The sequence below is a fragment of the Triturus cristatus genome, chromosome 4_1, assembly GCF_964204655.1.
Source record: "Triturus cristatus chromosome 4_1, aTriCri1.1, whole genome shotgun sequence".
In the NCBI taxonomy this organism is placed as follows: Eukaryota; Metazoa; Chordata; class Amphibia; order Caudata; family Salamandridae; genus Triturus; species Triturus cristatus.
This window is the reverse complement of record NC_140585.1, coordinates 1,144,055,206-1,144,541,870: the sequence shown is the minus strand read 5'-3', so window position 1 is coordinate 1,144,541,870 and position 486,665 is coordinate 1,144,055,206. Positions and strand designations below refer to the sequence as shown.

General features: G+C 46.7%; 2 protein-coding genes and 1 pseudogene across 8 annotated transcripts; 1 reads left to right on the top strand and 2 right to left on the bottom strand.

The window, feature by feature from the left end:
* Nucleotides 1–33,070: 33,070 nt before the first annotated feature.
* On the bottom strand, nucleotides 33,071–294,730 carry DSN1 (DSN1 component of MIS12 kinetochore complex). Of its 7 annotated transcripts, none has more exons than XM_085654259.1 (13): nucleotides 294,569–294,660; nucleotides 262,003–262,036; nucleotides 248,202–248,241; nucleotides 247,446–247,538; nucleotides 208,576–208,911; nucleotides 206,143–206,216; nucleotides 157,117–157,189; nucleotides 142,466–142,553; nucleotides 133,262–133,321; nucleotides 131,335–131,406; nucleotides 105,625–105,772; nucleotides 91,179–91,266; nucleotides 33,071–33,299 (listed from the first exon to the last, which is right to left on the bottom strand). In XM_085654259.1, exons 5-13 carry the CDS (start codon nucleotides 208,892–208,894, stop codon nucleotides 33,223–33,225), a joined length of 999 nt encoding a protein of 332 aa, XP_085510385.1. In that variant the 5' UTR covers nucleotides 208,895–208,911; nucleotides 247,446–247,538; nucleotides 248,202–248,241; nucleotides 262,003–262,036; nucleotides 294,569–294,660; the 3' UTR covers nucleotides 33,071–33,222. The 7 variants fall into 7 exon arrangements, with proteins under 7 accessions (XP_085510385.1, XP_085510386.1, XP_085510381.1 ...); XM_085654260.1 differs by lacking the exon at nucleotides 294,569–294,660 and adding an exon at nucleotides 294,427–294,479; XM_085654255.1 differs by lacking the exon at nucleotides 247,446–247,538 and having other exon boundaries at nucleotides 294,569–294,730.
* A 21,777-nt stretch (nucleotides 294,731–316,507) lies between these two features.
* On the bottom strand, nucleotides 316,508–337,688 carry LOC146856209 (tRNA-queuosine alpha-mannosyltransferase pseudogene; annotated as a pseudogene).
* On the top strand, nucleotides 332,364–387,342 carry MVB12A (multivesicular body subunit 12A). The gene is made up of 11 exons (XM_085654254.1): nucleotides 332,364–332,515; nucleotides 348,440–348,538; nucleotides 360,895–360,990; nucleotides 367,071–367,155; nucleotides 373,712–373,844; nucleotides 374,547–374,678; nucleotides 375,311–375,417; nucleotides 376,966–377,027; nucleotides 377,696–377,755; nucleotides 382,431–384,017; nucleotides 384,083–387,342. Exons 2-10 carry the CDS (start codon nucleotides 348,458–348,460, stop codon nucleotides 382,491–382,493), a joined length of 819 nt encoding a protein of 272 aa, XP_085510380.1. The 5' UTR covers nucleotides 332,364–332,515; nucleotides 348,440–348,457; the 3' UTR covers nucleotides 382,494–384,017; nucleotides 384,083–387,342.
* Nucleotides 387,343–486,665: the final 99,323 nt, after the last annotated feature.

The window sequence follows — 486,665 nt, the reverse complement described above, 5'->3', positions numbered from 1 at the left end:
TATTGTTACTATGCAATAGTCTAAATTTCCAGGGGCTTTACTTTTCATACTCAAATATGCATTCTTCAGAAGACCACATTTCTCATTGGTCATCATTCATACATGATGTAATACAAGGTTATAATTTGCTATGCTATGAAAGGCTACATTGGTTGTTAAATACCCCAGCCCAGTTTATGAGCCCACAGGCAAGGAAGGGACTTTAATAAGAGAGGGGCCTTTTAACGACAGGCGTATCCTGAGAAAGAAGGGGCTATTATGCTGTTGCAATAATTCACCCGTTCAGGGCAGAATAATATAAAATTACATTGGGAGAAATAGGAAAAAAATGGAATGTTAGAGTTCAAGGCTCTAACATTCCCACTCTGCCCCATTATTCTTTTCGGTAGAGCACCCCACATTCCAATGCCCTAATATAGCATTATAGCCAGCTGCCAAAATTATAACAGTTGGTAAAAGTCTGAATCAGAGTTACTCAAGAGGGAGCATTTAACGACAGGTAAAGTTTAAGGAATAAGGCCTGTTATGCTAATATATAAGGTAGAATATCCTGAATTTAACAGGGAGAAACAGAAAGACAAACATTGGAATGTTGGAGCAGAAGACGAAGGCCCATACCAGCTGCTGTTGGCCCACTGTCACTCCACTTACTTCAATGAAGCTCTTAATATTGTAATGCTAAATTAATTTCTTTACATTTTCTGAAACATATTCATTTTTCACTGCTGAAGTCCCATGTTCCTACTATCTAGACACAATCTAGCTCACCCCAATGAAGGATACTTTCGCTTTTTCAAGCAACAATCTCATAGTCAGTATTTATTTTTATTTTTTTAACTTGCACAACTCAAAGGTTAACAATGCTAAAATGTATATATTCACACATTGAGTCACTTTAATAGTTATGTTTTCCCTGAATGGGGACACTAACAAGTGTAAATTACTGAAAAGTTAAAAGTGTACGTTTTACAGCACTTGGTTTTCCCACCTGAGAGCTCAGTTGATGCACTGCAGTTGCTAAGATAACTCTGGTCATTACAGGAGTTTAAATACCATTTTCAAATGGCTGCTTGTTATTCAATAAACACAGCAAACTAAACTTACACATAAGGTCCACTTTTAATGTTTAAATTACATAATTGTTTGCGTTTGAACATTGTCGTTAACTTACATGAAATTGACTTTTCTATCAATTTCACTCAATTTCCTTTTCTAATCAAACTACCAAAAGGGAAAGTCTGCATCAGCGAATAAATAACAGCTGAAAATGTGTGTTACTGCCTGGGCAGCACCACGAAGGACAACCCAAATGTTCCAGGTGTTCAAATCATTTCTTTTCCACAAGATGTTTGATTCGCAAGAACTTCCCAAACAGTGACTAACTGCGTTCTACACTAACTATGGTGGCTCTGCAGCCTAGTGCATGAGCAGCAGTGGCCTTCTCGCCTGCTTAGCCGCATGGTCACAGGTTCATATCCTCTCAACTGCACTTGATATTTCATCCGACCATGGTTTCAAACACGAGGTCTGCTGTGTTGGTTTAAAATAAACATCAGCTGTGTCCAAGAAACCAATTTGGAGGTGAATGAGTGCTTTGCAAAGTAAATTGTTATGTTCAGTTAGAAGTGTTAATGTATTATTCCTGTTTGGACACAAATAATAGACAACATTTTTAATTTCTAGGTCCTTTTCATTTGTCATATGAAGCATTTTGCACTGCCATGAACTGCAGTGAGACGTTACCCTTCAGCCGTTAAAAGACATTTTGATTTTCAAGGAAGAAAGCAAATCCTATCATGGTGTATTTTACACAAGTACTGTACCGAAGCCCTTTTCAAGTCAGAGCCTTTTGCTAGCGACTTAGGCTGTCCAGCTTTGGTTTGTCCCTCCCATGAACATACCTGGTTTACTGTATCCTTCGGAGGACTCGTTTTCTGTAAAGAACAAGTTCCTTACCTTCAGTAACGATGTATCTGTAGGAGACATAGGTTAGTTATAAATTCCTTACCTTAGAATTACCCCCAGGCGTCAGACTGGATCCAGATAATTTTTTTTCTCTTAGCAGTACCCCTGTGCGTCGGTAGGTGGCGTCAGTAGACTCCCTGTCTGTCATCTGCATCGCCAGGATAACATCGCGGTGCCTACTTAGACGCCGCCCCTGCGAGCGGACGTCAGTTCTGACAATACTTTCCACACCAGAAGCGCAGAGCCATGAAAGACACTGACCACTGGTGCCCCAAAACTAGGGCCCGGTAAGGGAGTCCTTAACCCTAGAAAACAGTTAGCGGAGAGGATGGGTGGGGCGGTAAGGAATCTATAACTAACGTATGTCTCTTACAGAGACATTGTTACAGAAGGTAAGTAACTTGTTCATCTGAAAGAGACAGTTAGTTATAGATTCCTTACCTTAGAATAGATACCCCAGCAATACCAACCCCGGAGGAGGGTCTGTGAACCAAGTTCACACCAGAAAGTCCTGGAGGACAGACCGGGCAAAGTAGCCGTCCCTCCGGACTTGACAATCCAGGCAGTAATGTCTGGTGAACGTATGCATAGATGCCCACGTGGCCGCCTGGCAGATGTCAATAAGTGGGACTTCACATGACAAAGCAGTAGTTGCTGCTGTAGCTCTAGTGGAAAGAGCCCGAAGCCCCACTGGAGGTTACTTTTGTGCTAAAGCATAACAAATCTTTATACAAAGGCCGACACATCTTGAGATGGTACGCTTTTGGACAGCCCAACCTTTCTTGGCACCCACATAGCCAACAAAGAGTTGATCGTCCACCCAGAAATCTTTAGTGCGGTCAAGGTAGAAGGACAGCGCACGTTTTGGGTCCAGACGTTGAGTCTCTCCTCCTCCTTGAAAGGGTGCGGAGGTGGGAAAAAGGTGGGCAGAGTGATAGTTTGTCCTATGTAAAAGGGAGTAACTACTTTAGGAAGGAACAAGAGTCTCGTCCTAAGCACCACTTTGTCCGGATGCACAGAGAAGAACGGGGGGTTAGAAGAAAGAGCCTGAAGCTCACTCAGTCTGTGAGCAGAGGTGATGGCCACAAGAAAGGCAGTATTCAGAGTGAGGAGCCTAAGAGGACAGTTGTGAAGAGGCTAGAAAGGAGCACACATAAGGTAAGTCAAGAAAAGGTTCAAGTCCCACTGGGGCTTTATTAAAGGAGATGGAGGAAAGAGGTGAGTAATGCCCTTTAAAGAATCTATTTACAATAGGGGACTTGAATAAAGAGGGCTGATCTGGTAGCCGAAGGAAAGCAGAAATTGCTGCCAGATAGCTTTAAGAGTGCCCAGAGCAGAGCCCTACTGGGCCAAAGAAAGAATGAACAAGAGAACATCAGAAAGAGGGGCAGAGAGGGGATCCACAGCCTTTGCTGTGCACCATGCCACAAACCTGTTGCATCGACAGGCGTATATCGTCTTAGTGGAGGGACGCCTGGCTGCCAGGATGACATTACAGACTTCGGGTGGAAGGTCAAAAGCGGTCACCTGTCGCCGCTCAATCTCCACGAGGTGGAGGCTGGACAGGTTTGGGTGAAGGACTGTCCCCTTCTGCTACAACAGAAGATTCTCCCCAAGGGGCAGTCTGATTGGAGGATCGATAGCCATGCTCAGTACCTCCGGGTACCAATCTCTTCGTGCCCGGTCCGGGGCCACAAGAATGACTTGGGCCCGGTTGCGCTTGATCTTCCTCAGCACTCAAGCAGAAGTGGTACTGGCGGAAAGGCGTACAGGAGGCCGCACTTCCACTTGTGACAAAAAGTACAGCAGCGCGAGTGCTGCCTTGGAAACTCCAACACGCAGAATTGCAGACATTGAGCGTTCTCTTCGGTGGCAAACAGATCTAACCAAGGCTCTCCCCACTGCTGAAAGACCTTGCACCACCTCTGAGTGAAGACGCCATTAGTGACCAACCAGGCACCGAAAGCTGAGTTTTTCCGCTCTGGCGTTCAGAGAACCTGCCAGGTTTTGAACCACCAGGGTCATGCCCTGATGTTCCAACTATGTCCAAAGGCAAAGAGCCTCCTGACAAAGGGCCCACTAACCCACCCGCCCTGTTTGTTGCAGTACCACATTGCGGTGGTGTTGTCTATGAACACCTGTTCTGCCTTCCTCTTGAGGGAAGGGAAGGAATGCCTTCAGTCCAAAGCGAATCGCCGGGAGCTCCAACAGATTGATATGGAGCCCGGACTCCACCAGAGACCAGACTCTTTTAATATCCGCCTCTCCTAGGTGGCCGCCCCATCCGAAGGAGTGATGCATCGGTCACCACCGTAAGGTCTGGTTGTGGAAGGAAGAGAGATCTGCCTCTGACCCAATCCTGGTTCGTTAACCATCACTGCAGTTGTTGCGCAGTTCCCTCCGAGATCTGGACGTAGTCGGAAAGATTCCCCTGATGCTTCGCCCACTGGAACTTCAGGACCCACTGCAGAGCCTGCATATGCCATCTGGCATGATCCATCAGCAGGATGCAGGAGGCCATGAAGCCCAGCAGCCTCAGGGTCATTCTCACCGAAACCCGGGATAGAGGCTGAAACATCGGTATCCTATCCCGAATATCCCGGACTCGCTGTTTGGGAGGATAGGCCCGAAACTGCAGTGTCCAGAACAGCCCCAATGAAAAGGAGCGCCTGAGAGGGAGTCATGTGTGACTTCAGCACGTTGATAGTGAACCCTAGCGAATGCAGGAGGTCCGCCATAGTCTGGAGGTGGGAGACGACAGCCGGGGACGAGCCCGCCTTCAACAGCCAGTCGTCGAGATAGGGGAAGACTTGAACCCCTGATATGCGCATATGAGCTGCGACCACAGCCATCACTTCCGTGAACAACCTAGGGGCTCTGGTAAGGCCGAAGGGGAGCACGGTGAACTGAAAATGCTCGTGGTCTACCGTGAACCGTAGGTAGCGTCTGTGGGCTGGCAGGACAGGAATATGGAAATGGGAATCCTGCAAGTCCAACACCACCAACCAGTCTCCAGAGTCGAGGGCAGACAGAACCTGAGCCAAAGTGAGCATTTTGAGCTTCCACTTGCGGAGGAAGCAGTTGAGAGCCCTGAGGTCTAGAATAGGACGCAGGCCCTTGTCCTTCTTGGGCACCAGAAAGTAGCAGGAATAGCAACAACAACCTACTTCCGGCGCAGGGACCCTTTCGATGGCTCCCTTGGCCAAGAGCTAAAACTTCCTGGTGATGAAGCGCCAAATGATCCTCTGACATACAATCGAAAGATGGTGGCATGGAGGGAGGGGTAGTCGTGAAGGAGGGAGGGGTAGTCTCGAAGGGGAGAGAGTAGCCCCTTCGGACTATCTGCAAAATCCACCTGTCTGACGGGATGGTTTGCCAGTGGGAGAGGTGATGGCAAATCCTGCCACCCACTGGCCGCTGATGGGCCTGAAAGGTCAGACTAGGAGGGTTTGGAGGCTGCTGCAGGGGGGGAAAAAGTGGACTGGCCCACCCCCTGGCTCCCAGACCCGCGAGGTCGATGTGTCCCACGTCTGCGGCCATGTATAGGCTGGGCTGCTTGCATGGACTAGTGGCTAGACTGGGCCGGACGTGGTGGGGTGCCCCTTCCGTAGCCACAAAAGGGGTGAAAGGCAGACTGTGGTGAACAGGAGGACACCGCGAGGCATAAGGATCTGGCCGTAGCTCGAGAATACTTAAAGTGCTCCAGCGCCAAGTCTGCCTTGTGACCAAAAAGGCAACGGCCATCGAAGGGCATGTCCAGCAGAGTTGCTTGGACATCCCCCGAAAAGCCAGACGTCCTTAACCAGGCGTATCACCGAAGGGCTACCGACGTGGCAATCATTCTGCCTAGTGAGTCGGAGGTATCTAGTCCACAGCGAATCATGAATTTTTCTGCGTCTCTCCCATCTGCCACGGCTGGTGAGAAAACGGCCCGGGCCTCCTCTGGGCACTAAGGCAGCAATTGCGCAACCGTATCCCACATTGTATGGAAGTATTGGCCCAAGAGGTATGCGGTATTCACGGACCGCAGTGCCAAGCTGGAGGAAGAGAGCATGCGCTTCCCAAGATGATCCAGCTTCTTGGATTCCCTGTCTGAAGGAGCAGAAGGGAATGCGCCCTTGGAAGAAGTTAAGACCACCAAGTTCTAAGGGAAACGGTGTTGGGTGATGAAAATGGGATCACCCAGAGCCAGGCGGTGGCAGCGGGCAATCATCCACAAGAGCCCGTGTGGGGGGCTTGGACCAAGTGCCCAGAAGGCCGTCCGTGAGGACTTTGTTGAAGGGCAAGAGAGGTTACGAGGAAGTTGCCACAGGTTGGAGCACCTCCATCAGGAGATTAGTCCAGACTGTCACTGTAGGGCGCTCCAGGCCCAAGGCCTCTGCTGCCCTACACACCACCACAGCATAAGATGCTCCTCTCCTCCATACCCACAGTAGGGGGAGAAAGCATGACAAGGTCTAGTGAAGTATCAAGACTACTGGCGTCACCCAATTCCTCTCTCCAGTCCGGTTCTTCCAGCTGGTCTGCCAAAGAGTTCAGCGACCCCTCCCACTCCTCATCACCACCTTCAGGGCGATAGGGAACACCAGGGATAAACAAGGGAACAAAAGTACCCTCCGGGGTCGGATTCAACGTCGGTCTGGCTCCATCTCGAGGATGGGGACGGTGTCGGCCGGGGGCGTTTGTCGGGATCGGCGCCGGGGAAGGTCGAGTAAGGTCAACTAACGTCGATCCAGATCCAGGCCTGGATCCACAGGGGCCCTCCGGCGCCAGGATCAAAGGCCCAGTGCCCCCGACTGACTCTGCAGGGCTCAAAGGCGTGCCAGCAGAGTAGGACTGCCCAAAAAAGATGGCTTCATAGAACGTACGAAGCTGTGCAGGGGATGCCCTGGCTTCTGGAAACGGGGGGGGGGGGGGGGGGGGAGGCGCAGTGTCGTCCCTGAATTGGGCCGTGGAGACAGAGCCTTAGAGCGACGACGCTGCGGATCCCGCGTCACGTCTGCCAACCGACGGGGAGAAGGCGAAGAGTGATGGTGCTTCTTCGCCTGCTTGTGCTTCGACTTACCCGAGGAGTGCGAAGACTTGGACACGGTGTGGTGGCTCTGTGAATGGTCTAGAGACCTTCACCTAGATCGGGAGTGACGCGGAGCCGACTGCCAGGCCTCCAAGAGTTTTCGGGACCGTTCCCGAAAAGACTTCAGATTCATGGCCCGGCAGTCGGAGCACGACTTCAGGTCGTGGTCGCGCTCCAGACATCAAAGGCACACAAGATGTGGGTCCGTCACAGACATCAGTTTGTGACAGACCTCGCAGGTCTTGAAGGTGGTCCGACGATGGGACATCCCTTGCGCACCAGTATTTGATGACTCGACAAAAAGAAAATCAACCAAAGTTGAAAAAAGCTTAGTCAAAAAATGACTAAAGGGGTAAGCTCGCTCCGGATCTGCGCTAGGATGGCGCGAAAAAAGAAACAACTGATGTCAGCGCGCAGGGGAGGCATGTAAGTAGGCACCGCAACGTCATCCCGGCGACCACGATGCAGACGACGGACGCGGAATCGACCAACGCCACCGACCAACGCGCAGGGGTACTGCTAAGACAAAAAATTCTCCGGATCTAGTCTGACGTATGGGGGTAATTCTAAGGTAAGGAATCTATAACCGTCTCTTTCAGATCAGACCTTTAAATCTTTTTCTTATCTGGTCAATTTTGCTGTATATTCAAAGAAGGTCAAATGTCAGGCTCTTATTCCGAGGGAGCTTGGATCTTACTTTTCTTTTGCCGACTTCAATGTGAGATAATTTATGTGACAATTCATCCTGCGGAGTACCTATGTGAGTGGACAGTAGGATGTTATCTTTTCTAGTACACAACAAAAATGAACTGCTGCTTTTTCAGAATACATCAGAATTAGGAACATAGTAATAAAGCACATTTTTTTGTATTCTGAAGTGTGGTGGAAGGAAATATTTGAAAACGATTAAAGCACATCAATACACTAGGTGATGACATTTCCGCACATTATCGTCTGTGAGCAGTAAAACTGTATATCTCTGCAAATGTAATGGTCATATCAATTGGAAATGTGTTGTCTGTAATGGCAGAGCGCTACCACACTGTGCATACTCCACAATACGCCAATCCACTTTACATTACTCCACTCTATGCCCTTCCACTCTACGCCATCACACTTCATTTTAAGACAAGCCACAACACTCCACATCGCTTACGCCACTCCAATCTACCCAAATCTGCTCCACTTCACTCTATCCCACACCACTCTACCCCACCCCAATCTACCTCACTTCACTCCAATATACCCCACCCCAATCTAATCCACTCTACCCCACCCCAAACTACCCCCTCCATTTTTACCTCAATCTATACCACTATACCCCAATCTGCCCCCCTCTTTTCCAATATACCCTACTCTAATCCACCCCACTCCAGTCTACCGCACTACACTTCAATCTACCTCAATCCAACCCATTCCACCCTTTCCCAATCAACCCACCTCCTAACATCCCCACCCCAATCTACACCACAACACTCTATCCAACCTGCCACACCCCAATGTATCCTACCTCACCCCAATCCGTTCCACTCGTTTACTGATCTCCATTCCAATCCACCCCACTTTACTCAACCAAATCTATCTTGATGTACCCCACCAGTGTACCCCACTACATTACAATCTAATCCACCCCACTCCAATATACCGCAATCTAACTCTTCCCACTGCACCCCAATTTATTCCACTCCACTCTAGTCTAACCAACTCAGCTCCACTCTAACTTACCACACTCTGCTCCACAACCAGTGGCGACTTCTCTACTAAGGCGGAGGAGCGTCGCCACTCTGCCTTCATGTAGCAAAAGAAAGGAAAAAAATAAAAATGATAATAACGTAACGTTATCATTTTAATTTGCCCTCTTGCTAAGGCAGCTGGCGTTAGGGGGCGGGGGATGAAGAGCAGGGGAGGAGGGTACAACCCTCCTAAATGTGCAATGACTGTTTGGGCACCCTCTTGAGCCACCCAAACCAGTCATGTGGTCTTTGCCCCTTCACCATGCAGGCTCCATTACAGTCTGCATGGAGAAAATGCCCACCCCTAAAGACCCTGGCTGAGCGCCGTGTCACAAATTACTACATTTTAGTTGGCGACGATTTTGGTTACATATGAACTCAGCGTGCAAATACAGATGAAGACTATTACCTATAAAGACCAAAGCATCAAGTGATGATACAACTCTGCCTTCAGAATACCACATGTCTTCAAGTCTACTAGTCAACTCATGATACGGTAGGACGTGTTCTTGCTCCTGCTCACCCTACTCTATATCTTGTTGACTGTCGGCCTTTAAAAGAAAGGTAAAACGTGTCGGACTTCATTCGTTTCATATTCATGTTCTTCTTGTGAACATCCATGTGGAAAGATTGACTTTGGGGACTGTTGTGCAACTTTTACATTCACCGAGTACTGTTTTTATCGCTTCGCGCAAGTAGCATATAAGTTCACAGCGTTAGACATCTTCATCGCGTGCGCTTTATTTAAAAATAATTACTTGCGCCTTACTTGGAACGTGCCTTAGCGCGAGCGATACTTGGTTTCCCTTCAAGTGTTTACTATTGTGTGAGAGCGTCATCGTACGACGTTACGCCGGCGTCCTCTGTGATGTCAGACGAACCCGTATCCTGGCAACGTCTTTACACGCACGTCGTTCTCTGCTCTGACGCTGATGCACACAGCCAATGGAAGCTAACGTTCATGGTTAGAATTGATCGCAAAGGAGCTCATCAAGGTAACAAAGTAGCGTAGATGCGCACAGCCCATTTGAAAATTGTTTTGAAGTTTAAAATACATTACGAAGTAGCGCTGATGCGCACAGCTCGTTTCAGATCGCTTTGAAGTTCAATACATCACGAAGAAAGTTTTCCTTCTTCAGACTGTACGACAAGAAAACATTCACTGATGCGCACAGTTAGAAGGACATTGCGCATTTCTCATCATTCAATAATATGATGGTGTACACAGTTCTAATATAGTTACATAGGTACACAATATTATTAGAGCCTCTAGGTAATTAATTCAGGTATCTTTATCGGTCACATTTTTGTTACCAAATGTGTTAGTTATAACTCATTTTCTGAAGAGTTTTAGTTCTTTATGTGATTCATTCTTTTGGTATAGTACCTTATATGTGTGAGAGAGGAATTCTCATACAACAAGGATTGTTTGGGGTTCTGAGATGCTTTTAACGTTTATTGTAAACCTTTTACACCTTATACACTCAGTGACACAATTATGTGCACCCTTCAATCAGTAAATCCCCCACCCGCTTTTCTAGACAATCCAGGGGAACCACCAATCAGATGGGAAAACTGGTATGATGCTTTTGAAACATATTTAGGAGCCATTGGTGCAACCAGATTCGCCGCAGAAGGGAAGAAAAGTTTACTTTTACACTCTCTAGGTTTTGAAGGGAGGTCTATTTTTAAACACTAACCAGAGCTTCCAGTAGGGGATCCTGCACTAAATGATATGTACCAAGAAACTGTTGAAAAACTCAAATTAAGGTTTGACAAGCAACCTAGTCTCATGGTTCTTAGACACAAGTTTTTTAAGAGAAAACAAAGTGACAGCGAAGATGTAGACTCTTATATTTCTGTCTTACGTAGATTGGCAGCGGAGTGTAGATTTTGAGAACTTTACTGATCAACTCATCAGAGATCAGTTTGTCACTGCAAGGACAAGAACATAAGACAAAAGTTACTCACTATGGGGGATCCTTCTTTAGATGAGACAATAAAACTTGCTAAAAGTATTGAGATTTCTATGGTTTCGCTAAACGAATTAGAGGAAAAGGTAGTAGAATCTGTTAATTCCATTAACCTCAATTCTTCTTCCTTAAAAAACAACAACAAACCTGCAAAACATTTGGGGAACAAAAAAGAAAAGGGAACCACATCTTCTAAGCCTAGCAAATTCGATCCTTCTGTCTGTATGAGATGTGGGAACCCACCTCACTCTAAGGGATCGAGATGCCCTGCTTCTAATGTCACTTGCAATTATTGCAAAAGGATTGCCAAAGTGTGTCTCAAGTTAAAAGGTCAAAAGAATTTTTTAAAAACCCACTGTATGTATGGTTGATTCGGATTCTTCCTCCGAATCAGAAATTGTTTCAGTTGTGACAGATCTTTCGATTTCTGAAATTAGTTAAGGCGATCCCAAAAACTGTGTAGATCCTATAATAGATATTGAGGTTGGTAATAAACGTTTTAAACTTCTTGTCGATTCTGGTGCAAAGATAACCATGATCACCCAACAATTATTTGATGAAACTTGGGAAGGTACTCAACCCCTTCTTCCTCCTGACCGCACTCCAGTATCCTATGAAGGTCGGAAGTTTGATCTTGTGGGTTATTTTGAAGATGAAATGTGTTTCAAAGGAAGAAGAATTAGAGGGAAGGTCTATGTTGCTGTCAAAAGGCCTTAATATTTTAGGATAGTTCCATCAAGGTCTCTTTAAGATGATCTTAAGACCTGGAGCCAAAGAACAAGTTCTTGTGGTTGATTGTCCTAACGATGTACAAGTTCTCCAAGACAAATTCCCATCTTTTTTCAGTTCTCAACTAGGAAAAATCAAAGGATTCAAACATAGGATAATTGTTAAGGACGGATGTTTGCCTGTGAAACATAAACTTAGGGGTGTCCCTTACAGTGTCAGGGAAGATTTAGAAAAGGAACTCAAACAATTGTGTGAGAAAGAAATCATTGAGCCAACGGAGTCTTCACTATGGCTTTTGCCTTTGGTTGTCGCTAGGAAAAGGTGAGGTCAGCTTAGGGTATGTGTGGACTTAAGATCTTTTAATAAAGAGATTTGGGTAGACTCGCATCTTCTTCCTAAGATCAATGATTTGTTTGCGTCAACCAAAGGTGCTAGATTCTTCACTAAGTTAGATCTTGCCAGTGCCTATCACCAAGTTGAGTTACATCAGGAGTCACGTCATCTTACTGCTTTTGTCTCTCCTCTGGGGACGTTTCAATATCGACGTATGCCTTTTGGTCTCGCTTCGGTAGCGTCGGTATTCCAAAGGGTAATGACTAACATCCTCAGAGGAGTTGACGGAGTGCTAGTTTTCATTTTTGGTAAAGATGTTGCTACACATGATAACAACTTAAATAAAGTTTTGGGCCTTTTCCAAGAACATGGTGTTGTTCTGAAAGTAGAGAAATGTAAGTTTTTTTGTACTGAGGTGGAATACCTAGGTCACATTATCACTCAGGATGGTATCCAGCCCAGAACTGGTCTTCTCAAAGCAATCTCAAATGCCGCTATTCCCACAGACAAGACGGGAGTCAAATCTCTACTGGGGTTATGTGAATATTACTCAAGGTTTATTCCCCATTTTGCAACCATTGTGCGTCCCATCAGCAACCTACTAAAAAAACGGTCTAAGTTTGTGTGGAGTAATGAATGTATGCTGGCCTTTCAAGAAGTGAAGAATCTTCTATGTGAGAGTTATGTTCTTAAGCCATTTGACCCCAGCCTTCCGTGTTGTTTGACAGTTGACGCGAGCCAAGTAGGTTTAGGAGCTACTTTAACGCAAGTAGAGGATGGTGTTGAAAGGACAATAGGCTTTGCCTCAAGAGTATTAAGATCGCCTGAATTACAACATTCAGTTATTGAGAAGGAGTTATTGGCTTGTGCATGGGCAATAGAAAAATTCCGTTCATATGTGTGGGGTAAACGCTTCCTACTCCTAACTGATCACAAACCGTTGGTCAATATATTAGGAGGATCTGTAACAAAATGTTCCACACCTAGAATTATGAGGATGGTCTCTAAATTACTTCAATATCATTTTGATGTGAAACACATATCCGGAGGAAAGAATGGTAGGGCAGATTTCCTTTCTCGCTTTCCCTCCGGTGACACTCATGATGATGATGTCCTGTTTTCTGACCTCATTAATGAGGATTGTGAAGATTGTTTTGTGGCAGGTGTAGACATTCCGGAATTGAAGTTTTGTTCTGAAGATGAATGGAGGTTGGCCTTTACTAATGATTCTATTCTTCAAGAGGTTTGTAAATTTGTTAGTCGTGGGTGGCCTAGAGAAAGGGTCCCTTCAGCTCCCCTCCAGCCCTTTTCTAAGATTGAAGAGGAGTTGTCAGTGGAGGATGACATTCTTCTTCGCAATGACAAACTTATCCCTTCACATTCGTTCAGGAGGGGTATTATTGTTAGAGCTCATGAGGGACATTTGGGATCCTCGTTTACGAAGCGTCGCATTCGCGACACATTTTGGTGGCCGGGAATGGATTCTGAGGTTGATGAGTTTGTTATGGATTGTTGTATATGTAAGTCATCTGACAAGTCTCTAAAGACTTCAGTTCCTCCGCTCATACCTGTTGAGTGTCCTGATCTTCCTTGGGAAAAGGTTGGTATAGACATAATGGGACCATATGTGTCTCTTTTTGGAAGTTATCGGTTTATATTGGTTTTGATTGATTATGCATCTAAATGGCCTGAATATAAATTGGTTAAGGAAGCGGATAGTAAGAACATAATCAATTTTTTGAGAGAGTTCTGGTCCAGAGAAGGTTTGCCTGCTACTCTTGTTTCTGACAATGGGAAGCAATTCATTTGCAACTAGTTTGAAGTGTTTTTGTCGTCATCTGGTGTAAAACATATAAAAAGCTCTCTTTATCATCCTCAAGGAAATGGACTGGTTGAGAGAATGAATCGGGTATTTGGGGACTGCATAAAGTGGGCTAAAGCTGGAAATTACGATGTTGCAAAATCACTCAGTAGCATGGTATGGTTTTATAGAACCACCCCACATTCTTCGACAAAGGTATCCCCTTTTGAATTGATGAGGGGAAGAAAACCCAATACTTCTTTCAGTCCTGGGTGGATGTCGAAATGGCTTAATACTGAGTCAGATGTACAAAAATTGATGTTTTTGGTTAAAGGTAATATTTCTGCAACCCAAGCCAAGCAAAAGACTAATTTTGATTCTAAAAACGTATCAAAGATGGTTACTTTGAAGGTTGGCGATCATGTTAAAATAAGAAAGTCCGTTCATGTCAAAAAGGGTGAAAGTAAATTTGGTCCTCTTGTTAAAGTGGTTAAGATTTTTGGTAATGCTGTACAAGTTGAAGGTGGAACATGAGAAAAGTGGCTAAGGTTCATGGTCCTAATCAACAAAAATCTTCAAAAGTTGAGAATAGTTCTGCTTCAAGAGAGAGTAAAACTATTCATCCTGTCAGGAGAAGTGTGCGCACTATCATAAAGCCTGAAAGTTTTAGAGTTTGAAATTTGTTGTATTTTTTTTTGAGGGGAGGTATCATTTTATTTTTTTTATGTTACAAGAAGGGGAGGTAATGTAGTACCTTGTGTTAGTTCCGCTTTAAGGAATTTCTATTGCTGCCTAGTTACATGAGAATGTTCATGTGTCACTCTTGACTTGGAGGCAGTTGAAGCTGTACATGTTTTCCTACTATGTAACCAACAATAAATCAACTCAAGACAACAGAAGTTTCCTGGCGAATTACTACACATTTTCATCAGATAGTGGATTCTTCAATGTCCTTGAGCTTTATCTTTTCAGGGTCAATCAGCAGCCTTACCCCACATACTGGTCAGTCAACACAGTTTGAATAAGGTGAAAAGCATGCATTTCATATCAATCACTCTCATACAGTAATAGTAGGGAAGTAGAGAAGGGAATTATGGCAACACAAAGTGGGCCTTCATTCAGGTTTCTAACATCAACACTGAGTTCATCAGAAAAACCAAGCAACTGTTTGTTGCGTTTGTCCAACCACACCTTGGCAAACACCTCCTTATGGAAACAGTCGGTCCCTAACTCCCAGGTGAGGCCCCCTTCAGTAAGGAACACAAGCAACCTCAGACCAGTTTTGCCCTACCTTAGGGCCAATCTGGCATGTAGTTTGAGTCCTATGGCCCAATAGCACGGCACCCACATCCCGGGCAAACCAGTCACATGTAGGGTGTCAACTGCAACAAAGTGATGGATGGAATTCTTGAATTAATCTTTGCGACTGGCCATCACTCGCGGCAGCATTCCAATCCATTTTTCACCCACCATGCAACTCTAGGAAATCAGAGTGAAACCAGTCTTGTGTTGCACGTGTTCCAGTTCAGGGGGAACCTGGCCTGGCAGTTAAGGCTGGACTGTTCAAATTGGAGCAGGATCACAAATGATTTGCATATGGCTGGGTACAAACTGCTGTGGTAAGGTGTGCAAAATAACAATGGACTGGGATGCGGCCCAAGTAATTTCCAGTGGCTGAGAATCATTTAAACATGCCATCCATTCATTTTTTGTATACTTCAGCATGAGAATGCACAGTATTCTTATAGTACCTTGCCCCACGCTCATTAGAAGCTACTTATCTTTGGTAACACCTTATGTGGTAGACACTATCTAGCCAGATTCCTTACCTTAGAATTATTCCCAGGCGACAGAATGGGTCTGGAAATTTATAGTGAGCAGTACTCCTGCGCGTCGGTAGGTGGCATTGTTGGGCTTCAAGTGGCAACGTCCGTGCCGCAAGTGACGTGCGCAGTCCTTATATAGTTGCCACCCCAGCAGGCTGACATCAGTTTCTTTTTGCAACTTTGCACTCTAAGAGGGAGGAGCCACAAAGACACTGACCACTGGTGTGTGAAACTAGGGCCCTGAAAAGGGAAACACCTGTACCTCAAAATCCGTTCACAGAGAGGGGATGGTGGGTAGGTCGGTAATGAATTTGCGACTAGACAGTCTCTACCAGATAAGGCATTACCAAAGTAAATAACTTGTTTATCTGATAGAAAATTATAGCCACAGATTCCTTAACTCAGAATAGATGCTCAAGCAATAACTCCCACAGAGAATGGTCTGTGAACCAGATTTAGACTACATAGTCCTTCCGGGCAGTAGGAAACTGGGTTTTTGTTGCAGTACTCCTTCACTTTTTGCCTGGTATCTGCTGCGACTTTGACTGAAAGTGTGCTTGGTTCCTGCGAATCAGGTCCCCAGCACCAGCGCCGTTTCACTAAACCTGTTCCACAATTAGCACGACATCAGCCCCCCTGTAAGTCCCTAGTAAATGGTACCCCTGGTACCTAGGGCACTGGAACAGAAGAGGGTCCACTAGGGCTGCAGCACGAATTGTACCACCCTAGGGACCCCTCACCAAGATCATGCAAACTACCATTGCATCCTGCTTGTTTGGTGTAGACAAAACCGGCATCAACATGGCACACCACCTGTGTGCCATGCCTATAAGCACTGCATGAGTTATAGGTAAGCCACCTCTACAGCAGGCCTTACAGCCCGAAGGCAGAGTGCACTATAGCCCATGTGTGGCCATATTTGACTGGACAGATATGACCCTGCATTGTCTAGGTCCATTATAATGCATAGTAAGTTGACAGGGAAGCCATACCAAGTACATGGGCTGGACACTTGTCATTACAATTTCCTCAGCTCCATGATGGCTTTACTGTACCCCAAGATGTTTGGTACCAAACATCTCTTCTTAACCTGCATTGATGCAGTGTCGGATTTATTAATAAATGCACACAGAGGGCACCTTAGAGGTGTCCCCTGAAAATCTTCCGCCTACTAGTCGGTAGTCTCAAGCCGCCGCTACCATTAGACATTTTTCTGGCCTCCTAAGCGAGAGTCTTCACACCCAAGAGGCCAGGAACAAAGCCTGCTCTGGGCCGGTGTTCACACCTCGTCCAAACAGGAACTGCCTACCAGGGCGACCCAGGCCTCCCCAGTTAGTGGAAGATGCCAACCCCCCGGTCATACCTCACTTTTTTGGTGGGAGGACAGGCAAGATAACTAGTTAGATTAGGAGGTGGGCCAACACCTAGCAAGCATCACCTCTAAGGTGGGGAAGCTTATGTGGACCCCACCTTTTAGAATCCTCCATTTTGTGTTGGAGGGAATTAGCCTATACGGGTCAGGGTTATGCCCACTCCCCACAGGAAGCAGTCATATAGAGGGTGTAGTCACCCTAAAGTAGGTGGCCCATTGGCTACTACCTGGTACTCCCCTTAGCGCCCCTAAACTGAGTATTTAGGTGGCACCCCTCGACCAGCGCTTCAGGTTCAACATACCTAAAGTAGAACAGGACAAAACAAAGAGCTACTGAACTCAAGTACTGAGACCCTGCTGAGGAGTTTTGGTGCGAACCCCTGCCTTCCGCTTCAAGACTTGACAATAGAGGTGAACTGTTGCATCCTGCTGCTGTGTGGACTCTAAGAACCCCAGAGGACCGCCAGCCTTCACCAATTGCCATAAACTCCCTAAGAGTAGAGTATCTACTCCCCAGCAGTCCCCAGGCACGAAAAAACAGAGTCCGGTCCACCAACTTCCAGCTCACCAGCACGAACTGACGCACCACCAACCAGGAAGAGGTATTCGGGTTCTGGGAGGTCAGATCTTCCTTCCCCCCTCGAGAGTGGAGGCACCAGGACCACCCTGAGCCGTGCAGTACCAATCCCCGGAGAACCGGATGCCCTGCATCAAGACCAACCACAAAGTGTCCAGTCGGGACTCCAACTGCCCAGGAAGCAAGCACTCGTTGAGGGACATCAGCACCCCTAAAGCCCACTCTGGGAGTGGCCCAGCCGTCTTGAAATAGTCCCTGCCAGTTGTTTGCTCTAGACCCCAAAGACAGTCTTTGCGCACAGAGACTGGCCAACTAACCTGCTCTGCACTCAGCCCGCCCAGCCAGGGCAACAACAAACCAACTGTGGTCCTGTACTGCTGAAGCCCTTATGTCTGAGCCCCCGCTTAGGAGCGCCCAGATTTGCCTACAAGTCTCCATCTGCAGCCTGCTTCTAGGCGGCCCCCTGCATAGTGCACCAGCTACCAACGCCTTCAGCACCCTGCTCCCGGCCAAATCCAGCACTCTCTTGATGAAGTGCTGGTAGAACATTGGAACTGGGTTTGCTACCTCTCCGAATCAAGAAAGTGAACCCCTTAGAACAGTCTGCCCAATTTTCAGTGCATTTCTGCTTTTTCCTTCCATAGGAATCCATTGTGCATAATTGCGCAAAACAGTCAAATTTTTCCTGAACTTTGGTAATTTATAAGAAAAACAGTACTTACCTTTGAACGAAGTTCTTGGTTTTAAAAGATATATAAAAATAAGTGTTATTTTTCTAAATTGGTCTCAGATTTATTCTTTGAGTATGTGTTTCGTTTCTTGCCTCTGTGAGTACAACAAATGCTTAGCACTACCCTCTGATAAGTATAACTGCTCGCACATTCTACCACAAATAGAGTGCTAGTATTATCTACTTTTGCCTCTGTAAACCAATTGGGGACTCTCTGCACAGTGTACTCTTGTTAGTGAACTATACAGAGAGCTAGCTGCCTACAAGGACCAACCAGACAAAGGGCCCACCCGATGGAGCAGCTGTCCAGGTAGTAGTGCACCTTCTACGTGTGCAGGGAAGCCCATATTGCAACCTGACAGATGTCTAGTAACAAAACTCAACGTTCTAGCACAGTGGTCGCAGCCTCTGCTCTGGTGGAATGAGCATGCAAGCCCTTCAGGGGTGCTTCTTGGCCAATGCGTAGTTAATGCAGAGCATAATCCATCAGGAGATGGTTTGTTTCTGCGCCCGCCTTTCTTTCTTGGCTCCGATATAATCCACGAAGAGTTGATCACCCACCCCAAATGCTCGTGTGCAGTCAAGGTAGAACAGCAACACTCTTTTAGGGTCCAGCCGGTGGGGTCTTTCCTCTTCTACAAAGCAATGAGGCAGAGCACAAAAGGTAGGCAAGGTGATGGACTGGCCTACATGGAATGGGGTGAACACCTTCACCTAATTTTTCTGGGTAAAAAGAGATGTACTTAGGCTAAGATGTCAGCGCCTCTCCAGGCAGATGTGATTGCCACAAGAAAGGAAGCCTTAATTGTGAAGAGCCTAAGAGGGCAGTTACGAAGTGTCTCAAAGGGCATGCACATCAGAAAAGTAAGAACCAAATTAATGTCCCATTGAGGGATAACGAAAGGAGCTGGAGTAATCGTGTTGGAGACCATAAAGGAACCTATTTACAATAGGGAGGGCTGATCTGGCGGCCGCAGAAAGGGTCAGAGAGCAGATAAAAAAATCTTTCAATGTTCCCATTGCAGAGTATAAACAAAAGAACTTAGGAAAGGGGTGCAGATAAGGGGCAACCGATTTTTCTGTACACCATGCCACAAACTTTTGCCAACGGCTGGCGTGTACAGTCCTAGTGGAGGGACGCCGAGCTGCGAAAATTACACTTCAGACTTTGGGCGGGAGGATAAAAGGCTGTCAACTGTCGCTGCTCAATCTCTACGTATGAGGGTGTAGTGTTGACCGGTTCAGGTGGCGAACCCTCTCCTGCTGTGAAAGAAGATCCTCCCAAAGGGGCAGCCTCATCAGAGGATGGATGAACATGCTAAACAGCTCGGGATACCAGAGTTTCCGAGGCCAGTCTGGGGCCACAAGGATGACTTGGACCCGGCCATACCTGATCTTCTTGAGAACTCTGGGCAGGAGTGGTATTGGTGGAAAGGCATACAGGAGGCCGTAGCTCCACTCCTGACAAAAAGTGTCTCTGAGAGAGCTGCCTTGGAAACCCCAGCGCGCAGAACTGCTGACATTACGTGTTCTTGGCGGTGGTGAACAGATTTAACCAAGGTTCTCCCCACTGTTGAAAGAGACCTTGTACCAACTTCATTGGAGACACCCCGCGTGATCCACTAGGAATCTTCGGCTAAGTTTGTCCACTCTGATGTTTCAGAGAGCCCACCAGGTGTTGTACCACCATGGAAATGCCCTGACATTCCAACCATGTCAAGAGACACAGGGCCTCTTGACAGAGGACCCACGACCCCACCCTGTCCTATTTGTTACAATACCACATGACAGAAGTATTTTCCGATAACACCTGCACTAGCCTTTCTTTCATGGAGCGTTGAAAGGCTTTTAATGCCAATCAGACTGCTCAGAGCTTCATCAGGTTGATATGGAGTCCGGATTCCGCTGGGAGACCAGAATCCTCTGATCTCCACCTATCCCAGATGACCGCCCCAATCCAGGAGTGACCCATCTGTCACTACCGTCAGATCTGGTTAGGGAGGGGAGAGGGTTCTGTCATTGACCCATCGCTATTCGTCAGCCACCACTGCAGATTTTTCCATTACCCGCCTGGATCTGGACCATGTCAGACAGATTCCCCTGATGCTGCGCCTAAAGGAACTTCAGGTCCCACGGCAGAACTCACATATGCCAAAAGGCATGCATCACAAGCAGGATGCAGAAGGCAATGAGGCACAGCAGCCTCTGAGTCGGTCTCACCAAAATCCAAGATTGAGGCTGAAATATCGGTATTATAGCCTGAATGTCCTGAACTTGCCGCTTGGGAGGATAAGCCCAAAACTGCAATGTGTCCAGAACAGCTCAGATGAAAGGGAGTCTGAGAAGGGATCAGGTGCGACTCTGGCATATTGATCGTGAACTCCAGCGAGTGCAGGAGGTTTGCCATAATTTGAAGGTGGGCGACAACCGCCTGGGGCGAGCCCGCCTTCGATAGCCAGTTACCCAGATAGGGCAAGACTGGAACCCCGGACCTCTGCAGGTGAGCTGCAACCACCACCGTCGCCTTGGTGAACACCCAAGGAAAGCTGGTAAGGCCAAAGCGGAGAATGGTAAACTGAAAATGATTGTGGCCTATCATGAACCGCAGGCAAAGTCTGTGAGTAGGCAGGACGGGAATGTAGGAGTATACATCCTGCAAGTCCAACGCTAACATCCAGTCTCCCGGGGCAAGGGCAAACAGGACTTGAGTGAGCTTGAGCATTTTGAATTTCACCTTTTTCAGGAAGAAATTGAGAGTGTGCAGGTCTAGCATAGAACCAAGGCCTGTCCTTCTTGGGCACCAGAAAGTAGCAGGGAATAACAACCACAACCTACTTCTGATGCTGGTAGCCTCTCTGTGGCTCCCTTGGCCAAGACAGCTGCCACTTTATGGCGGAGTAATGAGATGTGGTCCTCCACCAGCCTGTCGCAAGTGGGTGGCATGGGTGGAGTGGTAGTGACAAAGGGGAGGAAGTAGCCCCTTTGTACAATCTGGAGAGCCCAGCAGTCGGATGTTATCGCCCTCCAGTGGTGCAGATGATGGCGCATCCTGTCCCCCACTGGATGTCCATGATGGTCGGCGGGCAAACTAAAGAGGCTTGGAGGCTGCGCCTGGCCTGACCGCATGATACCTGACCCATTAGGTCTGTGGGTTCCGCGTCGTCGGCTACGCAAGGGTTGGAAAGCCTGTAGGCCGTGATGACTGGGCGAGTAGAGACGCAGCCACGTAAAGGTGGTCTAGGGTTGGCTAGGGGCCATGAATAGGTCTAAGGACATGGCTGTAGCCCTGCTGTCATTAAAGCACTCTAGCGCAGAGTCCTCCTTGTCTCCGAAGAGACAGGAGCCATCAAAGGGCATGTCCATGAGCGAGGCCTCGACATCCTTCAAAATGCCAGTGGTTCTCAACCAAGCGTGGCACCTAAGGGCCACCGACAAGGAAACTGATTTGCCTAGTGAGTTGGTCGCATCCAGCCCACAGCAAATGCCAAACTAAGCTGTGTCCCATCAAAAATAGCTTGGGCCTCCTCCAAGACCATGTGCAACTGAGTCCCTGAGCGAGCTGGAGTATCGGCCCAAAAAGCACGCAGTGTTCACTGACTGCAGTGCCAGGCTGGGGAAAGAAAACATCTTCTTTCCAAAGGTATCCAGCCTCCAGGTGTGTGATGGAGAATATGCCAGGATTTACTCTGGAAGTAGAAGCTTGGAGCACCAAGCTCTCTGGGGTGAGGTGCTGGGTGAGAAAAGTGGGGTCCCCTGGGCAGATACGATAATGGTGGGCAATTGACCTATTCACAGGAGCCCCTATGCAGGGCTTGGACAAAGTCCAGAGTAGGACGTCCGCGAGGGCTTTGTTGAACGGGGGAAGTGGTTCAGATGGGGAGATTTCCGGCTGAAGCACCTCTGTCAAGACAATCGTCTTGACAGCTATGGCTGGCAAATGCGGGCTTATGACGTCAGACACCTCCTCACTGCCATAGCAAATGAGGTTCCCTCCTCTGCAGCTACAGTAAGAGAGACAAATCCAGTATCTGGGGCAGTAGGTATCCAGACCACTGGAATCCGCCAGATCCTCACACCAGGTGTCCTTGGTGACTTTCTGAGGGCTGGTATTGTTCATAACGTTCCAGTGGCCCCTCCCAATCATCCCAAAGTCCTAGCCCCATAAGAATAGGGCACAGGCTCCAGCATGGCTGGAATGCCTCCAGTCGGCGCCGACGTTAGACAACGCCCATCCGGATCCGTGTCGAAGTAGGGTGCTGGGGAGACTGGCATGAAGCCAGGGAAGGACACGGTAGCTCAACCGGCATCGGTTCGGATCCGTCCATGGATCCAAGCAGCCCGAATGGTGTCAGCGGAAGACCAGTAGGGGACCCTCCTGAAACCATGGGGCCCAAGCACACCAGCCTTCTTTGTGGACATCCCTGCCACACCAGGAGACAAAGTCTCAGAAATCTTTGACAAAAGGGTAAAAAAAGGTCAGTCATAAAGTAACGGAGGTAGCTCTTCTCCAAACCTACACTGGCTGGTGCAGAAAGAGAAGAACTGACGTCAGCGTGCTGGGATGGTGCCTAAATAGTCACCGTGCATGTCACTTCCGGCGTGGACAACACCACGTGGAGCCAAACGAAGTCACCTACTGGCACTCAGTTGACTTAGTGGTACTGCTCACGAAAAATGTCCAGATTCAGTCTGACACCAGGAGCTATTTCTAAGGTAAGGAACCTGCAGCTAGAGGTCTCTATCAGATGCGGTTGCCTTTTGCAAGATATGCTCAGTGAGTTCTGGGGTAGCCAATAGTAAAGACATGTAGCTGATGCCTTGAGAAATCAGTGATACAGGCCTCCAGTGTTAAAATCTGTATTTTGGTGTGTGGTCATAATGGAGCACTCAAAAACACGTCCAGACCCGTTGGCAGACAAAAAAAATAATAATAATATAATGTGGTGTGTGTGTGTCCTGGTGCATTGTTGGTTTCAGGAGAAAGATCATAAGTCAACTTGCAAACAAAACTTCTTCCTAGAAGAAAAACAATTTGAATCATCTGAGCCCAACACTTGACGGCAGGAGTGAGCAGAGCATGTAAAATACAGCAGTACATGCTGTAGTCAAGATAAGGAGGCATAACAAAGGAAGAAACAAATGGATTAACCCATTTCAAATACGCATAACTATAGGAGACTTAAATAACTATGGATGATCTGGTAAACAAAACCCAAAACGATTGACGGTGTTGCTAGAACGTCTGTGTCCCAAGTGGGAATTGTTGTGCTTACCTCCTTGGCCTCTCGGGGTTGCCGTCCTTGCTGCTGCCGATTGCCTCTCCCTCCCGCCGTCGCATTGGTGATTCCCGCGACCGCTGTGCGGAGGGAGCTGCAAACTACACATCCCAGGCTCCTCTGCTGCAGCCCGCCGGAAAGGACACATCGCATTTCGCGCCTGAAGGCGCTTCAAAAACAACTCCACCCCCGGCAGAGCGGGTGTTGCTAGAACGTCTGTGTCCCAAGTGGGAATTGTTGTGCTTACCTCCTTGGCCTCTTGGGGTTGCCGTCCTTGCTGCTGCCGATTGCCTCTCCCTCCCGCCATCGCATTGGTGATTCCCGCGACCGCTGTGCGGAGGGAGCTGCATACTACACATCCCAGCCTCCTCTGCTGCAGCCCGCCGGAAGTGGACACATCGCATTTCGCGCCTGAAGGCGCTTCAAAAACAACTCCACCCCCGGCAGAGCGGGTGTTGCTAGAACGTCTGTGTCCCAAGTGGGAATTGTTGTGCTTACTCCACCCCCGCGTCGCGGGACCGCGCACGGGCTAAGCCCGGGCAAAGGGCGGGCCGTCTGTGGCCGTCCGGGGCTGGACAAGGCTGGGCTGGGCCACCCCCCTAACAACATTGGTGAGTTTAACTTAGAGTTGGGGTGAACCCCTAAGCAGCGGGTCTTTGAGGTTCGCTTCCCTTGGACCATTTGGAATTGGTTGTTACGGTGAGAAGCACATTCAGGACTGCGAGCTGTATAAGCCATGGCAAAGAATAACTGTAAGGCCTCTGTTACAGGGGGCACGGGGACATTATATGCCTACTTAAAAAAAGCAGAAAACGCCGTTTCTAGTGAAATAGAAATGGTGGAAAGGAGGTTATCCCTAGAGTCACAATCTGGCGATCCTACCCTAGGTATAGGTGCCGTCCATACTATACATCTTCCTCCTTTGGGCTCTGTTTTAGAGTCAAGTCCTGCTATCACGCCCCTTCTTACGATTGTTCCTACCCCCTCTTTTTCTCCTCCAGTTACACAAACTAGGCAGTTAAGGATTCCTCCTGTTGCCCCTGTTAAAACATCTAAGGGTAAGAGAAAAGCTAATAATGCCCCCAAAGGAAGTCGACAACAAGCTAAGCAACCTAGGTTTAAAGATTCTGTACATGGGCTCGATCGAAAGGAAAGTAGTTTGACGGTACAGCCAATGGCGGATAAGAGTATTGGGTGTACTGAGTGTATTGACCAAGGGGAAGCAGTCATAATGGGGGATAAGTCGGCAGATTTGATTAAGCTTATGGAAGAGCGATTATATCGCCAGTCATGGATAGACTCAACAAGATAGACGATAGACTTGTTCTGATCGAACGTCACATAGCGGGTCAGAATGCACCGTTGTTGAGGCAAAATATATCCGAACTCCACCCTTTAAGTGTAGTTACTTCTAGAGTTTCGGAGTTGGCCGAGTCCATGACGGTCCCTGTTGTTGGTCATATAAACCGTCCACCATTGGTTTTGGGAGCAAATTGTGGTATTAATGTGGGGATGAGGGGGCAGATTGAAAAACTAAGTCCTACTGGGGAGAACATACGAAAGGAATATCCTTTGCATTTGCCGCCGGAGGCTTGTCCATATACTGTTATTTTAGCTAATGTTCCGAAAATTTGTGATGACAGGGAAGAGCATTGGTCCTCATTAAAAAATAAAGCCCTTCACTATTTGGCGGGTAAGACAGTTTTGGGGAGCCATCTTTATGATTGTTTTAAAATGGTAAGAAGGGTTCCATGGGTGGGGAAGTCAAATAAGTCGTTTAAGGGTGATTGTGTTGTAGCGAATTTTAGTTCCCCCGACATAGTAGACCATATTTTGAGGCAGGCAGGGTCGATTAGAATACATCAGGAGTATGTTAATGTTCTTCCGCTGGGTTTCTTTTACCCACCTCACAATCAAGGGCCTGTAAGAACTGGTGAGCATATTCCTCAGTTCGTCCCTGCTAGCAAATCATTGACATTAAGTAATAGATATGAGGCTCTTAGCACTTTAGATGCCAATGACTGACTCAGTGTGGATAGTGTTCACACCCATAATTATGCAACTAGTGTAGTCCCTTCTAATCACCCTGGGCCTTCATCCTCCAGGGAGTTAGTTACGGAACATAGGGTTAATTGTAGTGACTTAATAGATATTATTCTATCCCAACAGTCATCATATGAGAAAGGATTTATTAAGAAGAACACTGAGGATGTTCTGCAGGTTGGGAGTGGTTTAGTTCCTACTAATGTTACTGGTAATTTGAGTGTTATATTTCCCGTTTCTAGTGTGGAAGCTGATTTTCAATCCCTACCACTTAATTTGGAGAACACCGTAATACAAGAGTTAGGGCGGGTGGGGGGTATCCCAGTAATGGATAAAATTATGACACTATCATGAAACATAGCTGGTTTGCGTTCGAAAAGAGATGATAAAAATTGGAGGGACTTCCTTACTAACTACCACATAATTGCCCTTCAAGAAACATGGGAGGCGAACGACCCCTTTTTTTTGGATGGGTATCAGTCTTTTATTAAATATGCTGTGCCATCCGCTATGGGAAGAGCTTGAGGGGGCCTTTTGTTATTATTTAGCTTAAAGTTATTATATAGTGCAGAAATGATAGTGACTAATTCCCCACACATTTTGGCAGTTAAAACTTGAAGGTCCTAATCTGCCCTCATTTTTAGTGGTACATTTTTATAATTCATTTACCAGGTGTGATGAATTAGAACACCTAAAAGCATTGTTCATATTCCTGGACGAGTATGATGCAAAAAATGTCACACCTTATTTCCTTTTACTTTTTGGCGATTTTAACATTCATGTATGTCATCTTAATTGTTATGGTTTTAATAATCATGATCTTTGCCGGCAAGAGGCTATCCATTTTGAACACTCCAAGGGTGGGACATATCTGGAGAGTATTGTTTCTGCCCTTCATTTATATTCCCCTGCTCAAGATTCTTTCTTTTGTGTTCCTACGTTCACTGGTCAAGGTCATTATAGTACGATTGATTATATCTTCGTATCTCGCCTTTTGAGGGACTTAACTGGTTCCTTCTATGTTATTCAAAATGCCTTAAGCGATCATAATCCTCTTGTGATGGAAATCAAAGTGAAGGCCTTATCGAAGGATATCTCACTGCCTTTGATTTCCAATACAAATTTAGTTTCTACTAGTCCAGGTAGACGCCTGAGATGGGATGTTATCACCCCGGCTGACTTCCTTGAGAATCTATATAATGATAATAATGAGGATCTTAGTCTATGTTTGTCGTCTGAGGCGCTACCTTTGGAAATTCTCAGTGCCTTCGATAGGATAACTAAACAAGTAGTGGGCAATCTCACCATTCATGGGAAACCAAGGCCCAAGAAATTCAAAAATTGGTTTGACCATGCTTGTTCTAGTGCTCACTCTGTACTTACGTCGGCTCTGAAAGAAAGAGACAAAGAAGATTGCAGAGGCAAGAAGGTCCTATAAAAAAGCAATTAAGGATAGGAAAACTCAGTTAAGAAATAAGGCGTGGGACAAACTGTCAGACGCTAGTGTTTTGACAAATAGTACCCAGTTCTGGAAGGTGATTAATAGTCCACTTTTCAATGAGCTGGAGAACACTAATAAGGATTGTCTCATCCCACCAGATAGTTGGGTGGCCCATTTTAGTGGTCTTTATTCGGAGATTCAAGATCCTAACCCAGTGAACTATGCGGACAGTAATTTAGCCTCAAAAATCCTTTTTAAGGAAGAAGAAGTCCTGGAGGCCATCAAGACAATGGCAAAAGGTAAAGCCCCAGGTCCGGATGGTGTTCCTGCGGACCTTTATGGGGCAGATTCAAGGTTCTGGGCAACACTTTTAACTGCTGTTTTTAATGCGGCTTCTAAGGCCGGTGCTCCTAAGTCATGGGGCAAAGCTGTTATTGTCCCATTATTTAAAAAAGGGCTAAGAGAAGATCCGGCATGTTATCGGCCCATTTCTCTCTTGGATTCCGCTATGAAAATAATGGGTAAAGTTGTCCTAGCTCGACTAACAATTTGGTTGGAAGATAAATCTATAATTTCTGACCTACAATACGGGTTTAGACAGGGAAAGGGTACAGTGGGTCAATGCCTTAATCTGCATCTTATAATCGGAAAATACACGGTCGCTAAGCAGGGGGACCTCCATTTAGCATTTATGGATTTGTCCACTGCTTTCGACCTTGTTAACCGTAAAAAATTATGGGCTTTATTGGGTGTTTTGGGGCTTGATCCAGTATTGATATCCTTTCTGGCTGTTATTCATGAGGACACTACCGCTGTCGTCCACTATAGTGAAGACGGGAGTCTATCAGATGCTTGGCAGGTAAAGCATGGGGTTAGACAGGGGTGTATTCTTGCCCCCCTGCTTTTCTCGCTTTATATTAATAATTTGGGTGAGGTTTTAAGTTCGACTAGTAAAGATATTCCTAAAGCCGGCTCAAAATTGATTCCCGCGTTATTATACGCCGACGACACTGTTTTATTGGCGAGAACCGCGAGAGGTTTACAAGCTCTTTTAAATGGATTTAATGATTTTATGGTTTCTTTAGATTTGTTAATAAATTTTAAAAAATCACATTCCATGTCAATAGGTGCTGGGAGGGCGAAAAGGGTTAAATTCTACTGTAACAGGCAGGAGCTCACAAAAGTGCAGTCCTTCCCATATTTGGGGATCTTATTTGATGATAGAAGATCTTGTGTCATGCAACGCGCACAGAAAAAGAACATTCTTGCTAGAGCTACAGGAGCGCAGTTGGGCTTTGCAAAACGTTTGGGGTGTAAACCCCTACCCGCTCTTATGAAAATTTATAGAGCTAAGTGTGTACCCATGGCCCTATATGGTAGCGAGGTATGGGGTTATAAGGCCTCGCCCGAAATTCAAACAGTGGAAAATACCTTTCTTCGCAAATTGTTGTCACTTCCCCTTTCTGCACCAATTTTTAATTTACACGAAGACCTGGGGGTGGGTTATCTTGCTGATCAAATTGCTGTGGCGTCGCTACTAGGCTGGCTTAGAGTGTGGGCACAGCAGCCTCCAAGTTTAAGCCAACTTATTATTCAAGATTGTTTGTCCCTTGATGGAGCTATGTCTATCCCATGGTTTCGATACATTAAAAGTAACCTGGAGTCATTCGGTTGTTCTGAATTGTTTGATAGTCCATGTGCACTGAGTAAAATGAAAATAAAGGCCTTTAAGAGCCAATTTTTAAGTAAAGCGATGCTATTGAGGGAAGAAGAAGAATTGGGAAAGCCGGCAGTTATGAGGTTTGTCATGCTAAGTACAGGTAGGGAGATTCAGTCATACCTGACTTATATAAACAAACCATTCCATCTGTTTTTGTTAATAAGGTTTAAGCATGGCATGCTTCCCTGGCTATTGGCTTACCCTAAGGGTTTTTTCAAAGAGGGAACCCTGGGGCCTTGCCCTTGTGATAATACTTCTGAACAAAATATGTTGCACATGGTTTTCTTTTGTAAATTGTATTCTTTACAGCGTAAAAAATATATGTTGCCTATCCTCAAGAACCATAACTTTGAGCAAGTGAGGCCTGCACTGGTCTATCTGCAAATGCTTGAGACTCCGTTGGTATGTTTTGGGGTAGCCAGCTTCATTACAGGGGCTATTAGGTGTAGAAATAGGGCACAATTTCAATTTCGTTAGTAATTTTCCCCATGTCTCATTGAAGATGGAATGTTGAAGTAGAAATGGTTTTATGGATAATATAGAAAAAAATTTAATGACATACTTTTATTGTGTTTAGTGCCAATGTATTGTATTTAATTATTATTTTTTTTCGTGAACTTTTTTGTATTTACCCGTACCATGAATTATTGTTATGTGCTTTGATGGTTTTAAATTTGAACCGAATAAAGCAATTTTTGATTCTGATTGACAAATATACCTTAACAGTGCCCACAGCAAACACTTGCAGGGAAAAAGAAAGCGTAAAGTGCAACACATCAAATAAATGCACCTTTACATGATCTATTCTGCTTCTGCACGTCAAGAGAGTGGGCAAATATACTCAGACTGCCCCACTCAATCTCCAGACATGAAGGTTGAGCCTCTGGAGTTTTGGATGCAGAACCAGTCCAGCACTGCCCACTATGAGAAGCAATCTGCCGAAACCAGACGAGGAAGCGGGCACAGGGACAAGCAGTAAAATTCAGATTACCATGCTTCTCCATGGCCAGTTTGGCATGATTGAGATCACCAGTGCACAGTCCTGATGCTGCTATCAAGACAAATGGAAGAAAAGCGTAGGGGAGATGGAAGTCCCACCTCAGACAGAAAGCATCTCCTTACAGCAGAAACTACAGGGCACAAAAACTGGAGCAGTGGTGGTTCTCATGAGTGGCAAATAAGTCCACCAGAATAGTGCTCCAAAGAGCAAAGCTGAATTAGACTACCTTCACGTGAAGATGCCACTCATGTTTGGCTAGATGGGGCCAGTTGAGATCATCTGGCCACATGTTTAGGGAAGTCAACCATATGGTTCACAACCATCCACTGCAAACCTTAGTCCTCTACCACAACATTAAAACCTACAAACAGAGGGGAGTGGAGGGGACGTGAGCATACCACATTGCAGGATCTTAAGTAACCAATGGCGGATGGAGAACAGGAACACTTTAGGAGCCAGAGGAATCGCATTAAGCTTGAGTAGGTTGATATCAGACTTCCGTGCTGAGGGAGATCAAAAGCCTCTCCTCTCCAGTACGTCTGGATGACCAACTCACCAGAGGGTGGAGGCTCTGGTCAAGAACATGACCAATGGTGGTAGAGGGCAAAATGGCTTCCCACATGTGAAGTAAACTTTTACCATCCACCACTGCAGATCTCGAGCTTCCTTTTCAATTGGCATCCGGGTGATGTCAGTGTGAACTCCCTAGTGATGGTTCCGCCGGAAGTACAAACACCACTGGAGTGCACACATTGCCACCAAGCGTGGGACACCAGCAAAATGCAGCAATTAATAAGTCCCAGAAGGTGCAGATTGTCCGGACTGGAAGAACTATCTTCTGAAACATCAGTATCAAAACCTGGATATCCTGTATCCACGAGAGAGGCGGGAAGGCCTTAAGGGAGGGGGTGTTCAGCCCTACCCTGATGAAGAGCAGACACTGGAGGGCAGCTACTGCACCCTATGGAGGTTGGTGGAAGACTATGGTAGAGGAGCAAAGAGATCCCTACCTATTGTTGGGATGAGTGGCAGTTAAAGATAAGGGTGCCTTCAGCAACAAGCAATCAAGGTAATGGCACTGGTGCAGACAGTAATTGTAGGGTAGCCTGCAAGGCTTTCGGAAGAGAAAATGGTTTGGTGTGTGCCCGAAATGGCACCAGCACCAAGGTTCTAGCTCCCAGTTGGCATATGTCTGGTGCCCTGTGCCTTTTGGTGCCCTGGAGCAAATCAGAGGCATAAGTGATGGAATTTGTTTGAGAGAAGGCCAGGATAGCCCGGGTTAAAGCCACAATCTGTGCGGTGCCAGTGCCAGAGACTCGAAAAACCACAAGCAGATCAGTAAGTCCAATGCCCAGAACTGGTGACTAATCCAGCAACAGTATCTCCACCACTTCTCGATCAAAAGCAGATGGTGCGGCCACTGCCCTACAGACCTACCGCTAGAATGGGAACCGTGCCCGGGAGGCAAAGGGTACCTCCTATGCCTCTTGTGCATTGTTTTGAAGGATCTATCCCTATCACTGGAAGCAGCCCGTATTGGGGAATTGGCTTTCAGAGCAGCACCACTTACACCAGGGCGGCGCGTAGAAAAGTTTAGGCTGCCACTGGGCGCAGGGTCAAGACTGATTTGCATATGGCTGGTTCCAAACTGGAATGGCATGGTGTGCAAAAAAACGATGGATTTAGGCCCAGATCTCTGTACTGGGGTGAATGTATGACATTGTTCTACATTCTGTCCATCAATTGTTCTTTTTGCATTTGTCACCCCGAGTGGGACTGGTATGCCCAGACGTGGGTCCCGTGCTCTCCATGCCACTGTAGTCAAGCTATCCTGGCTGATGAGGGCTGAAAGCCCAAAACCGGTCCTAGGATGCTTGTTTCCAGTCCAGGGAGGACCTGGCCTGGCAGTTCGGGCAGGACTGTTCCTATTGGGCGCAAGGTCAAGACTGATTTGCATATGGCTGGGTCCAAACTGGAATGGCATAGTGAGCAAAAAAACGATGGATTTATGCCCAGATCTCTGTACTGGGGTGAATGTATGACATTGTTCTGCATTCTGTCCATCAATTGTTCTTTTTGCACTGTTTGATGGCGTTAGCATGCATGTAGTAGTACTTCTTGTAGGATTTGGAATCATTGTTGGTCCTCAAGCATCAAAACAGAGGTCATGGAGGTCCAAAAGCAACTTGCCACAAGAGTGGCTCTGTGTAAATTCTGACAACTTTGGAAGAGACATTTTCCGTATTTAACAATGCCAATTCAAATTTTAAGGCACATACTCCTAGGAGAAAATCTCTGAATTGGCATCGACAGGCACAGAAAAAAGAAATTGACAGTGCGCCGGGATGGTGCCTTGTATGACTGTGGTGTAATATTTGGGGCTGTTTCAAGAGACAAGACGGAGTGGTGGCACCATTTACTGACACAGAAAGCTTATTGCAAAGTCACCGGATCCAGCATGGTACCTAGAGGTTTCAAGAGGCAAGAAGGAATCTGCAAGTATAAATATCAATCTACAACAAAACTGTTGCACTTAAGGCCATTCAAAGTTAAGGGGTTAATCTGTAGTAAAAAAATCGTTACCCCCCAACATTCATTTTAGTTCACGGATTGCGTTTTATTTCTGCTCTGAGGCTCTATGTTTTGCTGCTTCGAGTAATGTGCTGCTCACACCCCATATACATCTTATCGTTTTCATTCATTTTCTCTCGCACCTAAAATTATATACTGTTTTTTTTGCTTATATTTACGATTTGCAACACTCACGGCCTTGCTGCTGAAGGACAACTTTTTTGAATTGCCAAACCAAACCTTGACCCGGTATTTAGCCATGTAACTGTAAATTGTTTTCCTCTTCCGGGTACTGGCCGTGTTCCGGCTTCCGTGTACTGATATATTTTCATGCATTCTTTAAACACTTAAGAGCGGATTCAGGCACATTATTTCTTGAAAAGGTCAGCTTAAACATGTTTCCTGAACTGCGGGTAGTTTGTCTCTGCTCTTAAACAATCAGGGCATTCCACAGGTTATGGCTGAGAATATCTATGGATCAGCTGACAAAGTTCGACCGCTCAAATGGGTTTTAAGTTCAATGTACTTAACACTTGTTTAATGTATGCATTTAGCAACCTACAAAATAATAAATATAATAATAATGAAAAATACTTAAAGAGCTGATGTCGTATCTGATGGAAACAATTGTTCTGGGGTTTCTTTTTTACAAAGGGAGAAAAGAAAGTTATTTAACAGAAATAGAGAACGGATCTACAAGACAAAGCACACTGACAGCAGTGGTTTCTATGCCACATACACCATATGAAACTGGAGAGGAGAGCCCTTCTAAAGTAATGCCTTTTGCAACCTTTTGATGAGAGTAACACAAGGCAGCGCTCAATGTTCAGAGGAGTCACTTAGTGGGCTACTCTCCTTTTGCCACAACTCTGTTTATTTTGCAAAACAAACTGACTGACTAACAGCCACCTTAAATATAATTTTATTTTTTTAGGAGACATAAAACAGAATAGCCTGAATGTGCTTTTGACAGTTGAAATGCAATACATTTGTTTGTGACAGTAATTGCCATCACATCAATGTTAAGCTCTTTTTAATGTGTTCAAATGTTTTCCTTATTATGAATGCCCTTTTTTGGAAACCTTAAGATATCTTCGAAGTGGAGAATCTTCAATTTGCTGGAAGGATCGCAATGCTACGAAAAGAAGAAGGAAAAAAAAAAAAGAAAAAATGCTTATTGTCAAATGTTTTTCGCGGCATTCCTCATGATTGTTGCACAGTATTATCTCAGATACTCGGAAACAGGATGTCGCACCTGACTGCAGCATGCTCTAGTCTAGCTGAACTGATAAGAACGTAGCAGCATGGTACTCTCTGTCAGGCATCTCTTCTGTAACAGTATACACTGAGAACATGGATCGGCATTTCAGTGGCCTACTTATTTGAAGCACAATACAGTTGCACGAGCGATTGGCTCTGAAATTACTTCATACAAAAGCGTATTACCTCAAAGTTAAGAAATGACCACTTCATCAAACTTCGTAGGGGACACTTCTAAATATAACAATTCCAGAAACTTGCTTTTTTCACAGAAAAAGCCTTTTAAAAAAGCAAGATACATGTAAGGCAGCGAGATGGAGCACGAAAAGGAGACATGATTGGAATAGATGGAGGAGAAAGAATAAAAAAAAAAACATTTGCAATACAATAGGTCTCGCATTTGCAAGAGTTTGAGCTATTGACATTGTAAATGACAATGCCTTTTATTTATGTGTTTTGAAAACCTGAAAGCAGTGCGTAAACACGCACTTGAACACATAAATAAAAGGTATTGGGCCTCATGTAGGTGGCATACACTTTACCGATTCTAAAATACCGAATCATACCGATTCGGTATTTAAGAATCGGTAAAGTGTATGTAGGTAAAAATTCGGTAAATGTTACCGAATCGGAGTGAGTCGGTAATTACCGAATCGGTATTTACCGATTCGGTAATGAGGCATACCTTCCCATTGATGGGAAGGTATGCCTCATTACCGAATCGGTAAATACCGATTCGGTAATGGGGGAGCACATGCAAGGGTGGCAGGGTGTCACATTGACACCCTGTTGCACCCCTGATTTGGCCATGTGTGCACATGTGGCACACATACATGCCCTAAGGGCATGTATGTCTGCCACATTGCACACTTCTAAGCGCTATTAAATGCGTTTACACATCCATACTTTATTTACCACCAACTATTAGTTGGTGGTAAATACCGACTCCAAACAACACACACACACTCCCCCTACATCTCATTTCTGTATTCGGAATTTACCGAATCGGTAAAATTACCGATTCGGTAATTTTACCGATTCGGTAAATTACCGAATACAGAAATGAGCCCCCTACATGTCACAAGCCTAAATACCGGTCGGTAACGGTATAATTACCGAAAATCGGCCGTTACCGACCGGTATTCGGCTACGTACATGAGGCCCATTGTCTTTTACAGTGCCAATACCTTAGCCACTCGCAAATGCGAGACCTATTGCATTGCAAATGCTTGTTTCATGATTGCCGTGCCTTTATGCCACAGTTGTCCTCCCTTGGGCGAAGAACTTCCTCCAGTGTGCTAGTGTCAGCGTTTTCCAATGGTTGCCTTCAAGCCAAAAATGTCCTCAACTATGCCAGCTCCTGCATTTTCCATGGGTGCCAGTATTTTATTCTGGATCTCATTAATCCAATAATTACCTACACTCAGTAGCAGTATTGTTTCACAGGTGCCTGCCAGCTATGAATTGCCGCCTGTATGCCAGCACTAGTATTTTGCCTGGGGTGCATTTATAAGCCAATAAACACCCTTGGGATTCAAGGCCAGTGGTAGACTTGCACACAACTATAATATTTATGTGCACAAACGTACAGACATCCACAAAAATAAAGACACATATGTTGTAAACAATAGTGGGAAGAAAAAACAACTCACGTTTTGAGATGCTAAAACAACCCACCTTTGCAAAACCAGATGCGTGCTCTGCGATCCATCACCCTCGCAGCTTGTTTTATAAGTGCTCGAAATCTGAATGGTTGCTTATTGATATATCTCAGCCCTGGGTGCCTCATACCGGCCAAAATCAGTTACATCAAAGTACTAACTTGAAGGGTGCCGCTCACGCTGCCCGACTTCTGGGGGGTATCACTCACTGCCAGAATGTGTGTGTACAGCGCTCCGCTGCCAAGTGGCTAGGCTCACGCTGTAGAAATACCATACATACACATGACTGGATAGCATGGAAGGGAACACACAAACACATGCATGATCAAACATGTGGGTGCAATTTACTATAACTGAAGAAATGCATGTTTTGAATACATGCAAATAAACTAAATCAGGTAAAACGGGGGTGCTAGATGGACAATAAACTAAAGCAGCTTTAGTCCTCAGTAAGTTTCTAATGTCCTTATTATGATGGAATGCAACAAAACATCATGCCCTTGGGTTGGCCCGTTTTCAGCCAAAACAAGTGCAAATGGCCTGCTTAATGACAGCTGCGTAATGAGGTTCCACGACAAGACCCGCGTGCTTTCCTTTTCCACCAGAAAACGTGGGCTGAAAGGCAGAAGGCCGGCAGAGAATTAATGTAGCATACAGTCTAAAGGCAATGCTACAACGGTGATTAAAAAGAAAAGCTAAGTCTCACATTGTCCACAGCCTCACTGCGTGCAAACCATCCTGTAGAGAGCAGACAGTCCTAGCCAGTCAGCTTCATCAACCTCTCCAAAGGCTAAAGCGCAGTGCTATATCCCTTTCCGTGAAATATTACCACTACCACAGATCAGACCAGCGGAGTCTCCGGGCAGATTTGACATTCCTGAGGCCGGGCGTCAGAAGAATCAAGGGGGAGCGGAAGGGGTCCAATAGACCTTTAACAGATGCACGTCTTCATAAAGGCAGAGGGAAGACAAACCGGGAAGCATGTCAAAATCGTGCATCGCAGAATATCCAAACGTTTTGCATAGCCGTAGGCTTACTCAATCAAGTGAGCACTCCGTGTGCACCCAGCCATAAAAGATAGGTGTACAGTGGAGGGAGGGTGCCACCCACCATCACCACCCCCACAGTATAGTAGGAAGCCCCCCTGATTCAAGGACCCCTGGCCGAACCATCGACACTCCCAGGGGGAGAGGGCAGCGCCAATATTTACAGAGGGACCCCGAGCAACCGTTCCACAACAGCCCTTACCACCCACAAGAGGTGGGGGCAGGAACCCGCAGGCCAAATGCCAACCGTCGTTACCACATATAGCGCGGGAGTAGGAAATTCGGTAGGAGGAGGGGTACCCGCACCAACCACCCTCGCCATGCTCCAGGTGGGGGCTATGGGTGAGGGCACCGGAAGCTGGGCTGCGATCCCCGCTAGGTTCCATGCTGCCACTGGCCCTCAGTCTGAAACATTATCGTGCCCTCCCTCCCCCGGCCTCAGGACACCCCCGCATCGCCAGCATGCTGCTCTGTGACGTCACTCACCGAAGGCGGCAGGTCTGGAGATGTTTGCCGGGTGTGGAAGCCTGTACAAGTCTTGGTTCCGTGGGCTGCGCATGCGCACTGTTGGAGGGCAGGGAGCGAGACGCCGTGAGCGCGCACATCTGCTGTCCGGCCGCAAGCTCACATTACCAGAGAAGAGATGACGTGTGAGGTGGGAGCGTGCGAGATGCCGTGAGCGTGCACATCTGCTGTCCGGCCGCAAGCTCACATCGCCATAGAAGAGACGGCGTGAGCGTGCACATTGGCTGTCTGGGCAAGTGCACATCTCCAATCCCCCTTCGGCAACCAAGTCGACGAAATTAGACCTCGCCAAGGCGAGACCTAACAAGCATTTACAATGCAATGGTCTCGGCATTGTTAAAGTTAGAGCTATTGGCATTGCTCATGACATTATTTTTGTTTATGTTTTTGTTTTTAAAACATTTAAAGAAACGGCATTGTTATTTACAATGTCAATAGCTTAATCTCTCTCAAATGCGAGACCTATTGCATTTGTACCCACACAGAGCCACACACACAAAGCCATCCACACACACACAGAGCCACCCACACAGAGCTATTCACATAGAGCAACCCACACACAAATAGAGCCACCCACACAGAGCCACCTACACACACACTGCACTGTTACCCACACACAGACCGAGCCACCCACGCATAGAGCCACCTACAAAAAAAGCCACACACATATGCACACACACACATAGAGCCTCCCACACACACACACAGAGCCACACACACAAAGCCACACACACACACAGAGCCACATACACACACAGAGCCACATACACACACACACACACATACAGAACCACACACACATACAGAACCACACACACATACAGAACCACACACACACACATACATCTAGACACATACACATTGATCTTGGGAGCCAAAGCAGAAGTGGCACAGTTGTTTCTAGATCTTTGCATTTATCACTAAAAATTAAGCATTTAAAGGTCTTTGTTCAGGAGGTGATGAAGCTATGTAGTCATAATGATTATAGACTTTTTAAAAGTTCACCCTCCCGAAAATTCGTGCACCGGTCTCTGCGGGCATTCGTCGGGGAACTCACCATGGTTGTTGTTTGTACTGGCCCTGCTGCTGCATGGTTATTTCAGAGGAGACTGAATCGCATACGTCTTGAAAAGAGCTCTCGCTGCAACATCACTTCATTCCAAAGGCATGGCATAGTCACACGATCTCGTGTACTTCTAAACGCAGTTAAGTGGTCACCATATGCACACACCGTGGTAACCATGGCGACCGCGTCCATTCGCGCAGGGTAACCAAGTTTTTATTGCGCACGCGGACGAGGCCATTTTAAACTCAGGCACAACAGAACCAGTTCACTGACTAACTCTGGTGTGGCGTGGCAAAAGCCATGTCTCCGTGTATTAAAACTTCTGTGTTATTGTTACATTTGATTCGATGACATGCACTCTCTTATCATTGGGCGTTATCAGTCCCACTCCCGTGTAGTACGTGGGTTGCTGCACGTAAACAGAGACGGACTGTTGAACCAACTAAGAATGAAAAGAGAGGAAAGACTATCCCCTATTTACACTCTAGGCCGACGCTCAACTCGCCCGGACGCCATTCTAAAATGAAAGTGGACACATTAAACCCAACAAATAGAACGTTCGATTAACATAAAGCTATTCACCCCAAAATGACGTAGTAATGAATTCTTCAGAATGTTGAAAAACAGGCAAAATATATAACAGAATGTGTCAAACTGTATTGCTTTCTACAATTATACATAATTTAAATGTTCTGGGGAAAAACAAGCACATGTCGGTGTAAACATATCTATTTTCACCTATTTCTTACCGATATTACGCCGGTAAGGTCGCATTTTGCTGGACAAGAAAGCACTAAAACAACGAGGCGGCCAACTTCTGGGGGGTTTGAGGAGGAAACCAAGACAAGCGGGAACAAGCACACCACTGCCTTTCTCCGAGGCGAAGCAGAAATGCCTCGGAGAAAGGCAGCGGCATTTTCGGATTCGGGGGCGTGTTTTTCTTTTCTCTCCTCCAGCCATTGGCTGGAGGAGATAATTAGACTTCTTGAAAAAAACACGCCCCCGAATCCGAAAAGGACGGGGCCTGTTCGGAGTGACGGACCTCTTCTCCAATGGCTGGCCAGCATTCAAGAGGCCAGCCAATGGAGAACAGGGGAGAAGAGGGGCGGGTTCAAGCCCCTCTTCTCCAAGTCATTAAATCTCGGACCGAGACTGCGCAAGCGCAGCCTTCGAGCCGAGACCTAAAAAGGAGGACACAGGTTCGCATGAGTAAAAAATAAAATAAGAAAGCAGAAGAATTCAGAATCGCAATATGCACAAGGTGGGTTATTTATTCTTTGGAACCCATCAGTAGTTTGTGTGGAATTTATGAGGTAGATGAACTATGTTTGGCGATTCAACCTTCTACCATGTACTCCTCCTTCACACTGGAGTTCAAAGGACATTAAAGAGTTGTCTCAATTTTGTCAGAGGTGACGAAAATGGGATAAAAACCCATGCATGCAATTTACGCCAGGAATTGCCAAATGGCGATGCAGGTTGCAAGAATATTCTTACAGAGATGAGTACTTGTGTCAGGAATATTATGTCATAATTTGAGTGAGTGGCCCTTAAACATTAATGTACATAGCACTGAAGAGGAGATTGGAGAGGAAGAGTGCTTGGCAAATTCAATTACTGCAATGGGTGCTGATGGAAGAGGAATGCAGTTTGGGAAGACAGGATGATGAAGTGTTGTGTAGAGAGGTGACAAATGAACACCAGAGATGGATGTCCTAAAGTCAAACGAACGCACAAGGAAAATAGTGCATGTTTTCACATTCCCACAGAGCGGACTTTGGAAGGTTGTAGGGTGAGGTGATTAGGAATGTTGGTGGTGCAGCTGAGTTAGAAGGTAAAGATCTACAATTTGGCTTGTGAGGGGCTCGTTAGAATGAGAGCCGTGAAACACAATCTGGAAGAATTCTTGGTGGCCATCTCTAGAAAAATCTGTGGCACTTTGTGTAAGGTATTGTGGAGCTTGTATAGTCAGTGACAAGCCCCTAAGGGCAGCACCAAGACTGTAGTTACTGTCAAGGTGCCACAGAAGGCATGGATTAAGCTAGCATTGGCCAGTGGGGACCTTTTGCAGTTTTATGAGGAATATGGGGATGGTGGGCTACTACATAACATGACCAGAGGTGAGGTTTGATGACTGTGCACCCACTAAGATGCTGCTTGAGTTTTTGAGAGACGTTTTTGGTTGGGAAGGTTTACCTGACAAGACTGTTACTGACAATGGCAAACAGTTATGGTCTACAGATATGGAGGAGTTTCACAACAGCACTGGGGGTAATATGCAAGGACATTGGTATGCCAACTCATAAGAAACGCGTTACTTACCTGTAACAGCAGTTATCCAGTATTGGTGTCTTTCATAGATTCACATGCCTGAATCATTCCCCGTCGTCGAGACGGGAGCCTCCGGTACATAAAAAAGTAATGTCCTATAGACATACATAGAGAAAAATAGGCCTAAGGGCCTCCCCTTAGCCGCCTATCCTAGTCCTTATGTAAAAAGGACCAAACTCTTAGAGTCAGCCAATCAGCTATCACCTCCCTCTAGAACCTTCCTGGCAGGAGCCTCAGTCCCTCAGATTTTCGTACGCACCAAGCTAGGTAGGCGTAATACAGTTAGAGAGAGAAGTGAGTCCTTCCAGGGGAGGCGGGAGGGTTGCATGTGAATCTATGAAAGACACCAATACTGGATAACTGCTGTTACAGGTAAGTAATGCGTTTCTTATCCAGTATTAGGGGTGTCTTTCATAGATTCACATGCCTGAATCAGAGTAGTTAGCAATACATTATGCACATTTCTGATGTAACATGCCATATAGTTATTTTAGATAATACACATATTACCATAACAGTTTGAAACATTGGCATACAGCAAACAGTAAAACAGTAAAGAATGTGCATACCAGGAAGGCGGGTTGTTGGAAGGCTCACCTCACTGGAACAGATGGCGGAGCACCGCCTGGCCCACTGCCGCATCCTTTGTAAGTTTGGCATCCAGGCAGTAGTGTCTGGAGAAGGTATGCGGTGACTTCCACGTCGCCGCTCTACAGATGTCCAAAATCGGCACTCCAGCGAACAGTGCTGCTGATGTGGACATCGCTCTGGTGGAGTGTGCTTCCACCCTGTCTCGCAACGGCCGTCCGGCCCCTTCATGGCAGAACGTTATTGCAGAAGAGATCCACCTTGAAATGCTCTGTTTTGTTAGTGGCATACCCAGCCTTGGTCTGCTGTAGGCCACAAATAACTGCGAAGACTTTCTGAAGGTTTTTGTCCTGTCTATATAAAACTTAAGACACCGTTTGAGATCCAGAGAATGGAGCGTCCTTTCTGCTGCGGTGGTAGGGTTTGCAAAGAAGGAGCGTAGGACCACCGGCTCATTGAGGTGAAAGTCTGAAGGCACTTTCGGTATGAACTTGGGATTTGTCCTCAGCACCACCCTGTCCTGTTTGAACTGCATGAAGGGCTCCTGAATGGAGAGAGCTTGCAACTCGCTGACTCTCCTGGCAGATGTTAGAGCGAGTAATAGAGCCGTTTTCCATGAGATGTACTTGATGGAAGCTCGGTGGATGGGCTCAAAGGGGTGCTTCATGAGTTGGTTAAGGACCAAGTTGAGGTGCCATGTCGGTGGGACCCTTCGAGGTCTTGGAAAGGACCTATAAAGACCCTTAAGGAACTGTTTAACAAGTCTACTGGACCAGAGAGACGGGCCTTTGAAAGTCCTGGTAAAACGTGAAATTGCCGCCAGATGCACCTTTATGGATGCATGCGCTAATCCGGACTGTGCCAAGAGCAAGAGATATGGCAATATCTGTTCAGGCGTGATATGAAGTGGTCTCAGGCCCTTCTCCGAGCACCAAACGCAGAAGCGTTTCCATTTGAGAGAGTAGGTTTTGTTGGTACTGTCCGCCCTCGCTTTTGCTAGCACGTCCCTGCATTCCTGCGGGATGTTCAAATGGCAGAACTCTCTGTGCTCAGGAGCCAGGCCGATAACCTGAGCGATTGGAGGTTCGGGTATTGCACCTGCCCGTTGGACATCGTCAGTAGGTTCGGGTGCTGTGTTAGACGAATCGGTGTCCTGATGGCAAGGCGATGAAGGTCCGAGAACCAGTGCTGCCTCGGCCAGTACGGGGCGATCAGAATTAGAGTACAGGGCTCCGCCTTCATCTTCCTGAGGACCCTGGGAATCATCGGGAACGGTGGAAAAGCGTACGCAAATACGCTGAACCAGCCTATGGAAAAGGCATTTCCGAGCGACTCCGGTTGGGGATGCCAACTTGCGTAGCTTGGGCATTTGGCGTTCTCCCTGGTGGCGAACAGGTCGATTCCTGGAATCCCCCACTCCGAGAATACGTGTGTTAGTGCACTCTCGTTGAGCTCCCATTCGTGGGAGAGGGATTTCTGCCTGCTTAGGGCGTCCGCAATGGTGTTGTCCTTTTCCGGGACGTAGTCCGCCCTGAGGGTGATCCCATGGAGAACGAGCCAGTTCCAGATCTTCTGCGATTCGCGCGATAGAGTGAGCGAACGCGTTCCTCCCTGCTTGTTCAGATAATGCATCGTCGTGGTGTTGTCCGTTCTGACGAGCACCTGGGAGTTCTGGATGCGTGGTAAAAAGGCCTGCAGCGCTAGATACACAGCCCTCAACTCCAGCAGATTGATATGGAGGTGTTGTTCCCGATCCGACCATTTGCCACTTACTCTGAGGTCCTGAAGGACAGCTCCCCAGCCCGCTAGGGATGCATCTGTGGTGATCACCAGTGGCGCTGCTGGGAGCAAGAACGGTAGTCCTCTCGAGAGGTTTGTGGAGTCCTTCCACCACTCGAGACTCTTGGATATTTGCGGTGTTATGCTTATAATGTCTTCGAACGAACCTGTACTCTGAGTCCACTGGTTCGAGAGAGCCTCCTGCAGTGGACGCATCCGGAGCCTGCAGTGAGGGATCAGTAGTATACATGAAGACATCATTCCCAAGAGTGACTTGAAGGTGCGAACCCTCAGGAATTTCCTTGATGCCACCGTCTTGGCTAGCGATATGATCCTGTGTTTTCTTTCGTCTGAAGGAAATGCTCTCGCACATTCCGTATTTAAGGTAGCCCCGAGAAAGGTGATGCTTCTCGTTGGGGACATATGTGATTTCTGAAGATTGAGTGTCAGTCCTAGATGTTGGAAAAGATTGGTACAAGCGTTGGAGGATTTGGTTGCGCCTACGGCCGTGGGCGCCTTGACCAGCCAGTCGTCTAGGTAGGGGAAAACTTGGTGACCCATTTGACGTAGGAAAGCTGCCACAGGAGAAAGGCACTTGGTGAAAATCCGCGGAGCGGATTTGAGGCCAAACGGGAGGACCTTGAACTGGTAGTGCTGTCCTGCCACTTCGAAACGTAGAAACTTTCTGTGCCCCCTGAGGATCGGGATGTGATAGTAAGCATCCTGAAGATCCAAGGATGTCATGAAATCTCCTTCCTCCAGAATGCCTAGGATTTCTTGGAGCGTCACCATCCTGAACGACTGACTCTTCAGGAAAGAGTTGAGTGCTCTGAGATCCAAGATAGGCCTCCACTTCTTTTCTTTCTTTCGTATCAGAAAGAAACGGGAGTAGAATCCTTTCTCCTTCTGAGCTGATGGAACTCGCTCGATTGCTCCCTTGCGTAACATCTCCGATATTTCCCGGAGCAGCAGCCGCAGATGTCTGTGTGGAAACTTGCGGGGAGGGGTTGCAGGCGGGATGGCGGTAAATTCTAGGGAGTGGCCGAATCTGAGGAGTTGGAGCACCCAACGATCGGAGGTGATGATGCGCCAATTTTTTAGGAAATGGGTCAATTTTCCTCCAATTTGTGAAGAAGAAGATGGTAGCTGGACTGGCTGGAGTAAGCGGTCACTGGCGTCCGCCGGTGCCCCTCTTCTGGTTCTTACCCTTGAAATTAGATCTTCCGTAAGATGACTGTCGACCCTGTTGATGCTTTTGCTGGTACTGGGTCTTATTCTGGAAAGAATATGAGGACTTATTCTGGAAGGATCCTCTGTAGGAGGACTGACCTCTAGATTTGTTGCACCGAAAGGACTGGTTCCTTGCCTGCAGGGTTCCAAGCGCTCTAGCCGTGTCCGTGTCCTTTTTAATGGCTTGTAGCGCCTCGTCTATTTTATCTCCAAATAGATGCTGTCCGTCAAAGGGCATATCTAGCACCTTCGTCTGTACTTCCTGCCTGAACGATGTCGCTTTGAGCCATCCTTGACGGCGCAGGACTGCAGCCCCAGCCAGTTGGCGAAAGCCTGTCATGGCTACATCTATGGCGCAGTCGATAATCTCGGCCGCAGAAGTCTGGCCTTCAGACAGTAGTGCCTTCACCTCATCATGAACCGCACTCGGAAGTTCTTCTAAATATGGGGCAATATCCTCCCAAAGTTGGCGGTTATAACGCCCTAAAAGGGCTATGGAATTGGCCGCGTTGATGGTCATTGCCGAAGTGGTCGAAAACCTTTTGCCTATGGTGTCTAATTTTCTGCCCTCCTTGTCCGGTGGTGCTGACAGAGGCGAGGAGGGATTTCGAGAATTTTTCTGGGCTGCTTGAGTCACGACAGAATCCGGCTTGGGGTGGCCAGTCAGGCAAGCTGGTGCCGTGGACGGTGCCCTATACTTCTTATCCAGGCGCGGAACAACCGCAGGAACTGAGGCTGGCGTTAGCATCAACTTCTTTCCCTGGTCCCAGAGGAAGTCGATGATAGGAATTGATTTGGTCGTCTTCTTTGTCTGCTCTTTAAAGTCATGGAGGAAGCATTCCGTCTCCGCCGACTCCATGACCATATGGAAGCGCGTTGCAGCCCGTTCAACGAGCTTATGAAAACCACCAATATCCACAGGTGGTGAATCCGCCTGGCGCGGTTGTGGGGAAGGTGGTGAAGATGCTACATACTCCTCCTCCTCATCCTGGTCTGTTTGGTCTCCCTGGACCTCTCCCTCTTCCATCTCCTCAGCCTCCTCATCCGATGACTCTATCACCTGAGGTGGCGGCTCGTGGCAGACTTGCGTAACCGGCCGTGATTGCCTTGGGGCTGTCGATGGGGTGTTTGTAGTTGGCATTGGGACCCCTGTCTCCATCCTTGGTGGTTCTGGGAAACGTTGTTTGTAATCCCTGATAAGGAACTTGAGGTCCTTAACTATTGCCAGAGGGAGGCAGACCATTGGAGTGACCTCCATGCGGACCTGTTCCTAGACGGGGCGCTCCTGCGCGCTTGAATCTTCCTGCTCCTCATCCGTGCTTTGGCATTTGACAAACAGCTCGGAAGGGGAAGTAGCTTGCTGAAAGAGCTCCTCCTCGGACTCTTCGCTCTGCAGAATCTCCAGAGGTAAATTGGTTTGGACCTTGCTTGGAGATGTTGTTTCCGGGGTAATCTGTGGTCTGGAAAGTTTGCCAGCAGATCCTTGCACCGAAACCTCCGTGGTTTTCCGTCCCATGGACGACGACGACATTCCCGTCGATGGCTCCATTGTCGACGGTATGGCTGTCACCAACGGGGTCCCCATCGACGATAATTTCCTCGTCGACGAAGTCTTCGTCGACGATGCGGTCGTAGACGATTCAGTCGTCGTCGATGCCTTCGTCGTCGACGCTTTCGTCGTTGACGCCTCCGTCGTCGACGCTTTCGTCGTCGACGCCTTCGACGACGATGCCTTGGTCGTCGACGATGCCTTGGTCGTCGACATCTTCGTCGACATCTTCGTCGACGATGCCTTCGTCGTCGACGCGCTAGTCATTGATATCCTCGTCGTCGACTCTTCAGTCGACGGAGGGCTCCTCATCGACGAGGTCTTTGACGGGACTATCTTCGTCGTCGACGATGATTTAGACGACGGTTTTAAGAGTATAATAGACGAGATAGGGGTACCTGCAGACGATGATGAAGGGGTCGTCGTCGTCGACGAGCGGACCGACGCCGCTGTGGATGTGGACACGGTCGTCGTTGCTGTGGAGACATGTCCTGATGGCCTTTTTTGCGCAGAGGATGGTGTCGCAATTTTTGTGGCCGACAGAGTAGGCTTCTTGAAAGTGAGAGAGACCTTGCCAGACGCTGAAGATTTCGAAGATCTTGCCTCTGAAGACGTCTTGTGTGTCTTCTTAGGAGGAGCGTCTGAGGGGCCAGGAGATGTCACTCTCGGCCTCTTCAGGGAGACTTCAGAGGTTCCGGAAAAGCTCGCCTCGGAGGACACCACACTGTCTTTGTCCTTGAGCCTGTCCAGCCAGATAAGCAGGCGGCCCTCCCTGTCTCTCAAGGTCTTATGTGGAAAAGACCTACATATTTTACAGTCCTTAGGGACGTGGTCCGGATAAAGGCAATACAAGCATAGTTCATGCTTGTCGTCCACATGCAGCCTCTTCTTCCCACATGAAGAACAAGCCCTGAAAAGGGCTTTCTTCTGGGATTCAGACATGCCAGGAGTTGTAGATGAAATAAACACTCACTGCAGCAATAAGAGGTCTGAAGTAGTCAGCGTTGAAATCCTGAAGAAAAAAGTCACCCAAAAACGTGAATAATCTGGCTTGAAAGAGATCCTGAGGAGAACTCAGGTTGGAGACTCCCTAGCACAACGTGCGGTAGAAAATCTGAGGGACTGAGGCTCCTGCCAGGAAGGTTCTAGAGGGAGGTGATAGCTGATTGGCTGACTCTAAGAGTTTGGTCCTTTTTACATAAGGACTAGGATAGGCGGCTAAGGGGAGGCCCTTAGGCCTATTTTTCTCTATGTATGTCTATAGGACATTACTTTTTTATGTACCGGAGGCTCCCGTCTCGACGACGGGGAATGATTCAGGCATGTGAATCTATGAAAGACACCCCTAATACTGGATAAGTAATGGTCTTGTTGAGCATATTAGTAGTGTCATTAAGGATATTTTGGGCTGTGCAGAAAACACCCACATTTGTGCGTTGCTTTCTGTGTTGTACAGGGGCAAAGTGACTTGAATCAAAATTAAGAGAATGGATAAAACATGGTGTGGTTCCTGTGGGCTAGATTGTAAGGTGTGGGTAAAAAAGTGCCAGTTATATTGATCTAGGAAGTCCTAACCATGTCGCAAAATTGTATATGGCACATTGGAGGATCTGAAAGAAAGTGGGACAAGATGGACTTCTCTTTACTCTGTGAAACTTAGAACCTCAAACCTATTAGTGATGTGTGTGTGTATAATGAGCAGGACAATGGAATAATGTGTGTCTGAGCTCCAGCTCTGGCAGTTGCAGCCATCTCAGGGAACATGAATGTTGTGTGCTGTATTACGATTAAATTTCACACTACATACAAGACAAACATGCATCAATCTTTTCAGGATAGTCTTGCAGGAAAAGCAGGTAGCAGCATTTAAACAAAAAAGAGCTTTCAAGATAAAAATAAATAAACACAGGGCATAGTGGAGGATGCTCCTGAAACAGTGAAACAGAAAGAAAGTGCATAACCACACATAACCAACTGAAAACAGAGGATAAAAGAAATAAACAAAGTGAACACAAAGAGGACGGAATGCATATTCTGAAGCAGTTAATTTGAGATTAGCAGACTTTCTTGTTTTTAGTTTGATTTTGTTGTGTTTATTTTCTGTGTTTTCCAATGCTTTCAAAAATTGTAAAGGTCAAGGACGTGTTGTTTTTTTCAGTACTTTTGAAGAATGCAGCTTTTATTTTCTTACTTTTAGCATTCCTATTGCCCATTATTCTTTCCTGCTACTAATGTTCCATTATTTCCCTTCACATCCCCGCTGATCTCATTCCCAGCAAATACATTTCTCGATAGCAGTCCAGTAACATCCCCTGTCTAGGATGAACATGAATGCAATGTTTGCACATCATTAAGATTTAATTGCTGTTGATAAAAGGTTATCGCTGAGTGGTTAAGATACCTTCCTGCTGCCCTATTTTCCAACGATGGAAGAGTGAGGAGTCTGTGGTTAGATAGAGTATCCACTAGAGGAGAGCGTTACAGTAGGAAAGTGGGTTTCTGTTGCATTAATCCCCACCCACACATTTTGCCAGATTTCTGATGCACCTTTATGAGTGTGCTCTTGGTCCCTGCTAATCAGGTTCCCAGAGCCTGTGTTCTTTCCCTAAACTGTATCATTGGTACCCCAATTGGCACACCTATGGGCCGCATACAAGTCCCTTGTAAAAGGTACCAGTGGTACCTAGGGCCTTGTGACCAGTGAGGGTCCCTTAAGGCTGCAGCATGTATTGTGCAACCCTGGTGGATCTCACACCTAAACACATACACCCTGCCATTGCAGACTATGTGTTGTGGTGTGACTAAACTACCCACCACTGCCTGTGGCATAGGTAGGTCACCCTCTGGCAGGCCTTACAGCCATAAGGCAGGGTGCACTATACCAGAGGTGAGGACATAGCTGCATGAGCAGTATGCCCCTACAGTGTCTGGGTCCGACCTTGGACACTAAGTGCAGTGAGGTCATTCTGAGTACATGGGTTGGGAGTCAGTCAACACGAACTCCACAGCTCCATGATGGCTTTAGTATAGACTGGGAAGTTTGGTATCAAACTTCTCAGCATAATAAACCCACATTGATGCTAGTGATGAATTTATTATAAAATGCACTCCGAGGGCATTTCAGAGATGCCCCCTGAAAAACGACCAACTACTAGTGTATGGGCCGACTGGTCCCTGTCAGCCAGCCACCAACAGGCAGGTTTCTTACCCCATGGTGTGAGAGCCTTTGTGCTCATGGAGGTCAGAAACAAAGCCTGCTCTGGGTGACGGTGCTTCACACCACCCCCTTGCAGGAACAGCAACACTTGATGGTGAGCCTCAAAGGCTCTCACCTTGTGTTATGCAGATTTGGGCAGCTCCAACTAGTAGAGATGCCCACTCCCCCTGTCGCAGCCCTACTTTTGGCAGCAGGATAGGCAGGAAAATTAGTAAGCAGAGTAAAAGTGTCCACCTTAGCCTGGCACACCCCTAGGGTGGGCAGGAGCAGAGGTGAACCCCTCTCTTAGAAATTCTACATCTTGAATTGGAGAATTAGTCCCAATTGGAATAGGGATGTGCCCCTCTCCACAAAGGGAGGGGCCACCCAAAAGGTGTAGTCACTCTAGGGGACAGTAGCCATTGGCTACCGCTACCCAACCCCAGTAATACCCTTACATTTATTATTTAAGGGCTTCCCTGAACCTTCTTCCTCGGTTTACGAAAAATCTACGAAGAAGGACCAAAGACCCGTGAGACAGTGGAGGAGAAGACGACAACTGACTTGTCCCCAGTCCTACCGGCCTGTCTCCTTCTCCAGAGACGCTGCTCGAAGAAACTAGTGCGTCCTGCAGCCAGAACCTCTCCAGGAACCTAGGCTGACTTCAATAAAGACCCTTTTCTTCCGTGGATACTGGTTGTCCAACAAAAACTCCAAGGACTTCAGATCCAGGCGGATCGACGACCCCTGCACACTCTGCACCCGACGCCCACAGCCCAAGTTTGAGTGACTCACCTAAGCTGTGAAGTTGCACCAGCGATCCTGACCTAGTCGACATTGGTGGCTGACCTCTCCTGGAACCTCCCCCCCCCCCCCCCCCCCCCGTCTACAGCCACTGTTCAAAGCCCCCCCCCCCCCCCGACAGCGACCGGAACAAGCTGAGAAAACCAGACGCCAAAAGGTACCTCCGCATCCTCTGCCCCCGACCTTCGGGAGCACAGCTGATGGTGCCCAGGTGTCCCCCAGCTATCCAACCTATCTATCCAGCCATTAGTCGCCTTCATCCAGCCTCCTTGTCCAAGCATGCAGCCTTTTTCCTAAACCAACGATTTCCATTGGAAAGCATTGGGCGCCTGTACTGCTCGATTTTTCCGGTCTTATTGTGTTGAAGGGTGATTTAGGTGACTTCAGTCTCTTTCCATTCAAGTCTAAGGCTTAGAGTAGTGTATAGAGCCTATTTATTAGGCACTTCGACATGATCCTGTGTTCTTCCCCATAGATCAGGGTTTGCATACATATCCTAGGGGATAGATTCGTTAGCATTAGGGGTAATCTGTTCTGTAGTGAGGGTATTTCATGGAGCCGTGCTGAATTCAGGCCTGGTAGGCCTTAAACGGGAGAGACTCCATCTTTCCTCCTGCTCTGGCAGCTTGGGATGTTTCTAGGTCATAGGCAGTGTTTTAGTTAGGAGGTGTTATTCGCTTGGAGAGAACCGGTTCAGGCCGGCCCTTATCAAAGGATTGTATTTTTCTTCATGCCGAAGACACTACATCAGGCCGGCCGGCTGGGAACGTGTCCTTGGCACGGGGAGGTACAAGAATTTGGTGGGCGGCAGGTTACGGGCTGGAATTTTCCATGAGGAAATGCACATCTATATTAGTGAAAGTTTGAGGCAGATACTGGCACTTGCTTCTAGTCCATAGGCGGCACCTGGCCGTTGGTAGTAAAGCTGCTACTTATTCCAGGGAAGACAGATGACAAACTTGGAGGTGGAGAAAAGCCGAGAAATAGATATTCCAAAGAGAAGAGAGTAGCCGATGAGGAAGAGGTCCCAGTGACTCGGAGAGGGAGACGGGAGTAAACCCGTGATTGCGGAGGTGTGACTTCCAGGCGAAGCCGAGGCGTAGACGAGAAGGGAACCTAGATGACCATTGAGTGCAGGCTACATACGACCAAGGTGATGTCAACCCCTTACTATTAGAGTGTACAACTTAATCTTTCACTTTTCTTTGCAGGTTATGTGATATGTAATATGTTCCGTGAGTGTGCATGTAATAACTAAATAAAGTATTCAGTTTGTAGTAAAGCAATATGTGCTACGTGTTCTTGTGTAAGAGGGTAACCTATTCTTCTAGTCAGCTGTGACTTGACATGAACAGATGTTAATCCTGATCAGGTAGGTGGTAACTGAATAAGGGAGAAAGGAGCCCCTCGAACTGGGGAACAGGTTGTGCTCAACTAGCCGTCTTTGTGTGATCTGATACATAGTAACACTGATTCCCTTGTTGTTAATTCCCTTGTTGTATGTCGTGGTAATGATAGGATGAACTCGTGCTAAGGCTGCCGTCTGGGCAGGAAGTCCTGGGTCCGTTTGGGACCGCGAGGCTGTGGCTGCCGTCTGGGCAGGAAGTCCTGGGTCCGTTTGGGACCGCGAGGCTGTGACTGCCGTCTGGGCAGGAAGTCCTGGGTCCGTTTGGGACCGCGAGGCTGTGGCTGCCGTCTGGGCAGGAAGTCCTGGGTCCGTTTGGGACCGCGAGGCTGTGGCTGCCGTCTGGGCAGGAAGTCCTGGGTCCGTTTGGGACCGCGAGGCTGTGACTGCCGTCTGGGCAGGAAGTCCTGGGTCCGTTTGGGACCACAAGGCTGTGGCTGCCGTCTGGGCAGGAAGTCCTGGGTCCGTTTGGGGCCGCGAGGCTGTGACTTGTAGGTCTTGGTATATATAGTAGGAATTCCCTGTCCTTAGGTGGTACATATATGTGGTTATTTAGGTGTAAATAAGCCCTAGGGAGGGGGTAACGTTCTGGTTTGGGTTAGAGAGGCTCTGTTGAGCGGGTTCTATCTGATCCGAAAACCCAAGCAGAACATTTGGCGTCACGAACCGTTTACGAAACCTGTGTGGTTGTGGTTGTCTTGTGTTTGCTTTCGGCGCGTGCGTGGTTTTGTTTGCATTTTATTTTTGTATATTTCTGTGTATAGTTTTTATTTTTCTTCCTTCTTTTCGTTTTCTTCTTTTCTTCTTTTTCCTTTTTCACGATGTTTTCTAGAAGGTCTAAATCTACTTTTAAGTTGCCCGTTGATATTCCCGGATGGGATTCAACGCCTTATGAAGCCTTGGCCCGTGAGTGGGCTGATTCTACTGGTTTGAGTGAGAATTGGAATTCTTCTTTGGAGCTGGCAGAGCCGGCTAATGTGATTGCTTGTTTGCAGAAGGCACCCGTATCGCAGGGTGAGGAGATTCCCATTTTGGGGCGCAGAGGTTGGATTCTTTTGTCTGCATACAGGATTCTGCATGAGAGATTGTTGAAGTTACAGATATCTCTTAAAGATGTGGAAGCGCACTTTGTTGAGATTCAGAATTCTCATACTTTGTTGCGGTGTCAAAATAAGTTGCTTGCTGATAAACTTGAGACTTACCAAACTATTGCCGAACGGGCGGCTGTGCGAATTGGTCGTTATAAATACAAGAACAGGCGCGGTCGGGTTTCGACGCGAAAGGTGCGTCTGGTCGTGGCGACAGCCGGGCTGGATTGGAATCCTGATGAATGGGTTGGTAATATCTGGAACTCGACTGATTCTTGTTCCTCGGGTGAGGAGTCTGCCAAGCGCGAGTCTTCTCGCTCCCGCCATGATTGTAAGTCTGCTTCTCGCACCTTTGATGGTGCACCCCGTGATTACGCTCGTTCTTCGAGTGGGATCAATGCTTCTTACACTGATTGTCCCTCTACGAGTACTGATCGGGCTCCTTGTGATGCTCGTCCCGCGGTTTCTGCGCATCCAGTTTTCCGTCGGAAGTTCCAGCAGTCTCCCAATGCTCCGCAGGGTATTTCTTTGGACTGTTTAGAAGGCTTTACTCAGCAGGAAATTAGTGATATTTTGCAGCGATTTCGGCAGCGAGCTGGTGAGTCCTTGCTCACATGGATGGTGCGCCTTTATGAACTGGGCGCTGCTGGTATTATGTTGGATACTGGCGATTGTTTAAAGTTCTGTTCCTTGAGTTTGGATTCTACTGTGCAGGATCATTTTCGTAACTATAATGGTGTGGGTCAGATTTCTTTACTCCAATTGGCGACTGAGGGTTGTAATCAAAAATATCCTACTGAATCTGACTGGCCTGTGAATGACAAGCCGTGGTATACTTTGCATGATGCTGCTCAACGTCTCAAAGAGGAGGTGATGAAAACGGCAATTTTTCTGGGTACTGCTGACAGGTTGCTTGATGGTTCATTGACATCTTCTGTGCGGAACCGTATCATTCGATCTTCCCCTGTTGCCTATAAGCAGGTCATGATGACTTTATTGATTAATCAGACTGGTAACGTGTTATCTACGGTTTTGGAATCGGTGCGCCAACTCGGTGAGTTGGGTGAGTGGTTTAAACCTGAACGTCAGTCCCGGCCTGACACTCGTACTCCTGGTGAAAATAAACTTACTAGACGTGATATTTTTTCTGGTCTTCTGGCTGATGGTGTGCGGAGGGAGGACATTGATGGTGAGACTACCGCTCGTTTGTGGGAGTTGTTTCGCAAACGTGGCTTGGATCGAAAGGAGGGTGCCCGGCGTGTTCGGACCACTGAGTGTGATTGTGGTGGTTCTGACGGTCGCGGTGATGACGACCGCCGTGGGCGCTCTGTTCGTCGTGATGATCGACGTTCTGTACGTGATGTGTCCCCCCGTCGAGAGAGAGACAGGGAGAGAGAGGGGGAAAGAGAAAGGGGGAGAACTGACTATGTTTACAGCAGACGTAGAGATGATAGGGATCAATCCCCTGAGTTGAGGAGGAGAGAGGATCGTCACAGTTTGGTCGATCGTAACCCGCAGTACAATGCAGAAGATACGAATCCGTTCCGTACTGGGAATGGATATGAACAGGAGGTACCGATACCTAAGAAGCGTGAGAGTCTTTATCCTGATTTATCCTGGTATACAGAATGCAGTAAGAATGATTAGGAAAGAGGTCAAGCTCCGGTACAGAGATGGGCTCACAGAGATAATAGACCCTACGTAGATATTGACATTTATTGGAGACATCGTAATATCCAAAGGGCCCGAGCATTGGTAGATACAGGAGCGGAGGCCACTCTTATTCATGGAAAATCGAAGAAGTTTACAGGTCAGCCTTTTACTATTACCGGATTAGGTGGAAAAGAAACCCCTGCAGTTCAAACTTTGCTTGAAATGAGAATAGGTAGAATTCCTAGAAAAGAGTATTCTGTACTAGTAGTGCCACTTCTAGAATTCATAATTGGGATTGATATTTTGAGAGGAATGACTTTGCATCTAGATGACGGATGTTACCAATTTGGAACAACGCATTATATATCGTCCAGACCTATACGGGTTGGTCGTTTAAGAATGCCCCCCATACAAGTTCCCCATGCGACAAAAGTGGTTTGTCAGAAGCAGTATCGTATTCCAGGTGGTCATGAGGAGATTAGTACCACTATTCAGGAGTTAGTGGATGCAGGAGTCATAACCCCAGTTACTTCTGCTTGGAATAATCCTGTTTGGCCGGTGCGTAAGAGTGATAACTCTTGGCGCATGACCGTTGATTATCGAGAATTGAACAAGCACACACCCTCTTTGACTGTTGCAGTACCGGATGTTATTACACTAATTGAGAGAATCCAAAAGCATCCAGGTACATGGTACGCGTCCATTGATATTGCTAATGCTTTCTTTTCAATTCCGATTGCCCCAGAGTGTCAGGAACAATTCAGTTTTACGTGGAACGGGCGTCAGATGACGTTTAGAAGTCTTCCCCAGGGCTATGTGCATAGTCCTACGATATGTCACCGGCTGGTGGCAGAGCATTTGGCTGAGGTACCGGTTCATCCCCAAATTCAGATATGTCATTATATTGATGATGTTTTGATCCAAGGCGAAACACAAGAGGAAGTTCAGACCCAATTAGACAGAGTCATTGAGTGCCTGCGTGAGAAAGGTTGGGAAATCAACCCAGATAAATTGCAAGGTCCGTCCCAGGCTGTAAAATTTTTGGGTATTAATTGGCATGAAGGGCACCGTGAAGTGATCCCTCAGGTTAAACAGAAGATTCTTGATTTTGCAGTTCCTAGAAATAGGAAAGAAGCCCAGAGCTTCATTGGTCTGTTTGGCTTTTGGCGCCAGCATATTCCTCATTTGAGTCAAATATTGGCCCCCTTGTACCGGGTCACGCGTAAAAAGAATGCATTTGAATGGGATAAACCACAGCAAGATGCGTTTAGTCTGGCAAAAGAGGCAATTCAACATGCTCTGGATTTATGGCCTGTACGTGATGGTGACGTGGATTTGAATGTGTCTGTACAGGGCCTTTATGCAAATTGGAGTTTGTGGCAGAAACAAGGCAGGAGTAAAGTACCGTTAGGTTTTTGGACCAAAAAGTTACCCGATGCTGGTGAGCGTTACACACCCTTTGAGAAACAGTTACTTGCTTGTTATTGGGCTCTGGTGGATACCGAGCAATTGACTTTGGAACATGATATAGTTCTGCGTCCGGAAATTCCTATCATGCAGTGGGTTCTGAGTTCGCCGAAAACTCACCGAATTGGACACGCTCAAGAGGCGAGTGTGATTAAATGGAAATGGTACATACAAGACAGGGCACGTGTGGGCCCGAAAGGAGTTGCTTCTTTACATGAGCAGGTGGCGCGAGCGCCATCGACTGAGACTGAGAGTGAATGTTCCGTACCTTTAGCACAGGAGTCTCCTGTCAAGTGGGGTAAGCCTTTTGATGATTTGTCCGCAGCGGAAAGAAACCATGTTTGGTTCACTGATGGTTCAGCGAGGTTTATAGGGATGACACGGCACTGGAAGGCGGTGTCCTATAATCCGATCACACAGAAATTGTTGAGCACAACTGGTGAAGGTAAAAGCAGCCAATTTGCCGAGCTTTACGCTGTTTACCAAGTTTTGAAACAAGAGTTACCTGGTACATGTCATATTTTCACTGATTCTTGGTCTACTGCCAATGGACTGGCTGTTTGGTTGCCAACTTGGCATTCCCATAATTGGAAGTTACATTCCAAAGAATTATGGGGAAAAGAGTTATGGCAAGAAATTTGGGAGATGCTCCCACAGAGTACTGTTACAATCTTCCATGTGGACGCTCACATCCCGATAGATTCTCTTGACAAATTTTTTCATAACATTGCAGATGAGAAGTCTAAAATTGCTGAGGCAGTGGTGGACAGGCAAGATTCTGATATTGCGGGATTGGCGAAATGGGCACACCAGAAGGCAGGACATTTTGGAGAGAAGGCCACTAGCAGGTGGGCTGCTGATCGAGGAATTTATATTCCCTTAGATTTAATAAAAAATGTTATTTTACACTGCCCCGTTTGTCAGCATATCAGACGGCGTAAGGTGCCCCAAATTGTTAAAGGTCATTTACATCGCGGCAAACTGCCCGCTCAAATTTGGCAGATCGATTACATAGGTCCACTTCCCATGAGTAGGAATTGTCAATATGTTTGCACTATTGTTGATACATACAGTGGCCTGCTGGTAGCCCTTCCCTGTAAGCAAGCTACCCAATTGAATACCATTAAAACATTAGAATTGATTATGATGTATTATGGTGTGCCATTCCAAATTCAATCTGATAATGCATCCCATTTTCGTGGAAGATTGGTACAGGAATTCTGTGCGGAAAACAATATTGAATGGATATTCCATATTCCCTACTACCCACAGGCCTCGGGCCTGGTGGAGAGATTGAATGGCCTGCTAAAGGACCAGCTGCGTAAGTTAACGGATGACAAGTATAAAAATTGGCGAGACTTTTTGCCCCAAGCACTATTGATTTTGAATAATCGTCCTTTTTTAAATGCTGAATCTCCACTTATGCGTTTGTTTCCCCCGAATGTTGAGGCTATGCCTAATGAAATCAGAGAAACTGTGATGTATTGGGAAATTACTCCCGGAGCTTTGGCTCCATGTAGAGCGACCCCAGGGTCGGCAGGTTTAGACTTGCATGCTATGGATGACATTGTTATAAAAAGTAGAGATCGAGTCATCATAGAGACAGGTGTTGGTGTTCAGATACCACCTGGAAATTTCGGATTGATCGCCCCTAGATCGGGGCTGGCTGTAAAAGGCATTCAGGTGCTTGGAGGAATTATCGACAGTGATTATCAGGGAGAGATTAAGGTGCTCCTGCTGAATAGCAGTGAGGTTGACTTACTGATACATCGCACTGATCGAGTGGCTCAATTACTCATAATGCCTGTTTTCAGTGGTGTATTAATGAAAGGCACTGCTCCAACGTTGCTAACTGTACGTGGCCAGAAAGGTTTTGGCTCCACGGATAATCCTGGGGCCAGAGTTTGGGTGCAGTCGCCTAAGAATCCCCCTGAACAAGCGGAGGTCATTGCCACCGGTCAGGACAATACCATTTTGGTTATGAGACCAGGGAAAGATAGCTGGGAAGCGGTCCCGGCTGATAAATGTTATTTACGAGAATGATTAATGCCTGTATTTGGTTCTCTTTCAGATCATTCTTTGGATTGTTGCTGCAGGATGTGTCGGAGCCGGACTGTTTTCGGACTGGTACGACGAGAAAGGAGGGATCCTATCAACCCGGGATGAACTGGGAACCCGAGTGTTGCGTTCCTTCGCTGCATGGGATTCATCATCGAACTTTTGGACCGCCCTAGCTAAGAGGGTGACTGACGCCCCTCACTTCTGTTTGACACCGATGAGATCTGTACATGATATTCTGGCGACCTGTCTGGTTGCTGTCCCCGCCTCATTGGAAACTTTAACTCATATTTTTAATGTCTCGAAGGCCCGTCCCAATATTCTCCTGGGTGATTTTGCTACCCATGTATATTGCCCCCTATGTATTGAATTGCCGAACGAGCAAACCCCCATCCAGTCCCAAATACTTACTTATAATATCACACAAGGTGATTTGTGTAATCCTAGTGCGATCTCTGAATGTCTGCGCCTAAAACTAAAAGGCGCCACTTCGTTTACAGCTCACGAACGGACTTTGTGCTTTCAAAGGACACCGACCACATGTGTTTCAGTTCAGAACAATATGACTTGTAATAGTTTGGTAGTTACCCCCAGTCACTATCGCACGATGTTACTACCTGCCGGATGGCTTTTCTCATGTGGTAATACTTCCTGGCCATTTGTCCCTGCAAACATTTCCGGAGGCCCTTGTGCCATTACGAGACTCAGTTTGTTGATGTTCGCATCACATCCGAATGCCAACTCCCGTGTGCTTCGAGATACTGTAATGTTACAGGAGGATTGTGACCCATCTTTGCATTTATATTCCAAGTCTGAATACCTTAGCTTAGCTGTTTCAATTATTGGTGTTCCTGCTTTGGCGGTTTATAATGCCAAATCTATTGGGAAAATGGCCTGCTGGATGGTGAAATCTATTAATCATACTTCTACAATTTTGTCTGACATGCTATTAGACGCCCAGGGTGAACGTAGGGCCATTTTGCAAAATAGAGCAGCCATTGATTATCTTTTGCTTAAACATGGACATGATTGCTCGGACTTCGAAGGTCTCTGTTGTTTTAACTTGTCTGACCATACACAATCCATTCGTGCTCACATCGACAAGTTGCGTGACTTAACAGAAGAAGTTAGAAAACACATTGACCAGGGCTGGTTTGACTGGCTCTTTAATTGGTTACCTGATATACACATGCTACGCCAAATATTAGGTGGTATTTGGATTGCTGTTGCGGTTTTGATTTCTATCTGTTGCTTTATTCAGTGTATTCCTTCATTACTTCAATTCTGCACACTTGGTACTAGACATAGATCAGTTAGCTTTGTTTCATATTATTCTTCCACAGATGTTCGCTCCATTTAATGAATGTATAATAGACTGAAGTCAAGGGTGAAATGTACTGCTCGATTTTTCCGGTCTTATTGTGTTGAAGGGTGATTTAGGTGACTTCAGTCTCTTTCCATTCAAGTCTAAGGGTTAGAGTAGTGTATAGAGCCTATTTATTAGGCACTTCGACATGATCCTGTGTTCTTCCCCATAGATCAGGGTTTGCATACATATCCTAGGGGATAGATTCGTTAGCATTAGGGGTAATCTGTTCTGTAGTGAGGGTATTTCATGGAGCCGTGCTGAATTCAGGCCTGGTAGGCCTTAAACGGGAGAGACTCCATCTTTCCTCCTGCTCTGGCAGCTTGGGATGTTTCTAGGTCATAGGCAGTGTTTTAGTTAGGAGGTGTTATTCGCTTGGAGAGAACCGGTTCAGGCCGGCCCTTATCGAAGGATTGTATTTTTCTTCATGCCGAAGACACTACATCAGGCCGGCCGGCTGGGAACGTGTCCTTGGCACGGGGAGGTACAAGAATTTGGTGGGCGGCAGGTTACGGGCTGGAATTTTCCATGAGGAAATGCACATCTATATTAGTGAAAGTTTGAGGCAGATACTGGCACTTGCTTCTAGTCCATAGGCGGCACCTGGCCGTTGGTAGTAAAGCTGCTACTTATTCCAGGGAAGACAGATGACAAACTTGGAGGTGGAGAAAAGCCGAGAAATAGATATTCCAAAGAGAAGAGAGTAGCCGATGAGGAAGAGGTCCCAGTGACTCGGAGAGGGAGACGGGAGTAAACCCGTGATTGCGGAGGTGTGACTTCCAGGCGAAGCCGAGGCGCAGACGAGAAGGGAACCTAGATGACCATTGAGTGCAGGCTACATACGACCAAGGTGATGTCAACCCCTTACTATTAGAGTGTACAACTTAATCTTTCACTTTTCTTTGCAGGTTATGTGATATGTATTATGTTCCGTGAGTGTGCATGTAATAACTAAATAAAGTATTCAGTTTGTAGTAAAGCAATATGTGCTACGTGTTCTTGTGTAAGAGGGTAACCTATTCTTCTAGTCAGCTGTGACTTGACATGAACAGATGTTAATCCTGATCAGGTAGGTGGTAACTGAATAAGGGAGAAAGGAGCCCCTCGAACTGGGGAACAGGTTGTGCTCAACTAGCCGTCTTTGTGTGATCTGATACATAGTAACACTGATTCCCTTGTTGTTAATTCCCTTGTTGTATGTCGTGGTAATGATAGGATGAACTCGTGCTAAGGCTGCCGTCTGGGCAGGAAGTCCTGGGTCCGTTTGGGACCGCGAGGCTGTGGCTGCCGTCTGGGCAGGAAGTCCTGGGTCCGTTTGGGACCGCGAGGCTGTGGCTGCCGTCTGGGCAGGAAGTCCTGGGTCCGTTTGGGACCGCGAGGCTGTGGCTGCCGTCTGGGCAGGAAGTCCTGGGTCCGTTTGGGACCGCGAGGCTGTGGCTGCCGTCTGGGCAGGAAGTCCTGGGTCCGTTTGGGACCGCGAGGCTGTGGCTGCCGTCTGGGCAGGAAGTCCTGGGTCCGTTTGGGACCGCGAGGCTGTGACTGCCGTCTGGGCAGGAAGTCCTGGGTCCGTTTGGGACCGCGAGGCTGTGGCTGCCGTCTGGGCAGGAAGTCCTGGGTCCGTTTGGGGCCGCGAGGCTGTGACTTGTAGGTCTTGGTATATATAGTAGGAATTCCCTGTCCTTAGGTGGTACATATATGTGGTTATTTAGGTGTAAATAAGCCCTAGGGAGGGGGTAACGTTCTGGTTTGGGTTAGAGAGGCTCTGTTGAGCGGGTTCTATCTGATCGGAAAACCCAAGCAGAACAGCGCCCCACGCTGATTTGCACCCGGCCGGCTCTGTGCTGCTGGTGGTGCAGCTTTATTGCCGCGCCCCCCCCCCCCCGCTCACCTCAACCCCTGAGGCACTTGCCCTAAGACCGTGGATACCTACCTGCAAACCAAGCCTCTACAAGGTACTCCTCCGGCTCCATTGGATAACATTGGGCCAAGTGACCTCTGCACACAGCCGCTCTAGTGCCGCTGGTGGTGCAGTACCTACCTGGTCTTGAACATTTCCCTGTGTTGGGGAAGTAGGAAGTAGGTAGAGTACTTACCTGCAGACTGTTTAACATTGTTTTCCTCCATAGGATTGCATTGTAAGTCTATCTGTTGCATTGAACGGTCTAACTTTTTCACTGCAAAAGCATACAACTGTACTTGATTGACATTTACAGAAAACATTCTTACACTAAGATATATAAATGCATTTGCAAAACATTAATGCATTGTTGAAAAGTATTGCTACTTCTACAACACTGTAAAACCTACCTGCACTAAATGATTCTTGGTTCTAGAATAAAATAACAAAGTAACATTTTTATACAAACCAATTGTTCTAGATTCAGTCTTTGAGTGTGTGCTATTATTTCTTGTTTGAGTCACAACTTTTGCAAAAAGCTGACCCTGGTCCCAAATTCCAGTTTGTCTGGGAAAAAGATGATGTAATCAGTTTGCACCGAGAGAGCATAAAAGCTCACTCATGAGGAAAGCTGGAGTAAATGTGACAAGGGAAACAGTTTTCAGAGAATGAAGACCCAAAGAACAGCTGTGCATTGGCTTCAAGGAAGAGCAGATGATGAAAGTCAGGACCAAACTGAGGTCCCACCATGGATTTTCGAGGAAACGTTTCAAACCTTTTAAAAACCTGATCACAACAGGTGATTTAAACAACGACAGTTAAAGCGGTCAACAGAAAACCTTTAATTGTGCCCACTGTGGGTACTTACTGGATCAAAGACAATATAAACAATAAAACTTTGGATTAGCCAGAAAAGGTCCACACAAGGCCATAAACGTGCTCCAGGGCCTTGCACAAAGGGATTGTTTTTAGAAGTTTGAAAATCAGCAAAGATAACATCCACAACCTCAGGAGGTAGACTGAACACAATGAACTGCTGCTACTCAATGTCCATGAATGGACGTGTAGACTGAGCGTGCCAGAGTGCAGAACCCTGCCCTGCTGCTGTGACAGAAGGTTCTCTCGTACTAGTAGCCTGATCAGGGGACTGATGCACTTGCACACTACACTCTCTTGGCCCAATTTGGAGCCTCTAGGATGACTTGGCCTTGGTCGTTCCTGATCCTCTTCAAAACTTGGGACAGGTGAGTTAGAGGTACAAAGGCATATGCTCTGATCTACCTTGAATGCATCTCATAGAGAGCCTTCTTGGAAACTCTTGAGCACAAATGTTTTGAAGCTGCTCATTCTCGATGGTGACAAAAAGATTTAACTAGGCTTCTCCCCCATTGCTGGAAGATTCCCTGTGCCGTCTCGGGAAGCAAGCACTCATTCTGAACAGCTAAACGCCATAGGACGAGTTAATCGGTCCTGGCATTCAAAAACACTGCTAGGTAGTTCACGGCCAGGGATATGCCCTGACTGTCTATCCAACTCTTGGCACAGGACCAGTGCTGAAGTTGAGCCAGTAGGTTTTCGTGTTTTCCGCACCAGAACTTAATTGGCAACACTGGCACCGGCACTTATGACAGTCATCAACGTGGTGGCGCTGCTAGTCTAATTTAGAGATCAGTACCACAACATTTGTTTATAAATCCAATATACTTTAAAAATGACTAATACAGCCACCCAAGCTATTTTTTGTAGCTTTGGGTGCCCTAAAATAGCCTCCTTGCGTTTGCTTTGGTTTGCCATAGTCTGAACTGTCACACTTGTAAAGTGTGATGGTTAGTAGTAGTGGTGGGATGGATGGCAGGAAGGACTTCAACTTCAGGCAGACGGGCAACAACTCCACCAGACTGATGTGGAATCGGGTTTCCACCAGAGACCTCTGGTCTCCACCTCTCCCAGATGACCTCCCCAACCCAACAATGATGCTTCCATCACCACTGACAATTCTGGGTGAGGACAGGAGAGGGGTCAGCTGCTGAAGATGTTGTCAAGCAGCCACCACTGAATATCTTCTTCAGTCTTCTCTGAAACATCGAAGGAATCTGAAAGCTTCCCTTGGTGCTGGGCCCACTGAGACTTCAGGCCCCACTGCGGAGCCCACATGTGCCACCTGGCACAGATGACAAACAGGATGCAGGAGGCCAATAGGCCAGGAAGCCTCAGTGCTGCACCCCCTGAGATCCAGAAGAGATACTAACACTGGGATCATAGCCACGAATGTCCTGGACTCACTGCAACCGAGAGAAGAACCTGAACAGCACAGATAAAAGAAAGCCTTACAAAGGAGTCAGGTGTGACTTAGGCACAATGATCGAAACCCCAGAGATGTAAGAAGTTTCAACATCATGTTCTCTGAGGTGGTCTATGACTGCCTGAGGCAAGCCTGCCTTCAACAGTGAGTTGTTGAGGTAGGGGAACACTGTTATCCCAAAACTCAAGATTTGCCATGACCACAGTCATCCCTTTCATGAACAACTGAGGGGCACTGGGAGGGCGAACGCGAGCACAGCAAACTGGAAATGCTCCTGGCCTACCCTGAACCCCAAGGTAACATCAGAGGGTTTGCCGGATGGGTATATGAAAATATACATTCTGCAGTTCCAGGGCTACTATCCAAGAAAGATAGAACCTGAGTATCTTCAATTTGTCCTTCTGTGAAGGACAAAGTCTTTCATCCTGCTTCGGCACCAGGAAGAAGCAGGATTAACATCCAGTCCCTATTTCCGTGGCCTGCACCTTCCCTATGGCCCTTTGGAGAAAATGAGCCTGCTCCACCTGCAGTAAATAGGCTAAGCGGTGCTCTGGAAGCCGCTCTGATGTAGGTGGAAGATGCAGTGGGTCGAAAAGGAGTGGAAGGGCATAGCCCCTTTGGACAATTTGAAGGACCCATCTGTCTAGATGTAACCTGTCACTACCCCTAGAGAAAGTATTGGATTTGACCTCCAACAGGTGGTTGTGAGCTCATATGGGCAAGTTAAAGCGAGTTGGAGGCTGCAGCTGCATAGCTAAGGGAATGAAAAGATCGGTGTCCCTGCTGTCCAGCACGTTGCCCGTCTGAAACCGTACCATACCCCTAATGATGGGGTTGCTTGATTTGGCAGCAGGTTGCCTGGAATTGTCAGTATGCCACCCTTCTGCAGAATCCTCTAAAGGGACAGGTATTGCCTGACAGAAACAAGGCGTAAAGTGTTTCTGGCCAGAATCTGCTTTCTCGCCAAACAGGCTGGATCCACCAAATGGCATACCCATTCCAAAGGCCTGGACACCTCAGGCATACCTCGTGGGAGTCTGTCATGGACATCTGTTTGCGACAGTCCCTGCATTGCTTAAATCCTATAAGTCTTTGGAGGGGACATAGTTCCCATGCACATTGGTTTGTAATTTTTTGATGGTAAAATCTAGGCAAAAAAGTTGTCAGAAACAGTGAAGAAAGGGAGGATCAGAGCTTTGGATCCAAGTCTGAAGGTGCAGAAAGAAAGGAACTGATGTCAGCGTACAGGTGAGGCATATATTGGCTCCGCTCCATCCTGATAGGGGCAGAAAAAAGATAACATGGATCTGCAGGATGCCACTTACTGACAAATGGGAGCATAGATATTAAAATCTTTCCGATTCAGTCTGGAGCATGGGGATTATTTTAAAGGTGAGGAATCTTTGGTTAGAAGTATTGGTCAGAATGGATGTGAGACAGGAAATCCAGTGCACATGCAAAAGAAGGAAAAATTAAGTGGTGCATACTGAAACAGTTAGGCACGGGAAAGGACTAAAAAGATTTCATTTTTTAAAGGGATTATTATTTCTGAATTATGTAGATATTTAGGATTAAGAGGAGCATAAGAACTCAATAAAAGCATATGGGCAAAATTGAAAAACAGAGAAAACAAAAATGTGAGCATGGTTGGGGGACAAAAGCAGAATTCAAGAACAAAACATGTAACATTTACAAATGAGGGCAGATGTGAATGGTGACATAGCCAGATCTTCGAAGACCAGATCTCAAGTGTACAAAGAAATAGTTATGCATCTTGGTAAAAAAATATTTCTTAATTGACGCATAATCATACAACAGTTTCGCCTAATTATGACTACTCCTTACAGGCTTCAGACTGATTTGGAAACATTTGCACAGCAATGACTCCAAAGAATCATAATGTGGGACCTAGCAGCAAAAGCATAGACTAACATGAAGTCACCAGAGTACATTATGAGTGAAGCAGGGCACTGGAGTCAGTTCCAAGTATTTTTCCACACCCCAATAAGGTATGTGGAGAGGATTTGAGAGAGCCGCAATAGAGATAAATATAGTACAAAACAGATTTGCATGCCCATAGACCTTATTAATTATGGCACTAGCCCATCAAGGGTGGGGTGGAGGGGGTGTTGGGGTCAGGGAAACATCTGCGGGATAGTATGGATCCATCAGATATATTCCTTCTGAACGCAAGGAACTTTGTCTGATAGCTACATCATTTCACAGATTTCTCTCCTTATGAACGAGTCCAAAAGCATTACCCTCTCAGGAGGCAGACTGAGCGGTGCTAATTAGCTAAATGAATCATGCAACATAGCTCAGACAAACTACCTGTCACTGCATGCTTGAGATGCAAGCTAATAGTGCTTAGTAAAAGTATGCAAGGATAACCACGTGGTTGCCTGCCTGATGTTGGCAACTGAGATGCCTCTGGAAAGAACTACGAAGTAGCCATGCCCCTGGTGGAATGAATACCAATATCTTATGGAGTGTATTTCTTGGCTAAGGAATAGTACATCTTGCCCCCAGTAGTGAATAAACAAGAACTGGTGGCTAAATACTGCCAGAAGAAATATGTGCAGCCAAGTGGGCTACCCCTCCATACACTCCGCAGGTACCTTTGTGATCATTCTCTGACCTAAGGAATCTAACATCCACTCATTAGAGATCATGGGTAGAACTGGGTAGGTTGACATCAAGTGACATGTTCAAACATGGCACGCTGTGCACTTTTCAGGCTATCAAGGACGTACGTGGGCCAGGCCCACAGCAACTCATAATGTACAATGCCCTAGTGGAAACAATACACTGGTATAGGGGCAAGATCAAAACAAACCACACAACTGAGATTTTCTGTAGCATTTATTTAACCATGGTTTAAGTTGAAATCTATCACTTTTTTATACAACTAGCTAACTGCATTACACACTTGCCAAAACTCATTTACAAGGGAGAAGTTGGAAAGTATTATGGAACAGGTGGGCTGCTGATCGAGGAATTTATATTCCCTTAGATTTAATCAAAAATGTTATTTTACACTGCCCCGTTTGTCAGCATATCAGACGGCGTAAGGTGCCCCAAATTGTTAAAGGTCATTTACATCGCGGCAAACTGCCCGCTCAAATTTGGCAGATCGATTACATTGGTCCACTTCCCATGAGTAGGAATTGTCAATATGTTTGCACTATTGTTGATACATACAGTGGCCTGCTGGTAGCCCTTCCCTGTAAGCAAGCTACCCAATTGAATACCATTAAAACATTAGAATTAATTATGATGTACTATGGTGTGCCATTCCAAATTCAATCTGATAATGCATCCCATTTTCGTGGAAGATTGGTACAGGAATTCTGTGCGGAAAACAATATTGAATGGATATTCCATATTCCCTACTACCCACAGGCCTCGGGCCTGGTGGAGAGATTGAATGGCCTGCTAAAGGACCAGCTGCGTAAGTTAACGGATGACAAGTATAAAAATTGGCGAGACTTTTTGCCCCAAGCACTATTGATTTTGAATAATCGTCCTTTTTTAAATGCTGAATCTCCACTTATGCGTTTGTTTCCCCCGAATGTTGAGGCTATGCCTAATGAAATCAGAGAAACTGATGTATTGGGAAATTACTCCCGGAGCTTTGGCTCCATGTAGAGCGACCCCAGGGTCGGCAGGTTTAGACTTGCATGCTATGGATGACATTGTTATAAAAAGTAGAGATCGAGTCATCATAGAGACAGGTGTTGGTGTTCAGATACCACCTGGAAATTTCGGATTGATCGCCCCTAGATCGGGGCTGGCTGTAAAAGGCATTCAGGTGCTTGGAGGAATTATCGACAGTGATTATCAGGGAGAGATTAAGGTGCTCCTGCTGAATAGCAGTGAGGTTGACTTACTGATACATCGCACTGATCGAGTGGCTCAATTACTCATAATGCCTGTTTTCAGTGGTGTATTAATGAAAGGCACTGCTCCAACGTTGCTAACTGTACGTGGCCAGAAAGGTTTTGGCTCCACGGATAATCCTGGGGCCAGAGTTTGGGTGCAGTCGCCTAAGAATCCCCCTGAACAAGCGGAGGTCATTGCCACCGGTCAGGACAATACCATTTTGGTTATGAGACCAGGGAAAGATAGCTGGGAAGCGGTCCCGGCTGATAAATGTTATTTACGAGAATGATTAATGCCTGTATTTGGTTCTCTTTCAGATCATTCTTTGGATTGTTGCTGCAGGATGTGTCGGAGCCGGACTGTTTTCGGACTGGTACGACGAGAAAGGAGGGATCCTATCAACCCAGGATGAACTGGGAACCCGAGTGTTGCGTTCCTTCGCTGCATGGGATTCATCATCGAACTTTTGGACCGCCCTAGCTAAGAGGGTGACTGACGCCCCTCACTTCTGTTTGACACCGATGAGATCTGTACATGATATTCTGGCGACCTGTCTGGTTGCTGTCCCCGCCTCATTGGAAACTTTAACTCATATTTTTAATGTCTCGAAGGCCCGTCCCAATATTCTCCTGGGTGATTTTGCTACCCATGTATATTGCCCCCTATGTATTGAATTGCCGAACGAGCAAACCCCCATCCAGTCCCAAATACTTACTTATAATATCACACAAGGTGATTTGTGTAATCCTAGTGCGATCTCTGAATGTCTGCGCCTAAAACTAAAAGGCGCCACTTCGTTTACAGCTCACGAACGGACTTTGTGCTTTCAAAGGACACCGACCACATGTGTTTCAGTTCAGAACAATATGACTTGTAATAGTTTGGTAGTTACCCCCAGTCACTATCGCACGATGTTACTACCTGCCGGATGGCTTTTCTCATGTGGTAATACTTCCTGGCCATTTGTCCCTGCAAACATTTCCGGAGGCCCTTGTGCCATTACGAGACTCAGTTTGTTGATGTTCGCATCACATCCGAATGCCAACTCCCGTGTGCTTCGAGATACTGTAATGTTACAGGAGGATTGTGACCCATCTTTGCATTTATATTCCAAGTCTGAATACCTTAGCTTAGCTGTTTCAATTATTGGTGTTCCTGCTTTGGCGGTTTATAATGCCAAATCTATTGGGAAAATGGCCTGCTGGATGGTGAAATCTATTAATCATACTTCTACAATTTTGTCTGACATGCTATTAGACGCCCAGGGTGAACGTAGGGCCATTTTGCAAAATAGAGCAGCCATTGATTATCTTTTGCTTAAACATGGACATGATTGCTCGGACTTCGAAGGTCTCTGTTGTTTTAACTTGTCTGACCATACACAATCCATTCGTGCTCACATCGACAAGTTGCGTGACTTAACAGAAGAAGTTAGAAAACACATTGACCAGGGCTGGTTTGACTGGCTCTTTAATTGGTTACCTGATATACACATGCTACGCCAAATATTAGGTGGTATTTGGATTGCTGTTGCGGTTTTGATTTCTATCTGTTGCTTTATTCAGTGTATTCCTTCATTACTTCAATTCTGCACACTTGGTACTAGACATAGATCAGTTAGCTTTGTTTCATATTATTCTTCCACAGATGTTAGCTCCATTTAATGAATGTATAATAGACTGAAGTCAAGGGTGAAATGTACTGCTCGATTTTTCCGGTCTTATTGTGTTGAAGGGTGATTTAGGTGACTTCAGTCTCTTTCCATTCAAGTCTAAGGGTTAGAGTAGTGTATAGAGCCTATTTATTAGGCACTTCGACATGATCCTGTGTTCTTCCCCATAGATCAGGGTTTGCATACATATCCTAGGGGATAGATTCGTTAGCATTAGGGGTAATCTGTTCTGTAGTGAGGGTATTTCATGGAGCCGTGCTGAATTCAGGCCTGGTAGGCCTTAAACGGGAGAGACTCCATCTTTCCTCCTGCTCTGGCAGCTTGGGATGTTTCTAGGTCATAGGCAGTGTTTTAGTTAGGAGGTGTTATTCGCTTGGAGAGAACCGGTTCAGGCCGGCCCTTATCGAAGGATTGTATTTTTCTTCATGCCGAAGACACTACATCAGGCCGGCCGGCTGGGAACGTGTCCTTGGCACGGGGAGGTACAAGAATTTGGTGGGCGGCAGGTTACGGGCTGGAATTTTCCATGAGGAAATGCACATCTATATTAGTGAAAGTTTGAGGCAGATACTGGCACTTGCTTCTAGTCCATAGGCGGCACCTGGCCGTTGGTAGTAAAGCTGCTACTTATTCCAGGGAAGACAGATGACAAACTTGGAGGTGGAGAAAAGCCGAGAAATAGATATTCCAAAGAGAAGAGAGTAGCCGATGAGGAAGAGGTCCCAGTGACTCGGAGAGGGAGACGGGAGTAAACCCGTGATTGCGGAGGTGTGACTTCCAGGCGAAGCCGAGGCGCAGACGAGAAGGGAACCTAGATGACCATTGAGTGCAGGCTACATACGACCAAGGTGATGTCAACCCCTTACTATTAGAGTGTACAACTTAATCTTTCACTTTTCTTTGCAGGTTATGTGATATGTATTATGTTCCGTGAGTGTGCATGTAATAACTAAATAAAGTATTCAGTTTGTAGTAAAGCAATATGTGCTACGTGTTCTTGTGTAAGAGGGTAACCTATTCTTCTAGTCAGCTGTGACTTGACATGAACAGATGTTAATCCTGATCAGGTAGGTGGTAACTGAATAAGGGAGAAAGGAGCCCCTCGAACTGGGGAACAGGTTGTGCTCAACTAGCCGTCTTTGTGTGATCTGATACATAGTAACACTGATTCCCTTGTTGTTAATTCCCTTGTTGTATGTCGTGGTAATGATAGGATGAACTCGTGCTAAGGCTGCCGTCTGGGCAGGAAGTCCTGGGTCCGTTTGGGACCGCGAGGCTGTGGCTGCCGTCTGGGCAGGAAGTCCTGGGTCCGTTTGGGACCGCGAGGCTGTGGCTGCCGTCTGGGCAGGAAGTCCTGGGTCCGTTTGGGACCGCGAGGCTGTGGCTGCCGTCTGGGCAGGAAGTCCTGGGTCCGTTTGGGACCGCGAGGCTGTGGCTGCCGTCTGGGCAGGAAGTCCTGGGTCCGTTTGGGACCGCGAGGCTGTGGCTGCCGTCTGGGCAGAAAGTCCTGGGTCCGTTTGGGACCGCGAGGCTGTGACTGCCGTCTGGGCAGGAAGTCCTGGGTCCGTTTGGGACCGCGAGGCTGTGGCTGCCGTCTGGGCAGGAAGTCCTGGGTCCGTTTGGGGCCGCGAGGCTGTGACTTGTAGGTCTTGGTATATATAGTAGGAATTCCCTGTCCTTAGGTGGTACATATATGTGGTTATTTAGGTGTAAATAAGCCCTAGGGAGGGGGTAACGTTCTGGTTTGGGTTAGAGAGGCTCTGTTGAGCGGGTTCTATCTGATCCGAAAACCCAAGCAGAACAGCGCCCCACGCTGATTTGCACCCGGCCGGCTCTGTGCTGCTGGTGGTGCAGCTTTATTGCCGCGCCCCCCCCTCCCCCCGCTCACCTCAACCCCTGAGGCACTTGCCCTAAGACCGTGGATACCTACCTGCAAACCAAGCCTCTACAAGGTACTCCTCCGGCTCCATTGGATAACATTGGGCCAAGTGACCTCTGCACACAGCCGCTCTAGTGCCGCTGGTGGTGCAGTACCTACCTGGTCTTGAACATTTCCCTGTGTTGGGGAAGTAGGAAGTAGGTAGAGTACTTACCTGCAGACTGTTTAACATTGTTTTCCTCCATAGGATTGCATTGTAAGTCTATCTGTTGCATTGAACGGTCTAACTTTTTCACTGCAAAAGCATACAACTGTACTTGATTGACATTTACAGAAAACATTCTTACACTAAGATATATAAATGCATTTGCAAAACATTAATGCATTGTTGAAAAGTATTGCTACTTCTACAACACTGTAAAACCTACCTGCACTAAATGATTCTTGGTTCTAGAATAAAATAACAAAGTAACATTTTTATACAAACCAATTGTTCTAGATTCAGTCTTTGAGTGTGTGCTATTATTTCTTGTTTGAGTCACAACTTTTGCAAAAAGCTGACCCTGGTCCCAAATTCCAGTTTGTCTGGGAAAAAGATGATGTAATCAGTTTGCACCGAGAGAGCATAAAAGCTCACTCATGAGGAAAGCTGGAGTAAATGTGACAAGGGAAACAGTTTTCAGAGAATGAAGACCCAAAGAACAGCTGTGCATTGGCTTCAAGGAAGAGCAGATGATGAAAGTCAGGACCAAACTGAGGTCCCACCATGGATTTTCGAGGAAACGTTTCAAACCTTTTAAAAACCTGATCACAACAGGTGATTTAAACAACGACAGTTAAAGCGGTCAACAGAAAACCTTTAATTGTGCCCACTGTGGGTACTTACTGGATCAAAGACAATATAAACAATAAAACTTTGGATTAGCCAGAAAAGGTCCACACAAGGCCATAAACGTGCTCCAGGGCCTTGCACAAAGGGATTGTTTTTAGAAGTTTGAAAATCAGCAAAGATAACATCCACAACCTCAGGAGGTAGACTGAACACAATGAACTGCTGCTACTCAATGTCCATGAATGGACGTGTAGACTGAGCGTGCCAGAGTGCAGAACCCTGCCCTGCTGCTGTGACAGAAGGTTCTCTCGTACTAGTAGCCTGATCAGGGGACTGATGCACTTGCACACTACACTCTCTTGGCCCAATTTGGAGCCTCTAGGATGACTTGGCCTTGGTCGTTCCTGATCCTCTTCAAAACTTGGGACAGGTGAGTTAGAGGTACAAAGGCATATGCTCTGATCTACCTTGAATGCATCTCATAGAGAGCCTTCTTGGAAACTCTTGAGCACAAATGTTTTGAAGCTGCTCATTCTCGATGGTGACAAAAAGATTTAACTAGGCTTCTCCCCCATTGCTGGAAGATTCCCTGTGCCGTCTCGGGAAGCAAGCACTCATTCTGAACAGCTAAACGCCATAGGACGAGTTAATCGGTCCTGGCATTCAAAAACACTGCTAGGTAGTTCACGGCCAGGGATATGCCCTGACTGTCTATCCAACTCTTGGCACAGGACCAGTGCTGAAGTTGAGCCAGTAGGTTTTCGTGTTTTCCGCACCAGAACTTAATTGGCAACACTGGCACCGGCACTTATGACAGTCATCAACGTGGTGGCGCTGCTAGTCTAATTTAGAGATCAGTACCACAACATTTGTTTATAAATCCAATATACTTTAAAAATGACTAATACAGCCACCCAAGCTATTTTTTGTAGCTTTGGGTGCCCTAAAATAGCCTCCTTGCGTTTGCTTTGGTTTGCCATAGTCTGAACTGTCACACTTGTAAAGTGTGATGGTTAGTAGTAGTGGTGGGATGGATGGCAGGAAGGACTTCAACTTCAGGCAGACGGGCAACAACTCCACCAGACTGATGTGGAATCGGGTTTCCACCAGAGACCTCTGGTCTCCACCTCTCCCAGATGACCTCCCCAACCCAACAATGATGCTTCCATCACCACTGACAATTCTGGGTGAGGACAGGAGAGGGGTCAGCTGCTGAAGATGTTGTCAAGCAGCCACCACTGAATATCTTCTTCAGTCTTCTCTGAAACATCGAAGGAATCTGAAAGCTTCCCTTGGTGCTGGGCCCACTGAGACTTCAGGCCCCACTGCGGAGCCCACATGTGCCACCTGGCACAGATGACAAACAGGATGCAGGAGGCCAATAGGCCAGGAAGCCTCAGTGCTGCACCCCCTGAGATCCAGAAGAGATACTAACACTGGGATCATAGCCACGAATGTCCTGGACTCACTGCAACCGAGAGAAGAACCTGAACAGCACAGATAAAAGAAAGCCTTACAAAGGAGTCAGGTGTGACTTAGGCACAATGATCGAAACCCCAGAGATGTAAGAAGTTTCAACATCATGTTCTCTGAGGTGGTCTATGACTGCCTGAGGCAAGCCTGCCTTCAACAGTGAGTTGTTGAGGTAGGGGAACACTGTTATCCCAAAACTCAAGATTTGCCATGACCACAGTCATCCCTTTCATGAACAACTGAGGGGCACTGGGAGGGCGAACGCGAGCACAGCAAACTGGAAATGCTCCTGGCCTACCCTGAACCCCAAGGTAACATCAGAGGGTTTGCCGGATGGGTATATGAAAATATACATTCTGCAGTTCCAGGGCTACTATCCAAGAAAGATAGAACCTGAGTATCTTCAATTTGTCCTTCTGTGAAGGACAAAGTCTTTCATCCTGCTTCGGCACCAGGAAGAAGCAGGATTAACATCCAGTCCCTATTTCCGTGGCCTGCACCTTCCCTATGGCCCTTTGGAGAAAATGAGCCTGCTCCACCTGCAGTAAATAGGCTAAGCGGTGCTCTGGAAGCCGCTCTGATGTAGGTGGAAGATGCAGTGGGTCGAAAAGGAGTGGAAGGGCATAGCCCCTTTGGACAATTTGAAGGACCCATCTGTCTAGATGTAACCTGTCACTACCCCTAGAGAAAGTATTGGATTTGACCTCCAACAGGTGGTTGTGAGCTCATATGGGCAAGTTAAAGCGAGTTGGAGGCTGCAGCTGCATAGCTAAGGGAATGAAAAGATCGGTGTCCCTGCTGTCCAGCACGTTGCCCGTCTGAAACCGTACCATACCCCTAATGATGGGGTTGCTTGATTTGGCAGCAGGTTGCCTGGAATTGTCAGTATGCCACCCTTCTGCAGAATCCTCTAAAGGGACAGGTATTGCCTGACAGAAACAAGGCGTAAAGTGTTTCTGGCCAGAATCTGCTTTCTCGCCAAACAGGCTGGATCCACCAAATGGCATACCCATTCCAAAGGCCTGGACACCTCAGGCATACCTCGTGGGAGTCTGTCATGGACATCTGTTTGCGACAGTCCCTGCATTGCTTAAATCCTATAAGTCTTTGGAGGGGACATAGTTCCCATGCACATTGGTTTGTAATTTTTTGATGGTAAAATCTAGGCAAAAAAGTTGTCAGAAACAGTGAAGAAAGGGAGGATCAGAGCTTTGGATCCAAGTCTGAAGGTGCAGAAAGAAAGGAACTGATGTCAGCGTACAGGTGAGGCATATATTGGCTCCGCTCCATCCTGATAGGGGCAGAAAAAAGATAACATGGATCTGCAGGATGCCACTTACTGACAAATGGGAGCATAGATATTAAAATCTTTCCGATTCAGTCTGGAGCATGGGGATTATTTTAAAGGTGAGGAATCTTTGGTTAGAAGTATTGGTCAGAATGGATGTGAGACAGGAAATCCAGTGCACATGCAAAAGAAGGAAAAATTAAGTGGTGCATACTGAAACAGTTAGGCACGGGAAAGGACTAAAAAGATTTCATTTTTTAAAGGGATTATGATTTCTGAATTATGTAGATATTTAGGATTAAGAGGAGCATAAGAACTCAATAAAAGCATATGGGCAAAATTGAAAAACAGAGAAAACAAAAATGTGAGCATGGTTGGGGGACAAAAGCAGAATTCAAGAACAAAACATGTAACATTTACAAATGAGGGCAGATGTGAATGGTGACATAGCCAGATCTTCGAAGACCAGATCTCAAGTGTACAAAGAAATAGTTATGCATCTTGGTAAAAAAATATTTCTTAATTGACGCATAATCATACAACAGTTTCGCCTAATTATGACTACTCCTTACAGGCTTCAGACTGATTTGGAAACATTTGCACAGCAATGACTCCAAAGAATCATAATGTGGGACCTAGCAGCAAAAGCATAGACTAACATGAAGTCACCAGAGTACATTATGAGTGAAGCAGGGCACTGGAGTCAGTTCCAAGTATTTTTCCACACCCCAATAAGGTATGTGGAGAGGATTTGAGAGAGCCGCAATAGAGATAAATATAGTACAAAACAGATTTGCATGCCCATAGACCTTATTAATTATGGCACTAGCCCATCAAGGGTGGGGTGGAGGGGGTGTTGGGGTCAGGGAAACATCTGCGGGATAGTATGGATCCATCAGATATATTCCTTCTGAACGCAAGGAACTTTGTCTGATAGCTACATCATTTCACAGATTTCTCTCCTTATGAACGAGTCCAAAAGCATTACCCTCTCAGGAGGCAGACTGAGCGGTGCTAATTAGCTAAATGAATCATGCAACATAGCTCAGACAAACTACCTGTCACTGCATGCTTGAGATGCAAGCTAATAGTGCTTAGTAAAAGTATGCAAGGATAACCACGTGGTTGCCTGCCTGATGTTGGCAACTGAGATGCCTCTGGAAAGAACTACGAAGTAGCCATGCCCCTGGTGGAATGAATACCAATATCTTATGGAGTGTATTTCTTGGCTAAGGAATAGTACATCTTGCCCCCAGTAGTGAATAAACAAGAACTGGTGGCTAAATACTGCCAGAAGAAATATGTGCAGCCAAGTGGGCTACCCCTCCATACACTCCGCAGGTACCTTTGTGATCATTCTCTGACCTAAGGAATCTAACATCCACTCATTAGAGATCATGGGTAGAACTGGGTAGGTTGACATCAAGTGACATGTTCAAACATGGCACGCTGTGCACTTTTCAGGCTATCAAGGACGTACGTGGGCCAGGCCCACAGCAACTCATAATGTACAATGCCCTAGTGGAAACAATACACTGGTATAGGGGCAAGATCAAAACAAACCACACAACTGAGATTTTCTGTAGCATTTATTTAACCATGGTTTAAGTTGAAATCTATCACTTTTTTATACAACTAGCTAACTGCATTACACACTTGCCAAAACTCATTTACAAGGGAGAAGTTGGAAAGTATTATGGAACAGGAGTGCGCAGTGAAATAATCAAAGGCCTTGCAGGGATATGTTGAAAGTGTATTTAGGAAACCCAGGTAAAAATATACACAGCTCTACTATCTACACCAAACTTACATCTCAAAAAAGCATACAAGTGAGATGTTTCCAGGCACTTCACTGATGTGCCCTAGATGTACTCAACCAGAGATGGATTTCCTCCACTTGGTGTGGTCATGGCCTGTAATAGCCCAATTTGGTCAGGGGTGGTAATAAGGAGAGCAGCAGTGGTCTTTAATCTGACACTTTCAACTACTGAAGTCAAAACCAGTGCCCTCACTGAGGCTCTACAGCTAAAGCAGAGGTCACAGGAGTCTCTCCTGCCATTCACTGAGGCCCTTACCGACACATTGTTGGCCACCTGGACAAAACCAGGATCTTGCCATTCCATTACCACTTGGAAGAGTACTGCCTAATTATGTCTGTCAGGTAACCTAAGTGACTTGAACAAGAAATCCTTTTGAACTATGGTGATAAAGAACAAGTAACTTACCTTTGATAACACTTTATCTGGTAGAAACGCTATTTAGCAGCAGATTGTTTACCTTAGAATAATATCTGGGCATCAGACTGGATCCAAACTTTTTTTGTTTTGTGTAAGAGCAGTACCCTATGGGCAAGTGAGTGGAGTCATTCGGCTCTGCGTGGTATTGTCCTCATCGGAAGTGATGTACAAAGTGCCTACATAGGTGCCACCACAGCACGCTGACATCAATTTCTTTTCATAACTTTCCATGCCAGAAGCGCGGAGCCACAAAGAACCCTGACCATTGGTGCATGACACTACAGCCCTTAAAAGGGGGACTGTCCCTTAATCTGAAATCCATTCACAGAGCAAGGAGGATAGGTGGGTCGGTAAGGAATCTACGGCTAGATAAGAGTTTCTACCAGATAAAGCATTACCGAAGGTAAGTAACTTGTTCATCTGATACAGACTTCTACTCGCAGATTCCTTACCTTATAACAGATATTCAAGAAATACCTCCCAAGATAGCACTACAGATTTATACTAGAAAATCCTGTAGGACCGAATGGGTAAAAGGCCTGTCTCGCTGAACCCGACTGTCCGGGCAGTAGTGCTTGGTAAACGTGTACAGGGAGGGCCACATTGCTGCCTGACAGATATCCAGGACAAGTATTTCGGGAGCTAATGCAGAGGTCCCAGAGTTGGCTCTGGTGGAGTGAGCACGCGATCCTTCAGGAGGTTGCTTTTTAGTCAATGTGCCTCAGATTTTGAAGCAGATTACCATATGTTGTGAGATGGTCCACTTCTGCACCGCCTTCCCTTTTTTGGCTCCGACATACCCCACCAAGAGTTGATCATCCACCCAGTACTCTTTTGTGTGGTCAGGTAGAACGACAACACTCTTTTTGGGTCTAGCCTATGGAGTCTCTTCTCGTCTTTAGAGAGGTGAGGCAGAGAAAAAAAGCTAGGCAGGGTGATGCATTGGCCTACATAAAAGGGAGATACCACCTTCTGAAGGAAGGATGCTCTAGTCCAAAGGGCCAATTTGTCTGGATAGTGAGTTATAGCTGCAGCTCACTGACCCTCCAGGCATAGGTTATCACCACTTAGGAAGGATTTTTTGATCGTAAGAAGCCTGATGTGCAATGGCTCAAAAGGAGCACACACTAGGAACGGGAGGACTAAATTAAGGTCCCAGCGTGGGATTATGAAGGGTGAAAGTGTTGGAGATCTTCTAAAAAAAAAAACTTGATGTACAGTAGGAGACTTGAAGAGGGATGGCTGATCTGGCAACCACAGAAATGCAAAGATGGTAGAAAGATAGGTTTTTAAAGTGCTCAAAGCAGATCCTTGCTGGGCTACGGAAAGATTGAACAAAAGAACCTAGGAAAGAGGATCAACTTGTCTGTCTGTACACCGTGCCGCGAATGTGCTCCAACAGCTGGCGGATACCATCTTGGTGGAGGGACGCCTGGCTACCAAGATAACATTGCAGGCAAAGTGTTTTCAGGTTCGGGTGTAGAACCCTGCTCTGTTGCTGCGACCGACGATCCTCCCGAAGAGGCAGCCTGGTCGGAGGGCCCATGCTTAACTAGGGATATCTTGACTGTCTGTCACAGTGGAAACTCCAGCATACAAAACTGCTGACACTGTGCGATCTTACTGGAGGTAAACCGATTTAAACAAGGTTCTCCCCATTTTGGGAAGAGAACTTGTGCCACCACCGGATGGAGATGCCATTCGTGATCCGCTAGGCATCAATGGCTGAGTTCATACACCCTGGCCGTCAAGAAGCCCACCAGGTGTTAAACCACTGGGGATATTCCCTGACATTCCAGCAATGTCCAAAGGTGCAGAGACTCTTGACAAAGAGTCTATGACCCCACCCTGCCCTCTTAGTTGCAATGCTACATGGTGGTGGTGGTGTTGTCCGTGAATACCAGGACCAGCCTTTCCCTGACTGATGGAAGAAAGGCCTTCAATTCCAGCCGAATCGCTCGGAGCTCCAACTGGTTGATGTGGAGTCGAGATTCCACAGGAAAAGAGTCATCTAATCTCCACTTCTCCCAGATGCCCGCCTCACCCTAGAAGTGAGGCATCTGTCACTACAGTCAGCTCTGGTTAGGGAAGGAAGAGGGGTCTGCCACTGACAGAATCGCGGTTCATTAGCCACCCCTGCAGATCTTTTGCAGTTCCTTCCAAGATCTGGATCATGTTGGAAAGATTCCCTTGATGCTGTGCCCACTGGAACTACAGGGCCCACTGCAGAGCCCCCACATGCCAGCAGGCATGTGTCACGAGAAGGATGCAGGAGGTCGCGAGGCCCAACAGCCTCCGAGTCAATCTCACTGAAATCCAGGATAGAGGCTGAAATATTGGTATCGTAGCCTAAATATCCTGGACTCCCTTCTCGAGAAGAAAGGCCTGACACTGCACCATGTCCAGAACAGCTCAGATGAAAAGGAGCATCTAAGAAGGAGTCAGGTGTGACTGCAAGTGCAGTAGGTTTGCCATAGTCTGAAGGTGGGCGACGACGGCCTAGGGCGAGCCCGCCTTCAAAAGCCAATTGTCGAGGTAGGGAAAGACTGGAATCCCTGACCTGTGTAGATGTGTTGCAACCACCACCATCACTTTTGTGAACACCTGAGGGGCACTGGTAAGGTTGAAGGGGAGCACAGCAAACTGTAAATGCTCTTGGCATACTGTGAACCGCAAGTAACGCCTGTGGGAAAGCAGGACAGTGATGTGAAATAAGCGTACTGAAAGTCCAGCTATACCATTCAGTCTCCTTGGTCCAGGGCAGACAGAAATTGTGCAAGCCTGAGCATTTTGTATTTCTCTTTCTTCAAGAAGAAATTGAGAAGGCGCAGGTCTAAGATAAGAAAAAGGCCAAGAGAGCTAACACCTCCTGAAAACGTAAGGACAGGTAGTCCTCCGTAAGTTTATCGCAAGTAGGTGGTGGTGTGGTCACAAGGGGGAAGAAGTAGCCCCATTGGACTACCTGCAAAACCCAATGGTCGGATGATATTGACTCCCAATAGTGCAGGTGATGCCATATACTGCCCCCCACTTGATGACCATGATGGTCAGAGTAGCTTGGAGGCTGCGGCTGCCAGGAGGGTGGTAAACTGGCTTGACCTCTGGCTGCCTGTCCCACATGGTCTGTGAGAACCACGTACTCAGCCACAAACCGATTGCGCGGTTTGCTAGTCGAGGTGGCTCAGTGTGTAGAAACATGATTGGAAACCCCTTCCGTGGCCACAAAAGGGGTGGTAAAGGCAGACTGGGGTGGGGGGCCTGTAGCTCTGCTTTCCTTAAAATGCTCAGGCGCAGAATTTGCCTTTTCTCCAAACAACCGAGAGCCATCAAATGACATGTCCATCAGTGAGGCTTGGACATACCCAGGAAAAGTCAGTGGTTCTCAGCCAGGCGTGGCGTTGAAGGGTCACTAAAGATTAAATCGCTCTGCCCAGCGAGTCGGTCGTGACCAGTCCACATCTGATGGTGAACATAGCTGCATCCCTTCCATAAGCAATTATGGAGAGAGTATGGCTCTGGCCTCCTCCGAGACCTTTGGCAGCACTTACAGTCCCAGATAGTATGGGATTATAGGCCCAAGAGCCACGCCGCAACACCAACCCAGTGCCAGGCTGGCAGAAGAGAACATCCTCTTCTCGAAGGTATCCAGCCTTTTGTATTCCCTATCCAGGTGGAGTGTTTGGGAATGTGACGGGGTTAACCTTGGAAGTGCAGGCTTGGTCCACCAAACTCTCCGGGGTGGGGCGCTGGGTTAAGAAACTTGGGTCCCATGGGGCCGGGTGGTGGCCGCGGGCAATTTTTCTATGCACAAGAGACCCTGTGTAGGGCTTGGATCAGGCTCAGAGTAGGAAATCTGTAAGGGCTTTATTAAATGGGGATAATGGGTCTGTGGGGGCAACTCCCAGTTGAAGAACCTCAGTCAAAATGTTTGTCTTGACTGCCACTGAGGGCAGCATAAAGTCCAGGACCTTAGCCTCCTTTGCCCCACCATTGCAAAAGAGGCACCCTCCTCCATAACCATGGTAGGGAGAGGGACCATGTCAGTGTCTAGGAGGGTGTCCAGTCCACTGGCATCTGCTAGATCCTCGTACCAGTTGCCATCAGTCTCTTCTAACTGGTATTCATAAAGGTCAGCAGACCCCTCCCATTCACCCCCCAATCCAGGCTTATCATACGAATAAGGCACTGGTTCAGTCATAGGGAGTCTGCCCCACGTTGAACGACATCCATCTGGCTCTGTGTCGGAGTAATCAATGACGATGGGGATGGTACCACCGTGAGGCATTCGTACTAGATCAGGGGCTGGGGAAGATCGAGGTGGCTCGACTGGTGCCGTTCTGGAACTATCAGATTAAAGGGACCTGCCTGACTGGCGCTGGGGGCGAACCCACTGGCAGACCAGTAAATGTTCCTCCCAAGCCCACGGGGCTCAAAGGCACTCCAAAGGGGATGGGCCACCCAAATATGAGATGCATGGGCTCATGCCCGTGGGACTTACCCGATTTTCCGCACGACCTTGACAGCAGCGACGAGTGCCTGGTGTGGCTCCGTGACAGATGGAGACCTTCCCCTTGACTGAGATCATTAGCAGCACAATGTCGAATGGTGTGGAGCTTGCGGGACTGCTTCCTCAAGGCCTTGGGGTGCATGGCAATTGAAGAAGGTCTTGTGTTGTGGTCGCACTTCAAACAACCGAGGCACACAAAATGTGGGCACGTAACCATCATCTGTTGGTAGCAGGTGCCATAGGGCTTGAAACCAGCCTTCCTAGCTGACATTGTCTCCTGGTCCGTAGAGTAAGTCTTTAAAAAAGGTCAGTCAAAAAAGGCTAAGGGCAGCTCTACTCCGCATCTGCGCTGACTGGTGCGGAAAGAAAAGAACTGACATCATTGTGCTGGACTGAGGTCTAGACACCACAAGTCACTTCTGACACAGATGAAACCACCACCTACCGGCATGCAGGGGTACTGCTCACGGAAGAAATTCTGGATGTAGTCTGACGCCTGGGGATTATTCTATGGTAAGAATCTGCTGCAAAAGGCCTTGATCGAATTGTGCTGGCTCGGTTTACAGGTCTAAAAAGCAAAGACTTATTAGGAAAAATAATCTATCCTGACGTGTAGTCAATGTAGTAAGACACTGCAAGTCTAGGATCTAATCTATGTACCCATTTCTCCTTGCATGGATGCCAAAAAGTGAAGAAAGATGCAAGGGTGACAGACTGACCCATATGAAATGCAGATACCACCTTGGGTAGGAAGGATGAGTAGTTGCTAAAGACCAACTTATCCAGGTAGGAAACTGCGAAGAGTGGACAAACAGAAAGAGGTTTGAGTTATCAGACCCTAAGAGCAGAAGTAATTCCCACCATCCAAACTGTTTTTTTAGAGTAAAAAGTGAAACAGAGTCTGAATCGAGATGCCATTGATAAAGTCAACAGGAGACCCAAATCTCACAGAAGAAAAGTAAATTGCTTTGGAGGAAACAAGTAAAACAAACCTTTCAGAAACCACACCACTACTGGCCACTTAAACATGGAAAGCTGATAAGGAAGACACATGAAGGCAGGCTTTAACTTTAGCCAACAATAAGCTCTGTTGAGCAAGGGACAATGTAAAACATAAGATGTTGAAAACGTAAGATTTCAAGGGGTTGATGCCTTCAGACACACCACTGAACGAATTTAATCCAGCAACCTACATAGAGGGATTTAGTAGCTGGCCACAAAGATGGGGTCAGCAACCGCAATAGGTAGGCAAAAGGACTCTAATCATCACTCCAATGATCCCCTGGTCTCACTTTGTAGAGTAATCCCTGTCCCCTGGTCAGATCACGGTCTTATTCTCTATAAATTGCCTAAATCTGCCCAACATATTAAGGGAAGGACCCAGACGACGACCATTAGAAGATGGTCGATGCTGGATCCCAAGGTCTGGGAAACCGCCCTGAAGGATACAATTCCTAAATTTGTAGGTAATCTAGAAGAAGATTATCAACAATGAGAAAACTAGATTGTCCAGTCTCTAGATGCATGCATTCCCAAAATTCACTCCAGTCCGAAAACTCATAAAAAACAAGCTCCGTGGTACTACGGCCTTCTCTTTGCACAAAAAAAAAACATTGCAAGAAATTAGAATGGAACTGGGAGAAAGGAATTTGACCCTGCGCTTAAAATAAAATATAAAGCTTCAATGAGATCCTATCACAACGAAATAAAGAAAGTGCAGGCCAAATTCTATGAGGAAAACATTACTCAAGCTTTGAATTCCCCAAATGAACTATTCAGAGTGGTCAAAACCCTGTCCACTCCACTTGATAGTAATATCCCTCCCCAATCCACAAAAGAAAGATGCAATGAAATAGCTTCCTTCTTCCACAAAAAAGAAACCGATATTTATGATCAATTCCAGATCAATCCCGAATCAGAACAAATGAAGGAAATCGAGAGCAGGGATCTGCCACCGCCCCAACTAGAACACAATTCCCCAAGCTTAACGAAGAGACAATCCTTAACCTAATAAAGAGCACCAAATCTGGATCTCCTTTAGATCCTGCACTCGCACATATTCTATCCAAAGTGGCAGAGGTTATACTACTCTCACTTATAGAACTACTTAATCACTCCCTTAGCTGTGGGCTTGGTTCCTAAGCAATAGAAGCATGCAGTAATTAGATCCCTATGGAAAAAACCTCAGCCAGATCCAGCAATCCTGGCTAACCTGCGACCCATCTCACTACTTCCTTTCGTAGGAAAACTACTAGAGGAACATGTCAACCGGACATTAGTAAACTACCTGGAAAACAACTATCATTCTTCATCCCACTCAGATGGGCTTCCGTAGCCACCATAGCACAGAGGCAGCTCTTCTGGTGGTCACAGAGGAGCTAAAAGCTATACCAGATAACGGTGGCTCAGCAACTATCTTATTATTGGATACAAGTGCGGCATTCGACACAGTGGATCACGTTATCCTAAAAGACAGACTTTGGGAGGTGGGAATGGAGGACATAGCATTAGACTGGCTCACTTCGAATCTGGAAAACAGATCCTACCAAGTCATGGACAAAGATTTCCTCTCAGGTAGCTTACCAAATATTTGTGGTGTCCCTCAGGGATCGTCACGCAGCCCCACGCTATTCAATTTTTATGTACGCCAGCTTGTCACCTTGGTGCAGGATTATGACCCGTCGGCGGTCTCCTATGTGGATGACACCCAACAGAAGGCCCTAATCTAGGAAATAAACAATTGGCACCCTGCCTAGATAATCTGCACCGCTGGATGGCAAGTTACCACCTAAAGCTGAATGGTGATAAGACTGAACTAATGTTATTAGGAAACCAAGCCATACACAGACCCTTGCGTAGCAGGCCAGATGACGTGGGCCATCCCCCTGATCCCAAGCCGGTGATAAAAAAACTTGGGAATCTGGTTGAACAGTTCGCTAGCAATGGACCACAAGCAAACAAATTGTCAGGCATTTGCTTCTAGCTACTCCGAATGCTCAGGAAGATACTGGAACTGATCCCAGAGCATTTAAGGAGAATGGTCATTCAATCCCTCATGGTTTACCGCCTGGATTACGGTAACTCTCTTTATACTGGCGCACCCAAATACGGAATAAAGAGACTTCAGACCGTACAAAATGCGGCAGCAAGGCTCCTTTGAAATGTTCCTAGTTACGTCTCAGCAAGAGAACCCCTCAAACAGTTGCACTGGCTCCCAATTGAGGCGAACATTAAGTTGAAATCCCTTTGTATTGCTCATAGAGCCATAAATAACAAGGGTCCTGCAAAGCTCAGAGTTTGTAACCACTTATGCTCCAACTAGACACCTAAGATCCACGCATCTTCATCTCCTCAGTACAACCAGGATAAGATGGGGAGGAAGATCGTTTGCTCACTTAGTACTGAAGTTGTGGAACGATCTCTCACCCAGTCTCAGAGCACTGGAAAATGAGCTCTCCTTTAGGAAGAAACTTAAGACATGGCTGTTTCCTTGTTAATGTACCAGAGGCCAATTTCTCAGCAACCCACTCACCAGCGTGGGGAAGCCCTTGAGTAGCCAGGAGATTTACAAAAGAGAAACCCAACCATCACGTATGTAGCCGCAGCATTTGGGGTTTGGGCAATAGGACCTGACTATCCTGATAGAGCAGGTTCACTCTGCATTGGAGAGGAAGGGTTTGCCAAGTGCTAAGTGGCAACAGATCGGTATATAAGATTCACATTACTGAGTTTAGGGCAACCAGAATGAGTTGTGCTTGATCTTCTCGCCCATCCTGGAGTACCTTTGATAGAAGTGGGATAAGCTAGGATGCACAGAGGAGGCCTGAAGGCATCCCTCAGAAAACCATTCGGAGGGAAATTTGTGGCACAAAACCAAGAACACTTTCTGTTCTAGGTTGTGGTAAAGAGGTCCATGAATGGAAACTCCTGTCTGGAGAAGATCAACTGTCAATTTGGTGTGCAGGGCCACTTTTTGGATGATTGACAATCACTGAATGCACCCCACACCCCCTTGTCTGTTGATATAATAGATGGTGTTGCCCCATTGAATTTGGACATGGCCCCAGATATGGAAGGAAGGACTTCAGAATGAAGCATACCAGCGACAGGTCAAGCACATTTTTTTACGTGCTGACATTTTCTCTGGCATGGACCATCCGCCAACACCCTTCTGTTGCTCAGATGAGTGCCCCAGTTCAGTGTGGAGGAATCTGTGACCACAGTGGCCTCACCCTGCAGCGGACTGAATGGGCGAGCCCGTCACAATGTTGAAGGGTCCATCCACCTGTGCATATCCTGATGCACCAAGTGGAAGATCCACACATGACCGGAGAGACTTCTTTGGTATTGCATCGACAGCCGCCCCAGACACCACTGTGGGAGTTCTGAACCACCATCTGGCGCTAGGGACAAACAGGATGCTCAAGGCCATGATGCCTATCAAGTTCAAGACCCGCTGACCAGGATCTGAACCTAAATCGAGACATAATGGAATCATCACCAGAATATTCATGATACTCTGAAGAGGAGGAAAGTCCTTCATAAGGACTGTGTTGAGTATCGCCCTAATAAAAGTCTGTCTCTTTGTGGAAGTAAGGAGATAATTCTGGACGCTGATGGTAAAGCCAAAGCTGTGGAGAACAGCTGCTGTCTGCTGGAAATTTTACTTGACAATCATTAGGGACTCCACCTTCACGAGCCTGTCATCCAAGTACAAAAATACATGGACTCCCGACTTGCGTCCGCAGTGAAGCTGCCATGATCACTAGTACCTCTGTAAAGACATGAAGGGCTGTTGTCAGTCCAAACTAGAGGACAAGCTGAAAATTTCAGGACACCACCATGAACCTCAATTGCACTTGAGGGCATGGAAAATTGGAAAGTAGGCATTCTGGTATCGTGGGACACCAACCAATCTACAGAATTCAAAGACCACAGGAGCCGATTCAGGGACAAAATCTTGAACTGCTGGATGGAAGAGGTGAGCCAGGACAGGCATCAGGCCTCTGCCCTTCTTGAGTACCAAGAAGGGAGAAAAATCCTGCGCCCCTCTTTCCCAGAGGCACTACTCGTTAGGCCCTTTCTCCAGTAAGGCAAGGACGTCAGTCTCTAGGACTGAAGCGTGAGCTAGCGAACAGGCTCTGAAGGAATGGTGGTTATCTTGTGTGGAGGACAGTAAGGAAAGAAAGAATGTGGCCCCAGTAGATCAGCTGGAGCACCCAGCGGGCCATTATGATCACATTCAATTGAGTGACAAAATGGGACATTCTCCCCCCACTGGAAGGTGAAGCTGCAACAGGGGACAGTGTGGACTGAAGCTGCTGCTGCAAGCGACATCTCCTAGATCCACACCTGCCTCGAAGTGTGTGACACAATTTATGTGGCATTTAGACTGGCTGAGTCACTGTACTTGTTTGGATAGTACAACCCCAGAACTACAGTGGAACGTCCGATACTGCTACTGGAATTTCTGTGCGGAAGGCCAGGCCCAGAGCACAAGCCGTAACCCTGCTGTTCTTGAAACCTTCCAAGGAGGTGTCAGACTTCTTTTGGAATATTCGCTCTCTGTCACATGGCAGGTCCATAAATGTAGTCCAGACATTTTCCCAAAATTAAATGGAATGCATTTAAGCATGAAGATGCAGAATGACAGCCGCACGTACGCATGGACAGAGAAATGATGCTCACCGAGACAACGTCACAAACAAGGGTTTTTCGTTGACACATCTAGGTCATTGCTCACCAAGTCAGAGAATGGCTTAATCATATGGTCTGGCAACTGACAAAAGTAAGTTTAGCCAGCCTGGAAATCCGGCTGCAGACTACTGGATCTGAAAAGGGTTTCTTCAATGCAGTGTCTCAAAGTTCTAGGACAGCCTCATTAAAAGTAACCAAAGGGCTCAGCAGAAACTGTGAAGGACTGCCATAATTCCTACAGAAGGCTAAACTTCAGTTCTACAGAAGTTAAAGTCAAATTCAATGCCTCCACCTCCCTCTGCATAACTGTTGTTAAAGATTCAACTTCCTCCTATGTAGGGCCAATGGTAACTCAGACCTGCCACTGCAGTGTCTGTGTGCAGTTGTTAACTGCCATGTCGACTTGGCAAGTGCACCCACTTGCCAGGCCCTAACCTTCCCTTTTCTTACATGTAAGGCACCCCTATGGTAGGCCCAAGGTACCACCCTGGGCAGGGTGCAGTATATGTGAAAGGTAGGACATGTGCTGGTGTGTGTGACATGGCCTGATCGTGAAATACTGCCAATTTCGTTTTTCACCATTGAAAGGCCATCTTGCCCATAGGATAGAATGGGAAATGCTTTGTAACATCTTAGAAGCAATAATTCCCATTGGGACAAGAAAGAGAAATAAAGTTTAGTCTCTCTGAACTCAGAATTTAATAACAGATCTTTTAGTAAAGATGTTTTTTAAATTGTGTGTTTCAAAATGCCACTTTTAGAAAGTAGGCATTTTCTTGTTTAACCATTATGTGTGTCTCTGCCTATTTGTGTATTTACTGTCTGGTTTTGGAGTGGCTGGGGATGTGCATTCACTGTAGACAGGCACTGAGGGGATTGAGGTGTGCCTGACCCTTCCTGGATGACTCAGACCTGAGCTGAATGGGGATTGGCAGAATTTAGAGAAGTGGGGAGAGATTTCTTTGCACCTGAATAGGGCTTGTCTCTCTTGCACAATGCTGTCTCCACCCGCTGTGGTCATACTGCACCAGCGAGGACAGAACTGGTTTGAACTGGTCTCAGAAACCCTTACACAAAGAGAACACAGACATTTTGGGGTAAAAGTATTAGACCTAAAACCCCTGAACTTTCGACGACTTCTGGAATCAAGAGAAACCTTTGAGGAGGAGTACTGCCCCTTTGCTGTATGATGTCTGGGTTTGGCCTGCAGCAGCTGTTTCTGCCAAAGGAAGGAGAAGGACTTTGCTGTGTGCTGTGTACCCCTGCTTGAGGAAGATCTACAAGGGCTTGAGTAGATCTTTCCTCCTGTTCTGAAGTCTCAAGGACACAAAGACTTCACCCCCAGCTCCCCTGAACTTCCTTGCTGACCTGCCAGGAGGTTCCTGTGACTGTGTTGGGACTCTGGAGGTTGTGCCTCCTGATGGGAGCTGGAAAAGCAACGCAACTACAAGAAAATCAACGCATCGCACTTCTTGGGCAGTTTTCCTGATGCAGCACCGCGGTGCGAGAAGAATCTCCAAGCATTGCCGCGCCGCTGCCGAAACTGACGCAGCGCCTGTCGCCACTGCAAGAACAGGCACATCGTGGAATCGCGGCTGAAGAAACGAAAACAGCGTTGCTCGACGCCGCCGCAATCGATCGCCGACGCATCCCGGATTTCCAGGCATCGTACCTGTGTAGCAAGTTTTTCTGACGCATCATCCGCGGGCCAGAACAGTCTTGGAATCAACACATCACTTCCCCCTAGAGACCGGATTCGACGCCTCACTTCTCCTGCGTGCAGAAGAACTATTGCATTGCCTCCCCAGGGTTTCAGGAACTGACGCATCTTTGTTTATCAACGCTTCCCATCTCTGCGGCTATTTGGCCTTGTGAATTTTGTCACAACTACAAGTACTTTGAGAGAAATCACGCATCTATAGGTTTCTATGGACTAAGTTGTTTGAAACCTTTGAAAGTCATATTCTTAATACTTGTATGTTGGGTATTTGTTGTTTTGGTCTTGTTGAGTTTAGATAAAGATACTTTATTTTTCTAAACTGGTGTGGTGTCCATTTGTGGTGTTATCACTGTATTACTGTGTGTTTTGAGTACAAATACTTTACACATTGCCTTTGGGATAAGGGTCTGCTCGTGCCAAGTTACCCAGAGGGTGAGTAGGGGTTATCTAAAGTGTGTATCCCCCTTACCCTGACTAGAAGCAAGGGTCCCTTATTTGGAGAAAGGTACATACCTCTGCCAACTAGAGACCCCCATTTCTAACAGTTAAAATAGTGAAAGCAATAGGGGAAAATGATTTGTGTGTGAATAATTAGTATCTCTGCAAAGAGTGTGGCAATGCTGAACAGGGGAGGAGACGATGAAAGATCAATCAGTATGAGAGGAAACAGCAAGCATGAATGAACAAGGGAATGAAGGACAAAAAGAAACACAAAACAAATAGCAATAGTGAACTTAAAATGATTCATGTGCTGTATACGGAAGCGGGCGAAACATGAATCAGGTAGCAGGGCACACACCAGAACCCGTAAACAATCACTGGTCGTAGGAAACAAAATAAATAAGTATGCCCATAGTGGTACTATATTTCTTGCAGATAATTGAAAATGTAGTTGAAAGTTCTGTTGACAGTTATTTCTGTCAAAGACAGCCAAGAAGAGGGCCAAACAACTTTGCCTCAGTTCCCTTGTCACAGCAACTTCCACTCGTAATTACTTACAAAGAATGGTTCATTGATGAGAATGGTGGGAGCTGTAGTATGCATGCTTTGTCCATAGCTTAAAAGAATTGTATGGTATTTTTTTTCCTTTCTTGGAGGCAAGCATTCCCATTCCAAAGAACATGTTAAATAGCTCACATTAAACAGACGATCTTCAATAATGTCTATGGGCCTGATTACGAGTTTGGCGGTGCGGTGCCGGGTCCGCAGCACTGCTAAACCCATGGTCGGATCGCCCGCCAGGTTACGAGTGATTCTCCGGTCTGACTGGCTTTTTTACTTACGTTCACATGGCGGAGCCCTGAAAATGGGCACCACAATGGGAACGCCAAAAAGAGTTCCCACACGGCATGGACTGAAGAGTCCATGGCGTGAACGGAACTGGGGGGCATGCACACAGGGGGCACATGCTGTGCCCCCTGCATGCACCCCATGGCGCAGAGGCACAAGGGGGCCTCCTTGGTTTTCTCTATGTCACGGTTTTCATGGAAGAGGAACCACCATGAAAACCATGGCGGAGATGAAACTTGTAATATGCTTGGCGGGATCGCTGCAGTTCCACCAAGCATATTGTGGCCTCCTGACCGCCACAACACCGCCATAGTATGGGGGTTTCCTGGCGGCTGCTGCGGGGCAATGGCGGTCCAACCGCCCAAACTACAATACGGGGGTCAGAAGACAGTCATCACCGCGCCCCAGGTCTTTTTGATGACCTGGCCAGAAACTGTCCTTGGCATAGTCTGAGTGAGAGATGAACATTCCTTTTTAGTCATTACAATTTTCTTTTTCAAACGCACCATAAAGGCCACTAAAAAGTCATGAATTAATAATTACTTTGTGTAACACAACAATGGGCGTCATTAATATTACTGGCTACATTCAATATGACCAGTAGCAGGCATTATCTGGTGAATCAGGATTATGAGTTGTGTGGGCAAAACATTACTCATGTTTTTTTCCTTCTAGACATCTCACCATGAAAACCCTGGCAAAATCAAAATTTCACCAGGAAAAGCCTGGGAAAATGTGTAGGTGAAAAAAGGCCTGAAATGATGGAAAACCCTGACAGAATCTTAGCGAAAGCATACATTCTGGAATTTATTATCCATTTACAAGTTAAGAATTTGTGATGGCCTGGTGACTTTCTATCCTGGAATTACTGATCCCAACTGTATCAGTATTTCGGTGTGTGAAATTACCTAATTGGAATTACCAATGCCGTAATAATGAGGGCTTATGTATTTATTCCACTATACCTCCAGCTTCTGGAGGAATTTTTTGTCCAAGTGAAGAAAGCACAAATTATACAGAAGCTGAAAGAGAAGAATTGCTATTTTATCAACACATTGTATGCAGTAATTCTGTGAATTATAACGAGAACCATCTTCTTTGTGTACTTTGATTAAATTGGTTCGATTAGCAGGACCGGACATGTTTATTCCAGTGTACAATTCCAATTTCGTCAGCAGCACATTAGATCATCTTGGCCCAGAGATGAGATTGGTAATCCCAGTACTATAAAGGCCTGTTTTTGAACGTATTTCCAAAATGTAAATCAGAAAGGACTTCCATGTTATCTGTGTAGTAACTTTTATTTTAATTAAGAAGCTCCATCAAAAGGCTACCTTCAGTTTCACTGATACAAGCCTCATTCCAATGCCCTTTGGAAACCAGCCAAGATCATGAAGCTGGGTTAGGGCAGGTTAGTGGTGGTGAAAATCAAAGTATTAAAATCCACTATAACTCTTTTTATTTCCTAATTAGATCTACTGTCTGAAGCAGCTAGAATATTTTTTTGATCTGTGATATTGCATTTCCCAAGTAAAACCCACACCTGCTTTAAGTCTGAAAAATTTGTATGCGACATTGGAACACAAAACACACTTGCCAAAGTGTGCCTGCTTCGAGTCCATAGTCATAATACTACTTTGCTACATGTGATTAAACAATCAATGCTTGTAGTGCACATGTTAAAAAGGATTCTGAGGCTCTTACTCAACCCCTACCTATTTTACCTCTTCAGGATATGAATGGGCAGAGAGGGTGAGCACATAAGTATGCTATACTATGTATAGGCCCGTTTACCATCTTTGTGACCATAAGAGTCTGTAGGTCTTTAGCTATGGCAGAGATGCACTGTCATGTGTCAATAAGTAAACTGGAAGATCTACTGGAATGATCTTTTCCTACGTTTTATAATAAATATAAAATACACTTTCCCACCAATTTTGAACACCTTATTTGAAATTCTGTACTCAAACATGACAAACATTGATTTGTTTTTATAATAAATATAAAATACACTTTCCCACCAATTTTGAACACCTTATTTGAAATTCTGTATTCAAACATGACAAACATTAATTTATCTGATTTTCAAAACCGTTGGCAAACTATTCATCAGAAAAAAATGGACTATTTTTTGTTGTGATGCAGCTCTGCATGATCTGTAGGCATCCAGAAATATGTCATTGGGACAGACACATACTTTGCTTATCTAAATTTGTCTAGTCTTATTATGAATTTAATTGAAAAGTAACAGGTAGGTGTCCCTTACCAAGTTCTGCCGAAATGCTCTTTAAATACTGGGAATTGTCTTCCATAAACGAGTGCACTATGGAGACAGCCTGTTGTAGCTCATCAATCTACAGAGAGAATACAGTGCATTGCTTTAGAAATCGTAAATATGTGCATCATATACATTTTCTAGGCAGTACCTACACTTAACTGATCAAAAGTGCTTTGAAAGTGACCTCCACCCCTAATATGACAAACTACAGTGCGTAGGGTCTTCTCCTAAATCCAAATCGAAACCATACATTGCACACTTAAACTAAATTGCCAGGTAGACAGATCAAGTTATAAACTTGTTAAGTGGCAAATGTGGTCATCTGCAATAAATGTGGGAACAATCAGGGGCCTTTTATTATTAAAGAACTGTGTTAACTTGTACAATCATTATTTCCAGATTAAAACATATTGAGATGAGGGTGTAAAACATAGGTCACGGTGAGCATGATCTCAACTCAGTATACCCAATATTAAAATTAGTTAAATTGCAATTCATTGCATGCATGTCCTGAAAATATGCGACTGATGTGTACCTCGACCTATGATAGACACTTCAGGTGGGCATGTTGACTTGGAGAGCCTCTAGGGTACCATAGTGATAACTTTATGTACAGTGAGTTTAGTTTTGAAGGCTATTTGCATTTGACCTTGAGACACTTCTGTTTCTTAAGTAGTGTGGATGAACTGAACTACTGTCACACCTAAGCTTTGTGTTGCAAAGTGATCCTTGTTTAGGTTGTCACCCCCTGCTTTTCTTTCTTTCTGGGACCTCATCTGCTGGTAACCTTGATCTCTAATACTGGGACACTGCTATCCAGTGCACAGAGTGTGTGCTCTAACTGCTAAAACATGTCAAAATTGACTTAAAACCTGATTGGCACATATAACTTTGCGATAATGCCATAGTATATGGGGCAGAATTGTGGACTGGAGCAGGCCTACCCAGTGTACCTAACAGCAGCAGATTGAACCCTGCAGCACAGACTTGTCAACATCAACCTTTTGACATAACCGCGCATAAGCCATGTACGAAGACTACATGTAAAATTTTAAGCTGGAATATCGCGGGTATCAGATCTAAAAGTCAGGATGAGATATGGGCTGGCTATGTTATATCCCATGATATTATAGCACTACAAGAAACCTGGGATATATCGAACAGTTTTTCTCTGGATGGTTATGCCCATTTTTATATCCCAGCTACACCTAGTCTGGCGGGCAGGGCGAGCCTTGCACTTTTAGTTTCATTGAATCTGAAAGGATCTGCAACTCAGTTAGAATTAGGCTCCCAAAACGGTCTAGTCGTAGAACTAGCGGTTGTAAATTCTCCCACTTTGCTACTTATTAATTTTTATAATTCACCTGATAGTGTCAGTCCAAACCAGCATCTAGAATCTCTAGGGGAGGTTTTGGATAAATTCAGAGCGTCACACAATAGTCCCGAGGTCATCCTGATGGGTGACTTCGACATCCATCCATGCAGTTTGGAGTGTGTTGTGGAGGACAAAGGGGGATTTCCCTATTCATCACCCACACACTTCGAACATACCAAACAAGGCGAGGCTTTGGAGAGCCTTCTGGCCTCCTCAAACCTCTCTGAATCCGGTTGTTGCATGGAAGGGCAGAGGACTTTTACATTTAAAGGAAAAGATTCAGGATCAGTCATTGATTACATATTTTTATCTTCTTTGATTTCGTCTTCGGTTTTAAACTACAGGGTAGAAGACTCTGTTTTCAGTGACCATAATCCCGTGATAGTAGAGGCAGTTCCGGGAGGGACACTGATTTTTAAAGATATACAAATTTCAGGAGCTACAGATCTTTTTTTAAAAGACCAGGGTAGGAGATTGAAATGGGCCAAAGTGACCCCGGTCACTTTCCTACTAGAGGTCCTGACCAAGGTTGAAATGGAGGTGGGCATATGTCTAGATCATGCCAATGCCAACTCAAGGATAGTTGAGGCCTTTAACACCATTTGCCTACAAGTAAATAATGCCCTTTTGGTAAAAACCAACTCAGGCGGCCAAATAGGCAAAAAATGGTTTGACACAAATTGCACTAAGGCTCACTCTGCCCTCTTAAAGGCATTAAAAGAAACACCTAGAAACAGATCACTAATAGTATCCTTGAGGAAACAATATAAACAGGCCATCACAGCTCGCAAAAATGAGATCAAGGAAGATGCTTGGAATGATTTACAGTCAGTCGAAATTTTGCGGGATAGTTCCAAATTTTGGGGAGTGATTAATCACCCATACTTTTCCGGTAGCGAGAATCTGGCCATGGAATGCAGTATTCCAGACGAGCGGTGGCTAGCTCATTTTGAAAACATTTACAGTCAGCACTCAAATGGGCACTCAGATGTGATGTTATCTTTTAACCAGGTTGGTTTAGTCTTGGCCTTTAGGGAGGAGGATGTGGAAAAAGCCATTAACGAGACAACTAAAAACAAGGCTCCGGGTCCAGACGGTGTCCCGGCAGACCTATACAAGTCCGCCCCCAAATTTTGGGCCAAAATACTGACTAATGTTTTTAACGCCGCTAGAGACAAGATCATCCCTGAGTCCTGGGCCAAGTCCATTATCATTCCAATTTTTAAAAAAGGTCAGAGGGGTGACCCGGCCTTCTATAGGCCGATTTCTTTAATTGACTCGGCCGTTAAAATCCTAGGCAGAGTCATCTTGGGCAGGCTGACCACGTGGCTCGAGGGTAGCGGCATACTATCTAATGCCCAGTATGGCTTTAGGGCCAACAGGAGCACGCTGGATCAATGTCTAAACCTTCACCTACTTATCTGTAAATATACAATCGCGAAGGAGGGGTCCCTGTATATGGCTTTCATGGACCTCTCCTCAGCTTTTGACCTGGTTAATAGGTCAAAGCTGTGGAGAATCCTACTGGATATGGGGGCTGATACCCCTCTGGTTGGCTTCTTGGCGGACCTGCATTGTGGTTTATCAGCCTCGGTGAGAGTTACCCAAGGAGGAAGGTGCACCAGCTGCTTTAAGTCAGAGAGGGGTGTTAGGCAGGGGTGCATTTTGGCACCCCTCCTTTTTACACTATATATAAATGCACCTGGACCCAGCTTTGGCCAACTCAACGGCGGACGTACCGCGTTCAGGAGAGACTAAGATCCCAGTTCTCCTGTACGCTGACGACGCCGTTCTTCTGGCTCGCTCAGGTGTGGCCCTCGATAGACTATTGGCCTCATTTGGCGATTTCATGACCTCATTAGATCTGAAAATTAACACCCAAAAGTCTCAGGTCATGATTACTGGTCAGGCCAGCAGGAAAAAGAAATCCAAATCATTTTTTTGCCTAGATCATGAGATAAAAAGGGTCCCCATCTTTACTTATTTGGGGGTTATCTTTGATGAGAAAGGAACATGGGGTCCGCAACAAAAACTAAAAGGCAATTCTGTGGCAAGATCGGCCGCAGCTATACTCGGTTTTGCCAAACGGTTGGGAGCTCGCCCAATGGAGGCTATTTTAAAGGTCTATAAAGCCAAATCTTTGGCCATAGCCGCCTATGGTTCTGCCATTTGGGGCTATACCAATACTGATACCATCCAGAGGGTGGAGAACATGTTTTTAAGATCTTTGTTGTCCGTCCCTCAGTCCACACCCACCTTTACGATACATTCAGAGCTGGGTGTGGGGTATGTTGCAGACCTAATTAAAGTGGCCCCCGTTATTTGTTGGCTAAAAACCTGGCTCAACAAGGAAATTTCCTTAACCCACCGGATACTTAAAGATTGCCTTGCCCTGGACAGAGCCCACAGAATCCCCTGGCTGGCATACGTTAAACGGACATTGGCAATAGTAGGCAGACCAGAGCTATTCAACTCCCCGGACCGTATTAATAACAAGGATGTCATGGGGATTAAATCCTCATTAGTTACCTTATTTATAGCTGAGAGGGAGGACTTAGAATCATGTGAAGCTATGAAAGATTCCAATAACGGAGAACTATAGTTACAGGTAAGTAACTTATTTTTTTACTCCAGTATTGGAACTTTCATAGATTCACATGCTTGAATCAGAGTAGCTAGCAGCACATTTTGTTGTAATTGTCCTTGAATAAAAAATACAAAACAAAATGTAAAAGAGGAAGACAAGTTTGTAATTTTTATTTCCTTAAAATGCAACAGGAGAAAGTACATAACTCATACTTAACAATGTATCTAATAGGGGGCGTGGCTACGCATCGGCATAGATGGACGCGGGTTAGAGTAGCTCCGCTCGTCTTTAATGCCCGCCGATAATTAATCCGACTAACGACTCCAAATTCACCGGCAGAGATCGCAGCCCAAGACGACGAGCAGCTGGAGAGGTGGTCGCTGGCGGTTTTGCCGTCTCTGGGAGTTCAGAAACCCTGCATCCCACACCGAGGCCTAAAACTGCTTGTAAGCCGGACTCGTGTGATCGGCTGCGCCGCATGGAAGCTGTGCTACTCCCTTGACTCGGCGGCCGGGAGGCCTTGGCTTACTAACTCACTCCGGAGACGATCGGATCGCCGGACCCAAATTCTTGGGACCCAGCAAAGATAGCTACGACCGGACACCTGCATTGGCGCGCTCGACCAGGACCCTCATTACAGACGGCGCAGCGCCTCGGCGGTGTGCAGAGGAAGGAGAGACCCCTGCTGGGCCATCCTAACAGTGATTGAGGGCACAGAGGAAAGATAGCAGACTACCCCAGGGCACGAACCGCGTCAGACGTGGGATACAGCGGCACCAAGAAGATTTCTGAACAGGTCTCGGATAAGGTGAGGGGGTACAAAAATAAAGGGAGATGAAGCGATGTACTGGCTGCGCTCATGAAAGTTTGCGGTGGAGGCCCTCTGCCTGATCACTCCATATACAACACTTAACATCAAACTTTGGCAACACTGAGCGGCGCCATACACTCCGGATCGGGCAGGGCCTCTGAAAAAGGCGCGGGGTCGAGTGGACGCGGCAAGTTTGACCTAGGTGGGTGCGCCGCAATTACGGAGTGACCTGGTACTGGGAGAGGCCATCCTAGCAGCAGCCCCCCAGCACTACGGAATCAGTTGCAAGACTTCTACGGCCCTCATCGCAGAGAGTAGCACAGCGACCCGTTAGGGGCCGAGGGGGACCGATAGAGCAGCAAGTGAAGGAAAAGTTATGTCTACAAGCAGAATCACAGGAGACGGTGGAAAGCGCTAGGGGTAACCGAACCTATCCAAGCTGCGGATGGATTCCTGGAGGAGTGACACAGGTCTGAGGTTCGTCAGTACTGCCTGGCCCACACTGCAGTGTCCATGCGAACCGAGGAGTCCAAGCAGTAGTGCCTGGTAAAGGTGTGGATACTCTTCCAGGTTGCCGCCATGTAGATCTCCTGTATTGGGACACCGGCAAACAAGGCTGTCGAGGTAGAGACTGCTCTATTAGAATGTGCATGGGCCCTCCCCTGGAGGGGCTTTTTCCTGCGGCCTGATGACAGTACTAGTTGGTACTAGAAATCAAACGTGTAATGCCTCGTTTAGAGACAGGACGGCCCTTACGAGCGGCACTATATGCCACAAAGAGTTGGGGTGATTTTCTGAAGGTTTTAGTCCTCTGGAGTTAGAATTTTAGACAGCGGTGAATATCTAGGGAATGAAGAGCTCTTTCTGCCGGTGTTGTAAGTTGCGGGAAAAAAGTTTTTAGAACCAGTGGATCATTTAAATGAAAGTCTGAAGGAACTTTAAGGATGAACTTGGGGTTGGTACGTAACATTAATCAGTCATCCCTGAATTGAAGAAAGGGCTCCTGGATAGTGAGAGCCTACATTTCACCAGCTCTTCTAGCAGATGTCAGAGCCAGAAGTAGAGCCACTTTCAATGAAAGAAATTTCATCTCCGCCTTATGGATAGGTTCGAAGGGATGTTTCATGAGTTGAGACAGGACCACGTTACAGTGCCAGAGTGGTGGGGGAGGCTTGACAGGTGGAAAAACCCTAAAAAGTCCAGCATGAATTGTTTGATGATTCTTGCGGACCATAAAGAAGGGCCTGAAAGGTTCTTCTAAAATGTGAAATAGCTGCGAGATGGACCTTAATAGATGCATGAGCCAGACCAGACTTTGCCAGTGAAAGGATGTCAGGAAGGGTCTCATGAGCCGAGGAGAAAGGATGAACGCCCAATTCCTGGCACCAGAGACAAAAACGCTTCCATTTAATTCAATATTTTTTGTTTATGCTCTGTGCCCGGGCATGAGAAAGAATATCCTCACATTCAGTGGAAAGGTTCAAATGATTGAACTCTGTGTTCAGGAGCCATGCAGCTAATCAAAGCTATTTGGGATCCGGTTGCAGTACTTGACCCCGGGACATCGCCAACAGCGATGGGATAGGATCCAAGAGAATTGGCTGCCTACAAGAGACCAGCATTGGCATAGCCAATAGGTCTCGCTTTTGGGACCTTAGTTATGCAACTGTTGCATGGCTAAACACTTATAAGGTCCCAAAGGCGAGACCTATTGGCTATGCCAATGCTTGTTTTAAGTTGATGTCAGTAATTCTGGGTACCCACAACACAGGAAAGGTGGAGAAGGAACACCATTAAGCGCCGCATTGGGATATGTGGAGAACCCAAGAAACCACCTATGAGGATACAAATTCCTGTTAGATGTGCACCAGCCGACTCCCACCCATCCAAGAGGGGTGAGTTTTGGTATAAGAAATGTGGCCGGGCTTGTGTGGGATGGGACATTGTGTACCATGTATTGCTGCTTGCTGAGCACTTAATCCCCATCATGAAAGGGTTCACCTGGAGGGTTTGTTGTGCAAGAATTACTCTTCTTTCTGAACGGAAAGAAGGGGCGTCTTCCATCACCTTTCCATTTCATGCCCAGAATGGGACATGCAGAGCATTTTAAATTCGTAGACACTGTTCAAGGCTGAAAAAGAGGAAGCTTCAGCCAGTGCTCCGTGCCTTATTCTCTTCAAAAAGACCATAGACGGAAATACACCTGTCAACTCAACCATAAAGAAGGTAACTCTGCTTGCAAAGACAAGCAGTGAGTTTATCTGCAACTGGAGTATTTTGCTCAGTGGGAAGGAAAATATGGGCGCAGGACACGCATTTCTGCCTGAATCTTAACCAGGAATACGACCCACCAATTCCTTGGGACCAGTACATTTAGGAGCAATTATATGACCTGTTACATATTTATAGTAACCAAGCAAGCAAGCAGTCAGGGCCAGATAGATGGTTCATACATCCTTCACTTCCTTATGCCAATGACTACATCTGTGAGGATAGTAGCGAGCAGGAATTCAACAGAAGAAAGTATACTGGACCTGGCAATTGGGACCCACTTATCAGAAAAGCAGTAACAGAGATGAAATACCAGAGTCGCACAAGAGGTGCACATACCAGGAACAGTACCAAATGCCACACATGTACTTGCTCCTTGGCTGTCCTTTCTGGACTCCCAAATTAGCTAGTCTCCCAATATGACCCTGAGACACGACCATAGCTGTTGTACAGGAATCACCAGTTAAGCATGGACAATGGCAATATATCCCCTCACACCTTATAGAAACTGAGCAGCTGAACATGCGAAAAAAGCAACGAGAAGCATTTCCTTTTGAAGACGCAAGCATCCAGTGACACAGCTTTATGATGTTCAGACAAACCCCTTTCAGAATGGCATCGAACTTTGAATCATTGCTGAGCCGGGGCAGAAAACCTCTGGTGTTTGATAAAGGAAGTTTACGCTTGGTGATGGCCATAAACAGAAGCTTCCTGCCTATGCGAAGACAGAACAAGACTGAGGCGCAAAAGTGAAAGTAGGCTGGCTGGCGAGTGGTGTGCGATGTGCGCGCACCATGACGAGAGAGGAAAGCCATATGGCGCCTCTGCTCGTCATTGTGCGCGTAACCGCACGCCCGTCGCCAGTGCACGCGCCAGTGGGCTGAAGCGCTTCCCCAAAAGTGGATTGCATGGCGGCACGATGCACGTGATTGTGCGCGTGCTCGCCATGCAATCCACATTTGGGAGCCCCTTACTAGAGTCTCGCATAGCGATTGCTACGCAATAGCTAGGCGAGACCTAAAAAAGGAGTTGTGTATCAATAGTGGTGTGGCCAGTATGGGGCTATGAGGATCATCCTGCAAGGCTCTGCCTACATCTTCATGAGATGCCTTGGCAAGAGGGGAATGGGAGGAAAAGCGTAGGCAATGGTGCCTGACCATGCCATCGAAAACACATTCCCCCAGGATCCTGGATGGTGATGCCAACTTGCAAAGTACCGGCATTTCCTGTTTTCCAGAGTCACGAACAGGTCTACGGTTGGTTTGCCCCAGTCCCGAAAGATGTTGTCCAGTGTTCCCTGGTGCAGTTCCCATTCGTGACATACAAACTTGAGCATGCTTAGTGTATCCACGGTCGCGTCGAGAATACCCGGAAGGTGTTCTGCCCTTAGTGAAACTCCATTCTGGATCGCCTACTCCCAGATGCATTGAGCTTCCAGCAACAATAGAGGAGACCTTGTGCCCCCTTGCTTGTTGACATAATGCATCACCGTTGTATTGTCCGTCTTGATGAGAACCGATGAGTTCCGTATTCTTGGTTGGAATGCTTGTAAGGCTAAACAAATTGCTCTTAGATCCAGCAAATTGATGTGGAGAAGGTGAGGATGTTGCTGCCAACGGCCACTGATTTGAAGGTCTTGCAGGAACACTCCCGATCCATCTAGAGATGTTTCTGTGGTTATTACTCGAGAGCTGGGGATGCCAGAAAAGACAGACCTTTTGAAATGTTTTTCTGCTGGGTCCACCCAGAGATGGCTTGAACCATAGTCTAAGTTACTCTGATGATCTCCTCGAAAGAACTATACACTTGACGCCATTGTAAGTCTATTTGTTCCTGAAGGGTACGCATCCTCAGGCAGCAGAAGGGAATGAGGGGAATGCAAGATTACATTGACCCTAGGAGAGACTTGTAACGGCAAACTGAAAGTAACTTTTTTCTTTGGAAGAGTTGAGCCATAGATATCAGTTTGGTTGGTCTTTCGAGCAATGGAAAGGCTTTATTCAGAGTCGTGTCCAATATAGCTCCCAGAAAGGTAATGCTTTTGGAGGGGTGAAGGCTTCATTTCTCCTTGTTTAAGGTAAGGCCTACACTTTCGAACAGACTTGTGCAAGCCACCGTGGACATCCTGGCTGCCAAAATAGAGGGTGCTTTGATTAGCCAATTGTCCAAGTAAGGAAAGAATTGGTGATGCTGCCTTCTGAGGAAAGTCGCCACCGGGCCCAGACACTTTGTAAATATCCTTGGCGCCGATCTTAGGCCGAATGGCAGGACCTTGACTTGGTAGTGGCTCCTGGTTACAGTGAAGTGAAGATACCTTCTGTGCGGTGGATGAACGGGAACATGGAAGTAAGCGTCCTGTAGGTCTAGAGCAGCCATGAAATCTCCTGAATTTAGAAGCAGTAGTATGTCTTGCAAGGAGACTATGCAGAAGGACTGTTTCTTGAGGTAGATGTTAAGTCCAGAGAGGGCGCCATTTTCAGAAAGCCTTCCGTACCAAAAAGAAACAGGAGTAGAACCCTTCCCCCTCTCTGGGATGCCAGAACTGATTGTATTGCCTCTTTTTGGCAAATCAACAGGGCTTCTGGCCGCAGGAGGTGTAGATACTTTGTCGTTTGTAAGCGAGGTGGAGTGGATGGTGGAATTTGAATAAACTAAAGTATGGCCAAACTGAATAATGTTGAGCTCCCATTGATCTGTTGTTATATTTAGCAAATTCTGGATATATAAAGAGATTTTTCCCCCCCCATGGTCGCCTGAGCGTGGGAGGGAAGAAGAGCCAGAGCCTGAAAGTTGTCATTGCCGATGTGAGGAATCCTTCCCCAGTCGCCCTGCTATCCCTCTAAGTGCCGATTTGGAATAGGCCGTAGATTGGGATTGCCGCTGAGTGTATTGCAGCTGATAGGTTTGAGTAGGGGAGGTGTAAGAGGGCTATCTGTATTGTTGATATCCACCACTATAAGAGGGCAGACCTCTTCCTCAAGAACCTCGATAAGGTACTTCACGATATGGGAGTGTCCCCAACGACTTTGCTGTCTCAGTGTCCTTCTTTATATCCTGGAGAGCCACATCAATATGTGTCCCAAAAAGGGCCTCTCCATAAAAGGGCAGATCCAATATCTTATTCTGGATCTCAGGCTGAAAAGATGTCGCTCTGAGACAACCTTGTCGGCGTAAGTCTGCCGCTCCTGCCACAGACCTAAAAGCTGTCGTAGTGATATTCATTGCGCAGTCTATAACCTCCAAGGAAGCCCGCTCACCTACTTGGAGGATCTTCTTGGCCTCTGATTTACTCTCATCAGGAAGCTGGTTGATGTAAGGGGCTAGGTCGCACCACATCTGGCGATCGTAGCAACCGAAGATCGCTAAAGCATGAGCTGCCCTGACCAGAAGTCTGGACATCGAAGAGAATCGTATGCCTGCATTGTCAAGACTTCTGCGTCTTTGTCCAGAGGTGTTGTGATTGGAGCAGATGGGTTCTTCGATTTCCTTTAAGCCGCCTAGGAGATTTCTGAGTCTGGCTTTGGGTGGCCCACCAAGCAGGCAGGACTATCCACTGGGGCTTTATATTTCTTTTCAAATCTAGAAAGAACAGGAATCAATGAGGCTGGGGTTTTCATGACCTTAAGGCCCTCCTCCCATATGTAACCAACAATGGGAATGGCTCGCACTGACTTTAAAGTCATAAAGAAAACACTCAGTTTGGGAAGTTGGCAAATCGAATCTTATGGCTGTTCTTTCTAGTAGATTATGAAAACCACCGATGTCCTCAAGTGGAGAATCTATAGGAACTGGTGAGGGTGAAGACAAAGTGGGAATTAGATAGTCATCCCATTCCCTGTGTGGATCTGGAAGCTCCCTCTCCTCCTGGACGTCATCTGAGGTGGCAGGGTGCTGGTCAGGAACCAGTGTTAATGGTGGAGCAGTCACCGTGTGTAACATAGCCTCTAATTGTGGGATGGAAGGAACTGAAGGCAACAAAGCACGTTCTGGAACAGCAGAAGGCGATAGAAATATTTTCCTATAGTACAAAAGCATGAGCTGCAGATCAGAAAGCAACGACGATAGCATACAAACCTCCGCCTCCTGATACTGTTTGTGGTAGTCCTGAGGAGGCACGTAATAGTGCTCCTCCTCATAGCCCTCCTCGAAATCATCTTCCTGGAATTTTAAATGCAACTCCGATGGACTGCGGGCGTAACCAAAGGGGCCATCGTCTTCATCGGAGTCCTGTTCCTCCAGGAGATGTGATGTAATCAAAGGAGTCACCTTACTAGGTGATGTGACTTCTGGAGTTAACTGTCTAACTCTTAATTTCTCTGCAGGAATTTTTTCCCTTGTCGTTGAGGTTGTCGACGGCGTCATCAACGATGTCATCGATGGAGGCACTGTCGCTGTTGATAGGGTCGAAGGCAAACTGGACACGGTCGTAGTCGATGCCGCCGACTGCACCATAGCCGTAACAGTTGTAATCGTCGACGACTAGGACATCGGCGGTACAATAACTGGCGATGTCTGCAAAGTCTTCGGCGACGATCCAGTCATCAGTTAGGTCATTGGAGGAGGTATCGACGATGACTGCTCCTTGACTGTAGACACCTCAGAAGTATTGTTCCGCATCAACTATGATAATGGTCTCTTCATTGTCGCTGATGATGATTTCTTTAACTTTAAAGCCGTCATCAACGATTTCTCCTCAGGGGGAACAGAAGGCTTTTTGAAGGATTGCCTGACCTCAGGAGGTGTTGAAGGCGGCACAGAACTCGACTTTTTCACCTTGCTGTCCCCTGTATGAAGTCCTTTCCTCTCCATTTCACATCAGAGAGGAGATTTTGTCGGACTATGCCCGTAAGACCCATGGGTGGTCTTTGTTGAGGCTTTATGAGGGCGCTCACAAGATGAATGAGGTTGAGATCTTTCCCTCTTGTGAGACCTTCTGGAAGACGGGGAAGAATAAGCCACATCACTATCAATAGATAGAGGCACTTTTCTGGTCTTCATCTTTTAGAGCCAAAGAAGGCGCCACAAACGATCCCTCATCGTTTTGGTGGAGAAGGTACGATAAACCTTACAATCCTTGGCCTTGTGGTCAGGGTACAGGCACTAGATACAGTTCCTGTGAGGGTCATCAACATGAAGTAATTTCTTAGAGCAGGTGGCACATGCTCTAAAAAGACCATTCTTCTCCTTGTATGACATCTGGAATGTAGATTAAGAAAGCCAAATAAGTAGAATTCCGAAGAAAAAGGTTTGTAAAACCTCACAAGAGAGTAGATAAGGAACACACTGAGCAGAACTCAGTGGAGACTACCCAGCACAACGTACAGTAGAAAATCTGAAGGTCTGAGGTTCTCTGAGAAGTTTTCTAGAGGGCAGGGTGTTCTGATTGGCTAAAGTCTAGATTTGGTCTCTTTTACAAAAAGATATATGTTACAAAACTAAAATGGGCCTAGGCCTGTTTTTCTAGTTTATGCTAACTTTGCATTGCTGTTTTGATATACCAGGGACGCCCATCTCGACGACGGGGAATGATTCAAGCATGTGAATCTATGAAAGTTCCAATACTGGAGTAATGTAATTTACAACAAAGGGGCTTCTGTGTCACAAATAATGTTAGGGGACACCTAGAAAGGCTACAGCTTTTGTCCGGTTAAGTCAGGCTGGCACCAAACCCAGTGGGAGGAAATCTACCCCCAGAACTGGTTGTGAGTAACCATAGAGGAGGGGAATGCTCATTACCCTGGACATACCTCTGTGCGTGCAGGCAGGCTCTGCATAAGGGGAGAATGTTTTCCCCATCTTGGATTTTAAGAGTGAGGTGCACTAGGGGATTGTTTTCAGTAGGGCAAACAAGAGCTGTTGAAAAGCTGGGTAAGGTTGGCCCCAGAAAGGTTTACCCCATTGGTTAAGGAATTCCCAGGAGTCACCCCTAACCACTAACTGGTGCCAGGAATAACTTTCTGGACCTGCCGAAGATCAGGAGAGGGCTGGACCTGGTGTCTGTGACCTGAGAGTAGCCCTGAACCTGCTCCCTCTTGTACCCAGGACAAAAAAGTGGATTCTAAGGGTCAGTTTGCTGACCACCTGTGTGGCTACAGCAACACAACACACTGCAAGAGGCTTTTACCTGGAAGTACCAAGCTGGCCAGTGGCAATAGGACCTGAAATGGACTTTACTGTTGGCCCCTGCCTGACCCACGTAGAGTTTCTAAGTCCCCTCCCTTTAAGTCCTGGAGAACTTAGAAGTGAACTCCTGTGGTTGTTTGGACATCCGAAGATAGTTTGAACACCTTTCCTCCAGAGCTTCAGGGGGACCTGCACAAAAAAGTATCCAACTGGCCGTTTCATGGCGTCGGATTAAATTTAAGATTTGTCCTGGTTAAGGGTCACAACACCTCAGGAAAAACAACTGCGTCTCATTCTGCAGTGGGACTTAGAAAAGTTTCAGGGACTTAGCCAATTTTCAGCAGCAAGCTCCAGAGGAACCAAACGGCTTCAAACATCCTGCCTTCGGTTCCAACGTTGCGGTAACAATTACAGCAGCAGCTCGCTCAAGGAGAATTTTTTTGCTCAAAAAATGACAAGGTCCCTTTCTGTGTAGGGACTTCAAAAGGTTTTTAAACTTTGACTTCCAGACTTTCTCTGGGACCAATCCACTTGTATCTGACAAGGGCTCCATCGCGGTATGTCTCAAATTGTGCCTAGGTCTCAGTCTACCGCTGCCATAGACTATCCTTGGTGCTTTGCACACCATTTTCACTTAAATCATATATCTTCGGTTCCTATTACTGGATTTTGTTCACTTTGGTCTTACTTATTTTACATATAAAATGTTACTCCTTATTTTAAAATTGGTTATGGAATTTTATTGTGTTTTGCATACGTTTTCACTGCTCACATACTTTACACATTATCCTTTGACTTAAGCCTGACGGCTTTGTGACACATTAAAAGGGACTGAGCCCAGGTTTATTTTATTTTTACTCTGTGTGACATCTAGCAGGTGGTGGCCTTATCCTTTGAGTTGGGCACTTGTCCATCCCAAATAATAATCCGCTTTCCTACACACTGGAAACCAAAATTAGTTTTGTAGCTGGAGGAGAAGAGGGAAGGGGTGTGTACTGTGTCTGTTTATTTGACTTCCCAATTGAAAATTGGGAATGTTATTCGGTTGCTATAATTTCTGACATTAAGTCTGCATCTGCTGTTGTCCCAAATTCACTTACCCCAGATGGGCTTTTTCGTTTTCTTTTAAACCATTCTTTGCCACTTTTTCATCAGTACAATCAACTCCAAGGACAACCTCAGGAAAACTCATTCTTTACAAAGGCTCTCACCAGAATAGTATTTATTTTGTGGACAGGAAGAGGGTTTTTTACATACAGTGACTCACCACAAGCTCCATGTAGTCAATCACAGGGCACTGATCACTCAGTATTTTCTGATAATTGGGCTTGCTTTTCAGGACTTTATCTTGAGATGTTCCTTGTACTGTGGCATGCATGTCACACATCTTTTTACACTTCATTTCTTCCAACTGCCTGGAAAACAGAAAGCATATTCGTTACGCAAGATACACCAAGATTTCTTACTGAGCACCTAGAATCAGTTTGCCCCTAGTAAGTGAAATCAAGATGCAGACCACAAGTTGACATTTGTGAAAGGGTCAAGCCATTTTTAAACAATTGATATTTTGCTTGAAAATTGTCATTACAAATTGTGCAGAGATATTTAATACTAATTTAGTCGTGATTATTTACAATACTAAGAAAAATTATCAATCGCAAATAAAAATGTGAAATTGGGAGGACATGGTCCCCGTAATGGAGGTGGGTGTTAAATTAATGACAGTCTTCAGAATCATTGCAAAGCTGCAAGTATTTCACTGCAGCAGTCAGAAGAGTCAACTATTTATGTTTTTACCCAATTTTAATATCCTTTGGAACTGGTATTGGTTATACTGAAAAGGTCAAACCTTGAATGTTGATATTTAATTCCGGTCATACTGATAAAACACTACCAAATATACTGTCATCTTGTATTGTGCTCTATGAAATTAAAAAAATACCCAATTGCAAGAGAGCAAACGAAACCGGTCACTGAATTTCCATGCTTTATGTTCTCAAGAATTCTGAATACAGGAGGTAGGCATGGCTTCTCGGGCTCATGAGAAATATACCCCATTACAGCTCCAACACAGCTCTATCTTCTGGGCTCCCTTGGGGCAGAATGAGGAGGCAGGTGTTCGCTGATGGATGAGTATCCCATCTTGGAACCAGCAGAAAGACAAGGGAGAAACATTATGAGCCTTACAGAATGAAATCTAACTGTGGATCTTCATTCTGCCAGGTCTGTATAAGTTCAAAGATGGCAACCAACATTCAGTCACTCAGAGTAGGTGAAAGCTCTCCAAGCATGGAAGTGATCTAGCATCAGGCAAACTGTTGAGACTAAAAGGCAAGGTGGCCCCTACAAAGAGTGAAAGCGGGCGGCAGACCAGAGTTAGTCACCCTATTGTTCTCTTGACGCATGTACCTATGGAGAACACAGCATGTAAGTAAAGTTGCAGAGCACATGCTGTTGGGTTTGCACATCAACAGGACGGATACCCACTCATTAAATGACCAGCGGGACAGAGCACCTCTGAGCCCAGTTGACAGCCTGTTGTGGGCTCTTCTGCAGATTGAAAGTTTAGATTCTCGAGTGGAATAAAGAAGGTCTTGCTGCAATGTCTCCAAAGGTAGAAAAAGGCAAAACCAAGAGGGCTAAGTCTGATAATAAAGGGAGAGGAAAATCCCATGCAATTCCTGGGGCAGTAGCAAATGGTTGAACAGACGGTGCCCCCTCCCAGATCGCGGAGGCAATGTGAGAGCTCAAGAGCACAATAAGGAACACAGAAAAATGGTCAAGTTGGTAGATGTCACTTCGCTGGCAAGGATAAGCATTAGAATGAAGGAGATTGTGCTCTATAGGGAGTGCCAGCAACAGTGGGGAAATTAGAATCCTCAAAAGTGCCACTTGAAGCAGAAATCAAACACCATAGTGACTTTAGAGACTGCACAGTAAAACCAAAGAGCCTCCTGAGATCCCAGACTTAATATGAAAAAACATGGTAAAGGCAGCAAATGTATTTCTACTGGGGATGCCAGGTCAGGGGGATAATGTACCACTCCAAGGAACAAAGGTTTTTCAGCGACACACATTCATGGGAAAGTGTCCACAAAGCGAAAGCGTCGTCCATCCTTCCTGGGCAACCTAAACTGCAATCTTACCCACAAATCCTAGTTCCTCTTGCAAGGACTAATTCTATTAAACAGTCCACCACTTGCAATTATTCCCTGTGATTTCAAAACCACAATCACCTATGCTGATGGCTACTCATTCAAACGCTGGATGCCATACATCCTGGTCCTTTGTCCAACGTATGCATCAATTATGACAGCAGTTCTACTTGAAAGTCCAATATCCTCTCACCCCTAAAATTGTCATTGTCATTTCACAATCATCAGTGGCTGTTGTGTCTCACAGCTGGTCTCATCCACCTCATCATGGCCACGAACATGATATCTGTAAACTCATTTCTGGCAGCATTCACCTCCTCCCTAGACAGACATCTGAAGCACTGACACTCGGGACTCACACTTACTAACTACTGTCTGCCAATGTGGAGTCTATGGAAAGGCAAGGAACGTTTGGGGCCAGAGATTGTTATTCTGGGGACTATGTCTTAAACACAGCCGTGCCTAGGGGCAACATTGGGGAAAAGTGAATCAAAATTAACGGACTCAGAATGCCTAATATTTCCATACTCCAGCAGATCCACACAGCAATCACAGGGCGAGTTGCAGCAGATTCAGTGAGAATGCCTAGCTCTAAATAAGAGACCACATCTGCCAAACTGAAGGCAGTACATGAAGGCAGAATAAAAGTCAGTAAACAAAAGCCCCTTTAGGTAACATAAATCACTAGACTTTCATACAAACAGCCCAAATCAATCAATATTAAAAAAAATAGAGAGGTACATGAATCTATAAATACAGTACCGGTCAGATATTCTTTCAAAAGGGGTCCAGCATGGGAGCTACCTGTGCCCCAAGTCTAGCCTGCTTATATGTTGGTGAATCTGGGAAGGACAAATTGAACAGCTAGATTACTTTCTAACCTGGCTAAATTTAGGGGACCCTAATCTGAGATTCACTTCGCAGTGTAGCAGAACTAAAGTGGATTTCCTGGACGTCTTAATTAAAGAAAGAGAGGACCATCTGGAGGTGGAACTTCACACGAAACCAATGGACAAGAACACATTGCTTCACTGCTCCAGCTTTCACTCCAAGTCCCAAAGGGATAATATTCCCTTTAGTCAGTTTCTCCGTCTTCGGAGAAACTGTTCTCATCTTGGGGATTTTTTAGAAACATGCTGATGTCCTTAAAGACAAATTGAAAGATAGGGGCTATCCGAAGAAATTGATCACACATTCTTTTAAACGTGCCAGATTTTATGACAGACTATGATCAACAAGACTAATAGAAAGAAAAAAGAAATGTCCAGAGTTGTCTTTGTCAGTTAGTTCTTCAACATTAGTAATGAGTTAAAAAATGTAATAAATAGGAATTAGCAGATTATTAAGGATGAGGAAGAGGTACAATTAGATAAACCCCTTTTTGACTTCAAGAGGAATAGAATTTTAAAGAAACAAACTACTACATACATATAGGGAAGAACCCTGCAACACACAAAGGACTCGGGACAACACCATAGCTAAAGGCAACATGAGATGTGGGTCCTGTAATGTATGCGCTCAATGCATACAAGCTAAGGAAATTAGCCATAATGGGGTACTTTTGTTATCCAAAAGCTTAAATAATTGCTGCAGTAAGAATGTGGTGTACCTGCTACGTTGCCCCTGCGGATTGGGATATGTGGGGGAGACTATCAGGGAACTACGCACTTGAGTATATGAACATAAGTCAGCCATCAGGACTAAGAAACCCAATGCCCCTTTCGTGGTGCATTTTGAAGAACAGTGCCACAGGGAAGTAAATATTCAATGGTTCATTCCGGAAAAGATAACAATTGGCAGAAGAGGGGGCAATATGAATGAGAAACGCAAAGCCAGAGAACAATGGTACATTTCGAAACGGAATACAGTTCGGATTGCTCTTAATTCCAGGGAGGAATGGGACCGCCTGATTCGCTAAATGAGACACTGTACCAATACAGGGTTTTAGGCTGTGTATAGGAAACCGTATTAGAGTAAGAGAGTGTAGGTAGCAATTCAAAGTAGTACCCAACATTTACCCCATTATGGTTGTTATATAACTTGTACCAAAATGGAGCTTTTATTAGACATTGGTGGGGCAACGATCCCGTATCCCCTTTGTTTGCAGGTATTTGGAGTTTAGTAAATAAAACGATGGGTACGTGTTCATATAAAAGCATATGGCTACATCCCTTTATACACCATCAAAGGGGACCCGGGTTCGGTCCCCATACAAGCTGCACAACCTTCTTTTACCATATGAATCAATCCAATGAATTAAACTCTTTCTTTTATTCTTCACTGTTAAATTTATTTTACTCCATTTCTTGTCTCCTGTTTTTTCCAATTCATTTTATACATTCAGCTTCCCTTTAAAGGGACTTTTCATAGAGTAAAGTTTCCACAAGTCACGATACTAAAATCCAATGCATTTCGGGAATTATTCCCTTCGTCAGGGATAACTAAAATACAAACAATACGTTAAAGGATAATCAGTATTCTCATCCCATTCCTCACCTGATTTACTAGCGTAAAACACTGCATACTTTATATGAAATCTATTACATGTGTTCCTGATTCTGTTACTAAAAGCATCGTTCACATATACCCAACATTTAATCTGGTGCTCACATAATATCTCAAAGCCGAGACTATGCATGATTCAACCCCCACCAACCTCATCCATTTCACCCCCGTGTTTTTAGGTCTCGCGAGCCAAAGGCTCGAAGAGACATTTTATAACTGAGCTTTTCAAAGTGCTGCCGTGGCCTAAAGCTACAGTGCACGTGCACGCGCGCAGCCGCCAATCACTGCTGCGCGCGCACCACTGGCGTGCTTGCCACACAGCTCTCCTGTCCAAGCGATCGCGATCGCTATTACTTTCGTTTTCGGCCGCGCGGCCGAATGCTTGTTTTTCTTGTTTTTTTAAACTGTAAGCGCGAGGCGCGCCTGTGGCCAATGCTTGTTGTGTTTTTGCATTGCTTGATGCTTGTGGCAGTGCTCGATGCACATCATGTGTCATCCTCCCTACCGTCGTTGCCCCCCCCCCCACCGCCAACCGCCCTGTGTGCCCACCCCACCCCCCCCCACCCCTACCCAGTGACACCCGCCCGTCGCTCCTTGTTTGGTTTCACTGTGCAGTGTTTTCGTAGCTCAGCACGGTGCCCACTTCATTGACGTTGTGCTTTCGCTTTTAAATCTCTGCACCACACACTTCATGTATATTTAGTTCAGGAGTGCTGCTATGGAGGAGACGGGCATGTTGGAAATACAGCGAATCTGCACTCGGCAACAGCACTCAAAACAAGATTACACATTTTAGAGGGATACAACAGCTATGCGCCTTCTTTCAGTACGGCGCATTAGAAAGGGGAAAAAAACATCACATGCTTCTAAGCCAAGGCTCCGCCGACACTACTTACTGCAAGCCCATAAACATTCCCGGGGCATGCGACAAACTGTACACAGAAACAAAACACTGCCCCCCACCCCCTCGAACTTCCTAAGGACCCCTCTAAGAGCCTGGCGACGGGCGAATGAATGTCTCCTGTGCAGCGCCGGCAGTCCATTGCTCGAGAGGCCTCTCTGCAGACCCCTTACACCTCTAATCCCGTTCTCTATCCACCAAAGTCTCATGACGCTCTCCTGGAACAGAGTTGGCAACCTCAGGCAAAGAGTGTGCTGAGCCGAGAGTCGGGTGGAGGTGAGCTTGTGAATAAGGGTGCTGAGGTGACACTTCATTGTGGTGTTTGTAATAATGTGTGGGGATATCTCTGTGTGTCCTGCATGTTTTTCTTCTTACGGTTTACATACGTGAGGCATCACATATGCCTGTGTCTGCCCTCCTGTCAGCGATAGGGTTTCACCATTATCTGTAAGCCTGCCTACCCACGTAGTATGAAAAAAAAACGTAACTCTGCAAAAGTACCATCCGTCACTGCGTTCGATGTAACTTAAAATAAACTAGTTTTTAAGTTTTATGTAGCGCAAACGTGGAGTGCTTTACATGAACACCAGGTACATGATGACATGAGGACATATTAATGTTTTGAATCACAGGATGTTGAGTCAACGTCAGGCTCGATCCTGCTCTCTCATCTCAGTCGGCAGTCTAGACGTACGCCACAACCTCACGAACCAGAACTGAAACATTTTCAAAATTATATACGACGAAGTCACAGTTGCTGCTTATTTATCTAATGCAATTTGCAACCGTTGTCAAAGCTAATACTCCGGTTTTCTTTAGTGCAGAACTCGACCCAAAGGTAACTGGTGCTCATGTAAAGCGATTTATGATACCTTCGGGTCGAGTTCGGGCTACATATCTCTGCAAAAAAATAATAGAAGAGAGCTGCTTGAAATAAGAGATTCCGAGAATTTGGAGCTGGAGAACTGGGTTCGAGCCTTGGCGTTGGCTCAGCTTCCTGTGATTCTGGGCAAATCACTTAATCACTCCGTGCCTACCAAAACAAGCATTTGCAATGCATTAGGTCTCGCATTTGCGAGATTTAGCGGCTTGTAAATATGCCCCTCTGTGTGGTGTCACTACTGCTACCCCAGACCTTTTGGTGTACTGACATTTATCCTCACTGAGTTGTCTCTGTTCTCACTTCCTTTTTTCTTTTATTTGAGTGCAACAGTACGGAGTGAAGAAGTTTGGGGTGTCCTTCTTAAAGCTGACAATGTTGTGGTTCAGTCTTACAATCTGTGTTAGTGCATTTCCTATTAGAGGATGTATGGCATGAAGCCACCTGGATAAGGATTTCTGCACTTCCATTTCCAAAATATCAATAAGGGAGCAAGATTTACTTCTTGTGTGTGTTGCATTAGACAGGTCATTTGCTGCTGGAGATGCAGGGCTTTGTTGTTTCTGCTGCAGGTCTTTAAAGGGATTTTTGTTTTGGCCGGGCACTTGTGGAGCTCTTTCAATATGAGTGTGATGCCACTGCCCTTCTTGCTCCTATAATCTTGCTGCTGCCTTTAAGATTGCCATTCATCAGGCAGTGGGTCATTTAGCGTGGGCTGTGAAAATGGCATCTCCAGTGCCATTTTAGAAAAAAAACACGTCCATTTCATGTAAAAGATGTTTGAAGCCTCTGGGGAGTCATTACTTTATTTATTTTTACATTTAATTATTTATGTACTACAGTACTTATGCAGAGAAGACCTACCCATGTGGGAAGTGACATACTTCACATGTAACAACATAATACATGCAACTACTGTAACATAAAGACGAGAAGAGGTGCATAATTTTCTTTGTTTCAGGTGGAGTGTGAAGTGGCGTGTGTGTGGAGTCTCAGGTAGTTGAGAAAACCGCGGTGAAGCACATTGTGTGTGAAAGGTAACACAAGCAAAGCACTGTGGCTGGTAAGAACCTGGGTTAAAGCTTCCACTCGGCAGTGTACTGTGGTGCTCATACTACCGCTCATTCCCCGCTCTGATTGTTCAATAGAGTAACTGGCTTTAGGTCGGTGTGACTGGTGCTACCGCACTGGGCGCTGACCTGGAGAGGGGGGCGCTGACCTCAGGGGGGGTGCTGTGTTTAGCAATAACTTACGGTAAACAAGTATTTGCAATTCAATGGGTCTCGCATTTACGCAAGTTTAAGCTATTGACATTGCAATTTTATTTTGTTTTTGTTTTTAAAACATAACTAAAAGGCATTGTCATTTATAATGCCAATAGCTTAAACTTCCATAAATGCGAGACCTATTGCATTGCAAATGCTTGTTAGCTATGCTGTCACCCCTGCAGAAGATTCTGCCCTTAGCCCAGTCTTCCTCAAATCCCTGTCTTTTACTTTCTATGATTCCTCCGACAAAAATGTATACTTGCCGTGACTGATGTAATCATGCTGCCTCCTACTTCATTAAACCTTCACTCAAGCTCCTTATAGCACCGACTCGTATGTTCAACACCCTCGATATTACACCTTCATATTGTCTCAACTCGAACGAACGGCACCATTAACCGTAACAGCTTCATCTTTCTGCTCCAGGCGCACTTCATTTTCTTAAATAACGGCTATACCGCTAACCACATGTGTCTTGTTAAAGCAACACTCCATTGAATTACAGCATACACTCTTCCCCCTCGACTTAATTTTGAATACTGCATTTCCCACCATGCATCAAGGTTTCTCACATCTAAAGTGTCTAATTACCCGACATTTCCCTAATATTGAACAAAACCTATTGTTTGCGCCATATTAATTATTTTGGTGAAAGCAATGTTCGTGAGGTAACTGTGTTTCACATACTCCATCCTACATGTAAAGTTAATTCAGCAATTTGCCCAATTTCACGTGTCCAATAAAAACATCTGAGTCTCTTGTGTTTCCTTGCTAATCATCATAGCTCATGACTGTTAACCTCCTCTGTGCTGCAGATGTTTTTTGCGCTGTATATTGTCCCATGTTCATTATTGTCCATGTTTAAATTAGTCCATCTTTATTCTCGGGTGCAAACCAACCGGAGGACAATCATGTTATGTCAACTAATTGGGGTGGTGGAATGCACACCTTTGTATACGATCGATTTCTCAATGCTTAAACCGCAATTTTTCAATGCTGGAGCGGCGTGCAAGCTTGATAGCGCTTCGCCCAATGCGCTTGAAAAGTAAACACCATCAAAGGGGACCCGGGTTCGGTCCCTTTATAGCAATATCTATCTTGGATCTGTATTACAGTAGCTGCATTAGCAGTGACAAGCAGGTTAGGTGGATGAAGGTTACCTATTCCAACATGGCACCCTTTGCAGTCTAGTGACTGTGGCGTGTATTAGTACATGATCGGTAACCGCAGCACGTAACTCTGCGCGGATGACAGAGTTTTATAAACCTAGAAGTTGCGGCGCTTGAATTAAGCGGCGGCCCCCTGGGCACGATGTAGTCTTACCAGGAGGTAAGATTTTAAAATATAATGAAGGTGTATACAAACTTTGGATGACATCAATAGTCTACTTGAGAAACATACCCAAGAAATTAATGAAAGAAAAATCCGTAAATATAGACGAGACACCATCGACTATAAACTTGGTGAAGTTTACTCATGGGCTGAGATGTACGCCAAACGGCGTCAAAACAGACCGCAAAAATCCAACACCGAAACGGAGACGTCATCATCTGAAGAAGACATTAGACGCAAAACCCAACCACACTCAAACAACATGCCACAGTCTTCAACGAATACCGACAATCATATTGAAATCCCACACACTTCCGGAGTGTCATTTTTAGAGAAAGGCCCCGCAGACAAAGACGACCCAGGAGGGGTAAAAGAAAAAGAGAAGGAGGGAGAAAGAGATTTGAGAAGCACCACAATATTGCAGAAAGGGCCGAAAACCAAGAAAACCATAACAACCTAGTAATTAACATTTCATCATACCAACTCAAGGACAGTGTACTGCATTTGCCATTTTCACGTGCTAAACTGCATGTTGACCTCGATTCCATGTGATGCTCTGATCCTCCATTTGTTTGCACTGCATTTCCATTTTGTGCTGCTTTGACCTGTAGTTACACTTCAGCAGTAACACAAACATGTTTTTCACGTAAAGCAGTACGAGCTGGTGCAAGACATACCTCGTGAGGTTATTTTGTACCTTGAGCTTGTTTTTGTGCATTCTATGCTTATCTCTAGGACAGAGGGAGGATGCGCTGTGCAAGGCTCTCCAAGGCCGGAGACAGGGAAAGGAATGTCTTTTGCCTCGGCGCACCCAAGCAGAATCTGGCCAGGTCTGTATGGGTGGATCTGACGCAGAGATGCGGCCAGCACCTATGATGGATAGATGGGCGAGAACACCTGCTAGAGGGTTCTCGAACGTGTTGATTTAACTATAAAAAGTGGTGTCTGTGGGGTGGAGCTCAGGAACTCAGTCTTGGAGTGGACACACTCGCGGGACAACTTTGATACCCGGAGAGATTACTTCCTGTGCCCCAGTCTCTACAGGGTTCCCGACTTGGTGTTTTCGGTGCTTGGCCAGGGATGTTGAAGACTCCGGTGCAGATGCATCTGGTGAGGTGCTTTGTACATTAACTGTTTATATATCTATATTCAAGATCTCATATTTGTATATATATATATATATATATATATAGTGTGGTGTATTCATTGTTTCACTTGGTGCCTAAGAACTTACTAGCTTTAGTGACTTATTGCTCTGGTTTACGATACTAATAAAGCTCATTTTACCTCCAGAGGAGTGTTGGAGTTTCTGTGTAAGTAAGTGGTGTGCGTAAGTTTCAATTACGCAAGTGGGCAAGGCAATACAGTGAGATCAAGACTTTACAAAAAGGCACTTCTTTTGTTCCTACTAGTCATACCAATGAACTTGAACTTGAGATAAGCGTATTCAAACTCACCCGCAAGTTACGACTGAGACATCTTTTTGAAAATGTGGTTACTGATATTAACCCTACTGAACAAGATCAACTGAAAGGACTGCGATGCAATGGCACCCATTAGCCATAAAAGTATAGACACTTTCGAAACCTTGGTTAAATCTGACATACACAAGCTTAATTACAAGCGCACTTCAAAGCACCGTAATTTTTCCAATAAGGATTTTGCCATACTGAAAAGTCTGGCAACCAACCCCGACATAACCTGTCAGATCGCGGACAAAGGTGGATCGTTGTTATGGACACCAGTTTTTATCGTGATCAAGTGTTACAACATCTTTCTGATCAAGACACATATGACATCATTCATGTCAATCCCATGGAGCAATTTGCAGAGATTTTGCAGAAGCTGGTCAAGCGCATGGTAGATGTAGGCACCATCAATGATAAAACTGCCAAATTCCTTATACAGACTGATCCGAAAACACCCAGCCTGCATATGCTACCTAAAATGCACAAGGATGCTCTACACCCCTATGCTCAGACCTATAGTGTCAACTAAAGGCAGCATACACGAACCCGTTGGCAAATTGATTGACAAATATCTTCAACCTTTAGTGCTCCAAATGCGCACCTACGTAAAGGACACCACTGACTTTCTCTCTAAAATTAACAATTTGAAGTTTTCCGCCAATGATGAGATCTGGTTATGCACCATAGATGTGAAATCACTGTACACATCGATCCCGCATGACCTCGGGATGGAGGCCATTGAAAATGCACTAGTACAGTCCGAAATTGATCAGGATTTTCAAATTTTTCTCATGGAGTTGATACATTTTACTCTGTATCAGAGTTATTTCAAATGGGAAGACCAATACTATCTTCAAATGTCGGGAACATCAATGGGCAGTTGTGCCGTCCCTTCGTATGAGAATATTTTCATGAAATATTTTGAAGAGAATAACATCTTAAACAAAGCACATTGGATGAGACATGCTACCACCTTCCTTAGATACATTGATGATATATTTTTCATCTGGAATGGACCCCTACAGGATCTCGAACAAGCACTGAATGCTTTGAACAACATAAATGAAAGGATCCAATTCACTTATGAATTTGACGCACATTCTATCACGTTTTTTGATGTACAGATCACCAGATCAGGCAACTCTCTAGAAACCAACCTATTCAGGAAACCTACTGATCGTAACAACTTATTACATTATCAGAGCTACCATCAAACTCCTTTGAAGAATCATCTACCCTACTCTCGACTATTGAGTCAAAAAATTGTTTCTGATCCCGCCAAATTTGATCAACAGGTGATAGACATGCTGCGTAGATTTCAACAAAGAGGTAATCCCTCAAACATCTTGAACTCAGCTTTAGAACATTGCAACAAGATAAGTAGGTTGGATTTACTGGCTTCTAAACCCAAACGTACATCTGAGAGAACCGTGGTTGTTTCCAAATTTTCAACAGCTAGTGCGCCATATAAGAAATCCATCAAGAAACATTGGCCTATCATTGCATTGGAACCTGATTTTAAGGGAATTTTTCAAGAACTTCCCATTTATGCTTACAACCGTGGAAGAAACATAAAAGAATCAATAACCAACGTTAACACATCCAGTTAAATACAGATCTTCAAAGGCAATACACCCGGTTACAACTGCAACAACATTATGAAAGGGCCCACAATTACACATCCCAGTAAGGGCACCAAGATCAAATTAAATGTCAACGCCAACTGTGACACAAAAAACGTTATTTACGTGTTAAAATGTCCATGTGGATTGGTCTACGTTGGAAAAACCGAGAGAAAAATCAAAATCCGTATCAACGAACATAAGAGTAACATCAGGACTGGCAACATGAAATCCACCATTGCAGCCCATTTTAAGGAACATCGACAAAACGTATGCCAACTGCAGTTTGCCGTTTTAGAAATGGTGGAGAAACGGGAAGGCCGCAATAACAACAACTTCCTTTTACAATGAGAAAATTATTGGATCAAACATCTAAATTGGGGGGCGTGGCCTAGCGAGCCGACATGGCGGACGTGTGCTAGTTAGCTCCGTCCAGCCCAACGTTTATCCGACGATTATCCTGGCTTCCTCGGACCCCTGACGAGTCCTGGAGGGAGCGTGGCGACACTGGTCCCTGGCGGAGGGCGCTCGGTAAGCGGAGGCGGCGACTGGCAGGGAGGAACCTGGACGCCGGCGAGCGCGCGTGGCGCGGCCTGGAGATAGAAGGTGAAGCCAGGTCCTCGATTTTGGCGACCCCAGGAGCTGACGCGAGACGCGCGGCGGCCACGGGGAACCTGAGGCGGCGGATGGTGCAGCAGACGGCCCAGAGGCGGCGGTGATCCTCGGGGGGCAGGTCGGCCCCTGGGACAACGCATGGCGGCATAAAGAGCACCGGTGAGGGGCTGAGGGGAGGGGGGGGGAAGCCCCGGCCTGCAGGAAACTGGGCTGTGACTGATCTGTGTGCCCGGGAGTAGGGCCGGTCTCGGCGGCTCCAGGTGCGGGGGCCCCTCTTCCCGGACATGTGGTAGACGCAGTGGGGCAGTAGCAGTAGGAGGAACGAGTGCCCCCCTTCCCCCCCCCCCCCCCCCATAGTGGGACTGAGTCTGGTGCTGGGGGCTCGGCGGCTAGGTTGGGCCGCGGTGGTGGGGCTGGGGAGCCCTCGCGGGAGTTGCCCGCAGGATCCTTGGTCATCGGAGTCCAGGGGGTGAGAACTGTAATCGGGCCCCGTGGTGCCTCAGCCTTGGGGGTGCCCTGGGCCACTGAGGAGACTCGCCGGGCAGAGAGGGTGCTCCATCGGGGGCCCCCTGCGACGAGCCCGGGGCGTAAAGACGGCCAGAAGGAACAGCGCGACTATAGGGAAAGGGCGGTGTACCCTGAGGATCTGTGGCTGCTACGAGAGCCCGGGGAGTGAACGCCAGTAGGTTGGCCTGTGCGAAGGTACGATCACCGACTTGGACTGGGGCGTTGGGGCCTATGATCGGCGGCTGCATCAGGCCGCGCCCGCTGTGAGATCACGGACGAGCGGTTGGGGGTCCGGGTGACGGGACCGCTGGCGGGGCCCTGCGGCCTAGGTGCTGGACGACCTTGACGGGCGACGTGGGGCGCGGCTGGCTTGCTGGTTGAGGGCTGAGGCTCTCGCTGGCGGATTGCGAGCCCAGGGTCGGGGCTGCCTTCCCGCCTCTCGTCCGTCCATCGCTCTGCTCCGTGGGCGTGGGCCGGGCAGCGACTCTGTCGACGGTGTGCCGACACAGGGGAGACACTGGTGCGGGCACCCCATCCACCTTGACCGGAAGGTGCGGAGAGTTCGCTGCAGCCTATCATGACGAGGGACAAGGGTGGTGGTGGATCCACGAAACATGGGCCGATTGATAAGTTCACAGGTCCGGGGGCGACGGGTGGGGCCGCCGGGGCCTCCCAGGATGTCGTACCAGATAATGCGGCTCTGATGGCGGCGATCACCCAATCCCGGGATATGCTGGATGCCAAAATTGGCGCAGTGGGCGCGGATGTTATGTTACTGCGTCAGGATCTTCGAAACGCAGTGTCTCGTATCACGGAGGCGGAAGCCCGCATTTCAGGGGTGGAAGATGATGTCGGGGTCCTCAAACAGAAAGTGGCGGGCTTGGAGAGCATCCAGAAGGGTTTGGTGCTCCGGGTCGAGGATGCGGAGGGACGGGCCCGGAAGAACAACCTGCGCTTTGTTGGCTTTCCGGAGGGGTGTGAGAATGGTGGTAAGGAGCGATTCCTCACGCAGTGGTTGGAGAGCAGGCTCCCGCCCGAGGCACTATCCCGGTGCTTCGTCGTGGAGCGGGGTCACAGAGCTCTTCTGCAGAAATCCCCGGTGGGGGCCCATCCAAGACCAGTGATTGCGAGATTATTGAACTATCTGGACCGAGACACTGTGCTGAAACAGGCCCGCGCCAAAGAACCTTTGCTCTATAATAACCACCGTATCCTGGTGTTTCCAGATTATACCCGACTTGTACAGCAACAACGTCAATCGTTCATGGCGGCAAAGGCCAGACAGAGACCTTAATCTTCCGTATGCTCTCCTATTCCCTGCTCGCCTGCGAGTGGTTTTTCAGTCCCGCACCCACTTCTTCGATTCCCCAGAAGAGGTCTTTAAGTGGACTGACAAAACTGTCCGGGTGCAGGTGCGCACGCCGCCTGGGCTGCACTCAGACTCATCCCTAAGTGAGGGGCCATCCAGGAATGCTCGTGGCCGGCGCCGGAGAGGGCACGGACGATCGCGCTCCCGGGGGCGCTCTGCTCCTCGGGGGGGGGGGGGGGGGGGGGTTTGGCTCAGGGGGATGCTGCCTCCCAGCCCCATCCATTGGATCCTTGATGCTTGTGAGGAGGATGATGCCGTAGCGCCTCCTTCCTTAGACTTTGTGACTGTCTGCTTCTATGGGTCTTGAGGGAGCTTCTAAGAGGGCTGTGTCCCTACCTGTTCAGGGTGGTGGGGGGTGGGTCTGGGCGATATGGGCTGTTCGTCGGGGATCCATTGGCGGGTGCGGTCCGCGCCCCCCTGTTGGGGGTCCGGAGTCAAACACGCCGCAACAGGTACTTCAGTGTTTTTGAGGTATGGGGAGGGGGGTTTGTTATGGGGAAGGGGTTTAGTTAGGGAACGAGTTGCGCTTTTGTATTGTGCTCATTGGTCGTACACACCTGCAGTTGGGACCTTATATTCGTGTTTTAGCTCGGCTGAACGCCCCATGGCTGTGGGGAACGTAGGGACTGGGGTCCCTCGGGCACCCTCCGCATTGTGAGCTGGAATGTACGTGGGGTTCTGGACAAAATTAAGCGAGGTGCAGTCCTGCGCCAGGCAAAAAGGGTTGGGGCTGACATTCTCCTCTTACAGGAAACGCATCTGATGGGCTCTAAGGCCCAGTGCCTGCAGCGTTATGGCTTCCAGCAGGTCTTTCACGCTGGGTTCATACAGGGCTCCAGGGGGGTTGCGGTATTGATACATCGTAGGGTCCCATATGTGCATACACAACAGTGGCTTGACCCGCAGGGCCGGTACCTATTTCTTCAGGGTAAGATTGGGGAAGAATCTATTGTGCTCGGCTGTGTCTATGCTCCCCCCCCATTACAATGGTCCCTGGTGGTGCGGTTGCTCTCTTTGTGGACGGCGATGCCGGACGTGGCTGCGGTGGTAGGTGGAGATTGGAACAACGTCATGGATATGGGGAAGGACAGGGCGGGGGGGGGGGGGGGGGGGGGGTCTGGGGGGCACCCATTCCACGAAACTGCATTCCATGGTGAGGAGCCTTGATTGGGTCGACACCTGGCGACATGTACATGGCGATTGGAGGGAATATACATACCTCTCCGCGGTACACAAGTCCTTCTCGCGGTTGGATTATGTCTTTGTACCCCGGGCGATCGCAACAAGGGTAATGTCTGCAGAGATCCTTACTAGAGGGCTGTCTGACCACTCCCCGGTATCCGTAGCGTTGCAGTTGGGTGGAACTTGCAAAACCCGGATTACGAGAGGTGTATGAGGGAGGCGATCGCGGATTACTTTGTCGCCAACGCGGGGTCGGCCCCCAGTGCAGTAATACTATGGGAGGCGTTGAAGCCCACCCTTCGTGGGGTGGACATTGCATGGTGCATGGCGGCCCGTAGAAAGCGTCGGGAGGTGCTGGTTATGGCGGAGGCGGAAGGGCTTGAGCGTCGGAGCCGGGGGGCAGATGGCGGACTGGCGGTGCGACAGCTGCAGCTGGCACGGCAGTCTTATGCCTCTCTCCTGATGGATGAGGCTCGCCAAGTATGGCTTGCGACGCGCAGCAGGATCTATCAATGGGGCGACAAATCGAGCAAGATGCTGCATCGGCTCTGCCTGGGTGTTTTTGCTCCACAGGTCCTTCCGGGGGTGCTAGATGAGAAGGGAGTGCTGATCATTGACCCTTTGACTATAGCGGAGAGTTTCGCCGCCTACTATGCGGATTTATATGCCTCAAAGGATTGCCTATCGGAGGCAACGGTGGTCAAGTTCCTTGAGGATCTCCCGCCCAGGGCGGTGCCAAACGAGACGCGCCAACAGCTGGAACTCCCCCTTTCGGAGGAGGAACTGAGTAAGGCCCTAGGGGAACTTAATTCGGGGAAGGCACCGGGACCCAATGGGTTCCCAAGCGAGTTTCATCGTCGCTACCATTTACAACTAGCATCATACTATCGGGCGGCCAGGGAGACCGGTCGGCTCCCACAGGACTGTCGACACGCGGAGGTGGTGGTGTTCCACAAGCCTGGTCGGCCTCCGGAACAACATGCTTCATATCGCCCCATTTCTCTCCTAAATGTTGAGGCCAAGGTTCTGGCCAAGGCCCTGGCTAATCGCCTCCTGCCTCATATCTCGACTTTGGTCCACCCGGACCAGGCCGGATTCATGCCTCAGAGCGACGCGGCACAACATATGGCGGGCTCATGCAGCACTGGCGGTGGTCCGAGGGACGGGGGAGCCGGCGGCGCTCTTTTTGGCGGATATGGACAGGGCATTTGATTCCCTAAGCTGGGTTTACTTGTTTGCCCTCCTTCGCCGGATTAATCTTGGCCCTCGGTTCCTGTCATATGTGATGCTCTTGTATACTGAACTGACGGCCTCTGTCCGCGTGGCGGGAGCGGTCTCGTCCGGCTTCCCCATTTGTCGGGGTACTAGACAGGCGTGCCCCCTGTCGCCCTATTTATTCGCCATCGCCATGGAGCCATTGGCGGCATGGGTGCGTATGGATGCACAGTTGGAGGGATTTGAGTGGGCCCCTGGCCTATCGGACAGGATAGCCTTATATGCCGATGACGTCCTATTCTTCCTAACAGCATTGGATAGGTCGGGACCACACATACTGGAGATAATGCGAATTTTCGGGGAAACGTCCGGGCTGTATATGAACCCCTGTAAGTCCACACTGTGTGTCTTGGGTACCCGGGTGGGGGTGGGAGCGTGGGCGTCTGCGCTGCGGGTAGCCGACGGAGGACTCAAATACCTGGGTGTTTTCCTGTCGGAGGTGCCAGAGATATCGTGGGAGCGGAACGTGGCGCCGGTGTGGGAGCGTGTCCGGGCGGACGTTACGACCTGGTCCCGTATGCCGCGGATGATATATGGTAGATCGGCGATCTTTAAGATGGTGGCACTCCCCCGCTTACTCTATCAACTACAGAATGACCCGTACCCAATCGCTGGTTCCGACTGGTGAATTCGGTGCTGGGCCGGTTTCTGTGGGGGCAAGGGGCGGTGCGGGTGGCGTTGCACACGTGCTTTCTCTCCACCTATTGTGGAGGGCTGGCGACCTCAGACATGCTTTCGTACTATCAGGCATCGCACCTGTTGGTCCTCAACGAGTGGTGGTATGGAGACCGAGGGGACCCGGCTTATGCACTAGAGAGGCACCTAATGGGGCGGCATACTCTCCACACAATCCTATACTCAGCGACGCTGCGGAATGCGCAGCCGCCGGTGTCCATAGTGGTCTTTCAGATTTGGCGGCAGTCCCTAAGGAGAATGGGGTGGTGGAACACGCTGACGGGGGAAACCCCTTTGTGGCACAATGGACGACTGCCGGACCTGGCGGCGCTGCAGGGGTTTAGCGCATGGGACGACATTGGCATTTCCACCCTGGGCGACATGATGAGGAATGGCTCCCTAAAATCGTTCCGGGATCTACAGAAAGAATTTGGCATGCCCCGGACACAGTTCTACCGATACCTCCAGCTCCGTCATGCGCTCTCCCCCAGCCTGGAGGGTCTTGCTGACATTCCCGAGTTTAGCCCATTGGAGGTGAAAGTCTTTATGGGCGATCTTGCAACTAAAAAGATCTCGCGGATCTATCAGTCCCTGGTCACCCACAGTGCACCCACTCTAGACAAACTGCGGAGGGTGTGGTAGGAGGATGTGGGCTCGCTGGAGGAGGAGGATTGGAGGGAGGCCCTGGCCGCACCTCGGGGACCGGCCATTGCGATGCGCCTCCGCCTTATCCAATTCAAATACCTACACCGGGTATACTATACTCGGGTGCGACTGTATCGGGCGGGCCTGGTAGCCTCCCCGGAATGCCTCAGGTGTTGTAGACCAGGAGGGCACATTCCTACATACGGTCTGGCATTGTTCGTCGCTTGATCACTTTTGGAGGGGGGTATTCTCTTGTTTGTCTGAGGTCCTGGGATGGTTGCTCCCGCGTACGCCACAGCTCGCGCTGTTACATGTCATGGATGGCATCGGGGGCAATATCTACAAACGGCATCTTATGCTACTGGGCCTTACATTGGCGAAACGTGACATTGCCAGGATGTGGAAGGATGAGCGGGCTCCCTCGGTGGCCGCTTGGAAAAAGGGCCTAGACTTCTGTATGGGGCTGGAACAGCCCATCTTTGTGGCCCGGGGCTGTCTGCGCAAGCATTATAAAATTTGGAAGCGGTGGGCGGATTATCGGGGCCTGTGGCTGGAGCCCCCAGCGGTGACGGAAGATATCTTAGTGGGATTAGGGCAGGGCTAGAGTGGTTGGGTCTGCGATCTGGGGGGGGGGGGCCACTGGGGGTGTTGGTGCGCTTCGAGTGAGATGGTCCTCTACTAGAGCGAGTAGGCTGTCATTCTTATTCCTCTCATTGGGCCTTGGGCGTGGGCGGGTGAGCGGTTCTCAGTGGGAAGAGCGCAACTTGAGGAGGGGAGTGGGGGGGGAGGGGTGGAGATCCGAGATTATACTTCAGATCAAAGAATGTGATTGTTCTGGTTTTTCTTCTCTTAAAAATGTCCTTTGTGGTCATATTACTGTGAACCTTGGTGCTGCAGTGGCCTCTGGGGTACAGAGCCCTGTGTATATTGTGCAAATGACAAATAAAAATCTGTTAAAAAAAAATAATCTAAATTCGATGAAACCCAACGGTCTCAATGATCGGATGGAGTTTTCTTGCTATCTTTAGACACGTCTGTGTCCCCCTTTTTTGTCTGATATCATCTCTCTACACTTGGTCACCTAACGTTCATTTGTATCATCTTTTTTATTGATGTGTATTTATGCATCTTTCTTTGCGCTATCCCTCCTATCTTTCCATACTTTTTACACACGAGTATCACCTGCATATTTTTTCTTTTATTTTTTTCTTATATTTTTTGCATTCTTTATGGTTTACTCCTTTAAGGACACAGTAGATACCCTTGCTCTCCCCTAACCTTTTTGTTTCTTTTTGTTCCTTATTCTCTCACCTAATCTTCTCCTTTTTCTTATACTCTTCATATTAAATATGTTTCGTTTTGTCTGATATTGATAACATTTCTTGATGATCATTATAACTTCTTTTGACACCTTCAATTCAGCCTTGTTTTTCACTATCTCTTATCATAGCTCATTGCACATTCCAAGATGGCGCTCAAGGTTTCAGCTTTTTGTCCTATCTTTATGTCACTTACTCTATACCGGCATTACTAATTCACCCGTGTGCACTCTACGTTTTTGAGCCGACTTGAAGAGTTTCGTTTACACACGCTTAGATGCTGTCCAAACGTAAGTTTTACATTGCTTGCAGCATCTGACTGTACTAATTCAGGAGCGCACAGTGGTCTTTTCGTAACAACTATCGGGCATACGTGTGTTTACCGCTGTTGGGATACATTGTTTTAAATACTTGAGCCGAATGCAGTACACGTTTTTCTTTTTGGTTTCTACATAACTTCTTGCATGACGATTTCTTCACTCCCCCGCACGAGCATCCGCTTCTTTTGTTAGCGCATAGCATTTCCGTCTGCATTGCACAATGCGATCTTCAATGTTACGAGCACTTTTTTTCACTTATTTTACACATTTTCATATCCCGCACATTTGAAACCTTTTTCACCTTCATCATTCATCTTCTCATATTGGTGACCTTTACTTTGGTGATTCTCATCTCGGTGATTTTTTGCACTTAATGTGTCGCACTACGTTTTTCTTGCACATTCAATACAATGTTTTTGGTATCAGCATGGTATCAATTCGCTGTTTGTTTTTTCTAGACAGTTTCCCCTGAACAAGGGCCATGGGCCCGAAATGCATAGGTAAGGATAAATCTTTGGAGAGCTCTTACATTGTGATTCACATTCAATGTGACATTTTTAAAGGAAATGCATTAAATTCCATTGATGGTTTACAACGAACCCAGTTTGGATACACCTTCATTATATTTTAAAATCTTACCTCCTGGTAAGACTCTACGTCGTGCCCAGGGGGAAGCCGCTTAATTCAAGCGCCGCAACTTCTAGATTTTCTCCTTCACGCCCAAGTCAAGGGGTGATACCCCAGGAGCACACATCGTTTCAGCCTACGCATCCGCCAGGTGTGCATGTTCACACTTTTTGGAAGAGTTTTATAAACATCATTATATATATATTTTTCTCGGGGCGAGTCTTGAAAGAGTTATATTTACCTTGGACTCTCATTTAAGTAAAATGTACAGTAAAAAGATCCAATAGGCCCACTGGATGATGTTTACCACTCCAATCTGGCACCTTTCTTTTAGCTGAGTGAATGTTGCTTGCCTGATCACATGACCGGCAACCGCAGCGTTTAAATTCGCGCTGTTTACCGGCTGTTACATCGGCTGTGATACGGAGGTTGCCACCCCGTGATACTGATAATCTTTCGAGGTAAGAAATGCTACCTGGGATGGGGGCTATAGAATCGAAAGGAAGAGCTCTTTACGGTTAGGATGGTTTTGCGTTTTGGGGCTGTGAGAAGTTGGCCTGGCATATGCTGGTCACTAGTTATAGTGGCCACCTTGCACCAGTCCAATTCGACTCTTGGTAGATAGGTTTAAAGACATACTTTTAAAGAAAGCTATCCTAGTGGTAGCTGTGGAGAGCAGCCTTCAGGCTAAGTCTCTGAGGAATGTAAAGCAGCTTGTTTTACCTTATAATCTCTTGAATTACCAAATGAAAAGACACCACACAGGTATATATATCAAATATATATGTATTTATTTCTAAATATACTCTACTAATCTCTTTATGAGATTAGAGCCAGGTAAACATTCAAAAGATCAACACTTCTCAATAAATTAAGCACAAATATGGCTGTAGCCCTAGGGGCGTGCCAGACCATATACTAAAAAAATGGTGTGACAAACTCGACTTGCAAAATTAAGAGGCCTAGGGCATGGCTGGGGCTTCACTTCTGCAGTGTTAGCAGGTAAGTAATCAGCCCACAGGAGGCGCGTGCAGTGTCTAAACACACACGCGGGTTTTCAATACGTCTCAATGGCAAATGTCGCGGTTTGTATTTTACAGTTCTAGGGCACTTCGCAAAAGTCAACAAGCAAGCAACTTACAGGGTAAGTATTTCGAGGGCCAACACACACTTGGGCACCGGAGTGCACGAGTTACCTCACCCAGGGAAGCCGGGTGCATAGGTGTCCTTTGGTGTCGGGTCGCGATGCTGTTTTCAATGGAGATCCTTGAAGACTTGCTGCTTGTGACGACTGGAGAGGTGTCCGCTGGAATCCGAAGATGGATTGGAGTTGCAGAAGACCTAGAAATTGAGGGGACAGAGTTCAAAGTCACTTGCCAGTGACCGGTGGTCAGCAAGATGGATGACCACAGCTGTCGCGTCTCTTCAGGTCGATGGTGTTTTGTCTCTTCGCTCACGAGGACCAGGAGGGATCGAAGATGACCAGCAGCTGGCTTCGGAGGTTGCCACGACGTCTGCAGCTGATGACGTGTCGGCGCCCGGATTGGAGCCAACAAGCCTTGGCAACTGCAAGTCTCGTGTAGAGTGAAGATTGGCAATGGTGCAGACCAGCAAGGTCTGATGGACTTACCCAGCGAGGGTAAGTGAGGGCAGGCCCAGAGCAACCAGGTGAGCCCTTGAAGTCGATGTGGAAGTCTTCAGGTGAGTTACTAGCCAACGGGCAAGCTACCGCGAAGACGCCTTTGCAGGAAAAGTTTACCAACAGCCCACGGTCACTCGGGACGGGGTAGGCCGCTGATTTTCGGTACTAGACCTGCTCGGGACTTGGACAACAAGTGGTCCAAAGCACAACTTCGTTGGACGTAGATTAGGGCTTGCACTCTAAATCATTGCATGGTTCCCTGGTATTGCTGTTCTTCGTCACTCGTGGGGTCCAGATGTCGCAGCTTCGCTGGGGACTCAAAATGGCCGTCGAGAGGTCAGGAAATCCGCTTCAGGGGACGCAGGGACTTCGGGCTCCGGCGGGAGCTGTAAAGTTTGCAACCGTTGTCGAAGAGTTTTGGTGCCTGCCAAGCAGGGTAGTCACTCCTTTACTCCAAGGGAGATTCTTCAGTCTTCCAGAGATAGTGGAACGTCGAAGGGCCAGGATTCTTCTATGTAGAGCGTCGTCCAGGTGTAATCTGAATTGCATTGGCAATGTTTGGTATCTTATAGTGAAAAGATGGGAGGGACTAGCTCTATGACCACTCCTCTAGGAGGGTCAGGGTAGTGGGTGGTTACACCCACTTCCCTTTGTCCAGTTTTGCGCCAGAGCAGGGGCAGGTAGCCCCTGAACCGGTTTGAGCTGGCATATGCACAGAGGAGCCTACTGCTCCCCCAGTGCAGGACTTCAAAGCACTCTAAGAGTGCACCCACCCAGCTCCAATACACTAAATCCTGTCTGGGAGGTGGTGACACCTCCCTGTGACAGGAAACCCTTTGTTGGGCTCCCTCCACTGCGAGTTTCGGTCAGCAGCAGGAGGGCAGCCCGGTGTCTGTGCTGGTGGCATCCATTTTGTGATGCCAGGGCTCTAAAAGATTTCTACCGTGTAGTACAGTGGGTACATGTCGTCCCCTCTAGAAGGGTGGGATCCTACTCCCACACCAGTTACTGGTGTGGGGGTAGGATTCCAAGTTGTTTGACACCAAACACGACATGTTTTGATGCAGTCATTCCAAAGTTAGCATTTACCGCGAGGTTATAATGCACTTAAGAGTATATGGTTTAACCGCATCCACAAACAGCAGTAGAGAATAGACTCTGCTAGCTGCAGAGGGGTCCTGCTCAGGCAGAAGCACCCCCTCACATAGTAAACCATGCTCCCTGCCCTTAGGATTGTTAGGGCCTGCTAGAGGGGTGACTGATAGGTTTATATGTGTGTGTATGGTGAGATATAGGAACCTATACCTCAGTGAGGAGTGCCAACACTACCTCACACAGGCTGCAGTAGCAGGCCTGTGGTGTCAGATTGTGAATGCTTCCCAGGGGTGGCATAATAGTTGCTGCAGCCCCTGGTAGGCTTGTGAAGTACCAATGCCCTAGGTACCTAAGGTACCATATACTAGGGGCTCATAAGGTACCACAGTATCCAATCACTAGTGCATCTAATATGCACACCAATCATTTAAGGGAGTAAGCAGATAGGCTGGGGTCCTGGATAGCAGGATCCCAGCCAGACTAGTCAAAAACCATTCAAACACCAGGAAAAAAGTGGGGGCAACCATATAGTCAGAATCCACCTTCCTACAGGGGCTAACAGACAGACACCCATGGCACGAACACTGTGTGCATACCATATGCAAATACGTTCAGGGTCGGGAAGATTCAAATATTCCACAGTTGGGACTCAAGACCTTTTTACTCCCAGTTTCGGGAGACAGGGTTCCAGTAAACGCTCCGGCCGGCTCATGAAGTAATTGGGAAGCTAAGGGATGGCTCTCTGTGTAAACTTTCTGGAACGTAATAATCCTGAGAGTAAGGAAGCGCATTGGGCTCCCCTAGATTGAGCAATCTGTATGCGCTTTATGTTCAGAAATCACTGAGATTCTGAGAGATTAAAGTCAGGAAAGGGGAACATATGTTTGAAGTGCTTAAACATAATGTTTTCCTACATATTTTTTTATAGGTAACAGTGGCTTTTCCTCATGATAGGAGTACTACTCTTCCAATTTGAAGTTAAAACAAATGAATTTATTTTAAGGATAAGGACCCTGATGTGCCCTATCATCTCTCAATTTGAAGGTAAACAGTTTACCTCTTAGAGTGCTATGAAGGTACATGTCTGAATATATATTGTAATTTAGATTGTTTTATTACTCGTTGCAGGTGCTGTATATCTCTTTCTATTATTCATGCAACAGGGGTGAACCGTTAAATCTATACAGGTAACTACCTAAAACTAACTATTATAGAAGTATAATACAGTCTATAGAGGTTTTTTAGAATTGATGATGTGACCTTATTTTTAGGTCCCTGTGGAGCAATTTGTAAGGGGATAAATATAGATATATATAGATATATACATGATCCTCAACTTCCACCATTGGATTGTTTAATCTCCTGCAAGACTATCCAGGAGTTTCTCTGAAAAATCAAGGGTGAGATTTCGACCTGGGTGTTGGCGCTCATATATAAAGAAATAATCTACTGTGAATGTGTGAGTGAATGAGAGTCCTTAGTATTTGCAATATCACCAGGATATAAATGTTATTTAGTGAGTGCCATTAGCAAGTGTTAATTTGTATTTTTATGTTTTTATTTAGTTTATATTGGTGGCAGGGAGATATTGTTTTTCTGAAGAAGATGGCTGTCAAATACTAGTACCCACTGAAACATGTTGATGCTGTACAAAATCTGATATACTAGATCCTTAGGACATTCTTTCAGTCGATGATAAATAATTATAAGAAAAATTCAGACTTTGAGCGAATGATCTGACACAGACTAGTTTTTCTAATGAGAATACATTTTGTCTAATGTATTCTCCTGCCATGGTGTCTGTCTAATAATTTTTTATTGATCATGAAATATTGTGTGATTTGTTCAATATGATGTATGTTTTTAATGATTTTTTTATGGTATTTGACAGGCTGTTTTTAATAATGAAAACATTCTTTGTACTGTCATTTTAAAGAGATACATATTATACTTTTGAAAGAATATCTGACCTGTACTGTATTTGTAGATTCATGTACCTCTCTATTTATGTTTTGGTGATATTGATTGATTTGGGGTGTTTGTATGAAAGCTGAGTGATGTATCTTACCTAAGGGGGCTTTTGTTTACTGACTTTGGTCTATTTGGGGCCCTACGCCTTTAGTACAAAGGGCCCCTCTCTTTTATTAAGTACATGAAGGCAGGCCACTTGTTTTTACTCAAGCTCAGTTAGTGGGTGCATTTACGGATGCTGTGTCATGTTAAACTGAAATTACAGGGGTTATATATATGTACATTTCTCTGGCCTGAAAAAGGAAACAATATCTTGTAAGAGAAACGGCTGGATTTATTTTGGCATTCACACACTCGTGAAAAAAGGAAAAATGTTGATGAAGGCATGCTTTGGGGTTCTCTCCGACTGCGCTAATGAATTACAAGCACGCAAATCCTGGAAGCAAGCAGGAGGGAAAACAATAAACTTTTCAAGTTGAAGCTAAACTAAACACTATGCTATCAGAAAGTTCTTATTTTCTTTTTTTTAACGAAATGTTGTGAGGGCATTTTACAGTCTCAATTATGCACTAATCAAAACACAGTTAAAAAACACAGTCAAACCTGGCTCTTTCCATTGCCGTTTTCTGGTAACTCAGCAAAATTTGTTCCCATGAGTGACACTCCTTGGTAAATCTGTAAGAGTAGGCAAGCTGGATTAAGAGAAGTAAAGACAAGACAGTTAAACATTGAAAAAGACAACTTCTTCACAACGGCATTATTTTGTGGTACAGAAAACAGCACACCAATACCACAGGATGTACCACCAGAGACTGATCACTGTCAAGACTTGCCATCGCATAGCTATATTACCACTGAAAACATGTATTTAAAGTATTTTCCAACTGAGATCATATATATATTTTCAGCACTGGTTAAGCAAATTCTTGATAAGCAAACAGAAATGTGAGAACAATTAACTGACTGAACTGCATCCACCATATTGTATGGGGGGGAAACAAGTGCAACATATTAAGTGTGTTACACATCTGTGAATTGTTAGTAACTAAACGTTATTTGAAAAAATCTAATATGTAATCATCAATGTCTCAAAAAACAATCTTGCTGAAATGTTTGGAATAACATTAGACTGAACAGAAACCAAACATGCCAGCTGAATTGTGATATTTTAATATTTTTTAAAACAACATTAAACCTTGCACTACTTCCTTGGGCAAGGTGGGATTAGAAAATACAGCTATTTTTAAAATCATGGCCTTCTCTGCTTTATTAATCACATCATACAAGAGCCCAATGTTACTTGTCAACCTCTATGGCCAGAAAGTGTCACTCATCGACGTGGTCCATCCTTCCTGGGCAAGGTGGGATTAGAAAATACAGCTATTTTTAAAATCATGGCCTTCTCTGCTTTATTAATCACATCATACAAGAGCCCAATGTTACTTGTCAGCCTCTATGGCCAGAAAGTGTCACTCATTGACGTGGTCCATCCTTCCTGGGCAACCAAAACTGCCATCTTACCCACAAATCCTAGTTCCTCTTCCAAGGACTAATTCTACTAAACAGTCCACCACTTGCAATTACTCCCTGTGATTTCAAAACCACAATCACCTAAGCTGATGGCTACCCATTTAAACGCTGGATGCCATACATCCTGGTCCCTTGTCCAACGTATGCATCAAATATGACAGCAATTCAACTTGAAAGTCCAATATCCTCTCACCCCAAAAACTCTTGTTGTCATTCCACAATCATCAGCGACTGTTGTGTTTTACAGCTGGTCTCATCCACCTCATCATAGTCATGAACATGATATCTATAAACTGACTCCTGACAGCATTCACTTCCTCCCTTGACAGTCACCTGAAGCATTGATACTTGGGACTCACACTTACTAACTACTCCCTTCCAACAAAGCACTGAACCCTAAAGAGGTGAAAGTATTGTAATTCCCAACACTGATTCAGTCACAAAAACAACTACATTGCTTGTGCTAAAATTCTGAGGAATAGTATTTCGAACTCATCTCTGTTAAGTAGGGTACTGAAATATCCCCAGAAAACAGATGCACCTTTCCAAACATAATGCTCCCTGGTCTATATCTATAATCAAAAAATCCTGATAAACAATAATAGAGGAGGAACACCCCCACAAAGCTAGGCAATGAGAGCTTTGCTTGAGGCAGATCTTTAACATTCATGTTAAAGAACATTGCCTAATAACATGATTTGAGCATGTTTGCACTGGCCTCTTATCCCAAGCAAATAAAGCAAAACATTGACAACGATCGCAATTGTGGCTTTGCCACCTTGGCACGGAAACATGAACAAAGTCCACTGATACCTTTGCCTGAACAGTCTCCACCACTGAGTCACCCCTGAATAGTCCTAAGTTTCAGATCGTAAATAAGTGTTAGCTCGAGCCCAATCATTTGCGCCTTCCCCTACTAACACTGTAACTGCAAACCTACCAGAAGCTGCAGAAACCAACAACACTTTTCCCTCACATTACTGAAGAATGAAAGTCCTACCTTTCAATATATTCTCGTATTTGGGCTTTTGCATTCTCCAGTGCTGGATTTGTTGGTGCACTAGAAACAAAAAAAAAGAAAAAAGCGCAAGACAAACATTATTTAAACACAGGTTCAAAGGATACTTTTGTCAGCATTAAAATTTCGAATAACAAATATCCTCTCCTTTGAAGGAATACATTTTGAGATCTGAAATTGAGTAGATCTAACCAAAGAAGGTTTAAGAACATATAGGCATGGAGAAGATAACTAAGATTCAATGCAGTTAGATATTCTTAGCACGTCTTCAGAGTAAAGATCACTATTGCGACAAGAGTTTCCTCCATGGAGGATTCAGACTTCCTCTCAATCAAATTAAAAAAGAAGTGAATGGAAATGTTGGCTGATCAGCAAGAAATTGTCTTTTTCTCTTAGATGTTGCTCATTCTGGCATGAGAGAGAAGTGACAGCTGACAATAGTGGCAAATGACCTAGACTCTATGTGCTTCTATTGGTTCACATGGATACTGGGAACCAGCATGGGGGTGTACCACAGAGAAGATTTAATACTGGAATGATTTAAAGATTCTGGCAATGGTTTCCGTCTCCCTCAGATAACTACAGAAAACAAGCTACATTTCATACCGTGCTAGGAGCAAAGCAATCGTAGAGTACTGCTTCTTCCTTACTAAAATTAACTTGATGTAAGTTTTTGTTGATCAAGGGGAAAGATGAGAACACATCAGCAGACTTCTTCAACTTTCAGCTAATCATTAACCCCTCATAGTGCGCCCCAAGGGGACAGTGCGGAGCCGACAAAACCACGTCCAAGATACCAACCCCTATGAAGCTTGAGTTGGTGCAACACCTATTTTGATATCAGCCCAATCATTTCTTTAGTTGCTTTTACGCACACAAAAAGATCAGGAAACATTGTTTTCATCATTTTTTGTGTGAATTTAACAATGAAATTATTTTAAGTTGGAATGGTCTGCTTTTTGACCTGTGTTTACATTTCTCGATTCTGAACACATCTAGTCTGGCATTTTCTCGCACAATTCTGTACGCCCATACTCTGTGCCAACTCTACATTGTATGCAAAAGAAACAATTGATGGACGGAATGCTAGACAATGCAAACATTCACCCCCAGTCACAGGGATCTGGGTTAAATCCAGCTTTCTTTTGCTCACCACCCCACCCCAGTTTGGACCCAGCTATATGCAAATCAGTCTTGACACTGTTCCATGCGGAAATAGTCCAGCCCGAACTGCCAAGCCAGGTCCTACCTGGACCGGAAACAAGCCTCCTGGGACCGGTTTCAGGGCATCACCCTTCTTTAGCCAGGCTAGCTTGAATCCAGTGGTGTAGTGAGCACGGGACCCACGTCGGGGCATACACTTCCCACTTAGGGCGACATATGCAAAAGGAACAATTGATGGACGGAATGCTGGACAATGCAAACATTCACCCCCAGTCACAGGGATCTGGGTTAAATCCATCATTCTTTTGCTCACCACGCCACCCCAGTTTGGACCCAGCTATATGCAAATCAGTCTTGACCCTGTTCCTTGTGGGAACAGTCCAGCCCGAACTGCCAAGCCAGGTCCTCCCTGGACCGGAAACAAGCATCCTGGGAGGACCTGGCTCATTTCATGTGCAAGATATAATCCACAATCCAGCTTCGCCAGAGAGTTCAGTTTATGGTTAGCAGCAAGTTAAAAGAAATAACAGGGAATATCCTAATCTGTGCAAAAAGCAATTCAATAGCAGCCAGTTCTTGTGCAAAGTACAGTCCATTGTCATGCTTCAATTACATTTTTAGATAGGTAACAAAAAAAAGAAAAAAATGAGACAAGCACTACGTATCCTAACTGTGCTAAGAGCAATAAATAGCAGCCGGTAAATGTGCAAAGTACAATCTAAAAAAGGAGAAAACATTAATACTTCAAAGAGGGTAATGGCACGGGGGTTAACGGCCCATTTAAAAAAATGTATAAAAGATTTAAAATATATACATAAACTCCTTAAAATAATTGAATAGTTTTGCACAGACTGGTTCGTTCTTTGGGCAAAAGAGAAAGTCACAGGCTGAAACTACATTTTTAACACAATTTTGTAGAAACATCGGCCCGAAGCCAGCGACGACGACTCAGAACGAATGCTGGGCAGACAAATGAAATATGATCCATGGTCTGAATGTTCAATTTGCAAAAATTACAAATGTTTCGATTTTTCAGATTCTGGGACCAGTTTGCTGTAAAGGTAAGAGATTCATATGACAGAGTGAGCAGTCGTCGGGTTCCATGTTCTAAATTCCAAAATAGATATTTCTGTGAGATTCTCAGTGAATTTGTCCTAGCTATTATCTTTAGTCTCTCTTTAGGTGTACAGCATTTAATATCTCTATTATAAATAATCTTGCCATTTAAGGTTTTTAATAAAAATTTAAATTCAAATGGCGGAAGAATAGTCACTGATTCTTTTTGTACACAAAAAACTTTTAGTGCCAAAGAGAAATCAAGATAGAAAGAGTAGTTCCCTGCCTTCTCGCCAAAGATTTCTTGTCCCATGAAACCTCTTAATGAATCAGGCTCACTGTTTTTTTTAACTGATAACCCCAACGTAAAACCCTGGATAAACCTTGGACATAAGAGTCTATCAGGCCAAATTCCAGTCTAATAGCAGCTGATGGAACTAACGTGTTAAAATTACAAAGTTTACGTAAAGTCTGACCTTCATTCTTATCTAAAACGCTCCAGTCCTTAACAGGGATTGATGCAATGGCATAGAGCAGGGTTGGGGGGATTTTTGCTTTAAAAACCGTCAGGAGATGTAAAAAATGCCTTCTTCCCATCCCGCTGTAAAAAATACGCAAACTATTAGCGTGGGAAGCAGCTTTACAAGAACTATGTTCAATGTGAAGTTTGTTCTTCCTATTACCCGCTATTAGTTTCCCTAAATAGAGATATGAATCCACCACCTCCAGCTGATCAGGAAAAATTTGCCATTTAAAATTACTTGATTTTCTACTTTTGTTACATTTCAAGATCCAGATTTTACTTTTTGAAAAGTTTATCTTCAAGAAATGGGCCACCGTGTAATTCTGTAATTAATTCAGATTTCTGTTCAGCCTGATAGGGGTTAGATCCATCACCACTATATCATCTGCATATAGGAGACATGCAAAAGGGCGGCTACTATTCTTTGGTGCGTCTCCCTCTAACAGAGAAGCAATCGGGTAAATCTGATATATATAAAGAAAATAGCAACGGTGCTAACAAGCAACCTTGTTTCAAGCCATTTTCTGTAGGGATTACATCGGATAGACCTTGATTTCCTCCCATTAATATCTGACACCAAGTTTGAGAATGTAGTGCGATGATTACGGATAGCAGGGGAGCTGGCAATCCCATTTTTTGCAATTTTCTCCATAGTAATGGTCGATCTACCTTATCGAAGGCAGTTGAAAAATCTATGAAAGCCATATATACATATGACCTACGATAAATTGTGTATTTCTCCTCAATTAGTTTCAACATGGAGATATTATCTAAGGTACAATGATTTTTTCTAAAACCTGCTTGCTCTATAGGGAGGACCTGCTTCTCCATCACCGATTCCGTAAGGTGATCGAGAATACTACGAGCAAATATTTTCCCCGCAGCATCTTATAAGGCTATTTGCCGGTAATTACCTAGATGTGTTCTAGGGCCTTTTTTGTACAGAGGAATTAGAATACTCCCTGACCAAGATAGAGGTGTCTTCCCCTGAGAGTAACAAAAATTAAACAGTGGGGCTAGATAAGTAGCCCACAGAAGTGGCTCCTTTTTTATTACGGTCATGGGAATTTCATCAGGGCCCATTGCTCCTGAAGATCTTTTTTTCTTAATATATCCCGCCACGTCACTAATTGAGTGTACGTAGTTGAATGCAGGGGTTTTAAACGGATCGAATGCCATGGTGCCGGGACTGGAAGAATTAAAATTCGCAGAGTAAAGTTCTGTCAGGTGAAGTTTCCAATCCTCTTCTTTAGTGGGTATGGAGAGAGATTTCACTCTTGTACCGCAGCAGTCTGCGATTATTTCCCAATACCTTTTGGAGTCATGTTTTGAGGCTGCCTCTTTTAACTGCACCCAAGCACCATCTTCCTTTCTTTGACTTTGGGAGCGTTTTTTCCTCTGTCTTTTCCTCTTTAGAAGGTTTATTAAATTAGTTCGTTCCAATGAAAAATTCAGGAACTGAGCGCTCGCCAATTTATTTATTTCCCTATTTGTAGTAATCATTGGATTAAAATGAAAGCTCTGTTTGACTGGAGCATATGATAGTTTCCATTATTTAGCCAAAGTGCCTACATGAGGGGAAAAGGCTTCGAGTATGTTCGATTGGGAATAAAGTTTCTCCCAATACAGAATCCTCATTTAACAGTATAAATACTTGAGCGGTCATAGTGTTTACAATAGTCATTTGCATTTCACACTAAAATATTCATATCTTAAGAGTATCCATGTGCTAATTCAAGGAAGAAATAGCAAAAGCATGCAATACTAAAACACTTAAGTGAATACCTCAAAAGAGTGATTCAATTAATCAGGGATGTTAATTTAGAGCATACAACATAGATGTCAAAATATTTCCTCACCTTAGTTAAGAGCATACAGGTGCAAACACTCAAAATCAAAATAAATATTTGAATTCCATTTGTCTAAGCTCAAGTATTCTGTTGGCTCTCCACTCATGGATTCTCAGACATAGCCAATGCCAAAGACTTTCAAATCTTGCCACTGACTTTGATGTGTTTCTGAGCAGTTTCTAGATGTACTTTAACTCATGTTGATGTTAGTTATACCTCTATTGTGTTCCCCCTATCAATTATTTGGCAGGAAACGTTTTTTCTGTATCAAGGAGCATAGAATTATATGGAAGGTAAACTGGCAAATGTCATTTTCTGGCCCCAGTCCACTCCCTTTTTGGCCACAGCTTGACAGATCTGAATGAACCTTTCAATAAAAACCCATAATGAATATACATTTACTGGGAGATTTCACTGAACAGAACCAAAGTAATTAGTAAAACACAAAAATGCCTTTTCAAAGGAGGTTCTGACACAAGTACTGTATATAAACAGTGGCAATAACTGGTGTTTATTTATGGTTCAGGCAGCTTTTGCATTGAAAGGCATTATTTGATTTGCCTTTAACAGGTTCATCCACAGACAGAATTGTGTGATATTTGGCAATCTACTAATTCAGTCAACTAAAGTCTGGCATGCTAGTTTTCTTGATCCTGCCATGTGGAAAAAAAGTCAATGAAGGGCTAAAAAAAGGGTTTTCACATTTTAGTTCATAGGAAATTTTGTTCAGGATTTGCACCAAACTTTGCATAATCGCTGCCGTTTTAAATCGCAAGACATGACTTGCGACTCCTGTCAGTCTCATATGGGGCACAATGGGACATATGGGAGGTGCCCGACCCTTTTTACTATGGCAGAACTGTACCTGGACAAAGAAAGCAGTACGTTGATGAGGTTTTTTTATGATCACCGTAATACACTGATTTTGCCAATGTACAAGATATTTACACTTATGATGATATACATGTTTTCTGGTACTTTAATCCAGTGAAGCGTGAGGATGTGATGTATTTGAAATACTTTGATACATAGACGATACAGGACTCCTAGCTGGTTGGACTGCTAAAGCACCAAAAGCGAAATCTCTTGTCCAGGTTTACAGTTTTGTATCCTGAAACACATTATATGCAGGGGCTAAGAGGGTTCATAGATCAATATGAGGACAGCCAATAGGTCAAAGAGCGTTGTTGTTTGGCACATTGTGTGGCATTAAATGACTGGCACCAGCAATGTGAGGGTGGGTCTGATTATTTTTATTCCGCTGACATGGAGAGGTGCGATCGATTTATATCTACACAAACTAATGAATCTCACAGTGCACTGACGTTCGATGTGCTGGATGTGAAGTAGTGGCTCCCAATATAGTTACTGCCACGGATGTGGTAACACTGCTCCGCTCAGGATTGTTTTCGTCACATTTTTATTTTGTTTAACGTTACTTTCTTCCACCTCTGTGTATCTTCCATGTGCCCCACCTCGCAACATCTCCTGTGTTACTTCCATCTGCCCCATGGATCCTTCCCTGTGTCACTTTTGAACGCTTTATTATTTTTTAAGTTACTAATGAGACTCAGATTGGTACCTAAAAAGATATATCTAAATCGGCAGTGTCACTTTGTAAATGTATGCTTGCATGGTGTGTGAGAGTAAAGGTTTTAAAAAAAAAAAACTTTAGCCATTCTACACACCATAGGGGGTGACTAAAAACCACAGGAAAAACCATAGGTTACAACAGCTTGTTCTATTCCCTTTCACATTGCATCTTTCCAGCTTAAAATTCTCTTAAGACTGCACTTCCTGTCCTACTCTGATCGCACTTTTTGTTTCACGGGTTGATAGTATTCCACTAAATAGAATAAAGCCATCATGGCTAAAATAGGCATAACATTCAGAGGTTGCAAGGGCTTACTTATCTTTGCTGATTTGATACATCCAGCCCAAAATAGGAACAAATTGCATATTGTCAAAAATTAAATGCAAGTAAACAATCTTGAAAGTTTGCTCTGATTCTCTGACAAGACTGGAGTGATTAGGGAGAGCAAGAGTTATTTTCACATCAGCCCAGTCAGTCCCTAATCTCTTGGGAAAAATCGGGCACATGGGGGCCTGAAGGCACCCGGCAAGCAATGCTCTTATTTTAGTTTTAATTACTTAGTGAGCTGTGTGATGAGGTGTATTATATTATACTGAGTCGTGAACTTCTGCAGGATTATATATGTGGCTCTCTAACATTGTATCTCTCTTGGTTTCCCCTTTGAATTCCTTCTTTTTACTTCGTACTCATGCTTTCCCAACACCTTGCGGGATGAGCACTTGAACAGTTTTTTTTTTTTACTTGATTATGATGATTTGAAATGATAGATGCGTAGCAGTGTTTTAAATGTTCTTTGTGAGAATTGGAGAAGTTTACTTAAAAAAGAAAACTATGCATGAATGTTGGCAAACAAAACATCAAAATGAGCACAAATTAACAAGGTTATACTTTTTATTCCTGTCAGCAAATAGTTCTATACAAAAACAAAAAAAATAGTAATTATGGATTTTTGTTTTAAGTGTGTTTATTCGGTGTGTCTGGTAGTTTGGGTTACCCTTTGTGTCACTGTAAAGGAATACTTGGGAGTGTACTGCAATTATAATATTTGTAAACCAGACCAATAAAGACTTAACTGTACTGTAACACAAATACACTATTAACTGTACTGTAACAAAACAGCTAATTTTGTGGAAATATGGAGCTGAAAAATTTGATTTTCTACTTTTATAACCGTATTCCTTTCTTTCAGGGGGAATCTCGCTATCCATAATGCAAATGGTTACCCTGGATATGGAAACATTTTTTCCATCTTAATACAAAGAGAAATGTTAGGCAGTTTCTAAATTTATACTCAAAACATTGAGAGCGGCTTAAAGGCAGCAAACATACCACAGTGAGCCGATATATACATATACATACACATATATATATATTACCTACTGGCGGTCGCCAGTAGGTAGTTATAGTTAGGACCCCTTTTCCATAGGAAATCCGCAACATTCTATTTTGAATAACTTTGGCGCCGGTCGATGAATCCTCGCGAATTTCTCAAAATAGGTGGGGCGCTACGCTCCGCTCCTACCCTGAAAGTCTCGGGGGGATTCGTCAAGCGGGGGCTGAGATAAAAGGGGGGTCCCAAAACGCGTTTTTCCCATGCATTTTTCCATAGGACCTTTAGAACGAGCTACAGCCCGAACGGCTGAACAGAATTACTAGAAATTTGGCAGAGAGGTAGTCCGTAGGTCAAGGAAGTGCCTTTTGTAGGTTTGGTGTAAATCTGTTCAGTAGATTCTGAGAAAATAGCCTTTAAATCAATATATATATCTGAGCCCGCTTACGGTACGCTTACCGTACGCTTACCGTACGCGTACGGTGGCGTGCGCGAGCGCGATTCTGATTGGCTCTTAGATCTTAGTAAACATTCGAATCGGCCGAAACCAGGAAGCGGCGTCCGCCATTTTGTCTCTCGCACTGAGTGTTATTTATCAAACATGATGCCCAAAAACATGTTACGGGGCTGTTTTGACAACTCCCTCCCACATAGTCATGTTGAGGGAGTCCCCAAACATCCCCCAAGAGCAAAAACGTATTTTTTTTTTTTTCGGCAATTTCGCCGAGTACGCTTACCGTACGCTTACCGTAAGCGTACGGTAAAAAATAGAATTAAAAAAAACACTATCCACACTTACCCCACCCCCTGTGCTTTTGGTGGCCGTAGGCCACCAAATGTACAGGGCTTATTACATCAGTAAAAAAACTATATTTTGGCAACATGAAATTATAAAATCGAAATAAAAAAAACACTATCCACATTGACCCCACCCCCTGTGCTTTTGGTGGCCGAAGGCCACCAAATGTACAGGGCTTATTAAAGTTGATAAAAACCGTGCACGGAACGCACTGCGTTAAGTGGGCGCGCACGCCTCGAATGGCGTAAAGTAACTTAGCATTTAAAAAACCGTACAAATTCACTGAAAAAACCATAGGTTTCACACACGTTATAGTTAGGAATTAGCATTTAAAAAACCTTGCAAATTCACTGAAAAAACCATAGGTTTCACACATGTTATAGTTAGCGGAAATTTTACTGATAAAAAACCAATGAAATTGCCCCGTTATAGTTAGTGCTGGCAACTATAACTCACGCGACCACAATCTTCTGCTGATGACATATGTGTCTTTATAAAAAAAAATATTTGTAATATATGTATAGCTAAACATGTATGGAAGAAGACATGGGCAAATAAGTGTCTAAATACAGTATTAGCATCAGCAGAGGATTGCGGTCGCGTGAGTTATAGTTGCCAGCACTAACTATAACGGGGCAATTTCATTGGTTTTTTATCAGTAAAATTTCCGCTAACTATAACATGTGTGAAACCTATGGTTTTTTCAGTGAATATATATATATATATATATATATATATATATATATATATATATATATATATATATATATATATATATATATATATATATATATATATATATATATATATTTTTATATATTTAGTACTTGAAAAATTTACAATGGGGGAATATGTGCCAGAAGAAATTACCTGCTAGGTTGTTCCGTACACCTGTGCAAGGTCCCGTCACGTTGTAGCCTTTCCGTAAAATGATTCAGTTCCTGTGTGATTGATGAAACTGCAACAAAGAAAAAAAACACAAAAATAGAAAGAAATCAAAACAAGCAGAAACTTGTGGGATCCGCTGTTCTTATTTGAATCGGTGGAAAATGGTGTAAAGATATCATAAATGCTTATGCTGAAGTACTGCGAGAAACCTTTTATCAAAGACAAATCGGATACAGGCTAGATGCTTCAGCGTATATTTGGGACATGTATTTGTGAAAAATATCTGAGTTTAACGCAACCACTGGGACTGAAATTACATTTATTATATAGAAATAATGAAATATCAATGACTATTAAATACACAGAAGATGCCTTACATAAATACATTAAAATAAAATGTAACATGAGAGGGCTCCTACAGTGACAAACATTGGAAAATGCAATTTTAAAAGACAGCGGTAAGTAAGGTCTAATAATTGTCAGCTTCCCAAAAAACATTAGATGAAAAGCAGCAATTGGCTGCTTACTTGACTGCTCTACAGTTGGCTTTGACAAAACCAGACTCAGTATTTTTTCCTTGAATCGAATAGCAAAGAACATAAAACAATAATGTGTTTTATGGACTTGTTTTTCTAGCCATAGAGCAAACATGACTGATGGTAAGCACAGAGTGTTCCAGGAGCCTTCGAAATGGGATATCGAAAGGTGCATAAGGCGAAATCTCAAGTATTTGTTTTCGCAAGCAAAATATTCTTGCTCTATATTCAGATACGTGCCCATAGTATAGTAGGCGCGAGTATAAGGCTGCCAAGGAATCAGACTGATCTGTTTGTATTTCTTCCTCAAAGTCTGTCTGATTAGTGTTTTATGGACTATGCTGGACAGTCTTGAGAGCTCTGGCAGCAGAGGCAGTTTGTTCTAATTAATAGCCTTTGTCAACTGCTCCTAGGTTCAATTCTGTCATTGACCCTTGTAACATAGATTGATTATTCTTTATATGTTCTGAGCAGCAATGCAGTCACACATGATGCTAAAGATAGCTCCAGTGGTACTTTGCTATGTGGTATGGAAGAACGAAGATTCAAAATCGCCCTTATTTCTTTTACATATATTTTATTAAACATATTAACTATCTGGACCTTGTAGACAGGAGAGGCATATAGAATGGGTGGGGTAAGTTGGGAGTCAATTACCTCGATGTTCTACTGAATTGAAAGAAACTACCCTATTATCGGCCGCTCATGGTACTTTTCTTTGGTGCTAGAACTCTCCCGGCGAGTTTGACCTGAAGCCACGTGTTGTTATGTAGAGATATTAAAATGTGTAGTAAAGAATGTCTGATGCCCCATTAGTTTAGTTAGTGCCAGAAGTTTTTTACGATTGACTTTAAAGAAAGCTTGGGAGTAGCCAATGTAGCATACATATAATGGGAGATGTTTTTAAATGCTTTGTTTGCCAGAAGTTTGACGGCAATAATGTTGTTAATCATGGAACAGCCTCATCGGAATCCAGATTGATGATTGGAATCAGATTATTGTTGGACGCACAGTCGTGAGATTTAATAAGAAATTGCCAAAACATTTTCCATTGGAGTTGTGGAGGGATATGAGACAATAGTTTTTTGGATTCTCCGTGCTCTGTTTTTGTGGATTGGTTTTATTATTGCACTCTTTAATGAAGTCGGAATTCTACCTGTCTGAAGGACCAGTGAAAAAAGTTTGTGAAGTATTATGGTTGAACAATTGGGGTCTGCATTTATTACATCGATGGCATCCCATTTGGAACTGCAGCTTTTGATGATCGAGATGTCTTGATCAGTGCTGTAATTTCATCAGCAGAGATTCGCGAATCTGTATTAGTATAAACTGGAAGATCAAGTATGGTGAATGAGCAGTTAGCACAGATGTCGCCAATATATGATTTCTACTTATCATACGGTATGAAACAGTAGCTCTTTACAAGATGAAAGAGGTAAAATATAAAAGAGTATAATCAAATATACTTTTTGATTTAGATTAAGTAAATGTCGGCTGAGCCGGCTGGTTGGACGGAAACCCACCATTCAATATACAAAATCATAGTTCAAATTGTAGCTGCACATATGTAGATTTTTGGGCTGCTTACTGTCCCACCAGTCAGCAATTACCAGAATGTTAAGGAATGAGTCAGAAAGATACTGGTGATAATTTATTCCAATAATTGGATAATAAAGTATTTTTGAAATCTCCACTGATTTTACAGGAGCTAATGGAATTATGATTCAGAATCTCCTCAATTTCCTGGAAGACAGTGCGGCGCTTTGATTAATTTTTTATCACTGATGGTGGAAAGTATGTCCTCAGCTCTAACACTTGGTTTTGTCTTTTTTGGCCCATCAAGACTGGTAACCCTTGCTCCGTTTTTGATTAAATGATGGTAGTTTTTAGCCCTAGACTATTAGGTACTAGGATCAATACGCGACCAGTCGTTTGTCTCAGAGTGCTTTGTCTGGGGTACATTTTGTGCTTATGAAAGTTAGGAAGGATGAGTTAGACTGCCATTTTTCCTGGAGGCAAACCACACAATGTTTGGCTTTGAAGGATATCAAACGGTTTTCACTTGATTTTAAATGTTGTTCGATATTCTAGGAGCAAATCACCAGTGTGTTAAAGTTTAAATAGGGCTTTCAACACTTTTGATTTGGTATGTCGCACAGACATCGATTCTAAACAGCAGCAAGAATTAGTTGGATCAGTAAGGACCACTCGTCACCCAGTGGCAATATTTTTAGAGACGTGGCTATTTAAATTCAGGTTATTTGTTGGACTGCTAGGGCAGAGAAGGTGGATCATTTGGTAAGCTGCTCCTGAAAATGTATCTTGCTTTTTGTTCTGGTCCTGTAGTATGTGCAGATATGTCAGTTTACCTGGTTTTGATACAAGGAAGCCCCAACTGACTAAAGTTTCTTTCTTAGACAAAATTGTTTGAGCTATTGCCTCCATTGACCAAGATATGTGAATGGACTCCATTTTAGTGGTTACTTTAGGAAGGAACTTGACACTCCTTAGATCTCCAGTAAGTTGGTTTCCGGAAAGTAATTTCGGACTTAAGATATTTTGACGATTTAAATTGTCATATTGTGCTTGATATATACAAATCAGGGGTAAACTCAAGTGTTGTTTTAAAAATCCACATTTGATCGTCAACGTGGTACAAAGGAAATGTGGTCCAGAGTAGAGTGTTGGAAAGTTGGATACATGCATGACAGAGGACAGCTGACCATCATTGGTAGCACTGGTTATTGAAGACTGGGCTGAGTCATGCAGGAGTCTTTTAGGACGTATTGAGGAAAATTGGGAGTTTGTCATAACAAAATTGGGCTCTTTTTTCTTCAAGTGTTTTGACAAGAAAATGCAATACCATCTGCTATTTTTGTCTATAAATTTGCCAAACCCATATTCAAGGAATTAGCGAAATAAAATGGAATTAAGGATGCACCTGAACTTCTTTGTGGGCTCAGGTTGTGCAAAGGACCGTCAGTTATTGGGCTTGTGGAATCTGGATACGAAGAATTGGTCAGGTGAAATTGAGAGGTCAGGTAAGAGTCTTGAGGTGAGCAGATTATTCACTGGGTGTCATTACTTGTCCGGTGATGTTAATCAGCCTCCTTTTAAGCGAGCATATATTGAATTAGGGTTCTAAGATTCATCTTATCTGGCACGGTCTGGTTCTCTGTTACAGATAGATTGCTTGCGATTTATCTGCCGTTTTGGATTCTCCCTTACTGAATATTGGAAAAAGGCTAAGACTTATTACCTGAATTGGCTTTTTACGTAAGTGGGCTTGATTTCCTTAAGGTTCGATTTTTTGTTTAACTTCTATAATTATTTTAAGTGATGCTTACTGATATGGGGTTGGAATTCATCATTTGAGGCGCTTGATAGCAAGTCATTTGAAGGTTCATCTATTACGCAGGCATCTGTTAAAATTTCAATTTTATCCGAGAGACCCTTTTTGTGCCCCTGGTCCTTACCTGAAATAAGATATGATTCTTCAAAATGTTTTGTTAAGTGGTCGTTCAAATTACTTCAATATTAGTTTGCTGTAATAGAAGGGTGTATGGTATTGCTGACCTCATCAGTCAGAGGGGTGGTTGTCACAATTGAAGGATGAGATTTTCCTAGGTTTAGCTTCTCTTGTAAAAAACAAACAAAAAAAAAAAAAAACAACTAGGTCGTCCTATCTAGCCAGGTTAGATAAGTAAAATTCCTACTCCTCTAGTAAGTTAGTTTTATCCAAGGAGCTAGCAAGAGAATTGTGTAGTGATGGATGATTGATTGTTGTATATAGTCTGCTTCATCTTCCTCCAGCCGAATGGTCGACTCCATATATTGAGTTGGTTTCTAAATAGCTGGCGAATACATTTGTGTTGTCGGGAACCCTACTAATTGCAGCCGCTGTAGTGATCATGTGCAGAGCTGTAGAAGGTAGAGGGGAAAGCCTTGAAATAGGATTCTTGGATTCCCTCAAGTTTGGATGAGTAGGCAAATGGGCCTGGACCAGACAAATATTGAGGCCGGGATTGGTGCTTCCCGTAAAAGTGGATCCTATCAGAAAACAGCCTCTGATAGAGGGTTGCTTTGTCACCACTGGGGTAAATGGCCGTGAAATCTGACAGAGGCAAAGAAGGTCGATTCATTATATCATGAGTTGCTAAGCGGGAAAAAAGCATCAAGAGTTATAGAAGTCGGTCTGGCATCCGGTGTTCGATTTGGTGAGGTCAGTATTCCCGACTTTCTTGGTTTTAGGATTTTTATACTATATTCTATATATTTATACACAGGATATTATACTTTTGTTTGACCTGGTTTTCATGGTGGCGTAAGGAATAGATGATGGTATGCGCCAGGAGCCCCCCTAAAAATCAACAGCTGGAAGGTTGTTGATTTAGTTGGAAATTATGGATTGGAAAAGGGGCCAGCTTTAAACAGGGCCGCTGCCATCATATGAAGTTGATCGCGACGGAGAAGATCCGATCAGCCACCCAAAGCTGCCTTTTACCCTGTACAACATCTCTGCCTGTGCCACCACACACCAAAGCTCACCCACACCATATGTCCCACTGTAACCTGTCTGTACCTGAGACGGTTGCCCCAAGTCAACTGTGCAGCTGGTCAAACTACAGTGTGCACTGGACGTCGCACTGAATTCCATCTGCAGGAGACTAGCAGGCTCCTCACTCCTGATGGGCCAGGTAGCCGGTGATTGGTGTCACCTGGGCCTCCGAAAACAGAGGCAATAGTCTGCTCAAACCGGGAGGGGGCTCAGGACCCAGCCCTAACACCTGAAATCTGGCAGACCTAAGACGGAGAGTGAGGGAAAAACATCAAGGAAGTGGCCGGAGCCGAAAACGCAGTGTAAGCTGGGGGTTGACAGCAAAATCAGGAGCCGAGCAGATTACTGCGGGCCAGCAAAAAGCTGCCGAACTGGGCCGAGAAGATGTAAGCAATGGGCGTGGCAGATCCAGTCCCTGGGACGCTCAGCACTCCACGTCACCACCTCCACAAGGCACATCGGCACAGGGCCGGCCTGGGAACAGCAACCGGCCCTGGCTGATTGCTGCTCGACCGGCCCTGGGAGCGGAGGCGGGAGGGTGCTAGTAAAAAGCACTGCTCGCGCTTTTCTTACAGGTGGCCGATGTTGCAGCACTGCTGCAAAACCGGCTCCCACGGCCAGAAAACCGCCCCCCACCCTTCGTCCCACCGGGGATACGCCTGGTGCCTACTATGGCAAATCCCGCACTGCACAGGCACGAGCATAACAAACTGGGTCTATATGTATTGTATTTGAACATTTACTTTTGGTTTTAAAGATGACAACGGTATATAACCACCTGCATCAAAAAACATTGCCATTGTGCAAGCGGTGAACATTCAGAAAGAGATAGAAAGCATGCAAATTCTGAATTGTATGATGCGGTTGTTCTAAGATGCAGTCGATAAGACATTTGAAGCAAGATATGTTGAGTAAAAAATAGCGCAGGCTTGAAGAGTTAGTGGAAGACAGTACTGCCTTTAAAAAGAAAGCGGTATATTATGATGATACTCATAAAACTCACTTCCTATTTAGAACTTACATTTTTAATTGAGATATGTCATATTCATGACAGTTTTCACAGTCTCCACATCAAAAAAATTTACGACCACTGATATGAACAGATAGTTTACATGGGTAGTGTTTACCACGAAAATCTAACATGCTTATGTCCCTCATGAACTCACGCTCAACAAAACTCTTGTAAATCATGGTTTAAAAACTGAAAAGGTGACACTTCTCCTGAATGTCAAGCAGCCTATGGGAAAGGGCAGTCAGTGCAAGCCAGTTGTGTAGATTAACCTATATCCAGTTACGTGTATACATTTCATACATGCTTTGAATAACAAACAAACAATTTTATGCTGCTATGTACCTGTTCAGTCACATTTTATACTACTCTATAACCATGTGCAACCCTTAGCCTAACACAATGGGTTAGCGATTTAGACACTCGCTGCTGGCAATCTCAGTGATCCGGTTGTAATGAATTCAAAGCTTAGGCCAGATCAGCTGATCATCTTTAGCAGTCGGTAAATTAGGTGCCAATTCTTTTTTGCATTTTTATATAGCGCAAACTTGACCCGAAGGTATTGGAGCGCTTTACGCGAGCACCAGTTACGTTACACAAGGACCCATTCATTTTGTGCTAGGCACTAGGAGATTAGGTGATTTGCCCCAAATCACAGGAAGTTGAGCCAGCACCAAGACTCGGACCTGGTTCCCCAGCTCCAAAGTCGGCAGCTCTGACAGTAGCGCCACATCCTCTCCCATTAAAATGCATAACGGGTTTACCTGTTAATTCACAGCTCTTAGAAACGCCAGAAGTGCAGTATATCACGCTTTATAAAAAGAAGCCATTTTATTGCAGGAGAAGGAGGGCTAATGCCAAATGATAACTAGTAAAAGTGCAGTTTACACGTCTCCGCCTACACCATTTACGAACGTGTCATACAGCTGAGGTTCGAAGATCTGAGCAGACATTTGTGTAGCGCTTTGAAAGATTTATTTTCACACTTGGTAAATACAAAAAGCAGTAAGGAAATAAATGGACAACATTGGGGGAGTCAGACGCGATGAACTTGGTGGGACAATGGGGTGCACACTTATCTGTTGTAATAAAAGCTCTTTGTGGTTTTCACGGGCAAAGAAGCAATATAAACTGAAAAGACAGCGATGTTAGACTCCCTGGTGTCCACTGTGAGGGATGAATGTATTAGGGGGGGGGGGGGCGTGTAAAACATGTAAACATGTGCTTCTGGCAAATGGTTCTATTATCACAACCCGTGGGGGGCTGAGAACTCCGAGGGCCTCTTTGGGGAGATATAAGGTCTGGGGGCTGCTCTCTCAGCAGAATGGTCTCTGGCAGGGGTGCAGAGGGCCCCACCGGGACAAGAATCCCACACACACACACACAAGGGCGGCCGCTGGGTCCTTGTTTAATTAGATGTCACAGAATAGGCTCCTTATCTCCCCTTTCAAGCCACAAGGGGAGAAAAGGGGTGTGTAGGGCACAGGGCAGCTAGACTGAGAAAGAAAAGGATATACAAGAGAGGCGTGGAGGGCGGAGAGCAGCCAGACCGAGAGAAAGGGTAGGCAAGAGTGAAAAGTGAGGTGTGGAGGGTGCTGAGCAAGTAGACGGAGAGAAAGTAAAGACTAGACAAGAGAGGGGGGGTGAGATGTGGAGACGGCGGAGCAGTCAGACGGAGGGAGAGAAAGGATAGATGAGAGGGAAGTGAGGTGTGGAGGGCACAGAGCAGCTAGGTGGAGAGACAAAGGAAAGGCTAGATGAGGGAAGTGAGGAAGGGATGGTGGAAGGATGAAGGAGAAGAGGAAAGGAAGGAAGTATGGACAGAATGAAGAGAGGAGAAAGGGGAATGAAGGGAGAGAAGGGTGAAATAAATATTTGAGTGCAAAAACGATTTTTTGAGCGCCTATGAAAATATGAACGTGTCCTTGTGTAATGTAACTGGTGCTCATGTAAAGCGCCTCAGTACATCGGGGTCGTGTTCGCACCATACAAAAATAAAAAAGGAGCGCCGTTACTAAAATTGATAATGGTGTTAAGATGGCATGGTAGTGCTGGCGCAGCTGCTCCTACAGTTCGGGTTGCACAGGTTGCTATGCCTGGGCAGTGGTAACGGTGTGTGGCTGGGGTCCCGGCATCGGTTCTCCTGTGTATCTATCGTTAACCCAAACAATGCTGTGTGTGTTTGAAATAAAATAATGCCGTCAGCATTGCAAGTTGGTTTCTGAACCATGGCAATAAACGCAACCAGTGTGTTTTCATTTTAAAGTCGGTTTCTGAGCCATGGCAATAAATGCAACCAGTGTGTTTTCAATTTAAAACAAGAAGCACTCGTGCTAAACACTAGTGCTTGAGCTGGCATGCCCCTTGCGTGAGCGAGCAGCAGCGCGCGGACCATATGTTTTCAATTAGCTTGCGTGCCGCTGCTCGCTCCCGCAAGGTGGATGCCAGCGCAAGCACGGGTGCAGTGCTTGAAAAAAGTGAAGACCGATGGCTAAAGGCCCTCCTAGAGCATCGCATATGCGCTGCATAGGCGAGACCTAAAATGGCAAATCATTTGTTCTGGAACATCCTGTGAAATCTGCCAGTGAACTCATGAATACATAATTGCTCTTTTGTTAAGTATGGCCTGAACTTTTTTTTTTTATCAGATGGAACAGGAACACCAAGAGATATAGCGATTTGACTAGGAGCACACGATAAGGCAGAGAAGCACACACGTCGTCCTTACTAGTACAAAATTCCTTTTTATACTTTAATTCCTGACACACGGGACAAATCCTGAACACATCAAGCCTTCTAGCCACGCAAAGCCTTATTTGCCAAAGAGCACACCATCAAATATTCTTTCTCACTCCACACAAAGCTCACCAGATTAGATTAATGTTCTGTTAAACATTGGTGCACCACTCTTGTTGATACGCTTCCTTAGTGACGGACAAATTACTTACCTTCAGTAATGCCTTATCTGGTAGAGACATGATCTAGCTGCAGATTACTTACCTTTGAACTTCCAGGCGTCAGGCTGGATTTGGAAGATTTTTCCTAGCAGTACCCCTGCGTGCTGGGTAGATAGCATTGGTCGACTCCGCATGAGATCGTCGGCGTCGTGTTTGTCGTCGTCATGACGTCCGCGTCGTCAATATAACCGCCACTCCGGTGCGCTGACATAAGTACTTTTCACAACTTTCCACACCAGAAGCGCAAAGCCATGTAGTGACTGACCATGGTGTGTTAAAAATGAATAGCTAATGCCCTGAAGGGGTACATATCTGACACTTAAAACCAATTCCACAGTGCGGGGAGGATGGGTGAGTCGGTAAGAAATCTGCAGCTAAATCATGTCTCTACCAGATAAGGCGTTACCGAAGGGAAGTATCTTGTCCATCTGATAGAGCCATCTAGCCCAGATTCCTTACCTTTGAACAGATACCCAAGCAATACCATCCAAGGAGGAGGGACTGCGGAACGGCTTAGACCAGAAAATCCCGTAAAACAGAGCGACCTAACGGGCCTGCTCTGTGAACCTGAGAATCCAGGCAGTAGTGTCTGGAGAACGTGTGCAGCTTGGCAGATATCCGAGATGGAAACACCACGCTGGAGAGCCGTGGTGGCCGCCTTTGCCCTGGTGGAATGCGCCCCAAGTCCTTCAGGGGGATCTTTTTTCGCTAAGGCATAACAAATTTTTATACAGAGGATGACCCATCGTGATATAGTCCTCTTCTGGACAGCACGGCCCTTTGCACCCACTTATCTTATAAAGAGTTGGTCATCCACCCAGAACTCTTTGGTTCGATTAAGGTAGAACAACAACGCTCTTTTTGGGTCCAGACGATGGAGACGCTCCTCTTCCTTGGAAGGATGCAGTGGTGCATAGAAGATGGGCAGGGTAACCGACTGTCCCAGATGGAAGGGTGTTACCATCTTAGGCAGAAATTATGCCCTAGTCCGGAGTACTACTTTGTCCGGAAAGACCGTCTTGTAAGGAGGCTGTGAGATTACTGCCTGCAATTCACTAACCCTCCTGGCAGAGGTTATGGCCACCAAAAAAGCTGTCTTGATGGTGAGCAACCACAGAGGACAGTTATGCAGCGGCTCAAACTGTGCACACATCAGAAAAGTGAGAACCAAATCAAGGTTGCACTGTGGTATAATGAAAGGTGAAGGAGGAAACAAATGGGTTAACCCCTTAAAAAATCTCTGCACCAGAGGAAATGTAAACAGAGAGGGCTGATCAGGTAGCCAGAGAAAAGAAGAAAGGGCCGAAAGGTAGCCCTTCAATGTGCACAGAGCAGAGCCCTGCTGGGCTAAAGAAAAGTATGAACAAGAGGATTTCAGATAAGGGAGCGGGGGGGGGGGGCGAAGCATGAGACAGCTCTGAACAATATTTACAAAATTCATTCTATCGGCAGGCGTACACCGGTTTTGTGGAGGGACCCCTGGCTGCCAAGATAACCTCACAGACTTCGGGTGGGACGTCAGCAGCTGCCAACTGTCGCCGCTCAATCTCCACTCAAGGAGGCAGAGAGTGGACAGATTCGAGTGGAGAACCCTCCCCTGCTGCTGCAACAAAAGATCCTCCTGAAGGAGTAGCCGGACCGGAGGATCAATGCTCATGTCTAGAAGCTTAGGGTAACAAACTGTCCGTGCCCAGTCTGGAGCCACAGAATAACTTGTGCCCGGTCACTCCTGATCTTCTTGAGCACTCTGGGCACGAGTGGTATGGGCGGAAAAGCGTATAGGAGGCCTGAGCTCCACTTGCAGCAAAAAGCGCCACCGAGCGAGAGCCACCTTGGAAACTCCAACACCCTGAACAGCTGACATTGTGTGTTCTCTTAGGAGGCAAACAGATCTCAACAAGGCTCTCCCCACTGCTGAAAGAGCTTGTGCCACCTCCGGATGGAGATGCCATTCAGGATCTGCAAGGCACCTTCGGCTAAGCTCGTCCGCCCTGGCGTTGAACCACTAGAGAAATGCCCTGATGTTCCAGCCAAGTCCAAAGATGCAGAGCCTCTTGACAAAGTGTCCACGAACCTACTCCACCCTGTTTGTTGCAGTACCAGATGGCGGTAGTGTTGTCCATGACCAACTGTATGAGCCTTCCCTTTATTGACGGCAAAAAGGCTTTCAGTGCCAGACGGATCGCCCAAAGCTCCAATAGATTGATATGGAGCTTGGCTCCCACCGGAGACCAGAGTCCTCTGATCTCCACCTCCCCCAGATGGCCAACTCATCCCAGAAGGGCCGCATCCGTCACTACTGAAAGATCTGGGTGGGGAAGGGAGAGGGGTCTGCCCTTGAACCAATCGCGGTCCATTAGCCACCACCGCAGGTCTTTCGCAGTGCCCTCTGAAATCTTAACCAGGTCGGTGAGATTTCCTTGCTGCTGTGCCCATTGGAACTTCAGGTCCCACTGCAGAGCCCGCATGTGCCACCGTGCATGGGGCCCAACAGCCTCAGAGTCATCCTAACAAAGATAGAGGCTGAAACATCGGTATCGTAGCCTGAATATCTTGGACTCGCCATTCGGGAGGATAGGCCCAAAACTGCACCGTGTCCAGAACCGCCCGAATAAAAAGGAGCGTCTGAGAGGGAGTCAGTGTGGCTTTGGCACGTTGATAGCAAACCCAATCAAATGCAGGAGGTTCACCGTAGCCTGGAGGTGGGAGACAACTGCTTGGGGCGAGCCCGCCTTCAACAAAGTCATCGAGATAGGGGAAGTCTGGAACCCCTGATCTCCGCAGATGGGCTGTGACCACCGCCATCATATTTGTGAACACCGAGGGGTGCTGGTGAGGCCAAACAGGGGCACTGCAAATTAAAAGTGCTTGTGACTCACCATGAACTGCAGGTATTTATGATGGGCAGGCAGGATGGGAATATGAAAATGGGCATCCTGCAAGTCCAGCGATACTATCCAGTCTCCTGGGTCAAAGGCAGACAGGACCTAAGCAAGGGTGAGCATCTTGAATTTGGCCTTTTTGAGGAAGTAGTTGAGGGCTCTGAGGTCTAGGATAGAAGGAAGGTCTCGGGCCTTCTTTGGGACCAGAAAGTAGCGGGAATAGCAACCATTTCCCACTTTGATCCCGGGAACCCTCTTTATAGCTTCCTTGGCCAAGAGAGTCGTGACTTCCTCGTGGAGCAAAGCAAGTTGATCCTTCGTCAACCGATCGTACACTTGAGGCATAGATGGAGGGACAGTCTCGAAGGGGCGGGAGTAGCCCCTTCAGACTATTTGCAACACCCACCTCTCCGATGTAATGTTTTGCCAGTGGTGGAGAGGATGGCGTATTCTGCCACTGACTGGCCGAGAGTGACCCGGGGGGGGGATCAGACTAGGAAGGTTTTGAGGTGGATGAGAGGATGGTGGCTTGGTTCGACTTCTGGTTTCTCGATCCATGAGGCCGGGGTGAACCGCGTCGACGGCCCCACAGAGGTTGCTGAACTTGCGGGCCCTCTGGCCGGAATAGGGTTGGAGCGGCTGGTTGGCAACCCCTTCCATAGCCACGAAAGGAGCGAAAAGTGAATGAAGCCCTGGGAGCGGTGGTGAGGCCCAAAGACTTAGCCGTGTCCCGCGAGTCTTTAAAGCGCTCAAAGGCAGCATCCGCCTTGTCTCCGAAGAGATGGGAGCCATCAATGTCCATGAGGTTAGTCTGGACATCGCCCGAAAAAACAGATGTTCTCAACCAGGCTTGGCGACGAACGGCCACTGTCGTGGAAATCGCTCTACCTAGCGAGTCCGTCCTGTCCAAGCCACATCTGATGGCGAACTTAGCTGCCTCCCTCCCATCAGAGATAGCTTGGGAGAGCAGAGCCAGGTCCTCCTTCGAGACTCTGGGCAGCACCTGAAGTACCGTATTCCATATGGAATCGGAATAACTGCCCAACAGGCATGCGGTGTTCACTGACCACAATGCCAGACTAGCGGGGAAAAAAAATTCTTGCCGAAGTTCTCCAGTCTCTTGGATTCCCTGTCCAGGGGTGTCGAAGAGAATGCGTCATGAGAAGTGGAAGCTTGGACAACCAAGCTTTGAGGGGTGGGGTCGGTGGTGAGGAAAAGTAGGTCGCCCGCTGCAGGGCGATTGTCCTGAAGGACGACAGCTAAGGCCTCATTGAAGGGCAGAAGAGGTTCCAAAATCAAGACTCCAGGCTGCTGGACCTCTGTCAAGATATGTCTTGCCTGCCACAGTAGGAAGCAGCAGGTCGAGGACCTCTGCAGCCCTACACACCACCAGGGCAAAAGATGCTCCCTCCTCCATAGCCAGGTTGGAGGGAGGGGGAACATGCCAGAGTCTGGGGAGGTGTTCAGGCCAATGGGTTACCCAGTTCCTCATACAAGTCCAAAGCTCGTGGGTGCGGGATTTCTAAGGGATGTTGCCACCCCCCCATCCTCTTCCTTCATCCCTAACCCTTCAGAATAGGGCAGGGTGAACAGAATGGAGCAGTACGGCTCCGTCTGACACCCAACAGGCTCAGTGTTGTTGGGAAAGAGGATTGGGGAGGCACCGCCGAGGACCTCGGCGCCGGACAAGGTTGCTGAGAAGGTGCAACCGGGGTTAGGTTCGAACCCGGGAACGGATCTACTCGGAGGTCGTGGTGCCGGGGCCGCAGCTATCTGCATGGGAACCACGGGGGTCCCCCCGTCCTCTGAGCCTGCGGGCCTGAAGGCGCACCGGCAGGGTCAGGCTCCCCAAATATGGCACACATGGCATCATAAAATTCCTTCAGCTGGCCGGGGATTACTCTCGGAAAGGGAGGGAAACGCGGAGCCGACCCAGGCATTCGCTCCGCGGAGCCTGCCTCGAACGACGAGGTTCTTCAGTCGTGTCGTGAGATGGGCTGGGAGAAGTCGAAGCACGCTTTGACTTCTTGTGGTGTCTTTTACCTGACTTCGATGAAGAGGATCTCGATTCACTGGAGCGGTGCTCGGACCTTCCTCTCGACCAAATTCTGGACCGGGATTGAGATTGACAACACGACCTCTGCCGTGCGGGACGTCGGGCCGCGAGATGCTCCCTCAAAGCCTTCAGTGCCATGGCCCGGCAGTCGGAGCACGACTTGGAGTCGTGGTCGCGCTCCAGGCACCAAAGACAAAATAAATGGGGGTCCGTGACCAACATGGAGTGGTGACAGGCGTCGCACAGCTTGAACCCTGAAGTCTTCTTACTTGACATGACTTCCTAACACCGATGAAGTTGACAAAAAGTCGATAAGTCTGTCAAAAAAGGACAGGGGGTAGCTCTCTTTAACGGACTGGCGCTGAAAAAATAAAACAGAACGGGCGCCAGCGTGCCGGAGTGGCGGTTATATTGACGACGCGGATGCCATGCCGATGACAAACACGCCTACGACGAACACGACACCGACATCACGTGGAGTCGACAGACGCCGTCTACCGGCACGCAGGAGTACTGCTAGGAAATATCTTCTGGATCCAGCTTGACACCTGGAAGTTCAAAGGTAAGGAATCTGCAGCTAGATGTCTATCAGATACCATCGCTAGTCACACAAATGAACTCTTGCCCATTCTTACCTTTTGATTTAAAATCGTGAGGGATGAAACCATCGGCTTTTTTCAAAGACTCCTGCAGCTTCTGAATGGAGAGCTAAAATATAAAATGACAAAAAAGAAGACATATTTGCAAAGCAAATAGGGCAGTCTTGATTTAGGGGTATGAATGGATGCAAAAGGACAAAACAAATAGGCCCACATTTGTACAGAAAAACTTTATTTTTCTCTCTCTCATATCACACATTTCATTTGTGGGTGTTTATCACACAAAATGCAGTAGTATAAAAAGGAAAATGCTACTTACCAGTATGCATCTGTTCTTGGCATGTAGAGCTGCAGAGATTCATACTTGTGCATAAATCGCCATCTGGTGTTGGGCTCAGATGCTTGCACCTTGATGTTGTCTTGGAAGAAGTCTTTTGTAGTCACGAGATAGGTGACTCCTCCCTAGGACGATAGTGCGCATGGGCATCGACTCCATCCTCAGATTGTTTTACGCCATGATGGGAAATTATGGAGTTTGTAAGAAACAGAAAAGATGTCCATGTGAATGTATCTAAGTAAGATGACACTGGAACAGATACAGGTTCCGGGGAGGCGGGTGGGCGTATGAATCTCTGCAGCTCTACATGCCAAGAACAGATGCATACTGATAAGTAGCATTTTCTATTTGAGGCATATGAGCTGCAGAATTCATACTTGTGCACAGACTGCACAGCAGGTTCTCCCCTAGCGGTGGTCACCTGTATCGGTTGCAATGGTTTGAAAAAGTGTCTTAAGAACTGCTTGGCCTACAGAGCTTGTTGCTTCGCCAGAACATCTACACAATAGTGTTTGGTGAAGGTGTGTGTGGTAGACCATGTTGCTGCCTTACAAAGGTCTTCTAGAGGAATGTTCCCTAAAAATGCCATGGAAGCCCCTAGTTTGCGTGTTGAATGCGCTCTAGGGGGAATTGTTAATGTGCGTTTTGCTTTCTGGTAGCATATTTGAATGCATTTGACTATCCACCAGGGAATCCCAGCTTTAGAGATGGGGTTGACTTTATGAGGTGGAGAGAAAGCTGCAAACAGTGGTTTCGTCTTTCTAAAGGCTTTAGTCCCGTCGATGTAATAAAGTAATTCTCTTTTAACGTCAAGCGTGTGAAGAGCTCTCACCGCTACAGAATCAGGGTTTTGGAAAAACACTGGTAACTCTACCGATTGATTAAGATGGAAAGCAGAGATTACTTTTGGAAGGAATTTTGGATTTGTTTTAAGAACAACTTTATTACGATGTATTTGTAAGAATGATTCTTGTATGGTTAAAGCCTGGATCTCAGTTACTCTCCTGAAAGAGGTGAGTGCGACAAGGAAAGCTACTTTCCATGTAAGGAACTAATTCACATTTGTGTAAAGGCTCAAAAGAGGGACCCATGAGTCTAGTAAGAACAACATTTAGGTTCCACACCGGAAAGTGTGGCAGTCTGGGTGGAGTTATCGTTTTAAGGCCTCCCATAAAGGCTTTGATAGCGGGTACTCTAAACAATGACAAATGTTGTCTGTTTTGTAGGTAAGCGGCAAAGGCAGCCAGATGTAATCTTATGGATGAGTATGCAAGATTACATCTTTGTAAATGTAGTAAATAGCAGATGATGTTTTGAACTGAAGCATCTAGCGGATCAATTTTGTTATTGCAATAAATGACGAATCGCTTCCATTTGGCTGCATAGCAAGCTCTAGCAGGAGGGCATCTGGCCTCTTTGATATTGTTCATACAGTCGGTGGGAGGTTAAGGTAACAGAACACTAGGACTTCAGGAGCCAGATTGCTAGATTCATCTGTGCTGGATCTGGGTGCCTTATCTCTCCATGGTTCTGCGTCAGTAGATTTGGGGAGAGACGTTTTTGGTGTGGAATTACTGAGAGTTCTAGGAGTGTTGTGAACCATGGTTACCGTGCCCATGTGGGAGCAACTAGAATCATCTTGAGAGACTTTTGTTTGAGCTTGCGTACTACTAGCGGAATGAGCGGGAGTGGCGGAAAATCTTACGCAAATCTGCCTGGCCAGTTCATCTATATCGCATTGCCCTTGGACAACGGGTGTGGAAACCTGGCGGCGAAGGTTGGGCATTTTGTGTTTGCGAGTGTGGCGAACAGATCTAGGTCTGGGTGGCCCCACATCTGAAACAAGCATTTGCAATGCAATAGGTCTCGCCTTTGCGAGAGTTTAAGCTATTGGCACTGTAAATGACAATGTCTTTTATTTATATGTTTTGATAATTAAATCATAAATAAAAGGCATTGTCATGTACAATGCCAATAGCTCATACTCTTATAAATGGGAGACCTTTGAAAGAAGCGGGCGCTATGTTCTTGGGCTGCTTAGAAGGTGAATGCACGCATGACGCAGTGAATGTTACAGGAAAGCGTTATTTGCCTGCAGTAGGAGAAACTATTTAAATAAAATAGTGCTTATAGACTAAAAAAGACTCACTGTGTAACCACCAAAGTGAAAGGATGAGGCGGGAGCCCACCCCGCGTTTCGCCGCCACAGTCCGAGCTGTTCTGGAAGCCTTCTCCGGGCGGCTCTCGTGCGACCCGGAAGTCAGGCAACCTTGCCTGGAACATGGGCGGGGCTTGGAGCGCGTGGCCTGAAGTGTCCGGGGCTCCCGTGAGCTGAGGGAGCCCCGCGTGTAGGAGAAGCGAGGCGGGAGCCCACTCCGCATCAGGACGGGCTTTTGCTTAAAAGCTACGTGGATTACCACAAGCAACCAGAGTGTCTTTCTCGCCACACTTCACAACGGACGATTGCAGTTTAAGTACGTAATTAAACCTCCTTGTTAAAACAAACTCAATGGCATAAAAGGTGTATTAAAGAAAATGTGGCTCTGTAGACGAAGAAAGTTTTCGATTGTCGGGGCAAACTAAAAGCAAAACTTGCCAAATGAAGGCGGGGCGAGGAAGTCATTTTAAGAAACGATCCTCCCTCTTCCCAATCCTCTCTTCCGCGGTTTTGCCAACGTCACCACTTCCAAACCCAGGTCAGTTCAAACTTCTAGGAACTTTTTAATACGCACACTTGTTGGTGTGCAGCCATTTGGAAGTCACCCTATTATACAAAGCGGCTGCATTGCCCAGGGAAGAAGGATGTAAAATGCAATTAAACTGTTCTGGGATTCGTCGGGGTATGAGAAATGTAGCTCGCTCCCGGTAATTCTCTCCAGCGGGGATTGCAATCTGAGGGTTCGTTAAGGCATGGTGGGGTTAGTGCCCCTAGTGGTGAGGAACAGACGGTTTATCATAAAAGCCCAGTCATTTTACATTGAGCTTCGTATCTGCATTTAACAAGCATTAAGCGTTCATTGTGAGGAAGGAGAACTATGGCACACAGAAGGAGTCGCGATTATCATTTCTCTATGGTCAGAGAATGCGGAAAAGGGAAGAGCCGTCTCCCGGTCACAATCTGAATCGTAGCCACATCTCGACTACAAAAAAAAAGCATTTGCAATGCAATAGGTCTCGCTTTTGCAAGAGTTTGAGCTATTCACATTGTAAATGACAATGCCTTTTACTTATGTGTTTTGAAAACTTGCAAGAGGTGCGTAAACATGCACTCGCTACTTATAGCCTTTGCTTACGAGAAGCAAGGCTGGCAATAACGGCGCCTCTTTTACTGCCAGCCTTGCTTCTCATAGGCAAGGACTATATGTACAAAGTGCATGTTTACGCACCGCTTGCAGGTTTGCAAAACACAGATAAAAGGCATAGTCATTTACAATGCCAATAGCTCAAACTCTTGCATTGCAAATGATTCTTTATGTTAAGGATCAGACTCAGTGTGAAAGTCAAAGAGAAATGTAACAAACCCATGTGCAGAATAACAAGAGGAGTGGGACTAGACATAGTGACCGGCTCAGTTTTCTTTTTTCCAACAATGGAAAAAAAAGTATGGAACAACAAGTTCAGCAAACACCCAGAAGAATATAGTGGAGAAACAACTGAGATATGAGATTATAGCACACTAGTATTCAGGTTTAAGAATCTTTAAGCAATAGGAAGCATGTATGTAAATAATATGACAACTCCAGTTTTGTGATTCATGGGACAGAGAGTGTTTCTTATCGTTTTAGATGCTAACTGTATATCCGGTAAAGGAATTAGGAAAGACAAATAAAAGAGTTAACCAAGACTTTCAGTGATAGAATTGGCAAACAGAAGAGATACGTATATTGTATTAGAATGAGGAAGGATGCAAAACAAAACACTCACAGCAAGGAATATTTATAGAAGCATTAAAAATAGCATTCCTAGTGGACAGGAAATACTAGAGAAAGCCAAAAGAACCAATAGATTCCTCTGAATTGTTACCTCCTTTTGCGGTTGTGAGATGATTCAATGGCAAAATCTGTTTACGCTTCAACCTTCGAGACGATAACAAGAGCATAACAGTCAAATTCCATTCACCAAGGATAATTTAAATACTGGATTTATCAATGGTATACCTTCAAACGTACCTGCATCCAGAGCAGGAAGTTTACTGCTTCTGTTACACTATTCAGTTGTTACCAGTAAAAAGGACGCCCTTTGGATTAGCATCCACAGAGGCTGTTTTATAGAGATTCGTCCTGGAGTTATTTATTAAAATAAATTATAAATAAATGGCAGCAGTATTCACTTTTAAGCTGACATCTTAGTAAAGGAAAGAACATGATAGAAGATGGGGAGGCTGGGTGAGGATGTAAGGTGGGCTGTGGATGAGCCAGGGGAGGGCCGCTGTCCCTGGAGAGGGAGAGGCTGTAGGAGGAGGGAGTGACGGAGGAGGCTGGCTGAGGATGTGGGAGGAGAGCGCATTCCTCGCCTGGACTGGGGAAGAGCCGGGGCCTGACGAGGCCCAGAGACACACAATGCAGCAGGCTTCCACACACACACACCACACCTTGCACACATGCTGACTCATGCTTACACACACACACACAACATGCACACATGCGGACTCTCCCACACACAACATGCTGACACACGCACACTATAACTTGCACACACACTGACACTCATGCACACACCGATACTTGCACACAAGCTGACTTCTGCTCGCACATACACACACACCGACGCGCTCATGCACGCACCCACAACTTCACACACACTGACTCATGCTTGCACATATGCTGACACACCTACATTGTGCACACACACGGACTCATGGTTGTACACACACATACACACACACAGACACACCTACAGCTTGGCACAGCCAGGGCTCTCACACGCTGCTCCGCACACACACACTCACAGGCAGGCGAGCACACGCACAGCCAGGCATTGCACACACATGACACTCGCACCGGCAAACGCATCCCAACAACTGGTCTCACAAACTGACACATTCAAACACACAGAAGCCCCGGAGGGCACTCACTCACAACCGGGCACAGCAAGCCACATCCAGACACATCGACCTACCAGAGACTTGCACCGGCATGCTACAGACTCACCCACCTATCACAGACCCCTCTAGACACACCGACCTGCCACAGACCCATCTAGACACACTGCTGTGCCACAAACTCCCCGACCTACCACAGACCCATATACACACACTGCCATGCCACAGACTCACCGACCTACCACAGACTCACCCAGACACACCGACCCACAGACGCCACCCCTACAATCCCTACATGCAGTCAGTCACCCAGGCACGCAGTAGCTGAATCCACTCGCTTAGTTCACAAACCCGCACCAACAATGACACAAACACACACACCTCTTCTGAGTGCACTGCTCCATGGATGGACAGACTCACAGACCTGCGTGTGTGACCCTAGCTTGAGCTCACCAGCGTGCGTGCCCACTGACTGCCCTCATGCACACACTAACGGGAGCACAGTGTTACAGGCCCCCCCCACCACTCCCCCAACAAACCCTTTCTATTAACATGGGGCTATACAAATTATACACTGGGGTCTCGAAATCCTCTTACACATCATGTCAATTCAGTGCAGTATAACACGCGCACAGCATTGGTTTGAGAACCACTGAACTAGAAGTACTGCCAAGCAAATAGAAACTGCTATGCGCCAGACGTACAGAGTAAGACTTTGTTTCCTGCACTGCGTACGCGCGTCAGCCGTTTTAAGCCTCATGCAGTTTCACTTTCTCAATGTGCCCGCGCAGTTTTCTGTAGAATTTACTTACGTATGTGACGTCTCTCAGCTCAACTTTTATCACTACGCACGCGTGATAACTCAAAGTTAAATGCTTTTATCCGGGCAGTGACCGGCTTGCGAGAAATTTCACACAGATACAGTTGGGTGAGACCGGCAGGTGAGTGATTCTGTGTGCGTGTGCCGGGCAGATGTGAAGAGCGGCTGAGCATGGTAATGGTGGCTGGCTGGCTGTTTGGTTGGTATGGGGGCGGGGGTCCTGTTCTGATGAAGACGCGCGCTCAGCTCGGGATGTCCTCACCCATGAGTCGGGAGCACTGGCATGTGTTCTTCCCTTCCTATGCGACTCCCCCGGTAGGCTTTTGAACGACGTAGTGAGTGTCACGCGGGGAAGAAATAAAATAGTTGAGTAATCGAACAATCCTTTGTAACCACCCAAACGCGCTCTGGGCAAGCTGGAGGGTGGTAAAGGGCCAGGGGTCAACGTGGGTAGTAAAGATGTCGAAGAAACGAGCTGGCGTTTGAGCCCATTAGATGGGGTGCGTTAAGATTGGTGACGTGGTTGAGACTGGGATTTGAGGCCATTTGAACAGTTGTTGAGCGGTAGTGTCTGGACCGCTACGATGGCGTGATGGTGTATAGTCTTGTATCTGCGCTTATCAGGAGCACCAAATCAACCAAGAGTGGCTTATTGGCCTAAATTAAGGGATGTGGTTAGGTCGCTGCAACTTCGGGACGGCTTTCATGTTAAAGCACACAAAGCAAAACAAATGCAGCGTCCCGCGAGTGGTGCGAGCGTGTCCGTGTGGCTGTCCAGGCAAGCGCGGTGTGAGCGCGCATCGGTAGAGAACAGACAGCTTGAGCGTGCACATGGGCTGTCCGGGAGAAAGTGCACCTCTGTCTCCCTTCCGAGCCCAAGTCGACAATAGCTCTCACTCGCGACAGTGTTGCGCGCTGCGTCGCTAGGCGAGACCTAAAAAGCATTTGCAATGCGGACATCGGGAGGAGGGTGAGAACTGGACGTCAACACATGACGGCAACAGAAAGGACGGGAGCGAAAGCGAAAGCGCGCCATGTGCGCATTCAGCTTAAACGCTGCGACCTGTACGCGTGCACATCTCATGTCCTTGGAGTTGTGCTAACGCCGCCGTACGCGTGCACATCTGCAGTCCTTTGTGCGCATGCGCATGTCCTGTTCCTCTTCTGACTCAAGTTGACAACAATAGATCACGCTAGCGACAGCGCTTCGCGCTGCGTCGCTAGGCGAGACCTAAAAAGGGCTGAGGAATTGCGGGTGAAGTTCCCATTTGTGTATCTGCGGAGTCTGACGACTTAACATATCCGCAATCTGATTGTTCACTCCTGGAAGATGTTCTGCCAGAAGATATATGTTCTGTGGAATGACTCATCTCCATATGCTTTGCGCTAGATGAGACGGCTGCAAAGAATGTGTTCCTCCTTGTTTCTCTATGTAATACATTGCTGTTATATTGTCAGTTCGGACTAGGACAGTTTTGTTGAGAAGATGTGGTTGGAATGACTATAACGCTAGAAATATTGCCAGTAATTCTAGGTGATTGATGTGGAGCACTTTTTGTTGAGCGGTCCACTTGCCCTGAATTGTGTGGTTTAGGAGATGGGCTTTCCAGCCGGTGAGTGATGAGTCCGCTGTTAGCACTATCTGTGGAACTGGCTCTAGGAACGGCCGCCCTTTGGATAGGTTTTATGTGTTCCACCACTGCAGAGAGCGATGTGTGCGGCTGTCCACCAACACCAGATCTGTAACTTGACCTTGAGCCTGGTTCCACTGACGTGCTAAGCATTCCTGTAAAGGGCGCATCTGAAGTCTTGCGTGAGGCACTATGAAAATGCAAGAGGCCATCATTCCTATGAGCTGCATAAACACTCGAGCTGGGAGAGAGTGTTGGGGTTGAAATTTTGTGATGAGGGTTTGCATACTGGCTATCCTAGCTGGATTGGGGTATGCTAGAGCTTGGAAGTGTCTATTGTAGCTCCTAGATACTGATGAAGGTAGGAGGACTGAAGGTGCGACTTGGTGTAGTTTACTGTGAACCCCAAGTTGTGTAGTAGCTGAATTGCTTGGCAAGTGTGGTGAACACACTGGTTGTATGACTTGGCTTTTATTAGCCAGTCGCCAAGGTATGGAAACATGGATGTGCTGCCTTCGGAGGTGTGCTGCTACTACCGCAAAACACTTCGTGAATAACCTGGGTGCTGTGGTGACTCCAAATGGGAGAACCTTGAACTGATGGTGTTGGCCGTCCACTGTAAACCTTAAATATTTCCTGTGAGCAGGGTGTATGGGAATATGGAAGTAGGCGTCCTTGAGGTCTAATGTGGCAAGGAAGTCGCCTTGTTGAAGCAGTGGAAGGACTTGTTGAAGAGTGATCATGTGAAAGTGATCTGACTGTATGTAGAGATTGAGAGGTCTCAGGTCCAGTATTGGTCTGAGAGTCCAATCCTTTTTGGGGATTAGGAAATACAGAGAGTAGACCCCTGTTCCTTAATGCTCTATGGGGACTGGCTCTATTGCATGCCTTTGAAGCAGTAAGAGAATCTCCTGTCTGAGGAGCGCCAGATGTTTCGCGGACATTGGACGCTGTTTGGGTGTTATGTTGGGGGGAGTTGCAGTAAGTTCCAGCAAGTAACCATACTGGATAATTTGTCTTACCCACCTGTCTGTAGTGATGGAATTCCAGACAGGTAGGAAATGTGAGTCTCCCTCCGACCGGAGTGGAATGTTCTGGAGGGTGTGGAGGGAAGTCACTGTTTGTTAGTGGGAGAGGCGTGAGTGTTGTTACCTCGACCTCTTCCCTTGTTATTTCCCCTGTATCCACCTCTAAAATATCCCGTTAGGGGAAGTTTGTGTGGGGTTTTTATAGGAGGAATAAGCAGTGCCTGTATTGATGGTTTTGGATGGTCCTCTAAAAAAGGAGCGGCGAAAGGAGCCTTGTGTAGATGAGACTGTAATGCTCCCACGGATTTTGCAGTTTGTGTCTTTTTTCATTTTGTAAAAGCGGTGTCCACTGCCGGGCCAAAAAGTTGTTCCTGATTGAACGGCTAATTCAGTATAGTAGTTTGGACTTCCTGTTTGAACCCAGAAATGCGCAAATAGGCATGCCTTCGTAATAACACACTAGTGTTGATTGATCTAGATGAAGTATCTGCTGCATAGAGGACACATTTAATGGATGTGTTGACGATCAACTTGCCTTCCTGAATCAGATCATTGGCTTTGGCCTTGTATTGGTCAGGCAAGTGCTGCATGAGGGTCTCAAGTTCGTCATAGTGAGCCCTATCGTATCTGGCAAGTAATCCTTGTGCATTATCTATCCTCCAGTGATTACCTGCCTGGGAGGCAACTTGTTTGCCTGAAGCATCTAGTAATTTAGACTCTGTCTGGAGGTGGAGCTTCACCGGAGGTTTGAGAGTTAGCACGCTTTCTGGCATTGGACACTACCAGGGAATCTAAGGGGAGTTGTCCTTTAATGTAGGTGGGATCATTAGGGGCGGGATTATATTTTTTATCAATCAGAGGATTGATAATTCTGGTCCTGACTGGGTCTTTGAATACGTCTGGAGCATGTTTGATGACACCTTTGAGCATGGGCAGTGTTTGTACTGTCTTTTGTGTCTGTGCAAAAGTGTCCACTAGGAAGGCTTCCTCTGTGGGGTCTGAATGCATTTGGACGCCATGATATTGGGCCGCCCTGTCAATAAGCTGACTAAACCCAATGTTGTCATCTGGGGGAGACGGTCTAGTGGGGCATGCATCTGGATAAGGAAGATGGTCTCAACATCCTTCAACAATTCTTCATTTTGAACATTTGACTTTGCCTACTCTTCATTTCAGCTCTTAATTGATGCAAGTACGCTTTTCCTTTATCTTTTGGGCAATGAACTTTCTTTGAGCAATCATCACACACACACCTCACCTTTCTTTAAAGGTTAGGAGGTCTTGTGTGAGCTCAAATTGCAAGAGCAATCGCCGCACGTCTCACCTTTTAGGTTGGGAGGCTTAGGTCTTACCTCTTTGGTTGGGAGACTTCGGTGCGGGCTCTTTTGCCTTTAAGTCATTTCTTGTCAATATACCTCTATTTCTACTAAAAGGGGAGGTTTGACACAGGAAAGTGTTTAAAAGTAACCTTGTAGCTGATTGTGGAGCCAGCATTCCCTTTTCTTTGTGTGAATCGGATGCTTCGGATTACTACTGCATCACGAATATGTTGCCTACAAGTCATCGATGTAAATGTGCCACATTTCCTAAGCAGTATTCGTTATTATAGGCATTTGACCCGTTTACTTCAGCACCACGAATATATTGCCTGCAACTTATCACCGTGATTTCTGAATGCCCTTTGCCGGTACGCTTGTGTGACATTTGCTGAGCAGTGTTCGCCATTATAAACATTGGTTTGCAACCAGTAACAACCTTGTCTATCTCTGAACCTGCTTCACTTTAAAAAAATTACTACGGAGCTTACCAACGACGTCGATCTGTATCACGCCTTCCTTTGTTCCTGCTGGCCTGACGTGTTTGTCTCCTGGATACGGGAACATTCTCTCCATCTGCATCCATTTTTCGTGGATCTCCTCTGCGTCTACATCATCACGCTACGTTACGCTTTTCAGGTTGCGTACGAGCCGTGGCGGACATTTTGGTCATACTGGAAGCCATAAAGGAGTTTCCTCACAGAGCGAAGCTTCCGAAAGAGCGTTTGCACGGAATAACGTCTGGCTGAATTATTGTTCAACCAGGTTTCAGAGGAAAACTCAACAGAGCCTTTGTTTCTCCCCAGCGAGCACACAAGTAAACTTTTTATTCTTTGTTTCAGTTTTTTTTTTTTTTTTTATAAACTTTGTTTCCAACCCAAGGAACATTTTTGACGATAATGCCAGTGAGCACTCTGGCGAACTTTGGGTGCTTGATTTCAATTTGCAACAGCATATTCCATCTAGGAAACTTTATTTGCATAATATGTTTATTGTTCTTCCTTTTGCGATTTGATTCTAGATTTTTCTTTTAAGCCTACTTCATTAGACTTATGTAGTGAGTCTGTACCATTCACTGTGCTACATATTTCTTAGAGAAGAAGTTTTTTTTTCTCTTTCTTTCTCCCATACTGATTTCTTTTTTATGATCGCTTTGTTCATTCATGAAAATTGCTAAGTGATAACGTTGTTTGCTTTCCTCCTTCTCCTTGGATTTCATCATATTTATCCTTGGTGGGTGTGATCATGCAAAATGTCGCAACCCCTCCCTTTTTCCTTGCTTCTTCTGGTGATCGACCAATGAAATGGCAAAAATGGAAGCAGGTATTCGAGAGATATGCCAAAGTGTGCGGCACAAATCTCAGTGCTGAAAGGAGAACTGCTCTCCTCCTTCATTGTCTTGGCTCTGAGGGACAAGAGGTGTTTGATCATTTGCCCGATATTGACAATCAGAGTTTAAATGAATACGAGGTATGCATCTTAAAACTTGACAAACACTATTTACCCAAAGTAAGTACAATCCTTGAACGATATCACTTTGGTAGAAGGACTCAAAATGATGGGGAATCTGTAGAAAATGATGTCACCGCTCTTAGGAAGTTAGCATCCTCCTGTAAATTTGGAGCTCTTCTAGATGAGAGAATAAGGGATCAATTTATGTTGGGGTGTAATGTTGAGAAGGTTAGAAGTGATTTGTGGCAAAAAGATGAACCTTCTCTAGATGAGGTCATTACTATTGCTAAACAAATTGAACACTCTTTGAAATGCGTAGACATAATTTCTAAACGTATAAAATAAAGAAAACAGTATTCATTCTGTGAAAATTAATGCGAAGGGAAAAGGTATAAAAAAAAGTGCTTTTGAGAAGTCGCAAATGAAAACTGTTAGAGACTTTCAACCTAAGTGTTACAGATGTGGAAGTGAAAATCATTTGGCGAATGATAAAAAGTGCCCAGGTCTTAAGTCGACATGTTCAAATTGTAAAAAAATAAAAGGACATTTTACTTCAGTGTGTAAAGCCAAGAAAAACAAAAGATAAGTTCTTGCCATTGCAGGTGACAGTAACAGTGATAGTGATGATGGGTCTGAGTTTTACTGTGGACAAATTGTATCACAAGTCTCGGACAATCGCAAGAAGGGTCCTTTGGATGATATATGTGTTGAAGGTGAGTCGACAAGGGTACTGTTTGATTTGGGTGCAAGAATCACCATTATTTCTAAAGTTTTTTTTAAATAAACTTGCCAGTGCTGTGAAACTACTTAAAGCTGACATTAAACCCAGCGCCTAAGGTGGAGAACCTATAAAATTGTTGGGTTACTTTTCCGGATTGATAGAGTATAAAAGTAGATATGTCTCAGGAAAAATTGATGTCTCGCACAAAGGAGACAGCATTCTGAGCTGGTTTCATCAGAGAGATCTTGGAGTGATGTTGGACCCGAATAGTGATCCCCCATTATCTTAAAGGAAGATTTTCAAGTCAATGATGTTTCAGCTCAGGACAGTGACAGTGATTACACTACTTTTCTCAAGAGAGATTTTCCAAATGTTTTCAGGGATGAGTTAGGTTGTTTACGTGGCTATGTCCATAAAATAAGATTCGTTCCTGGAGCCATACCTATAGCTGGTAAAGTGCGTGGCGTGCCGTTATCTGTAAGAGATTAAATGAAAGGTGAATTAGAGAAACTCAAGGCTGATGGTATAATTGAGGATGTAGAAGGCACTCGTTGGTTTGCGCCAGTGGTGGTCGCACGCAAATTCAATGGAAGCCTTCGTTTATGCATCGATTTGAGAGAACTTAACAAGCAGGTCATCATAGACAAGTATCCACTTCCCAAAATTTCAGATATGCTGATGCTCTTACAGGGGGCCAATGTTTTTTCCACTGTTGACTTAAAGTCTACATATCATCAGATAAAATTGGATGATAAATCTAAGGACTTAACTGCGTTTATTACGCCTTTTGGCACCTACAGGTTTATAAGACTACCTTTTGGGTTAGTATCAGCAGCATCTGTGTTTCAGAGAGCGTTAGAAAGAGTTTTGAAAGGAGTTGTGGGAGTGAAAATATATCAAGAGGATGTGCTGGTCTATGGGAAGAATGAGGAAGAACATAATGCCAGACTCAAAAGTTCTTGAGAGATTTCAGGATTACAACCCTACTGTAAGAATAGACAAGTGTAAATTCAAAAGGTCCTCTATAGATTACCTTGGACACACCATTTCAGGTCAAGGTGTCCAACCCAAGGCTTAACTAGCAAACACTATACAAAACCTAGCTTATCCCTCCAACAAAGAACAACTTATGAAATTTCTCGGAATGGCAGAATATTATAGTAAGTTTATGAAGAATTATGCAGAAATGTGTGTTAACATGCACAAACTCGTGTCAGGGTGTTGATTTCATTTGGTCAGATGTTTGTGAAAAAGAGTTCAATATGATTAAGATCATGCTTAAGAAGACTCCCAAGTAAAACAGTTTTGATCCCTCAAAAAAAGCAGTTCTCATCACAGACGCTAGCATGAAAGGTCTGGGGGCTGTGTTACAACAGAGAGATGGGGACACTGAGAATGTAATTCGGTTCCTGTCACGAAGTCTTAGAGGGGCTGAACTGCGGTATTGTGCTATTGAAAGAGAGGCCCTCGCTGTTCACTGACCCATAAATAAACTTAAGAATTTTCTATGGGGTTTAAAGTTTGAAGTACGGACTGATCACAAGCCCTTATGTCAAGTTTTCAATAAGAAAGGCATTGATGCGCTATCAGGAAGGATTTCCAAGTGGGTAGTAGCACTTCAGGGATACAATTTTAAAAGTTGAACACTTACCAGGTGCTAAGAACAGTGTCGCTGATACACTGTCAAGGTTGGTGGCGCAGGGTGATGGTACTTCCAATCCTGAAGAGGACGAACTTAATGAATGGGTTTGTACCATTGAGAGTGTTGGAATGAGAGAAAGTAGATGGCGTGAGGAGTGTGCTTCTGACAAAGAGTGCCTTGAGCTGGCTTCTCTGCTCAAAAATGGATGGAATAATAAAGTGAAAGGGGATTGTGAGAAATATTGGCAGGTAAAAGATGAATTGTCTGAATGTGAAGGCCTTATCTTTCGAGGTACCAGTTTAGTTCCTCCTGGTACTCTTCGTCAAGAACTCCTTGAGATAGCTCATGAAGGACATCAAGGGATGTCGAAAGAGAGACTCAGACTCAATTACTGGTGGCCAGGAATGGACTTACAAGTCGAACGACTTGTGAGAGATTGTGTACCTTGTTGTATGAGGGAAACAAGTGTCAGAAACCCAGATTACAACCCACGGTCATTAGGGAGCATCCTAAAAAGCCATTGGAGGAATCAGCGTTTGACATTTTGGGGCCTATTCGTGGGAATGGTTGTGAAAATGATGTCTCCGTGTTAATTGATTTACATTCCAGATGGCCAGAAGTTAAAATCACCAAGTGTATTGATACCTAACAGGTCATAGTGTTTCTTAGGGAGGTCTTTGGTAGAGAAGGTTTACCTGGGGTCATTTTAACAGATAATGGAACTCAATTGGTATCAAATGAAATGGAAGTGATCTTACAGAAGTGTTCCATCAAACATAAGAGGTGCGCACTATATCATCCCGAGAGCAATGGTATGGTGGAACGCCTCAATCGTGTTTTGAAAGAAACCATTAACTTAGCAAAATCGAATTGCATGGATTGGAAAGAGGAAGTTATCAGAAAAGTGGAGGTTTACAGGGTGTCTCCCCATGCCATTACTGGACGCACCCCGTTCGAGTTGCTCAAAGGGAGGTGTGCCAATACGTTAATTGCACCCTTCTGGGTCAATGATACTGAATCAAAAAGAGGTTTGAAAAACTCTGGTAACAACTGGAAGCTCAAGGAGGGTGAAAGAATAAAAGCACGAAAGGTACACTATGACCGAAGAAAAGCAGTTAAAATCACTCCAGTTAAAGTGGGTGATTTTGTTATGATCAGAACTCCTTTTGGTAGGAAAGCTTCCAATGTGTTTCAAAAACCTTAAAGAGTGATCAAGGTTTTAACCAATGCTATTAAAACTGAAGATTCACGCATCTGGAACCTAAACAGATCAGGAACAGTAAGCTAGTGGTCAATGAGGGTGATGGAAAGTTCTTGAACTCTACATCCTCACATTTCATTAGGTCAGGTCCTTCGGAGGAAAGTAACAATGGGAGTAATCTAAGAGATAAGAGGATTACCAGACGACCTTTGAGGTTTGAAGATTATCAAATGGCATAAGCATTGCAACCGGTTTTCACCGGATTATATGTAGTGTATTCTCTTCTTACTTTGCGGTCATATTTATTGTGTTTACTTTTTAGGGTTTTGTGTGTAGAGGGAAGGTGTGTAGTATTGTGCAAATCACAAATTCCCTGCATCTCCTTCATTCTGTAATCATCTTGTGTATGTTTAAGTAGCACCATGGTGATAGAACCTGGGGCGATGAGTCTACTGTTGTATACTCTCCGTTGCATCTGACACAGGCTGCTGGATGGATGGGATCAATTGTACTGCATTAAACTTAATCTTCATTTGTTCTACTTGGAGCCTCTTCATCCTCATTTTAACTTGAATATTACAATAGGCTTAGGAGAAAGAACAGGACTAGAGGGTCTTAAAGGTGAAGTTGCACAGTCTTTTCTTCACAGGCACCTCAGGGATGTGTGGGGTGTCCAATTTCCTCTTCTTGTTTGGAACGCTGAAAATATGGCCTGTTTTAGGGTCCAAATGGAGAATTTTTTGCTTCAGATCGATGGGATCTGGCAGAAATAGTTCTTCCTCTTCGATGGTAGCCTTCGGCGCTGATTTTTTCGGGTCCGAATGTGGTTTGGATTTCGGTTCTGGAGCCTTAGAAGGGGTTTTTGTGTCCTTCGGCTTCAGTGTCGTGTCCGAAAACTTTTTTGGATCCGAAGGTTTTCGAGGTGTCTTCGGTTCTGAGGCCTTGTGTTCTTTGGGTGCTGAGGTACTCAGCACTGAGGCCTTTTTGGAGGCCGTGGGAATAGAATGTGGTCCCGCTTTCGGTGCCGACGATGTTTTTGGGGCACTGGCGTGCGGCTTGCTCGGTCCCGAGCTGCCGGAAGGCTTCTCATTTGTCTTCGGAGCCGGGCCTGGGGGCGGGGCTTCTGAAGTTTTCTTTCGGTCGCGACTAGGGCCTTCAGGCGAAGTCTTGACCGGAGCCTTTTGCTTTTCGGGTGGGGTTGGGGCAGTTGTACTCACTCGTTGACCTGGATTGATGTGGTCATCCGAGTCATCTGCTTCGGATAAGATGTTGAGATCCTCCGAATCCTCTGCCTCTGGAACGTCGGGCCTTCATCAAAGATGTCCTCTGGCACCGAAGCAGCCTGTTGCGCCATAACGTGTCGTCGAGCTCGGCGATCACGGATAGTCTTCTTGGAGCGGAAGGAGGCGCAGGCTTGGCAATTGTTCTCCTCGTGCTCGGGCGAGAGACGGAGGTTGCAGACCTTGTGCTGGTCGCTGTGTTGGAATTTAGCTCCACACTGGGGGTATTTTTTAAATGGAGTCCTTTCCATTAGCCGTAGGCCCGAATGGCGTTGATAGGCCCAGCGGCCCGCGTCGACGACCGGAATAGAGTTTGCGCGTTAGTGCGTCGAAAGGCACGCGAATGAAAACAATACCGTCAAGTTTGCGATGGTTTGCGCGTCGAAAGGTTTGGAAAAACACGATACCGAACCGAAGTGCTGAAGTTACATCCGAACCTGATGGTGCCCATGTGCACTATCATCCAAGGGAGGAGTCACCTATCTCGTGACTACAAAAGACTTCTTCCAAGACAACAACAAGGTGCAAGCATCCAAGCCCAACACCAGATGGCGATCTATGCACAAGTATGAATTCTGCAGCTCATATGCCTCGAACTTCATATTTCGCATGCACACATAAAGTTTACAAAATATTTCATAATATGGCTTTCATCATACTACTGCCTGCCTACAAACCGCCCTCAGAGCTTTACCATTGTCAGGGCGACTAAGCAACACAGCAATAGAGGAACAAATTAGAAGGCAGGGTTATCTACATTAAAAGGCAAAAAGGGCACATTTGGGGCCTAATATGGAACATTCTACATCAGTATTTGTTTGATCCATTTGAGCTGGATACTGCATTCCTATAGAAATCTACATAGTATCTGGTAAAGTATGAGGCATAAGTGTTAAATCCACATTTCTGTGGTAAACACCACAGCAACATATAATTCCGCATAGAGTGGTTCAACTCTCTCCAGAGTGGAAGGCTGATTCTGGAAAGGTGGAGCAAAGTGGAGAGCAGATGCCGGCAGCCAGCCGGGAGGAGATTGCAGAGGCAGAGTTAAACAGTGTGTGTGGGCGGGGGGGGTTTAAACTGCAGCAGCGGCGTAACCCTTTGTGAGGTGCATCAGATCCAGCTGCAGCCTGCGAGATATTCTTGACTTTACCAGTTGTCATCTGCTCCAGTGACCCTCCTGCACGAGACAGACTGATACTGCCCGACGCCAGGCCTGAGCTCAGTCTCAGCTGATGTAGTGTTAGCGTGCAGCCCACTGCCCGACAACATACAGCCATTATATGCCCAGCATGAGGTGCGGGCGGTTGGCATTAGGCCAGTGGGGCTTGTGCCTCTCTGATGCTAGGCTGCATACCAGCCCTGCTCTGCGAGTAGAACACAAGCGGAGCTCACTCATGGCGTTAAGCGCTTCCCTCTCAGCCGCGATCTGCTACACCCCCTGCAATCACGAGATCTGGCAAGGTACGTGGTACAGCTAAGCCTGTAAACAATGTGGGGCTAAGGCCAAAACTAAACCGTTAGACCTCAAACCAACAACGCAGTTAATAATATTGCAATCTTGCTGCAACAGCGAGGTCTCATTTGCCACAGCAACCCCACACAATTCATCAAGTCATAAGGACCCAGGACCACAAAAACTACAGACTTTTTAAACCCCCCAATGGATCTAACTTCTCCGGCTCGAGGCAATGCGCCCACTAGACTTCACTCACTCACCACTGCGTCTAACAACCCAGCCAACCTCTACCTATTTCTCTCCGAAGCGCAAGTCCGCGTGACTGAACATGAGCAATTACCACAGGAGTTGCACATATGCCTCCCCTCAGCAAATGCCAATTAGGAAAAAACACCCAGCCCCAGGGAGACCCCTCTCCATTTCATTGGCCACCAGGCCAACATCTTACTCAAAGGGTCAGCAGAGGCCTCAATAGCATGGCAACATCTCTTATTGAGCCCTTTCAATGAGATCCAAGGCGTGCAAAGGATCAGCAGAACATTACAGCTAACTCTGGTCCTAAACATGATTACAATGCCATGCTTTCTCCAATTAAACTTCAGCAGGGAAATCCCACAATTGTGTCTGAAAAAAGTCCAGCGTCGAGGGATGAATAGAGAATAATACTGGCTCCCCGACTCAAATCAAGAGGCAGAGGCGCCTACACTAAGCCTCAATCCCGCCATAGAAAACATATTCCAGCCACTCTGTGGGCCCCCTTGCTGAACACAATGGAGGTGATTTCTTCGGCCTTATCATTTCACTTGGAAAAACTCGAAAACCAATTTGACCTATTGAACGCCTTAGCCGCGCATGTCTTTAGCATCAATCAAAAACTCCAGGGACTAAACAATTTGATTAGGCAAGTGCAAAAAGACCCCAATACTGCTTACTATTCATGCCAATGCTCCACAACCTTCGAACACTTAAAAACTATTCCAATCATTCTTTCTGATATTTTAGTGGAAGTCCGAACATCTAGCCCCCCCACCCCCGACAACGACAAAAACAATAAGTCTCCCTGCGACAGACCTCCTCCTTCACCAACAGGTGAAACAGGTCTGTGAAGACCACCGGCCTTAAAGCCCGCACGGCAAACCCCAGCAGGCATTCCTATCCAAGCACGATCGCAGGGGCCCCAGGATACTGCAGAGGATGTAAAATCCACCCCAAACTAATCACAATTAGCAGAAACATCAAACAGTCACCCATGGGGCACTCCTCACTGCTTGACAATCCTAACTCGCCGCAGTCACGACCGCCTCATAATCCTAGACCTTCCTTCACCAAAAGAGGGCAAACACCTCAGGAAAGCCAGAAACTACAAGCGGAAGAGACCAGTAGCACAAAGCTCACCTCAGCACAGCCATACTAATACGGGATCCGGCAACCAACAGACCCCCAAAGGAAAGCAAGTCCAAACAGGGAACAGTTCCCCCTTACCCACTATTTCAACAAAAAGAAGGGGCCCACAAACAATCCAGGCCGATAATGCCCAACCATTCCAATCATGAAATGATGGGACTCATTTTCATGACCAAGAAAAGTACATAACCTCCTCTGTTACGATGCCTAAAAATGCACCCAACACTTCAAATGGCTCTGAAATACTGCATCCTCGGGAATCCCTTCTCCCAACCACAATCAGAATACATGTCACAATAAACCTTGCAATTACCACTCGGGTTTGCTGATGTCAAGTATCCCCTTTCTTTGCCAAGCCACAAGATCACCCCTTATAATACCCTCATAACAGAACCTTCACATGGAGCACTTGTACCCACTCAGGTCACCGATGCATGGCCACACTATTCTAGCTCAACCCAATCGTCCACCCTCGCCAAGGACCACTGCTTCATCACCCTTGATTCCCACACCACAATACTGTACCTTTTGTGGCATTCAAGTATGTTACAGATTGTACTTGGTGTAGATCTGCATTTGATGCTCCCTGTCAATGACTGCTGTACAGCCTACTAACTTATGTTGTCTGTCAATCCAAATGACTTGTATACTTTAGAATCTAGATGTCAATGTTGACGTGGTTCAAGCCAGCATTCAGGGATGCACAGAATGTGGAAATTATAGCGGAAACGAGATTGGAGCTTTCAAGGCAGAGAAACTTTTACTGACATGCATATTAAAATGGAGTTGGTGTTTGGAGTAGAATGTGTGTAGGTGCAAGTGTCTTTTATACTGGTGAAGTTGTTTACTTTGGTGTATTTGGTGTGAGAGTCGATGGAGCGAAGGTAGCGGTACCCACAAGGTAGGAATAAGAAAAGGGCTGGACGAAGGCACATTGTTGAGTTTGTTTAGTGGGTAGGGCAGTGGAGAGTTAACTTGTTGCAGGTGTGTTGTAGGTTAAAGGACAGTTTCATAAACCAGAGATTCACTTGACCAGGCTTACAAAGTGGTGAGAGTCCTGTATAAAAGGTGGTGAGAAATATTGGAAGCAAGCGACTGGAAATAATTTTGCTTCTAGTTCTCTCTGTTGACGAGAGTGACAAAGTGTTGATTGGCTGTGTTGTGGAACAGGTGGTCAAGTCTATGGACATCAGTGAGAAGGCTACAGGAGAGATAAGTGCATTGTTGATCAATGTTGGCACATATGTGCTGGATTTTCTGGATATTCAGATAAGATAGATTTACACACAATGCATTGAAATGAACATTTTTTTCATAGGCAGTGGGCATCCTGAAACTCAGACACAGATCCACCCCTCCATGGCCAGCGCTGGACACCTTTGGCTGAATTGGAACTTGCGTGTACAGACAAAGACCTTTTGTTCATCTACCCAGAGATTTAAGATGTACCCGACATGTCTGGGATACTCGTGGTCACATGGTGAAGGGACACAGCACATAGGTTTGGCCTAGACTGCTCTCTTCTGGGAAGGGATAGACTGATTTGCATAAGGTTGGTATCCTTCTGTAATTACACAGGAGAGGTGAAACATGAAGTAGATGCTGCTAGCTTGTATTTCCAGTAGTTGGAAGTCTTACTGTGTGCACTGCTGTCACATTTTGTGTGCGCTCTCGGATATTCTTCTCGATATGGCATTTACCTCTACGGCATGCATGAACTTCATAGTGTGCTTACAAGTCTACAGAGTAATACTCTTTCAACATATGGCGAAACCAAAGTCTAGATGATATATAAGGATGTTTTAGACATCTACACGTCAAGTATGCAAAACAATTAAGCAAGTGTACAAAAAAATGAGGGAATACAAGAAAACCAGACAATGCAAAATTGTACCGTAAGCTTTTCTATCAGGGTAACACAAATGCATATACTGCTTCAAACTCAACAACTATTTTTGAAAAGGCTGCAATACTGGTTCTTCCTATGACCTTGTAATACTTATGTGGGCAACCTTAGAAGGATGAAAGGCTGAGTTACCCTCTAGGCTTAGCACAGAACCCCTAAATTATAGGTTATGCCTGAAAACTAGCAGCCATACTTAGCACAATGGTCCAGTGGGTCTAATTTATCCAGAGATCTACGCACCCAAGACATACAAGCACAGTGGAGTATGGGAGTAAGCTAAATTATAGGTTATGCCTGAATACTAGCAGACATACTTAGCACAATAGTCCAGTGGGTCTAATTTATCCACATATATACGCACCCAAGACATGCAAGCACAACGGAGTATGGGAGTAAAGCACTTAATCCATCACAGGTTTCACTTTCAATTTGAAAGCACTTTATTCAGTAGTCATTTATTATATATCATTAATTAGTGCAAATGACACTTGGTGCGAAAAGTGGTCCGTTTGGGACAATATTTACATATATATATATATCATAGACAATGCGGGGTGTCAAAGTTATACACCGTGCTTGTTGAATGTCCACTCAGAAGCATAGTTTGACTTAAGTATAAGTGACAACACTGGGGATACGTCAACCAAGTTGGAGTGAAGCCACAGGTCTCATCTGCGCAATGCAGTTTGTCTAGAACATGAGAATTAAAGAAATAGGGCTCTTAATGTTTTCTAAGTACAGAGGCTTGCTTGTGCTTTCTCGGAGTAGTAATTGACTACATATCCTGGGCGCTGAAATTCCACACGCAAGGCTTTCCTCTGAACAATGTGTGATCCCTGGTGTTATTCTATAAGGATAAGTTACTTACCTGTTATCCTAGTTCTCTTCCAGGGGTATACTCATCAAAGTCAAAAGCAGTGAATTATCCCCGCCCACGTGCGGGATCCCGGAGCATATAGCAATAATATATATATATCCATCCCAAGACACAAGCTGTTTTCTTCATGAAATGACAGCAGCCACAGACATCAACAGGCTATAAAGCAGTTATTTATTTTGCAGAGTTAAGCAACTCGACGCGTTTTGGGAACTAATCCCTTGATCACGAGGAAGTCTGCCTGCACGTGGTCCGCCGTCATGGTGAGGCATCTTGCTAGTAACCACTTCCAAATTGCTTGTGCCTCCTGGGACAGAATTATGGACCTGGTGCCTCTCTGCTTGTTCAGATAAAACATCGTCGTGGTGTTGTCTGTCTGAATCAAAAGGGAGTTGGACAGAAGAGACGGGAAGAAGGACTTGAGGGCTAGCTGGATGGCCCTCAGTTCCAGTAAGTTGATATGATATCCCCTCTCTGTGTCCGACCATAGCCCTTGCACTTGAAGGTGATCCATATGAGCACCCCAACCCTGTAGTGAGGCATCCGTAACTATGGTCTGAGTCGGAGTCTCTTGATGGAAGGGAACACCTTTCATTAGATGCAACGTCTTTGTCCACCACCTGATGGAGTACCTGGCAGACTGGGGAAGAGTAATCCGATCCTCCCAACTGCCTGACGCTTGCACCCACTGGTCTTCCAGAGCCTGTTGCAGGGGACGCATGTGCAATCAGGGATTGGGGACAATGAAGATGCAGGAAGCCGTGGACCCCAGGAGAGAAGACACTTGTCTGACCGTCGGGTGGAAAAGCCGTAGGAGTTCTTGGCATTTCATCGTGATCGATGAAAATCTCTCCGCCGAAGGACACACGCTTGCCTCCATGGTGTTTAGCGACGATCCTAGGTAGTGAATGTTCGGAGTCAGGTTGAGAATCGATTTTTTGAAATGGACTCGTAGGCCCAGCTTGTTCAGAATTTGGAGACTGTAGGAGAGATGCAACTGAAGTAGGACTGGAGTGGAACTTTTCAGAAGCCAATCACCCAGGTATGGATAAATAAATATTCTTCGCCTGCGAAGAAAAGCCGCCACCACTGCCATGCACTTTGAAAAAGTCAGTGGGGCTGACTTGAGTCCGAATGGTAGAACTCTGAACTGATAATGGCGCCGAGCAACCTGAAAACAGAGACATTTCCGATGTTTCCTGGACACTGGAATGTGAAAAAAGGCGTCCTGCAGATCTATGGAGCACATCCAGTCTCCTTGATGTAAATGGGGGGATGATCTGGTGCAGAGCAAGCATCCAAAACTTTTCTTTGCGGTTATAGTTGTTCAAGATGCGTAGGTCCAGAATTGGTCTGTACTCCACTGAAGGACCTCTTTTTTCGACCAGGAAATATCGAGAGTATATCCCCTGGCGCCTCTGATGAACAGGAACATACTCTATGGCTTTCTTCCGCAGAAGATTGGTTACTTCCTCGTGTAAAATGGGATGACATAAGCGGAGTCCTCCACTTTGAGGAATTGATGGAGGTGGGGTCTTGAATCGTAGCAGATATCCATTCTTGACAATATTTAACACCCATTTGTCTTCGGTTATATGTTTCCACTCCTCCAGATGACCAGCGATACTGCCTCCTACCGGAGTGGACAACGTGTTTAAAGGAAGCAATCCCTCATTGCTTTGATGGTTGCTTTGAGGTTGAGGTCTGCTGTTTATTGTTCCCTCTTCCTCTACCTGGTCTTCTATGGTGAAAATGAGACCTCTGTTGCTGTTTATGACCCTGCGACGACCACTGAGAGGTTTGACCCCTCTGCTGGAATGGGCGTTTATCGTAGGAGCGAAAACGCCTGCGAAATGCTCTCTTTTTCTCCAGCCCCACAGCTTTCACTGTGTCCAATTCTGTTTTCATCTTTGCCATTTCATCGTCCGCATGCGGACCGAAGAGGGAAGACCCATTGAATGGTAGATTGGTAATCTTCCGCTGTACCTCAGGCTTCAGGCCAGTCAACCGTAGCCACGCAGAACGCCTTGAACAGATACCATGGGAGTACCCGTGGGCAGCCAGATCAGCCGAAACAGCGGAAGCACGAATAATCTGATTCGCCACAAGACCTCCCTCTTGCAGTATTTCCCGAAAATCTTACTGATCTTCTTTAGGGAGTTTGTCCGCAAAACGGCCCAGAAAATCCCACAAGGATCTATCATATCTCCCCAGCAGAGCAGAGGCACTGGCGACCTTCATGAAAGATGCTGATGTGTTGCACATCTTTCTACCCATAGAGTCCATCAATTTGCTGTCCCTATCTGGAGGTGCCGAGGAGGAAGTAGTGGATCTTTGATCAGGAGCCTTGTATTTCTTCGCTAACCGGGAGGGCACAGAACCCACCGTTGCTGGTGTCAGAAAAGTCTGCGTAGCAAGCTCGATAATACCAGGGACCAGAGGAAGTAAAGGCCTGACTGAAGAACGGTGATGGAAAACAGTAGGTACCGACATAGTAATGTTTAACTTACTCGCTCCTCTACAGAGTAACTCATTGAAGGTGGTGAGATCATCAATTGGAGACTTGATGGAGGTGTGGACGTGAAAGTTGGAGAGTAATCTCTCCTCGAGGACCTGGTAGAAGAAGACCAGGTGGGAGACCTCTGTCGCCTTCTCTTCGGTGAAGAGTGATAAGAGTGAGACCCGTCCCTTGAACGGACATGACGGGAATGCGGAGAGCGCGATCTGCGCGGACTTCTTCTTCTAGAAGACACCACCGTTGGTGATCTTGACCTTCGTGGTGTTCTCTGTGGAGCCTCAGTATGTTTGATATTTGATATTTGAGGGGGTATTTATAAAGCGCAACGTTCGCTCCGGAGGGAGCATCATGGCGCTGAAAAACCTGGATGCCCGGTCAAAGGTAGGTGCGAGGGAGGCTAGATGGCGGCTTTAGTCCAGTCGTCGGGGAGGTTAAAGATCCAAGTTTTGAGAAGTTTTCTGAAAGACTTCTCTAAGATCTGTTGTCTCAGGTGTTTAGGCATGCTGTTCCAAGCTTTGATGGCCAGGGAGCTTAAAGTTTTTCCACCTTTTGACTTCAAGTTGTACCTGGCGGAGGACATGAGATTGTCATGGGCAGAACGAAGGGAGCGACTCTGGTTGTAGTGTGGAAAGCGTCTGGTTAAGTATTTAGGACCAGTGTTGTTAAAAGCCCGAAAGGCAACAGTAAGAATTTTGAAAAGTATTCTTTTATGGAGGGGTAGCCAATGCAGTGTTTTTAGGGCTGCAGAGATTGAGGATTTGCGGGGTAATTTTAGGACCAGGCGGGCAGCAGTATGGAGGACGCTTTGGAGTTTGGTCAGAGTGGATTTTTTGGTCCCAGCCAGGAGGCCGTTACAGTAGTCAATGCGCGAGATTACGAGGGCTACTGTTACAGTTTTCCTGGCCTCAAGAGGGAGAAAGTCGAAGAACTTTCTGAAAGATTTAATTATACCGAAGCATCTGCCGGCAACCGTCCTGGCGTGTTGGTCGAATGATAGATCTGCGTCAAATACTACACCAAGGTTTCTAGCTGTTGTGACAGTTTGAGGAGGGGCAACAGAGTTATCCGGCCACCAGAGGGCTGGGCAGAAGGAGGTGTTCTTTCCGATGGGGAGGATCTCTGTTTTACCAGAGTTGCATCGGAGGTGGTTAGTGTCCATCCACTGGAAGACCGCAGTTAAGCAGTTTTTAAGATTAAGCTCAGCTTTATTTGAGTTGTCCTCAAGGGGTATGATCAACTGAGTATCATCGGCATACGAGGTGACGGGTATGCCGAAAGATTCAATCAAGGTAATGAGGGGAATGAGGTAAATATTAAAAAGGAGGGGACTCAGGATGGACCCTTGGGGTACTCCAGAGGAGACCTTTTTCTCCTTAGATTGAAAAGGACCAAGGGCGACGGTTTGGGACCTATCGCTGAGGAATGATCCTATCCATGATAGGGCTGTGTCTGAGATCCCTATAGCCATCAGTCTGTTGATCAAGATAGAGTGTGATATGGTGTCGAACGCTGCCGTGAGGTCGAGAAGTATCAGAATGGCTTTCTTTCTCTGATCTTGCAGCGTTTTAATTGTGTCAGTCAGTTCGATCAGAGCTGTTTCAGTTGAGTGTTTAGGGCGGAAACCAGATTGTTGAGGGTGAAGTATATTATGGGTTTCCAGGTAGATTTTGAGTTCTTTATGAACTAACTGTTCAGTGATTTTTCCCAAGGCAGGGAGGAGGGTGATTGGGCGGAGATTGGTCAAGTCCACTGGGGATTTGTTAGTCTTCTTCATGAGTGGTTTGACAACACCCTTTTTCCATATGCGAGGGACAGATCCGGAGCTGAGTGACAAGTTGACTATGTCATTGATGGTAGGGTTCACCACATCTATGATTTGGTGGAGAATCTTGGGGGGGCAGGTGTCAGAAGGGGAGCCGGATTTGCAAGATAGGATGGCTTCTCTGGTTTGGGCCAGGGTGACCGGTGTGAAATTTTTGAGACTGCCAACTGAGGAATCAAGTAGGTCTGGACTAGGAGGCCCTTGAGGGGTTTGCGGAGGGGGAAAATTTCTTTGGATAGAAGCGATTTTTTCGTCGAAGTATTCTGAAATCTTGTCACATAGATCTTGGGATGGGGGGGATTTCGGGTTGGAGGGCCTTGGGCTGAGTAAAAGATTTTACTATAGAGAACAGGGTTTTTTGTTTCTGACTAGCTTCCTTGATGGCTTTTACGTAGAAGATTCTCTTGGCCGATTTAATGTTAGAGTGGTAATTTTTCCTCTGTTGGATATAGGCAAGATGGTCGTCGTTGTCGTAAGTTCGGCGCCATTTGCGCTCCGCTTTCCTGCATAGTAGGCGAGCGGTAGCTAAGTCAGGGGTGAACCAGGGGGCGTTGTTTTTTGTTTTCTTATGAGTTCTGCCCGGTCGATTAGTGGGATTCCGGTTTTTAATTTCTTGTGTAATCCAGTTGTGGAAGAGGTCAGCATCCCTTTCTATGTTACCCGATAGAGCGGGGAACTGGGAATGAAGGATAGGATTGAGAGTAAAGTTTTCCTGGACAGTTTTCCAGTTGACAGAGTTGTCATAGTGAGGATTTGTTTTATTGATAGTTTGAGAGTGGCTATTTGTGATGTGGAATGGGATCAGGCTATGATCTGTCCATATCTGGGGGAGAGGGGGCAGGGTAGTGAGAGAAGGGAGATTAGTGCAGACACCATCGAGAGTGTGTCCTAATAAATGGGTGGGAGAAGTGACACTTTGTTGAAGATGGAAGATTTCAAGTGTCTGTAGAAGGTTATTAGTTTGTGAGTCAGATGAAGACTCGAGGTGCAGATTAAAGTCTCCTAGGAGAGTGAAATGTGGATAACGAAGTAAGAAGTGTCCCAGAGAGTCGCTGAGGGAGTGAAGAAATTTGGAAGCATTACCGGGTGGGCGATAAATCAGACCACCTGAGAAGGAAAAGGATTGGCTGAGTTTGATGGAGAAGCCCATACCTTCTGTGTCAGTTAGGGGGTCTAAACTGAACGTATGACAGTTGAAGGTATTTTCAGAATAATTGCAACGCCTCCGCCCCTTCCTTTCGGTCTATCTTGTCTATGAAAGGAATAACCCTGGGGGAGTGCAGTGGCTATATCTGGGTTGCTGTCTTCAGTGAGCCAGGTTTCTGTAATCAGGAGACAGTCCAGGTCGGAGTCTATGATGAGGTCGTGAATATCTTGGCTATGTTTACACATAGACCGAGCGTTTATCAAACCACCTTTGAAGGGTGGCTGGGGTTCCTTGGTGCCGGGGAGGGGGGGGGGGGGGGATGACTGGGCTGGAGCGATGGGGAGTGACCAGCGGCATTGGATGCAGCAAGCCGAGCCGGATACCTTTGATAGGTCAAGTTTGCAAGAGCAGTCCAGGTTACCTCGTAGAAGGTGGAGATCGTTAGGGAGGTACCTGATAGGTGCGGTGATTAGGGCAGAGTTTCCTGCGCCTGTCGTGGTCTTGGCGCGGACGGGCGCAGACGGGCTTGCCTTAGGCGCGCCTTCGGCGCGCAAACGGCGCTCCCGCTGCGCTCGTCCGCTGCGCGTCCTATGTATGCACATATCTAGCTAGGAAGGGGGGCGTGGCCTCAAAGGGGGCGGAGTCAGCGCGCATGCCTGGACTGATGGCGGCCGCTGAGTGCGAGCGAGGAAAGGCGCGGCAGCTATTCAAATCAGCTGTGCGCTGCAAGCGGGTATTGTTAAAAGGGGTAAGTGGTTTTTAAAAACACAGAAAAGTGACACCACACGGAAGAATTACAGAATTTCAATTTTAAAAACAAAGTGCGAGTACCTCCAGCTCCCGGCTTCCGCCTCAGGACTGGGACAAGATTTGACAGATATCTTGACAGGGTGGAGAGAAGGTACAGGAATAGTTCGAACCCAGGCTACTGGGGGCTTTAGACTTTTTACGCCGAGGCTTTTCGCCAATCACCGGAGTGCCCTCCGGGGAAACCTGGACAATATGGAGCCCTGGCGACGATGAAGCCCTTGAGGGCGAACGAGATGCAGCTCCACCCTCCTCCGAGGCAGCAGCAGGCTCTTTGTCCCTCGACGTCGATGGCCTCGGCGTATGCATCTCCTTTGACGTCGGCCCGTGCTTCTCCCCTGACGTGGTGCGATGCATGGAAGGAGTTAAGGACCTCGCTGTCCTCAACGGCGACCCCACCTTCTTCAAAGGGGACCTCGACGTCGACCGTCTATGGCGTCGTGGTGATCTCGACGGCGAGTGCTCTCGCCTCCTCGACGTCGACTTCAATGCTCTCGACGTCGACTGGTCTCGAGGTCTCTTCGCCGTTGGCGAAGTTCTCGACGTTGACTTACGGAGAGGCGACGGAGAATGCCTCAACGTCAATGGGTGTCTAGACGTCGATGGCTGCTTAGACGTCGATCGACCCGCATCCTGAAATACCTCGAGCCAGAGGTAGTCCTCTTCGACGTCGAAGCCTTTCTCGATGACGAAGACTCACGCCATCTCGACGTCGGAGACTATGTAGGCCTTTTCTTCGACGGCAGTAACAACGGTGAATAGTCTGAAAACTGCCGTTTTTTCGATGTTGAAGAGGCAGAATGATGCGGACGTCGATGTTCCAGATGAGAGGAGGGCTCGCGACTCCCAAGGCCACTTTCCAACCGGGCTAATCCTCTCTCCAGGACAGCTTGAAGGCGAATCCTCTCTCTATCACGTAGAGTCCTCTCAGAAAACTTCTTGCAGTGATAACACAAGTCTATCTTGTGACTAGAAGGAAGACAGGCGATACACACAGAATGTGGATCTGAAATGGCCATCTTCTTTCCACAGGCTGGACAGTTGCAGAAAAGAGCCGGCATTCTGAAAGGAAAAGATGAAGAATTTCTGTCGGAAAATGAAGATAAACTTCTACCAGCACAGGAGAACCGCAAAAAAACAAGAAAAATAACGATTCCTGACAGAAAAGTCAGAAAACTGTCGAGCTCAATCTCCAGGATCCTCACAGAAGGAGTCGGAAAAAAGAACTGACCTAACTGTCACCTGTGGGGCATGCTGGGAGCAGAGTGTTCCCTGAGGTTCTTAAAGGAAAAGTGCGCAGATGCTTGTAAGCCTTAAAGGCAAGGTGCCAGTTGTCAATTCTGTACTAAGACAGATATTCCTATGCAGCCTATGGGCCAACTATATCGCTGTCCTTTTATTTCTAGTGCTAAATTGCTTGTCCGCGAAGTGTGGGGTATGGGCTTGCGATTCTATTCACTGCTTATGACTATTGAGGAGTATCCCCTGGAAGAGAAGGATAAGTTACTTACCTGTAATCCTAGTTCTCTTCCAGGGGTATACTCATCAAAGTCATAAGCACCCCTCCTGCCTCCCCAGACGAGCAATGTGAGTACAAGATATAAAGCGTTTCAGTACGCCTTTACAAAAAGAACTAACCTGTCACCTGTGAGGCATGTTGGGAGCAAAGTGTTCCCTGATGTTCTTAAAGGCAAAGTGCGTAGATGCTTGTAAGCCTTAAAGGCAAGGTGCCAGTTGTCTTTTCTGTACTAAGACAGTTATTCTTATGCAGCCTATGGGCCAAACTGCCTGCAATTACCTGTTCTTCCTTATTTTTGGAAAATAAAGGAGTCTTGTTTGAAACCATTATAGTGTATGGTCTAGATTACAAGCAGTCTTGAGAGACTTATTGTTATACAAGTAAAACTGATGTAATCTTGGCTGTTTGCCCCATTTGTTTTATACTGTTTGATGGGGCTGCATATTTACATATATGTAGGTGTGCATACATATGTAGGTGTATGGGGTTGAAAGTCTTTACTTACTTTATGATCTGGATAGATATATATATATATATATATATATATATATATATTACCTACTGGCCGTCGCCAGTAGGTAGCTCTAGTTAGGACCTATTATCCATAGGAAATCCGCAACATTCTATTTAGAATAACTTTGGCGCCGGTTGACGAAACTTCGCTAAATTTTCAAAACTCGTGGCCCGCTCCAGTCCGCTCCTATCCTGAAAGTCTTGGGGTGATTCGTCAAGCGGGGGCCGGAAAAAAAGGGGGGTCCCAAAACATTTTTTCCCCATGCAATTTTCCATAGGGACCGTTAGTCACAGCTACAGCCCGAACTGCTGAACGGAATTACACCAAATTTGGCAGAAAGGTAGACCTTGGTTCACACTCGTGCCTTTTGGTTAAATGGTGTAAATCCGTTCAGTAGTTGCTGAGAAAATCAAAAGTAAAATCATAGATATATTTATGGCCTCGGAGGATCTGCGCACCCTGAGTGCTCCCATTCCGATCACGTGCTGCATGCTAATTGGCTGTCAACTGTCTGTCAACACTCCAAACCAGGAAGTGTTAGCAGCCATTTTGTGCCTCGGTAGAAGCGAGGCTGAAGAAATCCGTGGATGAAGTGTGCAAAACGTATAAAGGGGGTAGGGAAGAAATACCCTGACCCTCTAGATCTGCTTAGGGGGTCCCACAAGGATGTGTATGTATATATATATATATATATATATATATATATATATATATATATATATATATATATATATATATATACATATACATATACATATATACACACACACACACACAAGTTCACTTAAAAAACCATAGGTTATAGTTAGGTGAACATTTCACTCGTAAAAAACCAATGAAATTCCCCCGTTATAGTTAGTTCAGATAACTATAACTCGCGCGCCCGCAATCCACTGCTCATGACGTCACATATTACATCACTCATGACATGGTCAGTGGCATCACTCATGACATCACTGATGACATCATCCTTGTGATAGAGTGGCGGTCGCGCGAGTTATAGTTATCTGAACTAACTATAACGGGGGAATTTCATTGGTTTTTTACGAGTGAAATGTTCACCTAACTATAACCTGTGTGAAACCTATGGTTTTTTAAGTGAATTTGCAAGGTTTTTTAAATGCTAATTCCTAACTATAACGTGTGTGAAACCTATAGTTTTTTAAGTGAATTTGTACGGTTTTTTAAATGCTAAGTTATGTATTTTTTTTAAGGTTTCTCACCGTGCGCGCACTTTGGGCGCACGATGCGCTACATGCACCGTGCGCGCGCTGTGCGCACCGTGCACTTTGCGCGCACCCCGCGATTTTTATAAAAAAAAAAATGTTTATTTCACCCATGGGGGTCCTTCTGTGACCCCCTCACAAAGACATGCGTGAATAAGGGGCGTGACATTGTTTAAATGAGGGAGTGTCCTGCCCGCCTGAGCACGAACTTTCCAGCCTCTGCCTCTGATGAAGAGAACTACTCGAAACGCGTCAGGTGAGGGGAAAGCTGCCGATTTTACCAGCTTCGGAGATGATGCCATACTTAAAATAAAAGGCTGGTAACCTGGTCGTTGGTCTGGAGTGCTGCTTTACTGGGCTACCGATGTTTTTGAAGATTACGAGGCGGACGCACTTCCGCCAAGCCTGCACCACCCCAGGATCCCAAGGGGGCCACGAGAACGGATACACCATTCTCATTGTGGAGCAACGACCGAAGATTGAGGCATCACACCAAAGCTGGGGCCCACTTGCAGGGCCTTATTTGCAGTTATTAGTGCACCGTATAATGGAGGCAATAATTGGGCACTACATCTCCCATAAAGACATGCGTGAATAAGGGGCGTGACATTGTTTAAATGAGGGAGTGTCCTGCCCGCCTGAGCACGAAATTTCCAGCCTCTGCCTCTGATGAAGAGAACTACTCGAAACGCGTCAGGTGAGGGGAAAGCTGCCGATTTTACCAGCTTCGGAGATGATGCCATACTTAAAATAAAAGGCTGGTAACCTGGTCGTTGGTCTTGAGTGCTGCTTTACTGGGCTACCGATGTTTTTGAAGATTACGAGGCGGACGCCCTTCCGCCAAGCCTGCACCACCCCAGGATCCCAAGGGGGCCACGAGAACGGATACACCATTCTCATTGTGGAGCAACGACCGAAGATTGAGGCATCACACCAAAGCTGGGGCCCACTTGCAGGGCCTTATTTGCAGTTATTAGTGCACCGTATAATGGAGGCAATAATTGGGCACTACATCTCCCATAAAGACATGCGTGAATAAGGGGCGTGACATTGTTTAAATGAGGGAGTGTCCTGCCCGCCTGAGCACGAACTTTCCAGCCTCTGCCTCTGATGAAGAGAACTACTCGAAACGCGTCAGGTGAGGGGAAAGCTGCCGATTTTACCAGCTTCGGAGATGATGCCATACTTAAAATAAAAGGCTGGTAACCTGGTCGTTGGTCTTGAGTGCTGCTTTACTGGGCTACCGATGTTTTTGAAGATTACGAGGCGGACGCCCTTCCGCCAAGCCTGCACCACCCCAGGATCCCAAGGGGGCCACGAGAACGGATACACCATTCTCATTGTGGAGCAACGACCGAAGATTGAGGCATCACACCAAAGCTGGGGCCCACTTGCAGGGCCTTATTTGCAGTTATTAGTGCACCGTATAATGGAGGCAATAATTGGGCACTACATCTCCCATAAAGACATGCGTGAATAAGGGGCGTGACATTGTTTAAATGAGGGAGTGTCCTGCCCGCCTGAGCACGAACTTTCCAGCCTCTGCCTCTGATGAAGAGAACTACTCGAAACGCGTCAGGTGAGGGGAAAGCTGCCGATTTTACCAGATTCGGAGATGATGCCATACTTAAAATAAAAGGCTGGTAACCTGGTCGTTGGTCTTGAGTGCTGCTTTACTGGGCTACCGATGTTTTTGAAGATTACAAGGCGGACGCCCTTCCGCCAAGCCTGCACCACCCCAGGATCCCAAGGGGGCCACGAGAACGGATACACCATTCTCATTGTGGAGCAACGACCGAAGATTGAGGCATCACACCAAAGCTGGGGCCCACTTGCAGGGCCTTATTTGCAGTTATTAGTACACCGTATAATGGAGGCAATAATTGGGCACTACATCTCCCATAAAGACATGCATGAATAAGGGGCGTGACATTGTTTAAATGAGGGAGTGTCCTGCCCGCCTGAGCACGAACTTTCCAGCCTCTGCCTCTGATGAAGAGAACTACTCGAAACGCGTCAGGTGAGGGGAAAGCTGACGATTTTACCAGCTTCGGAGATGATGCCATACTTAAAAAAAAAGGCTGGTAACCTGGTCGTTGGTCTTGAGTGCTGCTTTACTGGGCTACCGATGTTTTTGAAGATTACGAGGCGGACGCCCTTCCGCCAAGCCTGCACCACCCCAGGATCCCAAGGGGGCCACAAGAACGGATACACCATTCTCATTGTGGAGCAACGACCGAAGATTGAGGCATCACACCAAAGCTGGGGCCCACTTGCAGGGCCTTATTTGCAGTTATTAGTGCACCGTATAATGGAGGCAATAATTGGGCACTACATCTCCCATAAAGACATGCGTGAATAAGGGGCGTGACATTGTTTAAATGAGGGAGTGTCCTGCCCGCCTGAGCACGAACTTTCCAGCCTCTGCCTCTGATGAAGAGAACTACTCGAAACGCGTCAGGTGAGGGGAAAGCTGCCGATTTTACCAGCTTCGGAGATGATGCCATACTTAAAATAAAAGGCTGGTAACCTGGTCGTTGGTCTTGAGTGCTGCTTTACTGGGCTACCGATGTTTTTGAAGATTACGAGGCGGACGCCCTTCCGCCAAGCCTGCACCACCCCAGGATCCCAAGGGGGCCACGAGAACGGATACACCATTCTCATTGTGGAGCAACGACCGAAGATTGAGGCATCACACCAAAGCTGGGGCCCACTTGCAGGGCCTTATTTGCAGTTATTAGTGCACCGTATAATGGAGGCAATAATTGGGCACTACATCTCCCATAAAGACATGCCTGAATAAGGGGCGTGACATTGTTTAAATGAGGGAGTGTCCTGCCCGCCTGAGCACGAACTTTCCAGCCTCTGCCTCTGATGAAGAGAACTACTCGAAACACGTCAGGTGAGGGGAAAGCTGCCGATTTTACCAGCTTCGGAGAGGATGCCATACTTAAAATAAAAGGCTGGTAACCTGGTCGTTGGTCTTGAGTGCTGCTTTACTGGGCTACCGATGTTTTTGAAGATTACGAGGCGGACGCCCTTCCGCCAAGCCTGCACCACCCCAGGATCCCAAGGGGGCCACGAGAACGGATACACCATTCTCATTGTGGAGCAACGACCGAAGATTGAGGCATCACACCAAAGCTGGGGCCCACTTGCAGGGCCTTATTTGCAGTTATTAGTGCACCGTATAATGGAGGCAATAATTGGGCACTACATCTCCCATAAAGACATGCATGAATAAGGGGCGTGACATTGTTTAAATGAGGGAGTGTCCTGCCCGCCTGAGCACGAACTTTCCAGCCTCTGCCTCTGATGAAGAGAACTACTCGAAACGAGTCAGGTGAGGGGAAAGCTGACGATTTTACCAGCTTCGGAGATGATGCAATACTTAAAATAAAAGGCTGGTAACCTGGTCGTTGGTCTTGAGTGCTGCTTTACTGGGCTACCGATGTTTTTGAAGATTACGAGGCGGACGCCCTTCCGCCAAGCCTGCACCACCCCAGGATCCCAAGGGGGCCACGAGAAACGGATACACCATTCTCATTGTGGAGCAACGACCGAAGATTGAGGCATCACACCAAAGCTGGGGCCCACTTGCAGGGCCTTATTTGCAGTTATTAGTGCACCGTATAATGGAGGCAATAATTGGGCACTACATCTCCCATAAAGACATGCGTGAATAAGGGGCGTGACATTGTTTAAATGAGGGAGTGTCCTGCCCGCCTGAGCACGAACTTTCCAGCCTCTGCCTCTGATGAAGAGAACTACTCGAAACGCGTCAGGTGAGGGGAAAGCTGCCGATTTTACCAGCTTCGGAGAGGATGCCATACTTAAAATAAAAGGCTGGAAACCTGGTCGTTGGTCTTGAGTGCTGCTTTACTGGGCTACCGATGTTTTTGAATATATATATATATATATATATATATATATATATATATATATTCACTGAAAAAACCATAGGTTTCACACATGTTATAGTTAGCGGAAATTTTACTGATAAAAAACCAATGAAATTGCCCCGTTATAGTTAGTGCTGGCAACTATAACTCACGCGACCGCAATCCTCTGCTGATGCTAATACTGTATTTAGACACTTATTTGCCCATGTCTTCTTCCATACATTTTTAGCTATACATATATTACAAATATTTTTTTTTCATAAAGACACATATGTCATCAGCAGAAGATTGCGGTCGCGTGAGTTATAGTTGCCAGCACTAACTATAACGGGGCAATTTCATTGGTTTTTTATCAGTAAAATTTCCGCTAACTATAACATGTGTGAAACCTATGGTTTTTTCAGTGAATTTGCAAGGTTTTTTAAATGCTAATTCCTAACTATAACGTGTGTGAAACCTATGGTTTTTTCAGTGAATTTGTACGGTTTTTTAAATGCTAAGTTACTTTACGCCATTCGTGGCGTGCGCGCCCACTTAACGCAGTTCGTTCCGTGCGCGCACGGTGCGCTTCGCGCACCGTGCGCGCACAGTGAGCACCGCGCACCCACTTTACGCAGTTAGTGCCGTGCCCACGTTACGCTAGATGGGCCATGTACGCACGATGCGCTTCGCGCACCGTGCGCACATGGAGGACATATTATGCGCTTCCTTGTGATAGGTAATCTGTTGAAATTTTTTTGGGAATTTCTGTGCTCTCATAAGCCATGCACAAATGGTGGCCTTCGGCCACCATTTGCACACGGGGTGGAGAAAGTGTGGATTTTTTTTTTTTTATAATTTTTTACCGTACGCTTACGGTAAGCGTACGGTAAGCGTACCCCACGAAATTGCCGAAAAAAAAATAATGCCGTTTTTGCTCTTGGGGGATGTTTGGGGACTCCCTCAACATGACTATGTGAGAGGGAGTTGTCAAAACATCCCCGTAACATGTTTTTGGCCATCATGTTTGATACATAACACTCAGTGCGAGAGACAAAATGGCGGACGCCGCTTCCTGGTTTCTGCCGATTCGAATGTTTACTAAGATCTAAGAGCCAATCAGAATCGCGCTCGCGCACGCCACCGTACGCTTACGGTAAGCGTACGGTAAGCGTACCGTAAGCGGGCTCAGATATATATATTGATTTAAAGGCTATTTTCTCAGAATCTACTGAACAGATTTACACCAAACCTACAAAAGGCACTTCCTTGACCTAGGGACTACCTCTCTACCAAATTTCTAGTAATTCTGTTCAGCCGTTCGGGCTGTAGCTCGTTCTAAAGGTCCTATGGAAAAATGCATGGGAAAAACGCGTTTTGGGACCCCCCTTTTATCTCAGCCCCCGCTTGACGAATCCCCCCGAGACTTTCAGGGTAGGAGCGGAGCGTAGCGCCCCACCTATTTTGAGAAATGCGCGAGGATTCGTCGACCGGCGCCAAAGTTATTCAAAATAGAATGTTGAGGTTTTCCTATGGAAACGTGGTCCTAACTATAACTACCTACTGGCGACCGCCAGTAGGTAATATATATATATAGATTATATATATATATATATATATATATATATATATATATATATATATATATATATATATTCATTCACTGAAAAAACCATAGGTTTCAGAGACGTTATAGTTAGAAAATAGCATTTAAAAAATAGCATTTAAAAAACCTTAGAAATTCACTGAAAAAAACCATAGGTTTCAGGGGTGTTATAGTTAGCTGGGCATTTCACTCGTACAAAACCATAGAAATTCTTCCGTTATAGTTAGTTCTGCTAACTATAACTTGCGCGTCCGCAATGCACTGCGGATGATGTCACATATTACATCATTCATGACATGGTCAGTGACATCACTGATGACATTTCAAATGACATCACTGATGACATCATCCAGTGAATGTGGTTTAGTTTGAAATTTAAATATGTATTATATATATATACACACACCAATCTGTATTGAAGATTGAGGGGATATATAACTGTCTGGATGGAGGATTTAGTAGCTGTCTGACTGTTTAAGTGAGTAATTAAAAGTGTCTCACTTAATACATGGATTAGTAACTAAACTATGTGAATGTGTGCATCACTTTCTATTGTTGTATAACATGCTGCATCAGTTGGTCACTAACTATATGAGTGTGTATATTAGTTATTGATTAGTTGGGTGAGTATTTGTATGGGACACTGAGTTTGTATGTGGTTGGATGGGGTGTGTGTAACTATGCATAGATGTGTGAATGGTTGATTGAGTAGGTATATAGGTTTAAGAGTGCATGTGGAAACAGTTGTTTGGGTGACTGAGTGTATTTATTTGTGTGTTGGTGAGCGAGTATATGTTTTAGTTGTACATCTTCAACAAAGTAAAAAAAATAAAAGGCATTGTATGTGAGAGTTGGTGTATATAAATAAGTATATATAAGAGTCAGTGATTGTGAGAGTAACTATATGAATGAGTGTATAATTGTAATGCTGATTTTTTAACATATTAACTATGAGTTACTATGTGTTTGAATAAATGAGGTGTTGTGTGTATAATTGTGTAAGTGAGTAAATGTAAGTGCGATTAATTTTTTTCATGAGTGAGTAGGATGACTGCATAACCGACTAAGATGACTGCTGATGTGTCAATGTCTATACATGTGTATAAGTGCATTTCATAGTGTTCTATTAATTAGTGACTGCATGTATAAGCGATTCTGTGGTTGAATTGGTAGTTGTGTGTGTAGACTTAGAAACCAGTGAGTGGGTATGTAGTAACTGGTATTGGTGTGTCAATGGTTTCAAATATGGTACTCTGTATTTTACAGTGAGTGATGAAAGGTTATACTAGTGTATGATGAGGTGTATCAGATTGTCACGTGGATGATGTCATCAGTGATGTCACTGACCATGTCATGAATTATGTAATATGTGACATCATCAGCAGTGCATTGCGGGCGCGCGAGTTATAGTTAGCAGAACTAACTATAACGGAGGGATTTCTATGGTTTTGTACGAGTGAAATGTCCAGCTAACTAGAACACCCCTGAAATATATATATATGCACTCCGGGATTCCACACATGGGCGGGGATAATTCACTGCTTAGGACTATTGATGAGTATCCCCTGGAAGAGAAATAATACATACAGTCTCATTAATAGGAATGCAGAAACATGCAACCTGATAGCAAGACATGTAGAAAAATTACTCTTTAAGTGACTGAGAATTGTCCAAAGCTTGTGCATGTATTATAAGGGCTTAGCAGTATCTGCTTCTTTATGATTCTACTCAATCATATGCAAGAGTCATATTCTAAAACGACTGCTGGATGACCTGTTGATCAGCCTCTTTGGGCTGGGGAGCTTCAAAGAAGTGACCATCTTTGGAATGCAAATCTGGCTCCCCTCAAATGAGAGGAAGCCGCCGCCCCCTGTGCAGAGCCCCCATGGCAACTGGACAGGCAGGAGAATTAGCTAGTCACATAGGCATGCCACCTCCAGGCCAGTACCATCCCTAAGGTGGGCTACTGTGAGGAGGACATGATTTTTTCAGAAGTAGCCATCTATGTGATGGCATACTTTGGAATTCTGGGACAGGGTTAAAAAGTGGTCATATCGGGGGTGTAGTGACCCGGACTGGTCAGCATGTAACTTTGTATACACCAATTTGGTGAGCAAGTTTTTCCACAGTAAAAATTACAATTCTGCGTTTTCACTATCAAAACATGTAAAGTTACATGTTCTGCCCGTAGAATATGTCACACCCTGCCCTAGGACTTGATAGGCCTGCAATAGGGGTGACTTAGACATAAAACCAGGGGGAAGTCTGGCTTTGCTATTACTTTAAATGGTAAAGTCGGGCCAGCATTTAAAACCGCTGTTCCAGCTTGCAAATGGTGGGCTGGGAGTCTTGTTTTACTCGTGTCCCACACAGGGGGGCACAACCACTGCTGCAATCCCTCGGGGACCCTCTAACTTACATACTCTGGGTATTATTTACAAGGGACTTACAGGTAAGCTAGCTCAGCCAATTGAGTAAATGTCAATCTGACATTACAGTTTTAGAGTAAGGGAACAGCCACTTAGGTCTGGTTAGCAGGCCTCAGTGACCTACTTGTCACAAAACTAGCAGCATCAGTCCAAAACACCTCGGGGTGACGATACAAAAAAGGCATTTCCTTAGACTGTCTTTACTTCGTAAGTCTTAAGGATATCTACCTCACAATCTAATGGAATTCCCTCTACCACACATAAAATCAATGCTATCCTTCACATACAATCCTATGATAGGTACAAATGATTTTAGAAAAACATCAAAATATCTACACACTGGTTCTAGTAAAGAGCCACACCCTGACACAACAGGCCTCCATGGTGGTCCTTATGCATCTTGGGTAGTGTGTAAACAGCTTGGGTGTGAAGCATTTAGAAACTAATTATTTCTCATTGAGGCAACCCAGGTTTAATCAAATGGTCATATTACGTATATATCTCTTTGTATTTTGGATAACGGATCACCTAGTTAACTCATCACCAGTCCGTTTAACAGGTCTGTGGGCATTTAATACACATAATTTGTTAAACCATTCTCTTGCATGATGTTCTCTTGAGTACCATAGCCTGGCAGGCGGCAGCTCCTGTTCTCTGCAAGTCATTTGTCTGGCCATAAACCCCCGGGGTTAAAGGTATTCAAAAGACGTAATTGTTAAACACTATCGCTTGATGGTCCCTTGCACACCACATCCTGCTGTCGGTTAACATTCTATGAAAAGTTTTTCTGACACATACCCTATGCAGCTTGTCTCTTATCCTATGGAGGGTACGATATGGCATACCTAGGGAGCACAGCAGTCATTTTGGAAGATGACTCCGACACATGATAATGGAGCAGCAGTGTCTAACAAGGCCTGATAATTCATGTGGAACCTTTGGACATTTCTCAGTCACCTACACAATCTATCAACATGTGGTGCTACGTGGTTGCACGTTTCGGTAGTCATAATGAAACTGTATGTATGAGTTATAGAACACCACCAGGAATCACACAGGGTTTGGAGGGTAGACTGGAGTGCGGAATTTCAATGCCTGAGGTATATAGTCAATTACTTCCCTGATTCAGCACGAGTAATCTTCTGCAGTTAGAAGACATTAAGTGGCCTGTTTCTTAAATTTACAGGTTCTAGACAAACGACGTTGTCCTTAAGAGAACCTTGAGTTCACTCCAAAAGGGTCGAAAGGTCGACATAGTCCTGGGATTGTGAGTCATGCTTAACCCAAACTATGACTCTGGACACTGAAGAAGCATGGTGTATAACTTTGTGACACCTTGCATTGTCTCTGTGTATTTGTAAATATCATCACACACTGCGCACTTTTTGCACCTAGCACCATTTGCTCTAACTAATGACATATAATGTAATATGACATCTGATTGAACATGGCCCCTGTGATCGATTAAGTGATTTACTACCATACCCCCATGATGATTGTATATCTTGGGAGGGTAGATCTCTGGATAAATCTGACCCACTGGACCATTGTACCAGATATAGCTATTCGACTTGGGTTCTGATCTTGGTAAAAGGGTCAGCCCTAGCAGCAGCATCACAGAGTTGCATTTTGCCATAGACTGCTTCTCCATCCTAGAAGTATTAGGGGCTGACTAGACGAGGCAAAAAACAGAGCTTTTCAAAACAAATAGAGATGAAGTGGGATCTCAGAGTGTGAAACTGGAAATATTAAGGAGCTTAGATATTTGGGAAATTTCCATTGCACAAAAGACAGAAACCGGATTTGTAATCCTTCTATGAGTAACCAAACAAGATGTTACAATGCTTGAATGTAGCAAATTGACACCCCACAAACGAACACAAATCAACTTAGCCTGTACTATATGTATTTTACATTTTATAGCTGCAAAAACATTTAACACTGTCTAAAGGAATACTGTGCGCCAGTTAGATTAACTCGGGCGGACATTTTCATTTCTCACTTGGGCTGTGTACACCACATAAACAAACAAATAAAACAGGAGGCGGCGTGATCCGACAGCATGGCTGCCTAGACGTATCTCAAGTGAGCTCCGTGTGGCGGCCTGATATCCTTGATTATCCTGCTTCCTCTTGATGTAAAATTGGACCTGGAATGTGTCCGAGGCTGTAGCAGATCGCGTGTGGCAGTGATGCGGCCATGGAGGTGACTGCACAGCTGTGGAGTATGACATTTTAAGCGAGCCCTGGACTGCGTAGCGGCGCCATTTTGTCTGGGTGGAACCCGAGGCGCGGACCCGTGACAGAGTTGAGAGCCCAAGCGCCCCTAGGGATTGTTTTGCAGACCCACTGTACTGTGCTGTGCGCACCTGGGACCCTGAGGTGGAGCTCCTAATTACATGTGTGTCCCGTGACGCATGCAGTGCCGTCGGAGGATTGCGGCAGCCCGGTGGCTGAGCCCGATTCCCCGAGAGTAAGGAGCGCTCTCGTTGCCCTGCTGAGCTTGACTCATTGATGTCAGCGAGGTGAGTCCCTACTGGGCGGCTGGATATTAGGAAGTCTCTGCCCGGATTTGCCTGAACCCTGCTGGCGGATTGCAGTACGTGGCTCCCCTGTGCAAGGTGAGACGGCCTGTGGTGCCGGTGCCATTCACGGAGCTCCCGTCGGCTGCTGGACAAAGTCGCACCATTGTGTCCTCAGACACCACAATTTGTCACTTGAACTGTCCTGGAGCTGCCCTATAGCATTGGAGGTGTGTGTGATCTGCGGTGCGCTATCCTTGTGCACCTGGCCTGCAATTTACTTTGTTTTGTCACTCTAGAGCCTCTGTTAGAGTCTGTGGACTGTATCTGGTATTCAGCAGACCCTCTGCATGTCATTTTCGTTATTAGAGGCTGGGTGCTCCACTGCTGGGAACCCCACGGAGATCTAAGTGGAATATGTGACTGACATTAATTGCTGGGAAGCCTTGTGAGGAACACATTGCGAGTCTGACACGCCCTGGTGTGAGGTGATCCCAGTGGCAACTCAGGATCGCGCTAAGAGGTGCATTGCTGACAGGCGATGGTTTGGACACTAATTGGCACCCTGATTATCCTGCTTTGAGTTCCTGCCACTATTGGAGCGTCTAGAGGAGCTCCCTCCTGGAGCCCTCTGAGTTCTGCGGCCAATTCGTTCGGGTCGCTGAGCAGTAGTCAGGATGAATGATGGACTACGAAAGTGCTGAACAGCTACTCTTTGATTGATCCGTGCCTCAACAGTGATTCCACGGGGAGTATACCCGGCTGGAATAGAGGGCCACTCGTGGCTGAGCTATGCTTGCTGCTTCTTGTAGAGGCGCTTTGGCTGTTCCCCCAGTGGGTGGTGTTATTCGTAGGGGGTTCCTGTATAGTCCTCTATGAGCCATGGGGAAGGACAAGCCAGTGAAGTCGCAAGCGAATAAAATAATGAACTATGCCCAGTCAGTCTCCCATGGCCCTGATGAAGCTGGTGAGAACCCAGCAGTGGAAAGAAGTACTGCAGAGCGTGGTGCCGAGGAGGCACCGACACTGATGGATGTACTGCGTGCCGTACATTCCACTAGAGATGAGATGATTCGGAAGATTGACGCAGTGGCTACTGACGTTAATCTCCTGCGGTGTGACCTTCGTAAGGTTTCAGACAGAGTGACAGTCACGGAGAAAGATACCTGTGCGCTGAGAGAAGAAGTTAAAAGACTTAGCGCCACAGTAGTGGAGTTAAAACATCAGTTGATCAGGCTCGATGACCGGGCCGAAGATGCTGAAGGTCGGTCCTCACGGGGAAATCTGCGTTTTGTGGGTTTCCCGGAAAAGGCAGAGGGTCCTGCAGTTGACCTGTTCCTGGAGGATTTGATTACCCAAGAGATGGCCCCTACACAGTTATCGAAGTTCTTCAGTGTGGAGAGAGCGCATCGAGCGTTGGCGGCCCCCTCCCCTCCGAGACCCGGAGCGCCCCCTAGGGCTATCATTGCAGAGTTATTTAATTGTATTTAATTTACTTCAGCTCTCGCAGCGGACGACGATTCTTCTTCGTAGGCCACTCTATCTCAGTGTATCCGGATTATACGCAGCATGTTCAGGAGCAGAGGAAGACCTTCGTGGCCATCAAGCGTCGCCTTTGGGATCAGAATTTGAAATACAGTCTTATGTTCCTGGCGAAATTCGGGTGGTGAGTGAAGGCCATGTCCTGTTTTCTTTCTCGGCAGAGGAGGAGAGAGACTGGTTGGATGCCAAAGCCCCGGAGGGACGACGATTGGTGCCCTCTACGAGTTCTGAGGAGACTCCCTCCTTGCAGTCCACACTGGGTGGTCGTAGACAGTTCACCCGTCAGAAACCGAAAAGGAGAACAATGAGCCTAGGACATGTCAGTCTGTCGAGATGGGACCCTACACGTTTCGGAGGTGGTTCTGGACTCTGTGGTGCCGACACCAGATCTTGTGCGGGACGATGGGGGGGCCAGGCAGTGGTAGTGAATGACCCTCTTCTTGAACTTAGCATCGACAACTGAACTGTGCAGATAAGTTGTCAAGTATCTGATAGTATGTGGTCCTAGGAAGTGCATTGATATACGATGTCTGGGAGGCAGGGGTTTGAACTGTTTCTTTATTGATCTCCTCCTACTCCCTTTAATATATATGGGTCGGAAGCCATGCAGATGTACATCTTGTAATTTCATAAATTGGGTGGCCGCCGGAATGGTGACGCCCCCTCTAGAGCCCAGGTCCGCTAAGGAAGCTTGAGAGTAATCTCGCGCCTCGACGTTACCTGTTCTCTTACACAGCATTTGATTTAATGTTTATATTGATATGTGGAGTACGGCTGGCCTGGGCCTGGGCCTTGGAAAGGTTGTGCAGCCATTACAGGATTGGGGGAAATGGGGGGGTGGAGGAGATTTGGGGCAGTGTGTACTGTCTCTAATGTGGATTCTTCATTGCGCTTGTGAACTTTTACTACTGGCTGGGGGTAGGGGGAAGGGATTGCATTGTTTGACTTTTGGAAGTAGTTTTTTTTGTTGGGGAAGTTTACTGGTCACAAAATATTATGCCAAGGTACACGGATTTGGGCCCCCTCGAGGAGGTGATTCGCTCAGGGGGGTGGTAGATGTCAGCTGCTTTTTACAACAACACTATGACAGCACAGACATTGCGATTTCTTAGCAGGAATGTCCGGGGGCTAGCTGCGCTAGATAAGCACTGCAGAATATATGCATTTCTGAAGAGATACAACGTAGCAATAGCAGGACTGCAGGAAACACATCTGGGGAAATTCACTACTGAGTCTTCGTAAACAGTGGAGGGGACAGTTGTACGCCACATCCTACTCAGGCTTTGCACGTGGGGCACTCATCTGGGGGGCGCCTGGAGTTCCATTTCACCATATCCAGCATGTACTTGAGCCAGAGGGGCGATATGTCATTGTGTTTGGTAGATGGGAGGGCACAGAGATCTGCATTATTAACGTTTACGCCCCCAACCTAGACTGCGTTGATTTGTACCCTGCAGTTTTGAAGGCGGCAACTCCTTATATCGGAGCTGAAATTCTCCTCTTTGGAGATTTTAATTGTGTGTTTGAGGGGACCTTAGACAGAGAGCCCCTGAGGGAACGTACAAAACCCCGCATGGCAGCGTCCCTAGCGGATATACTCCAGGGTATGCATTTAAGGGATAAATGGAGAGCCCGAAACCCCACTAAGAGAGAGTTTTCCTGCTTTACCCCGGTGGCTAACACATTCTCCAGAATTGATCACTGTTGTCTTTCCGCGGGCCTTTCTGCAGGAACGGAAGGCATTTCTTATTTGCTGTGTTATATATCCAATTACTCTCCACTGTTATTGACAGTGTGGAGCGGACCAGGACGTCTGTCTATCCCGCTTTGGAGGCTTCGGGCGGAGGCCCTCACGGACCCCCTTGTATGGGCACACAGTAAAGGAGGCTCTTCAACATTATTTTGTGGAAAATTAGGGCTCCACCTCCACTAGAGCCACTGAATAGGAACGCTAAAAGTTGTGATCAGGGGAGTCTGCATGAGGACTACCTATGGGGTCCAACACCAACTTACGGCAGATATTGACTCCTTGGAAACACGATTAAAAACCATAGAGTCCACACTCTATAAGACCCCGACAAATATGACCGAGTGGACACGTGTTAAGGGAGAATTGCGTTTGGAGAGGCATAGATACACCACTTACAGACAACGACTATATATGGAGGGTGACAGATCAGGAGCACTCCTAGCGCGATTAATTCGCACTGAAACCAAACAGACTCCGGTGCTGCAACTTCATAATGCTAAAGGGGAGGTGTTACACACACAAGCAGCAATTCTTGCAGCATTTGCAGAACACTTACAGCAGACATGCACAGCAGCCCCCCGGCCTGCTCGCAGGCCCTGTTGGATTATTTAGGTGTAGAGACGCTCCCTACCCTGGAGGTGACGGACGCTGAGACCTTAGGAGCTCCAATTACTAAAGAGGAGATGTTCACTGTAATTAAGAACATGCAATCCGCAAAATGTCCTGGTAGTGATGGCCTCCCGACCGAGTTTTATAAACAATTTGCCCCGCAGTTGGTAGATCATCTCTTGGAGGTGTACAATGAGGCTCTTGAGAGGAGGGCACGCCCTACCACCATGATGGAAGCTCTGGTGGCTATGGTTCCTAAACCAGGAAAGGATCCCTTGTTCCCGACTTCTTACAGGCACATATCCCTTTTAAATTTAGATGAGAAGATACTTAGTGGAGTTTTGGCTGCAAGACTTCAGCCTTAAATGGTCAGACTGGTCCATCGTGACCAGGCCGGGTTCATTCCAGGTCGGAACACTATTTATAACTTAAGCCGACTTGCACATATATGGCATGATCCGCATTTATTAGGCGAAGATTGGGCCTTATGTCTTTTAGACATTAAACAGGCCTTTGATACAGTTGAGTGGGATTATGTTTGGGCAGTACTCACTAAAATGGGGGTGGGCGACAACTAAATAAGTAGGGTGACACTCCTTTATATTTGACCAACGGCTCGAGTCCATCTCCGCAACCAAGTATCCGACGGTTTGAAGCTCCAGAGGTACTTGTCAGGGGTGCCCCCTGTCGCCGCTCCTTTTCGCACTGGCGATGAAGCCACTGGCAACGGCACTGCGACACAGGATGGCACGGTGGGGGGTGACGATAGGCCCTGCAGTGCATGTGGTGTCAATGTATGCTTATGACACCTTGGTGTATCTTCGTCGTCCTGGGGAGTCGGTCCCGGAGCTTCTTCAGGAATTCACAGCTTTTGAGGCGGTGTCGGGCCTTTGCCTTAACCCGGAGAAATCTCAGCTATTTTCTATTGGAAACCTGAGTAACAAGGAGGAGAGTGATCTACCCACTGTGGAGATTAGCTGGGTCACAGACTCTGTGCGCTATTTGGGAGTCCGCTTAACTCACAAGCAGGAGGCATATTTAAAATAAAATATGGGACGATGTGTAGAGGGTGTCCGCAGGTCAGTAGAGTTTTGGAGTACCTTATCCTCATCACCAATGGGACGTGTGGCTCTAATAACAATGGTGGTCCTCCCCGATGTTTATATTTAATGCAGAACTCTTTATCGGATACCACGGGAGTGCTTTCTCCAGTTAGACCGCCTGCTGGTAGAACTGCTGGGGGAAACAAAAGTAAACGAGTGGGGTTGCAAACATTGCAGAGAACTTGGGAACGTGGTGGAATGGAAGTTCCAAAATTGGGATTTTATTATATAGCAGTGCAGCTCCAGCATGCTGTACAATGGCTCGACGACCAAGATAATTGGGAGAAACAATTCTTGAGGGGTACTCACGGCGATAATTCACTCCAGGACCTACTGATGTTGGGCTCTCGTGTGCCTGATCATCTCCCGTATATTATTAGGCATGTGGCCTCTACATGAGAGTCTGCAGTTAAGGTTGCAATACGAAGGGCGCCTTAAGCCCCTGAGGCCCCATTGTGGGCGGATGTCCCATTTGGGCAGATCGGTCAAGTTATGTCCGTCTCTAGATGGGTGGAAGGCGGCTGTAAAATGATGGGAGATCTGTATTTGAATCAGCATTTTCTGACCCGGGAGGAAGCAGTGACTGCGTTTGATCTGGGCAGGGGTCAATATCTTCAGTATGAAAAAGTGGCTGCGGTGGCACAAGAGATATGGCTGACGTTCCTCGAGGAGCCTCCAATAGCTGCCACCCTTCAGACCCTTGTGAGTCTTGTTGGAGGCCGTAGACTGGTCTCTCATATTTATAGAGCATTACGGGTGGATCTTGCAGCGCACCCACTTCCGATTCAGTCTAGATGGGACAAAGTGTTGGAGGTGCCCCTTACAGATTCTGAATGGAAGATGGTACATGAAGGAGTAAAACTAAAGAGTTCCAATACCAGATTTAAACTCATCCAATTTAATATTGTACATCAAACCTATTTAACCCCACGAGTGCTGCATAAAATATATCCAGATCGATCCTCCTGTTGTCCCAGATGTGGTTGTAATGCTTCCTCATTTTTGCATATGGTTTGGGAGTGCCAGAGACTGAATTCTTTTTGGGACTCCATACTAGAGAGATTGCGCCGAGTTACGGGGTGGACGCTACCCCAGTCTATTAAAGTGATACTGTTGAGTTTACTTCCCTGTCCCAAAGGTAAGAAGCTTACACGTAGATTTCTCCAACTGGGGCTAGTGCTGGCCAAAAGACGGATAGCAATCCACTGAATGGGCTCCCAACCCTCCAGGGTGGAAAGTTAGACCAAAGATTTGAGGGAATGGGCAACAGCGGAATGGATCCTTATGAAGAGGGCCAGGAGGGATGATAAGTTGGAAGAGGATGCTAGGACCTGGTATGCTTTGATGTTGGAGGTACCCTTGGAGATTGCCTCTGACGCGCAGCAATTGGAGGGCACACAAGTAGTCCGCACTGAGGATGATTCAGGGGAGCAATGTTTGGACGCTCCAGTGATAATCGTAGAATAATCACACAGTTGTATAGAGCGATTGGGTGAAGAGACCTATGGCATGACCGGAGATTCTTTATGTCCGTGACCAGGGGGGAGGGGGTGGGATTGTTTATGATATTTTGTTTTTATGGTTTATTGAGATATCTAAACTTGCTAGATGCATTATACAGAGTAGAGATGCAGATGCTCACGGTTAGAATGCATTCCTAGTTAAAGAGGTATTATTCCTTTCATGTATATTTTTTCCGTTCCAATCTTAGCTACATGTCAAAATGTGTGTAGTGAATTTATTGTTATTTTATAAGATTGATCTGAATTGAGAAATTGCTGTTTCTGTACTGACTTTCTGACACCGGAAGGTTTGAACCCTCAATAAATAAAAACATGTTTTAACAAAAAAAAAACACTAACTAACCCAGATGTCCACATGCATGGAGAATGTAATATGTTGTAGATCAAAGATCCAGGGGTAATTTGGGTTAACAACTGTTACGATTATTACCTGAAAACATGTTTGCAGAAGTTGGCAAAGTCTTTCTGGTTCCGACAACTCCAGGCTGATAGACTTGCTGAGACCTAAAAATAAAAGCACAAAACAAATCTGTGAGAATATATTTTACTCAATATAATTTTTCTGCTCAGAAGGTTTAAAATAAAATTGACTGACCCAACTCAGTTTCATGCTTTTGGTCCAAAATACAAAGGTCTGTCATTTAACAAATGATTTGATGATGTTCACAGCAATGATCTGAAACTGTACAGAGGACCAGTTCTTTGGGCTTTTTATGCAAGGGCAACGTGCCTGTACCCAAATATATATGTTAATGAACTAAAAAATGCACTTTCACCGTTCGGGATCTATAAAATAACCTAGATGCGCATGTCTGGAACTCAAGTTCACTTGCATAGTTTCTAAAAATGTCAAAACGTTTGTTTTTGTCATGTCTCCATCCAGTTGTTCTAGTGCACAGAGGTCCCCTGGGGTTTGAATGACTTGCATAAATAACTGATGATCAATAGTCTAGGATAAATACAGAGCCAAATGCAAGTACACCTATGAATTATTTTCAAATCCTACGCATTTTATAACAAAACAAAGACTTTCATAAAAATAAAAAAATAGCTCAAAAAAGAATTGGAATGTTTTAGCCTATGACTAGCAGAAGCAACAAGGAAACATACAAAATTCAAACAGGAGAGACATCTGGAGTCATATAGGAAGCGCAAGTTCAGATACTCATTATTACAAAGAAAAATGAGCGATGGCCTCACTGTCATATACATTACTGTTATCACTGAAGTTCCCACAGAGATCAAATTTGGATCTTAAAAGGGAAATCAGATTGTATAAGTAAGGAAAGCTCCACCTATGTAGATTTTAAAGAGCATAATAATTGCCACTCTCTAGATCCTATGCTTAAGTCGCCACGTAACGCTAACTGGGCTGTTACTGAGACAAGAAATCAAACCAGATCAAGTTTCCCACCTTGCTAAAGGCCAAAGCTGATGTTATCCAATAAGTCAGAATAGACCTATTTATTAGACTACCAGTGGCAGAATTTCATTAGCTCTGTCCGACATTTCCAGTTGTTAGCAATGCATGTGCACCTGTGGAAAAGCACTGCACCCTCGTAATGTATCTGCTATTTCTAGCAAATACTTGCCTTGTATGCCCAGGTGACTCTCTTGGATTGTGTAAGGATATGCAATATCACCATCCAGCACTGTCCAATAGAAGGAAATATACTCAGGAATGCAATACGTTTTCATTTCATTCTACTTCTTCACTGTGCATTCTTAGTGTAGTTCAGCGCAGTAAGCTCCTCATCTCTATTATTTCCCCCCAAATATTGTTGCATCTGAGACTGTTTCTAGCAAGTATCAGCCCGGACTGCAATTGTATGGCAACCATATGCATCTGCTTTTCTCCTGCACTCCTCCACTGCTTCCCAGTCTCACAAGAATGCGCTTGTCAATCCCTTGGAGGGTTATGGTACCACGATAATAGAGAATATAATGCATATACTGTTCCTGCCTTGTGAACGGGCAGACCCAATTAATTTACTGTGTTATCTGGAGCAGGTCTTGAAAAAACATATACCAGTTTTAGAAAACAAGTGGCAGAGACAACGGCAGCATGATAAAAACAGATGTAACATGTTTGTGCAAGTTGATATGTCAAAACATGCGAGCAATCACATTCTGCTCTGCAGAGTTCACCTGGCCAAGTACATCCATAAGCTCTAAACAAGTTTTCTAGTCTTGAGGAATGTAGGTATAGTGAAAGGCAAGGACAGCCATTTGAATCAATCCTGTGAAATCATGTTTATAAAAAATATTCACAAAAAAGCTCTATTGAAAAAGGTGGGGCTTTAAAATAATTCCCGTGATTCTGCAGAATATACATGAATGAAAAATAAGGAGTTTACAATAAGTCCACAGATAAGTGGAAAATATTTAAGCAAAAATAGTGAAGCCCGCTTATAAAATGTGGACTATACTACAACAGTTCACAAGGCACAGTTATAATTAGATTTCAACATGGGCTCAAGTATCCAAACCAGATGCTATCTTAACTCCTGACATACTATTTATGTAGTTCCATAAGACATTTCCTGCATTGAAATTGTGTTCAGGCTTCTTCTTTCCACAATTAAGCTACTTGGCAAGTTGAAAAGTGGTTCCATGTAAACATAAATATCAGACCTGAATAGTCAAAAGTCTATTGAGGAGTTAAATAGCTTGAGTTTTGTTAAATCCAACAAGAAGAGAAATTACTGCCAGTATATGGATGCATCATTTGCCTTTGAGGAAAAGGAGATAGTAGCTTTTTTAACCTCCAGTATTTGCAAGCTGCATTTACCAGGATAACCAATCTTGGATCCAAGGAGTATTCCACCACATAGCTTTGCATTGAAATAATCACGGTACTTGCCTGAGTTGTCACAGCGCATAGGGGGCAAAGACCTTCGGGAGTTATTCCCTTTCATACTGGATCGCCGCCAAGACCGTCTCCTTCTGTCTGGGCTGAAGGAGAGTGGCACAGGGCTAGTGCTACATCTTTTTTTAGGACTGGGCTTTAACGGGGATATCTTCTGGGGACGTGGATGGTCGGTGCTGCTCACTTTATAAACAGGGCTGGCATGATTTCTCTCCCCCTGATCGGTTCCTGTTTTTTCTCTAGGACTTGAAGGAACACTGACAGTCTTGACAGGGCTTTTTGTTCTTTGAGATGAACTGTCCGACGTCTCCATCTTCTCAGTCGACAATTCTAAAGGAAAAAAACACAAAGTATTGCTACCAACCAAGTGTGCTTGTACAGTATTCATTTATTTTGAACTACCAAAGATGATTCCGTTACTATATTCTGCATTGCTGAGGCAGTTCATACGCCGTATGGGATTCATAAATGTGTTCTGATATTATGATTAAAGATGTCATTCACAAAGGTGTGTGTATATATATATATATATATATATATATATATATATATATATATATCAGATCAACCTGCTCCACCAGCTTCAAAAACTCTTGCTGACGCCAAAGAAGTCGGTACACGAACCAATTTAAGGTGCTTTTTTTCTTTTATTCACCCAGAGCGACGGCCATAACGTTTCGGCTCTCCCAGAGCCTTGTTCACATGACAGCGTGATGCTCACAGAGCCACAAATTTAAAGTGCTAGTGCTGAATACGTACAACATCACATGGGGTGGTCACATGGGGGGGGGGTTTCTCATAGACATCGACGACAGATAAATACTGAAAGACTACAACCATTAAATAGGTCACTTTGTCACCACATTAGAAGGAAGAGGAAATATGTTAACAATGCACATAAAACTATTTAAAGTAGATTTACAAGTAGTAGCAGCATAAATGCCTGAGCTTACCAAGAAAAGTTGCTAACAGTAGTTGCCAAAATATCGTCAATAATAAAGAGAATACAACAACCTATAGCTCACATACCTTTTTAAATAAATAGATAAAAACATCATATTTAGTATGAATTCTCATTTAGATCACAAAGTATGCATATTATTCCCCCTTGATTGAAGTACGTAAACACGGTGTAAAATTAAAGTGTAATGTATAGGTGCTTAAAAAGATAGAATACTGAAAGACTTAAAGTCAAATGACCAGAGGATGTCAAGTACAGTAAGCGGGAGATCGGACACAGTCACCGGTGTTCCGTATATGGGACATATTCATGTAGTGCTGGCGACCAAACATGGTTACTCTGAGGCAAGAACATCATGGGACAAATGATTTGGTTGGTGTAATATTAAGGGAGTATACTGGTAGAGTGCACACCACCAGTCGGGGTTTGGACACTTACTCAGACAGAGTATTCAATGGAATGTTTGAAAGATACAGATGTTCAAATACGCAAGAATTTTTTACTAATACAGTACTTATTTGTCAAAATAAATAGTAAAATACTCAATAAATAATTGTATGATAAAACAATTAAATAATTTAAGACAAATGACCTAAAAGAAGCTAAAATCAGCCCAATGGACATCTGATTCAAATTCCATAAAAATACACATGTAGTACACAGGGTAAAGTATAAAAGGATGGATAAAACATAATTAATTTTCATCAAATAGATACCACTGCTCGTACTTGCTAAAACCGACGGCTACAATGTATATATATATTAGAATAATTATCATTTGCTGGATACACCTCTATGTGAGGACTGTACACAAAAATAACGACACAGGTAAACATAGAAGCTTGTAGATTCCAGCAAAGAGTGCCCAAGCCCAGAATAATATACTCTGAAGGTAGTTAAAAACTGATATCACTCTGATGTTCACTAATTACAGCTACATTTTGCTTGTATGTGGCTCATTGGTGTAATGGAAATTAAATATCATGAAAGCAGTGAAAAGCAAGAATCACAAAGTAATTCATCTCCATGTAATAGTTAGAATGTTACGTATGGACAGTCCATTAATTGTAATGTGCATTAGAAATAGTTAATTTTTCATGGTCACTTGCCGACCACACAGCCTCCGAGTGCCCTTTGTAAAAGACAGATAGAATTCGGAGTATACAAAGGTTGACCAAGGTACATTCATGGAAGAAATTGTGGAGTTATTTAAAAACTTTGCAGCTGTGTAGGGCTTACATGAATTCTCGGGGTAATTAAAATTGCAATAAAAAAAGTCAATATGATTTTTTTTTAAAACATTGCACTGACTTGTGCACCACTGCCTGTTCTCCTAGAGACCACCTCCGTAATGCTGAGCATACTGTGACACAGCAACTATGGCTATTTCGTGATCAGGGTTAATCATTTTGACATGTTGAAGATCACCACTGGATTATCTGACCAAAATGTTATCAACAGACATAACTGAGACAACTTAAGAATTGAACTTTTCCTGGCTGCAACATTTGCAATGTAAAATGATCTCAGGTGCAAGTTTGAAAACAAAAATTACATTGGCGTTATTGAGAGAAAAAGGCATGGAACAAGAAGTAAAAAAAACAACAACAACAACAAAAACCCCAAAAAAACTTAAAATCTGGCCATATTACTCATTTTAAGATTCTAGGCTGGGGATATTTCCTAAGTTTCAACTGCAGAGCAGCAGGCCTCATTGGTGGAGCAAACAATTATAGGACTTTAAAAAATGCTCTAGGAGCAATAATATTTTAACATTGCAGGCCTCTAGCAGAGAATGTTGGAATGGATTACAAAATTGAAAATTCAATTATGGATTAATGCTTCACACAACTGCTGGACTATAAACAAAGTTGACTTAATGATTATCCCAGTGTAGGAATTAATATTTCCGAATTTGCAGGAAAGGGATAGAATCCTGCCACTGCACGTGGATCACATTGAGGAAGTGATGGCCTCCCTCGCAAGCAGAGACAGGGAGCAGCAGCCTTTAAATGACATGCAGGAGGAGCCTGGTTTCAAGGCTAAGAGTATTAAATAGCTTGTCTACCTAATCACTTTTTTTTCCAACTGCCTTCTTTCGGTTGATTTGTCTGTCCTCATGTTTACACTTTATTTCTTCAATTCCTTTAGAGAGGCTTAATTCATGAGCAGATACGGGTATAATCATCCTTCTATTTCATACCTTAGGAATCTCTGCCACTGCTGGCTATCCACTCAGCTCCAAGGTCAAAACACTGCTAAAGGGTGTTACTCTAAATTCAGACTCAAGAATATACGGTCTTACTTCATGTTCCCAATCCAGTGATTGTACCTTTCTATTTCCCAGTTTACTTTCCTTGTGACCCGCACCATCGTGAGCAAAAACTGAAACTCAAATTCCCCGTTGCAGCTTGCTTCTAATGTTAGTCTATATTATGTAACCTTCTCTTTCACACCAAATTTGCTGAAAATTCTGATAACTCAGTTGTTACCCAAATAATCTGCAGTCGCTCAGTAAGTGAACATAGATCCTGTGGTCTTGTTAACAGCGTTTGACATCTCAGAAGTCACACTGCCAGCATGTAGGCACAATTCTCGGCATGTTAATGCCCGGATATAACCTCAACTTTGAAAAGCAAACAGGTAATTTTGCTTTCTGAGAATGTGCAAAATGTAAAATTGGATACAAGAGACTGCAGCTTTACATGTCTGCCTACGCCAGCAGGCAGACAAACAGGTCACCACAAACTTCAAATAAATCAAGGGGGCACGTTTCTTCGCAAGACCAATAACTATAAATATGTTCAAACAAAAGAGTCAGTTAATAAACAAAATAAAAATATTCCTGCAACAGCACAACCGAGATGTCAAACTTTCACACAACATAATACAGATTTTTAAATATTTTGAAGAAAAGTAAAAAATAGTTCAAGGTTTTGTATCATTCTGTCACTGTCAGCAGCAAAGATATTAAACTCCAAAAACTTCACATTAAATAGAGGGCAGAAAAAATAGAACAAACAAGCCCTTTCTATTGGCTTCAACAAATGTCCATAATGCACTTCCTGGACTTTGCCTCCTGCTAAACACATTCTTTTTCTCCGATAAGCCCTTCTAAGAACCAAAACCATAATTTCCCTAAATATCCTCTGCTATATCATATTCCTGTCATAATCACCTAACACTGAACACATCAACCAGACTTTATTTAGAAAAAGTACAGTATGATAAAAGATTGATTATGGAGAAAGAAAGGGGAAAAGATCTGAATTGTTCATGTTGAAGAAGATTAGTACTGGTCTCTTTTTAAAGTGCTAGATTAAAGTGCTCTTTTTTAGGACTAGAAGGCAGGAGTCATGATGCGCATGTTCAAAGCATTTTTAACAACTAAATTAGAGGAATGCTCAGTCAACTTAAAATGTGTTTTAAACAACGTTTTTCTTCACACTGCTAATATCCTCCAGTCTATATTCTGCTACAAATGGCAAACAAGCCATTGCCATACTCACTAACTGACCTCTGAAAACAAAGAACTTCACTGTGACCTGTTGAATCATCTCACCCACCCACTGAGCCTGTGTGGTTTAGGAGAGCAGGGGTGGGTGAATAATAGCTATACGAGGGCTCCAAGACAACTTTGTTCTGAGGAAGCCTTCAGGGGCTGAGCCACCTGAGTGTAATCCTTTAGGCTGGTAAATATGTTCCCACGTACCTTTGATTGTAGGGAAAATATGAGACACAACCCCACATTTCTGTCGGTAGAGGTCACCCTATAATATCCCATCCTTCTTACACCAATAGATTTTTTTAAGGCAAATAGAGCACTAAGTTTTCTAGTGAAACTAGCTTCGCGGGCAAGTTATATTTATTTATTGCTTCCAGGAACACAGATGGCAATGAGGTGGGTGAGAAGATAGCACCAAGGTGCCATACCAGCCAGCACTATAACATGAGGTCAAGAAGACCTCTGGCAGTTGTTTATGATGAAATGATAGCTTGTAGAATTCGGTAAACGGGCATCCCTCCTGATTCAATACAGTGGGATGCCATGTGCCTCTGAAATTGTTGCATAGCAGATGTGTAAAGAGAATTTATTAATGTGACCTTAAGGACTAGATCTGTGATTCAGAGTAGCAGCCACAGGTTAGTAGACCTGGTGAGCATGGTGCTCACATGAAGATAAGGTAATAGATGCACAGGACTCATTCTTTCATTAATCTTTATTGGGTTTAAGAAACCATAAATAATACAAGATAAAACAATTTATACATGTTAGGTAATCACAATTAATCATTCCATAATTCGCCCCGTGGCGGTCATAACAAATACAATTTTATCTTTATAATATCAAACCAGTTTCTCGATTTTTTTAAATAAAATACAATACAAATGCTAAGCCTACTATTCAGTATATTTGAAACCATAATTGTTTTTAGTGCTAAGCCTAATAGTCGCCACATTGAAGTTTTGTATCATAGAAGGAAATAAGAGTTCTAGGAAGAGAATTAATAAAGAGCAGATGCTAGGAAAGTGCATATAGATACTTAAATCTTTCAAGGGAGGAGCCTAGCGCGTGACCAAGATGGCTGCGTGAGCTTTGAGCTCCCGAGACCCTCGCGCCCTCCGTCAATTATCCTGTTCTTCATCCTGTCATCTATGCACGGTATCTTGTAGATGAGTCATCGAGGGGACGATTGACGCTGTCCGGGCCAAAATCGCCCGTCGGGAACCGGAGTTGTGGACGATGGCGGATTGAGGCCTACATCCGAGGGATGCCAGGGGCTCGCGTTGGCAAGATGCCCGGCCTCTAATTGAACAACAGTGGGACAGCGGGGCGTGAGCGAGCGGATGGTGACCGTCGCACTTTCACTTTCTAGCCTTGTGCTGGATCCGGCCTGAGAGCGCATCCGGAGGCTCCACGGATACCTGGAGGACTCGTGCCAGCCTTGGTCGTTGTGTGACGGTCCGGTCTGTCTAGGCTAACTGGGTGAGGGACTTTTCTCCGGAATCGTCTCTCTCGAGCCTGCAATGTCGGCCAAAGCGGAGGCTGACAAGCCGAAACTCAAAACAACCAGGCGGGGAGGGTATACCCAATCCAACAATATGGATCGCTATGCCCAGCAGAAGGGGTCCCCTGGTGGATCGGGACAATCGTTGGAAGTACAGAAAGCTGACCCGGCCCCGGCCACGGAGCTGTCGTTGCAGGATGTTATGGGGGCTCTAGAGGGGATGCAAACATCGATCGGGCGACAGTTTGATACCTTGGCACAAAAAGTGGATACTATTTTGGTCGATGTTAATCTGATCCGTGCGGATTTGGCAAAAACCAATGAGCGGGTCAAGTCCCTGGACCTCAAGACTATGGGCCTTGCGGATGATGTATTGGGACTGCAAGCGGAGGTCGAGAAGCTGCGGGCTGCTAGTGATCTCTCTGCCCGTCGGCTGGAGGAATTTGAAGGCCGGGCCAGGCGCAACAACGTGCGCATTACTGGAGTCCCGGAATCCTCGGAGGAGCGCTCAGTGGACCTCCTCGTTGAAGACTTGGTTGTGAACCATCTTGGGCCTAAGGACCTTGGAAAGTTTTTTGCAGTAGAACGTGCTCACAGAGTACCTGGCGGGAGGCCTAAGGTGGGAGCTCCCCCAAGGCCGATTGTCGCCCGAATTTTTCATTTTCGGGATCGGGACGCTATCCTGCAGGCATCGAGGGTGACGGGCCCGGTTCCTTTTCAGAACGCCTCTGTGAACTTTTATCCTGACTTCACCCAGATGGTGCAACGGCAAAGGCAGTCTTTCCTGGGGGTAAAGAGGCGCCTTAGAGAGATGGATTTAAAATACGCTATGCTTTTCCCTGCCAGACTGCGTGTGGGGTATGAGGATCGGACTTTCTTCTTCGACTCGCCTGAAATGGCCGGAGAGTGGTTGGACGCTCTGCCACGGAGGCGGACCAGCGGGGACTGTAACCCGGGAAAGGACAGCGACCGGGCTGAGCAGGAGTGATGCCCCGTGTGTTGAGTCCATTTATTTTTCCCCCGGACAATGACTTGTGACTAACTGCAGTAATGAGGGGGTGGCGGAGGGCCGTTGGGAGTTCTTTCCTCCCTTGGGGTTCTTTTTGTAGATTTGGTTTTTGATAGGGCGACAGGCACACTGCAAGTTGGGGGGGCTTTGTAAGCTGACGCAGGGGTGCAGGGAGGGGGGGGGGGGGGGGACATGGGGTGTTGGGGTGGTTGTTGGGGGGGTTTTTCTTGCAAGGCGTAGTAATTGTTGTCAGGATGGTTTGGGGGTGGCTTGTCGGGGGGGGGTGACGGTCTCTTGGTGTTTGGGGATGGGGGGTAGGGGCCTCAATATTATTAGCTGGAACGTTAATGGCTTGGGTGATCGGATTAAGCGGGGGATCGTCTTACAATTCCTGAAACGTGCCTCGCCTGACGTTGCCCTATTGCAGGAAACTCATCTTATAGGCAATATGTGCTATGCACTTAATAGGAAGGGCTACAAATTCATTGCCCACTCGGGCTTCTCATCGGGCTCCAGGGGAGCGGGCATACTTGTGCGGGCCTCACTGCCACTGGAGGTTGATTCCACCATTGTTGACGATAGGGGGGGGGTTTGTAGCTGTGGCGGGGAGGTGGGAGGGTAGAAAATTGGTATTGGTTTCTGTATATGTTCCTCCGGCCCTGCAGGCCTCCACGTTTGCAGATCTGGGCAGAGCCTTGTTGGAACTCCCCGAGGGACTGTTGGTGGTGGGAGGGGACTTCAATGCTGTTGGTTCTGGGCAGCTCGATAGACACCCGCCAAGGGATACCGGGGGGGGCCAAGAAGTGGCTTCCGGACTTCAAAGACACTTTTGGTTTTGTGGATTGCTGGAGGCTCCTGCACCCTGCTCAGCGCCAGTATACCTTTCACTCCGGGGCGCATGGGAGTCTTTCCCGGATTGATTATGTGCTCACCCTGGCTGCGAATGCCTCGCTAGTTTCTGAAGCTCGACATATGGCACGCGGCATATCTGACCACTCCCCGGTGTGGGTCCGGTTTGATATTGGCCGGGTGGGAGGGGGTAGGGTTGCTCCTATTAACCCCTGGTACTTTCGTGACCCCAAGACGCGCAGGGCGCTGCTGAAGGCAGTTGATCACTATTTCCGGGACAATCAGGATTCGGTAGATTCGGCGGTGTCTCTATGGGAGGCGTTTAAGACCGTTTTGAGAGGGGAGGCCCTCTCACTGGTGGTGGCCGCCAAGCGACGGACGGACGCCGAGGTGGTGCAGATTGAGGAGGAGATTGCGGCTTTAGAAAAGACCCTAGAGGAGGGGGTGGAAGAGGACACGCTGCATAATCTGAGTTTGAAGCAGTCGGAGTACAGAGATTTGGTGGAGAATGCTGCCAAGACCCTTAGTAGGGAGCAGCAGGGCCGTCTGTATGATGTTGGGGACAAGGCCGGGAAACTGCTAGCTTGGTTGGACAAGAAAGAGCGGGTCAATAGAGTGGTGCCGGAGTTAACGACGGAGGAGGGTGCGATTGTCACTGACCCCGACGGTATCGTCCAATGTTTCTCAGATTATTTCCGCGTAGTGTACACCTCGGTTTCGGACAGGCCGACAGCGGACTCGTGTGACCTCTTGCGTGATATTGCTCTGCCCTGCCTCTCTGACGTAGATAGGGAAGACCTGGATGGTGATATAACGGTTGATGAAGTGGCGGGGGCCATTCGGGCGTTGAACTCGGGTAAGGCCTCCGGTCCAAATGGTTTGCCTATCGAATTGTACAAGCTATGTCCGGATAAGATCGCCCCTCACCTGCGCGCCATGTTCGTGGAGGCGCGGGGGAACGGATATCTGCCGCTTGATCAACGACTGGCAACCATAGTGGCGATACATAAGGACGGTAAGCCTCGGGACAAATGTAGTTCCTATCGGCCGATATTGCTTCTTAACGCTGAGCCGAAAATCCTCGCTAAGGTCCTGGCGAACCGCTTGGTCCGAGTACTTGAGGATTTGATCCACCCGGACCAATCGGGCTTCATTCCTCATCGTAATACTGCTTTGAATCTTAGGCGCCTCCACAGTGTGATCGCTAGGGTGGACACGCTGCGGGAACCGGCTATTGTGGCGTCACTTGACGCCACGATGGCGTTCGACACGGTGGAGTGGGCATATCTGTGGGCGGTACTAGCTAAGTTTGGCTTTGGACCCGGATTTGTTGGCTGGGTGAGGTTGCTTTATGAGGGTCCCCTTGCTAGTGTTGTGGTAAACGGGAGGGCTTCCAGGCCGTTCAAGCTTGGGAGAGGCACCCGGCAGGGGTGCCCCCTGTCGCCTTTGTTGTTCACCCTTGCTCTTGAGCCGCTTGCAGCGTGGATAAGATGGCACCCGAGTATACGTGGCCTCCGATGGTCGCCTGATTATGAGGATCGTATCTCACTTTACGCCGACGACATCCTATTATACCTTGCCTCGCCCCAGAAGTCTCCCATAGTGGTCTGCGACGTCTTGACTTCATTTGGTAGGAACTCTGGCCTTGTTATCAACTGGGGAAAGTCGCATCTGTATGTACTGTGTGGCGATGTTCCACCTGTCCCCCGAAACTGTTCGATCCAGATCGCCCAGCAGTGCTTCCGATATCTTGGGATCTACATCTCCACTGACCCCATCCTGCGATAGGAGGAGAATCTGCTCCCCCCCCTGGCGCGTCTGCGGCGGGATGGCGGAGGCTGCCGCTCTCTCTCCTCGGACGCGCCGCACTGTTTAAAATGATATCTCTTCCCCGTTTTCTTTATGCATTGCAGAATACTCTTGACTGGGTCCCGACTAGTTATTTTAGAGATGTCGAGAGCCTCCAACGCTCGCTATTGTGGGATGGGCGACCACGTATAGCGATCGCTAAGTTGACACTTCCGTGGTACGATGGTGGCATTGTGCTTCCGGACATTCGCAGATACTACTGGGCTACCCAGCTGTGAGCGATTAATCATGGCTTCTATGGCTCGGCGTCGAGCCCCGGCTTCGCTATGGATCGGTGGCTACTGCGTGGCGGTAATTACCACAGGGCCTTGTACACGAAGTCGTTGGACTCGTCCCTTACGGGGCCCACTCGGGTGGCGGTGCGGGTGTGGAAGTTGGCGACGGACTCCCTAGGTTGGAAGGGCAGACTTACCCTTGCTACCCCGCTATTCGACTCGGATATCCTTGGGAAGCTTTGGCATACAAAAGGGTTTGAGAAATGGGATTTGATCGGCATCTCAAGGGTGGGAGACGTGCTGGCTCGGGGCGAGGTGAAGTCCTTTGAGGTGCTGCAGAAGGAGTATGAGTTGGGGAACACTGAGTTTTTCCGCTATGCCTAGGTGCGTCACGCCTTGCGATCGGTCCTTATAGAGGGTGAGAAGGTGCCTGCGTCCTCTCCATTGGAGGACCGAATTCTGGATGGCCATATGCCGGAGAGCACGATCTCTCTCATCTATAAGAAGCTGATTAATGTCCGGGCTGACCTTCTTCGTGGGTTGCGGGATCAATGGACTAGGGACGGCCTCGAACTGGACGATGAGGACTGGCAATATGCAGTCTCCTCTCCTAAGGAGGATGTGATTCCGTCGCGTCTACGGCTGGTCCAGCTCAAAATACTTCATCGAGTCTACGTGACAGGTCCTCGGCTGGTCCATATGGGCTTTTCGGAGGAGGGTCTATGTAAGCGAGGCTGTGGCATGGTGGGCACCTTCCTCCATATTATCTGGGAATGCGGAGTGATTGTGGAGTTTTGGAAGCGAGTGCATGCAGTGATGGGGGAGGTGACGGGCATTGTCATGCAACCGGAGGCGCGGTGTTGTCTCTTGAACGTCTGGGGTCCTACCGATCTAGATGACGCACAGACTCAGTGGGTTACCCTGGGGAACATGGTGGCCAAGCGGGATGATGCGCGCCTGTGGGGCTCGGCAGTGCCCCCCGCGCTGGCAGCGTGGAAGGAAAATATGGACTGGTGCATGCTCAGGGAAAAGACGGTGTATTGTGCTAGAGGGCGCCCGCGGAAATGGCATGCAGTATGGGGGCGATGGAATCGCTATAGAGGGGACATATGTCTGCCCCCTGACCTGGATCAGCCAGAAGAGCAGCTCTCCCCTTGACATTCTTTCCGGCTATATGCGTATTGTGGATGATTGATTGCCTATTGTGGGTCTCTGCCTTCCCCCTCCCTCCCCTCATTATAGTATTGTCTTTGGTAGACGAATGGGACGGACTTCCCCTGATGGGCACACCTCAGGTGCACTCGAAGTTTAACGCCTTGCAAGGGTTTGGTTTGTGTTGGTGTTTCTTTAAAAATTGAACCTTTATCTGAGTCTCCTGTTTGTTCAGTGTGACTGCATTTCTATGTTGCTTCATTTATGCTGCCGAACCTCCGGGCTGTCGGCTGAATAGCTGTGTCCCGGATAAACTGAATAAAGGTTTTCACAAAAAAAAAAAAATCTTTCTACATGAATTCTGGGCAAAGAATAAAGTGCAAATGCTAGAAAAGTGCATATAGGTACTTAAAAAGAGCACATGAAAATTGAGACATTTAGGTTTCAAAATCCTACCCATTTAAAAAAAAAAAACATTAAAATTGCACACCTTTTTCTTTCCGTAATAAGTTGAGGGCAAATAAATATCTGCTAACACTAAAAACTATTTCATGTAAAGTATCTGCTTTTAGAATTCTTGTGGCTTCTGAGCAAGACCTGGTTCCCAAGTTCCGGCAAATAGGTTTGATCTATTTTCGCCTTGGGATGACATACTGGACAGACAAATAGTATACGGGTATCGTTTTCTACTGCATTTGGTTGGCATAAGGGGCTGTAGACATCACTATCATCGCCATTGTTTCATGCGCATTTTGCTGCGTTAGAATGTACTTGTAAAAGGCCATAGCAAAGATTAATATACTGAGATTTTGCCAATTGAGATTGGACTTCGTCCAGATATTGCTCGAAAAGTGGGAGTGATTTTGTAAGGAGGAAATGGGATGTCAGTCTACCAATATCTGAACTGTGGGAGATACTATTTTGCATGAATGCCCAAAATGTACTTTTCAAAATCTTTTTTGAGAATGGTGTTAATGAGTTGGGCGCTTCCCAATAATGGTTTAACCCTAGTTTGCAAAACCATGTACGCACGTACTTGACCCACTGGAGGCTAACACACTGATCAAGCCTAAGGATCTCTTTTAACCCTTCTTTGTAACTTGTAAGTTCTTTGGTGGTCCACAAACGCACCCAGAATAGCAACGGTCTCAATATAGCCCGATGGTCTGAGTTTTATATTCAAATCTATGGTAAAAGGAATCATGGGTGTACGTACAGAAAGACGTAATAAAATCCTGAAAAACTTGTTTTCCTCCCCCACAAACGTATTCCTGCTAGTAGCCCCCAAAGTTCTGCACCATGAAGGGTTGCGGATTGTGTCCTATATTTGTAAACTTCAAGTGCTGGAGACAATGCCTTGGTTACGCTATTCTGGTGTTTTTTCAGTATTGGCGAGACATTTTGGAGCAAAATAGTCTTACTTTTTTTTGCAGGTGTGGGTACCAGCTCAATTTAGTATCTAATGTGATACCTAGGTAATTAAAATTCGGCACATATTGTAGCTTCTGTTTTTGGACTGTAATGTTTTTCTTAAAAAATTTGTGTGGTTTAACAGCCATATATTTTGTTTTGCTAGAATTCATTTCAAGGCCCTTTGAGTAGCAATAATCACTAAATGAATCTAATAGATTTTAAAGACCCTTCGGGGTTTGTGATAATAAAATAGTGTCATCAGCAAATAAAAGACGGTACTGGCACCCCTCCAAGCTTCGGTGAATCATGGGAACTCCAAAGCAAATCTCTGGGAATAAGTTCAAAGGCGGCCTTCAAATCTATAAAAGCTATGTACAAGTGGCCTTTCTCTAGGGTAGTGTATTTCCATCCTATATAGAGGAGTCTGAAGACCTGGTCAATTGTACTGGTTCTAGCTCTAACCCCAACCTGATACTACAATAAAATGTTATTTTCCTCTATCCAATCATTAAGTTTTGATAAAATCTGCTTAGCTTAGATCTTTTGTAGGGTGTCAATTAGGCTTATTGGCTTGTAGTTGGCAGGATCTTGTCGGTCTCCTTTTTTAAAAATTGGAATCATTTCAGGCCCTTTCCATGACTCTGGTAGTGGGGCTCCTGCCACCACAGCATTACAGAGAAGATTTATATACAGTCCCCATACAGCTTTATCATGTCTCAGCAGATCACCAGGTATTTTATCGGGGCCCGGTGCTTTCCTGGGCTTAACTGCTTCCTTAACTGCCAAAGTTTCTTCTATACTGAAATAAGGGGCGTAAATGTGTCCCTTTTGGTAGATTGTTGCGGGGTTTGTTATGTTTTATTGACTGCGTACTTGTTAGTTCGGTAGTGTTCTCTGAATATAATTTTGAGAAATGGCTAACCCATGTACCAGAATCCAGAAAGAGATTCAAACTGGTTCTTCCTGTTTTGTTGCCCTTGGCTAATAATCTCCAGAAATCTGCGCGGTCCTTAACTTTAGCTGCGTTAATCAGTTCGGCCCGGACGCAATTATCCCAGTCTCTCTTTGTTTGTGTTAATATTTTTTTGTACTTAGCCCTTTTGTCTCTTAGTGCCTCAACATTATTAGATTTTGCTGCCACTAGTAACTCACTCTTTGTTTTGCGGCACTCGCTGTTGAACTAATGGTTAACTGAGGGGTAGGCAACTACACCCTCCTCAATTTTCTCTGGGGAGATTACTCAGGATCAATTTTAGTTGATCTTTCATATTGTGATGGAACTGCACTATAGGAATTTCTAGAGTAGATAGTTTGATGGAAGGCAATATGACATCTGAAAAAGTATTATAGATCATTGTCATAACTTTATTGTTACCTACAATCGATGGCCATTTCAGGGCTCTAAAGTTGTTACTGACTATTAGTTGAATTGAAGTTATGGTACTAGCATTGTTTCTCGAATTCCTGGATTTAAAGAGGGATCCTCCTATTGTTAAGCACTATGGGTAATGATCGCTATCATCTCTGATTTCGACTTTTAAACGCAACTTTCAAGGCGGAATGGAAGCCGTCGCCAGGTGGATGAAGAGCAGCTGCCTTCAACTCAACACGGACAAAACAGAGATACTTATCATGGGCCCACACCCAGACACTTGGAACTACACTTGGAACTACACCTGGTGGCCCCCCGCGCGCAGCCTTGGGATCATCCTGGACTCAAAATGGACCACCAGGTCAACTCCATCACCTCCTCCTGCTACCACACTCTCCGCCTACTTCGCAAGACCTTCAATTGGATCCCTCCCGAACACAGGGAAACGGTCACACACGCCCTCATCATCAGCAGACTAGACTACAGCAACGCACTCTTTCGGGATCAACAAGAACCTCACCCACAAACTCCAGAACGTTGCCGCCAGACTAGTACTCAACCTACCACGCTACTGACACATTAGCCAACACCAACGGACCTTGCATTGGCTCCCCGTCGAGAGGATGATCACCTTTCAGCTTCTTACCCATGCACACAAGGCCCTCCAAAACGCAGGGCCCGCCAACCTGAACCACCGCCTCGTGTTCCACGCTCCCCCGCGCTCTCTCCGCGTGGCCCAACTCTCCTTTGCCACTGTACCTCGGATCAAGAAGAGCAGAACAGGAGGGTGCTCCTTCTCCCTCCTCGCGGCCAAGGCATGGAACCCCCTCCCTCTCCACCTCCGACAAACCGCATTGCTCCCCAAATTCCTAAAGGACCTCAAGACCTGGTTCTTCGATGGAACTCAGTGCCCCCTGCAGGATAATCGGAACCTGCCCCCCCACCCCTCCCCTCTCTCTCTCCCTCAGCGCCTTGAGACCCCTTCCGGGTGAGTAGCTCCCGCTATACAAACCCATGATTGATCGATTGAGCCAATTGTACTTAAGAATGCATTGAGTAGCTCTATTACTGAAGTTTCCTTGCTAGCTGGGCTAGCTCTATTGTAATTGTTAACTATGTAGATTTCAGCTTTATCATGCATTATTACGTTTATCCCCAATATGCCCAGTGATGGAAATTCCAGCTGGGATGTTTTCAGCATTTAGGGTGATTTTTACCCATAAAACAAGACCCCCTGACGGTCAGCCTCTTACTGAGGGGACAGCATTAACACGGAATGTTTTATAGCCAAGCTTGTGCGGTGTTTCCAATGCCCAGGTTTCTTGCAGCAGCCAGAATTTGCTTTATTACTCCTGCCATTCGCAGTCTGTTCATTTTCGTTTCAGCCCAGGTATATTCCATGATGTCAAATACTTTTCTAATGGCTGTGTTACTTCGCTCGAAGGTTGGGAATTAACTGGAGCAGGGTCTACACCTATATCTCCCCTGGCTGCACGGTTAACATGTTGCTTGACAGTGAGATCAATTGGACTAGGATTTTCATTAGGTAGAATTAAAGGCTCCGCACTTCAATCAAATGTGGGTGATAGCATTGGCTGTCAATCAACTGCCTCAAAGTTTTTTTGCGAAAGACCAAGATTTGGTAATGGTCTGGAGTTAGCAAGTTGTTGATGGCTCCTTCTATTATGCCACAGGAATTGCGTAGTTTAAATCTCACCAGGGTGCTGGAAGGTGGACCTGTTCTCAAATCGAGTGCTATTAACCTATCAGCCATGTTTCTTGTTTTTAATGTAAGGAGTATGGTGTCGTGGGTTACATTTTTACTGGTTAGGCGCTCCACCTCCAATAGATCAGAGTTTATTACTGATAGACAATGACGCTTGTGTCGGATCCAGTGTACTACTTTGTTTTTCAAAGACTCTTCATCCTCCCTATATGAAGAGAGACTAAGCTTGGGAATGTTCGTCATATACACTTTCCAGACCATTTGTCTAGGACTACCAGTTTTCCTATGTGTGGTGGAGATCTGCCTACGCTCTAGGTAACTAATGGGTGGGTCTCTCATAGGCTTTACAGCATGATGGTCCTAATCCCATGTTGAACTTTCCCTACCCATTCGAAGCCAGTTGATCTATCGCCCCTGATTTATGTTATGCTGAATGCTTTTGTACGTACTGTCCCTTTGTGCGACCCTATCCTGTCCTTATACTCATTCCCTTTCTCAGGTCTTACTCTTCCATAGCTACAGTTCATTCTGTTATCCCATCTATACCTATCCTCAGAGTTTTTACGTTGGGAGTTTATTCTTGGGCCCTCTAGTTGTTTACCTCCATTTCTTGGGTCTTGTAATCTAAAGTTGGTAGTTACAAGCACTCAGGAGTCAACCTGGCTCCTCTTGCGACATCCACAAAGTTCAGCTACATCCCGATCTGTACCAGTATAACTGGTTAAATTCCCTATTGTTACCTTTAGGTTGGCGACCTCTTCCGTTAAAATGTTTAGTTTCCAGACAAGCTCGATTATCAGTTGTGCGCTGTAATTAGTTTGTGCACTATTGGCCTGTGTTACTGGCACTTTTAACGGAATGTGCGTTACACTGACTTTGCATTGTATATTACCATGTTGTTGTGCATGTGTGTTTAAGTTAGGAATCTGTATAGATAGAACCAAAGTGTCGGCGTCTGGCACTGATACAGAGGCTAAGGGGGAATACCTATTCAAGCATATAATAGGTGATGGAAGCTCTCTGCCTCACTCAACACTATTTGGCTCATTTAATGCACAAGTCTTCGTCTCCTGACGAGCATCGCACTTCCTTTGTTTGTGAGGCATGAGTTCGGGAGAAAGGGTATCTGGTGTACGAAGCAGGGGCTCAATTATTGCTTTTATCTGGCCCTTTGGTGTAGGGTTCTCTACTGGGAAACCTGGGGGACATTTGCCATAAAAAGCGGTGATTTTTGCTTTGCTCTTATTAATTGATTTGCATTTGTTACTTAGCATGGATTCCACCTCATCGATCAGGTTATCTATTTCATCAAAAGAACAGTTGTCAGCAGCACTCTTATTTTTGAAGATTTTCCTCTGTCTAGTCCCTCAGAAGCCTTCCGCTTGTCCATTACAATGACGAAGTTTATTTGTTTGGGGCAAAAGGAGTGTCCCTTTCCCCACACCACACCCACCGAAGATACCCATGAAATTTCCCCCTTTTCCTTATCGCTAATGCAAAGGTCTGTCAAGTGGGGGACGAACAGTTAACAATAAGGCACAGTAAGGGAGATAAAAGAAGAGAAGGCCCCTTAGCGGAACCCTAAACGTTCTTTTTCAACAATGTATCACCAATTGGGCTCCCAACCAGATGTTCAACAGTACACCTTGCAAATAGTTAAGTTTGTGATAGCAAGTTTTAAATCCTTTTGGATCCTCGCCCCCTGTATCGATGATCCAGCCACTGACTAACGTTACAGTTTTTAAAAAATAAAGTTTGAATATACTTCCGAAACTTAATTAAGGGAAAGGGCAATAGTCTCTTTTGCTGCTGCAGAAGGAGCAGTTGAAAGTCTTACCGAAGGCTGGAGATAGTCGAGGCGCCGAAGTCAAACGGGGTGGCCCTGGCCTGCCTCTTCCAAGCGCTACGGGACCAGACCGTGGATTTTATGTGCCTCTGGGCACAGGATGGTGGCGGCAATGGCCACAAAGGCTGCTGATGCTTGTGGTCCTGGCAGCCCCCTCCTTTAAGCAATAACAGGCACAGGACTCCAGGGCAGAGCTTTATGCTGGAGAACCTTCCCAGGGTCAATCAGCGACCGGTGGAGCTAGGCAGGCAATGACTAAACTGGCTGAAGATACAATCATACTATTTATTAGGATTCCCGCTATGCATAAGCGGTATTATTTTGCCAGCTCAGCTGGCCTGCATAGAACATTGGTGAGAGCAAAGCGTTTGTGAATTACAGGGACAAAATCCATGACAAGGTGCTTTTTCCTGGAGCATATAAAAGCAAAAAGGCCACAGTGTAACATGACAATGTGGAGAAGCCCCTGCTGCTTTTTTTGCTACTGGATCCCTTGTGTATTTTCTTGCTGTTGCCCTGGATGAATTCCAGTGAAAAGCGGAGGAGACTTAGCAAAGATCTTTGACAATGTCTTCATTAGTATCGCTCAGCTCACTGGCTTGACTTTACTTGACTGGTAGCCACAGCACAACTAAAGGCTATTCCCAGAAGGCAATGATAACTTTCAGAATTGCTAAGGTATTTCTCTTTCTTTTTCATGGTGTGGTGCTGTGATTTATGGAAGTAATTATGTGTTTTTGTGATAGTATTGGAAAGTCCGCTTACATTCAAAGATCCAAGGAAGTACCACTAGGCATTAGTGGAAGCATCTCCTACAGAATTATGGTCTTCCATCAGTACCTGTATCCCTAATAATACAATTTTTGTCACCCCTCAATTAAAATTATGTAGAGTCTTGAAAGGACTCATTTGCCACACCCCATTAAGAAGCCTACATACCAAGAGATATGATAAACTAACTGGGACTGCCAAGTGCTCATGACCTGGCAATATTGGATGACATATTTATTGTCCTGCAACACATACCTCAATGTGGAAAAGGTAAAGAGATTAGTCATTTGAGCTTCTCCTGTTGGTGTCTTATATAGAACCAATTCATACAACAGCCAGTCAATTTAAGCCAGTTTGTTTTATAATACTTAGCTTTGCAAGTGCCTGCGAATTTAGCATGTAAATTAGAATGCTGAGCTAAGCCCTGGGACACTACAACATGAACTGCAACCCTCAATATCATCAATTTCATGATCTTATCTTGCTTATTTGGGTATCAAAGGAAGAATTATGGCACCCATGTCTAGGGACATCAATGCTTTATTCCCCAGATATCGGCATTAGCACTCTGCTCTGAGGAGTTGTTTTTAGGTCTCGGGACCATCCGGTCTGCCGAAGGCAGAACCGGAAGTCCGGAGATTTAATGTTTTGGAGAAGAGGGGCTTGAACCCGCCCCTCTTCTCTCCTCTTCTCCATTGGCTGGCCTCTTAAATGCTGGCCAGCCATTGGAGAAGAGGCTTTGTCTCTCCGAACAGGCCCCGTCCTTTTCGGATTCGGGGGCGTGTTTTTTCGTTACTTTTCGATGGGCGTGTTTAAACGCCCCCGAATCCGAAAATGCCGCTGCCTTTCTCCGAGGCATTTCTGCTTCACCTCGGAGAAACGCAGCAAGGCTCAGCTCAGGGCACCGCAGTCTGCCACATTTCCAGCTCCCAAGCCACTCTTTGAGCCTCCGCCGCGGCACAAAAGGCAGATCCCTTCTACGTCTGTGCACGTGGCTACTGCCGAATCCCTTCGGCATATGCAAACGTGGCATTTAGGTTGGAATACGATCAGTTACTATTCGCTTCACGGCAGATATGGCTTCCAAGAAATAATATATTTATAAATGAAAAGCAGACGTCATGAACTCCAAAGAACACGTGGCCTCCTGTATACTCTCAATCTTTTAAAGATGCATCTGGCAGGTATTTAAAAATGTAGCTTTCAACGGCGAGGTAAAAACACGTATGACTCTCTCTTACTTGAACAGGTATCAATAAAAGTGGAGACGTGTGAAACGATCTCGGAGAGGCAGAGGTGTCGGCCATCTTGAAAAGTGCGTGTTTAAAAATTATGCAGAAATTTGAAAAGAAGTCCTCACTTTAAAAAGATGAATATTGACGCCCGACAGAGGCAGGCGCCTGGCTGGAGCTCCCAGCTCCTCTGTTCTCCGTGCACCGCTTCGCTGAGTTAGTCCGGCGGCGCACCCGGGACTGTCGGGCTCTTGCTCTGCGGGATGTATTAGAACCCACTGGGCCTCGCCGAGATGGACGCTGTTGGAGTCTGGCAGGAAGCGGCTCTTCAGCAGGACGAGCTAGCGACCCAGCGGCTACGGGAGCTGCTGGGCCTGGGCCTCCGTTTACTCCACAGTGAGCTAGGGCTTCACCTGGGACTCGAACCGGCACACTTCCCTTCCTGGGCGTTTCTGTTGGTGCCCGCGCTGCTGCTCATTCTGATATTTGTCTCGGCCTGCGCAAGCAGGAGGAAGAGCCGGGCCAGCCCCATTGAGTCTCTCAGCGGCGTCAGCAAAGTCCCAGCGGGGTCCAAGAGCACCAAGAGCGAAGAGGCCAGAAAGAAGAGCAAGAGAAAGGGACCAGATAAGAGTAAGGTGGGAGTCTAAGACGAAACAGTTTTGGTACACTTATTTAAAACAGACTCCTTTTCAGGAGTATTCGGCATTTATTTTTGGTACAGATATGGCTAGTTGTGTATGTAAATGTATTCTTGTAGTGCAATATATTTCAATAGGAATTTGAAGGGAAGAGCCGGTTAAACGTCGCAGGGACCTATTGCAAGTGTAAATGAAACACGGCGCCCACCGCACTTCAACTTTTAGCATGGCAGCTCGTTCCTGGGGTTTGCTTGCTGTGTGTTTTTCGGCTTGTTTTGTGTGCCTTTACGCTTTCCAGCAGAGGCGCAGGACGGGTGGACTCACCGTCATGATTTGATTAACTCAGCCTGTTAAAATCACGTGTTCAATGGTAAAAAAAAAAAAACAATGTCCTTTCAATTTTAAGTCTTAATTGATTGCTAAGAAAAGATTCCTTTAAATTAGCATCACAACTTTATTACTGGCATGGCGGCAGTATGCCGGCCACTTCCGGAGGAGCGTAGCGTGTTTTCTTTCATCAACACGGCGCCCACCGCACTTCAACTTTTAACATGGCAGCTCGTTCCTGGGGTTTGCTTGCTGTGTGATTTTCGGCTTGTTTGATGTGTAGATGCATTGCATTCTCAAATAAAGTCAATAAACGGCAGGTTTCTAATTTTCAGCACTGCTGCCATTTCTTCGGCTACCTTTCCGACGTGCCTGGGCCATTTTATTAAAACACGTGTTTGTAAAGTTTGTTTTCAGTGTTCTCCTCACATCTTTACGCTGCAGTAATTAAACTGTTGCATCCCTCCCCCCGCCTCCCCTCCTAAATCCCACGTTGTAAAATCAAACTCGGGTCTCGTCAGCTGAACCCTTAACTCCCCGTTGAATTTACTTAGTTGGCTCCGAAAGACTTCTGCGTTTCCTTCTCTGATTCGTGCACCGTAAAACGGCTAATGAAACTCAAGCTGAGCTCTACCGGTCATCATGAAAATGACCTGAAAATTGCTTGCAGATTGCCTGATGTGGTCTGCAGTGAGAAGCGACACTTGGAAGACGGTGATCGCACCCTGCCCCGCTTTGGAGACTGACAAAATGAGCACGTGTGACCTGGAAGTCGTAAAAAGCAGCCCTTTCAACCCAAATCTCGTCAATGGAAGATTTATATGGCTAGGTGAAAACTTAAAAGCAAGCGCACTCTGTTTCTTATTACCCCCAAATTCCTAATTTTAAATGATAGTTGTAATGTCAGCTGTGATCTATAAATTATTGAAGGTTGCACCAAATAAAAGATCAAACAGCAGCGTAGACGTCATGGGACGCAATCTAAAATGTAAAGCTCCTCTGGCCTATTGCTGTCACTTGCAGGAATTCATAGAGGCGATTGGCTATATCCCAGCTGACATTTCAGAATTGTAGTGTCCCATGTGTATTCATTCTTCAATATTTTCATTTTCAAGGACAACAATGGGACATGCAATACATCTTTTGTTTTATTTCATAGCCTACTTTCCCCGTTCTATTGTGTAGTAGATGGACTTCTATATCCTGGGGGGGGATGGGGGGGGGGGGGGGTGTTACAAGAGTAAATAAGACTATAGAGTGACGCCTGTCGAGTAGACTATTTCACTGTAGGTATTTTGATACCATAGCTTCTCTAATTTTCTGTAGAATCAGATGCAGCACGTTTCCAGCTGTGGTTTTGTTTTCGTTAAATATGTCAAGCCTCTGAAAACTGTATTTTGTTGCATTTATTTACTTGCCCTTCGGAAACACTCTGACGTGCAGATAGCTGCAGGACCAATCCAACAGGCTATTCACGGGCTGCTCTTAACACACCCACAGTTGCATGACCTGCAGCTGTCCACCTTTCTTATGAGTTCATGAGGTTTACGATTATAAAAATATATAGTTAGTCCTAAACCTGCCACCCCCTCCCCCCCCCCACCCCATCAGCAGTAGCAAGGATGCTGTGAACCCAAAAGCAAGGAAGGAAACTGGGGACACTGTTTGGGAAGTAAAAGAAAGCCATAATTGGGGTGCAGTGGGGCCCTGACACCCCTAGGTTCCTGTCACACTGGAACTCCTGCACTAATCATACTAGCCCCTTGACCTGAAATCTCAAATACAGACCACTCGTTTGGACAATACATTTTGCTGGAGACGGTGCATGGATTCCCTGTTGATAGTCATAAGCCTCCATCGCCCATGTTTAGATGTGAAAAAGTCTTTAAATGTTTTAAAAACATGAACCAAAATAATGTCATGAGCAATGCCAATAGCTCTAACTTTAACAATGCCGAGACCGTTGCATTGTAAATGCTTGTTTTAGGGCCTATTAGTTCCAAAGACAGAGTTCTACATTTTTGCCACAAAAAGCAGTAGAATAAACTTATAATAAACTGGGTGATTAAAGATCCATGAAAATGCACTCTGTTCCGAGTCAAAGATTGAGTGGTTGTGTACCTGGTCCATTATAGCTATAACATAACACTCACCTAGGCCAGAGGGCTAATGACATTAGTAAGTCAGTAGTGAGACAACAATTGCTTCTTCTGGAATTAAAGTACTGTTTTGTCGACCTATAGACAAAATGGTCTATTGCATGGGAATCCCATGAAACAGTGACAATATATAAGCCAAATTGCTTTAGCCATCTCCGAGGAGGGGAAATGGGTGCATGGCTGGGAAACATCGTTTACAAAGTATGCGATACATTGCATGCCATTACAACGCAAGTCGTTACAACAACTTGCTGTAGGGGGCAGAAGGTGTTGGATTTTCAATCCAACACCTTCCCTTCTGTTGCACACACTGGAGTTGGAATAGTAAATTATACTATTCCAAACTCCAGCGCCCCTCCCTACAGCAAGTAGTAACGACTTGCGTTGTAATGGAATGAGATATAACAACACGTCGTTGTAACGACTTGAGTTGTAAGGCTGAAGTAGAAAATGCATGCGTTGTAACGAGTGCTATTTGCATGGCTGGAAACTTGCAGGCATGCAACTTGGTTCTTATTGACATTGTAAGGATGGGAATACTTCCTATTTCTCAATTTTCCTGAGGTCTTAGTGAGAGCAGGGATGTGGAATTCCTATAACCCGAAGCCCAGGACAATTTGTTCGGTGTCAATGGCAACAAGTTTTCAAGTGTATTTTGTCCTTGGGATAAGGAGGCCTAACTCCCTGCAGCACAAACCCTTTAGCTGCCATTTTAAAGTACCACATTATAGATCAGGGAAGGGCACGGTCTGCAGTTAAGGTAATATTTTTGCCCATATGTTAATGCTGTTCAAACTTGTATTTATGGTTCATTAATTGAAAGCCTTTATTATTAGGGTGAGCGCTTTAAGTAAATGTTGTAAGCTCTGACTGCACTACTGACAGTGGTTCGGGTATAAAAATGCATACACACGTTTTCAAAGTTTAGCAATATGAGGCTATGTATAATGCAAATAGTTGTAGAAACTTGAAAGCAAGATTGAGGATTCTTTGCTTTCAAAATAAAATGTTTATAAACAAATGAAAGCAGGAAAAAAAACATTTTGCTAAACCACTGTCAAATTTCAGGTACCATTTTTTTGCAGCATCATTTAGTAACACGTGTTGATACATGCTAGTATTTCCCAAACATATTCATAATGAAAAATCAGTGTAACCAGTTTCAATAAGATTATGGGAAACAAAAATAAACTAGCATTGGCAAAGCCAGTAAGTGATATTGGTGGTCAGCATTTTAGTTTTGTCAATGTGTGACTTTGTTTTGGCATGGTTTTTATAAAACCGTATTGGTGTGGGAGCCGCCGGGTCTTCACCCTTATAACAAACATTGGCAAAACTTGTTTTTTTGGTCTCAAAAAGCACACACTACCATGGTAGTTACTGGCACTGAAAAAAACTACTTTGCGTGCTGATATGCTCCTTGTGAAAGAGCAGGGGAGAGAGAGGAGAGAGAAGGGAAGAGGAAGAGGGAGAGGGAGAGGGAGAGGGAGAGATGTATTAACACAAAAGGTCACGGTCAATGCCAGACCAAATTAGGGACCAGATTATTAAAGAAAGTCTCAAAAGTGCACCCATGGTATATGTCCTTGCATTAAGTGCAACTATACGGCTTTCGTGAATTCTCCAAGAATTTACAGAAGTAGGACAAGAAACAATACTCCTAGAAAATATTTGTGAACTGCATTTTAGCATGAGCAAATATGCATGTGTAGATTTGCTCATGCGAGTGTTTACAAGTTGACTTTTCCTCCAACCACTTTTTCCCCCAATTCTGGAATAAGGTTGACACCTGCCATTGTCAGGAGTACATTTCCAACATTTCTCAGTATGGGAAAAGTTTAGAGAAGAGTTGTTGAAAATCCTTCAAACATGCAAGTTAGTAGGTTTGCACAGACTCAACAGGGCGTTCAGACCCTGGAACTGTTGCTTACCACTACCTTCAGCCCCAGTATGTAGATCTGCGGAAATGTGGCAACATAAGGGGATTGCAAGTATTCAAACACTACTATGGTATGAGCCCTGGTATAATCAGAGAGGCTATATCAGAGCTCTTATATAATGAGATTGCTGCCATAATTTGTCGCTGCACTACATGGCACCAGAGGGGCAAGTGGATTTTGTTACAGGATAAGTAGATTTATGAAGCAACCTGCCCCATGGACAAGTAGATATTTTATTAAATTTCACACCCCTGGAGAGGTACTGCAAACGGCTGCCCCTCCAGTCATTTTTTAGCCGTAGCATTTTCCTGACCTTAACTAGCCTAATGTGCCCCAAGGTAATGCATAAACGATCATACTAGTGCTCTTGACGCACTTAAACAAGCACATTTCAATCCTTTTAGGTCTCGCCTGACCCAGCGCATGAGCTGAACTGGCAAGACTTTTAGTGTGTGGGTTTTCAAAGGGCTGCCACAGGCTTTTGGTGGCCTAGCGCTTGCGTTCACGCGAGCGTGCACGCGTGCAGCCGCAACCTCTCTTTGATCGCTTTCACTTTTGCGGGCCGCGCGGCTGTGTCACTTACACGGCCGCGCGGCCAATGCTTTAAGCACGGGTAGATGACGTGATTTGCCCAGAAACACCGGGGGCTGAAATGGAGATTGGAATTTGGCTCCCCAGTTCCAAAGTCAGCATCTGTGGGCATAATGCCATAGCAGTACTCTATGATTTTGTCACCCGATACATACTTTGAGTGGTTATTCTGTATATGTCCTCATCGCTATTCTGCTTGACCCACCACACCAGTATTTTGATTTGGGCTCAGAATGTCGGCAGTCGGGTTTACTTGTTTGCATTATGAGACCGGGTGTCGGAATGGGTAAGTATGGCTCAGTTAAACGCATTTTCAATCAATAAAAATAGTAATAAGTAAATAATTCGCCAATATACTAGCCTTTAAACAATGCAAACTGGCATACATTAAGCCAATCGAAGCCAGCCTCTTAGAGAGAAACCAGCTTTACCTTTAACCAATGGGAGACAGTGTATTACTAGCCAATCAGAGTCCACACTGTCCAGTGAACGCAAGGGAAGACGGAAAATGGAAAATACTGAACAAGATCGCCATCTTCAGGTAAAGGCACATGTTGCTTCCAAACCACGCAGCAACTAAGTCATTCTTCTTTTAGTCATGTCCCGGGACGAAAGGGAGCACGGACGGGAAGAACTAAATGCCTAACAGTGGTAGCGCTGCGCACGTGCATGAACCTAGTCTGCTGAGCCCTATATAAGTTGTATGCATCGCGCTTGCGCACTTGTGTGTACCCGCAGCTAGCGTGTTTTCTTGCGGTCACTGCACCCTTCAGAGCAGATACGTAGGCGCTGTCACTGTCGGTAGGAGAGCGTCGGGATTGCTGGTAGTTTGTCTACCTTGGTTCCTTGAGCCAACAGCAGATCACATGCACTGCATTTTTTCCCCTGGTATTGTGGGATTTGTAGTCCTGTGTATCCCATAATAAAATCAGGACTATAACTCCCAAAAACAAAGAAAGTACATGCCCTGGCAAACCTAACCTAATGCAGCATGAACCTGGGAAACTATGGGCGATAGCTGCTCTGCGCTGACTCCGGCATACAGCGTCACAACTAAGTTAACGGTCTGCTGGCATCTGCAGAGGGCTTTTCCCCAGTACTCACTTCTAATATTACTTTTGGCTGTGCTTTGTTATAGGTGGGGGAAAGTACCAGAGATCGAAACATGGGGCATCTTGACACCTCATTAATTTTCAGATTTAGCGGACTGGCAGGGAATGCCAACGTACTCTCTACACCACTTACCAATTTGCCCGAGACATGAACATGTTTATAAGAAGTTGGTTTTAGCTGGACTTTAAATGGAAAAATAGAAGTGCAGGTAACTTATACCAGAGTACCTGCTCACTCCTGAGAAGTGCAGGTACTCTCCAATTAAAAGTATTTCACCTCTGCAGTGCTGAGAAATGCAGGTACTCTTCTTCCGAATAGCAAAGTGCGGGTACTCAGTGTCAGACAGTATTGGCACATTTAAAGTACAGGCTGTAGCTTTTTATACACACATTTGCTTGTAATTATTCTGACTGTAATTTATATAGATTTGAACAAAAGAGAGAGGGGCTTTATATAGCACTCAAACTATAAATCGCTTAAATTAACTTAATTCCCTTGCCCTCAACAATATTCTTCCCACTAACCATAGATGAAGGACATTTTCAGTTAAAACCTGCACTTATAAAACAATTATTCACACATACCAGTAGGGCCAACACAAGCTCTTCCTATGTCAGTCCAAAAAAAGACTAGTTGAACTAATGTGCTTCCTGAAATGCCAAAGTCTATAAACCTAACACAAACAATTTTATTCTCACCTAACCCAAGCAGGAGAGCAGGACTGTGACAAGGAAGATTATCGTTTGGAGTAATGAAGCAGAATTGTAAGTAATCCAACTAGCACCTCTTCTTCAGCCTTCCTCGTCCCAGTCTTAACCACTTGAGCGAATGCCCAAGCTAAATCAAATTGCTTCAGAAATTGAATAACCATGTTCACACAAGTTACTGCTTACCCTACCTCTGAAGTCTCTGGAAGGCCTGGATTGTTGAATGTACTAAACACACTGTGTCTTGTTAAGATCTAAAGATTTTGCTTGTAAATACACACTGATCCCAGAGACTATCATTCAGAGTGATTGTACAGGAATTTTATGCACTACCTCCCACAAATAGATACGTGGAAGACAGGAGTTCTCTATAAGGATGAGATTTGGTTCTTTTTTGAGTTTTGTAATGTCTGGTCCCACTTTGTTGAATCTTTGTATATAGCAAAATTGTATGTTCTATGTTTAATGTATCACAATAACTATTTTATTCTGGATGAAATATGAATACCTGAGAGATCCAAAAAAATAAAGATCTCGAAATATTCGAGAAGTGTCAATTATTAATGTAATCATTAGAACTGAATTAATTTTTTTTTATCTGTCCCGGCTTCTCATCTGTTTTCTTTTTCTACTTATTTTTATATCTCCACACAAGTTACTGCAGCACCCAGTGATATTTTTTTAATTCAGGAGAAGCAAAATGGCATGACTGCTGTTAACACAGTCCCACCAATGAAGAGGAAAACACTCCCCCCCCCCCCCCCCCCCCAATTCGAGTTCTAAAATGTTAAATACAAATATTTGGCGAACCCCAAATCACAGCTGCCCTTTAGTGAAGCAGCCCAGTTCAATTAAATGCCCCTGGTAGATCTGCCCTGCACATTAGACAGCAAGAGAACACCTGCTTTAGAGTTCCAAGAGAAATTGTGTTTTTGTATCCACCTGCTGAAAGAGGTACAGGGCTTATGAACTCTGCAACAGAGGTCTTCAAATGTTTGTCGGCTAAACCTTTATACACGTCGATCCCCTCCCTCCCCCCCTCCCACCACCACCTGACAAATAGTTCTGGAAGCTGGTACTCTGCATCATTGATGGCCATTCCCTCCTGCAGAAACCAGTTCATATAGGGCAAATAATATTAAATAAAGTAAGAGTGTTTAGTAAACTGAAGTTTTTGTAGTGCTTGTGCTTATTATAAAGTGCAAATAAAAAGTCTCCAAGAAAAAATTAGCACAAAAAATTACATTGATGCTTTATTTTTCATATAAAACTCAAAATTTCGGATTGATTAGTAAAAAAAACTCCCAAAACACAGGTGAGGGGTGTGCCTGTTTTTCTCCACAGAGACAGTCAATGTGTGGATGGATTCTTGCTTCTGCCATCCTTTGGTTGTGCTCCACTTTCAGTCTTGAGCAGTACCTGGAATCGGGAGTGCTCACAACATTTTGTAATATATTTTTTGCAGTTTTATATAGCGCATACATGACCCAAAGGTATTGGGGCGCTTCATAGGAGCATCTTTTACATTACACAAGCACACATTCATATTTTGTACGCACAGGGATATTAAGTGATTTGCCCAGAATCACAGGATTTTGAGCAGACACCAAGACTTGAACCTGGTTCCCCAGCTCCACAGTCATCAGCTCTGACTGTTGAACCCCGTCCTTGCCCCTAAGCAAGATATCGGAAAAGGGGTTCCACAAAACATGCTTTCTGACAGAATTGAAAAATCCATGATTATGTGGAGTATGGCCAGGTGTTGTCATTCTAGTAGGAGGCCAGCCACAGTTTTCTAAGAAGGCCTAGGGGACATTTACATCAAACACATGTGATACAAGTGATTCAAGAGGATATATACATCTTTATTCTCTAGCAGCATCAAGAGTCAATGTGTTAGCATAGTTGGCTTATAAAGAAGATCTCCTTCCAAAGCTTCAGAAATAGCTGCACAAGAAAGCATTTAAATTTGGTCTACGAAAGAAGTGAGGACAGATGGTAGGCATACTTCACAATATTTGTTATATTAGGCGTGTGAACTCATTAGTCACTGGTAAATTAAGTGATTTTGCCCAGGATCACATGATGTTGAGCCGATGCCAGGACTCGAACCCGGGACCCCAGAACAAAAGTCAGCACCTATGTCATTAATGCCAATTAATGCTTCTCCTTGGAACATCCTACGTTCCCACTAGTAGTGGGACGAAGGAGAAAGGAGCGAGGCTTTATAAAAAATAATCCTAAAAGCTCTTCACTCTTACATCCCAGACAAGAGGGAGGTTCTTCAGGAAGGTTACAGCCGTTGTAAATTCCTTGCAGTGAAATGCAGTAGTAAGAATAGGACATCAGTTCACTGTCTTATGGACAGGTTTTCATGGTGCAACATTGATAGTGGTCCCACTGAGGCAGTTACTATAGGGTACTTCTACAAGCCACAATCTAGCACAGGACATGGTTCTGCATCTCGATCTGTTAAAACCTTTCAATATTTCTCAATACCAACCTTCAACCGCTTCTCTCCCCTAGATCATGTAGATTAACTACATCCATTGTCCCCTATTTATGTTGGACAAACTAAACATGACCTAAAATGTAGACAGATTGAAAGTCCTGTGAGCGGTAAACAAAACGGACGAGTGACGTTACGCTCTCGCATTCAGACGTAGCCCAATTAGGGAAGGACTCAAATCTAGTAAAAGGGGTGTTCAGGAGATTACGGGGTGAAGATTACAACCAATAAGCTAAGTAAAGCCCATACCGATGAATACCTGCAGGTGTAACAGTGGATATGGTGTTTAGGCTCGCAGTGATAAAAGCCAACAAGTGGCTAGTTACCTTTGATGTCGACTACTTATAGACATAAAAAGTCTCCTAAACTGGAAGTGAGGTGACAATTCAAAAAGATGGAGGTGATAACCTGATCTTGTAGGTCCACGCTTGGAGACCAAAAAATTGAATAACCTCCTATCATTCGGCATTTTAGAGGTGTGTACAACAAGTCCCGGACACGATTATTTTAACAAAGAGTTACATATTACAGTCTTGATAAAGATGGGGTTATAATTGGTACCATCGAAACGCGTCGACGCACTTCTCAGAGACACAATCCGCGTGTAGGCTGGAATTACAGAATTATAATAATTGCAGGTTCGGACTCCTGCCTAAATCATTGTGGGACCATGGATGTGTACATTTCAATGACATATTTGTCTTTTTCTGATGTACTCTCTTTTTATTTAGTTATATATTTTTTCATGTAAATAACAAATGTATACAAAGTGTTGAACTATTTTTAAAAAAAAACTCAATGTCTAGGATTTTGAGAAATTATTGACTAGGGATGAAATATTTTATGTAATGTAGGACACTAACCTGAATAAATAGATCTATATATTTTTTATAAACATTGTTTCCAGTCTGCTGACCTTTGGGTCTGTATGGGTATCTCTCTCCTGGGTATGGTGAGAACCTGAATACAGATGAACGAGGATAGTGTGTGAGCAGATAAATTATAACATCTATTGAAGTTCTAGTGCTTTCCAAAAGATAAACTTTGTTTGCAAACTAAACATGACCTAAAATGTAGACGTACTGAAAGTCCTATGAGCGGTATAGGTAAACAAGTATTGTCTATGGCGCCCTTGGTAGCCAGTTTCAATTTGCCTGATCTTGTACAGCCAGTATTAGCTCTGCCTAATATTTTTTTACAAGGGGAGGTGGGTTAATCTGCGGCAATAGTTGCCAGAATCACAAGATCCCAGGGTGATTGTGAGTCAGCCACCCACTGCACAGAGGGAGTGACTGGTAGTCCTAATAGTTTCTTCATATTTGGCAGTCTTTTCTGGAACATTGCTGGCTTGTCCAACAAGGTAAAATCTGCACAATGGATCGCTTTCATTGAAAAATATAAGATATGTTTGCAAGAAACCTGGATGAGAGAGTCTGCCCACGTTAATGGCTATGTTTCTATCCATACCCCAGCTAAAGTTGCTTTAGGTGGTCATGCTAAGGGAGGACTATTAACACAGGTCTCAACCACAATGTCTGGCAAACTAGGCAAGACTGAGCTTCATTCACCACACTTTCAGATCATCAATATTCTTATTAGGAAAAAAGTGACACTGATTCTTGTTAATTTTTATCGTAATAATTTTAATAGTAAAAATACTGACATTACTCAGGAATTAGAAACTCTATTGAGTAGACATATCCAGGAGATAAATATGGAATTTGTAGTTCAATGGGGAGGTGATTTTAATTGTAAACTTTACCCCCTCTAAAAACACTCTGCTTGCCATTTGATAGATGGAGATAGAGATGGTGGCTGTCACTTTTACCATAATCCTTGTGGAAATCTTTTCAATTCATTGTTGTCAAGATTTTCACTTTTTCTAACATTGGACCTTAAGAAACTGGATGGTACTGATCCAGTCTCATTTGTTGGTAGAGTGATCATTTTCCACTATCACTGGAATTAAAGACACAAATTTAATGATCTATTTGTATCTGTCAAATCAAGCCCTATGATCTATGTATAAGGGGCTAGTACGAAAGTTGTCTACCATATAACCCAATCTTGTTTTGCAGCAGGTTATAACATCTAACCTGAGGCAAGTTTTAGACTGTCTGAAGGACATCTTAAAATCCTCCATCTTTGCTAACATCTTTTGGGGTAATAACAGACTATTAATGCCGCTTTAACTTATGATCTCAATATGCGACGCCAGAGAAAAAAAAAGTGGTTTAATAGTGATTGCACACATTCAATTTAATTAAGTCTCTGAAGGTAAAACCCCGAAATAAACTGGAGGTAAGACAGTCACGTACTGAATATAAACAGGTGTTAGAGAGGCGTAAAATAGAAATAAGGCAAGAAGCTTGGGAGCAACTTTATATAGCATGCCAGAGTAGAGACTCAAGGCTATTCTGGCAAACTGTTAATCAGGATTATTTCAACAGCCCCAACAATAGTAAAATTGACGCCACAATCATGCCCGATACCTGGGAAGAACATTTTTCCAGCTTATACAAAAACTATAGTGAATCACATCCCAGCGCTAACCTTAAATATGGGGCATGGACATTGGCATGCCCGACATTAGAGAAGGTAGAAAGGGCCCTAAATCAGACTGTGAGGAACAAGGCCTCCGGCCCAGATGGCATTTCTGCGGACCTCTTTTTAGCTAATCTCCCGTTGTGGCTCCCACTGTTAACCAACATTCTAAGCGGTTATGCGATCCAGGGTCCCCCCGATTCATGGAGAACTGTGATAATAGTCCCTATCTTTAACAAGCATTGGCATAGCCAATAGGTCTCGCCTTTGGGACCTTATAAGTGTTTAGCCATGCAACAGTTGATGTCGCACCAAGGATATTGTGCTGCATAACTAAATACTTATAAGGTCCAAAAAGCAAAACCTATTGGCTATGCCAATGCTTGTTTGGTATGGAGCCGATCATGAACCAGCAAAGGCTAGAGTGCTTCCCCTACTCATGAACGCCTCAGGGACAAACTAGAGGTGAAGGCAGATGGAATACTTAACCCAACTTCAAAAGAGCTGGAAAACTTGCAACGCACTGCCTGGCCAAGTGTTACAGTAAGGCAGTATTACAGTGTGAGGTAGGTTAGATCTATCAGATATGAATCTGCAACAAAACAAGGCAGTCACCGGCCAGTTGCACAAACCAAATACATCAACATTCACAAATATATTTGGAGATCATTTCTGGGGCAAAAATGTTAAAATTCCACACCTAAAAATTCCGAAGGCTTTCCACAGTACTGGAAGTTTAAACTACTCTATGGTTACAACTGTGTGATCAAAGGACTTCAATACAAATAAATGAAGAAATTAAGTCAGTAGTTAGGTAAAGTTCCAGAGAGAATCCAACTGATTTACACATTTGAAGTTTGACATCAAAACATGTTAGATAACATCACTTAAAAAACATAATCTAAACACAGAGGGTAAACATTAAAAAAAACAAGAAAAATAAAGTCTATGGACACCTGCCAGCACACAAATACTCCTAATGTTTTAAATCTGAAAGTCTTTATTTAAACACAATCCAATCTCTAAAAGTCTTTGAGCTTCATGTCTCAGTTTTGGAGAACGACTAGCTTTTCACAGACATTAAATGCTTCCAAAAAAAGCGAACTGATGCATAGCGCAGAACACCAGCACAAATATCCCAGTGTATGAAAAGATCACAAACAACCCAACCAAGCATTGAAAATGCAATAGGTCTCGCCTTTAAGTTAAAGCCATTTGCTTTGCTAAATGGTATTGTATAGCAAAGCAAATGGCTTTAACGTAATGAAAGGCTTGACCTATTGCATTTGTAATGCTTTTTTTTTTTTTTTTCTTTTTTAGAGTTGTTTCGACTGCATGCATAGTACCTGCCAAACCCAGCCGTATTCCTCAGAGTTGGTGAAACGGCTGCCGTCATTCCTTCTCATGAGGACAAAAGTGGCTTGCTGGTGACTACAGTGCACCGACGGGAGTATGGTAGTAAGAAGGGGAAAATAATCTGTCAAATTATGTACCCTGTTGTGAAAGATTTTTACCCCAGAGATGTTCTTTTTTTTTTTTACAAGAATGCCATTACAGTGCAGCGCCAAGCACTGATGGAACGCACACAAGTACAGCGCCAAGCACTCATGGTAATAACACACCTTCGTGTTAATTGCAAAGTGGTGCAAAGTTTTATATTTAGCAGTTTTCAGTCAATCCTTATCTTGGATATTTTGCAATAATGAAACGCCGAGCTTAGCAGTTCCATGGCCTGCATCTGTGTTACTCAAGATAAAACGTATAGAGCGCAGGCTTTGAAAACAGTTTATCTTTCCATAAGTACTCTTGGGAAGAGCCGCAATCTTTCCAACTTTTATCTCTTCAATACAGAACTAATGCTGTAGTCTGATTGTACCAAGCTTCAATGTGCTCATGCATGTAAACGCCGTCATGCACAAAGGTGTGCTGGCTACATGTGTAGTGTGAATGTTTAACCTGCTATATTGCACTGCAAGCATGGGGAAAAAGTGAGAGCTTACATCTAGGCAGTAGAAGAAACCTACAAAGAGAACTTAATTTCCTATCAACCATCTGCACAGAAAGGGACATCACTGGATTTCCGATCATCCATCGTACAGGAAGTGACATACCTGGTTTCAGTTTCCAGCCCACGCACCCTGCACTCCTCCCCTTTCCCACAAACTACTAAATGGCAGCTGCAAAACGGATGATGAAAGGATGTGTGCAGCAGGCACAGCTGCGCCTATCTGCACCCGCACCGTGTCCAGCACCAGGGACCCTGGTTGTGTCCCAAGCCCCGCTACCATGCTGCACTCCTCTGTGCTTTCAGGCCTGGCTGACGCTCACCGCACTGCTGCCAGACTGCACCACACAACGTTGAACGAGAGTTCACGTGTCTCCTGCAAGTTCTTATGATCAACCACTCCTACAACAACAGCATCCAGCAGCCCACTTGCCAACAGCTCAAACTCGCAAAATGCGAGACCTATTGCATTGCAAATGTTTGTTTTTTCAACTATAGGAATTACAGAAAATTAAAGAGAAGAACTTTTTAATTGAAAAGTTGTTAAGAAAAATACAATTTACTCTTCATCACCAAATTTGTTTGTAGAGCCCCAAGAGATACAGTGGAACAGATCTGCCACAAAGTACAATAACACAAGCAATTGCAATGCAATTGGTCTTCCATTAGTGAAAGTTGAAGTTAATGGTGTTGTAAATGACAATGTCTTGTTTATGGAGTGGATGTATGTAGTGTGGAGTTTAATTATATGGATTGGATTGAACTTGTTAGTTGTGGAATTGTGTGGGGATGAAATGTGTGTGTGTGTGTGTATTTGTGCAGTGGAATTATGTGGATAGTAATTATGTGGTATTAAATTAGCTGGAATTATGTAGAATGGGATTGAGTGTTATGGAGTGTAAATATGTGTATTGGTATGTTGTCTTGTGGCGTGGTATGTAGTGGAATTTAATTATGTGGTGAGTTGTTGAATTGTGTGACATGATGTTGAATTTTGAGGTGTGGATTGGATGCATTTGTTGTGTAAGTGTGTGGATTTGAATTATGTGGTTTGTTGTTGAATTATGTGGTGCAGAATCGAAATGTGTGGACCTGAATTGCGTGGCGTGGAACTGTGTGGTATTTTGAGTGAAATTATGCTGATGAGAATTATGTGGCATGGTGTGGAGTGTATTTGTATGGATGGTTGCTATGTGGCATAGTGGTTTTATGTGGGATGTACTGATCTGGTATTTAGCAGAGTGTAATTAGGTGGCAATGATTAATGTGCATGTATGTGCAAAGGCTATATTGAATGTACTTTATTATCCTTTATGAATAACGGTAAAAACAGCTGCAGGAGGACTGTCAAAAGTATATGTGTTTGCAGGGCCTGTTTTAGCCTTAGTAAGTTGTTGGATGCAAAGTTACCAGACAGAAACCGCCACAACATTTCCAAAAAATAAACACAGATCCTGGAGATGCTGCCATAAAGAGTACTTAAATGAAGGGTTTCAGGTGATATTACAATTTGGATGCAGTACTTTAAACCATCCCTTGCCCATGACTTGGAAAATAAATAAATTTTTATAAACATAATTTAGGTGGCGAATGCAGATTTAATGAATAAAGCTTCAGCAGCATTTCAAATGTTTAAAATTGCAAACTCTAAACATGTTTCATGAAATAGGATTAGAACTCAGAGATACAAAGTGCACAGTAATCTAAACACAAAGTCTTGATCTGCTAGTGTGCTGGGTTTATGACACTGCACTGGTGACATTACATGTGAAGTCTAATGGCTCACTGTAGGAGGGTGGAGTAGCAGATGCAGCCATCAATTTCGGCAAGGAGCTCATTTATGGAAAAGAGCCACCTAGCGAAGCAAAGAGGCCCAGCTCGGCAGGCGCTCATGTGAGAAAATAAATAGCTGTTGTGCGTGAAAAGTGTGGCAGAGCAGAAAGAATACAGAGGAGCAGGACAGCATGCCAGAGCCATCATGTGGGGGAAGTGCACGGAGCAGAGAGGCACACTGGCGAGAGAGCCATAAAAAGGACAGATGTGGGAGAAAGAGCAACAGAAGGGAGACCTCTGAAACAGCCCTGCGGCTGCGCATCGGGGTTGAACTAACGCCAATTAAGTCATTTTCCCCTCATTCCAGCACAAAAATGAGACACATTGAGCAATAAATCTTACAGGCTATAAATAAATGAATAGTGTGTTAAACATGTACAACAAAAAGCACCCGTAAATGGCACCTGAAAATAAAGTGATCGTTGCGTTTTAAAATTGGAATGTTATTTATGTAGCTAAAAGAAAGCACTGCTTTGTTAATTTGCACAAGCACAGTGGCACACAATAATGGGTGCAGACTGCAACTAAACAGCATGCTGCGTGGTGAAATTTTGAAGAATGCTTCACGTTTGCAGTTAACCTTGAGGCAAACGCTTTCGAGGAATACGAACCACTGCAGTGCAGGGGCCAAGGTGCCCTCTGTTAGCCTTGGTCGGGGCACACACGAGTGCACCATTAAAGACCCCGGCAGTGGGGTAGCAGCGAGGATCTGCAGCATGCAGCTGAAGTGCTCCCTGGAGTCAAAGTGCAGCAGCAGTAACCTGAAAAGTGTGAGGAAGAGCGGCTAATTGCGCAGGCACACAAGAGGTTTTTCGTGCAGCTGGGGCCGGGAGAGACGCCTGAGGAGCCGGCCCAAGTACTAGGAGATTGAAAAGAAGTGGCACAGCAGACCGCCCATGCGCAGCATTTCGCTCGACTCCTCTGAATAACAAGATGAAAACAAATGTAAAACCATGATGGAGTAGCGTTTATTGCAGTTTTATATAGCGCAAACTCTACACAAAGATATTGGATCACAGTGCATGAGCACCGGTTAAATTACACAAGATCACATTCATGTTTTGAGGCACAGGGAGAAGTGATGTGCCCAGAATCACAGGATTTTGAGCACGCCGAGATTCAATCATGGTTCTCAAATTCCAAATTCAGCAGTTCTGGTTGTAACGCCACAGTCAACCCTGCAGCTGGACAGACGTGGAGATTAAGATGCACAGCGCCATTAAACGGAGCCTTGCTGGTGGTCGTGTACGACAACTTGTATTTTGCTGCTTCTGTCATTGCATACAGATATATAATACTGATAAAGCAAGTAACATTAAACCTACAGCAAGCCAGGGTGATTGGCTTTGCCAATGGTTGTTGTTTGTGTAAGATAAATCAGCAACAACTACGGCTTCCTTGTAAACAACATTGAAAATGCTTCCCTTCTGAAATGATGAGACTGAAAGAACTATAACGAGTCTCCTTGAAGTTACCACAAAAGCAGTGACGAGTGGCACTGCTGCAGAGGTAAGATTTTTTTTTCACCCCGAGGGCAAAAATGGAAAGCCCGATAGAGACCTGGTTTGGCAACTGCTTTATAGAACTGCCAGTGCAGAGCACCGGTAGGACCCGGCCCACTTAAAGCCCTGGCTCTCACCTGTAGCAGGATGGAACCCAGCAGGGACCACAGCTCCTGACACACTCGTGATCACACAGCACACACAACACTGGCAGTAAAAGCATGCCCTAGCCGGCTGTGCTCCTGCATCTGTGGGGGACTAGGACAACTAACGGCGACACTGAGCCAGTTTTGGTGCAGGTCAGTTCACACAGAGGCCCAGAGCTCTGCGCATGCTACTAAAAGCAAGATTAGCCAGGACGGAAGGCAGCCCCAGCAGGCCAACCAACACTATTAAAACAAATGTAAAACCATGATGGAGTAGCGTTTATAGCAGTTTTATATAGCGCAAACTCCTCACAAAGATATTGGATCACTGTGCATGAGCACCGGTTAAATTACACAAGATCACATTCATGTTTTGAGGCACGGGGAGAAGGGATGTGCCCAGAATCACAGGATTTTGAGCACGCCGAGATTCAAATCATGATTCTCAAATTCGAAATTCTGCAGTTCTGGTTGTAATGCCACAGTCAACCCTGCAGCTGGACAGACATGGAGATTAAGACGCACAGCGCCATTAAACAGAGCCTTGCTGGTGGTTGTGTACGACAACTTGTATTTTGCTGCTTCTGTCATTGCATACAGATATATAATAAGTGAAAGAGGACCGCGCTGCAGCCGGAGCATGGGGATCGCTTGTCTTTATGGGGCCATGTGTTTTCAATTAGAAACACATGGCCCCATAAATATAAGAAAGTGCTTTGCGACAGCAGCAAAGCAGGCCACCGAGTCCGGATCGGAGGCAAAAGGGCATGAACCTAAAACCCTCATTTTCAATGGCAGGCCACTGTTTAGCATAAACGGTGACACCAGCCAATGGAAATGAGGGGCGGGGCTTCAAGCCCTCTACTGAAAGTCCTCCTTAACAATAAATCTCGCCGAGCGAGCAGCGCATGCGCTGCCACGCTAGGCGAGACCTAAAAAATGGCAGAATTCGTAAAAGCTAAATAATTAAAGCACTCTCTGCAAGAACTAAAGGCAGAGGGTAAAGTTAAGAGGACGCAGTGACTACAGAGTGCACTGACTGCGATCGATGTAGATACAAATAGAAACATGGCTTCTGATTTCCCTTTAAGCACTGGTAAAATGCGTTTTTGTTACTCATAAATTTGCTTCTAGCAGTTAAGCAAATAGATTTATGCATTAAAAAACCTCATGTCTTTCCCTAGAAACCTTACGAAAGCTGGAGATAATTCCAGGAATGTGATCAATAGTGGAAAGTAAAGCACAAGGACATCATGGCATGGACACAGCCACCCAGAATGCGTCTTCAAGCACATATGGAGCATGCTTCAGTTACAAACTTTTAGGATAAAGCAGCCAGGTTAAGGTTCGGCCTACTCATAGATCACCATACTGCTGAAATGCGATGGTTGCAAACACAGACATGCATTGAATACGGGATGCTTACTTAGATGCGCGGTCCGTGTCTACTGAATGTTTCCAGCTCAAGCAAGTCTTGACATCAAGCGAGAATTGCTAACCTGAGTTAGTAGTGCAACATCTGTGGATCAAACAACCATAACACGAAATTTGCATTCAGCGAGAGTGTTGTGCAGCAGAGGTCCTGGAGGCAACGACTAACTAGGCACACAAAGGTCAAAATAAAAGGAAAAATTAAATAAAATTAAAAAAATTGGTTGAAGGAAATAGCAGCACAAACCCAAATTTGGAGAAAATTAACAAACTCCATGGTTTGTTACATAAAGCAAGATAATGTGCAACTTTACACAAATTATACTGCGATTTCAGATGCACACATGAGAAAAACGAAAATTTTGACAGTGTACTTTTTTTTACCTCTAGGATTGAGGGGATTGAATTGGCGCAAATTAATTTAACAAATATTTTCTTCATGACTTGGTAGGGGCCAGGTCATGCCAAGGCTTAAGCATAGACTTCTATGTCTTAAAATGTTATTAGCTGTTGCAATGTTAAGAAACAGAATTAATCATACAGCGCTATTTAAAAATGGCTGTGCTTGCTTGCATCAATTAGATAAAGAATCAAGTGAAAGAAGGGATGATATTCACAAAGAAGCTAACCCATGAGCAGAACCAATTAACTTAACAGCCACTACTAAACTGTACAATTTTCCTGATAACACTTAGTCACTCACTGCCTCACTACAACAAGCATCACAATAAATGACGAGATAAGTATTTACCCGGCCCTTCGCCTGTTAGCATCTGCTTCTCTAGGGGGATCTGAAATATACAGGAACAAAACATACATCAGCCAAACTATTTTATTGAGCATCGGAGATAAATTCAATACTATGCAGTAATGAAACCGTGCAGTAAATTCCATATGAAACCAAAAACTGGGTGTATACCAGTGAATTAAATGGAAGTCGACGAACAAAAGAGAAAAGTGACATGACACTTGAAATGTCCCCGACGAAGTCTGAAGCCTGATAATTCAAGTGCATGGTTCCACTGGTAGGATGAAGACGACCGAGTTCACAGGGAGATGCAGCATGCTGACATGGATTTAGGTGCGATTTTTCTGCGTGCGTTTCTTCACAACACACATACATTCAGCATGCAAAGAAGGTTTAAGTGGCTTCCAAACTTTTTTATATCACCTTTTTCTGTTGTGTTTCCATTGTATGTATTATACGAATGGCCTTCAGTAATACATGAAAGGCATTACCAGGAAACCAAACTAGGAAAATTTCAAGAACAGTTCAATAATCACCACAAGCTCAACATGGGGCCTGGTAAACAATGGAGGTTCAGAAATCCTCTTGCGTGAACCATCAGTCTTTCCCCAACACCAGATTCTATTTCACGCATTGGAAAGCCTAAACAACATAAATGATTGTACTACATTATGCCTAGCTCTTCGTCCCGATCATAACTTTTGAAGTCGATCCCACCTTGGGGCAGGATTAACCCCCCGCCTCCCTCACGATGGGAGTGCCATGAACAATATAGCCATTTGTTGGGACGAAAAATTCCTCTGCATAGTAATGGATGTGCACCCCTGCCCTGAGTGTCCAACTGTACTGATGTATGGATCCCTAATTTGATTTTTGTTGTCATAGGCAAACACGGATCATGAATTTGTACCATGACCTAGGCCTGTCTCAGATTGTGTTCTTGTTGGGCCGGGAAGGGAGCCCAAAGCGCTACCCTTATATTGGTGAGACTTAAGCAGCAAGAGTGTGATGATGGGAACATACCTCGTAGTAATCAGTAGGAGTGCACAGGTACTTTTTAACCTGTGCCACTGGAGTGAGGGATAGCGGCTCACTCAGTTAAAGTTCCGCTGCTGTGTGCTTAAATTATCCTTGGCCTACATCGGCTTGGTGTGTACTGCCCGGCAGCACAACAGTGTAATACCTGAGCTGAGTGTGTGTGTGCCTGGGAAGAGTACAATACAGGGATAATACAGTACTGTACTGTGCCTATGAGTGGTACATTACATGAACGATACAGTGCTGTGCAGAGTGTGCCTGTTAAATAGGTTTGCTATTTGTACATGTGCTTATGAGTGGTTCAATACAAGAAGGATAAAGTGATGTGCAGTTTGAGTACGCTGTATGTGTGCCTGTGAATGTAGAATATATGGATGACCCAGAGTTCCATTTTGGGAGACCCAAACTTGCATGGTGAATCATGAGGTGAGGAGGTACAGGAGACATTTCCCCCTACCCCCCCCCCCCCGACACATATTTGTGTATTGCTGCATTCCTGTAAGCTGGGTGGTACATACACTGGAGAGGGGAGAGGCAGGTTTCCCATGTACACTTTAGTGGGTGCTCTTTCAGTGAGATGGAACAAGGAAGGGGCCTGGGCGCATCTCAGGAAGAATGAGTGTTAGAAATTGAGGTTTCTGGTTGGCAGAGAATACACCAAGCAGGAGCCACAATCCTAGTCAGGGTAAGGCAGATACATAACCTAAATTAACATGTTCTCACTCTCTGGTAGCTCGGCAGAGTCAGGCTTAGTCGTGCAAACTTAAGAGCCAATGTGTAAAGTATTTGTACACACTTTAATTACAGTAACACACTGAAAACACCAAAGAAAGACTATAAACCTGCTAAGAAACAGAGAATATTTATCTGATTAAAACAAGACCAAAACGACAAACATTCAATCAGGATAAGTTGAGATATGAATTTTTAAAGATGAATACAAAAACAGAGCTTAGAAGTCAATAATGCTAAAAGGTTACTTGAGATCATTCTAGACCAGGGTAAATCTAAAGTTAAGGCCAACCATGATGGAGGTTAGGCGAGCAGAAGGACTCACGCAGGGCCCGTTTAAAATAGCACTGTGAACAGAGCAAGCGTTGGCGCCGAGAACTCCCTGCATCTGGGGTCCAGTACTTTGACTCAAACGTGCCTTTGAAGTGGGGAACACTTCAAAGAGGCCCTTGAAGATTGCAAGGTCCCTGCCTTTCCTGCCCTAGCTCCAGACTCACTACAGGGGGCATGCATCTCTTTTTGTGGGGACAGACACAGCCCTTTTACGGAGCTAGCGTCATCTCCTCCCTCCCAACCTACCTCAGGAAGGCCCATCAGCCTGGTGATGGACCATCAGAATGCAAATGTCAAACCCCAGCTCCCATTGTGTGTGACTGTCTAGAGGGAATGCACAAAGCCCAGATGTCACCCATCTCAGGCGTATATTAAAAGACAGGCAGAGGCACAGAATGGTCAAAGTAAGAAAATACCAACTTTCTAAAAGTGCCATTTTCAGATTTACAATTTAAAATCCAATTTCACCATAAGTTTTGATTTTAAATTGTAAGTCCACAGGTAAACTCCAAATCTCAAATCTTTCCCCAAGTGGAAATTACACTTAAAAGAGTTTTTAAGGCATTCCCAATGTTGACCTATAGGACAGGTAGGCCTTGCAGTAGTGAAAACTCAAAAGTACATGTCTTACCTTCTAAATTCACTGCACCCAGCCCATAGGGCTGCCTTGGGCGAGTTATATGTAATAAAAACAAAAGGTTTGGGCCAGCACGCAGGTTAACTTGCCAGGTCGAAATGGAAGTTTAAACTGCACACACAGGCTCTGTAGTGGGAGGCCTGAGCCACGTGGGTGGCACAATCAGTGTTGCAGGCCCACTAGCAGCATTTAATTTACAGACCCTGGGAAGCTATAGAGCAGTTTACTAGGGACTTATAAGTAAACCAAATATGCCAATAGTGGATAAGCCAATCGTACCATGTTTTAAGTACAGAGCATATGCACTTTAGCACTGGTTGGCAGCACCAGCCTAAGACAACCTTTTAGGCTTGGTATGATTTAGCCTAGTGAAAAGCATGCTTACTTATGAAAGCACTATCCCATCTACTAGAGGAAGGGAATACTTTTTTTTTTTATCCTTTTAAACTCCCTTTGCCTTCATGTCAGATAGTGTTGAATTCATATAAATTAAAATAAAACCAGTAATTCAAAGCGGCTCTTTGGACAAAGCGCTACAGGAGTGCACGCCTGCCCTAAGTGAACAAACTTCATGTAAAATTTGTATACTGACGTTTTACCAACCCAGTTAACATGCCAATCTTTAACAATGCCAAGGTGTTAGATTGGTTCTGAGACTTGGAGGGACACACCAAGAGTGCCCTCTTTTATTCTAAAGGGACTACTGTCCATGTCATGCTTTGCTGACATGAATCAGTGGTTGGTAACTTACTGATTTTTGAGAATTAATAGTTCTGAATAGATCTTTTTTTCTGTGTCAGAAAGTAGCAGCCTAAAGGCCCCACTTGGGTAAAGATTCAACTTAAATGTGACTCCCAGAACCTTGCAATTACATTTGATTTGAGCGTGTGTCTGCGAGTCGCATGTACATAGTGGATGTGTGGCACCCACATGACAGTGAAACTTTTACAATACGAGTATGTATGCTGAAACAATATAGGAAAAACAAGATAGGGGTGGATACCGCATCCTCAGACAGTGGAAGTGCACTGCTTGCATTACTGTGGCTGAGTGGTTTCCCAGACATTGAAATGAGGGAGGCTGCAGACCGGGTTAAACTTCTATGGGGACCTTTTAACACTGAATTGCTAATTAGATTTTCCTGAACACTTCCATCTGGTGGATGGTTTTCACAGTGGAGGAGTGGGGTGAGACAGAAGATTCTATCTTAAAGTTGAAGACTTTTCTATGGTTTTTGTCTGTCCCTGTTTGTTACTTCAGGAAGGCTAAGAGTACCAGGTGGAGACCTCAAACTTCATTGTGCCGATTGTTAAAAATGGGATTTCTGGTTGGCTAGGGCTTGCGCCAAAGCCAGGCAGAAACCACCACTCTAGTCAGGGTTGGGGAGTTACACGCCAAAGATAACCCCTGCTCACCCCCTTGGTAGCTTGGCACGAGCAGTCAGGCTTATCTCGGAGGCAATGTGTAAAGCGTTTGCGCGCGCACCCAGCAACAACACCCAAGGCCCACCACAAAGGAAACTCCACACAAGGTTATATATAAAAATAGCCTTTGTATTATACTAAAACACATTAGATAATATTCACACAATTTACACTGCGCCAACTGGCACGGGCAGAATTTTACAAGGGATTATATGTACAGGGGACGGGGCCACATGGACCACTGTCAGGAATTAGCACTTTTAGAACTTAGCACTTAGAACATAGAATATAAAATTACCGTAGCACAAAATACCACATGTAGCACACAACCAGTAACTACTGGCAACAGGTAAGTACCACCTACGCAACCCTAACCACCGTAGGAAAATATTGCGCAGGGAACCAGGACCTCACTAGCACCACCTGTACTAGGAGAAAACAACCACCTAAGTATCACAATACCTGTAGGGGTATAAGCACATTACACATGACGCATAAAAACACATTCAGAGGTGCAGGTTTAGGAACAATGGCGCAAAACTCACATTAGCCACCACCTGTGGCAGTCCCTAGGCCAACTGGCCTTGTCGGGGCTAGGACGCCCTGTGTCCAGCAGAGTCAGGGCAAGACTGCGCAGGCTGCGCAAGCCAAAACGCGGAGGGCCACAACCTAAACGTTGCAGCTGCCCACGAAGTGCTGGGCAGCTGGGGAAAGGAACTTGGCACCGGCGTGCACCTGGAGCCCTCTCTGGGCTCTGGAATGCAAATATGCCCTGGGGCAATGGCGGAGCCTCGTGGGCTCTAAACAAACAATGTGCCCCGTCGTTGGAGCCTTCTAGGCTCTAGAACAAATATGGCCCCTTTGGAGTCCCTCTGGACTCTAGACAAATTAATGCCCTCGTTGGAGCGCACGAGCGCTCTAAAACAAATATGCCCCCAAAAGCGTGGGAGCGCACTCGCGCTCCGAACCAACTGTGCCCCGTAACGTTGGAGCCCCACTCGAGGGACTCGTTCACAATACTGCCCCCACACGTTTAGAGCGTCCACGCGCTCTGAAATAAAGGATACTGGCCCCACGGAGCCCTTCTCTACTCACTGGGCCGCTCGCAGGGGGACTCCGATCCTCTCTCCGCCGGTCTCGGTGCTCTACGGGGCTTGAATGCGGAGCCTACGGGCTCCGTGCACGAAGGCAGCACGTCCCAGTGCGTGGTGGGCTCCCGCCTGGGTGGAGGACGCAGTGCTTCTCCTGAAGGCCCCGGGGCGCAGGGTAGGCTCCTGCCTGCTCCGGGGCTTAGAATCCAGCCGCGAGTCTTCGGTGGGAGGCGGGGTAGGCTCCCGCCCTCCTACTTCCGGTCCCGGTTGTCCCGGAGGCCCGCCCCCGGCCTGCCTGACTTCCTGTGAGCCCGGCCGCGGCGGTGATTCCACGGCAGTAAGAGGGGTAGGCTCCCTCGGGATAAGGAATATACGGCGGGGTGGGCACCCGCCGCGAGATGAACCCAATAAGCGGGGTGGGCACCCGCCAACGACCACGGCAATGCGGGGTGGGCACCCGCTTCAAACCTCAGCAACCAGAGGGGGAATCCCTACGCCGGGGATTCCCTCTTTTAGGAGGAGCAGTTCGGCGCTGCAGAGGCGACACAGGAGCGCTCTCTAAGCGCTGGGGCACCAAGTAAAGCGCTCCTAGCGCTATAAGTAAAATAAAAGCGCTTCCAGGCGCTTAGGGGAGAAGGCAAGTCCAGCAAAGTTTAGGAAGGTAGGCAGGGGGCAAGGCTGGGCCCAGAGCCAGCTCACTGGGCCTCCAGGCAGGGAGGTAGTCCAAGTGGCAGTCCTCTGGCCCGGCAACAGCAGCAGCCCCCTCAGGCAGGATCCTGGAAGAGAACAAATTGTAAGGGGACACAGCCCCTTCTTATACACCTTTTCCCCTTTGTTGTTGCTCAGGGTGAGGGGAAAAACCAATCGCAGCTGGTTGGGGAGCACCCTTGATGTGCTCAGCCCCTCACTCTATTCACTGGCAGGGCTAGGGTCATCAGTCGCACCACAGGGGGCGGAGCCAGCATTGTGTAGGGAAAGCCCTGCCCTATTCAGGTCCAAGGGGCACTCCTCCCCAGCCATCAGCATGCTAATCTCACACTCACCACTGGGGCAGACCCACCCAGACTCCTGGAGCCAGGCTCACCAGCCAGCTCCAGCCAATCACACGCCAGACACATTTTACACTAATATGCCAACTCCTAGAAGTGGCACTTCTGCACGTGACATAATCACGCATTATACATCATTGCGAAGCATTCAATCACACGAGTCCGCACATACCAAACTCGAGCCTGCCCACCCCACGCATCAGGAACTACCAGGGGCACATACATTCCCCATGCATTCCTATGGGAGGGCAGGCCTATCTCACCAAATGCACTCAGAGTGCACACGCACTTTACTCTGGGACACAGGGAAAGTGCGCAGAAACCAAAAATCACTACCACCAGGTCACCAGTAAAAGCAAAAAGTTTAGGGGTGAACCTGCCAGAAGGGCCAAGTCCAACACAACCCCCTTCCAGCCAAAAACGCAGGGCAGACCAATCACCACCGTGATGGACTTCCCTGCTTTGGGCGATAGAACACGGACGCGGGCCCGCAACTGCAGGGACACCCTCCTGTTCTACGCCACGGTGAACCCATGGGATTTCTTCTAAAACCACTGTCCGGACCAACTGGGCTACCCCACTGGTACTCCCAAGCTGTCCGCGGCCAAGACCAGGCCCTAGGCCACCCAGGTGCCACCGGTCCTTGCCTAATCACAGAGTGGGGGGTAGTAACCCCTGGCACATAGCGGCCATTCTCCACTCTTCCTGTCTGCAAGACAGGACTAGACTGCCACTGGTTCTCCAGCCTAGGGTCTGCACCCTCAGGCGGACCAGGAGTCTCAGGGAAGGCTCTCCTCCCCCTACCTCTTCTCCTAGGGTTCCTCCTCCTCTGGCGAGGGGTACACCTAGAACGCCATTCCAACCCAGGGTTTAACCCCTTAGGTTGCACCGGGGTCAGAGGTGGGCTCTCCCACCCTCTGCATCCCCTTCCAGAGCCCTGCTCCCTACCAACTGGGGCGGTACCTCTAGAAGAAGAACCGGTCGGGACGCTGGTTACAGACGTCCCACCCTTCAGGTCAGGCTGATCCTGAACCTGGCCTTCCAACCTCCGGCCTAGAACCTTTGGTGGAATAATCGCCTGGCACTCCAGGACTTCTGGGGATTTACACTCCATCCCCCTGAGGCTAACAAACGACACATACGTCGTGTGACTGTCTGTCTGGTGCGGATCTCCCGTCCCCTGTCCACCTGACAGTGCGCAGAGATCCCCCAGAACAGAAGTGGTGTCACCATGGTCACTACACGGGATCCTAGCCCAATTGGGTAGTCCCTGACCCACTGGCTCTTCCACTGGGGAACTCATCCCCCAATCACTCCTCACGCTGGACTCCTGTACCCTCCCTACCGGAGCTGTACTGCCAGCCTCTAGAACCATAGGAGCCCTGTTTACAGGTGCTCCAGGTCCTCTACTCACTAAGAGATCTTCCTCAAGTGGAGTAACAGGACAGCCTAGGTCCCCAACTTGGTGTTCCCTCATGAAACCATCCAAGTCCTGAGGCAGGGCTTCGAGCGTCTGGGGACCCTCGGTCACCCTCTCACTCCTGCTCCACTGAGCCAGGCAGTGAGCCCCTACACCCTCCTCGCTATCCTGGGACCTAGCTGGGCTACACTAGGCCTCTTCCACCACGCTGGGCTGGAAGATACCTGAACCACTACTTTTGGAGTCACTCCCTAATGACTCTAGAGAACCTCTAGCACTTTCCCAGCGCTCTGCTTCATCCGCAAGCTCAAATGGCTCAGACAATCCACACCCCAACAGGTGTTGGCGCAAACCTGGCACACAACAACTGAGCAGGTGTTCTTTGAGAACCAGATCACACAGTTTATCAAAATCATTTTCTGCGGGACCTATCCAATCATACAGTGCATTCTCACATTTATCCACAAACTCCTCCCAAGACTGGTGAGACAGTTTCCTACTGCCCCTGAATTTTAACCTTAACTCCTCCTTCTGGGAAACAGGTACCAGACTGGGGGAACTGGGACTGGGATTTCCTACACTGAAATCTATATAGCTACCACCACTGGACTCAACCCTCCCTGGGGAGCCCAGAAAATTAAAACTGCGCGCAGGGGATAGTCTACCCTCCAGAGCTACTTTGCCTCTGGTGGAGGCCCTCTCAGCCTCCTCTATCCTCTCCTGCGCCAAGACCCACTCAGTCTCTAGCTGTTGCTTCTTGACCTCCAGCTGCGCCCTAGCCTGGGCAGGCTTCAACCTGAGCTTTTCTAAACGCCAGCTGGTGTTCCCTTTCTTTCCTCCTATCTTCCCACTCCTCTGGGGACAGGGAAAGGGATGAGGCGCTGCCTCCTACGCTGGACCCAGCAAGGGACTCCCTACCTATGGGGTCTTCACTCTCTACTGGCGTCCAGGTACTATCATCATCTTCTTCCTCCTCTTCTGAATCCTCAGGGCTCCCCACAGACCCACCACCCTCCAGGTGTGAGGCCCGGGCCCTTTCCGCTCAAGATCCCTTTGATTGTTAACCCACTGGATCATGTGGCCCCTAAGTTCACACAGAGTGTCTGACACTCTCACCCCCATGTCTCTCTCTCTACAGAACCTTTTCAACTCCTGCATATTGTACCAAACTAGATCACTGAGATCAAAAGCAGGCTCCATTCTGGCGGACGTTCTGGTGAAAGGATTACACAGGGAACCTAGGGGTCTGAGCTTAACAGGAGCACACAATTCACAAAGGATTCAGCAAGCTCTCCATCCCAGAGAACTCACACTCACTTGTCTAGTGCCACACACCATTCATCCACACACAACCCTCCCCTCGGACTGGTAAGGCAGTTTCTACCACCCCTGATTCCTCAACCTGACCACAAGTGACACAGGTACCAACTCTGGGCACAGGGCGGGGACAAATGTACTGGACACTATTATGCTGCCACCACTGGATCCCACCCTCACTGGTGAATCCAGAAAACACACTGCACTTAGGGGGATGATCGACCCTCCCGAGCTAGGGACACCTAACTCACAGTGCACAAGAAACGCATTTCCAAAGAAATGACATTTAAAAACAAACTTAGAACAATAATCCCTATACCATGTGATTATCTAAATGCAGACTTTTGTAGTGCGGCCAGTTGCTGCTGCGGTACAGCGCAAACGCAAGTCCAAATCCCACCGCTGATCACCAATGTTAGAAATGGGATTTCTGGTTGGCTAGGGCTTGCGCCAAAGCCAGGCAGAACCCACCACTCTAGTCAGGGTTGGGGAGTTACACGCCAAAGATAACCCCTGCTCACCCCCTTGGTAGCTTGCCACGAGCAGTCAGGCTTATCTCGGAGGCAATGTGTAAAGCGTTTGCGCGCTCACCCAGCAACAACACCCAAGGCCCACCACAAAGAAAACTCCACACAAGGTTATATATAAAAATAGCCTTTGTATTATACCAAAACACATTAGATAATATTCACACAATTTACACTGCGCCAACTGGCACGGGCAGAATTTTACAAGGGATTATATGTACAGGGGACAGGGCCACATGGACCACTGTCAGGAATTAGCACTTTTAGAACTTAGCACTTAGAACATAGGATATAAAATTACCGTAGCACAAAATACCACATGTAGCACACAACCAGTAACTACTGGTAACAGGTAAGTACCACCTACGCAACCCTAACCACCTTAGGAAAATATTGCGCAGGGAACCAGGACCTCACTAGCACCACCTGTACTAGGAGAAAACAACCACCTAAGGATCACAATACCTGTAGGGGTATAAGCACATTACACATGACGCATAAAAACACATTCAGAGGTGCAGGTTTAGGAACAATAGCGCAAAACTCACATTAGCCACCACCTGTGGCAGTCCCTAGGTCAACTGGCCTTGTTGGGGCTAGGACGCCCTGTGTCCAGCAGAGTCAGGGCAAGACTGCGCAGGCTGCGCAAGCCAAAACGTGGAGGGCCACAACCTAAACGTTGCAGCTGCCCACGAAGTGCTAGGCAGCTGGGGAAAGGAACTTGGCACCGGCGTGCCCCTGGAGCCCTCTCTGGGCTCTGGAATGCAAATATGCCCTGGAGCAATGGTGGAGCCTCGTGGGCTCTAAACAAACAATGTGCCCCGTCGTTGGAGCCTTCTAGGCTCTAGAACAAATATGGCCCCTTTGGAGTCCCTCTGGACTCTAGACAAATTTATGCCCTCGTTGGAGCGCACGAGCGCTCTAAAACAAATATGCCCCCAAAAGCGTGGGAGCGCACTCACGCTCCGAACCAACTGTGCCCCGTAACGTTGGAGCCCCACTCGGGGGACTCGTTCACAATACTGCCCCCACACGTTTAGAGCGTCCACGCGCTCTGAAATAAAGGATACTGGCCCCACGGAGCCCCCCGGCCCTTCTATACTCACTGGGCCGCTCGCAGGGGGACTTCGATCCTCTCTCCGCCGGTCTCGGTGCTCTACGGGGCTTAAATGCGGAGCCTACGGGCTCCGTGCACGAAGGCAGCATGTCCCAGTGCGGGGTGGGCTCCCGCCTGGGTGGAGGACGCAGTGCTTCTCCTGAGGGCCCCGGGGCGCAGGGTAGGCTCCTGCCTGCTCCGGGGCTTAGAATCCAGCCGCGAGTCTTCGGTGGGAGGCGGGGTAGGCTCCCGCCCTCCTACTTCCGGTCTCGGTTGTCCCGGAGGCCCGCCCCCGGCCTGCCTGACTTCCTGTGAGCCCGGCCGCGGCGGTGATTCCACGGCAGTAAGAGGGGTAGGCTCCCTCGGGATAAGAAATATACGGCGGGGTGGGCACCCGCCGTGAGATGAAACCAATAAGCGGGGTGGGCACCCGCCAATGACCACGGCAATGCGGGGTGTGCACCGGCTTCAAACCTCGGCAACCAGAGGGGGAATCCCTATGCCGGGGATTCCCTCTTTTAGGAGGAGCAGTTCGGCGCTGCAGAGGCGACACAGGAGCGCTCTCTAAGCGCTGGGGCACCAAATAAAGCGCTCCTAGCGCTATAAGTAAAATAAAAGCGCTTCCAGGCGCTTAGGGGAGAAGGCAAGTCCAGCAAAGTTTAGGAAGGTAGGCAGGGGGCAAGGCTGGGCCCAGAGCCAGCTCACTGGGCCTCCAGGCAGGGAGGTAGTCCAAGTGGCGGTCCTCTGGCCCGGCAACAGCAGCAGCCCCCTCAGGCAGGATCCTGGAAGAGAACAAATTGTAAGGGGACACAGCCCCTTCTTATACACCTTTTCCCTTTGTTGTTGCTCAGGGTGAGGGGAAAATCCAGTCGCAGCTGGTTGGGGGAGCACCCTTGATGTGCTCAGCCCCTCACTCTATTCACTGGCAGGGCTAGGGTCATAAGTCGCACCACAGGGGGCGGAGCCAGCATTGTGTAGGGAAAGCCCTGCCCTATTCAGGTCCAAGGGGCACTCCTCCCCAGCCATCAGCATGCTAATCTCACACTCACCACTGGGGCAGACCCACCCAGACTCCTGGAGCCAGGCTCACGAGTCAGCTCCAACCAATCACACGCCAGACACATTTTACACTAATATGCCTACTCCTAGAAGTGGCACTTCTGCACAGGACATAATCACGCATTATACATCATTGCGAAGCATTCAATCACACGAGTCCGCACATACCAAACTCGAGCCTGCCCACCCCACGCATCAGGAACTACCAGGGGCACATACATTCCCCATGCATTCCTATGGGAGGGCAGGCCTATCTCACCAAATGCACTCAGAGTGCACACGCACTTTACTCTGGGACACAGGGAAAGTGCGCAGAAACCAAAAATCACTACCACCAGGTCACCAGTAAAAGCAAAAAGTTTAGGGGTGAACCTGCCAGAAGGGCCAAGTCCAACACCGATGTTTCTGGTATTTCTGCTAGGAGCCAGCCCCACTGCTACCTGCTGTAAGTGCATCACTTTGCACAAACGTTGCGCCTAGAGAGCGGCCTGGAAATCACATTTGAAAGAGAATCAACTTAAACCAGTTCTGAACAGTGAGACAGTGGATTCACATTCCTTGCCTGTAAAATGCTTACAATGTGTTACTCAAACCACCCAAGTTTGTTCCACTTCCAAGTCTTTCATGACCAAGGAAGGGCGTGCTTATCAGAGTCTCTGAAGACTGCTGTCTGACCAGAACTGGTGCCTGCATGACCACCAGTCTCCTAGAGGTGAGAAGGCTTCATTTGAGTGAACATAACTTGCTGGAGAAGCTGTGGGTCTGCATAGAGGTCTGCTTGCTCAGAGAGGGAGGGAGGGAGAGTGCCTGTCCTTCAGAAGAACCTGGACATAAAGAGATGTCCAGCCATACTGCCAGCATGTGGAACGTCCAGAAGAAACCGACTGCCAAGGGAAGCAATGTCGATACTGACAGTTAGGGCTTGTCTAATCTCCCAGAACATGGTTCATGTGGTAAACTATATAAAGAAAATGTATGTCACACAACAGTGTGAGGTCCAGCACCCTTGCAGTATTCCTGAAGGACTGGTGTGTTCACTGTCATAGGTTACATTCCCTTGAAGGAGCAGTCATTGCCCCAAAGCGAAAGACTCAATCCTGGCCCTGAAGCTGGTGACAAGTACTCATTGATCCAACCTGCAGCTCTTATCAGCGGCCCGAGAGCAGAGCAAGGCCGCTGCCATGGTTGTACACCGCCGAAAAAGATTTCGACTATGCAAGCCAGAGGACTGCACCATCAAGGCCCCTCGCTACACTGAGTAGGGAATGCAAGACCTGCCACCCAAGACTGAGGTACTGGATCGTGAATTCAAAAAGACAATCATGTCAGAGAAAGTTACTTGCCAGTCTGAATTCTTTGGGCTTAACAAATGTTTGAACAAACCAACACCATGTGGCGATGAGTTAATAAACTTGCACCTATGCCTAGTTTTGCCTAGGGCCAAATCGTGGGGGAGTCACCACAGATATAGGGGTATACTGTATAGTTCTGAGAAGGGTACTAGTAAAGGGTGTAGTGCTAGACTAGAACATATTTGAGAGGCTGTTAACCTTGTAGTTGTACCCTCTAATTTTATAGTATTCTGTGAGGCTGTGATATTATAATACTTTTTCTTTTAACTGAAAGACAAGCATGAGGGTGGACGGTGAATTATTGGGTCTTTAATTTGAGTATTTGAATTCTGAGTGTCTGTCCACCACACTACATCCATAAGATGTCTTTAACTGCTCGCCCTTGTGATCCTGAGAGTCAAGTAGAGCAATGATGGTCTTGGTCAGTTTGCAGAGCCACAGTAGGACAGACCACAGGACACCACAAGAAAACAACCCCAACCACCACGAGTGTGGAACAATGAACAGGAATGGTGGCCCCCTAAAAAGATGCAATATATTTTGAAAACATGGAAGTCAAGTTTATAATGCTTATCATGTACGCAGCTTGTTGTAACAGTGTACTAGCATCTAAATAACAGGCCCTAATAACTACCAACTCAAGTTTGCCTGTTTTATCAATCTCTAAAGAATGCAAGGCAGAACGAGTGAATGGAGGCACAATGGAGGAAACTATAAAACTAAATTTACCTTTGGTAAGTTCTGAGAATGGGAATCTTCATCCCTACAAAAGGAGAAACACAGATTGCAGAATCACTATTTAACTTGGTAACTAAAACATAAATAAAACCAAATTCTACTTTTGGTGAACCTCTCAAGATTTACTACAATTTTACTGTATAAAGAGCCCAAAACCAGTCTTACACAGATGCTCCATATAATGATTGTGAGAGAAAAAAAAGTCTACATACTAGGCAAAACCTGGTAGGGTGTCAAACACAAAACGGGCAGGGTGTCAAACACAAGACAGCTGATTTATTGTGAGTGTTTGTCAGATGTAGGTACAGATTTTGAAGTCTACAATTAAGTGAACAAAAAAATTACATGTGAGCAGGGAGTTACATGGGCAGGAAACAGTCTCTAAAACTTAGAAGAATCTTAGCTAGGAGATTTTGGACAGTGTAGACGGAGGGCACAGGGATGTTATGTCTTAATGAAGATCCAAGCTGGGGGTCTACCCTGGGAGACACTTAATGGAAAATCGTATCTACAGGAATTGCATTTTGATTGGGGACAGGCCACTTTCGGCACTTTAAAGAAAAGGCATGCCGACAATATCCTTTCTGGTCCTGCAAAACAACCACCATCAGCCCCACACTGACCTGAAGCTGTATGTAAAGTGCTTAAAATGCAAATCCTGCCATATACAGGAGACATCATGTTGTAGTTACTTACACAGTAGACCTAAAATGTGTACAACAAATAAATGTGCATGTGTTTCTTTCTCCAGAGCTATGTCTTCAGCATCATCCTTGCTGCCAGCTAGAATGGTGCATCACAATTTCCACAGATTAATGAAACAAGTCCTGTGAACCTACTTGGTCGAGACTCACTTTGTTAACAGAATTGTGTAATTTATTGTACATTGGATGGTATCCACATTGAGGCAAATGACACAGATGTTGAGTTTAAATTGAAAGGTTTTGCTAGTTCTCACAGAACAGGACTTACCTCCAGATTTAAGAAAGATGGTGGAAAGGGAGGCTTGGGATGTGACAGGTAAGAATATTGGTCTTAGTAAAAGTGCTAAGCCAGTGCATGTTACATTAAAACCGGAAACAATCTATCCACGTATACCATAGTACAGACTCTCTCATGAACATTTGGAAGGGATTACCAGAGTGATTGTGTAGATGGTGGCAAAAGGGTATCCTAAGGGAAATTTTGAGGATCCCTTGTAACACTCCTTTAACCCACTGGGTGCCACGGACGTAATGGTTACATCCTCGGCTGCGGTGCTGCTGTGCAGAGGACGTAACCAATTCCTGGTACCCACCCGCGGGGGAAGCATTGGTGCTCACCCCTTGGGCCACTAATTAGAAGGCCCCACCTGGAACAGCAGAGGAAGCACTTCCACTGAAACCCCTGACTTCCCCCTCGGCGATCTAATGATACTGTCACGAGAATGACGCACACTCATCAGAGCAGGCCAAGGATGCACTGGAAGCCATTGCTTCCAGCACGTTGGAGAAAAAGAAAGGATTTTTACCGGGGGAGGGAACGTGGACAGCAAATGGGCACGGGGGAAACAAAGGAGTTTTCCCTCTCCCCCGGTGTCCCTTTGCAGTGCATTCCTGCTGTGCGATCGCAGATAGGGCCGCGACCGCGCAGCAGAAATGTTCACACTAGGCCCCCAGGGATTTTCTGGCCATATTTTATTTTAGGGGAGCGGCCCCTTGGACAAGGGTCACTCCCAATAATTTGGGACGTTTTTGTCACCCCTGGGGGGGGGGGGGGGGGGGGGAAGATCCGCATTATTTTTAGGCCCATCCGCGGAATGCCACTAGACACCAGAGATTATATTGATTGATATGTTGGGGAGCGGCCCACTGGGCAAGGGTTGTTCCCTATTACGGGGGCCATGTTTTGGCCATTTCTGCACTTCCTGGAGGCTGATCTGCTTTATTTTCAGGCCTGTCTGTCCCAAAGGGAGGCAGAAAGCCACTAGATTCCAGGGATTTAACCTATTTATATGTTGGGGGCGGCCCCTTGGGCAAGGGTCGCTCCCCATTATAGGGGCACTATTTTCACTATTTTCTCTGCTGGCTGTGTGCGTGGACTGGCGGTGTGTTGGTGGTTGTTAGCCAGTATGTGTATGGACTTGCTTGAAGTGTGTTTGTATGTTGCCTGATGTTTGGATGCTTGGTGGAGAGATAGGTGTGTTAGCCCTGTTGGCGTATGAGTGATGATCCCTTGAATGGCGCGGTTTGTAAATGAAAGTGTTGAATTGGGGTGGGCCTGTAGCGTAAATGGTTTTCTGTGTCTGAGGAAAGAAAGGTGTGTCAATGGACTGTAAAGCGGTTGGTGTCTTGAAGTGGCTTTAAAGCTCACGAGCTGTAAGTTAGGGGTTCTTTGATGTAATGTTGAAATTATTAACAATGACTTTTGCAGATTAAATTTCGTAAAGTCACTGGTGAATAGTTTTTTTTTTTTTTTTTAAATCAACCATTTGCTTTCCCTTGTGCCAAATCCAAACAGAATGCCCGGGATGGACTAGTGGATGGGTGTGCAGTAAAGATTTGGTGTTTTTCTTTTGCTTTTTATATTCATTGCATACTTTCTCTGTGGTGAACAAGGGAATAATATGTGGTATGTTTTGTGTGAATCCCACAAGGTTTACTAACCAAGAGGTCCTTGTAAGTTTGATTGACTAAAACACATTGGTTCCTCACATTTCTGTTTGGGAAAGTTGTGGATCACTAGGCCGACACAAATTTCCTGAGCTCGGGACCAAAAACCAAGATGACTCCCTTGCAAGACCAGGTCGTTTTGTGATAGATAATTTTGATGTCTGCACAATACGTTTTCGCTGTCGCTGGCACTTGGCCCACCCATACAAGTGAGGTATTTATCGGGAGACCTTGGAGAACTCGGAGTGGGAGGAAATTTGTGTCGGCCCAGTGATCCCACAACTTTCCCACATAGAAAATTGAAAATTTGAGGTTTGCACTGGATTCTGTGTAAGAAAACGTTGGGGGTTCCATGCAAGCCACACTTCCCTGGACCGCCCGGGTGTCTAGTTTTCAGAAATGTCTGGGTTTAGTAGGTTTCCCTAGATGGCTGCCGAGCTCGGGACCAAAAATGCAGGTTGCTCACTTGCAAAACAAGATAGTTTTAAGTTAAATAATTTTGATGTCTCCACAGTACATTTTGGGCCGTTTCCTGTCGCGGGCACAAGATCTACCCACACAAGTGAGGTACCATTTTTAATCGGGAGACTTGGAGGAATGCTGGGTGGGTGGAAGTTTGAGGCTTCCTGAAGATTCCAGATATTTCCATCACAGAAATGTGAGGGAAAAGTCTCTTCTTAGACAAATTTTGAGGTTTAGGGTAACAGAACCAGGTGAGAGCCACACTGGTCACCCCGTACTGTATTCCCCTGGTTGTCTAGTTTAAAAACAAAATGTACAGGTGTGCTAGGTTTCTCTAGGTGCTGGCTAAGCTAGAGCTCAAAATGCACAGCTAGGCACACTGTAAAAAAAGGGGTCCGTTTTTAGTGTAAAAATATGATGTGCCCACGCTGCGTTTTGGACGGTTTCCTGTAGCAGACACTAGGCCTACCCAAAGAAGTGAAGTACCATTTTTATCGGGAGACTTGAAGTGTTATTACCAATTGTCTTTCTATGCATTTGTGCCTAACAAATGCAGGAGAGTGTGTAAAAAATAAGTCATTTTGAAAAATGTCCTCTAAATCACATGCTAGTATGGGTACCCACAAATTCAGAGATGTGCAAATAACCACCGCTTCTAAACTCCTTATCTTGTTCTCATTTCAGAAATACATAGGTTCCCTTGATACCTCTCCTTCACTCTTTAGATTTTACCAAATGAATTGCTGTATACCCAGTCCCTAATAAAAAAAACATTGCAAGGTGCAGCTCAGTTATTGGCTCCTGGTACCTTGGGTTCTTGGTGAACCTACAAGTCCTATAAATCCCGCAAACAGAAAAGTCCAGAGGAAGTAACGGTATATTGCTTTCAAAGATCTGCCATACTCACAAGAAGATACAGGTGAAAACGTTGGCACAATCGGCTTTGTTCAATTTAATTGCAATCTTTTTTTATTTCAACTGTTCGTTTCTATTGGAAAACCTAGAAGGTTCTCCACAAACAACCCCTTGCTGGATTCAGACTTTTGCCTACTTTTCCGAAATGTACAGCCTGCCAGGATCCATCATTAGTTTCACATCCATTTCTACCATTAACTGGAGGGAGGTTGAAAGCACAAAAAAAATAGGAAAAATGGGCAGTATCACATTAAAATGCCAAAAATGTGCTGAAACATATGGTGTTCTGACAAACGTCTACCTGCTCCTGAAAGCTGGGAAAATGGCGATTTTGGCACCGCAAATCCTTTGTTGATGCCATTTGCAGGGGAAAAAACAAATTCTTTCTTCTGCAGCCCTTTTCCCCCATTGTCCCCCCTCCCCCCCCCCAAAAACAAAATGTAGGTGTATTTTGGCAAATTTCTCGTCCCCCTCAAGGGAAATCCAAAAACCCTGGGTACCTTTAGAATCCCCAGAAATGACACAAATTTGGCATGGATACCTTATGTAGAGAAAGGGTTATGGGGGCCTAAGAGAAAACTACCACAAATAGCCCAAAAAAGGCTTAGCACAGGAGGGTGACGTGGAAGGGGTAGGTGGCCTGGCAGCGAAAGGGTAACAGTGATTTACAAGGCCAATGGAAATTGGAGGATAGTACAAGATTAAAGGACTATTACTGATACAGTGAGGATAGACTGTATCTTTTGCCTTCCAATTCAGAAATAAGGTACTTTGTGGGAAAAAACTACTAAAAGAGTAAACCGACTCACCTTCCATCTTTTAACAATCTCTCAAGAAACAAGAAGAATTTAGATTATTCTGGGAGTCAACCCTTGTTCAATATATCGATGACCTTACGTTATGATTGCCGCAAAAACGAAAGAAGCTTGTAAACTGGACACCACTGCATCATTAAATCATTTGGCTGATGAGGTACACACAGTTTCATCAACATAATTACAATCCTGTCAGACAGATGTCACCAAAGGAGAATGGTGTCAAAAGAGCATATCTTCGTAATTCTGAAAATGAGTCCACCCCGTACACAGTGATATGTAAGAGTGTTCTTGGGAATAGTGGGATGCGGTCACCAGTGGATTCCCAATTTTTCCATTAACTGCTAAGCCATTGCACATACTGATACATAGTGACATAACTGATCCAGTACCCTTGGAGCAGAGGGAATTGAGTTTATGCCAGCTCCTATAAAATTTCACAGTGCCAATGTAAAAAGTACTAACGTGAATTTTTTTTATTTTACAGATATAGGTGTGTGCAAACTAACAAATCTGGAGTGTTGTTTTATTACAGACAATAATAATCAAAAACAGGATGCTAAACATGCAGGTTCTGGAGTGTTCAGATTTAAGCCTAAATGACATGCTGCGATTAAGAATCCACAAATACATCCTAATCTTAGGACATAGAAAGAAGGTGAAGGACTCTACTGTATGTATGATACAGGAGGAGAGAAATGGAAAAATTAATGAAGAAAATAGTAAAGGTAAGTCTATCTATGATGTAAATAGGCATTACATTTTAGGTACCAGTCTTATGTCTAGAGGCATGTATTACATATGTAACAAGAATGCTTATTCCATACATCCAATAAACTGGGCAAGTACATGTTATTTATCATTAGTGTATCCTTAAACTTACCACATGAATAGTTTAGAACATGTGCTCGGAGAGTGAAGCAGGACAGTGCAAGGCAAAATATTCTGGATACTTTCTCTGCTGTGATCACTCCTATAGTAATTGCTTAGAAACATAGTCTACTTTAACACAGTCTTTAGCAAATAAGATGTCAGGTTCTGTAGCTAGTACTAATGAAAAAATCTTTACAGTAGGTGCCATGCAATGGAGTACACAATGGCTTTAGATATGCTTTTAGCAAATGAGGGAGGGGTTTGTATGGTGATTAAGACTAAATGCTATACATATGAGCTCGAAAATTCTCAAAATATTAATAAGTAGATCAGGAATTTGACTAACACTACACAAGGAGCTAGCTCACCCATTAGCAGAAACCGGAATCTGGGATCAGACTGGTTCATGGTTAGGTAGTTGAGGTAAATGGGTGTTAGAAGTAGTTGCTATCTCACTTGGTGTAGTGTTTATAGTTGCATTAACTGTTCATCTAACCTTTAACCCCTTCAGTGCCACGCCCTTTCCCCGCCCTGTGCCGGGCGTTACATTAGCGGGCGGGGTTCATGACGAGATAGTCTCGTCATGGGCACAGCGCAACCGTGCTCCATGACGAGACCATCTCGTCATGGGCACTGAAGGGGTTAAATCTTGCAGAGTTAAATTTTAACGTGCTTGAAAAGGAAGTTCAGAGGCGAGAAGAAGAGTCCACAAAGAAGAAATTTTACTGGGTCAGTTAAAAGCTGAAGAATGTGATATATTGAAAGTTTAATTTCGAAATAGTCTAAATGTCAGATACGATATTGTGATGGTGACATAATTTCCGATAAGCCGATGGAGGGATTCAGAAAGCTAATTAACTAGTCAGAAATGTAAAGGACAGCCTTTTTGTTGTTGCTAACATAGCAGGCCGAAAACGTGCATGTATCGCTTTCTCTGCAGAATAGAAGATTGTGAATTACATGGAACTGCCTGTTGCATCTTTCCATGGCTAATAGAGGTAACATTACAAAGACGAATTCTGCAGTGCATTTTGGCATAAGTGGAAAAAATCTCATATCGTTATATTTTATGTTGTGCTTCCTTTGCATCCTATATGTAAAAAATTAAATTACCTAAATATATTTTTAAGTTATTTTCCATTTTGTACATTGTTATGTGAAAGGAATAAATACCTGAACGAAAATAATGGTGTATTGTATTTATATTTTAGAGAACAACTGTCAGGAAGGAAAGTAATGGAAAATGTTTTCATTTTCATGTAACATTTTTGACCTTGCCTCCTGTTGCTGACAGAATTTTATGTATTAAATGTGTCACAATTATTTTTAGTTTTGCATACAATAATTGTTAGTATTGTTCAAAATCCTATCAGAAGAATCAAATTAATTGTCAATTTGCTCACTTTGGTGTTGTCCTGCAGAACACTATTGCTCAATCTATTGAGTTGGCCTGTATATTTTTATGTATGCAGCTTATGTGCAGGGAGCATAATAATGTACTGACGATAGGTACTAACTTTTACTAGTTCTATTACTACTGCAATGTTAACTATATTTGCTGAATAAAACATTCTAATACTTTGAAAAGATCAAATGTTTGCCTTTGAGGAACTCTTTCCGGAGGAGTTTCTAAGTCTAGTTTGACTCACACTGATCCTTCGAATCAACCCTTCTTGGTAAAAACAGAAGTGCTGACATACACATTACTAAATTACTGATGAGACGTGACGTACTCAACAACACGGAGCCCTGGAACAAGGAACAACAGAGCATGGAGCAAGATAACTGGGAGCATAATGGAGGTAATGTCCTGTGGGAAACATGAAAACATTGGGGCAGGCAGAAAGAGAAAGTATTTTCAAGGTAACATCACCGATGCACGGGTCAGGCGGGGCACTACTTCCCACCAAGAGTACCCTCCAAGTCACCAAATTAGTCTAATCTCAACCCCATGGTATCTATGGCACAGAGCAGACAGGCTTAACTTAGGGCAATGTCTAAAGTATTTATGCAATACCAAAACAGTGATGAGGTCAAAATACAAAACAATGAAAATCCCAAACCAAATTAGAAAAAGAGAGTAAAATTTGAAAAAAACTAAAAATTAACACCAAAATAAAAATCAAATATGGAAACCGGAGATATTAATGTTTTTTAGTTTTAAGTAGAAATGGCGCCAAAAAGCATCAATGAGAGTCAATGGATTTGGGTATACCGGAGCCCAGGTGCAATATGAGGCTAGCCGAATACACAAACCAGGTTTGTCCTAGTCAAAGATTTTACCTTCTAACATAAGCCCTGATTTATATGTTGATGGTAAACCAACATCATAGTCCGCTCACAGAATTCAGATGAAGGCGGACATTTGGATTAATCACGGGGTGCAGGTGGACTACTCCGTCGTTACACCCTTCTGACACCCTGTAGAGTAAGGGCCGTCAGAGTAAGACCTCTAATTCCATCCACCGAATTTAGATAGGAATAATTAGAGGTCAGTTTTCACTGCCAAGAAAACCCGGACGGTAAGGGGAAGTGAACACTGTTAAATCCTCCTCTAGCGAGAGAGGACTCCCATGGCAAAGGAAGCATTTTATTTTCAAAAAGAGAATCCTGCTTCGGAATTTTTCATTTTGAAAATAAGAAAAGAAAAGTTTGGTGAAAGGGCTCCATCCTGTTGACGGAGTCCTACACTAAACTACAAATAGTATTGACAAGACGCACCATTACGGCAGTTCCTGAGAATGCTTCAAGAAATGACCACCTGCGTGATAGCCATTTCTAAATCCGGTGGACGGTACCTCCGTCAGGTGATGGAGTAATTTTCTCCATCGTCATGGCAGAGAAACGGGCTGTCCCCAGATTATAAATATGGTCCTCAGTCTTTTAAGTCCTAATCCATCCCAAAAGTACACTTCAAAAGGACATCAGGGGAGCCACTTAGAGATCCATTGGGTGTCAGGCAAAGGCCACAAGTAGGGTGCTGTCCATGGCCAGTTGTAAGCTGGGTTTATCCATAAAAATGACTCCTGCAGCTTGTTGTCTGCATACAGGAGGTTAGCCATCTGACCTTTGGAGTCCACTTCTTTGTCCTGGTTAAAGACGGAGCAGGTCAACTCCTTCGGGCTCCTCTCAGGTCAAAGACAGCAGGTCCAGTCCTCTTGTAATCTTCCTCAGGTCCAGAAAGTATTCTGTAGTGGGTGCCACATATATGTCTGGAACCAGTTAGGGAGTGGTGTGATTCCTGTGCACAGCGTAATCAATGGAGTAAAGGTTCTCAGGGCCAACCCAACCACCTTTTCTGTAGTTCCTGTTTACCTTAGTGCAAGCAGGCCCAAAATGCCATGTACTATGGTCATTCTACTGTCATTGCTCATCCAACACTAAAATTCAATTGGGGCAGGCCCTGTACCCACAACAAACCCAGAACAAGCATTGGCATAGCCAATAGGTCTCGCCTTTGGGACCTTATAAGTATTTAATTATGCAGCACAATACCCTTGGTGCAACATCAACTGTTGCATGGCTAAACATTTTGAATGTCCCAAAGGCGAGATCTATTGGCTATTGTGTTTCTGGTATTGCATTGGTATGTACAGTACCCAAACCTCTTGGGGATCTGGCACTTGAATAGAGCATCCTACAGAAGGACCAGGGTGTGTGGGCTGCCAAGTGGTTTATCTTTGAGTGGCAGAAGAACCAGGGTTCCTGGCACTGGGTGCAGTCCATGCACAGATGGGCTTGCCTTTGGCATGCCTGCTGTGTGCGGCTGCGTTTCTACCTCTATTAAGTAGGTTGGAATAAAGGAGGGGCGGCCCGGCGAGAGACAGAAGGAAACAAGCATTTGCAATGCAATAGGTCTCGCATTATAAAAGTGTGAGCAGTTGGCATTGCTAATAATAATGCAACACTAGCTATTGGCATTGTAAATGATAATAGCATTTATTTATGTGTTGGTTTTATGAAATAGATTAAAAAAGGCATTGTCATGAACAATGTAAATAGCTTAAACTTTTGCAAATGTGAGACCTATTGCATTGCAAATGCTGGTTTCAGTACTGCAGGCTTTTTTAAAGTTTTAGTCACTACTCAAAATGAAATCCATTTTATCAGCATTGCCAGTGCTCCTTTATGTTTAATGCCATAAATGAAACACAATGTTCTAAGAAGATTGCTAAATAGCATCTCCAGCCCCGATCACAATGTCTCACTTCATGCTGGACAGTGGGCACCCGGTTTTCATGCAGCGCCAAGACAGGGTGAACTAATGCACAGACTGAGGTCGGTCAGCCTCCGAGGCTCAAAGCATTCCTTGCAACAGTCCCCTGTGTCAAGATATTGCCATGTGTACAGCACACACTCTGCAACAGCAAGTAGTTTCAAAGTTGGGGGTGACTTCCCAAACTTTCCCCGAGGTGTTCATTGTGTTTGGTGACAGCGTATTTATGCTGACAGCCCCAAAAACGTTTGTGGTTGTGTGTGTGTTGTGTGTGTAGTTGTGTGTGTGTGTGTGGTTGTGTGTGTGGTTGTGTGTGTGTGTGTGTGTGTGTGTATGGTTGTGTGTGTGTATGGTTGTGTGTGTGTATGGTTGTGTGTGTGTGTATGGTTGTGTGTGTATGGTTGTGTGTGTATGGTTGTGTGTGTGGTAGGGTGAGGTTGGGTGTGTGTGGTTGGGTGTGTGTGGTTGTGTGTACACGCTTGCAGCACACCCCTGATAACCAGCTGCTGAAACTCGCTCTTGGTTCATGGTAGGAGCCTCAACCGGGTGAGTGTGCACGCCTATGATGGGGAGCATTGGCACGGAAAACATCACTGGAACAAAATACCCATTGCAGCAAAGGGTGTACCATGCTAATGGGAAGGTTTCCCGTATTTATAGCATGTGAAACTAAGCAATTGCAAATGAGCACAGATCCTGGAGTAGAGGTTCGGTGACAACCCCCACCTAACATGTTTATTACTCTCCCAACACATCTCAAGTCTCCAGCTGTGTCAATGCTGCAACACTCTGAATGCCGTTTGTACATTTAGAAACCAATGTTAATTCGGTTACTTATTGGCCTATTACCCCTGATGCTTGATCATCACAGGGTGCTGAACTGAGAGAAGCCTCGTTTTTACGGCTAAAAGCCAAAGTATCACGCATGAAGGCATGACACACATCAGCTTGCACGGACATGCCAGTGTATGTGTGGATTAAAAGCATTGCGTGTGCAACGCATCTGTGATTTCCACTGTGACTACGCATGAAGCAAGAATGTGTAGGCGTTTGTAAAGCAAACAAATCTAATGGCACCAAGTGTTTAAATAATACCCTTTATTATTATCCTACTCAACAGCATAATAGTTAATGCGAGGCATTTTATATTTTTGTAAACTATGCCAGGGGCTTAAATAAACACATGTTGTTATACGCCAAAACAGGCAAAGGGTGTATAGCACTGTGTTTGCCCATGGCGCTGCAAGTGTGGTCGACTAAACCAATGGAGTGGTTTTTTGGGGGTTGGGAGGGGGGTCCCTCAGAGTGTGCTCATATTTGCAACCTTCAGCTTCGCACATTATTGAGGCATTAAAAAGCAAGTGTCAGTAAATATGCCACGTAAAACCAGCTGATCGCAGCAAAAAGAAGTGGATGCATGCTTGTTTCTGCTGTCTGTTCCCCCGGGGCACAAGCAGGCATCCACTTCTGTCAGGATAGCTAATCGCAGCAAAAAAGACAGAAGTGGATGCCTGCTTGTGCCTCGGGGGGACTGACAAAAAAAGAAAAAACACGCTAAGGGAAAAATGCTAGTGCCGGCCACAGCTTGCAGTGCATGTGCACACATGCTCTGCAAGCTGTGGCTGGCAGCAGCATTTTTTGAAGCCCTTACTTAAAGTCTCGCCAGACCAGCGCAAGCGCTGGGTCAGGCGAGACCTAAAAAAATGGTCTGGTAGGGCAAAAGCAAGGTCTTCTAGCAACCAGACAATGGATACTCAAGAGATGTCTTAGCATACTGTTTTCGCCCCTTCAAGGGCACCCCAAGTGTTATTTGTGGCACAACAGACCAGTCAAGCAAGACTTGACACTGTGCTGTCAAAGGAAGGTTCACTGCTTCCACCCTACACATTCTTTGGAGTTCAGAGCAGTCATCTCTGCCCATTCAGGTCAGCCTATTGTTTGCTCTTGGGAGGCATTTCACACATTTTTTCACACCTATTCAAAGCTAACCACAGGCTGACAGTTGGCTGAGAATTATTGCATTTGTATTTATATAGCGCTTACTACCCCAGACAAGGCATCAACGCGCTTTCGGCAAATGGCATGCTACTTCTGAACCCAAAAAGGATTAGTGGTGTATTAGTATAAGGAAATATGAGTTAATTTGAGCGGTGGACATGCGAGTCTGTTAGTTTGATTGAAAAGGATAGAAGAAGGAAGAGTCTAGAAAGTATTATTTGGGAGATCATAGTAGTAAAATGAGGTCTGGGATGAGAAAAGGAGAGATGAAGGACGGAAGTGTTTCTAGAAAGAAATTGAGGAGATCATAGTAATAAAAACAGGTTTGGGTGAGTCAAAGGAGGGATACATGAGGGATGAATTTAGAAAGTGTGATTTAGGAAATCATAGTAGTAAAATAAGGTTTGGGATGAGTCAGAGAGTGGAGGTAGAGGATATATTGAGTGGGGTACAAAGTGAGACATTAATGCATTGGACTAAGTCAGAGGTGTTTTTTTTCTTCTACAGTAAGAGTAAAGTAATAAATATATAGATACACGACTACATAGAAAGGGTACACATATATAAGGAAGATAATATATCAAAATTTAAAGTTGCAGTGCATAAACTCAAAACTTTCAAGTGTTGCTGTACTTGAAGCTAATTGGAGTATTTTAATAACTATTTTTAATTGCATCTTTTCCTCTATATTTTAATAGTGAAGTGCTTGTAGATAAAAGTTATAACATTTACATACTGTGACAGATAAATAAAACAGAGACCCATAAGCATCTAATCAAATAACGTATACGACTATGCAGTGACCTATAACATGTTAAGCCTAGTATATTTAACCATAAGTATTATATACATTTGTTAAGAAGACCTAAAGAACATCTATAGATTTTAAAAACTATAGTTTTTATACAGATTTGTACAAAGAAATACACATCTCACTGGACGTCATCAATACGCACCCCACTAAGAGCATCACGTCCGGGAAACATGACTTCTCTCCCTGTACCTTATCCAATTCCTGGCTAAGCTTCCGCCCCATTCAAGAATCTGAGATATTCACGCTGATCTCCACCTCCAAATCCTCAGCTCATGTCCTAGACCCCAATCCTCCCCTACTGACCAAAAAACGGAAGCGCTCCCTAGCTCCATTTTGGTGCACGATCATAAATAGCTCCTTGAACAAGCATTGGCATAGCCAATAGGTCTCGCCTTTGGGACCTTATAAGTGTTTAGCCATGCAACAGTTGCAGTTGCATAACTAAATACTTATAAGGTCCCAAAAGCGAGACCTATTGGCTATGGAAAGTGAAAGTGATCGCGATCACTATCAAAGCGGCCGTGAAAGTAATCGCGGTAAAGCGCGGCGCGCGCGCCCACGCACATGCACTGTAGCTCTAGGCTGGCCTGGTAGCACTTTTTGGAGCCCTCTCAATAAGTCTCGCCAGACCAGCGCCTGCGCTGGGTCAGGCGAGACCTAAAAATTGAGTTGTTCCAGACGGCCTTAAAATGGGACAAGTCACACCCTTGCTGAAACAAACCCGGCCTCGACATTACGGAGCTGAATAACTTTAGACCTGTTTCGAACCTCCCCTTTTTGTCCAAAATCCTAGAAAGATGTGTACTCCAACAACTAACCCAACACCTGGACAACATCAACCTCCTGCACTCCCACCAATCTGGCTTCAGAAAAGGCTGCAGCACAGAAACCGCGATCCTCAACATCATTGACGATATCCACAGATCACTAGACTCTGACCAATGCTGCCTCCTCATTCTCCTTGACCACTCGGCAGCATTCGACACGGTAGATCACAAACTTCTCCTTAGGGCTCTCCAAGAAAGAGCCGGTCTTAGCGAGGTGGTCCTCCAATGGTTCTCCTCCTTCTTGCACAATTGCACTCTAAAAATAAAAAACTTCGCTTCCGACCTCCACTTAGTCAACAAGGGTGTCCCTCAAGGCTCAGTGCTATCCCCGCAACTTTTTAACATCTACATGGAACCTCTCACCAAACTACTCAAAACAGCCAACATCCGTTTCCATCTCTACACTGATGATACTCAGATATATTTGGAAACTACCTTCCTCAGAGACATTCAAAGACTCAATGACGTACTGAGAGATGTTCAACACTGGCTGTCATGCAACCACCTTAAACTAAACCCTGACAAGACTGAGAACTCCTCATCTCTAATAAGGAAGAGAACCCCCAAATTGCCGAATGGTTAAAGGCCGATGATGCGCTCAACGGGAATCTCACTCTAGCAGACTGTCAAATCACTAGGCATCATTCTAAACCCGAAACTGAACATGACCAGACACATCAAGAATTCGGCCAAGAGCGCTTTCCTTAACGTCAAACTACTGAACAAAATAAAAACCTTCATTCCGCCCAGTGATCTCAAACAGGCCACCCAAACTCTGGTACTGTCAAGACTGGACTATGGGAACGCAGTCCTCTCAGGAATTCCAAAATCACATCTGGCTCCCACCAAAACAACCCTGCATACGGCAGCCAGAATGATCACCAGTATCAAGAAATTCGACCACATTTCTCCTGCACTCAGGGAACTTAAGTGGCTTCCAGTCGAAATGCGGATTAGATTCAGAACAGCGTGCTTCACGCATAAAGCCCTACATACCGGCAAACCCGAATATCTGACGAAAAAACTCAAAAAAGCCGGTCAGGCCAGGAACCTCAGAAGCTCAAACTCCCTTCTACTCATCCCACCAAAAACTCGAAAACAAAAAACTGCGGATCGATCCTTAACCGGAAGCGCTCCCAAAATCTGGAACTCTATTCCCCCTCACATCAGAACCATTCCCTCCTTTGTAAAATTCAAAAGCCAACTCAAAATCCTGTTCCTCAACCACTCCCTAGGGAGTAGATAGGATCAATCGGAGCAGGTAGCTGACACCGCGCACTGCTCCAACTCTAAAACTTCGAAGGACTCCGAAGACCAAGACTGTCCTGCACTGTTAATGTGTCGCTCTTATGTTTGGTGAATCTCTGCAATTTATCTGCTGTAAAGCGCTCCGATACCCTAGGGTCAGGCCAGCGCTATATAAAACTTCTTTAAAAAAAACATCTAGCTACATACATATATTATATATATATATTCGAATTATAAATGTTTACAAACACAGTGATATGCTGTACATTAGTGTTTGAGTATGGTGGCAATGTAGGAAAAAGCCAACCCTTGAGTAGTCTTCTGAAGATAAGATAGTTATCCATGGATCTTATGTTTGGGGTACTGAATTCAATAGTTTAACTGCTTAAATTAAAAAAAAAAAAAAAAAAAAAAAAAAAAAAAAAGGTACCACACATGCTACACAGCCTTCCGGCAGTTCAGACAGGTAAAGTGTAACATTTAAAAAAATCTACTTTTTCTTAATATTTATTAGACATCCAACTTAACCATTGAATTGGACTTCAAATTACTATTAAAATTAGTTGTTGAATTATGTTTCTAGCTGGTACCCTTACTGAGCTACAATATTAGCATTTAGGATTGTTTCCCAGTGTTTCTCTATGGCAGGCCAAGCAGACTTACTGCAGTGAAAATAGCTTGTGTGCTAGTCACTGTAGGAATGTTACCTTTAAATTTCTACATGCCCTACTTCTTTACTTTATTTAATCTATATGTTGCCCCCCTGGCCTCAATCATCAGGAACTATGGGCTTGAAACTATATCTTGCGCTGATGATATGCAGCTGATTGTACATATAGATAAGGATCCTGCCGAAACGAAAGCTAAGTTTTCAAAGTGCATGATCAACATAGCAGATTGGATGAGGAGACATTTTTACAACTAAATTCCTGTAAAACTGAGATACTCTTGTTTGGCAAGGCTGTTGATTTGTGGTCCCCAGACTGGTGGCCATCAGAACTGGGAGAGGCCCCCTCCCCGAGAAGCTGGGCGAAGAACCTGGGGATAAAGATAGATAACCGGCTCTCAATGGAGAAACAGGTGAAGACGCTTGCAGCCTCCTGTTTTGGGACCATGCGGATGTTGAGAAAGATCTTCCCATGGATCCCGCTCAGCGCCAGAAATACTCATTCAGGCGCTGTTAATAAGCCGCCTTGATTATGGAAATTCCTTATTGGTAGGAATTAGGGAGGACCTTTTATCCAAATTACAGGTCGTGCAAAATACAGCTGCCCGCCTCGCCCTTGACAAACCAGCCCGAACCCCTTCTTTGCCTCTCCTATGCCAATTACACTGGCTTCCAGTCAAGAAACGTGCCACCTTTAAAATGTTGTGTCTGGTCTTCAGGGCCCTGCACGGACTGGGTCCGGCCTATCTGACCAACAAACTTAAATGGTATCAACCTACACATCAGCTCAGATCTAGTAATTGTAAGCTTCTGTGCTGCCAAAGAATCAGGAAGGTAAAAATGGTGGGGGGGGGGTCGTTCCTTTTCCCATCTGGCTCCCAAACTATGGAACGGCCTCTGTGAACAAATCCGTGAATGTCCGAATCTGTCCCAATTTAAAAAACTGCTCAAAACATGGCTCTTTTAAGCCGCTCCTCACTGACTGCCTGTCTTTTTCTCTAGCGCTGAGAGATCCCCTTGGGGATGATTCGTGCGCGACATAAATGACCTAAATAAATAAATAAATACAATACCATGCACCCTGTCTACATAAGGGGGAGTTCCTAATAATTAAAATGAAGGTTTCTACCTGTCAAAATGGTTTATTTTGACAGGTCGCAGTTCATGTTTTGCACTGTTAGTCTGGCTAAAATAGGAGGCTTGAAGCCATGTTTGCAATGCCACTGTAGTGGATGGCATAATACGGGCTGCAGTCCACTAGCAGCATTTAACTTCTAGGCCCTGGGTACTTTTTGCACCTTACACTAGGGTCTTACAGCCAAATTAAATATACCAATTAGGAGTATGACAATTAGAACATGATTAAAGGGAGCTTATGAACTTTTCTACTGGATAGAGTTCTAAAGCCAGCAAAATAGACAGGGCAGATATTAAGGGCATCATGCAAAAGATGGCCGTGACCTACAGAGAAGAAGGAAGAGAAGAGGAAGAACAATAAGTAGTAGTACAGTAGGAATTCATGTCAGAGCGTTGAAATTGTGATGCTCAGTTCAGCATTCAACCAGCTGGGCCAGTTTCTGCATCACTGAGATTGTCCATCTTGGCTTCATAGTATTCTTAGGAGTCAACTCCAGAATCAGAGGCTTCCTCTGTCGTAGACAACTCACATGGATCAGCCTGTACAGTACAAAAATACAAGGAATTGCAATTCATGACGATGCGGTCTCAACATGCAGTTACAATAGATGCCTTGATGACTGTGACTAGGCAGGATTGCTGTTGAAAGTTCAAGTCAACCTTTCAAATGCCTTCCCTTAATACAGACAAAAAGGTTGGTCTCACCATGGCATGCTGGCATATGACCTTATTTTTTCTTTTCTGGCTGAATCATGAGGCCATACTTTCAGATATAGTTGTGAATTGGTTACTCTGTGAAGTCAGTTCTCATCAAGTTAATCAAGAAACGAGAAATAACTGTTCTGCAACCTAATTCTGAAGGAAGCATTAGATAACTAAGCAGGGTCCTTGCAGTAGACATCCACTGTGATTCCTTGCCAGTTCATTATGGACTTGATGAACAGCCTTGAGATGATTTATGTGGCTGCATTTGTGTTACTTTGGTGCACGTTCCATGTCTCCATCTTTCAGTGTCAATAAATCGGCCATGGCTTGTTGGGTAGGGTCAACTAGTGATTCTTGGATGATTTAATTGTTAATACGCATATGAGCATGACTGATTGATGACATAACGCAGGTATTCTTCTGAAACAGATGGATGGCAAACAGCATGGGGAAATAAAAATCAGCTGGAGTTTGATTATCTTTAACTTATAATTTTGCAGTCAAACACCCAAAACGTCTATCCTTGAAGCACCTTAGCCTATGGATAATGAAAAATGGTAAGTAGAACATGATGGTAAGTAACAATGATGAATGGCTTTCAGTAAACAAAGAGGAAAAAAGGCCCGCACTACTGAAATTGTTTCCTGTTTTGCTGCCAAGTAACAAGCGAACCAAAAGGGTAGGGAGGCCCTGCTGCTAAACTTTTCCTCCCAATAATCCTCTACGCCTGGGACTGAAACAAACAATATCAGACTGCAAGGACCCCAAGAAATGGGCTCAAAACAAGGAAGTATTTTGGGTAATCAAATGTGGGCCACAGGAGGAGGAGAGCTATATAAAAAGGAATATAGTGGATTATAAAATGCAGGCCTTGCGGAGACAACCTCTTCAGTACACAAATATTTTCAAACAGCAGTGCAGTCAGCCCTCTTGTTGTACCAAGAGGCAACAAAAGTAGCAGATAATGTCTCCACCTCGGGCCAGCACACAAGCGAACGCAGCCAAGAAGAAAAAAAAAAAGCAAGAAATACACAAACACTGGAAAACGCAAAGAAGGATCAGGGCCAAAAACAAGAAAGGTAGCCAGGAGATGATGACTGGGTACAAACTGGATGAGACTGTGGTAAACAAGCCACATGCAATGTCGCCAAGCACTGATTGAAAGGAACCCTCCCATCTAATATCACCAATGTATGAAGGCTCTGGAAGAGGAAGTGAGAGCAAATAGCTACAATAATGGATGTTTCTGTTATATCTATACAACAATGGGCTTTACAGAATCCAATATGGCCTACTCACACGGAAACAGGACCTTTAAAACCGATGGCAGATTGTACAGAGTTAGTAATAGAGACTCTAGCCTCATTCTTGATGCTGAGTTGCTCACCCTCGAACAACAACATATTTCTGGGCAGGGAAAAAATGTGCGAGTTAGTCAACAGGAAAAGGCTTATGAACTTAAGGAAGTACACGCAGGCCAAAAGTCACTTTGTCGCCAGGGCAGAGCCCGACACTCACAACTAATATAAGCTAGACAAGACATTCCATGAATCAAACATTTTATTCTGGTGATCAGGGAGTTCAACAATGATTGTCCACAGCCAAGAGACGTCAGGCATGATGGGCGAGTAGCTTGGTGCAGGGAATTCCCATGCAGTGGAGCTATTCTCTATAGCACGGTTAGCGCATGTCTGCCCTGTGCCATCGTCTTGCCACCTCCGTGTCCCTTCCTCTGCGAGAGCAAAAGCTTTAAAGAGCGTCACAAGTTATTGCCGGGTCAGGTAGAAGATCGAGACTCTACTCTGTCGTAGAATAAGGAGGAATTTTTAATACAAATAGTCTGTAACGTAATTGAATAAAAAGTATTAGAACATAGGAATGTTGGGAGCTCCATTGAAAACAATGGAGTGCTCCGGGCTTATAATGGCTGGAATAAGCCCGAAGCTCCAACATTCCAATGTTTCTTTGTTCACAGCTCTGGCTATGAACAAAGGCTTCAGGGAGCCTGAGGGGATTTCAATCCCCTCGCACTCCCTGACGGCTTTGTTTTATTTCTTAGAACATTCTGCCCTCTAGTGGCAGAATGTTCTAATAGCCTTATAGCCCTTCGTAGCAGGGCTATACCGGCTTTTAAAGTCCCTCTGCTTTGTTAAAGTCCCTCGCCTTCGGTTCGGGCCTATAACGCTGCAGCGGGCCTTTAATATAGCCTTATAGCCCGCCGTAGCGGGCTATACCGGCTATTGCCACTAGAGGGCAGAATGTTCTAACAAATTAAACAAAGGCTTCTCGAAGCTCGAGGGGATTTAAATCCCCTCGAGCTTTGAGAGGCTTTTGTAAAACATTGGAATGTTGCTCTGCGGGCCTTTACCGGCCCGTAGAAGCATGGAGCGCTCCATTGTCTACAATGGAGTGCTCCACATTCCAATGTTCTAATAGCCGTTATAGCCCGCTACGGCAGGCTATAAAATGGCATTCTGCAGGAGAAGATGTAGCCTAAATGTCAGAATTGCCAACTCTAGAACTTGGGACCCACTCAGGAACTTAGGACCCAGACTTGAGTCCCAGTGTGAGCTCACCAACCTGTGGTTCTGGTCAATTCATTAATAAAATAAATAAATAAATCATACCTTACGAAATGTCATCTTTTATTCTTGTAAAGCATTCCAATTTCCTTGGGCCGAGTTTGTATTTTTAAACTGCAAAAAAGGTCATTATTTTTGCTAGCTTTCAGAAACGTAAGTTTTGTTTAGTCGTATTAGTATTTGTAAAATGTGACTTTATGGAGTTCAGATAATCTTAGTCTGTCTGTATGCTGAGAAAAGCATCAAATGGTCAGGCCTGGTTCTAGAGGGAGGGCCAGGTGAGGCAGGCCCTTCCAAGGCAGATCCGTGGCCACGGCCAGACTGGGAAGAGAAAAGAGAAACCAGCCCTGGCAATTCCACTCGACTGCCCTCCCCCCCCCCCCCGGGTGAGGTAGGGGGGTTGGCACTGAGAAGCTCTAGTAGCAAGCACTACTGCCGTTTTTATTGTGTTACGGGGGGGCCGAGGCCCCCAGCATCAAAACCGGCGCCCCCAGCATCAAAACCAGCCCCCACAGCCGCAGAAAACGGCCCCCACCCCTCCGGCCCATTGGGGAAACACCAGATGCCCGCTACGGCCAGCCCAGCCCTGCCTATGGCTCTCCCAAGGCCCATTTACAAGTAGAAAACCATGGTTTGGTCTTTTTCTAAATAATTTATTTGGGTCAGCAGCCTTGCATTCTCAGTCTAATTGTTTAACATTCATGAAAAACACCAATGCCTTGGGCTACTTGAAGTGCCTGGGAACAGGTGTGAAGTGAGTGAGAATGACTATTATCATGCACATGTGAAAAGGTGCAAAACTTGTGATGGACCTACCATATCAAATGGAACAGGAAAGCTCCCATCGCATAGTACCCAAGAGATGACACAGGGCAGAAATAATATGATAGTATTTTGCCATCCCATGGTAAGTAATTCAAAATGTGCAATTAGTATTTATAACCAAGTTATTTGTTTTACTTCTTGCTTTTATGCTATTCCTAACTTGAAGCACTATATGAAAAAATACAGTCAATGCCACATCTTTACTTTTCTGAAGTGAAGTCTTTGGACAAGTTTCACAAACACAACACAGACACCGCATGCAAACGACTAGCATTGGCAAAGAGAATAGGTCTCCCCTCTGCAAGAGCTATTAGCTTTTCCAATGTGTTTTAGCAATGTTGTACACCAGCATGGCCACTGTTAAGCATGGTTAAAAGCTAGCTGCGTAGGCTAGATTGGAGGCAAGTGTCATAGAGCCAAGTGTCGTAGAGTGGCGTACAGTAGAGTGAAGTAGAGTGGAGCAGTGTGTTGTAGAGTGGCATACAAAAGAGTGATGTGGTATAGGGGGAGTTGTGTAGAGTGGAGTAGACCATCGTAGAGTGCTGTAGAGTGTCAGAGTGGAGTAAAGGGTCGTGGAGTGGTATAGAGTGTCGTAAGGATGGAGTGGTCTAGAGCGTCGGGCAGCGGAGTGGCACAGAGCGGAATTGTGTACAGTGGCCTAGCATAGAGTGCATTGATCTAGACTATAGTCATGCAGAGTAGAGTGGCATAGAGTGAAATGGAAAGAGTGAAGTGGTGTTGAGTGGCATAGCGTGCAGTGACAGAGTGCTGTGGTGTAGAGTCGAGTGTTACAGAGTTTTACGAGAAAACAGAAGTCCTCATCCTTGGCTCCACCACCTCCGCATGGAACGACTACTGGTGCCCTCCCTCGGAAACCCACCCACCCGACGGACCACGCACGAAACCTCGGCATCATACTAGACTCATCGTTCACAATGAACCGCCAGATCAACGCCGAATCCTCTGCCTGCTTCAACACCCTCCGAAAAACGTTCAGATGGATCCCATCTGAATCTAGATAAACTGTCAGGCACGCTCTCATCAGTAGCAGACTGGACTACGGTAGCGCTCTCTATGTTGGAATCAACAAGAAACTACTTCGCAAACTCCAGACCATCCAGAACGCCGCTGCCAGACTGATCCTAGACATCCCCTGTCGCAGCCACATCACCCAACACCTCCGCGATATCCAGTGGCTCACTATCGAAAGAAAAATAACCTTCAAACTCCTCACTCACGCATACAAGGCCCTCTACAACACCGGACCAACATACCTGAGCAACTGCCTCCCTTTCGAAGTACCCGTAAGACACCTCCGATCAGCTGACCTTGCTCTGGCCACCGTTCCACGCATCTACAAGACCAGAACGAAAAAAAAAGTCCTTCTCCGACCTCGCAGCCAAGGCCTGGAACGACCCCCCCCCTCCACCTCCAACAAGCTCCCACACGGTCCCAGTTCAGGAAGGACCTCAACACCTGGCTCTTTGGAGAACCCCAGCACTCATCAGAGCCACCCCTCTCTCCTCCCCCCGCTCCTTCAGACCCTAGTGGGTGAGTAGTTGCGCTTTACCAACACTGACCGATTGACAGAGTAGAATATAGAGGCATAGAGTGCAGTTGTGCAAAGTAGATTAGTGTAGAGTGCAGTGGCATAGTGTGCAGTAGTTTTGAGCAGAGTGGTGTACTGCATTAGCGTAGAATATTTTGGCATAGAGTGCAGTGGTTTAGAGTAGTGGCATAGAGTGCAGTGTAGAGTGGTGCAGACTGCAGTGCCGTGGCGCAACAGAGTGCAGTGGCGTAGAGGACAATGTTATAGAGTGGAGTGGTGTAGAGTGCTGTGGCATAGAGTATGCTCTTTCAGAGTAGGGTAGAGTGAAGTGGTGTAGCATAGAGTAGAATTCTACAGGGTAGAGTGCAGTGGTACAGGGTTGAGTGCAGTGGTATAGAGTGGAGTGGCATAGTATGCAGTGGCGTGCAGTAGTGCCATGGAATAGAGTGCAGTGTTGCAGAGTAGAGCGACCTAGAGTAGAGCAGTGCAGGGTAAAGTAGAGTGGTGTAGAGTGTAGTGGAGTATCCCTGCATACAGTCAAGTGGCATAAAGTGGAGTGATGCAGGGTACAGTGCAGTAGCAAAAGGTAGAGTGGCGAATAGTAAAGTGCAATGGCATAGAGTGCAGTGGTGCAGAGTAGGTTAGAGTGGCATAAAGTAGATTAGGGTAGAGTGGAGAGATACAGAGTAGAGTGCATTGCTTAGAGTGCATTGGTGTGAAGTGCATTCGTGTGAAGAGTAGAGTATAGTGGTGTAGAGTGCATTCCATAAAGCAGAGTGGTGCAGAATAGAGAGGCGACAGAGTGAAGCGGCGAAGAGAGCAGTGGCATAGAGTGCTGTATGCAGAGCACAGTGTAGTGCAATGGCGCAGAGTGGAGTGGTGAAGAGTACAGTGCAATGGTGTGGAGTAGATCAGAGTAGAGTGGCGTAAACTGAAGCGTGCATGGCGTGGCTGTGCACTGCCATTACAGACAGCACATCTTCAATTTAAATGACCATCACATTAGCACAAACATACAAGTTTACTGATAAAAGAATACAAGGAGCGATGTGTTGTGTTCGATGTGTTCTTGAAAATTCTGCTTGAAATGTGTTTGGTAGGGGATTCTGGAAATGACATTATAGGTGGTAAGTTGATGATGACACCTTGGAGCTGAGAGATTGTCAGTTTGCTCTCTGGCATTAATGAAATAAAGCCACGTATCAACACTTCGCTGGATGCTTGTCTTTTCTCTACTCTGAAGAACCCAACATAATTTGGCGACGATTAGGCCTCCAGACAGCACCTATTAACGACACTGCAGAGAAAGAGTGAGGAGACCGGAGTGCTAGATTGTCTGGGCCTAGAGTGAACCTCTGCACATCCACTGAGTGTCGTATTTGCTAAGGACGTTTTGGCTGATTTGGGATAACCACATTACAGGATCTAGACGAGAGCTGCGCGTGAGTGTCCTGTGAAGACGACAGTTGTAGGATCAGCGCAAGTGCTGCACGTGAGTGGCCCGCTTGATGCTGAAGTGAACGTGACGTAACCATGGCATCCCTGCTTGCCTGGCAACGTCCCGGGCGCCTCAAGCGAGTATGTCGTACACGTCACTACGTGTACTATGCGGCGTGAATCCATTTTGAGGAAGGATCATCACAGGAGGATGATTCCCCATACTTGTTCAGCGCCCGGGGAGACTCACAGCCGGCCCTTATGACTCACATGAGGTAAAAACTTTCGTCAATCCACTAACGAATTTATGTTCTAGCATGTTTGTGCAAGCCTCGTGAACTGACTCCCAAGCCTCATGAACTGACTCCCTGCCGGTACGCTACACAGTCTGCACGCGCTGCCTTCTTTCAATTGCCTGCCTCGTGAATTTAATTTCTGCTAGTACGTAACTAAGTCTACAAGCGTTGCAGCTTGAGACACCACCTATTATGCGCTCACATCGTTTCAGCCTCCATTTGCTGAAATTCCTTCAAGTTAATCAAATTTCTGCGTGGTACACCATTCAACTCCCTGGTTCTGTGTCTCTACGCACCATATGCATGTTTTTCGTCAGAGAGGCAGTGAACGTCAGGGTCTTACGCTCTAATTCGTCCAGTTAAACAAACTTTCTTATACCTGTTTATATTGGCTAATTATTTTGTCGAGTGACTTTAAGCATAGAATGCTAACCTTTGTTTTGTTTTCTTTTTCTACTAGATAATTATTCATATTTTTTTGTTTTAGCATTCTGATATTCTTTTGTGTTCAAGTGTCATCATGCAAAATATAAGTTGCCCAGCAAATTTTCTAGCAGAACCTGGGGTGCAGAAAACTAAATGGAAACAATGGTTCAAAGGTTTTGAAAGCTATATGGTAGTAATGGATAGAACCAGTCAGGAAATTGACACTGCTGTATAATTGTATGGGGTCACAAGGTCAACGCATTTTTGGCCATTTACCAGTAGGTACGCAGTCTGCTGGAACAGACTGGTATGTTTACGAGGAAACTATATGCAGATTAAGTAACCACTTCAAGGATGATACAAGTGTAATAGTGGAAAGGCACAGATTTTATACCAGACGTCAGCTACAACATCAATCCATTGCTAATTTCTTGGCTGAATTGCGAGTATTAATTACCACATGTGAATTTGATCGTAATATAGATTATCACTTTAGGGATCAATTAGTAGTGAACTGTTTTAACAAGAAAACACAAGAGAGGCTTCTATGTTGCAGGAACCACAGTTTAAAGGAGTCATTAGAAATTGCTAGAGGCATTGAGAGATCGATCTCCGCCTCGAAGGAACTAAAATAAATCCAAGAACGAGTATGATGCTGAATTAGTTAATGCAGTGATATACAAACCTAAAGTTATCACACGTAAGGCTCCAGAAAACAGGAGCAACAGGATGAGTGTTTAGATTCTAATGTATGCGCTATTCAAAGTACTAGCAAGATAATCCTCTCTATAGAAACTGAAGAGAGAGCCTTATGTACAAAAGCCAGCTGTGACCCAATTTGCACAGTCGTCATTGGTTATGCGGAAGTCCAAGTCACAGTGGATTTGTGGTCACCGATTACTTTCGTAACTGATAATTTATATTACAAAGAATGTAACTCTACTCAGTTATCTCCACCAGATGTTCACACAATTGAGTGTGGAGGGCATGATATTGATATGATGGGCTACTTTTCTCAGAATGTCAAGTTCAAAGACAGATCAATTGTCACTAAAGTATATGTGGCGAAGAAAGGACACAATATTTTAGGGTGGAAAGATCAAGGAAAATTTGGGATTGTTTTAAGACCAGGCACGGCGTATCCAATTTCTCTGGTGGAACTCCAAGCAACTGATTATGCTCTCCAGCAGCAGATACAGAAGCATAGTGCTCTTTTCGAAGATAAACTGGAGCTGTAGCATGGTTCGAACATAAAATCATTCTTAAGAGGGATGCTGTGCCAATCATACATGAAGTAAGAAATGTTCTACTGAGTATTCGTAGACAGTTGAAGCAGCACCTAGAGAAATTGTGTGCTGACATGGGTATTGAACCTTTTGACTTTTCGCAATGGGTTTCACCCATTGTCATGGCGAAGAATGGCACGAGTGACATCAGACTTTGCTTTGACTGGAGGTCACTTAACAAGATTATTTGAATTGACTTCTTCCTGTTGCCAAAGATTCAGGAGATGCATGCTCAACTGGGATGGAGCTACGGTCTTTTTGCGTATAGACTTGAGGGCGGCTTACCATCAAATGGAGTTGGCAGAGGAATCCCGCTCTTTGACTGCTTTTAACACTCCCTTTGGGGCTTTTAGGTTTTTAAGGATGCCTTTTGGTTTGGCATCCTTGGCCTCCGTTTTCAGAAATTGATGTTCAGGTTGTTTGGGGAGTGCAAAAAAGTTCTTGCATGTCAAGATGATATTCTGGTTTTCACAAAGGATACTGAAGAACACATGCATGTGTTGGGTAAGGTTCTGGGCATTCTTGAAAAACTTGATTTTACAGTTAGGAGAGAGAAAAGAAATGCACATTTTTAGTCAGTGATATAGATTATCAGGGACACCACATTTCAGGAGCAGGGATGGAGCCCAACGCTGATCTTGAGAAGGCGATTTTGTTAACAGTCCTAGACCAGAAAACAAAGACCGATTAAGGTCTTTTCTGGGGGCTCTATGAATATTATTCATGATTCACAGATCATTTTGCCTTTCAAACAGAGCCCCTTAGAAAGTTATTGAGGAATGGTGAACAATTTGTCTGGGAAGGCTCCGAGATGTCAGCGTTTGAGAATTCGAAAAATCTCATTTTGAGAGCACCCGCGTTCAATGTATTTAGGGAGGATGTGCAATCCATAGTAGGAGTAGATGCAATTGGGGTGGGGCTTGGTACTGTTCTCACACAAATTGTAGATGGGAAAGAACACACTGGTGGTTTTGCTTCAAGGTCTCCTTCTACTACGGTGCACAAGTACAGTACAATAGAAAAGGAGGCGTTAGCCTGTGTTTGGGCAACCAAACACTGAGACCTTTTCGTGGGGAACAACATTTGTCCTAGTTACTGATCACAAACGTCTGGTTTACTTAATGTCAAAGAATGCTCATGACAAGGTCAGCCCAAGATTGGGGACGTTGTTATCCAGAATGTTTGAATGCAATTTTACAGTCAAGCATATTCCAGGTGCGAAGAATTCTCATGTTGATTTCCTGTCCAGGTGTCCCACTGAGGAGTTTCAGGGCAATCAGTCTGAAAAGGATGTGGAATGTGTGGTAGGTGTAGTTGATGGGTCTATGGTGCTGGAGGGAGCGATAAGCAAACATGAATGGATGGAGTGCTCTGAACGCGATAATTCTCAAAATGAGGACCTCCTTATCAAGGGTTGGCCTAAGGCATGGGTACTCACAAACTTTCTCTCGGGGGCCAAATTTACAGTGTGGTTTGTGGCCGAGGGCCGCACCGGTGGGGGCGGGGTCAGAGGGGGAGGGGCGGGGCTAAAGCAAAAAAAAATTGTGACCATGAGGTTGAACACAGGTCCCTGCAGCAGACGCCTTCGTCCACTGAGCCACCAGACCCAGCATACACAGATCTCTCTCGCTCTCCCTCTCCCCCTCTCTCCCCCTCCCTCTCTCCCCCTGTCTCTCTCCCCCGTCTCCCTCCCACCGTCTCTCTCCCTCTGTATCTCTCCCTCTGTCTCTCTCCCTTCCTCCGTATGTCTCCCTCCCTCCGTATGTCTCCCTCCCTCCGTCTCCCTCCCTCCCTCCGTCTCCCTCCTTCCGTACGTCTCCCTCCCTCGGTCTCCCTCCCTCCGTCTCCCTCCGTCTCCCTCCCTCTCCCTCCCTCTGTCTCCCTCCCTCCGTCTCCCTCCCTCTGTCTCCCTCCCTCCGTCTCCCTCCCTCCCTCCATCTTCCTCCCTCCATCTTCCTCCCTCCCTCTCCCTCTCTCTGTCTCTCTCCCTCTGTCTCCCTCCCTCCGTACGTCTCTCTGCCTCCCTCCGTCTCCCTCCTTCTCCCTCCCTGTCTCCCTCCGTCTTCGTCTCCCTCCGTCTCCCTCCCTCTGTCTCCCTCCCTCTCCCTCCCTCAGTCTCCCTCCCTCCGTCTCCCTCCATCTTCCTCCATCCATCTTCCTCCCTCCCTCTCCCTCTGTCTCCCTCCCTCCGTACGTCTCCCTGCCTCCCTCCGTCTCCCTCCCTGCCTCCCTCCGTCACCCTCCGTCTCCCTCCCTGTCTCCCTCCGTCTTCGTCTCCCTCCGTCTCCCTCCCTATGTCTCCCTTCCTCCGTCTCCGTCTCCCTCCCTCTCCCTGCCTGTGTCTCCCTCCCTCCGTCTCCCTCCCTCCGTCTCCCTCCCTCCGTCTCCCTCCCTCCGTCCCTCCGTCCCTCCGTCCCTCCGTCCCTCCGTCCCTCTGTCCCTCTGTCCCTCTGTCTCTCTGTCTCTCTGTCCCTCCGTCTCTCCGTCTCTCCGTCTCTCCGTCCCTCCGTCTCTCCGTCCCTCTGTCTCTCTGTCCCTCTGTCTCTCCGTCCCTCCGTCCCTCTGTCCCTCTGTCCCTCTGTCCCTCTGTCCCTCTGTCTCTCTGTCTCTCTGTCTCTCTGTCTCTCTGTCCCTCTGTCCCTCTGTCCCTCTGTCCCTCTGTCCCTCTGTCCCTCTGTCCCTCTGTCTCTCTGTCTCTCTGTCCCTCTGTCCCTCTGTCTCTCTGTCTCTCTGTCTCTCTGTCCCTCTGTCCCTCTGTCTCTCTGTCCCTCTGTCCCTCTGTCTCTCTGTCTCTCTGTCCCTCTGTCCCTCTGTCCCTCTGTCTCCGTCCCTCTGTCTCCGTCCCTCTGTCTCCGTCCCTCTGTCTCTCTCCCTCTGTCTCTCTCCCTCCGTACATCTCCCTCCCTCCGTACATCTCCCTCCCTCCGTACATCTCCCTCCCTCCGTACATCTCCCTCCCTCCGTACATCTCCCTCCCTCCGTACATCTCCCTCCCTCCGTACATCTCCCTCCCTCCGTACATCTCCCTTCGTACGTCTCCCTCCCGGTCTCCCTCCCGGTCTCCCTCCCTGTCTCCCTCCCTCTACCTCCCTCCCTCTCTCTCCCTCTCTCTCCCTCTCCTTCCGTCCCCCTCCATCTCCCTCCCTCTGTCTCCCTCCCTCTCGCTCTGTCTCCCTCTATCTCTCCCTGTCCCTCTCCCTCCCTCTCCCTCTGTCTCCCTTCCTCTCCCTCCCTCTGTCATCTCAACCGTGTGTGTGTGTCAGCCCTCAGCCTGGGCTGAGACAGCTTCCCAGCGCGCACACACAGCCGCCCTGAGACAGCTTCCCAGCACTCACACACAGCAGCGCCGAGTACTTCACAGGTCTTTAAAAGACCATTTACATGTTAATAAAGCTTTGTTGTATTTCACCTCTTAGGCCCCTGCATCTCCACTTTGACAATCACTGGAATCCCCCGGCCCCCACAGAGCAGAGTCTCAGAGTCCGGGCTGCTGCAACCTGCAGTGTTTGCTAACACTATTTATTTATTTTTAAATACATGTAGGATGTCTGCAAGGTACGCGGGCCGCCGAGGAAGGCTTGCCGGGCCGCTGGCGGCCCGCGGGCCGTACTATGAGTAACCCTGGCCTAAGGAGAGTAATATACATTACGGGCTGCAGTCCTATCAGAAGGTTAAGGACGAGTTAACTATTGAGGATAATGCAATCATGAGGGGAAATGTACGGATTCCCCACTTCGAACTAAGATCTAGACTGATTGCTTTTGCCCATCAGGGACAGCTTGGTATGACAGGTACGAAAAAAAAATTGCGTCAGTATTATTGGTGGTCAGGAATGGATGTTTAAGTAGAGACACGTGGGGCGGGGTATGAATTGTCAGGAGGCAGATAAAACTAAGTGTACGCAACACTCCCCTTCCCCCAGTGAGTTTTCCAAATGGTCCTTGGGAAAAATTGGGAATGGATTTCATAGGCTTGATGTATGATCTTAATTTAGACATGAGGTATGCACTGGTGCTGGTAGTTACTCAAAATGAGTTGAATATAAAATTTTAAGAGAACCTACTACCACTGCTGTGGTGAAACTGTTGAAAGACATGTTTCGCAGGGAAGGAGTTCCGCAGACTATAGTCTCGGAAAATGATGTGTCTAGTTCAAGTCTCAAAAAATACAATCATTTTTGAGGAAGTTTGGAGTCAAGCATGTGACGGTGGCCTTGTATAGTCCACAAGGCAATGGTATAGTAGAAAGGGTGAACAGGATGTTGAAGGAGACGATTCAAATGGCGAAAATGGTGGGTGAAAATGTGTCTGAAGCTGTGAAAAAAAGATTGTGGAGCTATCACAATACCCTGTGCTCTCTTACCAGAGCCTCTCCTTTAATGCAGTTAAAGGGACGTTATGGATCTTGAAAGAGGAGTCCCAGTTGGGTGCTGGATCATACACAGACTGGACAGATTGCTGATCTGGGTCAGGTGTGTAACAAAGTAGAGAATGCTCAACCAAAAACTAAACTGAATTATGACAAAGATAAAAAAAAAGTGAAAGAAGTTCAGTTTCAAGTGGGAGATGTTAAGCTGAAGAGACCAATGGGGGGGGGGGGGTGTCAGGAACAACAGTTTTAACTTTTTCCCAAAGACGCTTGTTGCTAAGGTATCTAAGCATGCAGTCTTGCTAGAGAAGGGTAAATGGTGGAGCAAGAGAAGTGTGCTTTTGGTGAAGAACAAAGGGCTGGTGGATGGTGTAGATGGTAGTGAGGGCTCTGGCACGGAGGGATGGTACTTGTTTGAGCAGAATGCCCCTGGGATGCCAGTCCAGGCTCGTTTGGTTGAGAACCATGTGCCGAATTTGGGCGAAGGAAACATGTCTGGCAGAGCACTGATTGAGGAGCAAAATAGGCGCCAGGTGGGAGCATGTAGAGAGGGCACGTTCGCTGAAAGCAAGAATCGGAGAAGGGTGCATTCCTCTGGCTTTTTGAAAGATTATGTGTTGGAATGAGGATTCATTTAGAAGCACTTGTAGTTAGTCTTATTATTAGATGTTATTTTGTCTGCGTGTTTTCCGGTCTTATGGTCAGTTTGTAGTAGTCTTGTGATTAGATGTTTTGTGTTAGGTGTTTATCTTCTGTGTGGTGTGTGGGTCAGGTTCTCACTTATTTTTGGTGTGAGTTAAAGGGGGGGAAGATGTGCTATGTTCAATGTGTTCTTGAGGGTTCCGTTTGGAATGTGTTTGGTTGGGGATTCTGGAAATGATGATCCAAGTGGTCAGTCTGACACTTAAAGAAGAGGGATTATCGCTGTGCTGTCTGGCATTAATTAAATAAATAAAGGGCAATGTTGCCACTGTGCACGCAAAGTTACATGCGTTCATCAACAGAATCTGTTTTCTGTGTACGTCCCTATCAATGCGCTGAGTCCACTGGCGCCGACTGTAGTAACAAGAATGCTGGGAGGGAATACTCCCTCTAAGCTGGCTGGTGCACTTATTTGGAAACCAGAGGGTTTCTTGACAAAATTTGACCCATATGCAATAATATGATTCATACGACACTTCTTTATCCAGATTTAAGAGTTTTATTCACTCAGTTATCATCTGTCAGTCAATAATCTTTCCTTTACATCCACATTGTGATGTCATGTGATCATTCATTTGTAAACAACCCAATGCATTTCGGGTCACGAGATGGTCCTTCATCAGGGGTTACATTCATAAAGCTATGGAAAAACAAGAGGCTCTACTTAGCAGTCCAAATGAAAATAAACCATAGAAATCTGCCTGTTGTCTATGTGCTTAGGTCAGCTAACTATGTTCCCTAGTAACAGTTCCACGCGTGCCTGACGCTGAAAGAGTCGGTGGTAAACGTGACTCGCCCCTATGAGGTTGCGATTACATGCGTTAGTACAGGGTGTGTCTTGACATGACATGCCCGGAGCTGCGTGATTATGTGCAGGAAAAGTAATAAGTGTAAAGAAAAAGACCTTTGCGGTGCACTCAAAAAACTAATTTAGTGCGTGCCTCTATTTACACAAATTGCTATTGCCGCAGGTTAACTAATCATGAAAAGATACGTCAAAGAAAAGCTCGAAAGACACTGTGACCGGAACTATTAGGGAGCGCTGTGTGCTACCAGTAAAATAACGTAACATCTCCCAGGTATCCTGGATGGGTTTTGCAGGGAGGGAAGAGGTGGGCTAATCTGCATAGAGATTAAGCACATAGATACAAATCCCACGACAGGCAGAAATTAAACTAAATGTGCATGACCTCAGCAGTCGGATTTGTATCTATGTGCTTAATCTCTATGCAGCTTAGCCTTAGCCTTAACCCACTCACTTCCCTCCCTGCAAAACCCATCCAGGATACCTGGGAGATGCTAAGCAACTTCTTTCATCTTTACTGTAACTTTTCTTGGCTCTCCCAGATTCCAAATTCTGGAGCCAAGCCTGCAAACGGTCCATTTCATGATATAGTATGTTTTCAACCGCCAATCTAAGTATGCAGGAACGCAATAGACTTGTACTTGTAAGGTAAAAGTGAAAATACAGGTCGAGAATGGATAATCATCACCTTCGGGTTAAAAAATAAAAACAGACTAAAAGTAACCTTCTTCATATTGGACTACTGGACAGAGTGCACCCGTATTTACAGCGCGTGGAAAGGATTAGAACAACTACACTCATCAAACCTGACCAGTAGTAAATAATTTTCTGCCGGTGGCAAAAGCGTGCTTCCTTTACGTCATCAAACAGCGACATAACACGAAGGAAAAAGAGTCAAACCCTGCGTTCTTAGCCTTTGTCTCTATGCCGCGTCTAGTCTAACTCGTTAATACCTGCAGGGCCAAAAGTCCTCGGCCGTTCTTCCTGTCTCAGCCATATACACCGGTACACCGGTACACCGTTCCTTTTCAAACTTGTCCGTGTTAGTTGAAGCGCGCTCAATAGAAACAGAAGACAGACTTGCCATCACAACACAATCCGGCGACCATTTTGGAATGGTACATCCAGCGAAAATAATTAGAGTAGCCCAACATAATACATCACCCCTTTCGCGACGCAGTGCAAACAACTACAGGACTTACTCCTTAGGAGTTTCTGACAAATCATTGAAGTTCTGGTCACACTGGCGTTCTTTCACTAAAAAAAGGGAGCATTACAATCGATAGAGGCGCCCATGTGATAATTTTTACGTTAGTTAAAATTACTTCTGTGTTGTTGCTTTAAATTAATTAAAATTAGAAAATCTGTATAATATATTGTCCTTGTTTTTAATCGTTGCGAACGAGAAGACAGACTGTAAAACAATGGCAACAAGCAAATGTAGCTGCAGTAACTGCATAAAAGCTTACCAGTGCCTTTAAATATAACCATTTAACACCCACATGTCACATACGTGACAATAACTCAATGGCTGCCTTCCTCTACAAAGTATTAAAAAATACACGGATGCATTACAATTCTTAAAAACATTTTGAGTTTTGGTAAAATGTACTTATTCCCGCAGGGTGCGTTTTAAATCCCAATTTAAATCGTGATCTTTAACATTGTGTTCAGAAAATGAGGTACCTTTGAGTTATATAGTTAATGATTGCGTTTTGCCAATTAAAAGTTATATAATGCTATGTTTATTTTTGAAGTAGAATCCTTACAAAGGGGTAAAACCTTACAAACTTTAATCAAAAGTTAGGTAGCATACTTATAAAATGAGAGGACACATTGATTCAGTGTGATCATTTAATATGACAATGACAACATTATAATCTTGCACCAAATATAAACAAGCATTTGCAATGCAATAGGTCGCGCATTTATAAGAGTTTGAGCTATTGGCATTGTAAAATTACAATGCCTTTTATTTATGTTTTGGTTTTAAAACAAATAAAAGGCATTGTCATTTACAATGTCAGTAGCATAAACTCGCATAAAAGCAGTGTGTGGAGTGCAGCACTGTGTGGCGCGCAGCAGTGTGTGGCGTGCAGCAGTGTGCGGCGTGCAGCAGTGTGTGGCGTGCAGCAGTGTGTGGCGTGCAGCAGTGTGTGGCGTGCAGCGGCATGCAGCAGTGTGTGATGTGCAGCAGTGTGTGGCGTGCAGCAGTGTATGGCGTGTAGCTGTGTGCGGCGTGCAGCAGTGTGAAGCGTGCAGCAGTGTGAGGCGTGCAGCAGTGTGTGGCATGCAGCAGTGTGAGGCGTGCAGCAGTGTGAGGCGTGCAGCAGTGTGAGGCGTGCAGCAGTGTGAGGCGTGCAGCAGTGTGCGGCGTGCGGCAGTGTGCGGCATGCAGCAGTGTCGTGCAGCATGCAGCAGTGAGTAATGCAGCAGTGTGCAGCAGTGTGTGGCGTGCAGCAGTGTGCGGCATGCAGCAGTGTGTGGCGTGCAGCAGTGTGTGGCGTGCAGCAGTGTTTTGTGTAGCATTGTGCGGCGTGCAGCAGTGTGTGGCGTGCAGCAGTGTGTGGCGTGCAGCAGTGTGTGGCGTGCAGCAGTGTTTCGTGTAGCAGTGTGCGGCGTGCAGCAGTGTGCAGCGTGCAGCAGTGTGAGGCGTGCAGCAGTGTGTGGCGTGCAGCAGTGTGTGACGTGCAGCAGTGTGAGGCGTGCAGCAGTGTGAGGCGTGCAGCAGTGTGAGGCGTGCAGCAGTGTTTCGTGTAGCAGTGTGAGGCGTGCAGCAGTGTGCGGCGTGCAGCAGTGTGTAATGCAGCAGTGTGTAATGCAGCAGTGTGCGCAGCAGTGTGTGGCGTGCGGTAGTGTGCGGTGTGCAGCAGTGTGCGGCGTGCAGCAGTGTGTGGCGTGCAGCAGTGTGTGGCGTGGTTTGTAAATAGCAAGAAAAGTGTACATCAAAGGAAGGGTGGGAGGGAACGAGCATATGGGGTGTGAGTTATAACGAAAGTTAATTGTTGTAAGAGGGGATGCAGGAAGTGCGGCCGAGCGCGCGCTGGCGAAAGCAGTCTGCTGCTTTCAAGTCCGATGCCAGCTTCGCGCTTGAATGCCTCACATGCACTGGCCATAAACCGCATTCCTAAGGTCTTTTGCCCCTTACTAAATCTCTCTGAATGCGTGAGGCGGCACACGCGCAGGAAGTAGCTGGTGGCAAATGGAATGCGCGTGGTTGTGCGTGTAACCTTATTTATGTTTTGGTTTTAAAACAAATAAAAGGCATTGTCATTTACAATGTCAGTAGCATAAACTCGCATAAAAGCAGTGTGTGGAGTGCAGCAGTGTGTGTCGTGTAGCAGTGTGCGGCGTGCAGCAGTGTGAGGCGTGCAGCAGTGTGAGGCGTGCAGCAGTGTGAGGCGTGCAGCAGTGTTTCGTGTAGCAGTGTGAGGCGTGCAGCAGTGTGCGGCGTGCAGCAGTGTGTAATGCAGCAGTGTGTAATGCAGCAGTGTGCGCAGCAGTGTGTGGCGTGCGGTAGTGTGCGGTGTGCAGCAGTGTGCGGCGTGCAGCAGTGTGTGGCGTGCAGCAGTGTGTGGCGTGGTTTGTAAATAGCAAGAAAAGTGTACATCAAAGGAAGGGTGGGAGGGAACGAGCATATGGGGTGTGAGTTATAACGAAAGTTAATTGTTGTAAGAGGGGATGCAGGAAGTGCGGCAGAGCGCGCGCTGGCGAAAGCAGTCTGCTGCTTTCAAGTCCGATGCCAGCTTCGCGCTTGAATGCCTCACATGCACTGGCCATAAACCGCATTCCTAAGGTCTTTTGCCCCTTACTAAATCTCTCTGAATGCGTGAGGCGGCACACGCGCAGGAAGTAGCTGGTGGCAAATGGAATGCGCGTGGTTGTGCGTGTAACCTTATTTATGTTTTGGTTTTAAAACAAATAAAAGGCATTGTCATTTACAATGTCAGTAGCATAAACTCGCATAAAAGCAGTGTGTGGAGTGCAGCAGTGTGTGTCGTGTAGCAGTGTGCGGCGTGCAGCAGTGTGAAGCGTGCAGCAGTGTGAGGCGTGCAGCAGTGTGTGGCGTGCAGCAGTGTGAGGCGTGCAGCAGTGTGAGGCGTGCAGCAGTGTGAGGCGTGCAGCAGTGTGCGGCGTGCGGCAGTGTGCGGCGTGCAGCAGTGTCGTGCAGCATGCAGCAGTGAGTAATGCAGCAGTGTGCAGCAGTGTGTGGCGTGCAGCAGTGTGCGGCATGCAGCAGTGTGTGTCGTGCAGCAGTGTGTGGCGTGCAGCAGTGTTTTGTGTAGCATTGTGCGGCGTGCAGCAGTGTGTGGCGTGCAGCAGTGTGTGGCGTGCAACAGTGTGTGGCGTGCAGCAGTGTTTCGTGTAGCAGTGTGCGGCGTGCAGCAGTGTGCAGCGTGCAGCAGTGTGAGGCATGTAGCAGTGTGTGGCGTGCAGCAGTGTGTGACGTGCAGCAGTGTGAGGCGTGCAGCAGTGTGAGGCGTGCAGCAGTGTGAGGCGTGCAGCAGTGTTTCGTGTAGCAGTGTGAGGCGTGCAGCAGTGTGCGGCGTGCAGCAGTGTGTAATGCAGCAGTGTGCGCAGCAGTGTGTGGCGTGCGGTAGTGTGCGGTGTGCAGCAGTGTGCGGCGTGCAGCAGTGTGTGGCGTGCAGCAGTGTGTGGCGTGGTTTGTAAATAGCAAGAAAAGTGTACATCAAAGGAAGGGTGGGAGGGAACGAGCATATGGGGTGTGAGTTATAACGAAAGTTAATTGTTGTAAGAGGGGATGCAGGAAGTGCGGCCGAGCGCGCGCTGGCGAAAGCAGTCTGCTGCTTTCAAGTCCGATGCCAGCTTCGCGCTTGAATGCCTCACATGCACTGGCCATAAACCGCATTCCTAAGGTCTTTTGCCCCTTACTAAATCTCTCTGAATGCGTGAGGCGGCACACGCGCAGGAAGTAGCTGGTGGCAAATGGAGTGCGCGTGGTTGTGCGTGTAACCTTATTTATGTTTTGGTTTTAAAACAAATAAAAGGCATTGTCATTTACAATGTCAGTAGCATAAACTCGCATAAAAGCAGTGTGTGGAGTGCAGCAGTGTGTGTCGTGCAGCAGTGTGCGGCGTGCAGCAGTGTGCGGCGTGCAGCAGTGTGCGGCGTGCAGCAGTGTGCGGCGTGCAGCAGTGTGAGGCGTGCAGCAGTGTGAGGCGTGCAGCAGTGTGCGGCGTGCAGCAGTGTGCGGCGTGCAGCAGTGTTTCGTGTAGCAGTGTGAGGCATGCAGCACTGTGTGGCGTGCAGCGGCGTGCTGCACTGTGCGGCGTGCAGCAGTGTGCGGCGTGCAGCAGTGTGCTGCGTGCAGCAGTGTCGTGCAGCATGCAGCAGTGAGTACAGCAGTGTGCAGCAGTGTGTGGTGTGCAGCAGTGTGCAGCGTGCAGCAGTGTGTGGGGTGCAGCAGTGTTTCGTGTAGCAGTGTGCGGCGTGCAGCAGTGTGCTGCGTGCAGCAGTGTGTGGCGTGCAGCAGTGTGTGGCGTGTAGCAGTGTGTGGCGTGCAGCGGTGTTAGACGGACCGGGAGGGTCGGCCGAGGACAAGGGGAGTGGTCTCCGGGGAGAGCCGTCTCCAGCGATCGTACAGATAAATAACTTCCCCCCCACAGACAGACACCACACAAGGAGCTGAGTTAGCGTTCTTTATAAGCACTTCTTAAGGTACGATGAAAAGGTACAAGGAGGTCTGGACTCCGGGGTCCCCTCGATTCAAGTCTCTCAAGATGGGGAAAGGGGGTAGCGGGACAGTCTGGTTACCAGTCTGGTAGTTGAGGTGGTATGGTGGGTAGCTCACAATCCTCGAGCTTGGTGGTCTAGCTGGTACGGGCCGCGGCAGCGCCAGCAGGTCCCAGTGAAGATGGTCGATACACGGTCCGCGGCAGCGCCAGCAGGTCCCAGTGAAGATGGTCGATGTACGGTCCGCGGCAGCGCCAGCAGGTCCCGGTGAAGATGGTCGTTACAACGGGCCGCGGCAGCGCCCGCAGGTCCCGGCGAGGATGGATGTTGCAGAAGGCCGCGGCAGCGCCAGCAGGCAGGTCGATAGTTCACAAGATAGGGCTAAGGCAGCGCCAGTAGTCCGTCAAGGCTGAGTTCTCTCGGTGTCTCTCGACTCCAGGATACAACTGCCTTCCTGCTCCGGAGCTGCTCCAGTTATAGGGCAGGTGCCCTTTGATGTCCGGACCCTCGCACTTGGAGGTCGGAGGGTCCGGGATGAAGGTGTCCAGACACCCAGCGGGGGGGTGGAGCCGGTGCCTGGGGGAGCTGGAGGCGATCGTCACCTGGCGGGGGAGAGTCCTTGGCGCTTCGTTCTCCCATTGACCTGCCAAGTGGTCCGCTCACCTCCTGGGTGGATGGTGGTGCCGGGATGTCGGGGCCGGCCAGGCCCAGGGTTAGGGTCGGGGGGAGGCCATGCGGCCTCGTGGCGCAGGGCCCAAGATGGCGGCTTGACCCGGCCGAGGGAGCCGGTGGTGGCTTGGGCCCGTGATACATGGAGGTCCGAGGGCAGGAGTTCCGTCGGGAGACGGGGTGCGGGTGATTCTCGTGGGTCGCGCCTGGGGGGCCGGGGCTGGGGCCCTGTCATGCGGGGAGGGAGAAAGCCCTTCGTGTGGCCTGTCCAACATGCGTCCCCCCCAGCTGAAGGCGGGGAGAGTCACCCATCTCCTTGGGGACTCTCCTCGTCGAGGCGGAAGAAGCGGGACAGGCCATCTGCGTTGGCGTGGTCTTGGCCCGGTCGGTGCTCCACGGTGAAGTCCATTCCCTGCAGGGAGATGGACCAGCGCAATAGTTTTGGGTTTTCCCCCCGCATCTGCATCAGCCACTGCAGGGGTCTATGGTCGGTTTGTACCCGGAAGTGGGTACCGAAGAGATAGGGCCGGAGCTTTTTGAGGGCCCACACCACTGCGAAGGCCTCCCTCTCGATGGTGCTCCAGCGCTGTTCTCGGGCCAGGAGACGTCGGCTGATGAAGGCCACCGGCTGGTCATGACCCTCGGGGTTCACTTGGGAAAGAACCGCTCCGATGCCGTGGTCGGAGGCGTCTGTCTGTACTACGAATTCCCGACTGTAATCGGGGGCCTGGAGCACAGGGGCGGTGCACAGGGCGGCCTTCAGCTTTTCGAAGGCCGCTTGACAATCGGGGGTCCAGTTAATCCGCTTCGGTTGGTTCTTGGACGTGAGACCCGTGAGGGGCCCCACAATGCTGCCGTAGTCCCTCACGAACCGCCGGTAGTAGCCGGTGAGCCCCAAGAAGGCTCGGACTTCGGTCTGGGTGACGGGGGGCTGCCAGGACTGGATGGCAGCAATCTTAAGTTGCAGCGGGGCCACTAGCCCGCTCCCCACCTGGTGCCCCAGGTAGGTCACGGACCCTTGACCAATTTGGCATTTGCCGGCCTTAATCGTGAGGCCGGCCCGCTGGAGGGCCTGTAGGACCTCCTGGAGGTGGAGGAGGTGGTCGGACCAGTGGCGGCTGTATACAGCGATATCGTCCAGGTAGGCAGCGCTGAACTCTTCGAGCCCCGCCAAGACCTGGTTCACAAGACGTTGAAATGTAGCGGGGGCATTCTTCATGCCAAAGGGCATGACCTTGAAGTGGTAGTGGCCATCGGGGGTGGAGAAGGCGGATCGTTCTTGAGCCCGGGGCGTGAGACCGATCTGCCAGTAGCCCGCTGTTAGGTCGAAGATACTGAGGTAGCGGGCGGCCCCCAGCCGGTCGATCAATTCATCCGCTCTGGGGATAGGATGAGCGTCGGTTCGGGTGACAGCGTTCAAGCCCCGGTAGTCGACGCAGAATCTCAGTTCAGGTGTGGTGCCGGGGGCAGCGGCTTTGGGGACCAATACAACCGGGCTGGCCCAGGGACTGTCCGAGGGCTCGATGACCCCGATCGTGAGCATTTTGGCCACTTCCTCTTGTATACAGGCCCGTACCCGATCTGGTACGCGGTAGGCCCGGTGTCGGATAGGGGGACTGTCCCCGGTGTCCACGTCGTGCAAGCACCAAGGGGTGACCCCGGGAGTGAGGGAGAACAGTGAAGCGAACCGCAGCAGGAGGTCCCGGCAGCCCTGGCGTTGCTCTGGGGTGAGGGCATCGGAGAGCCGGACCCCGTCGACGGAACCGTCGTTCTCCTGAGTCTTCAGGAGATCCGGGAGGGGTTCGGAGTCCTCCTCTGCTCCACTGTCTGTAGCCATCAGGAGGCTGAGTTCTGAGCGCACAAAGTGTGGTTTGAGTCTGTTGGCGTGGAGGACCCGAAGGGGGTTCCGGGGGGTCCCCATGTCGATGAGGTAAGTGACGGGGCTTTTGCGCTCGACCACCTTGAAGGGCCCCGTCCACTTATCTTGCAAGGCACATGGTTCGGTGGGGGACATCACCCACACTTGTTGTCCAGGTTCGAACTCGACGGAGGAGGCATTGTGATCATACCATCTCTTCATGTCTTCCTGGCTGGCCTCGAGGTTCGCCTTGGCCATCTCCCTGAAGCGCCGGGTCTGATTACGTAGGGCCAGGAGGTACTTGAAGACGTCTGGAGGGGTCTTTAGGGGGGCCATCTCCCAACCTTCTTTGACTAGGCTGAGGGGCCCTCGCACAGGGTGCCCGTACAGGAGTTCGAAAGGGCTAAAACCGAGGGACTTCTGGGGAACTTCTCGGTAGGCGAAGAGGAGGCACGGGAGTAGTACATCCCACTGGCGACGGAGGGGCTCTTCCAATCCCCCAATCATCCCCTTGAGAGTGCGGTTGAATCGCTCCACTAGTCCGTTCCCTTGGGGGTGATAGGGGGTCGTGAATCGGTAGGTGACCCCGCACTGTTGCCAGAGGGACTTCATGTATTTGGAGATGAAGTTCGTGCCTCGGTCGCTGACGACTTCTCGGGGGAAGCCCACCCGGGAGAAGATCCCCATTAGGGCCCGGCCAACCACCGGAGCTGTTACAGTTCGTAGAGGCACCGCCTCGGGGTAGTGGGTGGCGTGATCCACCAGTACCAGGATGAACCTATGTCCTTGTGCCGTGCGGGGGTCCAGGGGCCCCACAATGTCTATTCCTACCCTCTCGAACGGGGTGGTGACCACCGGGAAGGGTTGTAGAGGGGCCTTCAGCTTACGGCCACTCTTCCCGCTGGCCTGGCACGTGGGGCAGGACCGGCAGTGGTTCAGGACGTCGTTCCGCATCTTCGGCCAGAAAAAGTGGGTCACTAGGCGACTGTAAGTTTTGTCTTGGCCCAGGTGTCCAGCCAGGGGGACATCGTGGGCCAGGTTGAGCAGGAAGTCTCTGAAGCGGAGAGGTACCACCAGTACTCGACCGGCCCCTAGCTCTGCGATTCTCTGTTCGCTGTATAGCAGGTCGTTCTCCCAGTAGACCCAGTGAGTTCCGGTGGAGTCCCCTGCGCTCTGGGCGCTGGCTTGTTGGCGGAGTCCCTCGAGGGAGGGGCAGGTCTTTTGCTCCTGGCGGAACTGTTCTTGGGTGGGCCCCCCTTCTTGACGCCACTGAGCCAGGCCGGGGACGTCCTGGGGTTGCGCGTCCCCTTCGGTCGTTGGCTCCGGGGGGTTGGCCTCGTCGTTGTCTTCTACTGGGGCGACCGGGGGCGGAGGTGCTGGCCATTCCGGTTCTTCTGGTCGGGGAACGGCACGGGCGGCCATGGACCGGGTGGTTACGTAGGCCCAGTCCGGAAGGCCCAGCATCCCCAGGTGCTCTCTTCTCTCGACGGTGGCCCACGGGGAACTCTCAAGGTCATTCCCCAGGAGGCAGTCCACGGGGGCATCATCCCGGACCGTCACTTTCAACAGGCCGGAGACCCCTCCCCATTCGAAGGGGACGCAGGCCATTTGACACAGACTTTCGGAATTGTCGGCTGAGCGGACGGGGCAGAGAATGTTCGGCAGGATCTGCTCGGGTTTCACCAGGTGACAGCGGACGGCCGTCACACTGGCGCCCGTGTCACGTAAGGCCTCGGCCCAATGCCCATTAATGGTCACCCACTGACCGTATTTCCTGGTGTTGGCGGGTAGGGGAGCCCGCGGGACTATGTCTTTTCCCCCTAGGCACGCTAGAACCATGGTGGCCGGTTCCCACTCTTGCTGGGCCGGCTCATACTCTTCCTGTTCCTCCGATAGTCGTTCTTCCCCCAGGGCGGCGGCAGCTACCTGGCGGGGCTTGGGTGTTTGGTTCTGCGGGCAGCTCGGGTCATTGGCGTAATGGCCGACTCGCTGGCATCGGTGGCACGTGACATTGGCTCGGAACCCTGGACGCATCGGGGGGTTTCCCCGGCCGGCCGGGGGCGGGGTGCTGGCCACGGGTGTTGCCGGGAGGGTGTCTCTCCCTCGCCCCTGGCCTCCTCCTCCTCCCCGGGGACGGTGCTGGCCTTGGTTGTTTCGGTTCTGCTCGTGCGGTCCTCTCCGGCCCACTCGGGTGCTCTCCCATCGGTCAGCTTCAGCGGCGAGCTGCCGGGGGTCGGTCAATTTACTGTCGAGGAGGTGCTGCCTGAGCTCGACGAAGCAGTTGTTCGACAGGTGTTCCCATACCATAAGGTTAAAGAGTTGTTCGTAGGTCGTTACATGGCTCCCCTTGATCCAACCCTCGAAGGCTCGGCTGAAATAGTTTACGTACTCCACCCAAGTTGTACCCGGGATCCGGGTGCAATCTCTGAACCTCTGGCGGTACATCTCGGGTGTGAGGCCGTAGCGGGTGAGGAGGGCAGCCTTCATGTGGTCGTAGGACGACATCTGGTGATCTGGGAGCTGCAATAGGGCATCGCGACCTTCGTTGACGAACCTCCCCCATAGTCCAGCTCCCCAATCACTCGGGTCGATCCGGTGGGAGGTCATGGCGATCTCGTAGGCTTTGAACCACTGCTGTATGTCGTCTTCTCGGACATACTCTCGGACAACATCCTTGGGGATGTGGACTTTTTTCTCGGTTGCCCCTGGGGTGTGCGGTCGCTCAGGCACCCCCAGTTCTTTATTCTGTTTCCGAAGTTCTATTTCCGCCAGTTTGCGCTCGTGTTCGAGTGTTATTCTTTTTTCCTCAAGCTCTCTCTGTCTCTGTTTTTCTTCTCGCTCCTCTCGGAGCCGCAGATGCTCTAGATTTAGTTTCTGCTCGGCTAACTTTAGTTCACCGTCCATCTTGAGTCGTGCCATTTCCAACTCGTGTAATCTGGTCCTTTCTCTTTCCTGGATCTCCTCCTGCGAGAGGCCCGTTCCCCGCTCCTCGGGAGCCGTGGCGTTCCCCTCTGGTGCGACACTGTTTTGGTCGGAGGGTCCGGTGATCCCAGTTTCTGCCCACGACTCAAGGGCGCGCTTCAAATCCTCTTTGGTACTCAGGCCGGTGGTAGCAATGCCTAGTTCCATGCAAAATTGTTTAAGTTCGCGGTGGCTATATTCTTCCAACTTATCCATTTGGAACTTTTCATTGGAACCGCTATCTTTGGCTGACATCGTGGTTTTGTCGTGGGGTGAGCTACTCTCTGTACGATTACGCGTTGATTCGGATCCCACCGCTGCCACCAATATTAGACGGACCGGGAGGGTCGGCCGAGGACAAGGGGAGAGGTCTCCGGGGAGAGCCGTCTCCAGCGATCGTACAGATAAATAACTTCCCCCCCACAGACAGACACCACACAAGGAGCTGAGTTAGCGTTCTTTATAAGCACTTCTTAAGGTACGATGAAAAGGTACAAGGAGGTCTGGACTCCGGGGTCCCCTCGATTCAAGTCTCTCAAGATGGGGAAAGGGGGTAGCGGGACAGTCTGGTTACCAGTCTGGTAGTTGAGGTGGTATGGTGGGTAGCTCACAATCCTCGAGCTTGGTGGTCTAGCTGGTACGGGTCGCGGCAGCGCCAGCAGGTCCCAGTGAAGATGGTCGATACACGGTCCGCGGCAGCGCCAGCAGGTCCCAGTGAAGATGGTCGATGTACGGTCCGCGGCAGCGCCAGCAGGTCCCGGTGAAGATGGTCGTTACAACGGGCCGCGGCAGCGCCCGCAGGTCCCGACGAGGATGGATGTTGCAGAAGGCCGCGGCAGCGCCAGCAGGCAGGTCGATAGTTCACAAGATAGGGCTACGGCAGCGCCAGTAGTCCGTCAAGGCTGAGTTCTCTCGGTGTCTCTCGACTCCAGGATACAACTGCCTTCCTGCTCCGGAGCTGCTCCAGTTATAGGGCAGATGCCCTTTGATGTCCGGACCCTCGCACTTGGAGGTCGGAGGGTCCGGGATGAAGGTGTCCAGACACCCAGCGGGGGGGTGGAGCCGGTGCCTGGGGGAGCTGGAGGCGATCGTCACCTGGCGGGGGAGAGTCCTTGGCGCTTCGTTCTCCCATTGACCTGCCAAGTGGTCCGCTCACCTCCTGGGTGGATGGTGGTGCCGGGATGTCGGGGCCGGCCAGGCCCAGGGTTAGGGTCGGGGGGAGGCCATGCGGCCTCGTGGCGCAGGGCCCAAGATGGCGGCTTGACCCGGCCGAGGGAGCCGGTGGTGGCTTGGGCCCGTGATACATGGAGGTCCGAGGGCAGGAGTTCCGTCGGGAGACGGGGTGCGGGTGATTCTCGTGGGTCGCGCCTGGGGGGCCGGGGCTGGGGCCCTGTCATGCGGGGAGGGAGCAAGCCCTTCGTGTGGCCTGTCCAACAAGCGGCATTCAGCAGTGTGTGGCATGCAGCAGTGTGTGGCGTGTAGCAGTGTGTGGCGTGTAGCAGTGTGCGGCATGTAGCAGTGTGCGGCGTGCAGCAGTGTGAGGCGTGCAGCAGTGTGCGGCGTGCAGCAGTGTGCTGCGTGCAGCAGTGTCGTGCAGCATGCAGCAGTGAGTAATGCAGCAGTGTGCAGCAGTGTGCAGCAGTGTGTGTCGTGCAGCAGTGTGTGGCGTGCAGCAGTGTTTCGTGTAGCATTGTGCGGCGTGCAGCAGTGTGTGGCATGCAGCAGTGTGTGGCGTGCAGGAGTGTGTGGCGTGCAGCAGTGTGTGGCGTGCAGCAGTGTGTGGCGTGCAGCAGTGTGCGGCGTGCAGCAGTGTGCGGCGTGCAGCAGTGTGTGGTGTGCAGCAGTGCGTGGTGTGCAGCAGTGTGTGGCGTGCAGCGGCATGCAGCAGTGTGTGGCGTGCAGCAGAGTGTGGCGTGCAGCAGTGTGTGGCGTGTAGCAGTGTGCGGCGTGCAGCAGTGTGCGGCGTGCAGCAGTGTGTGACGTGCATTAGTGTGTGGCGTGCAGCAGTGTGTGGCGTGCAGCAGTGTTTCGTGTAGCAGTGTGCGGCGTGCAGCAGTGTGAGGCGTGCAGCAGTGTGAGGCGTGCAGCAGTGTGTGGCGTGCAGCAGTGTGTGGCGTGCAGCAGTGTGAGGCGTGCAGCAGTGTGAGGCGTGCAGCAGTATTTCGTGTAGCAGTGTGAGGCGTGCAGCAGTGTGCGGCGTGCAGCAGTGTGTAATGCAGCAGTGTGCGCAGCAGTGTGTGGCGTGCGGTAGTGTGCGGCGTGCAGCACTGTGGGGCGTGCAGCAGTGTGCTGCGTCCAGCAGTGTTTCGTGCTGCAGTGTTTCGCATAGCAGTGTGCGGCGTGCAGCAGTGTGCGGCGTGCAGCAGTGTGCTGCGTGCAGCAGTGTGTGGCGTGCAGCAGTGTGTGGCGTGCAGCAGTGTGTGGCGTGCAGCGGCATGCAGCAGTGTGTGGCATGCAGCAGTGTGTGGCATGTAGCAGTGTGCAGCATGCAGCAGTGTGCGGCGTGCAGCAGTGTGGGGCGTGCAGCAGTGTGCGGCGTGCAGCAGTGTGAGGCGTGCAGCAGTGTGAGGCATGCAGCAGTGTGCGGCGTGCAGCAGTGTGCTGCGTGCAGCAGTGTCGTGCAGCATGCAGCAGTGAGTAATGCAGCAGTGTGCAGCAGTGTGCGGCGTGCAGCAGTGTGTGCCGTGCAGCAGTGTGTGCCGTGCAGCAGTGTTTCGTGTAGCATTGTGCGGCGTGCAGCAGTGTGTGGCGTGCAGCAGTGTAGGAGTTTGTGGCGTGCAGCAGTGTGTGGCGTGCAGCAGTGTTTCGTGTAGCAGTGTGCGGCGTGCAGCAGTGTGTGGTGTGCAGCAGTGTGTGGCATGCAGCAGTGTGTGGCGTGCAGTGGCATGCAGCAGTGTGGCGTGCAGCAGTGTGGCGTGCAGCAGTGTGTGGCGTATAGCAATGTGCGGCGTGCAGCAGTGTGCGGCGTGCAGCAGTGTGAGGCGTGCAGCAGTGTGAGGTGTGCAGCAGTGTGAGGCGTGCATCAGTGTGCGGCGTGCAGCAGTGTGCTGCATGCAGCAGTGTCGTGCAGCATGCAGCAGTGAGTAATGCAGCAGTGTGCAGCAGTGTGCGGCGTGCAGCAGTGTGTGCCGTGCAGCAGTGTGTGCCGTGCAGCAGTGTTTCGTGTAGCATTGTGCGGCGTGCAGCAGTGTGTGGCGTGCAGCAGTGTGTGGCGTGCAGCAGTGTAGGAGTGTGTGGCGTGCAGCAGTGTGTGGCGTGCAGCAGTGTTTCGTGTAGCAGTGTGCAGCGTGCAGCAGTGTGCGGCGTGCAGCAGTGTGTGGTGTGCAGCAGTGTGTGGCATGCAGCAGTGTGTGGCGTGCAGTGGCATGCAGCAGTGTGGCGTGCAGCAGTGTGTGGCGTATAGCAATGTGCGGCGTGCAGCAGTGTGCGGCGTGCAGCAGTGTGTGGCGTGCAGCAGTGTTTCGTGTAGCAGTGTGCGGCGTGCAGCAGTGTGCGGCGTGCAGCAGTGTGTGGCATGCAGCAGTGTGAGGCGTGCAGCAGTGTGAGGCGTGCAGCAGTGTGTGGCGTGCAGCAGTGTGTAGCGTGCAGCAGTGTGTGGCGTGCAGCAGTGTGAGGCGTGCAGCAGTGTTTCGTGTAGCAGTGTGTGGCGTGCAGCAGTGTGCGGCGTGCAGCAGTGTGTAATGCAGCAGTGTGTAATGCAGCAGTGTGCGCAGCAGTGTGTGGCGTGCGGTAGTGTGCAGCGTGCAGCAGTGTGCGGCGTGCAGCAGTGTGTGGCGTGCAGCCGTTTTTTGATTCATTTCTCTCATCGTTACATCCACCCTTGCCCAGAGGCATAATTGAGGAAGCTTTTGAAAGATAAGAAGAGGATTAAAAATATAAAACGCTCGAGGAGGAGCCTAGCGCGCAACCAAGATGGCCACGTAGGTGCGAGGCTCCCGAGGACCTCCGCGACCTCCTGCATTAATCCTGACTATATCCTGTCCTAGATGAGGGGACTGTGTTTGTGAGCCCGAGCTGAGGTGACACCCGTTTTCCGTTTCCAAATCGGACCTCGGACACCGGCGGGAGCACCGATTGAGGTTTGCGGCCTTCTCCACGCCGGCCCCCCGGATTGGAGTAGTGGGGCGATCCGGAGACAAAGTGAACAACAGCGGCGGGCAAGGCTGGGCGACTCGCGTACCCCGCACTTTCACTTTCGCTTTTGCGCCCTCCTTGCTGACGGGCGAGGTAGGGTTGCGGGGCGGAGTGTGGTGGTGTGGCCTTGCCCGGGTGCCCGGCCGACCCGCTGTCTGTGATTCGGCCTGCGGACCTGTGGTCGCCCCCCCCCCGGAGCCCGTGAACTGGTTTGTCGGCCCTTTCGAGGAGATTGGCACGATTTGGGGACTGCAACCATGTCCACAAAGCAAGATGGCGACCGGGCAAAGGTGAAATCGACCCGCCGTGGCACGGCCCATCAGTCCAACAACATGGACCGCTACACCCTCCAGAAGGGATCTCCTGAGGCACTGAGTACGTCCCCTGCGGGCCCGACTGATGCTCCTGCTCTGCCTGCGGATCTGACCCTCCGAGACGTCATGGGCGCCATCGCCGAGATGAAGGCCTCGGTGGACCAGCGCTTTGACACTCTGGCGCAGAAGATAGACTCGGTCCTCGTGGATGTGGGCCTGGTAAGGGCCGATTTGTCCAAAACGAATGACCGGGTCGACTCTTTGGTCCACACTACCTCGGGCCTCACTACGGACGTGGCGGCCCTCCAAAGGGAGGTGCGCCGGCTTGGCCAGGCGAGCGCCCTGATGGATCGTCGACTGGAGGATTCCGAGGGTCGGGCCCGGAGGAACAATGTCCGCATTCTTGGGGTACCGGAGGGACGAGAGGAGGAGGCGGCGGATCTGTTTGTGGAGGACTTGATTCTCACCCATCTCCAGCCCCGGGGGCTGAGTAAACTCTTTGCGGTGGAACGCGCCCACAGGGTCCCCGGGGGAAGACCTAAGGTCGGAGCCCCGCCGAGGCCTCTCATCGCCCGGATTTTCAATTTTCGAGACAGGGACGCTATCCTGCAGACTTCCAGGCTACAAGGGCCGGTCAGACTCGACAACATGGACGTCAATTTCTACCCTGATTTTACTCCGGCGGTCCAAAAGCAGAGACTGAGTTTTCTCGGAGTTAAACGTCGCTTACGGGACCTGAACCTTAAGTACGCAATGCTTTTTCCAGCTAAGCTGAGGGTAGAGGTAGATGGCCGCACGCACTTTTTTGATCGTCCCGAGGCGGCCGGGGACTGGTTGGACACTTTGCCTGGGGATCGGGGTCAGGGGGGTAGGGGGGTGCGGTTGGTGGGGAGGGCCCGCCGGATCAGGACTGAGGGACAAATAGTAGGCCTTGCTCGGGACAATATTACTGTTATCATTGACTGCTCGTGTATGTTCCCCTCCTGTGGAGGTCGTGCGGGGTTCCTTGGGGGCTTTCCCTCCTCCTCTGGGGGACTAGTTAGTTTTTTCATCTATGGGGCGACAGGCACACTGCACTTTGGGGGGGCTGTCTGGGCTCATGCAGGGGTGCAGGGAGGGGGGAGTTCTGTTGGGATGGGTGGGTTGGGGTGGGGTGTTGTTCGTTTTTACCGCAAGGCAAACCCTTTACTGTGTTGGTGTTTTTGAGGTGCTCTTGGGGGGACAAATGATGGCTTCTGTTTGTGATGGGGGGTAGGGATTTGACTCTGTTGTCGTGGAACGTTAATGGACTGGGGGATAGGATTAAGCGAGGTGTGGTCCTGCAGTATCTGAAACGAATTTTTCCAGATGTGGTCTTTCTGCAGGAGACACACCTTATTGGTAATTCCTTTTATGCCATGAATCGGCGGGGCTATCGCTTGGTGGCCCACTCGGGCTTCACGTCAGGCTCGCGGGGGGTGGGCATCATGGTTAAGAACTCGCTCCCGCTGGAAATAGATGAGGTGCGCCATGATGAGAGGGGACGCTACACGGTCTTGGTGGGGAGAATGGAGGGCAAAGTAGTCGTTTTTGTATCAGTGTATGTCCCACCGGGGTTACAATCTACCACCTTTGCGGACCTGGGGCGCCTCCTCCTTGACCTCCCGGGGGGGCTTCTGGTGGTTGGGGGAGACTTCAATGCGGTGGTTTCTGGGACTATGGATCGTTACCCCCCTAGGGACCTCCCCCGGGCACAGGCGTGGCTGCCCGGCCTCTTAGATACATTGGGATTGGTAGACTGCTGGCGACTAAAACATCCCGCGCAGCTGCAGTACACCTTTCATTCGGGTGCCCATGGTAGCCTCTCGCGGCTTGATCATGTCCTTGTCCCTGCGGCCTATGCTGGGAGAGTGGGAGAGGTGCGCCATCTGGCTCGGGGTATTTCAGATCACTCCCCGTTCCTGTTGCATTTTGATGTCTTCCCGAGGGGGGAGGGTAGGGTAGCCCCAATCAATGCATGGTACCTGCGCGACCCCACTATTCATACCGACTTGATTAAATCCTTGCAGCGGTACTTTGAGGAGAATGTGGGGTCTGTCCCCTCGTGTATACACAGTAGAAGAACTGAGAGTCCAAAGAATGTTTAGCAACAATAGTGTAACCACTCTACAAATATCGAACAAGGTGTTTGCTGGTGTCAACAAAGTACACAATGTGTCCATGAGTGTATGTACACGTAAACAAAGTTCCCATCACCCACGACAAGTGGCTTGCTTCATCATTTGGGAACCGGGGAACTTGACCAAGGAACCATCTTCTACCAGATTGATGTAGATATTGGTTCGATGGATGTCCCAAATGTGTAACTGGATCTAAGGGGCCACAAGCGTAATGATAGAGGGTGATGTATGCAGTGCAAGTGATAAAGAAAAAGTGATTTAAAATTGGTTGTCAAGATACAATTATGTGTTTATTCTAGTGCTACCTTGATACCAAGTTAAAACTAAACAGTGCTATACAGTTCAAACAAATAACTGTGTTCTTAAAGACTGGTCTACATGTTTCAGCTCTTGGATATACTCTATCCCAGCTTTCGTCAGGACCAGAAAGCTACTGCATATTAACGGTGTAGTGAATACAAAAAAACTCAAAGACATACAACCTGGACCATGATCTTGGTACAGGTAAATACCCGAATTACACTGGGTATGTGCCTCACCCCACCCGGCAACTGCTCAGGTATAGGAGGCACCGCTCTCTCCGTCGGTACCTCTCGCGGTGTATGAGGCCTTCAAGACAGTTCTTAGAGGGGAGGCCCTCTCCTCTATCTCCCATGCCCGGAGGCGCGAACAGGAGGAGGTAACCCGGGTGGAAGCTGAGATTACTGAACTAGAGGGTGACCTGGGGAGTGGGGTGACAGATGCCACACTACATGTTCTACACCTTAAGCAGGCGGCCTATAGGGCCCTCGTCACGGAGGCGGCCAGGGGCCTCAGCAGAGAGCAACAGGGGCGACTGTATGATGTGGGTGATAAGGCTGGTAAATTGATTGCGTGGTTGGATAAAAAGGAGAGAGCGAATCGTGTGGTCCCGCTGATTGAGAGAATGGATGGTGTACGTGTCACCGAGCCAGAAGACATTGTCTCTTGCTTCGCGGATTATTTCCGCGAGGTGTATTCCCCGGTTTCTCCCTGCTCGGAGGAGGATTCCCATGCCCTGCTTCGGGACATCGCGCTGCCCTCCCTTTCGGTGGAGGACAGGGAGTCGTTGGAGGCTGCTCCCACCTCGGATGAAATTGCCCTCGCCATACGCTCGGTCGCATCTGGCAAGGCCATGGGCCGCCCAAACGGCATCCCTATCGAGCTGTATAAGCTGCGACCGGATGTGCTGGCACCCCACCTTCGCGCGATGTTCCTGGCGGCCCACTCGCGGGGCTCCCTCCCGCCGGACCAGCGTCTGGCTACAATCGTAGTGATCCACAAGGAGGGGAGACCCCGAGAACGGGTCACATCCTACAGGCCTATCTCGCTCTTGAATGCGGAGCCCAAAATCCTCGCCAAGGTGCTCGCCAACCGGCTGGTCGGTGTGGTGGGCGATCTGGTCCACCAAGACCAGTCCGGCTTTATACCCCATCGCAACACGGCCCTTAATCTGCGGCGCCTGCACGGGGTGCTCGCGCGTGTTCCGTTTGTGCGGGAGCCGGCCATCTTGGCGTCCCTAGACGCCACCATGGCGTTTGATACACTCGAGTGGCCATACATTTGGGCGATGCTGGCGAAATTTGGATTTGGACCGGGATTCATCAGCTGGGTCAAATTGTTGTATTCGGGCCCATTGGCGCAGGTGGTGGTGAACGGGCGAGTCTCGGCCCCATTCGCGCTGGGACGAGGCACGCGACAGGGTTGCCCCTTGTCGCCTCTCCTGTTTGCACTGGCCTTGGAACCCCTGGCGGAGTGGCTGCGGTGGCACCCTTCCATCCGTGGTCTCCGTTGGACCCCCGAGTATGAGGACCGCGTGTCCCTATACGCTGACGATATCCTTTTGTACCTTGCCTCCCCGCGTAAATCACTGATTGTCCTGGTTGATGTTTTGCGTTCATTCGGTCGCAACTCAGGCCTTGTCATCAACTGGGCTAAATCATGTGTATATGTGCTTTCCGGGGAGGCTCCCGTCCTCCCGCGGGACTGTCCGATCCAGATTGCATCTCAGGGGTTCCGGTACCTGGGTATATATATCACTCTGGACCCGGAGGCCCGTTACGAGCGGAATTTGCTTCCACCCCTCCAGCGCTTGAAGGAGGACGTCGTGCGTTGGCGGCGCCTGCCGCTTTCGCCGCTTGGCCGGGCGGCATTGTTTAAGATGATGTCGCTGCCACGCTTCCTGTACGCTCTCCAGAACACTATGGACTTGGTCCCGGCGCGCTACTTCCGGGAGGTGGAGAGTCTACAGCGTCGCTTGTTCTGGGACGGGAGGCCGCGTATTGCCTTGGCGAAGTTGACGCTCCCGTGGTACGACGGGGGGGTTGCCCTCCCGGATATTAAACGGTATTACTGGGCCTCCCAGCTAGCTGCAATTAATCATGGCCTTTACGGGCCCGCCTTGAACCCGGCATTTGAAATGGACAAGATGCTCCTGCCTGGTGGCGACTACAATCGAGCGCTCTACTCTGCCGCGCCCGACCCCCGCCTGATGGGACCTACGCGTGTCATGGTGCGAGTATGGCACGCGGCTAACGCAGCTATGGGGTGGAAGGACCGTTTGACCCGGGCGTCACCGCTGTATGCGTCCGAGAGGTTGGGCTCCCTGTGGACCTCGAAGGGCTTCGAGAAGTGGGACACGATCGGCATCAGTACAGTGGGGGACCTCTGGACGAGGGGGGGATTTAAAACATTCGAGATGCTGCAGACGGAGTTTCAGCTGCAAGGCAGCGAATACTATCGGTACCTGCAGGTCCGCCACGCACTGGGCTCCGTCTTCCCAGACGTCGCCTCCATTCCGGAGTCATCCCCCCTGGAGGATAGAGTGCTGGATGGCCATGTTCCGGACAGCACGATCTCCCTCATATATAAAAAACTGATTAATGATCGCTCGGGCTTGCTGACTGCCCTCCGCGAGGCCTGGGTTGCCGATGGGCTGGAGTTGGACGACGAGGACTGGATTTCCGCGGTGGCCTCTCCGAAGGAGGTGGCCATACCGGCTCGCCTTCGCTTCGTCCAGCTAAAGATCCTCCACCGGGTTTACATGACGGGGCCAAGGCTTCTGCGTATGGGCTATGCCGATGATGGGCTGTGTAAGCGTGGGTGTGGTGCTTTGGCGACTTTTTTGCATATTCTGTGGGAGTGCCCGAAGGTGGAGCGATTCTGGCGTGGTGTGCATGAGGTCCTGCGAGTGGTTACGCGTGTCGCGCTGTTGCCTGAAGCGAGGAGATGCTTGCTGAATGTGTGGGAACCAACTGACTACTCGGTTCCGCAGACACGATGGGTGACTCTGGGATATATGGTAGCTAAGCGTGACATCGCGCAGCTGTGGGGGTCCCAGAGGCCCCCGGCGGTGTCGGCCTGGAAAGAGCACATGGATTGGTGCATGTTCCGAGAAAAGGTGGTGTACGTGGCGAGAGGTAAGCCTGGGGCGTGGGTGAAAGTTTGGGGCCCCTGGAACGTCTACCGCGGGGGTATTTGTGAGCCGCCGCTGATGCCGGCTGCCTCGCCAGCTCCGTCCCCCTAGTGGACCCCCTCCCCCGGCCCCGGGCACAGGGCCCCCCAGTCCCTGCTCTCTTCCCGTTCCCCTCTTTAGATTCTTGTGGATGGTTGGGGTCCCCCACTTACGGAGCACGTGCTGTCACTTCGGATTGCGGGTTGCCTTGCGGGTGTGGTTTTTGTGTGTTGTTGTGTTTTTATAAAATGAAACCGTACTGCGGGCTCGGAGTTATGTGGCCCACGTCGTTGATACCTCCTGATCTACCTCTCCGCAACGCCAAGAGCCCTTTTTTTTTTTTTGTATGTATGTCATATTCTCCTGTTACTCTAGCGGCCGGCCGGAAGGTTGTAGGCCCATACTTGTATATATTTGAAGACTGTAATAAACGGTTTCAAACAAAAAAAAAAAAAAAAAAAAAAAAGATATAAAACGCTGTTTTACACGAGACGAACCCATCCATTCCAGTCTAATATAGGTGACTTCTTGGGGAGGGCTCATTCGGAAATATCAGTAAAAGGTTAGAGCCGTAAAAAACTGAATAGTTAGTCTGCCCCCGTCTCACTGACAAAGGAATCAGTAGAGGTATTGGAGAGGGGTGGATGGGATGGGAGTATAGAGGACCAGAGAGGGAAAAGAGCACGTCCATTACCGTCTGAGATGTTAGAGGCGATGACAACTACTCTGTATGAAGCACTCATTAACTCGTATGAAGCCTGGACTAACATATCCTGTCCTGCGGGCAGTACCCCTCGCAGGTGGACATAACCTGACGCCGTCACTTCCGTGTGCTACACACACTCAGAAAACACGGGCATCATCTGCTGCTAAGAAGTCAAGTCACTTCACCCCATAAGAGGCTTAAAAATGGTGGGCGATGCCACGCTAGTTGTAGACCTCAATAATAAAATACATATCGGTGAATATATCATTTGCGTCCCAAAATGGACAGAATCATAAAAAAAAAGAAAAATCTGAGGTTAAACCTATAGCCAAATGCATTCAAGTAGCGCCATGTGGCTTTTCCAACTCACAAGGCGCTTTGAAGCAGCTTACTAGAGTGCACCACAGTCCAAACATAGAATAGCACACCACCGCACAGCATAGCAAACTTCTTTGGAGCAGAGTTGGTGTTAGTTCCGCGTATCTGATTATGGCTGGTGAACAGAGTCCATGAAAGGAAACCCTTTTATGGCTTTGAGGAAAAATAAGAAAAACAAGACAAGCCCGGCGGAGCGTGGCGCGCGCGCTTGGCGGGGGCGGGGGAGCGGACACTTTGAAGTACGATGCCAAACGGATTGCATGGCGGCACGATGCACGTGATTGTGCGTGTGCTCGACATGCAATCCACTTTTGGGAGCACTTTTGGGAGCCCCTTACTAGAGTCTCGCATTGCGATTGCTACGCAATAGCTAGGCGAGACCTAAAAATGACTGAAAATGTACATGAAATGAGAAAAGCTACCTTTGGTACGAAGTGCCTAAGAAACATATTGTAAACACTAATGGAGTTTATCATATATTTCACTTAAGATTTAAGGTACAAAGACATTTTGATTTGGGCATGTCCTCTTTTTCAGCACTTCCAAGTCAAAGCTCAAGATCACAATCATTTAATTCAGTGTTACTTAAAATGTGTAGTGGTGTTTGCTCTTTGTCAGTTTCACTGATATTACCATTGGGAGTTACAAAGTGTTCGCCATATTGTTGGTCTAATTTTGCATTCTGTGGTACATTGGACCGCTCTAGTTCGTCTACTGTCGCCACTGAGTTTTGTGGTCTTTCCAGTTGTGTGAGAAAAGTTACACCTTCTCGATCTTGAGCACTGTTCTCCATCAAATTCTCAGCAATTATGTTCTGCTGTGGAGTAGTCACGCTCTGAGCTGGGAAAGTTTCCCCTTTGATGGCAGCCCTGCTCTGCAAATGGATACGCTTGCAATGTGGCAAGAGGAACTTACTAACATCGGGGAACCTAACTGGGAAGTGGAGGACTAGGCACTTTGACCTGATCAGTCCTTCCAGGTCATTGGGCCTGTGATCAGGCATAAGCCTAAAAAAGCCACGGATACTGGTCAGAAATGACTCCATCTTGTAAAGCGAATTAAATACCACCACGTCGGCCACCAGGCAGGAAAGAACTTGGTTGTAGCCATACTGGAAGTCCCTTTCCTGGCTCTTGCGCACAGGGTACACCATCTGGTTCTCGTGGAAGTAGAGGACCTTTTTGAGCTTGCCGAGGTCAGGTCGTAAGGTGACCAGTTCAGCTAGCTTAAGCACTGAGCTGGCAAACAGGATGCTATACTGGTCGCTGACTGGCACGGTCTGCATGAAATTCAGGGCAGAGGTGCGTGCCCTCCAGTGCCACTTCTTAGCAGGCAGGCTGCAAAGAGCAGAGTTTTCAAATTCTTTCAAGAGGAGATCCGCCAGTTGCTTGTGAGAACCTCCAAAGAACGACTCGATGATGAGCACTCCTATTTCAGAGGTCGGTTCTTCATAAAGGCTTCGGAGAGCGTTCCGGACTGCCGAAAACGCCGAGATCGGAGACGTTATGTGCCCGGGCCTGACACAGCCCTCGGAGGCCCCATGTCGACAGGAGACTCAGGTGAGTCTGATGGCGGGGCCCAGAGCGCGTGCGTTGTGATCGAATGCTGCGGCTACCGTGATTGTGTGGAGACCACGCAAGAAGTTGCCAGACAACTGCGAACTAAATGCTCCTACTGTACTAACATACCGGGTGAGGAGTGCTGGGCTCGACAAAGGCGGAATCTTTCCCTTCGGGCTATCATGTGAGACCGTGGAGAGAGGTGCTGCCTGGCTATAATGCGATCCCTATGCTGACAACTCCGGGATTCTACGATGCTTGCAGACCCAAGTTCGGGAAGCGAAGGTCTCCGGTGCAACGCAGTTCTGGCCCTGGAGGAGGGGCCTACACTACACTGAGCTTGCCTGCAACTACGCCGGACTGCACTGCCCAGAAATCGGCTGCCGCTGCAACTTGAGCCCCCGGACTCGGGCCTAGTACCCAATGCCCCCACTCGCCGCCCACACTGAGCTCCTGTGATCGACTACACGAGTGGCCTGTGGTGAGCTGGAACACCCCTGCCGTGACTCGGACAGTATCTCTCTCGTGTCTACGGAACATTGAGGCTCCGAGCGCAGGCCCCGACAACCGCCAACCATCCGCAGCGGCGGGGACCAGAGAGGCAACTAAAGGGCTCATGGCGAGTCCCTGAATACCAGCGGCTTCGAAGGAATAATTGCGGGGCAGAGACGAGAGTCGGAGGCGGGCACACTGAGGCTGCGGCAAGGCCGGGCGCCTGACTTTAAAATGGCGCCTGCCGAGTGATTGCCGGAGTTCAGTCAGCGTCTCCACGAGACTCCGGAAAGTAGACACCCGGGAGTGAGCGGCAAGTGTGGAGAGGGCAGACCGTTAACGAAGACACAGTGCTGGCGGAGGAGCTGTGTGGGGTTGGCTATAATTGATTGATAGTCGCCATCCAAAATTGCAAGAAGACTGAAATGATGGTGGATATTATACGCTGGGTCTCCGACTCAACAGTGATTGGAAACCGACTGTGACCATGACTGTAAACACAGAAGTGGCCAGCACTGGTGGACCTCAGCATTTCGAACAGGTGCAAACGGTGCTGGAAAGTATGGAGAAAGCACTGGAACTCGGTTGTGGCAGCTATGTCTGGGCCAGATCTGGGATCATGCATGCACGCATGCGCAGCCGCTAGCAATGTTGTGAGTATAATCTGCAGAGGGGCTCTGTGGCTCCGCGGGTACGGGCTGCCAGGGATATCGACCACAAGTTCCTCCTGGGAGACCACAGTAACGAGGCGGCTGTGGACTGGCGGACCCCCTGGGAGAGCGCGGACTGCTGCAGTAATCGGAGGCGGCCTGGGTGCGATCGCTTGACTGCCTGGAGGGGACCCTGGTGTGGACGAGCTCCGCGATCGTTGTGGGGCCTGAGAATACTCTTCTACGCCACACTTTAGGAGGAGCTGATAGATGGTCCTGGACATCTTTCATTCTGGCCAGCTTGCCCACCTTGGGTGGCCAAGAGTTCATCCTTATCGGTCCTATTCTACTTGCCCTACAACCGCCTTTGTCTCTGCTTAACCATGATGACCTCCCCTCTGGTCCTGCTACTACGGCGGCCATATACCTGCCCGGAGAGCTGCCTTCGCACGGAGTTTCAATCCAGGTCAGGATCAATGTCTCTACCTAGCACTGTGATCCTCTAAGGAACTCCCACTCCCATGCTGACCTCCATACTTGGAGGTCCTATTCCCTGGGTGGTAGGTTTTGGCCCCGTTACGATCCCACTCCCTCTCCGCCACTGGACACTACCTAGCCTTCTATCCCACCGGTATGATGGTTTAGAGGGGAGTTAGACCAGAGTCCCGGACCGTGCATTTCTAGTCACCTCCTGTCCACAATCTCATTGGATAATCCTCACTTGACTTCCGGAATATGCGCCCTCCTCTTCTTATTGTTCTTCTTTGCGCTATCGCTACCCTGTTGGCCCTTCCTCTCCCTATCGTGGCTTCCATTCGAATTAAGTCGGGAGTTAACTGCTTCAAAGTCATTTACCCACCCAATCTGACCAAAGCAGCAGCAAAATGGTTCAAGCACAACACCATTGAACAATTCCCTGATTCCCTCTTTGTTGATCAATTCCATAATGGGTGCCTAGGGAAACTCAAAAATGACTTATTTTTTTTCACTCACGATATCCCTTCCTGGTCCACCACCTTCTTCAATTCCTTCAACGTCTCTTCTTCCTAAAAATGTCCCCCTTCACTAGCTTTAATGGCTCTCTCACCATTACACTTTACAATAATGGTACTGTCTTGATACAAGCTACAGACTCCTGTCTTTCCCTCTTTGATCATCTCTTCCACTCCCTTCATCCAACCCTTACAACTATGATTTCCCCGGATTCTCCTTTGAGCTCATCTCCTTTCTCCCCCCCTGACTCCCCGATACTTGATCAGGCCGTGTTCCCGGGAGTCACAGGCCTACCCTTTGTTCCCCCCTATCTTTACTCCCTCCCCTCCCCCTTCCCAATTGGTTCCTTCCCCTAGCTCTTCTACCTTCCCTTCCCAATTGGTTCCTCCCCCTAGCTCTTCTACCTTGCCTCCGGCATCCACTCCCCCTCCCCACCCTGCACCAGCCCGATTCTCCTACGCTTTCTCCTCCCCCCTAATCCAACCAACCTCCCCCTTATTATTCCACCTGTCTTACAACCTGGTCTACCGATCAACTTTCCTTACCTTCCCCCTTCCCTCCCCCTGTCACCTCATCCCTTTCCGCTCTTCCCCATCCCTCGTCCCCTTAATTCTTCTGTTCCACCTCCCTTCTCTCTTCAACCTCCCCTCCCTCTTCCCGTGCTTCCTAACCATGTCTCCTTCCTCGACAATTCCTTCCTCGTCTCCCCCTCACTCCACCTGTTGCCTGTCCCCCTTCAATCACCGTTCATAACTTACAGTACTTGTCCAGCTCCTTCCTCTCTTTTCTCCCCATACTTCTGGCCTTCCTTGGATCCCCCTCCCTCCCCCCCCTTGTACAGCACTGTTAGACGGACCGGGAGGGTCGGCCGAGGACAAGGGGAGAGGTCTCCGGGGAGAGCCGTCTCCAGCGATCGTACAGACCAATAAGTTCCCCCCCACAGACAGATACCACACCAGGAGATGAGTTAGCGTTCTTTATAAGCACTTTTTAAGGTACGATGAAAAGGTACAAGGAGGTCTGGACTCAGGGGTCCCCTCGATTCAAGTCTCTCAAGATGGGAAAAGGGGGTAGCGGGATAGTCTGGTTACCAGTCTGGTAGTTGAGGTGGTATGGTGGGTAGCTCACAATCCTCGAGCTTGGTGGTCTAGCTGGTACGGGCCGCGGCAGCGCCAGCAGGTCCCAGTGAAGATGGTCGATACACGGTCCGCGGCAGCGCCAGCAGGTCCCAGTGAAGATGGTCGATGTACGGTCCGCGGCAGCGCCAGCAGGTCCCGGTGAAGATGGTCGTTACAACGGGCCGCGGCAGTGCCAGCAGGTCCTGACAAGGATGGATGTTGCAGAAGGCCGCGGCAGCGCCAGCAGGCAGGTCGATAGTTCACAAGATAGGGCTACGGCAGCGCCAGTAGTCCGTCAAGGCTGAGTTCTCTCGGTGTCTCTCGACTCCAGGATACAACTGCCTTCCTGCTCCGGAGCTGCTCCAGTTATAGGGCAGGTGCCCTTTGATGTCCGGACCCTCGCACTTGGAGGTCGGAGGGTCCGGGATGAAGGTGTCCAGACACCCAGCGGGGGGTGGAGCCGGTGCCTGGGGGAGCTGGAGGCGATCGTCACCTGGCGGGGGAGAGGCCTTGGCGCTTCGTTCTCCCATTGACCTGCCAAGTGGTCCGCTCACCTCCTGGGTGGATGGTGGTGCCGGGATGTCGGGGCCGGCCAGGCCCAGGGTTAGGGTCGGGGGGAGGCCACGCGGCCTCGTGGCGCAGGGCCCAAGATGGCGGCTTGACCCGGCCGAGGGAGCCGGTGGTGGCTTGGGCCCGTGATACATGGAGGTCCGAGGGCAGGAGTTCCGTCGGGAGACGGGGTGCGGGTGATTCTCGTGGGTCGCGCCTGGGGGGCCGGGGCTTGGGCCCTGTCATGCGGGGAGGGAGCAAGCCCTTCGTGTGGCCTGTCCAACATGCGTCCCCCCCAGCTGAAGGCGGGGAGAGTCACCCATCTCCTTGGGGACTCTCCTCGTCGAGGCGGAAGAAGCGGGACAGGCCATCTGCGTTGGCGTGGTCTTGGCCCGGTCGGTGCTCCACGGTGAAGTCCATTCCCTGCAGGGAGATGGACCAGCGCAATAGTTTTGGGTTTTCCCCCCGCATCTGCATCAGCCACTGCAGGGGTCTATGGTCGGTTTGTACCCGGAAGTGGGTACCGAAGAGATAGGGCCGGAGCTTTTTGAGGGCCCACACCACTGCGAAGGCCTCCCTCTCGATGGTGCTCCAGCGCTGTTCTCGGGCCAGGAGACGTCGGCTGATGAAGGCCACCGGCTGGTCATGACCCTCGGGGTTCACTTGGGAAAGAACCGCTCCGATGCCGTGGTCGGAGGCGTCTGTCTGTACTACGAATTCCCGACTGTAATCGGGGGCCTGGAGCACAGGGGCGGTGCACAGGGCGGCCTTCAGCTTTTCGAAGGCCGCTTGACAATCGGGGGTCCAGTTAATCCGCTTCGGTTGGTTCTTGGACGTGAGACCCGTGAGGGGCCCCACAATGCTGCCGTAGTCCCTCACGAACCGCCGGTAGTAGCCGGTGAGCCCCAAGAAGGCTCGGACTTCGGTCTGGGTGACGGGGGGCTGCCAGGACTGGATGGCAGCAATCTTAAGTTGCAGCGGGGCCACTAGCCCGCTCCCCACCTGGTGCCCCAGGTAGGTCACGGACCCTTGACCAATTTGGCATTTGCCGGCCTTAATCGTGAGGCCGGCCCGCTGGAGGGCCTGTAGGACCTCCTGGAGGTGGAGGAGGTGGTCGGACCAGTGGCGGCTGTATACAGCGATATCGTCCAGGTAGGCAGCGCTGAACTCTTCGAGCCCCGCCAAGACCTGGTTCACAAGACGTTGAAATGTAGCGGGGGCGTTCTTCATGCCAAAGGGCATGACCTTGAAGTGGTAGTGGCCATCGGGGGTAGAGAAGGCGGATCGTTCTTGAGCCCGGGGTGTGAGACCGATCTGCCAGTAGCCCGCTGTTAGGTCGAAGATACTGAGGTAGCGGGCGGCCCCCAGCCGGTCGATCAATTCATCCGCTCTGGGGATAGGATGAGCGTCGGTTCGGGTGACAGCGTTCAAGCCCCGGTAGTCGACGCAGAATCTCAGTTCAGGTGTGGTGCCGGGGGCAGCGGCTTTGGGGACCAATACAACCGGGCTGGCCCAGGGACTGTCCGAGGGCTCGATGACCCCGATCGTGAGCATTTTGGCCACTTCCTCTTGTATGCAGGCCCGTACCCGATCTGGTACGCGGTAGGCCCGGTGTCGGATAGGGGGACTGTCCCCGGTGTCCACGTCGTGCAAGCACCAAGGGGTGACCCCGGGAGTGAGGGAGAACAGTGAAGCGAACCGCAGCAGGAGGTCCCGGCAGCCCTGGCGTTGCTCTGGGGTGAGGGCATCGGAGAGCCGGACCCCGTCCACGGAACCGTCGTTCTCCTGAGTCTTCAGGAGATCCGGGAGGGGTTCGGAGTCCTCCTCTGCTCCACTGTCTGTAGCCATCAGGAGGCTGAGTTCTGAGCGCACAAAGTGTGGTTTGAGTCTGTTGGCGTGGAGGACCCGAAGGGGGTTCCGGGGGGTCCCCATGTCGATGAGGTAAGTGACGGGGCTTTTGCGCTCGACCACCTTGAAGGGCCCCGTCCACTTATCTTGCAAGGCACATGGTTCGGTGGGGGACATCACCCACACTTGTTGTCCAGGTTCGAACTCGACGGAGGAGGCATTGTGATCATACCATCTCTTCATGTCTTCCTGGCTGGCCTCGAGGTTCGCCTTGGCCATCTCCCTGAAGCGCCGGGTCTGATTACGTAGGGCCAGGAGGTACTTGAAGACGTCTGGAGGGGTCTTTAGGGGGGCCATCTCCCAACCTTCTTTGACTAGGCTGAGGGGCCCTCGCACAGGGTGCCCGTACAGGAGTTCGAAAGGGCTAAAACCGAGGGACTTCTGGGGAACTTCTCGGTAGGCGAAGAGGAGGCACGGGAGTAGTACATCCCACTGGCGACGGAGGGGCTCTTCCAATCCCCCAATCATCCCCTTGAGAGTGCGATTGAATCGCTCCACTAGTCCGTTCCCTTGGGGGTGATAGGGGGTCGTGAATCGGTAGGTAACCCCGCACTGTTGCCAGAGGGACTTCATGTATTTGGAGATGAAGTTCGTGCCTCGGTCGCTGACGACTTCTCGGGGGAAGCCCACCCGGGAGAAGATCCCCATTAGGGCCCGGCCAACCACCGGAGCTGTTACAGTTCGTAGAGGCACCGCCTCGGGGTAGCGGGTGGCGTGATCCACCAGTACCAGGATGAACCTATGTCCTTGTGCCGTGCGGGGGTCCAGGGGTCCCACAATGTCTATTCCTACCCTCTCGAACGGGGTGGTGACCACCGGGAAGGGTTGTAGAGGGGCCTTCAGCTTACGGCCACTCTTCCCGCTGGCCTGGCACGTGGGGCAGGACCGGCAGTGGTTCAGGACGTCGTTCCGCATCTTCGGCCAGAAAAAGTGGGTCACTAGGCGACTGTAAGTTTTGTCTTGGCCCAGGTGTCCAGCCAGGGGGACATCGTGGGCCAGGTTGAGCAGGAAGTCTCTGAAGCGGAGAGGTACCACCAGTACTCGACCGGCCCCTAGCTCTGCGATTCTCTGTTCGCTGTATAGCAGGTCGTTCTCCCAGTAGACCCAGTGAGTTCCGGTGGAGTCCCCTGCGCTCTGGGCGCTGGCTTGTTGGCGGAGTCCCTCGAGGGAGGGGCAGGTCTTTTGCTCCTGGCGGAACTGTTCTTGGGTGGGCCCCCCTTCTTGACGCCACTGAGCCAGGCCGGGGACGTCCTGGGGTTGCGCGTCCCCTTCGGTCGTTGGCTCCGGGGGGTTGGCCTCGTCGTTGTCTTCTACTGGGGCGACCGGGGGCGGAGGTGCTGGCCATTCCGGTTCTTCTGGTCGGGGAACGGCACGGGCGGCCATGGACCGGGTGGTTACGCAGGCCCAGTCCGGGAGGCCCAGCATCCCCAGGTGCTCTCTTCTCTCGACGGTGGCCCACGGGGAACTCTCAAGGTCATTCCCCAGGAGGCAGTCCACGGGGGCATCATCCCGGACCATCACTTTCAACAGGCCGGAGACCCCTCCCCATTCGAAAGGGACGCAGGCCATTTGACACAGACTTTCGGAATTGTCGGCTGAGCGGACGGGGCAGAGAATGTTCGGCAGGATCTGCTCGGGTTTCACCAGGTGACAGCGGACGGCCGTCACACTGGCGCCTGTGTCACGTAAGGCCTCGGCCCGATGCCCATTAATGGTCACCCACTGACCGTATTTCCTGGTGTTGGCGGGTAGGGGAGCCCGCGGGACTATGTCTTTTCCCCCTAGGCACGCTAGAACCATGGCGGCCGGTTCCCACTCTTGCTGGGCCGGCTCATACTCTTCCTGTTCCTCTGATAGTCGTTCTTCCCCCAGGGCGGCGGCAGCTACCTGGCGGGGCTTGGGTGTTTGGTTCTGCGGGCAGCTCGGGTCATTGGCGTAATGGCCGACTCGCTGGCATCGGTGGCACGTGACATTGGCTCGGAACCCTGGACGCATCGGGGGGTTTCCCCGGCCGGCCGGGGGCGGGGTGCTGGCCACGGGTGTTGCCGGGAGGGTGTCTCTCCCTCGCCCCTGGCCTCCTCCTCCTCCCCGAGGACGGTGCTGGCCTTGGTAGCTTCGGTTCTGCTCGTGCGGTCCTCTCCGGCCCACTCGGGTGCTCTCCCATCGGTCAGCTTCAGCGGCGAGCTGCCGGGGGTCGGTCAATTTACTGTCGAGGAGGTGCTGCCTGAGCTCGACGAAGCAGTTGTTCGACAGGTGTTCCCATACCATAAGGTTAAAGAGTTGTTCGTAGGTCGTTACATGGCTCCCCTTGATCCAACCCTCGAAGGCTCGGCTGAAATAGTTTACGTACTCCACCCAAGTTGTACCCGGGATCCGGGTGCAATCTCTGAACCTCTGGCGGTACATCTCGGGTGTGAGGCCGTAGCGGGTGAGGAGGGCAGCCTTCATGTGGTCGTAGGACGACATTTGGTGATCTGGGAGCTGCAACAGGGCATCGCGACCTTCGTTGACGAACCTCCCCCATAGTCCAGCTCCCCAATCACTCCGGTCGATCCGGTGGGAGGTCATGGCGATCTCGTAGGCTTTGAACCACTGCTGTATGTCGTCTTCTCGGACATACTCTCGGACAACATCCTTGGGGATGTGGACTTTTTTCTCGGTTGCCCCTGGGGTGTGCGGTCGCTCAGGCACCCCCGGTTCTTTATTCTGTTTCCGAAGTTCTATTTCCGCCAGTTTGCGCTCGTGTTCGAGTGTTATTCTTTTTTCCTCAAGCTCTCTCTGTCTCTGTTTTTCTTCTCGCTCCTCTCGGAGCCGCAGATGCTCTAGATTTAGTTTCTGCTCGGCTAACTTTAGTTCACCGTCCATCTTGAGTCGTGCCATTTCCAACTCGTGTAATCTGGTCCTTTCTCTTTCCTGGATCTCCTCCTGCGAGAGGCCCGTTCCCCGCTCCTCGGGAGCCGTGGCGTTCCCCTCTGGTGCGACACTGTTTTGGTCGGAGGATCCGGTGATCCCAGTTTCTGCCCACGACTCAAGGGCGCGCTTCAAATCATCTTTGGTACTCAGGCCGGTGGTAGCAATGCCTAGTTCCATGCAAAATTGTTTAAGTTCGCGGTGGCTATATTCTTCCAACTTATCCATTTGGAACTTTTCATTGGAACCGCTATCTTTGGCTGACATCGTGGTTTTGTCGTGGGGTGAGCTACTCTCTGTACGATTACGCGTTGATTCGGGTCGCGCCGCTGGCCACCAATGTTAGACGGACCGGGAGGGTCGGCCGAGGACAAGGGGAGAGGTCTCCGGGGAGAGCCGTCTCCAGCGATCGTACAGACCAATAACTTCCCCCCCACAGACAGATACCACACCAGGAGATGAGTTAGCGTTCTTTATAAGCACTTTTTAAGGTACGATGAAAAGGTACAAGGAGGTCTGGACTCAGGGGTCCCCTCGATTCAAGTCTCTCAAGATGGGAAAAGGGGGTAGCGGGATAGTCTGGTTACCAGTCTGGTAGTTGAGGTGGTATGGTGGGTAGCTCACAATCCTCGAGCTTGGTGGTCTAGCTGGTACGGGCCGCGGCAGCGCCAGCAGGTCCCAGTGAAGATGGTCGATACACGGTCCGCGGCAGCGCTAGCAGGTCCCAGTGAAGATGGTCGATGTACGGTCCGCGGCAGCGCCAGCAGGTCCCGGTGAAGATGGTCGTTACAACGGGCCGCGGCAGTGCCAGCAGGTCCCGACGAGGATGGATGTTGCAGAAGGCCGCGGCAGCGCCAGCAGGCAGGTCGATAGTTCACAAGATAGGGCTACGGCAGCGCCAGTAGTCCGTCAAGGCTGAGTTCTCTCGGTGTCTCTCGACTCCAGGATACAACTGCCTTCCTGCTCCGGAGCTGCTCCAGTTATAGGGCAGGTGCCCTTTGATGTCCGGACCCTCGCACTTGGAGGTCGGAGGGTCCGGGATGAAGGTGTCCAGACACCCAGCGGGGGGTGGAGCCGGTGCCTGGGGGAGCTGGAGGCGATCGTCACCTGGCGGGGGAGAGTCCTTGGCGCTTCGTTCTCCCATTGACCTGCCAAGTGGTCCGCTCACCTCCTGGGTGGATGGTGGTGCCGGGATGTCGGGGCCGGCCAGGCCCAGGGTTAGGGTCGGGGGGAGGCCACGCGGCCTCGTGGCGCAGGGCCCAAGATGGCGGCTTGACCCGGCCGAGGGAGCCGGTGGTGGCTTGGGCCCGTGATACATGGAGGTCCGAGGGCAGGAGTTCCGTCGGGAGACGGGGTGCGGGTGATTCTCGTGGGTCGCGCCTGGGGGGCCGGGGCTTGGGCCCTGTCATGCGGGGAGGGAGCAAGCCCTTCGTGTGGCCTGTCCAACAAGCACCCTCTCCTCTCTTCTCCAAGTAGCTTTGGCATTCATCTAACCCCCTTTCCTCCCCTCCCTGTTCAGCCTCTTCTCCTCTCTTCTCTCCTTACCTTTGGCCTTCGTTTGACCCCCTTCCGACTACTCATCCTTCTCCTCCTATTTATGATCTCTACTCTTCCCCTCTATTCAACACCAGTAAAAATATTTCTCTTCCCACCTCTGTTTTATCATCCTCTCCTATCGCCCACCATTCTTCCCCACCTTCTACTCTTGCTCCCCAACTCCCCACCCATTCCACCACCCCTTCCCGCCCTCCTTTTCCCCCTGTACTTCCTCCCTTTTCCCCCTCCCCCACCTTGCCCAGTCCTTCCTCACTCCCTCCCATTTCCCACTCATCCACATCTCCCCATCCTCAATCACCCTCTGCTCCACCTCCCTTATCCCGTTCCCCCACTCGTCCCCCCTCACCCTCCACACTCCCACCCTTTTCCATCAAACCACCCAACACTCCGTGCTCAGCTCTCCTCTCCCTAGAAAATAAACTTGATTCTCTCATCTCTTCCATTTCCCAGCTTGTAGCGGCGATCTCACTTTTAAGCGCTAAGATGTCCCCCTTCCCTAATACCCGACCGAGTAGTTCCGTGCTCCCGCACCCTAATAAAGCAAACCACAGTCTGTCCTCTACAGACATCTCCAACTTACTAGCCAGCTACAAGACCACCAGCGTCACTCCCCCTCTACCTTCATCTCCCATTAACTCTACGCAGTGTACTATTCAGACCATCTCCTCTGTCAGAACCTACCAGCCTCCCTCTTACCGGGCACCCTCATTCAAGAATCTTATCCCTATCTCCCTTAACAGCCCAAACACCCCCATCACTAAAACAGTTGTGTCAGAGCTGCACTGCTTGCTACACAACTGTAGATCTGCAATCAAACACAAATTGGAAATTTCTGACATTATCACCCTCCAGAATCTTGACATGTTCTTCCTCACTGAGACCTGGTTTAATGACTCCTCTCATACTTTGTTTGATCTTCTGGTACCCACTGACTACTCTATCCTCAGAAATGACAGATCAGACAAAATTGGGGGCGGTGTCGCCATCATCTTCAGGAATTCTCTTCAAATGAAAGCCTTCCCTACCACCCTTTTCCGTACATTCGAATGCCTATCCCTAGAACTTCAAATACATCATGGCTCACCTTTTAGATTCCATGTCATCTACCACCTGCCCGGTAACTGCTCTTGCCTTGTGGAGGAACTCACTGACTTCATCAGTGACCAATTTTCTCAAAGTGACAGACAGATCTTCCTGGGTGACTTTAATCTCCATTGGGGCTCCTTGGAAGACTCGGCTGCCAACAAGCTTGCCACCTTTCTCTCAGCCAACGATCTCTTCCAACAGTGCTCTGAAACCACTCATTCCAAGGGCTCAATTCTGGATCTTGTTATATCCAAAGCAGACCTGCTGACTACTGCTCCCCCCATCCATGTAGACTGGTATGATTACTTCCTCGTTCCCTTCCGTTTTCATCTTTCGCATGTTATAACTCTCGGCCAACCTAAAAGAGCTACTACCTGGTTCCGCAATACTAAAAACATTGATTTTGACACTTTTTGTGACTCTGCTATGCGGTCACTTCCTAGACTTGACCCTAACGTGGACGTCAACGCTCTCACCACTCAGTGCCTCTCAGTCCTAGCAGTTGAAATCGACAATGTCGCTCCAGTCCAAAGCAAAAGGAAAAGACACACACCCTCAGCACCTTGGTTCAATAAAGCTCTCTACAATGAAAGGAAAAACCTTAGAATCCTGGAGAAACATTGGAGAAAATCTCCTTCTACCTTCAATCTCTTTCTGCTACTTTCAGAAAGATCCAAATACCACAACCACATCTTCCATGAAAAAGCATCCCATTTCAGATCCCTCCTTGACTCAGCCAAAAACAGACCCAAAAAACTATTTGACCTCATCAAAAACCCAAACTGTTCTCCCCTAACTACTAAGCCCGAGGACTCCACAAAGATAGCAGCTGACTTCGCCATTTTCTTTGATGAAAAGGTCAAAGTACTGGTGGATCAAGTCACCCACCCCACCCCCTTTGAGGAGCGGAAATCCTTAGTCACCTGGCAATACTTTGACGTCGTCTCGGAAGATGACCTCCTCAAATGCATTCTTGAAACCAAACCATCCAACCACTCCTCTGACCCCATCCCTAGCATCATCGCCATCGATTCCTACACCCATACTCTCTCTTACTGGACCGGGCTAGTTAATCTCTTCTTCAGTCAAGGCTCCCTCCCTGTTGCCCTTAAATCAGGACAGGTTACCCCTCTTCTAAAAAAAAACCTCCGCTGATGCAACCGACCTCAACAACTTCTGCCCTATCACCAACCTCACTTTTCTTTCGAGAATCACTGAAAAATGTGTTGCGAAACAACTTTCCCTACATATTATGGACAATAATCTCCTCAATGTTTTCCAATCTGGCTTCATCCAAAATTGCAGCACTGAAACAGCCCTGCTGCAAGTGATTGATGATGCGTTGCATATACTCGACTCCGGGGAATCCTGTCTTCTGATTCTTCTTGACCTCTCTGCAGCCTTTGACACTGTTAATCACAGCACCCTCCTCAACACTCTACAACAGAGAATGGGATTGGATGGCACAGTGCTTAAATGGTTTGCCTCTTTCCTCTCAGACAGATCCCAAATGATTAAGATAGCGAACAGTCTTTCATCTCCATTGGCTGTAGGTCAAGGTGTCCCTCAAGGCTCTATCCTGGCACCCACTCTGTTTAATCTCTACCTGGAACCATTAGGGAACCTTCTAAGCAAATCTGGGATCCATTACCATCTTTATGCGGATGACACTCAAATCTACCTCAAGGTGTCTTCCGCACACGATCTCTCTTTACTCGACTCTAATCTCAACTCCATCCACAACTGGATATTAGCTCACCAACTCATTCTAAATCCCGCCAAAACTGAATTCCTCCTCCTTTCGACCTCTCTCTCACCTCCTCCTGTTCAATCGTGGATGGATCAGCTGAACCTGCTCAACAACAAACCCATCATTATCGACAGCGCTAAATCTCTAGGTGTCATTCTTGACAAAAGACTCAACTTAATCTCCCACATCAACTCTATTGCCAAGAACGCACGGTACCAGTTGCGCCTTCTATGGGGGATCCATCGGTTCTTCCCGGAGAATGACTTAAAAACCTTGGTACAATCGCTGGTTCTCTCAAGACTAGATTATTGCAATTCTCTTCTGACGGGCCTACCAAATCCCACCTCTCCCCTCTCAAATCCATCCTCCATTCAGCAGCTCGCTTCATTTCAGGGTTTAAACGAAGCGACCACATCACTCCTATCCTGTCCTCTCTTCGATGGCTTCCGATTGAGGCAAGATCTATTTACAAAACTGCCTGCATCACACACAAAGCCTTGCACATGTCCTCCCCTCGTTACCTGGCAAATAAATTGAAATTGTCCGGAGGCTCTCGACCCTCTCGTAATGCGGAAAAGCTTTTGCTTGAGGCCCCCGTCTTCAAAAGGGAAAGATCGATGGCGCAATCCTTCTCAGGCAATGCGGTGAGAATATGGAACTCACTTCCCCCATTGCTCCGTGCCACCTCCTCTACCCGGATCTTCACAGCTGAACTCAAAACTCTTCTCTTCCAAAGACACTTTCAGAACTAATACTTTCATACTCCGGCCCCTCTTGGAAATTCGCTCTTCATTGTAAATTTGTATTTTTTCCTGTGCAGCCCTCACCCCTGCGTGCTGTGTTGGATTTTGTGTTTGTGTACCCTTTATACATTTACAACGAAGAGCAAAATTCCAAGAGGGGCCTGAGAATATATTCTCAGGCCCCTCTTGGAAGTTTGCTCTTCGTTGTAAATTTGTATTTTTTCCTGTACATTCCTCACCCCTGTGTGCTGTGTTGGATTTTGTGTTTGTGTACCCTTCATTTTTAGTCTGTGTAATGTTATATTCTGTACCACTTTTCTCTTGTAATGTAACTAGCTCTATTGTACAGCGCTCTGACACATTTGAGTAATGTCCGCGCTTTATAAAAATGCACTAAATTAAAAAAAAATTAAAAAAAATAGTTACTGCAGCAGCGACGTCTTTCAGATGCTTACTGTCACATAAAAGGTAGATGGCCGAGGTAACTATTTGCACATGTACACACGAAAGCCATCTTGAAACGGGATACTGTTATGCACAAAACAGATATACTGTTATACAAACAAACAAAAAATACAGAAAACAGATACTAGTGTAATCGGTACCATCTTCGTACGGAATATTTTAATGGCTAACATGGAAGCGGAATGCACATTCACAATCGAGGACTCTAGAGTGTTTGGGGTTTTGGTTGGTCACTATATCAAACGTGTAAGATAATAGAAACTCATTTAACGTCTCCATTTAGGATTTGAGTTGTAGAAAATCGCACACTTTGTGTTGCTATATGAATATCATGACATATCGTTGCAGATATGAAATTGTAGCAGAAAAAAATATACATTACAAAAAATCAGTTAATAAGTCGTACATCCAGGTAGGTAAAAAAAAAGTGACATTTAACTATATACAATTGGAAAAGAATGAAACGTTCTAAATAAGAAGATGGCCACCTTGTTACCCAAGAAACAGCGGGCAAATTCATAACACAGCCGAACGATTGCTTCGCTCCCCAGCAGCGACCGACGTCAGCACGTCTTTGGACGCAATGAATTGCGCTTGAATCTTGGGATTTGTAGTTTTCAAATACTCAATTAGTACGCATGCGCATTGTATAGGTACTACCCTCAGAAGTCAGAACTTAAGTTTCGGATATCTACGAAGTTACTACTGTTCCCGCGAGGTCCCCGGAGAGCGGGGCTTAGACTAGAAGTAGCGCAAAGTGGGTGTTTTGACGTAGGTAAGTGCCGGGATGGGCAGGGAAACGTTTGGTGGGTGAACGGCACCTAAACAGACCAGGAAACACCTGTAACAGGTAATCTGTAGCGACCAGGAAGTACAATTGATGGGTAACTGAGACCAATAAGAGCCCAGAAACATATAAGGCGAGGTATGCGAACTATTATGGACCAGAAAATAAACACTTGCACCAGGTAATCTAGATAAAAAAGAGCACGAAACACCGATAACAGTACAGACGTTCCGATCCACAACTGAAAGGTATTAAGGCTCAATAAGAGACAGCAAAAAATATGTAACAGATAAGCTTGGCATGTCAAAAAATACTCGTAACCTGGGTCGATATAGTCGGGGCCACTGGAATTATGCTGTATAATGCGTAACATTTTATGACAGTATTACTTCATTATTTTGCCATTTTTACACATGCTAACACTATCTAGCAAAGGGTTTCTTTTCATTAGTACCAGTTCAATTCCCAAATACAGCAATAAGCTACAGAAAATTGACCAGTCAACATTTGGAAGGGGTCCTCTTTCATCAAAAAGTGTAATTGCGTTTTTAGTAACTTTAGATCCATTTGAGCGAGATTTTGTTGTTGTTGTTAAAATCTGGGAATTATGCAGCAGATGATTAAGTAGTAAATGCAGCAAATCCATAATTATGCAAAAAGCTCAAGAGCAGCAAAATCGTATAATGCCACTGTCCCTGAATATAGTCAATGAAAATATTGATGACTGCCTAACTATACCAATAGGGATAATTAACCATATGCACAAGTCGAAGTTTTTACTCCACAGAAAAAAAGAAACGGAGACCGCTGTGTCTCATAATTAGATTTTAAAATTATGAGTGTGTGGGCACACAACCCAGTTTTTTGATGCACATTTTATGAATGACCTAAACAGAAAGCAATATAAAAGTGAATACTGCATGCATTGGTCAGTGTTGGAGTAGGTCGTTTTGAGTTCTGTATAAGTATCTCTCTAGTTCAATATGAACGCGTATTGTTCTCACAGTTGGTTCCTTCCTCAATTCGAACTTCTATTTTATTTACGAACATCACAATTAAATATTGATTCTTCTTGTCAGTCACATAACTTTATTTTGCCGGTGAAAAACTGGCATAAAAATATTATACACAAGCAAATATATCAGTAATTAACACAGAGTATTACATAATTAAATTCTTTTTGTCATAGAGTTCCTCTTAAACAGTTGATTCTGGTAAATATACCGTACCCCACTTATTCATGCCCTAAATATGCACATTTTGTCGAAGAAACAGACCATTATATAGCTCTACAGGTGTCCGCGCCGACTTGCCGATTCATGTTCTACAAATTATGGTTTTAATACAGTGATCTGTATTCTGTATAATACGTCTAATCGTCTTTGTGGAACTTAATCACTATTGGTGTTCCATCACACGTGTGCAGCACACTAAATCAAAATACTTTCCTAGACCTGTGTCTGCTGTAATATATACATTATTTCTCAACAAGACTGGTGTCAGTTTACCCGCAGCAAACCTCTTCAGGCCTGATGATGACCACGTGTGGTTAATCACTGTAGGGTAAAACTCTGCACATTTTAAGGACGATTTAATCGTCTATTTCCCAAATCAGTGAATTCTAGGACGCTGATATCGAAGTGATGTGATCAATTAAGTTGAAGGACATTGCAGGCAAAATTATAATTTGCGCCCAAATATAAGTAATATTCTCTGAAAACGTAGGAAAACAGTCAGAAAAGCCATATTGAGTGCTGCAGTAAAAAGACTGAAAACACTTAAGGGATTCAATACATTTTCACTCAAATATAAAACTTTAGACGTTTTGATCTGGACATGCCATCTTTTTGCTTTAGCATTTTCAAACAATAGCTCAGAATAACATCATTATCTCCTTCAGTATTACTTCAAACATAGATTTGTCTGTCAGTTACAGCTATGTCTCAAAAATGTTAGACAAAAGACAAGAGAGATGCAATTGGATTGTTAGCAGCCCAAAATATTACATTAAAACATTCAGTTATGCGTTTAGAAAGATGAGTTATTTGAGTGCTTCGTGTTCTGATTTATTGGTTCAATTTTTTGTGACATTTGTGTACTTAAACATCTGACTTAGCTAATGCCAAAATATTGGGTATATATATATATATTTCAAGTATCGCTTCTTAGCACGACACATTGTGCTATTTGTTCAATCTTATCTTTTCACCTGTTTATTTATATTATGCAAAACTGTATTTCAATAAAGTAATTTCAATGCAAATAAGCTCATGATTCTAAAAGCTTATTGCAAAATACAGAGGCCCCCTTTTTGTTGATTTTTTTTTTTTTTCTTCTTCTTCTTCTTCTTCTATTCATTAGCAACTCCTATTGATGTACAGTAGTCCAATGCATGTGGTAAATGATATCAACTTTAAATCACAAATATATCTGCACAGAAAAAAATGTCTATGTATGGTTCACCAGTAAAGACCAGGAAACACATGAGACAGGTGAACTTTATCAGTGCATACCATGAAAATTTTCTGAAATACAAGGCATACCAGCATAGAGCAGAAAACACATTACCGGTGCTGGGGAAATATATGAACAAAACAGGACCTTTGAAAGGCAGATCTCCAGATACAGGTAATATAAATCTGGAAACTTGTCAGTGCAACCATACCACTACAGGTCAGAATCATCTGTGTCTGGTAACTCAAATCAGTCGAGACCGGGAAGTGCTTTTGATGAGTGAAATACTTCAGTACAGAGCAGGTGACAGTGAGCAATATATTGCAAAGAAACACATCTGAAAGCAAATAGTTATCAGTGTAGAAAAATAAATAATTGTGACAGATAATGTAAAGCAGTAGAGGTCAGAATTAAGAAACCTATTCCAGGTGATTGAGACCAGTGCAACCCAGGACAGCTGATCCCAACCGATGTAGATAAGCTCTGTGATGGAAATTGTGGCTCAGTACAGACCAGGAAGCAACAGTGATAGGAATGATCGATCACTAGGTGTGAGAAAGTGCCCTCTTTCTTGCATGGTATGCCCCCACTTTCTGCTGAATTGCTGATGTACTTTGACTGAGTGTGCCCTGGGCTCCTGCCAATCGGGTACCCAGGGCCTGCGTTCCTTCTCTAAAACTGCATTGAAGCATAAACCCAATTGGCATCTCTGGTAACATGTCAGCCCCTGGTAAATGGTACCATAGGCACCCAGGGCACTGTGACCAGAGAAGGCCCCTAAGGGCTGCAGCACTTATTGTGCCACCCTTAGGGGCCCTGTACCCTGTACCCTGACACACAAACACACACTGCCTTTGCAGGCTGAGTGTCTGGGTGCAGAACAAAACAAAGAGATGACATGACGCACATCCCTGTGTGCCATGCCCACAAATCACTGCCCTGGCATACATCAGTCACCCCTCTAGTTGGTTGCCCTATGCCAGTGGTGAGGGTACAGGTGCATGAGCCCTGTACCCCTCCAGTGCCGCGGTCCATTCCTGGGCCCTGTAAGTGCAGTGCTCCCATTAAGAGTATATGGTGTTGGGAGGTTGTCATTACGAACTCCACAGCACCATAATGGCTGCACTGAAGACTGGGAAGTTTGGTATCAAACTTCTCAGCACATTAAACCCACACTGATGCCAGTGTGGGATTTAATGTAAAATGCACGACAGAGGGCATCTTGGAGATGCCCCCTGAAACTCGACCAACTCCCAGTGACCTGACTGAGTGGCTGCGCAGGCTGCCACCACCAGAAATGTTTCTGGACCCTTGGGTCGAGAGCTTGCTGCTCTCGGGGGCCTGAAACAATGCACATCCTGTGACGAGGTGCCAAGGGTGTGAAGGGTTCGCGAAGGAGAAGCTTCAAAGGCATGCCGCCTTTGTGAGCTTCTCCAGACCACTTGCTGTGCTACGCAACTGGTCCCCACTGGTTCTACCCCCCACTTTGGGCGGGAGACCCGGCGGGAAAAACAAAGTGAGGAAGAGAGGTGTGCCCACCTCTGCCAACTCCACCCCTAAGGTGGGGAGGCGAGGTGAAGCACAACCTCGAGTCCCCGTCATTTTGAGGATGGGGGGACCGAGCCAACCAGGGACAGGCTCCTGCCCCCGTCCCACTGGAGAGTGACAGAATGGGGGTGTACCCACCCCAGGGAAGGGACCCATTGGTCCCTGCCCTTTACCTACCTGTAACACCCCTAAATTTAGTATTGAGGGGCACCCTGAACCTTCGTTCCTCAGATCCTGCTACCAAAAGAAAAGAAGAAGGGCGAGAAGCCGTGCAGAGCTAACAAGAGGACGACGCCCACTGACTTGGCCCCAGCCCTACAGGCCTGTCTCCCCTCGAACCTGCTCCTGCAAAGCCCCGGCGTGTCCAGCGGCCAGCAACCTCAAAAACCCCGGAGGACCTGCCTGCATTCACTCTCCAAGCTGTTTCTCCCGCGAACACCAGACGTGTTTGAACTGCAGCTTTTGGTGCCAGCCAGAAACCGCGAATCCAGCACACTCTGCACCTGCCAATCCTGGCCTGTGTTTAAGTGAACAAACACCACAAGGAGGTCCCCCCGGCGATCCGGCGACCCCTGACCTGCCTCAAGATTCCAGATGACGCCTGCAGCCTCAATCCAGGAGACCCCCCACCCCTACCGCGACCAGAGCGGGTAAGAAAATCCGACGTCTAAAGGCACCACTGCACCCGACGGTCCACGGCCTTTTCTGCCCAACCCAGTGGTGCCTAACCATCCCTCTACATCCCAACGTACTCCTCAAAGTGGTGGTCACTTTTTGAAGATCTTCGTCCCCGAGCCTGCAGCGTTTCTTTGTCCCAGAGAATCTACATTGAATTCAAAAGGGCACCCAACCTCAAAACTGCACCCTGCACCCAGCTGCCCTAGCGCTGCTGAGGGTGTCCCTTTGGTGCTAACTTGATCCCCAACGTGCCCTCAGCTTAACCCTAGGAGCTTTGCTCCCACAACCCTGTGGCTTGCATGCCAGCAGCCACCAACCGGAGTCCCCCTATTCCCCATAGGATAACATTGGGCCTCAACACACTGCACCCGGCCGCTGAAGGTGCAACAACAGTGCATCACTGACCCTGGGAGACCCCTGAGTCTAACCCCAGAACCCTAACTCAAAAGACCAATTACTTACCTTGAAACTGATAAATCATTTTTCCACATAGGATAACATTGACACTTTTTCTCTCAAAAAGTTTCTAAGTGTCAACTTATGAAAACTGCAAATATTCCTTAAAAATCAGCCGATTAACCAAAACGCATTTTCTCAACTGTTTTCAGGAAATGTCCCAGTGCTGAATCCAGGATCCAGCACTGAGTAAAAAAATAACAATAACCTAACTTACCTGCTAAGTGAATTTCCTCCCATAGGATAACATTGGTGATTCTATGTGAAAAAGTTTCTAAGTGTCAACTTTTGAAATGCAATAATATTCCTTAAAAATCATACCTTTAACCAAAACGCATTTACTCACCTGTTTTCAGGGAAAGTCCCAGGACTTAATCTAGGATCCAGTCCTGTGGTTAGAAAAGTAATTTGAAAAGTATTTAACTGCATTTTACTTTAAAAGCCCATTCAATTGAATGTACCATACCTGCAATGTGTTGCAAACTGCTTTCTTAAACCTGTAATCAAAACCAGTACCAGTTATACTGCAATTCTGAACTGTGTTCAAACAAGTCAATTACTACTGCAAAGTATTTATATGCTTACCTGTACCAGGCTTGCTTGGTTCTAGAAATAAAACAGTATATATTTTTTTTTTATACAAAACAATTGGCCTAAAGTTCAGTTCTTGAGTGTGTGAGACCATTTGCTGACTGAGTGTGTACATCAAATGCTTTACACTGTCCTCTGATACTGTCTTACTGCTCGACCAAGCTACCAATTTAGAGAGTAAGGTTCTATCTAACTTTAACCTCTGCCAAACCTCTGGAGACTCTTGGACTCTATACACACTGTACCTCGCTTTGGTGCAGTATATATAGAGCCAGTTTCTTACACTAGGTAGCATGAAATACGAGTAACAATATTTATGGCTCAATATAAACCAGAAAACATGCAACACGTTTTAGGGAACATGGTATAATGAGAATCGTGGGTGATGGTGATTAACTGCGAAAAGAAACACTTCGTTTTAGAAAGGAGTCAGTACACACAGGACAGTAGGGGAATATTTTAAGATTAGGGATGGTTGTTCGTCATTTGAGGTCACTGTATTTGAAATACTTATTAAAGTGCAAGTGTAAACACATTCCCCAGATTTTCTTTTTAATGCAATCACTACCAAGTTGTACACTGCAAAAACAGAACGTCTTAACCGAGTACAATATTGTAAACACATATAAAGATCCAAACATCAAAGTTAAGTTAAATTTTTTTGACAGAGGTTTGGCACATTGTAGAGCTCAATACGATTCACTTTTATTTGATGTTATTTGTATATTACATGTCGATCATTCAGTTACACTAGAGACATCAGGTAGACAACATTTCATAATTAAATGTCTAGCAACCGAGGCAAAAAGAGCAATTGATGGACAGAATGTTGAACAATATCAAACATTCACCCCGTCCAGAGATCTGGGCCTAAATCCATTGTTTTTTGCTACCCATGCCATTCCAGTTTAAACCCAACCATATGGTACTCAGTCGTGACCTTGCTCCCCTTGGGAACAGTGCAGTCCGAACTGCGAGGACAAGTCCACCCTGGATTGTAAACAAGCATCGTGGGACCGGTTTCAGAATATCACCCCTAATCGGCCAGGCTAGCTTGACTCCAGTGGAATGGAGAGCACAGGATCCACGTCTGGGCATACCTGTCCTACTTGGGGTGACAAATGCAAAAAGCACAATTGATGGACAGAATGTTGAACAATGTCAAACATTCACCTCAGCACAGAGATCTGGGACCAAATGCAACGTGGTTACCCTGCTCACTGTGCTACTGGATTCAGACTAGTCTGACTGATGAGGGGTAATACCCCTAAACTGGTCGAAGGATGCTTGTTTCTGGTCCAGGGTGGACCTGACTTGGTAATTCGGGCTGGACTGTTTCCAAGAGGAGCAAGGTCAGACTGATTTGCATATTACTGGGTCTGAACTGGGTGGCAAGGTGATCAAAAGAACAATGGGTTAATCCAGATCTCTTGACTGGGGGTGCATGTTTGATTTGTTCCGCATACCGTCCATCATTTGTGTGTCTTTTGCTTTCTCGCCCTAGGTGTGCCGTGTCTGCCCAGATATGGGTCTCTGGATCACTGTGCCACTGGATTCAAGCTAGCCTGTCTGATGAGGGGTAATACCCCGAAACCGGTCCTAGGATGCTTGTTTCTGGTCCATGGTCTACCTGGCTTGGCAGTTCAGGCTGGACTGTTCCCATGAGGAGCAGGGTCAAGACTGATTTGCATATGGCTGGGTCTAAACTGGGGTGGCATGGTAAACAAAAGAACAATGGACTTAACACAGATCTCTTGACTGGGGGTGAATGTTTGATTTGTTCTGCATTCCATCCATCATTTGTGTGTCTTTAGCAACAGAGGTAGGCACATAAATGGAGCAGACCATCATCCCCCAGTTAGTCCTTATCCTGAGGCTAAGTGTGTATATGTATTTGGCAGCTGAGGAAAGATGACCCCTGATATTTTAGTAGACACGTATTCTCAAAATAAGGTGAGGACAGGATACTGAGCCAACATATGAGCCCAGTCTCCTTATGCAATACACACAATAAAAGTTGCCAGATCTAAATGTTTACAGTCCAGAGGCGTATACAATATTGAATTTGTAACAACCAAGCAGGAAAAAGGATTCCTTTAATTATTTTATTAATGTGGTCCCTATACATAAACCTGAAATCTCTTGAGACCACTTACTACACATAGCATCTTCCCTTTCAAGGACTAGTTGAAATCTTTAATGATCTTTTTTACCTTTTGGTATCAGTGGATCAGAGTATCACTTCATCCACAGTAATGTTTGTTCAAATTTGAATTAATACTTTCTGCCCAAGCTTGTAGTATATTAAATTGTGCTCTTCTCTACCCACACAGCCAGACAATCTCACTGTTAGGTCGTCAGTTTGTCTCTTTCATAAGTAATGCAGATTTTCCACAGTTTTCATAGGAAGAAAATCATGATTTTATTAAAGGCACGGAGGCTAATATTATGCACATTCCTTTATTGCTCCTTAAACACAGCAGCAACATCAAACTTAGTATTGGAACACATTGTGGCAGGGCACCTTCCTTCGGCAGGTGGCCCTATTGAGAGAATTTCAGAAGTCTGACATTATAGGAATATCTTTATAAGGAGAAGGTATGCGAGACACCGTGTTAAAATCATTTCAAGAATTGCAAGGCTATTACCAGTTACATCGTAGCCAATTCTACCCATATTTTCAGCTCAGTCATGCCATATCGCCTTATCTACGAGACCTCCAAGAACTACCAGAGTTTAGCCTGTTAGAGGGCAAGTTGCTAATGGGGGACTTGGACACCCATAAAATCATGAAAACATACCAGACGTTGATTTCAAACCGCTCCACCATGCTGCCTGCCTTCAGAGCAGCCGACATTAAAAACTTGGGTGACAATTACTTGACAGAGGACCTGGCAGCCCCTCGCGGGGGCAGCGATATCATCCTGACTCCACCTGTTTTAGTTCAAATATCTACATAGAGCCTACAATACTAGGCACTACCTTTGGCTCATGGGGTGATTGGATCCCTGTTTCTTCATATGATGTAGAGCTGCATAGTTTTGATGCGCCTTTGGCAGGGGGTGACATCTTGTCTCGGAGAGCTCCTCTCCTGGCAGACTCCCTTAGCCCCTAAACTGATACTTTTTCATAGTGCAGAAGACACGGGGAAATCCAGTTTAAACAGCACCTTATGTTTTTGAGACTTACGGTGGCGAAAAGAGATCTTGCCATAATGTGGAAGGCCACCTCACCTCCATCAGTAGGGGCATTGAAAAGATGGATCGATCATTGTATGGGTCTTGAGGTGGCGATGTTCCATGCATGGGGATGCCCACAAAAACATCTGAAGGTATGGCAGCGATGAACCAGAGGCCAGGGTCTAATGTTGTACCTGAATATGAGTATTATTTGTGGTGCAGGGTCGAGGATTGACTGTGCAAGCATTTGTATATTAGTTGTTCACATGAGTTTTTATAACAACCTCCTATGTATATTCATGGATGGGCCAGTTGGGACTTCAAATATTGCAAAACTCAATCACATCTTTATGGAAAAAAAACCCGAAAAATTTCAAACATGGATTCATGATGTCCTACCGCTTTTACCATACAGAGTCGCACAACGCTCTGGTACCTCCAGGCTGCAGAGCTGTTACACTGAATAAACTCCTCAAGTGCTGCTGCTCAAACCTTCTTCCCCAGTCGACAGCATCAGCAGATGAGATGCATCAGTTGTAAGAGGCCATAACCAAAATGTTTGGTACCACACCAGATCGACTTCAGGCCCCTAGGATCCAAGGTGACTGCCAGTTGGACCCACACTGGCGAATCCATTATGGTGCCGACCTAGGTTGGTCTTTCCAACGAGCTTGGGTGCCTCCGGATACCACAGGCCTGAGCTTTTAACACTGTTACCAGATTCAATAGTTTTGTTGGAACCAGAAGCTCAGCACCTACACTCTGGATAGCAACATCATGCCCAGTTTAACTCAAAAGCATTCTAACTTTATGATGATGATGATGGAGACTATAAAGAGGACGGTCTATGAGGAAGTCTTTGCAGACCTTCAGGATGTGAGTGACCTAGACGCTTAACCCAGTGTCTGGTGATCTGCCACAAACCAGGCTATGGCAGCTGAAGACTCTACCGCCTCCTCGGTGGTAATCAGGAGGGTGGTAGAAGTCTTTGACCTTACTCTCGTGCTAACTCAAGTACTTAATCTAGAATAGCCAAGAACCCTCGCTACCTTTTTAATGAGGCTTTCAGTGATGTTCTGGCAGGTACCCGGGCAAAACCAAGTTTCTGCTGTCCATTCAACAGGTTGTGGCAAGACAGCATAGAACTGCCCCTGGTGACCCAGACTTTCTACTTCTGCACCCCACAATAGAAGGCTTGGTGGTACAAGCATCCTCCAGCCCCCTCAACTCCAAATCGCTCCCAACCACTCCACTGGACAAGCCATCCAAACAAATAGAAACATCCGTAAATAGTGTATTTTCCAGCACTACATTTGTCCTCAAAAAAGTCAAAACCTCATGCCTCCTTAGCAGTTACTCATACACATTGCGGAACAGGAGGGCGGATGTCTTTCCTGCTGTCCTAGCAGAGAGTAGATCGACATTACAACGCTTAAATCTTAGATGGTCAAGGCACACTAAAGTATACCACTTGGTCAGCTCTGGACATGAACAACTGCCTGGGTAGGGCTTACTTGGTATTGGAAAAATTTAAGGAAAGCAAGGTTACCACCCGCCCTCTGAGCCTAGCTCAGCCTGCTCATGTTCACTCACCAATAATGCCTCTTTCAAGCCTTTGATAGGGGATATCTGTAGAGGCATATGTTTCAAAGGAAGGGAGGACTAGCAGCTAGCTATTGTCCAGTACCTGTGCTCCATATGCTAATATCAAACCAAACAGTGGGTAACTAGTTGTCCACAGAGAGAAAGAAAATGACATGGAAAAGACTAGGTCTATACCTCACAGACTAGAGGAAAGCACAAATCTTGTCTCTTGTTGCCCTCACACATCCCAAGGTATGTCATGCTTCATCATCGGGCGTTGCTCCTCATCGGGCCGGCGCTGTAATGCCCTACGGGTCCCCCGAAGGGTCGCGTTAGCGGAGATCTTTTGATAACACTGTATGATGAGTGAGGGTGTGAGATCGAGGGTTCGCAGGAGAGCGTGAATGAGTGATGAATGTTTTTAACAGGGCTCGAAAAATCTGAAAAATATTACTAGTCCTGCATGTCTAGTACCTTGAAAAATCTCCTCGACCTAACAGTAACCTACTTGACCTCCGGCTCTGTAAGCGGAGCAAATGTGACAATATAACAAGATTTAAAGGCATCTTTATTGCTAATTTGCTTTGTGAGCAATAAAAAGGCCTTTAAATCTTATCTTGTCGCATATTTTCTCCGTTTTCAAAGACAGAGGACAAAAGTTAGTATGTTTTCCTACTCGCCAGAAAGGGCAAGTAGGACCTAAAAATAGCTCAACCTCATTAAATTTACCTCGCAAATGCGAGCGGTCGAGTGGATTTGTCGAGCCCTGTTTAAAACTGGCTAGGGGATACCGCAGAAAGCTGGTTTAATGCGTGGGTTCCCATGACTGGTTAAAAAACCCATAGGTTGTGCGTTGCTGGTTAGGCAATAATGTGCTTCAGTAACTATTTGGTCGACATGTTTTGCGCCCCAAAATAGCCGTAACTGTCCCTGGCGCTTCCTCAGGACCAATGAAGTGAATAAAAAACGTGAATGGGTGAAGAACCCTACTAAAGAAAGACAGGCGGTCCCCTTGTGAATGACTACAAGGTGTCCTAAGCTCAATAAGTGACTGCTCTTGTTGCGACCTAATAGTAAGTTGTGGGGCACTCCATAGGCTAGCGTGAGTTCTCCCGCACCGTAACGGGGGTTGCCGTCGGGGTGGTGTTGGAAGGCAGTGCACCCGACAACAACCCCCATTACAGTGCGGGCGAAGAGAAGTACAGAGATGCTCACTGCGGCCAAAATTCTGCCTTCTCTGGATCCAGGTGATTCGATGGTAGCGCTGGACTTGCAGGACACATATTTTCACATTCCTGTCTTATGGTCCCATACCCATCTGCGGTTTTAGGTAGGATAATTTCAATACTCAATTTTCTCCTTTGGACACACCAGCACACCTCAGGTGTTGACAAAGTCGATGGTGGTGGTGGTGGTGGTGGTTGCGGCCACCTATGGAGGATAAGAATACCAGTCTTCCAATACTACGACAGCAGGCTTCTAAAGGTGGATTCGCCTCAAACAGTCATAAACCACTCCCCAATTGACAGCCGCACGGTTGACAACTTTGAGCTTTTCCATCAACATACTGAAATCACACCTGACTCTTTTACAGAGGCTCCCTTTTATTGGCGACACCATGCATACAGTGCTCCTTCTGGCCATCTCTGCACTTCAGCGAGTCCAGGACATTCGGGCTATGATTGTGATGTTTCAACCCTAGACCTGGGTCTCGGTGAGAGCGAGTTTGGCTTTTGGGCCTGTTGGCCCCCTACATCCTGCTTGTGGACCACGTCAGTTGGCCCATGCACGCTCCGCAGTGAGATCTGAAGTCTCAGTGGGACCAGCAAGCACCAAGAAGACTTGTCAGACTCCCTACAGGTGTAGAAGGAGATTGTAAAAGCCCTATTTTGGTGGCTGCTTGACTGCAATTGGACAAGCAGCAGACACCTCTCCGTACCCCACCAAGAATTAACTTTTGAGACACATGGATTGTTGCTGGGTTGGGGAGGGCCACTTAAGAGAGGTGAAGATCAGCGGGCTCTACTCTCTGGTGGAAGCCTGCCTCCACTTCAGCTTGCTGTAGTTTCAAGTGATTTGTTTGGCTGAAGGCATTCCTCTAAACGAAGGAGAGCAGGCGCAAGTTCTTACAGACAAAATGGCTGCCATGTGGTATTGCAACAAATGGGGCCGAGTGGGGTCACGGGTCCTGTGTTACAAGTCTCTACACCTCTGGAAGTGGCTGCACTATCGGAGCATCTCCCTGGTTGCCCAGCACTTGGCAGGATGTTTAAACGCCAGGACGGGCAAACTCCGCTAACATTGCCTAGCGGATCACAAATGGCAGCTACATGTGGAAGTGGTATGGGGCATCTTTCATGCAGAGGCAAGAACCCTGAGCCCATCTATTTGCCACTGCGGACAACGCGTACAGTCAATAGTTGTGCACATGGGAATATCCAAGGCTGCTCTTCCGTAGACAATCCTTCCACCTGGACTTGGGGTCCGGGTTTTGGTATGCCTTTCCATCCCTACCTCTCCTACCCTGAGCACTCCTATCAAATCAGGAGGGTCGAGCATTGAACCCAAGCCGCCTGCACAACCTACACCACCATGTGTAAAGATTGAACATGGCACTTATGGCTTTTGATCTCCTTCTTGAGGTTGGTTGGTTTTATCTTTGCAGACAGGCGTCCATCAAACCATTTTTTAAAAATGCTGGACGCTTGGAGAAGTTTGTTTCCAGGGTGTTTCTCCAGTAACCGCCAACCCATGCATGCGCAACTATTGAATATTCACCTTTTTTGTTTGCCTATAGCTCAGCAAGGCCTTGCTATGGCAACAGTTAAAGGTTTGTCTTAAACAAGAGGAACCAAGAGCTAGATTTAAACAGGTCCTGCACACATGCTCCAATGCAATAGTGAGAAACATGGGGTGTGTGCAGTTCCTAAGTGTAGAGGGGGAAGGAAGGTATTTTCTAAAAAGTGCCCTCACACACCCCGAAGGATGTCCTGCTTCATCATTGGGGCGCTGCAATACCCGACAGGCACCCACGAAGGGGCTCTTTGGCGGAGCTCTTTTTATAGATGAAGCCATAGGGTGAGTGCTGGTGTGTGAGCTAGGTAGTGCAGTGAGTGTGTGGGTTTAAAATAGGTCTAGGGCAGTCTAAACTAATGTGTTTATTCCCAGGGGGCACTAGCCTAATTAAACATAACGAGCCTCTGCTGGATGTAATGATCCTATAGGGCTAGTGTGGTGCATAGGGTCGACATGTTTCATGCCAAATTAGCCCCTAACGGGTCTGGTGGCACTTCATCCGGACCAAAAAATTGTGATTTAAAGGTACTTAAGCACCACCGTAAACCTGGTTCGGTGATTCCTAACTGGTAACCAGATGCCCTTGAACACCCTGGGTTAAATGATCCCGAGGTAGAAAGACCTAAGGGAGAAGGGGAGGGAGATAAAAACAAGAGAACCAAGGTCTAGTTTAGATATAGATAAAAATACAATCGTTGTGCTCAAATTTACGAATGGTGTGTGAATAGAAGAAAATGCCAGCAAGTACGCTAGTGGTTATGTAGTGCAGCAGCTACTAATAATCGTACGTTCCCAACCAGTGATTGAGGTGGTAACGTCGCTTACAACCTTGACTTTAATTACACTTGCAGTGGCTAGGGTCGTGAGAAAGACAAGGGAAGGCAGCTTTGCCAACATACAGTAATCCATATTGACATTGGGGGATTATGTCATAGGCGTTATTATAAGTTAGCATGGCGCATATTACGAGTAGTCCTAACACACACATTCCAACACAGACATTCATCCTACGGCTTCCTTTATAAAAAGATCTCTGCCAAAGAGCCCCTTCGCGGGTGCCCGTCAGGCATTGCAGGGCCGGCCCTACGAGGAGCAGGCCCAATGATGAAGCATGACATCCTTCGGGGTGTGTGAGGGCACTTTTTAGAAAAGCCCTTCCTTCTCCCTCCACCCCAAGGAACTGCACACCACCTTGTTCCAACAGTTAAAGGTTACCTTTCTGCCTTTTCAGTCTTTTTATGTTTACCTGTTCAGCCATCCTTCTCCAAGTCATCTGTGTTGATTCATTTTTTTGAAGGGGCTGGCCCGCGATACTGCCAACACTGTACTTGATGTGCACGCTCTTTGACCCCAAGCATAGTTCTTCTGTTTATTTACATACCCTCAAGATAGTGCTTCCCATCGCCAGGCAAATGAGTGAGCTGCAGGCATTGTCTGTGGTACCGCCGTACACCTCTTTCTTCAAGAACAAATGTGTCCTCCGCACAAAAGGTGCATTTTTGCTAAACAAAGTTAGTTGCACTCTTCCACATAGGGCAATCCATTACGTTGCCTGCTTTCTACCCACCACCTCACCCTTCCAAGGTCATCTTGCTCTCCTTGAACCATAAAGAGAGCTCAGCTTCTATGTCATTCTGACCCAAAGATTACAGACAGAATGACCAACTTTTCGTCCGTTCCTCTGGGGTTAAGAATGGACAAATGGAGCAAAAGAGAACTGTCTCTAGATAGATTGTTTGTGTTAAGATCTGCTATTGTCTAGACAAAAAGCAGCCCCAAAAGGTTTGCACACTCAGTCTATCAGAGCGAAGGTTGCTTCCACTGTGCTGGTGCACGGTGTACCATTTATGGACATTTGCCACTCTGCTTCGCGGGCTTCCCTCCGCACGTTCATTAGGATTACTGCCTCACTAGCCAGTTATGACAGGGTGAGCATTTGGCCCGGTATGTCCTGCTGGATTTCCTGGTCTGAGCCATTCCACAGGCCCAACACCAGAGGAGATGTACTGCCTCAGTACCTATTCACAAGGTTAGGAATCTGCGGTTAGAAGCATCTATCAGAAGAACAAGTTACTTAACTTCGATAGCGCCTTTTCTGGCACAGACTATATCTAACTGCAGATTCCTCACCGACCCTCCCTATTCCCCGTTCTGTGGAATGGACTAATTTCAATTAATAAGACGTCGATTAAAAGTTCTGCACACAGAACTATCTGATTTTGATGGATCAGTGTCTGATGGCACTGACCATGATCAGAAACAAATGGCCTTTCACATACAGAGTTGGATCATTTGCGGGGCCCAGACGTCACATCCGGCGTGGAACATATTCAATGCGCCGCATGATGTGCAAGGGCAATGCTACAAAGGTTTCCAGTCTGGCACCCGGGGAAATTCACAAGGTTAGCAATCTGTGGTTAGATAGAGTCTGAACCAGAAAAGGGATTACAGAAAATAAGAAAACAAATGGTAGGTGGCTTTATTTTAAGTAAATTTGACTCCCTCCCCTCCATCCTAAATGATAATATTTATATATAGAGTTTTTCATTGCAATAATATCTGTCTCTTGAGCAGCATCTTAACAGAGCTTTGATTTGTGTAGTTATAATGATGTTCTTCATTTTAGGTTATTAGCTGGGAAATCATGGCAGAAGCCGATAGCCGTCCATTGACTGGAGTGGCTTGGACTTCCAATTCCACAACGTGTGCCAAAGACTACAAAGTGGTAAGCTTGTCCGCCAAACTAGTGAATTGATGGACTCTTTAAAAAGTCAACTATCTTCATTTGGGATTGTAATCTGTGGAACCTCCAGTTGGTATAATTCTTGACATGTAACATGTAGAAAAATGGATGTCTGTTGTGTGGGATTTAAGGGAGGCAATTTGAGTGTACCTAGTGGGATTTCCAAAACTATAACTTAACTTAGCATTGGCAAGTGAATTCTTGAGGTTTTTTTTAAATAGGCAAACTCGTTAAGAGCACATCTTCCTGTAGTAGACACATTCAACCTTTAGCTCATCAGTATGTTAGATCAGTCACTGTGTCTCACAGGAGTTGTGAGCCAATTGAGCTTCTGGTAGCAGTCCCACATTCCACTTGATTTGTAGAGCTTTCTGGTAAGATTCTCTTGCGCTAACAGAGCTTTTCAATTTACCCATGCTTATTCCTTCCATGTACCGGCTTCTTGCCACATTGTAATGCTTTAGTATTCTGTCAGTTGGATATCTCTAACCAAAGATTCCTACCATTATGAAATTCCAAAGTTTCAGACTTGATCTGGAAATTTTGCATGCAACAGCTCCCATGCACTGGCAGGTGGTGCTATCTGCTCCTTGGCTGATCCTTCACCCCCACCCCCAGGATTGGGGCCGCAGAGGTATATATGGGTGCCACCGCTGAAAGACTCAATCACTTCCTTTTTTCCACGCCCTTCGATGCGGATACGGTGCTCCGCTCCCTACTTTTTATCAGTACTGACTTCCAAATTTGAAACACAGCAGGGTGCAGGGAATAGGTCTCCTCTGATGGGGACAGGTTTTAAACTGACCACATCAGTAGGAAGCAGCTGTTCATCATAGATTCATATGGCATCTGTCTTTGGTGTTTGGGCTGCACGCGTAACTTGATTACTGTGATAAATGCACCTTGATGCCTCCAAAGGCATCAGTGGTGAGAATCTAAACAATACATCTCCAAATACAAGCGGGGGTCGCTCATGGTCCAAGTGTTGTTTACGGTCCTTGTCCTCATCCTTAGGCAAGTCCCAAACAAAGTGGGATCCTAAATACAGGATGTCTAAGCAGGATTTTACACCTTCCCGCCAGCCCCATTCCAGGGAAAAGTCGCTCAGATCACATTCTAAAGACCCAACATCATCAATATCATCCAGTTCTGAACAAATTCTGAGGTAGAAGCAGAAGTGCCCTGAACTCCCCAGGCCATCGTTGACTCTGCAGCTGATGGAGGCCTTCAAGGAGACAATGCTGCAGCTATTCAGGACAGTTCTGGGTCCCTTTGGAGTGCTTGCAGGCTCCATAGCTACGTCAGGGCCTTCTGTTGAACTTCTGCCACCGGGCCTTTCCCTGACGCTGACTAACCCCACTCAGCCTTTGTTCAGCCCCTTGCTTGCATCAGGCTGTGGTCTCTACATCTTAACTGCAGACCTTACTGCTTCCAGTCAGCCTCGTCTCTGGTGTTACTGGTTCCATGTGCAGTCCCGACTCCGGTGTTGGAACTGGAGCCAAGTTCAGCTAGGTCTCGGCCTGTATCATGCTGCAAAATTACTAAGACAACCAGAAGATTCCCCTGTGGTGCTTTTGCTGCAATAACAATGTTATCAAAGGCTGGAAGCAATTTTCGATCAGACTCCAATGCAGTCCAGGGACTCAAACTTGTTCCCACTCAGGATGCTGGACTATATCTTGACATTCAAAATGCCAATGGTCTAGATACTTTACATCAGACAAAATTGGACTCGCCCTAGGCCATCGTACCGAGGAGATAGACTCTTACGCACTAGTCCTTAGCAGGGCTGTGGAGGTGTTACAGTTACAGTTCCCTTCTGTAAAGACTTAAGGAAAATTTGTGTAGTGAAATATGCCAGCCAGGTCCTTCCACTCCTGAGCCTTTGGGGTATTTCAGTGAGGCTCTGACTAAGGCTCTACTAGCAGACTAGGTCAAACCTTGGTCACTGCTGCCAGTGAGCCATCTAATTGCTTGTCGCCATAGGCCAGCCCTTGAGATTGCGGCCTTGATACAGCACCCGTGTAACGCCCTGAACGTCTCAGGATCGTTTAACAGACACGATAATGAGAACGCAACCACTTGTGAAGGTTTAGTTATTTTAATGAAGGCAAAAATAATACAAGGAATAAACAAAGGTTATAGTCACTGGAATCCTCCAGGCTAAGTACGTTACCAGCCCACAGCACGGATGGTCCTAACCGTCCTCTGCATATACGCCGATCCCGGCGTATGCCAACAGAGGGCAGAAATTAAATGGCCGACAATGCCAATCGGTAGGCTGTGAGGGGCACGAAGAGTGTTGGGGAGAATCGAGGAGTCAGGGAAACACCCAGCCGGGGTCTCTACCTGAAGGGAGCAGCCGCTCAACCTCTTCCTCAGACTGCACCGGGACGCGGAGTCACCTCCTGGTGATGCGTCACCGATACCCCAATCACAAGCAAAGAAGACTGAACCGAGAGCAGCCGCTCGATCGATCCCGTGGACTTCCGAGTCTGTAACGCGGCAAACACCTCCAGGTGTGCGTTACAGCTGGCAGTCCCTGTATCTCTGGTCGGGCTGGGAGTTACGACTCCAACCAGCAAAAGCGCCTCTGCGCTTTGACTCAGCCGAGTCAAAAAGCGAAGCTCAATGGTTATCCGGGAGAGCTTCCGGGTCCTTCACAGGTGACGATGGGGCAAGACACGGCCCAGGGAGTAACGACTCGGCCTACCTCCGTTCTTGCCTTACTGGAGCACCACTCCGGAACACTGCTCTTCACTAAGCAGGTACGTCGGTGTAAACACAATATCCGACAGCGTTGTACCTCCCGGTTCCTCCCTTTATAGGGCGTGTTTTCCTTGAGTTATGTAACAGCTCTCCTGTTTACATAAGGGCGTGTTTTCCTTGAGTTATGTAACAGCTCTCCTGTTTACATAAGGGCGTGTTTTCCCTGAGTTATGTAACAGCTCTCCTGTTTACATAAGGGCGTGTTTTCCTTGAGTCATGTAACAGCTCTCCTGTTTACATAACCTCTCAACCGCTAAGCATCCTGGGAGATGTAGTCCGTTTTCGCTGGTTACCGTTTTCCTCCCCTCGCATGACAGGAATTCTTGACAGTACATCCTCCCTCTCAGCGGCTCCCCACGGGTCCAGCGCTGGCAGGAAAACGCCGATGGAACAAGGAGACCAAGCGCGGAGCATGAACCCCTTCAGCCGGTTCCCATGACTGCTCCCCCGGGCCATAGCCTTTCCACGCAACCAGGTACCACAGCTTCCCCCTGCGCCATTTGGACGCCCGTATGCCCGACACTTCATACTCCACCTCCGACTCCACGCATACCGGCCTGGGTGTCCCAGACGGCTTGGAGGGTGCTGGTTTGAGCAATGATACATGAAAGACAGGGTGTATCCGCAATGACTGGGGCAAGCACACCTTGACGTTCACGGGACCCATACACTTGGTAATTCGATAGGGGCCCATGTACTTGGGATGGAACACACTGTTCTTTCGAAACCTCATGTTTCTTGTGGATATCCAGACGTAGTCTCCAGTGCGGTACAGTGGCCCGGGCCTTCTCTTCCTGTCTGCCGCAGCCTTGTATCTTCTCTTGGCCTCTATTAGGACAGCCCTTGAGCGCATCAACGTGTCTTTTATGTGTGCCACCCTGTCCGCTGTGGCGGGAATCCTGTCCTCTCTGAACGGATGTAGAAATGGCAAGAACCTGGGATGTTGGCCATAGTTGCTATAGAACGGAGATGACTGTGTGGAGCTGTGAGTGGCGTTGTTATAGGCTATCTCTGCAACCCATAGCAAGTCGACCCATTCTTCCCTGCCCTGGTCCACAAAACATCGCAGATACTGTTTGAGCGTTTGGTTCAGGCGCTCGGTTTGGCCGTCCGTTTGAGGGTGGTAGCTGGTGGACAGGGCGGTCTTAACATGCAGCGCAGTGCACCAAGTCTTCCAGAATTGCGCAGTAAACTGCGACCCCCGGTCCGACACGATCACCCCAGGTAATCCATGCAGTCGTACCACATTCTTTAGGAGTAGTGACGCCAATTCTCCGGCCGTAGGGACTCTCTTGCAGGGGATGAAGTGCCCCATTTTCGTCAAGTAATCCACCACCACCAGTATTGCCGTCATCCCCTGGTCTACCGGTAGGCCCACCACGAAGTCCAGAGATATGCTATCCCATGGTCTATCCGGGGTCGGAAGTGGATGTAAGAGCCCTTGGGTTCGGCCATGGTCGGCCTTCATGGTAGCACATGTAGGACACTCCTGTCCCCACCTCCTGACATCCACTCTCATGGTTGGCCACCAGAAATGCCGTCCCATGCTAGCCACCGTTTTTTCAAAGCCCAAATGACCTGCGCATGGAGAGTCATGGCACCAGATGAATGCTTGTTTCCTTAGCCTAGGCGTGGGTATCAATAGGCACCTGCCCTTCAGGGGTATCCCGTCCTTCAGCTGCCATTCTCTGTGACTGAGGAGCCACCTCCGCCATGCGAATGACCTGATCCCTCTCTTTATTCCCCTCAGGAAAGTATCCGGTTGGATAACCCCCAATACCATCCTCGGGGAAATGATTGAATGCTCGGTCGCAGGCAATGGTTCCTTAACTGCAGATTGACGGGACAGGGCGTCCGCCTTCCGGTTTTCTGTCCCCGGCCGATATGTGATGCGGAAGTTGAACCCCGCAAAGAAGATCATCCACCGCAGCTGTCTGGGAGAAAGTTGTCTTGTGGCCGTCATGAACTGTAGGTTCCGATGGTCCGTGTACACCGATACCACATGTCTTGCCCCCATCAACCAATGCCTCCATTCGGTGAAGGCGTCCTTGATTGCGAGAAGCTCCTTCTCCGCAATATGGTAGTTGCGTTCGGCGTCGTTGAGTTTGCGGGACATGTACGCAACGGGATGAAGCACCCCTGTGTCGTGGTTGCGTTGGGACAAGATAGCCCCCAGCGCCACATCCGATGCGTCCGCTTCCACCACGTAGGGGAGATCCGGATCGGGGTGAGCCAACACCGGCGCCTTACCAAAGGCGCTTTTCAGGGCCTCAAAGGCTGTGTTCGCTTCAGGGGACCAGACAAACTCCTTGGACTTCCTCAGTAGCTGTGTGATTGGGGCCACCAATCCTGAAAATCCATCTATAAACCGCCTGTAAAAGTTGGCGAAGCCAATGAAACTTTGGACGTCCTTCACGCTTTGGGGCACCGGCCATTCTTTCACCGCCTTGATCTTTCGTTCTGCCATCTCCTGTCCCTCTGGACTCAGCATCACTCCGAGGAATTCCACGGATGTGACGTGGAAGTCACACTTGCTGAGTTTACAAAACAGCATGTTGTCCCTCAGCTTTTGGAGCACAGCTTTGACGTGGTGTACGTGCTCCTCCACACTGGACGAATAGATGAGGATGTCGTCGATATATACGACCACGTAGATATCCAACTCCTCTCTGAATACCTCATTCAAAAAGTACTGAAAGGCTGCCGGGGCGTTGCACAGACCGAATGGCATGACGAGGTACTCAAAAAGGCCGAACCTGGTCTTAAAGGCGGTCTTCCACTCGTCTCCGTCCCTCATGCGCACCAGATGGTATGCCCCTTTCAAATCCAACTTGGTGTAGATACGAGCTTTCTTGACCTGTTCCAGAAGTACACTGATGAGAGGCAAGGGGTACCGATTCTTTACGGTTATCGCATTCAATGCCCTAAAGTCCACACAGGCTCTCAGCTCCCCATTAGCCTTCGGGATGAAGAAGAGTGGCGAGGCGGCCGGAGACTTGGACGGGCGGATGAATCCTAGCTTGAGGAGTTTATCCAGGTACCCCCGGAGATGCACGTTTTCAGGCTCCGTCAGGGCATACAGCCTGCCGCTGGGAACGCTGGCCCCTGGCACCAGGTCGATCTGGCAGTCAAACTGTCTATGTGGTGGTAGCACTTCCGCCTTCACCTCATCAAATACATCCTCAAAACTGTGATAAGCCTGGGGGAGAGCCACATCTTTTTCTGCCGCTGTAGCCACCGTCTGACTCCCGCTCTCATCTGCGTCAAGGGATTCCGTTCTTATTCCACAATGCAGGATGCAATACGGTGACGTCAGTTCGATGCGATGTGTTGGCCAATCCACAGAGGGGTTGTGTTTCTGTAGCCACGGCAATCCCAATATGACGCCATATTGGGTCGCTCGGATGATGTTAAAATCGATTTGTTCCAAATGGTTCCTCCCACATCTCATCGGAAGGACCCCCGTGTGCTGCCCGATGGGCCCCGTCACCAATCGCCTTCCGTCTACAGCATAGACGTCTTCGGGTACAGCTTTGGGAAGAAGCACTAGCCCTAGCCTGCATGCCTCGTTGTGGTCCATAAACATGCCAGTGGCCCCTGAATCCACCATGGCCACAACGGGTATCCACTGGTCATGCACTCCCACGTGCACCGCGAGAAACAGGTGTCGTTGTCCCTTAGTGACCGAGTTGGAAAGTGAAGGGATGGATGAGTGACTCCGAGATGCCCCTTCTTTGGTCTGGGAGTCCTCTAGTTTTCCGCCGGTACGTCCACCACGGCTGTTACCGACTGGTTGGCCCGATAACGTGACGTCTTCGGTTTGGCAGGGCATTCACGTACGTAGTGGCCTTTTTTGCCACAATATAGGCACAATCCTTGTTTACGGCGTGACTCTTTCTCCGTGGCTGTGAGGCTCGCTCGTATTGCGCCGATGTCCATGGGTTCTCCCTTGGATGCGGTGGCAGTTTCAGGACTTCCCACTGTCACATAGGATGGAAGGGATTTTCCTTTTCTCCCATGATCCCCCTTTCTTTCACTTAGCCTATGTTCCAGCCGTAATACCAGGTTGATAAGGCCCTCACATGTCTTGGGTTGTGGGTCAATATGAGCCACGGCGTCCTTGAGCTCCTCGCACAGCCCGTGATGGAAGAGCGCCGTCTGTTTAGCAACAGGCCACTTGGTTTCCGCAACCAGCCTTCGGAACGCGTTGAGATACTGCACCAGGTCGTTGGATCCCTGTCTCAACTCAAGCATTTCACGGTCCGCCGTGTACGAGTCAGCCCTTCTGTCGAAGACCTTCAGGAATTCCTCGCGAAAAGCACCCCAATCACATAAGATGGGGTCGTCCCTGCTCACCAGAGGTACGGCCCATTGTGCCGCGTTTCCAGCCAAATAGGATATAAGGAAAGCCACACGAGCCTGACTCGTGGGGAACGCCCTTGGTTTGCACGATAAATGTAGCGCCACTTGTGTGAGGAATACCTGCACTGTGTTAGGATCCCCACTGTACCTCTCTGGTGTTGCCAAGGGGACGGCTACCGGCATTTCCACTACTACCGCAGGGGTCTGGTTCGTGAGGGAGGTGCTGGGCGTGAGCGGGTCCAATTGGATAGCATCCAGCCTGGCTTTTACATCGGCTGTTTCTTGCCTGGAGGCAGCCAATTCAATTTGCACGGTCGCTAAAGCAGCCAGCACATCATCAAGTGTTGCCATGTCTGTTATCGACCGGGAGACAGTTAGTGTTTATTAAGGTCGGATATTTTGTAACGCCCTGAACGTCTCAGGATCGTTTAACAGACACGATAATGAGAACGCAACCACTTGTGAAGGTTTAGTTATTTTAATGAAGGCAAAAATAATACAAGGAATAAACAAAGGTTATAGTCACTGGAATCCTCCAGGCTAAGTACGTTACCAGCCCACAGCACGGATGGTCCTAACCGTCCTCTGCATATACGCCGATCCCGGCGTATGCCAACAGAGGGCAGAAATTAAATGGCCGACAATGCCAATCGGTAGGCTGTGAGGGGCACGAAGAGTGTTGGGGAGAATCGAGGAGTCAGGGAAACACCCAGCCGGGGTCTCTACCTGAAGGGAGCAGCCGCTCAACCTCTTCCTCAGACTGCACCGGGACGCGGAGTCACCTCCTGGTGATGCGTCACCGATACCCCAATCACAAGCAAAGAAGACTGAACCGAGAGCAGCCGCTCGATCGATCCCGTGGACTTCCGAGTCTGTAACGCGGCAAACACCTCCAGGTGTGCGTTACAGCTGGCAGTCCCTGTATCTCTGGTCGGGCTGGGAGTTACGACTCCAACCAGCAAAAGCGCCTCTGCGCTTTGACTCAGCCGAGTCAAAAAGCGAAGCTCAATGGTTATCCGGTAGAGCTTCCGGGTCCTTCACAGGTGACGATGGGGCAAGACACGGCCCAGGGAGTAACGACTCGACCTACCTCCGTTCTTGCCTTACTGGAGCACCACTCCGGAACACTGCTCTTCACTAAGCAGGTACGTCGGTGTAAACACAATATCCGACAGCGTTGTACCTCCCGGTTCCTCCCTTTATAGGGCGTGTTTTCCTTGAGTTATGTAACAGCTCTCCTGTTTACATAAGGGCGTGTTTTCCTTGAGTTATGTAACAGCTCTCCTGTTTACATAAGGGCGTGTTTTCCTTGAGTTATGTAACAGCTCTCCTGTTTATATAAGGGCGTGTTTTCCTTGAGTTATGTAACAGCTCTCCTGTTTACATAAGGGCGTGTTTTCCTTGAGTTATGTAACAGCTCTCCTGTTTACATAAGGGCGTGTTTTCCTTTAGTTATGTAACAGCTCTCCTGTTTACATAACCTCTCAACCGCTAAGCATCCTGGGAGATGTAGTCCGTTTTCGCTGGTTACCGTTTTCCTCCCCTCGCATGACAGGAATTCTTGACAACCCGACACCAAAGAGTCTGGTCATTCAGGTGTCTGCAAGTGTGTCTTTGGGTGGTTCCACACACTGTGGGACACAGTGTGCGAGACTTATCCAAATGAGGAGTTTGGTGAAACCTTTGTACAGATGGTGCATTCTGGTTAGGACACAGCCAAATATGTCAGGACACAGCCAAATATGTCTTGCAGGCTGGCCTGGACACCACAGACTGTGTTGGCAATGCCATTGGTTCTAGTGTAGTTATTCAGTGCCATGCGTGGATGTGTGCCACAAGATGGTCCAGGGATGTTTATGCATCAGTGATGGACATGGTGTTTGATGGCTCCAGCCTGTTAAGAAAGAGAGTAGACTTGGCCCTGTAGCCCGTTACGGGTAGCCGGGCAACGGGAAGCTTACTGGAGGCTGCCTGCGAATTCTACCAGCAGTAACAGAAGTTCTGTGTATATAATTATGTCTTTACCTGCCAGTAGCACCAGCTTTCCCAGCCTCTTCAACGAGCTGCCCAACCATTTCATAGCTCCGAAGGATGTTCAAAAAGTTTGCGGTCCATCTTTGCATGTCGGATTACATATATTCCTGTATCTTGATGACTGGATTTTGAAAGTGAGGTTGCGTCAGTCAGTCGCAGACCACCTACAGACAGCAGCTTTGGTGCTGTCCACGCTTGGGTTCTGCATCAGCAAGCCAAAATCCCATCTAAAACCAGTGCAGAGGATTCCCTTTATTGGTGCATCCTGAAACGGGCGACTTTGAAGGCCTTTTCACCCACAACGAGGCTGGGATATTCAGGCAGTGATCCCAGTTTCAGGTTTGTGTCTTGTCTATGTCCAGGAAGATGTAGCTTCTTGATCTCCTGTCCTCGTGCATCATGCTGGTGCCACATGTAGGCTCTGTAGTGGAACCTTCTCCTTCAGTGGGCTCAATACAGGGGTGTCTCTTGGACAACATCTGCATCTCGGATGCAGCAGCTCAAGACCTTCAGTGGTGGATGATGGATACCAGCCTGACTTGCAGAAGGCCTTTTTCCTTGACCAATCCAAAGCTCATGGGGTAATGGGTGTATAACATCTAGACTGGGGGGGGGGGGGGCATCTGAAAACATGAGGTACAGATCAGAAGCCTCTGGTCTCAGGTGGACTCCACCAGCCTGTGGTGCCATCTGGCTATCCACCAGGACCACCCTTCCTTCTTTCATCAGTGGCAAGCCTGTTCAGGTTCTGATGGATAACATGTCTGACATGGTATTGCAGCAAACAGGGCAGAGAGGGGTCTTGTGCACTGTGCATGTAAGTGCTGGAACACTGGTGGTGGCTAGACCTTCATGGATAGCCAGTCACCTGATGTATTCTCTGTACCACAGTAGATGAGTTTAGCATGTGTCATCTTGCCAACCAGGATCAGTGTCTGCACCAGAAGGTGGTTTGAAATATCTTTGCTCAGTGAAGCATACTTAGGGTATCGCAACTGCTGAGAATGCTCAAAGTCACGCCTTTTTTGCCCCAGATTTCCCATTGGTACTCTGTGGGTGACACATTCCACCTTCATTGGGATTCTCACATACTCTTTGCATTTCCCCTCTGCCTTTTATTCCCCAAGCCTTGAGATCAGGATGGACCAGGCTCAGCTCATCCTGACACCTCCAGGTTGGAGGCATGGAGAGTCCGGTACTCTGAACTGTTGAATCTGAGAATCTGTCCTCCGCTCCACCTACCTCTATGGGAGTATCTGCTGTCCCATCAACAAAACAGAGTTCTACATCAGAAACTTCACAGTCTGCACTTCCACCAAATCCATCTATTCTATCCGTTGGCCTAAGTTTGTGCCTTGTTACCTGGACAACTACATTGACCCTTTTTTGGCAAGTTTTTTCTGATGCGCTTCTTTTTGTTTTGCTCATGTCCTGCAAGGCTTTGCTGTGGACACTGTCAAATATTACGTGTAGACCCTTCTGACTTTTGTATGTTTGCCTTTTAAGCTCTCTTTATTCAAGTCACGTGATGTGCCTTTTGAAAGGCCTCACACATGTATTTCCACCTCCATCTTTCATTATGTCATGACGGGACCTTCATTCGGTTCTTATCTTTTTGATGTGCACACCTTTTGAGCCTGAAATTGTCCACTCTAAAAACCCATTTCCTTGTTTCGATCATTTTGGTGCGTTGTGTCTTTGAATTACAATCAATGCTGTATGCTACCTTCTTTCTGGACAAATTAATGCTGAAGACCAATGCATTCTTATCTCCAATGGTGCTGCCTCCTTCTATAATAGACAGTCCCATGATGCCCCCTGCTTTTTTTCTCTGCCACATCGCTCTAAAGAGGAGGACGAGGTGTACAATGAACTCTTCGTTACATGCACCACTGCAAAGAAGGTGCCCATTGTCCAGAAATGGACCGTTATCTAGGTGGATTGTCCTGTCTATCAAACTGAGCCACGCATTGGCCAAAAAGGAGTAGCCTAAAAGCTCACTCCACAAGGACAAAGGTAGCGAATAATGCCTTGGCTAGGGAAGTGACTGTGGTGACCACCTACAAGCCACCACGTGGGATTCTGTCCGTACCTTCACCAACTAATGGTGTCTTGGTTCTCAGGTCTGTCCGTCCGGTTCTGCAGGGTGCCCTGGTGTGAAGTTGATTCCCCAGACCTACCTCCTTAATGTGGGTACTAATTTGGCATCAATTCAGATATGTGTCAGATCTACCTTTAGGAGTATCCATCAGAAGAACAAGTTACTTGGGTAACCTCTATCTGGTGAATGCCAAGTTTCAGATGCCTCCCCCCCCGACCCCCCCCCCCCCCCCCCCGCCTGCACCCTTATTCCCTTTCTGCAAAGTAAACTTCTTTTAGTTTATAAGGTACAAGTTTAGCGTAAGAACTTTGTCCGTCACTCAGTATTTTAGTCTCTCTGCATCCGAGGGATCATAAGTTTCTTGTGATATTGACATCTGTTTTCAGGGGGGGGGCACTTCTATGCAGTTCTGTGTCATCACTTCTGGATGTGTCTTGGAACCACCTCAGAACTCGATGACACCACCTGCCAGTATGCAGGAGCTGTTGCATGAAAAATGTCTAGATGCAGTTTGAGGCCTTTAGGGATTCTGCAGTTAGAGTGTCAACCAGAAAGAGCCTTACTCAAGGTAAGTAACTTGTTCATTACATTAATACATTTTGTTCAGCTCTTTGACAAAAGCAGTGTAATAAATATAATTAAGTAAAGAGTTGTATTGTATTGCCAGGTAGGTAATATAGGTTCAGATGTGTGGCCTAACAGGTGTGTCATAATGACATAATAGTTGATTCATGGTCTAGTGTCAGAGGTATGAATTGGCAAGTATAATGTAACGCTGGAGGTTTGGTGCAGTACGAATATTTTGTGTTCCAATGAAAGACAAATGTTTTTGTAATAACAGAGGCTTGGCTAAGTAATCAGGCTTTTTTTTTTTTTTTAACGGTCCAGGATTTGCCTTTGAAGTACACACCTGATCTCAGATCTCGTTTGTCCTCAACACTTTCTTAATACCCCTGCAAAGCTGTTTGGCCACTTTTAAGTCGTCCACTTGATGCTTGTTTGTAAACCCTCATCCATTCCTTTCACATGCCCCCCCAGAGCTGTTGTTTAACGCCAAAACTTTTTCTTCCAGATCTCAAGTACGGTGGAAGGCACATCAGCAAACTTTGGGAAAGGATTTGGACAGAAATCGGGCTATTTCCTCAGCGCGAGTTCAGCTCAGAGTGAGGTAAGTCACGAAACTTGTACATATTTACACGCCTCTTCAAACACCTTTGCGTTTCTGATGATTAGTTAATGTGGTTGACACAGGAGAGTGGAAGATAATTTTATGCATTCATTGGACACTGCTGCTCCATACATAATCTGTGTCTAGGCAATAATTTGTGAAACACTTTGAATGTGCTTTAAGTGCACTATTTTTCAGCAATGGCATGTTGAGTCTTTTATACAACCATCTTTGATACATTATAACTCGAGGAGGCCCAGAACTGAGACTTCTAAGTGCACGTTTTTCAAAACCTAAACCAGAGAATTTTTAGTTCAGCTTTGAGCTCAGATTGTGTTACTGACAGAGGTTCCAGTATAAAAACGGTGCAGAGACACAATATAGATTACAAAATATCGAGTTACACAAATATCGAGTTAATATCGTGGGTCAGAAATATCGACAGCAAGAATATCATGGTCAAGAATATCGACTTAAGGTAAGTAATATAGATTTTAAAAATATTGAAGTGTTTAATATCGTTTGCAAAAATATAGTTTTAAAAAATATAGTTTATTATGTATTTTAGTATATATTTTATATGTATGTGATGTATGTTTTTTTTGTATAAGAATTGTTTGTATTTTTATATGTGTTACATTTTTTGTACTTATTAATGTTTCTTATTTGAATTTTGCGGTTTTAGTTCCATTGTGTGTTCATAGGGGAATAGGGTGGGAAGTAATTTAAATATTTTAAATATATTGATTACTTTTTATTTATTAATATTTGTTTAATTGAGATGCCAAAGTGTTAAATGTGTAAAGTAATTTAATTAATAATTGGTTGTTAATTTAATTAATTTTAATTAATTGGTAATTTTAGGTGTGTAGTGTTTATAGGTGTAAAGGGTAGGAAGTAATTTATTTTTAATTTATGAATTAATTGGTTGTTAATTTTAATTAATTTGTAATGTTGGTAATTGTGTAATTTTTAGGTGTGTGTTGTGGTTTTTATAGGAGTAAGGAGTGGGAAGTATTTTGTGTTTAATTATTTTCATATAGCTAATGTTAATTATTTGATATTTATTTTTGGTAATCGTTTTTTGTGTGTTTTTAATTTTAAAGGGGTAAAGGGTGGGTATTAAATACATTTTAATTATTAGTTAATAGTAGTAGTTTTTCATTTTAAAATACGTTTTAATTGTGTTTTATTATTTTATAGTTTAATTTAGGTGTGTGTTGTGGATATTATAGTGTTAGTGTGTGTAGTCAATTAAGGTTTATTATTTATTTTATGAATAATATTTTTATATTCATTATAAATTATGTAAATAAATCTAATTACAAATGTTGAAGTGTTTTGTTATTGGTGTGGTGTTGTAGGGTAGGTAATAAAATAAATACATTTATGTTTTCATCAATTGCTTTGTTTAAAAGAATTATTTTTGGTAAATTTATTTTATATATTTGTAGGTTTTTGTTATATGTAATTAGTATTATAATGTTGTTTTTTATATGTTTAATAATAAATATATTTATTAATTTTGTAAAACTTTTATTTATTTATATATATATATATATATATATATATAATATTTTGTTTTTTTTCCGAGTGTTTGTGTGTGAATGGTAAAATAAAAATTCGCCGCTATCCAACACTTTCCCTACTGCATTCACTGGAGTGGGAATAGTAATTTTTACCCCTCCGCTATCCTGCACTTTCCCTACTGTTGCACTCACTGGAGTTGGAATAGTAATTTTTACCTCTCTGCTATCCAACATTTTCCCTACTGTTGCACTCGCTGGAGTTGGAATAGTAATTTTTACCCCTCTGCTGTCCAACATTTTCCCTACTGTTGCACTTGCTGGAGTGGGAATAGTAATTTTTACCCCTCTGCTATCCAACATTTTCCCTACTGTTGCACTCGCTGGAGTGGGAATAGTAATTTTTACCCATCCGCTATCCTACACTTTCCCTACTGTTGCACTCACTGGAGTGGGAATACATTTTTTTTATCCCTCCGCTATCCAACACTTATCCTGCTGTTGCATTCAGTGGAGTGGGAATACTAATTTTTACCCCTCCGCTATCCAATATTTTCCCTACTGTTGCACTCTTTGGAATCGGAATAGTAATTGTTGCCCCTCTGTTATCCAACACTTTCCCTACTGTTGCTCTCACTGGAGTGGGAATAGTAAATTTTACCCGTCTGCTATCCAACACTTTCCCTACTGTTGCACTCTTTGGAGTGGGAATAGTAATTTTTAACCCCTCCGCTATCCAGCACTTTCCCTACTGTTGCACTCACTGGAGTTGGAATAGTAAATTTAATTATTTTGCTATCCAACACTTTTCCTACTATTGCACTGCTGGTATTGGGTAATTTAAGTTTAAATATTTATTCATAGTTTAATGTTTTAATTTCTTCTAGATTTTTTTTTATATTTTATATATATATATATATATATATTTTTATATCATTTTAAAGTTTTAAAATAAATTAAAGATAATAGTTAATGATTTTAAAGTAAATATATGTATAAAGTATTATGTTTATTTTTTTTTTAAATTAAGTTTATTTGTAATATTTTGTAAATGTATAGTAAATTAAATTTTGTTAAAATCAATAATTTATTATATTTTATTGTGTATATATTTAAATCCATGTTTTGTATTCAAAATTTTTGTACTTACCTGTTTAAGTATAGGAGTCGATATTTTTGTTTATTTTTTATATCGATATTTTTTACACCGATGTGTTAGTAAACCTATAAAAACGTGTACTTTGCAAAATTTAACAAGTTAAGTTAATTATAATGCTCCTAAAATGCTTTCTGATTACGTGTACATAAATACAGAAGGATTAAAGTAAGATTGGTGATTGTTTGCTTTTAAAATAAGACGTACACAATAAAATTTGCAACTTAAAAGGATTTCTAAATTATTACAACTTTAAATAGTAATTCACTGAGACAACAAAATGTTTGACGCATGGCAGCATCTTTAAAAAAGATTAATGATGGAGATGTAATGATCAGTGTTCAACGATAAGAGCAACATTATAGGTGTAATAAAATTAATTAGGGGCCTAGTTCGTAAAGAAAGTCAAAGAAGTGCACTGACAAGTATATGTGCTTGAATTTATGCAGGTTTAAGACTTTCAGAAATTGCCAAGAGCTTTCAAAAGTAGGCATAAAAGTCACTCCTAGCAAACGTTAGTGAATTCCATTTATGCAAGAGGAAATGTACATCTGTATGAACAATTGTAAAATGACTTTCCCTACAACCTCTATTATTCCCACCCTGGGAAAAGTTTTATTTGTGCCCTTGTCAGGATAAATTTTGAAACTAGTTAATTGTGGGAAGAGCGTGAAGAGGAAATGGTGAATGCCCTTATACATGTTAATTTGTGCACTGACTCACAGGGCATTTCAACCGTGGAGCAACCGCTTCCTGCATACCTCCAAGCCACTGTATGTAGGTTTGAGGAAAGTTGGCAAAATTGGAACTTGCTAGAAACCAAACCTTGGCATATTTTGAGCCCTACCATAGTCATAAAGGCTACCAGAGGTCTAGTTTAATGAGAATGCTGTCATAATTTGTCACTTCCCTACATTTAAAAAAAAAAGAAAATTGTCCTCATTTGTGCAGCAAGAAGGCAAAAGGAGCTCGATACTGGGAAACAACGGCAGAAACTTCCTACCTCTCATCAGAAAAGGAATGAAGGAACTAGGTCCATTGCAATCCTTCGAACTAGCTCAAGAGCCCCATAAATAACATTGTTTGATTGGGGAATTCTTTGGATAGCCCTCGTAGAAACTCCCCTTGAAAGCTTAAATGCACAATCATTGGACATTCTCATTTCACAAGTAAAAGTTCACCTCAATTGTTATTTTGCATAGACTTAAACCAATGTTCCCAAAACTCCCAGAACTTTATTCTCTTAATTGGGCAGCTGCTACGCACTAAACTATTCACCCGTTAGACAGATGCTAGCCATTCCCATAAAATCGGGGGGCTACTCCATAGCCCCCCGATTTTATGGGAACAGATCTTCCTTCGTGCCAACACTATTAATACAAAAAAAAGGATTTTTGTATCTTATGCAATTAAACAAGTAACCCTCCACCATCTGTGACCCCAAAAAACACCAGTGCCAGGCTTATGTTAACTTCTTGACCCATTAGCTCTATAAGCACCTTACCCACTTATTGCCAAAAGATCTGGGTCAGCGGGCACTGTCAAAACATGTGGACGTCATCTGCCTTTTCCTCGCCACACTTAAGGCACCTCTTTACCTCTCGTCCTCCCAGAATAAACAGCCTTTTCGGGGTCCATATGCCCTGTGCACTAGATATTGGTGAACGGCAATCTCACTAAACAGATAAATATTAGAAGAGGGATTCTTCAGGGTTGCCCGTTGTCACCTTTGCTTTTTAATCTATATATTGAGCCTCTAGCAAATAAAAGGAGGGCAAGCCAGAACATCATCCCCTTTGAGTGTAATAGGTGGGAGGAAAAGGTGGCCTTGTATGCCGATGGCTTGATGGTGTATACAAGAGATCTAGCAAAATTGCTACCATTGATCCTCAATTCCTTGAAAAACTTTGGGAAGGTTTCTGGTTACCTGGTTAATCAGCAAAAAACAGAAAATATGGAATGGAATACTTGTTGTAACAGGATTGTCAAGCGGCAAATAAGATATTTGGGAATTCAGGTGGTGGAAAACCCAGATAAAATGGCTCAGTTAAACGTTAATAAAACAGGAACCAGGAGGTCACTAAAGATAAGGAGGGGTCTCCCACTTTCCTTCTTAAGAAGATCTAATATCTAAAAAATGTAAATTTCAAAATTCACATTTCTTTTGAACACAATACCTTTAGAATTCAAGCCGGAGTGGTTTAAGAAATTGCAGGAGGAGCTGAACAGTTTCATATGGCCATCTAAAGAAAATAGAATCGCATGGAGGAAACTACGTAGGAAAAAAGAACATGGGGGGCATCGCAAGTCCAGATTTGTATCAATACTGTTGGGCTTTTCGATTAAAGAACATAAGATCTCTACTTTTGGATAACTCCGCCTTTACCCCGCTTCTTAAAGCCACGACAAAAAGTTCGCCCGTGGAGGGGTACTTTTTCCTTTTTAAATTTGGGCATCTGAAGTATTTCAAAAAGGTTATGTTGAAGATATTGGAGTCAGCTTGCATGCTATGGTATCAAGTCAGACGGAGATTAGGTATATTATAAAGGAAAACTCTCTGGACTCTTGGGAGTCTGTTAGAAATCACAGAGGGTAACCTTTCCAAATTGAAGTGTTACCAACTGGCAAGCTGGGTATGGGAATTAGGTAAAGATGGGAAAGGAAATAGGGTTTGAGAGGATAAATTACAAAGAAGATCGCTCCAAAGTAAAGTCTCCAAGTGGTTTTGGATGCTAGTACATGGTGGGGAGGAAGTTGTCACCCTGCCAACAGAGATCTGGAGGAGGGACCTGCCGACGCTGGGCATGAAAACCTTACCGCTAGTATCAATGTCTACTCTTTACATGTCTACTAAATCTGCTTCTGTCAGGAAAAACATCTGTTTACAGTGCACAGGGCATATTGAACACCGAAAAGGCTGTTGATTCTGGGAGGACGAGAAATAAAGAAGTGCCTTAAGTGTGGCGAGGAAAAGCAGATGACATCCACATGTTTTGGCAATGCCCCTGACTCAGATCTTTTGGTCACCTCTATACAGGTCTAAAAAAAAAAAGGACAAGTGGATTTCTTTTTTTTTTGAAGGGCATGTAGATTTCTGAAGCATCGTGTCCCTTGAATAAATGGATATCTTGTACAATCCACATCCCTGGAAAGGAGGTTGGGATAAGCTCTGCAGGACGGTGTCCAGAGTGCAAAGATATAATGGGCCTCACAGCTTTAACACTGACCATTCTGGGGCAGTTGATGAATGTGGTGTGCTTTGGTCTCGTCCAGCGACCTCACCTCATCTGGACACTTCTTCTTCCTTCAGTTTTTGCCCACAATACATAAACAACCTGGGCTTGAGGTGGTTTCATAAACTGTCTAGCTTTGATTTATCTGAATCTTGCCTTTTTCAGAACGCGGTGACAGACATCCAGATTTTGAGCGAACGGTCCCCACTGCCTGCTGGTTATACCTACATTGGCGAGTCTTTGGAACCTAGTGAGTAAAAATCTGTATTGTAATTGCTTCTCCCTTGCAAATATGCCATCACGCTAAACATGTGTACACTGCCAGCAAATTAATAACATTTATGTATTAATTTGTGGTAATGGATGGGATGGGTCAAAAATCAAATAGGATAACCATGTTAATTTAAGAGACAAATTCTGGGGTGAAAGGAAAGAAAATGTGCATGTATGTGCAAAAGGGGAGGATTCAGGAAAAGTTAGATGGTGGAGGGAATGTAAGGGCTTGGTGGTTGATTGTTGGGAGATGAAGAAACAGGTGAGGTGGAGGTCAAGAGACTCTTTTGCGGCCATATGTCTGCACAGACTGTCAGTGTTTTGTGTTATCGATTTCTGTCTGAGTCTTAACTTAGTGGCAGGTGGTTAGTTGACTGTACGAGAAGGGTCAATACTAAGGAAGGAAACCATTCCCACTTGCAAAAGTCTTTCTCCCTCAGAAGCATGTATTTTTGGCTGTTTGTAGGATGAGTAACCTGTAACAAAAAGGTCATGCTGGGAACATAGCCATTCTGCATTTTTACAGACAATGACTATGGAAATCTAAATAACTTACATTTTTATAATTAGGACAATTGGAGGATGTGTCAGATATAATTACAAGTTGTGTAATAAACACTAAAGTCATTAGTTTGTAAAGATTTTTAGTCGAGGTTCAGCAATTTCATGTTATTGGATTCCATCATTGGTCTGACCCTCCAAAAGCCCTATTTTGGAGAGCAGTATTCATCAGACTTTAAAACAAACATTGTGAAAAACTTTACATGATCCTGCGACTGCAATCTTGAGGAGTAAATTAGAGCAGGGGAATCTGTGTGTTCCCCAGCGATTTCCCTGGTGTTTTACACGGAAATTTATGCGTGAAACACAAATGGCATGTAATTTCTAAGGGTCTGATAACTCCTGTTACCGGGTTCATCGAAATTAGAGGAGCACTCATAATGGCGGCATAAGTCTGATGTTTTTCTTAGTTTAAAAACTAAGGGGCCCATTAGGATGGCGGGTGGTTTGCCCCCACCGGGCCGGCGATAGCCACCGCCGGCCCGGAGGGGATGAACTACCCGCCATCCACACCAGAAAGACCCGCCCCCCGCGCCATATTAGGATGGGTGGGGGGTACACGGCGGACGGAAAGGCTGTCCGCCGCTTTTCCGCTGGTCGACTCATCAACCGGGCAGAAAACATGGTGGCGGTGTCCATATTATGATGCAGTCGGAGATCAGCCTTTCCATGGCGGCAACGGGGGCCTATAGCGGGCCCCCAGGGGGTGCACATGGGGGGTACCTATGGTACCTCCCTGCATTTGCATGCACAAGGTGGCAGGCACCGCGTGGTGCCTGTCACGTTGTGCATGCAAATGCACAACATGCATTTTTAACATTGTGGCGGGTGCTGCTTACAGCACCGCCCGCTGCAATGTTAAAAATGCGGGATGCGCCCGCCAGTGTGGTGGGCGCATCCTAATTGGAATGGCGGGGCCGCCGCGACATGGGCGGTCGGTCCCTTGCCCCGATGCGGTGGCGGGCGGGCTTTCGTAATAGGCCCCTTAGACGGGCCTGCAGCGCTCGGGGATGGCAAGTTAGACAAAGTAAGGCTGCGGCTGTCTCACTGAAGTTTCTACATTTTATTTTTGTAATTAACCACACACCATCATCAAATCGTCACTTGGCACTAAAATAAAAATGCTTCTTTAGGGTCAGTAAACAAAGTGGGATTACATTTAGAACTCTCACCTGTCCAGGTGATTAAAAAAACAAGCTTTTACAATGCAATAGGTCTTGCAATTGCGACATTTTGAGCTATTGGCATTGTAAATAGCAATGTCTTTTATAATATTAAAAAGCATTGTCATTTACAGTACCAATAGGTCAAACATTGGCAAAAGCAAGACCTATTGTATTGTTGAGCGCGTTGTCCATGAAGCGTTCACGGCGTCCATCAATAAAGTAAGATACATTTTAAAAAAGAGCGCGGTGTCCCTGAACCTGGCACTGCGCTCCACATTATTATAAGAAAAAAAACAAGCATTAAAAATGCGATAGGTCTCGCCTTTTATAAAGTTAAAGCCATTTGCTTTGCTATACAATACCATTAGCAAAGCAAATGACTTATTTAAAGGCGAGACCTATTGCATTTTCAATGCTTGTTATATTGTTCTTGCTATCACAACCCTCTTAAGGTTATTGTACTGTAAATACAGCTTCTACATTCTTGAATCATAGAAAAGTAGAAAGTTGACTCAACCCCTCGCTAGAGCCTCGACCTACATGTTACATGCATTTCTGGGCAACAGGACTTGAACCAACTAAGCTATGCTACCGGCTTACTGTACACTCGGGCGTTAGATTTTGGACGTCGTTAATTTTGACGCCCTGGTTTATTTATAACCAAAGCATACCGGACGGACTGCATTACCCGTGTCCACAGACGCTGCGTGCTTTGTGTGTAGAATCATTACAAACCATACCTTGGCCAGGTAAGCGCCCGGTGTCTGTCTGCCCCCCATGTCGGCTGCAAGTGTGCCCCACCGTCCTGCCAGGGTTCCGCCAGCTGGGTCAATACTCTGCCGATCGCCTCAACGAAAACAAAGGTCTTCTTGGCGGCTGACGCTCGCCTGCAGGTTCCACAGGCGCTGCTCGACGGTGTAACAGAGCTGTGGAATGCGCTGTCTGCAACCGGAGGCGTGTTTTAGAGGCCAGGGCGTGACTTGTAGAAACGTTGGAAACTCTCCCACCTGTAGTAGTATTAAGGTGAGCACGCGTGCTAAGCTGTGATATCGCTGACATGTCAAAGGCGTGCCTTACGGGCGCTTATAAGTAGTAAGTTGACTTTGTAAGAATGTGTCATCATTTACAAATGATGCGTCACTCATTCTTCTATAGTCTTTGGATTGTTTAGTAATATCTTTCATTATTACCCCAAATGCACTCCGCCCTATTTATCAACTCTAGAATGTTGAAAGGCTGACATGGCCTCACAGGGCTCGTTTACTAGGGAAATGTAGATGGGCCATATCACATAAAGCAAGCCCTGAAAGTGTAACTTAAAACAGTATCTGCCACATTTTAGGGTGCCGAGTGTCTCTAGTTCATGAGAGCTGTGAGAGTCATATTTTACCACATTTAATAGTGAAAAATAATCATTTTAAGGACATGAACGGCTTTTGGCTGGAAATGTAGCAGCATGTATTGACACCTCTAAAGTAAACACCAGAGCATAATATAAGGCCTTAACACAAAGCGTCATACCAATACAACTGAAACCTAAATGGCGCAGTAGAATAAAACCGGCAAAAAAATAATGCAGCACAACAACCACAGTACACTTCAGCAACACAAGGCAATAATGCAGCAGCATAAACAACTATATCCCCACCATGACAATTGTCGTGCAGGCATTCTTGTCACACATTACCACTTCTAGAAGTCTGTTCTTATGACTCATTAGTAAAATGTGTTTGCAACAAGCAATACCTTACCACCATAGACACAAACATGGTTTGTGATGTGGCCTCTTGTTATATGAGGAACAGCAAACCTGTGAGAAGTGCTAATAACCAGGCAACGTTGTGGGGGAAACTACAAATGTACAATCATTTGTACATCTCATCTAGAAAGTATTTACAGTCTACTCTTGACTGTACAGTGAAATGAAATGATGGCAATAAATATTTATTTTATATAGTGCTGTTGTTAAGTGGTCTTATTCTGTGGTGTGCCTCTATTGCATGAATTATCTGGTACATGAGGCAAAAACAGACTTCCAGCGCCTTGAAACGACCAATAAGGCAGCATGAGTGCCATAGAAATACATTACAATGTATATCTCCTACACTGGTCCGCGATCATTGTTAATGGTTAACAGGCGTCTGATGGATCCACAACGTTGTGTGGCATTGACTTAATCTCATGAGGTGAATTGTGCAAACAGCTTACAAAAGAGATTATCTCGACTCCTGTTCAACCCCCCTGCCCCCACCAACCACCGACTGAACAAGCTGGCTGTGATTTTGATCTTTTGGTACCCGTGTTTCTATACTGTTAATTGGAAAATATTTATTACACAATTTAAAAAGTGTTACGCCTTCATAAGTCCAGACTCTTAAACACACACCACTTGGTTTGAGCGCAGTAGTTGAACCATACTTAAACTGCAGCTGGAGCATGGAAAGTGCCATGTGCTCAAAATCGGGATGGCTGAAGGTGAGAAGGTGACACGGGGTCATGGCCACGGGCAGCGTGTAAGAAGCACAACCGTATAACTGACAGCAGGAGGATTGAGCCATTGTCACTCTCGCATAGAGGCGGGTTATCAATCATTGGCTATGGGAAGGATTACCAAAACACATGAACTGACCTGCTGCGGACCCATACTTTGCGTACTCTGTTGTCTGTACCCATGAATGGTGATCACAAACCTCCTACAAAGGACCCGTATGGAATGAAATGGTGGTCGACTCACATTCCATGCGTTTGAGCGACCGTCTGAAGTCCTGGTTTTCAACCAACAGCACTTTGAATGATAGCACTTTAAATTTCACTGACCTGGCCAGATCTACTACCCTAAATATCAGCCCTGGCTGGATCTGTAAGCGGCCCCTCGGACTGTGTCACGGATCGTATGCAAAAACTATACGGCGTTTTCAAAGCACCTTCACTCAGAGCTAGGGGCGCCTCTTTATGAAAAGAGGACCTTCTGTATTCAAGTCAATTCTGTCTTGAATCACTCCTAAGAAACACTAAGCAACGTATGCAGTTGCGCACAAAATGATGAGTAATTGTCGCAACGAGATTTACTGGAAGAAAGAAAAAAACAAACAGGAAGTCCATTCGAATACAAAAAGCCCACAGTTACTGGAGCCAGTACTCACAAGGGAAAGCTGAACATGTGTACAGCAGATTCAGTGACATCAGTAAACTGCGAGTACATTAATGACAACGTGTTTTTTTTAGTAAACCACAAATATATTAATGCTTCTAAATTTAAAAGGTGACCCATAAGTGAAACCAGCGCGGCCAAACCTAAACAAGGCAGCGTGACGAGTTGCCATGACAATGGAAAGCACTCGTTTGGACAAAGAAAATGCGCACACGTGTGCACAGCCCTACGCTAATGAAAGTAAACAAAGATGGCGTTGGGCTGTCCACATACGCGTGCATTTGTTTGTCAGTACGCGTGCATGTTTAGCGTGGTGGATGGCGAGAGCAGCCATCTTTGTCCATCTGGACGCGCGTGCATTCAGCTTTGGCTGAATCGATTACAAAAGGTCCTCTTCATGCCGAGAGCAGCGCATGCGCTGCTTTCGGCAGAGGAGACCTAATTAAACCGAGCGCGATGTCCCTAAAGCGGGTGCCACGCTCAGCATGCAAATTTATTTAAAAAAAAGAAAAATACATAAAACGAGAAAACTTCGCCACTGTCTTGTGGGGGTAAGGGGCAGCCACTTTTAAAGTTAGAGTGGCATAGCGCTCTATACGAAAAGTGGCCGCCGTTGTCCTGTGTGGGCGCGCTGCAAATACAAGAAGCAGCCGCCATTGTCCCCATTAGTGAATAATCAAGATAGTGTTCACCCGGTTATAACGCAGACTGAGTAACAAGCCGAATAAAAGGTCCAGTGGTTATGGGAGTTAACCAATGTAGCCAAGGCGGTACCGAGGAGGGACTAACAAGCCTATTAACGAATCAGAAGACAGCATTTACGAAGGACAATGACACAAGCCGATGACCAATATGGGCAGCGAGTGGGCGGGGCTTCCAGTGCATACTCCAATACAGCATGTCCTGCCTCTAGGCTCGACCTAAAAAAAAAAAAAAGGGGCAGAGCGGGCACCTTTAATGCCTCCTTGACATCATAGAGGGTAGTCCTCCCAGATCGCATGGCTGGTTGTGTCCCCCACTTCTAGGAAAAGACTCATTTGGCCATCCAACTGAAGGCCCAGAATTCATTTTTGCCATTTAAATACTAGTTCTCAAATTAATTACCCATACTCATTTCATCACCTTCAGAAGGATTAAAGGGCAAATTGACCTTGAGTTTGAACTCATGACGCACACAAACCAGTGCTGGAAACAGACACATCACTATTTTTCCAGGTTTTGCTATATCTACCCTCTTATAGCTGAGGCAGGCAGGGATATATATTATCAGCAAACAGCTCATCAATGGGTTTGAAGAATTAAAACATAAATCCCCAAATGAAAAGCAACACAGTACTGTAATTCCCCTCAGGTTATCGATGCTATATTTCACTGCAAAGAATTTCACCAACAACCTAACAGTAGTTCTGTTGCTCTGAGTGGACTTTGCCACATTTGAAATGGAGTATCTTTGAACTCTGGGCACATTCATGGGTTTCTTCACCGGACACGTGGAGCATTGAAATGTACTATATCTCATCTTGGTTGTGCCTGATAAGTAGTCTGAATTTTAATGTGCTTTTATACAAGTGCAGCTCTTGGAGTTCTCCACAGTGCACACAAAGAATACAACACAAAATATGTATACAAATTGATTTGGTTTCACTTTACTCTAGAGACCTCTATATCAAAGAAGAAGCGAATATGCGTGAAACTTCTCCCACAGGGTGCATCGGACATAGCTGTTTTTGACATCAAGTTGACTTCTTCAAAAAGTAAACAAGCTGTGCCGCAGTTTATGCGTGTCGGGTATGTGTAATTTATGTCTGTGAGGTATTTCAGTCTTTTCCATATAAGACTGCCACATGGATTCTTCACAATCAGAAATATATTGACCCCTGTAGCCCTATTGAGATACCTATATAATTATTGGGAATAAAGTTGAAGATGTAATGAGAATGGTCATGGCTTTATGCATTCTTCAGAAATGTGCATCCTTCGTTTTAAAGTGGCCTTCCCATGATTCACATTCGGGTAGTGGGATATGAAGTAAGGAGAGCACTTATCTCTAGAAGTCTGGTTCCACATCTTTGATTCATTTCTTCCAGTCATAAAATAAGTGCAATGCTGTGAAAAGTGTAACTCTTTATCCTCTGTGGTTGTAATTTTTGTTTAATTAACTATCCCTTCCAACTGTTCATATATATAATCTAGTTTGAACATTTCACATCAACCATGTCCCCTTTCCCTGTGTCGCCTCTACTCTTTTAAAATAATTCCTAGTTGAGCTTCCAAGAATAAAGCATCAAACGGGGTGTGTAGAATACGGGAAAAAAACCTTTGACATATAAGGGTGACTGGTAATCATGCAATTTGTAGGATAAAGCTCTAGGCAAGCATTCTGTTAGGCAAGGAAGCCTTAAGTTCACAAGTGTGAACTTTTATTCTGTTTAGCGACGAGACGAGGATGCCTCACTTGATGATCTCTAACATGCTTCCATTTTGTCCCAGGGACATCAACGGCTTTGTCATCTGGTGCAAAAAGGATAAGGTTGCTGCGCCAAAGCCACTGCCCAAACCGAGAAGCTTCAGTTTGGACGTGAGAGGCCTGTCCTTGGAAAGCTCAGATCCCACTGAGACGCAGTGAGTCTTGCGCAGCTGATCTTGCCTTCCATGTTCTGTACTTCCTTACTCTCACAATTATTTTTCTTCTTCCTTAACCCCGACAGCCAGCCTCCCAATGTTTGTAAGTAGGTTACCCAAACTTAGCAAGATAGTTATGTACTCCGGATTACACAATTTGGTCAAAGGCAGAAGCCAGGTAAGAACTGTATATCACAGCGCCAAAATTCATCAACGTATTAGTGGAGGTTTCAAGCAGATATTGTCACTCTGAACTGTCTGTGTTCTGGTGTGTTGTGTCTAGATATTGATGCTGCTTTTCATTGTTTTAACCCAACAAAGACTGTTGTTGCTGGGAAGTAAAAAAAATAAAATAACTGGAATGTTACCCAAAGGAATTTCGAGTGGTTTATAACTGTTAGCGTAGGCATTACATTTTACCTTCTACTGAAATGCAAGGACATATTTTTCTTCTTTTCTAACGTTCAAGTTCGAAGTGCTGCATAAAAAGTAGCTGGTACCAAACTTGGTGTCCTCTGATGCTAATAGAATGTTTTTTTATGCAAGTATTAACATACCGTACATAGACTTTAATGCTAAAGATTCTTTACATGCAATTTCATTTTTAAAAAGCAAAAGTTCTTTGCCCACAGACTCAGGCGGTCATCGAGCGCTGCACCGGCAAGGCCAAACGTGAAGCCAGCTTCGCTGGAGCGCTCAAATTCCATCTACGATGCAACCAATATCTACGGTATTACAGGTACTTACTGTGTGCATTGTAGTCTGTTTCAATTGAAAGAAGATGCTGTGCATTTGTAGCAGTGCCAGATAATTAATTTGACAAATACTATTACTGCCACTGGCATTATTGAGACCAACTGTTACTTTGACTTGTAACACAGGCACATATATAGAATAGAAACAACTAAATATTTACTTTAGGTTTTCTACAGAGGTCATTTCAAATTAATTTATTGATATGGTTAATATTAGTATAAATAAATATTTAAAAATGTGTTGGTGTTAAGGGTCTGTATTTTAATTCATTCAATATTAATATGCTTTTCATTTTTCTTAATTTAAGTCAATGACAATATAAACATTTTACTTTTGTTATTGTTCAGCAATTTGTGTGTTAGTTTAATAGTTATCAACCATTTGTTAAGCTTCTCAGTTGGATAGGTTAACTTTTGTTGATTCATATATTTTAACTAAATATGTGATTTTGTTTAGGGTTACCTGTTTTTAATATAATATTCTAATTAAGTGTTTGATATTTGTGTAGCTTAGCATTGATTATTTAATTAACATGCTATTTAAATCTAATAGCCTTACCAATTGTTTGAGATTTAATGTAAGAAATGTTCTAATCCGGTATTTGTTAGAGATCGGATTGTAGTAGGTTTCCATTTTCATTTTAAATAAATGCAATTTAATATTAAAATAATTAAATATTTGATACGAGTTAGGGTTTGTGTTCCGTACTTTGTTTTCAATTTATGTAATTATTATTAATGGTATTAAATATGGTAGATTTCACAGTTTAAAAGTGGCAGCGTACCATTTTGTAAGCGGAATACCAACATGCAGTGGGTCACCTGATAGATGCTTTAATTGGGACAAACGATGAGGGTGGCATTGTGGAAGGAAAAAGACTATCATCCATAAGAACAATTGAAATTGAACATTATTTCTTTAACATGTTTTAGAATGCCAACTGCTGAATGCTGTTAGAGTTTTACTTTGATCATGCTGCCCAACATCCCTGGTTCGAGTAAAGGTTAGGGGTTTAGCAGTGTTGATCAAGGCAAAATGACAAGATACTTGAATGCTGTAAGCAGATGCCTCCAAGTCACCCAACCCACTATGCTCTGGTCGATGGGATTCTTTTAATAAAACAGTAAAATCTGATATATTAAGTCCACGTGTAGAATGCATTGTGTTAAATGAAAGAGCAGAACTCTAGCATTGTGGCCTTGGTGACTTGGGAACATCTTGTAATCTCATCGGTGATCAACCTCGCTGCAATATATAAAATGTAAACTTCCTGGTTTTGGACCTTCCTTAAATATTCCAATGACCATTTAAGCTCTGAAGAGTAGGAAAACATCCAGCATACCTCTATCTTTAATGTCCGAAGTAAGTACCAGATCCAGTCAGCTGAAAGGTGAAAACTGTCCAAAACTGCCATCACATGCTAAGCTTGTCGCTTGAGGAAGATTGCATCTCGCCCCATGCCACTGTTCTGTTTGTTGGTTTGAGAAGTCTTTTAAAGACCTCTAACACAAAATACTTTTGCTTCTTTCAGCTATGGATGGAGTCCCTTTTACTTTGCATCCCAAATTTGAAAACAAGAACATCTCCCCAAATGTGAGTATTATTTAAAAGTAGAAACTGAAAAAGCATTGTCGAAAATATGATTTATAATGCTGGATAAACAGCGGTCACTTTGGAATATTTGGCAGTGTTGTTCTGTGATCCAGATGTTCCGGAAGGAAGTGCTATTTACAAGGTCTTCAAGGCAATGCTGCATTTTTTCTACATGCACTTTGTGCACCCCCCCCCCTAAGCCTGGGTGCAATACCTTTATCAGTATACATCAGGAATTTCTAAAGATGATCCTTAATGCTCTGCTATTTTGGGTCGCACACGTTTGCTACTGCTTGGAATTGTAGGCTACTCCTGGTAAATAATAGTTATCTAGAGTACCTAACTCTTGGTATGAATGAAGGTTGAGTCACCTTTTCAGAAGTTCTCCGAATTTTTTGTTTTGCTGTGACCATTGTGATATGCTGGTGACATTTCTACAGGGAGAATATTCAAAAGTCATTTTACATTCAGAAGCTTCTACATTCAGTATTGCTTCCTGTGCACTGTATTAATGGAATGCAGGAACAAAAAAAATGGGAGTTTTGTTCTCTTGTGTGCACTGCACTTTAAAATAATCAGCATGGAAAAAAGTAGTTGGTGTGATAAAAGTGTAAAGACTACCAGATTACCTAAAGCCTAATTATTTTTCTAAACGTTTGTTTGTTTAGGTGTGGTCCTCTGCATTTCTAGATCTGCAGATCAAGACTCTCTCAGACATTGAAAACGAGGTTTGTAAGATCTGCAACATACAATTATGAGGCTTATATGTGGTAATCTAAGATGTATGTATACAAGAACTGGAGTCAGCAGATGTTTTTATAATCCTTTGAAGTTCATGGCACACGCACCACAGTCACGTAGCAGGCCATTACCCGAGTGATACCAAATTCAACCAGTATCAAAAGGAAATTGTATTCATAGATCAGTGAAAAACTTTCGTAAGCTGTGGCTACTTTTTGTCAGAAGCGTGGTTCTTGGGCAAGGCAACATGGATTGGGAGTAGGGCAGAGAGACTCCCAAGGTAAGGATGTTTCACTTAATTGAAACCCCGGACCCTCTAGTTCAAGACTGTCTTACATGACCAGCATGAAACTACTAAACCCTTCTCCCCTTTTGTCCCAAGGATAGCATACTGTCTGATTTTGCTGTTAAGAAAAAACACAGGAACTGAAATGTTTGGGTCCCCAAACACCTCCTACAGTGCCCACTCCTCAACCCAAGGTCGAGTCAAACCTCAATTTCCTTATTATTTATCTGCCATGATAAAAAATATTTATATACAATTCAGAGCACAGCAATAATGTAGTTTTGATCCAACACTGTGGCCGATCTAAATTTAATTAGAATAACACTCCAAAATAGCCAAAGGTGAACAGCACAACAAAGTCCATATAAACACAGTATATATATATATAGCAAGAAAGACCTGTGAGTGCTCCTATCCTTGTTTTCAAAAAAATAATTGTGAAAGCCACTTTCACCCGAGGAGGCGCCCGTTTTGTTGAAGTGTTCGGCAGCAGCGAGTGGTCATTGGAATATATATATATATATATATATATATTATCTGGTTGATTTGTTGACACGGCGATAGATTGAAGGCGCACACAGCCGTTGCGTGTTTCATCGTGTTGATGACTTTTTCAAGGCTTAAAATGTTGTAACCCTGTTTGGTCCTTTCAAAACGAGGGAAGAAACCTCAAACACTCTTTGTATAACGGGGTAGTATATGGTAAAGATACCTCTAAGTCATTGAGGATTGGGTAGATACAATGTCAAATTCAAATACGAAATCCCATAGAGAAGATTCGAACTCACAATTACATTGTAATTAACCTGTTTGTTTTGTATTAAGAGAAAGTATCACAAATCAGCATCAGGCATGCGTTAGCCCATTGTTCAGAGGGCGGCCCGTAGTAGCAACGCTCCCAATTCCTCGGCTTGAGTCTGAACGTTACTACTACATGCCGCCCTCTCTGAACAATGGACTAACGCATGTCTGATGTTGATTTGTGATACTTTCTCTTCATACAAAATGAAGAAGTTAATTACAATATACTTGTGAGTTCAAATATTCTCTATGGGAGGTCGTATATGAATTTGACATTGTATCTACCCAATCCTCGATGACTTAGAAGTATCTTTACCATATACTACCCTATTATATACGATGGGGCTTGAGGTTTCTTCCCTCATTTTGAAAGGACCAAAAGGGGCTACAATATTTTAAGCCTTGAAAAAGTCATCAACACGACGAAACACGTGTCGGCTGTCTGCGCCTTCAATCTATTGATGTGTCAACAAATCAACCTGCTATCTATAAATACTGTGTATATATGGACTTGTGCTGTTTAACTTTGGCTATTTTGAAGTGTTATCCGAATTAAATTTAGATTGACCACAGTGCCGTATCAAAACTACATTATTGCTGTGCTCTGAATTGTATATCAATTCTTGATTTATATGTGAAATTGAGTTTCCATATATTGATAAACACTACTATGATGGCATAGTGTTTTATTCATCTGAGCACGCTGTATCCGCTTTCATAGTGTACTTACAAACCTAATGGAAGTGCTAACTTTTCGTTATTACCACTGCCATCTTGTATCCTATTTTGATGTTAAAAAATATGTGGCTGCAGCTGGCCCTGGGGTGACAGATAGGTGTTGGTTACAACTTTTCCTTAATCTTGACTCCAGGTTCCACATAGTCTCAAACAGTCTGTACCAGCTGCAGGGTGGTTCCATAGGTTGTTCCTGTAAAGTCCAGCCACTTTTCAAGCAGAAACCTTTAAGGGAAAACGCAGTCTAAGTATTTATCTGCTGCAGAACCATCACCCAGAGGCATTTTTAGGTAAATAACAGCTGCAATAAAAAGCTGCATCCCCTAGATAAATTTCAGCAGGTCAAACCTGCCAATATTTACTGAGGGGATAAATACCAGGAAAATAACAGAACATGTAGAACTGGTGCGGTAAGCTCCAAAAGCCACTTCATACCCAGGATTGTGGGCAAAACTTTTAATAGGTCACGATTATCGCACCGGAAAAATTCCAAGCACTTTTGTGGCTCATTTTATAATATGCAATATTGATTTCGCAGGAAGCACATCTACTTGCTCTGAGGGCCTAAGTGTGCATCTTATAACAACCATGCCTACAAAGGGCCTCCCATTTTATCAGTGTACATGCACTATTGCTTTCCCTTTTAAACTTTAGCTCATCGGGTTTGGTAAAAGATGCACAAGCCTAAGCTGATGTCAGAAAATAATACAGAAGCAAAGCCACATTGCTGGGGTGTGGGATGAAACACCCACAGTACTGTTGCCCAAGCCCCCGATTCATTAACGGGCCTGGTTCATGCGCAACAGAAACACAAATATACTTGGACGTTATTGCCTGGTTAGAGACTTGCAACAAAGGACTGCTTTGTTAGAATGTTAGTGTTGCACACTCCATCCAACACAATGGAGTGGCAGCATCTCCAACTGATGTGAGTGACCTTCTGCCTGTACATTTGCATGCCTGTTCCTGGCTGCTGTCACTGAGTGACAGCAAGAGAGATTCTGCCACTGAAGTCCTTTTTCGTTGACAGCAACTTCGATAACCAGGGGGCAGCAGGGGTGTATCTCATTTCATGTGCCATCTAGTGTTTTGTGTATGAACAGCTCCCTCCGTAAAAGATGCTGCCGGTGTGAAGTAATGCTGTGCACTCTGCAGCACGTGTGGCTTTAGCTCAAATGACTGTGATGTCTGGAAGTGGGAGCAATGGGAGGTAGAATTCATTACATTGTTGTGGAGTCTACCATAACCCACGGTTGTCCAGAATGATTTTCTCACACTGTAAACTGATCATTTGATTTGAAGCTAGGCATAAGAGGGGGGGGGGAGGGGGGGGGGGGGTGGCGGTGGCGGCCGGCTGCCTGTGCCCGGTGGCGGCGGGCGACTGCCTGTGCGCCCCCCCAATGTAGACGTCATGGGAAGGAGATGGCTTACGGAACATGCTTATGCATGTCCACCGAAGACGACTTTCTAATTGCTGTACCCAGTGAGAATTTACTACCATAAAGGTAATTATATTTTACCCTTTTTAGGAATCCTCTTTTGAGGTGGACAACCTTCTCAGTTGGCAGGCCATTATTTAAAAATAGCACCTACTTTTCTGTGCTATAATAGATAACCATGTTTCTGGAAATGAATTCCATATTGATAGCCAAAAATGAAGATTTGTCAAATATATCTCTCATATGTTGGTACACAAGTGTGCAACACATGAGTATCTAACTGTAGCATCCCTGCCCACGCCATATTAGTTATACATTATATTATATTATATTAGAACATTTGAATGTTGGAAGCTCCATTGAAAACAATGGAGTAGTTCCTGGCTTATAATGGCTGGTATAAGCCCGGAGCTCCAACATTCCAATGCTCTGGCTGTGAACAAAGACTTCAGGGAGCCTGAGGGGATTTCAATCCCTTTTGTTTTGTTAGAACATTCTGCCCTCTAGTGGCAGAATGTTCTAATAGCCTTATAGCCCTTCGTAGCAGGGCTATACTGGCTTTTAAAGTCCCTCTGCTTTGTTAAAGTCCCTCGCCTTCGGCTCGGTCCTTTAACGCTGCAGCGGGCCTTTAACAGCCGGTATAGCCCGCTACGGTGGGCTATAAGGCTATATTATAACAAAAACACTGTTGACGGTTTTCAAAGAGGATATACATACAAATATATGAACAGGAAATTCCCTTCCTGGAGTTTAAAGATGATAAAAAGATGGTGATAAATTATTAGCAGTTGCTTAGCTACACACCGCAAACCTGGTTCCCTTGCTTCACTTGAAGATAATATGTATGATTACCTTTATTACCACCAAAAGGAGGAACAGTGTGTTCCTCTTTCACTTCAACATATTCTTAGGAACAGGCGGGAAAACCTCCAAAGCCAGGTAATATTGTAGTTATTCGGCATCAAAAAGATACGAAGGTTAATAGTACTTTAAAAGTTCTTGCAGTTTGTGGAACGTGCCACCACTTACAAATTGTCAACACAGATAAACAATTACAGAGAATCAAAAAATTACAATGAGTTGAAAAGGGTAGGTAATCGCCAATTAAAACCAGTATCAATAATGAAAATCTTCAGCAGTGGGTAGTACATTGTCAGAGGTTGAGCCCCACGCACAGGATTAAAAAGCTCTTGAGATAGTGAACGAGAGCAAGAAAAAAAACCAATGTTCAGCATTAAAGCCGCATTGGTCCTCATGTGGTGCGTCTGAGAGAGAGGTAATTTGTCTCAAAGTACGTTTTTTTTTTTTGGTGGTCTTTTTGTGTTATTAGAATATTTGATCTGGGAATAGATCCAGAGCAGACGGTTAATACTAATAATCCTCCTCCCTTTCATTTTTCAGTACAACTATGGATTTGTCGTTGAAAGAACTGCAGCTGCCAGACTTCCACCTAATGTCAGTTAGACTGGACTAAAGAAGTTATTGACCTGGAAGCACTACTTTACTGTGGATAAATCTTACAGCAGCACTCCACAAAACCCTTGGATTTTAAAAGAATTGCCATATTATCAGTAAACAGTTAATCAGCCAGTGTATGGAAGAACTAAAAATGATGCACCTTGTGACCAATTTGTTTGTTCCCGGAAGGACTCCATGTATTGGAAATGGCCTAAACCAGGCTTCTTCAATGAGTAGCTCGTGGGCTACAGGTAGCTCTCCTGTGTCCAGTCTACTAAATGAGAAGCCTTTGCTGACTGAATTATTATATGTATACCAAAACTGAAAAATATGTATTTGAAACAAATGTGTGTATTTTCTGAACTGATAAGCTGATGGTTGAATTTTCAAAATATATTTAAAGCCGATATTTGAGTGATAAATCGTGTGGCATTGGGGAGGTTTAGTACTAATATTATTACTCTGGTGCCAAGGGCATTTAATCTATGGTTATTATGTATTACCCAAGTAAAGGCATACAGCGCTAATCATAATAGTAGCTTGGGATGATTTTTATTGATCATAAGTAGCTCTCATTACAGAAACGTTTGGTGACCCCTGGCCTAAACAGTAGCTGACTCGTATTGGGGAATTCTATATCAGGAAAACAAAATAATTCTATCCTGTATTAAAGTGGGTCTTTTGCAAGGCAGAAAATTACAAATGGAGGAAAAGTGACATGGTTTTACAAGAATACTCCCCTGACCGGTGGGTTGCAATTTCTCACTTTACCTTGAGCAGCAACAATCCTTGTTTAGGTTATAAGGCTCTGAATTAGAAATTAGCGTTGGCAATGTTAGAAGTGTCTTGTTAGGTTGCCATTCTCAGAGTATGGCATTATATACACAAGAAGAACAAGTTACCTTAATCTAATTGTGAGCCAGGGAGGGAGGACTTTACTCAGGAAATTGTGATCATGACAGTTGCATGTACTAAGTGTTTTCAGTAAAACGACCTCAATGTTTGTTGTGTGTCCTTCTAAAATGTGTAATTTTAATATAATAATCGATACTCACTGAAAATTCAGCACTTTGAGAACTTCCAATATTTCCGTTATCCACAAATATATCAAATTTGCACACTGTTCAAATATACAGTAATGCATTGTATTTGATTTGTGCATCACCATTCGGACTGAAAACCCACTGTCAGCTTCATTAGAACAAAATGTATATATATGTATGTAATCTGTAGTTCCTAATCGCCTAATAATTTCCTTGGGGCTTCATGTATATAATTATCGATCTGTGCTAAATCTCACCTACTCATTAAATGTGCCAAGATTATTTAATTTAAACACATTAAAATGGCACCAAAGGATCACCAAGCGCCCTCCTGTGAGTGTACATTAATATCTTTGTTAATGTAGATTTCTACCAGGTGGTGGAGCAAGGTCTTTTTTAATTAAAGTTAATATTCTCATCATTCCCCTTTTTGTTTGTTTAAAGAAAACTGCTAATCATTCCATACATCAAGGTAGACAGTGATACAGTGCATTTAAATAAGTAGAAGAAACTTTTCCTGTTAGTTTAGGATTCTATATCGTTAAAAGGTAGTGATAAAAACGTAATAGCTTATTGCCATTTGCTGGAGTGCATTAACTGCTAATTGCCTGTTTTGCATTTCCAAAAAGAGAACTCCTAATAGATGTTAATGGCCGGCAACCAACAATTTTGCCAGTAACGCCTCTCCCTTACATAAAGAAAATCTGTCCTTGTCTGTTTATGCCTCAGGTCTGGCACTTATTCAACTCAGTCCTATAGTTCACACAAACAATGGTTCTCTCTTGCACTCTAAGTATTTCGAATGGTTGAATCAATTTCAACTTTTTATTAAGAATACCAGTTATTGGTAATGCCAAGATAGTTCAGTTGGTTACGTGCCTGCTGCGCATGTGTGTCTCTGGCTGATGAGGGGTGAAACCCCAAAACTGGTCCTAGGATGCTTGTTTCCAGTCCAGGGAGGACCTGGCCTGGCAGTTCGGGTTGGATTGTTCCCATGAGGCACAGGGTCAAGACTGATTTGCATATGGCTGGGTTCAAACTGGAATAGCATGGGGTGCAAAAAACGATGGGTTTAGGCACAGATCTCTGTACTGGGGTGAATGTACGACATTGTTCTGCATTCTGTCCATCAATTTTTCTTTTTGTATGCGTGCGTCTGACCAGCAAATGGCAGAATTAAATCTAGATGGATCAACTTGACTTTTCATTTTTCCAATATCAATGAAATGGGACTTTTGAGTTTGGTAATACTAACATCTCTTACTCCACATGTAAAGTCTCATGGTTTGAGCACTATATTAATACCCACATTCTACAAGTTTCTTTAGGTGGTTTAAGCATATAGAGATAGCTGGTGTGTTGTTACTCTGATTGCATTGATGCACTTCTACAGTGAATCTTCCGATGACATGCATGCTATGTCCTTAGTAAAAAAAAAAAAAAAAAACCTTCCTTTGGACATATTGTACGGTCGAAATGTTGATGCAAAACTGTACCATTGCACTTTATGTAATCAAAACATGTAAGTTCAAAATTAAACTGGCACCATGGCATCCATACATTTTTGCCCAGGATTGGCTATATATATAAAGTTCGTAATTTAAATATAACCAGTATTGGCAAAGCTAATAAGTCCCGCCTATGCAAGATTTATTGACTTTGTCAATGGTGTTTTTTAGCCATGTTGGACGGCAGCATGGCTGGAAATAAAAAGTAAAAACACTAGTTGTGTCAGAACGCTTTTTTTTTTTCCTTCACATTCAGCCATGTTGCACAGCATTGACAAGCCCAATAGATCTCGCATAGGCAAGACCTACTGGCTTTGCCTATTGGCGCAGATGAAGGAGAGCGTCACCGGGTTGTGGCTGCACAACAAAATTTCATCTGTGAACGAGCTATGGATGCCACCGGGTCTCGCCTCCCTGTTAACAGCCTCTGCCTTCTAATACATCCGTCTTTAGTTTCACAGCTTGTCAAGTTGAAGCTGCTCTTAGGCATGCTAAATTATGTGAGGGCTAGGCTGTTACTGGCCCAGAAAATAATTGAGGGACACTCTGGGCTTCACACTTCGATCAGAGAGGGACCAAGTGTCATGCTGGATATCTCTAGTGTGTTATAGGTGTTTAAATCACGAAAAGCAGTGACTTGCTCGCCCTGCTCTGCTCCATGCACTGGATGTCTCGTACAATCCGTTTTATTGTATTTTTCAAACTGAAAATATTTTTGTAGTGACATTGGCAGTAAGGTGTTTATACCAATATGACAAGTTGAAAGTGAAGTAAATTTTAAGAATACTTGTTGGTGGCAAGTTGGGACTTTTTGGTGTGTTCTCGGCGTATAGTTTGTTGCAGTGAAACTCCTGTTAATAAAGACCTTTGGCCTGTGAATTAGCTGGTGCTGAATAAGATGTCCCTGCTATGGAGGGAGCAGCAGGCAGGGGGAGTGGGAGAAGAAATAGCACTTCAGTCACGTCTGGAGCAGCGGGCAGGCAAGGATTAACATGAATCAATCTGTGCTTGGACTCTGCTCCACAGCAAAGAAGTGGCGTTTGGCCTGCACTGGCCAATTAAGGTGACTTTAAAGAAGAGGTAAGCTGCAGCCAAAAATAGTAAGTAATGGGAGGGCTCAAAGCCCTGTTTGTATACAATAGTGACTTGTGCATGCACTCACAGGTTCGATCCTAAAAAGGGATAGGTGAGGGCTATTTTTATACATCATGACCAGAACACTAACCCATTGTCAACAATTTTTGCACCGCAAAAGCCATATAATTATTGAGGGTATTTTTTGCCGCGAAGGGCTTCCTCAACAATCAACATTACCACAAGGCCATATTAAAGTCAGACTATGCACTGCCAGGTTTACTTGCATAATAAAATTGCAGACCTGGTCTTCTTCTGTTTTATGGCAATATAATGATTATCCACAGTTTATACTTTTACATTATTTAAGCCCCAAATATCAATTAACTCTGTAATGGTTAATATTTCATTTTTAATGATCATATAGAAAACATTCCTTCTAATTTGCATTTAACACTCATTTTATCAAGTGCTTCAATACACCTTGACCAATTAGCTATCCTGTAAATTGTTTGTGCACGTATTCATTGTGAAATGGAACGGGATACAAATGAGAATACTCCAATTGAACCTTCCCCACCACTCTTCTTTTTTATGGCCCACAATTTAAAGATTTGTTTTTAGAGTTCACAATGGATGCCACTTAATCCAACTTTTAAATTTATTTTTATACCTTAAATGCATTCTATAAATATAATTAGTGTCTGGTAAATTGAATAATAAAATCGCCGACTTTCAGTTTTTTTGGGTATGGGTACAGAGTTAATTATGGTTCTGCACATTTGTTAAGTCCTCCTAAGGGGGATATCTCAATTTCTGAGTGCTAAAATGACCTTCACCGTTCCACTTGGAATCAGGTTCCATTGGGGTTGAAATATATACTAAGTTGTCTGCTAGAAAATGACCTTTATTGAGCGACATTACATAATTTAAGCAAGTACAGTTATTAGTTATTTCATAATTGCTCATCATATAAAATGATAGTGAGGCAGTCAACCATTTTAGGGTTGCTTTTGTTATATCTTTTTAAATCAAATCAGATTGTGTTTGTAATTAAACTGATTCATAAATGTATCTAACATGTACAGTCATGAGTTAAATATTATTTGCATCTGTTTTCTGAAGTTTCTTAAGTCTGTTAAATCTGAAAGCTGCAGTGTGAATAATTCAAGTCATGAAATGTACATTACGTAAATAAAAATCATTAATTGTACTATTGCACATACAAAACACGTATGTTGAAACTTAATTATTAACACTTTATTTTAGTTGTGCAAATCCTTGGCATTTGATAATTGTAGAAGTTTTATTTTAAAAAGTAAACATTACTCTCAGGGTTATTCCCTAATTTCCTGTAACACTTGGTTTGAGGCTTTTTATTGCACGTTTGTGTCATCTGGTGTTGGGTTTGTAATCCTGAAACCTATTTGTCTTCAAACCCATGATGTGCCCCCATCTGGTAGCCTGTGTAATAATTGTAATTCGAAGAAGCTGCTCAATAGTACTTTAAAGTTTGGTGGGCAGCTCTCCAGCGCAGCAGAGCGATGTTCTCCACTTCCCTAGCTGAAGACCGCCCACCATACTTGGAGATCCTGGAAAGAGGACGGGGATCTTTGTCCCCTCAGCAGAGCAGAAGCTCTGCTAAATGCACTGAAGCTTTCCCATTCAAACATTTTTGTTTTTCAAAAACAAAGCCCCCCATAGTGAGAGTTTGCTATTGAAAAACAAAAGGCAGTGACGAGCAGGGAGTTTTCTACCTGTGCTTAGAGGGTCCTTTGTTAGGTGTACAATTCTGTACCCAGTCCTGAACAGGAAAAATGGGGTAGACGGGCTAACAAACATTGACCAATTGCCCAATAGGGGATTGGACATCCGTCAAAGGGTTAGGCCCAGCAGAGGCTGCGCAGTTAGAAACCTGGTGCTTCCCCCAACTCTTCAGTAGAGCTGTGAACTGCAAGTTTGCTGGACAAGCCATCTGCCAAACTCTAAATCAGGCCCAGCGTCTTTAACACGGCTTGACCCACTTTTACTAATTTCCTTACCTCCATACCAACACAGTAGCATTCAGTGATTTATGTACTGAAGTCCATGTTGTGGCTCTGCAAATGTCGCATGTGGAATGTTGCACAGAAAGGTCATTTTGGCACACTTCTATGTTGAATGTTCCTGTGGTTTACCACTGTGTGTGCGTTTTGGACATACATAACATACTTTAATACATCTTACAATGTATCTAGCAACAGGTGAATTTGATGGCAATGACCCCCATGCCCAAATCATTTTAGCATTTTGGAGAACTGAAGGGAGTTAATGCCCCGTTTCTGCATGCAGTAGTCATGTTGTTTGTGTGAACCACAAAACAACTTGATCTGGAGCTGTTAACAATACATTGCAGGCTACAAACACTGCAGTCGCGTAGAATGTTTATCTTACATTTTTGATTCTGTGGGACTCCACTTGCCCCAAAATGCAAGGTTTGACAAATGCACCCCTTAGCGTATCAGAGAAGTGCCCGTCCAATAAAAAATCTTCAATATTCCACCATAGCATAGTTGCTTGTGTCTACTGGCTCACTAAGCACTTATGTAAAGGATGGATTTAAATTTGTGTATGAGGGGCCAAAAGACCATCACTCCTAACAGTTTCATTAATTACCACCCTTGTAGAGAATTAGATTGCTGTTAGAAATCTTTCAGCACTCTCCCTTCTGTGGAAGAGGCATGCACATTTATGGAATTGAGAGTTGAGCTAATAAATTCTGAGTTTGTTAGGGTTACACATAGTATTTTTCAACATTGAGGCATAGCTATAGCGTGTGTAGTAATGTCACTGATTTCTGTGTGGCTAACAGGCATTTTTATTATGTCTTCCCCTTTACCATCCAGTTGTCTAGGAAGGGTAACAGTTTGACAATGCAAATGACCAGCCACCACCATTAGGCAGTAAATATCATTGACGCCTACTTTATCCCAAAAAGTAGCACCTTGAATTCAATTGGTAATGTTTTCAACCTATCGGAAATCAGAGGTGCTGGTGATGGTTTGATGGCATCAGGATGTGTAAATAGGCATTCTTTAGATCTAATTTTGCCTTAAAATTTCCTTCGAAAAGCAGGATAACTTCCTGCAGAAATGTCCGATTAAATTGACTGCAATGTTTAGTAAACGCAAGTTCAAGATTGATCTCAACAGCCCGTCTTTCTTTGGAATCACGAAATAGACTGTGGAGGTTGTTCTTCGCTGGGGCATTCGGCAAAAACCTACAGTTAAAGTATGGCTCAAGAGCATGTCTTACTGTGACACTACTAGCTACTTATACGCTAGCCTGCAGCCACCAGCATTCCACCCCAAGGACATTTGGCAACCTTTAAGAGATTATCTCCGATAAAAGGCAGAGCAAGGCGCACAAGCCATTGAAAGGGGGCAGGGAACAGCGTCAGGAAATTAGTACATTGGGGAACTGCTTGAGAGAGCGTGGTAAACTGATTGTTGAGGATGGGCGGAGGGCCAATATCATCTGCAATCTCTAATTATTATTCAGTGTTGGGCAAGCAGATGTGTACCTATAACTAGATACTATCATAACTGTGGATGCGGCAATATATATCGTACTGGACAGGATATGTTTTATTTGATCTGAAAATGTCAGACTATTGCTTTATTATGTAACCATATTTCACTGCTTCTGTATGCTGTTAAAATAAAGCCATACATTTTTTTTTTTAAAGTAGACTGTGGAGGTTAAGGCCTCCATCTCCTCCAGCAAGAGGCAAATGTTCTTTGTTTGATTTGTGTTTAGGTGTGGAGGTAATTGAATGAACTCTATACTGTATCACCTCTCCACCATGGATAGCATGCATTTGACACCGATGATTTCCCACCAGTTGTGAGAGAAATCCCTCAACTTTCCGCCTATGTCTGAAGGAAAAAAAAGGCAGGAGGAGCATCTTCCTTGTGGTTCTCCTGCTTGAGATGTGGAACTACCCGGAAAATTGCCTCACTAGAATTATGGGGTTGATGAGCACCCCCCCGTGATTAAGTGATGGAGAGATTTGTTGGAATACCTGGAGTGTTTTGTAAGGTTACCTACCTGAACCCATTGGTCATCTTCCCTGCTGTCTTCTGTAAAAGGGCCTTTGATGTTGTAGAGGCCCCATGGATTTAGCTTGGTCAGTGGCCTTCTCTATCTTTTATAGCATTCTGTTCACATTTGGCGTAAAAATATCCGCGCCACCAGATGGTACATTTAAAAGTGCAACTGCACCTCTCCACTGAACCGTGACACCCCTGGATGTCTGTATAATTAAGTTCCTAAGGCGCACACTACCTTTGAAAAGGCCTCTTGGCGCTGGTCTTGAGGAGGATCTAGAAAGGATACATTGAAGAGCTCCCTTAAAGCAAGAGGACGCAGATGAGAACTAAGGTGGAATGGATGAGAAGTCCACAATAAAACACCGGCGACTGATAAGCCCTGTCACATTTATTTTTTGCTATCTGCAGACTGTTAACTGAGCTTGCTTTTAGTTTTTTAAAGTGCAGGTTGGCATATAGGGAGAAATGCCATAGTTTAATGCATTAGGACCCTGTTGATGGAAGCATTTGTATATCCATTTAGCCTGTTTGAATTTAATCTTATCCCTGACGGGAAGTCGGCGCATCAATATAATAGCCTCAGACACATGTCCCCTTCACTGTAGTCCACCTACTGCATGTACTTTGGACCCTTTGTAATCGCATCAAGGCGTTCTTTAACAAGCCAGTGAAAAAGGCAGTTACATTAGTCATGCCTTGAATTTATCAATGCTCCCACTACCACCGTCTTGTGCTTATACGGAAGATGGGGCTTTGTTTTAGCCAAACGTTGGAATCAATTGCCCACCAATTAACAATTCTGAGCCTCCAAAGATATATGCTGATCAAAGTGAAAACTAACATTTCTTAATGAGGTAGACAGATTTGTACTTTGATCTCCAAAATAATACACTCTGGGGGATGTTCTCAAGAACGTGGGCTAACTACCGCAAAAGTAGCTTAATGCAACTCTTGACATCGCAGTCTATCGCTGGAAAATACACCCTGTCAACTTGGTATTCTTAACATGGCGGCACCATGCGATAGACCCACCACAACGCGTCAAATGAACGCGCTAAAATCAACGCGAGGTTGCAAAAATGCAAAACACGAACGCGAAAAAAGCGGCAATGACGCAAATCGCGATACTAAAATCAGCGAAAACCAGCCACAGGCCTGCAATCCCCACGTGACATGCGGGAAAAAGCAATACAAAAGTAGAAAAAAAACATACAAAAGCCAAACAGCGAAGCACAATGGAGGCATCCGCAGCACATGCAGAGGACAACCAGAACCCCACAAGCCCCCCCGGAGGACCAGCCTGGGACCTCGGGGTCAGGGAAGGGCAAGAATCAAGAAGAGTAGGAAGAGAAGGTTCAGTCCGCAGGAAAACAGGATCCTGATAACAGAGGTGATAGAACACCATCAACTACTGTTCGTCACATCCACTGTGTCACTGGAAACCAAAAATGGAATATGGCAGACCATCGTGGACAAGGTGAATGCAGTCGGAGTGCTGAAGAGGACAATGGAGGCGCTGGAATGATGTCAAGCGGAAACCCAAGCAGAAACTTGTAAACAACCGGAAGGCAGCAATGTAGACTGGAAGTGGGAGTCCTTCGCCACAGAAGGAGCTGGACGAGGTGGAGGAAATGGTGTTCACAGTCATCAGTGGGGAGGCAGGGGTCGGGGGCCCGGACACGGCTCAACATGACCGGACACAACAGCAACAGGGTGAGTAACGACCAGGGACTGGGGGGAGATGGGAACAATGGCACACATGCACAAGTAAGCATAGCACATCTGCTGACAAACCAGGCCCCAGACGCCCAACTCCCACCAAAAGACCAATGCACCCAAGTATGCAACATCCCAGCACTGTATAAGCACAGAAGTCATAGGCACACCGTATGTAAGGGATAAGGGGCAGCCACATCAGAGCTGCAGGGGCGACTCCCCCAAAATGCGGCACGCACACACATCACATGCAGAGCACATCAACATTGATAACGATGTGGCACAATCCTCAACACGTCCACAACAGAACAGAGGACACAAATGGTGCCGCTTGTGTGCAGAAAATGGCCGATCACATATGGCATCGCAGGGACATATGAGTTGACAATATACAAGTACAAACACACATCCGTGATGTTGTCGAAATGTCCACTGTCCCGCATCATATTGGCAGCTCCCCACAAACATTCGTAATGTACACTGTCATTCAGTCCGAATGTAAAAATGTGCAATGTGTCGACATACATGTTCACACAATGTTAAACTGCATCTCCTCTTCACATTGCAGAGGGAAATTCAACACCTCCTGCAGAGCAGTCCCAACCTCTCTTCTTCACACCTTCGACTCCATCGCCCTCTAACAACCTCCGCAGCCCACTTCCAGGAGCAGGGCAGCCCAGCTGCTAGGAGGAGAAACTCCCCCCTGCACAGAACACACAGCAGGCAGCACCCACCACCACGGCTGCCTCCCAGGACCCCCACGACTAACACATGGCCTGCCAACGCTGTGTGTTGGGGTGCCAGGAGAAGCTGGCTGAACAGGTTCCGGTGGGGTTCGACCGCATGGCAGACCAACTGGACGCCATACGTGGGTGTTTAAGTCCCATCAGGGACCACTCGCAGTCCCTAATGGACACCCACAGTCCGCTCCATGCCCTCCAACGAACCATGGCTGACATCGCCAGAGTCCTGACTGTGCAACAAGAACAACTGTCCAGTCAGAGTGGCTCCAGCGAGCCCGCCCGGGAGTTGGGATTCATGCGGAGGCTCATGGGGAACACGGAGCGGACGCATGCGGAAAGAGCGGCTGACATGGCTGCACACCAGCGAGAGGTAGCTGGGTCCCTCAATTGCATAAAGACCCTCCTCATGGCATTGCTGCCACAAGGCCAGACGCTGATGCATGCGGATGGAGTGGTAGCAGCAGCATCTCCGGCCCATGATGTGTCCGTGCCACACAGTGCTGGAGGCAGAACACCACCACCCACATGTGAGACACATGAAATAGCAGAGGACGAAGATAACTGTAGTTAAGCTATACTGGCTGATGAGGGCTGAAAGCCCGAAACCGGTCCTTGGATGCTTGTTTCCAGTCCAGTGAGGACCTGGCCTGGCAGTTCGGGCTGGACTGTTCCCACTGGGCACAGGGTCAAGACTGATTTGCACATGGCTGGGTCCAAACTGGAATGGCATGGTGAGCAAACAAACGATGGATTTAGGCTCAGATCTCTGTACTGGGGTGAATGTATGACATTGTTCTGCATTCTGTCCATCAATTGTTCTTTTTGCATTTGTCATCCCGAGGGTAACGGGTATGCCCAGACGTGGGTCCCTTGGTCACCATGCCACTGGAGTAAAGCTATCCTGGCTGATGAGGGCTGAAAGCCCGAAACTGGTCTTTGGATGTTTGTTTCCAGTCCAGGGAGGACCTGGCCTGGTAGTTCGGGCTGGACTGTTCCCACTGGGCACAGGGTCAAGACTGATTTGCACATGTCTGGGTCCAAACTGGAATGGCATGGTGAGCAAAAAAAGATGTATTTAGGCCCAGATCTCTGTACTGGGATGAATATGACATTATTCTGTATTCTGTCCATCAATTGTTCTATTTGAATCTGCCATGGCAGTGAGAAGAAAGCGGTAGCATTCATCTCTGCTCTCTCTTTCTCTCTTTCTAGCTCCCTCCCTCTCCCTGTCTTTCTCTCTCTTTCTATCTCTCTCTTTCTCTCGCTCCCTCTTTCTGTATTTTGATGGGCGCATGACACACCTTCTTATCTGTATTTCTGTCTTGCAGGGTGTGACTTACAGAATGCCCAGAGAAGACCCACCGTGCCTCTTCAAGATTTTTGTTTAACCTTTAATAAAGTTTTTATTTGGGTTATATGAAATGAATGTGTGATTTCCCTTTTTCTGGCCGCACCTCTTTGTTAGGTGTTGTGATTGCGACTTCAGACGATATTTTTGTGGTTCATGGTTTCGTGGTGTTGATGTGCATTCTCTTTGTCCAAAGGGAGGGGGTGGGTGGGTGGTGGGGTCCTGGGGGTGGCTTCGGTGGGTGTTGTTGGGGATCCGGACTGCATGTTCAGTTGCTCCTGGGCATCTCTTGTTCTTCATGTTTGGCTCTGGGCCGTGCTCCCTTGGCTGCTGCAGGTTGTCGTCAGACTTTACACCAGGTCAGAGCAGGTGTTAGTTTCCTGCTGCTAACGCGCCTTATTGCCTGTTTTGTGATCTTATCGCTGATCTGGCTGGTCGTTGAGAATGTTGTGGAGTGGTGTTGTCATGGCTTTTTGCCCAGGAATGCCTACACTGCATCTCATTAGCGATAGTTGCCGGGTCATCCGTGGCGATGTTTTTTGAGGATGCTATTGCCGGAAAACTGGTGATATCTGCTGTTAGCACCAGCTTGTGAATGGGGCGATAACTTTATCGCAACTTTGGCTGCGCTAAGGTGCCAATAACTCGGCAATAACTCCTTGAGAAATGCCTCTCTGTTGTCGAGCTGTTAAGTTGAAGCTGAGTTTTATGCATACAGTTTTTGATCTTGCACAGTAGTTTCTGTAAAATATAGGGTGCCCTGAAAGATTAGAGATTTGGGTATATCCTTGCATGTCGTCTCCTTAAGATTGTACTTTTACTTCAGAATTAGTAACTAGTTGGAATAAGGCTGCGGCGCAGGTGCAAACAAAATAATAAAAACAGCAAAAGAGGGAAGCCCTGGGGACACCACAACCTGGGGAACCTGAATTGACACGACGGATACACTGCTAGATTCTGAGCATCATATTCTATTACACTTTTTATGACACTACACTACGATACACTATGGCACAGACTTATAGACCTCTGACCCTACTTACATGGAACATCAGAGGACTGAACAATCCACATAAGATCAGCCAGGTATTGACATATTTGGTTCGCCAAGGTGTGGAGGTTGCGTTCCTTCAGGAAACGCACCTCACTAAACACACAGAGCTAAATGTGGGCGCTAGATGGGCGTCCATGCGCATAGCATCCTCCTACTCGACATACGCCCGTGACGTGATTTTGCTGGTTAAGAAAGGGACCCCATTTACAGTATTACACATGACCACTGACACACAAGCCCGGTACATTATAATACAAGGGAACTTTAGTGGTACAATCCTGACATTAGTTAACCTTTACGGACCATATACCGATGACCCGGCATTCTATGCACAGATCTGGGCACGGCTGCATGAGCTGACACCGGGTGCAGTAGTGTGGGGGTGGGGCCATCAACACTTGCATTGATCCAACAGTGGACAGGTCGACGGACACTGATCGCTACGGCAAACAGGCAGCCAGGGTCCTCAGAGATGGTATGAAGGAGCAAAATCTTATCGATCTCTGGAGGCTGAAACAACCGGGCAGGCGGAATGGCATTTATTCCTCATCTACGCATAACTCCTGGTCTAGGATAGATTACTGGTTAGCTACACTTGAGGTTAGTACCTGGACGGAGACAATAGAACACATGCTAAACACCCTATCTGTTCATGACACTGTCCGGCTGGTTTTGAGGCTGCCCACTCACACGCCTCAACAGTTCATGTGGCGCTTCCCGACAGCAGCAATGGTGGATCAGGTCTTCAGGGCCGACATAAGGCATGCCATCATAGAATACTTTGAGTATAACATGGGGACAGTAGCAAGTGCACAAACTCTATGGGAGGCCTTCAAGCCAACATTGCGAGCGGTGTGTATCAGTAAACAAAGAGGTGGAATACATGATATCTGTCAACAGCTCGCTGTACTTGAAGAAACTATCCAGGCATTGGAGAGGGAGCATGAACAAACATTAGATGCCACAATTAGAGAAAAGATGTCCTCATGCCAGGAAATGGCAGAAAGGGAAGTTCGGTTTCTATCGCCTAGACATACAGCACGGAGGTATGATGAGGGTGGCCACCCTGGCTGCTCACTCGCAGCAAGGCTACAAGCTTCTCAGACCCCCCTCAAATAGTGCAGATAACCAACGCACAAAGTTGGAAATGGTACGATACGCCATCTATAATAAGGGTGTTTACAGACCACTACTCACAAGTCTACGCCAAACGCCTGACCCCTTCAGGTGATGAAATCGCAAACTATTTAGAGGAGATTGCCCTGGCCTGGCTCTCTGACGGACATAGGGAATATTTAATGCAACCCATAATGGAAGATGAGGTACTGGACGCAATCAGGTTCCAACAAACCGCAAGGCACCTGGGACAGTAGGCCTGCCGAGTGAATTCTACAAGGAGTTTAGTGACTTATTAATTCCATATCTGCTTGCAATGTATATGGAAGCCTACGAGCGAGGTGTGTTCCCCCGCCAACTCTTTGGGAGGCCCTGTTAGTAACATTACTCAAACCAGATAAGAATCCCGACCACTGTGATTCTTACAGAGCTCTCACTTATAAACACTGATGCTAAATACTAGCCACTAGATTGCAACCCCTGATGCAAAACCTAGTGTTACCTGATCAATCAGGATTAATTCCTGCTCGCTCCACAACTCCTAACTTAGACACGATATTCACTCTATTTCATCAATTTCACCGCGATCTGCCCGCAGCAGCTGCGTTACTGGATGCTGCCAAAGCATTCGATTAGGTAAAGTGGGTATTTATGTTCCCGGTCCTGCATAAAATGGGGTGCCCACACACCTTCCTCTGTTGGATTCAGCTGTTATATACTGAACCGGCCGCCAGTATTCGCATAAATGGTAACACAGAGGACCCATTGCGCACATATAGAGGAACCCGTCAGGGCTGTCCCTTATCTCCGCTGCTGTTCACACTGATCAGAAGGCAAAGGAAATACTGGTCGAAATAGGCACTATGGGTGACATGTTCCATGAGGGAATATTTAACTCCCCAGATATCTTTCCTGACACATCACATTCTCCACTAATGCCTAGTAAATACTTGCGGCTGCAGCTAGCAATCAAAAACCTTTATCAATTATTCCCTCAGGAACCCCCAACACTTCATTCACCACAGATGCTGTTGACGTCACCCTCGTGCATACATCTCATAACCAAACTCTACAATGCGGCTCAGCACGAACAATATAGACCTGCTGAGCAGGCGAAAGAGAGATGGAATGCTGTGTTGGACACACCTCCACCCACAGACGATTGGTGTTTATATTGCACGCTTACGAAGATGCTTACGCCAAACTAATTTACGCATTATTCATTTTAAATTCTTACAACAAACATACTACACGCTGGCACAACTAAATAAGTATGGCTTACGGGGGGACGACAACTGTATACGCTGTTCAGGCGGACTTTCTGCATGTCGCATGGGTATGTCCTCTGGTACAGCAGTACTGGGAGGAGGTGATGAACACATTGGGAATTATGCGATCAGAACCAATTCCCAACACCACACAGATTGGTCTATTGGGCCTGGTTAAAACACAAAGATCATCCAATCGCAGACTACTGGCTACTGCCCTTTTATTGGCCAAACTTTTCATCGCCATTAGATGGGGTAGCAAACGAGCTCCGCATACAACATATTGGATAACTGACCTGGTATATTGCAAGGAGCAGTTAGAAACGTATGCAGAGGAGCTACCAGCTGCCTCACGACCGAAAGACTTTTGGGGTCCACTGGTTCAATACCCACAGACACAGTCTGACACACAAACAGGAGATGGGGAGGGTTAGGCCGAGATAAACTACATGATAAATTACATGATGAAATGATGTCACAGATGCTATAACACATTGTAATAAGCTGTAGACGACAACGAATGGTCAAGTCGTGCCGATGTGCCTAATGTTTTTCTGATTAGCATGGGCTTGTACTGTATACCAAATTAATAATAAAATAAACTGGGAAATCTGTAAATCTGCATTATTTCTTTGAAGAATGATCGGAACAGTTTATCTGCCTGTTTGCGGTACCCAACGCATATTAGTATTAGAATCAGTTCTTTCTCTTACAATTTCCTGTCCCCTCTTTTTGTGGGCCTCTGAGAAGTGTTGCAAAACCCTTTCCATTTCCTTCCACTTACCATGTTATTCTGGGTAACAGTGTCTGAGAGTTAGCAATTTCTCAATTCATGTCTTCTCTAATAGGAACTCTTTTCCCCACTACATCAATTCAAATGCTTTTCTTATTAGGTAATGAACCGCCCCATGCACCTTGGTAACACAATCTTGTACACACTGTGTGTACCACCACAAACTCTGTAAGCATAAGGCGATTTATGCAGATGAGCTCTTGTGACAGTGCCATATACTTTCTTTCAACTCTGAGTGACTGTTACTGTTTTGACAGGATTTCTCTTTTTTTGTTTAATTTGTTTTACATTTCTTGGCAGTTGTTTTTAATTTGGTCTTCAACATGGGAAAGCACTAAATAGTTTTTTCTTTGTATGAGATTAAGTCTTACTGAGGAAATCCTGATCCTTCTCATCTGTCCTAGTGCCTCCATGTTTAAACACAGCCTTTGAATGACTGAGTCATGAGGCGATGATTACTGACTGTATGTCCCACATGTCCTCTCCAACCCCCATAACCCCACAGCATGATGGCCCTTTTGTGGTCCATGCCTTTCATTATCAGAGATTGAATATTGAAGCTATTCTGCATCTAGTGCACCTGTTTTTGGTTATTGCTTTGAATATTTGGCATCTTGTAGGACTTGTAATGGTTTCTTTAAAGGCAATCTAGCTTCTTTGATGGAGCTGTCACTTTGTCCTGTGTGGTAGGTGACTTATACAATTTTTACATTCAGACATACAAACGCAAGACAAGGGAAGGGTGTAGCACGCACATCTAATCGAAAGGCAGTAGAGTGCTGTATAGGTTAGTGTTTCAGGTGTTACAGCTGAAATATGGACTGTGCTGGGGTCAGTATATATCCTTTACCACCAGTCTTGTGTTCCTCAGCTGTTGATTGATTGGTATCTTTACTCTTTTCTCTGCTCTCAGGCTTGTCTGGAATTGCGAGTGAACTCAAGTGTTTCACTCCATACTCTTGGTGCCAATCTAGTTTCATGTCCAGCCTTTCCCGGATGTCGAAGATTGTTCATGAGGCCAGTCTTGCTCTAAAGTTGATCCTCTAGGTGTGGTTTCTTTTTGCCGTGGAGTCCTTGCTTATTTGGAAATATATTGGTTTTTGGCGATCGTCTTTCACTCTTGCCTCTCCTGAGGTTTGGTCTTTATGTGAGTTTGAGGTGGTGTATCAGTCCCAGGGACTGAGAGAGGAGGAGTAGAAAGAGCTTTATCTTGGGTGAAAGGTTTGGTGTCAGACAACTCTGATTCTGCCGTGCACTGACTTTGATCCACCTTTAAGTCCGCTACCTTGGAAAGCCTCTATTGTTCCCAAAAGTTCCCATTGCTTTCAAATTCCTCAGACGACCTTTGTGCTATCTTGCTTGATCCCTTCTTTTCCATGGTGGCATGGTAAGCCCAACATCTATCACATCTATGGCAAATAATCTTTGTTTTAGGTCTGGCCTTTGGTTGTCTCACCAGACTACTATATCATGAGGGGAAAAAGAGAGAGTATACAGATATAGGGGCTTTTGTTCAGTGCTCTTCATCAGTTGGTCTATAATGGTGTCCAACACAGTTTGTCTCATACATCATGGGGCAATTGTCATCCCACTGCAGTCATTGGCTTCACGGGGTGTGATTGATGCTTAAATTAGTTACCAGTAATCTTTATTTGTCCGTGTTGTAATCTTCCTAGACACAGTCCATATCAAAATAAGTTCATCTCAACTATGGTAGTCGTGACCCAGCTAGTTTAAACAAAGACGATTATTACTACTAATATAATTGTATTTCCATTTCACGTGCCATCAGCATGTGATCAACTCAGTTCACTTCCTGTAGTACCAATTACTGTATTAATTACAGTTCTTACATTCATTCTTGTTTACATTTTTATAGTTTTTCTCCACTTTATTTCCATTTAGTTTTACCTTCTCTCCCCCTCCCAACCACCACCAGTAGGATGTGAAATGAAACCTGTGAGGAGGAAGACTAAGATTCGGAATAATGAAGATTACTGCAAAATAGTTCAAGCATTACCTCCTTGTAGGTCTTCATCCCAGTCCTCACCAAAATGAGCATATACCAAATCCAAAAAGTAGAAAATAAAGTTAACAATTTTGAATGCTCACAAATTATTATGAAAGAAACAATCTGAACATTTTCATTTATCTTGACTATTGTGCATAGCAGCCATAACTGAAGGGACCATCTACCCACTTTCACAGCTTGTAATGAGAAACAAAGTATGAGTAGAGGCTCTTGAAGCAGCTGCACAATGTCTTTAATTGTTGCTTTTCTGAGAGCTGCATGGGAAGACGAAATGCCTGTAGTAGAACAACTTTGAATCATGAATGGAAGAGGAACCTCTAATAGAATAAAGCTATGTATGTTCTAGCCCATCTACTGAGCGTAGCTGTACATTGTTTGCTTATTGTCACCTAAAGCAAATGTCAAATAGAAAATCAAACTGAGGTCCTTTTCAAGTAAATTAACTGAGGTGGTCCCTTTTCAAGTAAATGGAGAGGGCTCTGTGCAAGTCAATGGAATGCCACCGCACCTCTTGATAAGAGGGTGGGATGGAAAAAATACCAGAAGGACCAAGTTTTGCAAGAGCTAGAAAGAAGATATAACTTTAGGTAGAAAAAAATGAATCTGGTATAAACACCATTTTATATTTAAAAATCTTGGGGACATATTATCAAAAATGGCGTTAAACTTATCGCCGCTTTAGCGGCAGTTTCCTGCCACTAAAGCGGCGATAATTTTAACACCGTTCTTGATAATATGCCCCTTAGCAAGGGGATGTAGAGCAAGCAACGTTCCAACCTTTCCTAGTTTATGCCTTGAGAAAATAACAACTACAAAAACCACTTTAAGGGTAAGGAATTGCCAATAAACCTTCTCTGTGAACTCAAAATGATCTTCCTGTAATCCATGTATTACTAAAGAAAGATACCCGGATATTACTGGAGTACGACCTAACATTTGTCTCAGAAAAATAAATGTAAGGAGACAAGTGGCAAGAGATTCTACAGAGGGACATCTATTGGCTCTGATGGCTGCCCATTGGCTTTGTAAGTAAATAAAACCAATCCACAGACCAAGCCATACCTAAGAAATTCTAACATCTTACTCCCTTCACAGGAATATGAAAATAAAACCTCTAGATTGGCACAAGAATTTTTTTCCCAAAGCATTTTATAGATTTCTAGAGTAATCTGCCTTCTGGAATTTTGATTGGAAGAGGCATTTTCAGTAGAACGAATCTATGGAAACTAAAGCCACAGACATTCACCTCCGGGATCTGAGTTGCCAATTAGTGGAGCATTAGAACCCATGGTCTACTATACCATGGTGGTGCTATTAACAATTCTTTACCTGAACATCTCATCTTTCTGAGCACTCTGCTGAGAAGAGGAAAAGGTGGGAACACATATAGGAGATCCCTTGGCTATTGGCGCGCGTGGTTTCTATTTTCCAGGCTTCCTAAGCTAGTGGAAAGGAGCAAAAGTCCAAAACAAGGTTTTCTGATCCTCCCCTGTATTGCTAGAAATAGACAGAGAAAGATAGTGAGGAGGTAAATATCCGTTTCAGATAGTCTGCCTGCACATTCTCCCTCAATGGAAGCTTCACCGTTGCAAGTGGGAGAAGATTCTGTTCTGCTCAGATTTCCATCTTCTGTGCCAAGAGGGAAACACTGGAATTCTTTGCACTGTCAAGATGGCTCATGAACAAAAAGTGACTTGATTTTCTGTTAAAATCTGAACATTCAGGTTTTGAACTACAGGAGCAAAAGCTATGAATGCCCCATGAACGGCTACCAGTTCCTTCCAATTTGACAATGTGTTCTGTTCTTTTGCAACCAATGATCCAGACTTCCTGTGGAAGTAAAGTGGCACCCTCAAATTAAGCTGCAGGTTTCTTATTATTGCTATACATCATGGGGTGCCAAAGAGTCCCCCCGTGATATTTTGAAGGGTCACCACGAACCACATATGGTATGTAGGAATTTACTCTTAAAATCCAGAGCAAATCTGAACATGATGAATGCCCCTTGCAAATTTCCCTCTGTGGCACTGCTGAGACCGCTCTCTTCCTTAGCAGATCTTGGATGCCTTTGAGAAGACCCTCCTTGCGTAGTGGGACATGAGTTTGCAAGTTCTGGAAATTCTATTTTATTATCATGGCTGTTTATCTGAAGCACTCAGGCAACTGATATCATTGAATGCCACATCGAGCGAAAGAATATTCCTCCCATTTTCTCAGCATAGTCAGGCTTTTTGGTTAGCAGAGGTTGAGGGAGACATGATACAAACTTGCTAGGGTTGTTTTGAGGAATCGTGTCCCCAGTCATTACCCCTTCCTCGAAAGGGTTGTCTAACTGTTTTTGATTCCTCTGCCTTGGAGATTTGCAATAACTAAGGCCTCTTCCGCTAAATGGAGCTCATATACGTACCGACAGTTTGCAAAGTTAAGGTGATTATTTTTTTTTTGCCAGTTCCTCAATTTGAGAGCCAAACAACTGAGCTATAAAATGACAGATGACTCAAGAATGTTTTTTGAGAGTTGTCTGCTTTCCATGCTCTCATCTATAGGTGAAGCCTTCCTGCGATTGCTGAACCAGATGATGAAGCAGCTGTATAAAAAAATCAAAAAGAGATGTCATAAAGAAATCTGAGTTCTTCCATAGAATGGTAACTTCGGGACTGGACAGTATACATAGCATAGCCTCTAACTCTTAGAGCAAAGTTTGAAACTCTATAAGACAGCTCTTTCAATCTTTATGGCTACAGAATCAGACATCATAGCGTCGTCTGAAATAGGCTCCTGGGACAACATGCCAGCCATAAGTGAGTCCACCTTAAGTATGCCAAGAACTCATCCAGAAATCCCTCCAAAGGATATCTTTTCGCAAAAAAACTAAGAAAACTACATTTCTCAGTGTTTATCCAGTCTCATGATAGAAATTTTCTTATTGCTTTGTGTAAGGGAAAAGACTGGAGTTCCTGTCTCGTGTATTGAAGAAACAATCCTAGTCGTCTGGCGCTGGAGCTTCTAGAAAACCTTTATTGTCTCTTAGGTGTTAAAAAGTCCATAAAGTTCAGCACCCTGCACGTATCTTCCTCTCTGTTCACCTTCATCCTTACCTTCGGTAACACTTTTTCTAGTGGATACAGTATCTACCTGTGGATTCCTCACCTTTTGAATATCCCAATGCCCCAGCTTTCCACTGAAACTTTTCTTTACAGCTCGTCAACGTCCTAAAGCCACGGCCCCAAACGTGACTCCGCGTGACATCATCGGAGCCAAAAGAAGCCCTCACCAGCGTGCTGGTGTCAGTTTCCAACCATTTTTTCGTGCCTTCGAGGCAAACGGGTGAAACGAACACTATGCATGTGGAAGCACATAGAACGTCTCAAAAGACTTAAATATATACATACAATATATGCGCACACACACATATATATATACCCATATATATATATATATATACACACACATTCAGAAGTGTAAAAAAAATAAACAATATTCATATATCTCTGTTTTTAGGATAAGCAGACAAGCAACAGGTAGTCGGGTAGGTCAGCGAGGAATCCACAGGAAGGTAAGTAACTTGTTCTTCTGATGGACACGTCTACCTGTGGATTCGTCACCTTTTGAATATAATCCCCAAGCAGTATCACACTCAGAGGTGGGTGCCTGTCTGCCGATACCCAAAAATCCAGGCACACGGAGCGGGCAAAGTGAGTATCCCTCCTCACTTCAGAGTCTAAACAATAGTGTTTCACAAAAATGTGGACGGAGGCCCAAGTTGCCGATTTGCAAAGGTGAACCTCTGGGACACCTCTAGCCCAAGTGGAAGTGATAGACTTAGCTCTAGGAGCATGAGCTTTAATACCTTTGGGTGGTTCCTTGTTAGCCATGGCATAGCAGATCTTGATGCACAGGATACTCCATCTGGACAATGCCCTCTTATACACTGCTTTTCCTTTCATCTTGCCAACAAACAGCTAATCATCCAGCTGGAGATCATGAGTTCTGTCCACATAAAAGCTCACAGCCCTTTTAGGGTCGAAACGATGAAGCCTTTCCTCCTCCTTAGATGGATGTGGAGGAGGATAGAAAGTAGGAATGGTGATAGACTAACCCAGGTGGAATGGAGTAACCACATTTGACAAAAAACAGCAGCCCTGGTTCTCAATACCAACTTGTCTTCATAGGAAGTCGTGAAGCAGGGGTTTCACACTTAATGCCTGCAGTTCACTAACACATCTTGACAACGTCATGGCAACCAGAAAATTTATTTTGAAAGTAATAAACCTTAAGCGACAACTATGCAGGGGCTCAAACGGAGCACCCATAATAAAGGTTAATACCAAATTGAGATCCCACCTAGGCATGATAAGAGGAGTGGGAGGAAACTTGTTAGTAAGTCCCTTAATAAACCTTAATACTAAAGGGGACTTAAAAAGGGAAAGTTGGTCTGGTAAACAGAGGAATGGGCAGGCAAATGCCCGTTAACAGTTGCAAATGCCCAACCATGGTTCGTTAGGGTTAGCACAAATGGTAAAATGTCAGATAAATAGGCTTTTCAAGGGTCAATGGAATTTTCTTCACACCACTTTACAAACCTCTCCCATCTGACAGCATAAACCGACTTGGTGGGGTTTCTTCTGGCTGAAGATCAGAAGGAAGAGAAAAAGAACTGAGGTTGCCCCATACAATGTCCAGGCATGTAGATGCAGACCTTGGAGGTTAGGGTGTGGAACCTGTTACTGCGAGAGGAGATCTGCCCTGTGAGGTTATAGAGTGGAGGGCACTGAGAGAGGTCAAGAAGGTCTGTATACCATCAGGGGCGTAACACAGGCCCCCGCAGCACCCGCGGTGCGGGGGGGGCCCGTGGTCCTGGGGGCCCCCTCGGCAGAGCAGTGTTATAATAAGGACAATGGCCTGCCGCCCATGCACTCCAATAGCTGGCTCTCTGCACGGGCGACAGGCCATTATTAAAACGGGCCCTCGGCCTCAGAGACAGAGGCTAGGCATGCGCAGCTGCAGTGACGCACGCACGTTCAAATTTTGTGCGCCGACTGCACGCCATCAGCAGTGGTCTGCAGGGTGAGTAATGCACGCAGTGTAAACTGCACATGCAACGGCAACAGCCGTCTGAGCCTTCCCCCCCATGGACGCCACCGAAGCAGCCTGCAGCAAGCAACTAATTAAGTCACGTCTCCTTCCATCTCTCCTCAGGTAAAAAGCTTTCCTCTATTCATTCTGGCCTGGTGAGCAGTGAATATTCTCGGTTAAAAGGGTGGTATGCCAAATAATCCGCACCCAAGCATATTAATTATTTTAAGCCAGTCTCGTGCTCCGACTAAGTTTTTTTTTTTTTTTTAATCGTCTGGGGACACTTTTAAAGGGGAAATGGTTAAGCAATAACTGAGCGTTTTTATGCTTTGCAACAGAATTGTGTGTCTTTTGCAACAGAATCGTTCACCAGTTCGCAAGCAACCAAAAAAAACCTCTGTTTAATGTTTTTGGTAAAGATTTGCGTTATGTGGCACATTTACCTCCGCTCATATTCATTCAGGGTGTACCTTCGTTATGTAATTTTTTTTATTCAGTGAATTATTCGGCTTCAACACCTACGTCTCAGGTCTCAAGTTTCTGCCTGTTGATGGCAGGCGGCTTGGATTTCAGCGCTGGGCCTATAATACAAATTAACTCTGTTTATTAGACCCCATAAGCCACAGACTCGGATTGATAAAGTGGGCAATCGGCCGATTGGCCTCTGGCGAGGCCAGTTGGTGGGCCATTTTTTTTTTGCCTACCAAGGACTCTGCCCCTGGTGCACAACGAGAAAGGCTGTTGTTTGTTACAGCTTTAACAAACATATCCTGAGCCTGAACCCATCCACGTGAAGTCAGACCAGTGGGCTATGTCGGAGGCAGAATGAAAATGGGCTGCTCCATCTGTCACAGCAGAGGTGTGCCTGCTGTCTGGCTTCCGCCAGGTGTGAAAGAGGCCCCAATGAGCTGCTGATGGGAGCCTTTAGCACTTGCTTTGCGGGAGACTGCCACAGAGTAGAGGAGTGGTGGGGATGGCGAAGACCAGCCAGAGAGCTCCTCAGTTTATTTTTGTCCCTCTCCACGCAACAGGCAGTGATAAATCAGTTTATGCTCTTCTTTGTCTGCAAAATCTCAATTATTGCAGACAGCGGGGAAAGGTGTGGCATTGGTTGACTTTGAAACTGGGAAACAAGGGTTTAAGTCCCAGCGTCTGCTCAACTTCCTGTGATTCTGGGCAAATCTCTTAATCTACATGAACCTAAAGAAATTAATGACTCTAATGTATTATCTGGTGCTCATGTAAGGTGTTCCAGTGCCTCTGAGCCAAGTTCTTGGTATATAAAACTGCATGTTAGGAAAGTGACACTTTTTATTTTTTGCAGTTACACACTAGCATCATTTCCTTTCCCACATCATACATGTGATGCGAACAGCAAGCAAAACAAAAAAAAACAGATGTAACTTTCACCAGCCTCTAAGCATTGGAGGGGAGGGCCTCTTAAGTACTGCAAAAAATAAAACAAGCATTTGCAATGCAATAGGTCTCGCATTATAAAAGTGTGAGCAGCTGGCATTGCTAATAATAATGCAACACTAGCTATTGGCTTTGTAAATGATAAATAAATGCCATTATGTGTTTGTTTAATAAAATAGATTAAAAAAGGCATTGTCATGAACAATGCCAATAGCTTAAACTTTTGCAAATGTGAGACCTATTGCATTGCAAATGCTTGTTTAATCATAGATCAATGGCATCCAGAGTATGTACATAATGCCTTGTTAGCCAATCACCGACCACAAAACGTATAATAATTATATAAAACAACCCTCAGACACTTATAGTGACACATGCAGAAAAGTAGCACAGGAAGGGAGACCAAAAAAGCTCATTCGATAATTATTGCTCCCGTTTAGACAGAGTAGTGCACAGTGACAGAAAATAAACCTGATTGGCACATAAAAGAGCAAGGTCCACTTAGGGAGGCTATTTTCTTAACTGTCATAACCCTGCCTGGACTTTAGCTTTTGTTTTATTCTTGAAACACCAAGACTGACGAGCTCTGCTCAAACTTCATGTTTTTGTTCTCACTACTTACACTTGAGATTTTTAGCTGGTCATAAACCTTCTCACTGAAATAAACTTTTTCATGTGCTACTTCTGAGGCTATCTCTAACCTTAAAAACATGTTCCCTCTGACGTAGTACTTCTATAAAACACACATACAAATACACTCAACAACTCACAGATTTGCATTTTTTCTAGATACATAAAAGCCTTGTTCAAGAATAATGTGTTGAGAGCTGCAAGATACCCCAGTGTAGGACATTATCCAGAGAGTGAAGCAAATGCAGAGGAATAAAATACTCTAAATGCTGGGTTCCACCTCAACCAGCTACATGTGTGGAAATGCACTCTTTTTTCACTTTTTTAAGCAAAGGTTTGGAGTGGTATTTGGCGCTGCACCACATACACTGTCTGGTTTCCGGCGCACATAGCCTTAGTTGCAGTGCACAGAAACCTTATACTGCCGCACACAGAGGAAAAAAGGGAACATTGGCCTTGGACCCAAAGGGCATATTTACTAGTAAAGTGACGAAGCGTGCTTTAAAGCCAAGAAGCCTAACGACAAGCGCCATCACTTTAGAAACACAGGGCTGCACCATATTTACAAGAACATGGTGCAACCCTGCGTTTCCCCCTGTGGCCAATGCAGGCACCCTCGCACCATAGGGCAAGGGTGACTGCGCTGCAGGGGAAGATGGCGTTTTGTTACTTCTATGTGTGCTGCTCAATGCAGCACACATAGAAGTTGCAAAATGTCATTTTTTTAAATGATTGTTTATGCGCAGGAAGGAGCACCTTCCTGCACATAAACAATCACTGGAGTTTTGCTGTTTCCATGTGCGCTGTACCAAGCAGCACACATGGAAACAGCTCAAATTTGGAGCAATTAAACATTTCTCCTTCTTTCGCCAGGGTAAAACCAGGCTGCAGCCCCTGAGAGGCCTCTGGGGTACCTATTCCCTAGGTACATAGTATACCATATACTAGGGACTTATAAGGGTACCCCAGAATCCAATCTGGAGTGTACCTAAAGTACATGCAATCGATTTAGAGAGGAAGCAGCTAGGCTGCGGACCTGGATAGCAGGGTCACAGCCAGACTAAAGTAAAGAAACAGTGAAACATCAGCAAAAAGTGGGGGTAACCATAAGAAGCAGATCCTACTCTCCTACAAGTATTGTACATTTACATCTGTGATTTATATGTATCAGTTCTTCAAATTAGCCTAGAGTATTTGCATACAGGGCAAACTGTCCTAAAAACTTGCTTTTCTATAGCCCTCCATACTTGACTTCAGCTGTTTCTCAGCAGAGGTGTTAACTTGCCAAGTCTTCGTGAAGGCTGTGCATTCTGTTATCAGCAGCTCAAACATTATAAGGCTTAACTAAAGCAAGAAGCTCAAGACAAAATCAACAGGCGAGGATGAACTACTCGCACATGAGGTAATGTTGCTACCTATAATGTACTTGCCGCTTGTATGGCAAAGAAGCTTGCATTGCTGTCTGTGCGTACCTGTTCTGTCTTGCAAGCAAACCTGTATTTATGGATGTCTTTTACTACCTAGCCAGGGTTCTGGAGCCCTTTTCTCTTGATGCCACCATGGCGCCACTGCTACGCCACCGGAGGGAAAGGAAGACATGGACAGACCCAGACCCTCCAGTGCTGAGCTGTCTGCACGCACGTGAGACTGCCTCGGATAGCGGCTTGCACCTGAGGCACTGGCACAGGAGGGCTTGCAGATGGCCGGGCAGCAGCCACCCCGAAATGGACCGTGCGGGAAGTGGCGGGGAATTAAATGCATTTGATTGGCAAGTGCAGGGCTTTAGTAAACTTCGTAGTTAACTAGACCACAAACGAACATTTAAGCCGAGACCACGGCGTCAAGACTGCATGCTACTTACTGCACTGCTGCCGATTTAAATATGAGCCCAAATTGAGCTGATGGTAACTGTGAGCATAAAGAAGGGGAAAATGTGCGAACAGCGCCTCTTTTTGTGCAAATCCGTGAATCGGGTGTTCAAAATGTGTCATTTGCGCTGGAGAGTTTTAGTGCCTAATTTGAAGTGGTTAAATGACCAGAATACTGTTTATGAGCTGGCTGGTTAAGGGTCATTTCAGATGAACATCGACGAGGGACTAATAGCAAAGAAGAGTATATATCTAGATGTATTTGCCTGCATCAAGACGCATGCTCACGCCCGGCTGGCAATCTTGGAATTGTGTTTTTTATTAAATAAAACCCATTCCAAGATGGCAGTCAGTGTCTCATGATTTGTGTTCATTAGTGTGCAAATACCTGTGCATGGGTCTCGATGCAAACGGCCGGTTTTAGTTTGCATTTCTAACAGAGCAGATGCCCATATTAGAATAAATGAATCAAAAGTTGGTCGCACTCTGCTCGTCACACCAGCAAGTTGCCCCAAGGAACTGTGGTGAATGTAGTGGCGACGGCGAGTACGCCTATGCCACGATGTATGTAAAAAAGTATGTGTCGCATTAGCCATCCCTGGACACGTGTTTTGAGGTAGTTGCCTCTCGTCAGCAGGGAGCAGGTCAGTGTAAAGGGGTGCCGCGTGGACTGCCAAAATGTAATTAAAACAGGTGAAGTACCTCTCATGGCGCGCAGGTGCAGGTCCAAGGCTCGTCAGCCCGTTGGCTCAAGGGAGCCGTAATAAATGAATCAAAAGTTGGTCGCACTCTGCTCGTCACACCAGGCTAATGCAACACATACTTTTCCTCATACATCGTGGCATAGGCGTACTCGCCGTCGCCACTACATCTACCACAGTTCCTTGGGGCAACTTGCTGGTTTGACGAGCAGAGTGCGACCAACTTTTGAATCATTTATTACGGCTCCCTTGAGCCAACGGGCTGACGAGCCTTGGATCTGCACCTGCGCGCCATGAGAGGCACTTCACCTGTTTTAATTACATTTTGGCAGTCCACGCGGCACCCCTTTACACTGACCTGCTCCCTGCTGACGAGAGGCAACTACCTCGAAACACGTGTCCAGGGATGGCTAATGCAACACATACTTTTCCTCATACATCGTGGCATAGGCGTACTCGCCGTCGCCACTACATCTACCACAGTTCCTTGGGGCAACTTGCTGGTTTGACGAGCAGAGTGCGACCAACTTTTGAATCGCCCATATTAGAATGGTTAAATGAAATTACAATAAATAAACAAAATAATAGTGCATGAAGCACAAACAATGACTAAAGCTGCCCAAAAGCACATTCCTGCTGCACAAATAATTAAATAACTAAATGGGAGTGAGGTGAGAAACAGTCCCGGGAGCATCGGGGAGTAGTAGAGGACACAATTTACCCAATCAGAACAAAGCACAAAGGGTACAGGAGGAAGGAAGCGAGGAAGAGAGGACCACAAAAGGGAATGATAGAGAAACAAATACCACAGGAGCAAGTAAGGACGATAAATTGACATGAAGGAAGGAGAGCTTAAGAAACTAATGGGGAGAAGAGAGAATGAGAAGACATAGGAACGTTGTCAGCATGGACAAGAGGTAAGAAAAGGAGCATGGCACAGAAAAAAATGCAGTGACGTGACTCATTACCAAAATAAACGTCTTAATACCACTGGAAGCAAAGTAAATTAAACGATTATCCTAGTTTTGTTCACATTGTAATTGATGTATTAGTGATGCATCTACCAGGCAAGAGATTAACTGCTCGGTCATTACATTATTTTTCAGGATGAGCAGCTGAGCTGAGGAAGAAACTGATAACCAACCGTTAAATATTCAGCATTGCTGATGCCAGTCAGCAGCACCAAGAACACTTCAGAAGCGAGAACAGGAAAGAGTGCCAGGGGGGGGGGGGGGGGGGCATTGGAAATGACACACGACGCGCTACATACAAACAACGTTTACATAACAGATGAGCTAAAGTGAGCGAAGCACAGCAGGAACAAAAGGCGCGCAGCAGCAGAGACCATTCATAAGCAGCGGTACTAGTGCAATCGAGGGTCTCACTCTCGGCATCTCCAGCCTCCCATTCGCTATGAAACTGCCAGAGTGAAAGCATTTGGAAGTAATCTGAGGTCTTGTGTTACAATAGCGGCCATGTTGGATGGAGAATTTGCCAAAAGATTGACTGACTGTTATGGATTAAATTGTCAGTCTTGAGAAATGGGGCGCCCGTTTAAGTAACACCTACAGATTTAGTAATTACAAAATGGAATTTCCACCGCATCATGTTTATATATAAAATACTGAATATGATTCAATGAAAACAGTGGGTGTGCCGGCAGAGGAGGCTGGATCTGCGCAGCAAAGCGGCGGTGAAAGTGATCGCGATCAAAGCGGCAAGTGAAAGTAAACGCGGCCCGCGCACATGCACTGTAGCTCTAGGCTGGCCTGGTAGCACTTTTTGGAGCCCACATACAAAATGTCTCTTCGAGCCAGCGCATGCGCTGGGCTCAGTGAGACCTAATGAATATCAAAGGCAGTCAAGGTCTATGCCATGCCAGGTCATATTTCCCAGCGAACATTAATCAAAATATCGACAGCAAATGTATGGTTAAAAAAACAAATTAAGTGAGTTCCTTGTATGTTTGATAATTCTGTGCTTCCAAAGTTTATTTTTTCATTTGGAATGTTAATTTCCAATGTAAATACTGGCCCTACAAGCTTTAAAATACTTTTATGACCACAAATTTCATATTCCCCTATACTAATTCACCACTAATCCCTTATGGGTCCCAGAGTAGCGTGCTACTCGCCAAAAAAGCGCTTAAACACCTCATCAGATGTAAGCAAGCATTATATAAATGCAAACCTTTTTCCCCTCTTCTATCCCTCCACTACCTTTCTCTATCCACCTGAGTAACACATCCACCACTCAAACTACTTTCATATTTCACTATGCTAATCTTCAACATTAATCCTTTATTGGTTCGGGAGTAGCGTGCTACTCACCAATAAAGCGCTTCAACACCCCATCAGAGTTACAAGCGCTATATAAATGCAAACCTTTTCCCTTTTCTACCTCTCCCCAACCCTTCTCAATCCAAATAACTGACTAACCTATCCACCACTTTACATTTACTTGCATGTTTCACTATACTAATTCAACACTAATCCTTTATGGGTCCCGGAGTAGCGTGCTACTCGCTGAAAAAGTGCTTTGACGCCTCATCTGGGGTAGTAAGCACTATATAAATACAATTACAATACAATCATGTGAGTCCGGCATGCAGCTCCGCGTGGCACCTTGCGCACACTGAAAGCAATCCCATATTACAGGTAGAATAAAAAACAATTTGAACTCCTAACTAACCCTCCACACAAAGATTGTCCTTTCAGACTTAACAACTGCCTTGGGAAATGTTGGTTGGAAATCCTGGCTTGATCTACGTGTCGCCAAAGGCAAAGATGGAGTGTGCTATGGAAATGTCCAGATGTGTACTATGCACAGTTGTTTGCCTTAGTGTCTGGGTAATCCTCCTTCATTTTTTGGGGTCATTTCGGCTGCACTGTGAACAGCATGAAATGATCAGGTCACCTTTGCTTGGAAAATTATGTAAACTTCTTCCAATGGGCTGGATTGTATTAGGCATACTAAAGGTCCTTTAAGATGCATACACATTTCTGAATATAGAGAGCATGTACTTTTTGGAGAATGCTTGACCGTGCAGTGTTTTGTTTTGTGGTTTGTTGTGGCCTTCATTTACATTTTACTTTATGTTTGTATTTACTAACCCTTTATTTAAGTTAAAATACTTACTGTGCATTGAAAGTACGTCTGGGACCCTCATGTCATTTATCTGTCTCAGTTCTGAGTGTAATATTGATTTTACAAACCATACAAAAAAAGAATGAATAGGGTAATAGTGTCAGCCAAAAGAGGACATTTGATGCACAACAGGTTTAAGGGTTAGAGTTCATATATATGGGTGTCACTTTTAACTCACAAAGATTTACAGTGTCCAATTGTTTCCATTTGCGAAGCTTGCAGTTTCCCATTTCAATCCTGCTAAGTTTGTCTCTGCATAGTGTAATCATGTTTACTGCATAGCAATATATTTTTTCACTTTCAACAAAGCTAGCAAAGATGAAAAATGTGTCTGCGAGTTTACCTTTTGCAGAACTTTTTAATGTGCAATGGCATTGCAGAGGGGAAGATACAGGCCAATATCTCCGAAGGTTTTGTTATGGCTTAATTTTGTAGTACTCCTGGCTTACTCTTGAATTCTGTGAGCAAGGCAGGAGCAAGCTCGGAACAGTCATCCTTATGTCTACTATTCATGAGTACGATAGGAGTACTAAATGTGTAAGTCTCACCCATGTCCTGCAAATCTTTTGTGAATTGGCTCATGAAGCTCAATTTACACACGGCCTGATTCACAAAAGGTTTGTCACGTGTAGGTATGACATATTCTTGCAGTACTCCTGGCTTTCTTCAGAATTTCATTAATAAACCAGGAAAACTCCTGGCTTACTCTTGGCATTCAGCCCCAAGAATACAAACCATTCTCTGGTCCCCTCTTACGACATCGGAACCCATTGCCTCTAATACCCCCTGAAGCCCTACCCACCCTACAAAGGCTGACCTGGTCCTGCACCCATTTATCACCTCCTAATAGCTGGTGGTGAATCGAAGCAGATTTATCCACAGAAGGAAGGCTCCACATGCTGTTTTGGACCAAGTAATTCCCAGTTCATGTGTTAATTCACATTCTAGGGACCAGTACTCAGAACAGCAGGATTTACATCTCGATATACCGTCAGGAGTCCCTCTTTCTGGCTAGACGGTATCCTGGCATCTTAATCCAAACCACTTGTAATTGGGGGCCCAATGTTTCCTTTGATTTAAACCGATTCATTTTCTCTGCACCATTTTTGGTGAAATATTGAATTGGCTTCTCCTGAGTGCCTACCCAATGACCCTTAACTGCTGCATGTTTTGCTTTTATAACCATAGCGAGACATACAACTTTAGCATTCAAAAGAGATTGCAAAATATTTTAATCTTGAAGGGAAATATTAGTGGACCTTTTTAGCAGGAAGTAACTCAAAATAGACAATAAAGTAAGATGAGATGATATAGAAAACCTAAGTGTTACCTCAATTTATGGTACCATGCCCACCTTCCGGCTCGAGGAGAAGAGTAACAAGCTATTTGCCTATACTATTATGGTTTCAGGGAGAGGTTTTCGAAACCTACAATCAAGATCTTGATCCTGGCATGAAATGCCTTAATAATTGCATACAAATGACTTTTCCCCCCTAAAGAATATGATATCTATCTATCTATCTATCTATCTTAGTTGTCTGGATACCTATTGCTGATTTTTTTGTCATAGGTGGGCACAGATCATGCGGGTGTGTCATGACATAGGCCTGTCTCACGGAATGTGGTCTTGTTGGACCAGGAGGAGCACCCAAAGTGCTATCCTCATAGTGGCGGAAGGCTACCTCCTTCACCAGGATTTAAGCAGCACAACGGTGTTGGTGGCAGTATACTGTGTAGTGATCAGTAGTAGTGAACAGGTCCTTTTAACCCTGTTTCATTGGAGTGAGGCCTACAGGCTCACTCACGTTTTTGAAAGTTCACTGTGACTGACTCACCCTTGACCTACTTTAGATAGATGTGTAGTGCTGCGCAGGAGTAGTGACTCTGCTCTATATGCGTGTTTGTATCTATGTATGCTGCTGCCTGCTGTACCTGTTATTGTTTTAACAGTCACTTTGAAATATTTGCACCTTCATGCACAAACCAAAGGGGCACTTGTTGAATAAACTAGTTTGATTTTTGTATGCTGCTACCTGCTGTACTTGTAATTGTTTAAAATGTCACTGTGAAATCTTTGCACCTTCATGCACAAACCAAAGTGCCATAGTCTGATTAAGCGGGTTTGATATTTGTATGCTGCTGTGCTTGTTATTGTTTGACCAGTCACTCTGAAATATTTGCACCTTCATGCACAAACCAAACGGGGAATTGTTTGACCAACCTGGCTTCATTTCTGCATACTGCTGGACTTGTTTTTATCAAGCACTTTGAAAGAGTTTTCACCTTGATGCAAGAAGAAAGGGGGATTGCTTTACAAAACACGCTTGAGTTTTGTATATTGCTGGATTGATTATTGTTTTATTATGCACTTTGGAAGTATGTGCATTTTTTTCTTTGGTTCATCAGCTACAGTTAGTATAGACTCTGTCATTAGGTACTTGCTGATATGGTTTGTTTTTATCCTTCATAATGTGTTATTTATGGTGTTGTTTGCACCTGTCTATAACATGTGCACCGTAACCCCTTGAGTGCCCATGACAAGATGGTCTCGTCATGGGCCGCGGTTGCGCTGTGCCCATGACGAGACTATCTCGTCATGAGCCCCGCCCGCTAATGAAACGCCCGGCACAGGGCGTGGAAAGGGCAGGGCACTCAAGGGGTCAAATCATGTAATTGTTTACAATACAGAAATGATAAATACAGACAAACATCTGCATCAGTTTTCTGAAGCATCCAAGCAGTTTTCATCCTCAGCCTTGTTTGCCTGCCTGTGTTTGCCCTGCTTACTAATAAGGCCATGATGGTAGAAATTGAAATTGCTTCCTCAGTTCATTTTAAATACTATAGAGTGGGTATTTTCATGCACAACCCCTGACAGATGCAAGTGTGTGACATGCACATAATTCACACCAGTTTATTTCTCTTGGAGCTGGCAGGATACAGAGTTAAATCTTGTATACTACTCTTCTGTGAAATTGCAGGTTTGGGGTTGTCTTTCAAAGTTTAAAGTTATTTTCCATCAATGTCAATTCTAATTCACACCCTATGTAGCTGTTCTTTGTTCTTCAGCGATAGGCAATTCCTGAAACAATAGGACCGCTCCTTGCTATTGAGTTCTGTCTTAGTTAAATAATCTGTTCTTGACAATAATGTTACAAATGGCGTAGCTTATATGTTAAGAGTGTTTCCCACTTTCTTATTAGAGCTTTGAGCACGCGAATATAGAGGCCTTTCATTAAATGTTGGAGATTTCAATTAAAAATATACCAGAGTTTTGGGCGGTGTGACAAAGTGGTAGGTGGCCCTCCATGTACTTTGCAGGGGGATCCCCTCAGCTTTCGTTACACCACTGTATACAATACCCTTGGTGGCCAATCCAGAGCAATTAATAAGACTTGGGCCCAGGCTTGGCAAATCTTTCTCATAATCTGAGGAATCAAGGGTATGGGGGGGGGAAATGAGTATCTGGGCACCCGAGTCCAATTGAAACGCGTCCCCCAGAGCTTCCTACAAGAGATACTGAAGGCTGAAGAACGACTGGCAGTGTGCATTCTCTTGAGTGGCAAAGAGGTCTACCTGAGGGGTCCCCCATAGCCAAATGTGTTGGACCACTTCTGGATGGAGATGGCACTCGTGATTGGCAGAAAAATGCTGACTGAGGCTGTCCGCATGCAGAATCAGAGCTTTGGAAAATGCAGAGCTCCTCTGCAGAGAGAATACAACCCTACTCCTCCCTGTTTGATTATTTACCACATCACGGTAGTATTGTCTGTTAAGACTTGAACTGACTGACAATGAAGGGAAGGAAGAAAAGGTCTTGAGAGCCAGACATATCGCCCACAATTCCAGAAGATTGATGTGCAACAATCTTTCCTCTGGAGACCAAAGACCTTTGATCTCTAGATCCCTCCGATGAGCTCCCCACCCTAGAGTGGAGGCATCCGTTATCACTGTATCCACCATAGGTGGAGGGTGGAATGGCTTCCCATGAGACAGATTGTAGGACACACCCCACCATTGTAGATCCACTTCAGTGTCTCTGGAGATCTTGACAAACTGAGTTCTCCATTGTTTTGAAACCCCTGCCTGTGGAGGCACCACTGGAGGGCCCTTGTGCCAGCGTGCATGGAGAACCAACAGAATGCAAGAGGGCATCAGACCTACCAGGCATAAGACCTTCAAGACTGGAACAGTAGCTCCATTATGAAACATTGGAATCATAGCCTGGATATCCAGAATCCTCTGAGGAGGCATGTAGGCTCGATTCACCGTAGTGTCCAGTTCTGCCCCTAAGAACAGTGTGCGCTGGGAGGGCTCTAGATTAATTTTGGGTATTTTGATAGTAAAACCCAGGGTGAACACCAACTGCGTTGTCAATTGGAAATGATGCAGCATCGACTCTGGAATCTAAACCTTGATGAGCCAATCATCCAGGTGAGGGAATACTGGGATTCCCCACCTTCTGAGATGCACCACTGCCATCACCTTCGTGAAGACTCGAGGTGCGGAAGTACAACCAAACGGAAAGACCACAAACTGAAAATGCTGAGACACCACCTTAAAACGGAGGTACTTCCTGTGCAATTTTAGAATGGGTATGTAAATATACGCATCCTGCAAATCGAAACCAGTCAGTCTTCCTTCTCCAGCGCAAGAAGCACTTGTGCATGGATCAGCACCTTGACCTTTTCCTGCTGGAGGAACCAGTTCAAAATACTGAGGTCGAGTATTGGCCTCAAGTGACTGTCCTTTTTGGGAATCAGGACTTGAATCAGGAAATACCGGGAATAGTATCCCAGACCTCATTCCTGCTCTGGAACAAAATCTACTGCGCCCTTCTGAAGCACAATTTGAACCCCCTGTTGGAGGAGCAGAAGATGATCTTCTGAACAAAAACCCTGTTGGGGAGGAAAAGGTGAGGGAAAACTCTTGGCTGGGTAGGGAGTACCCATTCTCAACAACGGCCCAAAACCCAAACATCTATTGTCACAGATCTCTACTGAGGCAAAAATTAGGCCAATTGTCCTCCCACTGGATAAGCATTCTCCAAGATGGCGCAACTTTGGCTGCTTTCCTGTGACATTGGCCAGGGAGGAAGAAGGTTGATGGGTAGCTCCATGTTACCTGTCTCTGCCCTGCCCCCTATAACTTCTGTAGATGACTGCTGCTGCGGTGGATAATGGCTTCAGCCTCGAAAGGAAAAGTTCCAGCCAAATCCCGTAACTTATGAAACTGCCTATAATCTTTAGGCTACAACTGAAGGCCCAAAGATCTTGCCTCTGCTTTGCTGTCCTTGAATCTCTCCAAGGCAGAATCTGCCTTGTCACCAAACAACATTGAACCAATGAATGACAAGACCATTAAAGTTATTTGCACATCAGGCGAAAAGCCAGATCCCCTTATCCAAGTGTGTCTCCCTGTAGCAACTGAAGATCCCATCGACCTGGCGACTGATCAGCGGTATCCAAACCAGACTGAATGACTTAACAGGCAGCCAATTGACTGTCATTCAAGCGCACTGATTTGGCTGATTCCATTAACGCATGGATGTATCACCCCAACAAACAGGTTGCATTAGTCAAAGTCATGCTACCAGAAGAAAACACTTTCTTTGCAGACTGCCCCATTCTCATGGACTCCCTATCTACAGGAGTTATTGGAAATGATCCCGGCGTTAGCTTTGAGGAACAGGAAGCTTGTACCACCAAAATCTCAGATGAGGATGAGAAGACAAGAATGGCAGATCACGGGGAGCAGGGTTCTTGAAACAGACCTACACACTGCTGCCAATGTCACATGTTTCTGCCAGATTTCAAGAATCGACACCGTGAGAGCTTCACTGAAAGGCAGCAAGGGCTCTGTAGAGGATGATGAAGAATGCAATACTTCTGTAAGCAAATTACTTTAAAGTTTTGTAAAAGGCCAAGGTAACTTCAGCATCTCAGCAGACTTTTTAATCAACAGGATATGTTGTGACTTCAGGCAGTGGATCCCCTTTTGGAGACAGCAACTCCCATTCTGGGGAGGTATCCAAACCTCTTGCTACCTCCAGGCCCTCAAACTCTAGACTGAAAGATACTATTTCACGCTTTTCCATATCCGGATTCTGCTCATAAAAATACTGCTTCTCCTCATTAAGCCTCTGGGCCTCTCTCCAAGACCTATGCTTGACCATCAGCATCGTTGAAGGCAATACTGGCATTGGTAGCTGTGCCGGGGACCCCGCCACCTGATCATCAGATGTCAGCTGCAACAGAGTGGAGCGGCGTGATGCCAGCACAGATCTAGTCAATGTCGTAGGTTCAACCAACGCCAGAAACTCTCGACAAACCTCTTCCACTGGTGATGGCTTAGCCCTTCTCAGCGCCAGAGGAGGCCAGGACACCTGGGCCTTTGGCATAAATGGCAGAAACGGCACCTGCTGATAGTGCACCGGAAAACCACTTAAGGACTAAGAGAGCAGACCCATGGGGCCCGCAGGCGCACCAGATGGAGCCATCGCCCTACTGAAAATGCAATACATAGCATTCAGAAAACTCAACAGGTGAGAACCTGGAGTCAGAAACGCTAGGTACTCCTGCTCCTGTCTAGGAGGTATAGGCTGCAGATGTGACAAAACTGGATCCGGAACAGACTCCGAATCTGGGAATCCAGGTTGATTCAAGGCCCTTGGACTCGAAGGCGACGCTGGAGCGACCTCCGGAGATCAAGACAGACACCTCACATCGGCCATCATGAACCTTCCAACTCGGGGGCACCAACTTCGGCAAATCATCTCTCAAAGAACGGCAACACTTCTTCTTACACTTTCTCTTGGACGACTTCAAACAGTGGGCAGACAGCAAGTCCGACTGAAGACGAGACTTCCGATGTCCTCTCTTCTTTCTTGCCTTGGCCACAAAAAGCTTTGCCTCCCTTTCTTTCAACACCGTAGGGTTTATCTTCTGGCACGACCAACAGGTGTCGACGTTGTGTTCCAAACTTAAGCAACAAAGGCAGTCGTCGTGAGGGTCTTTAGTCAACATTTGACCATCACATTCCCTGTGAGGCTTACGTCCAGACCCACAGGGAAAAGTTTTTTCGTGAGCTCCTATGGAGAGCCTAGAAAAAAACGTTACATGTTGAAGGCACGGAAAAAGGGAACCGATGTCAGCACGCCGATGAGGGCTTCTTATGGCTCCAATGACATCACACAGAGTCACGGGCGGAGCCATGGCATTATGACGTTCTCGTCAACGTGGGAGAGCTGTAAAGAAAAGTTCCTGTGGAATGATGACGCATTGGGATATTCAAAAGGTGAGGAACGAACAGGTAGATGTATCCATCAGAAAACCGGCTTCCACAGCTTTATCATTCATTTGCTGCAGCATTTCATCTGAAGGTAAGTCTGAGGCTGCAGTGCATGATGATGTGTCTTTTCCTCCAAGATGTTGCAAGCTCCTGCTATGTTCCTTAGGACAGGGAAATGTTTCCTTTCATCTTCCTGGTTTTAAGGCACAAACTCCTGTTAATTTTCGCGAGATTGCCTCCAGTCTATAGGCAGGCATGCAATTATGATGTAAAAGTAAATGCATGGGGATTGCCTCCATCTTTAGGTCAAGTGCTCGGAAAGAGGATCCTGGGGAAACAACACTATGTGAATTCAGTAAGTGCATAAAACGCCTTATTGTATAGTATAGTATAGTAATTATATAGTGCTTTCTACTCCTGATGAGGTGGCGAAGCGCTTTTCAGTGAGTAGCATGCTACTCCAGAACCCAAGGATTAGTAGTAGATTGGTATAGGAAAATAGGAGTTAAGTTGAGCGTTGGACACACAAACAAGTCTGTTACTTGAATCGAATAGGATAATGGAGGGATAGAAGAATGAAGAGTCTAGAAAGTGTTATTTGTGAGATCATAGTAGTAAGATGATGTTTGGGATAGGTAAAAGGAGAAATGGAGGAGGGAAGAGTCTCAAGAAAGGGATTAGGGAGATCATCGTAGTAAAATGACGTTTGGTATGAGTCAATGGAGGGATACATTAGGGAAGAATTTAGAAAGGGTTGTTGGGAGATCATAGTAGTAAAACGTGGTTTGGGGTGAGCCAAGGAGGGAAGAGTCTAGAAAGGGTTGTTTTGGAGATCACAGTAGTAGAATTAAGTTTGGGATGAATTAGAGAGGGGAGGTAGAGAATATATTGAGAGAGGTATAGAGTGAAACAGAGTAGTGCATTGGATAGAGTCAAGTGCTTTTTTTCCTTCTACAGTAAGAGTAAAGTAATCTATATATAGAGATACATAATTACATAGAAAGGGTATACATGCATAAGGAAGATAATATATCAAGATATAAAGCTGTATTGTATAAACTCAGACTTTCGGGTGCTGCTGTACTTAAAGCTAATTTATTTGTGTATGTTTAAAACTTTATTTTCATCAAATTTCAATAGTAAAGCACTTGTAGATAAAATAGCTATGATAATATTTACACATTGTGATAGATAAATCATAGACCCATAAGCATCTGAATCAAATAACGTATATGAAATCTATGCAGTGACTTATATACATGTTAAGCATAGAATAATATATATAACAATAAATATATACATTTGTTAAGCAGACCCAAAGAAAGTCTATATATTTTTATAAATAACTTGTTATACATATTTATAAAAATAAGTACACATATCTAGATACATATCAATCAAATTATAAATGTTTACACACAGGGATATGCTGTACATTTGTGTTTGAGTATGGTGGTTATGTAGGAAAGAGCCAACTCTTGAATACTCTTCTGAAGATCCAATAGTTATCAGTGAACTAAAAATTTGCGAACATTCGGGACAAGAATTTTCAATTCTATTAAGGACTACGGAGGCGAGGATTATGCTTCTCAATCTTTACTAGAAGCTCACAGCAGCCAATGAAAAACAGAGATAAAACCATGTGACAACCATAGAGTCTCTTCTATATAAGGTCCCTGTCAGCACATAGAGTCCTCTTTCTTTGTAACAGAAGTTAAGTCCATGCACGACCTGCTCTCGAGGATCACCGATAGCCAGGGCCTTCTCCAACCAACTGCAAGCCCAACGGGGCCGAACCTTTCACTGGATCCCGGTCCAGGCAACTCGCTTGTGAGCGGAACAATGAACTGTACTCATCAAATCACCGATAAATCATTTTCCAGTTTACTTGCTGTCAGTACCTGAAAGAAAGAAAACACCCCGTAAAAACCGTTCCAGATTGCCTGGTACAGCAACATTACAGCATGAGAAGAAAGGGGGGGAAATATTACACAGAGGAATGCAAATCCATAGCATGAGCAACAACATAACATGATGAAATATAAGCATCATAACATACCATGTGAAAAGCATGAGGAAATAAAAGCATTACATTAAACAATGTGTATCTCTGGGTGGGATAATCCTCGCCTCCGTAGTCCTTAATAGAATTGAAAATTCTTGTCACGAATGTTCGCAAATTTTTAATTCTAGGTCAGGACCGGAGGCTCCGATTATGCTTGTTCAAAGCTGAGCCACAACCATTGACGCAACATTCACAATAGGTTTATAGTAGAATGTTTTAAAAGTACTCTCATTAGACCAGTCAGCCGTATTCATGATATCCGCCAGGCTGACACCTGTCGAATATGCTTTCGAAGCCATGGCTCCGCGTGCAGAATGCGCTCCAAATTTGGAGATGTCAATTCCCGCTTTGCCCATGAGCCAACGCATCCATCTAGATAAAGTAGCTTGAGTCACTGGGCGAAATGGCTTCTGCAGAGCAATAAGCAACTGTCGTTGCATGTTAGTACGAAATTCCTCAGTACTTACCTCGTAATCCTTAATACATTGCACCACGCACAGTTTAGGATTATTAGGAAAACTCGGGTACGTGACTGAAGTGGTGTTACACTTGGTTCTCCGCTATAAAATGAAATTCACACCTTCCGGGGTCAATCTACACCCCGCCAAATCTAGAGCCCGTACGTCAGACACCCGTTTGCAAGAAACAAGATATAGGAGCATAGTCAACTTGGCCGAAAGTTGCTTCCGGGATAAGAATCTGTTGGAAGGCCAGGCCTCAAGAAATTTAAGGACAATCGAGACATCCCAGAGATGAGAATATTTTGGGCAAGGAGGTTTCACCATCCTGACTCCTCTAAGCAACTTACATACCAGAGGGTGTTCTCCTATGGGTTTACCTTCCAAAGGTAAATGTCCCGCCGATATCGCGGACCGGAAGTTGTTGACCGTCCTGTACGCTAAACCGAAGGAAGCTATGGAGGCTAAGAAATTGACCACTAAAGAGACATGTGCCTTAGCGGGATCCACGTCCCGTTGAGCGCACCAATCACACCATCTCCTCCAAGATGAGGAATATCTTTTATGGGTGTTGGCCGACCAGGCTTCCTTGATGAAGTTGCTAGCTTCGCGTGAAAGGCCCGGGATACTCCATCTGTCCCTGAAACCCGCCAAGCAACGAGTGGGAGCTGGCCCGATGTCACCTCGGGATGAGGGTTCTGAAGAGGGTCCAGCAATAGGTTCTGTAACCGGGGAAGAAGAATCGGGACCGCACAACTCATGGTTAACAGGACTGGAAACCATGCTTGAGCCCTCCATAAAGAGGTGATCAATATGAGTTCTGCGTGAAAAGTCCTGGCTCGCGCCAGAACTCTGGGAATCATGAGAAACGGGGGAAACGCAAAGCAGAGAGATTTCGGCCATTCCTGCAGGAATGCATCCGTGGCTATCCCCTCCGGATCCGGCCTCCAACTGAAGAATTGGGGAACTTGCTTGTTCAGTCGAGATGCAAATAAGTCTATCAGGCAAGGACCCCAAAGCTGGGTCAGGTGCCGAAACACCGTGGGTAACAACCTCCAATCGCTGAAGTCTTGCAGATGGTGGGAGTTCCAATCTGCTACTTGGTTGCTGGAGCCAGGTAGGTACTCTGCAACCACCGAAATTCTGTTCTGCAGACAGAAGTGCCAAAAATCTTTGGCGATCTCCGCCAGCATTCTCAACTTGGTACCACCCAACTTGTTGACGTAACGTACTGCCGAGATGTTGTCCATCCGGAGGAGGATACAACAATCTGCCTTCTGCGGCGAAAGGCATCTGATCGCAAAGGAACCGGCCAATAGCTCCAGGCAATTGATATGTAAGCGTAATTCCTCCGAAGACCGGCGACCACCCGTGGTCAATGTGTCGCAACGGGATCCACAACCCCATCGGCTGGCATCCGATTCGATTATCACATCCGGTGCAGCTCCGAATAGCGCTCTGCCGTTCCAGGCCTCCATGTGGTTTAACCACCAATCCATCTCCAGCCTCGCCTCTGCTGAGAGAGGGATCTGTTCTGAGTAACAGAGACCTTTCCGGAGATGGCGGATTTTGAGCCGCTGGAGGGCCCGATAGTGAAAAAGGCCCGGGAAGATTGCTTGGATGGAAGAAGAGAGCAATCCCACAACGCGGGCTAACGATCTCAGGAATGTTGTTTGCTTGCGAAGGACAGCTCGCAATTCTTTCTTGATCGACCTGATCTTTGTCAATGGCAGCAAGAGCTGACACGTTAGAGAATTTATCAAGAACCCTAGAAATTCGATGGATTGCGAGGGAACTAACATCGACTTTTGCGGGTTGACAATGAACCCCAAACTCTGCAGCAGGTGTATCGCCCAATTGAGGTGCGTCTGGACTGTCTGAGGAGAGGACGCCAAAATTATTATGTCGTCCAGGTATATTATGAGGTGGACTCCTCGAGCCCTGAGAGACTCCACTACCGGTCTCAGAAGCTTCGTGAAGCACCACGGTGCTGACGAGAGACCGAATGGAAGGACTTCGTACTCGTAACATGCCTTCTCCCAGATAAACTGAAGAAACCTCCTGTGGGGGGGAAAAATGGGGATGGATAGATATGCGTCTTTGAGGTCCAACCGGACCATCCAATCTCCTTCTTGGAGGAGGTCGCGTAATAGATGGATTCCTTCCGTCTTGAAATGCCTGTAAACAATCCACGAGTTGAACTCTTTGAGGTTCAGCACTAATCTGGAGCCGCCCCCTTTCTTTTCTACTAGAAAGACATTGCTCAGGAAACCATGAGGGTGTATCACGGAGGGCGCAATCGCGCCTTTCTGCAACAAGGATTTGATTTCTTCCGTGATGAAAGCTCGATCTTGTTAGGAAAAAGACAGCGGGAGTGGGTGGGACTCTTGCGAAGGGGAGCTGTACATCTCTAACCTCTACCCCTGTACAGTCTGCAACACCCATGCATCTTGCGAAATTTCGCGCCATTTGTCTAGAAAAAATGCCACTCTGCCCCCCAATGTCACTTCTGAAAAAGGAACAAGGCTCACCTGAGTTTCCGGCATCATGCTGGTTATTGGAGTTTCCTCCAAATCTGCCACCTTTGCGGAATCTGTTTCTTGAACGGCGAGAGGGATAGAAATTGGAGGTATTGGCAGAGTTCTCCTGGTAACCTACTCTTTGTTGGCCACGCTGGGCGCCTTGATTATATCCCCGGCCGAACGAGCGCCCACAAAAGCGTCCGGCCCTGCCGAAAACCGGGCAGAAAGCCCGTCTCAAAGAACCTTGGGCCTTGTCCAGCCCACTGAAAGTGGCCACGAACTTTGTTAGTTCCTTTAGAAAAGGTTGACCAAACAGAAGGCCCTGGGCCAGCGGACCTGATTCCGATGTGGCCAATTCGGCCAGCCGGGGATCTAGTTTCAGGAGGATGGACCGGCGCCGTTCAGTCGACAGCGCACAATTAGCATTGCCCAGTTGGCACACTGCCCGTTGGGCCCAGCCAATCAGCTCGTCCGGATTAAATAAGAGGGCTGACTCTTTGGCCCGAAAGCCAATCTCGAGAATCTTTGTCAGGGGACCTATAACGTCTAGCAACTTATCCTGGCAGGAACGCCAGGACCTATCCAAGCCTTTCTTGGGATCTTTAGAATATTTTTTCAAATACGTTAACATTGACGGGTCCACCTCCGGGGTACCGCCACCTTATCTGCCAGGTCAGGCCTAGGACATTCCGACCTCAGCCGTGTCCGCACGTCCGTGTCAAACGCTTGGCGTAAGTGGGACTGGACATAGTCCGCCACCTCTTGTGATGGAAGCCAGGATGTGGAATTAGGATGGATAATGTCCGCCGGCTTGAAATTGAGAACCTTAGGTGACTTGGACGGACCGGCATGCTTTTCTTTCCGTGCCTTCTTGGCAGATCGAGGGGCTTCTTCTTCGTCAGAAGTAGGATCTGGGGAGGTATCATGACCATCATCCTCTTGGGATATTTCAGTAATCGTAGCTTCTCTATTAGAAGCCGAGCGTTCTCGGTCCGCCATTGACTTGGCCAGTTTAGGGAAGTCCGCAGCGTGGGGATTCGCTCTTCCTTTACCCCCAGATTTAGTTCGGGGGCCTGACGCTGGCAGCCAACCTTGTTGTTGTGCATAAGAGCAAAGGTGGCGTTTTAGGGGCGCAATCGCCCTCACCAAAGCTGAGTTTACCGACTGTTGGACACCCGCGTCCAGTGCCTCGACGAGGTCATACTCCATAGACCCAGAGGGTTCCTCCTCATAATAGTAGTAATCCTCCTCATAATACTCAGACATGATTTCAGCACAATGTGCACTTACTGACCCTGGAGGACCGTTGGTGACTCTGCCCAGTCAACAATTAGATGAAATATTCCAAAGGAGGTCAGGGGGAGTGGTAACCCCAGGCAAGCCCTAATCAGTCACCCACAGGTGAATTTCAATGTTAGTTTTAGAATGTGGAGGGAGGGAGGGCTTGCAGAAAACCCACTCTAGGCAAAGCCTATGCTCAATTGTACAGCCCCACTGAATATATATAGATCAGGGGCGTCTGAGGAGCGAAAACGAGCCTTTTCCCTGCTCAAATGGCATACACTCGGGTCAGAAGCATGAAAAACGCTGCTCCGGCGTTCAATTTAAGTCCCAAGACGTTTTTGGACAAACATGGCCGCCGCGCATGCGCGCTGTCCAAGGCTCGTGGAAAGTGAAAGGGGACTGCACGTCAAGCCGATGCGCATCCCCGCTCCTCAAACCTCCCGCTCCACTGATACCGGCGACGCGAGGGAAACCCCTCTCAACACGCAAACAAGGTAACGGTTATATCGGTACGGTTATGCCGGTAGGCGCTCTCAGCGCATCCATACAGAAACCACTTCAAGAAGCTTAGCGACACTTTCACAGAAAGCGATAAACGCATAGGTCGCACTCGCGCACATAAGACAGCGCGATTTAAACAATAGACGCCAGCAATAAGGGCAACTCCGTATCATTACATTCAAGAGAGAAAATTGAAGTGTACTTAACTGGCTGCGGAGCAGCAAAGAAAGAGGACTATGTCCTGACAGGGACCTTATATAGAAGAGACTTTATGGTTGTCACATGGTTTTATCTCTGTTTTTCATTGGCTGCTGTGAGCTTCTAGTAAAGATTGAGAAGCATAATCGGAGCCTCAGGTCGTGACATAGAATCTTATGTTTGGGATAATGAATCCCATAATTTGGCTGCTTGAACAAGGAAAGATGTACCCCCTATGTTTTTTATCTTGTATGGTGGAGTTTTGAGGTGAGGCTTCAATCTAGAGCAGAGGTTCCTTTGTTAAATTAATTTGGTGACTTTATTCCTGATCAAAAGCGGTCCTGTTCCATGTTTCGCTTTGTGGGTGAAGCAAAGTAGCTTGAATGTGGATCTTCTGGCAACTGGTAACCAATGTAGGGCCCTCAAGGCAGGGAAGATGTTATTTGTCAGCCCACAGCAATAGCAAGGGTGTGACTCAAATAAGTATCCTTCAGTGGAAGCTAGAATTTTCCTGCAGCTACTAAATCACCGAGTAGAGCGACCCAGAGAAAACAACTGGCATTTGAGGCAGGCTGCTGGTGCAAGCATATCAAGGACAATCCTTATATCCCAGGCCAGCCACTAGAGCTGGCCCATCGGATACAGTATAATATATGAAACACATTGAATAATATATATATAGATATATATATATATATTACCTACTGGCGGTCGCCAGTAGGTAGTTATAGTTAGGACCACGTTTCCATAGGAAATCCTCAACATTCTATTTTGAATAACTTTGGCGCCGGTCGACGAATCCTCGCGAATTTTTCAAAATAGGTGGGGCGCTACGCTCCGCTCCTACCCTGAAAGTCTCGGGGGGATTCGTCAAGCGGGGGCTGAGATAAAAGGGGGGTCCCAAAACGCGTTTTTCCCATGCATTTTTCCATAGGACCTTTAGACAGGGCTACAGCCCGAACGGCTGAACAGAATTACTAGAAATTTGGCAGAGAGGTAGTCCTCAGGTCAAGGAAGTGCCTTTTGTAGGTTTGGTGTAAATCTGTTCAGTAGATTCTGAGAAAATAGCCTTTAAATCAATATATATATCTGAGCCAGCTTACGGTGCGCTTACGGTACGCTTACCGTACGCGTACGGTGGCGTGCGCGAGCGCGATTCTGATTGGCTCTTAGATCTTAGTAAACATTCGAATCGGCCGAAACCAGGAAGCGGCGGCCGCCATTTTCTCTCTCGCACTGAGAGTTAGGTTTTAAAATAAAGCCAAAAAACATGTAAAGGGGCTGTTTAGACAGCTCCCACACACATAGCCATGTTGAGGGAGTCCCCAAAGATCCCCCAAGGCCAAAAACGGAAAAAAAAATTTTTCGCTAATTTCGCCGATTACGCTTACCGTACGCGTACGGTAAAAAATTATAAAAAAAAAAAAACTATCCACACTCTCCCCACCCCGTGTGCAATTGGTGGCCGCAGGCCACCAATTGTGCATGGCTTATGTACGGTGTGATAAACTGTAATATTTTAAACACAAATAATAAAAGAAAAAATTATCCACACTCTCTCCACCCCGTGTGCAAATGGTGCCCGAAGGGCACCATTTGTGCATGGCTTATAAAAATTACGAAAAATTAAAATATTACCTTTCAAAACGAAGTGCATCATATGTCCTCCATGTGCGCACGGTGCGCGAAGCGCATCGTGCGTACATGGCCCATCTAGCGTAACGTGGGCACGCGGTGCGCGAAGCGCACCGTGCGCGCACGGAACGAACTGCGTTAAGTGGGCGCGCACGCCACGAATGGCGTAAAGTAACTTAGCATTTAAAAAACCGTACAAATTCACTGAAAAAACCATAGGTTTCACACACGTTATAGTTAGGAATTAGCATTTAAAAAACCTTGCAAATTCACTGAAAAAACCATAGGTTTCACACATGTTATAGTTAGCGGAAATTTTACTGATAAAAAACCAGTGAAATTCCCCCGTTATAGTTAGTGCAGGCAACTATAACTCACGCGACCGCAATCTTCTGCTGATGACATATGTGTCTTTATGAAAAAAAAATATTTGTAATATATGTATAGCTAAAAATGTATGGAAGAAGACATGGGCAAATAAGTGTCTAAATACAGTATTAGCATCAGCAAAGGATTGCGGTCGCGTGAGTTATAGTTGCCTGCACTAACTATAACGGGGGAATTTCACTGGTTTTTTATCAGTAAAATTTCCGCTAACTATAACATGTGTGAAACCTATGGTTTTTTCAGTGAATATATATATATATATATATATATTACCTACTGGCAGTCGCCAGTAGGTAGTTATAGTTAGGACCTATTTTCCATAGGAAATCCGCAACATTCTATTCCCAATAAGTCTGGTGCCGGTTGACGAATCTTTGCAAAATTTCCCAAACTTTTGGCCAGCTCCGGCCCACTCCTATCCTGAAAGTTTCGTGATGATTCGTCAAGCGGGGGCTGAGAAAAAAGGAGGGTCCCAAAACACGTTTTCCCCATGCAATTTCCTATAGGACCTGTTGATGCAGCTACAGCCCGAACTGCTGAACGGAATTACACCAAATTTGGCAGAAAGGTAGACCTTGGTTCAGAGTCGTGCCTTTTGCTTAAATGGTGTAAATCCGTTCAGTAGTTCCTGAGAAAATCAAAAGTAAAATCAAATATATCTGGGCGGAGCCTAACCACACATCTCATCGTGAGATCTGATTGGCTGTCAGCACTTCATCCAAGAAGTGTTGGCAGCCATCTTGGGACCAATATACATGATAGCACCTCATTAAAAAGCATTGCAGTTAATAGAAGGTGTTAAGACTTTAGTCACATTATAAATCATTTGTTGATGGTACCATACTCATTTTAGGAACTGTGGTATGTTCTAAGGTGATTTTACCATGTGAAAAAGCCTTCTGCTGGGATATCATGAATCATGTTTGAGAGAAAACTATTTTCACATGCTTTTTGCACAGAGGTTTGGAAGGTGATCTATAAGCTAAACTGAGAGCATATTTTCTGTAAATTCACATTATCTTTCTTAGTCATGTGTGAATGAAGTCTGACATTCTCAGTAAAACATGTACATCCAACAAAAGCAGAGACTGTCAGTTGATTCCTTTGTGTTCTACTGCAGCTTCCCAGAGTGTTCCAAAGAACAACTAGAACGCTAACACTCCTACTTATGATAAACGTATGGCACACCTGAAGCCATCTTGATTGGAATAAAGTGGTAACTCTTAAAACATTTAATTTAAAAAGGAACAAAATGAGGGGGTTCATTTTGCCATAGAATGTATGATTAGTGCTGCAGAAAGAAAAATTAGGGCACATTTTGAGAGACTTCTCAAATCCTCTTCTATTTCATTAAAGAATTCTGACATGCAGACTGAAACATGCACTTTCAATACCAGCAGCAGACTTCCCTGGTGAGCAGTAGCTTTACTACAGTGATCTAATGAGCAACTAGAGTGCTAACATTATGAATTTATGGCAAATGTGTGACACATCTGAATGCCTTCTTCATTGAATCAAAGTAAAAAAAACTGACAGTATGCCCAATGAGGAGACTGTAGTAAATGAGGAAATTAGGAAACTTCATAACAAGTCTCCCAAGATGGCCACCAGAGACAAAAGAGCCCAAATACCACCGAGATGTAGCCCAAGTATAGCCCAATGACAGAAATCCCAGAGTGTTTTAAAGAACAACTAGAGCGCTAACAGTCTTACTTATAACAAAAGTATGGCACACCTGAAGCCATCTTGATTGGAATAAAGTGGTAACACTTAAAACATTTAATTTGCAATGGAACAAAATAAGGGGGTTCATTTTGCCATAGAAATTATGATTAGTGCTGCAGAAAGAAAAATTAGGGCACATTTTGACTTCTCAAATCCTCTTCTATTTCATTAAAAAGTTCTGACATGCAGACTGAAACATGCACTTTAAATACCAGCAGCAGACTTCCCTGGTGAGCAGTAGCTTTACTACAGTGATCTAATGAGCAACTAGAGTGCTAACATTCAAGCGTGTGACACATCTGAATGCCTTCTTGATGGAACCAAAGTAAACAAGCATTGAAAATGCAATAGGTCTCGCCCTCGTTTAAGTTAAAGCAATTCTGTTTGTAATTAGGTGGCTTTTTAGCTTTGCTTTTATTAGAGTTTTTCAAAATTTCATGTACATAACATGCATATATGTATATGTATGCATGCATTTATATTTGTATTTATATAGATATGCAGATTATATATATGTTTATATATGTATGTATGTATATATATATATATATATATATATATATATATATATACACATAAATATATATAAATGCATATGCATATATGTGCACATGTGTGCGTGTAGAGAGGTAGAGAGAGGTAGAGAGGTAGAGGTGTAGAGGTAGAGAGGTAGAGGTGTATAGGTAGAGAGTAGTAGAGAGAGGTAGAGAGTAGAGGATGAGTAATAGTGAGTAGAGAGTAGAGAGAGTAGCAGAGAGTAGCAGAGTGAGTAGCAGAGAGTGAGTAGCAGAGAGTGAGTAGCAGAGAGTGAGTAGCAGAGAGTGAGTAGCAGAGAGTGAGTAGCAGAGAGTGAGTAGCAGAGAGTAGTAGAGAGTAGTAGAGAGTAGTAAAGAGTGAGTAGTAGAGTGAGTAGTAGAGTGAGTAGTAGAGTGAGTAGTAGAGTGAGTAGTAGAGTGAGTAGTAGAGTGAGTAGTACAGAGTGAGTAGTAGAGAGTGATTAGTAGAGAGTAGTGGAGTAGTAAAGAGTGAGTAGTAGAGTGAGTAGTAGGGAGTAGTAGAGAGTGAGTAGTACAGTGAGTAGTGGAGAGCAAGTAGAAGAGAGTGTGTAGTAGAGAGAGTAGTAGAGAGTAGTAGAGAGTGAGTAGCAGAGAGAGAGTAGTAGAGAGAGTAGTAGAGAGTGAGTAGCAGAGAGAGTAGTAGAGAGTAGTAGAGAGTGAGTAGTAGAGAGTGAGTAGTAGAGAGTAGTAGAGAGTGAGTAGTGGAGAGTGAGTAGTGGAGAGTGAGTAGTGGAGAGTGAGTAGTGGAGAGAGAGTAGTGGAGAGTGAGTAGTGGAGAGTGAGTAGTGGAGAGAGAGTAGTGGAGAGAGAGTAGTGGAGAGAGTAGTAGAGAGAGTAGTAGAGAGAGAGTGGGAGAGAGTAGTAGAGAGTAGTAGAGTGAGTAGTAGAGAGTAGTAGAGAGTAGTAGAGAGTAGTAGAGAGAGTAGAGTGAGTAGTAGAGTGAGTAGTAGAGAGTGAGTAGTAGCGAGTGAGTAGTAGCGAGTGAGTAGTAGCGAGTGAGTAGTAGAGAGTGAGTGGTAGAGAGTGAGTGGTAGAGAGTGAGTGGTAGAGAGTAATAGAGAGTGAGTAGTAGAGAGTGAGTAGTAGAGAGGGAGTAGTAGAGAGGGAGTAGTAGAGAGTAGTAGAGAGTAGTAGAGAGTAGTAGAGAGAGTAGTAGAGTAGTAGAGAGTGAATGGTAGAGAGTAGTAGAGAGCAGTAGAGCGAGTAGTAGAGAGTGAGTAGTAGTAGAGAGTAGTAGAGAGAGAGTAGTAGAGAGTGAGTAGTTGAATTTAAAAGGAACACAATGAGGAGGTTCATTTTGCCATAGAAATTATGATTAGTGCGGAAAAAAGAAAATTAGGGCACATTTTGAGTGACTTCTCAAATCCTCTTCTATTTCATTAAAAAATTCTGACATGCAGACTGAAACATGCACTTTGATAACCAGCAGATGGCTTCCCTGGTGAGCAGTAGCTTTACTACAGTGATCTAATAAGCAACTAGAGTGCTAACATTCCGAATTTATGGCAAATGTGTGACACATCTGAATGCCTTCTTGATGGAATGAAAGTAAAAAACCTGAAAGTATTTCCTACTGAGGAGACTGTTGTAAATGAGGAAATTAGGAAAGTTCAAAACAAATAAGTCTCCCAAGACGGCCACCAGAGACATAAGAGCCCAAATGTAGCACAAATATCACCGAGATGTAGCCCAATTATAACCCAATGACAGAATGTCCCAGAGTGTTTTAAAGAACAACTAGAGCGCTAACAGTCTTACTTATGACAAAAGATGGCACACCTGATGCCATCTTGATTGGAATAAAGTGGTAACACTTAAAACATTTAATTTGCAAAGCAACAAAATGAGGGGGTTCATTTTGCCATTTTGACTTCTCAAATCCTCTTCCATTTCATTAAAAAATTCTGACATGCAGACTGAAACATGCACTTTCTATACCAGCAGCAGACTTCCCTGGTGAGCAGTAGCTTTACTACAGTGATCTAATGAGCAACTAGAGTGATACCATTCAGAATTTATGGAAAATGTGTGACACATCTGAATGCCTTCTTGATGGAATCAAAGTAAACAAGCATTGAAAATGCAATAGGTCTCGCCCTCGTTTAAGTTGTTAAAGCAATTCTGTTTGTAATTAGGTGGCTTTTTAGCTTTGCTTGTATTAGAGTTTTTCAAACTTTCATGTACATACCATGCATATATGTATATGTATATGTTTGCATGCATTTATATTTATATAGATATGCAGATTATATTTATATGTTTATATATGTATTATCTACTGGCGGTCGTCAGTAGATAGTTCTAGTTAGGACCGTGTTTCCATAGGAAATCTGAAAATTCTATTTTGAATAACTTTGGCGCCGGTTGACGAATCCTCGTGAAATTTTCAAAACTAATGGGGCGCTCCGCTCAGCTCCTACCCTGAAAGTCTCGGGGTGACTCGTCAAGCGGGGGCTGAGAAAAAAAGGGGGGTCCCAAAACGTGTTTTCTCCATGCATTTTCCCATATGACCTTTATTCGAAGGTACAGCCCGAACGGCTGAACAGAATTACTTGTAATTTGGCAAAGAGGTAGTCCTCAGGTCAGGCATGTGCCTTTTCCATATATGGTGTCAATCTGTTCAGTAGTTCCTGAGAAAATTGCAGTTAAAAGTACATAAATATCTATAGGCGCGCACGTGCGCGAGCGTAATTCTGATTGGTGGTTACATGTCAGTCAACATACGAATCGGTCGAAATCAGGAAGTGTCGGCCGCCATTTTGTGTGTTTTGTGTGTGACAGTGAAAAAGAAAGGTGGAGAACGTGAAAAGGGGGCAGGGTAGAGAGTTCCTGACCCCCTAGCCTTTGTCAGGGGATCCCTGGAGGACCCCGAAGGGTGAAAAAAACATTTTTTTTAAGGTGAAAAACCTTAAAAAAAAAAAAAAACATTTTAAACGAGCCAGTCCATATTTCAGGATACAGTCAATCTATAACTATATACATAGGTAGCTTATTGTAAAATAAATATATAAAAAAATATAATAAAACATACATAACTTAGCATTTAAAAAACCTTGCAAATTCACTTAAAAAACCATAGGTTTCACACATGTTATAGTTAGCTGGACATTTCACTCGTAAAAAACCATTGAAATTCCCCCGTTATAGTTAGTTCAGATAACTATAACTCGCGCGACCGCCACTCTATTACAAGGATGATGTCATGAGTGATGCCACCGACCATGTCATGAGTGATGTAATATGTGACGTCTTCAGCAGTGGATTGCGGGCGTGCGAGTTATAGTTATCTGAACTATCTATAACGGGGGAATTTCAATGGTTTTTTACGAGTGAAAAGTCCAGCTAACTATAACATGTGTGAAACCTATGGTTTTTTAAGTGAATATAAAAAAAAAAAAAATATATATATATATATATATATATATATATACACATACATATATATATAAATGCATATATATGCATATATATATGTGCATATGTGTGCATGTACAGAGAGGTAGCGAGGTAGAGGTGTAGAGGTGTAGAGGTGTAGAGGTGTAGAGGTGTAGAGGTGTAGAGGTGTAGAGGTGTAGAGGTGTAGAGGTGTAGAGGTGTAGAGGTGTAGAGGTGTAGAGGTGTAGAGTAGTAGAGTGAGTAGTAGAGTGAGTAGTAGAGTGAGTAGTAGAGTGAGTAGCAGAGTGAGTAGCAGAGTGAGTAGCAGAGTGAGTAGCAGAGTGAGTAGCAGAGTGAGTAGCAGAGTGAGTAGCAGAGTGAGTAGCAGAGTGAGTAGCAGAGTGAGTAGCAGAGTGAGTAGCAGAGTGAGTAGCAGTGAGTAGTAGAGAGTGAGTAGTAGAGAGTGAGTAGTAGAGAGTGAGTAGTAGAGAGTGAGTAGTAGAGAGTGAGTAGTAGAGAGTAGTAGAGAGTTAGGAGTAGACAGTGAGTAGTAGAGAGTAGTAGAGAGTAGTAGAGAGTAGTAGAGAGTAGTAGAGAGTGAGAAGTAGAGTGAGAAGTAGAGTGAGAAGTAGAGTAGTAGAGAGTGAGTAGTAGAGTGAGTAGTAGAGTGAGTAGTAGAGTAGTTGAGAGCGAGTAGTAGAGAATGAGTAGTGGAGAGTGAGCAGTAGAGAGTAGTAGAGAGTGAGTAGTACAGAGTGAGTAGTACAGAGTGAGTAGTACAGAGTAGTAGAGAGTGAGTGGTAGAGAGAGAGTAGTAGAGAGTGAGTGGTAGAGAGTGAGTGGTAGAGAGTGAGTGGTAGAGAGTAGGAGAGGGTAGTAGAGTGAGTAGTAGAGAATAGTAGAGTGAATAGCAGAGAGAGAGAGTAGTAGAGAGAGAGTAGTAGAGAGAGAGTAGTAGAGAGTGAGTAGTAGAGAGTGAGTAGTAGAGAGTGAGTAGTAGAGAGTAGTAGAGAGCGAGTAGTGGAGAGCGAGTAGTGGAGAGCGAGTAGTGGAGAGCGAATAGTAGAGAGTGAACAGTAGAGAGAGAGTAGTAGAGAGAGTAGTAGAGTGAGTAGTAGAGAGTAGTAGAGTGAGTAGTAGAGAGTGAGTAGTAGAGAGAGAGTAGTAGAGAGAGTAGTAGAGAGTGAGTAGTAGAGAGTGAGTAGTAGAGAGTTGTTGGACCCGGCCTCGTGGCGTGGTCCTGACTTCCCGGGGGTTGGGCCCGGTCCCCGCCCTAGCCTCCACGAGCTACCCGTTCGGGCCGCACGAGGTCACCTACACCTCGGGGCTCCGCCATTTTGTCGCCTGCCACGTGACCCTGCACACCAGTCCTCATGACTCCGCTCAACCCGGCCTCGGCCCCAGCAAGGCCCAGACATTCAGGCACCAAGAACTGGCCAGGGGGTGTCACGTGAATACCTCATCGCCCTGGCGGAGGGTGGTATCAATGGGAACCCCAACCGTCCCCACACACCGAGGTGCGATCGGCCTCCATCTCTCCTGGGCCGGGCGCCTCTCCTGCTGGGCGTCTGGCCGCTCCCAACCCGGCCTCTCCGCTCCCCGGGCGCAAGGGTCCGGACATCAAAGGGCTCCAGACCTATATCTGGGGCGACCCCGCCACAGACCGGCAGTTGTATCCCGGAGTCGAGAGCCCTGCTGATTGAATCGCGGCAGACCCTACGGAGAAGAACTCTTGCTTGAAACCACCACGAGCCCTGCAGACTGCGTCGTTGCTCCTTCTTGCTGAAACCTTGAAGCCCCCCGGAACATCGGGGCCCTGCTGACGCTGTCGCGGCCCAACCTCGCTGAAACCTCCCTCGGAGCCCTGCTGACGACGTCGCGGCTCGAGCTGAGCAGAAACCATCTTGAGAGTCCCGCTGACCTGGTCGCGGCTCCCCACGAACTGAACGCCAGAGCCCTGCTGACACCGTCGCGGCTCGACCCCTCCGAGACCCGGAGGTCCTCCAGCTTGAGGATAAGAACTGGGCCCCAGGTACCCTCGTACCAAGCTCCTGCCTAAGACCGTCCCGCTACCCCCTTCCCCCCTAAAAGAGACACTGAGACTTTTGCGGATCCCTTGATCCCCTTTTTGTGTAATGTTGAACCCGTAACCTTTTAAAGTGCTGATAAAGAATTGCTCATCTTGAGACAACCTCCTTGAGTCCGGTGTGGTGGTGTTACTGTGCTAGTACATAATAGGAGAAGGATCTCCCAGGAGGCTTCTCTGCAGCGCTCGGCTACTTCGTACAGTGTGGGGGCCCCCCCTGAGTGGTCTCGCCGACTTCTCGGGTCCGCCTCCCAACATTTGGTGGCCAGCGACGGGATCCGAGCCGAACGCAGTACGTACCAGCCAGTAACCCACTAGCTACCCATCCAGACAAACAGAAGTCATGAGCAACCAAGAAAACAACGCGACCACGGAGTTCCAGCCCGAACGGTTGGAGGAATACACGCACAAAGAATTGAAACAGTTCTGCAAGGACAAAGGCATTGCAACCACCGGCCTAGGTACCTAAGAGGAGATGCAGAAAGCCCTGAGGACCTGGCTGGAGGCCGAGGCAGGCCACTCCCAGGAAGAAGGTCCCCTGCCCCTGACTGTGGCCCCATCAACCGCACCGACTCCGGCAACCGGAGGAGGAAAGAGCCTAGAAACCGGCCTCTCCGAAGAGGAGATACGAGAGCGGGGGAAGGTCCGGAACCACGAACTAGAGCTCGCATGACTGCGGCTGGACGGCGAACTCCAGCTGGCGGAAAAGAAACTGTCCCTAGAGCAGCTACGGCTACAAGAGGAGATAGAAGAGAAGAGACGGCACCGAGAGTTGGAGGAAAAAAGACTGACCCTTGAGCACGAGCGAAGTCTCAAAGAGCTCGAAATCAAGGCAAGGAACGGGGGGAATGACACCCCCAGTAATAGAGACACCCTACCGCCTGCCGAGGCCAAGGTACATATCCCGAAAGATGTCGTCAAGGAGTACTATAAGAATGACGACATCCAACAATGGTTCAAGGCATACGAGGTGGCCATGACCTCCCATCGGGTGCCCCGAAAGGACTGGGGCGCCGGCCTGTGGGGTCGGTTCCTGAGTGAAGGTCGAGACACACTGCTCCAGCTGCCAGAGGAGGTGATGACCTCCTACGACCACATGAAGGAGGCCCTGCTCACCCGCTACGGGCTAACCGCGGAAATGTACCGCCAGCGGTTCAGAGACTGCAAAAAGATCCCGGGTAGTACCTGGGTGGAATATGTGGACTTTTTCAGCCGGGCCCTAGAAGGATGGATCAAGGGTAGCAAAGTCACCACCTACGGGCAGCTGGTCGACCTCATTGTTTGGGAACATCTCTCCAACAATTGCTTCGTGGAGCTAAGGCAACACCTCCTCGACAGCAAGATGACCAACCCACGAAAACTCGCCGTCGAGGCCGATCGATGGGTCAACACCCGAGTCCCCCGGAACTCGATGGGGGAGTACCAGAGGAACCCCACCGGACCTCCCCGCCAACGCGGTGGAGGGGGAGGGCCGAACAGGAACCGGGACCCCCCCGCCGGGGCCCCCAGGAGCCCACCTCGAGGGCCGCTGCAGCAACCCCTCTCCCCGAGCCTAGCCCGAAGAGGGGCGACCCCAGCCAGAACCGGACCACGGCCCCCCAGTAACATGCTACGGCTGCCAACAAACCGGACACTATGCCAGCGATCCGGTCTGCCCCCTGAACCGAAGAAGCGGGGCCGGCGGGCCCCCGCTCCGACAGCTGGCGGCCGCCGCCCTGGGGGAAGGAGAAGAAGAAGAAGAAACCCTCGACCGAGGAACCACCGAATGGGAACCGGCGGCCATGTCCCTGGTCTGCCTGGGCAGCCGAGAAATGGTGCCCCGCACCCCCATCCCAAGCAACACCCAGAAGTACCGGCAGCAGGTCACCGTCAATGGACAACGGGCCGAAGCCCTTCGTGACACCGGCGCCAGTGTCACCGCTGTCCGCTGCCACCTGGTGACCCCTGAACAGATCCTACCCAATGTGCTGTGCCCCGTCCGGACGGCCGACAACAGCGAAAGCCTGTGCCAGATGGCCCTGGTCCCCTTCGAGTGGGGAGGGGTGACAGGCCTACTAAAAGTGACTGTCCGCGACGACGCACCAGTAGACTGCCTCCTGGGGAACGACCTGGAGAGTTCCCCCTGGGCTCAAGTGGAGCGACGAGAGCACCTCCGAATGCTGGGACTATCCGAATGGGCCTGCGCCATCACCCGGTCCATGACCGCCCAGGCCCCCCGCTCGTCCCTGGCCCCCGGCGCCGCCCAGCCCGAGGGGCTCGCACCACCCCCCGCCTGCAGCGAGGGTGAGGCGGACACCGACACTGGACCTACTGAACCCTCCCCCGAAGAGATTGCTTCCCTCGGCGCCCTACCAGAACTTGCACAATGGCGCCACGAAGGGGGCCCCACCCGTGAGCAGTTCCAGCAAGAACAGCAGTCCTGTCCCTCTCTCGAAGGGGTCTGACAACAAGCGTCCGCACAAGCCAACGGGGACCAGACCGGCACCCACTGGGTCTACTGGGCCGAGGGCCTGTTGTACAGTGAACAGAAAGTGGCAGAACTCGGGGCCAGCCGCGTGTTGGTGGTCCCCCTCCGCTTACGTGAGTTCCTTCTCAACCTGGCACATGACGTGCCCCTCGCCGGACACCTAGGGCAAGACAAAACGTACAGCCGTCTGGTGACCCACTTCTACTGGCCCCGGATGCGGAGAGACGTGGACAACCACTGCCGGTCCTGCCAGACCTGCCAAGCCAGCGGGAAGACGGGGGGTCGGGTCAAGGCCCCCCTCCAGCCCTTTCCAGCCGTCAGCACCCCATTCGAACGGGTCGGGATCGACATCGTGGGGCCCCTGGACCCCCGGACCGCCCTGGGCCACCGCTTCATCCTGGTCCTCGTGGACCACGCCACCAGGTTCCCGGAGGCGGTCCCGCTAAGAACTGTAACGGCCCCCGTGGTAGGCCGGGCCTTGATGGGGATCTTCTCCTGTTGGACCCGGCCTCGTGGCGTGGTCCGGACTTCCCTGGGGTTGGGCCCGTTCCCCGCCCTGGCCTCCACGGGCCACCCGTTCGAGCCGTACGAGGTCGCATACACCTCGGGGCTCCACCATTTTGTTGCCTGCCACGTGACCCTGCACACCAGTCCACCTGACTCCGCTCAACCCGGCCTCGGCCCCAGCGAGGCCCAGACATTGAGGCACCAAGAACTGGCCAGGGGGTATCACGTGAACACCTCATCGCCCTGGCGGAGGGCGGTATCGATGGGACCCCCAACCGTCCCCACACACCGAGGTGCGATCGGCCTCCATCTCTCCTGGGCCCGGCGCCTCTCCTGCTGGGCGTCTGGCCGCTCCCACCCCGGCCTCTCCGCCCCTCCGGGCGCAAGGGTCCGGACTTCAAAGGGCTCCAGGCCTATATCTGGGGCGACCCCGCAACAGACCGGCAGTTGTATCCCGGAGTCGAGAGCCCTGCTGATCGAATCGCGGCCGACCCTACGGAGAAGAACTCTTGCTTGAATCCACCACGAGCCCTGCAGACTGCGTCGCGGCTCCTTCTTGCTGAAACCTTGAAGCCCCCCGGAACATCGGGGCCCTGCTGACGCTGTCGCGGCCCAACCTCGCTGAACCCTCCCTCGGAGCCCTGCTGACGACGTCGCGGCTCGAGCTGAGCAGAAACCATCTTGAGTGCCCCGCTGACCTGGTCGCGGCTCTCCACGAACTGAACGCCAGAGCCCTGCTGACGCCGTCTCGGCTCGACCCCTCCGAGATCCGGAGGTCCTCCAGCTTGAGGTTAAGAACTGGGCCCCAGGTACCCTCGTACTGAGCTCCTGCCAAAGACTGTCCCGCTACCCCTTCCCTTCTAAAGAGACACTGAGACTTTTGTGGCTCCCCCGATCCTTTTCGTGTAAATATTGATCCCGTAACCTTTAAGTGCTGATAAAGATTTGCTCGTCTTGAGACAACCTCCTTGAGTCCGGCGTGGTGGTGTTACTGTGCTAGTGCATGATAGGAGAAGGATCTCCCTCGGAGGCTTCTCAGCGGCGCTCGGCTACATCGTACAGTGTGGGGGCCCCTCTGGGTGGTCTCTCCGACTCCCCGATGTCCGCCTTCCAACATCTCCCGAGTGGGATTCCCCCGCGAAGTGGTGAGCGACAGGGGCACAAACTTCATCTCCAAGTACATGCGGTCCCTGTGGCAGCAGTGCGGGGTCACGTACAAATTCACAACCCCCTATCACCCTCAGGGGAACGGGCTGGTCGAGCGCTTTAACAGAACCCTGAAGGGGATGATTCAGGGCTTGGAAGAGCCCCTCCGGCGGAGATGGGATGTCCTACTACCATGCCTCCTGTTCGCCTATCGGGAGGTCCCGCAGAAGTCCCTGGGGTTCAGCCCGTTTGAACTATTGTACGGACATCCGGTCCGCGGACCGCTCAGCCTGGTCAAGGAGGGCTGGGAGACGAAGCTCCAAGGCGTCCCTCCTGACATCTACCGATACCTCCTGACCCTACGAAACCAGACCCGCAAGTTCCGAGCCATGGCCGAAGCCAACCTCGAGGCCAGCCAGGAGGACATGAAGCGGTGGTACGATCGGAACACCTCTACCATCGAGTTCGAGCCAGGCCAGAGAGTCTGGGTCATGGCCCCTGTTGAGCCCTGCGCCCTCCAGGACAAGTGGACCGGGCCCTTCAAGGTGGTGGAGAAGAAAAGCCCCGTCACCTACCTAGTCGACCTAGAGTCCCCCCGGAACCCCCTCCGGGTTCTACATGCTAACAGGCTCAAACCCCACTTTGCCCGGACCGAACTGAGCCTGCTGCTGGCGACCGACGAGGGGGGCGAGGACGACTCCGAGCCCCTACCCGACCTCTTGCAGAACAACGTCCACGACGGATCCATCAAAGGTGTCCAACTCGCCTCTTCCCTGACCCCGGAACAGCGTATCGACTGTCAACAACTGCTGCAGGACTACGCAGCCCTCTTCTCCCTCACCCCGGGGGTGACCCACTGGTGCGTCCACGACGTCGACACCGGGGACAGCCCCCCCGTGCGACACCGAGCCTACAGGGTACCCGACCGAGTACGGGCATGCATCCAGGCCGAAGTAGCGAAGATGTTGGCCCTGGGGGTCATCGAGCCCTCCAACAGCCCGTGGGCCAGCCCTGTCGTCCTGGTACCAAAGGCCGCAGCCCCCGGCTGTGAGACCGGCCTCACGGCGTTGCCCTCCCAATCATCCAGCCAACCTGCAACCACCCTCAAGACACGACATCTCCGACTCCGGCCGCCCCAGCCACCCAGATCCGAGGGCCGGCCAGAGCCCTGACAGACTCGACACCCTACCACGCATGTCCGACCGAGGGAGCGGGAACCCTCGAGCCAGACCCAAAGGCGCCAGCCCAGTCACACCTCGGGTCGCCTTCCCCGGGAAGACTCGATCGGCCACCAGGCCCCTGGGGAGCAGGCGCCTCCCCTGCCGAGCGTCTGGGGTCCCTCCCAGACCCACCTGAAAAGACCAAAGAAGTGAGCGGCAGGAAATCCCGCCGAACCCCCTCCGTCACCTCAGTCCCCCCTCTGCGAGGACCCCGGACTTCAAAGAGCAAGCGGAGTATAACAAGGGGTGCCGGAGAAACGAAGGCAGAGAAGACCTGGAACCATCCGAGCCTGCTGACGCTGTCGCGGCTCCTGAACGCTGAAGTCACCTGGGCCTGCTGAGTGACTCGCGGCCTCTTGCTATCGAACCATCTGAGCCCTGCTGACGAGGTCGCGGCTCCCGAGCACTGAACCACCTGGGCCTGCTGAGTGACTCGCGGCCCCCAGCTATTGAACCATCTGAGCCCTGCTGACGGAATCGCGGCTCCCGAACTCCGACCACCTGTGCCTGCTGAGAGACTCGCGGCACTCCCCTTGAGGACGACTCGGTAAGAGATCGCCCAGAGAATCGACACCCTCCAGCTCGAGGATTGTGAGCTATCCGCTGGGTATTTCGCAGAGACACTATCTTGAAAGACTGTCCCGCTACCCCCGTTCCCCATGACCGATTTGTGATACTTCGTGCCACTGCTGTACTACTCGCATCTTGGATCATAAAGATCCCCTTGAAAATCATCGATAAAAAAGACCTATCGTCCTACAAAGAATACGTGTGGTGTCACTCTGTTCGTAGTGTATATCAGGGTGTGCGCGCCTAGTTCGGCCTACGTGGGAGAGGTGGGTCAAAGGGGTGGGCAAGACGGGCATCGAACCCCCCTCCGGCGAACGCCTTTCCAACATTTGGTGGCAGACGACGGGATCCGAGCCGACACCGAAAGAGAGCGTGCAGTAAACAACTGACACACTACCAAACAGAGATGGAAGGAGAAACCTCCCTGGGTGCCGCAGGTACCGAAATAAGCTCACCGTTCCGAGAGGATCAATTGGACTATTACACACATAGAGAATTAAAACAGTTTTGCAAAGACCTTGGCATCGCTACCACCGGATTAAGCACAAAGGAAGACTTCCAGAAAGTATTGAAAACCTGGGTCGAGACGGGGGCGCCCCCGACCCAAACGGAAGGAGACTCTGCCCATGAACCACAAAGCATCCCGGTGAGAAACAACGGGCCAGAGGGGATCCTGTCCCCCGAGGAGCTAACGGACCGAGAGAGAAGCCGCAACCACGAACTTGAACTGGCAAAACTAAAAATCGAGGGAGAACTAAAACTAGCAGAGAAGAAGTTGGCCGTCGAGCAGTTACGGCTACAAGGGGAACTCGAAGAGAAGAGACGCCAAAGAGAGCACGACGAAAAGAAGCTCCAGCTGGAACATGAACGCGGCCTGAAGGAGATCGAGTGGCGGGCTAAAAACGAAATGTCACAGCCACCCGGGAATCCACCGCCCGCTCCCACCGGGGAAACCAAAGTCCACATCCCCAAGGATGTGGTAAAAGAGTATTACAAGAACGACGATATCCAGCAGTGGTTTAAGGCCTACGAAGTCGCCATGACCTCTCACCGAGTCCCGCAGAAGGATTGGGGGGCTGGCCTATGGGGCCGGTTCTTAAGCGAAGGAAGAGACACCCTGCTAGATCTGCCCTCCACGGTCATGAACTCCTACAGCCACATGAAGGAGGCCCTCGTGGGCCGGTATGGACTCACCCCCGAAATGTACCGACAACGGTTTCGAGATTGTAAGAAGATACCGGGCACCACGTGGGTAGAATACGTGAACTTTTACAGCCGAGCCTTGGACGGGTGGATCAAGGGCAGCAAGGTCTCCACCTTCGAAGAACTGTTTGATCTGATTGCCTGGGAACATTTAGCGGCCAATTGCTTTGTAGAACTGCGCCAACATCTCCTGGACAGTAAACTCACCGACCCTCGGAAGCTGGCCGCTGAGGCTGATCGTTGGGTGAATACCCGAGCCACCCGGGGCCCCGTGGGGGACTACGGCCGCCACAATCAAGGCCCCCCCCGCCAGAGGGGCGGAGGGAACCTCGGCCGACCAAGAGACTTCCCCGGGGGGTCCTCAACCAGCCCCCCCAGCAGCCCACCAGCGGCGGGTTCAGCCCCGTCTCCAGCGAGCACCGGAGTCGCAGGACGGCTAGGTCCACGAGCTAGGATCACCTGCTTCCGCTGCCAACGGCCCGGACACTACGCCAATGACCCCCAGTGTCCCCAGTATCAGCGAACCACAACGACCAACCCCCCCGGCCCGGCAGATGGCCTCCGTAGCTCTGGGGGAAGAGATGGAGGACTCCGAAGAATGGGAACCGGCGGCCATGGCCCTGGTCTCCCTTGGTGATCGAGAAATGGTCCCCGGGACACCCTTGCCCGCCAACACAAAGAAATACCGACAGCAAGTGACCATCAACAGCCACCGAGTCGAGGGCCTCCGCGACACCGTGGCGAGTGTCACCGCGGTCCACCGCAGCCTAATTTCCGAAGACCAGATCCTAACCGGTGCCCTCTGTCCGGTCGTATCCTCCGACAATTCTGAGAGCCTCTGCCAGATGGCGCTGGTGCCCTTCGAGTGGGGAGGGGTCTCCGGAGAACTGAAGGTAGCGGTCCGGACATCACAGCCCGTAGACTGCCTCCTGGGCAACGACCTGGAGAGTTCCCCGTGGGGGCAAGTAGAACGAAGAGCCCATCTGGAGATGATGGGCCTACCAGAATGGGTCTGCGCCACCACGCGCTCCATGACCTCGCGATTGCCTCTCTCCGAGGGCAGTGAGGCCCTCCTACCGAACACTCTACCAGAAGCAGACAACCCTCCTTCGGAGGGAGAAGAGGACACTAACCCGGGAGAAGGGCCAGAACCTTCCGCCCCGGAGGCCCTGACTGAGCTCGGAGAACTGCCCGAGATGGGCCAGTGGCGCTGTGAGGGGGGGCCCTCCCGGGAAGAATTCTGCCAGGAACAGGCCATTTGCCCCTCCCTCGTGGGACTCAGACAACAAGCCGAAGCCCAGGCCGCCGGTGACCGAACCGGAACCCATGGGATCTATTGGGACAATGGCCTCCTATACAGCGAGCAAAAGTCCGCCGAGCTAGGCGCAGCCCGGGTACTGGTGGTAACCCTGCGTTTCCGGAGCTTCCTCCTGGGCCTGGCTCACAATGTACCCTTGGCAGGACACTTAGGCCACGATAAGACATATCAGCGATTGGTTACCCACTTCTATTGGCCCAAGATGCGAGCGAATGTAGAAGTACACTGCAAATCCTGCCTCACGTGCCAGGGCAGTGGGAAGAGTGGCGGAAAACGCAAAGCTCCCTTACAACCGTTCCCCGTTGTGAGTACCCCGTTCGAGCGGGTCGGCATCGACATCGTGGGACCCCTGGATCCGAAGACCGCCCAGGGCCACAGGTTCATCCTTGTCCTGGTGGACCATGCCACCCGCTACCCCGAGGCCATCCCCCTCCGCACCGTGACGGCTCCCGTGGTGGGCCGAGCTCTCATGGGGATCTTCTCCCGTGTCGGATTTCCCCGCGAGGTTGTGAGTGATCGCGGCACTAACTTTATATCCCGCTACATGAAGCCCCTGTGGCAGCAGTGCGGAGTCACGTATAAGTTCACGACCCCCTACCACCCCCAGGGCAACGGCCTAGTGGAACGCTTCAACCGTACCCTAAAGGGAATGATCCTGGGCCTCGAAGAGCCCCTGCGCCGGAAATGGGACGTCCTCCCTTGCCTCCTGTTCGCATACCGAGAAGTTCCCCAAAAGTCTCTGGGGTTCAGCCCTTTCGAACTGCTATACGGACATCCCGTCCGAGGGCCCCTGAGCCTGGTCAAAGAGGGCTGGGAGACAAGCCCCCGGGGGACACCCCCTGATGTGTTCCGCTACATCCTGGCGCTCCGCAACCAGACGAGGAAGTTCAGAGAACTCGCAGAGGCCAACCTCGAGGCCAGCCAAGAAGAAATGAAGCGCTGGTATGACCAGAATGCAACCCTGGTTGAGTTCCAGCCGGGCCAGCAGGTTTGGGTCATGGCCCCGGTGAAGCCCTGCGCCCTACAAGACAAATGGACTGGTCCCTTCAAGGTGATCGAGCGGAAGAGCCAGGTCACGTACCTGGTCGATGTACAGTCCCCCCGGAACCCCCTCCGGGTCCTCCACGTGAACCGTCTCAAGCCCCACTTTGTGAGAACGGAATTAAGTTTGCTACTGGCCACCGATGATGGGGCGGAAGAAGACACCGAACCCCTGCCTGACCCCCTGTGCGCTAAAGACCTGGATGGCTCCGTGGAGGGAGTAAGACTTTCAACCACCCTCACTCCCCAACAGTCCGACGACTGCCGCCAGCTGCTCAGACAATTCGCAGACCTCTTCTCCCTCATTCCAAGGGTCACCGACTGGTGTGTCCACGACGTGGACACCGGCGACAGCCCGCCTGTGAGACACCGAGCCTACCGGGTGCCTGACCGGGTCCGCACCTGCATTAAGACCGAGGTACAGAAGATGCTCACCCTTGGAGTAATCGAACCCTCCGACAGCCCCTGGGCCAGCCCGGTGGTCCTGGTCCCGAAGGCGGCTTCCCCGGGGGCCGCCCCCGAACTAAGATTCTGTGTGGACTACCGGGGGCTCAATGCGGTCACCCGGGCAGACGCTCACCCTATCCCCCGCGCCGACGAGCTCATCGACCGCCTGGGGGCCGCCCGGTTCCTCAGCACTTTTGACCTGACCTGCGGGTACTGGCAGATTGCTCTCACGGAGGGAGCGAAGGAACGCTCTGCCTTCTCCACACCAGATGGCCACTACCGCTTCAGGGTCATGCCGTTCGGGATGAAGAACGCCCCGGCCACATTCCAACGGTTGGTGAACAAGGTCCTGGCCGGACTCGAGGAGTTCAGCGCAGCATACCTTGACGACATCGCCGTATTCAGCTCTCAATGGCACGAGCATCTCCAGCACCTCCGACAAGTACTCATGGCCCTGCGCCAAGCCGGCCTAACAGTGAAAGCCAGCAAATGCCAGCTCGGGCAAGGCTCCGTGGTCTACCTGGGGCATCAGGTGGGCAGCGGCCAGGTCGCCCCCCTCCAACCGAAGATCGACGCCATCAAGTCCTGGGAGCCCCCCACCACGCAGACGGAGGTCCGGGCCTTCCTGGCCTTACAGGGTACTACCGGAGGTTCATTAAAAACTATGGTAGTATCGCGGGGCCCCTCACGGAGTTGACCTCCAAAAAGCTTCCAAAGAAGGTGCAGTGGACCACCCCGTGCCAGCAGGCGTTCGACGCCTTGAAAACCGCCATGTGCACCGCCCCCGTACTCAAGGCCCCCGACTACTCCCAAGAGTTTGTGGTCCAGACCGACGCCTCCGAACACGGCATCGGGGCCGTCCTCTCGCAGTTCGACGACAAGAGCATCGATCAGCCCATAGCCTTCATCAGCCGAAGGCTGCTGCCGCGAGAGCAGCGTTGGAGTACTATAGAACGAGAGACCTTTGCCGTAGTCTGGGCCCTCAAGAAACTACGGCCCTACTTGTTCGGAACCCATTTCCGAGTACAGACGGACCACCGGCCCTTGCGGTGGCTAATGCAGATGAGGGGGGAGAACCCCAAGCTACTACGATGGTCCATCTCTCTCCAAGGGATGGATTTCACTGTCGAACATCGCCCCGGGGCGGATCATGCCAACGCCGACGGCCTGTCCCGGTTCTTCCGCTTCGGCGAGGAGAATCCCCCAGTGGATGGGTAGTTCTCCACGCCTTTCAGCTGGGGGGGACGCGTGCGAGACCGGCCTCATGGCGTTGCCCTCCGAATCATCCAGCCAACCTGCAACCACCCTCAAGACACGACATCTCCGACTCCGGCCGCCCCAGCCACCCAGATCCGAGGGCCGGCCAGAGCCCTGACAGACTCGACACCCTACCACGCATGTCCGACCGAGGGAGCGGGAACCCTCGAGCCAGACCCAAAGGCGCCAGCCCAGTCACACCTCGGGTCGCCTTCCCCGGGAAGACTCGATCGGCCACCAGGCCCCTGGGGAGCAGGCGCCTCCCCTGCCGAGCGTCTGGGGTCCCTCCCAGACCCACCTGAAAAGACCAAAGAAGTGAGCGGCAGGAAATCCCGCCGAACCCCCTCCGTCACCTCAGTCCCCCCTCTGCGAGGACCCCGGACTTCAAAGAGCAAGCGGAGTATAACAAGGGGTGCCGGAGAAACGAAGGCAGAGAAGACCTGGAACCATCCGAGCCTGCTGACGCTGTCGCGGCTCCTGAACGCTGAAGTCACCTGGGCCTGCTGAGTGACTCGCGGCCTCTTGCTATCGAACCATCTGAGCCCTGCTGACGAGGTCGCGGCTCCCGAGCACTGAACCACCTGGGCCTGCTGAGTGACTCGCGGCCTCTTGCTATCGAACCATCTGAGCCCTGCTGACGAGGTCGCGGCTCCCGAGCACTGAACCACCTGGGCCTGCTGAGTGACTCGCGGCCCCCAGCTATTGAACCATCTGAGCCCTGCTGACGGAATCGCGGCTCCCGAACTCCGACCACCTGTGCCTGCTGAGAGACTCGCGACGCTCCCCTTGAGGACGACTCGGTAAGAGATCGCCCAGAGAATCGACACCCTCCAGCTCGAGGATTGTGAGCTATCCGCTGGGTATTTCGCAGAGACACTATCTTGAAAGACTGTCCCGCTACCCCCGTTCCCCATGACCGATTTGTGATACTTCGTGCCACTGCTGTACTACTCGCATCTTGGATCATAAAGATCCCCTTGAAAATCATCGATAAAAAAGACCTATCGTCCTACAAAGAATACGTGTGGTGTCACTCTGTTCGTAGTGTATATCAGGGTGTGCGCGCCTAGTTCGGCCTACGTGGGAGAGGTGGGTCAAAGGGGTGGGCAAGACGGGCATCGAACCCCCCTCCGGCGAACGCCTTTCCAACACCGGCCATCCCCCGGAGTTACGATTTTGTGTAGACTACCGAGCCCTGAATGCTGTGACCAAGACGGACGCCCATCCTATACCCCGGGCCGACGAACTCATCGACCGCTTGGGGTCCGCCCGCTACCTGAGCACGCTGGACCTCACCGCCGGGTACTGGCAGATCCAGCTCACCCCCGGCGCCCGAGAAAGATCCGCCTTTTCTACCCCTGATGGGCATTACCACTTTCGGGTGATGCCCTTCGGCATGAAGAACGCCCCGGCCACTTTTCAGAGACTTGTAAACAAGGTTCTGGCCGGGCTCGAGGCCTTCAGCGCGGCCTATTTGGATGACATTGCCGTGTACAGCAACCACTGGGCTGAGCACCTAATTCACCTCAAAGCCGTCCTGGCCGCCCTCCAAAGGGCCGGGCTCACGATCAAGGCCAGCAAATGCCAGATCGGCCAAGGATCAGTGACCTACCAGGGCCATCAGGTGGGAAGCGGTCAGGTGGCCCCACTCCAGCCAAAAGTCGATGCCATCCAGGCATGGGAACCCCCCACTACCCAGACCGCTGTGCGGGCCTTCCTGGGCCTCACTGGATACTACCGGCGGTTCATCCGGGACTATGGGAGCATTGTTGGGCCGCTCACAGAGCTCACCTCGAAGAAACAGCCCAAGAAGGTGCACTGGACTCCCCGCTGCCAATCAGCTTTCGAGACTCTCAAGGCAGCGATGTGCACTGCCCCTGTACTCCAGGCCCCTGACTACCGTAAGGAGTTCATCGTGCAGACAGACGCCTCCGAATATGGGATCGGGGCCGTCCTGTCTCAGGTTGATGAGAAGGGACTCGACCGCCCGGTGGCCTTCATCAGCCGACGGCTGCTGCCCCGGGAACAACGATGGAGCACCATCGAGCGCGAGGCCTTCACCGTAGTGTGGGCCCTTAAGAAGCTCCGGCCCTATCTCTTCGGTACCCACTTTCGGGTCCAGACCGACCACCGGCCCTTGCGGTGGTTAATGCAAATAAGAGGCGAGAATCCCAAGCTGCTGCGGTGGTCCATTGCCCTGCAAGGGATGGACTTTTCGGTTGAGCACCGACCCGGCAATGACCACGCCAACGCGGACGGCCTGTCCCGCTTCTTCCGCCTTGACGAGGAGAATCCCCAGGAAGATGGGTGACTCTCTCCGCCTTCGGCTGGGGGGGGACGCCTGTTGGACCCGGCCTCGTGGCGTGGTCCTGAATTCCCGGGGGTTGGGCCCGGTCCCCGCCCTAGCCTCCACGAGCTACCCGTTCGGGCCGCACGAGGTCACCTACACCTCGGGGCTCCGCCATTTTGTCGCCTGCCACGTGACCCTGCACACCAGTCCTCATGACTCCGCTCAACCCGGCCTCGGCCCCAGCAAGGCCCAGACATTCAGGCACCAAGAACTGGCCAGGGGGTGTCACGTGAACACCTCATCGCCCTGGCGGAGTGCGGTATCAATGGGACCCCCAACCGTCCCCACACACCGAGGTGCGATCGGCCTCCATCTCTCCTGGGCCGGGCGCCTCTCCTGCTGGGCGTCTGGCCGCTCCCAACCCGGCCTCTCCGCTCCCCGGGCGCAAGGGTCCGGACATCAAAGGGCTCCAGACCTATATCTGGGGCGACCCCGCCACAGACCGGCAGTTGTATCCCGGAGTCGAGAGCCCTGCTGATTGAATTGCGGCCGACCCTACGGAGAAGAACTCTTGCTTGAAACCACCACGAGCCCTGCAGACTGCGTCGCGGCTCCTTCTTGCTGAAACCTTGAAGCCCCCCGGAACATCGGGGCCCTGCTGACGCTGTCGCGGCCCAACCTCGCTGAAACCTCCCTCGGAGCCCTGCTGACGACGTCGCGGCTCGAGCTGAGCAGAAACCATCTTGAGAGTCCCGCTGACCTGGTCGCGGCTCCCCACGAACTGAACGCCAGAGCCCTGCTGACACCGTCGCGGCTCGACCCCTCCGAGACCCGGAGGTCCTCCAGCTTGAGGATAAGAACTGGGCCCCAGGTACCCTCGTACCAAGCTCCTGCCTAAGACCGTCCCGCTACCCCCTTCCCCCCTAAAAGAGACACTGAGACTTTTGCGGATCCCTTGATCCCCTTTTTGTGTAATGTTGAACCCGTAACCTTTTAAAGTGCTGATAAAGAATTGCTCATCTTGAGACAACCTCCTTGAGTCCGGTGTGGTGGTGTTACTGTGCTAGTACATAATAGGAGAAGGATCTCCCAGGAGGCTTCTCTGCCGCGCTCGGCTACTTCGTACAGTGTGGGGGCCCCCCCTGAGTGGTCTCGCCGACTTCTCGGGGTCCGCCTTCCAACAAGAGTGAGTAGTAGAGAGTGAGTAGTAGAGAGTGAGTAGTAGAGAGTGAGTAGTAGAGAGTGAGTAGTACAGAGTGAGTAGTACAGAGTGAGTAGTACAGAGTGAGTAGTACAGAGTAGTAGTGAGTGGTAGAGAGAGAGTAGTAGAGAGTGAGTAGTAGAGAGTGAGTGGTAGAGAGTGAGTAGTAGAGAGTAGTAGAGAGCGAGTATTAGAGAGCGAGTATTAGAGAGCGAGTAGTGGAGAGAGAGTAGTAGAGAGAGAGTAGTAGAGAGAGTAGTAGAGAGAGTAGTAGAGAGAGTAGTAGAGAGAGTAGTAGAGAGAGTAGTAGAGAGAGTAGTAGAGAGAGTAGTAGAGTGAGTAGTAGAGTGAGTAGTAGAGTGAGTAGTAGAGAGAGTAGTAGAGAGTGAGTAGTAGAGAGTGAGTAGTAGAGAGTGAGTAGTAGAGAGTGAGTAGTAGAGAGTGAGTAGTAGAGAGTGAGTAGTAGAGAGTAGTAGAGTGAGTAGTAGAGAGTGAGTAGTAGAGAGAGAGTAGTAGAGAGAGAGTAGTAGAGAGAGAGTAGTAGAGAGAGTAGTAGAGTAGTAGAGAGTGAGTGGTAGAGGGCAGCAGAGAGTAGTAGAGTGAGTAGTAGAGAGTAGTAGAGAGTGAGTAGTAGAGAGTGAATAGCAGAGAGTAGTAGTAGAGAGTAGTAGAGAGAGTAGTAGAGAGGGAGTAGTAGAGAGGGAGTAGTAGAGAGTGAGTAGTAGAGAGTAGTAGCGAGTGAGTGAGTAGTAGAGAGTAGTAGAGAGTGAGTAGAGTAGAGAGTGAGTAGTAGAGTAGTAGAGATTTAGTGGTAGAGAGTAGTAGAAAGTAGTAGAGTGAGTAGTAGAGTGAGTAGTAGAGAGTGTGTAGTAGAGAGTAGTAGAGAGTAGTAGAGAGTGAGTAGTAGAGAGTGAGTAGTAGAGAGTGAGTAGTAGAGAGTGAGTAGTAGAGAGTGAGTAGTAGACAGCGAGTAGTAGACAGCGAGTACTAGAAAGTAGTAGGGAGCGAGTAGCAGAGAGCGAGTAGCAGAGAGCGAGTAGCAGAGAGCGAGAAGTAGAGTGTGTGTAGTAGAGTGAGTAGTAGAGAGTAGTAGAGAGTGAGTAGTAGAGAGTGAGTAGTAGAGAGTGAGTAGTAGAGTAGTAGAAAGAGAGTAGTAGAGAGTGAGTAATAGAGAGTGAGTAGTGGAGAGAGAGTAGTAGAGAGAGAGTAGCAGAGAGAGAGTAGTAGAGAGAGAGTAGTAGAGAGAGAGTAGTAGACAGTGAGTAGTAGAGAGTAGTAGAGTGAGTAGTAGAGAGTGAGTAGTAGAGTGAGTACTAGAGAGTAGTAGAGAGCGAGTAGCAGAGAGCGAGTAGCAGAGAGCGAGTAGCAGAGAGCGAGAAGTAGAGTGTGTGTAGTAGAGTGAGTAGTAGAGAGTAGTAGAGAGTGAGTAGTAGAGAGTGAGTAGTAGAGAGAGAGTAGTAGAGAGTGAGTAGTAGAGAGTGAGTAGTAGAGAGTGAGTAGTAGAGAGAGAGCAGTAGAGAGTGAGTAGTAGACAGTGAGTAGTAGAGTGAGTAGTAGAGAGTAGTTGAGAGCGAGTAGTAGAGAATGAGTAGTAGAGAGTGAGCAGTAGAGAGTAGTGGAGAGAGAGCAGTAGAGAGTAGTAGAGAGTAGTATAGAGTGAGTAGTAAAGAGTGAGTAGTGTAGAGTAGTAGAGAGAGAGTAGTAGAGAGAGAGTAGTAGAGAGTGAGTAGTAGAGAGTGAGTAGTAGAGAGTGAGTAGTAGAGAGTGAGTAGTAGAGAGTGAGTAGTAGAGAGTGAGTAGTAGAGAGTGAGTAGTAGAGAGTGAGTAGTAGAGAGTGAGTAGTAGAGAGTGAGTAGTAGAGAGTGAGTACTAGAGAGTAGTAGAGAGCGAGTAGCAGAGAGCAAGTAGTAGAGAGTGTGTAGTAGAGAGTGAGTAGTAGAGAGTGAGTAGTAGAGAGAGAGTAGTAGAGAGTAAGTAGAGAGTGAGAAGTAGAGAGTAGTAGAGAGTGAGTAGGAGAGTGAGTAGTAGAGAGTGAGTAGTAGAGAGAGTAGTATAGAGTAGTTGAGAGCGAGTAGTAGAGAGTTAGTAGTAGAGAGTGGTAGAGAGTGAGTAGTAGAGTGAGTAGTGTAGAGTAGTAGAGAGTGAGTAGTAGAGAGTGAGTAGTAGAGAGTGAGTAGTAGAGAGTGAGTAGTAGAGAGTGAGTAGTAGAGAGTGAGTAGTAGTGAGTACTAGAGAGTAGTAGAGAGCGAGTAGCAGAGAGCGAGTAGCAGAGAGCGAGTAGCAGAGAGCGAGTAGCAGAGAGCGAGAAGTAGTGTGTGTGTGTAGTAGAGTGAGTAGTAGAGAGTAGTAGAGTGAGTAGTAGAGAGTGAGTAGTAGAGAGAGAGTAGTAGAGAGAGTAGTAGAGAGTGAGTAGTAGAGAGAGAGTAGTAGAGAGAGAGTAGTAGACAGTGAGTAGTAGAGTGAGTAGTAGAGAGTAGTTGAGAGCGAGTAGTAGAGAATGAGTAGTGGAGAGTGAGCAGTAGAGAGTAGTGGAGAGAGAGCAGTAGAGAGTAATAGAGAGTAGTATAGAGTGAGTAGTAGAGAGTGAGTAGTGTAGAGTAGTAGAGAGAGAGTAGTAGAGAGTAGTAGAGAGTGAGTAGTAGAGAGTGAGTAGTAGAGAGTGAGTAGTAGAGAGTGAGTAGTAGAGAGTGAGTAGTAGAGAGTGAGTAGTAGAGAGTAGTAGAGAGTGAGTAGTAGAGAGTGAGTAGTAGAGAGTGAGTAGTAGAGAGTGAGTACTAGAGAGTAGTAGAGAGCGAGTAGCAGAGAGCAAGTAGTAGAGAGTGTGTAGTAGAGAGTGAGTAGTAGAGAGTGAGTAGTAGAGAGTGAGTAGTAGAGAGTGAGTAGTAGAGAGAGAGTAGTAGAGAGTGAGTAGTAGAGAGTGAGAAGTAGAAAGTAGTAGAGAGTGAGTAGGAGAGTGAGTAGTAGAGAGTGAGTAGGAGAGTGAGTAGTAGAGAGTAGTAGAGAGCGAGTAGTAGAGAGTGAGTAGTAGAGAGTAGTAGAGAGTGAGTAGTAGAGAGTGAGTAGTAGAGAGTGAGTAGTGTAGAGTAGTAGAGAGTGAGTAGTAGAGAGTGAGTAGTGTAGAGTAGTAGAGAGTGAGTAGTAGAGAGTGAGTAGTGTAGAGTAGTAGAGAGTGAGTAGTGTAGAGTAGTAGAGAGTGAGTAGTAGAGAGTGAGTAGTAGAGAGTAGTAGAGAGTGAGTAGTAGAGAGTGAGTAGTAGAGAGTGAGTAGTAGAGAGTGAGTAGTAGAGTAGTAGTAGAGAGTAGTAGAGAGTAGTAGAGAGAGTAGTAGAGAGAGAGTAGTAGAGAGAGAGTAGTAGAGAGAGAGTAGTAGAGAGAGAGTAGTAGAGAGTAGTAGAGAGTGAGTAGTAGACAGTGAGTAGTAGAGAGTAGTAGAGAGTGAGTAGTAGAGTGAGTACTAGAGAGTAGTAGAGAGCGAGTAGCAGAGAGCAAGTAGTAGAGAGTGTGTAGTAGAGAGTGAGTAGTAGAGAGTGAGTAGTAGAGAGTTAGTAGTAGAGAGTGAGTACTAGAGAGTAGTAGAGAGCGAGTAGCAGAGAGCAAGTAGTAGAGAGTGTGTAGTAGAGAGTGAGTAGTAGAGAGTGAGTAGTAAAGAGTGAGTAGTAGAGAGTGAGTAGTAGAGAGAGAGTAGTAGAGAGTGAGTAGTAGAGAGTGAGAAGTAGAAAGTAGTAGAGAGTGAGTAGGAGAGTGAGTAGTAGAGAGTGAGTAGGAGAGTGAGTAGTAGGGAGTAGTAGAGAGCGAGTAGTAGAGAGTGAGTAGTAGAGAGTAGTAGAGAGTGAGTAGTAGAGAGTGAGTAGTAGAGAGTGAGTAGAGAGAGTGAGTAGTGTAGAGTAGTAGAGAGTGAGTAGTAGAGAGTGAGTAGTAGAGAGTGAGTAGTAGAGAGTGAGTAGTAGAGAGTAGTAGAGAGTAGTAGAGAGTATTAGAGAGTAGTAGAGAGTATTAGAGAGTAGTAGAGAGTAGTAGAGAGTAGTAGAGAGTAGTAGAGAGAGAGTAGTAGAGAGAGAGTAGTAGAGAGTGAGAAGTAGAGAGTAGTAGAGAGTGAGTAGTAGAGTGAGTAGTAGAGATTAGTAGAGAGTTAGGAGTAGACAGTGAGTAGTAGAGAGTAGTAGAGAGTAGTAGAGAGTAGTAGAGAGTAGTAGAGAGTAGTAGAGAGTAGTAGAGAGTAGTAGAGAGTAGTAGAGAGTAGTAGAGAGTAGTTGAGAGTAGTTGAGAGTAGTTGAGAGTAGTTGAGAGTAGTTGAGAGCGAGTAGTAGAGAATGAGTAGTGGAGAGTGAGCAGTAGAGAGTAGTGGAGAGTGAGCAGTAGAGAGTAGTGGAGAGTGAGTAGTAGAGAGTAGTAGAGAGAGAGAGTAGTAGAGTAGTAGAGAGTGAGTGGTAGAGAGTAGGAGAGAGCGAGTAGTGGAGAGAGAGTAGTAGAGAGAGAGTAGTAGAGAGAGAGTAGTAGAGAGCGAGTAGTAGAGAGCGAGTAGTAGAGAGCGAATAGTAGAGAGAGTAGTAGAGAGAGAGTAGTAGAGAGAGAGTAGTAGAGAGAGAGTAGTAGAGAGAGAGTAGTAGAGAGAGAGTAGTAGAGAGTAGTAGAGAGAGTAGTAGAGAGAGTAGTAGAGAGAGTAGTAGAGAGAGAGTAGTAGAGAGAGAGTAGTAGAGAGAGAGTAGTAGAGAGAGAGTAGTAGAAAGAGAGAGTAGTAGAGAGAGTGGTAGAGAGTAGTAGAGTGGTAGAGAGTAGTAGAGTGGTAGAGAGTAGTAGAGTAGTAGAGTAGTAGAGAGTGAGTGGTAGAGAGCAGCAAAGAGTAGTAGAGTGAGTAGTAGAGAGTGAGTAGTAGAGAGTAGTAGAGAGAGAGAGTAGTAGTAGAGAGTAGTAGAGAGAGAGAGTAGTAGTAGAGAGTAGTAGAGAGAGAGAGTAGTAGAGAGTGTAGTAGAGAGTGAGTAGTAGAGAGTAGTAGAGAGTGTAGTAGAGTAGTAGAGAGTGAGTGGTAGAGAGTAGTAGAAAGTAGTAGAGTGAGTAGTAGAGAGTGAGCAGTAGAGAGTGATTAGTAGAGAGAGTAGTAGTAGACAGTGAGTAGTAGAGAGTAGTAGAGCGAGCGTAGTAGAGCGTGAGTAGTAGAGCGTGAGTAGTAGAGAGTGAGTAGTAGAGAGTGAGTAGTAGAGAGTGAGTAGTAGAGAGTGAGTAAGTAGAGCGTGAGTAGTAGAGCGTGAGTAGTAGAGAGTGAGTAGTAGAGAGTGAGTAGTAGAGAGTGAGTAGTAGAGAGTGAGTAGAAGAGTAGTAGAGAGTGAGTAGTAGAGAGTGAGTAGTAGAGAGTAGTAGAGAGTGAGTAGTAGAGAGTGAGTAGTAGAGAGTAGTAAAGAGTTAGTAGTAGAGTAGTAGAGAGTAGTCAGTCAGTGTCAGTCAGTCAATCAGTGTCAGTCAGTCAGTGTCAGTCAATCAGTGTCAGTCAATTAGTGTCAGTCAATCAGCGTCAGTCAATCAGCGTCAGTCAATCAGCGTCAGTCAATCAGCGTCAGTCAATCAGTGTCAGTCAATCAGTGTCAGTCAGTGTCAATCAGTGTCAGTGTCAGTGTCAGTCAATCAGTGTCCGTGTCCGTGTCAGTCAATCTGTGTCAGTCAGTCAGTGTCAGTCAGCCAGTGTCAATCAGTCAGTGTCAGCTAGAGCAGCTCTGCTGACCTGGTTCTCCTGCTCTAAAGCAGCTCTGCTGACATGGTTCTCTCGCTCTAAAGCAGCTCCGCTGACCCAGTTCTATGGCTCTAAAGCAGCTCTGCTGACCTGGTTCTCTCCCTCTAAAGCAGCTCTACTGACCTGGTTTCTCTGGCTCTGCAGCAGCTCTGCAGACCTGGTTCTCTGGCTCTAGAGCAGCTCTGTTGACCTGGTTCTTAGGCTCTAGAGCAGCTCTACTGACCTGGTTCTCTGGCTCTAAAGCAGTTCTGCTGACCTGGTTCTATGGCTCTAAAGCAGCTCTGCTGATTTGGTTCTCTGGCTCTAGAGTAGCTCTGCTGACCTGGTTCTCTGGCTCTAAAGCAGCTCTGCTAACATGGTTCTCTGGCTCTAAAGCAGCTCTGCTGGCCTGATTCTCTGGCTCTAAAGCAGCTCTGCTGACCTGGTTCTCTCCCTCTAAAGCAGCTCTGCTGACCTGGTTTCTCTGGCTCTACAGCAGCTCTGCTGACCTGGTTCTCTGGCTCTACAGCAGCTCTGCTGACCTGGTTTTCTGCACTCACGATGCATGCACCCGACTTCGCGAAAATATATTAAAAAATAATATAGGTTTATTATAAGTACAAATATATTATTTTGATGAATATCTTACATAATCTCTTGCCTTAATATGTATATTAAAGACACATATATATAATTTTGGAACATACATTTTTTTGGCGGGAGTCGCGCACCCAGCGCGCCCCAGCACGTATATGATGTCACGCGGGACCCGCAACCACCTCGTACCGTAATGCACATGTGTCGCAAATGCGCGGGAGCAGGAGTCGCAGACTGGTCGCATACCAATCGCGCATATCACGTGATATTAAATGTATATGATGTAACTGAAAAACACGCAGCCGTCGCACACCATACACGGATCCTTCATGACTTTTCTAAAATGGCGGCTAGAATGCGCGCACCCACCGTGATGTGTCCACTTTGAAAGCGCGACTCCGAAAAAAATTGGAATTTTGTTTTTTAAAGAAAATAATGTAATTATATTCAAATAAAAAAATGAAAACTAGAAAATTAATCAATATTTCAGTTTTAATTAAAAAATTAGTTTTTGCAAGTTTTAGAAAAATGTATAATGTTATTTAATGAATAAAATATTTATAAATAAACAGTTAAAAATCTGTAGAAAATCAGTACAAAAAATAGATATAACTACTATCACACTTAAAATTTAGCATTTAAAAAACCTTAGAAATTCACAGAAAAAAAACATAGGTTTCAGGGGTGTTATAGTTAGCTGCCCATTTCACTCATACAAAACCATAGAAATTCCTCTGTTATAGTTAGTTCTGCTAAGTATAACTCACGCGCCCGCAATGCACTGCTGATGATGTCACATATTGCATCATTCATGACATGGTAAGTGACATCACTGATGACATCATCCACTTGACAATCTGATACACCTCATCATACACTAGTATAACCTTTCATCACTCACTGTAAAATACAGAGTACCATATTTGAAACAATTGTCACACCAATACCAGTTACTACATACCCACTCACTGATTCCTAAGTCTACACACACAACTACCCATTCAACAAAAGAATCATCTATACATGCAGTCATTAATTAATAGAACACTATCAAAAATGCACTTATACACATATAGAGACATTGACACATCAGCAGTCATCTTAGTCGGTTATGCAGTCATCCTACTCACTCATGAAAAAAATGTATCGCACTTAAATTTACTCACACAATTATCCAACAACACCTCATTTATTCAAACACATAGTAACTCATCGTTAATATGTTAAAAAAGCACCATTACAATTATACACTCATTCATATAGTTACTCTCACAATCACTGACTCTTACACATACCTATTTATATACACCAACTCTCACATACAATGCCTTTTATTTTTTTAGTTTGTTGAAGATGTACAACTAAAACATATATTCGCTCACCAACACACAAATAAATACACTCAGTCACCCAAACAACTGTTTCCACATGCACTCTTAAACCCATACACCTAGTCAATCAACCATTCACACATCTATGCATAGTTACACACACCCCATCCAACCACACACAAACTCAGTGTCCCATACAAATACTCACCCAACTAATCAATAACTAATATACACACTCATGTAGTTAGTGACCAACTGATGCAGCATGTTATACAACAACAGAGACAGTGCTGCACACATTCACATAGTTTAGTTACTAATCCATGTATTAAGTGAGACACTTTTAATTACTCACTTAAAAAGACAGTCAGACAGCTACTAAATCCTCCATCCAGACAGTTATATATCCACTCAATCTTCAATACAGATTGGTATATATATAATTAAGGGTGGGCGTAGTGGGGCTACGTGAAGCAGCACGTAGTGTGCCCAAATCTACGCACACTACGTGCTTCGCATAGCCCCACTACGCGCCACCCGCCTCCCGCCCGCCCTCCTTTTAAATCAAACCCCCGCATTTACAATAAATACTAAATTAAAGAAACTTACCTGAAACGCGGCGTCTCCGGGGCTCCCTCTTCCATTTCAAACTTCTTCTGACAAATGAGCATGCGCGGAAGCCCGCGCATGCGCATTTCTCGCAAGGAATGCGCAAGCGCGGGCATGCGCATTTGTCAGAAGAAGTTTGAAATGGAAGAGGGAGCCCCGGAGACGCCGCGTTTCAGGTAAGTTTCTTTAATTTAGTATTTATTGTAAATGCGGGGGTTTGATTTAAAAGGAGGGCGGGCGGGAGGCGGGTGGCAGCGGCAGGCAGCTACGCTTCGCCCTGGGTGTGCGTAGCGCTAGCCTGCTTCGCCTACTTCGAAAACTGCGAAGCAGGCAGCGCTACGTACACTACGTGGGCGAAGCGTAATGTCTCGCCCAGGGTTATATATAATACATATTTAAATTTCAAACTAAACCACATTCAGTGGATGATGTCATCAGTGATGTCATCAGTGATGTTATTTGAGATGTCATCAGTGATGTCATCAGTGAAGTCACTTACCATGTCATGAATGATGCAATATGTGACATCATCAGCAGTGCATTGCGGGCGCGTGAGTTATAGTTCGCAGAACTAACTATAACGGAGGAATTTCTATGGTTTTGCATGAGTGAAATGGGCAGCTAACTATAACACCCCTGAAACCTATGGTTTTTTCTGTGATATATGTGATATATATATATATATATATATCTACACACGTGCATACACCACCAAGGGCGATATACACTGCACTCCCAAAAGACTGTTTGGTAAGTCCATATATTTAAAAATAAGTTTCCCCAGTAGAATCCCACAACGCGTTTCGACTGCTAGTCTTTTTCAAGTGAGTTTGCCCCCTAGTGGTATTGACCATGTATTTATAAAGTTACAGGCATTGTGGGTGTAGTAGTAACATATTGTTTAGTCTAGTACTGTTTATGGTTTCCACCTCTTTGCGCAATTCTTGCTGCTGGAATGGTAAGAAACCACCAGTTTCTAGACCCTCTTCTCCAAAAGCAATATCGGTCCGCATCAGTGTGTTTTGTGCAAAGAACGGCGATTCTCTATATTAAGTCACTATCCAACCCACTCCCTCCTTCAGTCATAATCTCACAGATGGTAGCTTTAACCCAGTGCTTGATTTGAACTGGTGGTTTTGGGTGCTTAGCACTGGCACGTAATTGTCAACACCAGCACTAGAGACAGTCTGCCACAATGTTGTGCTGTCTGGTTAATTTAGAGATGACCACAACAACAGGTAATTATTGCTTCAATATACATGAAAAACTTCCATTACCTGCAGCTCAAGCTATTCTTATAGCTTTGGGGGCCGAATTGTGACACTTGTAGGAGTGTGATGTTTAGTAATTGTGTTGTTACTATAATTGGCAGCGCTGGCAGGGGCAATGTGTTGTGTAAGCTGTACTGGCCTACTGACGAGAGCCCTGGCACTTATTTATTTATATTATTATTGTCGTCATTATTATTATTTTTTATTTAAATGAAGCACTGGCTTCATCCCTTGGCTTCACAGCCAAGCACATACACCAGTTGTCTGAACTTGTGGTTCTCCTCGTACTTGAGCAGGTTTACTATGCAACAAATACATCCGTAGGTAAAACTAACCTGCCTCACAACTGTTTATGTCCTTCCTCGGCTCACATTAAGACACAAGGACACCAGCATTATCATTTGACAGGTGTCCTGTACCAGTTAAACTCCACACCTGCCACTGTCCCTTGAGTGCCCAGCAGGCTATTAGAGACAGAAGCAAGAGCCATACAAGGCTTCACCTCACTGGGCAAATGAAAAAAATGATAAGCGTAGTGGTATTTCACCAGCAGCTCTAGGGACTTCCACTTACCCTACACCTCTCATGACACCTCACAGTGCAAGACTAGAGTCAAGCTTGATGGGGTTCTCTTTCCCCACTGATTCTGCCAAGCCCATTTCCTTGGCTATGGTTTTGCTAGATAGTGGGTAGGGACAGTGGGAATCTCCCTCATCCATTCATTCATGCGTGTCACTAATTAGATGGCGAGGCATTTTGTTATTCTTGTACCTTCTGGGTTATAATTGCTGTCCATTAGTGTCATATCGGTCTTGTTTCCAACAACACAGAGTACTCCCGAGTGCAACTACACTTCAAGTTGCCCCCACCGAAACATAAATAACATATCGGACAGAGACAGTACACCTCCTGTACTTCTGTAGCTCCTACTACGGTCGTCTATTTCTGGCTGCACTTCTGGATCTTCTAGTTATGAAGGTCCTGCACAGAGTAAGGTTTGGTTAGCATATAAATAGCATACAGTAATGTGACCGTGGCCGATTATATGCATGTAGATTACAAATCATTCTAACAAAAAATCCTTCTTGCAGTGAGGAATTCAATATTGTCCAGTCTAACCTGAAAACACACAATTATATTAACAACCCTAAAATCAATAATAACAAACCTTCAACTAATTTAAATACTATGTTTCAAAGTAATACTTATATATTATCAGACTCCAATACTTACCATTATCAAATTTCACACTAAATTTCAATATTAACTATTGTTAACATTTCTGTTGAAACATAACACACAATTCAGTTAACATTTATTGAGCTGTGCCAATCTATTTATTGTACATGAATACTTGACGTAATTTTTAAAGTGTCCATCATGGTAGCAAGGCATACATTTTTCATGAAGGGGAATGCTATTTCCAGTCCTAGATCAAATAGAGCCATATTGTTATATTGAGGCCATATTCCCCAACAACAATGAAACCATGACATTTCACAGCGGAACAGTTTGTGAGAGTTTTGATTTCTTGAGATAATTCACTGGCAATAATTGACTTTACTTTCATATGCTAGTTAAAGGGAATTATGTGAGTTTTTGTTACGGATTGAAATATCAGTCACCACAGCAGTACCATCTTTTGTGAATATTACATCAGGTTTCCCTAATTCACCAGGACTATTCCTTACACAATGTTCTCGGTATGTTAGCCAACAACATCTTTTTGCTACGTCAAGAAGTAGTTCCAGAATCTTATTGTGTCTTAACTCTTATGTCCTTTGTTTTAGGAAATGCCCCAGACATTTGCAATTGTTTCACATGCATCTTTGCAATATCAATATCTTTGAGATCAAATTGTTCTGAACTGTTATTCTATGAGAGATCAGGAACACCTTTTGTGTGCTACTAGTCTTACTCTGGTTCAAACAGTTAAGATTGCTAAGGGCATAGAGATCTCTCTGGAATCTGAAAAAGTGTTGTCAGGTGCATCTTGGGGTGCAGAAAGTAGGAGTAGTGAATGATCGATCTCTTCCTCTGGATATTGTTGCTCTAGTGTACATCACATTTTCTTTCAGCATAAGTGCAGCTTTGTATTGTTCTTCCTTTAGTTTCATGCACTTCATAATCCAAAGGTTTGAGGGTGGATTATTTTCTAAGTATTTTATACCATCTCTTTGTACAGGGAGATATTTCTACAGTCATACAATGCTAGTAATTGCAAAGAGTAGTCTATGATTTTGCTGCCAGACAGCTTTAGGGAGTGTGTTTTAATAATGTGATCAGTTCTATTTTTTTATTGTATCATCTGCATACATATAAGTGAGGAATATGCAAATCAGGATGTTCTCTGAGATACAATAGATTATTCACTTGGCTGATTCCTATAGCTGTAAATTGCTTTGGTGTACCCAAGCCACCATTTGATACTTTAGAATCAATTCTGTTTATTGGTACAGCCAAAGCGCATTATAACACATCATGTCGCCTACAACCCCTCGAGGCCGGTCGTGTACTCTTTTACATATCTACTGCCTATAACCTTGGGGCTGGCAGCATGGCATAGACTGGAATTTATTACAGAAAATAGATGAACAATAACTCCCCCTCCCCCCCATCATTCCCTTCAAGCTTGTGAGAATAAATGCAATGTAGCGATTATATGCTAAGGCAAAAAAGTGCACATCGCTTAATGTAGCTGGATTGGGTCAGCTAAACGTCAGGGGAGGTGTACCTCTGAGATCAGGCGAAGAAGCCAGAGATAAGACTGGTATGTCAGCTCCCTAAATTCAGAAGAAAGGTTGTGAATGTAAGAGGTTCACAATTCCGCATAGGAGCGTCCTGGGGTCACTGCTAAAGAGAGCTCTTCCATCCCCAGCAGGAACCACAGTTTGTGCAGCCATGATGTATGATCCAGTGTCTTATCCGTGCTCCACAGCAAGAGAATTACCTGATGAGGTGCATTTGGAGCAAGATCAATCTGCCTCCATTTGATGGAGTGTAAGGGATACGTCAGGGGGTTTGAGAGTCCCAAGAGAGAGTGATCTGGGGATAGTAGTATTAAAAGCAAAGTGAATATCATCCAAAACCTGGTCCCAATATCTAGAGAGCTTGGGACAATGCCATGGAAGATGCAGTAGAGTCACAGCGCTTCCGCAGCCCATCCCAAAATCCCTGGAGCAACCAGTGTTCCACTTATGAAGCTTCACCTGATTATAGTACTACTAAGAAGCAATTTTGTAGGCAGTGTAAGTGCTAGTCATCATATGAGATGTATGACGCACCCGGTAATATAGATCATCCCACTCTTTGGTGGAAAGAGTTCTACCTATCTCGGCCTCCCTCCTCCACTGACCTGGGGACTTGGACTGATGCCCACCCTTCCCCACAGTGCACAGATCTCTATATTAGGTGCTTATTGTCTGTCTTGAGGATCATCCATCTCTCAAGAGGGGTCATTGGTTGGCCCACACCTTGTTGAGTCTCAGAGCCAGTAAGCCAGTGATGTAATTGTAGAATTGAGATATGATCAGCGTCAGTCATGAAATAATCGGATTTGAGTTGATCCAAAGGGATAGGTCCATTTATGCCAAAGAAGCATCCCAATCGTTTGCAACTGCGTCGATCTACCTGCAAAACTCACCAAGACATCTCAGGAACAAAGTCCAGGTTGGTAAAAAGAGGAGGCATTCGTGAGGGAAAAGCGGCTAGGCTAGACTTAAAATGCGATTGCGTCCCAAACCATAAGGACTGTGCTTGTCACGGGCGAAGAGTACAGTCCCCATGCTTTGTGTCGGTGAGGAAGCCGCGCTTCCTTCCGTATCTGTGCGCCCGCTACACCTGCTCCATAAAGGCCCAATGCTTTTCAGAGAGATATCTATTCCACTCCACTAAAAACTGCAGCTGGACAGCCCGGTAATAGCTAAGCAACTGGGGCACTGCATGTCCCCCCCCCTTGCTTTGTGCGATAAATGAGATGTTTATTATGGCGGGGTTTCTACCACCCCACATGAATTTGTTAAGGTCCAGTTGAAGAGAGTGATTTGCTTTGGGGGGGAGGGGTCAGAGGTAGAGTCTAGAAGATACAGAGAATGCAGGAGAGAATGGACATCTTAACCGCCGCAACCCGCCCCATCCAAAAGAGAAGTAGGCGATTCCATCCCAACAGGTCGTTACGAATCTGAGTGGCAAAGAACGCATAATTTACAGCTAGGATCTTGGGTAAAGAGCGCGCAAAAAAAATACCTAGATACAGAATGCCCTCTGTAGCCCCTTCAAAGGGAAACTGCGATCTCAAGGCTATCTCATTTGTGGGGGCAACTGAGAGGTCCAAGATTTGGGACTTCTGCATATTAGCCCTGAAACCGGAGACCAAACTGAATGTCTGGAGCTCTGCAACCAAAGGGGGGACAGAGATCAAAGGCTCCGTAACCGAGAAGATAAAGTCATCGGCATAGAGACTGATCAGGTGATGTTCGGACCCAAATGGTATCCCTGTCACGGCAGGGTCATCACGAAGACACTGCCCCTAGGGCTCTATATACAGAGCAAAAAGAAGCGGAGATAGCGGGCAACCCTGAACTGTGCCATGTCATATAGGAAAGTCATGGGACTGGACTCTGTTAATCCTAACCGGCGCTCGAGCGCACTATACATACTCTGAATCCATTTCCCAAACTTCTCGCCAATGCCAAACAACTTCAATGTGTCAAAGTTAAGGCGAATTAACCCGGTCAAACACTTTCTCTGCGCCTATAGATAGCAAGGCTTCCCTGTGCGACTGGTGTACTTTGTCTATAAGGTGATATATACGCTTAGTGTTGTCTCCAAACTGATGTGAAGGGATCAAACTGGACGGGTCTGGATGTATAATAATAATAATAAAGAGCTTGTAAAGCGCCTGGTTATACTAGCTAGTGTGTCCCCGCGCTGCGGCCAATGATGGTAAAGGTGGTACTAATAAGAAAACAGGCTGAAAATTAAATGGTTCTATATCTGGAAGAGCCATGTCTTCAATTTTTTCCGGAAAATGTTTCCAGATTGTTCCATCCGAAGATCCTGTTGAAGAGTGTTCCACTGTTTAGCGGCAAAGTAGCGGAAGGATCGACCCCCCCATTCTCATTCTTTTATTTACTGGGATTTGTACCTGTCCCGAGCCCCAGGATCGTACGGTCCTGGTAGGAGTGTAGGGGGACAGTAGGTTGTGTAGGTAGTTCGGACCTTTCCCCATCAGGATGCGTTGACTAATGCATAGGACCTTAAAGAGAATTCTTTCCTTTACCGGGAGCCAATGTAAAGTAGCTTGGGCATTTCTGGACGAGGCTCTTCTAGGGAGCTTCAGGACATCAGGATTAGGCGGGCGGACGCGTTTTGAATGTATTGCAGTCTTTGAACTCTCTTGCTACTGGCGCCTATGTAGAGCGCATTACCGTAGTCCAAGCGGGAGGTGACAAGTGCGTGGACTAAAGTGTTCCTGGCAGCTACCGGGAGCACATCCAGGTTCTTCGGAAGGCCTTTCATTATTCCAAAGCACTTCCCAGTCACAGTCCTGCTGTGGTGGTCAAAAGAGAGCTTAGAGTCTAGCCACATCCCCAGGTTCTATAAGACCTGGCATAAGGGGACTGAGAAGATGCGCCACGATGCTCGCAAATAGTTTCATGACATTGTTTAGCAGCAATATGGGCCTGCACGACCCGCATAGGGTCGGGTCTGTACACAGTTTGGAAATTACCGACGTGGAGACTTCTAGCATGGAATCTGCCGGAGGGAGAGATCAGTCGGCTCCCATATATTCAACAAGCATCTGCGTGCCTCAGGGAAAATGTCGACAGCAAGGACCTCGCTCATCACTGCATGTATCTCCCTCCAATATGCTTGAATGAGAGTACATTCCCATATAATGTGCATAAATGTACCGATTTGTCCGCATAGTCTGCGGCAGTCTCCTGAGTCTGCTCTCCCCATTAGACTTACCTCTGTTTTGGTGCCAGTGCCGATGGACCTCACCGAACCAGCAGACACTTTGCTGAGGAGCCTATGAGCTAGGATGCGACTGCTACGATTATTACCAAAGTAAAATGTATGCTTAAGGTGCAACAAAGAAACTTTGCCCTGTCTAGGTCCAAAGTTTTAAGTTGCAACCAGGTCTTTTCTAACCCACTTCAAATTCGAGGAGTATTAGTCCTCTTTTGGATAGCCTCCAGTTCAGAAACCATCTGGTCAAGGCCACTAAGCTTACCTTGGCGCTTACAGTTCTCTGCCGCAGAGAGAGCAATAAGCTCTCCATGGACTACTAGCTTTAGGGCTTTCCAGACTGAGGCCTAGGACATCTCCCCATTATTGGCTATAGATAGTTTGCAAGCACCACCTGAATTGAATCTACCTTAGGCATGAATTGCAACATACCATTGCGAAGACAACAGCGCGAATTTTGGGAAGGGGAAGTGTGGGAGCCGGCCTCGTGGCGTGGTCCTGTTTCCCCGCGCTAAGTCGCACGAGGTCCCATGCACATCGGGACTCCTCCATCTTGGATTGCACGTCACTCCACGTGACCATCTGTATGACCCTGCTCTACCCGGCCTCGGTCCCAGCGAGGCCCGACATCGAGACGCCAACCCCTGGCCCGGGGGATACCACGTGAGCCCTTCCCACTCCCGGCGGAGGGCAGTATCGATGGGACCCCCAACCGTCTCTCCACACCTGGGTGTGACCGCCCCACAGCTCTCTGGGGCCTGGCGCCTCTCCTGCTGGGCGTCTGGCCGCTCCCTACCCGGCCTCTCCGCCCCCTCCGGGCGCAAGGGTCCGGACATCAAAGGGCTCCCGTCCTATATCTGGGGCGACCCGACAACAGGGCAGTAGTTGTATCCTGGAGTCAAGAGCCCTGCTGATCGGATCGCGGCTGACCCTACGGAAGAAGACTCACCCGGAACCACCACTTGAGACCTGCTGACGACGTCGCGGCTCCACCGTGCTTAAAGACCTTCACGAACCTTTGGGGCCCTGCTGACGCTGTCGCGGCCCGACCTTGTTGAACCTTACCACCTGAGCCCAGCTGACCTCGTCGCGGCTCGACCGAAGCGGACCTACCACCAGAGCCCTGCTGACCGTGTCGAGGCTGGACCTAAGCGGAACTACCATCCGAGCCCTGCAGACGCCATTGCGGCTCTCCACGTCCGAGCCGCTCTGAGACCAGCATCCAAGGTCTGGCACAGAGCCCTCCCGCACCTGGTTGGTACCAAGACTGTCCCGCTACCCTATCCTCTTAAACGAACATTGAGACTCTAATAGGATCCCTCGATCCCTCTGTAAATATTGCCCGTATTACTGCCGATAAAGAATCCAATCTTGCAACTGCTATTGAGTCCTGTGTGGTGGTGTTACTGGGCCTAGTACGATCATAGGAGAAGGACCTCCCCGAGGGGGCTTCTCAGCGGCGCTCGGCTATACCTTTGCGGTAGGAAGGTGCCCGGAATAGTCTCCCCGACTACCCGGTGGCCCTCCCTCCAACAGGAAGCAAGCACCCGAATCGTTATGATAATAGGTGCATGATCTGCAAGGGAGCCTCAGAGTTGAGGTCTAAGAGGGATGGATTAGCCAAGAATTGGTCAATTCACGCATATGTCTTATGTGCAGCAGAAAATAATGTGTCATCCCTATCACTGGAATGCATTAGTCACCACAGCTAATGCAAGCTCCAGTCTGCAAGCCAACGTAGGCCCGTAGGCGAGAAGGCCCCCGTCTGGACGGGGCGTTGACCAGAGCGATCCAAGTCAGAGTTCATCACAAGTTTCAAGTCTCCCCCAACCACTATGGATGCATCTGGGGATTAAAGGACATTGAGTGTATAATGAAGCCCTCCTGCTACTCATTAGGGGCATAAACGTTTGCTAGGGTAAAGTGAAAAGAGCCTATCTGTAGGCGGAGTGCCAGAAGGTGTCACTTGGTCTCAGCAACCACGTCCAACACAACACCAGTGAAGCACCTAGAAAAGAGAATAGCAACCCCACCCTTCTTAGTAGGGCCTAGGGACCAATATTGTTGTGGAAACCACAGAGATTGCATTCTATGTATATCCTTAGCAACAAGATGTGTCTCCTTGAGGAGGCAGATATCACCCCCCCCCCCCCACCATCTGTCCAACTAGGGAGAAGATAGCAGATCTCTTGGTGGGATTAAGGCCTTGTACAATGAGGTTGACCAATTTAAACCCCAGGAAGCCAACGTGGGAGAAGAACGCTCTGAAAAAACCTCCCCCCTGGGTGCACGTATCTTTGAGAGGCGAGAAGTGTGTCAATAAGTGAAGACAGGACCCAGTTTGAAGGCTTGCCTAGTTTGTATCGCACATTGAGAAGTAAAAGAAAAATCCTTAACAAACCAAGAACCACAAAACATAAACTGCCCGTGATCGACCATAATAAGTCCAGTAAACATGGGAACATCTGCAAGGGGGTGGCACCAACAGGGACTTCCATGGTCAAGATGTCAATAAGGACTCACGGCTATTCCCCACCACCCTGTGATCCACTTGCCAAGGATAAATAACTCACTATCAGTCAGAGATTCAAGATTCTTCAGTTCCAGCCCGCATCTCTGGACAGGGAGCGAAGAACGGCCTTCTCCCGTGCTATGGTCTCCAGGTCAGGGCAGGGGCCATCAGGGGCAGATTTATGTTGGCTCCTGCCCCAGCTACGAGACCCAGCTGATCTCATGTTTTCTCAGGATGAGCGTTGCGGGTTGGATGTTCTATATCAAGGACCATGCAGGCATCGGAGGGGGATTTTAGTTGGTGGGCCCTGCCGTCAAGACACAAGATGAAGGGAAATGGATGGACCAAAGAGCTGGAGATCCCAGAAGTGCCTCAGATGGGTCATGACCGGCCGGAAAATGCTAAGTGATTGCCGCCAAGTCTTGGTATAGCTGAGGGGAGTGGCCTCTAAACTGAAGTGAATGGGCATCTCGGGCCTTGTGCAAAATGGCCTCCTTAGTTTGAAAGTCATGAACGCACACCAAGATATCTGCTGGGGGTTGCTTCACCAGTCTCGGTAGCCCAACTCGATGGCATCTACCCAATTGTATCGCTACTTCGGCGGCAGACCCTCTAGGGAAGCCATCAAATATTCCTCCAAATCCGGACCCTCTGCAGCAGTTGGAAAACCCTGACTTGAATATTGTTCCTCATGGACCTGTTTTTAAGGTCTTCAACGTGTGCCTGTAAGTCGATTTGCTGTTCTTGGAGGCGAATCACTTCCTGTTGCAAGCCATTACAACTTTAGGCATGAAGGAGGCTTGCATCCTCAGACCCAGTTTGTCTGCGAAGACGGTAGTATATGGTGGATTGACACAAAACTGCAGCTCGCTTCCTTATTTTGTTATTTTTATACCTGTCAACACTGTCTGGGCATTGGTTGCACCTCATTAGTATCACTTTAACACCAAAATATGCAGCAGAAAGGTGACCAGTCAATCTTTGCAAAGGGCCTTCACTGCAAAGCAACACATAATGTGGGGTGTTTGGTAACATTTGAACCATTTCAGCTAGAAATAATTTTTTTAGATAAAATCTGCAGATGATGCACCAGATGATGGTAGGTGTGGCAAATTTATAATCATGCGATAAAACGTTGCAGTCACACAATTGCATAATTCCAGTGGCCCTGGGCATATCCCTTCATAATATCGGTCAGGTAGGTCATTTAGAGAATTCAGGCATGCCAGCTGGCAAGAATTGTTGCCTCTTGCCTGCAACCGCGTGGCTGTCCACCACTAAGGGCATGCTAAAGGGCTTTGGAATGTGGTAGTTGGCTGAGTGGTTCGCTGACCTTGACCGCCCGGGCTGTGGGTGCCATGGTCACCAAAGTAGTGGGGCACCTTGCTGAGGCTGAATTTGCTGCCAGTATGAGGAACCTCTGCCAGCACAGCAAAAAGAATGGTAGGGCTGATGCGGCTGGCAAAGTGGGGCAGATAAGCACAGGGTGCTTGCTGGTGACCTGCTTTCCAGCGTCGCATGTCCTTGAGGGGCAATTTAACATTGCCATAAAAAACGGTTGATCACAGCAAGGCATGGGGGCGAATGAAGACATTGGTGCCAGATGCTCACCCGATGGAATCTGTGAAATCCAAGTCACAATGAATTGTGAACTTGGCGGAGTCACTACTGCCCTGTATGGCATGGGTCTGAACTGTTAGGAGATCCTCTGGGGCACCTGGGATGACTTGAGCCTCTGAATCCTAAAGAATGGGAACAGCAGCCCAGCAGACAACTGGCGTTTACGGATCTGAATGCCAAGCTGGTGGAAGAAAATACCCTCTTTCCAAAGGCCTTTATGCGTTTGGACTCTCCATCGGGGGGGAGGATACAGGCTGGGGGGTCTTTGGTGGGGGAGAGGGCTGGAAGAGGTTTAGTCGGAAATGTATTCAGGTTCATGCAACTGGTAGGCACCTGTACCACCAAGCTTTCAAATGAGGAGTGTTATGACAGAAATGCAGGGTCACCCAGGCAGGGTCATGGCACCTCACAATTTGGCAACTGACTGGTGGTGGGGGCATAGCAAGGTTTGGCCCAGGTCCCTAATTTAGTATCTTTAAGTGCTTCATTGATGGGTAGGCTCAGTAGATGTTTGCCCCAGCTGGAGCACTCCAGTCAAGATATTGGTTTTGACCTCGAAGGTGAGAAGCTGGAGGTCAAGGGTTTAGGCTGACCTACGCATGACCATTGTTGTGGCATCTTCATACGCAGAGGATGCCACAGCAGAGAGAAGAATCCAGGCCTAATAAAATTGTGTAGAAGTTTATTTCAAGTAGAAAATGAGAAACCCACAGAACAGAATTCTATAGAGAACCTTTGAAATAGGAAAGCTACTTAAAGGAAACATAACACACAAAAGAACATAACATACCACACATATTCCCTCCAACAAAAAAATTCTACATATAACAGGGCGACACACAAGAAGAAATGCCACACAACAACATCTATAGAACATTCTCACAACAAAAAATAGAGAAATCAAATACAGGAAGACAGGAAACAAAAGCAATAGCGCAACTTATATAACTATACTTAATAACAATATAAGGGGGAGCGCTAGGTGGCGCACTGGTGAATGGCGGCCTTCGTGTGAGGCTCCCGCTGTCCGGCGGTTATAATCTGTCCAGTTATCCTTCATTGTGCCACCCGGGGGCCGAAAACGAGCAGAGAGCAGTGGCGAGGTGTCCGGCGGGCGCTGGCCGCGGCTACAGGACAACGGACGGCCGGTGCCAGAGATAGACGCGCCGCTGTTAGCGGAGCGCGAGCGACGTGGGCAGAGCTGGGTTGCCCTGCCGGATCGCACTGTTACGGGAGACCGGGGCTGCGATAACGGCTGCGGGCCGCAGGCGCTGAGCCGGAAATCGATCCACCTGCGTGACACAGCGCCTTGGCGAAGGCTGCGGAGCGGGGCGGTCTGCGAAGCTGCGGACGGTACGGAGGGTGCTCCTTGGCCGGCCCCCCCCCCACTGTTCTCTGGCAACACGCCGATTTCATTGTTTCCTGGAGGAGCTTGGTGGTGAGGTGGTGTGGGGGAGCCGTGGGACGGTGGGGGTGAGAGGTGTTCCCCCCCCCCCCCCCCCCGCCCCCCCCTGTCTCCGGAATAACGGCCACCTTGGAGCGGAGGCACCCCCCCGGGCATCGCGCATGACTGGACTGGAGTGCGACTGAGGGAGTGAGCGGTCACTGGGCTGCGACACTGGGGCTGGCAGACCTGGAAGTCCCTGAATACAGCTGCGACCCTAGGAGGGGCTGTGGAGGGCTACGTTGCGCATCGCCCTGCTGGTGGCTGCGGAGGAGATTGGGGGTGCTGTACTGGCCATTGGCACGGACTGCACGTGGTTTGATCCTCTGGAGTGCTGACGCGGCCGCCGGCCGGCCGTGGAGACCGTTGGAGGTGTGAGGAGGCTGCGGCTGGTGTCGGCTGGCCTGCTGCACGGCACTCGAGTATATTGGCGGCCTGGGCCTGCGGAGTGCAGAAGGATAGTAGCTCCTGGGAAGTGCGGAGGGAGCGTCGACGCTGCTTTTGGCCCTAGGGAATCGACTGCTGTTGCCGACGGAGAGGACTGACCGGAGGCCAGCATGGGCAGGACAGATGCGAAACAGCCCAAACTCACGTTTGAGGCCAGTAAGAAGCCGCCCAAGACTGTGGAAGAGACGCGTGGTCCGGCGGAGCCACCGGTGGCGGCGGGAGGATCGGCGGAAGCGGCGCCCAATTTACAAGATGTCTTGCGAGAAATGCGCCAGGGGTTTGCGACGATCGCTGACAAAGTGGATAGAATGTCGTCCCGAATGGATCCGGTAGTCCAGAAGTTGGACGCCCAAGAAGAACGGATCACGGGGGCTGAACAGCGGATATCGGACACAGAAGATACGGTGACACGGCACACCTCACAGCTATCCAGAATGGACAATCTGCTGCGCCTCATTGCTGCTAAGAATGAGGATTTGGAAGCGCGAAGTAGGCGGAATAACGTGCGCATCGTAGGTATTCCTGAGTCGACGAATGTGGGTAAAATGGAGGAATACGTGGAGAAGATGTTGGGGGCGGCCATTGGAACGGACGTTTTTTCTCCCCAATTTATTGTGGAAAGGGCCCATCGGGCCCTGGGCCCCACACCGAAGCCGGGGGCGGCGCCCAGGCCGATCATCGCCAGGATGCTCAATTATCGCGACCGTGACGCCGCTTTGCGGGCCGCACGGAGTACGCGTACATTAACCTACGATGGCAACTCCTTCACGCTATATCCAGATTTCACACCGATGGTGCAGGAGGAACGTCGAAAATTCGTAGCAGTCAAAGCGAAACTACGAGACTTGCAATTGGACTATGCACTGCTTTACCCGGCACGCCTGCGGGTCACATATCAGGGGAGGCAAAAATTCTTCACGAATCCTCAGCTGGTGGAGGACTTCATCAAACAGTATAAGCGTTCCCGCAGATCGGAGGCTGGAGCTGGGAATGACGAGGACCCTGGGCGTGAAGAGCTGGTGGCCGGTGAACCGTGAGTGGTGTGACAGTAGCTGGTATATTGAACTACATGGGCGGTTGAGAGGGCCCCCCCGAGAATTGGCACTGGGGTAGCTTGCTGTGAGACATTGCGCTGGGGGTTGGTTGGGCCTTGTGGCTGTGAGCGCGGTGGGGTGTTGTTGGGTTCCGGGGCGCTGCCACCGCAGAATTATCCTCTTAAGACTACACGAGGTGGGGCACAGTGTCGGCTGCTGTTAAAGAAGGCAGAGACTTGCTTGTTGTGGGACTCGGGTGGATTAAGTACTAGCGCCGGACACCTCCTCGTTTCGCCGCGCTGGGCTGCCCGTTGTGTGGCCGGGCTGGCGTTGCTGGGGAGGGAACTGGTGGTGCCACCTAGATTCGTTTCCTGACGGGAAATACCCTAGTATATGTTCGGGGTTTGGGGAATGTATTTGCCTGGCTGTTTGGGGCAATTGTGGGAGGGGAGGGGGGGTTACAGAACTGGCAGGTTGGGGTTTGCTTCAGTGGGAGGTGGGTGGGTACATGGGATGTTGTTCTGGTTTGTATGATTAGAGTTCCAAAACGGGCGAGACAGAGTAGTACCAGGAGGGTGGTTGTAGTACATGAAGGAGGGTGTGGGCTGGAATCCGATACGCTACGGAAAGGGCTGCTGCTGAATATTCGATCTGATGGGGTGGAGGGGGGATATTATTGGGAGGCAGGCACCTGGGGTGTTCTTGGCAGGCAGACCTGGCCGACGGCTTTGGTACTTGGTCGGTTGACGAAGCATGGCAGACAAGGCGAGTAAGTCACATGTCACTGTCGCCACCTGGAATGTCCGGGGGTTAAATGACGCCAGGAAATGTAGGAGGGTGGTGGCTTATCTGGAACAGCATAAGGTGCAAATTGCTTTGCTACAGGAAACGCATCTTAGTCCTCGGGCCACTTACACCTTTGCTAGCAAATGGGCGGCAGTACGGAGCTTCTCCTCGTATTCAGGGTATGCCAGGGGTACGGCCATACTGATCAAGAAGGCGGTGCCGTTTGTGAAGCTGGGTGATCTTACGGATAAGGAAGGGAGATTTGTCCTGTTGTGGGGCAGACTTGGTACTGATACGGTCACAATTGCAAACTGCTATGGGCCAAATGTGGATTCGCCTGCCTTCTTTGCCATGCTGTGGGGCAAAATACTGAACACTGGATCCATGCATATCATATGGGGGGGGGATTTCAATCTCACACTGACCCCAGGGCTTGATAGGTCGGATGGTAGCCCGCAATATCATAAGGGAGCGAGGGAAGTCATGGCAGGCATAGTGGCTGAAGGGGGACTTGTGGATAGCTGGAGGTTTGTGCATCCTGGGGTCCGGGAGGGGACGCACTTCACAACATATGCCAATTCTTGGGCCAGGCTAGATTACTGTTTTCTGTCTACGGGCTTGGCGCTGGAGCTGGGTCGCGTGGCTCACTTACCGCGGACGTATTCGGATCACTGTCCGGTAATGGTGCAGGTGGCGATCCCTGGATTCTGTAGGGCGGCACCCAGGTGGCGTATGCAGCCCACGGCGTTACTAGATCCGGTGTTTCAAGCGGAACTGGGGGACGAGATAGCGGAGTTTTTTCCCCGCAACAAGGGGTCAGTGGATAGTGTTGAGACCATCTGGGAGTCATTCAAGGTGACGGTCAGGGGATATTATATATCTAAGAGCTTCGGTGTCCTAAAGACAATACGAGGCTCGCTCACCAAATTAGAGGCTGAACTGGCGGAGCTGGAAACTAGGATGGCACAGGAACCAATGGGTCCGGTCCATAAGGAATTCCGAGAGCGGCTTACGCAGTACGAGCAGGAAGCAGATCGGGAGTCCAAATTCAGGGGCCGATATTGGCGAGCCCGCCGCTATTGTGAAGGAGAGAGACCAGGGCGCGCCTTAGCGGAGGTTACTCGGCATGCCCGGGGTTCCACACACGTCCTAGAGATCAGAGGGCAGGGAGGGATCTTACAGCACGATACGAAGGGAATATTAGCTCAATTCACTGCGCATTATGAGGAGTTATATGAAGCCCGCAGTGGTGGGGAGGTGGTGTTTGGGGACTTTCTGGATGATGTGGCGTTATGTTGGTTAAGCGATGACCATAGGGAATTTCTCGGGGCTCCATTTGAACTGGATGAAATACGGGAAGCGATTATGTCTCTGAGTAATGGTAAGGCGGCGGGGATTGATGGCCTACCGGCGGAATTTTATAAAAGCTATATTGATGTCATGGCACCGGTGCTCCGGGAGGTGTATGAGGAGTCACTGGAGGTGGGAGTGCTGCCGGGGACAATGAGGGAGGTACTGATCACCTCGCTGTTGAAACCGGGAAAAGACCCAGCGGAGTGCGACTCATATAGACCGCTCTCCCTGATTAATTGTGATGCAAAGATTCTGGCGATGGTGCTGGCCACTAGGCTCTCCCTTATTATGACGAAAATTGCTCTCCCAGATCAATCGGGGTTTGTCCCAGGTCGCTCGACTGCTAGCAACTTGCGTACGCTCTTCTCCTTGATAAATACGATAGCGCCGGAACTGCCTGTAGCGGCTGTGTTCCTTGATGTCACCAAGGCATTTGACTCGGTTGAGTGGAACTACCTGTTTGCCATCCTGTACAGGATGGGCTTTCCCAAAATATTCGTGGCATGGATCAAATTGCTTTATACTGACCCGAGAGCGAGAGTGCTGATTAATGGTGCGGTGTCCGAATCGTTTTTACTGACTAGGGGTACCAGGCAGGGGTGCCCGCTCTCCCCATTGCTATTTGCTATCGCGATTGAACCTCTGGCATGCCGTATCAGACAATTGCATAAACAGAGTGCATTTAAATGTTGCCAACGGCAGATTGATGTATCTTTATATGCGGACGACTTAACGTTGTACGTGGTCGATCCGCAGGTTAACCTTAATCCGTTGCTCCGAGAATTTTTGGTGTTTGGGCGTTTGTCGGGCATTCAAATAAACTGGAAGAAGTCGCAATTTTTTCCCCTGACGCCAGCAGTGGGCCGCTTTCCTCTGGACTACCCGCTAGAATGGTGTGAGTCGGATCTCAGATATTTGGGGATCCAGATTTCAAAGGATCGAGAGGAGACGTTGCGGCTGAATTACGGCACAGCCGTAACTAAGCTGACAGAGGATGTTACTCGCTGGGTGTCTCTTCCGATTACCATGGCGGGTAGGGCCTCGCTGATCAAGATGGTGGTCTTACCTCGCTTTTTATATTTTTTCCAGAACATCCCGTACTACCCGGGGGCGTACTTCTTTCGAAGGTTGCGTACCGAATTATTGCGGCTGTTCTGGGCTGGTAAGCAGCCTCGACTGGCATGGTCGGTCATCACCAGGCCATACGAATCTGGTGGATTTGATGTTCCTGATTTTCTGGACTACTACCTGAGTGCGCAGGCTCACTTTGCATACCATTGGTTTGCACCTACGCCATTCCTGCCGCAGCTAGCGGTGGAGGACTGGCTATCCCGGCCTCTGCCACTGACGGGTGTTCTTCAGGGCTCAATCCGTGCCTTTGATACGCCATTTACTACGGTGCCGTGCACGGTAGACGCATGGCAGCGTATACTACGTCGACTGGGGCTTAGCTTCCTGTATGCTCCGACGCTGCCGCTGGTTTATCACCCGGACTTGTCACTGTTGCAGGAAGGAGGGTTTCAGGGGATGTGCGCTAGAATAAAAATACGGCACTGGGGTGACCTCTTTGCTAGTGGTCGGTTCAAGACGGAAGAGCAGCTGTTTGGTGGATATCAGCCTACTCCGCTGGATGTATTTTACTATATCCGGCTGCGGCGTGGGCTGCGGAAGATATTACCAAGCTTCCCGGAGGAACCCGTCGTAGTGAGGCCTTTACAGCTCCTGCTTACCTCTACGGATGGCAGACATTGAGTCTCTCAGTTATACAGTAGTATTCGGGCGCACAGTGGGAGCTTGGAATGTAGGGCACTCCAGCAGTGGAGAATCGAGCTAGGCAGAGATATAACGGAGAAGCAATGGACGTATTGTTGCGAGCTCACCTCCCAGATCTCCTCCAGTAGCCGACTACGTATTATTCATTACAAGTTCTTACAGCGAATGTATTACACGCCAGTTAAAAAGCTTAGATTTCGCCTATCGGACAGCGACAGATGTGAGAGGTGCCAGGCGGAGGGAGCAGATTTCCTGCACTTGGCATGGCTGTGTCCGAGAGTGGCAGATTACTGGCTGCAGGTGCATTCGGCATTGACGGTTATGTTGGGGGCTACGGTGGAATTAGATCCGCTTGTGATGCTGCTGGGTTACACGATATCAATACCTAAGTTGACGCGCAAATTGGGGAACATTGCTCTATTATTGGCGAAGCGTAGAGTCGCGTGCCGATGGGGCAGGGGGCGGGCGCCGAAATTTAAGGAATGGATAGGGGATCTGTTGTACTGCCAGGAGCAGAGTGCTATCTACGCTGAGACGCAACCCTTAACTAGCAGAGCAAGGGACATTTGGGACCCGTTCAAAGAGTATATGGCGGCGTATACTGCCTCAGAGGAGGGGGAGGACCGGATGCAGGCTGAGGGTTGACTCAGGAGCCATTGAGATTACCTAGGTGGGATCAGAATGTTGGCCCTTTAGGAGGGTGATGGTTGTGGACTGCAGTGGGGGGGTATGCTCCTAGATGCTTGCACTCCCAAATGATAGGTAGCGCACATGGCGGTTGCGCCTGACGGACATGGTGCCCCGCCACTTGCCTGGTGTTCATGATACATTGTATAGTACTACTGCTATGTTGGGACAAAAGGTATTCGCCGCCGAACCTCCGGGTTGTCGGCCACTTGGCTGTGTACAAAGTGCTGAAATTCGTTGGGAAATGTTTTGTGGAGCCGGCCCGTGAGGTTGTAGGCGTATAATGTATGACTGTGTCAGACGCTAATAAAGGTTTTGGAACTTAAAAAAAAAAAAAAAAAAAAAAAAATACTTAATAACAATATAAAAATGTACCAAGTGCCACACTGGTCATCTGACCACTACAAGTTTGTTGAAATTGCTAATTCTCCCATCTTTTAACTGCTCAGAAATATCATTACATTTAACAACTTTTTTAGGATTACTGTATTTACTGCCTGTCTTTATTCCTCTTGATAACCTCATATATACCATGCCACCTACCATGACAAAAATTATTGCTTCTGTCGTAATGCTCTTTACGCTTGAATTGCTCCCTCACCTCCTTTTCCTTTGTCCTTTCAACATTCAACCCTCTGGAATCCCCCAGAAGAATTCAATATGCCTTTAGCCCACAGGGAACATATCATAGTACATGGCCGTCTTTTGCGAAACAATGCAAACGGTGTAACTCCTGTCACCGAAAGGGGAGTAAGTCTGTACTGCACCACATGGTCAGTTTCAACTTCCACTGATTCTTGCTATTTGAATAGTCTCCCTAAGAGTTCTATTGACCCTCTGAATCATTCCATTGTTTTGTGGATAAACTAGTACACATTGTGTATGGACAATGACTCCAATTTAAAAAATGTACACGTCTGTTGACGTCACCTGAACACCGTTATCTGTTAGCAAAAACATAGGATTACCTCCGCTCACAAAAATCTTCATTAAGAACTTCATCACAGACATGGATTTGTATTCCAGATGGCGAGAAGTGAAAGTTGTTGATGACATTTCTACCATAAGAACAAAAAGCTACTCCAAACCCCCTTTAGAATGCAATGGTCCCACAATATCAAAGGCAACTTCTTCCCAAGGGCCACTGCGAAGCTCTCTAATTATCCTGGGAGCAGTCCTTGTTTCTTTGGATTTATCACTCAATCGACACTCTCCCACAATCTCTAATAAATCTCTTGGTTTGAAGGTCCATTCCAGGTCACCAGTAAGACGATCTCAAGCGCTCCTTGGTCGTCCTGATACCCCCATGCCCCTCAATGGCAAGAGTCAGCAATTGCACATGTATTCCCTCTGGAGCCACTAACCGGGAGTTTACCAACAATAAACCTTCAATGGATAGTTCATTAAAAAAGAAACCGTATTACCTTTGGTCACACTTCACTTCATAAACACCAGACAATACCATCTGCAACAGGGTCTTTGTTTACCTCAGCAATCCATTCCTCTTGTGAAATGCACCCTAAAGTAACAACCCCCACTTTAAACTATTCATCCTTCCACCAGATCCCTGAGGGATCGTGATTCTTCACAAAATCACACTGCATCATGGACAAACAGTCCGTTGCCTTAGTAGAGGCTCCAGGTATGTACTGAACATAAAATGAAACTCTTGCAGTGCACTAATGAATCTGCAGATAGGAGATGATCTACAATCTAAGCCCTTTTTGGTAAAAACCTTCTCAGAAGCTGGTGATCAGACTGAACAACAAATCTGGTTCCCCCAAGGACATTGCTTACATTTGTTGATTGCACAAAACAAGGCAAAGCCTCTTCCTCAATAGCGAAGTACCTACATTCTGCAGCCTTCAGGCACCTAGAGGCAAAACCAATAACTACTTCTTGTCCATCCTGCACTTGCTTGAACGGAGCCCCAAGACTGTTAAGACTGGATATGTATCAGAACAAGACAAACCTGGCACAAAACTACTTAGCGATTGAGCCTTGACCAAACACTCCTTTAAGATAAAAACATCTCTCACACTTTTCATTCCAAGCAAAACGTTCCCCTTTCCTCAGGGGTATCCTGATGGCATGGGTTTTGTTAGCAAAATCTTGAATTAATTTGGAGTGAAACTCCACCATGCCCCAAAACATTTGCACTTCCCTTTTTGCTGGAGCTTTCAAACTCAGAGTGTTGTTAACTAATTTCTCCTTGGGGCGAACACCATCTTTTGAAATTATTTGCCCCAAATAGGTTATCTCCTCACACAAATTTCCACTTGTCTGCCCTCAAAGTAATGCTTTTGTCTCTGAAAATCTCTAATACTTGTCTAATGGCATTCATGTGGTTTTCAAGTGAATCTTTGTAAGTGAGATCATCCTGGAAAAGAAAATTCACATGGGGTAAATGACCAAACAAGCTAGTCAGTTTTTGAAAAATTGTGGCTGCCCAACACAATTCAAATGGCATACGGTTGAATCTGAAATACCCTAAAGCAGGCTGCCGAACACAATCCAAATGACATGCGGTTGAATCTGAAATACCCATAAGGAGTAATGAAAGACGCAAAATCTTTTGAATCTTCTGACACTTTAACCTGGTGGTACGCAGGAGTAAGATTCAAATTAATGAAATTGCTTGCCCAGCATACTAATCATTTCAGTAATATTAGGAAAAGGAAACCTATCCTCCACCACCCTCTCATTTAATCGTCTCAAATCAACACAAGCTGATGTCCGCATTTGGGTTAGAAACTACTGCAACTGGAGCAAGCCACTGAGTAGCTTCCACAGGTTCAATGATCTTTTCAGAACATCTACATTCTAAATTAATTTTGACTTGAGTTTGAAGTGAAACAAGTACATTTCGAACTTTACAGCTAACAGGAATTGTATCAGGTTTTAGACTGCTATACATACATCCTTTAGCACATCCAACCTTATGTGGAAAAATCTTGTTGTAAAATCTGAGGAAGGCAATTTCATGAATTCACTTTATGCACTAACACTTGAGGAGAAGCCTTAGGATCAAGATATATACCCAACTTTTGGTTTGGCCAACTCAAAATGGTGTCACCTTATACTGGCACATAAATTTTACCAGCGGCTTGGCTACCTCTAAATTCAATGTTCGGTTCAAAGTAATCAAGCAAATCAATGGGTTTAACACATAACTGTATGGAACACATCTGGATCATGCATGATTACCTTTCCTCTGTAATAGCAGTCAAAATCATGATCAAAGAAAGGCGTGCACCCAAGTCCTTCATCATATTCTCCGTTCAAGCTAATCAAATCTGAAGGATGCTCACAAGATAGTTTGCCAATGTCACTGTCAACTTTATCTTTGATTTACAACACAATCGCTTCAATATCGGAACAGATTTCATTGATTTCCCCACCTGAAGAGGAACTTTTACAGCACTTAGCAGTGTCCTTTTTTTCTCCACAAGCCTTATATGCGGTATCCTCATACGTATTCCACAGAGAGAAGAATCCAAGCCAAATAAAACTGTGTAGGAGAGGTTTATTTGAAGTAGAAAATGAGAACTCCACATCAGAGAACAGGTCCCTTGTCAAGCTCTTCCAGCAACCGTCTCTACATAATAACTAAACATTCTATACAGAAACTTCAAAATAGAAAAACGACCTAAAGGAAACATAACACCCATACCACAATTGCATAAGATGAATTCTCCTCAGTAGCAGGAACTGGAATGAGAGGAGTTCCGACTCAGGAGAGGTTTCAAGGCCCTGGCTTCTTATAGGTCATCATACCAATTTTCCTTGCAGTATGGTCGCCCTATCTCATCACGTGCATCATAAGTGTTGTGCAAATCTGTACCAAATAGAGACTGCAACATATGTTCTCCCTTGTGGAGGTGGAAAGTCAAGCAGGGGAGAGTTGCGCTTTGATGGAAATCGAGCCCACCCTCGGTGTCCTAGAAGCACTGACTGAGTCAGAGAGCACAATGGACTTGAGGTTCTTGGAACTAGTGTGTAGCATGGCACCGGTAATGTAGTCAGTGCAGGAGGCAGTGGAGGACCAGAGGTGGAATCGGAGGGTCCAACTGACACACAGGGCGAACCCGCCAGACATATCCTAGAAGGAGGACCTCTTGGATTCCGTAGGTACACCTGAGGGATTTGGTAACGATCTGAAGAGTGGGAGCCTGGCCTTTTGGAACTCTTTAATCTGCCTTGATGTCACAGACGGCCCTGGAAACTTGGATTGTATCGGGACAATATGCGGGGATATACTCGGAGGTCAACCGACTTCCACAGCGAGCTCAAGAGTAATGGCAACTTCCTCGCACGTTCTCAGGAGAATGTGGATTGCAGGACTGGGCCCAAGTCCCACTTTGATTTTTTAATGTTTTTTCTTCAACGTACGCAAGGACTTGGAGCACGACAACTGCAAGAACTCCTGCGACTTCCGGACCAGGAACGGGACCAGGAACGACCCTTTAACTTGGACCGATCTCCCTATGGAGTCTTCCAATGCTTGGCAACAGAGTTTCACCTCAGTCTTGTATTTCCTTTGGGTTCATCGACAAGCAGTCACGGCAAGACTTCAAGTCGTGGACCAGTCCCAGGCAAACTGGATGAGGATCTGTCAGAGACATTTGGATATATTGGCCTTACAGGGATTGAACCCAGTCGTTTTAGAAGTGACATTTCTCTTGCCCACAGAAATTTGTTTTGAGGCAAATTGTCTCAGAGTCGAGAGGTAGCTCAGGAGCAGCCCCTGGTGGCACAGAAAGAAAGGAACTGACATCAGTTTGTAGGGGTGGCCCCTATACCTGCCTTACAGGTCATACCTGGAGTGGACCAGCATCAGTGTGGAGCCACATGGCGCCCCCTACTGGGGCATAGAGATACTGCTGAAAAGTCTCTGGATTCAGTCTAACACCTGGGTATAATCAAAAGGTGAAGAATCTACGGTTACAAGTCTCTATCAGAAAGTAGCAACATTGCTAGAGGAACTGCCAAGCAGGCACCGCTAGGCCTAGTATGTACTGTAGCCTAGCTCTCGTTAAATCATTCCAAGGCAAGTCTGTCTTCGCTCCAAAGAGCCTAGAGATATCGAAGGGAATGTCAATTAAAGATTGCTGGATATCATTTGAAAAGCTAGTGGACCGAATTAAGGTGTGCCGCCAAAGCACAACGCTGGTCATGACTGCCCTACTCAGTCAGTAGTGTCCAGACACGAACCACAGTGTCCAGACCCAAATGTATGGAGTACTTGGCAGTCTTTAATGAGTAGTTGCAGGAAGGCCCTGATGTCATCCAGGACAGCTGGCAAGATGTCCGTCTCTCTGCCATGTAGCACTTGCAAGTACCTTCCCAGGAGGCAGCTGGTGTTGACTGACTAAGTCTACTGGAGGACGCCTGCACCATCAGGCTTTCTATGGTGGGTTGTTGCATGACGAAATCTGGATCCCTGTGGTTCGGTCTGTGCCATCTTGGAATTTTTTTATTAGCCACGCTGCAAGATCCTGTCTTTGCCCCGGTGCCCAGTAATAAGACTGACAGAGCTTCCTAACATAAGGGCGGAAAGGTTCCTAATTTGTTTGAGCTGGGTGAAGGACCTAAGTGAGGACATTAGTTTTACCCGCTGTGGTTTATCGGGTAAGGTCCAACACTTCTTTTGCACTCCAAACCACCATAGCGATGCAGGCACATTCCTCCGTAGCTGTAGCAGGGTTAGTAAAAGAATGACCAATGTCTGGTGACATGTCCAGACCACTGGCATCCTGCAGCTCAAGAATAAGATTTGATCATCATAAGGGCTACATCTTCAGCATATTAGTCATTGCAATGGTGTTCAGTGTCTGAGTGGGGACATTGCACAAGGGTTGGAGCTGAGCTCGAACATGGGGGCCAGCCTTGGGTTGAGGGGCACAGTCGGCGTCTGGGACGAATCTGCCATAAGATTAATGGGGCTTGAAAGTGCTCCAGATGCATCTGGAGGAGTACCAAAGAATTTATCTATGGCCGCTTTCAGCTCACAAAGCTGTCGTGGCATCGCTGATGGCCAAGGCAAGTCGTGGTGCAACAGGAGCAGCATTGGGGGGGGGGGGGGGGGAGGGAAATAACTTCACGGTCTAGAAAGACTCTGAGCATCGCGCAGCTTTAAAAAGTTGGAGTGCCGCGCTATGTTTTTACTTCCCATGTTTGTTGGACTTTTTTGACTTACCTGAACATTGTGAGTTGGAGGATGATCAGCCTCGAGAGCGCTTCTACACCCTTAACTTTGACCGGGACTGAGCCATTTTCGGCTTCCTTTGGAGTTCAGAGATGGCAAGTTTGGCTACGCGATCGCAGATGGCCTTTCAATTGATCTTTGACAGCAGTCAAAAGATGCCAAGTTGTGTTTGGAGCAGAGACACCAAAGACCGACTTTGGTGCTGTCCGTCACAGACACCTGGGGGTTACAGTCCAGCGCTTTGAACCCTGTGGATTTCGGAGGAGACATGTACCTAAAACATTAGAAAGATTTTAAGGAAACTGAGATTCTGTCAAGCTGACAGGATGCAATGAAGCTCTGGATCCACGTCAAAAGGAGTGGAAAGAAAGGAACGGACACCAGCGCGCAGAGGTGGTGCAGATATAGAGGCACGGATGTCACATCTTGGGCAGCATGAAGTGACACAGAGCTGCATGATGTGACCTGCCGCTGCGGAAAATATTCTCAGGATCCAGTGCCTGGTCCTTGCTCTAGAGGCTTATATTTTTTAACCTCTTAAAAGGTGAGGCTTTCTCGCCCCCATGCTGAGACTTTGATGTTTGGGGCACTCTGTACTTAAGACTTGATAACCGTTTCCCCCACAAGAGGTACCCAGGCCAAATTTGCATCCTTTTTTTTATCTACATGTTGGCGATTCTAATGATAGAGGAGAGTGAGTAGTAGAGAGTGAGTAGTAGAGAGTGAGTAGTAGAGAGTAGTAGAGAGTGAGAGTAGTGGAGAGAGTAGTGGAGAGAGAGTAGCAGAGAGTGAGTAGTAGAGAGTGAGTAGTAGAGAGTGAGTAGTACAGATTAGAGAGTAGTAGAGAGAGAGTAGTAGAGAGTGAGTAGAGAGTGAGTAGAGAGTGAGTACACCAGCAGCAATGTATTCACTCACCCATCACCACACCCAATTACGCAAACACACCCACTGGTTAACACACAAAGCGCAATACCAGCAGCAGAAGAGTACTTCACCGTAGACGCAAACTGAACTACACCTGAAGCGGTCTTCTGCACCTGCTCAATTTCAAACACTTATTTCAGATATGGAGCCACACTGCTTCTGACCAATGCATGCATTGACTTTGAGCATTATCATAAAAGGTACAGTTTATCTCTGGGTATTGCAGCTTCAGGTGTGTGATGAATTCGGAACTGATAAGTCACACTGAAAACTAAGCTGACAAGGACCATCCTGAGTTGTGTTCGCGAACCATGAATTCACCTACTGCTTGACATGCTCTCTCCATGAGTCCTCATATTGAATCTAACACTTATGTTTCAAGCTAATAAGGAAAACCGCCGGAAAACAAAGCGCCATGAAGTAAAGCTTACAGCAAGCGAAACGGCTAGTTGAAGCTGCCTGTGATAACAAACGCATGCGATGTCTTAAAAAAAAAAGTGCAGCAAGCTTACAATAAACCTACTGTGTCACGCCG

Excerpts from the sequence above, each read along its gene's own strand:
- MVB12A (XM_085654254.1), top strand. The coding sequence starts at position 348,458 with ATGGCAGAAGCCGATAGCCGTCCATTGACTGGAGTGGCTTGGACTTCC. Across the intron at positions 367,156-373,711 it reads TGGCGAGTCTTTGGAACCTA|AGACCTCTATATCAAAGAAG; the intron begins GTGAGTAAAAAT and ends ACTTTACTCTAG. Across the intron at positions 373,845-374,546 it reads CCGCAGTTTATGCGTGTCGG|GGACATCAACGGCTTTGTCA; the intron begins GTATGTGTAATT and ends ATTTTGTCCCAG.
- DSN1 (XM_085654255.1), bottom strand. The coding sequence starts at position 294,702 with ATGGCAAGTCTGTCTTCTGTTTCTATTGAGCGCGCTTCAACTAACACG. Across the intron at positions 262,037-294,568 it reads GAGGACTTTTGGCCCTGCAG|GGATGAAGATTCCCATTCTC; the intron begins GTATTAACGAGT and ends CTCCTTTTGTAG. Across the intron at positions 208,912-248,201 it reads GCTAACAGGCGAAGGGCCGG|AATTGTCGACTGAGAAGATG; the intron begins GTAAATACTTAT and ends TTTTTCCTTTAG.